The 576,716-nt window shown below is 46.0% G+C and overlaps 6 protein-coding genes across 6 annotated transcripts; 3 read left to right on the forward strand and 3 right to left on the reverse strand.

Moving 5' to 3' along the window:
* Nucleotides 48,369–469,051, reverse strand: SND1 (staphylococcal nuclease and tudor domain containing 1). Its single transcript, XM_005679432.3, has 24 exons — nucleotides 468,586–469,051; nucleotides 436,734–436,883; nucleotides 429,501–429,621; nucleotides 426,057–426,135; nucleotides 423,208–423,368; nucleotides 422,364–422,455; nucleotides 421,584–421,742; nucleotides 419,888–419,994; nucleotides 416,309–416,399; nucleotides 404,363–404,476; nucleotides 316,974–317,063; nucleotides 283,632–283,732; nucleotides 245,840–245,950; nucleotides 228,586–228,658; nucleotides 206,762–206,903; nucleotides 148,429–148,538; nucleotides 62,349–62,537; nucleotides 57,245–57,386; nucleotides 53,819–53,942; nucleotides 52,876–52,945; nucleotides 51,827–51,940; nucleotides 50,901–51,104; nucleotides 49,114–49,158; nucleotides 48,369–49,004 (listed from the first exon to the last, which is right to left on the reverse strand). The coding sequence occupies exons 1-24, from the start codon at nucleotides 468,661–468,663 to the stop codon at nucleotides 48,939–48,941; spliced, it is 2,733 nt and encodes a 910-aa protein (XP_005679489.3). The 5' UTR covers nucleotides 468,664–469,051; the 3' UTR covers nucleotides 48,369–48,938.
* Nucleotides 111,125–115,159, forward strand: LRRC4 (leucine rich repeat containing 4). The gene is made up of 2 exons (XM_005679431.2): nucleotides 111,125–111,244; nucleotides 111,439–115,159. The coding sequence occupies exon 2, from the start codon at nucleotides 111,539–111,541 to the stop codon at nucleotides 113,495–113,497; it is 1,959 nt and encodes a 652-aa protein (XP_005679488.1). The 5' UTR covers nucleotides 111,125–111,244; nucleotides 111,439–111,538; the 3' UTR covers nucleotides 113,498–115,159.
* On the forward strand, nucleotides 503,971–508,024 carry PAX4 (paired box 4). Its single transcript, XM_018047494.1, is given in 11 exon segments — nucleotides 503,971–504,023; nucleotides 504,140–504,323; nucleotides 504,580–504,795; nucleotides 505,117–505,192; nucleotides 505,753–505,878; nucleotides 506,065–506,147; nucleotides 506,503–506,572; nucleotides 507,097–507,152; nucleotides 507,398–507,541; nucleotides 507,874–507,927; nucleotides 507,929–508,024. Coding segments are annotated over 11 exon segments (1,119 nt in total). The 3' UTR covers nucleotides 507,986–508,024.
* Nucleotides 514,163–519,668, reverse strand: FSCN3 (fascin actin-bundling protein 3). Its single transcript, XM_018047516.1, has 6 exons — nucleotides 519,525–519,668; nucleotides 517,729–518,425; nucleotides 517,277–517,395; nucleotides 515,507–515,666; nucleotides 514,694–514,864; nucleotides 514,163–514,368 (listed from the first exon to the last, which is right to left on the reverse strand). Exons 1-6 carry the CDS (start codon nucleotides 519,666–519,668, stop codon nucleotides 514,163–514,165), a joined length of 1,497 nt encoding a protein of 498 aa, XP_017903005.1.
* Nucleotides 521,772–524,766, reverse strand: ARF5 (ADP ribosylation factor 5). Its single transcript, XM_005679429.3, has 6 exons — nucleotides 524,543–524,766; nucleotides 523,931–524,011; nucleotides 523,492–523,601; nucleotides 522,954–523,025; nucleotides 522,361–522,486; nucleotides 521,772–522,257 (listed from the first exon to the last, which is right to left on the reverse strand). Exons 1-6 carry the CDS (start codon nucleotides 524,607–524,609, stop codon nucleotides 522,171–522,173), a joined length of 543 nt encoding a protein of 180 aa, XP_005679486.1. The 5' UTR covers nucleotides 524,610–524,766; the 3' UTR covers nucleotides 521,772–522,170.
* On the forward strand, nucleotides 528,723–539,293 carry GCC1 (GRIP and coiled-coil domain containing 1). Its single transcript, XM_005679428.3, has 3 exons — nucleotides 528,723–530,164; nucleotides 531,237–535,371; nucleotides 537,911–539,293. Exons 1-2 carry the CDS (start codon nucleotides 529,133–529,135, stop codon nucleotides 532,530–532,532), a joined length of 2,328 nt encoding a protein of 775 aa, XP_005679485.2. The 5' UTR covers nucleotides 528,723–529,132; the 3' UTR covers nucleotides 532,533–535,371; nucleotides 537,911–539,293.

The following is a 576,716-nucleotide window of genomic DNA, read 5'->3' on the forward strand; positions in this document are numbered from 1 at the left end:
GTCTATGGACCAAACCAACCAAAGTTATGGTTTTTCCAGTAGTCATGTATGGATGTGAGAGTTGGACTATAAAGAAAGCTGAGTGCTGAAGAACTGATCTTTTTGAACTGTGGTGTTGGAGAAGACTCTTGAGAGTCCCTTGGACTACAAGGAGATCCAACCAGTCCATCCTAAAGGAAATCAGTCCTGAATATTCATTGGAAGGACTGATGCTGAAGCTGAAACTCCAATACTTTGGCCACCTGATTCAAAGAATTGACTCATTGGAAAAGACCCTGATGCTGGGAAAGATTGAAAGGAGGAGGAAAAGGGGACGACATAGGATGAGATGGTTAGATGGCATCACCAACTCGATGAACATGAGTTTGAATAAGCCCAGGAGTTGGTGATGGACAGAGAAGTCTGGTGTGCTGCAGTCTTTGTGTCGCAAAGAGTCAGACACAACTGAGTGGCTGAACTTAACTGAACTGGGACGATTCCACACGCCTCGGGAGAACTGGGTCTTCCTTGGTAGTTCAAATGGTAAAGAATCCACCTGCAATGCAAGAGACCAGGTACAAACCTTGAGTCAGGAAGATCCCTTGAAGAAGGGAATGGCTACCCACTGCAGTGTTTTTCCCTGGAGAATTCCATGAACAAAGGAGCTTGGTGGGCTCTGGTCCATGGGGTCCCAAAGAGTCGAACACAACTGAGCAACTAATACAGGGCAACTAAGCTCCTGTGCCACAACTACTGAGCCTGTGTGCTCCAACTACTGAAGCCTGCATGCCTAGAGCCTGTGCTTCACAGCAAGAGAAGCCACTGCCACGAGAAGTTCGTGCATCACAATAAAGAGTAGTCCACGCTCGCCTCAACTAGAGAAAGGCCAAGCACAGCAACATAGATTCAGTGCAGTCAAAATATAGTTAATTAGTTAATTATTTTAAAAAAAAAAGAGGATTAAGTAACTTGCTCCAAATCACCCAGCTGTGAAGAGGGATTTGAACTTGGGTCTGTAGAACTGCTCATCCCCCACTGTCATCACAGCAGAAGAAGGGCCCTAACCCAGACAGGGTGTCAGGGAGAGCTGGTTAAGGACACCCCTGGAGAAGTGATGCCCAAGTCCCACAGAAGGATAAGCAGGCAGAAAAGGCCCAAGTCTGAGGAAGGGTGTGTGTCCCACAGGGGAAGAGTCCCTGGGAGGGCTTGAAGAACAATGCTCTACCCTAGCATCAGCGTACCTTGCCTCTGGCCCTGGGGTGCTGTCCTTAACCTGAAATACTCCCAGGAAATGGACCAACCAGGGCAAGGAAACTCCCCGGGGTTTGGGTAAAACCTAGCTGACCCTTTGAGCAGAAACAGCTCACACAGGGCAAGTGGACAACTGCTCCCGCTCCCCAGCTCAGCCCAGCCGTCCCATCCCACCTCACCTCTTCAATCATTTCTTCCCTAAATGGACCGCATAAGACTGTCTGGGCTTGCACTGTCCTTTCCCAGCAGGCCTCTTTTAATATGTAAAAAGAATTATCCTCGTCCGGGGATAAAATTAAGTAGGATGGAGCAAGTTAAAGCTAAAAATTCTCGGTGTGATTGGGTTTATAGCTCACTCACTCCATCAACAAGAACTTGTTAAGGACCTGCTGTGTCTCCGAGGTAAAGCCCATCCTCCAGAGGTGCATGGTTTGCAGGGGCCCCACCAGGCGCTGGAACCGGGTCACCTTTGCGGTCCTCCGGTCGCCTCTCAGGCTCACCGCGCCGCAGACACTGAGCTCGCGCGCCCCCTCGTGGAGGCTTGGGGGCACTGCGCGGTGCCTCCCCGGTCCCCTTGACGGGACGAGCGGGGCTCACCCAGGGCAGAAGTGAGACTGCCTCCAAGCCAGGAGAAGGCTGGGGGCAATGGCCTGGCCAAATTCCCTTGGGTCCCCAAAGTTCCTTCCCACGCTCCAAACGCCTCTTTCCCTCAGCCCACCCGGGAAGCAGGTGGCAAACCCCATAGCTGCTGTGAAGGGACCCTTTTCAAATGTAGCCTCCATCTCACCCTCCTGGACTCCAGTTGGTGCAGGCCGGAGGTGGAACCAGGGGGCCTACGGTCCAAGGCCCACACGGAGCCCCCCACCCCCGCTCCCCATTCCAGAGTAAACATCTCAAGTCCACTCTTGACTTGAGGTTCCAGAAGCAGCTTGTGTCAGCTCTGAAGACAGGGTCTTCTAAACACAACCCTAAAATGAGGCTCCTGCTTTTAAGGTTTCATGCCCTCATCGGTATTTGCTCTCATCTGGCCTTTTAAGACTCACTTTAAGAACAATCAAGGATGCTGGTAAAGCTCTAGTTAGTAGGATTATTGTTTACATAGTAAGGTTCCCCAGGGTAGACATTCCCCACCCCATCCCATCCCCAGTATACATTTGAGTTCACATTTACATGAGGGCTGAGGCAGCTTCTAAAGCAAATCAACTTGACCTTGTCTGAGCTGGGGTGCTGGGTGGGACTGAGACACACAGTCACAGTATGTGGGCTTGGCAGAGGGGGCTGCTGGATGAGACCACAGTGTAGGCAGGGACTGCGGGGGGCTTGTACACAGGTCTCTCTAAGGGAGAAGGGAGTTTGGCCCAGCCAGACAGATCAGCCATGAGCATCAGCACCAGGAGGGGCCGTGTGAGTGTGAGTGTGAGTGTGAGTGTGAGTGTGAGTGTGAGTGTGCCCTGGAGAGAATGAGGGCTTTGGGATGAATGGTTTACTGACTTGGATTCCTCAGAACTTAAGCCTAATCCAACATACCCACCAAAGAGCCCTCTCCTCCCACCCAGAGAGCCTCTCGGAGGGTCCCTGGCACCACTTCCTGCAGCTCAGCCCAGGGGCAGCTCTGTCCAGCCCAGATCAGCGACCACAGAACCCTTGCGCCACCCAGAGGGACAGCGGAGACAGGGGCAGTTGTCTGGCTGAGATGGAATTGGCAAAGGCAGCAGCTGGGGAGGACCATGGCAGACTTCAGAGCAAGGACAAGTGATGCCGAAGACTGATTCATAGTCAGGCCAGGATGCTCCTTGGCAAGTCCAGAAATGCCTGGGAAAGGAATCTTTGCAAATAATAAAAATTCCTGTGTGAACAGGTGAAAACATTCAATCTTCTACTGATGCGATTATGAATAAATGATTATGTGCGCACATTTAGACTCACCTTAATGATGTCTGGGTCCTTGCCAGGCCATAGTTTTGAGAAGTAGAACAAAGTTTTCTTTTTTAAGACTCCCTTCCTAGTTAGATCTGATCCAGGATGTCGTGGGGCACTGAAAACCAGCCATCTTCAACAAGATGTTGAGAAAGTCCAATAAACAGCATCTCTCTTCTCTGACTAGGTTCTAGGGAAACTGAAAAGTAAGACAGCAGTGGGGCTTCTTTGGCTGTCCAGTGGTTGAGAACGCACCTTGCAATGCAAGGAACACTGGTTTGATCCCTGGTTTGAGAAGATCCTGCATACTATGGAGCAAGTAAGCCCGTGCGCCACAGCTGCTGAGCCAATGGCCTACAGCCTACCAGCCGCAACTGCAGAGCCCACGTGCTGCAGCTACTGAAGCCCAAGGACCTGGACCCTGTGCTCTGCAGCAAGAGAGGCCACCTTAACGAGAAGCCCGCACAGCAGTGGAGAGTAGCCCCTGCTTGCTGCAACCAGAGAGCCTGAGGACAGCAACAAAAAGCCACCGCAGCCAAAATAATAATAAACAAATAAATCTTTAAAACAAAATAAGACAACAGCAAGGAGGTGGCGAAATAAAATGTCACCTTTCCTGATGATCAAGCCTAAGTTCCTGGACTCGGTTCAGTCTGAGAAGAAAAAGAATCACTCACTGAAACCCAAAGGAAGGCAGACTCGCTTACTCATTCCCGGCTGAGAAGAGCTCATGCTCAGGAGGAAAAGTGAGTAACGGAGTGTTGAAGAGCCACTAGTTACACCAAGGGAGCCTTCCGCACACATCCAGGAATGCAGATGAGCGTTCCTCCTGGTAAAAGGGATTGACTTCCCACTGTTTTATATGTTGGTTGGTCCTTTTTTGGAATGCAGAATGTATTTTCTCCATATGAACTGTTTTACATATGACCTTGAAAAGTCTGTTGAACCTATAAAGGAACAGACTTTTAGTACCAACTTAAGCTCTGGCCCAGGGGGAGAAACACACAGAGGGAAGCGGGAAAGATGGCCATTCCAATGTCCTTATTCACCCCAAATGCCACACCTGGGGACTCTGTTTTCTAACATTTCTCTTCCATTCCATCAATCAGACTCATTCCTCGAGGCAGGAGACTTGGAGATTAAATGGTTTCATGGTAAACTGTAATAACTGACAAACCCTTCCCTCTTTACAGTTAAAAAAAAGTTTTAAGCAGACCAAATCTTATTAACACAAATGAATTTCTAATACAATTGGTAGAATTTCAGAAAAAGTGAAGTGAAAATTCAAGAAGTAAAAAAGCAGAGCTCTTAAACGGCATATGGGAAAGGAAAGCAGATGCCGCTCATAAGACAGAGTGTGAATTGGATGAGAACAGGGAAACCCCAAGATGAATAATTAAAAACATAAATAAATGGAAAGACATCTATATTCATGGGTCAGAAGACTTCATATCGGATATTATTAAGATAACAATACTCCTCAAGTAGTCTTCAGATTTAATAAAATCAATATCAAAATCTCAATGGCCTTTTTTTCCCCCGGGAATGTAAAAACTGATTCTAAAATTCAGTTTGCAAGAGACCCTCAAAGCCAAGACATTTGGGAAAAGAACAAAAAAGTTGGAAGATTCAGAATGCTGGTTTCAAAACTTACAACAAAGCTACAATAATTAAAACAGGTGGCATAAGGATAGACACATAGACCAATGGAATAGAATTAGAGTCTAGAAATAAACCCACACATCTACGGTCAATTGATTTTTAACAAGGGTACTAAGGCCATTCAATAGGGACATCATGCAGGAGACGCAAGAGTCTCGGGTTCAATCCCAGGGCCAGGAAGATAACCTAAAGTAGGAAAAGAAAACCCACTCCAGCTTTTTCGCCTGGAAAATTCCATGGACAGAGGAACCGGGTGGGCTACAAAGAGTCAGACACGACCGAGTGACTAAACACAATACGGTCTTCTCAGCAAATGGTACTGGGAGAACTGAAAATCCACAAGCCAAAAAAAAAAAAAGAGAGAGAAATTTACCCTTACTTCCAACAGTACATAAAAGTTAACTGAAAATGGAGGAAAGAACTAAACGTAAGAGCTAAAGGTGTAAAACTCTTAGAAGAAAACATAAAGGTAAATCTTCATGACTGGATTTAGCAATGATTTCTTAGATATGGCACAAAAAATATAAGCAATTAACAGCAAAGATTAACAAATTGGACTTCACCAAAACTTTTGTGCATCAAAGCACACGCTCAAGAAAGCAAAAAGACACATAGATCTTTAATCTGAACCATCAATCTGAAAAAGATCTTCTATACAAAATATATTAAAAACTCTTACAACTCAAAACAAAAAGACAACTCAGTTTTAAAATGGGCAAAAAGTTGAATAGACATTTCTGAAAAGCAGATCTACAATTGGCCAACAGCATAGAGAAAGAAGTTCAATATCATGAGTCAATGGGGAAATACAGTCAAAACCACAATGAGGTACCAGTTCACATCCACTAAGATGTCTATATATATATAGAAAGAAAGAAAGAAAAAGGAAAATGACAAGTGTCAGTTAGGGTACAGAGAAATCTGGACCTTTATACATTGCTGGTGGGAATGTAAAGTGGTTGCAGCGTGGAAAACAATGTTGTGGTTCCTTAAATAGTGAAGCACAGAATCACTCTATGACTCAGTCATTTTACTCCAGGTATATACTATATCCACACAAAAACTTGTATGTGAATGTCCATAGCAGCACTATTTATAATATTCAAAAGAAGAAACAACCAAAAGGTCCTTCAACTGATGAATGGGCAAACAAAATGTAGTATGTCCATACAATGGAAAGTTCTCATCCATTAACAAGAATGGAGTACTGGAACTTCCCTGGTGGTCCAGAGGTTAAGACTCCGTGCTTGCAGTGCAGATGTTGCAGGTTCGATCCTTGGTCAGAGAACTAAGATCCCACATGCTGCTTGGTGCAGCCAAAAATAATGTAATAATAATTTTTTTTAAAGGAATGAAGTACTGATACCTGCTACAACATGCGTGCATGCATGTGTATATGTCCTGTTGTGTCTGACTCTTTGCAACCCCATGGACTGTAGCCCACAGGGCTCCTCTGTCCACGGGATTTCCCAGGCAAGAATACTGGAGTGGGTTGCCATTTCCTTCTACAAGGGATCTTCCCAACCCAGGGATCGAACCCACATCTCTTGTGTCTCCTGCAATGGCAGATGGATTATTTACCACTGAACCACCTGGGAACGCCTACTATAATATGCATGAGCCATGAAAATATGCTAAAATGAAAGAAGCCAGACACAAAAAGGCCACATATTGTATGATCCACTTGCATGAAATAATTATAAAAGGCAAATCTATAGAGACAGACAGCATATTAGTGACTACCAGGAGCTGAGGGGAAGGGGAAACAGGGAGTGAATGCTTAAACGGTTTGGGGGTTTTCTTTCGGGGTAATAAAAATATCCAGTAACTAGATGGTGGTGATGCTACACAGTATTGTGAATGGCCTACCCCTGAATTGTACACTAGCGTTAGAAAGCTGTAAGGCGAACATGTGGAAAGAAGAGATTACCGCCAAGAATCAGTAAGCAAGAGCAGAGGAGGCAGAACACACTGGAAGGAAGGGGAGTCTCCATAGCAACCCAAACAGCAAAGACTCTGTAGTGAACTGTGAGCAACTCATAACCCAAGGAGCTAGCTCCAGAATATCACCCCAGAATAGAATATAAGAGCACACAGAGAAGTTTCATCGAAAATGAGTGACTCTAGAACAATTCAGTCTGAACCTCTTAGTGAAAGTTGTCCAAACTTCACCAATATTCTAGTAATCAGACTTGAAAATTGATGCCAGGCTTCGAGTTCAAGACATCAGACACACACTTACATCTGCCCCATCTAGGTCCCATTAATATGATGAAATGCTGATAAAAGAAATCAAAGAAGACCTAAATACTTGAGGGGGTGGGGGATACCGTGTTCAAAGATGGGAAGACTCAACATAATGAAGATGTCAATTCTCCCCAAACTGCTCTATAGGTTTAATGCAATTTCTATCATTTGATCAAAATCTCAGTAAGATTTTTGCTTGCAGACATAGACAAGCTTATTCTAAAGTTTATCTGGAAGTACACGAGCCCTAGAATAGCTAACACAATCTTGAAAAAGAATAGTAAATTGGAAGAAATCACCCTACCTGATAGTAAGGTTCTAAATCAATACCATGTGCTGTTGCCAAAGGGATAGACACATAGATTAACGGAACAAAATAGAGAATACAAAAATAGACCCAAGACAAATATACTGGGCTGATTTTTTACAAATATACAAAAGCAATTCAGTGAAGGAAAGGAAATTGTGCCTTTTCAACAATTGGTGCTGGTGCACAGACCAAAAAAATGAGCTTTGAGCTGTCTCACACATCATACAAAAAAAAAAAACAAACCCTGAAAATCAGACTTTCCTGGCGGTACAGAGGATACAAATCTGCCTGCCAATGCAGGGGACCCAGGCTCCATCCCCGGTCCAGGAAGATCCCACGTGCCGCGGAGCAACTAAGCGCATGGAGCACAGCTACTGAACCTGTGAGCTCCAGGGCCCAGGAGCCACAAGTCCTGAGCCCGAGTGTCGGAACTACTGAGACCCATGTGCTGCTTCTGCTGAAGCTGCAGTTACCGAAACCGGGACACCTAGAGCCTGTGCCCCCCGAGAGAATCTCACGCACGACAGTGAAGAGTAGCCCCCACTCACCGCAACTAGAGGAAGCCCGCATGCATCAGTGAAGACCCAGTGCAACCAAAAATATAAATAAAAAAATTTTTTTAATTAACTCAAAACAGATCACAGAATTGCAAAATGTAAAACTAAAAGTTTTAGGGAAAAAGTAGCAGAAAGTCTTCAGGATTTAGGGCTTAGCAAAAATTTCTTATGCTTGACCCTAGGAGGAAACTAAAGGGGCTCCATAACTTAGAACAATTAGCAAACTGGACTTCACTGGAATTAAAAACTGTTGCTGTAAGAAAAACCTTATTAAAAGGATGAACAGACAAGCTATAGATTGGGGGGAAATATTTGCAAATCATATTCCTGACCCACAAAGAGGGGCTCCCTAATCCCTGGCATTGCTTTTCCATTTCCTTGTTCAATTCACTCTCCACTCTCCAGCTAAACAGCTCGTATCTTTGGTCCTCTCCTCAAATTTCCAACTCTTTCTCACTCTTTTTAAAAAAAAAATAATTTCATGATGGCTTTTATTTGTTTTTCTCTTTGAGCTTTTTAAGTTTTATTGAAGTATAGTTGATTTACAATGTTGTGTTAATTTCTGCTATACAGCAAAGTGACTCAGTTATACCTATATACATTCTTTCCATATTCTTTCCTATCTTGGTTTATCACATGATATTGAAAGTAGTTCCCGGGGCTATACAGTAGGACTTTGTTTTTCATCCAGCCTGTGTATAACAGTTTGCATCTGCCAACCCCAGACTCCCCGCCCTTCCCTCCCCCACCCCCTCCCTCTTGGCAGCCGCAAGTCTCGCTCTTAACTGGTGGGCGCCCCTGCTTCTTGTTTCACTGAGGAAGCAGAATCAATTGGAAGAGGATTTCCACATTCCCCAGCAGTGGGCAGGGCCTCTGCTCCTATCAGAATATTCCAACCCCTTTGCCAACTCCCAGACTTTCTTCTGCAATTGTCCCTTCTCTCCTCCATGGGTAAGTCAGATCCTTCCTATTAGCATACAAATATGCCATAATAAAAGAGTCATTTTAGGATAGAGAATTTGTGGTACATATACAGACTACTCAGGCATAAAAAGGAATGCATTTGAGTCAGTTCTAATGAGATGGATGAACCAAGACCCTATTAAACATAGTGAAGAAAATCAAAGAGAAAAACATATATTGTATACTAATGTATATATATGGAATCTAGAAAGATGATACTGAGGAACCTATTTGCAGGGCAGCAGTGGAGACACAGACATAGAGAAGAGTCGGGGAAGGAGGAAAGAAAGAGAAGTTGCTCAGTTGTGTCTGGCTCTTTGCGGACCCCGTGGACTGTAGCCTACCAGGCTCCCCCGGCCATGGGATTTTCCAGGCCAGAGTACTGGAGTGGGTTGCCATTTACTTCTCTGGGGGATCTTCCCAACCCAGGAACTGAACCCTGGTCTCCCGCATTGCGGGTAGACGCTTTACCTTCTGAGCCACCAGGGGGAAGGATAGGGTGGGATGAATAGAGGGAGTAGCATTGAAACATGTACATTACCATGTTTAAAACAGATCCCAGTGGGAATTTGCTGTGTGATGCAGGGAGTTCAAACCTGGTGCTCTGTGACAGCCTAGAGGGGTGGGAGGTGGTCAGGGGGAGGTGGGAGGGAGGTTCAAGAGGGAGGAGACATGTATGCCTAGAGCTGATTCATGTTGATGTATGGCAGAAACCAACACAATATTGTAAAGCAAGTATCCTCCAATTAAACATAAGTAAATTTTTTTAAAAAAAGAATCATTTTAAAAGAAAAAATTACTCCCTTTACCTCATGTTTACCTCCAGACATGATCTCATTTCTCTGATGTCTTCTGCAGCAAAATTCCTCGAAAGATACATCTGTGGGGGCTCTCTTTGCTTACTTTTTCTGCATTTGTTTTTATGATGAAAAACATTTATTATGAAAAATCAAATATTCACCAGAGTGACAGAATGATACAATATACTTCTATCCACCTGTTAGAGACTGAAATTGTATTCCTTCTAAATTCATATGTTGAGGTCCTAAATCTCAGGACATCAGAATGTGACATATTTGGAGCTAGTGGCTTTAAAGAGGTAATTAAATGAAGTCATCGTGGCTCCAGCTCAATATGACTCGTGTCCTTATACAAAGAGGAGATTAGGACACAGACTATACAGACCCAGGGGAGAGCTGTGAGGAGGCAGCCACCTGCAAGCCAAGGAGAATAGCCTCAGAAGAAGTCACATCTGCCAACACCTTGACCTTGGACTTCTAGTCTTTGCAACTGTAAAAAGACAAATTTCTGCTGTTTAACCCTGTGGTATTTTGTTATGGCAGCCTGAGCTATCTAATGCAACATCCACATCCAGATTCAATAATGATCAAAGGTTTTTCTCCTCTTGATTGGTCTACCCCCCTTTTCTGGAGTATTTTAAAGCCAACTCCAGACCTCAAGTTCTTTTATTTCCATGTGTGTCTAGGGGGAAAGGTATATTTTCTTATATAATCACAGTGGCCTTTTCACATTTAGAGTATTAGCAAGAATTACTTGGTAACACCTGACATTCAGTCCTCATTCAGATTTCCCTGATTGTCTTTTGTTTTTTTTTAACTTTTTTTATTTTGGAGTATAGTTGATTAACAGTGTTGGGTTAGTTTCAGGTGTACAGCATCCTCGATTGTCTTTAAAATGTCTTTTCAGATAGAACCAGGATCCAGAGTGGTTTCCTCTGTCTCTTAACTCTCTTTTGTCTAATTATCCCCTCCCTCTGAATTCTGCCATTTTATTTTCCATCTCATTGACTTTGAAAACACCCAGTCAGCTGTCTTATACAATAGCCCGCTTTTTGCATTTGTCTGTTGGCTTTCTCTTCTGCGTATTCCTTTTCGTGTTTTTGCTTGTTGTTCCCTTTCTCTCTCTCTCTCTCTCTTTTCTCAAATATTTCAAACTTAAAGAAAAGGTGCAAGAACAATATAAAAAAACTCTTTTTCCTGAACTGTTTGAATGAAAGTTGCTGGTATCTTGCCCCATCACTCAGGGATCCTTTCCTACAAACAAGGCATTCTCCTACAACACACCAGCAAAATGAGGATGCTATTAATATCATGGATACATCACTGCCACTGAATTTGTAGACGCCAAGCTTCACTGATCCTTTCAATAATGTCTTTTCTATCAGAAGGATTCAATCCAAGATCATGCATTTCACCGAGTTGTCATGTAACCTTCAGTCTACAATAGTTCTCCGGTCTTTTTTTACCTACAGGACCTTGACAGTTTTGAAGATCACAGTCCTATTATTTGGTAGACGTCCTTCCGCTTGGATTTGTCTGATGTTTTCTCATGATTAGATTCAGGTCATGCATCTTTGGCAGAAGTATTAACCGAACTGATGCTACATTCTTCTCACTGAGTCCTGGCAGGTGGTACATGATTTCAATTTGTCTCATTATTGATGATGTTAACCTTGTTAGTTGAGGTAGTGATGGCCAGATTTCTCCACTGAAAGCCACTCTCCCTCTTGGTAATCAACAAGCATTTTGAACTCTGTAATATTGTGTTATTCTTTAAAATTTCACTCATTAGTTTTAGCATCCATTAGTATTTCTTAGTTGAGTTTGCTATTACTATGGAGATTGCCAATTTTCTTGTTCCATTCTTCCTTCTGTATTTATCAGCTGGAATTCTATTCTAAAGAAAAGCTTTGTCATCTCTATTCTTCCCTGCCCCTGCCCTGTCTCTCCACCCCTGTCTGTCTCTCTATCTCTGTGTTTCTCCCTCTCTTTCTATCATCATAAGCTCATGGAGTCTGACTTTATTCACTGAGTAATAATAACAAAAGGTTGTTGTTATTAATATTTAATATTCATAGAGCTCCTGACTTGACCTGTGAGCACTCATTCAGCCTGGCTTATGTGTCCCTTTGTCATATTTTGAGCACATCCTTACCTTCTGGTTCAAGATCTTTCAGGCTCATCTTGTGCTTTTCTTGCCTTAGCCTTGGAATCAGCCACTTCTCCAAGGAACTATGGCTCCTTTTAGGGGACAGTGGTATTTAGAACCCAAGAGCTGGGCCCTCTGTGTGCTCTTTGATTTTGGATTGTGTTATTCCCAGACCCTCTCTGTGGACAGAATTAGAAAATCTCTCTCTCTTTCTATGACATGTCACTATCAATAGGAGGTTGGTTACATATGATAACTAATCACATAAGCAAATATATTGAGAATGATGGAATTCAGTGTTCTCACAGATGGAGAAAAGTTAAACACAAAAATGAAAATTAGAAAGAATCCTGTGATGTTGACTGTACTTAGACACATTGGTATAAATTAATGGCTCCTAACATAGATGTCTGCAGATGGTGATTGCAGCCATGAAATTAAAAGATGTTTACTCCTTGGAAGGAAAGTTATGACCAACCTAGACAGCATATTAAAAAGCAGAGACATTAATTTGTCAACAAAGGTCTGTCTAGTCAAGGCTATGGTTTTTCCAGTAGTCATGTATGGATAAGAGAATTGGACTATAAAGAAAGCTGAGTGCAGAAGATCTGACGCTTTTGAAGTGTGGTGTTGGAGAAGACTCTTGAGAGTCCCTTGGACTGCAAGGAGATCCAACCAGTCCATCCTAAAGGAGATCAGTCCTGAATATTCATTGGAAGGACTGATGTTGAAGCTGAAACTCCAATACTTTGGCCACCTGATGCAAAGAACTGACTCTTTGGGAAAGGCCCTGATGCTGGGAAACATTGAAGGCAGGAGGAGAAGGGGACGACAGAGGATGAGATGGCTGGATGGCATCACCGACTCAATGGACATGAGTTTGGGTAAACTCCAGGAGTTAGTGATGGACAGGGAGGCCCGGGGTGCTGCAGTCCATGGGGTCGCAAAGAGTCAGACATGACTGAGCGACTGAACTGAACTGATGACCAAGTAGGATTGTTCTAGAAGAATTTGCAAGAAAAGAGTTGAATAAAAGAAAGCGATATCATGTTCGTGGTGAGAAGGCTTCCCCTAGGACTTGGATTTTATTAAGTTTATGCTAGATGCTTTAGAGTTCATGTTGCTATTAAGATGCCATCCCAGGGCTTCCCTGGTGGTCCAGTGGTAAAGATCTGCCTGCCAATGCAGGGGACACAGGTTCGATCCCTAGTCTGGGAAGATCCCACGAGCCGCTGAGCAGCTAAGCCCGTATGCCACAACTGCTGAACCCATGTCCTGGGTCCACACTTTGCAGCAAGAGAAGCCACCACAATGAGAAGCCCGCGCCCTGCAGCTAGAGAGCAGCGCCTGTTCCCCACAACTAGAGAAAGCCTGTGCAGCAGGAGACCCAGCGCAGCCAAAACCAAAGAAAGAAATGAAATGTTGTTGTTTAAAGAAGATACCATCCCTGGGAGTACAGCACATCCTGTGTCCAAGAGCATAAAAGCCACACACTAACAAAAGTGGGGAGGGAAAAAGCTCAGTTTCATGCTGACATCATGGGCTCTTTGCACCAGCTCTGATCTGCATTCTTGTGAATTGACTTATCAGGCAAAACTAAAATTTCTATTATATTAAGTGTCCATTGTCTCTGTTACTCAAAGTTGATAGAGATCCCAGTTCAACTTCCAACCAGATTTTTTGTGACACTTGACAAACAAATTCTGAAATTCTACTGAAAGGACAACATACTTGAATTCTGGGCAGCAAAAAAAAAAAAAAAAAAAAGTGAGAAAGAGGAAAGAGCAGTGCCCATAGAGAAAAGCATTTTCCCCAAGTGTCCCCCCAGATTCTGCTTGCTTCTGTGAGAAAAGAGCTGGGTCCCATGGAGGCTCTAATACGCAGAGGAGACAGGGAAATGTAGTTATATGTGGGTACACTGTTGCCATAAAAATATGCTCCAAATGAGTTGAGACCTAAATGCAAAAAGAAAAGTTTTACAATTATCAGAATAAGTTTTAGATCATCTTTTTTACTTTACAGCAGGGAAAGCTTATTTAAAGATGACAAAAAGTCTACACATCAAATCATACAGGAAACTTCTACATAAAGGAAACTTTACAAATAAAATTTAAAATTTGTACAGGATACAAGATACCATAAACACATTTAAAAGTCAATCAACATATTGATGGCAAACATTTTAAATATATAGAAAAGGATTTAAAATCTATCATTTGTAGAATATCTATAAATCAATAGGATAAAAGGGAAAACCACCCAATAGAAAACAAATGAACAATGGATTTAAGTACACAATTCACAGGAGAGAAAATATAAATGCTGATCAACAAATGATGTTCATCCCTGGAGTAATTAAGGAAATGTGAATCAAAACTCCACAGTATTTTCAATCACCAGCTTGGAAAAAAATTTCTTTATAATATCAAGTGCTAGTGAGGGTGTGTGGAAGTGGGCATGCCCATATAACTGCTGGGGGAGGGGTATTGATTGGTACAGCCAATCAACAGAGAAGAGAATACTATTTAGAGGATAATGTGATAGTATCTATTTAAAATGGAAAATGGGGACTTCTCTGGTGGTTTGAAGTGAAGTGAAGTGAAAGTCACTCAGTTGTGTCTGACTCTTTGTGATCCCATGGACTATACAGTCCATAGAATTTCCAGGCCAGAAAGTTGGAGTGGGTAGCCTGTGCCTTATCCAGAGGATCTTCCCAATCCTGGGATCGAACCCAGGTCTCCCAAATCGCAGGTGGATATTCCCAACCCAGGGATTAAACCCAGGTCTCCAGCATTGCAGGTGGATTCTTTACCAACTGAGCTATGTTTAGTGGCTAAGAATCCACGCTCCCAATACAGGGGAGGGATCTGGTCTCCATCCCTGGTCAGAGGACTAGATTCCACATTCCGCAACAAAGATAGACACAACTAAGACCCAGTGCAGCCAAATGAATAAATAAATACAATGGAAAATGTTCATATCCCACAACCAGTGATTTTGCTTCTGTGTCGGCCCTAGAGAGACGGCCACATACGGAAACGCTCCCACATGTGCACGCAAGCATGCGCAGGAATGATCTTTGAGGTAGATTTGAAATATCAAGTTGTATACAGCAATAAAATGTGATATTTTCTTGGGATAGAAGACTACGTTGCAGCCAAAAGGAATGAACTATGTTTAAATGTGAAACTATGTTTAAATATGAAAAATATCACTAAGTGAAAAAGCCAGTTGCAGATGTTAAGGGTTTCAGAATGTCACCCCCCAAATACGCCACTTTGGCATATTGATTGTTTTGAATTAAAGGAACTTGAGAAACAGCTGGTGTAAGAAGGACACTCTGACCCTCCTTTATCTCTCTGGAAAGCAGGAGATAAATCTCCCACGTGAAAGGTACCTTCCCTGTACCAGGAGGGCAGAAGTCACCCTTATCACCAGAGATATGGAATCTAAGGCTGAGAACACTGTAAAAAACAAACCTTGTTACTTCTTCAGCAATTTATGACCCCAAGCCCAAGCTCATTTGTCTTGTTAATTCTTCACAAGTTTATTGTCTCTTTGTCTAAAAGGTATAACAGCTGCCTTCTCTGGTCATTTCTTTGAGTATCATGTCTTTGTGGGGCTCCTCTATGTATATAGTGGCAAAGAACTCACTTGCCAGTGTAGAAGACGCAAGAGACGCAGATTCAATCCCTGGGTGGGGAGGATCCCCCGGAGGAGGGCATGGCAACCCACTTCAGAATTCTTGTTTGGAGAAGCCCGTGGACAGTGGAGCCTGGCAGGCTGCAGTCCACGGGGTTGCCAAGAGTCAGATACGACTGAAGCAACATATGTGTGTGTGTGTGTATACGTATATGTAATTTGTTTTGTTTTTGTTTTTTGGCCATGCTGTGTGGTATGCAGTTCCCCAGTTAAGATTGAATCTGTGCCTCCTGCAGTAGAGGCAGCAAGTCTTAACCACTGGACCAGCAGGAAAGTCCCCCATTTATATATTTTTAAAAACACTCTTCCATATTTTTTTTGGTGGTCTCTTTAATGGAGTGGAAAAAAAAATTCTTCTTAATCTTAAGGACCCACACCCAAATCGTGATAGTGACTCTCTCTGGGCATGGGAAGGAGCAGAAGAGCTAGGTCAGTAGAGACTTTCAATTTATTGTAATAATTTTTAAGGCCACTAGATTCGTGTATTAACTTGTAATTGAAATGAATTCAAATTCTAAATAGTAAAAAATATACATGTTTATCAGAATGGTTTGCATATTGCCCATAGCACTTTGTGAATGATTGTATTCACTCAGTTCAGTTCGGTTGCTCAGTCGTGTCCAACTCTTTGCGACCCCATGGACTGCAGCACACCAGGCCTCCCTGTCCATCACCAACTCTTGGAGTCCACTCAAACTCATGTCCATTGAGTCGGTGATGCCATCCAATCATCTCATCTTCTGTCGTCCCTTTCTCCTCCTGCCCTCAATCTTTCCCAGCATCAGGGTCTTTACAAATGAGTCAACTCTTCACATCAGGGGGCCAAAGTATTGAAGTTTCAGCTTCATCAGTCCTTCCAATGTATATTCAGGACTGATTTCCTTCAGAATGGACTGGTTGGATCTCCTTGCAGTCCAAGGGAATCTCAAGAATCTTCTCCAGCACCACAGTTCAAAAGCATCAATTCTTCTGCACTCACCTTTCTTTATAGTCCAACTCTCACATCCATACATGGCTACTGGAAAAACCATAGCCTTGACTAGATGGACCTTTGTTGGCAAAGTAACGTTCCTGCTTTTTGAGATGCTGTCTAGGTTGGTCATAACTTTCCTTCCAAGGAGTAAGCATCTTTTATTTTCATGGCTGCAGTCACCATATGCAGTGATTTTGGAGCCCCCCCAAAAATAAAGTCTGCCACAGTTTCCCCATCTATTTGTCATGAAGTGATGGGACCAGAGGCCAAGATCTTAGTTTTCTCAATGTTGAGCTTTAAGCCAACTTTTTCACTCTCCTCTTGCACTTTCATCAAGAGGCTCTTTAGTTCTTCTTCACTTTCGGCCATAAGGGTGATGTCCTCTGCATATCTGAGGTGATTGATATTTCTCCTGGCAATCTTGACTCCAGCTTGGGCTTCATCCAGCCCAGCTTTTTGCATGATGTACTCTGCATAGAAGTTAAATAAGCAGGGTGACAACATGCAGCCTTGACGTACTCCTTTTCCTATTTGGAACCAGTCTGTTGTTCCATGTCCAGTTCTAACTGTTGCTTTCTGACCTGCATACAGATTTCTCAAGAAGCAGGTCAGATGATCTGGTATTCCCATGTCTTTAAGAATTTTCCACAGTTTATTGTGATCCACACAGTCAAACCTTTGGCATAGTCAATAAAGCAGTTCAGTTCAGTTCAGTAGCTCAGTCGTGTACCTCTCTTTGCGACCCCATGAACCACAGCATGCCAGGCCTCCCTGTCCATCACTAACTCCCAGAGTTTACCCAAACTCATGTCCATTGAGTCAGTGATGCCATCCAACCATCTCATCCTCTGGTGTCCCCTTCTCCTCCTGCCCTCAATCTTTCCCAGCTAAGCAGAAACAGATGTTTTTCTGGAACTGGAACTCTCTTGCTTTTTCGATGATCCAGTGGATGTTGGCAATTTGATCTCTGGCTCCTCTGCCTTTTCTAAAACCAGCTTGAATACCTGGATTGGAGAATTGTGAGCACTATTTTACTACAGGGTGAGATGAGTGCAATTGTGCCGTAGTTTGAGCATTCTTTGGCATTGCCTTTCTTTGGGAATGATTGTGTTCAGTTGACAGCAAACCCCTATGGGTCTCAGGCCAAATACAAATGGCTCTCAGGCCAGTGGCTTTCAGCGAATCCCTGTGCTGTCTTCACAAAAGGCTCCTCCCAGCTCTCCTCCCCGCAAGGACTGGGCTTATGGGATCCCAGAGTAGACAGAGCTGGGAAACAGGATCCTTGGACATCCTGATATAACAAGGCCTGTTTTAAGAGGCTACATAGCCTCTGGCTGCCCACAGGATCTTATACTTTCCTAAGCTGTCCTGATTTCCACAGCTCACACACCTGGATTCTCTCTGCCAGTGATCTCCAGGGTTACCTGCTGTGTCTGGCAACTGAGACAATGGAGCTCTGATTTTAAGTGTGGGAGCTGGAGGCCCTGCCTGGATGGTTGGATTCATAGCCACTGTGCCCTGGGTTCCCAATTCCCTGGCAGTCTGTTCGGTACCAGACACCCTAAGTCTGTAGCATCTCTTTTCTGCTACTGCTTCCATAGTGGGGGCTCCAGGTTGGGCTTGAGGTGATGGCATCGTCTCTGCCCCATGTGCTGGGCCTGCTTTGCTGCCAGCTTGGAGGGGTCGGGGAAACCTCCTTGTGGGTCTCATGGGCTCCGGCGCTGCCCGGGGGCCCTGGTAGCCCACACAGTGGTTGCAGTGCCTGTTGGCAGGGTCCCCACTCCCTGAGTCTCCATTATCCCCAGAACCTTCACAGCTGTTCATCCCAGCCAGGAGCACAGGCCACCAAGGACCACTGTCCCCTCTGTGAGAAGCGGACCACACTTGGGCCACTCATTTGTCTCCAGCTCCAGGGACAGACCTGATACACCCAAGAGGTATTTGCTGTCTGATGAAATGAGGAAAGGGGGAGTGAGAGGAAGGGGCGCTGCACGCATGGGCACCCCTGGCAGAATGAAAGTCACATGGAGCAAGAGAAGCTCTGTCAGCCATCTCTAGCTCCTAGTTCTCCCCACTGCTCAGCAAGGTAAGCCGAGAGCAGGGGCCTGCCCCAGTGTGGGAGTCAGAGACTGGAGCCGGGGACCCCCTGGCCCCCTGCAATCCCACCCATCCCCTGCATCCTCCCAGGCTCGGTCATGTGACCACGGAGCACAGCAGAGGAGGGTCTTTCACACACCCACCCACCCCCTAAAGTGGGCCCTAGGCCTGAGCCCTGAGGGGAATCAGGATCTGTCCCCCTCCACCCTCAAACCCAGCCCTCACATCCTCCTCCTTCTGAGTCCATCCCTAGCGGGCTTAATTAACTTCAAGAGACACTGATAGCTCTGGGTGATGGGAGCTATAAAATTGCAAAGTCTGATTAAAAATAACAATAAGAAGGCCTATTGCCCATTAGCCTGTGCCTGAGCCCTTAAGGAAGGTTACTTAATTAATCATCTTCCTTACAGCCCAGGGAGGGGGCAAGGGTTATCTGTACCCTTTAAAAGGGGGAAGCAGGCGGGGCTTGGCTTGGCTCACCCAGCATCCTTCTAGCTGCTGGATCTCCAGAAGAGAGCTGGGGCCAACCCTTGGAAATCACCCCTGGGTGGGGGGGTCACTCTTAACTTTGCAGCTTGCAGAGGTGCCTCCCCCTCCCCGGGCCTTAATTTCCTCATCTGTAAAATTCAGAGATTGGAATGCCAGCTTTCCAGGTCTCTTTCCAGCCTCAACTCTGGGGACAACCTAGGCAGCCAGGCTGCCTCTACCACCACCTCCCTGGGGAGCCTGGGGGCCCTGCCCCTAACCCCAGGTGAGACCCTGGTCTGTTACACTTTCTGACCTTTGATGTTTTCATTTTTTGTTTTTTTAAATTGTGGTAAAAAACACACGTAAATGTTAACATCCTAACCATAGGCTTCCCTGGTGGCTCAGTGGTAAAGAATCCACCTGTCAATGCAGGGGACACAGGAGATGTGGGTTCAGTCCCCGCTTTGGGAAGATCCCCTAGAGGAGGAAATGGCAACCTATTCCAGTATTCCTGCCTGGAAAATTCCATGGACAGAGGAGCCTGTTGGGCAACAGTTCATAGGGTCTCAAAGAGTCGAACAGGACTGAATGACCAAACAACACAGTGGTTTTAAGGACATTTACACCATTGTGGTGCCATCCATTTCTAGAACTTCCTTATCTTGCAAATATGAGTCCATGCACTTAGGAAAGAATAATTCCCTATACCCACCTCCAGCTGCCTGGCAACCACTCTCTGTTTCTATAAATTTCACTGGTCTAAGTCTCTCAGGAGTGAAATCATTATTTGTCCTTTTGTGACTGGCTTTCACCTACCATAACCTTCGAGGTTCATCTCTGTTGTAAATACCCTCAATTTTGTTGTTGGGATCTTCCCACCTTCTAGGATTCCAGCCTGGGGGTGCAGAAGGACAGGGAGGCTGGTTCTCACTCAGGCGCTGCCAGGCCTTGTGTCTGGAAGAACCAGGATAAAGGGGCACAGCCTCCGGGCATGTCAGTTTTACTTATTGGTAAACACTGGAAAACGTTACACATTAAAATAAACATGAATTTACCACGAGGCAGAATGCAAAGTGCACATGAATTTTTCACTCGGAACTGAGACTTGAAAGAAACTCTCTGCTTGTGGCAAATTTTCTCCTAACCTTGGACCCTGGGGCGGTAGAATTTGATGGGAAGCTGAAGAACTCAGGCCCATGAGCCCTGGGCCTGGCCTGGACTCTGGTTTGTTTTGGTCTGAAGTGCCCGTGGTGGCTTGGGAGACAAACAACAGCTGAAGGGCCTCTGCCCTGCAGAGTAGCTGGGCTCCATCACATTCCAGGCTAAGTTAGGCCTTAAAAACCCAGGGAGTCAAGCTTAGACCTGGTGTTGTTCTAAGCCCCTCTGCTGCTAATCAGAGATGCACCTCCTCCAGTGAAGGGACCTGGAGCTGGGGATCATTAGTCTTGGATACAAGTCTCAACTTTGTTGTTTAGTCCCTAAGTTTTGGCCAACATTTTTGCGAACCCATGGACTGTAGCCCGCCAGGCTCCTCTGTCTTTGGGATTTCCCAGGCAAGAAGATTGGAGTGGGTTGCCATTTCCTTCTCCAGGGGATCTTCCCAACTCAAGGCTTCAACCCACATCTCCAGCTTGGCAGGTGGATGCTTTACCACTGAGCCACCAGGGAAGCCCAAGTCTCTCCTTAACCTGGTACCTCATGGTGGAAGCAGACAGGATGAAGGAAACAGGGGTGTGGCCAGCCTTGAGCCTCTGACTTCTCAGGCTCCTCCAGCACCTCCCTCAACCAGGAGGGGTCGCCAGAAGCAGCAGCCCCGGCAGGGCAGGTGGGCAGCCAGGGCCACCCGGCTTGGCCACCAGGAAGTGCTAGAATCCACCCCGAGTCCACTTCTGCAGCCTGAGTGCTCCACAATAATTTGGCCTGAGAGATGAGCACCGGAAAGTTGCCTGTTTAATTTAATTTATTTCAATTTAATTTTAATTTAAGCTATTCCGCATTTGCTTCCCCAGCTATCTTTTTTCACTCTCAGGGTTGTTAAATTATTGCAGCTGGTGTAGAAAAGGAAGATGAAAAATAGAGAGCCCAGAGGAGCCCAGTCCCTATCTGAGATTCCCCCTCCCCTTCCTGCACCCCACAAAATGCCCTGTGTGTCCCCTGGGGACCCTCCAGGCCAGACTGAGGTGGGGGTGGCGGACTGGCACCCCTGATGGACCCAGAGCCCCCTTTTCTGCCGCAGAGTGAGAGCTGTAACAATAGTAACAATTTGCTGAGTGTCTGCTATGTGCCACCCATCTTACTTTTCATTTATTCCTCCCCACACCCTGCTGGGAAAAAGCAGCCTTCTCATTCTCAGATGAGCCACCCGAGGCTCAGAGGCCAAGTCGTTCTGGACAAAGAAGCAGCACAGTACAGGGGCTGGCTGTGTGTCCTTGCACGTGCAAATTGCCCTGTCTGAACCTCAGTTCCCAAATGGGAAAATGAAGTGAAGAAGTGAAACGGAGTCGCTCAGTCATTCTGACTCTTTGTGACCCAGTGGCCTGTAGCCTGCCAGGCTCCTCCATCCATAGGATTTTCTAGGCAAGGACACTGGAGTGGGTTGCCATTTTCTTCTCCAGGGGATCTTCGCGACCCAGGGATCAAACCCCGGTCTCCTCCATTGCAGGCAGATTCTTTACCATCTGAGCCATCAGGGAAGACCTGATGGGCCCTGATGGCAAAATGGGGTGCTAATGATCATTCCTAAAAGAGTTTCACGGGTATACTGGCTCCAAAAACTTAAATAAGTGCAAAAAAGTTACAGAAAGACTGGATGTAAAACGTGGAATGTTAGGAAGATTGTTCTTTTAGTATTAAAAGCAATTTCTGCATTGGAGGGTGGACACCTGGCTTTGTCTTTGGAACCAGCTGTCCCTGTGTTCTTCAGTGAGCCCTTGCAGAAGTCCTGTAATCATGTAGGTGGACAAGAGCCTGCTCCCTGTTGGAGGGTCAGGTGGGTGGTGTCTTGATGACCCAAAGACCTAACCCAATGGAAGCTTTGTCTGAGGAAGAGTCCTCCCTCATCTTATCTTTGGAAGAATCTGCTCTTGCAGAGGCAAATAGATTAAAAAAAAAAAATCTATAACCTAGAAGATATCTTCGTTTCTGTCCAAAGTCTCCAGGCCTTTGCACCGGCTCCTCCCTCTGCCCAGAACACCTTTCCCAGCATTCACATGGTAAGCTCTCTCCTGTACTTCAGGATTCTATTTAAATGTCGCCTTCTCAGTGAGACCTCTACTGTCTATCATATTTAAAATGGTAGCCTCACTCCCTTCCTCCACAATCTCCACCTTTACCCTTGGATTAGCGCCCAGCCCGCATCCTTGCCCTGGGCACCTTCTAACACACTGTATTATGTATTGATGCGGCATCTTGTGTGTCCCCTCCACTAGAGTACAAAGGCTGTGAAGGCAGGGATTTTACCTGTTTAGTTTACTGCTGAATCACCAGAGCCTGGAATACTGCCCAGCACTACCTAGTAGATGCCACAATAAGCAACTGAATTAAAGAGAGGCATCTGCTGGACTTCCCTGTAGTCTAGTGGCTAAGAAGCTGCTTCCAGTGCAGAGACGTGGGCTCAGTCCCTGGTCAGGGAACTAAGATCTCACGTGCTGTGGAGCAACTAAGTCCACGTACTGCAACCGCGAGCGGGCAAGCTTCAGCGTCTGTGAGCCACAACTGGAAGATGACTGCTGGCCACAAGAAAGAGCCGGAATGTCTCAAAAAGACCCAGCACAGCCAAAAAAAAAAAAAAAAACCCAAAACAAAAACAGAAGCATTTGCTTATTGGAGATGAGCAGAAACAGGGATGTGATTGGGGGAGGAGGCAGGCATGCCCAACGCTCTCTAGCTCACTTTGAAGGAAAGACCTAGATCAGAGCCAGGATGGGCTTCCCCAGCTCACCTGGGATGGATGTTGGTGACCACATGCAGGAAAGTAACCGCATAGATCAGGCTCTGGAAGGATGTGGCTGGACTGTCGGGACAGTCTGGTTAGGACAAGGCTGACTGCAGCCTTCTCAGGTTGCCTGTGAAAGGTATGGCTGGTCCCACAGGAAACAAGGCAGTTCTGAGAGTGGGGTGGTTTCTGTTGAGTCAACCTCGCTCTGCAGGGCACATTTTTAGGGCGGCAGAGAGCTGGTCTCTGCGATATGGGGCATAGTCAGGGAGTGAGCCCGCCCTGAGCAGGTCAGTGTTGTGGGCACCAAGGAGAGCCACTTTTCATGGCAGTTGGCAAGCCTTTCCAGGTTTCAGAGGAAGAGTCATAGGGGAGAAGAGTGACCCCGTCCTAAGGCTGGGGTGAGGTCCTCAGCCAGAGTCCCCAGTGGGGCTGAGAGACGCAGAAGAGCAGTGACTGGACCGAGAGGCAGCAACGCGTCCGAAGTCATCTGAGAACTGAGCCAAGACACCCAGAGGGGCCTTTTCCAGAATGAATGTGTGTAACGTGTGTTGGCTGGATCTTTTAAGAATATCCAATCCTGATTAAAAAAAAAAATTGACTATCAAAGCAAACAGCTGGTGAAACATTTTAAAGTATACAGAATCTGTGTATGTGAATAGAGAGACAAAGAATGGAACAAACAAGAGTATTACTGATAGATAAAGAAAGATTAAAAAAAAAAACGGTTAGGCATGGATATCCATGATACACTAAATATCTGTGACACTCCCAACATGCTCAATATTCACAAGGTCTTAAACTGGCCACCCACTGGCAACACTCATTCTGGCTCCATGTGTGCCATGCCCAGGAAAATTAGTAAATTCAAATAACCCAGATGCTAACTTCTATTAACTCCCACTGTGGAAAATACCTTTAATAATCTAAATAAGTGCCAAGTGGGCTTGAATCTTCAGGGAAAAAAAAATGAATAGCTTCTCCCCAGGCTAATTGGTACAGGCCCTGCCTCTGCACATCTCTGATAGAGTAAGTGTTGGTGCCAGGCATGGAGCCCCTTGGCTCACCCGACCCATGCTCCCGTCACCATCAGTGACAAGACTGAAGCAGCAGGGGTGAGCAGGACACGTGGGCATGGGCAGTCAGGACTCAGCACTGTGCTTCTTGCACCCGCGGGCGCCCCAGCCTAAGCATGCTGACTTACCCAGCTCTTTGCCCTTGCTTCTCACGGCGCATTTTTAATTGATTTAATAAACCATGTGATTCGACAATCTTCATCCGGTATGTGAGCCTTTCTGTCCTGTGAGCTCTGGGAAGCTAGTCTGGCTGCACGCAGAGGTAATTTCCCGCATGACACTTCGACACAGAGTAATGTTGAGACACTCCCTGATATTCCTGGGGAAGGGAGGGCTTTGGGGAACTCAGGTCACGAAAAGTCTACGAGGGGTGGCTGACTGCCCTTTCTGGGATGGCTGCAAGGCTATCTCCCCTCCCAGATGGGTTGGAGGATCCACGCCCCCTGCCCTTGACCCCCCAGTGCCCATTGTGGCAGGCGAGGCTGCAAGACCGTGTTGGGTGAGGATGGTGGGAGTGACGTTATGTGGCTTCCAGGGCTGGGTCAGAAAGAGCGATGAAGCTTCTGCTTCACTGGCTGAACTGAATTCTCACTCTGGAAGACTTCAGCTGTCACAGGAGCAGCCTGACTGCCCGGAGGCTGCCGTGCTGTGAAAAAAAAGCCCAAACTGACTCACGAGCAGAAAGGCCACGTGTGGGTGTGACCGAGATCCCAGCCTCTGCCAGCATCGAACGCCAGACGTGGGAGCCAGTGAGCCTTGGAGCCCCAGGCCCTGCCATCCATGTCTGAGGAGATCAGGACACACCGGCTGCGTTGTCCCTGGCGCTGCCCTGCGTCCCCCTTCCGGGGTCTCCTCCCTGCCAGCCCGGTACTGACTCTTTGTGACCCCACGGACTACACAGTCCATGGAATTCTCCAGCCCAGAATAGTGGAGTGGGTAGAGTTTCCCTTCTCCAGGGGATCTCTTCTTCCCAACCCAGGGATCGAGCCCAGGTCTCCTGCACTGCAGGCGGATTCTTTACTCACTGATCCACCAGGGAAGCTCCATTCCTGAGTGGTGGCCAATGCTGCTCCTGCAGCCCCTGCCCACCAGCACCCAGAGGCACTCAGGGTACTTACCTGGAGCACCACCTGTTCTGGTCAGAAAGTGGCTCTTTGTGACCCATCTCCGACCCCACGCATTCCCCAGCCTGCCTGTCCCCCTCAAGGTTGGTGGTGCTACAGCTGCTGAAGGGGGCGCCGAGGCCTCTGCAGGGCACTGGGCCCTGCTTGGAGCACACACGCTGTTTCCTATTGATCCGTCTCTCCAGGCCCTTCTCTTTCCTTTTCTTCAGAATAATCTTAAGGAGAGCAGCTTCCAGCCCCATCTCTGGCCTCTCGTTTGCTCTCAGCTCCGCGTGCATCTCTCAGTTTCAGTCCATTTAGTTTACCTCAGGGTGTCTCACTTGTCCCTGTTCCCGGCCCCCGACCCGAACCCCTGCCCCAAGTCACTCGGGGGGATCTACTGAGCACCACACAGAGAAAACTGCTTCATGGCACACCCTGGGGACTCGCCGCATGTCCATCTTCCCAGTTCTGGGCCAAAGAGATTCTCCGAGGCCCTTTGAGAAGCAGAGGCAGCAGAGAGGGGTTGCAAACGTGGCCTTGCCGAAATTCAGCCTTGCAGCTCAGCAGCTGTGTGACCTCGGGCAGCTTGCTCTCTGTGCTTCAGCCTCCTCTTCTGCAAAATGGAGTATAACGGAACCTACATCGTAGGAAAAAGCAGCGAATGCATGTGAAGGACTCGGAACAGGGCTTAGCACATAGTGAATGCTCTGTATTTGCTATTATTGCTATGCTGGTCTCTGGGCAGCTAGTGATGGAGTGCAGATGGGGCTGGAGGTTTCTGCTTCTGTTGGAGGGGTCTACGAGCTTGGAATTCTTTCTAGAAGAGGAGAGAGTTACCCTACCTTCAAATTTACCATAAACAACCCTCCTCCTGTACCTTTACCTCCACCGTGTAAACCATCCCAGCCTTTCTCTTTCATAGCTCTGGTCCTGCTGGGAAAGGAAGATGGTGGTCTCCCCATTGCCAGATGGGGACATGGTGATGCGGTGATGGGCGGTGGCCTGTCCCAGGCCACAGTCGCGTCAGCTCAGGCCTCTGTTCTCTGCTGTCCTGCCCACCATCCTTTCTGCCATCAGCCCATCTCCTGCAGCGGCCACAGTGGGGGTAGGAATCCCGGGAGCTCTGAGTCCTCTGTTCACGCCAGCCCCCGAGCCTGGAGACACCAGATGTCTGCAGGACTTGATTCCTCCCCCGCCCCCTATTTCTGGCTTTGGGGTGTTGGGAGCCCTGGAAAATGGCAGCCCGGGAGGGAGTGTCTCCGTTTGAGGACCATTTCCAGCCGAGCCTGGAAGGAGGCTCTGGTGAGCTCCCTCCCCTCCTGGGATGAGGGAACAGCTGCTGTGGGGGCAATGAGACAGTTGCAGATTCCACACGGCGGGGTGGGAGGGGTGGGGTTTGGAGCAGGGTGCCTGAGATGCCTCCGTCCACCCTAGTCTCCATTTATCTAAGCTCTTGCCATCCTTCTAGCCCCTCTCAGGTATTCCCTGGAAGATTCTGGTGTCCCTTCCTCGTGGGATCTTCTGCTGGGTGGCTTTGGGAGTCCTGTCAGTACCTGATGCACTGACTTGCTTGGCTATTTCCGGTGTCCCTCTGGCTACCCCAACCAGACTGGAAGCTCCCAGAATGCAGGGACTTTGCCAGAGTCCCCTGCTTCCTGGGGATGTGGTGCAATGACTGTCTCCTGGCATGACGAACAAGGAGATGACATGGAGACTTCCGCAACCTTGTGCATCTCGAGAAGCCAGGGGTCCTGGTAGCGGGGTCAACAATGACTCACATGAGCCAGGAAGGTGAAGTCATCACCGCCAGCACCACCTCCACCGCTTGCTTTCATCGGCCTCTGCCTTTCTGAGCTGTGATTTACTCTGTCTCTGCCGTGAGAGGTCCATGACAGGAGCCGGAGACATGCTCAGTTCTTCTGACGGAAGGCAGGGCACAGGCTGCTGCCCGCCGCTCGTAAAACATCAAAGTTCAAGGGGAACCACGGACAATGGCAGAGAAAAGCTGTCTCTCTCCTTCTGTGGAGTCCTCTTGACAGATACAGTGCCTGCTGTGTGGAACCAGGCAGAGGGCCAGCAAGCCAGACCAGCAATGAGGGACAGATGACAATCATTTATGATTAGTCAAATTCGAGTCATCCACCTCGAGTTGTCAAACTCGAGGGGCCGTCGCCACCTGCTATGCACTGAGCTTGGCGTCTACCTACTTGTTCCTCATGACATGAGACAGAGTCTATTGTCATCCCTATTTTATAGATGATGAAAATGAGTCACTTGCCCAGAGACACACACATAGCAGCAAGTGGCACAGCCAGGACTTGAACCTGGGAGGTCTGACTTTGTCACCACATTAACAGTAAATGAAAGTGAAGTCGCTCAGTTGTGTCCAACTCTTTGCAACCCCACAGACTGTAGCCTACCAGGCTCCTCCATCCATGGGATTTTCCAGGCAAGAGTACTGGAGTGGGTTGCTATTTCCTTCTCCAGGGGATCTTCCCAACCCAGGGATCGAACCCGGGGCCTCCTGCATTGTAGGCAGACGCTTTACCATCTGAGCCACCAGGGAACCATAAGCTTAACCTAACAGTAGCATTCCGTCGCTCACCCTGCCTGTGGAATAGCTCTCTGCCAAGGCTACATGTTCAGTCCCATACTGTCCCAGTCTCTCTGGGCCCAATTGTCTCAGTCAGCTCTTGGCATAATGAAGCTGTGTAACAAAGCGCTTTAAAAAAGCTCAGTGGCTTGAAACAAAGGTCATTTATGACCTGGGTCTCTAGGGTACTGACTCCCCAGGTGGCACAGTGGCCAAGAATCCACTTGCCAATGTGGGAGATGGAAAAGGTTCAGGTTCAGTCTCTGGGTTGGGAAGTTCCCCTGGAGTGGGAAATGGCAACCCACTCCATTATCCTTGCCTGGAAAACTCTATGGACAGAGGTGCCTGGCAGGCTGCAGACCATGGGGTCGCAAAGAGGCGGACATAACTGAGCGACTGAGCTCACGTGCATGCTACTGCAGTTTAGCTGCATATATTAGGCGACTATTACGCACCAGGCACGGTTCTTGGTCAGGACCTTAGCATCTAGCCATTTGGCAGGGAAGATACACAAGACAGCCACGGTCATGAGAAACGGAGGTACTGTGATAGAGGCTGTGCAAAGTGACAGAAAGAGAAGAAGTGACCAGTTTTTCTCGGGGATGAATTGAGAGTAAAGGTAACATGTGAGCTGGGCTTTGGAACGCTAGTAGGACTTCAAGACACAGTGAAAGTGGGAAGGAATGCTCTGGAAAGTGGGGACTGCTCTTAGTAGAGGCGCAGGGAGAGGAAGGGACTGAGGTGTTTAGTTTCCTGAGGAGCAAGATGCATGGGTGAAGGATTAGGTCAGCTCCAGACAGAGAAGAATTAGGCCAAGCTGTTCGAGAAGCCCTTGACAATTTTTTAGGCTGTAGAGTGGACTTAGAGAGGACAGGAAGTTAAAGGCAGGGAAGTGCTAGAAGAGTTTGGTAGTTCTCCAGGTAAGACATTTGGGGGAACCCAGGGTCATCTGGAGCAGTGTTGGGCAGGTGGGAGCATGGTCTCCAGGTGGGAGGGGAAAGAGGGGCTCTGTGTAGTGTGTGATGAAAAGGAGACATAAGGAGTATTTCTGTGGGGCTCTCCTTTCCCCTTCATTTCAAAACACACATTATTGAAATGTGTTTCATCAGTGAGTGGCAGCACCGCTGAGATAAATCCAAGTCCCAGCCCCTGGCCCCACGGGGATGGTTTGCAGAACCCTCGTTCACCCAATTCCTCGTTAAAATGTTTATTCTTTGCTTGAAAATAAAACAGCAGCTCATTCTTTAGAGGCACAGGAGTACAGGATCTGGACCCTGCTGGAGGCTCTTAGAAGAGCCTGGTGCCCAGTGCTCACTCAGTGCAGACAGCCTGGCAGCCCGGAGGACTCCTTGGGTGCCCAGCTCTGACATGGGTGCTCAGAAGGTGATGGCTGGAGGCTCAGAGCTGTTGAAGAGGCATCTAGGATTCCCTGGGAGCCCCTGGAGCCCAGAACCTCCCACCTTCCCTTTCTCACCCCTCTGCCTGTTCTCCCCCTCTCAGTCACCGTCCCCATCAGCTGTGTGGGGTGACAGACAGCTGTCTGGAGATTGGAAACCCACCTCCCAGCAGTGGGAAAAGAGGGCGTGGCTGCCGCGGGGAGAGGCTGCTGATTTTCAGCCCATTTACTGGCTGGGGCTCTGTAGCTCCTGCCTCTCGCTGTTCTTTCTCCCCACCACGGCTGGGAACTGGTTGATTTTCCAGGCAGCGACCTCAGCGCTCCCCGCTGCAGTAGGCAGGCCCCGGGCAGACTGCTGTGTGTCTATTATTTTTGATCGTCCGTTTTATGGGGCATGAAATCACCGTGGGGAACGCAAGGTCTGCACTGCCCTCCTCTCCCCTGGCTGAGGCCAAGGAGTGGCAGCAGGGTGGGGCCAGCCGGGGATCCCGGGGCGGGCACCATGCAGCAAGGGCATCAGCTGGGAGGCAGGGTGCTGTGTTGGGCCAGCCCTTCATGGCCAAGGAGGGCTGAGGTGGCTTGGAGCCTCAGTTTCCCATTTCCGCCAAGTCCACAGGGCCTCGTGCTCCCTCTAAGGGAAAGTTTCGGGGGAAAGTCCTAGCCTCTTCTAGCCCCTGGTGGCCGCCAGTGCGCCCGTTTGTGCTGGCACAGCTCCAACCTCTGTTCGCTGAAGGGAAGCCCCAAAATATGCCTGTAGAAGCTCAGGACATGCCACTCTAAACATACCGCTCTGCGGTATTGATTACTTTAAACAGTAGGCAACTGAGAAACAGCAAATGCGGGTAAAGGGTTTCCCTGAACTCCCGTCATCTGCCCAAAGACAGAGCCCCCCAGGGAAGCTCTGCTGTCATCAATCCCCTCCCCAAGGGGTTCATCAACCGAGGGGGACTGCCTCTCATCACAGGAGCAGAAACTAGAAGTGACATGACAGGCAGACAGGGTCACAGACAACCGTGCTCCCGTCTCTTCTTCTGAGGCCCCTTTCACCTTTCCTAAATATCATTTGAGCTCCTTGCTGCCCTCTCCCATTGAATGGCACTTAATCCTGAACTCTAAGGCCGCCTCAGGGGAGTCACTTGTTTCCCCCCGGGTGTCTCCCTGCGTACACGAGGTGGTGTTGTTGCTGTTGTTCCGTCGCTACATCGTGTCTGACTCTTTGCAGCCCCAGGGGCTGCAGCATGCCAGGCTTCCCTGTCCTTCACCATCTCCCGAAGTTTGCTCAGACTCAAGTGCATTGAATCAGCGATGCCGTCCAGCCATCTTGTCCTCTGTCGCCCCCTTCTCCTCCTGCCCCCATGAATATGAGATGTATATCTTCATAAACTTCCGTTTGCTTTTCTCCCGTTAATCTGTCTTTGAAGACTCACAGACTTAGAGAATGAATTTATGGTCGTGGAGCAAGGGGACGAATGGGGGAAGGGATATTTAGGATGGATATATTTAGGGAAAGGATATTTAGGGATGGGATGGACATGTATACACTGCTATACTTAAAATGGACAGCTAACAAGGACCTACTGAATAGCACAGGGGATTCTGCTCAGAGTTAGGTGGCAACCTGCATGGGAGGGGAGTTGGGAGGAGAATGGTCACGCATTTACGTATGACTGAGTCCTTCGATGTTTACCTGAAACTATCACAATATTGTTAATTGGCTATACCCCCATAGCAAATATGGTTTAAACTAAAAAAAAAAACAAACCACGGTAAAATGTTAAAAAATCTGTCTGTGAGTGCAGGGCTCTCAGATAAGAACTCAGAAGGGTGGAGGGAAGATGCTTTTCCCCTCCTACACTGCCTTCTCCCTGTGTCTCTGTCTCACACTTCCCGCTCCTTTCTCCTAGAAGGAGATTTAGGGCCCACCCTGAATCCAGATGATCTCATCCTGGAATCACTCTTTAGCTCAAGTACAAACTTAATGACATCTGCAAGGACTCCTTTCAGATAAGGTCACATTCACAGGTTTGTTGGGGACGGGGTCGGACTTGGACATACCCTCTGGGGGACACCATTCAATCCGCTGCACCCAAGTCCGCGTGGAGATGTGTCTTAGTTCTCTTCCCTGGCTGCCGTGTGACAGGGTCACAGGGCACAAGGCTGCTAGATGAAGCTGTTTGTCCTTTGCTGGGCTGCTCACTTACCTCCTTGTCCTGGCACAAATGAGGAGTCTGGCCAGCACCTGAGCCCCGAGTGCGGAGGAAAAGCTGACAGCAAGCCCTTCTCCTCCCTGCTGGCACGAAAGCCAGAAAAAGTGGAGAGCCAGCAAAAAAGGGGAGTGAATTGAAGAAATCTGAACCTTACAGAGTGTGCAGTCCCATGGAGGAGAAGGGGGGAAGAGAGAAGGGTGGGAAATAGGGACACCTTCAGGCATACGCCCATTGAGATGCTGCTAGCCTGGTCCTGTCCCAACTGGATGAGGCGGAAGTATAAACTGACACCTCGAGTCCCTGGGCAGCTCCTGGCAAAACTCAGGTGCTTGTCTTCACCCCTTCCGCCTCCATCATAGACCCTTAGACTGGGGTGTCTTCCATGGAGAGCCCAGCATCCCCTCCACCCCCCCACCAATCTGGCATCCTCCCCGCTTTGAGTGGTTGCCCTCGGCAATCACACACCCCAGGAGCTCATTCTGCTTTCTCCCATTGGAACACAGCCCGCATATGGCTTGTTCCCTAAGGCCATCTTTTCTCAGCTTTTCAGGTGACAGGGAACTAATTCTATCAACAAATTCAAACCAGCTCAGGAGTTAATGACAGGAACTGTTAATGACTGCTAACAACAAAATGGGGTAGGGGCATATTTTGCATTTTAGTGGAGAAGAGGCGGAGAAAGGAATCAAGGAATCCAAAATGGTGGCTTGTTATCCTGCCATAGGTAGTAAGCCATGTCCTTCTTTGAGAAACTTTGTCAGCGCTCTGGACACTGTCCCCTGTGGCTGACCACACAAGGCTGCTGTGGGGCCACCTCCAAGCAACCAGAGTGGCTCCCCTGCCTGCATATTCTGACCACATTGTGGACACTCCTGCCCAGAACAGGTCTTGTTGGACCAGTAGCTGGTCTCATAAATGCACCTCAGGACCGAGGTATTACCATTTCTTCTGATTTAAAAGATGGAGTGGGAACCTCCCTGGTGGTCCAGTGGCCAAGACTCCACACTCCCAATGCAGGGGACCTGGGTTGGATCCCTGATATATGCATTCTCAGTCATGACCAACTCTGTGCGACCCTATGCACTGTAACCCTATGCCTAATGAGGCTCCTCTGTCCATGGGATTCTCCAGGGAAGAATTACTGGAGTGAGGATTTCGTCCTCCAGGGGATCTTCTTGACCCAGGGATCCAACCCATGTCTCCCACATTGGAGGAGGATTCTTTAGTGCTGAGCCATCAGAGAAACCCCTGTATCCTCGGTTAGGGAACTATTAATAAATCCCACATGCCACAACTGAAGATTTTGCATGTTGCAATTGAAAGATCCTACATGCCAAAATGAAGACCCAGCACTTGCCTGCTAAATAGCTTAAGTCGTGTCCAACTCTTTGTGACCCCGTGGACTGCAGTCCGCCAGGCTCCTCTGTTCATGGGATTCTTCAGGCAAGAATACTGGAATGGGTTGCCATTCCCTTCTCCAGGCCTGACCCAAGGATCAAACCCATGTCTCTGACGTCTTCTGCAATGGCAGACGAATTCTTCACCACTAGTGCTGCCTGGGAAACCCAGACTCAGCACAGCCAAGAAAGAAAAAAGATGAAGCGTCCGAGTAACGTGCCAGGCCACACAACAAAACTGCTTTGCTTCCAGCCCAGGTGTTCTGGCTCCAGAGTCCCTGCTGACTTCTCTGATTTAGGGTGTTGTTTATTTATCCTGTCAATGCCACTCCCTCTCTTTACAAAGTCAACCATTCTAAAATGGAAAAGTGCTTGCAAAATGGCTTTTTTTGGTGTGCATGTATTTTTAATCTTATTTGAGTGCTTCAGAATTATGGATCTCATTCTCTTTCTCGCTTTTTCTACTCAGCACTGCTTTTAAGACACTTACAAGTTTCTTTGAACAGCAATTTTCTTGCTGTTGCAAAGGGCCCAGGGCTTGCTGCCAGTGCATTTTGCCCAAGCAGCCTCCCAGGAATCAGCCCTCTGTCTCTCACCACAAGGAATGCTGCCACGAGCATCCTCACACCTGCTCCCAGGTGAGGATTTCTTGGAGGGGGGGACATTCCAAGAGCAGAAATGCTGGAACCTGGGTTTGCCTGAGGACTTCCACTTCACTTGCCAGAAGAGCCACTTTGGCCTATAGCCCACCTATACTACTGTATGGAATTCCTTTCCACCATAGCATATAGGTTCTCTATGTGGTGTCAGGTCAGAGTGTCGAGGCTGATGCTGAGTGTAGATTCTGGTGAACCAAAAAATGTGAGAAGAGAAAAACTCAAAGATTCTCTGCCTAGAAACAGTAATCTTGGTCATTGATACACTGCTACACTGGAGACCCAGGTTTGATTCCTGGGTTGGGCTGACCCACTGGAGAAGGGATAAGCTACCCACTCCAGTATTCTTGGGCTTCCCTGGTGGCTCAGCTGGTAAAGAATCCACCTGCAATGCGTGAGACCTGGGTTCAATCCCCGGGGTTGGGAAAATCACTTGGAGAAGGGAATGGCTACCTACTCCAGGATTCTGGGCTGAAGAATTCCATGGACTGTATATCATGGAGTTGCAAAGAGTCGGACACGACTCAGCGACTTTCACTTTCACATTTTGGCCAAATTACCAGCCTGTCCAATAATTCCCAGTAGGTGCCAGTGCTGGATGCAAATGAAAGACATCTTCTCTCTGCCCTTCTCCACTGTGCTATCTGCCCTAAGGCTGACCCACATGGGCAGCACCAACAGGCTCCCTTAGTCTCTGGCTGCTGGTTGGGGATGGCCACTGGGAGGCACTGGCCAGAGAGTGGAGGGCGGGAGGAGAGGGAAGTAGGCTCTCTCTCCCATCCAAACCTGTCTGTTCCCTTCAAGCTTCCTGCTATACTCAGCTTTTCAGGTGATAGCGAGTCTGGTCCCCTGTTTGATGGATTATTTTTATCCAGTGATTCTCTCAGGGTTCCATTAACTGCCCCTGCCCCTTGTCCTCCAGGTCGTGGTTAACAACTCCCCTCTCTTGCCAGTGCTGGGGTCCTGCACTATCCATTGTTGATTTCTCTAAACTCTGCCTATACACCTTTGTGTATACACTTTACTGAACAGAATGTGTCACCTGCTTCCTGGCAGGGTCCATAGAATGTTGGGTTAGACTAGATGATACTGAAAGACAGTTTCAGTACCCTGCGCTTGTGGACAGCTACCAGCTTCTCTCGGATGCCTGTCTCAACGCCCCGGATAAAGACATTGCCAGGACTGGGACCTGTCCTCTAGGACACAATTATCTTCATACCTTCAGCTGTCTTACTTGCCCCTCTGTCCAGTGGAAGTCTCTTGTCACTGCAATGCCCCTCCCCACCCCGCCTCTTCCTTTGTTTACCTGCCCTAGCTTTCACCTCCCTGCCTGCATCCTGACTGTCACAAGACTGTGAGCACTCCAAGTCAGGTGCAGGGTCCTAGGCTTTTAGCACAGGGCCATAGCAGACCCTTTATTTTCTTGGACTCCAAAGTCACTGCAGATGGTGACTACAGCCATGAAATTAAAAGACGCTTGCTTCTTGGAAGAAAAGCTGTGACAAACCTGGACAGCATATTAAAAACCAGAGACATTACTTTGCTGACAAAGGTCTGTATAGTCCAGCTATGGTTTCTCCAGTAGTCATGTATGGATGTGAGGGTTGGATCATACAGAAAGCTGAGTGCGGGAGAATGATGCTTTTGAACTGTGGTGTCGGAGAAGACTCTTGAGAGTCCCTTGGACTGCAAGGAGATCAAACCAGTCAATCCTAAAGGAAATCAATCCTGAATATATTCATTGGAAGGGCTGATGCTGAAGCTGAAGCTCTAATATTTTGGCCACGTGATGCAAAGAGTCGACTCATTAGAAAAGACCCTGATGCTGGGAGAGATTGAAGGCAGGAGGAGAAGGGGACGACAGAAGATGAGATGGTTGGATGGCATCACTGACTCAATGGACATGAGTTTGTGCAAGCTCCAGGAGATGGTGGAGGACAGGGAAGCCTGGTGTGCTGCAGTCCATGGCTTCACAGAGTCAGACACGACTGAGGGACTGAACAACAACATCGCAGACCCTTGGTGTCTGTGGAGGGCTTACTGGTCCTGTGGTGTTTTCTCTAAGCACTGGGCTCCTTTCTGGCCCAATGGAGACAGTGATCAGCATCTGTTGGGCCCCTCCACTCCCCTCTCCTGGACCTGTGGCTTGTCCCATCTTTGGGAAGAGTCAATGACAGAAGCTGGAAAATGTTGTTGGGAGATCATGATGGGGGCAAGGAGGTGGAGAGATGACACTTTAATTGCATAACTATTTCCTCGGTACCAATGGTGCTGGGGAAGATGAGGCCTGCTGCCTGCAGGATGGATGATGTGGGGACGGGTGAGTTATATTTTCCCAGATAAAAGCACCAATTGCCTATAAACTCTGATCCTGCCTGATGTAAAAGCCACTTTATTGCACATCCAGAAATTACTACCCGTATAAAAGCACATTATTGTGATGTAAAAATAGATTTTTATATAATTTTTTCATGCCACCACCTTGTAATTCCTCATTTCCGAGCACCCTGAGATTGCACGGAGGTTTATTTTTCTCTTTTAATTGTTTGCCATGGCATGCCAATTTATGATGATATATTCTCCCTGAGATCAAGCAAGGCCTGGGCATAAATAACAGCCATCACTGCATGGAGGCAAGGTTCTGGGCACCCCAAAATGCCATCAAACAACCTCAGGCTCCATGTGATGCCACAATTGGGAGTGTGGCTGGGTGCAGGTTCATACTCATTTGAAGCCCTCCAGGAAGGCAGGAAGTAGGGAGGGGCCGCATCCCTCCCACCCGATCAGAGGGAAGGTGCAGTGTGTCTCCTCCTCTCTGCCCGCTGCCTGTGAAATGTAGCCAAGGGAACTGGTTCTGTCTCAGCCCCACCCACCTGATCCACGTGGCTCATGGGTCTGTCCCCTCACTGTATAGGGAACCTATCTCCCATAAAGCTTCCTCTTGAGAACTTTGATCTTTCCCACATCAAATCCCTTGGCCTGCGTTCCCTCCTCACTGGACAACTCACAGGAGTACTTACTTTGGGTATGCATGACTACCCCAGCTCCCCCTGTAGAAAATCCTGGTTGTCCACCTCCTCTCTGCAAAGAGCAAACCTTGTCTTCCATCATCATCTCCTGCTGGGATCCACCTTTCGGCCAGTTGGTCTATGGCCGGGCCTGAGAGCTGGCATTTTTGACCAGTTCCCAAATGCTGCAGCTGCTGCTGATCCGGGAACCATATTTTCAGAACCCTTCTAATCACTTATGTCCCTGTCACCCTGATGGATGGGAGGGTTACTGAGAGTTGCGAGTGGGGGTTGGGCAGTGACCACTGGTTGCCTGCATCGCCGTTTCTGGGGCAGAGGTGAAGAGTATGGTGAGAGAGGGGAGAGGCAGAACGGTACCAGCAGTGCACAGAGAGCTGGGGTGGGGGCTGCAGGGTCTGGTGGAGGAACCAGGAGATGGTGGGCCTCTCTGGGGCTGGGGTCAAGGGCCAACCCAGGAATACTGGGGCCTGGTGGAGATTGCATTCTGAGAGTGGCCCAGCCTCCCAGAGCACCACGCTGCGGTTGGGTGGGTCGGGCCCCACTGTGCCTGACCAGCATCCTGGGCACACCTGGCTGGACAGATCGAGGCATGGCCCCCACCCCTGTACCTGTTACCCTCCTCTGCTTGACCTAAGTGTGGCCCAAGATGTCTGGAAGGGACATGGTTTCCAGGCGTGCCACTACACCTGTGAGCCCTGGCAGCTCCTCCATAGCTTTGCCTGGCACAGGCGAACACCTGCACACGACCAGCCAAGTGTGCACAGGCCCAGGTGGAGCACTCATCTACAGATGGGGCTGGGGGTGGTCAGGGCACCTGGACCCAGGGTGGAAACGTGGGGAGTGGGAGAGACGGTGGCCGGTGGAGGGGAGGGGGTATGGAGCACATGCCGAATGCCAGACGTCGGGTCCCCCTCTGGCCTTGCAGCTGGCTAGTTCAGCAACCCAGGACAAGTCACTTCCTCTCCCTGGTTCTCAGTTTCTTTCATCTGTGAAATGGGACAGCGACTATCCATCCTGAGGCTCCATGGAATTTTGATGTCGAAGATACAGAGAAGCTTCCACACAAACCAGACCAGTGCCTGCAAGCCAGTAGCTTGAAAGAACTACCACTCACGGCCCCCCTCCTGGCTGCTTCTCACTGACAATAGGCTGTGGACTGCCATCACCCCACTGCATCTGCCTGCCCACCTCCAGGTCCTGCCTCCCACCTGCCTCACCTTGACCCCTAGAGGATGCTGTCTCCCGAGTGTGGGAGAGATCGCCTGGGTTGAGTCTTACCTCGGTCTCTGCCCTTGGACGAGGATACAACCTTGGACCACACACAGCAAGGTGGCCTTGGGATGCAAGCATGTGATATGCTTGGCACAGAGCTGGCACAAGGGAAGAGTTCCATGTATTTTATCATTTGGATAATGGGATCCTGACCAGCCCTAAACTTTGCCTGGTCCTGCCCTGCTCCCTCAGCACGGTGGATCTGGATCCAGCATTTTCCCAAAAGAACTCAGGAATTGTCAACCTGGAGCAATACAGATTTCTCTTTTCTCAACAAGTAAAGGCTGGCCAGGTGGCTCAGTGATAAAGAATCCGCCTGCCAATGTAGGAGATGTGGGTTCAGTCCTTGGGTTGGGAAGATCCCCTGGAGAGGGAAATGGCAACCCACTCCACTATTCTTGCTTGGAGAATCCCATGGACAGAAGAGCCTCATGGGCCACCGTCCATGGGGTTGTGAAGAGTCGAACACGACTTAAGCAACTAAACAACAAAAAGTAAAGGCTGGTCACAGATTCCCAGGCCACCCTGTTCAGAGTGAGTCTTCCCAGGGCCTAGTGAGAAGGTAATGGGGTGGGGGTTGATATGGCGTCCTTGTTTCCCATCTACCTTCTGGATGTGGTTCCATACAGCACCCTCTGCCTGGGCTGAGCTGCACTTTCATCATGCATTCATTAATCATTTATCCAATATCTGCTACTGAGACACTGAGCTGGGCATAGGGAGACACAGATGAATAATGCATGGCCTGTCTTCTAGAGCCTTTGTGACGGAGACCAGAAGTCCTTCCTTCCTAGGATCTCCCCATCAGTGTGTAGCCCAGTGCTGGGCCCAGGGGTGGCTGGCTGTCACTGACATCATGATTGTAGTGGGGCCGGTCAGTCTAGAGGAGCCTGCCAGCACCTTCAGCATTGTCCCTGGCACTCCTAGGGTAGAGTGTTCCCTAGGTCAGGTTGTCCTGCAGAGGCGTGCAGGGGTGTGGCTCCTTCCCTCCGATTTCTGGTTCCAGGTAACATGAATTGTGTTCTCTCCCTGCCCATAATCTCAGGCTTTGGCACCTCATTAGTGCCCTCTGTGGGGACGAGGCAGCTCTGGGTGGGTGGGGAGGGCTCCACCCCAGATCTTACTGCCTCGGCATCTCCTGGGAGCTTTTGAGGAATGCAGACTTTTGACCTTGCCCCAGATCGACTGGATCAGAACCTGCATTTTAATAAGACCCCCAGATGCGTCACAAGCGTGTTCAAGTTTGAGAAGTGCTGCTCTGGGCCGGCTGACCTGAAAGCCCTCCCCCCTCAAGCGGAAAATGGAAGGTTGGTCTGAGGAGAGGCCCACAGCTCGAACCTCCCAGGTATGGGGCCTCACCTCTTCCCACTGCTAAAGAGCTCCCTCCCCAAGAAAACTGGCCTTGCAGTAGTTGTTGTTCAGTCGCTAAGCTGTGTCTGACTCTTTGCGACCCCATGGACTGCAGCATGCCAGGTTTCCCTGTCTTTCATCTCAGTTTGTTCAAACTCATGTCCATGGAGTCAGTGATGCCATCCAACCATCTTGTCCTTGCCCCCTTTTCCTCCTGCCTTCAATCTTTCCCAGCATCAGGGTCTTTTCCAAAGAGTCAGAGTTGACCAGATTCAAGTATCTGCAGATGATACCCACCTGATAAGGCAAGAAGTTTGATGGACTTAGCTGTGGGTCTTTAAGGCTCAGCACAGAGTAGGTGCTTAAATCATGTTTATTAAATTGCAACACATTCTTTGCAATTGGAATGCATCACAGTAAATGGGTAAGAATGGACTAGGTTGGGCACCACTCTGAGAGGGAGTTTCCGGGCTTCTGTTCTAGCATAATCTGATGCCTGCTGTCAAGAATGTTACGGAAGTGTCCCTTGCTTTGATGGGGTCAGAGGATTCCAGAAGCCGCTCCTCATAAAGCACCAAGACAAAGACAGCACAGATATGGGACATGCATGACCACCTTCTCTTCCTACACTCTTGGTAGACATCAATAATTGATTGCAGTTGACTTTCTGGCATGACCTCAGAATCCTTTTCTACATTGCACCCCAGGGAGCCAATATCAATTGATCAGACACGACCCCATTTGAGGTCTTTGCCTCGGGCCGCTCCCTGGGAGCTGCCCTTTACAGATCAGGCCAGATGAGACAAGGAGGCCAGGCTAGTCCCCAGTGATGCCCACTGCTCCCAGCTTCCCACCCAATAAACTGCCCTCGCCAGATGTTCACAGTTGGAGGAGTGAAATCCAGCCCCGGACCCAGTGCTTGCCCACACAACTGCCCTCCCTAGGGAACAAGATCACGTAAGTGGCCACCATGGTGGGCCTCTGTGTGACTTCTGGTGCTCTCACACCCTGTATAACTCTCTGACCCTCGCAGGCTCTGTCACCTGTCAAGTGGGAATGCCCCCACCACCCGTCATGCACTGTGGTATCCCAGAGTGTGCCCCCTGACCTCAGGATTTCAGTGGACCTGAGGGCGAGGGTGGCTGGAGTCTAGGATGCGCCCCCATGTGAGTATTGACATTTCCTGCCTGGCTTGGTGCTCTCAGCTTGAGCCCTGAGAGCTCCCTCCCTCTACAGAGCCCTGCCCTGGCTTTGCTCTCTGGAAGGAGCCTGAGACCCCACCACCCCTCTTCCACAGCCAGCGAGGCTTCTGCCCAGTCCTGGAAGCAGGCCCCACCAGAACAATGGGGAATGGAATTCCCATGGCAGCTCTGACATGGGAGTGTAGCTGTTGCTCCTCCGGCTCAGAGAGCCCCTGTAACCTGGGGCGCTGGGCTCCCTGCTGGCGGCAGGGCAGCACCTCTCCACGCACCCCACCCCACTCACCCACATCAGCGGGGAGCAGTCACTGTCTGCGGCAGGTTATTATGTCTACCAATCATATTGGCTTCCGAGACATCTCCCCACACCGCCACCTTTTCCTTCTGCCTGCTAAGCCCAGGTCTCAGATATGAGGGCAGGTGCTGGAAGTGGCATCCCTTAGGCCCAGCTGAGTATGGGAACAAACCTGCTGAAGTCCATGAGGTCAGGCACTCTGCGCTGTGGGCCGCTGTGTCATCAGTACGTAAGGGTGCAGTACGTAAGTATGCGGGCTGTCTTGACTCGGCTGCAGGCCTAGTCCCCGGGCACCAAATTGTCCCAAGCGTACATGACTCCCACTTTCTGCCACTCTGCAAACTGGAGACAGCCCAGGGACTCAGCCAAGTGATCTCAGCTCCCCGCCCCTCCTCAAACACCTCTGGCTCCTGTCTGGCCTGAACCCTACAATATTTTCATCAGTAGGAGGCCTCCATGTGCCTGGGTTTTGTAGCATCATCATGAAATCCTTTCACCTAAACAGATTCCCGCTTTTGTCAGGCACTGTCTACCCGGGTAATAGAAAGGCTGCTGGTGCTGTGTCTCTGCTACCCAGTGACAATGGCTGTTATTGAACCCTGGGTCAGCTCGGGGCCTGCATTAAAAAAAAAAAAACAAAAAAAAAAAACCTTTCACTGAATTCTGATAGCAACTTCAGATACAGAAACTTTTATGTTTTCATCTTCAGTTGACAGATGAGGAAACAACGTCAGAGAGGTTAATTAGCTTGCTGAGCCTAAGGCTCCACAAGAAATCCTTTGAAACCCAGACTCTGAACCACAGTGGCTGAGGACAGGCTGGACAGAGGGCAGCCTGGGGTGCTGATACAGGCAGGGCGGGCTCCTGCAGCTGATGGAAGGACTGCTGTGCAAACTGCCATATCCTCCGTGAAGCCTCGGAGGCTCAGAGACACACCTGACCAATAGGTGAGCTGGGCCTGTGACTACATCCCAGAGCCTAGCAGCGTACTGCTTACATTCGCCATGACTCAGGCCTCTCCTTCCATGTGGACAACTGAGGACATGGGCTCTGTCCCCAGGCACGCTCACCTGGCCTGGACCAGGCCAGGTGATCCAGAGATGTGGATCCAGAACTGCCTGGGTGTAGAGGGGGAGGTGGCTTCTCAGGCCTGGGCACCCAGATGACTATGCATTGAGGCTGTCTTCTCACTGAACCGCCCCAATGTCACCTGTTCCCAGAGCACAGTGGCTGGGCCCCGGGCCTAGAATAGACTGCGTCAAGCAGGGAGTGCTTGAATCTGTGCTGCCAGGGAGGCAGCAGAGACCTCCCACAGCGGGGGCGGAGACCTCCTGCTGGCCTTGTCCAAGGTCCTGAAGCAGCCGTGGTGGGGCTTGCCTGGTAGCTCAGCTGGTAAAGAACCCGCCTACAATGCAGGAGACTTGGGTTTGATTCCTAGCTCGGGAAGATCCCCTGGAAGAAGGGCATGGCTACCCACTCCAGTATTCTTGCCTGGAGGATCCCCATGGAAAGAGGAGCCTGGTGGGCTACAGTCCATGGGTTGCAAAGTCAGATACTCTGGCAAAAGAGACTATGTACCAAAATATGTCTTTTGGCACCAAGTACAGCCCAAACTGTGGCGACAGAGGTAAAAACCTAGCCAGGGAGGGAGGGAGGGGCGTAGGGAACCTTTGGGTATGCTGACCTTCTGAGTATGGTTTCAGGGATGCATAGACCTGTATTTCAGGGATGTAAATACCCATGAACTGTACACTTACAATGTGTGCACACCTTACTCTAAGTTATATCTCAGCTTGAAGGTACCCAGGGACTGTGAAGTCAGGTGTCTTGTGCAGGCTTTTTCCTGGTGGTGGTGGTGGGAGCCTTAGCTGGTCTTTGGTTTTGTGGCCGTACACAACCCTAGAATCCAGGCAGGCAGCCTTCCCCACTCCATGTGTTGCCTTCAGTGGACCCACTCTCCACCACTTCATCCTTGAAAGCTTCTACAGCTTTCCCTGGCAGAGGGAAGTGCTCCTTTTTGAGGTTTCACCCACCATGACGCCACCTAACTTTCAGGAACAAATTCAGCTTTCTCTCTTTTGAGCTCCCATGCCACCTCATTAATAATGTCTATGAACCTACCTCCCCGACCAAGACCTGGGACATTTCCCAGTAGCTTACATCTCAGACATCCTTCTTCACCCCACCACTGGGGTTCCCTGCCCCCTCTGGAAGTGACCATTATCCAGACTTCTGCTTCTCATCCCTTTGTTTTGGTGTTTTATTAGGTAACAGTGTCAGTGTGTCCCAGACTGCTGCATTTACGCTGGTGGTCCAAATGGAAGAAGTGTCCCTTTATACTCTTAGAAACATCCCATAAATCTTCCGATCATTTAACATACTCACCCATGTAAGCAATGTATTACTTGAGTTTTGAACTTTAGAATAATGGCATCATATGGTAGGAAGTCCCCTGAGAAGTGCTTGCTTTACTGTTTCCAAAGTTTATCCATGGTGTTGTTACCACAATACATTCATTTTCATTGCTGAACACTACTCAGTGGTGCGCATATGCCTTGGCGGTATCTGTTGTGCCCAGCAATTTGAAGTAGGAACAAAACTGCAGTGAGCACTCCTGCACATGACTCCTGGTGGGGATTCTTACTTGTGCAAGCACCCCCTGGCCCCACACCAGGAGGGAACAGCTGGCACACGAGGCGTGCACTCGATCAGCCTGACGAGGGAACACCACAGCACCTGAAGTTAGCCGAGTCTATCACCCAGGACCTACTGTCCTCTAGACTGTAAGCCCCACAAGGCCAGGGCTTAGTACTCTTTTTATCCTAGCCCTTAAAACAGTGTCTGGAACTGGCAGGTGCTCAGTAGATGCTGAAAGCCTAGATGTTCAGGGGGCTCTGGACGGCTTCCCTTCTGAGAAAACGACTCAGACACTGATGCTGGCAGGGCACGTGAACAGGAACTGTGTGCCAGCAGTACGTGTTATGAATGCGCTGCAGTTAGAAGTGCTCTGGGCCCCTGGCCTCCCTCAGCTGAGCTGGGTCCCCAGCTTGCCCGCAGGCCTCTGACAGCCAGGCCCACTGAGATGGGCACCCACCAAGGTGAAAGCCACGATGTAGAGAAAAATCACGGGCCTGGGTCAGGGGACTTGTTTTCTATTTCTGGCCCTGCCATTAATAAACTGGGTGACCTTGGGTGAGTTACTCTGTCTCCTTTCTCATCTTTTGAGTTTGGACAGTGATGATAGCTAATTCTTGAACTTGAGAACTCAGTCACCTAGGAAGCTCCTCAAAAGTGCAGATTCCCAGGCCTTGGCCCACAGGAATTGAGGACTGGAGTGAGAAGTGATACATGTGTATTTACCTGAGAGTGAATTAAAAAAAGAGAGAAATGCTTATTGACGGTGAAAGGATAGCACACACAGATTAATAAGAAGGTATACACCCCACCCCCAGTAATGCTACCTACAGGCAGGTGACCACTTTACATTATCTATTTTAGATCGTGTGTTGGTTACCATCTTATTGTTAAACAATAGGCCGGTTCCTTGTTTTATCAACTTCAAATGTTACAATGTTACTCACTGTCTTCCTGCAATGATAGATGAGGCTTGAGCTCACTCACCCCACCCCCATTCCCAATAGAGTCTTAGCATTATTCTTGGAATCTGCCTTTTTGCAAGCAACCCGGGTGACTCTGAGATTGCTGGTCTGCCAGCCACACTTAAGAGAAGCACTGGCCTGGCGCATGCTTCTCTCAAACCCCTGGTTTTTCTCCTTGGCTTCTAGAATTTGCTAATAGAACCTCTCCCCACCACTGAGGGCTCTGAGAGGCTAGGCATGGGAGCCCCACTGGCAACCACGCTGCTCTGGGTTCACAGTGGGTGGACCGTCCCTGCCCTGCCATCGTGTTCCTCTTTCTCTAACGTGTTGCCTCCCGTTCCCCCAGTTGCATAATGAGGACAAGCAGATTTCCCTTTGGGAACTGGCAGAGCTCTGGCTCTAGCAGATTGCTGAGCATCTGACTCCTTTATAACCACCAAAGAGTGGTATCTTCAGACAACAGAGCGTACAGAAATGAGATGCACACAGCACAGCTATCCGGGATGAACCTCCCGATGAGCTGAGTGAGAAAAGGCAGGTACATGAGGACACATACTGCAGGACTCCACTTACATAAAAAATCAAAACCAGGCAAACCCCAAAAACGAACATGCAACGACTCAGTCAAAACTCACCCACTGGGATGAAACAGAGGGCTGCCTTTGGGGAGATAGTGACTGAAGGGCAAGCTTACGAGGGCTGGTGAGGTTCTAGGTTGTGTGTGCTCATATTGCTGTGTTCATTTCGTGAAAATCTGAGCTCCACAATGATGATCTGTGCACCTTTCTGAAGGTGTATTTCAATAAAGCGAGAAGAAAAACCATGTGGTTCTCCTTCCTCTCCCCTAAACAAGCCCTTCCTTTGGATAGGCCCAAGTAGGCAGTGTGCGTGTTAGTTGCTCAGTCATGTCCGACTCTTACAACCCTATGGACTGCAGCCTTCCAGGTTCCTCTGTCCATGGAATTCTCCAGGCAAGAATATTGGAGTGGGTTGCCATTCCCTTCTCCAGGGGGTCTTCCTGACCCAGGGATTGAACCCAGGTCTCCTGCATTGCAGGCAGATTCTTTACCATCTGAGCCACCAAGGAAGCCAGAGATAGGTCTTGTCTTTGTGGCACAGTGTGAGGTGGGGGAGGGATGTGAATGCTGCTGGTTGTGATGCCTCCCAGACTTCCAGCCTGGCTCCCCGCAGAGTGGGGCGACCTGCTGGGTCAAGGAAGAGGCTGGCGATGAGGCCCAAGCATGTTCCCCGGGAAAGCTGACAAGATCCTAGCCAACCAGGACTCGTGTGCCATCTTCCCCACCTGCTAGCAGCCAAGCTGTCCGGGGGGAGGGTGGCGTATGGGCCCCCAGCCCGCCTCCCCAGGCTGCTGGCCAACCCACTGTAAATATTATTACACTCCTACGCATCTGAAGGACGTTAATTATTAAAACACATGCCACCCAGGGTAGTACACTGTAATTAGGTTCAAATTAAATTAGCATCCTCTTATAATTAGGACATCAATAACCACTCTTGAGGCACCAGTTCTCTAGCCCCTCCCTGTTGCTTCCAAATATGGGATAAAGCAAGAAAAGGGGTCCGTTGCCTCTCTTCCTGGGACGCAGAAATAATCAATAAATAAAGTGGAGGCAGTTGTGTGAACCCTTTCTCCACTGTCTGCCTGCCTGCCCTACTGGTCCTGTCCACTGGCAGGGAGGAGGCGGGTGAGGGTTGCTGGGGAGGGGTCTTGGGCGTCAGAACTTCTTCCTAGTGGCTACCTAAACCCTGGAGTCTGCAGCATCAGTCTTGAGTCTGGGAAACTTCCCAGCCTGCCCGGATTGGCAGTGCCGCTCTCCTGCCATCCATCAGTCTGACTCCGGCCTCCTCCTCCTCTGTGATGCCTCTGTAAACACTAAGCGAGGGCCTCAGCCTTGTCCTGGGGTGAGACCACTGCCGAGGCTGGTCACTGGGGTTTCAGCATCTGCTGCCTCCTGGGCACCTAGACTGCACGCCGAGAACCTGGGGAGGTGGCCTCGGCACTCAGCAGACCCGCAGCTGCGCCAGTGCTGCTGGGTCTTAACCTGTGTTTGGTGGATGGATGGATGGATGAATGACAGGGGCTCAAATAATTCTGTTGCTCAACTAGGAAGGTGGATGGGGAGGCAGAGCTTATGAGCCACCATCAAGGAGCATGTTTTGCAACTCTAGCAGGAGAAGGACCTTGGAGATGGTTTCTTTCTTTTTTGGTGCTATTTGCGCAAGTGCTGATGCTGGCTGGCCTCAATGGGGAATGAAAAGAAAGGACGCCAAGGCACCCGCACACTCTGCGCGCCTCCTTAAATTCTGTACTTTAGGTGCCTGGCTCACTTCACCCTAGCCCCAGCCCTGCCTGGCCAGGACAGACCTCAGGAACTCAACTGACATGGTAAAGAGAACACTGAGCTGGGGCCAAAACCAGTAGCAGCAGGGCCTCCGGCCTGGTGAATACTCTGACCTTTGTCTAAATCAGCCTTGGAGCAAGAAAGTAAGAAGGGGGAAGGCTCAGGCATCACTTCAGCTGGAGAACCATGGAAGGTTTATCCTTGGGCGCAGATGTAACCAAGGAAACTGTTAAGACAGAGACATGATTTCAGACCCTTTCACTAAAGAGTGGGCTGGCATTTTGCCCCTTTGCCAACTATGTTCAAGTGAATACACAGTGACTACCTCTGGGCCCCACCAGAAGGGAGTGAAATGGGTGAGACGGCATTCTCTTCTCTCTGACCAGTCTCCTTGATGGATAAAAGTGAGAGACCACGGTGAGAGTGGGCCTGCCTGCAGGGGTTAGAACAGCTTCTCTAGGAGCAAGGACAGAGGGCAGACTTCATCACCTGCGTTCCTGCAGCCTTCTCGGGCCCCCACTGGGGCTGTCCAGAGCCATGGGAAATGGTTTACTAGACTGTGAAGAGGTTCTGATCTGAGGATCAAAGACACTCCAACCCAGAGAGACAGCAGGCAGAGCCCATAAGTCCTGCAGAGAGGAGGGGGAAGGGGTTCCGGCTGCAGCACAGCACCTGACAGCCCTCCCCAGCCCGCCCTTGGTTCTTCTCTCTCGCCTCTCTCCGTAACTGGAGTCACTCCAAGTAGAGGGAGACGGGAGTCCTGGGCAGAACCCCACATGAGCCCTGGGCCTGAATAAGTCAGTGTGGGGCAGAATTGCCAGGAGCCAGAATTTTCTGGGGACCTGGACCTCATTGAGGGATGAGAGCCGGCCAGCCAGGCCCCACAAAGCATCCCCCCAGAAAGTCACCTCCTCTGACTTTCCCCAAAGATTGACTAAAGAAATGACCAACCTTAATATATGGCAGCTTGAAGCATCACCCCAGATTAGAACATGGGGCAGAAAAGGGGGGCTGCCAAGAAGACAGGCCACCATGTGAGTACATGCCTAGGAAGGTCAGGGCCACAAGGACGGGGCTCTGGAGTTCGGGGAAACAGGCAGGTTCCCTGGACTCCACGGGTGCTAGAGTGATGAGCTCCACAACACGTGCACACCTGCTTTCTCACTCTGAGAAGCACGGGGGCATCTCACCATACACACCGCAGCAGCCACTCTTAGGGTGTCCCCTCGGGGCCTATGAGTAGTCTGGGGTTGCGGGCACCCTGTCAAGTCAAACAGAGCCAGAGCTAACCTGGAGAGACTGGCTCGCCTCAGCCTGGGCCTCGACCCCTCTTGGAGCCCCTCGTTCTCCAGTGGACACTGGAGGGATCCGGGTGGAGACCAGGGGCCTTGACCTCAGTGTACTGCGAGAGTCTGTCTGGGCATTAGGCTTTCCTTTCGCTGCAGCAGGAAGCCAGAACTCACCTCACTTCTCTCAGCGAGACCCTGCTGGTCCCTTGGTGGGTGCTGGTGGGTCCGGCCAAAGGATAGGCCCAGCAACCTCTCACCTGGGTACCGTATGCTGAGCTGCTGAGGTTCTTGAGAGCAGTCATGTGCAGATGAGTCAAAAGAGAAGACCTGCAGGCTTCTGCATGATGGCCATGGTGCCAGGTATGCCCACCAGGTCCCGGGAGTTGCTCTGAAGTTCTGCCCTGATTCCTGTGACTTGCTGTTTTCAGGGAGCGTGGTCAGGCACACTTGGGGGTCATTTGAGTGCCAAGTCGCCTCCTGGCTGGAGTTGTTGAGATTCTGGGCTCTGGGCTCCACCATCACCAATAAGAGCTGCAGACAGCATGTACTATTTTATTGGGCCTCAAAAGCTTTAAATACAGAAATAGGGAGGGCTGGGGCAAAGGGGCAGATGTGGACACGCTGGCATTTGAGAATGGACATATCAGAAAAACCACATAATCAACAGCTGGACAGAGAGCTGGGGAAAAAGACGGTCTGGGGTGGACGTGGGGTGCCAGTTGGCAGCCGGCCTTGGGGCTAGGATTAAGCCCCCGATTAGGACAAAGTCTTTCATGTTTCTTCCTGATTTGAGGACAATCGAAAAAAAAAAAAAAGAACAAAAAGCCCTACAAACCTCCAAATAGAAACAAAATCAGCTGGGAGAGACAGCGGAGGGCAGTGCCTATCCTCTTGGAAGACAATGCCTGCCCCCTGAAAGCTGTGGTGGTGGGGGGCTCTTCCCACCCCCTGCCCAGATGCCACCCTACGAGACATTCCCAGACACTGAAGCAAAGCTGGACCCAATCTACGCCCCGATTTGAGGTCTGGAGCTGAAAACACCCTCCCGGCAGAAGAAGGGGTGCTGGCGTGAGCGGTGCTGGGGGTCAGACCCGGTGCCTCCTTAGCGGCTGTAGCCAAACTCATCTGCGTCGTCAGCTCGGAAGTCTCCGTAGCGCCACAGGTTCAGCTGTGAGAAAACAGCAAATGGCTCGTCAGGGAAGGCAGGAGAGGCTGGAACCCGGATGGCCAAAGCCCCTCTCCCAGCACCCTCTGGGGCTCCTGAGGCAAAAACTCACCCTGGCACTCTTGGCTGACTCCTGGGCGTTCAGGTATTCTGTGATCTGGGAGGGACAAGAAAACAACGGGATGGATGGTCAAGGTGGGGGTACTTGCAGCTGAGCAGCCAGAGGGGCCTTGCAGAGGCCCAGGTCAGGTCACATCACTCCCCTGCTCAAGGAGTTCCCAGCTCCCTCCAAGGAAAATCCAAGTGCAGAGTCGCCGTCTCCTTGCTGTTTCCAGACTCTGCTGGCTGTTCCAATCGCCTGAAACATGCTTCTCTCTCCTTTCCACCTGGCTACCTATCTCGCCTGCTCAAGCCTCTGGTTAAGAGTCACCTTCTTAACGAGACCTCATATGATTCCCTTTTGAAAATTATGACCAATCCCCCACATTCCCGATCCCCGTTACTTCTACTTTCTCTTTTTCCATCGCACTCATCGTCTAACGTCTAATTTTGTTGACTTTTTTATTCTTTGTCTCCTCATGTTTGAATGGAAGTCCCATAGGGCAGGAATGTTGTCTCTTATTCAGAGATGTGCAGATCCTCAAAAACATTTACTGAAAGAATGAGTAAGTGAATGAATAAACACATTAGGTGTTTCTTAACACTGTATTCTTGCCTGGAATATCCCATGAACAGAGGAGCCTGGTGGGCTGCAGTCCATAGAACTGCAGGGTTGGACACGACTGAAGCGACTTAGCACTCACACAGACACCAGAAGCGTTTCGGGTAGTTCCATACAGGGGACACTAAGATCTCCAGGTTTATAGTGAAACTTAAGCTAACTCCTAGGAGTGATCCAAGAAACTGCAGGGAGACTAGGGGTCAGGCCCCTCCTGTCCAGACAAGACACAGGAGTGATCCACAGTGAAGTCTTGTTCCAAATGAATTATCAACCCACATAACTAGAGCTACACACCCACCAACCCCCATTCCGCAAGTGAGGAGAGCGGAAAGGCAAAAAGGGAAGCAAGGCCTAGTGGAGAGAGAAGAATGTTGGTTTCAACCCTGCTGCTTGAGTCCCTCCAGCTCAGGAGGGCGGGGGAGCTGGGTGCTGCAGAAGGGCACAGGGGCTTCCCACCAGCCTGGCCTGTCCCTGGAGGCTGGCCTGTTGTGGGGAGAGGCTGGGGAACTGGGATGGGAACAGTGCTGAGTGGGAGAAGCCTGGCTCTAAAGATCTACCACTGAGCTGTGCAAGGTGGTTCCCCAGCTGGCAGACCCCCATCCTCGTGGTCCACCCTCGGAGCAGTCAGGCTGGTTGCACTCTCCTCACTTCATGAATGGGAGACTCAAGTGTCCAATGGTTGATCCCCAGGGCCAGATGTTTTATGAAGGAGGAAGGTGGGACTCAGGCCCAGCTCCTCACAGGCTGGAGGGGGTTGTGGCAGTCTTCTGGGTAAGTGGCTCAGGCGGCACTGAGTGCTGGGAGCTGCTGATGGGCTCGGAGAGGAGGACACGAGGACAGGAGAGACAGCACGCCGGGCTGTGACCCTCTCTGCACCACCCCTGGCACAGCTTCCTGGCCTGTCACCGAGGGGGATGGGCAAAGGGAAACTTTCTGCTCCAGTTTGCAGCTGCAGTTTTCAGCCAAACCGGCAGCCTATTAATTTAGGAAGTAATTAACTCTTTTAAAAAAACCCCAACAAACCCAAATCCATTATCTTTCCCCTGCAGGAGCAGCAGGATGGTGGGTCCCTGCTCCTTCACTGGCTCCCGGGGGGCACCCACCCTCCCCTGGGACGCCAGGCGTTGCTCCACCCCCGCAGCACGGACCATTTTTGTCCCGCCCCCCACAGCACGTACCACTTTCTGGAACTGCTTCTCCTTGCGCACCTCCACCATGACCAGCCCCTCCTTCACCAAGCCCAGCCCCACGTCCCCCTTGGAGTCAGCGAACTGCAGGGTGACGTGTGGGCAGCCGGCGCTCAGGTGCTCCACGTTGAGCAGGCACTGCGTGTTCTGGATGTCCCGCACCACGCTGTCCACTGCGTCAGTCCGGGCATCCTCCTGCGGCGGGCACAGACCCAGGTCAGCGCGAGAGGCTGGTGCCAGCCAAGAGCTGCGAGGGCCCCAGGTCCCGGACCTCCAGGAAGTCTGCTTAGACGTGCCAGCATCACCTCACTACCCGCTCAGCTCAGACCCCTCCCATCTACGGTACAAAGAATAACCTCCCTGCTAGGGCAGACAAGGGCCTGACTCACCTCCTGCCACTGCCTGCAGCTTGTAAACTAGTCTTCACCCAGTGTGCCCTGTCCCACCAGGATCCCCTTCCCAATCCTGCGCATGGTTCAAGAGCTGACTCAGATGTGCCAAGGCTGCCTTGCCTTGACCCGGACCTCCCTGGCCACGCCCCGCCCCCCCCCCCCCCGCCCCCGGCCGTCATCACTGTCTCCAGCCCCTCCCATCAGCCAGGACGGCCCCAGCGGAGGATTTCTGGCAGAGGTGTGACCCGGTCAAATCTATTTGGGACAGTCACTTCTGGTGGCACCGTCTGAGACTGGAAGGAGTACTGGGAGACAACTGCAGCCCAGAGCCGAGCAGGCTAGAGGCAGAGGCCCCATACGGGGGCCATGGTAGGGGCGCAGCCCCGTGAGAGTGGGCGAGGGGGTGGGGGGTGGGACCCAGGACGGCTGTGCATTTAGTTCCCGTGGGTACGTGCTGGGGCCGCAGCAGTGGTCATGTGTCAGGGGATGGTCCCCTTTGGGAGGAAGAAAGGGATGGAGACTCACATCTTGGGGCACCTGGATGAAGGCAAAGGCATACTCTGTGGCTTGAGCTGGTAGCACGCGGGTGCTGAAGGCAGGTGGCAGGGTGCCCAGGCGGGTGGACGGCAGGATCTCCCTCTGTAGAGGACACACCGGGCCAGCGGCGTCACGCACTGGAAGCCCCCTTGCTCTTGGGGGACGATTCAAGTGGCCAGGCCCCTGAGCACTCTAACTCAGCCCCATCCCTCACCCAGGACTCGTTTCCTTTCCACGTGCACAGGCCTGTGGGGTCAGCAAAGCCGGGGAGGCGGGGCCTGGAGGTGGCACACCTGGGGGCTCCAACTGACACCGCCCACCTGATTACTGGGCTCTCACTGCTGTCTCCACTTTTCCCCATGCCTTCCCACCATGACAGGGGCTCCCTGACCACTTTCCCAAGGCTGGGGCGGGGTTGGGGGGCAGGGGTGCCTGGCTGGGAGAGCACTCTAAGATCAGGGTCCTGGCCCAGGTGTACAGGGCAACCCCAGTTGGCAAGACCCTGTCCTGTGTGTATTCCTGGGTGGTGGGCTAGAAGCATGGCCCCTCTCTGGGTTTTCTATTCACAGGGCCCCCCAACACCAGTCCTCAGGAGCAGCACGGCTCTGAAGGACAGCTCTCTCCTGCTTGCTGCAGGGAATGGTCAACACACTCTCAGGCCCAGTCCAAGGGGCATTTCTCCTGGGGATACCAGTCCCTTCTCAGCAAGCCTGGTTTGGGATGCGCTGGGGATCAGCACCCAGGCACCTTGCGGACCAGGAGACGGGGTGTACAGGGCCAGGACTTCATGGCCCCTCTTTAGAGTTTGGGCAGGAGGGAAACCGGGGCTGTGACTGGGCCTGGACAGGAGACGCTCAGTGCTCACAGGCATCTGAGCAGAGACACTGGTGTTGCCCAGTCCCTCAGGATGAGCAGCAGAGAGGCCCCACAGGGTCCCCATCCGTCAGGGAGGGAGGGGGAGCTCTAAAGCTCAGATGGACTTGACCTAGGGGCCGGCCCCTCCTGTGCTGCTTGCCCACCTCCGACCCTGCACTCACGTTGCCGTAGTCGATGTAGAAGACGTGTACTTTGGCAGGAGACTCGACTTTCTCCACTCGGGCGCGGTACCTGCAATGGCATCACGGGCAGAGCTCAAGGGACAGCCCTGAGGAGACTCCCCAGAGCCTCAGCGACGGCAGGCCAGGGGATGCAGTGTTTCCCTGCCCAGGGCTCAGAATGAACACCCATGGGTGTCACAGGGGGCCAGTTTTCAGACGCCATCGGGACCCCATCTAATGGAATCAGAGCATAGCTGGGAGCAGAGGGAGGGAGAGGGGAGCATGAGGAGCAGATTAATGTGTCCTTGGGGCATAAAGCAACAAGACTAATGACTAGATTGATGTCTGCTGTTTAAACCCAGCACACTAAACAGCAGCTGTAATTAGCCGGCAGATCTGTCTGGGAGGCCGCAGCAGGGAACGCATCCAAGCCACTTCGTCACCCTGGGAAGGCCATGGGCCCTATTCTTGGTAGATCAGACGTAAGTGACCTTCCTGCAGCCTGGAAGTGCTGCTACTCCTGTACCAGACAGCTGGGGTGGAGGGTGGTGGCTGGTTTGGGCTCACAGGAACCAGCGATCCCCTCACCAACCCTGCCCTCTCCTGACATCGTCTCTCCTGTGCGGGGTGATGGGGTGCTGCAGAGATGCAGCCAGCCAGGGCACCCCCAATAGAAGAGCCCAGGAGAGAGGAGGAGGGATACTCCTGTACCTTAGAGGCCGACTGCAGAAAAACTGTGGGTTACACCGCAGGTTGCAAATGAGCAACACAGAGGACCACTCTGGAGAGCTGGCCAAGGTCAAGAGTGACCACTCAGTGGAAAGCAGGCCGATACAGTGAATGCCTCAAGTCTGGCTGGCGTTTCTGCTGGCTGGTGCCCTGGAGACAGACCTCCTCTTGCTCCTGCTTAAGACTCTGCCTTGCTCGGGTCCAGGTGGCTTACCATTCTCCGTCTACGAATTTGGCGATGCAGAACTCGCCCCGGCGGGGGGCGTAGGAGCCCTCGACGGGAGGGTGGCTGGCAATGTCATTGCGCATGTTCTCCATCAGCTTCTCCAGCTGGGTGCCTGTGGGGAGGAAGAGGGAGTGAGACCCGGGTGCCACGTTCCCTGGAGCCTCATCTCTGGATGGGGCTGGGTGGAAGACGAGCCCAGGGAGTGGGCAGGATGTGGACTGTTGCAGGGTGCCCACAGCACTGGCTTGCCCCCATCCTGCAGGGAACGTCTCTTTGGTTCCTGCTCGAGGAGGTTCACGATATTTTGCAGATATTTCAGGCCTAAGAGGTACCCAGCCTTCCAGTCTTGGCTGTCGCTGGGGATGCGCAGGGACTGTTCCTGGGCTTTGGTTTAGGAGATGGAGAAAGTGAGTGGACACCAAGCAAGGCCCAGGCCAACCTGCCTTCTCCACTCCTACCAGGGCTGGCCCTGGCCTGGGCCACAGAAGTGGTGACGGACAGTAGCCACTCTCTGCCTAGTTTCCCAGGGACAAAAGTGGAGCTGAAGGAGGGGGCCCCCGATGACCCTGCACAAGGAAGGGCCTCAAAGTCTGGGCTGTGAAAGATGGGAGCGAATCCGGGAGCGGGGCCCAGTCTCAGTCTGTTCAGACGTGGCCGCTCTGACATGACGCGTCTAGAGACATGTGCGGAACTGAACCTCCAAGCCAACTCACTGCCCTCCTCCACGGGGTTGGGCGGGGCCCCTTCCTTGCCTTTTCTTTCCTAAGCCATTCTCCCTGGGTCATCCACCCGGCGGCTGGTCTGTCTGTCCCTGGGTGTGGCAACCCCAAGGTCTTCTCAGCGGCCCCCTCCTGCCGCATCCCGTCACCACCCTCTTGCTATGCGTCAGTCCCAGTGGCTTCTCCTTTACGTCCCTCTGGGTCTGATTCAAGCTCTACACCTGGCCTTTTTCCGCCCGCTTCGTTTCCAGGGGGAGGGTGCTGGGCTGGGAGGGTGTGTGTGTGGTGGGAGCGAGGGATTCCTCCCCCACCCTCAGGGCCCGGGGCCACCCTGTTACATAGCCTGACACACGTTAGCCATCGCTGCCCCTGTCACGGCGGGCCTTATCCACTCCCTGTCTGGTTTATGCTTCTGCCACTGCACCGTGGGCTCCTTCAGGGCACAGACCATAGCTCACTTGGTTCTGCCACTTCTCTTGAGACCTAGTAAAGCTCCGGCCATGCAGGGTGCTTGGCAACCACACTGTGTTGAAGAGGGGTCTGCAGGTTTGTGCCTGACCACACTTAGGCCCTGCCCTGGCCTTCACAAGATGGTTTCTGGGACATTTTAGAAGCAGCTGCCCTCCCCCTGCCTGGCAGTAAACTCTCTGTTCTCCTGCATCTGCATTTCTTGCCCAGACAGTAAAATTTCAGGGACATAGAAGCCTCCTCTACACAGATGAGATCTTGTAATACTTGCTCTATTATTATTATTATTTTGCTCCAAGGCAACAGCTCTGCGAATAGGCAAAGCCCTCTGGGAGGTCCTTACACAGAGCCTGGTTGGTCACGTAGGGCCAATGGCAATGCATTTGTTACTTCACCAGATCCTTCCCGAAGGCAGGCTTTAATTAAGAGAAGGGAAAAAGGGCCAGAGGATGTCCCTGCCTCCCAGAGGGGCCAAGGGTTTCAGGAGAGGGAGGCTGTGTATGCCCAGGTTCCTGTTCATGGATTTGATGGAGGGCAGGCTTTCTTTGGAGCTCACAGCCATCCAGGTGGCGTGCCACGCAGCACGTCACTTGCTCCTCCAATCTTCCAACAATCCGTGGTTCCCCCCAAGTTCCCTTTTTCTCCTCGTTATCTGCCTTGGCTGCCACTTGGTGCAGTGTCCTGGCTTCCGAGAGCTGTCACCAATGGCCAGGCAGGGTGCGGAACTGACAGAGGAAGCCTCTGAGATGACAGAGACTACGTGGCAAAGGCCTTGAACTCAGCCTCAGGCTCTGCCCCCCGGAGACCCCCGCACCTGTCTGTACTCAGTGATAGTCCTACCTGGCAGGACCCAGAGGCCAGGTGCAGCCTGCCTGGGAGCCGGGGTTCCCTGCACAGGGTCTCCTTTGAGTTCCCTCTCCCCAAGCTCCCAGAGGGCCTTCTTGCCAGCTCCTGGGCTCAGGAGTAGCTCTCATTCCTACCTGGGCCACCTTTCAGACCTGGAGGTCTCCTCCTGGCTCCATTACCCAGGCAGTGGCCAGGCCCCTCTCACCAGGAATGCTGCTGACCACGAGAGATCCTAACCCTGCAGGCTCAGCAGCTCATCTCAGCCCCTCCCTGGCTCTGCTGCCTCCCAAGCCCAGCCAGCCCGAGGCTCAGAATGGTCAGTCTCCCCGGTGAAATGACACTCCTACAAATGCAGCTGCCCAGGCAGTATCGTTAGTGGGGAAGTGGCCGACACGAGGCTGTCGACCATCTGGAGTGGGCCTGGGGTGGCGCCGAGGAGGGCAGGGAGAGCCGCACCCTGGCACCCTGCCACCCACGGGGCTGCCTCCATGTCACTGACGTTTCCCACCCCCTCCGCCTTGCAAAGACCTGGTTTCCTCAACCGAGAAGTAGCTTAAAGAGCTTTCTCCTCTGATCTCAGCTAAAATGTTTCCCTGCACAGGGTGGCAAATGAGAGGCGGGAGGTCAGGATGGATAGAGTAAAGGGAGTGGAGGTGGAAGCTGGGCCAGAGGGGCCCCAGTGCAGTTGCTGTGAGAGCCGGCTCTGCTGCCCTCTCTGCTCAGAAACCTGAGCTCTCTGCCGAGGGCAGGGGGCGGCGGGCACAGGGGATAGGACCCTGGCCTCAGTGCACAGCACTGGAGGGCAGGAGGAAGAGGGAAGACGGAGAAAGAGGGTCCTTCAGAAAGACTTCCTGGAGATGACTTCCCCTAGAGCGCCGCCTGTTTCCATGGCAACTGGTCAGCACTCGGGGCTTACAGGAACCTCTGGAGGAGGAGAAACCCCAGCAGAGACAAGCCCGGGCTCCCCCTACCCTGCCCTCCCTGGGAAGGCTGAGGGGCAGAGGCGCTGAGCAGAGCCGGCGTGCAATTCTCGGCCACATGGAGACCATCTGTCCATTGCTTCCTGACAAGCTCCGAGGGCACGATCCTCCTGCCCAGCCCTGCCAGGGGTGTCTGGGAGGAAAACAATGACCTAAGAGTCTCAGAGTACCACCCAGACAGGACTGGTGACCTCAGCAGTCCTCAGAGGACCGCTCAGCCTCACCGGCCCCGTTGCAACTGAGAATATGACCTTGGGCCCACAGCGCCGCTCAGGGGCCTGGGAGGTGGGCAGCAGCCGCAAGCTGTGCAGGGAGGCCCCTGGAAGCCTGGGGGCCCGGAGGTGGGCCGGCCCTGCGCCAGGAGCCGTGAGGCGGTGGAAACGGGCCGGGTGTGCGCTCACCTGTCTCCACATCCTGCACATAGAAGTGCAGGTCGTCGGTGATCTCCGTCACAAACACCGGCTTGTAGCTGGCCGAGCGCTCCTTCTCCTCCAGCACGGGCATCGACTCCTCCACGGGCTGCTCCTCGTAGTGGGCCCAGACCTGCACGTGTGGCCAGCAGAGGGGAGGTGAGGGGTTCAGGAAGTGGAGTCAGAAAGGGTGCCAGGAAAGGGGCTCTGGGGAAGGGGGCCACTGCCCTGGGGGCGAGTGTGGGGGTGACGTTGCATCATGCTGGTCTGAGCCCCTGGAGGGCAGAGGTGGGGGTGGGGGAACTTCCAGTCCAGTAGCTCCCACACTCTGAGGTGTCTGGAACAACTGGGGATCTCCCTGGGAACGAAGGTGCCAGGGTACCCACCGCCCGCCCATCAGGATGTGCTCTAACGGTCGCAGGGAAAGGGAATCAAAACTCAAGCCTCCCAGCGACTCCCACACATGCCAGGCGTGTGAGACCCTTGGCCCTGTGGTGGCGTCCAGTCGCCATCTCCTTCCCTCACACCCCCTGTGAGGGTCACTGAGCTCCCCAGGCCCTCCCACCGTCACAGGGCCGCAGGCACTCCTGAGGCTCTCCAAGCGATGGTGCTGGGCCATGGAGGGGAGGGCCGCCGCTGTGCGAGGGCGCCCGTCCTCTGCACCGCAAGGAGGCTGCCCTGACCCTGGCTCGGAGCCGGCCGCCGCCCTCCACTTCCCTCCCCCTCCCTCCCCCAGCCCGGCACTGTCAGGGCTGCAGTGCTCAGAAGCGATGCGGGGTGACAGCGCGTCAAGGCCAATCCCGCGGCCAGGAGATTGTCTCAGTAGTGAGGCCTGTCAGAGCAGGGAGGGAGACGGCCTTCCAGCGGCGCAGCGGAAAGGGCTGGGGAGTCTGGGGGACTGGACCACACACTGGGTCCCTCAGACACACACACACAGGACTCGGGCGGGCAGTGACAGAAGTTATTAGCCCAAACCTTATAGGCTCACTAGGGGCCACACCAAACGTTACCCAAGTACTAGGTCATCTAATCCTCACAACAAGCTTTTCAAAAGGGATCAACATTACCCCCGATTTTACAAACGAAGAAACCGAGGCACACAGGCTTGCTAGACGTGGCAGAACCAGGATTTGAACACAGGGGGCTGGGCCCTAGAGCCCTTCAAGGGGAATTTTGGCATCACCTGGGCCCCTGAACACAAAAGGCAGCGATGAGCAGTGGGAAAAGTCATAGGTGGGAGTTGTGGACTCTGGTCCTTTCATTTTCCCCTTTAATTTGCTGTGTGACCTCAGTCAAGTCACATGCCTTCCCTGAGTCTCCTTTTCTTCCCCTGCAAGAGGTGATAGTTGGACCACGTGAGCCTTCTGCTACACACAGACTCCTGGGGCATGGTGGAGCGGTATACCGAGAAACATATGCAAGCTGGAATTACTGAACCACTTTGGGCCACACCTGTGAAACCATGCTCTTGCCTCTAATGTGGCATGAGTGCGTGTCCTTCCACTGGAAGGAGAGGCCTGGGCCCCGGGAACTGGAATGAGCAACAGGGACTTTCTGAGCCTGGTGGGGAGGCTGCCTGGGAGTGGCGGAGACGTCGCCAGAGGCATTCCTGGCCCAGCGGTCTGTGCTGTGTGCCAGCCCCACCAGCACCACTCTCCAGACTGTGCCCCTACCTCTGCAGACCAAGTCAGGGCCTCCCTCCACTTCTGTTCCCTGCCTTTCCCAGGCCCCTGCGCTGGGTCCTGAGCTGGCCCCATCCTAACCCCACCCCACTTGCCTCAGCTGCAGGGGAGGGAGGCTTCTTTGCCTTGTGGACAGAATGGAAACAGACTGACAGGCTGAGAGTAGAAACTCCTCAAGCCAAGGTGCCTCAGGCGACAGTGTCAGGCTTCCTCCTGGAGAGAGACGGTGGGGCATCTTCCCTGGCAGGTTCATGGGCCAGAGGGGTGGAGGTCAGGGATGATGCAGACAGAGCCTCGGGGTGGCCCTCGGGCCCCTTTCCTACCAGGAGGCAGAGACAGGCCAGTCCTATGGGGTCCCACAGCTCACGGGGCAGCGGGAAGGCGGGGAGCAGAGGACACTGGAAGCCTGAGGCTGCCCAAGGCCAGAAGAGGTGGAGCTGCTTGTCAGACGGGGCGCTCCATTTCTGAGAGGGCAGGCTTGGCCCTCAGTCACAGAGCCCTGCAGGGCCCCTGCAGAAGCTGGTCAGTGTGGCCCAGTCAGGTGGCTTTGTGGTGGGAAGGAGTCAGTCAGCTGGAGGGCAGGTCCCCACCCTTAGAACAAGGGCAAGCTGGGCCCACACCGACTGCGGTTGTCCCTCTGCAGAACCTGGGCAGGGAGGGGCTCACATGTCAGCCACATACCCTCTGTGACCCCTCGGTGGCCCTGGCTACAGATCCCGGGGGTCAGTGGGCAGGGAGCCCCCTCCCTCTTCTGCTCCGCACTGCTGGGTCAGCCACTTCCTGTCCTGCTCAGATCCCCTGTACCCCGGGGCCAGCTTAGTGGCAGAGGAGAGGGAGTCTCTTCTGTCCTCACCTGCCCCCCCCCACCGCCTTCCCTGCACTTCCTCCCGGGGGAGTCCAAGGTCCTCCTCCTGGCAGGCTGCGGGCCATGTGGACCGAGGTTCCACTGCATGGAACCTTTCCTTTCTAAATCCTATTTAATACCACTGCTCAGGAGGCTCTGGAGGTGGGGCTGGCGTGCGGCCAGGGTGGTGGAGGCCTGCAAGCCCGCAGTGGGGAAGCTAAGCTCAATAAAAGCCAATCGATGGCCAATCCAGGCCTGTCAAGGGCCCTGCCAAGGTACGAGTGGGGCAGGGGGTATGGGGGACAGACAGCTGCCATCTGAGGCTTCCTCTCTGGCCCTTAGACCTGCCCAGGATCCCGAGAGGAGGGGGGAGGGGGAACCCTGCAACCAGCTTCCTACAGACTGGCCTCTTCACTAAGGAGAGGAAACGGCAAGGCGCAGGGGGGATCAGACCTTGCAGGGAGGCAGCTAAATTCTCAGAGTGGGGAACACAGCATTGTTGGAGCTCCCCATTCAGACCTGCTCACATGCACATAATCACACACACCCAAGACTTCTGTGTGCCCCTGGTCTCATAAAATCTCTCGTTATTAGCTTCCTCAGCCCACAGGGACCATGATGATCTCTTAACCCCAGATGCGCCTGTCTCTCGACAGCTAAGGCAGCTCTCACGGGGTCAGCGGCGAGGCAGGCTGGGGATCCTGGGGACACCTCAGATACCAAGTTTACTGCTCCCCAGCTGACCCCCAGATTCTCCCGTCTGAGTCCAGCTAACTCAGAGGGCTGCTACAAGGCTCTGCCCACACTGTTCGCAGAGAGCAGCCCCGCCAGGAGGAGGGGGGTCAGGCTAGATTTCCCCCAGGCCTCAAGGAGGAGGGGATATGCAGGAGGGCCCCCGGAGGCGGGCGGGCCCTCGCACTGAGAGTGGTGTGCTGCATTTTAATTGGACTGGAATAAAAGCACGCAGCCTGTGTAAGTAATTAATCACTGGTAATTACTCCTCAGCACCATCACGTGGCACCAGAGAAATGATGACTTGGGTTCTTCCAGACAAATCCACTGCGTAGTAAATAGTGATGCCTGGCTCAGCACCTAAGCAAGGGGCTACGCTTTAGCCAGACTCCCTTCTCTGTCCTCTCCTTGGTCCCTCTGGGGTCTCTACTCTCAGACGGCAGAAGACTACTCAGATCTGAAGAGATGGCTTCCAGGCTCAGGTGCTGAACAGCCAGGAAGCAGGGCCAGGGGGCAGAGATACTTTTAGAATCTGGGCCTTAGAGGTGGGCGCTTGCTGAACTGTCCCCCAGCTGTTAACTGGTTCAGCCTTTGCACCACCTCTCCTCTATTCCCTACAGCGAGCAGAGGACACAGTGGGTGTCAGAGAAAGGAAACCCAAGAGGAAGTGCCTCTGCTGTAGGAGCCGAGGCTCCTGCTTCGCCATCACTCTAGGAAGACAGGCTATGATGGGAGCTGTAATGGAACCAGAACTGGGACAGAAGTGGAATCCTCCCCAGAGGCCCCATGGTGGCCTGCTCGCCCTCCAAGACGTGGGTAGTCTCTTCCACCTGTCTTGGCCTTTGGAGCCACCTCTCCCTGGAGTCCTTCCAGCTCTAGTAGGGTCGATCACCTGTCCTAATCTCTAGGGGATGAGACTAAGAGACACAGAGATCCCAGAAGTCCTCCGGCACCTGGCCCCTGGGGGAAGTGTGATGCTCTCTCATGGGAGAGGTGGGAGGAGCCAGAGGCTTCTGGGCCCCGGGGCCCCCCACTCCTTTTGGCAGGTGTCTGGGCCTTGGCTCTGAGAGGCGAGTTGTAAGCCAGATGGCTGCCCCATGGGGAAGGAAACATTTATTCCTGGAACAAATTTATGGCTCAGCACGGCTGTCCCATGAAATCCTCCTCAAGCTCTGAGAAGCCCTGACAAATTGGTGGCCGGCTGATTTATCCCCATTATCAGGGCTGAGCCGTAAGTCAATGGCGACAGGCTGTGGGGGTAGGGGCAAGGGGCTGCCGAGCCCGGCTCCCATCACCAAACCACTGGGTTCCTTAATCGTCCATTTGTTTCCAAAAGCTGCTTTCCGACCCACCCCCCTTGTCTCTTCAATGCAGTGTCTGCACAGACTGATGGGCTGTAAATCTGCTGTCCTAACAGCTTTATGCATCTCCTGGGGCAGCTTCCAAAATGGGCTTCCCTGCAGGGCAATGTGAAGGAAATTCAGACATGGGCTGCAGGCCACCCAGCCCCTCCGGGAGCACTGGAGGGTCAGGGCGGGGGAAGAAGGCCTCTGGTCTCGGGTGACCCTGGGCTCCAAGGTCACTGTCTAGGCAGCTTCTGGTGCCAGGCCCACCAGAGCCGGGGTGATGGACAGGAGTGCTCAGAGAGGGTCTGGGGCCTGCCTCAGCGTGGGGTTGCTGACGTGGGGTCTGACACCAACACCAGCCGGAGTCACTCAGTTGACGGGGGACAGAAGCCTCTGTCTGTAGTATGGAGGCAGTAGTGCTGGTGTGGAGGGAAGGGAGGGCAAGAGATGGCAGCCGCTCTTTCCCCGCCAGGCCCCATTCCACAGCCTACCTTCTCCTTTTTTTGCTTGGCGGCCTCCTCGGCAGACAGCAGGGATTTGTAGTAGGCGCTGCGCTCGGCGGTGAAGTGGACCTTGGAGAGCGCGTGCTCCACCAGCAAGACGGACAGGTTGGCGCCGTCGATGTGCAGCCAGCCGATGAAGTTGCCGGCCTTGTCCATGCTCTCCACCTCCACTTCTACCTAGGGAGCAGAAATAGGGGTGTCAGCTAGCAGCGGGAGCCTGGGGTGGGCAGGGGAGGAGAGAGGCCCCAGGGCCACTGCCGCCACGGTCACTCCACGGGCAGGAACAGCTGGAACGGTGAGTCAGAGCATGAGCTGGTGAGAGCCTCTGAGAACCCTTCACCTCAGTGCTGTGAGCTGGTCTATCTTTTCAGCTTCTTGCACCCCAGAACCACCGTTAAGGGATATGTCACTGACAAAGCAACTTCAGAACTCTCCTCTCCTCAAATCCCCTCCCCTTCCTCTTGAGCTGTGTGCGTGTTTGTGTGTGTACACAGCTAAAGGTCAGGGGTGAGTCAAGCAACACCCACTCCTCTTCAGCACCCACTGAGCCCCAGCTCAGCTAGGAAGACAGGCAAGCCTTGGGTGGAAGTGGAGAGCAAGGCAGTCCCCAAGGAGGGGAGAACCTGTGTTCTTCCTGGAAGAGCTGAATCAAGTCATGCTTAATGAAGGCAATAAAAGCAGTGGGAAGAGAGCCAGGTGAGAAGAGGCGGGAAGGGGACAGGTGGGCACAGTACACTGATGTGCAGGCGCAGTTAGGGGGTGATTCCAGCTGGAGGTTACCCCTTTGTAGGGGTGTGCTCATCGCCATCAGCCCTGACTTCCGGGCCGAGCACACTGGCTGATTCCCAGAGCCAGCAAGATCCCTGCAAAGCCCAGGGGCTCCCGGGCCTCCCCACCTGAGGGATCCCCAAGACCCAGGACCCCTGACCCAGCAAGGATGCCGCTCTACCTCATAAAGGCAATGGCCCAGGAGGAATTCCTTCTCAGCTTCTCTCCCAACCTCTTCCCCTGCTAAAGGGGCCTGTAAAAGCCTTCACTGCCAAACGTAAAAACTTGTATTCATTTAAACGGCTTCAAGCTCGATTAAGCAATAAAATGAGTGTCTAAATACCTGGGAGTTCTCTGAAGCCTGGGCAAGAGCCAGTGGCAGCTGCCGAGGACACGAACAGGAAGGAGCCGGGGTCCCGCCTTCCCAGTCCTGCTCTTTGTCCCTGCTCTGGGAGTTGCGTCCCCAGCATCTCTCCCGGCAGAGTTAGGACTCTGCCAGGTGTTCTTCCTATTTGTGAACACCCTCTTCCTACACGAAGCCCCCCGTGACCCTTTCCGGTGGAATGCAAGTTCAACAATGCCTGAAGTGGGGGTATACTGTAGAAGGGGATACGAAGAGTTTATTAGAGCTACGAAAAGAAGGTATTATACCCATCCAATCCAACTTGATTTTATTAGTGGGGAAACTGAGACACAGGGGCAGTGGGGCCAGAAAGGGGCAGAGCTGAGAGCAGAGGCCAGCCTGCTCTGCTAGCCTTTTCTCCACTGCCTCCTTGGTGCCTCCCCTCCTCTCCCAGCCCTTTCTCAAGAGCATCCTTCCTCCAGTCACACCCCTGACTTCCCCCCCACCCCCCTCCCCACACTGTCCACTGGGTTAAGGCCAGCTCCCCCCACCATTCAGAACCCTGGACCTCGCCCCTCCCTGGTGGAGCCAGGGTGGAAGTGCTGGGCTCTGCTGGGTGGGGTCCACCCCACACGGGCACCAGGCTGCTGATGGCTGGAGGAAGGGAGGACCTGTAACTGTAGATGGCAAAACTGGTCTCCCCTTTCTCTAATCCCAGCAATTAATTCACTGGGAGGACCTGTGTGTGTGGCAGAGAGCAGGTGGGCAAAATGGTACACGAGAGAGCACAAGTGCCTCAAGAGCTCGCCAGCCAGTAAATTCACTGAAGTGAGTGACAAACTGCCCGAAGAGCCCTCTGCCACCTTGCAAGTGCCCTGGGTGCTGGAGCACTGCGCGTCCCGACAGTGGGAGGGCTAACTGTGGAGGAAGAGGCTGCGGGCTTGTGGGACTCAGCCGAGAACAGGGATGGAAGAAGAATGCCCGGGAAGACGGCCTCTTCTTCATTTGCTGCGCTTTACCAAGCATGCTAAGATCAAGCGGCCGCTGAGCCCAGACGACTTCTGGGAGGAGTGGAGGACTGCCTGCCTTGTGTCTGGGGGCTCATGAGACAATGGGTAGATGGGAGTGCCGACACTGGCTCCTACCACCAATCCATGGGACTCCTTTGCATCTGGGGGCTCCCGAGACCCCTCCTCATGCCCAGCTGAAAACAAGTCAAACTGGTACAGTTCCCAGGCCCACGCCAGCGCCTCGTCTTCTTCCACTGTGTTCGTTGCCAGGTGTCCTTTTCCTAAAGCCAGGAAGGCTGCCCTGATCAAGCACGAGCCCTCCCTCCAGCCCCCAGGCTCGTGGTGGGCCGCTGCAGCTGTGACGAGAAGCCCGTGGCTTCCTCTCACACTAGGTTCCTGCGGTGGAGGAAAGAGCCTCCGAGACATGAGCTGCAGGGGCGACCAGACAGGTACAATCCGTCCCTCCTGTCAGGCGCCCAGGCTCAGACCCTGCTCGCCAACCTCTAATTCACACTTCACCCTCTGAGGCCACAAACCAGACGCCGACCTCTCAAGGCTCCTGCGGGGGAGACGCCAGCGAGTGACTAAGCAGCCACACCTGGGGCCAGCACCGCTGGGGAGCAGCCAGGCTCTCTTGGCAGGTGAGCCCTGGCTTCACACGTACCCAGCCTCTCCCTGCCGGCAATCGATACGCTAACTTGGGCTTGACAAGCCACTGGGCCCAGCCGGCCGCAGAGGAAAGAAATCTCTGGCCTTGGGCACTGTGCTGCTGCCCAATCTGTCTTGGGCTGTGGAGGGAGAGATAAAGCTGTCGCCTGTGGGTCCCCGCTTCTCCTTTTATTACAGCTGCTGCCACCACCGTAATTTCTCAGTCAAACAATGGGGCTTTAGGGAAGGTAGGCTGGTCTTAGAGGAGTGTTGGGGCTGGGCCAATGTTCCTGCTGCACCTAGGTCTCTGGGCTTCTGGCCTTGCTTGACATGCCCCAGCCTAGATGGGCAGAGGGTTCAGGGTGAAGTCTTGACTACACAGGGAGCAAACAGAGGGTGCAGTGGGCACTCCCAGGTTGGTCTACATGTTCATCTTTCATCATGTCTCTCTTTCACACTCACTGCTGAGAATTTGTGACTTGACTATAAAACTACATGGGTCCATATCTGTGACAGGCTTCCCTGGTGGCTCAAGCAGTAAAGAATCTGCCTGAAATGCAGGAGACCCAGGTTCAATCCCTGGATCAGGAAGATCCCCTGGAGAAGGAAATGGTGACCCACTCCAGTTTTCTTGCCTGGAAAATTCCATGGACAGAGGGGCCTGGTGGGCTACAGTCCATGGGGTCTCAAAGAGTTGGACAGGACTGAGCAACTAACACTTTCAGCTCTTCATATCTGTAAAAGCTCCATTAAGACTCAATCTTAAGACTCATCAAATTTTTGGTATTTTTCTAATTAAAAAGATATATACATACTCACTCTGTCTGTGATACTTATTGCTATAAAGTTACTGTGAACAAGGAATTAGGGAATCCTGAACCACTGCCTCCCGGGGAAACACAGGGTTGGTTCCTATAAGACTCCAGTTACATTTCTATCAACTTATCAATACACAACCTGCTTCGATGATGGTTTCTGTTTAAAGACACTGTATGTAATACATATTGATGATTCATTAACAATGAACTCACAGCAAGAGCGCTGTCACTCATGCCTGAATAAAGCTTATCTAACACATGGATTTTCTCCTTAAGGCGCATCACAGCCGTCCTGCACTCAGGAACACTAGACAGCACTTTAGCGCTATGCTTAGAGGCCATTTTTAACTGCAACATAAAGTGCAGAAACCCTGAAAACCTCGGTGCTAAGCAGACCTGAGTAGGACATTTGTTTGCAGGATGAGAGCTGAAACAAGAAGGCAGAGCCACTGCGTGTGCAGCCTCAGCTGGGAATGTTCTCCCTGGGAGACTCGCTGCTCTGTGCACATTCACAAATCATCCAAAAAGTTGCAGGGGTACTGACAGAGGTAACAAATTTCAGCAAGTGAGTGAACTCACAAATGTGGGCTCACTTATAATTAGGGTTTACCATATACAGATGTTGTAGCTGTTATAGTCACTAAGTTGTGTCCAACTCTTTGCAACATGCCAGGCTTCCCTGTCCTTCACTATCTCCTGAAGTTTGCTCAAGTTCATGTCCACTGAGTCAGTGATGCCATCCAAGCATCTCATCCTTCTCCTCCTGCCTTCAATCTTTCCCAGCATCAGGGTCTTTTCCAGTGAGTCGGCTCTTCACGTCAGGTTCAGCTTCAGCCCTTCCAATGAATATTCAGGATTGATTTCCTTTAGGATTGACAGGTTTGATCTCCGGTATACAGAGTATGAGCAGAAATTTCTTGCAAGTTGCCTCCAACTGCAGACAGGAATTAGGGGAGGCTCTCTCTTGTCAAGTGCACAGGAAACCTCTTTTGGTCTCTTTCTGGCTACTCCAAGTGTTGGTGAGACATTACTCATGGAGTGCGGTGTAAAGTGAGATGCGCTATATACAACGTGGCTGCCTGTCTCTTCAGCATCTTGGATGAGATGTTTCACGAAGAGACCTGGACTTTCTGTCCAGTGGCTTGGGAGGCTTCCTGCAACGGCACTGGCATCAGGGAGGTAAGGCCTTGGGTGATCACCATGGGCTGCCACAGCACCTCATGTGGGCATCTGGTGTGTACACAGGCGGGCTGATAATAGCCTTGAGGGGCTCACAGGTACATGTGGACACAAGCAATGTCAGCAACAGATGATGGCTTTCCTCACTCCCCATCCTCAACACTCATACTGAAGCCAAATGCTGGGACTTAGGAACACATGGAGCAGGGGGAAGGAGAGGCTCTGAGAAGGGGGTGCCACATGCAGGGGGTGGCTTTGTGATAACTCTGGTTAAGACAGAAGCAAGAGCCTCGATGTCTAAAGGGCAGACCAGACCCTCAGGAGCTGAAGGACACGGAGGTGCTGCCGCACTGGACATCCTGGATGCTCTGCTCACCTGCCAGCATCTCTCGTCCTCTGCTCCTGATGCTGGCAGAGTGGGAAGGGATTTTGTGGTTCTGAACTAGGCCCCGGGAGCTGAGCTCTTCCAGATTCAACACCATCTTCCTGTGACGGCTTCCCTAACCTTGGCCTGCAGTGAATTGAACACCTGGCCCGGATATCTCCCTCTGACACTCAGGGACCAGTGTAGAGCACAGAGGTTAAGACCATGGACTCCGGAGCAGAGACGTTTACTCACCATCTCCTTGACTTTTGGTGAGTCAATTACCTTGGAATTGTGATAGTACCTATCTCAAAAGATGTGTTTTGATGACTAAATGCGCCAACATAAGTATGTTAAACACTTAAAAGGGTGCTTGACACACAAATGCTTCTTCAATTATTTACTTCCTGGGGAGGCAGTTATTTCAAAATGCCCCTATTCGCCAGCTAAAATGGTGCCAGTGGTAAAGAACCTGCCTGCCAATGCTGGAGACATGAGACTTTTGTTTGATCCCTGGGTTGGGAAGAGTCCCTGGAGGAGGGCACGGCAACCCACTCCAGTATTCTTGCCTGGAGAATCAATCCCACAGACAGAGAAGCTATAGTCCATGGGATCGCAAGAAGTTGGACACTGAAGCAACTTAGCACTCACGCAGACTGTCAGCTCCAATGGGAACCAAGCTTGTTCTCCAAATCTGCCCCAGAGCTGGGTGTACTGACTGGGCCACAACACGGTACAAAGAGCATGAATCCTGCAGTCAGACAGACCTGGGCTCAAATCCTACTCTGACCATGAGTTTTTGGTGATGTACAACGGCATCCACTTCCTTCAACTCAGGGCCAGCTGACAGCAGACAGGCTAGTTGCAACCAGCAGCAGCTCTGCTTGGCTGAGCTCAATTCCCTTGGTTCTCACTCAGAGAGGTAGGTGACGGAAGAGGTGGTTAATCAGAGTGGGCAGGGGTGGGGAATCTTTCTCCACCACAGGGCCAATCAGGGGGTGTGGTCCGGCCAGCCACGCCCAGTGGGAAAGCAGCTAGACCCACTGGTCCTGGGCTGTCTGTGGGCCGGGGTAGCCAGAGGGCCCTGCTGCCTCACAGTGGGACATGTCCTCCTGCTCCCGAGCACATTAATGTGCCACTAATGAAATTGTTCTGGCTTATTTACCAAATTAATACAAACGGCACAGGCTGTTAATTTGCACGTCTCCTAATTACTGAGGAAGTGTTCCTGTCCTAGGCAGCACACACACCTCAGTTCCCACCCAGGCGGGCTGTGGTCTCACTCTTCCCGGCTGTGGCTGCGGGGAATGGGGAAGGGGAGAAAGAGAGAGGAGAAAAGAGGAGATGGGGGCAGGCTTCCAACCCAGGGAGGGAAGGCAGCGGTGGTGGCGAGCATGTTTTGTTTCTCATGGCCTTTTCCTAGTGGTTGGATTATCTTGGCCCCCGCCACAAACATATTCTCAATCCCTGCTCCACCACTCCAACTGGTCCCCTTCTTTTCTTGTCTGGATTCCGTCCAGCTTCTTAACACAGGAGCTGCTTCAGTCAAGCGGGCGGAGGGGGCTGAGTCATTCTCCCACTCCAGACAGTTGAGGCACCTTCTGCTCCGGGGAGCCATGTGGGGCCAGCCAGGTGAGGGTGGTGGGTGTGCAGGAGGTGAGAGGAGTGAAAGGCAGGCAGGGCTGATGTTCTTACAGAGAGGACGACTCACGTGCCCAGGCCCTCCCCAGCCGATCAGCCTTCTGAAAGTAACAGGTGTGTCTGGGGAAGAACACGCGAGAGCTCAGCTGGAAGACCAGAGGAAATGCCGGCCGCCTTGGGGCTTCATTTAGCTGCCCGGCCTCTCCTGCTCCAGGAGCCAAGATGGATGTCCAGTGGCTCTGAGTCTGAGGGTGACGCTGGGAACACCAAGGGCCCCTCTTGTAGCCTTCTTCATGGTAGGGCGGGGGCGGAGTGCGCTGGAGGCTGCCTCCATGAAAAGGCTAGCTTCGACAAAGCCTCCAGGGGCACTCAGGGCAAGAGAACTTGATACTGAACCAGGGAGGACGCACAGCTGGGGGTGGCATGCTCTGGCTGGTGACTTAGGGCAGCCCAAGGAGGTACAGCACAGAGGGGATTTCCGGCAAAATGCAGGAGTGGCGAGAGTCTCCCCTCCCATATTATAACCCCTCCTTCCCTTTTTGTGTACTGGGAGAACGAAAGAGAGGTAGTTTCTCCCAAGAGCCTCTCATCCTTTCTCCTGTGCAGTGCCCAAGACAGCAGAGGAAATCACTGAGCCTCAGCCCCAGAGGCTGGGAGGCCAAGGAACTCCTGTAGCACAGCCCAGGGAGGTGGCTGTCTTGGGCAGGACAGGTGATCCCAGGTAGGCAGCAGCTCAGGGCACCCCTGCCCTGAAGCATCTGGGAAGGAAGACTTCCTGCACAAGGGGGGCGAGGGGATGCTGGCTGCATGTTCCCCCCGAAGGCAGAGGAGTGCTCAGCGCTACCTCTGGGGAGGTGACATCAGGGGTCCCAGTGATAGGCAGAAGTCACCATCCTCCCCATACACTGGCTGGTCCCAGCCCTGCTTTCAGTAACCCCAAGGCCATCGGCAACAAGCCTGGAACTGGGAATAAGAGAGGAGTGAGGCTTGGATGGGGAGAAGGCTTAGAGGAACAAAGCAAAATCTTCGGACTAAACAGCCATCCAGGGACCAGCTCTGCCTCTTCTGGGCTGGGCATCCCCCTGCAGTTGCTCCGCGTGTCAGTGAGTGCTCAACCAGGTTTGTAAGGTTTTCTCTGCTCAGAACTTCTTAAGGTATGAGCTGGCATTGGGGGTGGCAGCGCTGACGGTGCACCGGTATGACTGGGAGGTGCTGAGAGAGAGAAGGGCTGGCGGGGAGGCCCTGCAGGAAGCCCAGTAGGAGCCTGTGGAGAGGGGAAGGTGGAGCTCGGGGAGAGAGGAAGAAAGGCACTCCAGCTCTCCCCCACCAACGCATCCCAAACAGAGCTTTCTGCAGGGTAGGCGAGTAGCAATCCAGAGCAATGAGTGCCACCGAGCCTCCTCTCCCGCCTCGCATGGCAGCCACGCTGCCGGCCGGGGTTGCCACCATCCCGCATACATACTGCTGTAATGTGCTCCCGCCGCCGGAGCTGTGAACTTGAAGAGACACCTCACCTTAATATAGTAGCAGCTTAACACAGCCGACTCGTCCCCTCCCCTTGCGGCCACGCGTCCACACCGATGTCTTTCAGAGATGATAAACATTAACACGACGCAATTGATAATGGAATGCTCTGGGAGCCGCAGAGGCAGTGCCTATGAAATGCCCCCTGGGCCTCATTACTGTGGGTGGGTGGCGAGGGGGCAGGCGAGGGTCCATCCCAAACTTCCCTGTGCTCCTGGAGTAGCAGGGCTCCAGCTCCTACCAGTGCATAACTAGCCAACCCCTCAACACATGCAGACCAGATGATGCATTCAAGACCAACCCACAGCGCCAACTGTTCTCTGGAAAACCTCGTTTCTGACATTTGTGCGCTGGTCTAAGCCAAGGCCCTAGGAATGCCTGCAAATCAGGCCTGGGTTGGCACAGTGGCCACGAAGCTCCTAGAAATTGAGGGTTGGCCTGAGCACTGGGTGAGACGGCCTAGCTAGGAGCTCAGGGCTTCCTTCTTTCTCTCCTGGAATACCTCAGGGGTGCAGGGTGGGATGCCAGAGGTGGGGGGCCAGGGGCAATTCCTGGTCACGCCTGAGGCAAAGAGGAGGAGCCAGGGTGATCAGCATCGCTCAGTCTGCTGGGAAATGCAAACCTGCTGACTCCAGGCCTTTGCAAGCAGTAACACAGTTTACAAACTGACGCAATCTGTTCCTTTGGTGCAGACAATAAGGAAAGCAGACTGTTCATCTTCCCAGGAAAACCCGAGGCTGCAGACTGGAGGGCGATTTAACTGTCTCTTCCTTGAGGTTCACACAGGGAGTGTGGCTGAATTGGGGGCCCTACGCCTGTGCAGGGAACCCCACTGGTATCCTTTCCCACAGGCTTCCTGAGCTTGAGGCTGGCTTTGGAAGTCCTTCTGAGAGTGGGGTGCACCTGAACGGTCCAGCTTCTCCTCGTGCTCCCAGTGATGCGGAGAAGAGCGGTCTTACCAGAGAGAGCAGTGAGGACCGCTCCTCATCCAGAGTTTACAGATAGCACCTGGAGACTTGGTCCCTTGGAGACCAGAACCCTCGGTGTGGGCCACATGGGATTCTCCCAAGCCCAGACGGAGTCCCTGAGGCTGTACCTGTGCCTTGCAGGGATTGAACTAGGGGTGAGAAGTCGAAAGCCCTCTTTCCTCAGGAGAAATTAGTGTATGACCTGTGGTGGCTCAGCGGTAAAGAATCTGCCTGTGAAGCAAGAGCTGCAGGCGACACTGGTTTGATCCCTGGGTGGGGAAGATCCCTGGAGGAGAGCATGGCAACCCACTCCAGTATTCTTGCCTGGAGAATCCCATGGACAGAGGAGCCTGGAGGGTTGCAGTCCATGGGGTTGCAAAGAGTTGGACACGACTGAAGCGACTTAGCATGCATGCATATGACTCATGGAGGAACTGTGTGAGGCTGTCAAATCTCTGACACGAAGGTAACCAAACTGGGTCACAGCTGAATGCCAGCTATGCCTCTGTAGGCCCTTACACCTTCCTGATGTCAAGGTCTGTGCGGGGGCAGGTATACTCTGCTTTGTGGATCTAGACTCTCAGGCTTTACCTGAACCACCGTGGATTTCTGTGCGGACCCACACTTCGCCTTTATAAAGCACCCACGGTGGCACTGTTACCCCCCAAAATAAAGTCTTCCACTGTTTTCATTGTTTCCCCATCTATTTGCCATGAAGTGATGGGACCGGATGCCATAATCCTAGTTTTTTAAATGCTAAATTTTAAGCCAGGTTTTTCACTCTCCTCTTTCACTTTCATCAAGAGGCTCTTCAGTTCCTCTTTGCTTTCTGCCATAAGGGTGGTGTCATCTGCGTATCTGAGGTTATTGATATTTCTCCCGGTAATCTTGATCCCAGCTTGTGCTTCATCTAGCCCAGCATTTCACAAGATGTACTCTGCCTATAAGTTAAATGAGCAGGGTGACAATATACAGCCTTGAAGTACTCCTTTCCCTATTTGGAACCAGTCTGTTGTTCCATGTCCAGTTCTAACTGTTGCTTCTTGACCTGCACACAGATTTCTCAGGAGGCAGGTCAGGTGGTCTGGTATTCCCATCTCTTCAAGAATTTTCTACAGTTTGTTGTGATCCACACAGTCAAAGGCTCTGGCATAGTTAATAAAGCAAAAGTAGATGTTTTTCTGGAACTCTTTTGCCTTTTCTATGATCCAGTGGATGTTGGCAATTTGATCTCTGGTTCCTCTGCATTTTCTAAATCCAGCTTGAACATCTGGAAGTTCATGGTTCACATACTGTTGAAGCCTGGCTTGGAGAATTTTGAACATTACATTGTAGTATGTGAGATAAGCGCAATTGTGCGTTAGTTTGAGCATTCTTTGGCATTGCCTTTCTTTGGGACTGGAATGAAAACTGATCTTTTCCATATTTTTGGGCTCCAAATCACTGCAGATGGTGACTGCAGCCATTAAAAGATGCTTGCTCCATGGAAGAAAAGCTATGACCAACCTAGACAGCATATTAAAAACAGACATTACTTTGCCAACAAAGGTCCATCTAGTTATGGCTATGGTTTTTCCAATAGTCATGTATGGATGTGAGAGCTGGACTATAAAGAAAGCTGAGCACTGCAGAATTGATGCTTTTGTACTGGTGGTGTTGGAAAAGACTCTTCAGAGTCCCTTGGACTGTAAGGAGACCCAACCAGTCAATCATAAAGGAAATGAGTCCTGAATATTCATTGGAAGGACTGATGCTGAGGCTGAAACTCCAATACTTTGGCCACCTGAGGTGAAGAACTGACTCATTTGAAAAGACCCTGATGCTGGGAAAGATGGAAGGTGGGAGGAGAAGGGGACGACAGAGGATGAGATGGTTGGATGGTGTCACGACGTGATGGGCATGAGTTTGTGTAGGCTCCAGGAGTTGGTGATGGATAGGGAAGCCTGGCATGCTGCAGTCCGTGGGGTCGCAAAAAGCTCAACACAACTGAGTGACTGAACTGAACTGAACGGTGGCATTAGTGATTAATTCTTTTCCTTCCACCCTGGAGAAAAAGAACCTGGCTCTAGGGAATTCTCTGGTGGTCTGGGGGTTAGGACTCTGCGCCCTCATTGCCAAAGGCTGGGGGGGTCAATCTCTGGTTGGAGAACTAAGATCCTGCAAGCCCTTGGTGTGGCAAAAAAAAAAAAAAAAAAAAAAGGACCTGGCTGTAGATCACACTCTCTTGCTTTCTCGGGCACCTGTCTCTATCAGTCACCTTTTCCTCTAATCACCACCTGACTCCCTTTCTATCAGCATCTACCTCTTTGTCTATAAATCTCACTCATCCTAGAAAACCTAGCTCTGACCTCGCATCCCATCCAGTCAACCTTTCTCTCTTAACCCAGGGACCTCTTTCCCTTCACCTCCATCCACTCCTCCATCTCACACAGCCGATCGACATTCCAACGTGATTATCACTTCAAAGGTCACTCAAGACCTCTTAATCGCCATTTTATTAACTTCTTCTCAGGTATCTGACAAAGCTAAGCCTTCTATTTCGAAGCTCTTTTTTAAGGCCTCTGTGATTCCCAACCTTCTGCATGCTTTCTTAGTTTCAGCTGTGAATTCTCTCCCACCAACACGCCCCCTGAATATGGACATTCCCTGGGGGGCCACCTGAAGCTACGGACAGTCCCTGTATTGCACAGCTCAGTTATGTGACACCATCACTCCTATTTCCAGCCCAGACCGCTCTTCAGGACTTACCTCCATCATATACATTTCAAATTTAACAAGCCCAATCCTGAATCCACTGTCTTCACTATAAAATCTGCACTTCCACCTGTGTTTCTTGTCTCACTCAGAGCGAGCAGCTTAGAAATCATCCTGGACTCCTTTCACATTCACAGTCAACCTCCAGGTCACAGTGGTCCTACTTCATAAACACCTCTTGAATTGTCCCCCTCTTCGTCCATCCTGCCACTCCTTGAGTTCAGGTCCTGGCTTTGGGGGAACACTCCCTGCCCCTAGCCTCACCACTTCCCAATCGCCCCCCTGTGATGCCGCAGGGTGTGGCTTATCATAGGCAGTGCAGCTCTGTGGTTAGCCAGACCATCGGGGTTCACATCCTGCTCTCCTACTTACCAGCTGTGTGGTCTCGAGTGGGTCACTTAACCTCACTGGGTCTAAGTTTTCTCCTATTTGTCAAATGGGCATCATAATGGCACTTACCTCAAAGGGTTTTATTAAAGAATAAACAAACTGACCCAAATCAAACACTTAAGAGATGTTTGGCATATAGGACGTTCTCAGTAGATGTTGTCACTTTTCAAAAAAAAAAAAAACCCCAACAAACAAATCGGATCACCTTTTCCTTTGCCAAAATCCTTTCCTTAATTCTCTGCTGAAGTTCAAATTCCTCAGCACAGCAGAGGATCAATTCCTTATAAAACTGGGTTGTTGCTGGTCTCACCTTCCAACCATTCTGGCCCTCATTATTTTGGAGTCATGCCAAACCAACTCCAGCTTCACACAGGTGCTTCATCCCAGGCCTCTGGGCAGGCCACTCCCCCTGGCTGGAACACTTCTTCCTATTGCTACATCTGTGAGCTCCGACTCAACCTATCCACCAAGCGTCTACACACTCGGACCACACCTTTATACACTTGATGCTTTTCCTCACAGCACCTTTTTCACACCAATATTAACTGTAGCATTCATTGTGGGCATTTATTAACGGCTTGTTGTTGTCCAGTCGCTCAGTCATGTCCGACTCTTTGTGACCCCAGGAACTGTAGCAGGCCAGGCTCCTCTGTCCATGGTGCATAGTAGGCACACAATAGATGTCCTAGCCTCTCCACATCACTGGGACAGAAAAGTTCCCCTGTCTTTGGGCAAGTCCACCGGCACCCGACTGACGGGAAAAGGCCTGTTTCCAGAACCCTTCTAAGGTGACAGGGTGTTCATTCCCACAGTGGGTCTACTCACAGAGGAGCTCAGAGGGGCACAAACCGGCTTCAGCCCATGATGACTCAGAGGCACCTGGACGTCACCTGGAGCAGAAGGGGCTGTTTCGCACCTGCTGTGCCGGCACTGACTACAACCGGAGCGAGGCCGGGTGCCTCTATCTGGGCAGCACAGGCAGCAGCTGTGTGCACCTCCCCAGCCTCTTCCACACCCCCTGCTCCTGGCCACCCTCCCCGAGCCAGGCAGGGACGAGAAGCCGAGCAGATGGAAGACAGCTAGAGGAGGAACTACGAGGACAGGGCGAGGCCCCGGGCCACCCTCAGGGGCTAAATCCTCCAAGCCAGGGGCTGGGTGTGCTGGTTGGGCCGTGGTAGCCTGAGGGAACGTCTGAGCACAGGGCTGAGAAACCCTCAAGGTCTCTGGCCCTTCTAGGAGAGCAGGGACACTTCCGAGAAAAGTCAACAGCAGCTGGAATGGAGGAACCTGGGGTGTGGACAGGAAGCCAATGCCTCATTCAGCCAGGTCAGAGCTATCAGAACTGGGCTGTGGTTGGGGGGGCCCTCCGGGGTTGGACTGGGATAGGAGTGTGTGCGCTGATGGAAGGGACACGGGGCTTCTCCTCTTTCATCATCACCTGGTCTCTAGGCAACAGTGCCACAGACACCAATCCGTCTTGCAAGCCAGAAGAAGGCACCAGAGAGAAGGACCTGAACAGACAGAAATTCCACACTGGCAGCTAAGGACCAGGCAGTTTACTCATTCCATTGCACTCAATACAAGAAACGGCAAACAATCTCACAGAAACACAGAAAGCCCATCTTTCCCGATGAATGTCAGATCCAGCGCATGAAAAGACAGCTGGAGGCACTGTCCCCAGAGGAAGATGCCCTGCCCTGTGCCCCCTTCCTTTCCTCCTCACGTCTCCCTCACCATCCAGCTGGCTCAGAAGGTACCATCTCCTCTGGGCTCCTCTCAAGCAGCCCCCCAATCCTGGAGTCACCAGATCCTTCCTTAAGTCCATCCGGCCTTCACCTGACAATCACGAAGCCTGGCCCTGCTTGCTGAGCCTGCCAGGCAGCGCATCGTGTGTGTGCTGTGTGCCATCACCCACGGGCCAGCAGTCCTGCTGACCTGCACCCCTGGACGGGCCTCAGAGAAAGAGCCCTGTCCTCTCTCCCCACTAAGGAGCTGCTCTCTCAGGCCCAGTAGAGAGGAGATATGGGCATTTTGGGGCACCACGTCTGAGGCACATTCACAAACTCTGTTCAAACCACTTGTAACTTTAAGTTCAGTAAATCTGGCTGTTACCTCTTGTAACACAGTAAGGAAAATAATACCCCATGCAATGCTATAGAGCCCCAGCACCTGCAGTCTTTGGGTCCTGGCAGTGCTGGTTTGAGAGGGCTGTCCTTTTGTGTGCTCACCCTCCTGTCACGTGGGGAAACTGAATTACTGCTCTGTAGGACTGGGAGGCTGGAAGAAGCACAAGCTAGAATTAAGATTGCCGGGAGAAATATCAATAACCTCAGATATGCAGATGACACCACCTGTATGGCAGAAAATGAAGAGGAACTAAAAAGCCTCTTGATGAAAGTGAAAGAGTAAAGTGAAAAAGTTGGCTTAAAGCTCAACATTCAGAAAACGAAGATCATGGCATCTGGTCCCATCACTTCATGGGAAATAGATGGGGAGACAGTGGAAACAGTGTCAGACTTTATTTTTGGGGGCTCCAAAATCACTGCAGATGGTGACTGCAGCCATGAAATTAAAAGACGCTTACTCCTTGGAAGGAAAGTTATGATCAACCTAGATAGCATATTGAAAAGCAGAGACATTACTTTGCCAACAAAGGTCCGTCTAGTCAAGGCTATGGTTTTTGCAGTGGTCATGTATGGATGTGAGAGTTGGACTGTGAAGAAGGCTGAGCACCGAAGAATTGATGCTTTTGAACTGTGTTGTTGGAGAAGACTCTTGAGAGTCCCTTGGACTGCAAGGAGATCCAATCAGTCCATCCTAAAGGAGATCAGCCCTGGGTGTTCACTGGAAGGACTGATGCTAAAGCTGAAACTCCAATACTTTGGCCACCTCATGCGAAGAGTTGACTCATTGGAAAAGACCCTGATGCTGGGAGAGATTGGGGGCAGGAGGAGAAGGGGACGACAGAGGATGAGATGGCTGGATGGCATCACTGACTTGATGGACATGAGTTTGAGTGAACTCCGGGAGTTGGTGATAGACAGGGAGGCCTGGCGTGCTGCAACTCATAGGGTTGCAAAGAGTCGGACATGACTGAGCGACTGAACTGAACTGAACTGAGGACTGGGAGGGCCTGTGATCTCTCTGGCCAGTCAGTAATGCAAAGAAAAGCCCATGAGTAAAAGCCCCCCATTATAAGGTCTGGGTGCATACAGCTGGAGACTGGGATAAATGCAGCCATCCAGAGCCCAGACCCACCCGGTTAATGACCCTGGTCCCTGCCCTCTTCTGTGAGTTGAGGCCGAGCTTCCTCACTGCAAATGATGATTTAAAAATGGCATGGCTTACACCGTCAAAGTGGAGCTTTCATAGGCCCTAAGCCCTCCCAAACTCCCTGGGCAGGGCTGGAGTTGGCACCCAGAGTCTGCTGGGTTTTGGTCTGCAGCCAGGCCCCAGTTGCCTCTGCTCAAAGGCAGGCTGGGAGTGATGGGCACGGGTGGTCTAAGTACTCTGCTCCTCCACATTGGAACCACAGTCCTTCTCCACTGGCACAGCCTCGTGATGCTGTCCTGGGCCTTGTAATCAACTCCGGCAAGTTTCCTAAGCCACAGGAGTAAGATCGGATGCAAGAGAGCATGAAATATGAGCGATAGGAAAGGACAATATGTAGGATGGGTCAGCAGCTTGTTGTTGACATGGCTCTCTGTCCTCTTAATGGGAGCCAGGGTCCCATTAATCACAATTATTTCTCTCTCTCCCATTTCAACCAAACATCCCCAGTGCAATTCAGCTTAACGAGGTCCCAGGAGCTTGCGGGTAGCCTCCCAGAGCTACCATTTGCCCAGGCTGATGGTGCCCTATTCTGGGGCAGGGAGGAGCTGTCCTGTGTCCCCCTCAATGGGGCCACAGCAGCCTCATTCGCCCTGATGCACCTCCCAGCCTGGCCGCACTAAGCAGAATTCCACTGACGACTGCTCTCTGCTCTATGTGGGGAGCGCTCCTCCAAGATAGCTGTGTTCTGAAGTGGAGACAGGATAAGAAAACCTTTACTCTCTCCAGCTAAGATTTCCCAGAAGTCGCAATTAAGGTTTTAAAGAGAATGTCCGACTTGGAGAAGCACAGTGAGCCTGACCTTTGCCTAAGCCTAACTGCCTGCTGAAGGCTGCTCTGATGGAGGTCAGGCTACTGCTGCCAGCGTGCCTTCTCCCACTGTGGACGGACTTTCCGCTGCAGCGCCCTCAGAAAAAAGCTTCACGGCTCCTGCCGTGCCACTCAGTGTAAACACCATTTACGAATTTGATTTCTTTTAAAGCTATTTGGAGGTGCTCTCAATGGCCCACTGCTCCTGAGCTGCCACCTGGAGCCAGTGGGCAGGGAAACGGAGAGGGGGGAGGTCAGGAGCAGCAGAAAGGAAGGGGAAGACCAGCTCCATCCTCTGTCTTAATGTTGCTCTCACAGGGACGACTCAGGGAGGCTGGAGAGAAAAAGGAGGCTAGGAGGAGATTCTGAGCATCTTGTACCTTCTTAGAGAGTATATGAGCCAGAGCTCACACCCCATCTCCCCAACCTCCTGGCCTCTAACTTCCTGCCAAGGACCTGTGATCCTGGCCCAGCTCATCTGCCTGCTGTGTGAGCTGCCTGACCCCACCTGGCCTCCTGTAGCCCTGCCTGTCTCTGAGGCCACGACTCTGCATCACAGCTGTAAAAGCCAGAAAAGCAGCAACCTCTGCGCAGCCAAGGGAGGCGCGGAGTGGCAGAGCCCACTCAGAGAGATGTCAGCTCATTCACCAGGACAGGAATGCTAAGGCAACCTGCTTCGGGAAGTCTCTGCTGACTGTAAAGGGGCGACCTCACACCACTTCTGTGTTCCAGGAAGTCTGCCCTGATTGACTCTTCCTAACAAAGAACTCCGTCTGAGTGCCTTTGGGCTCCCCTCGTGGCTCAGACGGGAGAGAATCCACTTACAATGTAGGAGAACCCGGGTTTGATCCCTGGGTTGGGAAGATCACCTGAAGAAGGGCATGGCTGCCCACTCCAGCATTCCTGCCTGAAGAATCCCATGGACAGAGGAGTCTGGTGGGCTTGAGCTACAGTCCATGGGGTCACAAAGAGTGGGACGTGACTGAGCAACTAACACTTTCAGTTTGGATCTGTCCTGAATCAACTGCTCGACTCATCAACCCATGAGCTTTGGCACTATGGTCTCTGAATGAGGCTGTAGGCCTGTTACCTTTCAACTGACTCTCAGTTCCCACAGCCTGTGCTGAGCAGCAGGATTCCAGGCAGTGCTGGAAGGTGTTTGATGGAGAATCTGTTGTTTCCGGCGGCACCTTCTACATGGCCATATCCTGGCTGCTATGGGAGCTTCCCCCACAGAGACAGCTTCCAGGCCAGGCAGCAGAAAACACAGGTTTAAGCTCTAATGGGGTACAAGGTACCCTGCAAGGGGAGGTCACTGCAGTTTAGCCTTGCATCTCTGGACAGATCCAGTGGGGCTGGAGAAGGATTAGGGCTGCCCAGTTGAGCTGATTAAAGAGATGACAAAGTCCAGAAGTGATCAGGATTCTTCAAAATGGGGAGACAAACAAATGCTAAAGGAACTGAAACGGATAATAAACATTAAGGATGCGTAAAGAGACCTAGGAATTACTGTCATCAATTGATCAAGAAATAGTTACTTGGAATCTACTAAGTAGAAAAGCATTGTATTAGATCCAAAAGCACTGCAGTAGATCCAAATGGAGAGAAAAAATAATAATAATTTCTGTCTTCAAAGAACTTAAGTGGGGAAGACACAGTGAAGCCACATCACAGCAACTCAAGAGAGAATGCCACATGACCATCCAGCAGTAGCACAGACAGCAGGTACTGGAGGGGTTCAGAAAAGCCAACTCTGGAGGGCTGGAGAGTCAGGACACACTCCTCGGAGGGGAGGGGCTGGGCATTAAAGGATGGGCGATGCATCACAGGTGGGGACAGGGCAAATACCTGCTAGTGTGCAGACTGACTTGGGCCACACTTATGAAAACAATGGGTGACTGGTTGTGGAGGAGCTGGAAGGAGGGTAGAATTTCAGGATAGAAAGGGATGCTGAAGTCAGTGGAGGTGCAGCAGATATTAAGAGGGAAGAGAGAGAAGGGATGTTGGAGACAGCAGAGGCCATGAGGAGGTACACGCCGCTTAGGAGAAGACCTCACTAGAGTGACCTGGAGGGACAGGGCAACTCTCCTGACACACAGGTCTAGGACAGCTAAGTCACGGGTGGATGCTATACATTCTCAGGGAGGCAGAAAGGAAAGAAAAGACAGGAACCTAAAGAGGAAGCGCAAAACCCCATCAGAGTCGTGCTGGCTGGGAGGCAAGAAGGAGAAAAATGAGATGGAGCGTCTCTTCATGGACCACAGTGACCAGAATCGGAATCACTGGGGAGACAGGATGCAGAAGGAGGGGACAAAGGCACATGTCCCAGCCCGGACCAGGCTTGGTCCATTAGCCAGAGTGTTCATTCCTTCCCTGCAAGAGAGACAGCAAAACGCTCTGTGCCTAGTCCTAACTTTACCCATCTGCCTGGATCCCAGCATTTTCTCCCGTTATAGGAGACCTCACACACTGGCAGAACTAACCCGCAGTTACGAGTGAAGCTCTGGAGCCCAGTCTACCTGGGTTCAAATTCAGCTTCTGCCCTCTAGTAACCCTGGGTGAGTTATTTTAAGCCTATGCTTCAGTTTCTCCAAACTGTAACCTGGGAGTAACAAAATGGAATAACTCACTCATAAGGAAAACGTGAGGTTTAAATGAAGCAGCGCTCAGAATAACATCTGACACACAGTAAACACTCAATAAATGTTGGCTCTTCCTATTGGGTCAAGAACTTGGAGTGAGAAGACAAATAATTTTTTTTTTCTTCACTGCCCTGGGCGGCTTGTGGGATCTTAGTTCCCCAACCAGGGATCAAACCTGCACCCCTGCAGTGGAAGCACGGAGTCTTAACCACTGGACCGCCCCGGAAGCTCCCAGAAACACATTTTAATTGCATCCAGGTCACAGTGTGACCAAACTCTAGTTCTCTAAGGGAAAAATTAGGGGCCTTTGGCCAATATACAGTCTAGCTTGGGCCAAGCCCTGGCAGGGCTTGTGTGACCTCTAGAGCCACACGGGGGCTTTCCTTTGAGATAGGAGGGGATCTGGACTGCAGGTGCTGAGCTCAGCCTGGTGCCCTGGCAGATGCCCCCTTCAGCTGAACCAGCAAAGCCTTCAGACCTGGTGGAAAATGTGGATTTGCTTTTCTAGGTTCATCTCCTACCACCTCCAATTCCTCTCCTGCTTACTACTTGGACTCCTTGATCCAAGCAGATAATACTATGTGTTCCATAAACAGACATGGCAGTGTTGAAGCTCTGTGCCCAGGCACACGCTGTCTGTGGCACAATTTCCATTTCCTAATTTCTGCTCTTCTTCCTTAATAACAGGCATCCTTTTAGTACAGGCTTACAGATTGTGCCCTCTCTCACTGGTCACACCACTGAGATTCAGCTGAGACTTCTGAGCAGGACTTCTAAGAAAGTAATCTGCTCTTGCTGGGCTTTCTCCCTTTCTCTTGGCATCCTGTCAGGAAGGAAGATATGAATGGTTGGAGCTCCATGGCCACCATGGATCTCGGGAATGGAATCCACGTGTTAAGGAGAGTGGAGCAGGGCGATGAAGGGGCTTGGACCCCTGCTGACGCTGGGAGTTGCTGGACCTGTTCAGGACTGCCTATGTCCAGACTTTTTCTTTTAACAAGAAAGAAGTAAAGTTAGAAGGATAGCAACGATAACCCTGTTTGCGAGACAGCAAAAGAGACACAGATGTATAGAACAGTCTTTTGGACTCTGTGGGAGAGGGCGAGGGTGGGATGATTTGGGAGAATGGCATTGAAACGTGTATTATCGTATGTGAAACAGATCGCCAGTCCAGGTTCAATGCATAAAACAGGGTGCTCAGGGCTGGTGCATTGGGATGAACCAGAGGGATGGGATGGGGAGGGAGGTGGGAGGGGGGTTCAGATGGGAAACACATGTACACCCGTGGTGGATTCATGTCAATGTATAGCAAAACCACTACAATACTGTAAAGTAATTAGCTTCCAATTAAAATAAATAAATTTATATAAAAAAGATGTAAACTTTAAACTTGTTTAAGCAAATGTGGTCTATATTAGCTGCTGCTGCTGCTAAGTCGCTTGAGTCGTGTCCGACTCTGTGCGCTCCTAACTGATACACTGGTCTCTTTCTCCGAAATCCACGTCCTTCTTCTACCCTTGGCGTGGTCGATGCCTACTTATCCTTCAAAAATCAGTGCAAGCGATACTTCCTTCAGGAAGTCTTTTCTGAATCCCCGGCTGTACTCTGAGAGAATCCTGTGAGTTGCAGAGCACGTATCACCCTGTACTCAGTTGTTGAGCCCTTGAGCCTGCCAACTCCTTGATGGCAAAAAACACAGCTTACTTGACTTTGTGGTCCCAATTCCTAGCCCGGCACCTGACACAGTGGAAAGTCAGTAGATGTTTAGTAAATGAATTAAATGAAAAGAAAATCCAGATGCCAATCACTGGCACTCATCTATTGATTTGTCTTGGCTTTTAAGGCTGTTTGATTCAAAGGACATAAGAGGAAGATTATTGAAGAGAAACAAGGCCTTTCTTTCCTTTATTACTGATCCAAACACAGTCCCTGCATATAGTATCTGGGGCAGAGGCTTGCTCTGAGGACCTGCCACATTATGGCTGTACCTTTCTAGCTACTGCCCTGCATATAGGTTCTATCGGACAGTCAGGCTGGGCAGGGCGCAGATCACACATGCCCCAGGCAAGAAGGGACTGCAGTTTCCATTTCTACATCTGAAGGAAAGGCCGACAGTTCCTTATCAGAGGGAAGAAGTGAAGTGAAGTGAAGTGAAGTGAAGTGAAGTCGCTCAGTTGTGTCCAACTCTTTGTGACCCCATGGACTGTAGTCTACCAGGCTCCTCCGTCCCTGGGATTCTCTAGGCAGGAATACTGGAGTGGGTTGCCATTTCCTTCTCCAGGAGATCTTTCCAACCCAGGGATCGAACCTGGGTCTCCCGTATTGCAGGCAGATGCTTTACCATCTGAGCCACCAGGGAAGCAGGAAGGGAATTAATATTTATTGGGCAACTGCCGTGTGCAACACACTGAATTAGGTTCACCGTTGTGCCTGTTGCCTTAGTTAATCCTCACAACCTTTTTATGCAGTGGTTTTTAGTCTCACTTTTCTGATAAGGAAATGAAGGCTCAGAGAGGTTAAAGAAATTATCCAAGGTCATTTGGTAACTACAGAAGCTAGACTTGAATCCCGTCCTGCTTAAATGCAGAGCCCGGCTCTCGTCACTAACCAGTGGGCTGAACAGTCAGTGACCTCCAGGAGAGTGGCACTCCCAGACGTCTAAGAGGTTTCTGGAGCCTTGACCCAGGGAGTGGGAAGCCCGTTAGGGGCTGGGAAGGGGTGAGGAAGGCAGGATGAGAAAGGCCCGAAGTGGACCTGGGAGAGGAGGCACTCATCTTCCTCTGCTCTCGGGCCGAGGGGTGATGAGTCAGTAGAGAGAAAGAAAGCCGTTAAGAAAGCCAAGACTGCCCCCCCCCCCCGCCCCACCCCTGTACAGATCTGCCCAAGCTTGTCTTCCCAGGGATCCCATGCTGAGCATTCCAGTCAGTGGTGTTCTGGGCTCATTACCCTCTGGGGTTCGTTGCATCTCTCCTCTGCTGGCTGCTCAGCATGAGCCCAGCAGTGGGGAACTCATCACCACCTCCCCTATTGACTGGGAGAGCCATGGGCCGTAACCCACTCTCTTGGGCCTGCCTGTGGAGGTGGTCAGGCTAGAGCACCTCCCTGCTGTGTGAGTCCAGTAGGGTGCAGGTGGTGGAGAAGGTAAGATGAAGGATAAGGTTAGCCTGGCACACCTTCCTGCCCGCCTGTCTCCCAAGCCCCCGACTGAATCTGCCTTTTTAGTCCTCTTACTGAAACAAAATCCTTCTGGCTTCCCCAATTGAAAACTAAGTTTATAATTGAAAAGCCCAGAGAATCTACTGCTGTGGAGATGAGGAAATTTAAAACTCATAACCATCCTGCAGGCCAATAGATCAGGCAGATATCCATCCTATTAGAATAACTCTCCACTGTAGATATCCATCTTATTAAAGCAAATGGTTAAGAAAGCCTGTCCCCACATCAGAGACGCTGTGTATGGTTCTCTGCTCACCTTCTGCGTACATTCATCAGCCCATTTTGTCTCCTCGGCTGAAATCGGCCTCAGAATTACAAGCTGCCGAGAGGCAGCAGAAGTTTTAAATTAAGCATTCATGGGCATAGGTGAGCTCGGGAAATGATGGTGGGTCGAGAGGCAGCAGGGAAGATTTAGCGTCTCCTGTGTCGGGGAGAAGCTGAGACTCAGTAACCAGTTGGGATCCAGCCGGGGATGGGGGAGCCTGGGAGAAGGGGGTGAAGACAGAGGGCTAGGAAGGAGGAATTTAAAAGCTCTCTGGTCAAAGGGCCAGACACGCTGCATGACAAAACGAAAATTATTGGAGACTCTGAACCGCTGCTGATGCCAACCTCCGTGCAAGGCATAAATATCTGCTGTGGAGAACAGTGTACGTGCGAGGCGGGGGCCTTGGGGGGATAGCGGGCCAGGTGCTGGGGCCTCCCTCTGCTTCCCCTCAGGCATTTCTGGATACCCCGACTCCACCTCGTGCACCTAGTTCTGGGTTGCTGTGCCTAGGCGCTCTGTCTTGTCTGACTCTTTGTGACCCCCTTGGACTGTAGCTCGCCAGGCTCTTCTGTCCATGGGGATTCTCCAGGCCAGAATACTGGGTTGCCATGCCTTCCTCCAGGGGATCTTCCCAACCCAGGGATTGAACCCAGATCTCCCACATTGCAGGCGGATTCTTTACTGTCTGAGCTACCAGGGAAGCCCAATAACTGGAGTGGGTAGCCTATTCCTTCTCCAGGGGATCTTCCCAACCCAGGAATTAAACCAGGGTCTCCTGTATTGCAGGCGGGTTCTTTACTAGCTGAGCTACCAGGGAAGCTCCAGTTTTGGGTTACCAGGCACTTACACCCCAGATACGGGACAGCAGGGGCTATAATCTCAAGGTTTCTCTTGAGGTCAATTTGTATGTGGAGGTAAAATCGCCCCTCTGCAGCCCCTGCCTTACTGCCCTGGAGTGGTCAACGGAGCCTGAACCAGGATGCACGTGTGTATATGCTGCTGCTTTGCTGCTGCTATGACTGACCACGGCGGAGGTCACTCACTTGGCCCCAGAAAGGAGGCCCAGGGGGACCGCAGATGACTTACTGACAGCAGCCTTAATGGTGCTCAGTGGTGCAAGGAAGACGGGCAGCAGCCGGCCCAGCGCTCTGGGGGCCTGCCCCCTGCACCAGCCATTCCCATTACCTTGGTTTATTTTCTTTTATTGCAGAGCGGCTCCTACGTGTGGGCAATAAAGCTCTGACTGCTGTACTCTCCAGGCCTGGGGTGGGGGAGCGCTTGGCTAGCTGAAGTAGAGCAGCTCCGGGCGAGGAGGCCTGAGCTGGGGCTGATTCCCTTGGGCGCACCCCCAGGAGGGCAATACCTGAGCGGGAAAGGCCCTGGGAGGACCAGCAGCAGAAGGAGCCACTCAAACACTGGCTTCTCCCTAGGCTCCCCTTCATCCAGAGTCCCCATCCTCTGCTGGCGGGCTTTGCAACCCTCCCTGTCCCCAAGCCCCTCATTTTTCTCAGTCACTCTGCTCCATCCTCTTGCTCCTGGGCAAACCTCCTCCACCACCATTCAGACATCCCACTTCTGTCTTCTGAACAACTTCCTGCTCCACAGTCTTCTAGCTACTGAGAAAAAAGATATATATATATATATATATTTCCTTCTAAAGTGACTGACTTTCTGCAACCACTTCCTTTGACACCTGTGAGTCTTTCAGACCCCTGATGGGAGAGCAGGCAAGGGGGAGAGGTGCCCTGGGACCGAGGTGGGGAGCAGGGTAGAGTTCTTCACTTAAGGGCCAGCAGCCCTGGGAAATGGAAGTGCTGGAGTGGCAGGGGCTACAGAGGGTCTTTTTGAAGTTTCAGGCACTGGCTTGTACAGGATAAAAGAGGCTTTAGGGAGGGCAAAGAGAAGCTGCTAGCTGGCTTCCTGCCAAGACACAGGGCGACAGCGCAGCCCCAAGTGGTTTACAAACACAGAACCTTTGCTAAAACTTGTCCTTAACAATTCGAAAGCCTCAAAACCCCATAATTGCCTCTCTAATGAGCGCTTTTAAGGAGACCCTTCCCCACCAATTGTCCACAACTCTGCTCAAAACACATCTGCAAAATTTTAAATCCAATCCATTTGATTTATGCTTTATTTTTATGTCAATTAATTCAAGGTAACTGTGGGTCAGTTCTGTATGCATTAGACCTGCACTGCCCAGACAGCAGCCACCAGCTCTAAACTGGAAGTTCCTAAAGGGTAGAGGCTGAAATTGGTCTCTTCACATCATTTTACTGACTATAAATCTCCAGCCCCAGGGGACCCATCGTAGTAACTCTAAAGTCCCAGGGGAATGGTTTTCAGGGCCCAAAGTGGGGTGGGATATAAGACTGGCATTCCAGGCACAGCCCATCAGGCCAGGCTTTGGACAAGAAGATGGATTTCGTCTGATTTCCCTTGACGGACGAGTGGTGTTCAGCAAACAGCCAGGCGTGCGGCTGTCACTCTGATGCTGAGCTCTGACAGGCATCGATCAGGCTGCAGTGTGAGCATGCAGACACATATACAGACCTCGTCAACATCTTGGCTTGGAAGACAGTTCTGTCTGGAGCCAGGATGGCCACACCCCCCTTGGGGGATGCTGCTGCAGAGCAGACTATACCAATGAGAGAGAGGAGGCAGAATGGAGCCTCCTCAAAATGCCCATTCTTGGGTGGGAAGACAAGCAGAAAGGGGCACTAGGTGAAGGCTGGTATAAATGGCCAAGCAAGGCAAAAGCAGAAGAGGGTAAGCTGACATTTCTAGTCTCCTTCCCTGCTCCCCTGCCCAGCAGCTCCCCTGTATCTAATGGTGCCCTCAGCCCACGGAAATTACAGAACACCCCATCTGAACCAAAGGTCATCTCGATCTCCTCGCCAATCCAGACGTCTTCCTCATGCTCCCAGGAGATGGTCTGCTTCTAGCAAAATATTCCCTAACAAGGAACTCTCTAAAGAGTCCATTCCACTATTTAGAAGTCATCTTTCAAGTTCAACCTGTACTTCCTCTTATTTGTAGTCTGGAGCAATTTGGAACAAGTCTGATCCCTTTTTCTTATTTACCTGTGGGTAGTTTTGGGAAAGCTCCCTGAGCCCAAACACCTCTTGGCTCTGAAGGTTGCTCTGAGAAGTAGGTGAGAAAAGACTCAGGTGTGAGTGACTAGCATGGTGTGTAGCAAGCCCCCCGAAAGTGTCTGCTCCTTGCATGTGACAGCCATTTATATTATTAACGTTTATTCTGTTTCTTCATTTCTATTACTCCCTGCACCTGGATCCCACCCACCCTCTACACCATCTGGTCCCTTCCCAGGAATGCTCAACTTATCAAAAATGCTTTAAAAACTGAACACAGAATCCCAGAAGTTGCTTAAGCACATGCAAATAATCACCTCGTTTGATCTATACTGTTCTCTACTGCAGTCATTTTTATCAATCATTTCACACTGTTGTTAGTACACAGTTTGTAGTAAACAAAATGCCCTGGGGTAATTTTCAAATGAACTGCCATCAAGATAGGTCACCTTCATCTTGTAGTTGTGTAACTGATTTTTTTTCCTTTGAACTTAAAAAAGCACTCTGTATTCGTTACAACTGGTAAATTACATTTCACCTTGTAAGCTGCAGCCCATCTTTCTCCATACTTGTAAGAAATTTTGAACCTTGATGTTCTGTCCTAGCAGAACACAATCTTGTGCATCTCAAATGAGATAAGTCGGCCTGCAGGGCTTTCGCCTAAATCTTAGGAAGGGCAGACAGACCCAGGAGCAGAAACTGAAACTGGCACCGTGGCTCCAAGATGCTCCGTAAGTAAGGATTTGGTGAATACACTTGGGCTTTCCAGGTGGCACAATGGTAAAGAATCTGCCTGCAATGCACGAGGTGTGGTTTCCGTCCCTGGGTCAGGAAGATTCCCTGGAGAAGGAAATGGCAACCCACTCCAGCATTCTTGCCTGGAGAATTCCTGGTGAGCTACAGTCGGCCATGGGGTTGCAAAGAGTCAGATACGACTGAGTGACTAAGCATGCATGCACAAATATGGCTGAGAAGGAGAACCCTATGGTGGGAGCCTGTGGGAAGCCCTGGAGGCAGAGAACACCAGGCAGAACCAGGGAAGGGCCAGGCCTGAATACTATCCTCTGCAAGCTTTCCTATTTTAGCTTTCAGGTGAGTGGAAGCTACTGCCTTTTACATGGACCCAGAGGTGGATCTGGGGTACGAGTCTACATTAAAAATGGAGACGAAGCAGAGAAGAGTTTAGAAACGTCTCAGCAATGCCGCTCTTCCTCAGCTCGGGAGGGCTGACTTGGCTCCGTCTCTTCCCAGGGCCCCTCACACCAGCAGCTCTGCCTGTCTTCTTGGAACACTGGTTCTCTCCGTAATTATTGGAACTCTCCAGGGAGGGCTGGCTGGGTCACAGGTAGATGGCGGTGGGAATGCAGAAAAGGGACTTGGCAGCAGCACAGAAGGTGGATTTGCAGGCAACGTGATGAATGGAAGAGGGACTTGGGCCCAAAGACCAGGGGGAAATGGTGTGAGAGAGGACCAAAAAAAATTGAGCCAGGAACTGGAGGCTGAAATAGATTTTTGTTCAAAATCTGTTCCCATGGCATCTGAGGGGCACATGGGACTCTCCTGGAGTCCAGCTCCCTGGATGTTACATGGCCATAAGGTCCTGTTTCTGGATGGTTTGGTAGCAATGATCTCCTTACTATGATGAAGTAACTGAACCGCTCAAGTCAGTGAATGAGAAACTTGCAGAGGCCTTTTCTCCATGCGAGGGCAGCTTATGGGGGTGTGGGGGAGTGGAAGAAGGTGAGGTGTGGGGAGTCTCATTCTCCTTTTCTCTTCAGGATCTGCTGGATCACTCTGACTCAGGCTGTCTAAACAGGATATAAAAATATCTTTTAAAAGATGGTCAGAACACAGTGGTTTGCAAAAAACCACTGCTTCCTTAGGGGGATTCAAATAGAAGAACCCTCCACATACAGAAAAGAGAAAAGAGAGAAAGTGAAAACTGGATAAACATCTCTTTCTGTTCATGCCTCTCTCACACACGCATGTACACTAGCTCTTGATTCAGCCTTCTCATGGAGATGGGCTGGGACCAACCATGTGGTACCCGAGGCTATCTATCTGGGATTGAGGTGTCCCTAAAGTTAATCCTTCTGGATAATACAGAATGCAGTGCTCGCAGGCAAGCCTTTCCTATGTGTGTGTTTACCGTGGCCTCCCTGGTTTTAGTAAAGCTTTCTTTCAATAACCCTGAGACACCGGCCCAGAATCTCTTTCACCTCCACATCACCTGCAGAGAAGCACTGTTTCCCTGACTATCTCTCCCTCCCTGTGCTCCAGGGCTCTTGGGTGACTTTCCTCTCATAGCTCTGCTTACTAATATCACCCCACTTTTATGGAAGAGGAGACTAAAGGTTGATGAGTTAAGTGCTTCTCTGTAAGGCCATGCAGCCAGTATGTGACAGGGCTGGAATTCAAAAGTGGGCTTCTGATTCTGAAGTCCTCATTGCCAACAATCACACCATCCTGTTGTACTAATATGGTGCCAGACGGGAAGCTCTGGTCTTCTGGTCTTTTCAGTGAGTCAAGAGAAGAGGGTGGTTGGAACCACGGTGGACCCAAGAGGCAATGGAAGGAAGAGGGGAACTGATGGGCCTTGTGTCAGGATGGCAACTGAAGAGAAACCTCTCCTCCTTGGAAGGCCTTGGAGGAACAGGGGAGCTTGGGGAAGTGAGTAGCTGTGAGAGGAAGGGCCAGGGAGGGCGATGGCTGGGAGATGAAAGGCCGGAGCAGCCGGGTCTTGTTTCCTTTATCCAGAGCGGAAAGAGAAAACCTTCTGGGGGACGAGGCACAGAGACAGATCAATCCCTGAGCCCTCCATGGTGCCGGGAAACTCAGAGCTGGAGGGGAAGGTGGAATGAAAAGCTCTGGGGCTTGAAATGATGCTGGATCTGCTGGTGATAGGGGAGCAGAGAAAAAGCGGTAAAGAGAGAAGACTGGGGAGGGCACAGACTCACAAAGAAAGGTGGAAGGACTGTGCAGTGGAAATCCCTGAAGCTGCCTGGAAGCTCTGCTTTGCAGTGTGGTTAACCTTCTCTCCAAGGTCTCTGGTGGACAGAAAGATGGAATATAAGAACCTGCGTGGAGAGCTGGAAGGACTGCAAACCAGAGTGCATCCTATCGGGCCAAGCCAGTCGGCAGAGGGGACACGCGTCAGAGTGACGAATACTGTACATGGAGGATGAAAGATCACTTATAGCAGCAGAGGTGATATATACACACACTGATGTTACTTCCTCAAACAACTTCCTGTTCTTGCCCCCAAAGGGCTTCCCCGGTGGCTCAGTGGTAAAGAATCTGCCTGCCGACGCAGAAGACTTGGGTTCGATTCTTGGGTTGGAAAGATCCCCTGAAGGAGGAAATGGCAATCCACTCCTACCTATATTCTTGCCTGGGAAATCCCAAGGACAGAGGAGCCTGGCACAGCACAGTTCATGGGGTTGCAAAAGAGTCAGACAAGACATATTGACTAAACAACAAAAACAACAACTTGCCCCCTAAACCAAAAATCGGTCCAGGAAGCTCTCTCCTCCAGCCATGTAGAGGAACAGGCCAGCCCCTAGGAGCTGTTTCAGTCGGTGACACCTTCTCTCCTTCCCTCTGTTCCCGAGGCTGTTATCAAACAGCCTGTGTGTTTCCCCAGTTCATCCCACTCTTTCCAATCAGTGCTAATTGAACCACTTAACTCAAAGACAATAACATTTGCCGTTTCAAACCATTAAGAAAAGTGTCTCGGTTGAGACGTTCTGTAGAAGGCCTACTCCAGGGATGTCAGTGCAGGCTCACACACAAACATGCCCACAAGGCACACTCAGCGTGTAAACACGCACACAACTAACAGTTCCAGGAAAAAATGCTGTAAAAGCATGGTTGGCAAGTGTCAGCCTGTCCTTCACCATGGGGTTGCCTGAATTATTAAAAAAAAAAAAAAAAAAAAATCACTGCTGGTTCTAACTCAGGGCCGGGAAACTGCAGCTGTGGCCTCATCCTGGTGCACCCAGAGCTTCTGCTGCCTGTGTTCTCTGAGGTCCAGAGACGAACAGGAAAGAAGAGAAGCGCAGCCCCTAGGTCCCACCACACTTGACAGCTAGAATCTTTTTAGTGGAGGAGATGGAAGGCGGGGGAGGGGTCTCCTCCTCATCTCCTGTCATAAAGATGTCCGCCAGCAACCCCCTCACGTTAAGGATAGGTGAATGGGGGCACAAAGGTTGACATGACATGAAAGAACATCCTCTCTTCCAGCTTCAAGACCAGCCCTGGAAGGCCCCAGGAATGAGAGAGGGCTCGGGAGAAGCAGAGCTGCAGGCAAGGGCGAGGGCCTGGAGACATGCCAGGAAGAGAGAGGACCAGAGCAACAGGGAGAAGGGGTCAAACAAGGCCTGGAGGAAAGAGGAAGGAGAGGGGGAGAGGAGGGTGGAGGAGGGAGGGTGGGAGAGTGACCCCAGACCTGTTTCCACACCATCAGTGGACGGAGGACAGTGTGCTTTTTTAGAGGCTAAAAGACTGAATGAAAATAGGGATTTCCCTGGTGCTCCAGTGGCTAAGACGCCATGCTCCCAAAGCAGGGGGCCCAGGTTCAATCCCTGGTCAGGGAACTAGATCCCACATGCTGCAACCAGAAGTTCGAGTGCTGCAACTAAAGATTCCGCATGCCACAACCAAGACCTGGTGCAGCCAAATAAATAAGTAAATAGTTAAAAAAAAAAAAGTGAAACAGCTCAGGGTAGGGGGTTCTCATTTCATCTCTGCCGCTAGCTGTATGACTTTATGGTAAATTACTTAACTTCACTGGATTTGTGATTTCATCTGGGGGTGGGGGGTGGGATTAGACTTCGGAGTTTCCTTCCAGCTCTCAAACACTCCCATTCCAACTCCTGGCTCTGCACCCCGAAGTTGCACACCCAGTTCAATCCCCTTGGTGTGTTCCTCTCCTGCTGGGACCAGGGCCAAAACTACTCTGGTGCAGGCCCTTGTCTTCTGATTTTAGGGCTCTGCTCCTCTATTCGTCTCTCTCAGAGCTCTGGGGCTCTGCCAAGAGGGGTTGTCTCTTCTGCCGCTAGATTCCAAAACTGATGTCTTCCCTGCTCAAGTCCCACTGAGTAACATCAAGCCTCATCAATTCACTGGTAGTTGATGGGTCCCCAAGAACAGATGAGATGTTGTCAGAAAGGAGACAGGCAAATGCTAGTCTGACCTTTACAAAGGGAAAAAAGCATGGAGCAAAGAAAAGGAAAGATGGTGAAGTCCATGAACCACAGGTAAGAGAGCTTAAAGTCTGTCCTGGACCAAATCCCAGCAGCAGTGGTTGAAATGCAGTTTGTGAGTTCTTAGAAGGAAGTGATTATTAAGAGATGACATGTTCATGAAAGCTAAGTCAGGCTTAACCTCATTCCCTTTGCAGGTAGGGTCACTCAGCTGTAAAATGAAGCGTCTATCATCACCCTGCCTTTTCCAAGGGACTGAATTATTTCAGGCGGGGCAGTGATAGGACACTGAATGACAATTACAAACTGAGTTAAGGAAGAAGTTCTGGTTTACTGCTAATCTGCCTTTAGCATCTCTAACAAAAACAGAGTGGACTTCAGGCTCAGAGCCTCGCAGGCAAAGAGGATTTAGCCAGAGTTCACTAACACTGATCTGCAATCTCGGTATTTATTTGTAAAATTTCCTTTCATTTACGATCAGTGATGTGCTTCCATTTAAAAAAGTCCCTTTTAAAATAGTTTCAGAAAGAACAGGGTGATTTAAGGAAAAATATGAGGAGATAACAGTACAGAGGCTATCTGGACTTGGCAATAGCACATAGATGGTATAATGGACACCTGAAGTTTGGGAGATCTGGCTGTAAATTAAATGCAGCTGGCCAACAGCAGGGCTGGAACCACTTGGTGGTGCTTCGGCTGCCCGAGTCTATAGGCACTGGCTGTGGGAAGGTCTGATGGCTGCCACTCAACAGCCATTTCCCCTTCCCCCTGCTGGCAAGTCTCTGCCCTTTTTCCCTGTGATATCTGCGTGTGACTCAGGAAAACACAAACTGATCTAAGTTATTTTTTGTGCCCTGGGACTTGCTGACAGTTGAGGGAAACCTATGCACTTCTTCATAGAATAGTATTTTTGGATACATTAATTAAAACACATAGGATTACAAAGGAAATGAATTACACCGAAAGTTATTAAAATATTAAAAAAAAAAAAACCCACCCACGTCAGGGTTTAGTCAATATATGTACTTCTTCATTAACACACCAAATAACAAGATTGAGCAATAGTCTGACATCTAAAATCTCAAGGCAGTGATGAGTCAACACCGTGCTGAAATTCCTGCAACTACTGCGACATGATATAAAATTACTTGTGATTTCCATTGGTGATAAAATCATAGGTACACTAGTTTTACTGTGATTTTTGGCTTACATTCACATTCAAAGGACATGTTAACTTTGAGTTAGAGGTTAATAAAAATAAAGGATAATTTTCTCCCGTCCAAATTCATGGAGCCTTTGAGTACCTGGTCTCAGTCCATCACTGGGGCTGGGAAGCAGAGTTCTCTTTCCTGGTCCCACAGTTTAGTACTGTTGTCCAAATCTGGACAGTGAGATAGGAGAGGAAGTCAGGTGAGAGGCATGTGGGGAAGGACTTCTTTGCTTTTAAAAAGAGATGCAGAAGTAAGACACTGCTGCTTCTCCTGACTTTGGAGATTGGTGTGTGGGCATGCCTGGCGCTATGGCAACCATCCTGCAGCCAAGAAAGAACTGTGGTCAAGCTGAGGGAATGGCTCAACAGAGAAGAGGAACAGAGCCAAGGTACCTGAGGTTGACCTGGGGCCACGTCTCAGTTAAACAGCCCATCCTGGAGCCACCCTACTTTGGGGCAGACCTTCTATGTGAGGTCGGTCTCTGCATCAATGGTCTATTACTTGCAGCACGAGACACTTATAGCCTAAAGTGACCTATGTGCCTTCCCCATAGTTAATGCGTCTTCTTTAATCTCCATGATGAAACTAGCATTCCCTTTCATTTCTGAGTCACGGGAGTTGCTCTCTGTCCCAAACCCATCTCTGCCATTTTTCCCCCCAGTCTCTCAGGGTCCTCAATGTACAACTGAAGAGTTGCCATCTAATGAGAACTGACAAGGTGGAGGCCACAGGAAGGGCTGATGCCAGGAGAGCTCTTGGTAAAGGGTGCCACCCAGAGCATCGGCTCAGAGCTCTATTTCGGTGCAACAACTTGGGTGGGGCAGAGGAGGAGTCAGGGTGAGGAAAAGTCAGTCTAAAGAGGAGGGCACAAGTGGGGTAGGAAAGCCAAGATATGAAGAGAACATCTAGGTTTCCAGATTCTGTTCTGTTCAAATATCAGGATTGACACCACACCAATTCTCTACATGAGATCCCTTTTCTTTTTTCCCTTCCCTCCCCATCACATCTCTGCCTCTAGCTTCCAGTCTATCGAGGTACACATTCCTCAACACACAGCCACAAATCTGATAGAAAGCTTGCAGAAGATATCAGACAGACTGTATAATCTCTGCTAATCCTGTAATCAGAAGCTAAACCCAGGACACAAGTGGATTTGCAAAGTAAGGCTTTTAGAAACTCAAATGGCATTAGCAGGCCACAGAGACCAATGTATGCAGTGACTGAGTGAGGCCCATCAACCCAGAAGCAGATTCGTCCCTTCTACTCCATGTGAGCCCTGGGGAAAAAGAAACGACTGAAGGGGAATGGGCTGTTATCCCTGAGGACGACAGCAAGGCCATCCCAAGTCCCTTGTTGCAGGCTCTCTGAAATGGTAAGTCTGGGAGTAGGAGTGAGAGGAAGAATAAAAGGCGGGGGAGGTTAGGAGCAAGGGAAGATCAGCCCATTCCTTATTCTGCTGCCGCCGCTGCTAAGTCGCTTCTGTTGTGTACGACTCTTGTGAGACCCCACAGACGGCAGCCCACCAGGCTCCCCCGTCCCTGCAATTCTCCAGGCAAGAACACTGGAGTGGGGTGCCACTGCCTTCTCCATTCCTTATTCTAAACCCCCTTTTATTATCTTCTTTGGGAGAAAAACAACAGATTCCAGCAAAGCGAGAACAGGGAAGGCGTATAGGAATAAGCACATTGTACATGCACAGGGCCCGTGCAGAATACTCCTTGGTAACCAGCTTTCAAGTCACTGGTTTCAGAGTCTCTGCTCACACCTGACCTGCTCTAGGGGACAAAGGTCTCTGAAACAGTCAGGGCTATATTTGTCCACAAAGCTCGTCTCATCAGGAGCCTGCCTATCCCTTGGTGGATGGGGCCTGAACAAATCTTTCTGTGCTACCCATCAGGGCCACATAGCTCCTTGATGGCGCTGTGTGGAGAAGTGATTAACACACCAACCACAAGTGCCACAGGCCCCAGGGAGGCGGAGGGGCCCTGGAGACAGGAGGTGGCCTGGGAAAAACTTCCCTTCAGCTGAATGGAAATACTTCACTGGTTTTCTTGTCCACGAATCCCCATGTGACAGCACTGAGTCTGTGGGTGGGTCGCTGTGCGGGGCCATGTCCCTCTTCCTTTTGGGGACCAAACGTGCCTCAGGAGAAGCTGAGTTGGGGCCAGTGCAGGAGACCCCATTCTGTTAGCTTTGGTCCCTGACACAGCCCCTCTCAGGCTCACAGCCCTTCCTAGAGGTTTCTGAAAGAAAAAGATTTAAAAAGTTGTCTGGTTACGCTGTCATATTTAATGGGCACCCTTCAGAAGAGCTGCAAAGTTTAGTATAAGTACAATGTTTACAACAAGTATGATTATTTCAGCAGACTAATATGGGGAAACCATGTGTTTTGACATATTTGTCCAGGTGACCATCAGGCCCTTGATCAGTATCTTAAAAACAAGACAAAAGGGTTTCTAACCCTGGCAAAGGTGGAACCGGGATGAGAAACCCAGGGACACTGAAATACAGGGAGATAGGCGCAGCTCTGAGATGGACCGGATGATGGGCCAAAGCTCAGCCATCCTTTCGGCTTCTCTCACAAAGAGAGGACAGAGCAGCCTAACAGAGATATATATATGTCAGACCCCTCCCAAAGACGAGAAACCCCCAACCCTCTGTGTGCCAGGACCACTGTCCTCCAGGCACCCATGTGAGTCTTAAGAAAAATCCCTCAACACCTACTGAAGTCTTCTCCTTCCTAGAAAACAGTATTTAACAAGAATGGTCTTATTGACTGAAGCAAGCGAGTGAAGGTTACGTGTTTAGAAAACTCATTAATAACAAACACCATTCTTAAAGAGACAGACTCAGACAGAGAGAGGAGCTGGCAGGAAGCCCATCCCTTAAGCTGCCCTGAACATGGGGCAAGCTTGCAGATGGTGGTGCTGAAGGCCAGAGGCTGGCTTGGCCTCCAATCAGAGCGGGAGTTCGTCTTCGTCTCAATTTGATGAAGACGTTTACCCAATAGCTCCCAGAGGTACAAGGCAGAGGGTCTCATTTCTGTCCTTTTACAGACAGTGGGAGCAAATGATTGCTTTAATTGGTTAGGAAATCAGAAGGCTCAAGCCAACAGAGGGTTCTACTCTTTGTTGGGCAGGGCCGCACTAGAGTAGAGTGTTGGACACAGGCCCCATCTTCTTGGAGGTTTCCACTAGAGGGGAGAATCCGAATGCCCCCGACTTGTTGGTTGGTTAGTCTTTTCATATTCATCTCTCTCTCCTTCACTTACTGGCTCGTGTGTACACATGGCCTTGAATGGGTCCCCTGGACTGGCACTGGGAGGCAGACTGTCAGATGTCAGGACAGGAAGGATGGAGATGAAGCTGCTCTGTGTGCCTGGGACCCCAAGATGGTCTCCCCTTGGGGAGCGATCCCCAGGGGCTCAGAGCCAGCTCCGCAGCACCACCGAGCCACCAGGCCAGAGAGGCCAGTTTTTGGGGGCGGGGGAAGCAGGGAGAGAGGGTGTCCAGCCCAGAGACCGCTCACTTACACAAAGAATCCTTTCAGAGTTACTGGCTGGCAGGGCTCCTCTCAGACTTTTTTTTTGAAGGGCTTGTGCACTGAATACAGATCAAGCAGCTTCACTGGGCTGTCACACAAACTGGCCCCAGACCCCAAGACAGTGACACAGAATGGGGGCTCCTCTAGCCGAGTGGCCAGCATTCAGGCATCACAGTAGGAGGTGCCCAGATCCCCAGCTGGTGGTCCCACAGAAGCAGGGCCTCAGCACCTCTTATCAGAAGCAGAGCCATTTCAGTCTGGTGTCCTTCAGAAAAATAGTTTCAAGTAGACCAACACGACAGGTTCCCAAGAGCATGCTGCTTAGCATTCCGGGCTGGTAGCAAGGAAAAACTGAAAAGACAGGGATACTCAGCCGAGGGGCGGGGGGGGGGGGGGTGGGTAGCGTTCTGGGGTAAAGGAGAATGAGGTAGTCCTGTTATCCCTGTGTAAAAACAAACAAATCTACCTCTCCGCTGTGGCCAAATTCAGAACTGCGTGTGAGAGGGGCCAGACGTGAAACACACACACAGAGTACGGCTAGGATGGACAGATGAAGCCGCCAACAACCGGGGAATTCTAATTCTTCCTGCTACATCTGCCAGAGGAGCTGAAGGGCCTAGCTTCCCTTACTTCACATTCACTCACCCCTAGTTCCTCTAGACAGAAAGGTGATTTCCACTGGAAGCATGTGCAGACAGAACTGTATCTAAAGCCACAGATTAAGAGCCGGCTGGGGGCTGGGGAGATCTCACTCCCGAACAGGCTCGTGCAATGAGAAAGGAAGGCGGCCTCCAGGAACCTGGGTGTCAGCCAACCCACCCATCGGTCGTTCCATGACTCATGGGGAAGCCAGTGGTGTGGGCTCCAGGCGAGGCTTCTAAGGCTAAGAGCCTGGCCTTTGGCTGAAGGAGGGGGTAGGCTGAGGACGGTCACAACAGCCACTGAGAGACAAAATTCAAGCCCGCATTTTCATTCTCATTCGAGATTCTCCAAGTCTCCCTCAGAAACTCCTTAGATGAGACAAATGAACCCACCTCGCCAGGCCAGTACTGGATGATGAGCCGAGGCCATACCAGGAGCAAGGAAGAGAACCCGAGCTATGGCTGAAGCTGACAGCATAGAACTGGAACAATTAATGAGCTGCGTGAGGCAGCCTGACGGCCAAAGATGCTGATCCACAAAGAAAGTAAACAGCAGATCAAGAAGCCTGGCAGAGAGAAGGCAGTGCCAGCTTGGCACTACTCTGTGAACTGGGGGGATCAGAATGGCTGGGAGGCCACGAAACACCTACACGACACAGTGGAAAAGGATAACAGGTTGCAAGCCAAACTGAACAGATTAAAAACACAGAAAACGTTCCAAATTGAGTGCTTCTTAAATTCGGTCAGAAATGTTCGAGGGTAGGTATAGAAAGTGTGTTCCCATCTCGTTCACTCTCCCTAAACTCTGAGGTACCCTCTGAAGCAGGGAGCTGCTCCACAAAGGGCCCCAGAATATTCCTCAGAGAACAGACCTAAGCGATGTGACTGTTTTCTAAACAAATTCTGTGACACACCCATGGTCAAGGAAAATGGAGTCACAACATGAGGAGAATCATCTTTCCTCAAGGCAAAAGGGACAGAAAGTCAACAGCAAAGCTGGAGAAGGACCCAGGTGGCCAAGCTCCCAGTCAGACTCTCCACACAGCTGTCCGCTCCCCTCTCCACCCTCCCTAGTGTTTTAAATTAAGAGTCTGTGGATGGAATTATTTTTTCTTTAGCCATGCAAAATCCAGGGATGGACAGCTCATAGATATAAGGACCCTGGGCAGAACCTCTGGGCTCCTCTCGTGGCCCAGCCGGGTACCCACCAACTGCACTGTAGCTCGGGCGCTCAGTGGGATATTTATAGCTGCCTTTAAATTTACCCGACTCTCCATAAAGCGAGGTAATGGGGCGCCCTTTACTGCTGCTCGTGGTGATTGTCCTAACATTCTTTAATTAGCAAAAAGCGTTGGCACAGCCACTTCAAAGTATTTGATCTTACGGTCCTGGTGTTTCCTATTTCAGGCTCAACAGCCCTCACTCCCTTTGGAGAAAATGTACTTTAGCAAATTTGAAAATGACAGGCACATGTGTCCATGAGCACAAAGAAGCGTATTTGTGTACCTACACTCACGCTTCTGCTCACGCTTCACAAACCCACAACTGCCAGGAGCCCATGAGCCTCGATGATACTTCCATAAAACTCCTGCTCATCAACCTGTCATCAAGAGAATCTGAATTTTAAAAACTGAGGACTGGTGAAACCTTAAGGTCATCAGGATCTTCCTTAAACTTCTATTAAAAAAAAAAAACTGGTCGTTTCACACCTATCTTTTCAAAGATTTATGGAGTAGGGTTAGGGTTCTTGATACACCATTAGGGAGGCCTGAACTCCTATTCACTTGGGCCAAAAAATAGTACTCTTCCTTCTGAAATAATCAATTCCCCACTACGATCGAGGTGTTGGGCACAAGATGGGGAAGGTCTCTGCTTTTATGGGATGTGCAAGTAAATAAGATAATTTCAGATAATGGTATATCAAATAAGAGAGTAAAATCCAGGGATGTGACTATGATTGGTGGGGCTACTAAAGTAGTCTAAAGACAGGGTAGTCATGGAAAGTCTCAAGAGACCTGCTCAAGAAGAAGCTGACCACCTGAAGATGTGGGGGAACATTCCAGACAGAACAGTTATATTTGTGTATAACTGCAGGCATGGGTTCTTGGTTAAGGATCCAATTTGTGCTGGAGATACTTGAAAAGCCATTTGCTCATAACTCTCACTCCTAAAAGAGAGAACCAGCTCAGAATATTCCAAAACAAAGAAGAGCAGTTCAGCTGAAGGGTAGGGGTCGACCAGAAAGATGATAAAACACGAGAGCACAGGAACAGCCAGGGCACATGGCTGAGGGCCTGCGGTCCACAGGGCACCGTTTGTGCATGTTTGTGTCACAAGTGCGTCTTTTTTTTCTCCTGGCCCACGTGGCATGCAGTTCCCTGACCAGGATTGAGTCCAAGGCCCCTGCATGGGGAGTGAGGAGTCTTCACCACTGGACTGCCAGGGAAGTCCCTTGGTGGTTATTTGAGTTATGAGGGGGAAGAACACTGGAGCATTCCAGGCAAATCAGCAACATAACCTGATACAGCGTCACAAAGATTGTTGAGGTGGCTGCAGAGAACAGACTTCGAGGGAAAGAGGGAAAAATCTATGTCTTGAATACTTTAACTTCTAGTTTTGAGTAAATATTCTGTGATATAAGATGTTAACATAAGAGGAGGCTGGATGAAGACCACAACCTATAATCTGAGTATGTTTAACCTGTCTCTAAGTCTAAAATTATCGCAAAACTAACTGTTAAAAACAGTGAAAAACACCTGATATCTTAAATGAAGAACTGAAAGGCCTAAATTAGGGGTAATATCAAAAGCAGAGAGGAAAAAATGAAAGAAAAAAAAAGGATTCTCTCAGAACTGACTTTGGTTAAAAATATTTCCCTTCTATACTAGTTTCCGTATTTTTAATACTACTGCTACTACTAGTATTACTATTAGCTTAAGACTGATGGATTTTCCTTACTTGCTGCTGGTTAGATAATACCACAAAATAAGCACAGTCGTCAATCCCAATAGACACATGCAGAATCTGAAGAAGTGACTCACATACACAGCATATACAAAGTAGACAAATAGAACCATGATTTGAACCCAGGTTTCTCTTATTCCAGAATACTTTTATAATCTCCACACAATATAATACCCAGTAGTATGTATGCATGCATGAAAGTGAAAGTGAAGTCACTCAGTTGTGTCTGACTCTTTGTGACCCCATGGACTGTAGCCTACCAGGCTTCTCCGTCCATCGGATTTATTCATTCACTCTGTCTCTCTCTCCCTCTTTCATTTAACATATTTTCTAGGACTCAGCTGGGGGAAATGAAGTGTTTGGGCTTTCACCAACCAAAACATGAATAAACTGAATAAATGTATAAAACCACTGTGTATTTGTGTATAACTGCAGGCATGGACTCCTGGTTAAGGATCTAATTTGTGCTGGAGATACTTGAAAAGCCATTTACTCATAACTCTCACTCCCACATCTGCATTTACATCTGCTAGGCTCTGATCTTTAGGCTTTTCTTAAATCTCCAGTGAGTGTGAAACTCAACATTTCTGTGACTTAGCTTTGCCATTTTGTAGCAGCGCCAAGCAGTACTTCTAATACTACTGGTAAATGCTTAGATGTTCTAAGATCTTTGGGATAAAAACCAATAGGCCATATAAAGAGTGAGAAAAGTATCACAAAGAGGAATCGAGGCAGATTTTGTGAGCTTCTCTGGTCTACCTGTCCCCTTCTCTTGGTCCAAGTGATGATTCCTGTTGCACTGACTCAGGGAACCTGCTCACTTTCCAAGGGGAAGACCCAGTGGCCACATCACCCATACTTGGCTGCTCTCCTTTCCCCCTCACAAGCACAAGAACACAGAGGACACATGCTGGTGATTAAGATATACCCTCCCCCTTCTCTTCCTAAGTGGCACACATCACATTATCACAGTGGTTTAAAATTTGAATGCTGAATAGATTTGAGATTGAAACCAGACTCTTGTCACTGCAGTCAGCTGAATGGACCCCTGACAGATAATGCCCATGCCCCAAACCTCAAACCTGTAAATGCTACCCGATATGAAAGAAGGGTCTTTGCAGATGAAATTAAGTGAAGGGTCTTTGCAGATGTGATTAAGTTTGACACCATCCTTGCTTGTCCAGGTGGGCCCTAAATTCAATGGCAAGTGTCCCTATATGTCAGAGGAGGCAGACAGGGGAGGAGAAGTCAACATGACCAAGGGGATGGCGGTGATACAGCCACAAATCAAGGAACAGGACGGTCACTGGGGCTGGAACAGACAAAGTGCCAAGCACAGATTCCCCTCTAGGCCCGTTGGAGGGAGGCTGGCCCTTTCAGATTTTGCACTTTTAGCCTCCAGAACTGTGAGAGAATAAATTTCTGATTTTCTAAACCACCAAATATGTGGTAATCTGTTATGTCAGCTTTAAAGTCACTTACTAGCAATAAAGTTACTTACTAGTTCTGTGATTCTGAGAAAGCTTCCTAAATTCATCTGCAAAATGGGGCATCTAAGGGTACCTCCATTGCAGAGCTGTTGTGATGATCAACATGGAAACCAACCAATGCTCCAGGCAATACTGCCGTCAACATCACTGTTGTCACTGCCACATGAAGGCAATTAAAGGGAAGGATAAACCACAGGGCGCATAACAGGCTAGTGCACCTGAAGAGTACATTTCCAAGGGTTTTGGCTGGTCCTCTCCAGGCTGTCTGGCCACACTGACGATGGCGCTCAGAATGGGCACAAACTGTGTATTCCATAGAGGCAGTCATGAGGGCATTGGGAGGTTTCTCCCTCCCTCAGACCTGGCAGCCCAAAAAGAAACGGGAAGTCCTAGCAAACTAGCCTCAAAGAAGAGGAAGAGGCCTTGCCATGCTCTAGCTCTTTGCCATTCTTATGAAGCATCTTGTCTTCTCTAAGGCTTTCTGCAAATTGCTCTGGATGGGACCTGCCAGAAGAAGCTTTCTTGTCCATTTTCTTCTGACATTCTTCTTTCCAGTTCTTGGCGGAAAGGGACAGTGGATTTTGAGGGCACTGGGAAGAGTGGGTAATACTAAAACAGTTGTGTCACCTTGAAGCATCAGGCTCAAGGAATAAAACCCATTCCATTTTTATGGGTAGTAATGGCATGGCCATGGGCTCACTACAGGGTCACAGGCAAGAAAAACAATCTTGCTTTTTTGTAATGGTGACTTTATCCATTAAACAGAAACTTCATGACCCACTGATTCTTGAGGGATATCTGTGCAGGTGGGTGGAAGTGAGAGAAAGATGCAAACACACACACATACACACGTTTGTTGCCTTAGGTAGAAGGTGACTGTTTCCTTACAGACCATTTCTTACATCTTGTCACTAATTCACCAGTCAACTGGTGTCTTTCCCTTTGTGAAGGTCAACTTCCATATTTTTCTTTCCTCCTGTTTTCCAAATCCCTTTTCCTTCTGTGGGGCTTTTTCTTTTCTTAGTTAAAATGGCAGCATAAAATGTATAAAAATAGACAAGATGCTTGAGTAGGGTTTGGCAGCCCGACAGTATTGCAAACAGGAGCCAGAGTTGCAGGGAGTACACATGTGATCTTCCTGTCACGGATGGACCTACCTTAAGGGGCCCAAACGCCTCCTGGAGGCAAGATAGTACCCTGCTCACTCCTGGCAAGCCCTGCGAGGCATGGACATCTAGTGGCAACCGAGGATAATGCCTCAGGGATGCAGGTCAGGCTGGGGAGTGGTCTACTGTGGGCTTTACAGGAGCTCAATTATCCTGGGGGGCTTCCCAGGGGGCTTAGTGGTGAAGAAGCCCTGGAGAAGCAAATGACAACCCACTCCAGTGTTCTTGCTGGGGAAATTCTATGGACAGAGGAGCCTAGCAGGCTGCAGGCCATGGGGTGGCAGTCAGCCACGCCTGAGCAACTGAGCATGTGTGCAAGTATCCTGGGTCCCCTAAGAGCCAGTCCGCTGGATGACCGTTTCCTTCACTTCTTATTAGGGGTCCAAAGTCACTCAGAATGGCTGTGGAAGACCATGGTTAGCCTCAACCAGCAAAGTATAATGAAGCACCTGCATACAAAAGCACAGAAGACAGACATCTGGAAGTGTCCTCAAGCCCCAGGTTTAAATGCCAATTAGCCACACACTGCCATCTTGGCTGAAGGGCTGAGCTCAGAATTGACACAGACTCTGATATTAATTAGTTGTGTGGCTCTAGCTAAGTCACTATGCCTCTCTGAACTCCATTAATAACATCTGTTAAATGAGAGGTTAAGTCCAGATGATCTCCAAGATCCTTTTTAGCTTTAACACTCAGTGACCTATGAGTCTTTTTAGTAGCTGGGAAAATACAGTCTGCTCTGCTTTGGATCTCTGCTTTGGCACTGTGGATCTCTTAGATTCAACGGAAAGAATCATCTGCTTCTCAACTTCGTGGCGCATATCCAAGACTTGGCTACAATCCCAAAGGATCAACCTTCTTCACAAAGCTTCGTATCTGGGGAAGGCTGGGAATCATGGACTATGAGAGCTGGAAGGAATTTTCTAGTCCATTCCTTTAATTCTAGAAATGAAGAAACTAAGGTTTAGACCTGTGTTAAGATTTGTCACATGTCTAATCAGTGGCAGAAAGGGGGACTAGAACTCAGGTGTCCTGCTCTCCGTGCAGGTTCCCAGCTGCTGACACAGCCTGGCCCGATCACTGACTGGCTTCTCCAGCTCTATCACAGCAGTCTCTCTGTGGGAAACCACCAGTGAAAACACTCTCAGCACAGGAGTTCTTCCTTCTCTCGTCTCCAAGTGTAAGTCTTCCTCTTCTTATTCGCTGATGGCACCGCTCCAAATCAAGAAAGCACTCAGAATCAGGGACTGTGAGGAGCAACAGGCAGATGCTAGATGGTGCTTGAGTGACAGGATCGGAGGTTCCAGTGTCACTTTCTGTTCAAAGGGGCTGTGTGTGCTGCCATGGCCCCACAGCCTCCCTGGTCCAGTGGACAGTTTCCAAGGTGCTCCCTTAGCCTCGCTGGCCTATCTAGAACTCCGTGGGCTGCATGAAGCTTGGGCAGACTCATCAATATCACTCACAAATATTTACCAGGAGACTGCCTCATTACTAAGGATTGGTTTGATCCTACCCTTCCATCCACCTCCACAACATTTGCTGGGTCTGGCGCCGAACACATGGGGCCTGAATTTGCCCAGATTAGCCAGGCAGCCTCTTCTTTCCTCGAGGGGGAGGGGCAGCCGTATTCCAGTGGACCATCCAGACCCAGGGCTAGGGTCTCCTCTGGAACTCTATCAGCTCAGAGCCAGCTGTGGCAAAGAGAGGAACTTCTCAATAGTAGATTTCCGATTCTCCTCCATGGATCCCTCACAGGCGAGATTCACAGCTCTGAGTAAGATGGGAATGCCCGGCTTGAGGGCTTCTCAGGTGGCACTAGGGGTAAAGATCCTGCCACCAACGCAGGAGATGCAGGTTTGCTCTCTGGATCGGGAAGATCCCCTGGAAGAGGGCATGGTAACCGACTCCAGTTTTCTTGCCTGGAGAATCCTATAGACAGAGGAGCCTGGCAGGCTACAGTCCATAGTGTTGCAGAGAGTCAGACACGACTGCAGCGACTTACCATTCACACATGCACGCCCTGCTTGAAGCTGATGATGCGCAAATGGGGCTTAGTTAAGAAAGCAAACAGGGCCACTAACAACCCAGATGGAACTAATCTCCATTTCTTTCTTTGATCATTAGGCTGGTGCAAAAGTAGCTGCGGTTTTGCATTATTGAATTTTGCTGTTATTGGAATATATTCTTAAATAAATGTATGTTATACATCATTTTAATGTGCATTTCTCGCTTTTTCTTTTTTTGCAAGTGACTTACTACTTGCTGTTTATTTTATATTTATTTTAGACTAGGGAAATGATGTTAGACAAAAAGCAAATTCAAGCCATTTTCTTGTTCGAGTTCAAAATGGGTCATAAAGCAGCGGAGACAACTCACAACATCAACAATGCAACTGGCCCAGGAACTGCTAGTGAATGTACAGTGCAGTGGTGGTTCAAGATGTTTTGCAAGGGCAATAAGAGCCTTGAAGATGAGTGCAGTGGCCAGCCATCGGAAAAGGATGACCAACTGAGAGGATCATTGAGGCTGATCCTCTTACAACTACATAAGAAGTTGCCGAAGTACTCAACATTTGACTATTCTATAGTCGGTAGAATACAGAATGGTTCAAATGCATTTGAAGCGAATTGGAAAGATGGAAAAGCTCTGTAAATGGCTGCCTCACCAGCTGACCACAGATCAAAACAATCATGGGTTTGAAGTGGCATCTTCTCTTATTGTATGCAACAACACAAACCATTTCTCAGATTGTGATGTATGACGAAAAGTGGATTTTATGCGACAACTGGTGATGATCAGCTCAGTGGTTGAACTGAGAAGTGCTCCAAAGCACCTCCCAAAGCCAAACTTGCATCAGAGAAAAGTCATGGTTACTGTTTGGTGGTCTGCTGCCAGTCTGATCCACTACAGCTTTCTGAATCCTGGTGAAACCATTGCACATCTGAAAAATATGCTCAGCAAACGGATGAGATGCACCGAAAACTACAATGCCTGCAATGGGTATTGGTCAATAGAAAGGGTTCAGTTCTCCATGACAATACCCAACCTCATATAGCACAACCAACGCTTCAAAAGTTGAATGAACTGGACTATGAAGTTTTGCCTTATCCACCATATTCACCTGACCTCTTGCCAATCAACAACCACTTCTTTAGGCATCCTGACAACTTTTTGCAGGGAAGATGCTTCCATAACCAGCAGGAGGCAGAAAATGCTTTCCAAGAGTTCATCGTATCCCAAATCATGGATTTTTACTCTACAGGTATAAACAAACTTATTTCTTGTTGGCAAAAATGATTGTAATGATTCTGATTTTGATTAATAAGTATGTATTTGAGCCTAGTTGTAATGATGTAAAATTCAAGTCAGAAAGCACAATTATTTTTTCACCAACCTAACAATAATTCTTACGACTGAAACGAGTTAAATAAAGGATCTATTTTATCAGCCCCTCCTCTCTCTCCCTTCCTCCTACACACATCTCATACACCCTTCACTGAAGTTTTGTTTTCCTTTTATCTTCTGGGTGTGCTGCACAGTATATGGGATTAGTTCCCAGGCCAGGGATGGAACCAGGACCCCGTGCACTGGCAGCTTGGAGTCTTAACCACTGGACTGCCAAGGAAGTCCCTCACTGAAGTTTTTCATGCACTGTTCCCCCACCTTGCCTCTACCATGAACTCTACGCAGAGTGAACATACTGAACATTTTTCTAACAGTGATGAAAACACTAAGCTCAGGATCTGAAGACTGGATTGAGATGCTGGCTCTGTTGCTTTCTGAGTGTTTGACCTTGAGTATGTTATTTGCCTGCCTGAGCTCAGTACATCCACCCACAAAATGGAGACAACTATGGTAACTGTGTCACCAGGTAAAGGAAGATTAAACAAGAACAGATCCATCCATCTAGCCAGCAGACAAACATCCCAGTAAATGACTCTTGAAGGAAATGAATGAAACCTGAGTTCTTATTGACTGGGAGAAAACTCTGGAGAATCACTTCTACTACCCAAGTTCTAGACATCTGAGCTCTGCCAGGGTTCAAGGACTGGCTCCCCACTTACCATGTGATTTTAGGTCACATATTAACTATCAACGTCATTATTATTTGACTGCAAATGCATAATAAAATGTTGGTAAACAATGGGGAACCCAACTTGCCAACAATGGAACTGCTTTCACTCCATTCAACGACTTCAAAAATTCCCTGGCATATTTAAGGATGTTTCAGGTTACTGGGCAGCAGAGAATGCTGAGATAAGGGTGTGGCACAACCCAGAGAGCTGAGAGATCCAGGACCTCCTCTTCTTAAGCAATAGCTCACATGGAGGTGGTAGCAAAGCAAGCTTGCTAAGGCAGAGGGGGGCGGGGCACAAGGAAAGGAGCCTAGGGGTAAGCATCACTAAACCAATGCCATATTCTACCAGCTGGCTTTCCAGGGCTGAGCCACAGATGGCCCCACCCCCACTAGGCAGAGAAAGGGCCAGTCGTTTTCTCCAGTGGGAAAAGGCCGACCAAGTTCTGCTCCCTCTCCTACACTGGTCCATCCAATGCCCCGGAGTCTCCTCTCACCAGAAGTAGAGGCAGGTTGCTACGCAGTTCTTCCCAGGCAGTCCAGGCAACAAAGAAGAGCTGGTTAAGCTCCTGGGGCAGAGGGTTTAAGACCCACTCAGTCCAAACTCTGGGCACGGGGAGGGGAAAGGGCGCGGGGCTGCAAAGAGTGAGAAGCCAGGGTTCCGCTGCATGAATGAACAACGGGTTGTGCCGTGGTGGCTGGGAGTTCACCTCGATCCTTCCCGTTGGTGGTTGTGGTGTCCCAGGTTGTCATTCCACTAGCTCCCCGCACTTGGTCTTTCCTTCCACTGTTTGCCTCCCCCGCAACCCTCATTAAGAAAACGATCATTTAAAGCCGCAGTTAAAGCCGAGGTGAGGAAATGTGCGAGGTAGGCGGGGGAGGCGGGGGGAGCGGCCACGGAACAGGACGAATCGGCATCTGTGCAGCAGCGCCCTGGCCGCCCCCGCGTCCCCCCCCTCAACCTCCCCAGTGCAGCTCGGAACTCTGAGCGTGCAGCCCGGGCCGAGCGGCCGGCCGGTCGCCCCGTCAGCAGGCGACGGGGGTGAGGATGACGCGGTCGGGGCAGGAGGCACGCCAACAGCAGTAGCCCCGCCGTGGGCCGCCGCGCCTCCGGCTCCCAGGGCCCTGAGCCCACCGCGCCCAGAGCCCCAGGGTGGGGGCGGGGGCCCCCGCGCGGTCCCTCCGCAGCAGCCCCGCGCCGCTCCAGCCTATCAGAGGCCACCCGGCGGCTCCCTCCGATCGGACCAAAATAGCTGCGAACGCCTGCGACTTGCGCGCGGCCCCTCACTTGACGCTCACTCCGGCTCCCTCGCCCGGCCCGCTCCCCGCGTCTAGAGGGGGCGGGGAGGAAACGCCGGGGCGGGGGGCGGGGGGGCGGTGGGGGAGAAAGGAAGGAAGGAGGAAGGCAGGGAGGGAGGGAGGAAGGGAGGAAGGGAGGAAGGAAGGAAGGAAGGAAGGAAGGAAGGAGGGAGGAAGTCGGACGGAGGCGCGGAGCTCGGGGCTGCGCGGCGCGGGCCGGCGCGGCGCTGGAAGGCGCCGGCGTTAACCCCTCGAGGGCAGGCAGCGGAGGGGGAGCGGTGTTAATACATAAGAGCACTGCATCACGCTAATCTTCTCCCCAGAACAGTATGCGTCAGCAGTACATTCACGTTCTGACTGAAGGACAAAAGGATGAGAGAGCAGTCTGCGTGGCTGCTGCCTGCAACACCGCGAGCCCGGCGCGAGGAGGAGACGGTGGGCGCCGCGCGCAGGGGCCCCGCTGCTGCTGCCGCCGCCGCCGCCGCTAGCGAGCGGGGACCATGTTCCTGGGCTCCGGAGCGTTCCCCGCAGCCGCGACCCCCGCTGCTCACGCCGCCGCCAGCGCCGGGGCCGCTGCAGCAGCAGCAGCAGCAGTCCGCGGGCAGCGCAGCCGCTGAAGGCGCCGGGGGCTGGAGCCCCGAACTCGCTCTCTCCGCACAAAGCCAGAGCCGGCGGTGCGCTGGGGGCCCGGCTGCGGCGGGCGATTCCGCGCCCCCGGACTCCCCGAAAGGGCCTGCGGTTCGGGGCGACCCGGCTGCCGCCGCCGCCGCGCTCCTCCGGCCGGCGGACCAGGTCCCGGCGCTGCCTCTACGCCGCTGCCCCTCGGGGGGCTGGACGGATTACTGCTCTTTGCACCAGCAACCGGCGGACTGGGAAACTCAGCCCAGTTTGGGGCTTTTTAACCCTTAAGAGAAGAAGCGAGGAGAGAAGGGGGTGTGTGTCGAAGAGGGAGGGGGCGAAGGAGCGGCGGACACCTCCTCTTAACTCTCGCAGCACCGCGAGCGAACGACTGCATCAGCTGCCTCGGGCCGGGAGCGGCCGACACCAGGAGAGGGGGCAGCGCGGCGGCGGCTGCGAGCGCGGCCTGGGAGGCTGCGGGGCGCCCCCTCACTCCCCGCCTGGTAGCAACCCCGGAGCGGGCGGGGGGCACCGGAGGCACACTCTGGCGATGAAGCGGCATCCCCCTCGGCTGGTGCGAGCCGGGGCCAGGGTCCAAGGACAAAGCCGGGAAGCGCTGGCGGCGCCCCGCCTCGGGCGGAGGGGGGGGCATGCACCTGCATAGCCCGCCGGGCCTCGGCTCTCCCGGCGCGCCTCAACTCCGCGGCTCCGCTTGCCGGCTCCGGATTTACTAGAAGCCATTTTGTCTCCCCCCACCCCTCCCCTCCCCTCCCCTCCCCTCTGACCTCCCCGCCCCCTCGACTTCCCCCCTTTTGTTAATTAAAACTAAGAAGTGAGAATGGGAACGAGGTGGCCAGCTCCGGCGGAGAACGCTTAAGGACACCACGCCAGTTCTTCCCTTCCTTCCTTCCGAGGTAGGTGACAGCGAATGATGGGGTGGGGATGGTCGCCTCGGGGGGAGAGCAAGTCCCAGCTTTCCGAGGGCTGGCCTGGGGCTGGGGGCGCTGGTAGACGAGGGGCCACTCTTTAGTTTTGGCATGATTTTTTTTTTCTTCCCGGCCGATCTGCTCCGACTCTCTAATCGCCCCCTCCCCACCTCCTTCTCCAGATGGAAAGAGGAGCTCCTAGCTCACTTAAGCCGGGGTAGGGCTGGTTCTCCTTTCCGAGCCAAAATCCCAGGCGATGGTGAATTATGAACGTGCCACACCATGAAGCTCTTGTGGCAGGTAACTGTGCATCACACCTGGAATGCCGTCCTGCTCCCCGTCGTCTACCTCACGGCGCAAGTGTGGATTCTGTGTGCAGCCATCGCTGCTGCTGCCTCCGCCGGGCCCCAGAACTGCCCATCCGTCTGCTCGTGCAGTAATCAGTTCAGCAAGGTGGTGTGCACCCGCCGGGGCCTCTCCGAGGTCCCTCAGGGGATTCCTTCCAACACCCGGTACCTCAACCTCATGGAGAACAATATCCAGATGATTCAGGCCGACACCTTCCGCCACCTCCACCACCTGGAGGTCTTGCAGCTGGGCAGGAACTCCATCCGGCAGATAGAGGTGGGGGCCTTCAATGGCCTGGCCAGCCTCAACACCCTGGAGCTGTTTGACAACTGGCTGACGGTCATCCCCAGCGGGGCCTTCGAATACCTGTCCAAGCTGCGGGAGCTCTGGCTGCGCAACAACCCCATAGAGAGCATCCCCTCTTATGCCTTCAACCGGGTGCCCTCCCTCATGCGCCTGGACCTGGGGGAGCTCAAGAAGCTGGAGTACATCTCTGAGGGGGCCTTTGAGGGACTGTTCAACCTCAAGTACCTGAACTTGGGCATGTGCAACATCAAGGACATGCCCAACCTCACCCCGCTCGTGGGGCTGGAGGAGCTGGAGATGTCGGGGAACCACTTCCCGGAGATCAGGCCTGGCTCCTTCCATGGCCTCGGCTCCCTCAAGAAGCTATGGGTCATGAACTCACAGGTCAGCCTGATTGAGCGCAATGCTTTTGATGGGCTGGCCTCACTGGTGGAACTCAACCTGGCCCATAATAACCTCTCTTCTTTGCCCCATGACCTCTTCACCCCCCTGAGGTATCTGGTGGAGTTGCACCTACACCACAACCCTTGGAACTGTGATTGTGACATTCTCTGGCTAGCCTGGTGGCTTCGGGAGTACATACCCACCAATTCCACCTGCTGCGGCCGCTGCCACGCTCCCTTGCACATGCGAGGCCGCTACCTGGTGGAGGTGGACCAGGCCTCCTTCCAGTGCTCCGCCCCCTTCATCATGGATGCCCCTCGGGACCTCAATATCTCGGAAGGTCGGATGGCGGAACTTAAGTGTCGGACTCCCCCCATGTCCTCTGTGAAGTGGTTGCTGCCCAATGGGACAGTGCTCAGCCACGCCTCCCGCCACCCACGGATCTCCGTCCTCAACGACGGCACCTTGAACTTTTCCCACGTGCTGCTCTCAGACACAGGGGTATACACGTGCATGGTGACCAACGTGGCAGGCAACTCCAATGCCTCGGCCTACCTCAACGTGAGCACGGCCGAGCTCAACACCTCCAACTACAGCTTCTTCACCACGGTCACGGTGGAGACCACGGAGATCTCACCCGAGGACACAACGCGCAAGTACAAGCCTGTTCCTACGACGTCCACTGGTTACCAGCCGGCCTATACCACCTCTACCACGGTGCTCATCCAGACCACCCGTGTGCCCAAGCAGGTGGCAGTGACCGCGACGGACACCAACGACAAGATGCAGACCAGCCTGGATGAAGTCATGAAGACCACCAAGATCATCATCGGCTGCTTTGTGGCAGTGACCCTGCTCGCTGCTGCCATGTTGATTGTCTTCTATAAACTTCGCAAGCGGCACCAGCAGAGGAGTACAGTCACAGCCGCCCGGACAGTTGAGATTATCCAGGTGGACGACGACATCCCAGCGGCGGCACCTGCAGCAGCAACAGCAGCTCCGGCCGGTGTATCAGGTGAGGGGGCAGTCGTGCTGCCCACAATTCATGACCATATTAACTACAACACCTACAAACCAGCACACGGGGCCCACTGGACAGAAAACAGCCTGGGGAACTCTCTCCACCCCGCGGTCACCACTATCTCTGAACCTTATATCATTCAGACCCATACCAAGGACAAGGTACAGGAAACTCAGATATGACTCCCCCCCCCCAAAAAAAACTTATACAAATGCAATAGAATGCACACACACACAAAGACAGCAACTTTTGTACAGAGTGGGGAGAGACTTTTTCTTGTATATGCTTATATATTAAATCTATGGGCTGGTAAAAGAAACAGATTATATTAAAATTTAAAAAAGAAAACTCAAAACAAAACTATTTTCTAACTTGTAAGTTCTATTTAAAGGGGGTAGGGGAGGGTTATCTTGGGAATGTTGTGGGGTAGAAGTCACAAGTCAACTTGCTATGTGGCCAGAAGGGATTTCTGGTATACGGTTAAAACTGCTAAGATAAAACCAACTTAAAACACCAACAAACATCCCTAAAGAGTTAGGGTGCGGGCTGCTGAGGGGTGGGGTGGGGGTAGACGGAATTTGTCATTTTTTTTTTTTAGAAGATGCTTCATAGGACCCAGGACTACCCATTTCTATAGACATCTTTCTTAGGCTGAGAGCTGTCTTTGCAGATTTATCTTATTTAAACAAAAAAAAATTCCAAAAAAAAAAAAAAAAGCACTAGGAATTTGTACTGTGCTTAGAATGTTGAGAGGCAATAAATTTTTCTTCTGAGGCCAAGGGGAAGACAGATCTGTAACACGGTGTTTTAAACAGGAAAATCACTGAAATTCAAATGAAACCCTCAAGGGACTGAGGGTGTGCACCCCTGTGCACAGGTCTTCTTGGTTTGTGCACTGGGACACCGCGTGCCCCGCCTGACGGGAGTGTGGAGGGAAGAAGCAGAGAAGGAAGGGAGCTGGTGTAGCTCGCAGTCAAATGCTTTCACATTGTCAGATTCCTGCAGTTGGGCTTAACCCACTCTGTGCAAGGCATGTGTCTATTCAGGGCTTTCCAGATGAAGGAGGTGGCTCCTGAAGGGGCCTGGGGTCCCAGAGGGGGATGGGAGCAGAGAGCAACAGAGAAAAGGTATTCACGGGAGGCCATACATCAGCATAGTGCCACGTCCACCTGTTGTTCCCAGTATCTGACAAATGATTGTCGACAATGATGGCATTTGATGATTTTCTTTTATAAAGGGTTTGTTTGTTTTAAGGTGGAGAAAGGGAGGAGAGGCCGGGAGTGGGAAGCTTGGGGGAGTGGAAGCTTTTCTCATGCTTGTGATTTGGTGACTATTCTAAATGCTGATTCATTAGGGATTATTACGGCTGATGTCAATGGGTTGTGGTGATGGGTAGGGGGGGAGAAGATGGGGAGGGAAGAAAAGGGGGAGACGGGCCACAGGCTCATTTAAAGTGATGAAGCCTTTCCTCATCAAGGATGCTTCAGGAAAAAAGATCTGAAATCCACAGTTCGAACAAAGTGATGCACATGCACGCACAGTGAGTTGGCCGTGGAGTCCTGTTGAATGTAGCACAGTGGGGCAAAAGGCTTCCCTCTCCCAGGCCTGCCTCAGAAGGAGGGGAAGAGAAAGGGTGGGCACGGGTGGGGAAGGCAGAGATCTCTGTTATGCTGATCCATTTAATGATGTAACTTTACTTATTATTTTAGCTTTAAAAGGAAATAAAGCGTTCAGATTTGAAAGGGGGGTGGGGTGGGGGGTGGGGAAACAACAACAAAAGAACATTGATTGTAATGTGAGAAAAGTGTATTTTTGTATTTTAATAAATATTGTTCAATTTTTAATTCAATGTCCCTAAAGGGTTAAATTGAGTAAGACCCTGAACCTATAGCTTCTTATGAGCATTGACCGAATCATTTCTATTTAAAGGAATAAAGGGGAGGGGAGGACCATGTTCAATTTCTTTATAAGTATGGGAACACATTGACGCTGTCAACCACTTTTCCTTAGCTTAAATAAAAGTACCCCGATTCTAGTGCACCTTTCACAAGCTAAGTGTGTTAGTCCCTGGCTCTGTTGGGGGTAGAGCTGAATTTCCTGTGCCCTGGAAAAGCGGGGGAAATGGGTCAACCTCAGCTCCTGGGACCCGGCCAGGAGTTAAATGCCACCTCAGCAGAAGCTGCTGGTCAGACAGCACCAGCTTTACTGGGGGCCCCTGGGGGACTGGGACTGAAGAGGACTGCAATAATATTGTTGGGATTAAAAGATCCCTCTGGCAGGACTGCTCCCATTCTCTGGATACTAAATAAACAAATGTGTCTCTCGGTGGTGGTGGTGGTGGGTGTCGGTCTCCTGATGCTTAGCTGAGGAGTGTCATTCAGGCAGGCTGCCTGAACTGGGACCCTGCGTCTCTTCAAGCGCCAGTATTTATACTAATGCAGGGAATCGGGACTGAGTGGGTGTGATCTCCCTGGCGCTGAACAGGGAGAGAGGCGGCAGCACTTTGCAGCAGTTGGCTAAGAAAGGGCCAATTCTTAATCCTCCTCTCTGTGTATTTTGCTTATACAAAATTTCTGGGTATCCGTGTTTGTGGCAGCATGTATGCATGGGCTCACACTTTAAGAAACTGCTATTCATGTTTCTAGGCTACAAAGATGCGTTCCCTCCGCCTGTCCTCTGCTACCCTACCCCCAATAAAAGAGAGAAAACTGCAGCAGAAAAAAGGGTGGGACTTGGCGAGGACCAGCTGAAAAATGCAAGAAATCACCCCCTCTCCTAGTGCCATAGCCACAACTCAGGCTGTTTATTAGAACAGCTTCCCGGGTACACATTCAGAGGTGATTGTGAAGGAAGGAGCGGCCTCAGAAGCAGAGGGTGTGGAGCCCATTTCCTCCCACCCCTGCTCTTCCGACAGCTCTCTGGGCAGTCAGGGAACTATGCAGTTGCTGTGAAATGACAAAGGCATGGGGGCTGAACAGACATCTGAGGAGAGAGGTGAAGAAACAGGCCTGAGACATTCCTGGGGAAGAATCCTAAGAACAAATGCACCTGTCCTGGGGGTGGGGCATATTCAGGCTCTGGAATCTAAGGGAGAGGTGTTTTCCCGGAGGAACGTCAGAGGACGTTGTGGAGACAGGATATGGTTCACGGGCTTGAGTGTCCTTAGAGCTGTTAGAGGGGGTTCCTTTGCTCACTGGGCCTGCTCTCTGACCTGGGCACTGGTTCAGCCTCTAGAGCGGCAATGCTCCTTAGCCATGGTGTTGAGTATGCCCTCCTCTGTAGCAGGCACTTGGGTCAACTTTTCAGAGAGGGGTCCCCTGAGCACCGAAAGTACCGCCTTTAATGCTGGGCAGGAGACTCATCCTTGGCCTGGCCAAACTGTAGGGTTTGTTACTTGAGAATGGAACATGGGTTGGCAGCTCACTGGATTGGGGCAGGGCGGTGGGAAGAGTCATAGCAACATGTTAGAGGGAAAAGAGTGCTGCTGATTATATGGAGTTAGGGAGTTTTTGTGACAGAATTTTTTAAAGGCCGTGAAAAATCATGTAGTCTAATCCCTTCACATTTTATAATCAAGGAAACGGAGCCCCAGAGCAACTGAATGATATAGTCCAAGGTCACACTGCTAATTAGGGGAAGAGGTGGGATTGAAAGCCAGGTCTCCTGACTCCCCAAACCAATGTGATTTCTCATTCAGGCTCCCAAGAACATATTTCCCTCCTGGCCAACATGAAAATGGGGCCTTCCCATAGATCCTGCTGTGCTCTTTTCTCCTCCCTCTTGGAGCTGTCCAATCTCCTTTGAACCAGCTCTACTGAGCAGAATTCTGACCACAGGGGCCCCAGAGCTGGCCCAAGGGCCACGTGTGCTCACTAAGGAGTTGGATTCTCAGGACTACACACAATAGCTGCCCGATTCTTAGGTTCAATGGCAGACAGAAACCACAGGAATCCCACAGAGGGCAATGACTGCTAGGTAAAAGGTGACATAGACAAGGCTGGGTGCTCTCCCAACCTTGGCCTGGGAAGCTCTGCAGAGTAAAGGATTGACAGAGGTCTTAAAGCACCTCTCAGAGCAACTTGTGCACAGTGGAGTGCTTTCTGCTTGTCTGGCTGAACAGTGAGACTGTCTGGGGGAGGCGGGGGGCTCCTTAACTCTTCTCCATTGCATCGGCCCTAGCCCCAGCTCTAAAACCATGATCTGATTGCTACTCCCATAATCTGCTCTAGGGCATTTTATGACTCTTTGGTCATAAAGCTGCATCCTATTGGCAGTGAGGGTAGAGGAGACAAACTAGTTTCTAAGGCCTAGGGACATCTGCTTTATCATGGCTGTTAATATGTATCAAAGCTGGTGGGGCGTGGGGGTGGTGGTCGGAGGGAGGGCGGGCAGCATATTAATAGTAGGGTCCCTTCAAGACAATTCCTATTAATGGGGAAGAGGTCCAGAGTCCATGCTATTCACAGTGAAGAGCTCTGGCTCACCTCAGTAGAGCTGAGTAGAGATTAACAGAAGGCTAAGTGGGCTTCACTCAGCCCAGGCTACTACCTCAGGGGCCAGGGCCCACAATTACGGCTCCAACATTTTACCGCAACAAAGCAGGAGGGGCTTAAAATTAGAGAAGAAAAAGAAGAGAAAAAGAGAACATTTATATCCAAACATATGTCTGATTTTATCTCCTCTGCTGGCACTCAGTGCTCCATGCCATCGGCTAATGCAGGCACTGTTCACGCCATTTCGAAATCCTGCCTCAGCTAAACTGCAAGGCACTTTTGGCTCAAAGCACCTCTCTTGGTTTCCATCCATTCAGAAAGCACCCTTTCCCCTGGAGGGGGGAAGAATGGTTTGGGCAGTGGATTAAGGTTGTTTTCATCTTTGCTTTATATTGAGATGAAGTGAATTGCTTCTTGGAGCAGGGATAAAGGCTTCAGGAAGCAGATCAGTGAAATATACATATCTGCAAAGCAATACAGCATAGTGCTTGCAAGTACAGACTCTGGAGCCAGTCTCCCCAGGCTGAATTCCAGCTCTATCACTTACTAGCTGTGTGACTTCAGACAAATACTCATTTTCCTCATCTCTAAAATGGACATAATATTGGTGTCTACTTCAATACTTCATAGGTTGTAGGAATTAAAATTTGATGATATTACATAAGGGGAAGACCAACTGACCAGCCTCCATCACCACCTCTATTATTGAACCTCATCCACATCCAAAGAGAGAACACGCCTACTGAACTAGTCTGGTGAGGGGGGATGGTCACTCAGAAGTCCTGGGGAGCACGACAGCACTGTCTACAAGCCCAAGCACTGTGGAAAAGATGGGTTTCCTTTTCTTCTTTGTGCTCTCTTCTTTAATTGAGCCCTTTAGATGACCCAAGGCGCTGTCTTAGCCCAGGAACAGGTCACCTTTTCTTCTGGCGAGTCAGGAGAGAGGAAAGGTGCCACAGCTGGTGGTGATGGTGCACAGGCTGAGAGCTGGGGTAGGAAATACTACCAGAAACCCTGGGCCTTTGCCAAGAGGGTACTAAGCTGCCTAGTGTCTTCTCAGATCATCTTGTTTATCGGGGTGCTTTACCAAGGGAGGTGGGCCCACGGAGGCACCAGGAAGGAGAAAGGAGCACAGAGAGGGCTGTTGGGGCTTCAGAGCAGTTTTGGGGGGTGCTTGGAGGAAAGAAAAACAAGGCAGGAGAAAAAGCACCATAATCTGAGCAAGTGAGAGTGGAATGGAGCTATGTGGCAGATACAGAGGCTAAGGGGCTGCAATGCAGTTCGGGAGGAAAGCCAGGGAGATTCCTCTGCCCTCACAAACAGGAGGCTGGCTGGACCCTGGATGCGGGGAGGACCGGCAGTGTGAAATTCATGGCACGGAGCAGAGGAGAAGAAAGGCAGGGAGATCAACTTTCCAAGAGAAGCCTAAGAAAGCAAGCATTTGATTTCCTAATGAGAGGCTAGAATTAGATTTTAGCATGATCACAGGTTTCATCCTCTGGAACATGCCAGCTTTGCTGTCAGTACTTGGGCCAAACCACCTACCCACGACAGTCCTGTTCCCGATGCTGGAGGCTGTCCACTGCTGGGCGGGGGGCAGGAGATGCTGGAGGCTGTCCACTGTTGGGAGCAACCCCTCCCTCAGGGCTGTAATCAAATTCTGATCCTGACAGGCTCCCTCCTTTCTAAGAAGGGACAGTCATGGAGAGGAGAAGTGGGGATATAGCAGCTCACTGTTTATCCACAACAAGAGTATTATTTCCATGGTGGTGGTAGGGGTGTTATATAAATCATGTTTCCCCATAAAAATCATGACAACTGCGAGTTCGGTGCTGCACGTGGACCCTGGCAGTGAGTCAGAGAGCTGAGGCCGGGGCCCGTGGGGGATAGCCCTGAGAGAGGAGACTCTCTTGCCCAAGGAAGGTAGCATTTGAAAGCATGGTGCTGCCATTTCTACCTTAGCCCGGTAAAGATTTTTGGACCTGCAGTAGGGAAGCTGTAAGACTGAGAGGCCATGCTAACGCCAGGTGTGGGGATTGGACGGACCAAAGTGGTACTTAGCTTTTCAGGTTCATCCATTCTGTGCGCCGAGAAACAATACCAGAGCCATTACTAAAGTTGAGATTAATTACTAAATACCAAAGGAACAGCCCTTGATCTACTTGTTTATTTAATATCCATTCACCTGCTTCTATCTCCTATTAATAAAAAGCACACCCTCCATTCCTTCTCCTGTCACACTCCCCCCCCCCCCCCGTGTGTGTACAACTGTCTGTCATGACAGGACCAAGGATGCCCCGCAAGATCCTTCCATTCTAGAAGCCCAATGGCTCTTTCTTCCTTTTCACAGTCCTGTTTCCCCTTCCGAGGCAAGTCCTTAATCGGTAGTTTCTTACATTTCACAACCCTGGTTTCCCTGTCTGTGCAGGTGGGGATGTAGTCAGCAGATAAGCCACTCTACCCGTTCCATGAGTCAGCAAGTATGACGGAGATGAGGTTTTGCACACGAATTGTTCCCTGTGCGAAGTTTGGTTTCCTGGCCTCAGGCTACTGTTCCCCAGGCTTCAAGGCCCAACCCACTCACCCAGGTTCATTAAGGACACTCAGACAGGTCCTCCTACTCAGGTTCCACCCTGGAGGTGAACTGAATGAGCTGGAGGCAGTTCCCTGGATAGTGCCATGGTGTCTGCAGGAATGCACAGCACATCCCTTGTGGCAGGCCCATCACAGTGCCAGACATGGAGCCCAGGCCTCAGATACGGCCGGCCTGTTCCCGCAGCCCCCTAGCTGCAGTGGCTACAGTGATAATCCATTACCACTGCAAGAAGACTTAATTTCTGGGCTTAAAGGAAGTCGGATAATACTTTATCCTATTAGCGTCTGCCTGTATCAATTGACAATGGCTTCCTTCTGACATGACAGTGTATTCTTCCCATTCATCTCTAAAGGGGATGAGTTGGGGAAGTCTGGAGTTAAGGTTGGAGGGAGGGCTGAGGAAGAGACTGCTAAAGGAACCAGAGGAAGGGAAGACAATTTTTCAATGGGGAATGGGGAGAGGAGACTTAGAGGGATATGGCAAGCCTGAGACAGCTCAGAGAGCATGCCTGCATTTCATTCGGTTTCCTTTGTGAGGGAAGTAGTGGCAGCTGCTGGGTGTGTTGTACGCACGTGTTCCAGGAAAAAAGGTTCTGAAGTCACAGAGGAGAACAAGCGCAAGAGAGGACCGGACTTGGCCTATTCCGTGTGCCTCTGGTTTCAGCTTGTTGGGCTGCAGAGTAACTTTCCCGTCCTTTAATCCCTCTTCTGCATTCCTGTTATGAGTCCACACCTGCTCTGACCAGTGGGATCAATGTCAGCCGAGGGCCCCTCCACATCACTTGTGCGTTCTCACAGCTGGTCGACCTGGGATGGGCAGCTGAGGACAGACTGACAGTTTCCAGCTTCTGACTTAAGGATGGTGGAGACAGTGAAGGGAGTTTCCAAGTTAAATTCAGAAAATCTCGGTGGACCCTCTTATTTGTGAGGAAAAGGAAGCCCAGGGAGATGTGACTGCCAGTACCCGCGAGCTGGTGGTACTGGGACCAGGTCTCTGGGTTCTCAGCCCAGCACCGGCAGAGCTACTGAGACTTATAATGGCAGGGGGCGCCACGGACAGAGGCTACAAGGTGACCCGTGCCCCCTGGAGTCTGCAAACTGGTGCCATCCCTTACTTTTTGCTTCCAGGCCTTTCACGCCAGTACTTTATCTGGGCTTCATACTCTAAGCCAGATGGTGCCCACACCTGACTTCACTCAAACAACTAGAACCGAGAAATCCAGCAACTTTTCCTTTCTCTTCAACTACAAGTGTTCCAGGGCAGGAGAGTTCTGACGGCTGCCCAGCCAGCAAACAAACTAGAAGGAGCGTTTGTGGCAGAGGCCACCCGACCCATCTCCATAAAAGTGAAGAGCTATAAAGAACAGGCAGAAGGAAGTTCTGCAGAAGCTCAATCATGTCAGAGGTCCGTTCAAGGTCAAGTTGACTACTGGAGAAGCAGAGACGTCTTCCCTGGTACTGTAAGCAAGGAGAGACCCTCACAGGAAAACCTCAGACAGCCTGGGCTGACTCGGGGGCCTGCAGCCAGTGAACGCCCCTTCCCCCATCTCAACAAATCCTCTCTAGGGAAACGACCGAGTGGCCCTGGCTAGAATTCTATCACATACATTTAATTAGAATCTGTCTCCTTCTTGATGGTTTCAAGTGAAGTCCCAACAGAAACATTCTAAAAAACAGCCGCTTGCAGCCAAGGATCTCTTTTAACCAAGTTAATTTAGCAGAAATTTGCCATCTTGGATCGGGTGGAGTTACCTCTCTTCTTAACTTCAAAGCTGGGAAGAGAAGGGAGGTGGGGAATGCAGAGAAATAAAGAGGAGGGCGGGGGCTTTGAGCAAATGAGTTTCCATCTATTAAGGAACGGTAATTTCTGCTAGCACCCCTAGAGACCGGTCCCCTCCAATAATGGCCTGACTCTAATGATTCCCACTCCTAAGCAACAGCCTGTGTTCTGCTGGTGTTGAGCTGAACCGTGCCAGAGAAATTCCCTTTCTCTCGGAGGTGCTGCTATTCTCATTACGCAGGAGAGATTACCAGCCAGGAGGATGTACTCTTGGGAGGGGGGACAGAAAGATCACCAGAGAATGTACCTCTCTGAGGCTTGGTGCTGCTGACCTAGGACAAGAAAGGCTGAGAGACAGGCTAGAGGTTAGTGCTAAGAGGTAAGGGCAGACACTCTGAATAGGAGGGAGAAGCAAAAGCTTAGGCAACTCCTGTCTGACTCTTTGTGACCCCGTGGACTGCAGCCCGCCAGGCTCCTCTGTCCGTGGCATTCTCCAGGCAAGAATACTGGAGTGGGTAGTCATTCCCTTCACCCAGGGGATCTTTCCAACCCAGGGGAAGATCTCCTGCATTGCAGGCAGATTCTTTACTGAGCCACCAGGGAAGCCTGAGGAGTTGATAAACTTAATGCAAGACTGGCTGGGAGGCAGTGGGAGGTCATGCGGGTCTGGGTGTGAATTAAGCTCAGGCATAATGAACAAAAACTGACAGCACCTGAGGAAGGCAGCAGGGTAATATGAAAAAGCTGAATCCATTTCAGGTCCTTAAAAACCGATCACGTTCAGGGCAGAAGACCAGGCACGTGGGCTAACACTGAAACTGGGGTAATGACTGAGGCCACAGTGTCAGTGAGGGTGGGTGGGGTCCTCTTGTCTTGCCCTCTCCCTTCTTATACTCTGAGGCCAGTGGGGAAAGCTAATGCCACCATGGCTCTAGGTGCTGCTGAGGCTGTTGCCAGCAGGTCTTGAGTCGGGGGCGGGGAGTCCCCTTATTTTGCCCCCGGTGGCTTCCCTGTGATGGGAGTCGGACTGCTTCCAGCAGGCAGCCTGGCCAGAGAGCCTGCAGTGCAGACAGATGCCCTGGGCCGTAATCAGGATGGCGAGACCCTTTATGGTGCTGCGGCTCGGCTCTGGGGCAGTGCCAGAGCGGCAGGGTGATGTTCCTCAGCCAGATTCATTTCCCCCCAAACCTTTTCAAATATGTGGGCCATGGAGAGAAGCAAGTTTAATTAAATTACTGTGTTGTGGGCTGCCCTTCCTGGGCAAGGGCTAAAACCGGGCTCCTGCTGACACTCAGACCCATCTGTGTGTACAGAGCACGCATTTCTTTGTGCTTGGCTGTCAGCAGCTGGGTGGGGTTGGCAGTGCCCACCACTCGCCCCGGTGAGCCGGCCCCTTTGCCGCAGCGAGGCAGAGTCAACGCTGATGCGGCCGTGGCCCCGTGCAGCTCCGCTGACCTTTTCCTTTCTACTTAAAAGATGACTGAGCGGCACTCCCCCTGCCTCCATCAGCTCCTTTCTCCTCCAACGCCTCTCTTGCGGACACCCAGGACTTTCCCGGAAGGCGGTGCCCGAGCTGCGCCAGGGAAGGAGGAATGAATCTGCAGGGAGGTGTGATTCAGAACAGGGCAAGGCAGGGTTTGTTTAGCTTGGCAGGAGATGGAGGGGTCTCCCTGGTGGATCCTTCAGAGTGCCACTTCAGCACTTCCCCACTGGCAGCTCCGTGCTGGAGACGGAAACGTGCTCAGGTGCCAGAGCACAGCAGCATAGCTCTCGCCCCACATCGCGTCCCTGCTTGGGCATCACGGTGGATACAGAGCCTGACTGTCACACACATGGGCGAGGGAGCTCAGTAGCAATTCAAACCTTAATATGTGGAAATCAACACCCAAAACAAATGCTGGCTGTGCTGTTACCCATCAGCCCCACAAGGTCATTTCATCTCCCTTCTGGAGGTTCGGGACTTACCACTCCAGCTTACAGAATACCCTGAGGGTAAAGAGTTTCTCCCCAGTAGAGCTGAGGCTGGGAAATGGACTGAGGTGGAATCAGGTGTGCAGAGCTGGGGACACTGAGGGATGGTGGTAGGGGGGCGGCGGGGGGGGGGGGATGCTGCCCGTTCTTTTTCATTTGGAACAGAGACCCAGGAAGACTCAGCTGGGAAATCTCTTCCTTACCTGCCCCCAGAGAAAAGGGCGTCATCTCTCATGCCTACACCTATACTGAATGCCACACGGAGCCTGAGAGCTTGTGCTGGGGCATTAGGAACCATCTAGTGGGCAGCTTGCAGCTGTACTTATGCAGCCCCCATAGGCCCGGGACATCATGACATCAAGCAGACACCTGGATGATGTGGGCTGTGCAGGCAGCCCTCTTGGGCCTGGATTGGCAGATGCCATGGTGAGTTTGGAGGACAGAACCTCCCCCCTCCAACCTCCAGGCCTCTGAACCTGTTACGTGACAAGGGGCTTGGCAGCCAGGGGATGGCAGCACCCACTGGAGCTCTGCTGCCCTCTAGACACTGTGCCCCGTGGCTCCAGGGCTGTTCTCCTGTGTCAGCAGGGCGGTGGGGTGGGGTGGAGGGCAGTGCCTCTGCCGAGGTGTTTGCTGGCTAAGGTTTTTGGCTACAACAAGGTTACTTTAAGGGTTAAGACAAATACTGTCAATTTCAGACCGTAGAGACACTCATCTTAAGAGCCTGGATTGTGCCTGGGGGTCACTTAGACCAGCGGATCTAAATGATGACAATGTGTGGATCAAAAACGAAAGCAGGCAGGTGGATAAAATGTGGCAATACTTGAAGAGAAAGGATCCAAGAGAATAAGTTTCCCGAGGCTAATAGGCCAAGCAGCAATTGTAGCAGGAAGAGAAGGCAACACCCAATGCTAAGACAGAAGCCCTGGAGGACAGGGCCAGTCCTGAAGAATAGGAAATCCAGCAGTTTGGTGATACTTACCCTGTGGCTTTAGAGAAATAAAAGGTTCCCAAATATTGGTAAAAGGTAAAAGATCTTCCTTCCTTCCTTATCAAATTGGATAGAAGAGAACAGACCCCCACTCTTAGGAGTGGAATTGCTATTTAGTTGTCAAATCGTGTCCGACTCTCTGCAACTCCATGAACTGCAGCATGCCAGGCGTCCCTGTCCTTCACTATCGAAGGCCCCTTAATTCCATCCCATCCACTGTATCATGCTTACTAGGGCATGAGCGTGCTCGCCAAATGACTGGCCCTGATGGCGGGGAGAGAAGCAGATACATCTTCAGGCAGCCTCTGCCTCAGTCTCTGTGTTACTGGTCCTTCAGTTCAGTCGCTCAGTTGTGTCCGACTCTTTGTGACCCCATGGACTGCAACATGCCAGGCTTCCCTGTCCATCACCAACTCCCAGAGCTTACTCAAACTCACACCCATCGAGTCGCTGATGCCATCCAACCATCTCATCCTCTGTTGACTCTTCTCCTCCTGCCTTCAATCTTTGCTAACACCAGGGTCTTTTTCAAAGAGTGAGTTCTTTGCATCAGGTGGCCAAAGTACTGGAGTTTCAGCTTCAGCCCTTCCAATGAATATTCAGGACTAATTTCCTTTACTGGTCCTTGGGTGCCAATAAAGATACTGTAGCATTATCAGGGATTAGAAATACCCAGTCCTTACGAAAGTACCCCAAGTTGTAGGGAGAATGGATAATATATATCTCAGTCCTGATATTCCCTCATGAAAGGGCTGGCTTTGGGGGCTGTGTTGAAGCCACTTTCACCTGGGACAGTTTCTCCAATGGAGGAGAATGCTTGGAAATAATGTGAGTGGCAGCTGAGCCTCAGGGTAAATCCTGTGAACACTGGTACTGCTGGAGCAATGGCATTCCAGTAGGTGCTAGTGTCCCTTAGGTTTACAGATGACCCGAATGAGCCAGTGTCTCTGCACTTGGTGCCAAGCCACACGGGTGGGCGAGGAGCCTGTGGCCCCAGCACCCCACCCTGCTGCAGGCTGCTGCCAGAAAGCATGGCTGTGGGTCTCCCCCAGGCCCAGCCTGCTAGATGGAACCCCCATTCCTGCGCCTCGCCTGCAGCTCGGCAGGAGGGCAGAGTGATGCCCAAGCCCTGGTGTGCATGTCTTTCTTATGTCCAAGGTCACCCCCGACTCCGCTCACATTTGTCATCTGCCACTTCATTTCTCTTGGAGAGGGACAAGGAAAAAGGAAATGAACTGATGACAGTGGTATGTTACAGGGCACCACCTTTTGGCACCTGGAGCCCGTCTGAGAAAGCAAGGCGCAGTAGAGAAGTTGCCCAGTCTGCCTTAAAGGGAGAGAAGGGGACGGAAGGAGGGAACGCTGATGTCTGACACCTGCCCTTGTCTCTGATTCTCTCTCAGCTCTCAGTAACAGTTAGCAAGCAGAGTTAGGAAGCTAGAACCAGGGCTATTTGCAAAAACAGATTAGCTCTGCTGCAGGCTAGGAAGTGTTTCCTGCATAATCTGAACTTAGACCTTGACATATCCTTACTGATGTGGTTCAGATTTAAAAAAAAATTTTTTTTTTTTTTTTAGTGTGTTGTCTGGGTTAATATGCCAGGGCATGAACTGAGTGGTCTCCCTGGTAGCCCCAGGTTGACCTGCAGGCCAGGCCTGGCCCAGCCCCTTCATCTCTGGGAAAGCAGGGCACGAGAGGGCTGGGAGTGGCGGGCGTTGCTGGAGAAGGCCGGGCCATCTGCACTACTGTGAATCAAGGTTGGCTCCGACAGAAGGCGCGAGGGAGGAGGTGCAGCTGCTGATGGCTCAGACAGCTTGGACCTGTCCAGGCAAACAAGCCGCTCAAGTGCAAGAACAGCCAGCCAAGTAGGCAGAGCACGAATAAGGACTCAAAGCTTGAAATATCTGACAAGATGTGGAGGGAGGGGAGGAAGCTGTCTGGGATTTTCAACTGGTGTCTGGCCTTGCCTCTTGCGGCTGAGGCAGACTCTCCTGCTACGGCGGGGAGGTGATGCCTGGGAGCTGGTGGGCGGGCGTGACCCAGGTGAGACTCCCTCAAGCTAGAGTTAAAAAAAAGTCTTCATTTGAACAAATTGCAGAGACAGCTCTGGATTGTCCTCTAAAACACAATCGACCTGCCTTCCACAGATACCTATCTGCCCTCCAAGGCTGAGCAGCACCGGGCTCCCCGTGGGGTGGGGGGATGGGGCTGTGGCTTTTCCTGGGACAATAGCAGTATCTCGGAACCCGTTAAGGAAGGCGACAGGGGTGCCCAGAAGAGGCAAACACCCCTTCTGATCTTCACCTTCCTGCGGCGGGGTGGGGGGGTGAGGGGAGGGAGGCCAGCAGTGGATGTTCAAGGGCTGTTACTGCTCCTTCTGGCAAAGACCCTCTGACACAGTGGTAGTCAGTCCCCAATACATGTAACTGCATGGAGAGAGCGGTTAAAAAACATCCAACATTCTGCTTCTAGATCAGATATGGAGGAGACAGGACTCTGATATTTTAAAGATACATCCCGGTGATTCGAGAGCATGCCCGGGCTGACAGCCCTCTATCTTGAGAGCGTGCTTGGACAGGTCAGTCCTGTCACCGACTCCAGAGGGTTCCTCTTGTAGGTGGTTTTGCTTAGGCGAAGCCAGCGGCCCGGAGGTTTCATTCAGGTTAGGAGAGTAACTTCCAAGAACACCAGGCCAGATATCACTCCACCGATGGCCCCCCAAAAAACACAGGGAAACCATCCTACAAACATGTCGCCCTCCTCAGAGGTCCTGGCAAGGGGGGAGAGAGGACAGACTGCTCAGAGGCCCGTGGGTATCAAGTGGGAGAAACCGAGGCACAGAGAGAATATCATTTATTCTGAAGGAAAGTGGGAAGAGAACAGACACCTTCCCTGGACATAGGCTGCTCTACAAACTGACTCAGACACAGTTCCAGGTCAGCACCCAGTTTAGGTTCAGAAGCCTAAACGAGGGAGAAAGTACTGTTTTGAGCGTTAGGTTTCTGACCCTTGGCTGACGGGCGCTGGCTGCTGAAGCCCTTCTGTGGTTCACTTAGAGTCAGTCCAGTGGCTGGCAGTGCGCCAGGTGACAGGGAACAGTGGAGATGAAAGACTTGGGCCGTGCCCTTGAGGAGCTCAGGGCAACGGGGGAGACAATTACGATGGATGGTCTGCAGGTGGAGACCGGGGACCTGTGTGCTAGGGAGCAGCACGGAGTCAGGGAGAGTAGCCACCTTCTCCCACCCAAACAGCGAGCCTGCCGGTCTGGTCCGGATGAGGGAGCTGTCTGCGCTGGAATTTGGGGTGGAGCATGGGCCACCGGCGGGACTAGCACTGACTCAGACCTCAGAGGGAAGACAGATGCTCCAGCCCACCTACAGAGACGAAGGAGGCGACTTCTGCACCTCTCTCAAGCTGGCATTTGCTGAAAGGACTATGCCAAGGCTTCCCCCCGGGAGCACAAAGGAGGGTGCCCAGGCTCTCAGTAAATATGACTGGTAGTTCTGGGCTGTGTGACCTTGGCAGTCTGTAGCCTTCCCTCCACTTCAGCTTCCCTTAGCGGCACACAGACTCGCTGGGCATTTAGGTGTAAATCACAAGGCCCTCAAGTGAAGGAGGGTCGGCAGGTTGCCCCTGAATGAATAGGTGCTAAGCTAGAATCCTAAGCAAGGCTGTGCTGTGTAAATGTCACATGGAAGCTTCTAGTTCGAGCTCTGGAGCTCCATTTAGCTTGGCTGCAGCCAGCTGCTATTCACCCCACCTGCTGAGCAGCCAGCGCGACATTCAGCTTTGGAGTCAGCATAGGCACCGAGGACACAAAAGAGTCATCACAGACTCGCACGCAGAGCTGAGAACACGGGGACTCCTGGGAGCAGGGGGAGGGGCAGCTTTTAGCAAAATCCCACTAGGTTATAGTGCTGAACACCGAGGAGAGCCGGACCCTCCTGGGTGTGTGCCACCACGCAGCTGTCTGCTGTCTCCTGTGTGCGAGTGAGGGCCCCAGGGTGGAGTGTGGGAGCGTGGGCAGGCACGCTACGTGGCACAGCACTGCTCGGGGCTGGGTGACACTGAGGTCCTTCAGTACAAGAGACACAGCAGACCAGCTGTCCACCGTGAACTCTGACTGCAGACCCAGGTCTGGCTTGTCCTTTGTGCCCACCTTGCGCCTCACCCAGTCATAAGTCTGGGGTGCAGACTACTCGTGGGAACTCATCCTGAAAGGTCAGTCTTAGGTTATCCAAAGTCAGAGCTGATCTAGGGTGCAGTGATCCAAATTTAATCACTTAAACCACTGGTTCTCAACCTGAAATGAACATCAGAATCACCTGGAGAGCTTTTTAATTAAACATTTTTTCATTATTAAAAAAACCTTTTGATTTGAAAAATCTGAAACACTGAAAATAGAGAGTTGTCATGAACTTCCATATACTAGCCATCCAGGTTCAACAGTTATCGAACTTGTCATATTCGGTTCAGCTATCCCCTCCTTTTCTCTGCCGAAATAATTTTAAAGCATCTTCGAGACATGATGTCATTTCACCCTTCCATACTTCAGCAGTGCATCTCCCAAAAAAACCATGGCCATTTCTTATATAACCACAGTGCCACTATCACACCTAATACAATTAACAAAATGATTCCATGGTATCACCTAATATACCTGGGAAATTTACCCTTGCCCACCTCCACAGGACCCACCCATGGGGTCTGCTGCAAGCTTCACCAAAGTCCTATAACCCCCATCACATGGTATACAAATAAATAAATAAATAAAGTCAAGGAAAAGGTGACAAGTCACAGACCAGGATGAAGAAGGGAAGGAAAACAAAAGCATTTGGAAGTCAGTCAGCCACAGAGCAGAACTGCTTGGTCAGGGCAAGGCTGCCGTAACCGTGAGGCCCACTCACTCGGTCCCCCAGACCCAGCAAAGGTCTGAGAGGTTTGGAAGGAGAGTTGTTCAGCTGCCTGGGGGCCCTGAGCACCTCACACCAGGCCAGCCTGCGTTTACCTCCTCTATTCTAGCTCTTCTCTCTCTGTGCACTCTGGCTCATTGGCCTGGTATTCAGGGCAAATGCTGAGCCTTAGCACCTGACTGTAGACAGGATTCATGAGGTCTGTGGTGAGGGGTATGTGCCAAAACTTCTTGGGTGTTGGGACTGGGGACTGGGACCACGTGTTCAAATTTACTTATTAAAAAAAATGAAGAAAACCTAAACAAAACATCCTGAAAAAAGATGAGGCTGTATCACTGCAGCTAAAAATACCTCTCCTGAGGGCGTCTGCTCACCAGCTCCTCAATTAGAGACGCTACAGGCCCTTTGGGGGCTGCACAGTGTTGGCAGCTCCACAGGGGCGCTGGGTGGCCAGGGACAATCCCGGGAGCAGTGACTAGTGACTGCTGGGCGGAGGGGGCTGGCGAGCTAGCTAGCCAGGGTGGCTGGCACACATCAGTAACTCCCATAATCCTCTCTTTTTTTGGTGGACCTACTGCCTAAGCCAAGAAACTTCTGCTGCCTTCTGCAGCGGGCTAAAACACCATCTCTGAGGTGGGCCCATAGTCATGGGGACTGCCACTGACGTCCTAAGCTGCACAGGAGTACGATGACAACTGGGGGTGGTGGGTGGGAATGCCACCCAGTCTGGCTCAGGGCGTGTCTGTCCTGCTGGACAACCTCCCAGTGTGAGTCAGTGGTAATCAGACACAGGTAAGGCCTCTCTCGGTGGCCTCAGGAAAAGGGTGTTTTAAATGTAGGCTCGACACCCGGAGGGGTAATGGAGTGGAGGTGAAGGGTCTCATGGCAATGAGGGCTTCTTCTTCTGGGTCCTCGCAGCACCTACAGGTCACTCACTCCAGCAGAGTCTTTTTTACTGGGGAAGATAAAGTCCCAGGGAGGTATAGTGGCTCTTGTCAAGGTCACAGATTTAGTAAATGGAGGAGCCGGGACTTAAACCTGGGATTTTTGATTACAAGTCTAGCACTCTGTTCCACTATACTATCGCAATGATGGGCCTGTTATAAGCATTCAACAAGTGTTGAAAGAGCTATGGGAAATGGTATTTTCACAGTTCAGGTGCCACAGGGACTTCAGGTTGAGTGTTCCCTTGATGACCTGGGGATTCTACAATCCCTGGAGGTTTTGGGAAACTCAAGGGTCAGATTCAGTAACTGCATCAGATGGTCAGTGGGGGATGGTGACAGTGCCGTAGATCTGATCTCCAGCCAGAGATCCAAAGCCACTCCCCTCTTTTCTGCCTCGGACAGTGGGAAACGTCTGGTATTAGTTTGACTCTGGGCTGTCAAGCGGAAAAGGGGGCAAGGCCAAGGCCACGGTGTCTGGTTTGATGCAGGTGATGTTTTCCTGTCACGTTTCTTGGCACTGTCTGTGATTCTTAGGAAAGAATTTGGAAGCTTAAGTCAAAAGCATGAGAGGACTGGGTCAAAAAAAGAAAAATGGAAACAGTGAGAGATGTAGGAGAAGGTTCAAATTGGTCAGGAAGAAGAGTGCAAATCGAACATTTCCGGAGTGTATGAGAGTATGGGCAAAAATGGCCTAAATGCACTGTCCAATATGGGCAGCCTCTAACCACATGTGGCTATTTAAATATCATTAAAGATCCTGTGCCTCAGTTGCAATAACTACATTACAAGTATACAATACCCAGAAATGGCTAGTGGCTATCACACTGGACAGAAAGCACCTGTTGTTCTATACTCGCAGAAAGTTCTACTGGACAGTGCTGGGGACTGCCTGGTTATCTCCACTCATTTCTTACTGGCCACAATGAGGTTCTGACACCTTTTTGGGGAAGAACTGAACTGGGGGAAGCCAGAAGGTACCATTATTCACTCTCCAGCAAACCTACTACACCTGAAAACTCGAAAGCTTAGCGCGACTAGCAGCACGAACCTACCAGTGTATGAGGCTCCCCGGGCCCTAACCCCTTTCTCCCCTCTCTCCCCTGCATGTTTACAGCACTCTGACCTTTGCATATTTTATTCTGATTCTATTTTACACTGTTTTAATTGACGTTTAATATAGCTTAACTCTGTGTGGTGTTCAAAGCCCCTCACCAGGGGGCCGTTCACAGGCAGAAGCGCAATTAATAGCAATCCCCAGAAAATTATGCCCTGTATCGAAGTTGTCATTGCACCATATAAATGCTTATTATTACTATTGAATTCTCCAGCCCTGACACCTCCCTGTGTTTACTAGGTAGCAGATAAACCTCTGAGTTTGTGCCTTCCCTATGCTACCACACCATTAGGACTAAATATAGCCCTTGTGTGTATGTTTAGCTCCATTTAGCTGTCCTTTGGAAGAAGAGGGGGTAAAAAAATCAGAGTTAATTAAATTGCCAGAAAATGTAATTTGTTCCTCCCCTACTTGACAACCCCATGAAAGACAAACAGACATCACTGTTACCAAGATGGGTAACTGGCCTCAGCTATAAAGTGGAGGTGAAGCCCAGACCCTGGTAACAGGACACGGCTTTTGGATTGGCCTCCTGTGAGCATACAGTGAGCAGGTCTAAGACCACAGGATGTTGGGAGAGCAGCTAGGCACTACACTGTGCCCAGGCTGAATGGGACCAGAACACAGAGCTCAAGCTTGAGGGGCAATCCTAGTTCCCCAAGTAGCTTGAGGGCAATCCAGCTAGGAAATCTGACCCCCAACCGTCATCTCTCTTAGTAAACAAACCAATTTTGGGCTCTTCTGAAGCTTAGTTTTTGGCAGGAAAGCAGCTTTTCTATGATTCACATGTCAGGATAAGCAACGGAAAATTCCAGGTGGGTCCGGTACCTGGCCTCCTCCCTTGCTGGCAGGCCTTCCCCTCCTGTGTGCGGCTCTCTGGACACCCTTGTCTAGTGAGAGTTTTCTTTACAGAACACAGAGGGTCTGGAAGACTTCCTCCTGACTTAGCTCCTTGTTCCTTTCTTACTAAAATAATGGAGTGTAGACAACACACCGGCTTGCCTCTTCTGTCTGCCTGTCACATACACCTAACTCCCTTTTATAGGCCACCAATGTCATAGTCTCCAAGGTTACCTGTACTGCAAGGGGATGGACAGGTGGTGTGGCTGTTGTCTGGGAGGCATTGTAGAAGTGCAGGTGAGAGCAATGTGATCAGAGTGTGAAGAATGCAGGTCTATGAATTACTGTGTGAATGTGCCCAAGTGATCACCTTCTTCCAGCCTCAGTTCTCAACTACTGTGAACCCTACGGATTGGACAATATAACATCTAGGCCTCATAGATATAAAATGCTATAGGCGTCATAGCTATAAAATTCAGTATTCTGAAGGCTGTATGCTCAAGTCCTTGGAAGCGGAATGGGTCATGCTTATTTCTATTTATAATCCATTTTTTATTTTTGCACTCAATGCTCTATGGAGAAATGTAGATTTCTATTCTAAATTCTTCCTAACTAACAAAGGAAAAGTTCTATTTTAGGTTGTTTGACAGGGAAATGTTTTTAACTAGATTGAGTTTCCCATATTTTGTTTGCTCTGCCTTCTTCCATCTTTGCCTAAAAAAGAAGTTTCTAAAAAACCAGAAATGCTTTTGGTACTCTGGCAGAGCAGGAATGAGGCTGCCTTGGCTGAAGCGAGAAGATGGTGCCCATCTCGGGCCCCAGTGGAGCAGGACTATTTGCCATCTGCTGCACTCGCTGCCTCGTCTCCAAATTGGGCCTGTTCTGGAGTTTGCTGCAAATATTAGGAGCTGAGCCACTAGCACTTCCCACCCATGGCAAGTCTTGAACCCTCCATACATGGGCTGCCAAGAGCGTCTGAAAGCAGGAGGCCGCTTTCTAGCTTAGGAGAAAAACACGTGCATTAAGTGGAACATCTTTGCCCTTCTTTGCTCCTCCCCAGCCGTTTTGAAAACTTTAGACGGAAAGGGAGGAAAGGAAGACCTGTCTGACCAAACTGAGGAAGGTGATGGAATTGTCTGTGCAGGCCAGGGTGGTTTATTAATGATCCACAGGAAAAGAACAATCGTCCTGCCGCAGTTTTGCCTGTAATTAACCAGCTTCATGGAGAGCTGGCTGCCCTCTCCGGGTCTGGCACTGGCTGACCGCAGAGCTACCTGACACAGCAGCACTGGGTTTCTAGCAAAATCCCCTCCCTGGGAGAGGGGCATCCAAAACAGTGACTTTAACTCACTGGGCAGGCACTCAGGATGTGTGACCGTGGTGGCAATGCTCCTCTGCAGAAGCCTGGCCCTGTGCTCCGGCTGACACGAAAGAGTGTGAGTTGTCTGATGGCAATGCTGGCTTCACACCGCCCACCAAGTGCCCACCCAGGTAAGTGGATCCCTCTGCTGGGTGGTGGAGGTCACAGAGCAGGGGCAGCTCCAGACACCCAGTGGCCCAAACTCCACGGACTGGATGTTCTGGAACTGGCTCGTGCCACAGAGGGGCTGAGAGGGCTTCTTGCCTGTGCAAGGCATGGTGGACAACAGATGCTCCTGTGTGAGGGTATGCGGTGGACAATCAACAAAATTCAAACCACCACACAGAAGGGGAAAAGATGCTGGGTGAGCCAAGCGCTGCCTCTGGAGTCAGGGCCAGCCTCCCTCTTAAAGGATTTAAAGACCCTGCAGCATCCCCCCAGGTGGGTGATGTCGTAAGTATTTGGTGGTTGGGTGGGGTGGTCTCTACACTTTCCCCAAGTGAGAGGTAGGTGTTCCCCCTGAAGGAGAACAGAACACACTAAAACAGCCAGTTGGCAGTTTTTTACTCCATATACTCAGTTTACACGCTGTAGAAAAATGGGCAGTTAAGGCAGGCTGTGCCCTTTGGAAGAACAAGGGGAGGAAACTGCTAGGTGAGGCAGCAACGTCCATCAGCTGTTGCCATGTTGTTCTTGCTGAGAGTATAGCACACGTGGCCAACCCCTCAAAGCCAGAGTCTCTATCCCCACCCAGCTTTGGTTACAGGAGCTGAGCCCAGTGGTTCTCTCATTCCTGTTCCAGCAGTCCAGAAACAAGAGTGGCTCCAGCTGCAGACCAGCAAAGTAACAGGCAGAAGAAGGGGTCACTGGTGGCTTGGTAGGAAAGAGATCGCTCGTGATAAATGAATTGGGACTGCCTACCATTTTTCCTTGCCGCCACCTTAATCAATGAAGGAAAAGATGAATTGCTATTGATCTCTTCAATACTTCTCAACGATACTGTACAAATTACAGAAACACCAGGGGAGGGTGAAGGAGAGAGAGAAGAAGGACAGATGGAAGAAGTCTGGGCAGCGGGAGAAAGCAGGGCCTCCCAGGAGGTGGTCTTCCTGTCAAGGGGCGTAATGGGTGCTCAGGACACATGCAAATGTGTCAACAAGGGCCCTTCCTCACCCCAGCAGCGCTGCCGTGGAGAGTGGCCTTGGGGCTCCCTCTACACCTCACATGCTTCGTAGGCCTCATCAGGGCACAGGAAGCCACACGGCTCCTCCTGACAGGAGGCCTCAAGTCTCTGGGTTGAGAGGTGCTGCGGATCCCAAGGTCTCATGAATTTCTGATGCTGCCATTCTCCAGTGGTGTCTGGCTAGGTTACCTCAGCAGCTGACTACAATTCGGAATGGGGAAGCAAGAATCAATGCTTCGAGAATAAACTCTGGCTTCACTGTACTAACTCCACGTCTGGGTCAACTGGCCAAAAAAACCCAAAAAAACAAAACTAGACAGGCAGCAGATAAAGTTGAAACCAGTCTGCATGTTACATAATGTTACATATGTTATCATACTTGATAATGACAAAAATGATGGCTTCTGGGGTTCAGGCCTGACCTTTGAAACACTCTGGGCTGGAAGATGTGTCAAAAAGATCAGAAGGCAAGAGGCTAAGATCTGGATCCTGGGATTGTGTGCAGACGGGCTTGACGATGTTATTTATATGTGAAAAGTCTTTCCCCGTGAAGCAGAGAACAGGGTACACTGGTATCACAGACAGGGATATCAACCCATAACAGGAAGATACACATGGACTGTCTGAGTCTCAGGACTTGGACCACCCAGCTGGCTTTAAGGAGGACTGAGAACACTTCAGTACTTGGGGACAGCTGCTGTCTAGGAAGCAGTGCTTACTGGAACCAAAGTCATGTCAAGAAAGGGGCAATGTAACAGACAGATGGCATGGCAGAGGGAAAAGGGAAATTCTACCCAAGGTTGGCTCAATGAGGTCAAAGATGGTCAGACCTCAGGGTCAGGAACAACAGTCCTCTTCTTTCATCCACTGGGTCTAACTGTTCAGAGGCAGATGAGGGAAAAAACTGTATGATCAGAGGTCCCTCTCCAGGTCACAGAGTGGCCTCAGCTTGTGGGTGGTTATCTGTCATTGGGGGCCTGGCAATCCTTTTCTACATACATAGGAATAACTGGGGACTCCCCAGGAACCTCACCCCATGCCTTTCAGCATTCTCCAGGTGGAACAAGATTAAGTGCTCCCATTCTGCAGATGGTGAAACCAAGGCTGGCAGGCAGTCACATGGCAAATACAGAGCAGAACCCAACCATAAAAAGCCACGCGTGAAAGCAGCAAGAGCCCTGCCGAGAGCTCTTGGCATGATTCTCCAGGGACAGTGACTCAGGCTGGGATTGTATAATTCCGAAATCAGTGACAACACAGTTCGCCAGTCTCCCCACCTTCCTCCCACAAATACCTGAAGGCCCACAACGTAAAGCAAAATAGAATGCAAGTTACAAAGCTGCTGATGTGTTTAGAGTGGAAGTGCTGAGATTAGGAAGAGGAGGTGGTTAAGTGGACCCTGAGCGTTTACAAACGGCCACATCTGCAGCCCTGTAAGCGGATGAAGGATGAGCCCTGGCCAGCTCTGCCAGGCAGACAAGAGAGACAGCCGGCCCCACCCGCAGGAGTGAGAGCGGGGTTGTAAGGGGGCATGAAGATAAGAAACAACTATTTAGCAAACACCAGTATCCTCCTACAAGGCATCTTCCAACTCCGAAAGTGACCCTATTCTAAAATTACCAAGTGGCAAGTGGCCAGGCCAAAAATCCATATCCAATCAGTGGTAATGGACTATGTGTTGCATCTCCTCATGTAACGTTGCAGCACTGCTATAAAAACCCTGGGTCAGTAGTTTTAGACTGATTTAACTGGAGCAGCAACGGCCACCCAGCGCTGCAAGCACTGGAGAGGTTCTGAAGTGCAGCGGGCTATGGAAGGCTCTGGCAGGGAAGGACGGACCTGCTGGTCTTATTTGCACGATCTTCCACCTCTAGGTATACGTTCAGTGCCAAGATCCTTTTCTGGTAACTGTTACAAGGAAATCCATTGCATCAAGAGAAGGGAGAGGGAGAAGGGGAAGGCATTAGGCTAACCTGGAATGAAAAATGGCACAGTTTCACTGTGCAGCTTCACATTCACTTCTCATTCCTGGTTCAATGGACAGCTTTTGTTCTTGGTGCACTCAATGTCCCAAAGGACTTGTCGTGGGTCCTTTTCTTGTCCCTTTCAATCCTGGATAACGCGTGGATCTTTCTTCACAGCTCCTGCCTGGCATTCCACTCTCTTCTAACCCTCCAACTTTACCTAGATCAAAGATAAACTCACGGCAGTCAGACGACTATGGTCATGGTAAGGTGATATGGAGCCAAAAAACACCACTGCTACATCAGAGCATAAGGAAGCATGGACCAACCAGGCTCAAATAAGTCCTCCTGAAAGCCCTCATTTTCGAGTCCCAGTGACACTGGGAAATGAGTAAGGTCAGAGTCCAGTATAAACAGAGAAAGCATGGCAGATCACTCTCCTAATACCCCATGGCAGTCGGGGTGCATGGCACGGTTCCTCAAGCCACTGCTTCTTAGATGTCCATATGACATATGTGGAGTCCTAGCTTTCCCTGCCAGAGAAGGCAATGACAACCCACTCCAGTACTCTTGCCTGGCAAACCCCATGGACGGAGGAGCCTGGTAGGCTGCAGTCCGTGGGGTCGCTAAGAGTTGGGCACGACTGAGCGACTTTACTTTCATTTTTCACTTTTATGCATTGGAGAAGGAAATGGCAGCCCACTCCAGTGTTCTTGCCTAGAGAATCCCAGGGATGGAGGAGCCTAGTGGGCTGCCGTCTATGGGGTCGCACAGAGTTGGACACGAATGAAGTGACTTAGCAGCAGCAGCAGGTTCCCCTGCTGGTGACAGGTGGCTTATCTCTGGTCCACAGTCAAGTTGAGAAGAGGCTCTGTTTGTAGGTTTAGGACTTCTGAGCATTAGTGTTTCCACTGCACACAATGCTGCCTGGAAGAAGTTGTTTTAATTTGCAGGAGGATGTGGAAGCAGTAGCAAAGAGACCCAGACTTTTCTCTTCTTTATAGAAAAGAGACTGGCTGACCCCTGATTCTACTTAAATGCTCCCAACACACAGGCCTGTGTCCAGTCCATCCTGCCTGCCTTGGCTATGGTGGTTTGTCCTCAGTGAGGTTCCAATCCTAGATTTAGCTCAACTCGGTGAGAATTCTCGTGAACAATATAAAAGATGTCGTGAGCTGTTGCTCACTGAGAAATCTCCTATCTACCAGGGCACCAGTGCTGGGCACACTGCAAATATCCATTATATCCATGGTAACCCTACGGAGAGGTACCCAGAGAGGTAAGGGCTTAGGTTTAGTAGGACGGCTGCACTGCACAACCCCTCAGGCACCATTGGGGTTACTGAATTCTATTGATTACTGATACTGATAATAGAATCTATTACTCGCTGAGACTGCCCAGGTTTTAGAGGCGCTAAGGATCATGTCCAAGGTTGCACAATAAATGGTGAAGCTGGAATGAGCACCCAGGTCTGACTCTGCACGTTACTAGCAGTCTTTGTTAAGTGGCCAGGAAGGGAAAGATGTCCTTCAGTGTTCAGGAGATGGGTCTAAAGAATGAGCTTATCCTTGCTGAATATGTGAGACATGCTGTTCAGACCAGGTTAGGGGATCTCTGCTGTTAATTCTCAAGCTTGCTCATAATCTTATTTTATGCATCACTGCGTTTCATAACAGACCATTGGTCACTTTCATTTTCAAAATCCATTTAAGTTCAGCTGACCAGAAACGGTCACGGGTGGAGTGGCAAGTGGCAAGTTCATCACTAAAGCCAGGTTTGGAACCCGTAGGATCTCGTCCAGTCCTTGGCAATAGACACAGGGAGTGGGCGTGCTAAAGGCAAGAAGAGGGTGGTGTTGAGACTGGCTCATCCACCAGAGCAGTCAGGGCTATGCCCTGGGGGGAGTCGCATGTGAAATGCTAGAACGTTAGTACCGATACTACCTGGAGAGCAAATGCAACCCACAAGCTGCTTCCTCTCTGTGGACAGTCCTGCTATTGTCTATGAGGAGACGGGCTTTAAAATGGCATCAGTTGAATCATATAATTCCAAGGAGAAATGGTGAACATTCAGGCAGTGGGTGTGTCTGGGAATAGTTAGGACCATCAGAACAGGGAGGTGTGAGGCCTGAAGACCCCTGAACATGCCGGCTTGAAGGCTCACACTCAGGTCTACTTGGGCATGGCCCAAGGTGTCAGGGTCTGAGGTGAAGTTCTTCTGGAAACAGACAAGGCAAATCTGCACGAGGCCATCTCTTGTGTGCAAAGTGAACACAACGTGCTGGTCAAGAGATATGAATGAAACAGAACTATTTCCCAAATGAGGCTTCCAGAGAGAAGTGGACAGACTTCATAGATGGGATTTCACCTCAAAAACGCTAATTCCAAGTCCCTTTTCTTTAGCCCTTTGTCATTAAGAATGTTACTCGCCCCCCTACCCCATGCCACCTTTTTTTTTTTTTTAAAGAGAACTGCAACCAAAGCTTAGAAGCAGTGAACCCCCAGGATGATTGAAGAGGTAAGAGAAATCTAAATTAAAATAAATGTCGCTCAGTTCACCAGCACTTTTACCTCTCAGGAGCCCAGCAGTCTCTTACCTCCTGATAGCAACTCTCCATTTGTTCCAGGCCAGAGGCTCTCCATAGCTCTATAGAAGGCAGACCAGGAGGCTGAACGTGCCTGGCAATAGCCGTGTTCCACAGGGATGGCTCATAAAGAACATCATTTTATGTCAGGCAGGCAGATAGTATCAAATACCATAGGTGGCAGGGGTTCTGCTTAGCAAGGCTGTTTGAAGGATTTTCACGACCTTACGTTTGTAGTGATAATCTGTTAGTGAACCAGTAAATGCATTCTCCAGTGGCAATCACTGCCCACTATAACTCACTTCCAAGCCTCAATTTAGATAAGGTTCAAAGTAAGGACTATGGACTGTTGCAGCAGAAAGATGCAAGAGGAAGTCATGTTTGAGCCTTTCACATCTTTACTCTGGGACTGATCTGGGTTCGACTAAAGATGGAAAGGAAAAACCAGTGCCAGGGACTGCCCTAGCATTGCCAAGGCTTCTACTTCTGGAGGAAACAATTTGTTAGGTCTACACCTCTAATTTTCTTGCACTGGAAGGAACAGTAAGAAAAACCCAACTAAAGTGGCAGAAAAAAACAGAGAAGTTTATCAAGGAAGAGTTCACCATAGTAAGGACCCGTTGTTATCCAGGGAAAGGAAGAGTCTCTCTGCTGAAAAGGATTTTCTTCCCTGAGATACAATGGCATCCTTGAGAGCTTCCCACGCACACATATATATATCCCACATAGAGGCTATAAGGAGGCCGCATCTCTTGTGGACCTAACTTTTATTCTGCACCCCACCCCTCCATCCCAACAGCCAGCCTGGGATGCAAACACTAGCCTCTGGAGGTCAGTGAGGCCTACCAAACCTATACCAGTCAGGCCGTATGACATAATTACAGGTAATAGGATCTTGGCCAAGCCAATGAAGAATTAGGCCCAGCAGCTATTTCAGAAGAATGGATGCAATTCTATGCTTGACTAGCTATGAAAGTTTCAGGCAGAAGAACAGGGAAACAGACAACAGCCAGCTGAGCCAGCAGCTTTGCTGAGAGGAATCCCACTGGAGCCAGCACACTGCTGGCTCCCGCCAGTGCACGCTGCCGAGTTTGCTTGGGGAAGGCAACTGGCGACTGGCTCCCAAGGAGTTTAAAAGCCAGTGGGGGGTGGGGGGGCGGGGGTGGAGGGAGAAAAGGGCAATGTGACATTCTTCATTATATTTAGCCTCACCTCTTTTATTTTGATGCCATTTTCATTGAATGGGACTAGAACGGGAATTGAGGGCCCTCCTCCTAGAGCTTTTAGAGATAATTTGGCAAGAGTCAGGAGCCCATAAGTGAAGGGGCTGTAAGTGGGCAGCCTGGTATTCACATGGTGCTAACAGCCTATCCCTGAACAGAAATATGAACTTCAAAATAAACCCTTCACCTCAGTTAGCAGTTAGATCAACAAAAGCAGAGGATGGAAACCACCAGGGAGGGAAAGAGACAAGCAGCATCTCTTAGGAGAGTGAGGAAGGACATAATGCTTTCTATTTGAACACTGGAATTAAAAACAAAACAAACAAAAAAACACTCAAATACCATTATCTCATTACCCTATCTGTCAGACAGGGAGACCAAGGAGGTCAGAGTCCCCTAGAAAGCACACAGTCAGGTCTGAGTAATATACTTTTTCTATGAGAAGATCCTAAATTAGCAGCTGTATGTCCAACCTCAATACGCCAAAGACTTCCTCTCCACTGTACAAATGTTAAGCTTAGAGAGCTTTTCCGAAGAACCAGAAGAGACAAGAACAGGCCTTCTTCCCAGTCTCTAGAATTAGGTCACAGGGAATCAATGAGTTGATTTAATGAACATTTATCAGCTGAAATGCTCTCACACATGAGGCAAGATACAAGAACACAAAGGCAGAAAGCATGATTCTTGTCCTTGTGAAGTGAAGAAGTGAAGTCGCTCAGTTGTATCTGATTCTTTGCGACCTCTTGGACGGTAGACTACCAGGCTCCACCATCCATGGGATTTTCCAGGCAAGAATACTGGAGTGGGCTGCCATTTCCTTCTCCTTCTTGTCCTTGAGGAGCTAACAGTTTGGTGGGGAGACCAACATAGACAGATCACTTCAACATCACTGGCCAGTATATGACAGATGTCTGTATGGACACAGCACTCTGGGGGACTGAACGAAAGCCATCTGCCCAGCCTGAGAGATCCAGGGAGCGCTAAAGAGAAGGGGGTATATCTGGACGGACAGATGGGAATGAGAGAGCAAAAGAAGGGGGTGGTTGATATACTGGGTGGAGAGCTTAAGTTGACCTCACGGATGGGAGATATGGAATGAAATGTTACATATGGGGAATCGTGAATTATAATGTCAGTTATGATGAGGTGCAGACTGAAACAAATAGTGGAGATACCTGAAGTTTAGAGGTTATCAAAGATACATGTAAACTAAGGAGATTAAACTTCATCCCAGAGGCAATGGGGAGTTACATTTTTATAAACGATGCATCTTTTGAGAAAGGTTAAAAATAGAAATATGGACATACATGATCAAACTGATATGAAGCAAGGCAGGTCAGCAAGAAATTATACAAAAATTAAGGCCCACTAAGGCCAAACAAAGGATGAAGCAGGAATCAAGCAGCTAAACGATATAAGAACTATGACAAGAGGAGAGTCAGTAATTCGGGAAGGCATGGCCCCTCTGCAGTTGTGAGCCCCCAGAGTCAGACTCAGAGACTCTGACCACTCAACCAGTGTTGGACCTCCAGGCAGATCCTTTACAAATTTATTAGTTCCAGATATTTGAAGGCTGAGGAATATACAACACAGCTAAAAAGAATAACCACCTTATAATAGCAAAACTGGCAAAATTTGGGGAGAAAAAACACTCATCTGGGAATGCAGACATTTGAATTTTGGTTTTGATATTTGTCTTACAATAAGCTCTGTGAATAGAGGCAGTTCACTCTACATCTTAGTTTCTAGAATTGTAAATCTGGGGATAATATTTTTCTTATAGGTTTGCTGTGACATTAAAACAAAGTATTATATAAGAAAGTGCTTTTACACTAGAAAATGCTATATAAAATTGATCACTATTAAGACAGAAAATCTTTACTTGAGCCCCCATCAAAGAAAATGGCCTTAAATTAATTGAAAAAAAAAAAAAAAAGGAAAGACCCCTGGTGGGTGATGAACTGTCAAGAATGTGTGGGGGAGGTGAGTAAAAACCTCAGCCCTCCAAATAGCCTTTAATGCCTTGGGGGATAACAGAGGTGTTTAGAAAGCTGGACTTTAGAAAGCTCTTTGCTCTTTCCTGGGCAGTGGTAGAGGTAATCTAGAATAGGGTGTCTTTGTATAAGTAAGTGCAACATTGCTGGATGGCTGGCTTGCTTTCCCAGCAGGTTATTCTTTCCAGCTCAGCGAGGGCTACCAAGGGGTAAGGCACTGATAAGAGCTGGAGAGCAGTGGGTATCCTCCACCCTGGTGGACTTCCCGTGGCTTGAACCATCCTCATCGTTTTGATCTAGACAAGTAACGTGGCTACTGTTCCTTCTTACATTTGTCTCCTGGACAGGGAGGGGGCCTGCATGGACAGACGGGAAAAGAAGGGCGAGAGGGTAGGTACCAAGAACTTTGGGGAAAGACAGGGCATGAGGGAAAACACTATTTTGACCAGTGGTGAACTGCTTAGACTGGTTTACCTTTTTCAGACCAGACACAGTACATTTGGTGCTAAAACAAAGGAGAAGGAACCACTTTCCTTTTAATTAAGTATTCTTTCCCAGACAAACCCCTCTGTAAATAAGACACCAATATTCAATGCTGAGCCCACATTTATCTGAAACATAAATACTTGCTCTTCAAACAGCAACAGTTGCTTGCAATGCTTCTGTGTATTTTTCTATTTTTTTTTTTTTTTAAAGCAGGGGTAGTGGGAGGGAGGGAATCCAGGTCTGAGCCCTGGCCACTGCAGCCTGCAGAATGAGCTCCCTATGGGGGACAGCCTCCCTGTGGATGCTGGCAGGAAAAAGGGAAATAGGTCAGGGCAGCAGCCGGAGCTTTCGGCTTACTCTCCAGCATGAGGATGTCATTTTCCAGGCAGCAGCAAAGGGCAATTTCGGAGAGCTCAGGACAAAGGGGTCATTCAGAAAGGCCTTGGAAATGATGCCCCCATCCCCCTGGGAACTGCCTTCCTATAGCCGGGAACTGTGAAGAGGGTTCAATTGTGGTGCTGATCTCTTTTAATAATACCTTCTGGTCCCCTCTCTAACAGTGTAGGTTCTCCTGCTGCAGTGGCAGCAGCGGGTGAGTGAGTGAGAGCTAGCTAGCTGGCCTTCTGACACAAAGGTGTGGAGAGATTCCCCAATGACTGTTTAACTCACAGGAAGGGCCTCAGAAAGAAGAGGATGATCTGGGATTGCTGGATCAATGTTTTAGACAGCAATGCCAAGGCAGGAAAGAATCAAGTACCCAGGACCACAAGATAACTGGAGTGTGAAAACCTTGGAGTTTGCACTTTTAAGCTGGTTGGTTATCTAATGCTCTCTCACACCACTACATCTGGGAAGATGCTAGCAATGGGCACAATTCTCCATCTGGGAAATTACACCGGATCTTCCTGTCCTTGGCAATGTGGCAGGGAATTGCCTGAAAGAGGCAGCTGTATTTGGGGGGTGGGGGGTGCCTGGCAGAGGGGGCGTCACCAAGCACATGTCGTCCAGTGGGACACAATGATCTCATGTTGTGTGACCCAGAAGTGGTCCAGCATCAAAGGCAGGGGACATGAGAACAAATCCATTTTCAGGGCTACACCCAGCCATTTAAACCCAACCCAGCAAAACCTGTGTAGTACAGTCAGCACACATGTTTGATAAAAAGATAGATAGTAAATATTCTAGGCTTTGGGGACCATATATACTGTTGGAACCAGTCAACCTTGCTATTATAACATGCAAGGACCCATAGACAGTATGTAAAAAGGTTAGTGTGGCTGTGTTTCAATAAAGCTTTATTTACAAAACTGGCAGTGGGCAGGGCTTGGCCACCCCTGCGTTACACTAAATGAGTGAGGCTGGGAAGAACAGCTTAAGTCCTTTGAGAGTTCGTGGGCTGCTGTGGCCTTCCAGGTCACAAAGAAAACCAGGTGTAACAACATGGTGTCTAGCCTATAGTTAATGCCCTGAAGCTGGCAGCACCACCAGGACACCCAGACCATTGACCTGAACAGTCCCGCCAGGCTCCCAACTCCGGGAAAGGAACAAATGCCAAGAGGAACCAATGGCTGAGGGGAAGGGCCATGAAGAAAGATGGAAAAAAAGAAGAAAGGCAACGAGAGGTGGCAGGGAGACACTCAGGAGAATGAGCCGCGTGATGGCGAAAAATGCCAGGCACTCTCTCCTGACGAGCGTCATTGTAAAAACACATTTTGTAAAAACCAGGGCGTTCAGGTCTCAAGATAATGGGGGCTGGCTGAAATGAGAGGGGTCTTGTGTGCGACAGTGCAGGCTCCACAAGAGGATATGGGATGCAAAAACTGCAAGTCTGTCTCCACCCCAAACTGGGAAAGAGACAGGCAGCACTTCCTGCCCCATCGACCCAAAGGTAAGACAGTGCATCTCATAAATAAGGAGACAGTTTTCAGGGCAAGGTGCCCCATACCTGAGCTTTCTGTCTGCTCCCTGCTAGGGTGTTTATTACACAGTCTCTCCCCTACTTCACATCCTTCTCAAGGCAGTCTCTGGGTTCCTGAGTCCAGCTCGATGGCCATGCCTCCCTCTGTGGGGTCACACATGAGGCCCAGGAGGTGCTGTGAAATCAACGTAAGACCCAAGTGCTGCTCTTTCTGAGATCAGACTTGTAGTGACTGGGGAAGGTAGGCAGGGGCTGGAGGACTGCTGGCCCAAATTAAGATAACAGAACATATATATATATATATATATATATATATATATAAATAAAGGGGATGTGGCAGGGTCAAGGACAATCGCATCACCACACCTGTTTTACTGAGCTAAACGTGATTACCAAGGGAACAGGCAGGAGGTGAGAGAACCCATTCGCCTGCGGCCATCACAGCAGCAGTCTGGCCCCTGAAGAGTTCCTGGAATGAAGTCTTCAGTGGACACTGCCTTGAAGGTGAGAGTTACGTGCAGTGCACGTCTGTGGTCCCATGCTCAGCCACCCAGGCAACCACATGGCCCTTCTCCTAAGGGTGGGAAGGACCTCTACACTTGAGGACCAATCCGGCGGGCTTTTCTACATTCTTGTGGGGTAGGGGGAAGATGGCAAAGAGAAACTCTCCCCAGGACAACTCCTGAAATAAAAACGAGGATACTATACAGGCAAAAGTTAGTGAACAAACCTATAACAAAACAAAAAACCCCTCTTCATTCCTATACTGTTCAGAAAGGAGTGTTCATATACTATGAAGGAAACTGCCCAGAATAGGCTGTAACTGGTTCCTTTAGTCAGAATCCCAAGTTATCCTCCGTTTAGGCCATACTTGTCTTTCCTCTGCATAAAGACCTTTCAAACCCGTCAGCCCGACGATCATCCAAGCGGCTAAGAAAATGTGGAAAGGCTCTCTGTCAAGAATCCCCAACTTACAGCTATGAAAGACTGGGACACTCCAACTAAGAAAGATCAATATCAACGGCGGATAAGACTGAGGATGCCAGGGGCACCAAAGAGGATGGGGAAAATGCTTTAGCTTTTTCAACAATCAAATATCAGCAAGTACACAGACAAAGCTAAGGTGATAATAACCATGAGACAGCAGAAGAGCTTTGGGCCACTCACTCCTTTCAGTGGTCAGTATTCTCTTTGACCCCCTTGTGCTTTTGGATATCACCAGCGGGCCAGAAACCTGATCAGGAAGAAAAGTGGCTAGGGAAACAAGAGTTGAAAAAGAAAAGGGAAAGCACCTTTAGAAGATGTGAAACAACAGGAAGAGGATACTGGTGAGACATGAACAGAACCATGACTGAGAGAGTAAGTGATGAGGATGTTACCAACAAATGTCTCAGGCAGCCCAGGGAGCGGATTTCCTTCCCCATCTAAAGCATAACCAACCCACCAACCTTTGTTCCTGCTCCCTATGTGAAGTCTTCAAGTCATGACCTTGAGTGGGCTCACCTGCTTATTCCAACAAGAAACAGTGCTGCAGGTCCTTATTCAAAGGGGATATTGCAGGAGGGAAATTCCAAAATATCCACCCCTGTAACTCAATTCCTATAGGGTCAAAAATGTCAATAGCTACTGACAACAGGAGTGTCTGGATTCTGGAAACACTTCTCTGGCATGCGGGGAGTGGGGTATCTTTAATTGATAACAATTCAGCCCGCACTGCGCAGTTGCAAGATAGTAGGGAAAGACACTTTGCATACCAACATAAGGACTGCTTCTTCACGAACAAATGCATCTGACCACACATGAAATAGAGGGCAATGTGATACTGATGAGACAATTAAGGAGGTTAAGCACCCCCCCTTAATATATTCACTGACATTTCAAATCAATATGAGAGCTGTGAAAGCTTATAAACAGGTATTTGTACCACTTAACATCCCAAAGAAGCCTACACTATTGCTCCCAAGAATCTACAAAGATCCATGAGCAAGATAACCTCTAAGATCCCCATAATCTTTTTCACTATGTTATGAAATATGATACTGCATTAAAGCAGGAGGTACCCTGTGGATTTGATTGTTAAAAAAAAAAAAAAAAAAAAAGGAAAAAGGCAGATCTAAAACCCTAAGCCTGTGTCCAGCACACTTCCCACTATCCTTTTCTGTGTCCCGCCTAGAAGAATGAGTGACAGGCATACTCCTGGAAAGAAGATGGATCTGTTGACTATGACTTGATAGAAATTAGCAGGTAGATGGGCACCATGGCAGCTGAGCAGCCTCACTCCTGCCTGCAAGAGCCAGCCCAACAGGCAGAAACAGAAATACAATTAAATTAAGTCAGAAAACCCGCTACAGAAAATGCAATTACTCAAAGATACAAATAAATGTTCAAAGAAAATTGGCCCCTGACAGGGTTAGTCAAGCTTCTAAATCCAGCTGGAGGCAGGCAGCTCTGGGCTGATTCACCAAGGAGGAGACCGCAGAGCAGAAGGCTCACTGCTTCAGCATCCTGGCTGGGCCAGCCGGCGTTCACCCCGCATCCCAGGACACCCAGGGTGAGGAGCAATTGGTGGGTGGCTGGTCAATGAAGCAGGTCGCCAGGAACAGGATGTGGGCAGACATGGAATCGATCATGGATGTGGAAGGCGGAGCGCCAGAGAAAGGGGCAGACGGGTCTCCGACATTGCAGGAAAACACCAGACCGAGTGAGCCCCGCTCCCTCCACCCTCCTCATCCAAGAAGCAACTGGAAGACGTCCTACCTCCCGCTGCAGCACCAGCTCCTTGGTGAAAAGTGTTGCCTCCTCACTGAACGGCTCCCCTTCCTGCACCAAGCCTGGGAGGTTCCGGGCTCCTCTGGGGCATTCGATACCTGTGTCAGGAGAAAGGAGGCATTTGTGATGAAAAGGGGCCCGTGAGATCTGGTGTTTAGCAAGAATGGTCCCCTGACTCTGGGAGCCAGACAGGTGCTAGATGATAATGCAGGACAGGACAGGTAAGTGGTAGGAGGGGAGGTGTTTAGTTCACCTGAGGTGGGGAAACGACCACTATCAGGGCAGCAACAGTGGAGAGGGGGATCTTGGTCACAGAGTCTGGAAATTATTAAGATCGCCAGGGGAGTTCCAAGTAAGATATTCAGGAAACACCCCCTACTCCACCAAGATGTGGGATGAATCCTTGTCTTAGACTCCTCACTCTGTAAGGGCCTATAGTCTCGCTGCTTCAACCATCACTTACACAAATGGCTCTCTCACCTAAATTACACTGATATCCCCAGCCATTCTGCCTCCTGAGAGCCGTTCTGGCTGATGCCTAGACATTTTCTCTTTACTATCTGACTTGCGCGTCCAATTCAAAAGTGTTAACTTGGTGTCATTTTCCTCTTCAAATAAGCCTCCCCCTCTGTCCTCTGGCTATATTTGGGACAACAGCACCATCAGTATTTCATTCAGAATGGGAGACAGAAAAAAAAAAACAGAATCTTGATGAAATATTAGGTGTCTGAAGCCAGACAGACCTGGATTCACATTCTTGCTGTCATTTATTAGATCTGTGATCATGGCCCAGTGACTGAGCCCACTCAAAGCCTCAGTTGTCCTATTTGTAAAACCTACTTCACATGGCTGTTGGTGGAATTAGGGGAGATTATTACGGCAAATATTTAGTAACATGCCTGACACATGGAAAGGTTCAGTACATTTTAGCTCTTATTACTGTATCATTATTATCACTGACACAATTACCCATGCTCAAAATCTCAGTCATCTTTCATTCTACAAAGTAGCTTGCAAGATTCCTGAGAACAGAATCTCACCCTTCACACGCCTGTGTACTCAAGGACAGCACTGTATACAATACGGGTGCTCACTAACCAAAGCAGACTGCGTTTTCTTTCTTTGTTTCAATCATTGATGTTGCAGGTTATCATTGACGGTGCACACCTGTGACAGGCCACAAACTCTGTCACATTCTGATGTCTGAATTAGATTTCCCCCAAATTCAAACCGCAGCTGTAATTATGAAGCCAAAAACGTGACCTAGGTTAGAGACCTAGGAAAGGAAAATAATCAAGATATGGGGGGCAGGATGTACTTAGTGCCCATATCTAAACCACTGTTGGCCTCTCCTGCGCAATAGGCAGTTCTGCTGGGAGGTGTGACCTCTTATTTATAAACAGCCTCAGGGACAGTGACAGCCGATCTGGCTCGGGGAGGTGGCGTAGGGTGGACACCTGCTGGGAGTCTTTGGGAGAACGGGGGCCACCGCTGCTGGGACAGACGGTACACCCCTTACGGATGAAGCCAGGTGGCTGCGCGTGTTTCTGGCCGCAGCACAGATTCAAGGTCAAGGAGCTCAGAGGAAAGGTAATAGTTTATACTCCAGGTTTTCAGAAGCCCAAGAACAGCGCTTTCTCTCCAAGCCTCCAGGCCTCAGCAAAGGAACACATGACGTCAAACAGAACTCTGGACGGGGAGCACAGCACCAGGGGAGGAACCACGGCAGGGGAGCACCTGGAGCTGGCGCCAGGACCATTCCCCCACTCAGGCGGAGACAGGACGGGGAAGGCCTTGCCCGAGTGCCACCTGCGCAGAAGGCCACCAGGGCTGCCTCTCTCCCTTCCCGCACCTTAGTGCCAGGCAGTAAGGACAAATGGAACTGGTTTTTTGAAAAAGACATCAATAAACTCATGGGACCAAAAAGCCTAAGATTCACTTTGAGAGGAGATGAGGGCTCCAGAAAAATGAAAACTAGCCCATCCATGACTTTCACAATGTTATTAGCTAAAAACCCTTTCCATTTTATATGTGTAAACTAAGCAAACGTTGTAATTATCAGAGGAAAATAAACCATTCTATTCTGGCCACATAACCACAGGTAAAACACTGTTGCTCAAACAAGAGTACTGCAAAAACAAGCATTCAGTTTGTTTGTGACTCTTGGATGGGACGTGACTCGGGTGCTGTAGGTGAGGCTGTGGAAGGACATAGAGTCACTCTAGGTGACCTGATGTCCCCACTCTCTTCCTGTCCCTGCCTGGGTATTCTGAAGTCTCAAGGGAGCAACACACCCCGCCAGCCCTCTCTGAATCCTGGGAGATCACCAAGTGACTAACTGGAGAGGCAGGATGGCCCACTGAGCCTGGGGAGGCAAACAAGTCAAGCTGAAATGGATTCAGGTTAGCTTCCTGGCGAGACTCTTGGGACTGTGGTGAGCAAACCTTAGCCATTGCATGTGGACTCACAGGCTAAGGCGGGCCTAAGTCCTGCTGCCCCTCCACCTGCCAGGAGCTGGGTTCCAGCTCTTCAAGGGGAGAAAGCTGAACTAGGCTGCCTCCTTGCCCTTCAAATGGGAAAAGTAAACACATCCCAGCACATCAATTCCCATCAGGCCGACAGGTAAGAGAAAGGAAAGTTGCCTGAGAACAAGAATATCATCGCTGCCTTTATCATTCACTCTCCCCTTTCTCCCGGGCTGACTCATCCCTCTCTCTGACCTGCCTCTTCTGAAGTTAACCCCTTCTGAGGCAAAACCTGTCTCAATGTCGCATCTCAGGTCTGGGTCAGGATGGCTTAGCCGACGCTAATTACTAGGACAGAGAGAGGTTCTATCCAGTGGGAGCAGGTGCCAAACACTGAAAACCAGGTGAACCCAGGTGTAAGTTCTAGGAGAATAAAGGTAGCAGCGGGGGGGGGATGAGCATTTACTGAGCATCCTTGACTATCTATGAACTGACATGTGGCCCCAAGTCACCAAGTAGCCAATCTGAACCCTAGATTGTCAGACGCTAAAGCTACTGAGAAAAAGCCCAGTTTCTGGAGTCAATGACTGCTCTCGCCAGACAGTGTTGGACAAGGGAGGAGTGCAGGACTGGGGGACTCCATTTTGTGTCAGGCAGGTGAGGGCAAGAACAGCTGGAGTTGACATGTGTGGCAGACATGCCCCCGTGGCACTGGGGTCCTCATGAGAGCAGAGGCGGGGGGATCCTTAGATACAATGGGGGCCCCAGGCTGGATCGTAAAACAGGGAGTGGGTGAGTGAGGTGGAATCTATTATCAGACCAGGGCTCACAGCTGGGCCTAGGAAAGCAGGAAGGGCTTTTACATCACTGACTGACTGAGTGTTAGAAACCTGATGAGCCAAGCTACTTCTGTAGACGGACTGAGCAGATGAGTGTTTTTCAAACTTTTATCATGTATTATGATTCCCTCCCCCCACTCACATATGGGGATGTACATATATATAGCAGTTTCTACAAAAGAGTGGTCAGTTGTGACTACACGTGATACTCTGTCTCCCTTCTCTACTTCATTAATGAAAACAGCATATATTTACGACACTGAATTAACTGAAAACCTTGGGGTGAAGGGGAGGAGCTGCAAGGTCTAGGGCTTGGGGAAGACTGAGTTGTGAAGACAAAAGGCTGGGTGGCCTGATGGCTCTCTTTGAGAGGTCAAAGGCCACACCAAGTGCTTACATATCAGCTTTGGGACTTGGCTTTTGTGTCCCAAGGGATCAAGGACAGGACGAGAAATATGCGGCCCACTAACAGAGAGTTAAGTCAAACAAGGTAACGTCATAAGGTAGGAGAGACAAGACGTAGCTGCTGAAGGCAGGGGGAGGACACGTGCAGCCAGCGAGGGGAGTCCCTCCTTCCTGAGAACCTGGCCAGCAGGGAAGCCCGTCTGCACTGTACCTCCGACTCAAATGCCCCTCGGTGCCGGGCTGGCGTGTTGCTTTGTTACTGATGCAACAGACTTAGAGAGGGTTAAAGAAAACACATCACAGGAATGAAGGCCGGGTTCTCTGACAGCGACCCGGAGGCTGCAGTGGCCAAGCTGGGCCAGCCCACATGCCGCAAAGGTGAGCAGCCCAGATGGTGAGAAGGAAGCGTGTGTCATTGGGTTCCGGAAGCCCTCGGTAGGCAGGCCAGGCAGAGCTGCAATTCTGGTTGGGGCTCAATCGCCACTATCTGCTGTCTTTCCCACTAAGGCCCAGGGCCGCCCTGCCTGCTCACGAGGACACAGTTAATTCTGCTGAGCTTCCAATGCCACACGTGCAGGTCAGCCACGAATACTGAGGTGTGAAGACAGTAGGCTGGGTGGCCTGACGGCCCTCTTTGAGAGGTCAAAGGCCACACCAAGTGCTTACATACCAGCTTTGGGACTTGGCTTTTGTGTCCCAAGGGATCAAGGACAGGACGAGAAATATGCGGCCCACTAACAGAGAGTAAGTCAAACAAGGCAACGTCATAAGGTAGGAGAGACAAGACGTAGCTGCTGAAGGCAGCTGACACAGGCAAGCCTCGAATACTGAAAATGCTATTGTTGTCTTTGTAAATCCCAAACATTCTTGAACATTTCCTTCCCTATAATGGGGAGGGCAGAATGTAGAAGAAAGAGACCCCCATGGGGCCCTCGCAGCTGACTTCTGCCAAGGGCAGACACAGGAGAGGCAGGCCAGACACATCTGCTTCTGCTCCAGAGGCTCCCTGACCTCTTTAAAGCCCGACAGACAGACCTGCCTAAGGGAAAAGCCATTATCCCTCACACCTTCTCTACGCTTTCTGGGATAGGAAGGCCGACCAAGATTACTTAAAAACAACCAGAAGAGAATTTGCTTGATCCTGTACAACTGAGAAAGAGAAAATTCATCACCAGGAATCGGCACATCACTTCTGGTTTCTATTCTGCTGCTGACAAAGTATCATACATCTCCAAGCCTCAAGGTCTCTGACTGTCAAATGAAGGAGCTCCAAAATTCTCTCCTGGCCAGGAAACCCTACCATCCGCATTATGCCCTTCTGAGATTTCCCATGTCGGGTTCAACTCTGGGAGTACAGGGTGCCTCCTTTCAATGTCAAATTCTGGAGCTATACACAGCATATTAAAAAGAAATTATACATTTAGAGACATTGACTAACTAGGTCAATTAACACAAACACTTTGGTCAGTCAGCTCTGGAGCAAGAAGTACAAATTGTTGTAAATGATACGATAATGGCTACCTAAGATTCTGCTGATGGCCATATGAGAGAGTCGTGTATTGCTTGAATATTTTACATTATATGTTGAGTTTTATGACAATTAAGCCTCTGGGCTCAAAACGTGGTGCGTTTTTTCTTTATTGAAGTGAGGGAAGTATCACAAATTCGCCTCGGCTAGAAGTGACACCTTCCCAATGGCTCTTAGTCCAGCAAACAAGAGGCCAGGCATTTGCGGCTAGAAACAGAACTCTAGTGGAAATAGTAACCAATTGGAAGGATTAGTTGATGGTGTTTATTACTCATCTACTGTGTGTTTGTTACTGCATTGGACATCACGGAGGGAAGGCTGGAGCCTTGTGCCAACTTTGGATACTTGCTGAGATCCCCTGGCAGACCTCTTCTCCCTCTATTTCACAAATACACATCACTGCCTACTCAGGGTTAGGCACTGGGTTGGGAGATGAAAACTCAATGATGAAAAAGACAGACTTTGTCCTAATGAAGCCTAATTAGCAGCATGATGATATCATCTTTCCCACCACTGTAGGAAGTATGCTGTCGGTGATGGAATTTATCATCAGTCTGTAGGGTGCTGGATGTTATGCAGTAACACGCCATATCTGGATTATGGCGGGCAGGTGCATCCTTGTCTAGGAGCCTGTTGGGAAGATGCACTGGACAAGTCAATCACAAGCTCACCACTGACCCGTCCCTTGCTAAGGAGGCAGCCTCAGGCAGCTGCTTTCCTGCTCATGGCCCTGGCTTCTGTCCTCTCCCTGGTCACAAGTTGGGGATGGATGTCAGAGCAGGAGGTGAGAAATGAGGGAGAGAGGGCAGAGTTGCTCCTGTACCTGATTCAAGGATAGTCAATTTATAGCAGATGGCAGAGGGGAAGCAAGCTCTGTCTAAAGAGAAGTAAAGATAACAGATGAGAAAGATTCTCTCTGGAAACTGGGCAGCGCCCAGAACATGAGGCCATTAGGAAGAGGAAGGAGGGGAGGGCATTGCTTCAACACTGGAGTAGGGAGGTGCGAACCACCTCTGACCAAAGACCGCCCCTCCGGGGTTCCAGAATCCGGAAAGTCTGATCTTAGCTTGGCTCCTGTTTACTAGAGGTTCCCATTAATCTGCTCTCTCCTCTCCCTGCTACCACAAGTAAGCCAGTGTGAGAACCTGGTATTTCCAACCCAAATAAAACTAAGATGAAACTGCTTCTTGGGGTAGGTACTGTGTCTTGTTGTTCAGTTGCTAAGTCATGTCTGACTCTTTTCGACCCCACGAACTGCAGCATGCCAGGCTTCCCTGTCCTTCACCATCTCCCTGAGTTTGCTCAAACCCATGTCCACTGAGTTGGTGATGCCATCCAACCATCTCGTCCTCTGTTGCTCTCCTTCTCTTGCCCTCAGTCTTTCCCAGTACCAGAGTCTTTTCCAGTGAATCAGCTCCTTGCATCAGGTGGCCAAAGTATTGGAGTTTCAGCCTCAGTATCAGTCCTTCCAACGAATATTCAGGACTGATTTCCTATACGTTTGACTGATTTGATCTCCTTGCAGTCCAAGAGACTCTCAAGAGTTTTCTCCAGCACCATAGTTCAAAAGCATCAATTCTTCAGTGTCTAGTTTAAATAAGCAGGGTGACAACATACAGCCTTGATGCACTCTTTCCCAATCTGTAACCAGTCTGTTGTTCCATATCCAGTTCTAACTGTTGCTTCTTGACCCGCATACAAGTTTCTCAGGAGGCAGGTAAGATGGTCTGGTATTCCCATCTCTTTCAGAATTTTCCACAGTTTGATGTGATCCAAACAGCCAAGGCTTTAGCGTAATGAAGCAGAAGATTTTCTGGAATTCCCTTGCTTTTTCTATGATCCAGTGTATGTTGGCAATTTGATCTCTGGTTCCTCTGCCTTTTCTAAATCCAGCGTTTACATCTGGAATTTCTTGGTTCACATACTACTGAACCTTACTGAAAGGATTTTGAGCATTACCTTGCTAGCATGTGAAATGAGTACAACTGTAGGAGTACTTTGAGCATTCTTTGGCATTGCCCTTCTTTGGGACTGGAATGAAAACTGACCTTTTCCAGTCCTGTAGCCACTGCTGAGTTTTTCAAATTTGCTGACATATTGAGTACAGCACTTTCACAGCATCATCTCTTAGGATCTGAAATAGCTCAGCTGGAATTCCATCACTTCCACTAGCTCTGTTCGTAGTAACGCTTCCTAAGGCCCACTTGACTTCACACTCCAGGATGTCTGGCTCTAGGTGACTGAGGATTGTCTTCAGTTCACTTCAGTTCAGTCACTCAGTCGTGTCCGACTCTTTACGACCCCATGAATCGCAGCACGCCAGGCCTCCCTGTCCATCACCAACTCCCGGAGTTCACTCAGACTTGCATCCATTGAGTCAGTGATGCCATCCAGCCACTCATCCTCGGTCGTCCCCTTCTTCTCCTGCCCCCAATCCCTCCCAGCATCAAAATCTTTTCCAATGAGTCAACTCTTCGCATGAGGTGGCCAAAGTACTGGAGTTTCAGCTTTAGCATCATTCCTTCCAAAGATATCCCAGGGCTGATCTCCTTCAGAATGGACTGGTTGGATCTCCTTGCAGTCCAAGGGACTCTGAAGAGTCTTCTACAACACCACAGTTCAAAAGCATCAATTCTTCGGCACTCAGCCTTCTTCACAGTCCAAATCTCACATCCATACATAACCACTGGAAAAACCATAGCCTTGACTAGACGGACCTTAGTCGGCAAAGTAATGTCTCTGCTTTTCAATATACTATCTAGGTTGGTCATAACTTTTCTTCCAAGGAGTAAGCGTCTTTTAATTTCATGGCTGCAGTCACCATCTGCAGTGATTTTGGAGCCCCCAAAAATAAAGTCTGACACTGTTGCCACTGTTTCTCCATCTATTTCCCATGGAGTGATGGGACTGGATGCCATGATCTTCGTTTTCTGAATGTTGAGCTTTAAGCCAACTTTTTCGCTCTCCTTTTTCACTTTCATCAAGAGGCTTTTTAGCTCTTCACTTTCTGCCATAAGGGTGGTGTCATCTGCATATCTGAGGTTATTGATATTTCTCCCGGCAATCTTGATTCCAGCTTGTGTTTCTTCCAGTAGCGTTTCTCATAATGTACTCTGCAGAGAAGTTAAATAAGCAGGGTGACAATATACAGCCTTGACATACTCCTTTTCCTATTTGGAACCAGTCTGTTGTTCCATGTCCAGTTCTAACTGTTGCTTCCTGGCCTGCATACAGATTTCTCAAGAGGCAGGTCAGGTGGTCTGGTATTCCCATCTCTTTCAGAATTTTCCACAGTTGATTGTGATCCACACAGTCAAAGGCTTTGGCATAGTCAATAAAGCAGAAATAGATGTTTTTCTGGAACTCTCTTGCTTTTTCCATGATCCAGCGGTTTTTGGCAATTTGATCTCTGGCTCCTCTGCCTTTTCTAAAACCAGCTTCAACATCAGGGAGTTCATGGTTCACGTATTGCTGAAGCCTGGCTTGGAGAATTTTGAGCGTTACTTTACTAGTGTGTGAGACGAGTGCAATTGTGCGGTAGTTTGAGCATTCTTTGGCATTGCTTTTCTTTGGAATTGGAATGAAAACTGACCTTTTCCAGTCCTGTGGCCACTGCTGAGTTTTCCAAATTTGCTGGCATATTGACTGCAGCACTTTCACAGCATCATCTTTCAGGATTTGAATTAGCTGTATTGGAATTCTTAGTCCAATTTATTTTTTCAAGTATCTGACACACTGCCTAGCACAGAGCGGCACTGTAATTCCTCAAGCAAGACTGCATAAATATTAGTGAAAAATACTTCTGGAAAGAAGTCCATACACAGAGAAGGAAATGGCTCATGAACAGTCAGGGTCACAGACCTCATGCAAATACCAGCAAGGGGCTGACAGGATCCCGAACTACACACATCGCATTTTCCCACAGAGACACTTGAAGGACAAAAAGAAAACATAGCTATACCCATTTGCCCCTCTGGTCTTTGAACTGGCACACTTTGGAAAAGAAATTTAAGTGGACAGGGCACATGGGCAGCACTGACCAGCACTGCTGATGCTGGGAAAGACTGAAGGCAGGAGGAGGAGGAGACAACAGAGGATGAGATGGCTGGATGGCATCACCGACTCGATGGACGTGAGTTTGAGCAACCTCTGCGAGTTGGTGATGGACAGGGAAGCCTGGCATGCTGCAGTCCATGAGGTAGCAAAGAATTGGACACAGCTGAGTGATTGAACTGGACTGACCAGCAATGTCAGTGAGACCTGAGGCTGGAGCATCGCAATCGTGTTTGGCTTCCAATGCAACAGAGGAGGAAAACAATGCCCACCCGTGACCCCCTGTTCGGTTCCAGGCAGTCATGCAGCCAGATGGAAGGGCAGAAAACTGAAGTGCACTTAGAGAGCAGTGGGAGATGACTCAGGGGCGGGGATGCCTGCCTTGAAAGGAAAAGATAAAAGGTGCTAAATCTGTACAGCTCGGCTAAGTGGTGACTAAGAGGGTGACACGACAGCAATCCGCAAATATTTGAAAGGTGTAAACACAAAAAGGAGGGGAAATGCTCAGCCTGAAAACGGGGTGTAATTATTAGGGGAAGGAAAATCTGGATGAAATATCGGAAAAACTTAGTGTGGGGATGACTACAGGGTTATAAATAAGGTTCCTGAAAGGAAAAGGCAATTATTTGATCCTAAAGCTGAAACGTGGCCATGAGGCCTGTCCCTCTGCTTCTGGGAAAGCAGCCTGGACCAGGGGACTTTTATTTTCTACATTTAAGGAGAGACTTCTTCAGTAAATCTAAGTCAAAATACTTCTGCTTTAAGTACTGCTTCCTGAAATTTTAACCAATTTTGTTGGTCAAACCACAGAAGAGACAAAATGACTGTTCTGGTGGGGCTTTCAGAATAAAAACAGGCTTTACCTGCTAGCATGTGACATGTGCCTGACCAGCAGATACAGTGGAGCTAAGCAGAACCGGCCACAGACAGCTGGGTAGAGCGGAGGACTGGATCATCTCACGTCCTGGAGCATCTTCATCCCTACTCTCTAAGTCCCGGGTGAGCACTTGGGGAAGTGCTGCAAGCTTCCCAGAGAGAAGACCACGGATGCTCTCCCTTCTTGCTATATAAATGCAGTCTCCTGAAGTGAATGTCAAGGACAAGGCACAGACAGAAAGCTAAAATAAGCTGCCTGTCACACTGGCTGCACTCGGGTACCTCTGCCTGAGTCCTTGCTGCTGCAGTTGGCCAACTGGTAACTCCTTGCCTCGTGGCAAACAGTAAAGAACCTGCCTGCCAATGCAGGAGACCTGTGCTTGACCCCCTGGGTGGGGAAGATCTCCTGGAGAAGGGGGTGGCTAGCCACTCGAATATTCTGGCCTGGAGAATCCCATGGACAGAGGAGCCTGGTGGGCCACAGTCAGACGTGACTCGCAAAGAGTCAGACGTGATTGAGCGACTATCAATCAATTAGTTCCATTTCTCTGCTCTCCCCTGCCATTCTTACCGCCAAGAACAACAACAAAACCACGTCACCCAGAGAGTGAGACAGTGAACTCCGTATTTAGAGAGTAAGACACAGCAGTCTAAGAAAAGTAACACTTCCTTATTTTTCTACTCTCTCCCTAAGCATCAAAAACAGAATCTAGACCTCTTAAGCTTTCGGCACAAAACACAGAGACAGATAGGCCAGCTGCCTGATGGTAAGGAACGTAGTTATCATCTGAATCCTTATGCCAAGCCAAACCCTTGCACGTGGGTGGATTGCAGAAATGAAAACACGTCTTGGGATTTTCCTGGCGGTCCAGTGGTTAAGACTCTGCCTGCCAAGGCAGGAGGTAATCTGTGGTTGGGGAATTAAGATCCCACAGGCCTCGTGGTGTGGCCAAATAAATAAATAAATAGAACTGTTCAAGAAAAAAGGAGAAGAAGAATCCCATGTACCAAATAGTTTGCTTGCCGTCTTCTCTCATAAGATTTAAAGCAGAAATTGCTTGGAGGCCCCAAGCTGCAAATGTTGTCAGTGAGTCAGTTAACAATTGAGAACAGCAAACTGTCCCACTTAGGACCAGCTGGTCCAATGTTTTCACATTCCCAAAATGGCCCAAGGAGCAAGGCAAACCATAGACCATTGGTTCCTAAGAATTCTAGAGCATATAAGGCCTCAATTTGTACTGAAGGGGTCAGAAACAAATGAGGATTTTGCATTGTCTCAGATTCTTTATTCTCTCTCTTGTTCGCTAAACCGCTATTTTGTTACCTTGGAGGAGGTGGCATCTTCTGGGCCAATTTTGGAACATGTCACTGGTATGGCCCTTTTGGTGATGAGAAGAAAGGGATAAAAGAAGAATGAAGGAATCCTAATTAAAGGGATCACACTCCTCAGGTAATTGAAGTCAGGGGAGTCAGAACTGGGCAAAAGCTGAGACTGAAGCTGTTTTTAGTTCATATTTCCAACTGTTTGAGGGAGACTTTTAGTAGGCTGTTTGATTTGGTCATGTTTGATGCATTCACTGAAAAGACCAGAAAGCGAAGTTAACTGGCAAACAGGAGCAATGAGATCCAGTCTCCACAACGTGATGGGAGCATTGGCTCCCCGTGAAGAAAGGGAGGGGTGGGGAGAGGCCAACCATAGGGAAGAACAAGTTTCTCTGGCACAAGAGTCACACGGTGTGAGCACTAGGAGAGTCTCACCTCCATGGGTTGTCAGCCCATCACTGGTGGATCCCATTATGCAGTTACCTGAGGGAACGGACATGCCACTCCTCTCTGGAGCCCCAGAAAGTAGATACTCAATAACTGTCTGCCAAACAAATACCAGAGGGTAAAAATAGATGCGGCAAGCCTGTAATAACAATGTCTTCTTCCAAGTTCCTGCAAACATACTATACTAGTTAATGCTTGGCGAATTTACCACAAAATCTTGCAACTCTCACTTCTGGGACTTTAAGGAGACAGAGTGTTAGATGCTAAATCACTGGCCGCTGTCTGAGAAGGAGACAAGGAAGGGATGGCTTAGAGGCCTCATGCTGGATGGCTGGCCCAGGCGGGGCGCAGAACTGGCTTCACCAACTTGATTTATCATTGGCTTTAGACACCGAAGAATCATTCCCCAAAGGGAGAGGAGCTTTCTCAGATGGAGCTGGAGTGGCAGATAATAATGGGGCTAGCGTCAGAATAACCTTTTATGATTTGTCCCACCACAGAGCAAGAGATGGAAAACGACGATTTTTTTTTTTTTTAAAGGGAGAAAAAACTCTCACTGACAAACGAGGCTGTTCCCGTCCCATGACATGCCAAGTGCACGGCCGTAAACAAGGCAGCCAGGCTTTCTCTGGGGGTGTGTTTGTGAAGGGGAGGGTGGAGATGGCAGGCTGTCTGCTTCCCGACACACATGTTCATTTGGGGGTTTGCGGCAAGCAGCAGCTGCAATAAGATCACCACCAACCAGGAGCAGAATGAAACCACCATGCCCTCTAAGAATGCTTTCCATTGGGTTTCTCCTAATGATCCCTATCAACACAGCCACCTCACAACATTACACAGAAAACAAAGCATCTGAGGTCAAGAGCTAGGTCCACAACGGTCTTTCCAGAGACCAGAGAGCCGCATGACTCCAGTGCTTACGAAACACTGTGGCACCATGGAGACCAAACCTAACAAGCCCAAACCCGCGTCTGAGTGGTGAGGGGGAGTCGGTTTCTATGAGAACCTTAACGTTAGCTTTTGCTGACTTATTTTAAACATGTAACTTTATCTCTGAATCAAAACTTAGACTTATAAAACATAAATGTCATTTTCGGTACCCCAAAATCCTCGTGTTGGGTCTTTCAAATTCCCTGTTCGTGGATAAAGAGACCAACCTGAATCTCCTGTTCAGGCTGGTAGAGAAGAGCTCCAGGGAAGGGGGAAAACCACGGGAAACAAGCACGTGGATCCTGCAATACCAGCTTCCAGGAGGTATCCTGCCATACACCTGGCAGCCAAATGTAAAAGCTGCTTACTCGCATAAATTTAGAGTGACTTTTTCTAAACCAAGCTGTGTTGTTATTTGAACAAAATGCTTCTGAGATGTGTGGAGTACACTTTCAAACCACTGCCTTTCTTGAGCTTTCCACTCACAGAAAATGTCTCTGAGCTTCTCCTCCTGAGGCAAGTGAAAGCCCAATGTCTAGAGATTAGTATGCTCAGCTAGTGGAACTGGAGAAGAGAAAAACCACTGACTGGCAGGAATACCAAGACCCCTGGAGCAAGGAGAGTGAATAAGACTGTGAGCTGAGACGCTATGAGGAAGAGACCTCCACCTCACCCTCTTTACACTTCAAGGAAGAAATGAAAACAAGCCAAAAAGGAGAGGAATTCTGAGAAACCAAGGTTCTTAAAGAGCACAGGCTGGTTGTGGATGCAGAAATACATCCTATCCTGATAAGTAGCTTGAATTCTGGACTATGGATAAAGACCGGCATTCACCTTTGTTTTGTTTCGGTTTCACAAAAAAGGGGTCAGCAGACAGCTTCCCGAGGACTAAGTCCAACCCACCGCCTGTTTTTGTACAACCCATGAGTTAAGAATGGTGTCTGCATTTCTGAATGGTTGCAAAAGAAATATTCTGTGACATGTGAAACACTGGATGCAATTCAAATTTCAGTGTCTCTTTCCTATCTGGCCCTTCAGAGAAGAGGTGGGTTGACTCTTCCCTGTTGTAAAACTGGGTAAAAAAAAAAAAAAAAAAAAAAATCCAGGCAAGGCAGTGTTTCAATTCTCAGAACCAGCGGATCAGTACAGGCGACAGCATGAGGATATCCTAAACAAAGGCACTAAAAAAAGTCCACGGTCATGTAGCTGAAGAGCTAAGAAGCCAGCACACGTGGATCAAGGGAAGCCGATGCAGCCAACAGCAAGCATGGGCGTGTGCCTGCTCACTGGCTCTCCAGCACTCCGTTCTAGGAACGTCGTCACTCTGGTACCCACCATCTTCCCCTGTATTCCCACTCTACTCCCGCAGACCCTATTCAAATCTGTGAACTTTCTAGGGTTGCCCTTCTCTGTTTACCACAACCGCTTCCTTCTAGTCCAGGACAGCAAACTCTCACTATCACACTTCTCGCTGGTACTCAGACTTCATCTTTCTGCTCTTCTTGGAAAAGTAACTTGATCTATCTCTGCATGCACTCGACACTGTGCCCCAACGCCACAGTGAAGGTCTTTCCCTTTCCTCCCTTCTCCTGGGTCCTCTCTCTGGGCTGCTCGTCTTCTCTCCTGCTGTTGCCCTTAGTTATGTTTTGGGCCCCTTCCTTCCCACTCTCTGCAGCCTCCCTTGGAAAGCCCATCCATTTTCACGTTCTCCATCACTGTGATCACCTGGAACCCACAGGCAGGTAAGCCTGAACTGTCCTCTAAGCTCTCAAGGAGTGTCTGACAATCCTCAAGGATCTGGTCGACACCTCCCCTTGACCATCCTGTCAGTCCCTCAAACTCAACCTCATCTTCCTGCTAACTCTCTTCCACTCCTTCCATTGTGCCCGAGTCCGACTGCGGCACTAGCAATCCGTTAGGTCTAAAATTCTCACCTGTATTTGATTTGTCCCTACTTTATCCACATAACCTACTGATTGCTACATCTTATCGATCCCATTAATTCCACCTCCACAGTTGTTTACGTAAACCATGGGATCTTCTGAACCCTCAACCTGACTCTGCTTGTTCAGGCTCCTGTCACTTCTGGCCAAGTCTTCTGATCTACCTGCCTGCCCTTCATTTCCCCCATCCCGATTCTTCCTTCCTTCCTGATTTTCCTAAAACTCTTCAGTGGCTTCCATATAAAATCAGAAATCCACAACCTGACACTCTAGGCCTTCTAAAATCTGGTCCAATTCCTTGGGACCATATGAAACATCCATTACCCACTTGACAGCCCTTCAAATACAAGAAGACAGTAAAACATTTATTTTCTCTCATCCTCATGTTCTATTTTCTCCAGTCTAAACATCCCCAGGTGTTCACAAGATGTGGGTTTTTGACTTCCTACCATTCTACTGCTTTTATTCCTTGAAAGTAAAAGTGTAGTCACTCAGTTGTGTCCAACTCTTTTCGACCCCATGGGCTGTAGCCCACCAAGCTCCTCTGTCCATGGGATTCTCCAGGCAAGAATACTGGAATGGGTTGCTATTCCTTTCTCCAGAGGATCTTCCCAACCCAGGGATCAAACCCAGGTCTCCTGCATTGCAGGCAGATTCTTTACCATCAGAGCCACTAGGGAACTTACATCTTCCAATAGGAAATACCTTTACGGCTGACTTCACTGAGAGGTCTGATGGGGCAGTGGGGCTCATTCACTGGGAGCAGCCCTTCTTGCATGCTGCAGAGAGGTACCTCTGGAGGTGAACTTGCCAAGTTGGACTGATTGGGGAGGGGTGTGCAGAGACTGGACCAGCACTACTCCCCCACCCATGACCGGGCAGAGGTAAGATGTTTCCTCCAGGCAGGAGGCTGCAGCAAGAGACAGCTCCATCAGTGCAGAAGGAGCCCCTGGGATGTGGGAGCTCTTGAAGGGGGTGTGGGGAGCAGTGGGGCCCATCCTGAGGAAGGCAGCAACCTCTATGGCCTCCATTCCAGCCCGCCTCCATTCTATTTCGCAGCAGTCGCCCCAGGCACCGTGGAGACCCTGGTGGTGTTGTGACAAGCCGTCTATTCATTTCCTCTCTCATTCACGGGGCTCTCGGGGATAAAAAGGAACAGCAAATCCAAACCACTGCCTCGAATCCACTTTGCAGAATTCAGGGAAAGAGAGTTCCATTGAAGTGATTATCTGCTCTGTTTGGGAGGCCGGAGGGAAAGAGAAGGATTTCGGCATCCGGTGCCTGCCATGGATGCATTCCTGCAGAAACGATGACTGCAGCCATCACTGTGGCCAGTGGGACATTGACAGCACGGCCGGCACTTAACTGAGGCTGTTTAGCTCCTGTCACAGTGTGGCAACGGGGCAGCAGGGCACCCGGATCTGAGCTGTGACGCAGGACACAAAGCTTAGTTGAAAAGCAAGGGAGGAGGGAGCACAGGGAGGGAGAGAATCAGGGACCTGACAGACAGGCTGCCTGATTTTTTGCAGCGAGTGGGAGATATAAACCTGTCTCACCAGGCTGGGCCTGTCTTCAAGGCAGAGGAAAGCTGCTCCAGTGGGCTTATTACTCACAGCTGTGGGACAGCTTGTGCCACAAGCCCCGGGATGAGAAGCCTGCTCTGAATTGTGTACATTTCTAACAAGGCTGCGAGTCACTGGCGAGGGAGTGGCAGTGGCGTCTTTACAGTGGGTGGGGACGATCAACTTCTCCAACACAGCTCGCAATCAAGCATGTTGCCCGATGGTGATTCTGGGTGCTGTGACAACCAAGGGGGGTAGTGTGTGTGCACGCGCACGCACACACTTGCATGTGGTCACACATCCAAGGAAAGCGGTGCAAAGAGGGGAGGAAAGGGGTGGGGGGAGGCAGACCGAAGAGTGGAGGAAGGAGGTACTGAGGAGGAGCAGAGGTCGTAATGACCTGGATGAGACACTGCTGTTTGCTGGGAGAGTGACACCAGGGCTGTGTCCACCTACAGACTGGCACAGACACTCGGTGAGAATGACTGAAGGGCAGAGGCCAGAGACAGGAATGGGTGGATTCCTCAGCAGAGCAAAGGCCAGAATCAAGTTTCGTTTCAGGGAGAAAGGAGATGAGCCGCCCTTCTGCTGCCCCTGCCCTGGACACGCTTTCCAAGTCCTAGACTGCCTATAGGGTCCTTCCATCATCCTGAAAACTCACAGTGCTGGCTTGTTTGTGCTGTCTCTGTTCTCAGTTCACGCTTCACCATATCTGAGCCTCACTCCCCGTAAGGCCAGCCTTGTCAGGGATCACAACCAGGAAGAAATGCCATCGGTGGAAGACTTTCAGACCATGGACAGCGGCTCCTCTGGGGTTAGAGGAAGTACCTGCTCACACACACACACACACACACACACACAAGTGTGAGCAGTGTTTCTTCCCTCAAGTGTGCCCCCTTCCATATCTGCCTAGGAGGACCAGTGCTGCGGAATCAGAAGCTTGTTACAAGGCACCTATGTTTACAATAAATGCCAGAGGGCACAATCTGGGGGCTCTGAAATGCTGTATACCATGTGGTTGCCTGTTTTATGTGACTATTTTTCTGTTTCCATAGTTTGTGTCATTAAATAATACTTTGTTCTCTTAAAATATATAACAGGGACTTCTCCGATGGTACAGTGGTTAAGGCCCTGCCTTCCAATGCAGGGGGTGTGGGTTCAATTCCTGGTCAGGGAGCTAAGACCCCACATGCCTCCTGGACTAAAAACCCAAAATATTCAAAAAAAAAAAAAGAAGAAGAAAGAAAAAAACTTTAAAAAAGAAATTAAAAATTGCAACAAAACAAAATGACAGTCTTGGATTGGGTTCTTCCTTTCTGGACCCTTGCTCCATACTCTAGCAAGTCCTCCAGCCCAGATGGACTCCTCGGGATCAGAAGGCAATCAGATGCCCCGGCACAATGAACTCTCCGGCTATACACCTGCACACCCAGGGACAAAAAAGGAGAAAGCCTACTCCATCCTAGAGCAGCCATCGAAGGAGACACTGACTCCTGAATGGCCGAGGACAGCTGTTGGTAAGAGGGTGGGGGCGTGAGGAGGCCAATTTCCTAGCATAACAGCCGAGAGAAAAACAAAAACAAGAGAAGTGTTTCATATGAAGGTTGTCTCCCCTCGTGTCACTAAACTGGAAAATTCTATATTCTGTATTTCACCCACCCTTAGCCAGCTGTTCTTGGCTTGAGTCAGGAGAAAGGAAAATGCTTTGGTTGGGGAACAAGGGATTTCTCCTGGCCAGCCTGGAACCACAAGGAGCTCAATCACTAAATGATGACTCTGGAGACCACAAAAAGGGCGTTCCTTCCTTTATCTATCATAAAGCCAATTGGTATCCTACAGAGTGAATAAGAACATAATCAAACTGCTGCTGTTCAGTGACCCAGGCCTACCCCATAGAAAGAAGCCTGAACGGCCACTTGCAGCCCTTGGGACAGACAGGATCAAAGAATACATATGATGAACGTCTGGAGGCACTGAGTTCAGTCTAAACCACTGAAGTCACCTTGTGTGGACCAGGAGAGCCAGCACTAATAATCTGCTAGGACCCTAAAGGTTCTTATTTCCCTGTTACCCATGTTCTGAGATTCTAATGTATTAATCTTTGTAGATGGGTGATGTGGTTTAAAATACTGTCGGCCTGGGCTGCCATTCCCTCCCGTGGGGTCTCAAAATAACTCTGCACAAATCATTTTTGCTAACCACTCACTTGGGCAGCTCTTCCCTGCCAGAACACACACGTCTTATGTAACGGCAGGAGCTGCCCAGCCTGCTGAGAGGAGGGCGTTCCCAGAGAGCAGCTGCCCGCAGCCCCTCAGGCTCAGCACAGCCTGGGCTTGGAAGCCAGCTCTGTCCCCAGGCCCAGGCTCCCTCAGCAAGAGAAGACCCCCAGGGGATTCAGGGGCTCCTCAGGAAGGTCATCCCATTCCAGCCTGCCTTAGCAATCGTGCAACCGGGACGTTCTGCGAGCACTTCCAGGGCAAAGGTTGACTCTTAGATTTTTGGAAAGTGATGAGTAGGGGAAGGAACCCAGCGCCTCTCCTCTGAGGATTCACACAGTTCAGGGTGGATGATAGAAATAGACAGAACACAAAGCCACAGGAGGAGTGGAAGGGAAGAGGGGCCACAGGATGCCTCATGAAGCCTGCTCCCACACCTCAGGTCTCTGAGACACCTGTGGTCCTGCTCCCACACCTCAGGCCCTGGAGACACCTGTGGTCCTGCTCCCACACCTCAGGCCCCGGAGACACCTGTGGTCCTGCTCCCACACCTCAGGCCCCGGAGACACCTGTGATCCTGCTCCCACACCTCAGGCCTCTGAGACACCTGTGGTCCTGCTCCCACACCTCAGGCCTCGGAGACACCTGTGGTCCTGCTCCCACACCTCAGGCCTCGGAGACACCTGTGGTCCTGCTCCCACACCTCAGGCCTCGGAGACACCTGTGGTCCTGTTCCCACACCTCAGGCCTCGGAGACACCTGTGGTCCTGGCCGGGCTTCCCTGTTAACCTTCCTCTCGGAGCCCCTCTTGTTCCCCTCAAGCTCTGAGGTCAGAACCTCCTCTCTCGACTGCTCTCCTTCAACCTGCTCCTTTGCAGCTGGTTTCTCCTTGAAACCCCAACCCTGGGCAAGCACATTCACGCCCTCTGCTTCAGATTCCATTCTGAGTGGATGCCTCTCAGTTTTCATCTTTACTTCAGACCTTTCTATCGAATTCATCTGGACCTGCAAAAATCCGCAGGCGTCTAACATTCAAGGTTTCAAAGGTGACCTAACAACCTTCTCCTTGCAAACATCCTATTATTGACAAGCCAGAAAAGTGACCATTCTTTCTGTGCCATCCTCTATTATCAAATAACCAGCAAAATTCTACATCAGAACCTTCCTGGCCAGATCTGTTCTTTCCTCTTCATCCCCACCTTGAAGCCTAAGTTCAGGTGTCCCCCAACCACACTTCCTGACTTCAGTGTGGATTCCCCCAATCTAGTCTTTGTACTGTGGTAGAAGTAATCTCTTTTTCAGAGATTATGTGTACACACTTTCGCTATATCTAATAACATGGATGAAACTCAGACAAAACCTGGATAAAATAAAGTTGGGTAAAATAAGACCATAACTCCAAGTACGATGGCCAAGAGAGGCAAGACTCATCTACGGTGACAGAAGTCAAAATACTGGTTATCTCTGAGGGGAAGGCCATTATAGAGCCTGCTGGGATGCGAGAAATATTCTGCATCTGGGGTAGTGGTGACCTGGAGTTATACATGTACTGTTATAACATAAAATTACTAAAGCTGTATACTTAAGATTTGTGTGCTTTATTATGTAGTAATCTTTCCTAGAGCTTAAGAAAAAAAAGATGATGCATTATCCACCATTCATTGCTTCCTTGCTTCCTATTACCTATCTTAGGAATGACTAACCTGGGGAGGATGGGGCTGGGATAGGGTGTGCGTCAAGAATGTGTCTGTGCTCAGCGGTGTCTGACTCTGCAGCCCCATGGACTGTAGCCCACCAGGCTCCTCTGTCGAGGGGATTTCCCAGGCAAGACTACTGGAGTGGGTTGCCATTTCCTCCTCCAGGGGATCTTCCCAACCCAGGGATCAAATCTGCGTCTCTGTCATTTCCTGTGATGGCAGGAGGACTCTTCACCACCTGGGAAGCCCTAAGATAGGCTTGGGCGAGTGTTTGCCAATCCAGTGAAGTTGTATGAAAATCTCTGTGTGGTCATATATTTTCAGAAGACTGGTAGCCTTCTTCAGATTTACCATTCACAGAGAATGTCTGCGGCTTTCCTTTGAGATACAACCTAAGCAGCACAGACACAGGGCGCTTCAAAGACGAGGAGTCTGACTTTCCAAACTCACCTTTTACCACTGTCCCTCCTACAAGAGACATGCTAGCCGTACTAAACTATCTGCATTTTGAGTAACAACGCCTTTTCAAGTTTCCTCTCTTTCCTTGTCTGCTTATACCCCTTTCCTCATCGTCTGTATCTGGCAATTTTTGGAGAGAAGGCCTACAGCTCTCTAAGGTGCACAAAGAGGCTGCTGATTACCCTAAATAGCAAAGAAACTGAACGACAAGGTAGGGTAAACTAAACAACTCAGAGGGGAAACAACTCAGAAGTGAAGTCCAGCGAAATAATCCGGTTTCAAAGGGTGGCCTGAAGCTGGGCAGAAGCGCAGTGAAAACACTGTTGAAGGAATGAATGAATCACAGTGCTTGGATCCAGTGCTTTTGTAGTAAAGAAACTGAAGACCTCTGCTTATTACATATGAGACGAGAGAAGAAAGATTCAGTGAGGGAAGAATCAGGGGTCAAAGTTAACAACATAACATGGGAAGGGATAACACTTAGTGTCTAAACAGAAGATGGGGGGCGAGGGGGGTGTGACAAACACGGTTTAATACAAGTTCATGTATAAAGGATGTAAAAAACATACACTGGCCACAAGTCTATAATACACAAAACCTAATGGAAAACTTGGAGGATGAAAGCTGCTTATCTTTCCTAGGTTTCTAGACTAAACACAAAAGGAAATGCCTGTAAGGACACCTTCATGAATCATCTAAGCATTTACAGAATCACAGCATTTTACAGTTGGGAAGAACCTTAGAAATCATTGAGCTCAAACTATTTTCACATAGGAGGAAACAGGAAATCAGAGAAGTTAAATGACCTACACAAAGTTACATGCCAACTTGGTTATGAGACACAGATTATAAGCCCTATCTTTTGACAGGCAGTTGTTCTTTCCATTGAATCCTATCAGTTCAGGCTGAATGCACTTCATCTTAGGCTGCCCAGTGTCCTGCTTTAGCCTACAGAATTCTGGTTTGGGGGATCTCTTCGTGAGCAGACATATAATATAATCTGACTGGCTATGTTGGCTTTTATAAAACACATTAGGAACTTGTTGCTATTATCATAGCTAGGTTTATGTATCATTGGAAGGCTTTTTTGGGGACATATGTCAGAGAATGTAGACGCATCAGAAAGAAACTAGTTTAACAAGTAATAGCTACTGTAATCTAAATGGTAAATCTGGTTGTGGTTAAGCACCAGATTACAGATGGTAAAGAATCTACCTACAATGTGGGAGACCTGGGTTTAGTCTAGAGAGGGGAATGGCAACCCACTCCTGTGTTCTTGCCTGGAGAATCCCATGGACAGGAGTCTGGCAGGCTACAGTCCATGGTGCCACAAAGGAGTCAGACACAACTGAGTGACTACACTTTTTAAGTGCTTCTTAAAAACGTGCATCACACTATTTAATACTTAGAGCACCCTAATGTACAGATGAGATAACTGAGGAAAAGACAGGTTAAATAATTTGCCCTAGATAACTGAGTTTATAAATGGCAGATCCAGAATTTGAGTCTGTTCCTATGAGTTGGAAATTCATATTTGGAATGAACTCACTATAGTATCTCCATAAAAAAAAGACATCTCACAGAATTCCCAGGGTCGGAGTTGCTATGAGTATAGTCACTCCTGGTTTAAGGCACTCACAGTGACAGACTTGAAAAATGGACATGCTGCGGTGATGCTCTTCCTCAGGATGCGGTGGTTGGGTAGGTTGATCATGCCCACCCACCACACTTTACAGTATTTCTACCATGTCCCAAGTGTCAAAACTCTAGACCGGACTTGCCTGGTGATGCAGTGGAGGGGGGTCCACCTGCCAACGCATGGGAGGCGGGTTCAATCCCTGGGCAGGGAAGACTTCACATGCAGCAGAGCAATTAAGCCAGTGTGCCACAACTACTGTGCTCTAGAGCAGACACGCCACACTACTGAAGCCTGTGCACCCCAACAAGATGAGCCACTGCAACGAGGCGCCTGCATACAGCAACTGCAGAGTAGCTCCCGGCCACAACTAGAGAAAGTCCACACAAAAAAGCAACAAAGATGCAGTGCAGCCAAAATAAATAAAATTTTAAATACTTAAAAAACCCCAAACCAAACCAAACTCCAGACAAAGAAACAGTCACACGGATCATGAAATGACAGAGGCAGCCCACTGAACGCTGAGGAGGCAGGGTTGGAAAGAAATCAAGCCTGACGTTCACTCATTCACTCTTAAAGAGTGAACAACAATTGGCCAGAGGAACACATATCGAGCAAAAGTGTGGGGACCGGTTGCTTACTGATCCTCCCAATACTTGTAACAGCAAGAAGGATGTTACACAAGGCAAGTAGGAGCAGGAGGAGGAGTGAAGTCCTCTCCAGGTGTGCCTGGCAGGACACTGAGTTTCTTCTGAGAACCCCAGCCTGGGTCAGGACATTTCAGAGCTGATGTGTTATCCCTGGAAAGCACAAGGCCTGATCTTCCTACTGCACTCACTTCTAAGGTAGAAAATGAACCAAGGAACCGGCTTATTAAGAACACATAACTGCTTCCTAGGCATTCTTTCTCCCAACAGATTTTGTTATAATTTCACAGACTCTAAAAAGGTAATAATTATTCTAACACTGTATACATATCTACTATCTAAATACAGCTTTTCATGTTATCAGCCAGATTTTTTTCTAATTAAAATTATGATCTATTTGAAAAACATTATCACAGCTTTCTTCTTCCCCCTGTCATCATCTAATCATTAAACCTCTGCAGAGGCATCCAAAGGGGGACTGAAAGTGAAAAGTGGATTCTGAACTCATCAGCAGTTTGCAAAAATCTTTAACTTCCTATTACCATGGACCTGGCTTTCTCCCACATTACATACACACACCAGGCAAAAGGGACTGCAGGTCTGTTCTACTGAGACAACTTTCAAAACCAAAAGTAGAGTGGGTTAAAGGGGGACACAGATACTTGATTGACAGGAGGTCACATTCCACCGGCAGAAGAATAAAGAACTTGTCTCAATGGAAGATCGGAATTGAAAAGCTTAAAATATTCTTTTTAAAAAAGAAACATTGTTCTGACATCCAAAGAGGACAAATCAAATTGGTCTCCTCCCTCAGTCCCTGAAAAGGGGGAGGAGGAAATGGCAGAGGACTAAGTGCCAGTTTCATCCTTTAATTAAGCCACGTGACCTTGGCCAAGTAACAACTTCTCTGAGTTTCAGTGTTTCCACTTGTGAAACAGTGAGAACTATAACCCATCCAGCCCACAGCGTTGTAATAAGCACCCAGCAGGGAAAGCATGTGAAAACACTGAAAAGTATGTGTTACTATATAAACTATCACCCTGAAGTTTTAGTATATTTGATCATGGTCTAAACCAGTGCTTCCTTCATGGGCGATCCAGTGACCACCAGAACACTCTTGGACATTTTGGAAATATTTTTAGGAACTTTAGCTTCCAGGCAAATGCAGAGTTACCGTACTCTTACGTAAAAAGATGCTGCAAGAAAAATACAACACGACGCTAATACTTTTGATTGTAAAGAACATGGTAGGAGTAAGAAGCAGCCAGGAGGGATGGGGTGCTGATTAGGAAGACATGGTCTGCCTCTCCTAGATGCCAGGACTTATTTCTCACTGAGGTTTGTGAAGCCTGAAGAACAGACAACAGCTGGGAATTTAGGAAGGGAGTAAATCAAGCTGCTGGTATTCATGTTCCCAGAAAGAAAAGGCACGGATGGCAACAAGTGATAGTTATAGGAAAGCAGAAATTACATTCCTTGCTGATTTTCCCCATTGTCATTTTAACAGATTTTTCTCCACCACCGCCATCGCTGCCACTAACTTGTGTGCAAGGCATCAGGGTGGCATGGTGTTCTCTCCCTGGAAGCCACTGTTAAATATGATCCTACTGACAAACAGACTGTCGTTGCTTTTTAGTTGCTAAGTCCTGTCCGACTCTTTGAGACTCCATGAACTACAGTCCACCAGGCTCCTCTGTCTATGGGATTATTCCAGCAAGACTACAGGAGTGGGGTGCCATTTCCTCCTCCAGGGGATCTTCTTGACCCAGGGATTGAACCCTCACCTCCTACACTGGCAGGTGATTCTTTACCACTAAGCCACCAGGGCCAAGACTGCCAACTCCTAAAGCAGGAGAACTATTTTTCAATGTTCCTATCTTCCTTTCCCAAGACTGCTATCAACCAATAAATCACTCAGGGGTTGCGCAAACACCACCTGGGAGCATTTAGAAAACTGTGAGAGTTGTCTACTGATGTGCCTAATGTTTCCTCCAGGAGAGGGTGCTAGGGCATTCCAGAGGGGGAGTTAAGATGCTAAATATCCTTCAATTCATGGGAAGTCCAGACAAGGAGGGAAAAGTTCTACCCCAAATGCCACAACTGCCTCCTGCTGGGAAAGATGCAATTTGGCCTCCCCTCCCGCATCAGCTCCGAGAAGGCAATGGTACCCCACTCCAGGACTTTTGCCTGGAAAATCCCATGGATGGAGGAGCCTGGTAGGCCGTAGTCCATGGGGTTGCTAAGAGTTGGACATGACTGAGTGACTTCCCTTTCACTTTTCACTTTCTTGCATTGGAGAAAATGGCAACCCACTCCAGTGTTCTTGCCTGGAGAATCCCAGGGATGGGGAAGCCTGGTGGGCTGCTGTCTCTGGGGTTGCACAGAGTCGGACACGACTGAAGTCACTTAGCAGCAGCAGCAGCAGCCCCCATCAGCTACACTCACCCTAAGCGAGCAACATGCTGCACCCTGTACATGCTTCGCATTTCAGTTTCAAACCTAGCTGCCTCCATCTCCTGGCTCAGGTCAGAACATAATGATTTTGGCCTAAGAGAAAAATAGATCAAATGGAACGCACTCATCAGAATAAGCTAAAAAGTAATTGCAGATGTGACACAGAGGTTCTAAAGAGGAAAATATGCTCCACTCAAAACTTTTCTATAGACTCCAAGAGATCACAGTGTCATTTGAACTGATACTTCAAGAAGCTCTGGTTCTGAGTTGGGAGCAATCTGTTAAAAAAACGGTGATTTTAGTACACGCCACAGGACTGGAAAAGGTCAGTTTTCATTCCAATTCCAAAGAAAGACAATGCCAAAGAATGCTCAAACTACCGCACAATTGCACTCGTCTCACATGCTAGTAAAGTAATGCTCAAAATTCCCCAAGCCAGGCTTCAGCAATACGTAAACAGTGAACTTCCTGATGTTCAAGATGGTTTTAGAAAAGGCAGAGGAACCAGAGATCAAATTACCAACATCCGCTGGATCAGGGAAAAAGCAAGAGAGTTCCAGAAAAACATTTATTTCTGCTTTATTGACTATGCCAAAGCCTTTGACTGTGTGGATCACAATCAACTGTGAAAAATTCTGAAAGAGATGGGAATACCAGACCACCTGACCTGCCTCTTGAGAAATCTGTATGCAGGTCAGGAAGCAGAAATCAGAACTGGACATGGAACAACAGACTGGTTCCAAATAGGAAAAGGAGTACGTCAAGGCTGTATATTGTCACCCTGCTTATTTAACTTCTATGCAGAGTACATCATGAGAAACGCTGGACTGGAAGAAACACAAGCTGGAATCAAGATTGCCGGGAGAAATATCAATAACCTCAGATATGCAGATGACACCACCCTTATGGCAGAAAGTGAAGAGGAACTAAAAAACCTCTTGATGAAAGTGAAAGTGGAGAGTGAAAAAGTTGGCTTAAAGCTCAACATTCAGAAAACAAAGATCATGGCATCTGGTCCCATCACTGCATGGGAAATAGATGGGGAAACAGTGGAAACAGTGTCAGACTTTATTTTTGGGGGCTCCAAAATCACTGCAGATGGTGACTGCAGCCATGAAATTAAAAGACGCTTACTCCTTGGAAGAAAAGTTATGACCAACCTAGATAGTATATTCAAAAGCAGAGACTTTACTTTGCTGACTAAGATCCGTCTAGTCAAGGCTATGGTTTTTCCTGTGGTTATGTATGGATGTGAGATTTGGACTGTGAAGAAGGCTGAGTGCCGAAGGATTGATGCTTTTGAACTGTGGTGTTGGAGAAGACTCTTGAGAGTCCCTTGGACTGCAAGGAGATCCAACCAGTCCATTCTGAAGGAGATCAACCCTGGGATATCTTTGGAAGGACTGATGCTAAAGCTGAAACTGCAGTACTTTGGCCACCTCATGTGAAGAGTTGACTCACTGGAAAAGACTCTGATGCTGGGAGGGCTTGGGGGCAGGAGGAGAAGGGGATGACAGAGGTTGAGATGGCTGGATGGCATCACTGACTCGATGGACATGAGTCTGAGTGAACTCCGGGAGTTGGTGATGGACAGGGAGGCCTGGGGTGCTGCGATTCATGGGGTTGCAAAGAGTCAGACACAACTGAGTGACTGGACTGAACTGAACTGATGCCAAAATGCAAGGCACAGAGATCAAAGTCCATGGAGGGGAAGTCCCTGTCTTACGACTAACAGCTTGTGACTGTGACAAGGCTGCTCCATTTCTTTGGGCCTCTGTTTCCTCGTCTGTAAAATGAGACGTTGGATAGTTTGCAGCATTTGCTCCAGAAAGGCTATTAGAAGCTGCCTGGAGGACAGAACTGAAACGAATGAATACACTGGGCTTGATCGCTGTGACCCACACCATGAGCAGGCCTTCAGGACTGGTATATGCTAGCCAGAACAAAGAAATGAGAACGAGGTATTACAAGACAAACATCGGAAATCTGGGGATCCTTAAGGCTAGAAACCCACCCAGGTCCCACCTACTGTTGGTCAACATTTGATTACGATTATTCTGTGCTGTTTGGTAAAATTTACTCTGCAAGGTTTCTGCTTCATGGATGAATGAAACTTTTCACCAGAGAGATTTGAGGGCACGGAAATGGACACACAACAAGTCTTTGCACATGTCAAGAGAAATATACACATAGGTACAAAGAGGCTGATTTTGTTTGGCCTCAACTGAGATCACGTATTCTTCAGCAAACACTTGTGTTTGATTTCTCGTCAGCTTGCTTACACAGCACTATTTGGGTTTCAAGGCTTAATTTATTTGACTATATTCATTCCCATTCCCTATTTTCCTTCAAGTCCAACAATTCGAAGTAGTAAGAAAATCCATCATGCAAAGTGTACTTCTTTATGCAAAGTGTACTTTGGTTTTACATTAGAACCCTGAAGTTACCTCTTCTTTTTAATAATGATGAGAAAAGGTATAAATTATGTGCACCAATGTGGTTATCCTACTGTGAAACTCTCTTAACAAATTCTAAGAGTTATGCAAGATGATCTTAATACGCTGATAGGATCAAATCTCTGGAACACACAGGTTATGTGCTACGAATGGTCAGGGCAATCAGCTCTCAAAGAATCATCTCTAAGAGAGATGTTCTTTTGACTCTATAAAGGGCAACACAACCGTTGTTAAAGTATGTCCTGCTTGTTGATTTCAGCTAGCTTGATAAGATATACTCCTTTCCTTTTCAGCAGGTCTCAAAGGCCTGGTAAGGAGCGGACACTGGCATTTGTGTTGATTTATTTTGGTGGCGAACGGACATATAGGAAATGGTAGAGAAGCTTGTTCCAACCCAGGCAATCTTACTGCTTTCATAAGCCCATAAAGATACTAAAAATGAAGCATCAGAACAAACAGAAGATGATGATGTCAATAGAGGAAAATGAGGCTGATTAGACAATCTCACATGGCAAAAGTGGTATTTAAATTTTGGTTGTGTTGGTTTTAGGTCTTTCTTTCTTGCAAAGGAGAGTTTTTCGCACGTGTCTGGTACAGTGGCAAACACTCAAAGAATTTAATTTTTATTTGTTTTTGCTATCATTCTAAGGCTTCTTCTAGTTTCATGTTTCAGCTGGCTGTTCAAGTAGCTCAAAATGAAGATGTCTGAATCCAGACCCAACCACCTTGTAGCTTCATTTGTTTAAAAAGAAAGAAAACAAAAAATGTAAGAAAACACCCTTTGAAGACACTGCATGAGAAGAGAAAAAGGACGCTGATTAACTACAGTAAGATTTTAGAAATGTACTTAAGATACTTCAGTGATATGTTAAAACTTCATGCTCTCTTGTTACCCAAGTAGGTGATTTAATTCTGAAAAACAGGTATGCATCAACATTATCCATGAATTCAGTAACTATCTGGATAGAATGCTATGCTGTGGAAAAACCTAGAGGCTCACATGTGAGGGTTTACAAGTTCCAAAGGCTAAGGATGCATTTAATTAATGTCCTCTCTCTTGCCAGGAAGAAGTAAAATTGACTTTTTATGGTCTGAGCCACCTCTGCCTATACCTCCCGAGTCTATCTGGGAAGAAAGGACACATCTGGCTCTAGAAAACTCTTCTGCAGGACCTAACTTCCCTTGAGCTTCCCCTAAGCTCCATCCCAGGATGTTCCTAGGCAGCTGGCAGGCGGGTTTTGAACCTCTCAGAAGTTGAGCTTTCATTCCAATTTCACTGTAGCACTGCAGCACCTGATATAATCCCTTAAAGGCTCTCAGAGTCTGGCCCTAATCTCCCTCCTAAAATATACCTCAGAGAAGATGTGAATATAGATGGCAACACGGTCCATTTTTCTGCACAGATCAACACAGAAGGATCATGGTGAAATCAGACTTAGTGTCTGTTTTCTCGGCAACTGATACCCTTGGGGCTGTAGAACATAGCTAAATGGAATAAGTCATATAACCAGGCTGATTTGCCTTCGTTATTAATTCATCTTTACTTAACCTCAGCTGGGGCCTCACAAAAAGTAAGAAAAAAATAAGCTATGCTACACAGCAAAACTTTTGCACACCCTTCCATTTTCTAGATAACTATAATAAAATGTTTTCTTTCTTCTTCTGTTAGAGATTAGTGGTTTTAATCAGGAGCAGATCAACCCCCAAAGGGAGTGCGACATATGTGAGGAGCACTTCTGCTGTTGCAGTGGCTGGAAGCAGGGACACTGCTGAGGGCATTTAATGATGCTCAACCGGGCAGTCCTATACCATCAACTTACTGGGAATCCATAATGGAGATCCATTCTAGAAAGCGGAAAAAAACAGAGCGTCTGTGCCAATAACTGTGATACTGGTCCAGATCCTGTCATGTAGGGCTGGGAAAGGGGAAAGTGGCAGAAGCAAAGGCCCTGTGGGCCCCTCTCTTCTGACGCTGTTGGCTTCAGAAGACGAACAGGCCGCAGCGAGAAAAGCACACCTATTTCTGCTTTCATCTCCATCTGAGTAGACTGGAGGGGCACAGAAACTTGAGGGAGAACATGAACAAACTCTCCTGTTGGCTGATGTTTGCCAGTACTCAGATAAAATGAAAATCTACTCTCTCAACATGACTGACAACACACGGGTCTAGATTTCTGTATCATGGGAGAATACTGCGGCTATCAGTTGGAATTCAGTCATCAACAAATATTTACCAAGCACCAACTATGTGTCAGGCACCATTGTACATGCTGTAAATGTACATACTGTGGACAGGATGCTTGGAGGCCACACAAAGAACTCCAGTTTTACTTTGAGAGAAATGGGAAGCCCTTGTAAGAATGGCATCCAGGGATGAATAAACATACAGACAGCTACATGTGTAGAAGTGTGTACATAAAAATGATTGCCATGTAGCCTGCTGGGGCAAGATTCCTAAGTGGTGTCCCCATGTACACGAAGCAGAGTCCCAAGGGCCACTGGCAGCTGATGTCTAGGTACTGTTTATCCCATCTTCTCACTGAACAAAGACACAGGGCACATGGCACTGCCTGGGGAAGAAGCCTGGAGGGCGTCACCCCACCTCCTCCTGAGCTCATGGGCTGCCGCTGTTACAATCTCCACCATTCCCGGATGGCGTTAAATCAGCCTATTTAACAATAAGAAGCCCCACACAAATCTAGCTTCCGATAGTATATTCATTTTTATTAACTGGTTAATTTAAAGCTGGCTTAGAACTGCAATACTTTGGCCACCTGATGCAAAGAACTGACTCATCTGAAAAGACCCTGATGCTGGGAAAGATTGAAGGCAGGAAGAGAAGGGGACGACAGAGGATGAGATGCTTGGATGGCATCACCGACTCGATGGACATGAGTTTGAGCAAGCTCTGGGAGTTGGTGATGGACAGGGAGGCCTGGTGTGCTGTAGTCCATGGGTCGCAAAGAGTCAGACATGACTGAGCGGCTGAACTGAATCAGCCAGCTGGCCAGTATGTGGCACTGTCTTCCCTCTCTCTCCATCCCATGCCCTCAACTTGCAACTCTGGTCCTATTTCCTGTGTGTGCAGAGAACCCAGGTGACTGAGAAGTCACTGGTTCTAGTCTGGTACTCATGCCTGATGCCTCTGGGTTGCCTTGCCCACACACACAACACAGGCTGAGGGAAGGCAGGGGAGGCGACTGCTGCTCTTGCTGCAGGGAGCCCCGCGTGCCTCTTTCTTGGTGGAGCAGCCAGAGGGCCAGAGAGCAGGTGCATGCGCTCTGCATATTTAAGAATGGAGGAAAACAAGCAGAATAATCAGTCTAAGACGATGTATTACATGTATCCAGGGGCTTCACAGAGATCTGAATCTCCATGGGGAACCAGAACCCTAGTGTTATAGGACTCTCATTGTCATACCTGTCAGCCCTGACCCTCAAAGCAATAGTAAAGGACTGTAGGGTTAGTCCTGGTTCTGCCTCTCAGGGCTACCAAGCACTGCTATGCCCTATATGCCCTGATTCATTCTGGGGGGCCATCTGCACAGATGGCGTCAGGCCTCAGGTTCTTCCCCGAGAAACAGGGATCACATTTCAAATGCATTACAGGATTGTCACACAAATGTCAGGTAATTCACTATTTAAGAAGCATCTACCAGTATTGGTAAATAATAAGTGTCTACTAAAGTAATTCAGAAGAGTTAACCATTTCAACTTCAACCCTGGGTGGGGCAAGGAACAGCGTGATATGATAGCTTCAACAGGCGACGTGAACCTTCAATCTGGTCTGGCCATGCACTACTAGTCTTCCGGCAGATTTTCCTGGGGTCTATGGGTTCACCAAGTATCCTCACGTCCACTCCCCCTTCGAAAATGAGCTGAAGGTGCAGCTGAACACTTGCTAATCACTACCGAGTTAGCTGCAGCCATTACCCTCATTACACAATTCTGGTCTAAGACTCCTGAGCCACCCTTTTCTGAATGATCCTCTACTATACAGCCAAGACTGATGAGGACAAGCCCACAATCCAGTTGCTGTTTAAAAGGTACACACCAAGTGGAACAGAAATGGTAGCCTTCCACAGAACACGTTGGTCAGAAACAGGAACTTAGGGGGCTGTTTATCTGCAGTCCAGGTTTAGAATCAACAAGATAGCAGCTGTAGCATCAGAGGAACCATATGAGAGAACTAGTTCCAGTTCATCAAAGGCACTGTCACGTGACACAGTCATTGAATCCACTGCCACTTACACAGGACCAGTGCCTCTGAAGGACGGGGCTGGCTTCAGTAGGTTTCCAGCAGGATGTGAGAACTTGAACAGTAGAGCATGCTAGCTAGTGTACTACCACTGGCCCCAAACACCATGCCAGTGTGGTCCTAACAGTCACGTCTCTATTCCACTGGCTCAGAAGTAGCAGGGACAACATGGTAAGGTTGTGTTGTTGAAAAACCACACCTGGACTTACTTCTTTGGAGAGCTGGGGACAGAACTATAGGACCGTGCATTTTCATCATGTATTTCCAGTTCCCCTGGCCACAGACAAAGAAGGACAGAGTGGTAAACGCTCAATTGCTACATGGCCTCTCACACAGGATTTCCTTGTTCTGGGAAATGCTCCCTATTGATTAAAGGCCCACTATAAAGCAGGCAATATTCCAGGTGCCAGGTTTCACTCTACGGTAGCAGATGAAGCAGAGGGAAATCCCTGGTTCCTGAAACTTACACATTAAGTCAAGGGAAAGGATATTAAATGCGTAAATCGCACAGTGTGATGGAAGGTGATGAGTGATATGCGGTAAAAAGTAAGGGAAATCATGCCAGGGAGCGGTCGCCCCTAGTGCACACACACGTGCATACGCATGAACCAAAGTGTGTGCAGTGGAGCAGCCAGGCCTAGGGTGAGGAGATGACTTGTCGAGGTTTGCTCTCGACTTTGAAATCCAGCAGCAAGCCAGTAACAATCACTGCCAGACAGGAAACGGCCCTCAGGACTCAGCTGAAGCTGCAGGCCTTCCTCCGGGCTCCTCCTGATTACTCCTTCTCCCACGAACTTCCACAGATGCTCTACGACCACATCTTCATTCGCTGCCTTCACAATCTGAATCTGGCTTCACAAGCACGCCATTCTCCCCTCGTGCACTTGCCACTCCCATGCCACCTAATGTACCCTCCAGAGTTCTTGTGCACACAGTGGGACAATCAGAGCAAGTGGGGTACCTGGGCTCTGTGTTTCAGGGAGCCTGCATTGTCACGGAGGAAGGAGATGGGAACAGAGACCCAGCAGGTGATGATCGTATGAAAATCTTTGTTCATCGCTTGGTTCGTTTGGCACACAAGGATGGCATGCCAGCTCCACATCAGGCACTGGGCATACAGAGATGGGCAGGGAACATGCAGACATGTACACAGATCATCAGGATGCTAAACCGAGGTTTCCCTGACAGCACATGCCTAGACCTGGACTCCCGGGGGTGATGATGAAAGGAGAACAGGGGCCAGACACTCTCTGCTGAGGGAGCAGAATGTGGTTCTGAACACTTCAAATGCTTCTGCTCAGGAGGAGGGCTTGGTGGGGGTGCAGGGAGGCAAAGCTAAAAAGATGAACAGGGCTCAGACCATGGAGAACCTGAAATGCCTTATTTTGAAGGCAAAAGAACCACTGAGACATTATAAGCAGGGGAATGATGTGAGCAGAGGTACATTTTAGCCAAGTCTCTGTTACAGGGCGGACAGACCAGAAGGGCTACGGGAACACAAGCAGGAAGCTCCATTAGGAGACTGGGATCCTGTCTGGAAGAAAGATTAGAAGAAATCGATTCTAGACACTCTATGGATTCCTGGTGTGATGTCCCAAAAATGGAGTGGATATTGGTCCTAAAAGGCCAGGGCTCAGAAGCTCAAAAAGAGCCTTAAATTTCTGCTCAACCACAAATTTCCAAGGGCCAGCACCAAGGACAATCTAACAACAGAACTCAGCCTGTCTCTTCTCCAGCTCCCTCTCCATTTACTTTTCTATTTTTAATCTCCTTTAAATTTACCAGTCCTGTATTTTAAGGACGGAGAAACAGACAAGTTAATCCAAGTTAGTGAGGGCTCTTGCATAAGACATGGAGATGACACCAGGTCTTTCCTGGCCCTCAGGGCCAGTAGGGGAGAGGTGAAGAAAGCGACAGGAAAGAGGCTGCACACGAATGTCTGGAGATTGTCTGGATGACGGAAGTTATCACTCATCCTAATTTTTCTATTTTCACAAAATTGTCAATAATCATGTTATTTCTTTAAAACAACAACAACCAAACCAAAAAAGGCAACCACTCAACCCTCTCTTTAAAAAACAAATATATACATTAAAAAAAAAAAAGGAAGCTTGTTAAAACATGCATCCCTGAGGAAAGCTATTAGGAACTGCAGTGTCCTCTCTCTGGCTTGAAATCTTTGATGAGGGCTTCCCTAGTGGCTCAGTGGTAAAGAATCTGCCTACCGATGCAGGAGACACGGGTTCCATCTGTGGTCTGCGAAGGTCCCACATTCTGAGGAGCGACTCAGCCCGTGGGCCACAGCTACTGCGCCTGTGCTCCAGGGCCTGAGAGCCACAGCCACCCATGCTCTGCAACAAGAGAAGCCCCCACGAGAAGCCTGAAAACCACACAACTAGAGAGCAGGCCCCACTTGCCAGTTAGAGAAAGTTTGTGCAAAGCAGTGAAGACTTAGTGCAGCCAAAGACAAATAAATCTTAAAAAAAAAAAAAAAATTTCCTTGACGATTTTCCATCCAAGTCTCCCTGGCAGGTGCCACCATGCTCACCTCATCCGCCGCCCCACCCACGTAGGGGGCCAAGTGGCTTCCCCCCTGAGTGTCCACCCGCAGGGAGCATGAGTGATGTGCGTGTACAGGCTGCTCTCTCTCGAGATAAGTAAGGCGCAGCCCTCCACGGGACATGCGGCAGATGTATATCAGTGTCCTAACCAACAGACATAAATGCCATAACTCCAGCCGCTGTCCATAAATACCCAGCGGCAGGAACATCCCTAAACAGCCCACTGAGCCCACGATTTAGGGGGCTTCCTTACGTGATCATGGGCCGAAAAGTGCTTTTAGGGGGGTGTTAAAGAGGCATGTTAGGTAAACTCACAGATCACCCAAATAAATGAGGCATCCTCGCTGTGTGGAGAAGCTGTGTGCCCCTTGCTCGGCAGTGAAGAGCGGGGAGAGGATTACGGAGTCTGGAGGGCAGGGGAGGAGATTCTTCATCCACATGACCCCACTACAGACACAGGGAGGCTCGTTCTGAGCAAGCCTGAGCGGGACAACAGGATACCCGGCCTCATCCTGCTGCATGTCATCTCCTGGAGATTTATGATGTTGCGGGATGCTTTCTCAGGACGACACACTCCATGATTACGTTGGTTATCCTTTAACCACCTCCCATCATCTACTCCTGCCTTTAAGCCCAGGCCATCAATTTGGCTTTTCATACAAAGCTCTGCTCCTAAACCAGTAACTGGCTCATCTCTCCAAATCAGTGAAGCTCTCCAGCTCCCAGGAGAGGGATATATTAAGTATCAATCATGCGTATTATTTTACAATATAATTACTTTGGCAATTAATCCATATGAAGCATTGCTCTCCAGATCCGAACTTCTGCCAACACAAATAACAAAGCTCTTGGAGAGCGGTCACATGGCTGGAGACTGAGATTCCAGGGGAAGAGAGACAAAGGCGGAGGCAGAAGAGACTGCAGGGGGAGAGGAATCTCCCCAGAGTGTGTCTCAAGCCTCACTTCGTGAGACCAGCAGAGCCACTGCTTCATCAAGGACAAGAACAAACCCGGCAGAAGCGAGGGAGGGACGGATATTCCTCCTGAGTAGGTAAAAAAGGCCCAGGCTCTTAAGAGGCTCATGGGCTGCGTTCTGTGGGGAATGAAGATACATATTTTCCAAGCGAGATCTGGAGCATGGCACCTCTTGACAGAAACCCACTGCTGGTCCAGGAGGGTGGGCCACTGTCTTGTTCATTGCTGTGTCCCCAGAACACAGTGTACATCCAATAAATATCTGCTGAAGGGAGGAGGAAGGAAGGCAGGTTGTGCCAGACTCATCGCATCGAAAGGCACTCACCTACCTGCTCTCTGTCCTCTCTATCAATCAGCCAATCGGTCTTCACCCACAGGACCAAGAAGTCTTTGTCAGATAGTGAATTTTTAGAAGTCAATCCAATCTCCCAAATATAACTGCTGTCAGTTTTGGCCTCACAATAATCTAATTAAACAGTAAGTAGCAACATTCACTGTTGAAATTTTCTATCCATTCCCCTCTCCATCCCTCTGGTGCAGAAGGAACAGTAAAAAGGCTAAGGTAAGAGTAGCAGCAGGAGAGAGCGGGGAAGGAAGTGATAATTGCCAAATTGGATAAGCAGTCTCTGAATACATGAAAATTAACAAGACTTGTTTTACAACAGCTTTAGATCTAAGTGAAAAAGAAATCACTGATAGGATAAGGAAAAAATTTCATTTGATTCAAAGCATTTAGACCTTTTCCTTGGTATTTCTCTTCTGTGTTAGTTGCTCAGTTGTGTCTGACTCTTTCTGACCTCCCAGACTGTAGCCCGCCAGGCTTCTCTATCCATAGGATCCTCTAGGCAAGAATACTGGAGTGGACTGCCATTTCCTTTTCCAGAGGATCTTCCCGACCCAGGGATCAAAACCTGGTCTCCTGCATTGCAGGCAGATTCTTTACCATTTGAGCTACGGGAATTTCTTACTATCCCCCAAAGGAACATAATGGTGGTAAATTAAGTAAGGGCAGACAGAGAGTGTGAAGGGAGAGTAAATGAGGAATCCGAGTAAAAGCACTGAGCACAGGCGCTGTTTCTCAGGCCCCACCACAGAAAGCATTCTGCCTGCCCCCCTTGCCTGTTCAGTTCAGTTGCTCAGTCGTGTCCGACTCTTTTCGACCCCATGAATCGCACAGCGCGCCAGGCCTCCCTGTCCATCAGCAACTCCTGGAGTTCACCCAAACTCATGTCCATCAAGTTGGTGATGCCATCCAGCCATCTCATCCTTGGTCGTCCCCTTCTCCTCCTGCCCACAATTCCTCCCAGCATCAGGGTCTTTTCCAATGAGTCAACTCTTTGCATGAGGTGGCCAAAGTACTGGAGTTTCAGCTCTAGCATCAGTCCTTCCAAAGAACACCCAGGACTGATCTCCTTTAGAATGGACTGGTTGGATCTCCTTGCAGTCCAAGGGACGCTCAGGAGTCTTCTCCAACACCACAGTTCAAAAGCATAAATTCTTTAGCGCTCTGTTTTCTTCACAGTCCAACCCTCACATCCATACATGACTACTGGAAAAACCACAGCCTTGACTAGGCAAGAAAAAAATAAAAGTATCTTGGATAAACAAAGAGGAAATGGAATTGAAACTCAGAAGACAGGAAAAGGAATCGTGAATGAGAATGGTGTGTGGGAGGTGAAGCCAGAGGGAGGGAAAGTTCAACGGGAGGGAAGAGAACATTCTAGCACATGGCCCTCTGCTCCCATTAGCAGACCTCAGAGGCTGGGAGGGGTGGGGCGGGGTGCCAGAGTGAGCCAAACATCTCACACAGATGCTTTCTTCTTTCCTAACTACCTGCTTTTCTTACTTGTCTTATCATCACCCACACTAGGGAAAAAAAAAGGTCAAGATATATCGATAAAGATGTTTTACAGGCATCTACATAAATAAAAATGTTCTAGTTAATTACTGACCTCAAAATATTGGGTACCTGACACTTTCAATTTTGATAAGCAACTTCAGAAAAAACCTGGATTGGTGTAGCCTGTCATGTCAAAAATGAGTTACTGGCATGCAAAACTGAAGCAAATAGCCGTAAAAATCTACCAGAGCTGCTCTCCTCAAAGGCTGATGGATCCGCTTGGGAATCTCCAGAGGCCGTTAAGGTCGAGGGTCTGAAAAGATACAGCAAAGCTAAGAGTTCTTAATTTTCAGCCTAAAGCTAATAGTTTCTCAGCAAAGCTGGCTTTCTCCTATTCCCCAAGCAGGTTCCATCTATTTGCATCTTCTGCGAATGCTGCCTGCCCTTTGGAAATCAGTGACGATCTCTATTTATGTGCACTCCTGGTTCCTGGAGGTAGGATATAGTCCCAAGAAAAGCTTACAAATGTGTGGTGGTAGTACAACTACAGAACTGAAGGTTCTTAGAAGTGTGTGTCAAAAGAGACACACATACAAGTTGCTCCTGGATGAACTTGTAAAAACACAAGTGGCCTTCCTGCTCCCTATTTTTGTGTGGCTCCTGAAGGGAAGTGGAACTTCCAGTTCAGTTCAGTCGCTCAGTTGTGTCCAACTCTTTGTGACCCCATGGACCACGGCACGCCAGGCCTCCCTGTCCATCACCAACTCCCGGAGTCTACTCAAACTCATGTCCATTGAGTTAGTGATACCATCCAACCATCTCATCCTCTGTCGTCTCCTTCTTCTCCCGCCTTCAATCTTTCCCAGCATCAGGGTCTTTTCAAATGAGTCAGTTCTTTGCATCAGGTGGCCAAGGTACTAGAGTTTCAGCTTCAGCATCAGTCCTTCCAATGAACACCCAAGACTGATCTCCTTTAGGATAGACTGGTTGGATTTCCTTGCAGTCCAAGGGACCCTCAAGAGGTTTCTCCAACACCAAAGTTCAAAAGCATCAATTCTTCGGCACTCAGTTTTCTTCCAGTTAGTCAACAGTTATTTATGGAGCGTCTACTATGTGCCAGGGACTGTGTTAAGCATGGTGGATACAATAGAGACAAACAAAGACTCTGGGAGTTGTGAGTCAACTGGAGGAGGTCTACATTGGACAGTATTCTAAGCATAAGGCAGGGAACTCTGGGAATGCATTAAAAGGGGGAAGGGCTGACCCTAGTCCAGAAGTCAGTTAAGTTCTCTGGGAAAAGGGCAGAAGCTGAGAAGACATGTGACCAATGTGGATTTTACAACACATGGCCTGAAACAAGGCCAAATAAGAACTAAGGAATCCCATGCAGGAGAAAGCAGCGCTCTTTTTTTTTTTTTTTAAAGTAATAAAAGACAGAAGCTGAGGCATGTGCTGAGGTTCCCACCTGCACTACTAAGGAGGGGACCAGGATTCGGGAAAGGCCCCGTGAACTCCAGCACATTCTTCAACCAAGCCAACCCCATGTTTCCACCTTCCACTTTAAACCATCACATTCTATCCCAAACAATGTAGATTTACCCCCTATAAGGAATTCCTTTTCTTTCTTAAAAAAAAAAAAAATTATACTTGTTTATTTGGCTGTGCTGGGTCTTCAGAGAAGGCAAAGGCACCCCACTCCAGTACTCTTGCCTGGACTATCCCATGGATGGAGAAGCCTGGTGGGCTGCAGTCCATGGGGTCACTAAGAGTTGGATATGACTGAGCGACTTCACTTTCACTTTTATGCATTGGAGAAGGAAATGGGAACCCACTCCAGTGTTCTTGCCTGGAGAATCCCAGGGACGGGGGAGCCTGGTGGGCTGCCGTCTAGGGGGTCGCACAGAGTAGGACACGACTGAAGTGACTTAGCAGCTGGGTCTTAGCTGCAGCATGCAGGATCTTTTATTGCATCATGTGGGATTTAGTTCCTTGACCAGCGATCAAACCCGGTACACCCACATTGGTAGTGCAGAGTCTTAGTCACTGAACCACCAGGGAAGTCCTGGGAATTCCTTTTCAGAGTATTTCTCGACGTTAAGAGACTGTAACTTATACAGCTGAAATTTAATTGGGAACTTCCATTGCTCCTGAACGCACTGCTTGGGGACCTGTCACTAAGAGCTAATTGCCAAACTCCAACAGAGATGATCTAAACACAGGTATCACAGCAGAAAAGATCCGTTCCAGCTCCTCCAGACGTGGCCATGAGGACAGACCAGCTGAGGATCCCCTATACGCCTCAGCAAGCTGGGGCTAATGCCAGCAGAGGAAAGGGAACATCATGTAAGACCATAGTTTAGTCTCGTGGGCAGGGAAGAAGGTGCTGCCTTGACACCTCCAGGTTGAGGTCTCCCCAGATGATGGCATCTACGCGAACAGAATCCAAATCATTCCATTAAGTCTGGGCTCAGAATGGCCACTTCCGGCTTTGCTGGTCACTGGATTAGCTTCACAACACTGAGTTGCTCATCACACAATTGACACCCTTTCAGTCCCACTTTCTTTTTTTTTTTTTTTTAATGGGGAAACTACACATATCTAGCAAGTGGGGGAGGAGCCTGAGTATAGACTAGATGGGGATCAGTTCCCAAAACCTGTTCTCATAGCCACTAAGGCTTTGTGTGTGCAATGGAGACTTCATAATTTCCAAGACTAGGAAGAAGGGAAAAAAGAAAAAAACAAAAGGGAAAGGTGATTTAGATCATTTCCAATCAAGATTGGTCCGTAAATAGGCGGCGTTGACATCACCGACAAACCTGTCAGAAATGCAAGGTCTCTGACCCTCTTCCAGACCTGCTGAGTGTGAGAAGCAGGATGCTAGAACTTATTGGGAGTGGGTTTCAGCACCACGTGGAAGTGCCCAGGAACCCTTCCGTGACTCTAAGGAAATACTACACCTGCAGCAGCAAGTGGGCAGTGCCAGTCAGTTCCCGTCAGGGTCATGGTGATGACAGGCTCTCTAAAGCCTCCGCTCCCAACCGCAAATTCAGAATTTTTTCCTAGTGTGGTGAGAGGAGAGCTGAGAGGAAAGGGGAGGGATCAGCAAGCAGGCCTTCTCTTCTATTCAGCATAAAACCAGGCCCACCAGACAACCAGGGAAAGAAAAACAAAGTGAGAGAGGGACTAAACACAGCTGGCAATTAGCGCTGACAAAGGCTGAGGGAAGCACCTTTTCCTTCCGGAGGGAATCTAACCCCCACTTCACCCCGGGCTGGGGCCAAATCCTGAGAAAGCAGGGCACTCGGGAAGGAGGCAAAGGAGCTTGCTCTGGAATGGGAATTTCTTCCCCAGGTGAAGATCAAAGTAAGTCCAGATGACCTCTGAGTGACTTGAGCAAAGGATTTTTTTTTTTTTTTAATTTAAGCAAGACTGCTGCTGCTGCTGCTAAGTCATTTCAGTCATGTCCGACTCTGTGCCACCCCACAGACAGCAGCCCACCAGGCTCCCCCGTCCCTGGGATTCTCCAGGCAAGAACACTGGAGTGGGTTGCCATTTCCTTCTCCAATGCATGAAAGTGAAAAGTGAAAGTGAAGTCGCTCAGTCGTCTCCGACTCTTCGTGACCCCATGGACTGCAGCCCACCAGGCTCCTCCGTCCATGGGACTTTCCAGGCAAGAGCACTGGAGTGGGCTGCCATTGCCTTCTCCGAATGAGTGCTGAGAACGCACCATTCAAAGGGATTTGAGAGCAGAGCTTCATGTGCTTGCCAGTCCCCCATCCTATCAGCCCTCCCTTTTAGATCTCTGCACATTTGTATTGTTCAGTGTAAAATGAGTCAGGAAGTGCAAAAGTGAGGGTTCTCATAGCAACAGCTAACAATCCCACACTGACGTACTTCAGCAGTATCGGCAGTCACTAATTGGGCTGCTGCTAAAGGTGAACCCTTAATATACCGCATGTGTGAAGTGGGCGAATCAGCATTCCAACACCATTTGAATCTTATGTATTTCTCAGCTTATGTGTTTAAACCTGTAGCTTTAAAAAGTGGGCACGTGAAGAAAAACAAACCCCTTGTGAGCCAATGCTTAGTACAAGCAATCTCAAATCCCACAGACCTAGGAACATAAGACAGTTGGGCCACCGAGGGGCTCAGGTCCTACATGAACACATGGGAGAAATTTGAGCAAAGGGTGTGCCCTTAAGCAGCAGCCTACTCCAAGGAAGTCCAAGGCAGCTTCTCGGCTTCCTTGGAGCCATCCTAGATCCACGTGGTCCTTGTCTCATTAGGGCCCTAATTACTCTTCTAAGATCTAGATCGATTAGCATTAGCCCTTGGCTAGCTTACCTTTAAACACAGGATACTTTAAAACCGGGTCCTGCCATCCAATTAGAGTGTTTATCTGATGAACTGAGGGAAGACACCAGGTGTCTTCTAAGCTGTCACTGCCTCCTCATATAGATCACATTCACATCAGGGGGAAAATCCAATCAACTCAACTTACTGAGAAACGGGGAGAGTTCATAAGGGCATGGCATTTTAGGGCTAGAAAGAACATCGGCTCTCACTGAACATAATCCAAGGCCACGTAAGCCGGGACCATAATCCGGAGTTAACAATCAGGGGGTAGCGCCTGCAAGTCTCCAGGCAAGGGGAGTCACAGAAGTGAGGACTGACACCACCTGTGTGAGCCTGCCAGAGGCCAGAGAGGTGGCACGAGAGAGGCCGCACTGCAGGAGAGACAGGGTCTTCCCAGTCCTTGTCCAGTGGTCTATCATCAACTGTTCTTTAAAATATCTCTAACTCATCTTTCACCCATTTTATGCACCTAGAATTAGGCCTCCAAGTCCAACTTTACTAAACTGAATACTTCATGCTGTACTAAAAGGTAACAGTCTCGGCAAGTCTTCTTCAGGATCACAGAAAGCAATGTGGACCAAGTGCTTCACTAGGTACAGATGCTAATAATGGTAGTAACATTACTGGGACAATTCTTGCTGTTATAAAATCAAGGCCATTCACCAACAGATGAAAATACAGTCTAGTGAAGGGGAAAGAGATAATGAGGGCAAGCACAAATACCAACACGGTGTTATTCATTTTCATGAAAAGTCACAAAGGCATAATAGTGGAAGTGAGTGCAGAAGAGCAAATAGGGTGACAAGAGTGTGCAAAGCTGGAAAAAAAAAAAAGAGTCTCTTTTTGGAAATTCTGTGCTGTGCACCGTGAGACAAGACGTCAGGCCCTTGAACAAGAGTGTCAGGCATTGACAGGGCACAATGGGAAGCCTCTGCCTTGAGTCTTCTTTCCGTTGTGCCCTGCAGCAGGTCAGAATCCAGATGAATGCGGGGTTCCTTGAGAAATCACTGATATTCTCAGAACACCTTTAAGGAAACAGAACCCAAACACTCTTGGATGTGTGTATGAATGAGTCACTTTGCTTTAATCAGATCCATTGTAAACCGAAATCTGAAATGAAGGAAGATTAGAAAGCTCTGATCATTTCCAGGGGCTCAGAGAACAAACACGCTGACCTGCTGGGACAGGCAGCTTCCCAGGGGGATCCAGACTGGGTCAGAGACCACCTCCCCAAACGCTACTTCTGGGATCCCTAATCCCTGGAGAAATCTGAGGCTGGCAGAGCCCCCCAAAGCTATTATAATGATATCTTTTGAACTAAAAAGATGCACCCGCTTGATGCCTGGCCCAGACTTTAAATGGAGCCCTTGAAAGCAGAGGATTCCTGGAAAACCCAGGATGTACTTACAGTTTTGGAGACCACCTTCCAAACTGGGGCAGAATCATAGCTGCTGTCAGGGAATAAGTTCAGTGACCACATTAAGATAAAAAAGTTATTTTATGGTATATCCTGTATGAGATGGAAAAAGTAATTTTATATAGTTTATGGATATGAGGAGCAACGTGGCAAGTTTCCCGATTCTAAGACTACGTTTACAGCAAATGGGGCAATATGTCAACGATTCAACAAAGGAAAAGGAAAAGGAAAAGATCTTTGAAGAACTGGTCACATTTCTGTAAACCTGACATTGTAACAAAATAAAATATTATGAGAATTATTAAAGGAAAATCCAACAACTTCTGATGCTTAAGTGCTAGACGTCCTGGGACATTTAGTCGCCAGAATCAAGACACTCTGTGAGACGGGAATCAGATGCAGCAACACAGGGAGCCCTGGCAGGCACCTCCTCAGAGAAAAGCCCTTTGTCTATCTCCAATATTAGCATTTCAATACCAATTTTATGCATTACCTGTCAAAACTCTGCTACCGGAGGTAGTGAATTTAACTCTTTCATCTCCAAATAAGAAAGGCGGGTTCCTTGGAGGTGGGTAAGTACTGCTGCCCCTCTAACCTGTTCTCTCTGAGCTCTACTTAAGTGTCGCCAGGACCAGGCAAGTTGCTTGGCCTTTTATTAATAAAGCAGCTGAATAATTTATAAGGGTTGCACAGGGCCCATTAGAAGTGCCAGAGCAGTAATAACTGGCTTAGGACTTTGCTTAACTCAGGGCTAAAGTTTAATTTGTCCATAAATGCCCCTGCTCATAAACCCATCCCACAGGTCTGACCTGCTCTCTCATCCCCAATCACATGTCCTAGCCAGGCTCTGGGCTTAGATGTGTTCCTACTGGTGACACCGGTAGGGCCGAGAAACAAACCCAGACTCTATATATCAACCAAGATCTTATACCCATGCTCCTGCATTTACCAAACAGGCTACCACCGTCCCCTTCTTAAGCTCTGCTTTCGGTCATCCTCAAAGAAAGACAGCATCTGGTGGATTCCCAGCCAGCAAGAGAGTGTAGGCAGATGACATGAAAGGATGGAAGACTGGAGAAACACAAGAGCTAAGACCGTCAGCACACTCATTGTCAAGCTGGGTGCTGCCTTCTAACTGACAGTACGCATGATATGGACAAAACATGTGTTCTGCTCTTTATTTACCAAGTTAACATTCCCAGGCTTCATCTATGAAACGGGGGTTGTAATGGTAGCCACCTAATACTGTGGTAAAGTGAATGAGAGTCGCTCAGTCGTGTATGACTCTGTACAGTCCATGGAATTCTCCAAGCCAGAAAACTGGAGTGGGTAGCCTTTCCCTTCTCCAGGGTACCTGCCCAACCCAGGGATCGAATCCAGGTCTCCTGCACTGCAGGTAGATTCTTTACCAGCTGAGCCACAGGGAAGCCCAAAATACTGGAGTGGGTAGCCTTTCCCTTCTCCAGGGTACCTGCCCAACCCAGGGATTGAATCCAGGTCTCCTGTACTGCAGGTAGATTCTTTACCAGCTGAGCCACAAGGAAGCCCAAGAATACTGGAGCGCATAGCCTATCTTCTCTCCGGTGGATCTTCCCGACCTAGGAATCGAACTGGGGTCTCCTGCATTGCAGGTGGATTCCTTACCAACTGAGCTATCAAGGAAGCCCATACTATGGCAAGGATTGAGTTAATTCACAGTGTATAATACTCGTTAAGGGCTTCCCAGGTGGCTCAGTGATAAAGAATTCACCTTCCAGGGCTGGAGATGTGGGTTCGATCCCTCAGTCAGGAAGATCCCCTGGAGAAGGAACTGGCAACCCATTCCAGTATTCCTGCCTGGGAAATCCCATGAACAGAGAAGCCTGGCGGGCTACAGTTCATGGGGTCAGAAAAGAACTGGACGTGACTTAGCGACTAAACAACAAACAATACCCATTAAGCCTATTATTACTAGAGATTCAAATCTCTAATTAACCCTAGAGAAACCTACTCTGATCTCTCTCTTTGAAAAAGTCCAAGGCCCAGAGAGGTTATGTGACTTTGGAGGGCAATTCTAAGCGTTAATTCAGTTCTCTAGACAGGCGCCCAGTTTGGTACTGTTTTTCATTTTGATGCTGCTGTGGCTCCAGCACTCATTCTCCAGGGTAACAGTGTTATTGCTTTATTTTCAGAATTTCCAGATAAACTAAGTGCTAGCCCAGAACCAGTGTGCATTCATTCACCCAAGAACTGTCCAGTGAATGCTGACTTTGAATCACACACTGTCTGGGCTCTACTTACAGAGGTTCTGCAGTCACGAGACAAGGTCCCTGTCCTTCAAACATCTTACACACACACACACACACACACACACACACACACACACACACACACACACACCCCCCAACTAGAAAATTTCAGAGTGGCAAGTAGAGAAAATTAAAAGGTAACATGAGAGAAGCATAGTAGAGCTTAGAATTGGGAGGGTGCAAGTCTCTTAAAAGAGGTCATTCATGCCAGTTTTCTTTGCAGTTTAATCTGTAAGGCGATGGCACTGTAACCCCAGTTGCAGCATATGCATACATGAATATGCATGACTGTGGGATAAGAAGAAGTTATACAAAAGTGGTGCAAATCCCTAAAAATTTCACTTGGGGCAATCATATCAGAAATAAACATGCTACCCATGAACGACTTTATCAAGATAGACCTTTGCTGATCTTTGGTCTTCCCTCTCTGGCCACTCTGGTGCAAATGTGTGGGTTAAGGCCAAAGGACCCCACAGTAATGGAAGTTGGGATCACGTGGCCCTCTTTCGGGTGAAGTTCATTTCTCTGGCCTCTGGAGTTTGGCTTCTTAGCCCCTTGGCATCTGCACTATGTGCCACGACATTCCTGTCCCAAGAAGCAGTTCAGGGGATCAAAGAGCTATTCTTACTGGCTCCGTTCAGGCCAATGGAGGGAGGGGATGGCGGGAGAGGCAGGCCACTCGGCGCTCCATTCAGTGTCCTCCTCCACAACGGGGCCATTGAGCGGGCGCCACAATCAGGGGCTGAGAAGAAAAGGCCGAAGGAAAGCGCACAGAGCCTCTGCGCACAGACACAGTCATTCATCACCGGGCAAGTGCCAGTAACTGTGAACAGCCATCTCAATTTCTGCAAATCCTCCAACCTGCGACAGCTGCTGGTGACTCTGGTGGGCGGCGCTGCTGCTGCTGACGGTGCCAATCCCTAGCCCTGGCCAGGGGCCAAGTCCACCTTACTCAGGTTAGAGATTCGCTGGCGGTGAAGGGTGGCAACAATGGACTTCACAGCTTATAAAGCAGCTTACAAGGACTCCCGTGTATTTCCAAAAGCACTTCAGATAGCTGGTGAGAGAAGCTATCTGCACAAGCGCATTCAAGCAGTTTATTCCTAACCCACTTAACTCAAGGTCTCTGTCCGAACCCAGCAACAGAGTGGAGGGAAGGCAGGGAACCATGAGAGGGCAGGGACGGCTCAGCAGCTGGCGGAGAGCAGGCAGTCAACCCCTCTCCCCTCCTCTGGAGCCGTAGCAGCAGGCAGGCCTTCCCCCGGTAACAGCTGTTACCGTGAGTCTATGGGGCTCCTTGGGTCTTCAGTTGAGCTGTTTGCTCCCACTGTTTCCATCAGCATCCTCACAAAGCATTTACACATGAGATTTCCGAATACTTCAGGTATCATGGAGATGCCTGCCACCATGCAACCCCAAGGAAACTTCACCTGACTCACTGTGTCCCAGCCACTGGATCTCCAGCTCTGCTCACACCCCAAAGCCTCCAGGGGCCTGCCCATGTCCTCCACTTTATCTACACTTGCCTTATCAGACTTAGCTTCTGGAGAACAATATTGCAGGTAACACACACAGCGATCAAAAGAACCTGGAGACTATGGAGGCAGGGGGAAACCACTCAGGCTCAAAGGGCCATGTTTGGAGCCCAGAGCTCAGGGCAGCCACCAAAGGACATTGTAACAGTATGCCAAACAGAACATAAACCATCCTCATGGGGTTAAAGAAATGCAGACGGAGGTAATAGTTCTTCATCAACTCTGTCATGCCCATCGACCTTCCAACCTTTTTAAGCTTCTTTTGAAAGAAGAGTTGATGGGAAAGATAAAATGGCTAAAGAGCCCTTGCCTACCTCTGTATGTATTACCTAGAATGCACACTTAGTATTTCTAGCGCGACTTCCCTGGATTTTTCATGATGCGTTTTAAAAGCAGAACTCACCAACAGGAAGGGTCCCTGTGACAGACCTTCAGAGAGCTGAAACTCGTCATCACAAAGGGGAAGCAGGATGATGTGACTGCATAGCTATCTATCAGTGTTTTGCTTGCTGCTCGCAGTCTGCCGCCAGAAACCAGCCAACGCTTGGCCGGGGCAGAGCTGGGCCTCAGACGCTCCCCTCCCAGGTCCCTGATCCACATCTGGGCACTTCTGACTCAGATCCTGTGATCTAGGTGCTAACATTTCCATCTGCTAAGAGAAACCGTTCCCTGAAGAGAACATAACTCCTGGCGTCTAAGTACATGCTGCTCTGTAGTGCAATATCAATGTTTCTTGGCAAAAAGAAGCTCCTTGAAGGCATGTATTCTCACCCTACTCTTTCTCCTTGCAGTGCCAGGCAGTAACAGGTGTTAAAAAAATAACCTCTGACTAATCAATGATAGGAAAGAGGGGTGTGAGCCTGAATACGAGCGAGAACAAATACCTGTTACCACGTTTCCCCACCCACCCAACCGTGCGGAAGAAACTCCCTCCTCTCCAGTCAAAGCAGACTGCTCTCCAGGACCATCACGTGAGAGGAAAGAGGCCACTCCACAGAGAAGGCCTATTTTGACATGAAGAGTGAGGCTATTATCAGCACATCGTAATCAGCAGCACTCACGAATAAGGCTAAACTCGGAGAAGATCTCAACAATTCGCTATCAAACAATGAGAATCAAGAGTAAAGAAGAGATAGTTTGTTGAAGAAGAGACTAAAATACCTCAGGGCCCCAGAGGAGTTATTTCTGCAGTCTCTGCACATACGACATCATTCATGAAGAAGGCAGAGGTACAAATATAGCATAAATGTCGTCTGCTCTAGCTTGTAATTTAAAATGCAAATGCTAATGAGCGAACTGGTGTATCAGTGGAGTTAATAACTGCATGCCTAGCACAGGGGCCGCATCCAAAACACACACAGAGAAGAGACAGACACCATGTTCCAATTTAAAAATAAAAACACCCAAATTAACCCTAGAAAAATCACTAGCAGATGTACAAGCTCAGGAAAAGGAGGCACACCAGGGCAGCGAAACGGGAACTTCTCTACCCGCCATAGACGAGCCAGTCCATTTAAACATCTTCCTACATACAGTGATACAGTGAAGGTAAGCACGGAGTTACTAGGGTTTATTCAGGACTGCTACTGTAAAGCGTGAGTGTAAGGAAAAACTACAGGGAATCTGAAAAACTTAGAAAGTTTCCACAAAGACCACTTAGAAGCCCAGAAGTCAACTTTGCAGGGAGCTGTAGGTCTAGACACCAAAGGTCACTGAAGACAGATGTATATCTTATGCATTTTTATCACAGGCAAAGGATGGTTTAAAAGAACCTGAAAATTTACCAGGCCTGGACTAAGTGGGCAGTTTAAATATATGGGGAAAAGCGCTAATGATAAAAAACCACAACTGAGAATGCAGCTGAGTCTCAGATGTCTTCTGCATATGAAAGGAACTTCTGTGGATTGTTCTTGCTCCTACAAGGTCTGAGCCTGGCAGCCCTACCCCAGGTTCGGGGACCGACCCCCTGGCACTGAGACCAGGCACAGCTCCCCGGGTTCCTTGCAGCCCCTTACGCTGCGGCCAGTGGTCCTATCGCGTCCCTAAAGTGGAAACCCACAGCACCCCTCCAGGGGCACCAGGAGAGTGCGCATGGGCTGGCTGCCCACACTGGACACCATGCGCTCTAATGCCCCTGTCAGTGCTGTTTACAGAAAGGGCCAGGCAGGGGCTCTGGCGAATCCAGCCCATTAGTGTGGGGAAGCCTCAGGAGAACTTTCCGGAAGGAACCCAAGGTGTGCAGAGACCTGGGGCTTGGGGGCAAAGACACTTTTCCATGATGAAGAACTTTTCTGCTTTTTAAAAATCCAGTCATATCTCCGTTTGAAAGGGGGATGTGAGAGGTGGTTCCCATAGCAACCAAGATTAAGTCTTACAGGCACAGTGAGCACTGTTCACCCCAGGGCTGCCCATTACCAGATTTCTAAGCATTTCCCTTTAATTTCAAATTACCACACCATTTACACTCCCTCTCCTGCATCCAAGGTCCTGCCATTTCCTACTCTTAGGCTGGCCAAATAGAGAACGCTCCCTCTCAGGGCGGGAAGAGTGGGGGACAGCCCAGTCCTGGGCACTGCTGCTGGCCACCATCACTACTATAGGGCTGGTGGAAAATGCCAACAGGCTGGGAAGATGGCCGTGAAATATTCACACTGAGATTTATTTTTCTGGGGACACCACAAGAACGGGATTAGAACGAAGGCATCTGGGCACAACCAGAACAGGAGCTGGTGTTGGACAGACTCCAGCAAAGAACAGCCACCAGAGTTCTGTGAGCTTCCCATTCCCTCCCCCCGTGCCTACCAGGTGGAAGGCAGCCGAAATAAGCTTTAACAGATTCAGAAAGAACCTTCCAGTAGGAGGAAAGGAGAAGGAATGGAAAAGGAATCCTTGGGGGAAAACTCACAGGTCTGACCCTTTTGTTCCACTCTACTGGCTCTCATTAGCTCTGCAGGGATAGCCTGATACCTCTGCAGGACATTCTCATCTTGTTTCATAGACATTGAGACCCCAAGGCAGCAAGAGGAAAAGGTGACATTAAAAGGCAGAATTAAGGGTTACTGAGGAAGTAAGGATTCTTTTCACTTACCTTTGACCTACCCACCCAGAAGCAATCAATGGGCTTATCCAGGATAAACAGATAAAACTCTTGAGAGTCCCTGGGACTGCAAGGAGATCTAACCAGTCCATCCTAAAGGAGATCAGTCCCGGGTGTTCATTAGGAGGACTGATGCTAAAGCTGAAACTCCAATACTTTGGCCATCTCATGCGAAGTGTTGGCTCATTGGAAAAGACCCTGATGCTGGGAGGGATTGGGGGCAGGAGGAGAAGGGGACGACAGAAGATGAGATGGCTGGATGGCATCACCGACTCGATGGACATGAGTTTGAGTGAACTCTGGGAGATGGTGATGGACAGGGAGGCCTGGCGTACTGCCATTCATGGGGTCACAAAGAGTCAGACGCGACTGAGCAACTGAACTGAATCTTTCTGACACGATCACAGAAGAACAATAATCTTACAAAAGGGTAAGGATTGTCCCTCCTATCCTTATACTTCTTACAAATACATTTCTCTTCATGTATGTGCATCTTGTACCTCGGTAGATACAAATACTTTGCTTGAAGGCTGGAACCTTATCTTACACGTTTCAATATTCCCAGCAAAGTGCCCAGTAGACATAAAAAAATTATTAAATAGCCATGTGACTGAATAACCCACAAGCATGAGGAGGCTCATTCTGGGGATGATTCACAATCTAAAGATGGAAGATAATCAGGCAGTAATCGTAGGCTTGCACTTCCATCCACGTGATCATGGGTGATGGTTTGACTGCAGAGATGGGGAGCTGAGGGCAGAGCTCTGAAGGCTCTAAGGCCGAGAAGGAGATTTATACACCCAGACAAAAGCAGAGGGAAAAGTGATGGGTGAATCCATTCGTTTCTTTAGGTGACTCTTCCTGATAACTAATATAGGCAAAGTTGTTTTGCCTACATGCATCGCACACAGATGGCCAAAAAGGTTAAAAAAGGAAAAAAAGTCCCAGATCCTCTTGGACACTCAATTGCCATCTCCCTTGGGAAGTCTTTCCCATTCCTCAATTAATTTTCTTTCCTCTGCACTCTCATGCCACCTGTACTCCTCACAACTCTATTCTGTTTTTCCCTGTTGCAGTTTTTTTTCCCATGGCTGTCTCAACTATTAGACTACAAGGCATTCAAGTAGGCAGAAATTATCTGATTAACTTAAGCATCAGCCACAACCTATCAGAGAATGCCTTTCTTTTAGTGGACTTGTAATAGAAATCTTGGCCTCATTAAGAGAGTCTCCCCAAACCTGTTTATTGTGCTAATTCCTACAAGTGACCCTTGAGGACCTTTGGATACCAACATAATTCATATAATTCACAATATTATCTTTAAAAGTGAAGAACTAGAACAGCCCTAGAAAAGCCTCATGCCCAGCTGCCCATTTCCTGTAATGGGACCCAACTGGAAACAAGTAGGCAGAGGAGACAGAACCAAATGGGCAAGTCCCAAGAGAAAGACTACCCCACTTTACAAATATCCATTAAGTTGCAATTCAATTAAAGTATCTGAAAAGAATTCATAAGTATCAGCAGACCCTGTAATTGCTTAATTAAGGATAGAAGCCTAGCAAACACAAGTACAATAACAGCCTGATTCATTAGCACCTCTGTGATAGCAGAATGGGATTTCTCACTTAAATATACACTGGCGTTAACTGTGTAATTTGGTTAGGAACTGGTAATCAATGGGGATCCACCATTCCTGGGGCCAGGAGATGAGGACGGTATTCCTGTTCACCTTCCTGCTCCTCTCTCATTGAAGTTCTGGCTCTGTTGAAACAGGCAGTTGATATTCCTATTAGGACTGACTGGAGAAGAGATGTTACAGAGAGAAGGAAGTGTGGTGCTCTGTTCAAAGGCATTCAAGGTGGAAGGACACACAGCCGACCCTTTAGCTCATCGGGCACATACATACCATCATTTATCAAACTCCAGACTTCTAGAAGCTCTCCTCCTTGCCTTATGACAAGGGAGGCAGTTTCAAGAGGACATTTGTAATCAAAGAGAAAATAAAAAATTGAAAAATGCCAAAGGGCAGGCAAAGAAAAGTCTCATTTTCTAGTCTTGTTTCATATGACTAGGTAACTGGTTAATTATAAGTCGCCTGCTGTGATCCATGTGGGAACACCCTGCCAGGTGGCTTGCCGCATTCTAGATGGTTTGTACTGTGAGTTCCACACCAGGAGACCGACATCCACTGCCCACCACACAGCCAAACCTGGACATGCTGCTGCCCTACCATTAAGACCTTGGGAATGTAAATGAGATGGGATCAGTGAGCTAAATATAGGGGTCCCCAACCTCCGGGATCTAATGCCTCATGATTGGAGGTGGAGCTGAGGTAGTAATAATAGGAAGAAAATGCACAATAAGTGTAATATGCCTTAATCATGTCAAAACCACCTTCCCTCCCCTCTTTCCATGGAAGAATTGTCTTCCAAAAATCTGGTCCCTGATGTCCAAAAGGCTGGGGACTGCTGAATTACAAGAGTCCAACTGTCTGATGATATTAAGACTTCTTAGAATATTTTGCACTGAAATTTCAAATTATTACTCTCTTCTCATTCAGGCATTTGATTTAATGACACTTTGATACCCGCTATGCTTAGCCAACAGGACAACTTCCTGAATTGTGCCCTCAGCATGACCCAGACAGCCCAGAGCTAAGAAAGTAATGCAAAATAAGGCACCGTCATACAAAGGTCACAGCAATAAGACACTCCAGAGCCCAATGGTGCTCTGAAATAAAAATGTGAATCATGGGCCAAGCAATCTGCCTCAGTGTCCCTTTAGACAGGTACTAAGTAAAGATGACACGCAGGACAAGTGAAAATGAACTAAAAATAGAGACAAGGTAAACTTGTTTCCCTGTGGCTCAGTGGATAAAGAATCTGCCTGCAATGTAGGAGACCTGGGCTCAATCCCTGGGTTGGGAAGATCTGGAGAAGGAAACGGCAACCTGCTCCAGTATTCTTGCCTGGGAAATCCCATGGACAGAGGAGCCTGGTGCGCTACAGTCCATGGGGCTGCAAGAGCTGGACACGACTGAGTGACTAATCCACCACCACTAGACTGCTTTTGTTCTAAAAGAAGATAGTGTATGAAGTGAAGTGAAGTGAAAGTCGCTCAGTCTTGTCTGACTCTTTAAGACTCTATGGACTATACAGTCCATGGAATTCTCCAGGCCAGAATACTGGAGGGGGTAGCTTTTCCCTTCTTCAGGGGATCTGCCCAACCCAGGGATTGAACCCAGGCCTCGTGCATTGCAGGAGGATTCTTTACCAGCTGAACCACAAGGGAAGCCCAAGAATACTGGAGTGGGTAGCCTATCCCTTCTCCAGCGGATCTTCCCCACCCAGGAATCAAACCAGGGTCTCCTGCATTGCAGGCGGATTTTTTACCAACTGAGTTATCAGGGAACCCATAAGATACGGTATGAAAGTGAAGTCACTCAGTCGTGTTCGACTCTTTGCGATCCCATGGACTATAGCCTACCAGGCTCCTCCCTCCATGGGATTCTCCAGGCAAGAGTACTGGAGTGGGTTGCCATTTCCTTCTCCAGGGGATCTTCCCGACCCAGGGATCGAACCCTGGTCTCCTGCATTCCAGGCAGACACTTTAACCTCTGAGCCACGAGGGAAGTCAAATTGGAGCTCACTGAATGCTGACAGATGAGGAGAAAGGATGCTTTTAATGCCCACAGAATGTTGGCCTTGTTAACATAGGACAAGGACTGCCCACGATTGCCTCAAAGACGGAAATAAGTGCTCCTAGGAGGCGGCCTCCGCAGTGGGTGGGGGACTTTGAGCACTCTCAGTTCTGAGGGGGTAAGGTCACCTGCTCTGCAACAAACCTGAGCCAGGTGCTGGGAGGACTAGAGGGTAAATGCTCTCAGGAGGCGCTGACCTGTTAGCTACAGCTGACTCTGCCTAGCCCCACCTGCTCTCCCATCTGACCAGGCAATCATTCCACATACAGGGGTGCAAGAACCGTGACAGAGGCCAGCTGGCTCAGGCCAAATGCCACTCCCTATCAAGCTGCGGGGCCGTCTGCCCAAAAAAGGCCACATGAAAACGGAAAGTGTTCACCCCACCTCAAAGTCCGGAGGGCTCTCCAAGAGGCTGGGAGTGATGAGACCAGCACATATGGGACTGCTGAACAACTCTCTCGACTTTCCCCTTTAGAATCACAACAATAACATCATTTCCATTAGACGCCATTTTTACTGGGTGCAGGGAGCGTTCCACAGAGAGCCACCAAGTTGTGTCACGTGGACCACTGTCCAGGTGAGCAGCTGGAAGGTGTGAGTGTCATGTCTGTTTACGTTCACATTCAGCTTTGGGGCTGGTTTCAGACAACCGAGGAGCCCTTCTCTCTAGGATCTCCAGCCATGTTCTCCATCTCATTCATTCTGTTTACACTGGGTCACTGCCCGATGGATGACTGACTTGCATCCTCTCTGAGTTCCTGCTCCTGAGAATTCAGACCAGAGCTTCTCAAGGTCTTGGTATCCTCTCACTTCATCTTTTTTATGTCCTTGCTAGCCAAGAAGACTTCGTTGAGTTTTACATTCTATAATTGGCACTATGAAGACAATAGGTATACTGAATAGCTTTTCTAAGTATTCATGTCATGTTCTGTTCTGATCCTAACCATTACAGTTTTTATAAAGGTACTCAAGATGCTGACATCCTTAGAATGACCCTTTAGCACTCAATTTTCTGCATTCCTTTTTCCATTCTGTTAGACTGTTATGAAGAGCTGTCTATTTTAAATTCTGTTTCTTCTTACCCACATTTACTCCCCAACTGTCTGTAATCTGCTAGCTGAATCAACCGTGATTAAAAAAAAAACAATCTGTGACTTAGTAATCGATCAGTAGTATAAAATAATTCCAAAGTTTTTACCTACTCGATCTTTTAAGGTAGAACCCAACACTTAGCTTCCAGAAGACTGCTCTCTCAGGATTCTCCATCTAATTCTCTGGACACTGACTATCTGTTCCAAGAACCTATTCTTAGTGTTGTCCGTGCTGGTGGACATCAAACTCTGCCCAATAACTCAAGCCCTGGGCCACTTTACTTTCTCTCCTGTATTCAATGTCACCCCCATCCTTGACCCCAAAACCCAAGTCATTCCCTGAATGAGGAAGTCTTCCATTCCTTCCTTCCATTCCTCAAGAGTTAAAAGCTCTTCTAACCTTTCCTCTCCTCTATCACCAGATTTTGGGCCTCTGTCCCTCTTGCTTCTTAATCACTCTCCCAGCCTCCAGCCTCATGTATTCTAACATATCTACCAAGAAAAACTGTCTTAACACCAAGTGTGAGCATGTCATGCCCCTAATACCTTAAACAGCTCTGAGGGTCCACAGCATGTTCCATGGAAGACTAGCTTCCTTCGGTATTTCCAGCCTCACCCTACTCTTCACTCTACACCCTAACAAAGGATTCGTGGTTCCCTGGACACATCAGAATATACTGTACCTCTACATCTTTGTACCTGCTGGTACCTCTACCTAGAATATTCCTTCTCCTCCCCTCTCATCCTGTCCTTACAACACTGCAAACTCCTATCTCCTTTTGAACACAGCCCAGATACACAATCCCTGACCTCCACCCACCCAACCATTCCCTCCTCTATGCTAGCTACTTCTGTGTCTTATAAATAATTCTATTTTCTTGCCTACCACCAAAAACTACAGTTTGTTCACATGCCTGTCTTTCCTCTAGAGTGTCTCAAGACCTAGGCCTATGTCTTTCCAGGATGCAGATTTCCTTGCTTCAAACTCAAAGAGGAAAGCCAGTAGCTCTTCTGTCAGTGAGCATTCTGCTAAGTCAGGAAGCAGCTGGGGCAGCTCCTTCTCTTGGCTTATTTGAATTAATGCGGTAGTCAGAGTCTCCTAGATACATACAGTGCACAACTGTGTCATTCCACACGGAGTTAAGAAAAGCTCTGGTTATGAATTCACTAAGTCTTTGTGAGGAGGGCAGGAAGGAAACATTTATTGATGATCTACTTTATGGCAGCATGCTCTGAACGTTTACACATCTCATTAAATCCTCGCAAAAATCCTAAAAGGCAAGAAATGCTCTCCAGTTAGCCAATGTGTAAACCAAGGCTTGAAGAGAGTAAGAAAAACAACAACAACAAACTTCGCTGAAGTCCCCTGCTCATACACAGCAGAGCCACCATTCAAACCGAGGCCTCCCTGCCTCCTCTCTCTCGCGACTCTTCAATGTTCTGTATCCCTGCCAGGATTCTAAACAAATCAGAAGATGCATAACACAACTGCATAGAGGATGGCAGGAGAGAAATGCAGAAGCTTATATTTTTATCAGGTATTAGCTTCTGTAATCTATCTTTCACTATGTAAGGTAACTCAAGCAATGCCTTTTGAATTGCTAAGGCTTAGAAGAATGCCAGGTACACAGGAGAACCGACAGACGCCAAGGCAAGTGATCAGGCTGCCTGTGTCTCAGCAAGGTACGACCAGAAGGTTCTGCACGAATACTCCAGCCAAGACAGGTCTAAAGCCCTGGGCTGGCTCCATTCAGGTGGTTTTAGGTTGGGAAGCCAGAACCTCAATGTTTTCTTTCCCCTAGAGATCTGTGGCCAAGTTTCCGGGAAAGAATAATGCTGTTTCTCTTTCACACCTCTGGGATCAAGCTCAACGCTGCCAAAAGGATGCTTTTGTTTTGCAGACAGTGAGCAAAGAATGAGCTGAATATTATACCTCAAACCCTGTAACAACAAGAATTTACTGCTAAGAAACTCCTCCATTACGAGAACCTTAATAGCTGTCCTGCCCCTCCGTTCACTTACAGCACACATGTGCAGACACGAAAGCACAGGCCTCCGGGGAGGTGTGGCTTTGTTGCAGCCTTCCTTTCTAGAGCTGCCCCTGAGCTGTGTATTATACATCCACTGGGCCCTTCAGAAGGCCTGTAGAGCCAGGCGGCAATCAGTAATATTGCAGGAGACTCAAGGAGCCACGAGGGCCAAGCGGGCAGCCGTGTGCTTCATGGCCACGTACTCAGGGAGTCACTGATCACACCTAATGATCCATTTAGCTGGGGTCTGTAGGAGACCCTTACTGGGAAAGACACTATCAGTGCCTTCAATAAAAGGGAGGCTGAGGCAGTGTGGCAGAGAATGGCAAATTCTACTCAGGAATTCGACAGAAGTAGGGCTGAGGCAACAGGACAGCCCTAGAGAAGGCAGCATGCGGCAGGTAAACACAATGGGATATGTCCTTTGAGAATGAGCAAAAGCTTGTGTGCACAGGTGCGGGGTGACCCTCTCCCTCAAAGACCACAGCCTCTGCAAAGTACTGATGGAAATAATTTTCTTGCCTGCCAGCAGGGAAATAATGAAGCCATCTGCTCCTTGAATGCATACATGTAAACTACTCATAGAGCATGGTTCACACATAGACTTGCTGGCTTGTGAAGTATTATTAGAAAAGATAGGGTAAGAAAGATGGACATTTGGTCAGCAAAGAAAAGGAGGAAGGCTTGGGACTTTCCTGACAGTCCAGTGGTTAAGACTGCCTTCCAAAGCAGGGGCTGCAGGTTCGATCCCTGGTCAGAGAGCTAAGATCCCACATCGTGCCTCCTGGCTAAACAAACAAAACAACAAAACGTAAAATGGAACTAATATTGTAACGAATTCAATAAAGACTTTAAAAATGGTTCACAAACACAGCAGGGCGGTCTAGCCCAAATGGCAGACACTAGCCATGAACACTCACTCTGTGGTGAACACTGTCTTAGGCCTGGAATTCCCTTCACTCAGGATGTGAGTACATATGTGTCTCATACACTGTCCTATGTGCCCAAATCCTGCGGCTGGCAGGAATGAGAAGCAGGATGGAACCAGTGCTGGGTCTGCAGTAACAGTAGGATCAAACTAGGAGCTCTGTGTTCATGTCTCCATCAGAGACTGAAGCACCCACATGGGCTCCAAGTCCTGTGGAAAACCCAGTGGGAAGGAGGGCATGTGACCTCCAGGGATGACTTCTGAGTTCCAAGAAGAATTTTCAGAACACCACATAACACAGGAGACTTACCCGCAAGCAAGAAGGTGATAAGGCAAGTTTCCTTTGGCAAATACAGCTTGAGACGAGAACCACTGAACACATACTCCACCACAGCTTCAGAACGACCTGCCCGCTGAAGGAAGGGCAGAAACTGCTTTGCTTTTTGGGTGTCCTGGGGGAGAAAAGAAGAACCATCAGAAAAATAATGGAATCAAGGTAAATGTTTCCTTTCTCTTTGGTCTGGGGCAAAAAGTCTGGCAGACCACAGGACGCTCGGCAAATAACCTTAGAATATCAGACATTTTTGAAACCATGACAAAAACAAGAAACCCATGTGACATTCACAGGAGACACACAGTTAATCGAAAGCTTCTAGAGCATTCTCAATGACTCTCTTCTCTCCTCTGTTCAATTACTAAAGCGTTCACTGGATATAAAAGACTTCCCTAGTGGCTCAGTGGATAAGAATCTGCCTGACAATGCAGGGGACAGGAGTTCCATCCCTGGTTCAGGGAGATTCCACGTGCTGCAGAGTAACTGAGCTCAAGAGCCACAACTATGAGCCTAAGTGCCGCAACCGCTGAAGCCCGTGTGCCTGGGGCCTGTGCTCTGCAGTTAGAGAGGCTAGCACAATGGGGAGCCGGCACCTTGCCACGAGGAGCGGCCCACGCTCGCAGCAGCAAAGACCTGGTGTGGCCACAAATAAACACACAATTTTAAAGAAATTAGGATGGTGGCTTGAAATGAGAATTTCACTCTTCTAGGACAGGAAGAGCTCTTCTTCCTCCTACAGAAAACTAAAGGAAAAGACCAACACCTACCATCTTCAAAGTTTAACCTAACCTTTAATGTTCAATTAAAAAAAAAAAGAAAAATAACATCCAGGTTCCTGACAGAGCCCCTAAATCCGTTTTCTAGGAAACCCAAAACAGCTCATTGTCAGTCTTTAATAGGCTGTGTTTTCCTAACAAGGAGGAGAGCGCAGCCTTTGCGGGGCCAATGGGGAGGACTCAATACTTCAAGCCCTGCTCTCTGTCTTTCCAGGGATGAGGAGGGACCGGGGCATGCAGCTCCTGTTCCCAGCCCAGGAAACCTGCAACAGCAGGATGTGATCCACAGGGACCAGAAAACACCACATCATGTCAGTACCAATAATTACAGAAATGATAAAAGCATGTGAAACTTTATAGGGGTTAAAAAAAAACTTTTCCCATGCATCAACCCAAAGTGTAAGCATCTACCCTCAGGAGTACCAACTCATGGACCTTCTGAACCTCAGAGCTCTCAGCTTCAGAGGAGCTTAGAGCCATCAAATCCTTTCAGTCTCTCCAGCTAATTAAACAGATGACAGAGTAAGCAAGCATCAGGTATCATGCGGCATTGCTGGGGGAATAGTCACTGGATGAATTTCAGAGGTTTGCAGCGTGGCCAGCAGAGCCCCAAGCTCCCTCAGAGGACAGCGAGTTTTGCACACTTGCCCAACTCAGACGACAGAAGCCGTCTGCACTCGCCAAGCTCTTCCTTCCTAACTCTGCTCCTAGCAACAGAGCTATTGTACCTAAATTAATGCACATTAGATAATGAAAATTTAACAAGCCATCAAGTATTTGAGAGTCTTCACAGCAGCCAAAGGGGCTCCTCTCATTCAGAAGCCATGAGGTAGGCTGGGATGAAAGCAATATTTATAGTAATGAGAGTCATCCTTCTCTTTAAACAGATTCTTGGAGAAAAGGAGAGACAGTCATCTATTCTCAGTGTTTTTCTAAGGGCGCACTGGTAAAAAGGTAAGGTAACAATGAGCTTTAGTGGGTTGGGAACTTCCCCAATGAACACTTAAACAACACACACTCTTCTATCTATATACAGTGGGAAGATGCTTTTCTGGCGCTTGGCTGAGGTCCAGAACAGTCAAGCAAGACAAATGCTCCACGAGAAGGAAGGTACCACCTGATTAAAACCCTTATGCATGCTAGTCTAAATCTGCGACGTTACTTCTGGGCTGAGCCAATAAGTCAACAACAATTATCAAATTGATTATCACAAATCATGAGGGAACTTAAGGTCTCTAAAGAGAAGGCCTTTCCCTGGAGACCACAGTAATCTACATTTTTCAAAAACAGACATTTGCTCATCACCATCTCTAAGATGTATTTATCTGAGAAAAAGATGCTTACGGGAATAAAACTGCACACAGACACGTACACCTCTAACGTTAATACTAAAAACGTAAGTGGCAGCAAACTCCTATTTTGCTAACGATTACCTAGTTTATCAAGGGATACTTACTCAGACAGAGAATCAGAGAGAAATGAAGGGGCCCTATTGTTAGCCATGTAAGACAGATACAGACAGATGGACCGATAAAAATAAAACAATGGATGTTCCTCACTCCTCCTAAGTCTCAACCTACAATTTAATCCTATTCCAGAAATACATGGGAAGAGAGCAAAGGGAATGTGGCATGTCATCGATTATGACGATGAGAAGTAAAAGCCAGCTGTGACAACGGAAGCCATGAAAGCAAGTTTTAAAAACCCATGAGAACTGGCCATGTCTCTTCCCAGAGGCAGAACCGTGAGACAGAATGCAGCCCTCCTCATCCTCCTGAGCAGGCAATATGCCCATGGACCATCCATTAAAGGAAAAGATGGAAATCTTGCCCAAGGTGGTAGAGTTTTTGAAATAAAAAATTCTTATAAAGTCAATTAAATTGAATGCAATCACCAGAAGATGTCATCAGTTTTTCGAAACTCACGTCACAGGCAGACAATGGTATCTGTCTTTCCTAGTCATCAAGCTCTTCCTTTGCTTGGCAAGTTTCTTTTCAATACAAAAATTCTCAAAACCTTTAGCATTTGTTTCAGTGGCTCAAATGAAAAGGTTGGAAAGACAGACTGACAAGTTCCCTCAAGTGATATAGTTATAAGTCATTCTCTGCGAATTTAGCTATGAAATTTTCTTTTTAACATTTTAGGATTTTTGCTTATCTTACTAGAAAATGGACTAAATGTTACGACTAAACGATTGCCTTCTTAAGAGCCTATGAAAGTACAGCAATGTGCTAGGCTCCAATACTCATTTCTAAAGGCTTCAGCAATAGGTAAATAAGAGAAAACATGATTAGAGCCCAGTTTAGGCCCTAATGAAGAGCTGAAGATGGCAGGTGGATCTCAAGGGCAGCCAAATGATAAAGTTGAAAGAATGTCATTGACATGACATTTAAAATTCTCTTCCAATAATTCAAAGCAGGACCTTCTAAGACTTGATGAAATGACAGATTTCCTTATAACTCCAAACGTATTTTTTTAAAATAAAGATTAATGACCTCAAATTTAAAGAAATAACATGGAGACTTAAGGCACAGGTTAGACTCTTAAATATCAAATATTTCTGTTTAGGAACACTGTTACAGAGATCCTCATCCTCAAGTTTTCTGTGGAGTAAACCAACCTCAGGCTGGTTTACATGAGGTCTGGGAATATATTTGCTGCAGCTATCACAGTTGAGTTAAATAGTCTCAAGGCTTTGAGAATGCATATGGATATATTAGCTATAGTTTTCTGTACTTATATTCCCTTCCACCAGTGTAAATAATCAAGAAGCAACAGTAGTTCTGACCAGATAAGTCTTCTTTGTTGCAGTGGTAATTTTCACATTACCTGTGCTCCAAAACAAACCAAACATTAAGTATTTTTCTGTCCTCCTAGAAAAGCTAATTTAAGGTTGCATTAGCTACATTTAACCTGCTACTGTGGATGGCATCTCTTTAAGGAATGTTTCTGCTTCCTCAATGCACCTTGAAATTGAGAAAGTAATGATGCAACAAATGTGCCTGGGGTGACTTCATTTCAAAGGATGTTAATATCTATACCTCAAATTTATAGGAGTGAGGTTCTGAAGGACCTGAAGAAAGGCAGGATGATCCTCAGGAGTGGGAAAGGTTATAAACACACCTTAAGCACACACTCCTACTCTGCCCTCACTTCCGATGGTCAGTCTAAACCTCTTGTAAACGTGGGTGCATGCGCCAATGCCTATAAAAGATCCCCTTCATCACTGAGACTGTAACTTACCTCTAACAAAGTACTTTGCTGGGTAAGCAAACACATGTTTGAAATTATTGAGTATAATGAATTACCAAGTTTGGGAGAGTGGGTAAGTTGTGGAGGGGGGTGGGGTGGGGAAGAGAACAAGGAAAGGAGAACCCTTACACAGCAGTCACAGGGCAGAGAGTCACAAGAACACTACTCACATAGGTAGGTCTGCAGTATCCTCAAAGAACAGAACTAAACACAAATCAACCTCTCTAAATTCTGGAACATGGATTTTGGTGGTCAGTTTACACTGGTTGCCAGCAAAGTGAAATCTATGATTTTTCCACTGAAAATAGCCACAGAGTAGGCCTTAACATGGGCCTCCCCGGTGGCTCAGTGGTAAAGAATCCGTCTGCCAATGCAGGAGACACAAGTTTGATACCGAGGGTAGGAAGATCCCCTAGGGAAGGACTCCAGTACTCTTGCCTGGAGGATTCCATGGACAGAGGAGTCTGGTGGGCTACAGTCCATGGGGTCACAAAGCATCGGAAACGACTGAGCGACTGAACAACAAGGCATAACATAGCTGGGACTGGTGAGAGGCAGACAGCACAGCACAGGGAAATGGGAGTGAGCAAACCTATTAGTTAACAATTAACCACTCAGGATTATCATGTGCAAGTCTCAGATGGGAACTGTTAATAATGAAACTCACTAATTAGTTCTCATCATCACAATCACTCTTTGATTAACATCATAGGAAAAAGAACTAAAAACAAATACATGCAGAGCTTATAATAGTACCATGGGGGTATTCAACTCCACAAGCACTTGGGAAACTGAACTCAAACATGATGAAGCCTCTTGCAGGTACAACTGCGTCCTGAACTGCCCACTCCAGCAAACCAGGGGGGTTCCCCCTCCAAAAGAGCTGACAATCCTGTCTCTGCAGGGCTAACCTGAGGCTAAAGGACTCAGGAACACAAAGCTGTTCGGGTCCTTAATATTGAAGCAGCAAAGGATCTGGGTACAAGTGGACAAATACAGAGAGAATAAAAGAGAACATGGAAGTCAGTTCTAAGGTTACTGAAGCAAATATACACCCTCGTTTTAAGCTGTACTGTGCTAACTTCTCATCGTAGGTATCCCTGTGTTCAGGGCACTCCAGCCCAGAAGAATCACCTCTGCAATCACACAGCAGGCAGAGCATAACCACATTCCTGACCAGAAAGGCAAAAAGGAACTCCATCACTCCACACTCCCTCCTTCCCAACGCACAGGCTCCAGGGCCCCATATGATCTTTCAATTCACAGAAGGAATTTATGATTCCCTTCAAGAACCAGCTGTCTAGCGAGACAATCTCCTGACATCAGTGGCACCCTGGGAGGGGACATCTGGGAATGCCCCCAGCTCTAGCGACCACAAAGTTCCCCTTCCCTGGCTGGTCTGCCATGCTTCATGGTGAAGCGGCTGTAAAGGGCGCTGGTGGAAGGTATAAACAGCAGTGAGATGCAAGTTTACCAGGAATGAAGTGAACACAGGAGAGAACTCTAGAAACAAAACCACTCTGACTGGAAAAACAATCTAAGAAACTACGTACACTACCAAAAAAAAAGGTGTTGCAGCTGGGCCATCAATAATCTCTCATTAAGTGTTGTCTGTGGTTTACAGTTTCTCACAGTGTTTAGTTAGCTGGCACAGCGCCTCACTCGGGCCTTCAAAGTGTTGGAACGTAGGATAAACCATGTTTCAGGCTCTGGGCTCCATTCCTGGGAGGAATGAATCAAGAGGACATTTGCAGGAGCACTAAGTTGGACGAAAGCCCTAAACTTGACAGGCTGCATTCTATTGGTAGCACACTCAGAGAACATGACCTTCGGTTTCCTTCCTTGCTTCAACTTCTTCACCAATTAGTAAGAGAGGGCAGCCTAAAAATCAGAGACCAAACAGCAGAAGGAGTCTGTGGGGTACACTTACCCTGCTGGAAGAAGGACACCTCCTTTGTACCCCGCCAAGGTCCTCCGTGGTGGCTCAGACGGTAAAGCGTCTGCCTACGATGTGGGAGACTTGGGTTCCATCCCTGGGTTGGAAATATCCTCTGGAGAAGGAAATGGCAACCCACTCCAGTACTCTTGCCTGGAAAATCCCATGGATGGAGGAGCCTGCTAGGCTACAGTCCATGGGGTTGCAAAGAGTCGGATATGACTGAGTGACTAACCTTTCTTTCTTTTCTTTGTATCCCCAACATGGAGGGGAAATTTTCTCTACCACCAGACATGAAACACTGAGGATATGTCTGCCCTCTACAGCCCTGCAAAAAACAGGAGTCTGGATATTTTTATTGGGTTGGTTTTGCCCACCATCTGTTTCTGTTCCATGAAGTACAACACTGAGAAAAGAAAGCGGGACTTGGCAAATGCTAAGAAGAAAAGACACAATCGTGTTTAGGATGAAAACATGCAAAGTAGCATTACAACAATCATAGCAGCCCAATTAAAAGAAAGTAAAATCCTATTCCAGAAAGAGATTAGAGGACTCATAGAATATGGTCAGAATTTCATTTGTCATCACCCCAAGCCAAAATCTCCAACAGGGGACTGGATAAGCAAATTGTGGTCCACTCACACAATAGAATACTACTCTGCAATAAAAAGAAGGTAACAACATGGATGAATCTCAAACACATGATTCCATTTCTATGACATTCTTGCAAAGGTTAAACTGTAAAGACACATCACAGATCACTGGTGGCCATGGACCAGAGGAAGGACTGGGAACTGACTCCAAAGAGGATGGAAGAATTGTGTGTGGGGGAGGTGGGAAATGATGAAAGCCTCTTATCTTGACCGTGGCGATAGTTACATGTATACATGTTTATCAAAAGTCCATTTACACCTAAATTAAACACACACACACACACACACACACACACACACACACACACACAGAGGGAACTCTACTTAATGTTCTGTGGTGACCTAAATGGGAAGGAAATCTAAGAATGAGGGGACTTATATATACATATAACTGACTCACCTTGCTATATAGCAGAAACTAACACAACATTGTAAAGTTACTGTGCTCAAATAAAAATAAAACACCAACAATGAAAAAAGAAAAAAATGTCTTGGGTAGGTAGACTAAGCAAGATTTTCATTTTTAACTCGAGAAAATTTTCTTAATCAACTAGTTTATATGTATTTCACAGTGAATAACAAGTTCAAAATTCAGTACTCAGTAATTATATTTTAGTGGTAAACCACTTTAGCTAGTCAATGCTTTGAAGTACTTTTAAAAATTTAAACTGAAAATAGTTTGAATGAGAAAGCAAAAGGTTAGACGACCACAGAAAAAAACTTATGTTTCCCAAAAGCACCCTAAGAAGTATCAGTTCTCAGGCAATGGCTAAGAGTAAGCATGATGCCATCCTCAATTGGGTATACAGAGGAAATGTTCTACTCAAGCAATGAAAAGAGTACTACTAAGTGCATACGTCTATTGACATTTCTTTTCTACCTTGAAATAAAATCATTCTGTGATCTGGCTTAACGTGCATAAAATAATACACAATTCCCAATCAAATGAACATTCTATATAGGCTCAGAGGTAATTCTTTTACTGAAATGACTTTCAGTTTCCCAAATTTAACTGGCTGAAATTATGCTGTAAGAACCATTCAATTTAATCTTTAGAAATGAAGTCACAGCCTTTGAGAGGAAAAACCTGCATTTGATCACCAACAGGAAATACAATGCCCTTGGTTATTAAGACCAAAAAAAAAAAAAAATCTGCTTCTAAGTTTAGTGTATAGAAAGTGCAGTTGATGATATCTCTATGCCTCAGACAAAAAGAGTAGAGATAAGTCTACACCTACGTAGGATACGGTATCAACTATAAGCCTGCTCTCTTCCTATTTCAATTCTCTTTCTCTAGCATGGATAACCAAGGCAGTGACAAGCCACATCTCTGCTCCGGTCTGCCAATCCACAACTGTCTCAGAGTTATGGCTCATAATTTGTGGTTTTCCAAATAAACTCCATGTTCTTCCCACCCACTACTTCACCCAAACTACCCCATCCCCATTTCTACAGATTCTAGCTCTCCAACAGATGACTATTACAATCCTTGGTTAAAGAATTCAGTGTTTCTCAAATCATGACTTTTTAAATTCCAGCTCTCCCTGGAGTGATGCCGTCCTCCTACTGACCTCTGCATGAACGGTGGCCCGTGGCGCCTGATACACAGCAGATGTCCTGGGCTGACCTTGGAAATTCCCTTCACATCCTTTCCTAGGCTGTACTGCCTGAATCCATGTCTTCCTCTTTAAAAATCTTCCTCCTGACAACCTTTTCCTTTAAAAAAGAAATCCTATTCTTCTTTTATGGAGCAAATGTTTTATCTTAGGTCAGGTAAGTAAATATAGGATTGCTTTTGTAGATTTTATTTGGGTAAAAGACTATCCATGAGAACTTTGAACAACAGATAAATTCTTTTCATAATCCATGAGCACAGCAATATACTATGTTTCTGACACCACTGAGTGCTTTAGTTATGATACGAAGAAAGTATTTTATTATGAAACAATTATATTTGCTCAAGAATATGGACACCAAAGATAGTGGTCCAAAATTACCAATTTATAACAAAAAAATGTTTAAAGGGGAAAGCATATCTTCCCATTATTTTCAGGCTAATTATTTCTCAAAAAACATGTAATTTAGAAATTGTAGAAAAACAAAATTATAGAAAAACCAATTTATATCAAATAGATGATTACAGTGATAATAGTTTAAAGGTAGTATTCTTATTTTAAATTGTTAAAGATAAACACAAGCAATGGGGATATGAGAAAAGGGCCATTTAGATTTTTAACAATGCTGCTGTTACTTTTCTAAGAAAAAAAGAATTACAAGTTATAGGAATACTACAATAACCATCTTGTACATTTCCAGAAAAAGGACATGAGAATGGTCTAAAAACATAGCTTATACATGGTATGTGACCGTGTGAGTATAGAACAAAGCACATCAACCAGTGTCTGTAACTGAATTATCAATTACGAGGCTATGATTAAAAAGTAACACACAGGTCTGAACACAATTTAAAAGAAAAATGTAGATCAATTTGTATCACTTCTGAAGTCTCTATATGCAAGAGGTGAGAATTTATTACAGAACCACAAAATGGCTTGAGAGATATAATTAAAATAATACGTGCAGAGTAAGGAATTTAAAAGATGGTCTTATGAAGCACAAGTTTTCATTTCATGGGCAAATCAAGAACTCAGAGGCAAGGAAATTGATGCCATGCTAAACTCAGCCTCACCTGAGACAAGAACACAACTTCAGAAAAGGATGGAGGAGGGGAAAGGAAAAAAAAAAAAAAATCAAGCAACCTAGGACATAAAAAATGAAGATAAATGTTAAATAAAGATTAGATGATTAAAATAATCTCAACACCCCCTAAAAGTACAGGGTTGGCCAAAAGTTTCAGGTTTTTCCCCAACAATCTTTTTGGCCAACCCATTACCTGGAACATTCATCTTTGCTTGCAGACGTATCAATTTAGGTTCAACAAATTTAAGTAAAAAGCATTGTGGAGGAGTTAATATTTACATTTTTGAAGCATTAATGAAATTACTATAAAATTTGGAAGGTTAAATTCAAGTTTTTGAAACAGAGAAAAAGGACATACATTATGGTAGAAATTATTAAGACATAAAATGGTCAGTGTATAAGAATGCATTAAACTAAAACTTAATCATTTTACTCAATAAAGACTTATAGGTAAATAATGATACTGCTAAATCACTCATGCTAACCTTTGGTCTAAGTTTCTATTTTGTTTTAAGCAGAACTGCTCTAAGAAAATAACTACAGACTATGATTTAGCTAAAGGAACCAATGACTTTTTTTGCGAAAGGAAAAAATAATCCAAATAAACTAAGTATCCAACAACACATAAGACAATACTAGGTAGATAGTGAAAGTGAGGTAAAAGAGGAATATTCATGTGGAAAATAATTAAGTAGAAAAAGGCATGAAGCACCCATTAGGTGTCACTGTTCCAGGCACTGACTCCACAGTTAAGAAATAAAACAGTGGAAGTCTCAGTTCTGAAAAAACCTTCCATCACTTACAAAAGGGAGGGGGGGACAGGAGAGAAAGTGAAGAAAGAAAACAACCCTGCATTTTGATGAACAGATGTATTCTTACTGAAAATTTTCTGATAGTACCAGTAGAGATTATTTTCTTTCCTTGGCTTATTTATATTCGAGGCGCTTAAAAACAAAAATTTTGACAGAAAACTTGTGTTAAGAAATATAAAAAGTTTTTGTTTTTAAAAGAAGAAAATATATTAACATTCAGGGGCTGATTTGATTTTGCCCAGATAAACTTGCAAATTATTCAGGTCAGATAATTTAAGAGCCAAGAGCCAACATTCTCTTGAGTGAATTAGTTCTTCATAACTGTTCCATATATTTTGAGACAAATAAATATTATGGTCACTGTAATAAAGCCTGGAAACTGATTTGGAAAACATCCCAACCTAAAACTGCGTGAGAAACATGATCCATGTTTCCTTCAAAACCAGCATCTGAAGCACAGAGCTTCATGGCACTGATGGCAGCAAACCAAGGAGCTCTTCTCCTGAGGGATGAGTGCTTAACCTAGACAGCTGTGGTCCAGAGCCAAAAGGAGCGTCGACATTCCATGAAAAATGAAAATCACGTGTTAGCACAATGGGAGGGTAAGAAAATGTGTTCCTAGTAAAGTCAGCAGCATGATGTAAAGAGCATGACTTTGGGCTCAGAGATATTTAACTAAAAGTATTTAGAAGGGTGGTGGTCCAGTGGTTAGGAATCTGCCTGCCAATGCAGGAGACATGGGTTCAAATCTCTGGTCCGGGAAGATTCCACATGCTGAGAGGCAACTAATCCACTGGGCCACGACTACTGAGCTCACACATTCTAGAGCCTATGCTCTGCAGCAAGAGAAGCCACCGCAATGAGAGGCCCGTGCATCGCAACCAGAGAGGCGCCCGTGCTCACTGCAACTAGAGAAAGCCCATGTGCAACCACGAAGACCCAGTGCACCCAAAAATAAATAGAATAAAATTTTTTAAAAAGTACCCAGAATTCCACACATACAAAAACAACGTGTAATCACAGGCTAAACAATAATGAAACTATCCATAAAGAAAAATAACTTTAAAGTTGCTAGACATGTTGTGTCTTGGGGTACACTTGTAATTCTTCCTAAAGAAAAACACAGATTTCATGCCGCCCCCAACCAGTGACTTTACAACTTGGATATGATGTATTTGCATATGGATACTGTATTGAGGTTCTCATTGTGAGATTCCCAGGCTCTAGACTACCAGCAGAAACCATGTACCCCAGAATATGTGAGTGATGGCAGAGAATTCAGACCAAGGGTTTTGGTCAAGATATTTCTTTTGCAGCTAAGGATCTCATATCACTGCCATTTCTGTCTCCAACGGTGCATATGTATTAATAATTATGGTTGTCACTGGTGTCATGAGGCTCTTACTTTTTAGTTTCTACGATTTTTCCCCTCACAGCCTGGGAAATTCCCTTTAAAGACTCTTTAAAATCTGGAGATAAAGGGCTTGACCTAGGGACCCCTCTTCTCCCTTAACTCTCTGGGTAATTTTGTACACTTATCCAACAGGACTAACTCATGCGTGAGGCCCATCCACTTTCCTGGCCTTGGACCATTTGAACTCAATTTTAAAAGATCTAGAATTGCAAACCCTTGTGGGAAAAGCAGCATCAACAGTTATTTGTGCTGGACATTAGGATACACGTGCATGACACCCACCTTTCATCCTCTACCTATGACCTCCGAATCCAGGCAGTGGCCAAATTCTACTAGTTTTTCTATCAAAGTAGATCTCACACTTATCTTTCTTCATTCCCTGCCAAAAACCTAGTTCCAGCCACCATTCAGTACCCCCTCAGTACACTGTGAAGTCCTCCCCTAACCAGGTAAAGATACTAAAGCTACTGTTCATTCCGCAGAGTGGCCAGAATGAAGTGAGAAATGCTGACTTCATTACCACACTTGCGTGCCACTTTCTGCCACAGGACCTTCTGGTACATAATCATATCCTTCAGCCCTGATTAAGACCTCCAACTAATTTCTGTTTTAGCCCTCAACTTAAAATCACTTAAGACATGGTCTCTGACCACATGGAAGAAGGTACAACTGTGATGATACAAGTCTCAAGTTAGGTCAATAACTTCCCAGGTAGCACAGATGGTAAAGAATCTGCCTGCAATGCAGGAGAGATGCAGAGTCAATCCCTGGGTCAGAAAGGTTCTCTGGAGAAGGAAATGGCAACCCACTCCAGTATTTTTGCCTAGAGAATTCCATGGACAGAGGAGTCTGGTAGGCTACAGTCCATGGGGTCACAAAGAGTTGGACACAACTGAGCTAAAACACTTTCATACTTATATTACAGTTCTAATTAGAGACCCAGCTGCATATGACCTAGAAGGACTACACCTGTCCTTTGTAATGTTGCATCCTCAACACCCAGCACTGTGCCTGGAATATAATCAAGTTTAAGTCTCTCAGTTGTGTCTGACTCTTGGGACTCCATGGACTGCAGACCACCAGGCTCCTTGATCCATGGGATTTCCCAGGCAAGAATACTAGAGTGGGTTGTCATCTTCTTCACCAGGGGATCCTCCAGACCTAGGGATTGAACCCCGGGGGTCTCCTGCATTTCAGGAAGATCCTTCACTGTCTGAGCCACAAAGGAAGCCAGGGGCTATAATAAGCTTTCAATACTTATTGTTTAATCATTCATTCATGACTCAACACGTCAAACGCATCTAAAACACAAGCCAGACAGCACAGGTTAAATGCCAAGGGAAGATAAAGAGGCAGTAGAAGAACTCAAGAGAGGAGTATAGTTTGGGACTTGAACTAGATAAAAAGGAAGGAAGGAATACAAATATTACCAACGAGGATGGATGGATCATTTTCAAGGAACTTCCGTATGCTAGGCAGAACGCCCCACCTTTTAATCACCACCACCACCACCACCACATGAACCATTGGTCTCTCTCATTAGGTCAATGGTTCTAAATACTTTGGATATATTAACTCATTGAAGCATACCACAACCTAATGAGGTAATAAGGACCCTTATTACATTCATTTTACAGATGAGAAAACTGAGAGGCACAGAGAGGTTAAATAACTTCAAGGTGACAAAGTAATAAAAACACTGAGCCAAGACCTGAATTTGGTGATCTAATCCTCGGGCTCATGCTGCTAACCAGGTTTTCCATACTGCTGCTGGATTCTAGAAAACAGGCCATCCTCCTGTTGCATCCTTTTACCAGATTCTCACTTCTAGTTACTAACCAGCACAGTTAACCATACATCTAGGATCTAGGGGGTTACATTCGTTCAAACGCAGCTTCATTCTGTTTAGGTCATCCCTTGGTAAATCAAATCTAAATCAGGCCCTGGAAAGAGATATAAAAAAGATAGCATTTTCTCAGGAGTTTAGCAACTACTAAGGAAGATCATTGTACGTACATCAACTAAGATCAGTTACCAATCAATATACTAACGATACAAAATTACGGTAATAAGTGATTGTGTAAATGCTGAAGGAAGGCACCATGAGAAGGCAGTGAAGATCAAAGGGGAAAACTGCCAGGAAGAAGAGAAACAGCCTGAAGAAGGAGGAGGGCATGGCCAGGAGAGAAGAGACAGTTACTCAAAAAGAGCTCATCAATAATGCAGTTGCAGTCAGCGGACTGACAACTTGAAATAATGGAATAGAATGGATATGAAAATATTCTCTATGGTGGTTGAAGTAGCCAGGCATGTTGCCGTAATGTCCTACAAGAGAACACAGGTCTTCCTCCAAATTCAAACACTCCTAAATCTAATCTTATAATACAAATTCTATCATTTATTCCTGAGAATACCCTTTTCACGAGGAATTGAGGCACAAAATTACTAGGTAATTTCAAAGTTGCCCTAAGGTCTGATTCAAGGATATTTATCTGGAAGTCAACACTGCGAGGAGTGTCCAACATTCTGTACAACATTCTGCAGGGAATAAGTTGGAAGCATGCTAAATAAAGCCTTAAAACTCGAGTAAGCAGAATGTCTGGGTTAGTAAAATGACTTACTTTGAGATGTTTATATAAGCGATAGCCACAGGACAAAATGAGTTCAATCTAGGGCTAAGTAGTGTTATGATGGGGAAGTGGAGAGTGAAGCCATGGCTGGGCAGAAACGTTTCAGGTTTTATCACATCACTTGGCAGTCATGGCACAAATTGAACAACCCAATCGCACACCTGAACCTGGGAATCAGAAATTTTATCAACTGCCTCCTGCATACCCGAACATTCGTTTAGCCAGGCCGTACCAGGCTCATTCAGCCAATTTGGACCCACGAAACAGACTCATAGAACAATCTCCCCATACGCCCAGAGCACAGAAAAGAGAACTAAGAGCATGAACCAGTAGAAGCAGAGTCTATACCACAGGCAGCTCTCTGAAAACAGATGACATTTTCTCTTTGGAAGAAATGCTCCAGGACTCCCTCGATTTCCTCTCTCCTTTCTTTGAACAAAGGAAGGAAGACAAAAAAACTGTAGCTCAGGCCACTTAAATGAAAGGGAGGACTCTGCTTCTCAGAGCTCATTTGTATGCATCCCTCTGAGTGAAGTCAGTTAAACAAGAAATCAGAAGGGAACTAGACAAATGTGCGGCAGAAAAACTCCCTGAAAACAGAATTCACTGCAGGAGCACATCAAGTCTACAGATTATTTTGGAAGTAAGACATTTTACTGAAAGAAGCAAGGAAAAAAAAAAAAAAAACCCCTGTCTCTAAAAATGGTCCACCTCTGGGCAAGTCACCTGATCAAACATATCTTCAGAGGTGCTGAATTTAAGAGCTGGAACACATGTCTAGATACAGGGCCCTATCCTCAATGTCCAATCCTTCTATGTCAACTTACTAAGACACCTAAATTTTCCAACACAAAAGCCTGTTGGTGAAGAAAACAGAAGACCAAGAAAGGCAGGGGCATGGAATGGGGCATGTTGCAGATGAAAGAGACATATTCACTTTAGAACTTTATTTCTTAAAAGAACTTAAAAGAATTGCCTTGCAATTGCCTCCCCTCTTAAACGGAACTAGTAAAATTCATGACTTCTATACAAATATAAAATGAAGATGTGTCAAAATTTTATTTATCCACTTATTAATGAAGGAATCAGAAAGATTTTATAAGTGATTCAAAGCAGGGTCTGGAGGAGATATATAGATATATAGATCCTGGAGAAGGAAATGGCAACCCACTCCAGTATTCTTGCCTGGAGAATTTCATGGACAGAGGAGCCTGGTGAGTTACAGTCCATGGGGTCACAAAAGAATTGGACATGACTTAGTGAGTAATGCGTCCACTTTTATCCAAATGCTTCCACATTTATACAAACAGGAATCATTTGCTTCCTTATCAGGTTTTCAGATGAAATTCTCTCTCCATAGGTGCGTGAAACGACCCAGATAAAAGCAAAGGGGCTATAGCATCAGATAACCCCAAAGGGTTTACCAGGTAGCACCCAGCATTCCACTGAAAGGATACCCAATAATCATCTTGCCAGTTTCAAATTCTACTAACAATTTCTCATGATGTTCCCAACAAAATAAAAGAGGTGAGAGAATATGTCCTACATTTAGTGTCTAACAGTGCAAAAAAAAAAAAAAATTGACAATAGAACTCAGTTGAAAACTGGATTAAATTTGTAAAAGGAGGTGCTTAAATACAACCACTAACTGTGATAGAAGCTGAAATACAATCTTTTTAAAATTCAAGCATTTCTTTGCAATTTCATTCAGAAACATGTTCAGTCTAAGAAAGATAAGATGTCTCTTATTCCCATGGAAAGCATAAATGCTTTTGGGTTTCTTTAGAAGGCGAGACGGATACTGCTGCAGTTCTGGGGAGTGTGAATAGGAGAGCTTTACAAAACAAGAACTGGCCACACAGGACTCCAAGGGCTGCAAGAACTATGGACAAAATGCCATAAAGCGATGCCCCTGGCCATTAGGGAGGGTGACCAGCTGAAGCCAACTCTTCTACAACCAAAGTCTGCTTACAAGCTCTCTTGCAGAAGGAGAGGGGGAAGAGAGCTGTGGGGAGAGATGGGAGGATGGGGAGGACAGGAGGGAATGGGAGAGGAGCGGGGGAGGGGATGGAGAAAGGAAAGGCTCAGTAGATGGAGGAAGGAAGAGATTCCCAGTGCGGCGGCCACTCTGCTCTTGCAGTTGCCTGGACCACAGTTGCCCTGCGTTTCTGAGACTGTTGGGAGACTGCTGGTTGATGAGCTGCACCTTGCAGTCCGACTGGAGTGACAAGTTCCAGAACCTTCTGTGGGGGGAGAGGAGGAGTAGAACAAAGAATAGCACCTTCCCCGAAAGTGGCAAAAACCAAATAGCACGTGAGAACCCAGCACTGGCGCTCAACATGCCTTCCTCATGAGGGGCTGTCAACCTCATGGAGCACACGTGGCTTCCAGCAGCAAGGTCAGCAGCCAGGGCGCTGGCTCTTGCAGGACGAGGTTCCTCTGGGATTTCCCCAGGGGAGCAAATACACGGTGTGAAGGGAGCTCAAGGGCTAAGCAACCGAACTCCCAGGCAGGGCCCTCAGCCGTGACCTTGTGCAGTCAGCACAAAAGGGACCTTCGAATGTTAAGGAGGTTATTCAGAGGCTAAGGGAGAGCCAAAGAGGGAAGAGCTAAGAAAACAAGAAAGGAGTGTTGGTACTAGCAAGTCACTGGTGATGAGAAGCTGAGCGGGACCTTAGAGTCAGCAGTCTAAACAAGCCAAGTCGGAATACACACAGGGGAAACTGCAGGTTAACACAGATCTAAGTTATAAAGCTCCCGTGTGACTGTACACCGTCCCCAGACTTGCTGGACAAACCATATTTTAAGTCTCTTAGGCCAAAAATATTTTAAAACTCTTACACTGAGGCCCAACTCCATTGGGAGCTAAAAACAGACAACCTCTATAACAGTTCATAAGCCTCCACCGGAAAGGCTGCTGCCAATACCCTGAGGACAAGACAACAGGGCTACTCAAGTTGAAAAAGGCGCTGCAAAACCAGAACCTGGAGGCAGAGGTCAGGAGGACATGCTTAACATCCTACCCGGTTATTTATTCTAAAGGAATACTTCCATCCTCTGTATTTACATGTGAGACCCTCACTGGCCAACTCTGCAGGCCTTTGCTTCACAATTTAATGGAGAAATGAGACCTGAAAACCTAACACCGCCCCACCCCATCCACTTCCCACCCCCATGGCCAGTCTTTGGATTATTCCAAGCCACGGTTCAGCACATTCGTATTAGTAATAGCATGCATTTCCAACAAAAACCAGTCATGGCTAGAGGAGGTTACTAGGAAGTGACTATGTAATGTGAGCAAAGAAGACAATTTTGAAGTGAGCCCTGTGGGGATACAAGAAAGGACAGAAGAACAGAATAAATAACAGCAAAATTTGCTTCTGAGTTGTCAGGATTCCCTATCACGGAAATGCAGAAGACATTTGGGAGGCGGACTGGCCCATCCTAGTAATCGGACCCGTTCTGGAACTGTTAGAAGTGTGGCTGGAGTGGACAGGATGCTGGACGAGGCTCTAGTCTCTCGTGGTGTCGTCAACAAACACACATAACTCCACATGCACCAGAGAGGAAACGACACAACAGCGAACAGAGGGACAGTCCAGCGGTCACTAGGATGCACCTGGTGCCAGTGAGCGGGGCAGAGGAGAAACCGGTGCACGTGGGCTGCAGCCTGAGGAGCGGGGCGCTCTCTCCTGCCTCAGAACTATAATTGATTTGTCTGATTTACCAGAACAACAGTAAGCCATGCACCAGCCACATCTTATTGCCTGTTTTGCACGTTATATCTGCGGGAGATTGTATTTATTACAGAGTAGGCTACAGCAAAAACAATAATAACCCGGAGATAAGCAACAGCCTTACATTCCACTAACTCGCATTCTGACTTTTTGTGTGTTGGAGAGGTGGGGAGTGGAGACAGGATCGGGGAGAAAGAAAAGGCACAAATAATGAAAACAGGGTTGAATGAACGGAAGCAGTTGCCACAGAACCACTCTACAAATGCAGTCAGATCTAGCACCAAGTCGATCAGATTCTCAGTGGGTTTCATGCTCACAGAACCGTCCTGGCCTGGAGGGGAAGCGGACAAGGGGAACAAGGACTGCGGTGACAGGTGCGTGTCATAGCCTATTTCCTTCACCTTTCAAAAATCAGAAATAAAGGAAACCAGCAACTGTTTCAGGACCCAAACTCCCAGATTTTTTCCCCCCTTAGTGGGTACCCTGAGAAACAGGAGCAGAGATGCGGAAGAGTCAAGTTTATCCTAGCCCCAGTCAAAAGGTAGGTTTGTGCATCTGGCATTACAGATGCCATGAACCTTATGAAAAACACTACATTCCATTGACACTGATGTCAAATATCATCTACTTTAACAAAAATTGAAACCCAACACAACCTAAACACTGGGGAGCCATCGTAACATTCTTGAAAAGTCAAAAAGAAAAAACTGTGATGAGTTCTCATGTAAGAGCTCAACTGGGGACAAGAGAACTCCAAGTTAGAAAGCATGCTTGGTAGCCAACATCTATCAGCCCAGTCCAGCCCAGTCCCAGGGAAAGCTGATGGTTGCACATGAAATGGCCTGCTTGCCTCAGCACTATAGGATGAGGCCAGCATCCCACCTGCCCAAGCAGAGAGTCAGCCACTCACTCCTACACCTGGCCACTTAACTCCCCACAGCAGGGAGTCAGCCAAGCAGGTCTTGTACTTGCTAACTCTCCACGGGAGGCATCTTCGTGCACTCCAACCCTGACCCGTTGAAATCGTTTCTACAAAACAGAAGAGAAGAGATAGGAACAATGGGTAGAAACCCACCTCTAAGAGTGGGAGGCCATTAAGACTAGAGCAAGTTTATGGGTTATCTGTCTCCCAATCATGATATATAACCTCCTCCACAGAGCATATTACTTGAGTGGGTTTAGAAAACAAAATATTAAGAGCACATATGTCTTTTTCTCCCTCAAGGATGTGTCCTGGGGTGGGGTGAGAGGTCCTGCATGAATATCAGTTCACAGTCAACATCGTGGTGGCATACGGCATATACTGTTGGCTCAATGAGCACTGCCATTTACTACAGCCTGCAACTGAGAGGGTGGCCAACGAGGGGAGGGAGGGACACAAAGATTAAAAAAATTTTTTTTACAAACTTTAATGAAACCATTACACATGTTTGTATTAGATGACCTTTATTCCAATGTTTGTTAGTTCACCTGGATGTAAACCATTGGCCTGACTGACCCCACCTGACCACGGGTCCCTCAGTAACATTACCGGAACACTTCAGGAAACTGGAGACCCATACATCATACTTAAATAGTGCAAGAGAATTCAGCACACACATACTGAACATGATACTGTGACAGAAAGAAGAGAAGGTTAGAAAAGGGAGACAAAACTCTTCTGTTAGAGAGGGCACCAAAAAAGCCTTTAATCTAAACTGAATAATGTGTGATGAAGGTGGACAAGGTCATTCTGACATCTATTGAATGGAATAGCTTTTTCACTTTCACTCTCCCACGTGATCCAGCTATCCTCTTTAATTTATGTGGTAAGTGGAGGAGTTTGACTTGCATTTATTTTTGAGTAATGTAAGAACAAGCCAATTCTCCAATATCTAGGCAGCAAAGAGAATAAAAGGATGCATGAGACTGAACTACAGTTTGGGGGGGCGGGGCGGATCATGAAGACAGGTTTCCTAAGATTCATGGCTACCAAAACACAAAACCCACACAAAGGAAACACATCAAGGTAGGAGGCAGTATGAGATTCAAAGATAGCATTGAAGATTACTAGGACACTGTGCTGGGAATGCCAAGAGGACAATCCCAAAACAAGTGTAACTCTGCCTCAAAAAGCCATCAAGGGCCTCACCTCGATCCCAGTGGGCACTCTAAGCATGGACACGAACCCTGCAGGCCAAAACAGAGCACCATCCCAGGGCTCAATTCAGCTTCTGGATGGCCCCAGAGTGTGGGCCAGACAAGAGCTTTGGGGCGGGCACATCTGCTCTCAGTGCAGGAGTCACCACTATGTTTCCCAAAATACAACTTTCTCCCCCCTGCAGTCAAAAAATCAAAACAAAAATTACCCTTTGATTTGACCAAAAGAATGACATTAAAAGAAATATGGCTGAGAAGGCCACAGCAGATACAGAGAGAAATTAATACGCACATGAACAATTCCTCAGCATGGTAAACAAGAGAGGAAACCCGCCTGATACCAGGGAAAATCACCTGTGAAACATAAGCCTCAGTAGACGCAACATAGTCACTTGCAGCTCAAACGCCAGACTTCAGCTACGAGGGATACACAGCAATGTATCTCACTTGATAAACAGTGGCATGATATCTTGACCGAAGAGCAATTAATATAGGCCACACTGTACAACCTGTAGTATGCAGTGACTGCTACAGAGAGGGGAAGTTTAATAGAAGGCCAGTGGTTGAAGCCCACAGGGGAACACCACACTCAGGCAATAGAGAGCTGGCCAGATGGGTTTGGAAGTCATCACAAGGAACTACAGGTAGAGCCCGAGTCAGGCTTGGGAACAAAGATACACTGGAATTCATCACTGCTGTGGGCTCGGCTGAGCTTCTGTTTACAATAGTATTTTCTTCTTGGTACCCAGGGCCAGCTGTCCAAATGTCCAAGCTGAGGCTGACAAGCTCCTCCTCTGTCATGTCCCCTGGGCTATGTGCTCTCTCTACACAGGACCCGGAGCCCCTCCTTACCCAGTAGTGACTATGGGAGCAGAACTGGATGGCGTGTGTCCCAGGAACAGAGGGCGAAACTGACAGCCAACAGGTCTTCCCTGGCCCCCTGATCAAAATCAAACTCAGAACCCTCACTACTGCCTTGGGCTGCTCTATGTCTCTTCCAAGCGGTTGCTCCCTGGCACTACTGTTGTCTCTCTTTAGTGCTTGCATGTAGGGACCTTATCTGTCTTCATCTGTCCTGTTCACTGTTACATCCTCACTGTTGAGAACAGTTCCAGGCACCGTAGGTACTTGCTGAATAAACGAATAAACTGCCTCAATTAACAAAGGTATCTAACTCAGACACAGAAGTTCTTAAATATGCAAGTTAACATCCTAGTCGCAAATAGTCATTTGGACACAGCCTTTAGGCAGCTGAAAAGTATCCACATCACCTCTTCTTTTCTATCATCTAATAGATCTGTTAGCTCAAAGGATGCTCACAACTTTCCAGCCTCATTCATTAGGATTAATTCCTAAACTTGTCTGAAAATCTATATTTGACATTCTTTTTTCACTAAGACTTTGCAGTCATAGAATTAAACAGAAATTTTTTTTTAATTTAAGGTAATTTCATTTTAACACAACTCGAGAGAAATATCTTCTAACTCATGATAGTAAGAAAATGGAAAAGCAACTAAGTAAAAGTTCAGGTGGAGAGCTGGGAGGTTTTATGCCCTGGTTTAAATTCTGTTTTCCCAGAGAATAAAACAGGATCTCTACAGAGGCATTAGCAGAAGCCATGGAAAAACTCACATTCAGTGCCTGAAAACAACGAGCTACAGAAAACACATAAGCGGAGGCCCTTCAGTGAAGCAGCAGCCAAGCTCTTGGCGCCTCAAAGTCACATGGCTCCATTCAACGACACAACTCACCCCAGATATGTCTGCGACCCGGTGGATAGGCACTTCCTTCTTGCTATGCAATCCTTTGCCATTCTTAATAGCTCTGTAAAGAAAGAGAAAGGGGAAAAAAAGCGCTCAATGAAAATACAAACCACAGTGGGAAGGGGCAAGGAGGGTGGGAAAGGGGGCAAGAAGAGAGGTCAGTTCACTGGGCATGTGTGACTACAGAGGGCACACTGCTGAGTAGCTGGTTTTGTTCAGAACATTCCATGGCAGGGAGGGTACACGTCTGCTCTTCCCCTAAGCCCAGTAACCATGGCTTGGCTGCTAGTTAAGGCCAGCTGTTCACCTTGTTATCAGAGAGGGCTCCCTAACTTGTCTCCAAATGAAAGGCATTGTTCCAGGCATAAAAGAAAAATCAGTTGGAAGAGCGCATTCCTGAAAAACAGAAGTAATAATGTTTCTTGAAGTAATAATGTTTCTTTCTGGGTTTAATCACACGAAACATTTTCAATGGAATGTATGTACCTAGCGTTCCAATTCTAATGGAAATAAGTTTCTCCCAGGTAAAAAGATAAATTGCCCTGAATGAAGCAATATTGTACAGAAGTCTTTTTAATATGGGGGAAGAAGGGCGTTTCTTGGTGGTCCAGTGGTTAAGAATGCAGTGCTTTCACTGCCTGACCTGGGATCAATCCCTGGTTGGGTAACTAAGATCATGCAAGCTGTGCAGCATGGCCAATAAATAATAATTAAATCGGGACAAAATTAGCAAAGGTGCATAATTGAGAATAAGCCTCATTTTCGATCCGTCTCAGGTTGTAATGACAATGAGTTTAGCAGGGGATCCTCCAACACACATCTGACCACCTTTTGCATCCTAATTGGATTGGTCCAATCTCCCACCTTTTGCGTCCTAATCCCTTGAGTGGTAGCTTCAGGGACCTGATCACCTGTGTAACAGTGAGGGACCGCAGACTCAAAGGTGATGGTACAGCACTAAGCAATTAGTCAAGACCTTCACGAATACTTAGAGGAGGAAATGGCAATCCTCCACTCCAGGGTTATTGCTGGGAAATACCATGGACAGAGCAGGCTATAGTCCATGGGGTTGCAAAGAGTCAGACACGACTGAGTGATTAACACTTTGTGCATACTGCCATGTAGGGAACACTTGTGTTTAGGGACAGAGAAAGATTCAGGAATGTGTCTGCCTCATGGACTAGACTTTCTAGGGTGTCCATATCCCAGAGAAAGTGTTAGACTGCCCAGACCAGGGTCAAGGTGTCGGACCCTCACGCTATGAACCACTCTGCAGCCCTCCTCATACTCAGGCTCCATGAACGAAGAGAACTAAGGTATTACTCTCAAGTCCTAACTTTCTAAATCCAATTCACAAATCAAACTGGGTGGGAGTTGCTCAGTGCAAAGTGGAACAGTCATTTCTTACATATGTGGCTCTCATCACTTGCCTCCTTTTCCACCCAGGGGACCTATCTCTTAACTCAGCTTATCCGAAACATCCTCTGTTCAGAAACAACAAACAAAACACTTCCCGTTCTACTCAGATTCCATTCCGTGATGAGGGTAAGAAATCAAAATACAGAATTTAAAAAAACTGTAACTCACTCTACTCTGAATTGTTAATGGAAAGAAAACATTCCCAAGTTCCTTGAATGCCACAGTTCCTCCTGAATTTGAATCAAGGCAAGGGCTTTAGACATTGCAAGTGGGTCAAAATTTCTCCATTTAATTTTAGACCAGTGCTTTATCATTCAGGGAATCTGATGATGACCACAGATGGGGGCTGATTCTCAAGGTTTAGCCCCTGGTCTCTTGGGAACTCCACACTAACAGTAGCTCCAACTCTTTGAGCTCCTAAGCCCTGTGTGTATCCAGACTGTGTTCTGTTTCTACAGTCTCCCCTGCCACCAACAAGCTTTCCCCATTTTGCTACCATAAACTTGAAGGAGGAGTCTTGGGAACAAACCTTCTGTGAGGCAGGACAAGCTCACCGTCACCCCAATTGTAAGTTGCTTCCCTTCAGGGCGAGGCATGCTTAGCTTTCTGCAGGTCCTGTGGGGGCACAAACTGCCTACAGCCTTCTCCTGTTCTAACAATCAGGACAACCAAAATAAACGGACCTACCCAGTAAACAGATGGTTCATGTGAGAACATTGCTGAACGCCTGGCCTCTCCTAGGGGCTGGAGAGCACCTCATATACTACAAGGAAAAAAGAACAGGGCCTGGGCAGCAAGTCAGAAAACAGGTTCTTTGTAAAAGCAGAGGGGTGGTAAACTAAAATTCTTTCTCTCTATGATCCCAAAGGAGCTTTATGACATAAGCAGAAATTTAGGACTTAACCAAGGTTAAACATACTACTCCAAGGGGAAAAACCATCATACCTCAAACAGAAAATATGGATAACAGTACGCATATGAGATCTGAAACAAACCAGAATTCTTTAAAATTAAGTCTTAATATTAAAAAGGCAGAGGAACTAGAGATCAAATTGCCACCATCCACTGGATCATAGAAAAAGCAAGAGAATTCCAGAAAAACATCTATTTCTGCTTCCTTGTCTACATTAAAGCCTTTGACTATGTGGATCACAACAAACTGTGGAAAATCCTTCAAGAGATGGGAATACCAGACCACCTGACCTGCCTCCTATGAAACCTATATGCAGGTTAAAAGGCAACAGTTAGAACCTTACATGGAACAATGTACTGGTTCCAAATTGGAAAGGAGCACGTCAAGGCTGTATATTGTCACCCTGCTTATTCAACTTCTATGCAGAGTACATCATGCAAAATGCCAGACTGGCTGAAGCACAAGCTGGAATAAAGACTGCTGGGAGAAATATCAATAACCTCAGATACGCATGACACCACCCTTATGGCAGAAAGCGAAGAGGAGCTAGAGTCTCTTGATAAAAGTAAAAGAGGAGAGTGAAAAAATTGGCTTAAAACTCAACATTTAAAAAACTAAGATCATGGCATCTGGTCCCATCACTTCATGGCAAATTGATGGGGAAACAATGGAAATAGTGACAGACTTTATTTTCTTGGGCTCCAAAATCACTGCAGATGGTGACTGCAGCCATGAAATTAAAAGATGCTTGCTCCTTGGAAGAAAAGCTATGACCAACCTAGACAGCATATTAAAAAGCAGAGACATTACTTTGCCAACAAAGGTCTGTGTAGTCAAGGCTATTGTTTTTCCAGTAGTCCTGCATGGATGTGCGAGTTGGACTGTGAAGAAAGCTGAGCACTGAAGAATCGATGCTTTTGAACTGTGGTGTTGGAGAAGACTCTTGAGAGTCCCTTGGACTGCAAGGAGATCCAACCAGCCCATCCTAAAGGGAATCAGTCCTGGGTGTTCATTGGAAGGACTGATGCTGAAGCTGAAACTCCAATACTTTGGCCACCTGATGCAAAGAACCGACTCACTGGAAAAGACCCTGATGCTGGGAAAGACTGAAGGCGGGAGGAGAAGAGATGACAGAGGATGATATGTTTGGACAGCATCACTGATGTGATGGACATGAGTAGGACCTTGTTTAGGACCTTGTTCCTAAAAAGATTATTAGATACTTGGTTGCATTCAGGCATTAATTTTGGAAAAACCTTCAAAGACTTCATCTTTTCATACTTTAGATACAATTGCTAAATCAGATAAGATTTCAGGCACATTTTGTACATTTCATTTACACTCAGGAGGCAATATCATATTTAAGTACTTCCCAGGTGGCTATCTGAAATGCAGGAGACCCAGGTCCAACTCTCGGGTCAGGAAGATCCTCTGGAGAAGGAAATGGCAACCCATTCCAGTGTTCTTGCCTGGGAAATCCCATGGATAGAGGAGCCTGGCAGACTACAGTCCATGGGGTCGCAAAGAATCGGACACAACTGAGAGACTGAACAACAGCAGATCATACTTGAGCTGAGAAATAGTTGTTGTTAGTTTAACAAAACAGAGACAAAAGTGAAAGTTTTTTTTATTATTATCTGTAGATACTAACTACAAACGCTGCCCCCCACCCCCCATCCAGGACAACCTCTAGAGAGTAAATGGTACACCGGACCCAGGCCGCTCAGCGTGAGGGCTCAGTGACAAAGTTGCTAAACGGTCTCATGCCCGCTCAGGGAGACTCAGGTCTCCTGCTCTGTGCTGCGGTTGCTTTGGTCCTTGTTTGCGCACTGCTGCAGAAAGGGCCCTGGGTGAGCCATCCCCAGAAAACCTCCATCAGTCTGACACAGGGCTTCTAGAGAGAGAGGATCTGTGGGAACAACTCAGTGCAGTAATACCTGCTCTTATCTCAAAGAAGTAAGGATCAAACACCAAGAGCGGCAGGCTCACCACAGTGCTGTTTCTGAAAGGAATATACTATGTACCTTTTTCTTCCAGGATGCAAAGTGCATATATGACATGCTTGTCTACTAACAGCTGTATATACAGAAAATGAAAACGAGACCCTGCTTCTGCTGGCTTGTCATGACTTCTTGGTGGGGCAATCCCTGTATCTTACATAATTCAGCCTCTGTGGCCTAGGTTTGGGGGCACTCTGACTTTTAAGACCTGGGAGGGTATAGAAGGTAGTGGGTTTGCTTTCCACCAATGCCCGCTCCACCGAGCAAATGGCGACTCCTCTCCCCACGCTTCCTGCAGGCTGAAACCACGGCTCAACATCCCTTTTCATTAGGCAAGGAATGAAACTCCTGACTTCTAAACTTCGCCTGCTGTGTCTGCTTAATAGCTGCTTTCTCACAAAGGCAGGCTGGAGCTCAGGCTGGCCGGGAGAAAGGAAGCAGTGGGGCAGAACGCAGCCTGTGCCTGTTGGAGGCTTTCTTCTCCAAGCAGCCACAGCACAAAGATGGCAACGACCAGTGTGTCAATAATGGACAGAAATCATTGCCGGCCGGGAAAAGTGAGTAACGTCTGCACACATACACAGAGGCAACAGTAAAGGAGAGGGATGAAAACTCTGCTTTTTAGGTTGCTTCTAGAAGCTTCTAGAAGCTATAGCGTGGGACAGGAACCCCATTCAGATCAGCAGAAAACTCTTCTTGTCAAGTTTGAAATTCTCCTGTATGAGATGCTACTGCTTTCCCACTAGAAGATAAAACCGTCAACTCTGCAAAGGCAGACATGGGTGTTGTTAAAAGGGAGCTTAGCCTGCTACTTAGCATAAAAGGATTAGAACCTAACACTCTGTACAAAGAAACAGTCTGCTCTTCGGTTCTAGGGCCCTTTGCAGAAAAGCCTCCATCTCCAAGGCACAAGCCTTAGCACCACTGACATCCTGAATCATCAGTTCATCTTGTGGCAAAGAGGCCATGACCTTAAATTCAATACAACAATGGTAGACCGGTATTCTGAATATTTTTGTAAGTTTACAAAAAAAGTTCAAAGAATGTATGGTTAGAGCCAGCCTTAACCCAATCATAAAATAGTTGCCACATGAGGAATTTTTAAAACATAAAATTCAATTATTTATTTGGCTGCATGGGGTCTTAGTTGTGGCATGCTGGATCTAGTTCCCTGCTGAGGGACAGAACCCAAACCCCCTGCACTGGGGGCATGGAGTCTCAGCTACTGGACCATCAGGGAAGTCCCTCTTCTTGGGATTTTTAAAAAAAATTATTTTTATCTTTCGGCCATGCAGTGTGGCATGTGGAATTTTATCAAGTTCCCCGACCAAGTAATGAACCAGAACTCTCTACATTGGAAGCATGGCGTCTTAACCACTGGACCACCTTGGAAGTCCCAGGAATTCTCTACCTGGTGACTTCAGGGAGAATGCTGGGAGTACCTATGAACCAACCTGAAATAGTCAGAGAATTATATATGTGAATTTTTCTGGGGAATGGGAACTCCAACAGTTTCACAGAAAGAACCACTTTTCCATAAAAGGGATCTAAAGGAAGCAAAGTGATGGAAAGCAGACAGCAGAGGCACGGGGAATGACTCGGCAAGACCAGGAGGCCCTGGCTGGCAACTTCCCTTTAACAACACTGTCTTGTTAACCAGGAAACCAAGCTGCCCCCTAACTCTGCTCTGTGTCCTTGCCTACAGCCAAGCCTTTCTTCCTTCCTAATTGTGCTCACTCGGCTCTGCTGTAACCCTCTTGGGCCAGGCCCACATCAATTTATTCCAAGATAACATCAGGACTATTTTAACTAAATCCTTTGAGAGCGCACACCACTGCTCCATGACTTCTTCACAAAATCAGTTCATCACTTTGCTCCCTTGCTTATATCCATAACAGAGACCCCCAGCCTGTGCCATCAAGGGGAAACCTGGCTTTCATGGGCCCATTTGTCTTCTCACGATTTCCACATTACTCCTTCTAATCCAGTGAGTCCATTTTCTCCAGACCCTTACGTGCAAATCATTCATAGATCCACACTAGAGAAAAAAGAGAATTACAGCTTATCTGTAGCCACCACCTCATCCTAATCAATCATAAAACAGCTGTCACATACAAACTGCTAAATCAGGGGTTCTAGGTGGAGGTCCGTTTGAATACTGGAAGTATCTACAAACTACTCTGAAGCGGTAGAATTATACATGTGAATGGGTACACGTCTGTGCATCACTCAGTGGAGCAGCCAGTCACAAACTGCAATGCAGCATTTCTGAACTGCATCATGCATTCACTTTATTTCTATAGCTAGACTACGGGCCCTTTGAGGGCTTGAATTCTAGCCTTAATATTTGCTACAGTATTTAATACAGAGCTATATTCACATAGTCTTAAACTCAGGGTCATCTAGTTCACTTATTGCGCACCTGGTAAAGCTAAACAAATGTCCACTGACTAACACAGAGTGTGAAGATATTTCAGACTGGAGACTGGATAATGCCAAAGTGAGCATAGAGCACAGAAGAGTGAGCTTGTTGGCTTTCCTGGAGGTGCAGATTTGTGGTAAGATATATGCTCCAGGTTGCAGGCATCTTGGTTTCACTACTTGGAATGGGGCAAGACAGAAGAGTTGAAAGCCTGTCCTCTGAGCAGAAGCACAAGGGCATCAAGATCAGAAGCCTCACGTTCCCCTCCTTAGGTCCCCGAGAGCTAGAGGAGGCAGTTGGCCATCTGAAAGGCAGTGATGGGAGCAAAGCCCCAGCTATCATGATCAATAAAACAGGACCAAGTGGCAGGACCATCAGAAGCACCTACTGGGTAGTCCAGAGTAAGTAACTATGGAGAGAGGGAAAGAATTCAAACAGAAAAGGAGGAAAAACAGAACAAAGAGCCAGTTAACTTGCTAAACTTCTAAAGAATCTTGCAAGGTATTTTTAGCTCACATTGATGAATACAGAGTTTCAACTGAAACAAACACAGCAGTGAAACACAGCAGCAAGCGACACTTTCTTCAGCTTTTTATACTGGTTTCTTGGCACCTGGAGGAGGCAACCAGGTCCTGACACTCAGAAAGTAAGATGCGGAGCACGCACAGGTGCACAATGGTGGGGCGGGTGTGCTAAGATGATGCCACTGTGTTGTCAATGGAATCAGAATCACTGATAAGACAGAAAAGATGGAGTGTACATAGTTCGGAAAGGAGGAAATTGAGTCCTACGGTCAAGGGGAGGCGGGAGGACTTATGAGGCAGCAGAGCAAATAACAAGGAACTCTGGGCAACCTCATCTAAAACTAATGTAAAAAGAAATGAAGATGTATTTCTGTTGTGCCGGGTGTGACAAGCGATCTGCTGCGCTCAGGTTAAGAGGGGAAAACTGAGCTCTGTGGAAGAGAACCACCAGGCAGCGCAATATTAGATTCATGAAAACATGAGCAGACGATGCTGTCCCAGGTTAGGGCCACAGGACTAGCAGTGCCCAGTAGAAATGGTCCGTGTCAGTCTCAAGTCTTCTTGAGGGGACAAGGCTGCAGAAAGGGAAGATTAGAGGCAATGACAATGGAAAACTGTCTCAATGACACTGGTTTTTATAATTTTTTCATGTCTTTATCACAGAGGCAATACAGGGCCAGAAAAAGTACAAGAAAGAACAATTCATAATTCAATTTCAAGATAAAAGCACCATTAACATAATTTTTTAAGTGTTGATACACATACAAGTATGTGTGTGCGCTGTTGCTCAGTTGTGTCCGACTCTTTGTGACTCCACGGACTGAAGGCCACCAGGCTCCCCTGTCCATGTAATTTTCCAGCAAGAATACTGGAGTGGGCTGCCATTCTCTTCCCCGGGGATCTTCCCCACCCAGGGATCAGACCTGCTTCTCCTGTGTCTCCTGTACTGGGAGGCAGATTCTTTACCACACCTGCACACTTTAAGAAAATTGTGGGCAAAGTTTAGCAATTGTTCTTTTCCCCCTCAGAAACAGTAACTAAATGAACACTTCCTTGTGTTGTTAGTTTTATTACATCATTTTCTAATCACTGCACATAAACCTGTAACATGGATGCACATCCAATAATTTAACAACTGTCTACTGCTGGGCATCTCTGTGACTGTAGTATTCCAGTGTAATACTTCCAGCCCTATAAATAATGCCAAAGGAATAACTCTTAAACTGTCAGGCATCTTACTAATTATTTCTTAGAATAAATTCATACAACCGGGACGGCTGTGTCATGGGTCAGTGAAGCACCATTCCTGTTTTGCACCTCCTTTCCCCAGGCAACCCGGACAGAGCATGCCTTGGCTTGTGGACTCTGTGGATAAACCCTTCGATTTAGGTGCTCGTTCCCATGCATCCTATACGCCCACTGGGATCTTCATGCTTATCACGATGTTCACAATTGTTTACTCGCTCATCCACATCCCCACCAGACCATGTGTTTTTGTTTTCTCCTCCAATGCACCTGCTATTTGTTACTGTAAAAACAACACATCAGAGAAAAATGTAATGCCTTTTACTCAGTCAAAAGACGCAATAGACTTACTGCTGAGAAAATGGTTTTTCCAATGTGAGTACATTTACAGGGACCTGCTGGAAAAGATTCGCTGCCATCCACTAGAGATCTGGCTCTCTGAACTTGACCCAGAAGCAAGAGGCATAGGAAGTAAGCCTACTCAACTTCTGGGCCCAGAGCTAGGGGAGAGGAGCTGGGCGGCAGCGTAGAAGATCACATTCACATGAGGGAATTTACAGGGAAACTTAGATGCAAAGAGATCTACAAAAGAAAGAAAGCTCTGAAGGAAATTTCTCTCTCACAAGCTGCTATAAAATTCTGGGCATTGATGTATCAGTGATTAATTATTTGAACTCCAGTCCTCTGGAGAGATGCGTCTGTAATACAGACTCAGCTCCCCAGCCACTCTGCCCCCTGATACCACGGATCACGTGAGAACAGCAGCTCTCAAGATGACCTCACATTAAATTAGCCGAGAGCTGGAAGAGGCTACTCAGAAGGAATCTGGTTAGAGAGTCACAAATGCAGAGCACGAGGAGGGGGAAAGAGGAGTCAAAGGGAATACAGAGCTAGTCAAGGGCTTGCTGAGAAACAAGTGTGGCTGCCGGGGAAGCACCACTAGGGCAGGCGTGCAGAGAGATCCAAAGCTGATCCCGTCCCCGGCTCAGTCTCTATCACCTTTGCTTAATGGTGACAATTCCAACTACTAAATTATTAATGTGCTGCAAAAAGGACACAATTTTGATTTTTTTCATAAAAAAAAAAAATAGGAGTTAAGAATTGTTTAGGACAGTGGTTCTCAAATTTTAGTGTGTGTTAGAATTACCTGAAGGACATGTGAAAAGAGATGGCTGGGGCTGAATTCCAGTTTCTGTTTCCATAGGTTTAGGGTGGGAAGATGTCGGCAAGACCTGAGAATTCACATTTCTAACAAGCTCCCAGGTGAAAATGATGTTGCTGGTCTGAGGACCAGACTGTGAGAACCAGTGGCTTAGGGAGTCAAGTTAGGAGACATTCAAAAATGGCAAGGATCAAATGTTACCGCTTTATTGCTACAACTTATTTATTTGGGATTAAAATTATACTCACAGTATGATAATCTTCAAATGTATTTTGAAATATGTTGGAACTATTTTGAAACCTCAGATACTTAGGGGCTATCTGAGAGGAGCAAGAGCCTTTTAGCCAAAAGAACAATGAAATGGTGGAGAACAGATGAGGTGCTGTGGGCAGATAAATGGTCACAGCTGGGTGGGAAGGGGCAGTGAACACCCAATTAATTAAAGATGTTAGTCAAGAACAACTTCCTCTGCAAGAATATAACCAGTGCACATTAACAATTACAGAAAAGACTGGGCAACGAGGACTTCTTCCTATGAGTTCATGACTTGACTGCCCATACCTTGTGTACACACAGGAGCTAAAGCTTGTGGGTTCTGACTTTACCCCAAACCCCTCACACTAATCTTTGAGATGAATGTCACAGCTTGAGTCGTATAGGTTGGAACTGGGAGTAGGGAGGCGAGATAGGATGAAGAGTGAACAGATCCTCTTAATATCCTGAAAGAGAAAATTATTTGGAAATGGAGATATTATACAGCTCTCCAGAAGTGGCCATTTGTGCTGCCTTAAATGCAGATTGATTACTGCTATTTGGATGTTGAGTGCATCATCTCTTCTGAAGAAAGGGAAAAGCTAAATTTCCCCACATTCAGCTGTATCGTCAAATCACTTCCCCACACCCGCTCTTGTAATGCATTTTCCTGTTACCACATCCACTTGCAGGAGCTGATGTGCCCTGCTCCCCCACAGTGAAACCCCCCAACACTGACGCGTGCTGAATCTCATTAGCAACCTCTGGCTGTGCCACCTACAGGCAAGCCCCAAATCTGGTGGGGTGTGCACGTTTGGGGTTACGGGAGAAAAAGAAGCAGTTACTTAAGAGAAAGACCAATCTCCTTCTCGAGCTGGCGTCCAATCTGTACCAGCATCCTGTAACACAGCCAGGTGAAGAGGGCAGCAGACAATTTACCCAACTCCAGCTTTTTACGACTCTGGGCTACAAAAACCCATCTGCACTCTGGTGCTACAGGAAAGGAAGAGAAAAACTTCAAATCAAAGCTCTGGTTTTCAGCAGTATTTGGTAGGATCTAGTTTTATCCAAAGAGAATGTTCACTTGGTTAGGTCATTAGATTGAAAGTGTGAAATCTTGGTTTATTTAAAGCTGTACCATTAAACGACTGAGCAGAACAGAGGTTGGATGGAAGAGATGAGTTTCAGGAAGGTGTCCTCATGGGAAATTTTAATAGAAATGAGAAAAGGAATAAAAAAGATGGAAGGAGGGCAGTGTTAATGATGCAAGGGAAAAAAGAGGAGGGGCTAAGAAAACAGGTAGGAAAATGAGAATAGGAAAAACAGCAACACCCAGAGGTCCTATTCAATTATTCAACGCATGTCCCTCCGAGACTACACGCTTTGTAAAGCTTCAGTCTGGTATCTTTTTTCTTCACCACCATTATCCCCTGTGCCTAGGACCCAGGATACACTCACGAAAATGGCCAAGAAAGGGAATGAATGCAAACCCGTCATGTGCGAGAGAAAACCAGCCTGAACAACTGCACCCACTAGAGGAATAATTTATTTTGTTTGGAGAACTGGTTAACTCATGCAGTCTATACACTGGGATAGGATACATTAGTTTCAAATTTTCAAAAAACAGATTCAACCTCAACACCAGTTTTCTCACTGGATTGGTAGGAAGATGAAATCTGCTTCATACCAAGGCATTTCACAAGTCAAAACTGTGTCAAGCCAGCAATGCTGACCTCTTCCAATTAAAGCAATAGAAAGCAAAAAAGTGCTGGTGAGTAATTCTTCACATTTCATTCATAACCAGCATTGAAAATGCCAGTTAAATTGAAGGCACAGATAGGAAATACCTTATCGAAACATTTTGTGTTTGTCTAAGCACAAGGCATTTTTTTCCTCCACCTATTAAAATTTTGTGGGAAAATACCTCTATAAATCAAGGGGGAAAAAGTGGAGCTGCTCTGGCTGAATCAGGAGCGGGAGCTCAAGCACATTTCTCTCCCAGTGGTATTGGAAGTACTTCAACAGAAATGCAAAATACATTTACAATTCACTGTCCCAAGAGCACTGCTACCCGGAAGTCAGTAAGCCCACTGCAGACTCAGTAACTGTATCACCAAGAGAGATCTTTAATTCAAACAGATTCTCTCTTAATAATGACTACAGGTGTTTGCCTAGGAAAGAGTTAAGTTTATAGCCTTCTAATCAAAGTCTGTGATGGAAATGCCAACACAGATTTCCTGGAGGTTCAAGCTGGGAGAACTCCACAATAAGGAGGGTGCTGTCAACCACGCTGGGTAAAAGCGAGAGAGAGTTGATAGGATTTTAATGGTGTTACTGTCCAGTCGCTAAGATGTGTCTGACTCTTTGCGACCCCATGGACTGCAGCCCACCAGGCTTCCATGTCCTTCACTATCTCTCGGAATTTGCTCAAACTGATGGCCACTGAATCGGTGATGCCATCCAACCATCTCATCCTCTGTCCTTCCCTGACTGGTATTTATAGGGCTGAGAGACTAGAGATGCCAAAGTTGGCAAGGCAGGAACACTAGTTGTTTTTGTTTTTAAAGAAAAGCAAAGTTGCAATCAGAAACAGGACTCCCTGCAGGGCTGGGGAGGACAAGGAGTCCACACAGCGCTGAGACAGGGCAGGCTCATGCTTGCTTCACCAAGAGGGAGGACAGGCCCCAGTTTCCTTAATCTGCAGTGTGCTGGCAAGGAAGAGAATAGGAAAAGATAAGAGCCTGCCCTCTTCTCTTCTCCCGAGATAACCCTAACCTCATTATGTATGTCCAGAATGAATCTAAATTCATTTAAATCTGCTCAGACACTAGGTTGTTCAACACAATTGCTTTCCCACTGTCAAGTTGGGGCATCAATTTCTTTTCTGAATCTATACAGCCTATCTTGAAATCATAAAATCTTAGAATTAAAAGGTGCCTTAAAGGAATAAAGCCCCAACTTCTGAACCAACTTCTGTGTTGTCCTGCAATGAACCACAGAGTAAGTTTCCAGGAAACCTTCAAATATTACATTTTAATATAAAGTAGCTTTAGGAGAATGCAGACAGATGATATCCTACAGGTTGGGATGTCCAAGGAAAACAGGGCACACAGCCAGGCTTTGACTCCACACGTTACCAGCTTATCTTTAGTGTCCATAATGAGTTTGACAAAAGTCCACCAGGAAGGCCTGTAGAACGCTAGGGGAACTCACATTCTGTACTGTTTAAAATCAAACAACACGTATTATATCAAACACACAGAATTTGAGAGACTGTGTAATACCTTATAAATACGAAGGGTCCCTATAATGAATGACCCAGTATCTTGGAAATACCTAGGAAGGATATGTGACTCCCAACAGGAGTCAGAGCCCTGCCTTCAGCTTAGAATACTTTGTCAAGACAGACAAAGCAGCCAGCCCACTGGCCAAGAAATACTGAAGTCAGACAAGAATGAGACGCGTTGGGAAGTCAGTATGGGAGTGGAAAATTAGAATGATGCAGAAAGGAACGGCACAGTTGCCAAGGAGACCATGTGATGTCCCTGACAGAGGGCACCAAGTTCAGGAGAGTCATCAGCGTGCGGGTCAGCTGTACCCAAGTTCTTTTTACTAAAAATGTTGAGGACACACACTGCAGCTCTCAAGGCTGGGACACAACCAGGGGCTTTTCAGTGGAGCCCACGAGAGAAGCAAGGCCCCAAAATACACAGAAAAGTGCCAAACCCTTATCTTGCCGGGACACAAGGTAAGGAGGGAAGAGGCAGCCAATGATAGACAAGTGAACTAGAAAGGAAGGCCGCCTGCCGGGAACGAGGGGTTCATTTGTCCTTTAAACAAAAAAAAAATGTGGCTTTCTCAAGATGCGTCCTGTGTTTGAGGCGTGTTGAGGGTTTCCCAAAAGCAAAGCGCCATTTGAATGAAGGCACGGCAAAGGGTCAGGCGCACACAGAACAGAGCTGTGGAGGGTACGGTGAGCTCGTTTCTGGCAGGCAGGTGGATATGCTTGAAAGCATAGGGAGCTGCAAATTGGCATTCTTCTTCCTCTTCTGTCTCACCCGCTCTCCCGACGTGCGCCTGATGAGTCATTCCCTGAGCTCCCATCAGAGGATCTGAGAAAGGTCGGCAGATCATAGCCCCTCACAGAAGAAGCAGGGGCGGCAGGGCTCATCAGTTCCTATGCAGGCAGCTGTGCTGACCCAAAGAGTTAACAGCCAAGTTAACAGGCTGCCCTTTCCCCAAAGCTTACAATGTTTCTCTAAAAGGATTAATGGCTGAGAAGCGCTCCGGGAAGCTAAGAGAGCATTGGGCACCATGGCCAAGACCACTAGTGACAATGAGAGAAGAAAATGGGGATCTGGGGCTCAGGGACAGAGAAGTCTCTTGGAATCACCATCCTTGGGTGACTCAAGATGACTGCTGGCCTTGCCATGTTACCTTCACCCACTTATTACTCATTCAAAGAGTTCCAAGATGAGTGACTTGCCCTGAACACAGCAGATGTTATTCATTCACCCTTCGCTAAAGCATTAGATACAGTACCTCCAGAAATTTAACTTGGGAAATTAATTCAAATTGGTGTGGTTCAGTACACAATCACTGAAGATTAAAAAGGGACTGCAGGATGATAAACAAAAGACAGTTAAGTGACAGTCCAGGCAGTGAAAGACTGGGAGTCCACAGCAAAGCCATTCTTGTTTAGGGGTTCTACTCAGGGCCAAGGAACGGAGCAAACAACTTACTAATGAAATCTGCAGAGGACACTCAGCTGGGAGGTGGAGGAACCACATGGACAGGGACATAAAATTACCAGGCCAAAAACTGTAGGGGGAAAAAAAAATACAGCTTATCTATCCAGGGGAATTAGATAGATAGGTGAACTCAGAATGTGAACTCAGATCACATTCATGAGAAGGGCAGGGTAAGGGGCAGAGGCAGCAAGCACAAAGCACTCTGACATGTCAACATGACATGAACACGGAAGTGCTGAGGTGACAGAGGGAATGTCTCCTAGGGGCTGGAGTGCGGATGAGGGCAACTTAAGATAAAGCAGCGTTCAGGAAAGAGGCGCCACCATTCCTATCTGGCAGGCGTTCCTGTCTTTCTCTAGGGGGCTGGCATCTAGAAGATGGTGTGGGGCCACCTTCCTGGGGCTCGTGGACAGCACTGCTCCCGAGGAGGGCTCACTTGCAGGTCACACGGGCCACTTCTAGCGCGTCGTGAGGTATGTACTGCCTCATGGTGGTGCCTCACCGGCCAGGGGTATCACTTGATAGCTCTCTGTTTAGTCAACCTGCCACAGGGCCGTGGCCCCAAAGCCAGTTTTTCCACCATCAGTCTGAAATCGGTGGCTCAACACAATCATCTCTAGGCAGCTCATTGCTTTAACAGGCAAGCATCTTGTTACATTCCATCAGCTCAAAATGAGAACCGGACTGTTTTCTTCTTAAAACCTAAAAGATTTCACCAACTCTGCATACTCATTAAACATTAGAGCACAACACAGCTACTTCCGACAGCATAATAAGAGCTTGCTGTGGCCTCACTTTCCGGAGCAGCTAGGCAAATTATTTTCATGCTCACCTGCCTGTCAGAGTTAAACATTCACTAGTGGCGGAGAGAAGGCAGAGCGGAAAATGGGACTCAAGATCCCATGGAATGGCTAAGGGCTCCCGCTAAGCTGGCAAGGCAAGACTGCTTCTTCGGATACCGTCAGACCAACTGAGCGTGCCCAGCAAGAACCCACCCCCGAGTCCCACATAAAGAACAGTCTAATCATTGCCCATTTCCTAGAATAGCGAGATCATCAAAAGTACTTGAAGTGTGGAGCTGCTTTTCCCGCTATGGGTCCTTTCAACCCATCGGCTTAATGATAGTACAGGCAGGGAGAGAAGCCTAAGATGTGAGGGAAGATTAAAGAGAAACATCAGTTATGGGCTACACATTGTATTATTATGTTTTAATATTTTAATGCGTTTATTTGGTTGCGCTGGGTCTTAGTTATAGCATGTGGGATCTAGTTCCCCTGACCAGGGATTGAACGTGGGGCCCCCTGCACTGGAGCAGAGTCACAGCTACTGGACCACCAGGGAAATCCATGTGGGATTATTTTACACTAGACATTCAACAACCAAAGACACCAAACTTTGTGCTTAAGAATGAAGTCTTAGGCAGGTCCTCCAGGGAAAATCCCACAAGAAAAGAATCCAAAAAGCCATAGCAATGCGACAGGCTGTTCTCCTGGCTGACGTCGTGTGACATCCTACAGATGCCCTATCCATCAGGATGTGACATGGTGTTGAGAGGTAACTGTCTCCTATCAGGTCAATGTTCTGGGCCAAAGAGCAAGAGAAGTGATGTCAGGGACGAAATCTGAGTCACAGATAACACGGGCTCAAACTCATTCCTCCGTGAACCGTGGAGCACAGGCTGGCAACTAACAAACTTCTGGACAAACTCCTAGGTCACAGGGAAGTGTCTGCATGAGACAAGTATCTGAAGCCGCTCTGAAACAATGGGTATATCTTGGTAGAGTGCAGCAGTCTGCTGAGCTCTGGATCCGAGCAGGGATCCAGCAATGGTCACTGAGCTGTTGCTGTTTCCAGGGAAGGCTAGAGGAATTATTCTGCTCCCAGTCCCGTCTGGTGACGGAAGGCCCCACGAGAAAGAGCCCCGAGAAAGGTCCCTGCTAAGAAATACTGCTGAGCAGCATGCGTGTCCTTGGGGCAATCAGCCACAGGGATGGAGGACAAAAGGAAAATGTCACGGGGCTTCTCACAAACGCTCTCCTGCCAGCTGTCAGAAGTGTGACACCCAAACTCATTCCCTAATAAATGTTTTCATTTCCTTTGTACATGATGAAAGGTCTAGAGGTGGCAAGTGGGAGGGGCTGGGGAGCAGAGGCCCCTGGAGGGATGAACCCGAGGCAAACGTCCTGCACAGTAAGCAGGGCTCCACGGTTTGTTCCTGGGAAGGAAAGGATGGTGGAGATAAAAATATTCCACATAGTATTTACACATCTGTTCATTTTACAACATCTTCTGGGAAGATTATGTCTCATATATGCCTTAATTTTGCAAATTTTAAAAAACAGAGGCCCCAGCGTGCTTAACCTGGGTTAGATTGCAAGTATGAAGTGAGGCCCCTTTTATCTTGAAGAGGAAAAGCTACAATCATAAAAGAATATGGGCTTTCTCAGAACGTTGCTTTCCATCACATTCTGCTCAGGGGCAGGCAGGGGAGTGGGAAAGAATAAAGTGAAGCTGCGGGACCCAAGGCATTCACTTTAATAATTAGGCATCTCACCTGGCCTCGGCAGCGAGCAGTTCATCATAGTGAGAGGACCGCTGATCGTCATCCTGCCGGTATCTGATCACCGTGGCTAGACCTTTGCTGACAAGGGCCTCGGCAATGTTTCTGAAACAGAAAAGACAGGTCAGTGAGCACTCAAGGTGCATATGGGGCTCAGTCAACAGCAATAACAACAGTTAGCACCTGGAGGTCTTAAGGCATCCCGGCAGAGGGAGGGAGTTCAAGACCACTGAGTTGCTAAGCTGGAAATCCAAACAAAAAGGGGGACTAACCAAGTCCCCTGGCTCAGCATTTTTTTTCTGGTTAGTACAGTCAGATGCTGTATCAATCCGTACATAAAACCTGGCAGAAAATATCTGTAAAAAGCCCACATTAGGCAGGGCTATTTACAGAATGGTATAAACAAGTCACTACCCTCAAGAAAAGTCTGCTCTAAAATACCAGGCACACAGATAAAAAACAAAGCACATAAAAGCATGACCTAAATTTCCCCAAATCTCTTTTCTAGCCTATACTGGAACTAGAAAATACTGTGCTCCAGTTTGGCAAACTTAGCAACGCTGGTTTCATGGAACACTCAAGAGTGTGTCTTTTCTCATTAGAACCCTGGACACTGACTCTCCGCTGACTCCAAGCAGGCCTGGGTGAGGTGAGGTTAAGAGAATTGTGGGGTGGCAGAGGGGTGGTGCTGGGGTAGGATGAAACATCTTCATTAAAAATGGCATGAGCGAGGGAACAAAGTAAAAAAGTAGAAAATCTCAGATGACCAGTTTTGAAGCAATACTCCCTACAGTCCTTTTAGGACCACAGAATATTCAGATTAGAACCCTGCTTTTAAAAAAAAAAAAAAAACTTCAACGTGCTGCACAGTCTCTTCACTAGAATAAGATAGCGGGGCCACTGTAAGCGACTTTCATCTACTCAGAAGAGTACACTGGAAATGATGCTCGGACAGCTAATGAAGCGTTTTCGCCTAGTTCCTCCTCAACCGGAAAAGGGAACTTCGATGGGCAAAAGTGAAACTGCAGAAACAGATTTTCAAAAGTTAACCTGTAGCAAGTAACTGCAAGACAAGAGGCACGGTATCACTGGGGGAGAGCGGCAGTTACGTCTTTCTTTGTGTCTGTCATAAGTACACCAAAGGACCCACTCAGACCATCTGGTGAGCTGCCCTTTAGGGAGGAGGGATGGTAAGGAATAGGCTACTGTACCATATGCTATGATTTAGTGTTGCTGGGGAAGGCAGTTAACTCTCAGCACTCTGGTGCTCTCAGACTCCCAGCCTATGGGGATGCCGTGAGCTGGGCTAAACCAGTCTATGGGCATGCTCAAGCCACTTAAGGGTTCTCTTCATCGAGGCCCAGGGATTTACTTTAAAAGAAAAAAAGAAAAAAGAAAAAAAGAGGGGGGAATATGTGCAGGGAGATAAAGAAGGAAAAGATGCTGTGGCTGATTCTCTTCTCATTATGTGCCCCTCTGCTGCCTGTTTATCTACTGCCAGCACGATATTAATATCTCCAAACTGCCACGGAATTAGCACTTCTCAAAATCCACTCCCACAAAGAGGCTGCTTTGCTGGCCACCCTGTCTCCTGAGTCACCACATAAGCGTGCTGGCAAACGCTGTCATCACTGAGCTAGGTTTGGCAGGGTGGAGAATGCCAGCAGCCCCAAGTTAGCAGCTGTAGATGGGGAGAATTTAACTAAGGGTCTCACCCAAGACCCAAGAGGGCAGGAAAGAGGCTCTGCCCACCAAGAGGCCAGAGGGACGGCTGGGACACGCCCACCTGCAACAGGTTGTGAGGGCTTAGTGATTGGAAATGCCAGAACAACAAAGACATGTTTGGTACTGCGTTTGGAATAACAAAGCATTGACATTTTACAGTCGATATGTGGGGTCTGGAACAGAAAGCTGGAATGACAGAGCAGACGAGGGAAAAATCCACACAAATAAGCTTCTATATGAAAAGCTGGAGAATACAAAGCAAAACAGTGCAAATGTTTAATGATCCATCCTGGCTAATGCTGCTCCAATCAATTCACAGTATTGAACTGAGTTCCTGCGTGTCCAGCAGAACCAAGGACACAACCCTTTCCTCTCCTGCGGGCTTCTCACCCTCTAGATCCTGCCAGCAAATATCTGCAAACCAGTTAGGGCCTCAGATTCTAAAGTCCATGACCTGCCCATCACCTCCAGTCCCTTCTCTCCAAAGCTTCAGTGCAATCCATGTTTTCTTAGCTTCTTTTCCCTAAACACAGACTTTTCCTGGAGAACGGCTGCAATGTTAGTGCTCAGAGGCACGGAAGGTAAAAACACAGGAAACAATGACAGATATGACTACAGGGCCCCGCCCATGAGCCAGGTGTGTGAGAATCACACCGCGTGCATTTTCATCTTGGTATGTGTTCCCCTGTGAAATCACGCCATATTACAATTAATTCATCACCCATCTTCCAACTCAAACTGATAAGGTCGAAGAGGGCAAGGGCTATGTCTTTCTTGCTCTGTAGCCAAGTATGAGAAATACATTGCTGGAACATTCTTATCCTAAGCGTTTATTAGCTAAGCTTGCCCAGCATAGAATTAAGAACAAAAGCTTTCAACATGCCTTCCCAGCTTTTGTCATTCTCCTCCCCATTATCTAAGACTTGTATTTAAAGAGAATGAAAGGGAGACAAATAAAATGGAATTAGCCGAGATCCGTGTACTTGACTCTCATTCATTTCTTTGGGCCACTAATGAAAGGTCAGGAGATTTCCCTCTGGCCAAAGATGCCTCAGAACTCGACACTGGTGTACTGATTAGTTGCCCAGTAAGGAAAGAGAACATTAAATTATGTGCCATGACATTATGCTGCTTTAGACAAATTTATAAATTCTGCTTTCTTGCGTGTATCAGTAATTCTACTCCAATTACACATGTCTGGCTCGAATGGGTAATTCACAATCAGCATACAAAAAGGGACCTAACAGTCTTGAAAGTCTAACAGGAAATCATCTCTCTCTGTATCAGCTGGAAACAGAAAGAGAGTAAGTGCTGGACTTGAAATGCTTCTCCAAGCTCAAGGAGAATTTTAGGTTATATGGGAGGTGAACTGTTTCCACCATGCAGGATCAGATGTTCCTGAGAAAAGCAGAAGCAACATGGGTCACTTGAGCTTTCTCAAAAGATCTCCATGTACCTACATCCTCCCTGCCCACTCGTTTCCACAGCAAGCAGGTTGTAAAAAGCATCTACTTTCTCATTATAAGATACTTTTGAAACCATGGGGTACTGTATTCTGCCAATCTGGAAAAGGTATGCTGTGCCCATATATGAGCATAGGATTTTTGAAATGTAGATTTCACTCACAATAATTACTTGATCACACTTTTGCCTGCCTTCCCCAATCCCTACACCCCAAACCTAAGATTAGAAGCAATAATATATACAGAGAAGGTCAGATAACTGACTAAAATTAACTAGATTACTTAAAAGGAGGGGAAGGAGGGGATAATTTTAAAACAATCTTACAGAAAAACTGTACATACAATAACAAAGAACACGCCAATCTCTCATTCATTTGAGAGCAAATGACCTGTTTACACCATCATCCCCCAAACCGTTAATGTATATTTCTGACAAATCAGGATATTTTTCGACATAGTCAGTAAATAATGACTTGAACCAAGATATCGATGTGGACACATTATTGCCATCTAACATACAACCCTACTCAAATTTTGTCAACTGTTCCAATAGAGAACTTAGGGGAAAGCGGATCTAGAGCAGAATCAGGTTTTGCATTTTGTTATCCTGTGTCCTCAGTCTGGAGAAGTTCAATCTTTCTTAGTCTACCACAGTCCAGAAACTTCTCACAAGCACAGGCCAGTAATTTTGGACTGTCTGATGTCTCTGTGATCAGCGGCAAGTTATGAATCTTTGGCAGGAATGTCACAGAAGTGATGCCATGTTGTTCCCGTGGCCTCCTTTGAAATGACGTGTAATTTACTGATAATGTTAATTTTGATCACTTGATTCAGGCAGTGTCTACCAGGCTTCTCCACTATGAAGTTACTCTCTTCCTCTTTATAACAGGTATTGAAAAACTATGTAGCTTTTAAACTCCCAAGTTATTCATTTATTGATTTGTAGAGGTTTATGGTCACAAAATATTTTATCTAAAGAGCCATATAATCCATTACAATTGTTATTTTTTCTGATGCTGAAATTATTCCCAATTTGGCCAGTGGGAGCCGGGTCAAGCTGGCTCCTGTGTCTTGTCATTCTTTGAGCACTTCCTTGCTTTCAGGCCACAGTGTGTTCCAGGCTCATCTTCCACTGTTTTCTGCAGCTCTGAAATCAGCCATTTATCCAAATAGTCCACATTTACATTTTTATCTCCATACACTTATTTCTGTATCTATAACCATTGAAAACCATGTGTGGCAGTCATGAAAACGTGCCTCTCGGATCTCTGACTGCAGGAAGCATAACTGACTGACAGCCCCAGCTGCTGTGCTCTGAAACCCATCGCTATTTCCGCCAAAGCTACGCTTCCTCCCAGCTGCTTCCAGCCAATGAGTGAGTGCAGTGGAGACACTACAACCGGCCTGCTGCTCAGAGACCTGGCCGTGCTCTGAAAGGGAGCTGCAGCTTTGAGCACGCCCGCTTCACCTTCGCTGGAACTCCCAGGACTGCCCAGCCCGATTAGATGTTTCCAGTTCAACTTTCTAGCCTTCCCTTTTCCACAGAGGCTAAGCATTCACAGCCTCTGCCAGCTCCTTTCCCATTTTCTCTGTTTCCCCCAATTAACCTCTTGTCTATTTCATCCTGTCTTGGCATCACCTTTTTAGCACACCATGAGTTCACAAAGGTACTACAACCCCATCCAACGCTTCAGGGAGCATGCAGTTAGTTCTCTTCCTTTCCTTATCTGTACATCCCTTCTGACTGTGAGAAGCCTGCCTTCCACTATCCTTAATACTTTTCCTTACGTGAATAATCTTCTCTGCATACACATACAGCGTCTCACTTACACCTTCTTTGACTTCCACTATTTGGTCCTAGTTGCCATGGACAGAGGAGCCTGGTGGGCTACAGTCCATGGGGTTGCAAAGAGTCAGACATGACTAAACGACTAAGCACAGCACATGGTACAGCTAATTTAAAGGGTATATGCTACTTGTCAAAAGAGAAGCTAGGGTAAACGGATAAGTAAATTTCAAGAGTGCACATAAGGCATAATACCATTACACACACACATACAAACACACTTCATTCTCCATCTGAGTAAGGATAACAGATAATTCTCAATGGCTCTGGCTCATAGATCTCTATCTAGCTATTTGAGCTTAACATTTTCCACTTAAAAACCATCAACATTTTATCAGCCACTGAGGTGTCCATGGAGATTAAAAAGCAGAATATTTCCTTGAGGCAAATGAACACGTGGACACATATTCAGAATAAAGTAAGCCCATAAAGAAATGCTTTCACTCTATTATGGAGTCAAGGCTAAAGGAAACGGTTGAAAGACCACAGCTCAATTCATGTATAACAGTCACATCACCTCTAGGAGAGGCACCGTCTCACGTGTGCGCTTCCACCCACACACATGCATGCACTCCCCATATGATTTTTCTACAATAACTTCAAGGTCCCATGGGTCGAATTTCATAAACTGAGCGTACAATGTACCCCATGGCTATATATTGTGAGAATATGATCCAACAAGGCATGAGGCATATAGACAGGGCCTTTGTCACCCGCGACCCATAAAGGCTCCAGTATCTTAAGCTGGGAAACTGACTCCATTTCCTTCCACACTGGCTGGAGCTTCACCACAAGGATGCGCTCCCTCACAAGTTCTGAGATGAAGCGTCCTGGCTGACAGGGCTCCCCAGTTTATTTCTAATATATCAGATGGCTCATCTCACACCTCAGCGCTGTGGGGCTGAACCACAGGGAACCTACGGAGTGCAAGGGGCAGCTGATGTCTTTCCTTGCAAATAGGTTAGAGACCAGGAAGGAGGGAGAGATCACCCTAAGACTGGGTAATGAGGCAGGAAGCAAGCACTGGACAGAGTGCTTTTCTTCAGAGTATGAGGGCCACCTTGGCTCATATACACAGAAAACATGGGCTTTTCAGTCTAAAAGGGTGAAGAAGGTGGGGGTGGGGGGATGATTAATGGCCAACAGGCCCCAAGGTCAGGCTCCCCTCCAACCTTTTCCAAGAGTTCATACTCAGACCTCTAATATGCACACCAGAACTTCAGGCTTGAGACAGACTTGACTTTTATAGACTCGCAAAATAAGACTGTAAAGGTTGAGAGTGGAATTCTGGGTGAGAGGGATCTACAGACAATGGACCATGAATAAGGATCTTTACTGACTGCGGTTTCTCCCCCAGGCCTCAAACTAGGAAAAAGCCCAACAGAGCAACAAGGAGCTGCCGTAAGCCAGTATAGCACTGTCTACAAGGGGGAGGCCAGTACAACACTGTCTACAAGGGGCTGTGCTATGCCTGTCCCATCTAGCGTCTAAACTGTCTTTTATCCTCTGATTTCAGATTGAGTTCCTAAGAATCTGAGACAATGACACTCCAATTTTTTTTTCCCTTAAAATATATCCAGGAGGCACTTCCCGCATGACCAAGCAGCGCATGTAGACAGGAGACTCTGTTTTAGAAGCATCGGTAATTAGAAACATCTGAGGTGGCACACCTCCTTTGTATGTGCCCCAAATCTCTCCCCCACTGTCTTCCCTATTTTTTCACTCAACCCTTGAACTAATGCAATTCTAAAAATAACTAAAATAGATTTTTTGGATCTTTTTACTCTTAATGGTTCCCTTTTCTGTTTAACAAGTCCTGTCACCGGGATAGTCACCAGAGGGTCTGAACGATGGCTAGGGACTTTCCCAGAACTCGTAACATAGATCAAAACAAAAAGGAAGCAGCTTTAGAAACTACAGTGAAATGAAGGAGGAAAAAGTTATTATCAAGCATGGCATTAGGTATCGAGTGTCTCAGGGCAGGATGTATTCACTCCAGACACAGAGCCAAAGGTGACTGCTTTTGTCAGCCCACCAGCCCAGCTGTGGTTATGAACATGAAACATGGCATGATCCACAAAGCAGCAGGACCTCAGGAAGCTGGACTCAAGGGCAGGGAGGTACAGAATGGACTGATCTGAGTAGCTTCAGAAGCTAATCAAACAAAAAAAGGATGGGGAAAAGGGGGAGTTAGGAGTTTGGGATTCACATGTCCACACTGCTATACTTAAAATGGATAACCAACAAGGACCTGCGATACAGCACAGGGAACTCTGCTCAATGCAGCCTGGATGGGAGGAGAGCTGGGGGGAAATGGATACATGCATTATCTGTACATGTAACATATGTATGCCTGAGCCCCTTTGCTCTCCACCTGAAGCTATGACAACATTATTGGCTATGGCTGTTTAGTCACTAAGTCATGTCTGACTTTTTGTCACTAAGTCGTGTCTGACTCTTTGTGCCTCAGGGACTGTAGCCTGCCAGGCTCCTCTGTCCATGGGATTTCCCAAGCAAGAATACTGGAGTCAGTTGCCATTTCCTTCTCCAATTATTGGCGATACACTAATATAAAAAAGGACCCTTTCAAACAAAACACCCTCAATAAGTAGTTCGTATTTAACGAGAATTAATTCCGAATATATACAGGTTCTAAACAGAACTGTTCTACCAATGAGAGCATTTTCTAGAGATTGGACTGGAGATACAAAAATCAAGACTTCTTAGGATCAAGGACTCTATTTTTGTACTTTCATAAATCCTAATCATTCTTCCTTTGTAGGGAAGGTGATGTGGAAAGAAAACAATGAAGACTGATACGGATTTAGTCCAGCTGGAAGAATCCAGAAGGATGCATGATTAAAATGAAATCCAAGGAGATCTACAAACAAGATTTGCAGAAACAAAGAAATGAAAGGAAGAAGGGAGGGAAGAGTGGAGATGAAAGAGAAAGGGGAAAGGGAATCATTCCATGAAAAAACGACTGCTTCACAATAAATAAAGACAATATTCAAGACAAATAAATCCTTGAATCCTCAACACAGACATCCATCCAACCCTCAGCGTCAATAGTAGGCTTACCCCTGGACACGGGCAAAAGCCTAAGCAGCATCAGGGGCCACGACTCACTGCACACCAAGAGCGCTCTTCAGTTTGGGAAGAAAAGCAAAGATATCTAGGGACCAGGGCATAAAAATGTGGGTGATGAAGATGTGACTTCTCATTCAGCCTTCCAAGAACAGCCATTTTTCTTCTCCACTACGTGCCTGAGCCCTAACGTCCTCATTACCTTATTCCCACTCGAGCCCTGCATGAGGGCTCAGCTAACCTCATCTCCTGAAACACCAATGGATAGGAAAGAAGACAGAACCCTACTTGGAAGCAGGAGAATTAAACACCTAATTCACTTCTTAACTCTGGCTAGGGGAGAGAACAGTGCTGGAAATATGGGTCAAAACAATTTTAAAAAGGAAAGGGAAAAGGCATAACACCCAATGGTTATGCTTACTAAATAGACAATTTTATTCTGCCCCCAGGATTTCTGCAGTACTGTAATCTTATTGCCACCTCTTATATGATAGCTCCATTTATTCAGCAATATCCTGGTTATGGCTTTATAAGACAAGAAAAACTGTGGTATTATACTCTATTATGCCAGCTCTTCTCTGAGTACTGCTGTACTTTCAAGTCAGCAAAATATCAGAGGAGGTTATTAGTCCAGTGATGAACCTTGGTTGAGGTACGAGAGGCATATTAAGTCTAAGGAGCAATGAAATAATGCCACCTTCAAATATTACCCCAGTCTCCACCTCTCATAATAATAATGTCTGTTTCATAGAAGCTTCATGGATTAAGCTGAATCTCCCTTCTCCTGCAGGACAGAACATGGGGTACATACCCAAAGTGACACTTCCTCTACTGGACAACCACGTTTCCTTCCCAGGAGACAATTAGATCCCACAAAGACAACTAAGATAATCAATTAAATCAAGGATCTAGCTTGAAATAAGCAAGCTGTCTAACAAATATGCATTTCATATCCAAACTGGTCCACTCATTGCTAAATATGCCATACATTTACATTTCAAACTATTTGCAGGACATGTGAATTTGCATGACTCATCACCATGTAAAACTCAGCATTTCAAAAATAAAACTCACTTCCCAGATTAAGCTTTTCTCAAATCTACCAAATCAGCTCATTTCCCTAACATCTCTAATTGTGGGACCATTAGATTCCCAGTCACCTAAAGCTGACATCTGTATTCATTCCCAGATAAAATTAGTTGTCCAAACTTTGAACTCAAGTCTCCAGTGTTTCTCCCATGACTGTTTTCTATCCTGCTCTTTCTAACTTACCTGTCCATGTCCACCTCCCTCACCCACTCCCAAATCTGGTCTCCTTGCAAAGTTTTCCAATTCTGATCACTTTCAATTGAATCCTCTTAATCTTCATGCTCCAATCTACCACAGCCACAAAAAACTTGTTTGAACTTTTCCAAGAATGATTTCAGATTTAATGACCATCTACTGGGTATCTGCTACAGACCACGCTTTTAAACACACATTAATCCCGAATTAAGCCCTAATCGTATGGGCTTCCCAGGTGGCTCAGTGGTAAAGTATTGGCCTGCCAATGCTGGAGACATGGGTCAGAAGACCTCCCCGGAGGAGGAAACAGCAACCCACTCCAGTATTCTTGCCTGAAGAATCCCATGGACGGAGAAGCCTGGAGGGCTGAAGTCCATAGATTTGTGAAGAGTTAGACATAATTGAGTGACTTGGCACACAACCTAATCTTTCTATAGCAACAGAAAGGTGGTAAGTATGTATTTCTTAAAAAAAAAAAAAAAAGTAATCAGTTTCAGGCTTGCTACAGGTAATCCTGTTAGTATATTAGTAAGTGGCAACCAAAACTAGAAGCTAGATTTTTAAAAATTTTAAATCCAGTTCTCTTTTTGACTATATTGCTACAAACTGCAGCTAAAGAAGCATTCTACAACAAAGCTCGCATATACCTCTCTAACCTTATTCTATAAAGTCTTTCAATCTTCTGCTTTAATCCAAGCAGTCAAGCGCTGCAGTCCCTCATCTCAATTCCTTTGGCTGGGCCATTCATTTGGCACTTATCTTTTACTGCTGCAGATTATTATCTTGCTTTGTGTTCACATCTTGTCTTCCCAACCAGATCATATTCCCTATTGGTCCAAAAAGAGAGCCAAACACTTAGTAGGCACTCAATAAATATTTATTGGCTAGCTGACTGATTGCGTTCTGTGTTCCCAGGGGTCCTGTGGGCGGTTGGATGAAAACAAAAGTAATAACTGACTGAGTCATAGAATTTGAGCAAAAAGAGTCCATAGAGATAAACTAATCTGCAAACCTCCATATATAGATGAAGACAGACCCAGAGAGAAACCCTGAAAACTGTGAAATGAGATGTCTAAAGAAACAGAGTGACACCATCTCAGTGGGCATCTGAGAGCCTTCCGATTCTCAGCCTACATCCCTTTACTATGCTGCTGTCCTTTTACAGTTCTATAAAATAGGAGTAAATATACTATGCACATGAATTATCCAAGACATGCATTAAAAAGTTATCAGCACGTTAAAAATAATCCATCCACATCATATTATAAATTTGACCACTCTAATATTAATAATCCTAGCTAAAATATACATTAAACATTTCATTATAATAATTTGCTTGCCTTTTGGGGATTCAGAGGACTTTTTTCTTTCTCTATGTTCCAACACACAATGTATAAACGCTGGCTGTAGGCATAAGCATGTTTTCTTCATCCCTTTTCTTTGCTCCTCTCTCCTTTGAGAAATTAACATTGTACAAATGAGTGGTGTGAGGTGAAAACCTCCCAAGCCTTCTCTCCCTCAGTGATGGTGGAGAAATGACCCTTTCCACTACCATCGTCCTGACTCCTGAATCAACTCATTGATCTAGGAGAGCTCCTGCTACACAAGCTGACTGGAGTCATCCCACACCGCACTGCAAAATACAGTCTTTACGTATTTGAGAGCCGTTAAAAAGTAGATGTTAAGAGGCAATTACATCCCCCCCTTCCAAGTGAAGAATAAAAACCAGTTTAGGAATATCTGTGAATTAAAGTGCAAAATATATGAAAGGTAAATTTCTAAAAGTTAACAAAATATGTATCTATGTTTTTACAAAGACACTACTATAATTCAGATACATGGATTAGAGGTGATGGTAAGAATGAACGAACAACGTAAATCTGAAATGGGCCTATCATTAGTAAATCTTCTACTTTTAAGTTCCTAAACAAAAATGAAATAATTCATTTTTGTAACGGAAAAAACAGACCAGAGAGGCACTAAACTGCTTAGCAGTTAGAAGAATTTCATATCATTAGGTACCGAAACATGTTTGATCTTAGCGTATTGTTTGCACTCCAAAATTGACAAAGAGGAAACCAACTTTCTAAAAGAGACACTCAGTGGGGCACAGTTAATTTTAAAAAGGAGTATCTAATTATCACATCTCACATCAACACTTTAATAAGGAAAAAAAAATCCTCATCTAAGTTATGAAAAAGTGAGTGAAGAGACTGAATAACACAGGAAAAGATGAATATCGTAAAACAAAAATGTTAAGAATGAATGTTTATCCAATTCTCCCTCATCAACAAAGAGACATTACACACAGCATTTATATTTATTTTCAATAGTGAAAGCCACTTAATGTTTCCCACTTCCTCCCTCCAAAGAGAGCAATTATGAGCTCGTTTCATAAAGAACCCATGGCACAGAGCTGTGATTCAAGCCAGAGGACCTGGGTTCCTACCCAGCTCTCTGGCCATTTAAACTCTTGTAGAGGAGCTAAGCCTGTACCAGTTTTCATATCTATAAAATGAGAATGTAGATCTAAATGCTGTATGAAATATGCTTCAGCTCAGAGACATTCTAATGTCATTTTTAAAGGGAGCTAGGTTTTACTTATCAATAGTCATACATATCTTTATACAGCAATAACTGATAATATTCAAGGCCAACTAGATTATGTATCATTTCAGTAAGTATTAAACAGAACCTGCCTGCCAACACAGGAGACATAAGAGATTAGGGTTTGATTCCTAGGTTGGGAAGATCCCCTGGAGGAAGAAAATGGCAACCCACTTCAGTATTCTTGCCTGCAGAACCCCATGGACAGAGGATCCTGGTGGGCCATAGTCCATAGGGTCGCAGAGTTGGACACAACTGAAGTGACTTAGCACATGGCACATATAGGGTTTAAACACAGTTCTGGTTGTGTTTGTGGCACAGGCACAATTTCTGGTTGTGGCCATAGGCACAGTGTGATCAGGCACTGTGGCAACAAGCAAGCACAATTTTTCCCAATCCCTGCCCTAAGGACTGTAAGTACCCTACACTCTCTGTGCACACATAGGGGCAAATGGTTTGTCTAGGCTGCTGGGCAAACTTAAGAGGATTCTTCAAGGCTGATCACCTCTTTAAGATACAATGTATTACCTAAATGTTCTAGAGTATAAAAAAGAGTAGGGAGTGACGAGCAAATATGAAATATGTAGTTTATTTTCTACCAGCAAAACTAAAGTTCAGCAGATTCTGTACTGTCTAGGACCTTCTGCTTTGGCTAAGAAATTTTATCAACAGCAAGAAACCGACCAACTTCATTAGTAGAAATGTGTTCAAAGAAGTGATTCAAGAGTAGACTTGACATTTAGTGGCAATTTATTACATTTCTTGTATCTCTGAGGTTCACAAGATTAGAGAGAGCTAGAAGTTTACTTCTGTGTCTTATTACAAAAAATAAGCGAAAAAAATCAAAGAATCTTCATATTTACATGGTTTGCCAAGTATTACTACTACTTTGGTGTATCAAGTTAATACTTGAAAAATATAAGTAGTAGCAATATGTCAGTAAAACAACTATGAGATATTTGAATAGTCCTTCTGTGCTTAACACTATACAAAAGAATATAGATTATGGCACAGTAAGTATTAACAAGGAAAATGGACCTCATTATGACAGGGGAGAAAAAAAATCACAAAGACATCATTTGTTATAATCACAGAGCTTAGAGCTGAAAAGTCCAATTTCCTCATCTTATAGGTGGGAACTCTGAGAACTAAGACATTAAATACCACTTAGTGACTGAACTTCACTAGAGCTCAGGTCTCAAGTCCTTCCATCTAGTCAGCCTGCCTCCAGTTTCCATATATAGAGACTAGAAAAGCTACGGATACATGGAACAACTCAGAGGGACCTCAAGATGATAGAGATGGAGAAAGATGAGTGGTTGTCACAGATGATGGGAGGGGAAAGGCCTAGGAGGAGTAGCACAAAGGAGATCTTTGTGATGACTGAAGAGCTGTCAGTCTAGACTATGGAGGCGGTTACATGAATCCACACCCATGAGAAGAGAGACCTACATACATGCTGTCCCAGGGCCAAACTTCCTGTCTGTGCTATTGTTTGGTAATTGTGTAAGACATAACCACTGTGGGGAACTGGATAAAGGGTACCTGGGACGGACCCATGTTTAAATCTATAATTACTTCAAAATCAAGTTTTAAAAAAGGGGGCTTCCCTGGTGATCCAGTGGCTATGAGTCCACACTCCCAATGCAGGGGGCCTGGATTTGGCAACTAGATCCCACATGCTGCAACTGAAGATTCTGCATTCCGCAACTAAGACCCGGCACAGCCAAATAAAAATAAATAAATGTTTTAAAAGAGAGAAATCTCACAATCTTTTTTTTTTCTTTTAAAGTTAAAAAGTTTTCAGATACGCCCAGCACTCCTCTGTTCAAAACTCCAAGTACTTTCAATGGTCCATGAAAACCTACATGGTCTCCTGCCATGTCCCCCTCCCACCTTCCTGTATTATGTACCAGGAATTAAGGTCCAAATTATCTGTGACTTAGTATTCTAAATGCTGTGAACCTTGTAATTAAGCAAGCATAGTGTCCTGAGGAAGGACATACACAGGTGCTCAACTGGGGTCTTGGTCTGCCTGATTCGCAAAGGTAAAGTTTCAGTAAGAAGTCAATACCTAAAGGGCGAGTGGGAGCTGGTGAGGGGAAATTATGTTCCCAGTACACACAGCAAACTAACTTCAAGAATGATGTGTTTTGGGACTTCCCTGGTGGTGCAATGGTTAAGAATCTGTCTGCCATATGTATACCTATGACTGATTCATGTTGATGCTTGGCAGAAATCAACAAAATTCTGTAAAGCAATTAGCCTTCAATTAAAAAATAAATAAAAAGAAAGAATCTGTCTGCCAATGCAGGGCACGTGGGTTTGATCCCTGCTCAGGGAGGACTGCGTGAGCCTAGGGGCATCTAAGACTGGGAGCCTACAGCCTGTGTCCCAGAACAAGAGAAGCTACCACAATGAGAAGCCTGCGTGCTACAACTAGAGAGTATTCCCTCTCACAGCAACGAAGACGCAGCTCAGCCAAAAATAATAAAATGTAGGAATGGCATCACCGACTCAATGGACATGAATTTGTGCAAACTCTGGGAGACAGTGACAGACAGACAGGGAAGTCTGGTGTGCTGCAGTCCAGGGGTTGCAAAGGATCAGACATGACTAGACGACTGAACAGCAACAACAGCAAAAAAGAATAGTGTTCTGCTCTTATTTATTATTATTTTTACAGAAATAGATGAGAGCCAGGGCATATTAAATATAAACATGGAGAGGTAGGCTAGGGTCAGTTCATGGGTTTCTATTAATCCAAAAGGCTGTGGGATGATTAATGAAGACTTTAAGCAGGAGATAAGATTTGTTTCAGAAAGCAAACTACAACAGCTGTGTGCAAAATGGATCAGAAGGGATTCAGACTAGAAACAGGAAAGCCGGGAGGAAGACTGACAGCATCAACCAGGCAGTGAGGAGAGAAAGGCTGAAATGAACCTGAGATATACCTGTAGGCAATCAGGTATGGAGACAGGTGATAAAGATGACATTTTGATTTGTGGCATAAAAGGCTAAGTAAAAGGTGGCACCATCAATCAAGATGTGATCATTTGAGTAAGAAACAGCTTTTCAAGGGGAGATCATGAGCTCCATTTCAGTCATAGTGAACTTCAGTAAAAGGCAATGCCCATCCAGTCAAAAGCTGGATATACTGGCGGAGAGCCTGGTAGGAAGAACTGGGCTAGAGACACAGATTTCAGGTAAATTAGCAACATCTACCTGCAAACTGAAGCCAGGGGATGAATGAGACAATCCAGGAGACTGAGCAGAGGTAGGAAGAGGGTCAAGGGCAGAGGCTTAAGAAACACAAATATTTAAGTAGCTCTAAAGCAGACGGAGAACACGTAATCAGAATCGTAGAAAGAAATTCAGTCAAGTCTGGTGTACTGAAAAGGAGGGGGGGAAAGTCCGAACAAGATTGTGATGTTTTAAATACTACAGAGAGAGCACACAAAAGATCGAGAAGTGTCTTTGAGGGAAGCACTGGTGTTCTAGGTAGGTTCAGTTTCAACAAGGTGGAGTAGCCAAAGCCAGATGGTAAAGAATGCATAGCAAATGGACACAGAGTTAAAACTGCTTTTAACCCAAATAATTTGGCTACGAAGACAAGGGAAGAATAAGAAAAGCAGACTGTAGTAAGAGAAGACTAAAGAGAAATTTTTAAGAATTGCTTTTAAAAGGGAGGTGGGGGGTACTGAATGGCACAAAATCCTTAGACCAAAAGAAAGAATTCAGGGCACATGGGTAGAAAAATGGTTTGGAAAGAAAGAGGGTGAAATCTTGCGGAATGGGAAAGGGGAAGATAAGAAAGCAAGCAGGAAGAAGACAAGTTTGGGGTTCAGAGACTAAGGAATTAAAGGCACTTTGCTGATAAGCCGGTATCTTCTCCAGAAAATAGATGAGTTTGTATGCTGAAAGTGAGAGAGAATGAGGTAGGGGGCATGACTGAAGACGTTTGTTAAAATCTAAAATGGCTGTTTGTAGCGAATTAACAGCATAAAGACAGCATTTATGGAAAATTAATCCAGCTATATTATGCAGGAAGAAATGGGAGAGCAGAAACTCTGCTGTTAGAAAAGGCGCCTCTAGAAGGCTATTGTTGTTTATATAGATCCAAGTTGTTGATTGCACGGAGCAGAGCAACAGCAAGAGAAATAGGAAAGAACTGATAAGGGAATTTTACTAAATCATTACCTAATCACTAAACTGCTTTCTCCTAAAACTCCACGGGTCACCAAGGCAGGATCAAACACTGTTAATTTCAGCTCTTGGTGGGAACTAAACCTATGGATGGCTGGTCCCTGACTTTAAGGCTTCCCAGTCCAGGACGGCTGTACCACTTCTTAAAAAAAAAACTCAGTGACCCACTGAATCTGAATGACCTTGCCAATTTAAAGCACATCTGTTACCAACTACATCCTGTATGAGTGGTGATCACCTCTGATTAATAAGCTATACAGGTGACTCTGGGATACAGATGAGTATGAAAGCGAGTTTTAAAATCAGCATTAGTGTTAAACATGTTGGTGTTGAAATGAGACTAGGACATAACAAATGGAAACGAGAAGCAGGTACGTGGTTAAGTTGGTGGTAGGAACAAGCAATGAGAAATAAAAAGTGGATAACCATTAGCACAGAGAGGATAGATGAAGCTATGAATTAACAAAACACCCAAGAGAAATCATTTACAGACAGAAAATAGCAGGATCAAGGCAACTCTTGGACAAGATGAAGCCAGAGGGCTTAATTAAAGCTTGTTTGTTTTCAGTGTTATATCAAGGCAAGATGGGGCATTTACAGTACTTGGGATATCATCTCTGAAGTTCAATTATGAAGACTGATGATCAGTAATGTTTTTGATAATCTGTATGGCATCTTTTCTCTCAAGAAATATGATATAGTAATGCTTTGAGAAACATTTACTTAACCTACTTCCAATATTGATCTTCCCAAATTAACTGCATGGAAAGAAATCATTTCAAGTTCTTTACATTATAGAAAGGAGCAAAGAGGTCTGGCGAAGAATATGTAAACTAGAGAAAAATACAAGAACCAAGCACATGTGCAGAGGGACACACCAATGCAATCACCAGTAGCGTTTCTCTCTCAATGGAATTCCTGCCTGTCTGCTGATCTGGGTGCAAGCTAATTTCCCCCACGGTGAAAACTGCTGTGGAGAGGCAGAACTCTCCACCATCTGTTACTGAGAATTAGCATAATGATGGATTATTTAATCCCTTACATTTAACAGATACAAGTGGTGCTCTTACAACGCCAGTTTCGTTCACATCCTCATTCATGTGGCCTATCCCCACCCCTTATATAAAAATTGATCCTCCCACCCTGCTGGTGATGAAGCTGGTCCGGATTTTACCCCCAATCTTGCCTAAGAGTCCAGGTGCTTTGCCATGAGAAGCTGTGCTAACCCATTTTATTCAGGAGTGAGAATGCAGCTGTTATTCCAGATGCAGCTAAAAAAGAAAGAAAAACTGTCACTAGGAGACCAGCAAAACGACTCATGCGGGCAGTGCCTTCCTTCATAAATGAGACCCGGTTGAGAACTTCAACCAAGACAAAGCCAAGGTTAGGTCAGCGCTGATCTGGTGAGAGTGACACATGCAAGAAAAAGAAACCAAGAAATTAAGTGGGCAGCACAGTAAAAGACGGCTCTTCTCCAGGTTCAGGTGCGCCAAATAGCAAGACTTAGGAAGCATTAAAGAATGAGAATCGGACTTCCAGAAAAAAACAAGGACATGCTTATAGGATCAAATACCTCGGAGAGAACATTCAGCGAGGAGTGGATGGACGGCTGCCCGGGGCACCCAAGGCAGGGAGAGAACTGTACTGTCATGGTGACCAGCAAAGACAGAAGTGAAATTTAAGAGACTGTACAGAAAACAATTTTCACATACAGCCACTTCCGCATAATCTGAGTCTTGGTAAAAGGCAAGAGAAAACATTTCAAGGAAACATACTTGCACTTAACGTGATACCAGGGCTGCTTTTGATGGGGAACGGGGGTGGGGGGGCGGGTGGGGGATTGTGCGTCTTCATCAAGTTTCTGGATATGACTGAAATTGTTTATCTATAATTTATTAAATCTAGAAGTATTGTTTTGGTTAAAACCCTACTTTTTACCCCCTCAATACTCTGCACAAAGGTATTTAATATTACAACATACACTATCATTACAGACAATTCTGAGCTAGTTCTCTCTCATTGTACCCATCTCCCTTTTTCAACATGCTCTATGCCTTCAGAAATTCTTCCCGCATTTTCATAATATTCAGATGTCTGGGTTTACTAGTTGTTCTAGAAGTATCTGTTCATATCTCCATAGCATAGGGGATGCAAACTCAAGGTCTGTCTGTATGATTAAAGTTGCACTGGGACACAGCCACGCCCGGTTGTCTGCATATTGTCTGGCTGCCTTAGGATTACCAAGGCAGGGTTGAATAGTTTCCATGCGGTGCACATAGCTATCAAAGCTGAAATATTAGTATCTAGTCCTTTACAGGAAAAAAAAAATCTGTCTCTCGCGCCTCATAGCACTGCTTTTAAAGTGACCTTTAAGAGGGTAATTCCTGTGACACTCAGCTCTCACAGTTAGGGGGTCATATTCACTGTAATAATTGCTTCATTCATGTTAAAAAAAATTACTGGTTCCTTTTTAATAATGCTGCCATGTGACCTTCATGCCGTTGTAGCTGGCTAACTAATGTGCTGCAAATAAACTGAGGGAGCAGTGTGTAATAATACAAGAGCCTCTGTGAAGACTCCAAGTATAAGGTAACATCCTCTCTCCTGAGCAGCAATTTGTGGGGAGAAGAAAAGAACCTGGCATCTACTCTTGGTATTCAGCCTGCCCACAAGATTCTACCATAAATAAACTAGCCCGTCTCTTCGTCTCTTCGAAAGAGCATTCCCGACACTTCCATCAAGAGTGAGGAGAGCCACCACCAGGGGCACCTGTACTTTCAACAGCAGCAGGAGGTGGGGAGAGGCGCCGTGGAGACCTGGGCTTGCTCTGCAAGGTCACTTTACGAAGCTTTTGTGAGGAGTAAGTAAATGACAACACTGAGGCTCTGCCTGCACACGGCGAGCTCCGCACCTGCTGGGGATCACTCTGGTTGCTGTTACCTTCAACAGTGGCCTGGTTCTGCCACTCCTCCTGAACTCAGACATCTTGCTTATAAAACGAGGGAGGTGCACTAGATAGCCTTTTGTGTTTTTCTGGGCTGCGGCATATGGGATCCTAGTTCCCTGACCAGGGATCGCACCTGTGACTCCTGCAGTGGAAGCACAGTCTTAACTACTGGACCATCAGGGAATTTCTGTACTAGACAGTCTTGAACTGAAAAATTCTGGGGCTTTACTAGAAGAAAAAAAAAGGAAAAAAAAAAAAAGGGGGGGACCAATGTTAAGGTTACATGTACCTTATCATGTTAAGGTACATGATGCTTTCCTTAAAGAAATCCTGAAAAGGTGAGCCTTACTTCTCAAATCCAGAGGCCTGTCTGGTGGATGAAGCCACCAGTACAGGCTCCTGCTCCAAACCCGGCTGTCCTGAAAGGAGGTCACCCTGGGCTGATAGAGATGTTGCGCTCACCTCGTGGGCAGCGGCGCGTGGCCTGGGAGTGCGCCCACCCAGCTGCAGCCTCTCCATCACACGCATCCGCTGCAGTGGCAAGATTCATGGCTCCCGCAACGGGCTAGTGTTATCCAATATGCATGAAATCTAAGTTTTCATCATTTCCACTGGTCAAAGGCCAGCGGGTGTTAAATCCCAGAATACCAGGATTAATGAAGGAGTCATTAAAAACTCAGCATTAAATCACTTCTGTAGCCAATGCCGAGAGTGATGTCTGTAATACATTACAAGGCTGATTAGAAAGAAACAAGTTCCAATTTAGAAATGAATTATCAGATTTTTTAAAAAAACTGGTTGGAGAGCTATCCCAGCAATTTTGTTATTACAGGGGAGACAGAGGGGGTGACATATAAGTTATGTCATGAATGGGAAATCATCATCTCCTGAAATCACATGGAACAAAAATCAGGAGTGAATAAAATCCTCAAGACTTAAACAAGAGGGAGAAGAGATTCCAGATACCCTGGGCAGATTTCACCTCTTTAATTGTGTTAGTTTTTCTTGGGAGGCTGTGGGCTGCGATGCTGCTATTGCTTTGTGCCCTGGAAACAAGTTTACTCTAGAGAAGTTTTAGGAAAATCCCAGTCTGCTGAGGGCTTCCCAGGTGGCTTAGTGGTAAAGAATCCACCTGCCAATACAGGAGACTTAGGTCCAATCCCGGGGTCAGGAAGATCCCTGGAGGAGGAAATGGCGACCTGTATTCTTGCCTGGAAAATCCTGTGGACAGAGGAGTTCGGTGGGCTGCAATCCATGGGGCTGCAAAGAGTCACACAGGACTGAAGCGGCTTAGTACACATGATTTCATTTTCCACACTGCTTTCAGTCCCACCGACCGGACTCTAGGCAAAGTGAACCCATTCTTCAGCTCCTGCTTTTTGAAGCTGCCATAAAAAAGTATACTTTCCAGAAAAAGATTACTCAGCTATGAAAATGGAAGGTAAACTGTGCAGAGGGCTGGCTAGGGAGAGGAAGGGAGATGAGCGCTGACCTTAATGAATGCTCTAATCCACAATGAACACTGTCTTACTGCTGAACATTACCAACGTCAAAAAGGAAGCCCTCAACTACTGCTGTAAGGGTCTAAAGAGGAAAAACAGAATGTGCACAGTACAAACTACATACCCCAATTTTCCTGAGTTTCTGATGGGAAACACAGCCTCCAGGGACTTCTATTTACTTTTTATGGATACTGGGACACTGCGTTTATAAGAAAAACACACACCACCCAAGTTCTACTCAAGCTCAGGCTGAGATTCTCAGCCACACCCTCTCAAACACAATGCAGAACAAGGCATGGAAAACAGTGCCAATTCAAACTACCCAACCCCTCACAAACAAAGACATTGACTCTTTCCTCTCTGCCAACCAAACCAAATTTGGAAAACAAGTCTTCCAAGGTTAAGAACAGACTCAAACGTTTGTGTGTTATAAGCAGGGGGCAATATTCAAAATATTTAACATTACAGTACAGGCTAGTTTGTTATACAACTGAATACTAGCTGAGTACAAGCCCTGTTTATAAATAGTAAGGCGTGAAGGAAAACAGTCAGGGTCATAAGTGGGGTTACATCTAGAAGGGCAACAACAGAAACAGCAAATCACTTGAGGATATTAGTTTGGATTAAACGCAGCCAAATAATTATGCCTCAGTCATCTAAATACACATTATTAATTTCAGATATGTCAGTCTACAGATCAAAATAGAACACAGTCAACTCTACTTTCTTTTGTTCCCCAAAGTATTTAAAAGACACAGTTTTGGTTAGGTATCAACAATATCACCACCAACAAAAGACACTAACACCTTTTACTGCTTAAGAATTCCTGTTAAGGAGAAAATTTTAAAACAATACAACAGCCACCAAGCAGACAAAAATCTCTAAATTGGATAATTAGAGAAAGATGTAAAAGGAGTATTAGAAGTCTCATCACCTCACAATATTGTATATTGTTCCCACGGTAAATAATTTAAGGTCATGTCAGCTGCGGTCAAGAATCTGCCTGCAATGCAGAAGCCATAGGAGACCCAGGTTTGATCCCTGGGTAGGGAAGATTCCCTGGAGGAGCAAACAGCAACTCACTCTAGTATTCTTGCCTGGAAAATTCCAAGGGCAGAGGAGCCTGGCGGGCTACAGTCCATAGGGTCACGTAAGAGACAAACACAACTGAGCGACGAACCACCACAGCAGCCAGTAGCAATGAAAGCACTCAGTCAGTCAGTAGTAATCACTAGGAGTTAGCTGTCTGAGTTCGCAAATCCACAGACTTCCAAGTAAACCCAGCGTTTATGATCCAGAAGCTGAGCAAGGAGGGCTACACAAGAAGACAAATTCACACCAAGACTTAAAGCCAAGACTTTAACACTGCCTGTTAAACTTCTGTTAGGAACCCGAGGACAAGTTTAAAGGAATTATGCATTACTAAGAAGAGGTAAATGAAGGAGGCATAATATTTGCAATACTGCTTATGCCACTTTCTCCTTCAGAAAAGTCAAGATTAGGGCCTTAGGAAAAGAGAGTCAATGACTTGTCAAGGTCACTCAATAAGCTGGAGGCAGAGCTAGAAATAACCATCATCCCCTTCGACCCAGCGTTACTCTGCCATTCTGCACTTTTTTGAAGCAGAGCTGGTAAAAGAGAAATTAATGGAGGGAAAAGGCTGAGCTTAGGGAGTGAAAGTGAACTGAGAAAACACACACTTGTGAAGTCATTTTTATTCTTCCTATTACTTGTATCTACAACTTAGCTGAGAGTAGAGGAGAATGCTGGTTTTGGAAACTTCTATTTCCCCTGGTCTTCCTTTCCTAGAGCTTATTAACACTGGTGGCACATTTGAATCACCATTCAGGATGCCCATTCCAGGCCAAGAAAACCAGCATCTCTAGAGGTAAAAATCAGTATTTTTAAGACAATAAATATCAGGACCTGGTTTTTAAAATATAGGATACCATTATTTTTTAAGAGTCCCAAGTGATTCAATAATGCAGTTGTGTGAAAAAACAGCCCAGACAACTAATAGAGTCTTCTTTTCAAGAATTGAAGACGCCAAGGATGATGGAATTCAGCTTAAGGCCCCCAGATTCATAAAGCGTCATGTGTCAAAGGTCCTGGCATTTCGCAAAGATACAGAATCTAAGAACTGTAGACAGAGAGCAGACCAAACTCTGGAACTGGTTCAGGAACGGCAAAGCCATTCCTGTTGGCTCTATTTAGGTCGCAGGAAGACAAGGAATGGGCTGTGGGAGCGCCCCGGGAGAAGATTCCTCGCGCCTGTCCCTCTAGGGCAGAGCTGCCAGTCGCTGCGCTGCATTTCCTAGGCAGCCGTGATGACAAGGGCCCCCCCTCCAACATGTAGGCACCACTTGAGGAGGGGGAGTTCTCTGCTTCTCAGGGGAATAAGGGACAAATAAGCAAACGCGCGGCCATTATGACAAAACCAGGCCTACGTATCCAGTTTATTATTAGCCTGACATTAAACACCACTTAAAAACAAAACAAAACCACCCGCCCACACAAACATGCACCCAAGACAGGAAATTACATAATGGCACGGAAGGATCAGCTCGACAGCGCGAGGAGAACCAGCCAAATCGCAAGGTCCGGTAGAGGCCAACATGGCAATGGGGAAAGCCTTTTTCAAACCCTCGGTAGTTTTTGCCTTTTTTTTTTTTTTGCATTTGCTGATACATATTGAAAATGCTTTGTTTAGAGGAAGGTGTTCAAAATAATAACCTAGATTCTGGAGGGCTGTCGGTCTGCTACAAGAAAAACCTAGCCACTGGTAACTAGAAGAATAACTATCTTCTTCTAGATAATTTAGAAGAAAAACTGTTCTGGCACAGGTGGCTTCTCACAGTGGAGGCTCAAGGGAAGTTCTTTCATATGGGTCAGGAAGGAAAAATGGGCCGAGTAAGAATTCTACTAACGGCTCCGTTATGGTTTATGGCCCATAACCCAGCCAGCTGGCACCACACGAACAGGCAAGTCCTGTTTTGTTCCCCGGAATCCATTAGCAACTGGACCAAGCCCAGCGTCAGTGTAGACAAGGTCTAGAATGTGGGAGCAACTTTCGACTTTCACTGCAAAAACAAAGTTTACAATTGCAGTGGGTAACGGATCTAGAAATGAGTTTCTATCTCTGCAACCAAGTCTAAACAAAAATGTTTTCAGGTGGTCAATGTTTTCCTAAGGATTAGCAGACAAACTGTTTTTTAACTTAAGGATTCTTCATTTTAATAGAAGCAACAAATGAACCCAGCAACACAATCGGGGTTTCAAGGTTTCCTTTTCTTCACTCCCCTTTGGGGGGAACATGGGATTATTTTGGTGCCCAACTTTGAAATACAGTAAACCACTCCGGAGCCCCTGTGATCAAGCCTCACTTAAATGGTCTGATTGCTCTGCAGCCAAAGGCCATGCTGAGTGACACACAATAGAACACAGTTTCAAAGACAGGTTTCCGAGAAAGTGGTGACAAACATTTGAGTGATTTCCATAGGTGCTTCCTACTTTAAAGAAAAAGAAAGGCGATTTTGTAGTCAGTGTCAAGGTGGTTTTGTTTTGGGAGGAGGCGAGATGGGCTAAAAACAATAATATAATTAATTCCCCTTGTTAATGACCTGATACATGATGGTTTATAAATCACAATTTTAACACAATGGAAGCTCACATTAAGGCAATAGTTAGCTGAATCACAGCTGTTATGTAAATAGATATATCAGAAAGCCAAAAGCCTCGATGGAAAACCGAGGAAACTTGATGAAAGGCGTCTCAAATTTCCTTTGGCCCTTATGAAGCTCATGCCGTTAAATGTCTCCAAATTCTACCATGCGTGCTGACCTCCAAGGTCCAGGTATTTGTTAAATCCCTCCATGTTCGACTTGTTGTGAACACAATGATGGCACAAAACTTACAAAAGGCATCACAGCAGAGATGTGGATCCCTGAAAGATCTTCAAAGGGAACTTCCCTGGAGATCCAGAGGTTAGGACTCCCCACGTTCTCTGCTCAGGGCCCAGGTTCAATCCCTGGTAGGGAACTAAGATTCTGCAGCTCTCCCCCAACCCCGCTGCAATACACAGAATCTTACTTTCAGGACGATTTTCACTGTAGGGATACAGAATAGCAGGATCTCCTAAAACACTTAGTCAATAGCCCTCTGCCTTTAAAACAACTCATATAGACAGATAGGAAGTAAATAGGTAACTAAATAAGTATATGAAGCAACTAAACCCAGGGAGTCGGCTTATTAGCAACACCTCTTGGTTTGAAAGATTATTCAATAAATTGCTTTTACTAAGGAATATATATTGTTCTTACTCAATGGTAAGTGCATATTAAACTCCCTGAAGCATTAAAAATTACTCATGAATATATTCTACTTTTACAGTAGTGCTTAGGTGAACACATATTTACATTCACTGCTTAGAGGAAAAATGATATGATTTAGTGGCAATTGAAAAAATGAAAAAAAGAGAAGTCTAAAACCAAAGCATCTGCCACGGAACAATGAAAACAAACTAGTACAGGGGACATCCCTGGTGGTTCAGTGGTTAAGACTCCTCACTCTCAGTGCAGGGGGGCAAGGGTTCAATCCCTGGTCGGGGAGCTAGGGTCCTGCGTGCAGAGCAGCACAGCCAAAACAACAGACAGACTAGGATAACAGCATCTAATCATAATCCCATGGGTAATTTGTTGTTAAGCCTCTGAGCATGCAGCACATACTAGGCATTCTCTCGATCTTATTCAAGTCCATCTGTGAGGTAGCAACATTATCAAGTGGGTGGGCTTGGCCAGGGGCAGGAGGGGGAACTGTGAAGAGGATGGAACATAAAAGCAGTCAATGAAAATCCTTTAGGAAAGGAAAAAGTTGAGTCAAACAGATGGCCAGAGACGTAGGAGAGGTGACAGGGGACGAAAGAGACCACTAGGTCTGAAATTAGGCCAATGACCAGTTTGGAGTCCAGACTTAGGACCCATGGACATATTCGATTGTTCTGGCTTAGTCACTGTGCTAAACGTATTAAATGCATTGATACATTTAATGTCACAACAGCCCTAGGAGTGTAGTATTATTGTATAGAACTCACACAGGAAAAAACTATGGCCCAAGACTGCACAGCTATCGAGGCATAGAGCTGAGTTTTTTTTTTAATTAATTAATTTATTTTAATTGGAGGCTAATTACTTTACAATACTGTAGTGGGTTCTGCCATACACTGACGTGAATCAGCCATGCATAGAGTTTAAATCTCAATTGTGTTTACCTCCAAAGCCCACTTTAAAAAAATAGCTACAGAATCTTCAGATCCAGCAACAACTAGCCTTCATCCAACAAAATGCCAAATGGTCAAAGTTTTCCTGTTTGAAATTATTACATCCTTAAAAAATAACCTGCACTCAAAAGGCACACCCTTCAAACAAGGCTTATGTTAGCACGATTACATAATGAGTGATTCTTTCATATGTTTTAAACTTTTGAAAATGCTACTACAATTTTTATTACTTTAAAAAAGGCATTCAGTATGAACTGAAGCAAATCCCTGTTAAGCGGCATCACCAAGGAAGATAAAAATCCATTGCTACTTCGTTACCACTGTGTACTGTGCTGGCCACAGAACTGTATACAGAAAGGGGCTGAGAAATGGCATTAAAAGACACAATTTGTACTTATTGGTAACCATGTCGAATGTCCCTTCTCCTCATCACATCAATTTCATTCTCCAAAGGAAGAGAGAAAGAATGCTTGAGGGGGGTTGAGAATGGCAGACTGAGAACTTAAGTCCACATGACATTCTTTACAAGGTCCTGCTGAAATGGCGCAAAAGACATATGCACAAGAATAAAGCCCTAATGGTGACGGAGAATGAGAACGCAAGTTAGCAGCACGTCAGAAAGTTTGCACAAACCCTGAAAGACAGAAAACAGATAGGGTCAGATGGGTGACAAACTAGGGAAGCCTCAAGGGCTTCCCTGGTGGCTCAGATGATAAAGAATCTGCCTGCAATGTGTGGGAGACCTGGGTTAGTCCCTGGGCTGGGAAGATCCCCTGGAGGTGAGGCAACCCACTCCAGGGTTCTTGCCTGGAGAAGCCCCGTGGACAGAGGAGCCTGGTGGACTACAGTTCACGGGTCTCAGAGTTGCACGCGACTGAGTAATTGAGCATAGCATATCAAGGGCTTTTACTGACAGATACGAAGTACACAGTGAGTAGGTTCTGGGCACATCATCCGAGATGGATCAAGAACAGCGTTCCGGAGAGCAGGGCCGGCCAGGCCGCCTCTTCCCCACCCATCTCTACGATGCCCATGGAGGTGCTAGGACGAAGACCCGTCTAGTCAAGGCTATGGTTTTTCCAGTGGTCATGTACGGATGTGAGAGTTAGACTGTGAAGAAGGCTGAGCGCCGAAGAATTGATGCTTTTGAACTGTGGTGTTGGAGAAGACTCTTGAGAATCCCTTGGACTGCAAGGAGATCCAACCAGTCCATTCTAAAGGAGATCAGTCCTGGGTGTTCTTTGGAAGGAATGAAGCTAAAGCTGAAACTCCAGGACTTTGGCCACCTCATGTGAAGAGTTGACTCATTGGAAAAGAGTCTGATGCTGGGAGGGCTTGGAGGCAGGAGGAGAAGGGAACGACCGAGGATGAGATGGCTGGATGGCATCACTGACTCGATGGACGTGAGTCTGAGTGAACTCCGGGAGCTGGTGATGGACAGGGAGGCCTGGCGTGCTGTGATTCATGGAGTCGCAGAGTCAGACACGACTGAGCGACTGAACTAACTAACTAAAAGAGAAATACCCTAACCAGCAAGCACTTGGCATTTTTTCCAGTATCTACTTGTTTGTGTGATCCTGATCAATTCATATACCACAAAAGCACCAAAACTCCTAAACCAACAGGGTTATAGGTGGTCCCCTTAAACGCTATGGAACTTTACAGCCTAAGCACCAGCAAAAAAAAAAAAAAACCCTAAAAAAAAGGGCACACAATGGAAATCTCTACAGGCTGAGTAGTCTTGAACTCTGGGACTCTGACACTACCTCTAGAGGAGGGACTATCGGGCTTTGTTTTCAACAGAGACCATTTTAAAAGTATAGTTGGTTTACAATGTTGTGCCATCAATAGAGACCACTTTATTCAAAACAAAGTCTGAGGCAGAGTGTAGCCTTCCTCAGTGTGCTTGTGCTTAGTCCTGTCTGACTCTTTGCAACTGCGGACTGGAGTCTGCCAGGCTCCTCTATTCATGAGGTTTCCTAGGCAAGAATATGGGGATGGGTTGCCACTTCCTCCCCCAGGGGATCTTCCTGACCTAGGGATCGAACCCATGTCTCCTGCATTGGCAGGTGTATTCTCAAGCACTGAGCCACCTGGGAAGCCCAGTTTTCTTCATTAATCCACTGTTTGAATACTGGCAAAAGTGTCTTCACAGCTTTTCCGACCTCACTGACAGGGTGCTACTGAGCTAAACAGTGAACAGAATAAAGGTTCTTGAAGCCACTAAAGCACTCATGACTTAAATTAAAGGAAGTTCCTACTGTAAACGTCTCAACTTCACACTGAGATTTTTCTCAAGTCTTTATACCTTCTGAAGCTCTCCCTTTACATGTAAGAGTTTATCCCTTACCCTTTCAATATTTCAATGTATTTGGGAATGTCACTTACAAACCAACATGACTTCTGCTTTATATCCAATGTTTCCCCAAATTGTCAATGTCATACAAGATAATTCACTTCAAAGAAACACGTGTTCTAGTAGAACAGAGGGCAGGTGATTTAGACGGATTGTGTGGCCTGAAAGTAAAGCCGAGGCACAATATTTAGAGAGAGGTGGCTGAACACAGCATAGGCCTACCCTATCCCTGCTCCCCACCCCTCAACCTTATAGGCCCGGAAAATACACTAAGGCTCCCTAACAGCTGACGAAAGCCCCCAAGCTCTGACAGTTTCGGTGGGGTCTGCAATCTGCCTGCTCCCTCTGTGTTCCAGCTCCTCTTTCAGGCACCATATAGGGAAGGCTCCCTTTGGCCCTTTCTCCTCTCCTATGACTTCTTTATGACAGAGATGTCTGCGAGACACACTACTGCAGAGCAACAGCTGGGCCAACTCCAACTGGGTCCTTCGTAAATATAGGTCAAGGTTCATACAATGCTGGAGGACTTACGAAAGAAAAAGGACAAAGCAAAGAACATTTAGTCATGGGGGAAAGCTGGAAGAGGTGTTTAATTTTTAAATAAGATTCTCAGAGATAGAGAAAACATTATATTCATAGACTAAGAAGTGAAGTCGCTCAGTCGTTTCTGACTCTTTGTGACCCTGAGGACTGTAGCCCGCCAGGCTCCTCTGTCCATGGGATTCTCCAGGCAAGAATACTGGAGTGGATTGCCATTTCCTTCTCCAGGGGATCTTCCCCCACCCAGGGATAGCATTGCAGGCAAATGCTTTATCCTCTGAGCCACCAGGAAGGATGCTATTAAAATAGAATACTTAAAGAACAGAAAATTTAAATGTGAGTGCTGCAATTAAAAAGTAAAATGGGTGTGATTAAGAGACTAGTATGTAAATTTCATGGCATACAAATCATTTCCATTTTAGAACAATGATATATTCCAGGTACTTGGTACACACCAGGCACTCTCGAAATACTGAGTCTATGAACTAACAAGTATATGAATGAGTGAGATGAATGAACAAGAGATGGTTACGAATGTAAAATCAATCAATATACATGGCTGGCTGACTAAGCAAGAGGCAAAAATGAAGACATCTTGAATATAGAACAAAAATGCAAAGGAGGTTTTAAACATTTGGAAGAAAAGTTAGATATATGAAGCATAAGATACAATGTAGCAAAAGAGAGAAAGAAAATAATTCAAGAAGTAACAACAACAACAAAAATTGTTTTGGTGTTCAGAGTGGAAAAGACAATCGAGTTCGAAGCAAAAAAAGACAGACATAGAAATATGTTGATAAAATTTCAGAAAACCAATTAATGGGAAACGGTAATAACAATTCCAAAGCCAGGGGAAAAGAAGTTACATTTAAAGAAAGAGAAATTGGATTTCTCAAAAACACTGTTGAAGCAACAGAGCACGATGCCTTCAAAGTTTTTAGGAAAACAATTTTCAAGCTACAATTTGATAATAATACTAACAAATATGAATGTATGCAAAAATATTTAGACATTTCATTCAGAAATTTGACCACCCAACACATGAGAAAAATCAAGTTTCTTCAACAAATGAAAGGAAAGAAACACAGAAAGAATGACTTGAGATACAGTGGCAACTGCATATAAAGAAATGTATATGAAGAAGGAAATACAGACACAGAATTAATGTATTGGGTGACAGTGTTACTGAGCAGATCTTTAACTAATTCAGCATTTCTCTTTGCATTTAAAGGCTGAGTTCCTTTTCTACAGGACTAATCACTCTGTGTCTTTTGTTCCAACAGTAACACTTATACAATTCTAACAGCTATGGAGATGGGAGACAGGTTTTAAATATTTATGATCAACTTACAAGCAAAGGTTAGAAGACAATTACGCTGAAAGAGGAGAGACTGGATACGTGCTATACTCTGTGCTTTGCTGCTCAGTCACGTCCGCCTCTTTGTGACCCTTTGTACTGTAGCCCACCAGGCCCCTCTGTCCATGGGACTTTTCAGGCAAGAATACTGGAGCAGGTTGCCCTTTCCTCCTCCAGGAGACCTCCCAGCCCAGGGGTTAAACCCGTGTCTCCTGTATCTCCTGCACTGCGTGTGGATTTTTTATCCACTGAGCCATCGGGGAAGCCCATCTTAATAAAACCTAAAAATCAAACCTCTTTAAAGAAGTGTAACCATTATAACTTCCTAACCTTTCAGAGTGAGCAGTACAGAGATACTATGTAAAGTTACTCAGAAACAGCAACTGAACGTTATAAAGTTTACCACTGGTGAAACCCAGGTGGCGCAGTGTTAAAGAATCTGCCTGCCAATGCAGGAGATGCAAGAGATGTGTTTTCGATTCCTAGCGAAGATCCCCTGGAGTAGGAAATGGCACCCTGCTCCAGTGCTCCTGCCTGGGGAACCCCATGGACAGAGGAGTCTGGCAGGCCACGGTCCACAGGGTTGCAAAGAGACACACACGGCTAAGCACACCCACACAAAACAAATATAAGACAACTAGGGGTTAAAGGGTAGAAATTACAGTGCAAATACTAAACCAAAGTAAGAATAGCTTAAAACTGAAAATTTTAAAATCTAGTAGTGTTAATTTATAGACGTATAAGGATTTATAGGTTTTAAGGATAACCATCCACAAAAGTGAGAAGCAGACTCTGTTAGGAAGTTAGCATTGGGCCCTTCCTCTGCCAGGTGAGGCAGGAATAAGACAAGCAGGTCTTCAGGAGCATGGAGAGAGAGGGGAGTCATAACCAACTGCCAGACTCGCAGAGGCCCATCGGCGCCGAATGAGTCAGGAACGGTGATGTGACGGGAAAAAGGGCAAAGCGCCTCCAACGGGGAGTTGCTTGAGCATTTCATTTTGTCTACTGACAGGTTCAGTTATGGGCTGAACTAAAAATAAAGATATAAGAGGGATTATCTTTCATTTTAACCTGTTTCTGAGTGGTAAATTCGCTAAAAGTCCCAGGCAAGACCTGAATAGAGAAGAGCCCTTTCAGGTATTGTTTATATAAAGTCACTTGTGTTTCTTAAAGTCAAAATCCAGCCAAGCAAGATTCTAGGGGGCAGCAAAGTCAGTGAATATCCTTAAGGACTCTTGTTGTCTCACCCACCAGAGGCAAGAAGATTCCCAAGAATGAAGCATAGCCAGGAAGACTTAGCAGAGGGAAACACTCACGGCTATATTCCCAGGGCCTGACACACAGTAGGTGCTCAGCAAATATTTGATGAATAACTGATAAATTTACTGTTCACAGCAGACAGGAGCAGAAACTCCTCTCTTGCCTGGGACCAGATCCTCGCTGAACTATTTTTAGGGCCCACAGAAATGGACAGCATTCCTCCTTTTTCCAAACAGGGCCTTTAACTCATGATTTTGACACCTTTATCCATCTCTCTAAGCACTCCAGAATGTTCCTCCCTGAGGATAAGCTCCTCTTATTTGCAGAAAAGCCTCATTTTCTCCCATGGTATACTTTGGAAACTCCATGGTATACTTTGTGAAACCAATGAGGGAGTTTCCTAAAGATCTGCTCAGGAAATACTGTCACCCAGTACTTGATATTCTACAACTGATGTTGAGGGGGGAAAAGAGTGAAAGAACACACATTGCTCAGCAAAGGATTTGGCTGATTTATAAGAGCCAAGTGCTCCATTATGTAAAGCTTAATTGAACTTCCTTATAGTGATGAGGGTAATACAATAATCTGAAAGCATCAGGGCTTTAAAGCAAAAAAGAAAAAAGAAAGAAAAAAAGGCTCAGCAGCATGATAGTCCCACATATAGATGGCTACAAAATGTAAGATCCAACTAAAATTGCAGTGTTCTCCTGACTCTCACCTGAACCCTTTGCAAAAACCAAGTTCCTTCTTATGGTGCTTTATGGGGCCGTTCTCTTAAACTGATGCAGGAGACACATGAAATTATTTAACTATTCTTCCCAAAGTATTCTAAGCCAAATGACACAGATGCTTCCAGTGTCTTAAGGATGGTGAACAGGCGTAATCCCACTACTTCACATGGCAGAAGTAGCACAGTTATATAAATCAAGCAGCCTGTGAGGTTGAGAAAACAATCTAAGGTGCTCTTTTGAGAAGTGAAGGTTGGTTAAGTGTTTATGATTTAGGTGTTAGGGGGTTCAAGGGGTGGAGAAGAGGAATGTTTCTTCTGATGTCTTCTTTCTCCTTCAAAGCAGGAAAAGATTGGAGTAGGGGAATCCACTAAAGTAGATGAACTGTAAGCAATAAATCTGTGCAGAGAAGAGGTGGCTACAACCCAGATCCTATCTCCTGGCTGAGACACTGACTTTACCACTATGTCGGTTATTGAAAGAATACCTCTTCAGGATGCTGTGGGCCACCTGGTGAGGAAGAACACTAGGACAGAAATTGATTTCAGCTATGTTTAGCTAAGAAAACATTAGTATGTTTTAAGACACACCAATATATTAAACTAGCTCAGACATTAGTATGTTTTAAGATTTGACTAGACAGCGAAAGCCTTACAGCTACAGAACTCAAGCCCGAAAAACTAAGGGTGGTATGACACTGCTTCCTACTATGGCCGAGAAAAACTGAACTAAGATTAGAAAAGAACTATTCTAGAAGGAGAAGATCTTAACCTCATGCTCAGTGACTAACAGAACAGCTGAGGAAGTATGCCTGCAAGCTGGAACCAAAATGGAAAAAAGCAAAAGAAGTTGGATTCCTTGTAAGTAATGGTCTGATTTAAATAAACATAATAAAGGCAAACTATCTATGAAGAAGTCAAAGAGCCACAAAGGAAGTTCATAAAGATGGCTTCACATCTGCTAGATGACAGTCATTACAAAAGAGGTAACTAAGATGTCCCACAGCATCTCTGGTAGTAAGGACTCCATACGGTATTAAGCTGGACAGTAGTGCCTTTGCAGGGAGCAAAGCTCTGCAGTCAGGAGCAGAGGTTACAACAATGTTTTAAAAATCACTGTTATAAAACTCAAATCACCTCTCTAGAAACTGACTTTGTGCAGAAAATAGGCATTTTCCAACTGCTTTTATTCCACACTTCTATCTCTGCCACCTTTCACTTCTCCAAAATGGAAAAATGTTTACTGTCTATTATTGTGAAATATTTTAACATAATGAGAAGCAATGGGGCAATACCTCAGTGACACTGTACCTACTGGATACATGACAATTTTCCATGGATGGTGGATGGGGTGGTGGTAGTAATTATGAGTGTATAGGTGTGAAGGTAGTAATTATGAGTGTGTAGGTGTGAAGCTGGATCCCAAGTTAGTTTTTTAGGTGCCCCTTTATAAATGTGAACAAAAATTTTTTTACTTTTTTTTTTTTTTGAAAACGTGATGTGTGAGAAGACATGGTCAATCAGCTAATAGATACTATGAATCTGCCAAATTGGAGCTCAAAGTAATTGTGAAGTCCAGCACAAGTAAAGGTCACCCCACAAAACTTGCTCTTCATGAAGGCTCTGGCAATAACGGAAGAATGAGATTTTAATCACTGAAGCTAATTACATAGAAGACTAAATCACAAGAAGAGTTATTTAAGTGTCTTAAATACAATAAAAAGTAATTAACAGGAAGCACCATCTTGACAGCTTCCTGTCACAGTCTAGGCCTAAAAGGATCAGCTAATTCCCAACGTGGGAGCCAGAGAATGAGAAACAACTCAAAGTTTGATCTTTTAATTTTTTATTTAAACTGCTCTGATTAAAAGGTAACAACTCTCACCAACTTGAGTGAAGTTAATCAAGAAAAAAAAAGTAATCTATTAGAGGAACGATGAACCTCATTTTCATTCGTTCCCTAGACGGCAAGAGAGAGGGCGTTGAAGACTGTTTCACGAGAGGGGCCTCCCAAAGGCCATGCAACTCGACGCTGACCCACACAGCAAAAGAAAGCATGGGAGGACTGACAGAACCCTACTGAGGACAGGGCCAGCTCACACACTTGGGCATGTGAAATCCACTGAAAAATATCTCCTTTGAAATAACCCTCAAAGAGGCCATCTCATCTGCCTCTTCTTTCTCCTTCCCTGGAATGAGCAGTTTGAGAAAAGCTCCTGGAGAATCAGAGATTCACAGCTGATCCCGTGACTAAAGGGAAAGCCTCTAGACACTACAAAGGCCAATATGAAGGGGTATGAGCCTACAGGTAATGACAGACATAGAGCTGATCTTTTCTTAATTCTACCGCATCTCTAAACGTTGAACAAAGTCTAAAGCCTGTCACAAGAGACGTGGTACATTCCTAGACAAGCTCTCCCAGCAACCTTTGCTTAACTGACCCGCACATTCTACAACCTCCTCAAAACCCACAGGCTGACACCAGTTAGTAACTGAGGACTGCTTGAACACACCTGTGCACTTCTGTCCCTGGATTTATACTGGTCATTTTTATTATGTATTTCACTGAATACTGAAATATGAGTACAAAAAGAACAAGCCTTTATAAAAACAAGCCGTTGCAAAAGGGTTAGTAAGAGGCATGGCTTTTAAATGGCCACAAAATGTGCAAAGATTAGAGCAAGAAAAGCATAACAGAAGAGGGAGATGTGAATCACAAGGATCTAGGGCTCCGGCTCCGTAAGGAGTATTGTAAAGTCAACATTCCATAGAAGATGTTATTTAATCCACCAGGATATCGTACATCAAAGATCTGGAGATGTAAGTACATTTTTATGTTAAAAATGGAATTAAAACATTTGGGATAAAAAGAATAAATCCTCTGCTCTAGACAATGTTTTCAAATAACTATTAAAATCAAGAAGCATTTGATATAATTCTGAATCTAAGCTGAGTATTTGGATATTGGTATCATTCATATCTCAACTTTCCTACAGTAGTATTGGAATGATTTAAGCAGAGAAAGTTGAGGGAAAAATGAAAACAAAAGGCCACAGGAAAATAAAGAAAAGCCTTGAGGAAGACCCAAACATCAGAAGCATGCTATCAGAAACATTTTCTAGAGGCACCCTATCTTTGGCATGGGCTTCCCTGGTAGCTCAGATGGTAATGAATCTGCCTGCAATGTGGGAGACCTGGGTTCGATTCCTGGGTTGGGCAGATCCCCTGGAGGAGCGCATGGCAACCCACTCCGGTATTCTTGCCTGGAAAATCCCCATGGACAGAAGAGCCTGGTGGGCTACAGTCCACGGGTTTGCAAGAGTCGGAAACGACTGAGCGACTAAGCACAGCACATTTTTGGCACAGACTTTCCAATAACCAAACAAACAGGGAAAACTACTGGATTGGATACAAGTTTTTTAATGTATATATTTAGCAGATTAAAGCCAACTTGTAGCTCAGAAGAAACAGCTGTCCCAGGTTATGAGACATCTAAACACTCCCTATTTTATTTCATAAAGGACACTGCAATATAGTAAACAAATAACTCACAAATTTATTGAACTCCTATGAACTGCTGAACACTGAGACTACAGCAGGGAATAAAACAGACGATAATCTCTATCTTCAGGGAGCTCACTATCTAGTGAAGTTAGGTCTTAATGGTATTAGGCTATCCTCACATTTCTCCCAATTACTGCCCAGGAATTTACTCAAGACAGTCTAGTTTAGTAGAAACAAATCCATGAGCAAACTCAGTATATTTAACTCATTATGTTAAAAATGGAATTGAAACATTTGGGATAAAAACATAAATCCTCTGTTCTAGCCAATGTTATCCAAAAAAACTATTAAAATCAGGAAACTTCCAATATAATTTTAAAATCTAAGTTGAGTATTTGGATATTGGTATTATTCATACCTCAACTTTCCTACAGTAGTATTTGGAATGCCCTGGATAGCAGGGCACCCCAGGTACCCTGCCAGGCTGGTCTAATTCGAGGTAAGGACTCTGGTAAATCAAATACCATCTTACAACAACAGGGAGAGAGAAAGGCCAAGGTTAACTCCCTACGAGAACACTTTCAGAATATCTAATTTTAAGCAGCATAAATTTTGAAAATATACCTCAGTGGTAACCAAAAAAAAAATCCCTCCACTCTAATGGGCCATTAGATAAGCATGAATAGAAACCATCTGCCAAAAAGATGTGCATTTTGACAGCAGTGATGTTGTCTTTACCAGAGGTAGACAGAAGGAGCAATTACTGGAGAGGACTCCTTGTCTGTGGCAGCAAAAACCTTAAATTTGTCTAGGGGAACACACACTTTCCGGCTCTCCACAGGAGGAAAGCATGTACTGAGCTCCTAAGAACTGGTGACAAATTGGTAATAATCATTACTGCAAATTAGACAGATAGAAGAATGAGCAAAATGTTTCCCAGTTTTCCCCATTCTGAAAACATTATCTAATTTCTCAAGAACCTGCTTCTAAAAATAACCCAACGCCTGTGAAGGTGTTAAGATAATGACATCAAAATCCTATATTCAGTTCCTCTTGGCAAAAGTGAAGCCCCTGATTGCTGTGTGAACATCAACAACATTGACAGGTATAGGAGCGGCAACAGCACCTAAAAATACTTATTTCTAAAAGCGACAACAGGAAGCGGGGGGCAGGGCGGGGGGAGAGAGGCAGGCCGGCAGTGTGGTGTTTGGAAGGAGCACAGGAGAAGCTCCTGTGTGGTAGGAGACCTTCTGGAAAGCACATTAGCTACCATATCCTTCCTGTCAGAGACAGGCTATAGCTTAGAGAAAGGTGTTTCTCCCAATGGGCTCCATTGTACTCGCAATAAGACAATCCCTGTTTTAATGAGAAACCTATTCTTTTCTTCCCTTCCACAATGCCCCTTTTTAAAACAAAAGCAAAATACCAGTTTGGTAACAAACACCATTTAAGACTGTTAAATAGAGAAGGAGACAATTAGCATGTGGGTATATTTTACGCAGAGTAAGAATTGCTACTGGGGACTGACTGATTGTTTTAATATTTACTGTGGAAGCATGGCCCAGCGGGCTTCCTCCTGCCCCCATCAGATACCTCCTTGGAAGGCTGCTCGTCAACCAAGCTCCCAGGAGACTCTGGAACGTAACCAGGGTACAGCCGGTGGAACACAAGATGAAGACCCTGTCATCTACTGATTACATACGTCTATTCAAAGAAAATGTCCAATTAACCTCTCTTCTTTTTCTGGACTACAATTAAACTTCCTAAACTAATACACAGAGAATCTTTCTAATTTTGCATAGTACCTAAGGGCCTGATTGGCACTCAATAAATGGCATTATTAATAGTAATAATGAATGCTACATAGTGCCAAGGACACAGAGCCCAATAAATCTTAAATAATGACAATAATGAAAATATATGATTAACTAATGAGCAATTGTGAAGTATGCTGCAAACAAAGTGCTACACAGGCATATAACAACCACAAGCCACTGTGTTAAGAGTGACACGAAGCAAATCGGGGTGAAAGGGAGGAGAGACGTGAATGAGAAGAGAGCTCCCAGCCGTGGCCAAGTTGCTACCAGCCAGAACACTCACATTCCTCCAATGGTGACGGTGGCACAGGTACGCTCTGAAAAGGCGGGCACCGTATCTGTGGCTGGGCTGGCTGGTCTAATGTAGTCCACAGTCACATTGACCTGAAAATAAGAAATCAAGGTAATTAAGGTTAAGGATTTGCAACACAGCTCACTAGCAGCCCCGTGTGCACAGCTCACTCATGGTATGACTTTGTGGGTCTAAGATTTTTAAAAAACAACTGCAAGCTGAACCACATACTGGGAGAAAACACCTCCAAAAGCCATCTTGGATAAAGGACTATAGCATCCAAAATATAGGAAGAACTCTTAAACCTCCACGGTAAGAAAGTCAAAATCCCAATGTTGTAATGGGTAAAAGACTTGGATATCTTATCAAAGAAGACATACAGATGATAAGCATATGAAAATATGCCCCACATGTGTAACTGGGGAAATGCAAACTAAGACAACTATTAACACGTCGATTAGAATAGCCAAAATTCAAAACACTGACAACAAATGGAGGTGAGGGTATGGAACAAATGGAATTCTCATTCACCATTACTGGGAATACAAAACAGTGCAGCCACTCTGAGCAATGGTTTTGTACAGAACAAACTTTTACCATATGTTCTACCAGTTAAAAACTTAGGTCCACACAAAAACTTGCACTTGGATGTTTCTGGCAGCTTTAAACATAAATGCCCAAACTTGAAAGCAACCAATATGTTCTTCAGTAAGTGAGTAAAGAAACTGTGGTTCATGAACACAACTGAATACTATTCAGCACTTAAAAAGAATGAGCTGTCAAGCCATGAAGAGACATGGAGCAATCTGAAATACACACTGCTAAGAGAAAAATGCCCATCGAACAGCTATCTATTGTATGATTCCAACTGTGACGTTCTGGAAAATGCAAAAATGTGGGAGACAGTAAAAAGATCAGTGATTGCCAGGGGTTAGGATGAGACAGGATGAACAGATGAGGGGGCAGGATTTTGACAGCAGTGAAGCTATTCTGGATCATACTGTAATGATGGATACATGTCATTACACATTTGTCAAAATCTGTACAATGCAGAACACCAAGAGTGAACCCGAGTAAATGATGGACTATGGATGATGGTGAGTTCAGGCAGGCTCACCAGTTATAACCAATATACCACTCTGGAGGGGGACTACTGATAACATAGGAGGAAGTACATGGCCGGGGCCAGTGGGGGTGGGTGGGGGTGGGTGGGCGCATGGAAATTCTCTTTATTTCTGCTCAACTCTACTTTGAGTCTAAAAGATGCTATAGAACCTAAAAGAGGACTGATGTCAAGAGAGAAGGACAAATGGCTGAACCTTTAAGGTGCTACATAAACTTCAGTTGACAGAGGAGAAATCTGCAATATTCTTGGAGGATTCCTAGACATTTTGGTAAAGTAGCTCTCTAACCTTTCCAGACTGCTTTGTAAATCCGTTTAAAAATACGAAATGCCTCAACAGAATAGCTACATGTAGTTTCAGTCTGCCATAGTTCTCAAGGCCCAAGTTAAGAACTATCAAGAAGAATCCAAACAACACAGCTGGCTACACTGAATACCAATAGGGGTGGACTTGGGAAATTTGGGAGGTGAGGCGGGAGGAGGATGGACTGGAGCAGAAGAACCTTTAATACTGGGCTAATCCTAGTATATACAAAACATAGGGACACAAACACGTCGAGCAGTGCTTTTTCTTTATGAAACCTTTCAAGATGACCATGTTTGTGTGTCAAAACAAAGTGGAGTGCTGTGTCCATCAGGAAACATACAGAGCCTGCATTACAGCCTTAAGGCATATACTTGACTTTGGTCATGGCCAAGCTTATATACCTGTACTGAGAAGTCAAGCACCCTGAGGCCATCCTCACAGTCTGAAAGTCCAGAATCACCTTTTCTAAAAACCACTTTGGTTCTCACTGAGCTACTTGAAGACAGTGCGATGTATGAGCATCAACCACACTGCTGGTGAGCACCACCAAAATCCCTTCAAACTGCCTTCTCCTCAAAAATCCATTTTAAAAATGAATATGGAAATTTTCAGAAGAACAGCTGCCTCCAAATTCTGACTGTCAGATCACTCACTCTACCTAATCACGTTTTAAAAGCAACAAGAAGCCCTATCAGTGAGAAAGCCAATTAAGGGCTGAAGGCAAGGCAAATCTTTCTCATGAGAAGTACTGTCATAATACAATAACTCAGAAGAAATCATAAAGAGGACTCCTTAGGTCAGATGTCCACACTAACATTACTGCTCAGCCTTATCACTTTGTCCAAGCTAAGGAGATGGATAAATGTGAGGAATGTGAACAGACAGGGAGTCGGGGTGGGGGCAAGGCTGAAAAACTACCATCGCCAACAAAGAGGTTTTCGGAGTTGCTCCACATGCAGCTGATCAGAGTTGTTAGAGTCCAGAGGGCAAGGAATGGGCGGTCTACACACACAGAAGCACAGCTGACTCCAATCTCTGGGAGGGAGAGAGTCCTCTGCATGCTATTTATTCTGACCAACCCCTCTGGCAACTCTCCTCTGGCAAGGGCAGATAATTAACCTCTGGGAGAAGGAAAAGGCTGGGATACCTGTTGAAGTTATGGCAAAAATCACACAGGAAATAAGCACTGAACAGGAGCTAAACCTCAAGAGCACCCACTCAGGAGTACATGAAATAACTCAGGGCCCAGTAGGGCACCAACAGTGGGTATGGTCCAATTTGGGGCATTCAGGGGGCAAGTCAAAAAGTATGTAGAGATGTTCACCTATTTTTGTGTTTTCACCCAATCCATCTAGTAACAAGCTCAAGTCCTCAGTTTCACTACCGGGGGAAAAAATAATTCATCCTGCTTAAAAATAAACTCAGTGAATCTCAAGGTTACCTTGCATCTGCCAATGACAGGCCTCCTCCTCAGGAGATGGCAGTGGGCAGCGGCTCATCAGCGCAAGCACATGGCACACAGTAACATCAGCTCTCTCCCAGAAATCATGCTAATTCACCAGGAAGGCTACGTGAGTAGCGGTGGTGATGGCTGTGGTGAGGGGTGTATTGGCAGTGAACAGCTCCACATCTCATCTTCCAGGCCAAAGGCATGCTATCCCCAAACTGTCTTCAAAGGAAATCAATGGAAAGACCCCACTCTCCCAAATCTTTCATCTTCAATCACCAAAAGAACTAGTAACTACATTCTACATTCACTTGCCAATTAATTTTTTCTTCTATCTAGAGAAAGAACTGAAAGGCAGAGATTAAAGAGCTCATTGGGGGAGGTAACATTATTAAAGAAAATCTCAAATACAAATGAGGCCCTGAGAATAGCCCACAGCCAAGACGCACACCTGCAGACAGCTATGACAAACCAAGAATTAAAGTCAACGTGTAATTAGCATTTATGTCCCTCTCCTGGGGAGTCTGAGCTCTGCTCTCCTGCCTTGGAGTTTCTCATCTCCAGATACTCATCCCTGACTTGTCAATCACTTGATAAAGAGCAGCTTCAATTAAACAATGGCAGATCTTAGCAAAGTCTTCATCTGAATAATAACAACCTGAATTTTGTGCTTGGGATGCACATGGGATGGCATGAGTTGAAAAGAAGTATTGGGTTAATGCAAACATTTCCCTCATTTTTCCAGCAAAGATGCTCCTGGAACGTTGGGTATATGCAAGGATTTACATGTACGGACACAAGGGGAGGGCCTGGCCCTCTATACAGCAAGGACCACAAGGAGTCCACAGCTCCCCGCTGATGCCACCTGTCATTCTCTTATGAATGAGTCATACATCACCTCTCCGGGCCTCACTTTTCTCAGGCAATTCACTTGGTAAATGAGAGCACTAGACGAGAACTTTAGAATCCTAGAAGACAATTCAGCCATCACTGTGTGCTATATAGCATCACAGGGTTTATATAGTAGGAGTATATATAGTGAATAATTTTTTGATGAATCGATACATGTAATCAGGAACCCTTCCAGACATAAAATTCTGAAGGACACTAAATGAGACGGTTCGGACCACATGGTCAAGCTGTTGACCATTCTGTTCTATATACTAAAGCATGAAGGAGGGAAGAAATATTTTGAAATTGAGATAAAGCTTTAAATTAAGAAAAGTGTAAGAAAATTAAATTAAGAAAAGAAGCTCTCAGAGAAAAAGAAAGGGTAGCAGGCAATCTGATTCCTCCATGGTCCATTGTGGAATTCTCCTTGAAAACAATTTCAAAGACCCTTCAGAGAACTAAGATAAGAACTTAAAACCAAATTTGTATCCCAATCTCACATAAAGTCTGGAAACAGCTTAGTATTAACAGAAGACACTCAGGTCACACCTAAGGAATTCAATCTATGGATACTCTTCATGAAACTAATCATTCACTAGATGATGAGCAGGTATCTTCATACTTCAATACTGTCAAACCACCAAAGAACTCCGCAGACTTTATGATGCTGATGATAATCGAAGATCTGTGCATAAGAGATACCTAACATTTCCAGGCCAAAGCCTGAATCTGGGCTGTTACATGAGGCTATTACTATATAATCCCATCCACTATTCCACATGGCCAATCATAAACCCACAAAGAGATGTTAAAAAAAAAAATACCCTGCCTCACGAAAAAGGCTCTCATGGGACCTGTCATCCTCATGATGGAAACAGAAAACACATCATCTGGGCAAGTCTGGTTAAGGCAACAGGCAGACAAAAGTAAGTAGAATAAAATATTTCAACAGCTTGGTAAGAGTACAGGCTCTGGGAGCCACTTGGCTGCAGGTTTGAAAGTGAAAGTCCTTCAGTCATGTCTGACTCTTTGGGACGGTCCATGGAATTCTCCAGGCCAAAATACTGGAGTGGCTAGCCCTTCCCTTCTCCAGGGGATCTTCCCAACCCAGGGATTGAACCCAGGTTTCCCTCATTGCAGGCGGATTTTTTACCAGCTAAGCCACAAGGGATGACTAAGAATACTGGAGTGGGTAGTCTAGAACCTTCTCTAGGGGTTCTTCCCAACCCAGGAATTGAACTGGGGTCTCCTGTATTGCAGGCAGATTCTTTACCAACTGAGCTATCAGGAGGGTTCCAGGTTTGGTTCCCAGCAATTCTACCTCTGAACTCTGTGAACTTGGAGAAGTAACCTCACTTCTGGCTTCAGTTGAACATGGATAACCCTACCTATCTCACCATTATAAGAGAAATGCATTAATATACATGAAACATTTAGAGCAGGGCCTGACTCATAATAAGCTCTATGTGTCAGTTATTTTTAGACAAACATACTGATTTTCTTGGAGGAGAGCCTGGTACAGGGTAGGTGATAAGTGTCTGTGAGATAAATACATAAATACATGCACACATACATATATGCATAAATAAGGCACATGTTGACTTTAAGTCATTAGGCAGAAACACTCAATTAAATACACTTTTCTCCTTAAGGAGCCACAGCAAACAAGAGTATGTACCTCATCCATATTCATCCCAACTTACAGATAAATAGGACTTATTTTAAAGAATGATACACTATTTAGTACTTATTTAGACCCTCTCCAGGTTAATCAGCAGGTACTAGTTGTGGAGATTATATTTACCAAAGATAACTGAAGCAGAGTGTGGGGAATCAACTCAACTAATAGGCTAACTAGAGGTGTTTGGGGAGGATGCTCCTTGCCTTACAAAATCAGGAAGATAACAGAGAGCAACCAAGTTGGCATCTGCTCTGGGCATAACAGGACATTAATTTAGGCATTCTTGATCTTTTCTCCCTGCTAACAAGCAGCGTACATAATTATTTTAAAAGTATCAGAGATTATCTTCTTAAAATCTGAAATACATTTTAGTCACTCATTCATCTAGATATAGGATGAGCATCTAACAAAACTGTCAAGGGTCTCTTGGTTCTGCCTCTGGGCATGTTGATTCCCAGCTCAGCTATCTACTAGGACACAAGCTAAACTCTCATAAGGAGATGTCAAATGTATCCTTGTTGTTCAGGAGGCAACAACAACAAGAGTCACAGATGAGAGCAACGTGTGTATACTGACACCTTCTGTGTTGTGCTTAGTCAATCAGTCGTCTTCGACTCTTTGCAACCCTGTGGACTATAGACCGACAGGCTCGTCTGTCCATGGGGATTCTCCAGGATAGAATATTGGAGTGGGTTTCCATACCCTCCTCCAGGGCGTCTTCCCAACCTGGGGATCAGACCCAGGTCTCCCACATTGCAGGCAGATTCTTTACCATCTGAGCCACCAGGGAAGCCCAAGAATACTGGACTGGGTAGTCTATCCCTTCCCTAGAGGATCTTCCTGACCCAGGAATCAAACTAGGGTCTCCTGCATTGCAAGTGAATTCTTTACCAGCTGAGCTACCAGTGACATTAAAGAAACAGAAAGTTAGTTTTTAAAAGTATTTCTGATCTAACTCAAAACACCCAAAACATTATCATATCAACATATAACCAGTATTTAAGGTATTAGGTTTCTTTTCTTTCACTGACAAAGACTTCGAAATCCAGTGTGTGTTGTGCAAGAAAAACACATCTCAGTCTGGACCAGCAATACTTCAAGTGTGCAGCCACTTACAGCTGCAGTCGCAATACTGGACTGTACATGCCCAGAATGTTCATTATGGGACCAGAGTCTTAGCCTCAGTCCTCTATACATGATCCTACCTTTCGTGGTTCTATCCTTCTCTAGTTTCTCCCAGGAACTTTTGTTATTTTATATTTATGAATCCTTGTAAATACTCAAACCAAATATGAAAAAACATGGTATAAAAAATAAAATGTTTATCATTCATTTTTCTGACTAAAAAAAAATCTATTATTTAATTAGACTAGAAAGACAAGGTATTTACATAATTTTCGGTTCTAAAAAACATTTCAGGGGTGAGAATAAATGTGTACGCAAAGGAGGAAAATTTCTCCGATTTATAACTGTCATCGTGGAATATAGTCTGTTCAATGTTTGAGGAAGATACTTTTGAGTGACTTCTCTACCAAATCAGTGGCTGAACTTTATCCTTCATTTGCTGATCCAAGTCTAGAATTCTTCACCTTGATGTTTCCAATGTATTCTAATGGATGGTAACTAGAAACTCACGGTAAAGAAACACCTGCTTTTGTAGTTATGACTAATGCCTTTGTTGAGTATGGTGTTATTAGAAAGTGAGCAACTGGTAGATGTGAACCATTTATGTTTATAAGCACAGACAAAAGCGGAAATCTCTATGTCCCATTAGGCCATCATTTAGCTCTGGCATGTCTTAAATTCAAAGAAGTTTCACAGATACACTGACAAAAAAGTACACATTTATGCTGCAAAGAAAAGGAGACATAAGCAATGATCCTCTCCCACCTCTCCAACCAGCCTAGACGTATTTGGTAACACCCCCTTCAAAATCATTGTAATTAGGTGCTGAGGCTGGCTGTTTATTCACATGTATTTATGTTGCTTTCTCCGATCTACAATCACCCTTCCCAACTCCCCCACAGAGTCAGAACTATTTCGAGCACATTTCATTTTCATCAATGGAACATGAACCTCCATGCTTCCCAACCTCTATGATGAGCACAGAGTCAAGGAGCTCTCTTATTTGATGTTTCTGACAAAACGAAACCACTGCTTCCCACCCTCTTGTCAGATGCATTCATCTGTTTTGAGAGGAGAGGTAGAACCCAGCTTCCGATGGGGCCTGTGGAGATGCTAAGAGTCTCTACCTGATATTAGGCATTCATTTAAGCGGACATCACTATTTCCCAATGAACACTCAGTTTGGTAACTATTTAATTAGAAGCATACCCAGGCATGAGATTCACAAGTAAATGTGAAAATGTTTTATGTAAGAGGTCATCAGAGCAATGGGCAATGATTTCTAGAAATAGTGATGACACCCTGACAAAAACAGAACATTAACATGGTCAGAAATGAGGCACTGTTTATGTATAAGGTAGGCAACAAGCACATATGAAATCATCAAGGGGATGAAGTTCTGACTGTTGAAAATATTCCAAGTAACTCTGAGGAGGATCAGAGACGAACAGAAACCCCTCTTTGCAAGTAATCTCACAGTTACAAGTATTTTCATCAATGCTCTTGATTCCCAAGTCCTCATAAACCAACAAACGCATCTGAAAAGCACAACCTGTGTTTGCGTCAGTGTTCTAACCATTATCTTACGCATCATGGTTGAACTCATCCCGATACCTAATTGTCATACCTCACTATCCACACCCAAGAAGGCCAGCGGCCCCCAAAACACTACTGGAAACGTCACACGGGTCTCCTTCCTGTCTCTTCTTTCTTCTCCTCAGAGCCACCATCTCCACTGCCTTCCTCTGGAGGATGAAGGGTGAGTGTGGGTCTTTTTTCTCCTCTATACAAGTGTCAGTCACAGTCATCTGTGTCCAAAATTTCCAAGGTCAGCAGCAGTCAGGGGAAATTAAATCACTCCGTCCAGAACTCTCCCTGGAGGAGTTCCAGCCACACAAGCAGCACAAATATACAGAGATACTCATGCCTTTGTGTAGAATACACACAATGTCACCCAGTTGTGAAAACAACAGCTAAAATGAAACTAAGATGAGAAGCACAGGGATATGAAGAAAGGGTATTTGCTTAATGGCATCTCAGTCATAGGACTGGAAGAAAAGAAGAATGCTTTTAAGACAGGGATAAAAACGAAAAGGTTAAATTACATTTTCTCCACAAATCTGTGCCAGTCTACAAAGGAAAAGGCCACTCACCAAAAAGCCAAACTGAGAAACTGAAGCAATCAAAGTGGGAGCTCAAGTATGCCCAAGAGGTCTGATCAATTCCTAATGCTTTGGGGGCTGGATATTGCGAAATCAGTACAGAAAAGCCACCCTGTGTCCACCACAGTTCAGGGCATACCTATTTCTCCAGCATGCCCAAAGGGTGGCATTTAGAAGTCATTCAGACCAAGGAAACAAATATGTACTCAGGTAAGTTAATGGAAGGTGAAAAAACGGTAACTTGGACAAAGAGAAATGTATGGTGACCTCAGAGGAGAAATATAAAGAAAAAATATAATTCTTAAGGAATACCTGCCAATGGCACAAAGAAAAACAGCCCAAAGATACAGCTCTTCTGTTACATAAATTATTCTCGGTTGTGTTGCTAAGAAAAGATTCCAAGATAGTCAGGTGTTACCATCATAAGCCTTTCTTCCTTTAGACTGCCTTCCTCTTCCAGCGCTGCACACAGAAGATAGAGGCCTACTAAATGAAACGAAGTTCCCCGATCAAAGGCACAGCATGCATAGAGCAGCAACACCTGAGGTCGGTGTCTGAAACTACACACAGACACTGAGCGAAGACCATCCTGATTGCATCTGTGTTCTCCTTCAAATCCAGGTCCTTTAAAAAAAACCACCACCCAGTATTCGTATATTCACACAGCCAAGTCTCCAGCCCACAAATATATGTTAGGAAATTAGGTGATTAGCACTGGATTTTAAACCTAGGTCAAAGGGACCAATTACAGCCTAGATTCCTGAAGTAAGCTACCTCTCAGCAGCTGCACAAAGAAGCCCTCTCCCAGACTCACAATCCTTCAATTTCCATTACTCATATAGAGACACAAAGCAAAGATATTTCTCGAGTTCTCAAAAAAAAAAAAAAAATTAAAAATAGAATTACCATAAGATCTAGCAATTCTGGGTATATTCAATCCAAGGTCTCAGAAATGTTTGTAGCCTATATTCAAAGCAGCACTACTCACAATAATCAAAAGGCAGAAGCAATCCAAATATCCACAGATGAAGAAACAAAATGTGGTCAATGGAATATTTTTCAGCCTTAAAAAGGAAGGAAATTCTAACATATGCTACGATTTGAATGAGTCTTGAGAATGTCATGCTAAATTATATAATCCAGTCACACACACAAAAAAAGAAATAATGCATGATTCCACTTAAATAAGGTACTTAAGAGTAGTCAGACTTCAAGAAAAAAGTACATCATGGTTCCTGGGGCTGGGGGCAGGCGGGAACAGGGAGTCATTGTTTAATGGGTATAGTTTCAGTTTTGCAAGATGGAGACTGATTGCAGGAGAAAGAGAATATCCTAACACTACTGAATTATATACTTTAAAAAGGTTAAATGATAAATTTGATGTAATGTGCATCTAACAATTAAATATGTGTGTGTGTGTGTGTGTATTTTTAAACTTGGGGTATTCTACCCACATAAGCCAGACAGAGCCCAGCTACTCCAGAATCTCTAAGAATTCAAGAGCATACTTCTATCACTTTCCCAGGAAAATAGATGGTTACCCACAGGCAGCAGTCATTAGAAGTCATGTTTCCAAACCCATTAACAACAGAGTAGAAGCCTTGGTCATGGAGGACAAATCATTCCATCTTTGCAGGATATGAAATAGCTATTTTTCTGCCTCCTAAAGACAGCCAACTGAAGCCGCATGCCTAGGTACCACAAGTCTAACTAGATGGACCTGTGTCACCAGTTCTCAGAGGCAGCTACAGAATGGGATGGACTAGTAGTCTATAGCTCACTCTCTTCCTACAAAACTGTCACACATCTATGGAGGTCCGTGTACACTTCTGGGAAACTTCTGTGTTCCACCATAATCCCCCAGCTCTACCTAGTTCTCCAGTTGAATTTAATCCCTGTTGTCCATGCTCTTATCTAATCAACATTCAGTTTTCATATGCTTCTCTAAGTGGCAATTTTACTGTTGGCAGAAACCTAAATGGGCACATCTTCTGAGGTCAAACTGGCAATTGTACTAATATTTAATATGCAGTGTCTTTTGACGTGGCAATTTCACTTCAAGGAATATAGTTCTATAGAAACAAAGATGTATGTATAAGCATTCTGTCCTTTGGATTCATGGTGGTTTAACACAAATGCATAATTACAAGTTGTGATTGAACTCTCACACTAGCCCAAGTTCCAAGTTGGCAGTAAGCATGGCCATTTTTTGCCTATTACAAGCATGTCTTGATAAATATGCTGTAGCTGTTGACAACAAGGGAAATCTGTATCTTCTGCTATGGCAACGTTTTCAAATTTTAAAAAGCAAAGACACAATGGTAGCTATAATCTCATTTGGGGGAATTCAGGGACATACTTAGAAACAATCTGGGGGAACTTACATAGCACTGTTAGAAGGGCTTACCTTCAAAGGTATTATGTTCAACTTTCCACATCATAGATTTCTAAGATTTTAAATTACATTTGAAGGAGAAAAAGGTAAGTTAAAAATATAAACCAGTGGTAGATGGAATAAAATAGACAACAGAAACATGTACTTTAATTAAAAAAAAAACAACTGGCCTCCTCTAACCAGATTTCAGTGTTGACCATTTATTTCCGACTAATTCCCAGGATGATTCCAGGGTCACCATGCAGGCCAACCAATAAGGCTGGTGCAGGACCGCAGAACACTGCTAGAAGGACACTTCCGGGTGCCCAGGGGTGCGCTGTTTCCATGGCAGGTGGGCATCACTATCTGCAAATGAACTGCCAATCTCACTGTGTGCTGATAATGATGCTGCCGCCGCCACCTGCCTGCCATATGTTCCCTACTTGTCACGTAACAAGGAACTGCATTTTGGCACGCTGATCACTGACAAGACTGATACTGCTGTCCCATGTTTGTTATAACTATCTGCAGCACTTCCTATAGCTGAGGTAGCTACACGATGCTTCATAGGATGCAGGACGTAAAATGCCACTTTGCCAACTGACCACTAACTAGGCACCAACATTTTACAGCAGCCTTCCCCTGCTGCACTTCCTCTACTCCTCCGTCCAAGGGCTCCTCATTGAAGGGCTGTGTTACATCCTCATTTCATGTCCTGCAACCCTATTTCCCATTAGTAGAGAAGACAGACAGACTTCCTACTCTGAAAAACCAAATTCATTCTCTCTCCCTTCATCATCATGGTACAGTCAATAAAGGCTGATGATAACCCAGGGGCTTTCCATTTTTAGCTCTAACATAATGTATGTGTGCATGGTCACTCACTTCAGTCATGTCGAACCCTTTACTACCCAATGGACTAAAGCCCGCCAGGCTCCTCTGTCCACAGGGCTCTCCAGACAAGAATACTGGAGTGGGTTGCTGTGCCCTCCTGCAGGGGATCTGCCCAACTGAGAGGCCAAACCCACGTCTCCTGCACGCAGGTGGGTTCTTTACTGCTGAGCCATCAGGGAAGCCCCTAACAGAACACATAGATCAGCAAAGGGTTTAACAACTAGTGGTGACGAAACACTGTCTCACAGCAGCAGATAATCTGAAGGTGATGAAGTATGACAGAACATGTTGGGTGCACCACTAAACTGCCTCCACAGTCACCGCTCCTATTAGAACCTCGGTCTGTATGAACCAGCAAATATCAGTTTAAGGCCTGTTACCACATCTAGTCAACAAATTGGGAACTAGTTTCCAAAAGAGAAGGAAAGTAAAATTTCAAAATCTGATATTATCTTGAGCAAAAGACAGAGAACATACAAATGTGAAATCAATCAAGCATGTGAACCAAATGTCCTGCTTTCCCATTAATAATGAGAACATAAAGGTAATTATCTGAGGCAATTCTATGAATTAGCAAATCCCTAGACAAGTAGATGCTTCTCTTAATGAGGGGACTCTTCACACATTTCAGCAGCCACCCCCATCCCTACTCTCACCCACCACTTAACTCACTGGATAAAACGCCAACCAGCAATAACATCAAGAAGGAAACACCAACTACTCCTTGTCCTTCATTCAGCAGCCATTCCGCCAACAGTCAACAGTATACCAATTTAATAAATTTCATTATATCCACAATGCTGTGCAACTGCCACCATTATAATTCCAGAACACTTTCATCATCCCGAAGAAAAACCCTTTACTCACTGAGCACTCACTCCCCAACCCCTGGCAACCACCCATCTACTTACTGCCTCTTCCCATTTGCTTGTTTTGAGCATGTCCCTTAAATGGAAACATACGATAAGTGGTCTTTCATGTCTCACATCTTTCACATGGTATTATGCTTTCAGGTTCACCCAGGTTGCTCCATATGTCAGTACTTTATTTCCTTCTATGGCAGAATGTATATAGTGTGTTCATATACCATATTGTGTTTATCCATAAAAATATACTTTTGAGACTGCAGCCATAACAGCAAGTGCACTGAGAACCACTTTAATAAAATCTCATTATAATGATCAAAATAATCTTATTTTTTATAAGCAGAAAATATAACTGAGAATCAGCTGAGAGAAGAAAGGCTCTATCTGATGCCATATGCAGAAAAGCTACTATCATTAACACAAATAACTAAACCATTGGAGTCAAATCACATAAAGGAAATATTTGAATTTCCCAACCTGTCCGGTTCAGAGAACTTCAACCAAATCCATTAAAAAAAAAAAAAAGCACCCCTCTCTCATTAAGAGGAAAAAGAAATCTTTCAGGGCCTAAGTCTTGGGGAGACAGTCCAAACAAACAACCAGCCAGCCATTTCCGAGGAAAGGAATCTTCTTCCCAACAGATCATGTGCTCAGGACAAACAGCACAGGCACTCAGGCACTGTTTAAAATGGCAAAAATGATACAGATACAATCTATGGAAATATTCTTTCAAGGTATGAAATCCCTGTAAAGCTTTAAGCCTCCCACTGGCTGCATTTGCTTTCCAGTTTCCTTGCACACACTCACTCACAATGAACCAGACTGTAACACGGTTTCAAGGATCCTCATATCTTCATGACTTAGCCTGTTTGAATACATCCTTGATTTTCACAGCAATGTATCACTCTCTGACGGGTCACGTGAGCTCGTTTCTATGTGATGGTCTACATACCAGCTGACCCAATTCCTCTCCAGCCTGCACCAATTTCACAGTGGAAAATGAACGACGAATTATTCTACAGCACAGAAGGACAGGAATAAACAGAAAGCCCCAATGATCCCTCCTCCATAACTTAGCATAGAAAGATTTTTTTATTCTTCTGCTACTAAAGAAAAGTACCCATGTCTTTTAGCACATAAGATAAACTCAAAATAAGAAAACTGGTTTAGTCATTACATAACTGTCTGAGCTATAAATTTACTAATCCGATCATCAAAAGCCCAGCCTAAGAATATAGTGAAGATATTTAACAATATTCTGCCCCTGTAGCATCACCACAGAAGTTCAGACAAGCCTGTGGGAAAGAATTTTAAGCTAAAACTTCTAGCAGGTCTAGAGGGTAACAGGAAAATGCCCGGTGAGCATATGCAGAATCCTGAGAAGCACTTGGATCACACAACAGTACCGACCTTCAAACACTAGAAAATCAGCAACTGAGGAATCCATCTATAGCCGAGAGTTTATTGCAGTCAGTAGCCAAGATCTTTAAGCAAACTACCCCAAAAAGAGACTTCTTGAACAATCTCAAAAGAATGGTCTGAAGCCCAATCATTTCATTTCATTCAAAACATTTCAGAACATCTAGTAGGTGTAAGAAATACAAATCAAACTTATTGCATTACAAAAAGGGCAGACAAAACTGTAATATATACATGATAAATTTCATATATATATATGTATATGAATGAAATCAAACAGAATAGTAATGCATATATTTTAAAAATTTCAGATTCCTTACGTGAAAAAGAAAGGATGGACCAATAATATAATGAATATATTGTCTATTTTCTCTGTAAAAGATATACCAAGATGCATAGGCATGTTTAAATCAAATGAAGTGACCCACTTATACATAGATCCTGTGTAACAAATGGTTGTAATGGACACAAGGCTATAAACTGAAACATTTAATAAAATGAGCATTCTATTAGTGACATCTGATAAAAATTCTTTTGAGTAACTATCACAATAAGCATAATATAGTAATCAATAAAATATCCAATGGTATGAGGCTCAAAAGTCTAGGGAAAAAATCCCATAGTTAATAGGAAATGACAGGCACGTTAGAGATACTCTAATCTGGAGCAAATGGGGGGAAAGAGAAGAATTATTGGGTTGGCCAGTAAATTCACTTGGATTTTTCCATAAACTGTAACAAAAAAACCCAAACTTTTTGGGCAACCCAATAACTGGCATTGATCTAATAAGCAACACCCAAGCCTAAAAAAAGAATGAATATAACCAATTTTTAATAATTCTAGAATATATCAGTAATCTATCTGTGAGAGGTTTTTTTTAAAATACACATTCTCGGTTCTCTTGAACACTGTGAGACTGTATTTTAACTGCTTAGAGGTGGCTGGGCTGTGGAACAGGGCGAGTCACATTAATAACATTTACAACATGACAGTTATTCAGGAAGATTATATAATCTGTCCAAAAATTATGCAAGAGGGGTCTCTTCTGCAATACAAAACAGCTAACTCATACAATGTGGAACAGGCTAGCTTATTATAAAGACTGAAAATGGAAGATATATCTCAGTAGTAAGTTACTTTTAATGATTAGGTTAAAATTTTTATTCCATTGAGATTATTTTTTTTATTCCAACTCTTAGTTAGCTGAGCTTTTAAGGCATAAAGTAAAATGAGTGACTTTATTTTAAATCAAATGAAAGTAATCACAGTTATTACCTAGGGCAAGCATACATCACTATGTAAGAAAAAGCAGATTCAGAGGAGTTATATGAATTATCCAAACTTAAACAGCAACTCAATAGAAGTTATAACCACTAAATCCTACAAATAAAAGTTGAAATTACAAGACTAGTAATCCACAATAAAAAGTCATTTCAGTAAATTAGGTCTGTTATATGCCTGGAGAGATTTACAGTCTAAGAGCTCAAAGTCTTGCAAGTGTGAGAAGCTACCCTTAAATACATGATACAGTGCAGGTGGCTGAAGGAGTAATCCATGAGAAGGCTGAGAAAGACTTCCAACTTTGTTTACTGTTTCTGGTTTTCTCCAAAACTATCCAGCTTACTGCTACATATTCTACTGATTTATAAGCAAGAATATAAAAAACAAAATTAAAAAAAAAACCTATTCTACTGCTTAGTTGCTCTAAAATATGGGAATAATAGAAGGTTAAAATTAAGCATTAAGAACTAGACTAAATGAAATAAAGTTTGGAGAAAAAATAAACGTTCAAATTCAATAATTAAAATCTCAAAAAACAGATGTCTGACTTTAAATGAGAAAAATCTAAGGGACTTAAAAGGGGGAAGCTGTTATACTTCTTAAATGGCCAAATCCTATGTAAATAAAGCACTCAACATCAATGAATAGACTTATTATATACAAATTATAATTATATATAAATAGAAGCTTTTTTGCCCTTAACTTTAGATCCACCCTCCCTGGAGAAGGAAATGGCAACCCACTCCAGTACTCTTGCCTGGAGAATCCCATGGAGGGAGAAGCCTGGTAAGCTACACTCCATGGGGTTACAAAGAGTCGGACACGGAGTGACTTCACATTCACATTAGAACCACCCACATGGAGAAGCCTGATTTTGTATGCTAGTGAATCTAGCTGATTATACAGTATGGCACGTTTATCAAAACATAAAATAAAGCCACAGCACCATAGTTCAAAAAAGTTACAATGAACACAAATTGGTGAATTATCACACAATCATGAAATAAGATTACACAACCACTGCAATTATCACTTCAAGAAATTTCATTTAAGTTTGTGAGGAAATGTTCAGGTTATGCTGTCAATTGACATACATATTTATTTATGTCTGTGTACGTATGAATCAAAGAAAATCTCAAAACGCTAACAGTGCTTTGAATTACTTTTAATTTTCTTTTATACTTTCCAAACTTAATATAACAAACATACATTGTTTTTCTAATCAAACAAAAATCACAGAAGGAAAACAAAAGATCATCTTAGTTACGGTGTGGTCTAAAGTGACAACAGTCACGCTCACCAAAAGCATAACCTGTGTGTTACTGATAATAGGAGAGACTTGACTTCCCAGGTCCAGTTCTCCAGAAGGCTTCGAATCAAGTGACAAAATTTTATTCAGTGCTTGCATGTTCCTACTTCCCTATTTTCAAAAATAACTTACAAGTCTACAGTAATTGTGTACAACCTTACAAAAACCAGAGAAAATATTTGGTAAATACTTAACCTGTGAAGAAAGTTAATGGGGTCCCTCTCAAAGAAGAAGGGTCAAGGATGAGATCTGAAAAGCTTTGCCAAGTGAAGAACTAAAGAAATAAGATGAACAGTAGCAAGATGAGCAGAATTACTAGAAACGAAGACACTCCACTGCTCTAAAAGGTAAAATACCAATGGGAATGCAGATGGAGGTTTGTATCTGTGGGAACTGCACACGAATCCAACCTTTTCCTAGCTGTGGGAATGCTACTACGTGACGACGAGACTAGCACAAATAAAATGAATATAGAACAGAATTTACATTCTACGCTATATAGCCAATGTAAATCCTATCCCTGAATTGGTTAGTCCTTAGAAGAACTGGCCTGTTTGGGGGCGGGGGACAAAAGACCGACAAATGACAATACTGCTGAGGATGTACCTGGCCTAATTCATTTTGATCAATTTTGGTTAATATACACTTTATTGTAAAAAGGACATCATTTAGAATCCGTGGAAACCTTAAGGGTAACATTACGGAGAAATAACAATATGACACGAACTCATAACCAGTTTACTTACAGCTTTTAATAAAGCCAAATTTTTACCTCATTTTGTTCTATTTAGTACTAGGATAACTTATTAATTGCTCTGAGAAACGAAGAATCATTCTATAATACAAAGAATAACAAATCACCTGAAGAATCAGTGAAGTTGAACTGGGACTTTGGCCACCTCATGAGAAGAGTTGACTCATTAGAAAAGACTCTGATGCTGGGAGGGATTGGGGGCAGGAGGAGAAGGGGACGACAGAGGATGAGATGGCTGGATGGCACCATGGACTCGATGGACGTGAGTCTGAGTGAACTCTGAGAGATGGTGATGGACAGGGAGGCCTGGCGTGCTGCGATTCATGGGGTCGCAAAGAGTCGGACACGACTGAGCAACTGAACTGAACTGAACCTATGGGGTTAGGAACGAACCTATTTCATAGTATTATCGCAAATGTAATCCATCTCCGAATTCAACCTTTTAAAAGTAAATCACAGTGGCAATAATAGTTTGAAATGTTAGATTAACTGAGCATTCATTTGGGAGTTGAAAAGCAGGACATCAAACATTTATTTCTAACTGATGATAGGTAAGTTCAGGAGACAGAGAGTTCAAGTTTGAGACTCTCAGAGAGACTGGGGGCTTAAAAAAATGCTGGCTGGGGCATACTTTGTCCTTTATTTAGCTTACTTTGGGTCATAGAAAATTAAGTTCTCATCAGATCTCCTGCCAGTTCCCATGGAAACTCTATCAAGCTATAAAAAATATACAAGGAATCTCAGAAAAGAAGAAAACTGGATGTTAAGAGTTCTCTCCAGGCCCTTCCCTCCCCAGGCCCACTCCCACTTCCTCTCTGAGTCAGGCAGATACAAGTCAGGGCCGCTGAGCACTTGGGGATCAAAAAGGTTTTCTTAAAAAGAAGGGCAAGCAATTGAGCGTCATCTTCTTAAGATTGGTTTTCAAGCCAACAGAGGCTGAAGAAAATAAAATGAATGGCCATCTTCCTTTTCTCTCATTCAACCTTATCAGGACACAGAATAGAACAAGTTCACATTTTATTTGTCATATTATATACTGCTCCCTGTTCTTCATTTTCCCAAGCCCTGACTCAGTAGTTTGCTGTTATCGATTGAGCTCTTACAGTGTGCCGAGCACTGCAGTAAGTACTTTCCATCTATTACCTCATTTAATGCTCATGACAGGCCTGGATTAGGTAATGCTACCCCAGAGATTCAAACCCACGTCTTTTTGCTTCCAAAAGTCCATATGCTAAACCACGACAAATAGCCAAAAATAGGATATTGACTAAAATACTCAATTGCCGTTAAATAATAAAAGTACCTCATGTAAGAGTCTATTTAAATGATACAGAGAAACCATCATATTGAAGGTTACAAAACACTAAGTACCATATAAGTATTAGCTAAGCTGAAAATTATGCAAATACCCAAATGCATAAAAAGAAGATTGGAATAATACATACTTAAGTATTAACAGATGCTACCCTGGGTGGTAGTTTCTTTTTGCTTTAACTTTTCTTTCAGAAATATTTTTTTTAGAGTGAATAAGTGTTGCTTTTGTCACTGATATAACACGCAGTATGTGTTATTTATAGCAAAACAGCAAAAACAAAATACACTGTCATACAGAATGGACATTCTCCCCAATATTAGCTGAATTCATACTTACACTTTCAAGCAGAAAAATTATGGTCATAGAGAAAACTAGGCTGAATAACAACAAAAACTCTTTAGTACTTTTAAGTACATAAAAATGAAATACAAATGCAAAGATGTCATTTTGGGCAATATATATGAAATTTTAACTATTTATGATACTAGTATTTGAAGAATATATACCCATAAACACATCTGTCTATATTGGCCAAAAATATCTCTGGAAAAGATTTACAAGGAAATGATAATACTAGTTATTTCTGAGGAGGTAAACTGAATTGCTGAAGGACCAGGGTAGAAGGGAGCTCTTTGATTAACACACCGTTTGTCAGCATTTTGAGTTTTAAATGTATTACCTACTCAATTAACACAAAAAGTAAGACTAGCGTACCCCCCCCACACACACACAAGAAAAACTTAAAACAATGTTATTGACTTTCCAACAAATGCCTAACAGATATGTTAACTAATTTAAGGGTCTGCCTATTTTATACAATAATTTGTCAAAAATATCCTGTGTTTCCATATTGGCTTTCCTGCTAAATGACTTCAAAATATCTGTTTCAGCAAATGAAACAACAAAGAGGATTTAGTTTCTTGATTTGACTTTGAAAATCTTCAGGAGAAAATAAAAAAAGATGCATGGCTTTATCCATATACGTCCTTTCTAAAAATGAAACCTCCATCTATTTTTTAAAAAAAGTAAAGAACATGTTATATAAAACAACCAAAAAACGTTTCAAATTATGGCTTCCTGGCTGTTTAAAAATTAAATTTAAAAAGTATCTTTGCCTTGCCATAGATACATATCAATGCAAAGAGGAATCTCTGCAAGAAAAGGAAGAAAGAAGAACCCCAAAATCAACCTGGACACACAGGGTGGAGGACAGGGACAATGGCTTGGAGTCAGGGGAAAAACAAACGCAATTATCAATTGCAGGAAGGAGGACCATGCAAAGAAGACACATGTTCCCAGATTTGGAAGCAGGTCCCAGTGTCAACCAAATAGTTTCTCTTTTCTTAATGAATACAACCCCCAAGCACCTACAAGATCTTGCGCTCGGGGCAGTATTGAGCTGACCTATCACCGGAGCACCTAGCAAGCACACATATACCCTGGCCCAATCCTGGCTAGAAGGGGTGATCAACAGTTTCTTCCTCATGCATGCTTTCCCTTTTCCAAAAACAGAGCAAGTGATGGTTCAAGCAGGCAATTTAAAATGTACACAGCATCGCCTAGCCTTTCAAATTCTATGCTCATCCGAGACAGCCCAAGCCCAAGGAGAAGCTGGACCTGCCAAGCAAACCGAGTGGACCTGTTCAGACAGAAGCTGATGCGTTGTCAGCTTTGGTCATGGACCAAGTTCCATGCTGCTGGGAGGAAGAACAGAAACAAGAAAAGATGACATTTAGCAAATCACTTTTCCCCTCTTAAGGCCAGAAAGGTCCCAGGGATCCAGTGCAATGGCCAGGTCAGACAGCTTGGCAGATGGGCGTGTGAACTGGAACGGGAGAGCTACCACAAGCTTGGAATTCTGAAGCTGTTCGGGTTGTGGGTCTGAGCACCTCTGAGGAGGGGGATGGAAAATGGAAGGCAGAAGAGTTGGGAAGAAGAAGGAAACCACCAGAAGGTTAGAGACAGAAGGAAAGGAAGAGGGAGTAGGTGTGTGAAAAGGAGAAAATATGAGAGGCTATCAATATCACATTCACTCTCAGAACGGCAAGAGAGACACAACAAATCTATCCAGACTTAGTGATCATAGGACCATTTTCCCTTCAGAAACTCGGATTAGCGACCACCGAACCAGCAGCACTGAGGAACAGCAGCACGACTTGTCCTGTCTTTCCTCTTCCAAGACCCTCCCCTGCTGCGGAGTTCAAACCATACACAGTTCTTCTTCCCCATGGCTGGCAACGCCACTGGCAATGGAAGAAACTAGTAGAAAATGTAAAAAAGGCTCTGGGCCGCCTCAAGGCGTCGGTCATTCTGACACCTTTGGTTTCCAAAGCCATGTTGGCCAAATGTAGCAAGCTGACAAATGCTAGAGGAAAACAATCAGCTGAAGACACAGGCTCCAGAAAAGGAGCAAAAAGGCGCTTTCCCCAGTGGGAAAACTGTGACCCCAACCATAGCAGTGTAAACTTTAAATTTCAGATGAAAAGACAGAAAAAGCACTCTGACCGTAACAGTAATGTGAGTATAGCGGGAAAAGAATGAATTCAATCTCCGAGCTTTCTATTACGGAAGCAGGAGTCTGGTAGGTTAAGGATAATTAAAGTCACGCCACAGAGAGGTGTAGAGATTTATCTTCACACATTTAAACGCACCTCTCAAATCTTGTGTTTTGGCTACTGCAGGTATTCACATTATATTGTTATTTGAAGTAAAATATGTCTTTGGTGTCAAAAAATTAAACTCTAAGGACTATAAAAAGATCAACTAGATCAATCAATTCAGCAAAAACAGGGCAAAAAAAATGTTCATTCCCCTTTTGCTGACAAGGAAATTAAGGAAATAAAAGGAACCATAATCCAAGGTCATGGGGTTAAGTGAACAAGGATTAGGTGTACTTCATGTCCCTGGGCACCAGGCAATGGTGTTCCCCCACCTCTGGCCCAGGCAAGGGAAATTAGCCTGCCCTTTCCCCTACCGGGAAAACTACACAGTGATCAGTATTTGAGTTGGCTGTATTTACAGGAAAACCCAAATGAACTTTTTGGCCAACCCAGGAGATGCCCATTACGTCAGAGAGTCTCATCAGAGATACCAGGATGACCAATGACCCTTTCTGGGTTCTTAAATAAGATCTTACAAAGGCAGATTCCTTTGTATTTTTCAGATCAAGAAAACAAGGCAGACTGAAAGAAAGAAATTCACCAAGTATAAGAATTTGAACACACACAATCTTCAGCTGTGTATCTTTCGGCCTCTGAGGTCACAAAAATACCCCGCCTGTTCATTATGATGTAGGCTGATAATTGTGGATGCAGCCGCAGGGCTGCACTTGAGGTGCTAGTTTCTAGTTCCATCCCGAGGAGCTTACTAGGGTCCACCCTTTGTGCCCTACCCCAAAAGTTACTCCTAAGGCAGCAGGCTGCTTCCATCGCTTCCCTATACCTGTACACCGGAGGAGTCACAGCTGTTCAAACAACCATGCCCATTTTACAAACGGAGAAACAGAGGCGGTGAGAATGCGCAGACCATATGGTTGGTTAGGGATGCATCTCTCAGCTCTTAAGACTCACTAGGCGAGTAAAGAAGCTTCTGCTGCTGTCTAGCTGCACGTGGCAAGATTTCACGGCAACGTTCAACCAATTCCTAATCAGGGCCCAGGTCCCTCCACTATTTACTTCCCTCCTTTCCCTCGAGGTCTATATTAGAATGAGGTTAAGGGGTGTCAGAGGTTTACAGGCCCCCTATTGGGGGCCTCCAGCAGGAAAACCCCACGCTCAACTGGCCTCTCCTACCCAACAGTCCTCTCCGCCTCCTCCCCACATCCAAGTCTAGCCTGACAGGCTCTGAGGAGCCAGGCTCAGCAGCAACCTGCCAGGCTATAAAGCAAGCCATACGTCGCAGAAATGGCCAAGCGGAGCCAGTCAGGGACTTATTTATTTCCAATTCATCTGGACTATTGTTGGGGAAGATGGACATTATGGAGCCCACGTCCCTGGGAATGAGCACGGCAGGCAACAGTCAGGGGCCATCAAGCATCTGTCATTTAGAGGTTTAAAATCATAATGAAGGATTCAAGTGAAAAATATTCACTTACTGCCTACTAGTTGAGTAAGCCCCTCTGTCAAAAATCATTTTTTAAAGAGAACAAATTAGAAATGCTGCACAGGTTTCAAAAGGACGCAGGAATGGCCCCAAAGTAGACCTCCCGAACCAAGGAGCGGCTGCTCCAGCTGCCTCAGGAACAGCCCCCGGGCACACTGCCAGTCAGGGGGAGTCATCAGTTCATAACCACAACTCATATCCAGAAAAACACACGAGAAACATCCTGATTCTACCTATTTGTAAGGCCATGGTTTTTATCTGTCAGAGCTACACCTAAAGTCTCTTTGGAGTGGGGCTCGAGGTCTATATTAGAATGAGGAAATTGAAGACGACAGGTGACAGGAAAACCATCTGCCTGGCTCAGAGCTATGTGATGAGCTTTCTACATCCCTTCTCTATATCCAAAGACTTCCGATTTTTAAGAACTGCCAGGTGGAGGACAAATTCCACTGCTTCTGTAGAGACTTATTACTGGGGGATCCTAATGTGATTCCTGACATCAGGAGCTGAGAGCTGAAGAAAAAGGTCAGATAGGCTCTTTGCCTGATACGGGTGAGGGAGGGAGGTCAGACCTGGGAACGGATACTCCAGAAATCAGCAAAGGGGAATGAGAGGATGAAGGGGCCCCAACATTACATGGGGAGCCAGGAATAGAGGACCGTGCTAAGATCCTTACAGAAAAAGAAGTGTGAAGGCAGGAAGCTGTGAAAGGGCTCGGCACGTCGATGCAAGGGTGAGAAGTTCTTTGTGATGTATCATATGGAGGGTAGAGTAGGAAGTGAGACTGGAAATGGAAACATCCCTAAATGACATTATGATATTTTATACACAACCAGCTTTCTTTTCTCTTCACTTAAGGAGGCAGGAGCTCTCCTGCAGGCATCTGGGTACACGAGAGTCTGTGAGGTGACCACGACTGTGAACACAGAAAGCAGTTCTGACAGCACCATGAAAGATGGCAGAGACTAGAAGGAGCAGATCCACTTAAGACGCAGCTGCAATAATTGAGAGATAAGGAGCATACAGACTCATAGCCATGGGTAACACTGGGTAAAGGAAGATTTGGAAGCGGTAACTATGGCAGAATGAGGTGAACTTGGGATGGAGAGATTGCCGATACTAAAGTTTGAGATGATGACTGGGTGGTGACAATATTTAAGACCACCAAAAGGTACCAAGACGGTTTGTGGGCAGAGAAGAAAACCACATGGAGGCCAAAAACTACATTTTAGACCTAATAGCTGACACCTCTCTCCTGGCATCTCTATCTGGGGATTCCAGCAGTTGGAAGTACATCTGAAGGCAGAGACAGAAGCAAGGGATGGAAATATTCATATGTAAGAGGCCGCTGAAGCCACTGAGTGCATGAGGTCACACAGCAGGTGGAACCTCTCCTATCTCTGAAAGACAACTATGATCTGTACAATTCACATTAATATTAATCCAATCCTGCCAAGAGACATGTTTCTTATCTCACCAGATATTCAAATCTGTTCTTATTCAACTTTGCACATTTTGATGTAATCTTATCGCAGTTAGACTGTAGGCAGCTTGTGACAAGAGATGATACTTTATTCACATTTTACCTCCCAAAAGGTACCCAACCATCATGTGGCTTTTCTGGATTATTAGTTCCATGAGCACAGATGTTTTTAAGGTTCCAACCCCAATGTCTTGAACAAGGTGTGGTATGGAGTAGTTGCTCAAGAACTATTTGCTGAATAATAAAAATGAGTTGATTTCACCAGGCTTCCTCTTCTGGCTTTCTTATACTATCAAGTGATGAGGCATGATCAAAGCTTTAGGGGCTCAGTCCTCAAAGAGAATAAGCCTATTCAACCTTTGTCTTCCGAAAAGGGCCACCTGCTCATTAGCCCAGCCCAGTCCAATCACTTTTTACAGCCAGAAGAGGAGGGAAGGCAAAGCCACAGAAAAATTATCCAGTCCAAAAAGACTAGATTGGAGACAAAAACGGAGATTCCTATAGTAACAGGAGAAACTCAGGCACAGCTCCCCGTGGCACACACCTACGCAAGTGACCTGTTTCACGTGGCACTGCAGACCAGGCCTCTGCTAATTATCCCTAATGTCCTATTCATCAGCCTTAAATGGGATGAGCATAGTTCATCAAAAGCTCCTGCCAGAATGATTTCTCCCAGGGCGTGCCATATTTCAAAATGCTAATGATCAAAGTCGAAATGATGGAAGCCCTGTGACTACAGCAGCCTTCTTAAGCAGACATCAGCACTGATTCATCAAGGAAGGGAAACAAGGCAGAGGTCTTTGGATGAGCCTGCCAGCAACACTAGAAATGTGCGCAAGTAATGGCTGTCCTAGTCATCTTTCAGTCGCTAAGCTGTATCTGACTTTTGCAACCTCAGGGATGGTAGCCCACCAGGTTCCTCTGTCCATTGGGTTCTCCAGGCAAGAATACTGGGTGGGTTGCAACTTCCTTCTCCAGGGATCTTCCCCGATCAGGGATCAGACCCACATCTCCTGCACTGGCAGATGGATTCTTTACCACTGAGCCACCAGGGAACCCCAAGTATTGGTTATTCTGTATCAACTGTCAACTGGTCTGGAGATCACACGCATTAAAGCCTGGGAGAAGAAAGGAGGGGAAGAAAAAAAATGCAAGACAGACAAGACAGGCAGGGTGTCAGAGGTGAAAGAACATCAACATAAAACCCCAACTGATGGATTACTTTTCAAAGGAGCTTATCACTAAAGTACAAAACTTAAGAATGAGAACTCCAGTCAGGAGTCAACTGGCCAGACAGACGAAGATGCATCATTTGCATTTCCATCTCCATTGTCCTATGCCCTTCCGTCTGTGTCTTACCCTCTTCTGATGAGAGCATGGGTCTTTGGGTTTTGACCCTACCCTAAACCAGTAGGATCTCATTGTAACCCATCACATCCTTAAAGACTATTTCCCCCTTATAAAGTCACATTCTGAGGTTCCAAAATGACATGAATTCTAAGGGAACACTACTCAGCCCACTACACCTATCATCATGAAACCACCAGGAAAGACTGTCCAAGCCAGCAGTCCTTATAGGGTAGAACTGCAACTCTTAGCCGCATGCCAATGCAGCAGACCCAAGAGACGTAGGTTTGATCCCTGGACCAGGAAGATCCCTGGAGGAGGGCATGGCCACCCACTCCAGTATTCTTGCCTGGAGAATCCGATGGACAGAGAAGCCGGGCGAGCTACAGTCCATGGGGTCTCAGAGCTGGACACAACTGAGCGCGCACACAGGCGTATCTGAAAGCTTGCCAGAGGAAAGATAACTAGTCAGTGGAAGCAAGAAGGCAGTTCTAGGTATCAACAAAAGACCTTGATTCGGTAAGAATAAAACCTTTGCTCAGATTTTAAGTGTATTAAAACAAGGAGCACATGGCCTTTGAGCTCACAACCGCATGACCTCAATTATGAAGCCCTAAGACACCACTTGAGTCACCCAACTGTAACAAATTGGAGGAATTTCCACCTTGCTGCCAAGTCATGTCAGTCATGCCTGACTCTGTGCAACCCCATAGATGGCAGCCCACCAGGCTCCGCTGTCCCTGGGATTCTCCAGGCAAGAACACTGGAGTAGGTTGCCATTTCCTTCTCCAATGTGTGAAAGTGAAAAGTGAAAGTGAAGTCGCTCAGTCGTGTCTGACTCTTAGTGACCCCATGGACTGCAGTCTACCAGGCTCCTCCATCCATGGGATTTTCCAGGCAAGAGTACTGGAGTGGGGTGCCATTGCCTTCTCCAGAATTTCCACCTTAGAACCAGACAACTGTGCATACTACCCTCTTGTACACCCACAAGTTGTTCACGTCCTTAGGAAAGATAAGCAATTGGAAATATTAGCCTAACTTTCTGGACACATCAAAAACAGAGGCCACAGAAAGAAATCTTAAGAGTCTATGTCTAAAATTTGGACTCACTACTTTGGAATGATGTCTGATTTTGCAAATATAACAGAACCTTTCTTCCTAGAAAATTCATAGGTACTATCCCTATACAAACCCTTAGAAGATGAAACTACTACGGAAAAAATATTGTGAGAAAAGATAACAAGAGTTGGGTTTGCTTCCCAACAGAGCATGTCTGGGTAGTCTCACTTTACTCTCTTCCACACACTGTGAGATATTCTGTACATGATCACTGAGCCCAAGCTCAAAAGAATCTATTTGCTGTAAACCAAGAGGTATAGGAAGTTGGAAGATTTGCAATTCAGCACATTTTATAGGGTTTTTTGGCACATAAGGGTTATTTTTAAAGTAGGGAAAAAAGCCTGTCCTCTCCCTACCCCCAAACACAGCTGAGCTGATTCAGCACAAATCTCCCCCTAAAATAAAAGCCCAGTTTGCAGAGAACAGGCATGGAAAGTTCCAGCCCTAAGGATGATATTTCAGAATCTTGGGTGAAAAGATCAGGAGTGGGTGGCTTAAGACAAGACAACTGACGATCAGTTATAAATCTAAGGACTCTCACCAGAACCTACGAGCAACTTGGGAGTCCAGGGAAGAAGGTCTTTAAACCAAGTAAGGTCTAACAGTACCCAGAGATAGCAGATCTTGAGGATCCTGGTATCTAACAAACCATTTCCCACAGGTAAGCCTACAGAAGAAATTTTCAGAAATACAGTTTCAATTTCTGGTTTCTTTATTTATATAAGATGTCCTTTCTGAAGAAGGCATAAGAATATACTTCATACAAATACCATACTTCACCAAAGAGCTACATGCTCAGCTCAACACCCTGATGGTCTCTAAAGCACAGAGGTACTCTGCCCCACCTACAGATAAAACCAAGAGCTCATCGGAAGAACTCTCAAGTGGCAGCCAGGAGAATGCTACCTTGCTGGGAACAACTGAGTTTCCAGAAACTCTACAGTCATTTCTGTTAATTACCTGCACCAGACAAGAGAGCTGATGAGTCCAGCCAAGAGGTCAATGGCATTTCCAATGACCCCTGGTCTCCTGTGGTGCACGGACACGTTCTCATCCAGTCCAAGTGGGAGAAGTCTTACTCGGAAAAGGTATGGTCAGAAAATACGAGCCAATTCAAAACATCTCGATTTGGTGAATATCTTCAGCCATTTATTCAAAAAATTTACAGCCACACTGATGGTAACAGCTGGCACTGAGAAGGCAAGGACAAGCAACCTCGCATAAACCTGTCAATTTAAATCACAATGCATTCACAACCCTAGGGCCTGTTTTGATCATTAATGTAGAGGACTTTTCCATGGCGTGAGTGAATCACATTAATATGAAGTGAAAAATGTGGAGATGACAAAGGAAATGTTTATAAAAACCAAACTAAACTGCATCAGGGGTAATTAAGAACAAGAATCCCCAGACTGCCAGCTTTGTACTTAACACAGAGGATTAAGTTAACACACAGCAAAAGTATTTTTGCGACGCAGCCTGTGAGAAGAGTAAATGAATTCTCCAGGAAGCCCCACACCCTTGAAGAGCACCCACCGGCTGAGCTGAGTGCCGCGTCGGCTAAGGAAGGCTACACGGGGTCTCCTCAGGGTCTCGTGCTCACACAGGCACTGGAGCACTGAGTGTGCTCCTCAACCTGCGGGGGGCCCTGCCGAAGATTAAGAAAGAAAAAAGTAACCTGCCCTTTCCCTTCTCCCAGAAGCCTCACCTCTGCCAGAAGATGGAAGAGAAAGTAAAATCGAGCTCCACCCTGGCTTAACACTGTTTGCTATGACCTCACATCATCTGTGGAACTGAAGAAGATCATGTAATCTGACACGGGCTTCTCGGAGGAGCAATCTGAGGAAACATCATTTCACAGGGACATCTCAAAGACTCATGAGATAATGTCTAGAGGGCTGAAGGCATTCAGAGAGTTGATCCCTGGTGCTCTGACCACCTGCGGCTATCTGTGCACAAGGATGCTGTGGCGGCAGAGAAGCAACTTCTCACAGCAGGTAGGGTGTCATACCCAAGAATGGTCATACCCCCAAAGTCCCCTGACCCTGGCCATCTACACACCAGTCAGCACACACAACAGGAAAGCAGGCCTTTCCGGACACCCTTTAGTATTAGAAGCATCATTAAAAGCATGGACATCTGGGGTAAGTTTCGGTTTCTATGTCTATAAAATAGGAATGATACATATATCTTTCAGGGCAGAGGTGAAGATTTTACAAAGTGAAAACAAAATTCAGTGTGTACCAGGAACAACCAACTCAATAAATGACAGCTCTAACTTTTTAAGCTAAAATGAGCACTATATGAAGTGCTGTAAAAAAGCAAGTCTTTAGTTCATGCTACATACATATTGGAATGGCATGAAAATCACGCACAGGTAGCCACCGAAGAACAAATGAGCCGTATCTTCTATAGTCGACCTAGACTTTCAGAGTATTTTATCCCAGAGAAGCAAGGCTATTAACAGTGGTTGGGTTGCCAGCTTGGCTCATAAAAGCACATTAACTCAGAATAGAGATAATATCGTTTACATACTATACCAACCATTCTGAAAAGTGAGAACAGATTTTTCATGAGGTTTGGTCTTGAACCTGCTGGAATTGTTAAATCTGGCACACAGAGAAATCATTCCCACCTACCACCCAAAAGCTCCACACCCCCAAAACCATGACCCTCAAGTAAAATAGGCTTCCAAAAAGAGAACAATCTAAAGCAGTAATTCCCTAATTTATAGCCCAATAACTTTTCAAATGTCTGCATTTATCAAGAAAATTACCTAATTTTGAGTGCCTAAAAAGAGTCTGCATAGTTTACAGAACAAATTTTAATGACATAAAAAGCACACAAAGTCAGCTACTGGTTTACAAATGAGCCTCATTCCCCAGTTTACTTATTCAACGAAAACAGTGGTAAAATCTTTAGGGAATAGATGAACTGCTGCAGGGTGGGGGTTGGGGATAGAACTTCTAGAGGCAGGATAGCCTGGATTGAGCATCTTTCTACTCCCAGCGCTGAATCTTCATTGGAATTTCATTTCATCCACCATTTCTGACCCTTCAATGGTCCAAACAGGTTACAGCTTTGAACACAATGGTCCCCTTGGTGACAAAAATCCCACAATCAAGGGATAGAAGTTACAGTGATTCACATGTCGTTTGTAAATGCTGTATTAAACAGATTAAAAAATATTTAGAGATTCTATGAAATAGCTGTGGAAAATTCCCAATGAAGATTCCCAGCTACCATCACCTTATTCCACTGAGAGCAAAATGACTTAGACATACAAACTCTTGCTTTCCTAGGGCTGACAATCTCTAAATATTAAGCAAAAAAAAAATACACAGAGAAAGAAACTGTTCTTGCGATCAGAATAGGACTGTAGCTCTGGTTCTCTTACAAGTGCATCACATCTCATCATCTTACACAAACTAAGGATGCCATTTTGGAAAACTACAGGACACGCTGAAGTTACCAAGGATCCCAAGTGTCCACTACACTGGGACCATGAAGAACCCCAGAAGAAAGTAGTCAGGCAGTTCTCTCCTCCATGCATATTCCCTGAGTCAAATCTGAGTGAAGGCACAGATGGCAGATGGCAAACAGGGGGATGGGGAGGGCATTCGACCAAGCAGTGTGGCAATTCAGACAGCTTCTGAAACTCTTCCAGGATATACACATCTTCTACCTCTTCCTCAAACCACACAAAATACAAACACACACAAATGTATACTCAAACACAAGCGCATACTCATTCTGTGGAAGTGGGTATCAGGTAACACCCAAATCTGGGCAAGAGCAAATTAGTTGCCCATGGATTACATCTCTTGACCTCACCTGAAAAAGTCAGGCTATGCTAGATTCTACATGAAGGCAGTATCATTAAACAAAACAAAATCTTAATAGGCATCTGGAAAAACATGACTGACTAGTTTTATGGCAGATTCTCATCCAAGAGAGAGGAAAGGCAAATAATATTCCCAGCTCCGAAATGATAAAACCAAGACTCAGAGAGGTGCCTGGTTACTTTAATTAAGGCATTTAGCCAGAATTAAATCTGGCGAGTGAACCAAAGTGCATTTCCATAACTGAAATGGAGGCCACTGAATCTAACAAAGCACCGCACCACTTTACCTTCAATCTTATTTCTCTACATTCTAGAAATCCCTGCAAACTGTCTTATTATAGACTCTCCGGGATGGTCAAATAATAGTCTGGGCAGAGAAGATGATTTTTACCTCCATTATCTTGCTTAAGCTGTGACAGGCAGCCCTAATCAGCTTCCGTGCACACGGGCACACACAGGCCCGCATGCACCCTCTCGGTGCCTCTTAATCACTACATGCTGCTCTCAACAGCTGCAGAGGTCTGAAGGGAATTGGCAGAAATGTATGATGATGTGCGGGCCACCGCCCTGAGGCAGCCACTGCCCTGTCTGCTCCCAGACTCCAGAGCACATGGGTGTTTGCTGTTGCAACTGATGGGCCCAGAAGACAGGCAAGTGGTTTCAGGTGGTGAGTCAGGAAAAGCAGTTTGCATCAGGAATGTTCTAGCCCAGCAGAGCTGAGCTGCATCCTTCTCCCTACGTGGGGATACAGTATTCATCATTTATACAGTGTCACCATGGGGGACAAAACTTGGGCTCAGCACAAACAGAATCCAATCAACTCTGATGCAGAGGCACCAGTAAATGAGGTTTCTCCCACCAAGAAGGAGACTAATTGCTTAAGAATTGCCACCAAATCTGACACTGGAGGTTAGTCCTTTTATCCTGAGACGGAGGACTTTACAAAGGCCCAGCAGGCACACGGTGTTTGAGAGCAGGGCCCTGGACTAACCTAAAACCATTTAGCAGCTGCTACCCTGAGCTGTGATCTATGCTCCCAGAGATGAAGCAGAATCCGGGAGGGCAATATTCAAACCAAGCAGGTGGAGGCCATAACACAGGCCACACAACTGGCTGCCCATGAAGTGAATATGCACTGCTACCCCTTTCAATGTGATTCTTGGATGGATTTCAATAGATATGCATGCATACGTATGGAGGCTGGCGGGGTGGGGAATGGGATTCCTTGCTTGTCTCTATGCCATTGTTTATGAGCCAGTAAATGAGTGATATGGTATCAACTTTGTGAAATAGAGATGTTAGACATTCGATCAGATAACAGGAGATCTAGAAATTGAAAGAGGCTTAAAGCCATCATTCGCACTACACTTCATGAATGAATACAACATTCTGTCAAGTTTTATACAATGACAAATGAGCCTATTTTCCGAAGGAACCTGAGGAGATTTAATACTCATGTTAGGGAATCCAGTTTGGTGTCTCTACCTCAAAATTAGCAATTTCATCTTATGCCCAGCTTCAAAATCTCTTGCTATAATTTATCATTCTAGTGACTATGGTATATAATAAAATGGCTTATATTTATATTTATTTTTACACTACTTTGACAAACCTCTCACAACTCCCATCATTTAAAAACCTTCATGGAGGTAAAGAATGCTAATATGGCTTCAACATGCTGAGGCCAGACTTAGAACCATGGCCTTTCTGAACCCACAACAAAAGTTGGCCAAAAACATAACATTTCCTGGAAGAATTCCCACCAAAACAAAGTAAGGAGAAGACAAATCACAGTCCTTCTCCACAAATTTCTCTCAATTACCAAAGGAAATACTCCAACTCATTCCCTCTCTTTACCCAGGACACAAAGAAATGCTCGGCAAAGGCAGGGTGGGGAGGTCAAGGAAAGTCAGGGGAAGATCAGAGGTTAATGATCCGCTTGACAGAACGGCAAGTTCTGCAGCTCCTAGAACATTCTGCTCTGACAACCCAAGGAAATGCCCTCTGAGGGCCTCCAGGCTCCACCAGAAAGTCTCCCCAAGAACCACCAGGAAACTATGCTCTCTTCCCCACCAAGGCAGGCTCCCTCTTCTCCACAGAAATAGGGAAAGCAGTAAAGAGCAGCCACCTTCTTTCCCTAGCAAATCCCACAGCCCCAACTTTTAATGGAGGTGGCTGGAGAGAAGCGGAGAGCCAAGTGAATGGAGCTCAGGGCAATATGCAATTACTGAAACTGGAATTGAGCCTGGACCCTGGAAAGAACTCGCCGTGAGCGCCTTGGCAATCACACCGTGGTCAGGGCCCCAATTTTAGACTTCTCCCGAGGGATGTCACTTCCTGAGACAGAGGCACACCTCTCTTTGTATCAAAGTAAAATCACTTGACTTGGGGAAGGCAAGTCATCTATCTGCCGGTCTTTGGGATTCCGTCAGAAGGGCTGAGCTTAAAACAACACACAACTATTTGTAAATAGGTTTCTGTCATCGCTTACCTTCTTCCCAATGAGCTTCTTCCGCAGAAATTCCCGGGCTTCAAACATGTAGGGAATGTCATAGAGGGGACGGAGTTTCTTGTTCTTATCCTTAAAGCAAAATAAAATATCACATCAGGAATGGGAAATCAAAGCAAAAACTGAGACAGGAACACAGCCAAGAGCACAAGATACAGACAGTGCACCTGAAGGAGGCTCTGTCTTCTAGCATCACAAATATTGAATAACTGCTGGATACATAGTGAGTGATTAAGTATTTGGTTGCTTTACAGGGAACAAAATTATCTTTTACAAATGACAGGCTCAAAAATAAGCAATGAATTGTTTACGCAACAGGAATCAACCTGAATGTTCCTCAACAGGGAAACAGCTATCTAAACTGCAACATAAAAGCAGCTCACTGAGTTATCAGGGCCCTTCTAATATTTACAGATATACTATAAATCTCATTCTATTACTCTATAAGCCTTTATTAAGCATGTACCAACTATTAGCCCCAGACAAAGCACTATGTAAAGGTATGTTATAATCCTGGACGTAAAATCCTTGTAACCTAACAATAATAATAGCAGAAATCCTGTAACTATGAAGTAACACGAAGCAGTTGTGAATAAGCACTGAATTATGTGATACAGATGAGGGAATAAGTGCTATTAGAATTCAGGGAAGTGGAAAGAAAGAAGTAATCGGGAGATGTTTCATTGACAAGGTGGGACTTAACATGAGTTTGCAGGATAGAAATGAACTAGGAAGAAAACTAGAGATGGGGAAAAAAGCAAAAGGAGAGAGGCAGGAACAAACAGTGTTTCAATAGACAAATAATGCAATCAATCCCTTCGTTATTTCTTGGAGCTCAGACTGCCCCCAAAAGAGGTGTTTTGAGCAAAACAACTGAGATGAAGAGAGAGGGTCCAGATAAAGGCGATAGAACTGGGGACTGACAGGACCTTGAGAGACGTGAGAACTCGTTTAAGAAATGAATCAACAGCAACTGACAGGGGAATGGACAGTGCGGATAAAGGAGAAGGAACCTGAGGAGTTTGGGGGTGGGGTAGGACAGGGTATGCAGGACCAGAGCATGTGAATAAGAAACTGGGGGATGCTGGCTCGATTGGTTGGCATGGTCAGTGCTTCCCCCGCTGGCCCGAGTTCCATGGACGCTGGCTCAACTGGTTGGCATGGTCAATGCTTCCCCCGCTGGCCCCTTGAGCTCCATGGACGCTAGCTCGACTGGTTGGCATGGTCAATGCTTCCCCCGCTGGCCCCCTGAGTTCCATGGACGCTAGCTCGACTGGTTGGCATGGTCAATGCTTCCCCCGCTGGCCCCTTGAGTTCCACGGACGCTGGCTCGACTGGTTGGCATGGTCAATGCTTCCCCCGCTGGCCCCTGAGTTCCATGGGAACAGAGATCACGTCCCTTTCTGTTGTCCTCTGTGACCCCAGACCCCAGTATGCAGTGCCTCCCTTATAGTATGTATTCAGAAGCACTACCAAAAGAAAGATGCAGAATCATACATGAGAACAAGCATGGCATCTGCATGAACACATATTTGGAGAAGAAAAAAATCAGAGAGAAAAAGAGAAAATTAAGCAATAACCTCCAACCCAGATGCATGTCACTGCTTCCCATTCTGTATGATTAGTCCACCTGGGCTCAAGTTTGTTTTGCCATCTCTTATATACCTGACACAACAAGATCTCTATGTAATTCAGTCTGTACTTAAAGTATTCAAATTACAGTCTCTTAAGCATCCAACTACACTCCAATTAAGAACACTTATCATTTTCATCCTAATGACAATTCTGAGGTCAAAGGCATCAAAATAGAGGTTTTCCCTTAGACCCAAAGCAAGACTTGGCCTCCAGAACACATCACTTAAACATTTCAGTTCACTGATATCACCGAGAATATGCACAATTCTTTGAGTTCAAGCTTCATATATACCAACTGCCTTCTCATTTCTCTGGGTTAAAAAATAAATAAAGGCAGCAGGATCACTGCAGTGCTCCTCAAAGAAGTGAAGACACTTTCAGAATTGAAGGTGAGTCTTTTTTCCTTTTGCGAGTTGAGGTGTGAGAATCTACACACTCTGAACAGGAACAACTGGGATTTCTAAACTCTGATCAAGTCATATGGTGGCATGACTGCTGCCTAATAAGTATAGCCCTAAACATGAACTTCTTTTAAAGAAATAACCCACCACTGAGATTTCCTTATAGTGGGTCACTATTGAGAAGCCCTGAAGTAGAGTTTATGACAGCACTATTCATAGCGTAAGAAAGATTGCTAGACAGAAGATACTAGGCGTCAGTAATGAACAGAATTTTAAATAAAGATTTTTAAATCAATGATTTTAAATCAATGATTATCAGAATCAGCCATCAGGAGCAAAACAGTCCCAATGTATTCATATTATTCCTCTAGCAATACAGGGCAATCTATTCAGAGAGGAGGTATGTGATTACTAAGTGAACATTTGCTTTTTTTTAATGACTTAAACAAAATAACTAAAATTTCCCTTCCACAGCCTTAGGATATGCCATAGAACCTGATATTAGAAGCTTACCCTGCTTATTCTGAAACACCACCGAGGTAAAGGCAAGGCCACTTGACTGGAACTCCAAAACCAGGAAAGGTAAGAAACAGTTTCAGGAAGCTTTTCAAATAAGGGCCATGGGATGAGACACACCTCAATGTGCGAACATGGCAGCCTGGACAAGAAAGGCGCTTGACTGGACTGGGCTGAGCCAAGACACTCTCAAAAGAAGAAAACAATACATCAAAAATCCCAGCAAAAACCAGGGTGACCTGAGCCTGACTGTATGTCTCTCATGAACCTAGGAAAGAACTAATAGCACAGGCAGAAAACAAGATATCACAAGTGAAAACAGAATGATCTTGTTCCTCTAACCCTTCAGATCTAGTAGCTATTGACATCTGTAAACATCTTACAAGAGAGATATTAGAAGTCCCTAAGAAACTACAAAATAAAAGCAATTCCTCCAAATTACCAGGTACATAAAAGCCTTTGAAATCTCTAAGAGGCAATTGAGGTATGGAATGTATTCTGAGAAAACAAGACTTTAGCTGAATCTTGCCTGCTAAAATGGACTGTCTAGTTTAGATTCTAATCTACATGGAAATGCTTTTTCTAAAAAATAAATAAATACAGAAAAGAATGCTTGATTTTTCTGGTGGGTGGATAATACACAAACCAGTATGTGCTGTAATCACTGTTCATCCTGAGAAGTGACTCTGTATGTAGGCCTGGCAAGGACTCGCATTATAGGTAACTTCAATCATTTTACTTCTTGGCTGGGGAAGGAAGCCCAGTACCAGCATCTCAGCATCCAAAGACATGCCTGGCATCCTCCCCCACCCTCAGGATCTTACCTCCTAAAACGAGGTCTCTGGTTAACACTCATCTGGAGGGAACAGAAGGGATCCCTAACACGACTAAGTGACTAACACACACTACTAATCAAGGTCTTTATTCTCAACCCCATCTCAGGCCTACATTTTATCCAGCCCATCTTGTAGCCAAAAAGCTGTAGCCAAAAATTTTACTGGACCCAAGGATCCTGGAGGAGTTCTTAAAACAAGGCTCAATAAACACAAACCATGAAAAGATTGATAAACGTGACTCCAGTAAAATTTTAGAGTTCTTTACTAACCCATGAACAAACCGATAGGCCAAAGCACAGACTCAGTAGCTGATAAGTGAAACGGATAAAGAAAAAGGCAGAACCAGGTGAGAGAGAACTGGAATACTGAGCCACAGGCATTGACTTCCCAGTGAGGCTTACCCTCATCACATTACATTTTAACAGACTCAAAAGAGGTATGGGATGCAGTCATCTGGAGAAAGGCAGAGAGGACAGCCAGTGCAAAGGCCTCGAGTTAGGAGATGTCTGGTGGGTGGAAGGAACAGCAGAGGCATCACTGTGGCCACAGCACAGAGCAAGAGGGAAGAACAACAGACAAAGACACATCTGACTTAACATCTAAAGGATGTTTGGCTACTGTGCTCAGAACAGGCACTAAAGCAAAGAAAGGAGAAAACAATGGAAGACTGATGAGGAGATTATGGGATTAATCTCAGTGGGAAATGATGGTAGATTACATCAAGAAGGAGCAGTGAGAGAGTAAGAAGTGGTTAGAATCTGGGAATATTCTGAAAGTGGGTAGATGGAATGTGAGAAGAGAAAAAAGGGAGAAGTCAAGCATGAAGGTAAAGGAGTAACTGGTGGGGTGGGGGGTTATCACATAAGATGAGGAAGACCACAGGTAGAGGGAGGGGGGTAAGAACAGGAGTTCGATTACCGGCACGCTAAACTCTCAAGTTGAGGTGTTGCGTAGGCAGTGTGGGTTTGGAGAAAAGCTCTGAGCTGGTAATTTACATTTGGGAGTGGTTAGCATATAGGTGGGCTGCCGTCTATGGGGTCACACAGAGTCGGACACGATTGAAGTGACTTAGCAGCAGCAGCAGCAGCATATAGGTCGGAGAAGACAATGGCAACCCACTCCAGTCCTCTTGCCTGGAGGGTCCCATGGACGGAGGAGCCTGGTGGGCTGCAGCCCATGGGGTCGCTAAGAGTCGGGCATGACTGAGCGACGTCACTTTCACTTTTCACTTTCATGCACTGGAGAAGGAAATGGCAACCCATGTCAGTTTTCTTGCCTGGAGAATCCCAGGGACGGGGGAGCCTAGTGGGCTGCCGTCTATGGGGTCGCACAGAGTCGGACACGACTGAAGCGTATCAGCAGCAGCAGCAGCAGCATATAGGTGGTATTTAAAGCAAAGAGACTGAGAAGCACAGAGGACTAGGGCATTTTAACATTAAAAGGTGAGGAGTAAGTGAAGGAATGAAAAACAGGAGACTGAGAAGGAGCAATCAGTGATCTCAGCAGGAAAAAGGACGAATGTTTCATCCAAGTCAAGGAAAAAAAGTGAACTGAGGAGGGAAAGACCGGCTGTGTCAACGCACAAGGCAAGTGACTAAGATCCACGGGATTAAGCTAAGTGTGGGTCATCCGTAACCTGGCAAGATTAATTATGGTGAAGCAGTAGGAAAGCCTGACGGGGAATGGGAAGAGAAAAAGCGGACAAAGTGAGTACATGTGATACTTCAGAAAGTTCTGCTACAAAACATAAAGACATTATGTGGTAGCTGGCAGAGGAAACAGGGTGAAGAGAAGGGGTTTTGGTTTCCGGTTTTAGAGGGAAGAAATCATAGGCACAGTTCCCGTGGAAAGCCAGTAAGTGATAATGCAGAAGGAAGAGGAGAGAACTGTTAATACAATGTCTTTACATAGGGAAGGAGGGGGTGGCTTTTCACAGGAGCTCCAATAATTCACCCTAAAGTGTGTGGATGCAGATACTGTTAGGTGGGTACATGTGGTAGTGAGAGTTATTGGAATCATCAAGAGAAACAACCCAACAGAAAAACTGGCCAAAAGGTATGAACAGGCATTTCAGGAAAGAACGGCAGCGAGGCATTCAGCATAGAAAGAAAGGTATCACTTCATTAATAACCAGGGCATTGTAAGTTGAGATACTGTAGGACATTTGACTATACTGTCAAACTCTAAAAATGAGGATGTAGGGGTACGGGTATGCTGTAACCACCGATGGGAATATAATATGGTTTGGCCACTATGGCACGTTCATCTGGTGCTACTCCATGTACACACTCTTATGAGGTTGAAGTTAGAGATATACATCCCTAATACTTAGGAAATTCTCCTTGCCGTGCTTACTTGCTCAGTCGTGTCCGACTCTTTGCAACCCCATGGACTGTAGCCCACCAGGCTCCTCTATCCATGGGAATTCTCCACACAAGGATACTGGAGTGGGTTGCCATGCCCTCCTCTAGGGGAGCTTCCCAACCCAGGTCTCAAACTCAGGTCTGCATTGCAGGCAGATTCTTTGCTGTCTGAGCCACCAGGAAAGCCCAAAAATACTGGAGTAGGTAGCCTATCCCTCTTCCAAGGGATCTTCCTGACCCAGGAATTGAACCGGGGTCTCCTGCATTGCAGGCGGGGTTGTTTCCCAGCTGAGATACCAAAGAAGCCCAAGGAAATTCTTCTTACAGGTAGGTATATACCAAAGAGAAGCCTGGCTCGTGCAGGACAAGGAAGGCAGTGCTCATGTTTATGGTACAATCACAGAGCAGAACACAGAGCAGTTAGTCTAAATGAGAGCAACACACTAAAACAAGTCTGGAAAACACCATTGAGCAGCAAAGTGAGCTGCAGAATGATAGTGGTTTAAATACAGACTAAAAAACAACATTATTCCTAGAGCTATGTAAACAGCCAAAATACAAAAATACCTTGAAATGAAGGTCAATGGTTGGTTACTGATGCGGGATAGGCAAAGGAAGGAACAGAAGAGGAAAGAGACAGGGTCGAGGATGAGCGCCCAAGCACTTTATCTGCAAGGCTGTGTCTTTAAAGAGAGGAGGATCTGAGCAACATGGTACAACATCAAGGCAGAAGAAGGAAAGTTTGCTGTATTCTTCTATAATGTCAGGGCCTTTTTAAACTAAAAAATGATTAGGGATAGGAAAACTCCACACCTGGTTTGGTCAGCTTTTCCCTTGGCTCACAATGTCTCCTACTTTTATTTCTCTCAGAGGTAGAATAATTGGCCATTCTTTTCCTCATAAGAAATGCATTAAATTCCTTTTTCCCCCCTTCTCTCAAAATAATATTCTTTCACAGATGCATCTTTCCAAGAGGCAGAAGGGAATAATTTAACTACCAACGGGCTCTCAAATAACCAGGGTCAAAAACAAGTTTGTTTGTTTGTTTTAAAAAGGAGACTTGAAATACACTACAAATAGCCAAGCAGAATTATACTCTATGAAGATCTTAAAACAGACTGTTGAATTAAAATAAGAACAGACATGATTCGATTTAAATGGATAAAATTTCGAAAGGTAAATGGACCAGTCCCAACTGCCCTGCCACACAAGCTCTGTTAATAAACAAAAGGCTGTGATTTCCATTTGAATTATAGACTTAAAATAGGAACATTACCACATGCCCTGGGCATATTTACAATCAAGGACCTTTCAATTCCCTTGGCAGCCAGGATACAGAATCCACAGGGATATCCACTATTTATTATCCTTAACACATACAATAGCACATTTTTATAAAAGACAGATCTAACTAGATGGAAATCTACAGCCAGCAGCTGTAGGGAAAGGGTCAAAATCATAACCACCTTGACCAAACAGAAGATAATCTTACACTATCAACAGGAGCACACACAGAAGATTCATGTACCCAATACTCCCCAGGAGTCACTTCAAAGAAAAAGATGCTTTCTTTCTCAATTGACTCTATTTCTTCCTCCTAAAAAATCCCTCTTAAAGGTAAATGTGTGCTGCGTGCTAAGTTGCTTCAGTTATGTCCAACTCTTTGCAACCCCATGGACTGTAGCCCTCCAGGCTCCTCTGTCCATGTAATTCTCCAGGCAAGAAAACTGGAGTGGGTTGCCATTTTCTCCTCTAGGGGATCTTCCCAAACCAGGGATTGAACCCAGGTCTCTCTTGTCTGCTGTGTTGGCAGGAGGGTTCTTTACCACTAGCACCACCTGTGCTGTGCTTAGCTGTGTCTGACTCTGTGTGACCCCAGGGACTGTAGCCCGCCAGGCACCTTCGTCCATGGGGATTCTCCAGCCAAGAATACTGGATTGGGTTGCCATGCCCTCCTCCTAGGGATCTTCCCAATCCAGGGACTGAATGCAGGTCTTCTGCACTGCAGGCAGGATTTTTACTGTCTGAGCCACCAGGGAAGCCCCTAAACATAAACAGGGTCTATTAAAAAGATGAGGTCTGGGTAAGTCCTGAGTTCGCAACAATGCAATACATTTCAGACATATCTCCAAGGAGGCAAAGAAGAATGTTAAATAAAAACTGAAAAAAAAAAAAAACAAAAAAAAAACAAAACAAAACAAAAAAAAACCCTGAGATGTGATTATAAAAGTTTACAGGTGGGAGAATGGAAGAAGGCTGGACTCTGAACCATGAGATTATGTAAGGCACTGGGCCCCTGAAGCATCCTGTTGCTTTTATAGAACCCTTAGTTGACTACACTTCTCTCATACTCTTCGACTCACCGTTTCTATACAGCTGCCGACACTTCATCAGACCTAGGACAGAAAACACTGGATCTACTTCTCAGTCTTCAATTCGTTATGAAATGATTATGAACTTAAATTACAGCAAGGAAAGTGAGGCTTAAGGTTAAGTAACATTCCTCAAGTCATGTTAACAAGCAGAGCTAGGATTCTGACCCCGGCTATCCCAGCAGCTGTAGCTGGACAGCCAGACACTACTCTCTCTTGGCTTCTTACCATCAAAGGACAACCGATCAACACCTGTCAGTGACCGTCAGGTTTAGTGTGGAAGTTTGGGAACATGCAGGCTGCCAGGCCCACATCAGATACTCTGATTCTGCAGGTCTGGGCTCCTGGCCCCGACTCTGTGTTTATGGTAAACAGTGAGAAGGACCATGGGGCACTTTTTGAGAAATGCTGCCAAGCGCCATTTGACCACTTTGTCCCAACTTAAACCAATGGGAACAGAAGCAAAGGGAATCCAAAGGTTTAGACAGTCACACAGCAACACTGAGGAGCTTGTTTAAAGTCCAGATGGCTAAGTAAGTAGGGAAATTAGTAAATAACTGGGGAACTCACGTTTCTTCCTCCACATGTAGCAGAAGATAATCTGAAATGCTCCTTACATTTCTTTGCAGACAAGACAGTTGGCAACGTTGTCTAGTTGCCAGTCTACTGACGGCAGGAAAACAAGTTCACTAAGAATTCCTCAACCTGCCCATGGCGGGGAACAGCAGGGCGGGCACCCCTCTCCCTGCCCCCATACGGACAGCCAGCGGTCTACACCTACACTAGCCACAGTGACAGCAGAGCCAAGTGGCAAGTCTGAGGAACAGCTCCAGTTATCAAGGTCTCTGGGCAACACCCAAAGAAGGAAAGAAGCAAAGCAGGTTTCGGCAGGCTTACGTTCCAGGAAGGGACTCGCCGATCATCTATAGTGCACAGTGTGGCATTATGTCCCATTTAAGGTGCTCTTCCCCAAATCAAAGTCCCTTTGCAAGACCATTATGCAAAGAGCAAAACATCTGTCTCTGGAGATGGCTCTCCTACACAATTACATCACTGATTAAGAACATTTTCAGAAGTTCTTGCTATTTATTGGGTGGATGCAGTAAGCATAGGGGAAGGAGGTAGGAGAGAAGAGGCCAAACATCAGGTTTTTTTTCACTATCAAGACCCTGTCAATAAACGCTTACTCCTTGGAAGAAAAGGACCAACCTAGATAGCATATTGAAAAGCAAGACATTACTTTGCCAACAAAGGTCCGTCTAGTCAAGGCAATGGTTTTTCTAGTGGTCATGTATGGATGCGAGAGTTGGACTGTGAAGAAAGCTGAGTGCCGAAGAATTGATGCTTTTGAACTGTGGTGTTGGAGAAGACTCTTGAGAGTCCCTTGGACTGCAAGGAGATCCAACCAGTCCATTCTGAAGGAGATCAGGCCTGGGTGTTCTTTGAAAGGAATGATGCTAAAGCTGAAACTCCAGTACTTTGGCCACTTCATGTGAAGACTTGACTCATTGGAAAAGACTCTGATGCTGGGAGGGATTGGGGGCAGGAGGAAAAGGGGACAACAGAGGATGAGATGGCTGAATGGCATCACCGACTCAATGGACGTGAGTTTGAGTGAACTCCAGGAGTTGGTGATAGACAGGGAGGCCTGGTGTGCTGCGATTCATGGGGTCGCAAAGAGTCGGACACGACTGAGCAACTGAACTGAACTGAAGGCTGTAAGGGCTAATTATCCAAGGAGCAAACCATATGGGGTGCCTTCACTCAGCTACTGGTGGCTCCAACGGTAAAGAATCTCTCTGGAATGTGGGAGTTTCAAGTTTAATCCCTGGGTTAGGAAGATCCCCTGGATGAGGGCAGGGCAACCCACTCTAGTATTCTTGCCTGGAGAATCCCATGGAACAGAGGAGCTTGGTGGGCTACAGTCCATGGCATCTCAAAGAGTAGGACATGACTGAGCAACTGACATTTTCACTCCTACAAATTCTGCTGGCCAGGAGGAAAAGAGAAAAGAACAACACTGCCCCACACAGACCTCAAGGCCCAAAGGAGGCAAAGGCTCCCAAGTAGGAAGCTATGCAACCACCTGCAAGGAGGCTCCAGACCCAGGAAGGAAAAAAGAGGTGAGAAAGCCCCACCCATCTTCCTTTCCCAGCACAGGGGACAAAAACTTCCCCCACCCAGGCAGCACTCTGAAAATAAAGATCTGCTCCAAGGGCGAGTTGGAGGAATGGTGAGGATGCAGCCACTAAGACTGGGATAATGAGACAGAAAGGGCATCAGATCCTTGAAGAGAACAAAGCTCAAGTTCAGCACTCCTGAAGTCAGACAGAAAGCGCTGTCCTGGACTTGAAATCAAACATTCCTCCAGCATCTGATGGCAACAAATGATCAAGAGTTAAGTGGGCAGCTCGCTGTCACCCAGAGAATGAATAGAAGCCCAGGCTCTCAACAATGAGTCTGCACCAGCAGCTCCTGGCTTGCCTCAGTTTCCTCCCAAGAGTCAGCCAGTTAAGAATAACCTGGCGTCACACAGGACACATAAAACCCAGGGGAAAATGACTTCAAAGTCCAGTCAGAATCAGGAAGGCACTAAACCTATGTACTAATACAACATCAGGCAACTCTTAAACTCACATTCAAGGACTATTTCAGGTAATAAGAACCCTGAGTGAAAAAAACAGATCAACACGGGTAACTAAGAAGCTACTTAGCTAAAGTTTTACAACATCTGACATGGATGTTAACGACTGCTAAAATATCAAGCAACAGAAGAGATAAGCAGAAGTTATAGCACTAATCACTTTGCTCCTTGTATTGCTGTAATTTAATTAATTCCTATAGGCCTTATCTTCCCTACCAGACCACAGGAAGATTTATGTGAGAGGAGAACTGATCTTAATAATACCTACAAAGTGCCTAGTATAGTGCTATTTTCCTAGAACACGCCAACACAGAGAGAGAATAAGATGGGGGATGCAAAAAGGCCTTGCTAAAATATTTATTTTTAAAAAAACTCAAACTGCACTTCTGATTAGGGGAATACGAAGTGGTCAGCACATAAGGAGAACTTAAAAAAAAAAAAGAGGCAGTATCACTGTGGATTCATTACTGTTAGTAATGAATGTCTCTCATATAGCACCAGTTGAATGTGAACTATTTCTAATGTCTCTCCCTTCCAGCAACTATTACCAGAAACGATTCAGCATTACATAAAGATAAGCATATTCCTGAATAATGATTAAAAAGACTCTACACTAGATATCTCACTGTATAGCCGTAAAACTAGGCTCGCTGCGAGCAGTGATGCAAAAGCAGTACTCCTGAGAGTTTCTAAGTGTTATGATGCGGGGGCGGGGCGGGGCGGAAGCAATTTTACAAAATCTGAATACTTAGTGTTTTCTTTTTACCTGGCTAAGACTTCAAGGCAATCCTCTGCTCTCTACAAATCTGACATGATGAATTCAATTCCTTGTGATCTGCGAAATAACACACTTGCAAAACTACCACTAGCTAATGGCTTTCCTTACAGAACATATATAATTCAAGTAAAGCTGAACTGATACTATAGACACAAAACCAAAAAGACCGTGAGAGTTCAACATGACATATAGTGACAGTAAGCTACAGTATGAAAAAAGTGAAAGTGTTAGTCACTCAGTTGTGTTTAGCTCTTTGCAACCCCACGGAATGTAGCCCGCCAAGTTCCTCTGCCCATGGAATTCTCCAAGCAAGAATACTGGAGTGTGCTGTCATGCCCTCCTCCAGGGGATCTCTCCAACCCAGGGATTGAACCCAGGTCTTCCACACTGCAGGCAGATTCTCTTACCGCCAGAGCCACCAGGGAAGCCCTCATATAAAAACGGATAATTCCCTTAATGTGGGCTCAAAAGTACCAGCAGCCTACCTTCCTAACTAATTCACGAATCTGAGTTTATACCAAGTCTAAATTGCCTGGGTAGTATTTTTTGTGGTTGAGATGGAAGAAAAAGAAAAGGATAAAGATTGTAGAGTTGTTCCTTTGTCCTCAAAAGGCTAGTCTCTGACAACACTGAGGTGTGAGGCTCTGCTGAATGATGCACTCTTTGCGTGCTGCTCAAATGAGCAAAGGAAGCCGAGAATAAAAATAATTAGTGTCTCTCTAGTAAGGCCCTCTTTCTACAGAGCTAATAGTTCTGAAGATGGATTGCAAACATAAATCAACGTTAACATAGGAAAAGACACACACACAAGTCTACAAATAAGAAACCAGAGTTTAAAAGCAGAAGGGAAAATGGGGGTCTTCAAAGACCAGAGCAGGTCTGGGGTCTAAGAGACCTTGGAAAGTCACGAGAACCAACATATCTCAACTTGCTCAGCCCCTCTGGAACATCTTTCCTTTTCACTGGAAGCTCATAATTAACCAGTTGGCCCCGAATCTTGTTTTCTAGTAATGGAGGACAAGTCTCCCTATTTCTCATCCTTCATCCCCAGGCTAAAAATGGAGAGCCCGTGCCCTCCGAAGAGACAACCCCGTTACTTAAAGTATAGGCTGCAGGCCAGATGAAACCCATCCAGCAAGCGGCGATGAGCCATCGGCCCTCCCACCATTCTAGAAGAGGGGGAAGGTCCCGCAGGAAAAGAAAATAAATCTCTTGCAATAGGAAGGCAATCTTCTCTGCAACAGACAGCAGGCTCGGGTGAGCCCATTCAGAAAGAACACTGTTTTGTCAGAGAAATGTTTCTTGGTGAATGCCTTCCCTTCTCCACCATGTTAAAAAATAATAATAATGATTAAAGTTTCTTCCTGTAAGAACACAGGAGGAGACAATGATGCTGGGTATGACACCATTATTTAGCTGGTGCCAGTGGATCCTCTAGTTGAGCCAGATTTCCAGTCAAATTTGTGCAATACATTGTAATGCAGTTCAAAAAAACGGGACTGAATTATGTAAGCGCGTGGCTTAAGGCCTCCCTTTAGACACAGGGCTCCCACCTTGCCTGTTGCATCACTCCCAGATCTGAATCAGGCTGCAGGTCCAGTGCCACACATTTTATCTACAAAGCCAAAGTACTCTCAGCCTGTGTTTAAATACTCAGCCTGTGGTTTTTGTTTTTTTTGACAGGTATCATTCTAACCCTACAAAGATGACTCTCTTGTACTGTGTAGCTTGTCATCAATAAGAAAAATATAACATCTGTCACCTACTACCACCATGAAGAAATATGGGCAAAGGAAGTTACCAGAATTGTGAACAGCACAGACACTCAGGTGCAGCAAGGTGCAAAGGCAACTTCCTCATGTACACATGCCGTGGCTTTGCCAGCTGGGTGGTTCCCTGTTAGGCTCTGCAATAGGGGATGTCAAAGGGACAATGGACAGGAGGAAGAAGGGACAACTCTTTCCTATTTCAGTCAGCTTCTCCAGAGCAGTTCTTCTCTGCAATGGTAGCTTGTTCCAGCAGCACCAACTGACTCCAGCTCGCAGTTTTCCTGACACTCCCAGAAACATCCTCAACACACCCTCTCAGAGTCACCAGAACAATCAACTGGCAGCCCCTCCTGGAAGGCTTGGGTCCCAGGTCCACAGAGTTCCCCTTCCACCCTTCATCGGCTCAACAGAGATCTCAGTCCCGCTTCCAATGGGTCCATCCTCCAAATGCCTGAGTTCTCACGTTTCGATCTCACACTTGTGTCCAGAGGTTCTATGTGTGGTGTGGTTAAAACCTCCATGTAACCCTTATGGTTCTTTTTGCCTTTTTAGTATTCTCATTCCTAGTCAATAACTCTTTATGTTAAGCTGTTTGTTAAAATAACTGCTGTGGTCTCTTTACTACCATAGTGGCCAAAAGCACCCTCTCTGTATAACTAAACAAAAATTGTAACCAGAGTGGATCAGTCCAACTCTTGATAATCAACTCTCTCTTGAGAGAATTATGCCTCTTACCTGTTCCAGATACTTCTACTCGGCCAATCCCCACAGAGCAGGACCATCTACAACGTAAAACGTGCACACACACCAACCCACAAGAAAGATGGTGGGAGTGCACACAAAGAGCTCCCACAGCTAAAATGGCTGATGAAGAGAAATGCTTCGGCTTAACAGCTGGCAGCACAAGCATCACATTAGCATAAAGGGAAGAATTCCAAACCAGTAGGTGTCAAATCCATGGAGTCTACCAAACAGAGAATTTAAGCAGTCAGAGAACAATGTACCCCCCCCTTTTTTTTTCCCCAACAGTTTGCTGGACCCTCATGAAGAGTGAATCATTTTATGATTTTAAAGACCAACCATGACGAGTACATATCTGGAAAAGATTGAAAAGTAAAAACTTTCACTGTGTCAGAGAGGCTACCATATTGCATGAAGAAACACATATACACAATGTGAGGGTTAGTGAGGGTGGCCAAATTCACAGAACACCCACAAAAGGTCCTCTTTCCACTACAGCCAGACGGAAAAGAGAAATAAATAGCACCAGCCTTGCTGTCATGTGACTCATCATGCAGTGTTATAGGGGAATTCCAGAAACTTCTTTTAAAGTCAACTGTCAAAAAAAGCAGAGTTATAATGGTTGCCAGGGACTGAGGGGAAGGGGAAAGGAACTGATTAACGGGTACAAGGGCTTCAGCGCTGCAAGATGAGGTTTCAGAGAGTTGTCTCATAACAGCGTGAATATCCTAAACACTTCTCAGCTGTACACTTAAACGGTTGAGAATGTAAATTTTATGCTATTTAACCTTAAGGAAAAGAAAAGTGGAATTCAATCAAGGTAATATTCTGATTTAAGTGGCAAGAAGCCATAGCACATTAAAAATTCAAAACCCAAGTAAACACGAGACTTTTCAGATATGAATTCTGATCTTACTTAGCTAGAAGAAGGTATTAATTATGGATAGATTCATACATGCTAGCCCACTTCTGATCCCAACAACTGTATTCCAAATTGTTTCCTTCCTGAACAAGCCCATGACTGAATCTTCTACTCCCCTTTTTATGTTATTTCCAGTGCCTGGATGTGACTGCTATCTCAGTGCTAAAGACTTTGCTTACTAAAATGCCAAACACTTTGTAAGGCCATCCTCAAATGCCACCCACCATCCCCAGGAAACCGTCTGAGCTTTCTCAAATATCCTGTTTTCTCTCATGGTTCATCTGGCCCAAGTCAGTATCTACGCTTCTTATAGCTCATAGGTGATTAGAAACTTAGCTTAAAAACAGCATCTGACTCATCTTTTTAACTCCACTGTACTCATTTAATCCTCAGTAGAATCCAACAGTCAGCAAATACAATTTTTTTTTAACAGATGAAGGAAAAGAGGCTCAGGTAATTTAGACCAAAGCTTGCAACAGGAGAAAATGGGTGGAGCAAAAAATCGGAACTCTAATTTGTTGTTGTTCAGTTGCTAAGACGTGTCCGACTCTGCAACCACATGGACTGCAGCAGGCCAGGCTCCGCTGGTTTAAGTGACTCTTAACTGACTCCAAAAATCCATGGCTGCTGAATTCTATTACAAGGCATCTAAGGACTCTAGGATGCCTCTCCAGCTTAGAGCAAAAGAAAAGTCTTCTTCTAAGCAATAAGCTCTTGGCTACAGGCTTAGAGTTCACATGCAAAAAGAACAGAGAAACCAGTCGGCCTGAGCACGCCCTACTGGGAGCCCTCCCCACAGTGGAGACGTGCGCAAGGTGACCTCCTCACCCAGCACCCAGTCCTGCCTCATTGCGAGGTGACAGGGCTGCTGGGTGGCTTCAACAAATGCTGCTGAATGTGAGAAAACTACCCAGGGTCACTGCTAATGAGAAGCCAGAACATCTTGCCACTTAGCTACAGAATGTTCACCTAATAAATCTTACAGATTTGAACGCCACCCAAGACCAAGAGGTTACTGGAAAAGACACACACACACAAAATTTGGAACCAGCAGCTTAAAAAAATGTACATCCCTATTGGCATACTTTCACAAAATAAGGTATAATGCATATGGTTGGTTATCAGTACAAATCAGAACCAAAAGGCTATAAGTAAAAACGAAACCAAAAAGCCACCTGGTATTTCCTTCTGAACAGTTTAATGGTAATATATCGTCACTTACTGTACTGAGGATATTCTTCTTTTTCCCTTGATTTAGCTTTATTGATCTAATTTTAATCAAGGACAAGTGTACAGCCAAGGATAAAAGGTCAGCAACCCAAATGAAATGGGGAAGCGAGAAAAACATTCTATCTCAGCAAATGGATCATTTTATTAAGAGGTCTAAAAGTCTTATCATGGTCATGTGACACAGAATTAGGCACTGGGGAAAACCAATCTGTATGTTCTTGCTTAATTGAGATACACAGGGTGCTGCTCAGCACACCAGAGTCATAAATGTTTAGGTTATAATAAAATGTGGAAACAACGCATTATATGCAAGAAAATCACTACTGTGTTGAGAACCCCTTATTTTACCTGTAAAAAATTTGTTAGTTGACTCACACTAGTTATGAACTAAGATTTAATCAGAGTTAGGCTCAAGTTAATGCATGTATAATTTATGAATTTTTAAAAAAGATTTGCCAATCGATCTGAGTATAACTAAGGGTTATGTTTTAGCATCTTAAGTGAATTAATACACTGACAATTGATAGCACTATAAATCTACCATTAATAGCAGGTCACCACAGGCTGTTTCTTGGCAGCGAAGTACTGGCGTAGCACAAAGACCCCAGTAGAGCGCTGGGAAAACAGAGGGATGGACTGCTGTGGGCTGAGCTACAGAAGTCATTCTGTACTAAAGTATATTTTAAAAGCAGCATCAAGTGCCAGTTGTAGGAAAAACTGCCCCTGTTCTCCATCAAGACAAATAAAAATCTCAAAAGGAGAAGGTTGATTTACAAACCACAAAATCACAGGATTCATAAAGAAATACAAGGTGCAAAAAGAAGAGCCAAGAAATGGAAAGGGCTCAGTTCTTCAAAAGGTTAGCAGCATTTCCCGAGGAGATGCGATCTGAGCCGAGTCTGAAGGATGACCAGCTGCTAGAGAGATGTGGAAAAGTGTGGCCCATTCCGGGAATTAAGAAATGGCAGTGGCAACACAAAGGGAAAATGAAAAAGGAAGAGAGGCAGGAGAATTGGGGCACCAAGGAACCAAGGGAGAATGGAGTTGAAGAGGAGGAGACAGAGACAACACACTCAGAACAGTCACAGTCAGGACTGAAATGTGGCCGCTCAGGGCGCCACTAAAACTTCAGCAGGAGTCGGTTTCAGCCAGCTTTTGCAGGCTGATAAAATGGAGACGGCTATGTCCACTAACCTTACAAGAAAGAGTGGAAGACAAAAGAAGCGAAGAAGCCCAGGGAAAACCCCAGATTTAGCCCCATAAAATAAGTAAATAAGTGCAAATCATCTTTACTGGATGACTTAATAAATTAAAGGTAAGGGGAAGCACAGAGAGTTGACAATTATCATATAAAGATCTGACTAGGAATGATTCATACATATTCTACTTCCTATCCTTCTAATTACAAACTGAATGATCTGAGAACTATGTATTTATTTCCAACAGGGACTTAAACTTATTCATCTCTGTCACCCCTAGCTTCTAGGATTGGGTCTGACATATGGAACACATTCAATTAATGTTTGTTGAATAAAATTACCTAATCTCTCTGGGTTTCAATTTCCTCTTGTTAGAAGAGGGGGGAAAAAAGTGGCCGGGTCTAAATGATGTTCCTTCTATCTCTAAATGCCCATCAGCCTGTAAATGTTACATAAAATAGATCAATTCCCTATGATTTCTCGAAAATTTGCCATATTTTAACATTCACATTCAAGTGAGGGCATGATAACATCAAAGCTGCATCCATTCACCTAAAAATGAGAATATATGGTATTCTTAAGATCCTCCTTTGAGGTGGAAATATCTTCATCAAATCAGGTCACAGAAAGGAAATAGAAGATTGATCTCTTCAGAGAATGTTCTGAGGAGTTTCTTTTGCCCTCCCCTCCCCCAGGATGACTGTCAGTCTCCTCAGACATGGACAGTACTTGGAAACCTTAAAAAGATAAAAGAACCCTTTTAAAGTTCAGTTTTAAAAATTCAAAAGTAATAAATCTCCAATTGTGTAAATGTCTTATTTCTTCGAGGCCTAAGCTGTTTAAGTTTTAATCCAAATTGGGAGCTACGGAAGCAGGAAAGAACAGAAAGAAGGAAAATAAATGAAGCCCCAACTTTCAGAGTAGAGACGCCCCCGGTATCAGCAGACAGATAACAGAAATACTTGTGAGACATTAAAACATCAACACTGATCAACAGCACTCAAATGAATATCCATCTTCCATTATCGAGAAAGCCACACATCCTTAAAAATCAGAAGGCAATTATGTCTGCTATTGCTCTAAAATGCCAGATAGAACCAGACTCTGGGGAGAAGAGGACTCACACCTGTGCCCTACCCTTTTACCTGCCACCAAATATGTGTGGGGGGCTGTGGCTAACACAGCCACAGACAATGGCAGTTGTTTTAAGACAAATGCACTGACTTGCCATCACCACACCCTACAACCCCAATAACGCCACTGGCCCCTCCAATCTCTCCTGTCTTTTCTAGAACTTCATTCAACCTGCAAAATCAGAATGTAACTACAAAATAATTGGACCTCATTCCACATGAATTTTGAACAGATGGGACAAATAACAATTTAATCTAGCCTAATCCACAGGAAATATTTAGATTACAGGTTTTAGCAATAAAGCTATGACGTGAAACAATTTTCAAAGAATAGAGAATTAATTACCAAGTGGCAATGTGTTCACACTTGGTAAATTAACACTTTGTCCTATCTGCAAATATTTAGCTGACTATATTGTGGCTTAGCTGGTAAAGAATCTGCCTGCAATGCAGGAGACCTGGGTTCGATCCCTGGGTTGGGAAGATCCCTGGAGAAGGGAAAGGGTACCCACTACAGTATTCTGGCCTGGAGAATTCCACGACTGAATAGTCCAAAGGGTTACAAAGAGTCAGACATGACTGAGTGACTTTCACTTTCACTTTTCTGTTGATCGATCCAAACTGAAATCAAGTAGTATGGCTTAAAATTTACGGCAGGAAAACAAAAGTCCCAACATAACAGAATATTAGTGATTGTTTGTGATTTAAAAAGACTCCTCTATATTATAACTTTAAAAATCATTTACAGTTTTTTCCCCAGTGCTTCTATAACAAATTGGTTTACCAACAGTCAATTTTATTTGCTGAATTCTAGAAAAGTTACAAAGAGCTATACCTTTTCCCTTTGTGTTTCCAGTGCCTTTAAACTATGTCCTTGTAAAGTTAACAGATTATCATTATTTAATTTAGCATCAGCAGGGCTAAACTGTTCATAAAAAGAATATAGGGATGCAGAAAACATTGAAGGATTTGATTTTTTATACCATTTTTCCAAGAGGTTTATACAGTATCGAATGGTAACAGATAGTACCCCCTTGCCGTTTTGTACCAAGACTGTAACCTAAAATCTGAGTGGTGGGACAGAGGACTAAGTAGAAAGGGTTCCAGCGAGCAGATGGACGCACGACAAGGATGGGAAGCTTACTGTATGTCCCAGAGGCACCCTCGCAAAGATATGGTGGGGAAACTATGAGCAAAAATGCAAATTTTGGCCTATTATTAAGGGGAATCTTATTCAGACAACCCATATGGGTTATGTATATGATATCATATCCATTTAATCATTCCAAAATTCCTTGTAGTTTAATGCATATGCTCATACTTTTCTAAGAAAAGATAAACAAGCAGTTAAGAAACCTACCGCAAAGGATGAAAGTAAAATCAAAAATAAATCAGAGAAAAAGCAGAAAGGAAAGCGACCTATCCACAGTCCTTGACTTGACGGTGGGGACCGTTACCCCAAACCCAGATCTCCGGGGTTCATTTTAACTCTCGCGCAAGTCCCAGTACTACAGAACCAGCAGGATACATGGTTAACAAAGGGTGGACCGAGAAATTGTTCCAAATGAGATTTTAAGTGAGTCATGCTTGGTAACCCAGATGATTTCATTTACTTCTCTAACTGAACAATGTATTTTATCCAAGAAGCTATTAAGAAAACATTGCATATGCCTAAAATACAGTGATCAATTTAAATGAAATTCAAGACAAAATGATATGGGTATGAAACAGAACATCCTTTATAGCTGTAGCTTGCCCAAATTTAGCCTAAAAATTTTAAACTAAAGTGTGGTGAAAACCTTGGATCTGGAGGTATAATCAAAGAAGGCAAACAGTAGAGAAGGAGGGGAAGAAATGACTGATGTCAACAAATCACAAAAAACCGGCGTGCCCTAGGCTTCAAGAAGCGTCCTGAAAATGTCCCTACCATTTTTTAAAAGACATCTTTCTTAATACAAGTAGATGTGAAAACAGGAACCAAAATTGTTTTATTTTCTTCTGTACATGCTTGGAAAGCAGAAGACACAGGAAGGTCCTGAGACTAAATAAACATGCTGCACAGCTTGGGTTATTAAGGCAGCCAGATCTTCTGCAATCTCAGTACAACTTAAATGCAATGATCTGTGCCAAGAGTCAGATAATAGAAAAATTTAAGTATCCAATACATATTGTCCTTAAACACTATCCTGCCAGCCACCATTAAATACCATTTTGCTAGCCTGTACAATTGATATTTCATATCTGGGGAGTGTACAATGGATAACCCTGGGAAAGCACTCAAGACTTTGGACATACATTTACGGTTTTGCAAATAAACATTAAAAATCAATTCAACAGCAAGAATGCTAACTAAATTTCATGCCTATCGAACGTCTAGCAATTACAGTCATCCAGAAAGACAGTGACTTGTTAAATTACTTTTAGGCCAAAAGGCTTAGATAGCTCAAGTTCCCCAGTGACCACCATGGGTGATATTTCTTAAAGAATGTCATCTCACCACTAATAAACTTGAATAGAGAATGGTCTTCCCTTCCTCTTTGAAGAGCACACATCAGAATACCCAAGATGAATCAATATCATTTCTATCTCTGTATAATCAGAAACCAGCTCACAAAATTCAAGTAGACATTAGACAATCTTGGGGAGGGCTTCATGTCTCAGTTTTTCTCACTGCTGTTCATTCTCCAGTTAGTTTCCCTTTTAACTCTTTCTTCCCTTCCACTAGGTCAATTACAATGCCCTCCTTCAAGTTACTTAAATGCCCCTTTGCATGATTAGCAGGTTTCTCCACTTCTTTCCACTCACACTGCTCTTCCAATATTTTATATTTCAGCAAACAGAACCTTTGAAAATGTTTCCTGCTTCATTCCCATTCTCACTGTTTCCAGCCTTTCTGTCAATTTCACCTCATACACAAGAGACTCAAAAACACAAGTCTGAGAAACTAGGGCTTGGGGGTGAACTTTACCCCAGTTTAAAAAAAAAAAAAAGACAAAAATATGTCAAGTCTGAATTTGACCAAATTTAATGTCAACTATGGTGTTGGAGAAGACTCTTGAGAGTCCCTTGGACTGCAAGGAGATCCAACCAGTCCCTTCTAAAGGAAATCAGTCCTGGGTATTCACTGGAAGGACTGATGCTAAAGCTGAAACTCCAATACTTTGGCCACCTCGTGTGAAGAGCTGACTCATTGGAAAAGACTCTGATGCTGGGAGGGATTGGGGGCAGGAGGAGAAGGGGACGACAGAGGCTGAGATGGCCGGATGGCATCACTGACTCGACGCACATGAATTTGAGTGAACTCCAGGAGATGGTGATGGACAGGGAGGCCTGGCGTGCTGTGATTCATGGGGTCGCAGAGTCGGACATGGCTGAGTGACTGAACTGAACTGAATGTCAACTATTCCAGACTGGAGGACTGATTATGATTATTAAAAAATATGTGTTACACACAAACAAATATACTGAACTTTGGGAATTAGTTGTTCACTCTTTTTACGAAATAACGTCAGAAGAGGTGAGGCACTTTCTCAAGTTTTGAAACTGGAAGGATGAGTTAGTTTTCCAGAGGGAGAGACACAAGAAAAGCAGTAGGAAAGAATGGAAAGTTCAAACAGGAGGTAAACAGTGGATAGGGAGCCAGGGGAAAGCTCAGCCAGGGCCTGGTGCTGTTTGTCAGGCAGAGATGTTAACCTCTGGAACAGAGAAATGAAGGCGAGAGACTGGAATATTACCATTTCACAAAATGAAGAACATGATTGGAATTTTACAAAGACCAACTGAGCAGCAGTGTGGACAGACAGACGGAAGAGCATGTTATTTGAAGCTGGGGCCCCAAAGCTTGGCAACAGATGATAATACAATGGATAAAACAGAAAATGAAAACTTCAACAGCAAAGGTTAGAGGAAACCCGAGGCAGTATTCTGAAGCTTAAATCAGTTACTGTGTATAAAGTGCCTGGCTGACTACAATATGACCCACACAGAGAAACTCAAAAGCCAGTATCTTTCTGTTCGCTTTATACCTAGAATGCTATCTAGATATGGTTTCATTAGCCATAAAGTAAGAAGGTAAGCCATTAGGTAAGAACCCAAAGGCTTCGATTTAACGTGTTTCCTCTCCATACACACAAAAAGCAAAATAATTGGTGTATGCATACACCTTCATGAACACTAATTATCCAAACCACAGCATGTTATATATAATCAGGGAAAATTTAAGAAGTCTTCAAAGCAGAGCATAAAAGGATCTGGGCACAATAGGTGCTCAATAAATACTTTATAACTGACGATAAATGACTCTCACAAAATCTCACATGAAGCAAAAAACAGCAAAGAAAGGCTCAGGTGACGTCCAAGTTCGGTTACTATAAGAGTCCCCAGAAACACACAAGTATGCTTGGCCTACCATCACCACTCTTCAGAGTCGATAACCTTGATTATCAACATGTTAAGTTTAGTCTCTCTAAACAACGGTGCTTATAGCTGGTGTTTCTCTGTGAACACAAATATTCATCAGGGGAAAGGAGAAACCCAACCGTCTGCTAATCCCTGTCTGATGACCAGTGTTTCATCAGTGAAAGGGGAGAAGAAGCCAGTTCCTCTTGGCAAAAACTGTTCATATCTAATAAGGCTTCAAAAATCTAAAAAGGTTGAAGTAGATGGAATAATGATCTTGAAGAGGTTAGGCAGCAGCTGTCAGACTTCACTTCTGCAACAGCAAGCACATCTGGTTCAAGGTCTGCTGGGAACTCTACGCATCCACTGGAAAGTGCTTCATGCAGCCTCAGAAGGTGAGGGGTAACTGCCCTTTAGAAGAATCAGAGCCAGGAGCTCCCTGGCGGTCCAGTAGTTAGGACTCCATGCTCCCGCTGCAGAGGTTGAGGGTTCGATCCCTGGTGGGGGAAACTAAGACTCCACATGCTGTGTGGTGTGGCCAAAAATTTTTATAAATAAAATTTTCAGAAAATAAAAAATAAAGGAAACAGAGCCAGGATTGATATCCCTCCTCAGTTTTCTATGAGCAGGAGCTTATCATAAGAACTCATACCTCTGCAATATCTGTTGAATTATATGTGAGAAAAATCACTGACCATGTACATTACTATATTGTCCCAATGGGTCTCTTTCCTATTTAGCAAAAGAGGAAACCCTAAAGTCCAAATCGGGACGACAACTCCTCATCTGTGGGACAGTTCAAGTCCTCCACATTTCCACAGCAAGTACAGACAGCAGTTGAAAAACTCGGTGGCCACGTTTGCGGGCACTCCTCAGAGGTGGGGCAGACACTGCTTCTCCAGCTACACAAATGGCAGAAGCTCTACTGTGCACAACCCACAATCACACAGACAGGTCTATATACTTGGTTTGCACGGGAGCAGAGTTCCAGGTGGGATTTTCGTTATGTTTTCTCACTTCCATACAATCTTAAGGACCCCATAGGTTGATTGAATTACGACTCTTTCCAAATTAAAAATCAGTACTTTGTACAGTAGCCAATTAAGTTCTATTTTCAGCAAACGAACAACCTGTATCTGCCCCCAAAGGACTGTAACCTATGACAGAATGAGGTTTAAATAGAAAAAGAAGCCATCTTTCAACAGCTCAGAGTGCTTAACCTCAAAGGAACTGCACATCTCCTCTGAAGACCTGTATCTTATCAGAATCACAGGCACAAGATTGCAGGCCCATGGCAGGATGCAGGCCCCCAGTACTGGTTTTTAAACTCATACACGTGTATCACTGAAACTACTACTCTGATGAAGATCTTTTAAAATGAACTTCCCTTCACCCCCCCCACCCCTTCCCCCCCTCCCTCCCCCCCCCCCCAAAACAATCAGACCACAACAGTAATCATCCTCCACAACCATAAAGGAAGTCAGTGTGTTTAAACTAATCTCCCTGGCCTGGGAGAGGCGATCAAGAAACAGGAAATCAGACAGGAAAATAAGGTATTGACTGTTGCTTAGGATCCTGCCAGGCAGGGCATGGAACTATTCTCTGCCTCCTTTATAAAAGCTGCACAGTCTTAAGCAGCATCACAGACATTGCCAGTTAATCACAAAAATACCTGAAAGGAATTGTTGAGAGTTTTGTGGGAACTTGCCTTAAGTGGACATGGGGATGTGGACTTGGTTCTGCAAATAATTCTCTAATTTCAGTATCTTGGGCTTCCTCTCTGTGAAATGGTTCTTGTGAATAAACCAGGTAGTTATCACGTATTTTGTGAGATTACAAATGGAAACATACTTCAAATATTTTCATTATTATTGGAATGATGCTTCATTTTGATTGCTTTTAATTATTAGGAAGAGAAAAGAAAGCTCTATTAAATATAAGCACATGGCTAATTTGCTCTAGGGCTAGCCAAAAGTCATTCCTGGGATAAAAAGTAGAATTTATAAGTCAAATCATGAAATAAGGTTCTGACCCTGATTTCTATTCCAAATGAAAACTTCCAAAGAAAAGGTTTCCTGCTTTTCTTAATTCCTAAAGAACCACAAATGCTGCTATCCCTTCCACCCCAGCAACTTGGTATAACTGGAATGAGTTACAACTAAAAAGAGAACTAAATATCACAGGCAGCAAACCAGTTTCCATTTTTCTTAATGTATCTGCTCAATTATATTAACTAGCATAATTAAGGAAAAAGAAAAGGCAGGATCATTGCCACATGGTATAAGCAAGCTTCATCAAGAACCACCTACTGCACTTGTGACGGACATATATAGATATAAGGACAGGTGCATTGTTTCTATGGGGACTTAATCAGGCTTATTTTCATGAATTATAAGCCACACAATCACAGGGCCTGCGGGATGGATGGGAACTTAAAAAGTGTACATGTAGCCTTCTATGCAGTCAAATCCCTTCCATAACGTTCCTACCGTCTGGTTATTCAGGTCATGTGTCAAGGCATTTGATGAAAAGAAACTATAACTTCGTGGGACAGCCCACTCCTACTGAACATCTCTCTTAGAAAGCTTTTTTTCTGTATTAAACTTAAGGATGTTTCCCTATAACTGGTCCTAGTTTTACTCCTTGATGTCCAACAGAATGAACCTAGTAAGCTTTCTCACCAACTAGTCAGTATTATAGTTTCTTTGCAGTGCAGCCTAACAAAGAGGTCATAAAACTTCATAAAACGAAATGCTGCCAGAAGAATAGAGAACTAAGTTTTCAGCCACAGGGCAGCTTAGGATACTAAATCCCCCTGTACTGTGAAACTCATTCTTCATGAACTACACCACATGCCGCTCTGGTCTTCTAAATGACCAAACTAGATAAACATGGATCTAAAATTAAGAATTCCTTCTTTGCACTGTCTAATCTGCCAGTGAAGGCACTGAAAAGGATTCTGGCCAGAGATGGGACTAATGGTGTCATTATGATCAGTGAGTTAAACCCTAAACAGAGAACACAAGGACAAGCTTTCATTAAGTCAAGAAGAAAAATAACCAAAGGAAGCCATCTTTGAAGAGGCAGGTAATTCTAAATACAAATTAGAGGTGTCAAAAACTAACAAAATAAATACAACAGTGCTGAGATGATTTCCACAGGGATTCAGACTCTTACCTCAGACAAGTCAGGCTCAGTAAGTTACAAATAATAATTTTAACATCAGGAGATTGGACCCAAGACTGACAATTTTAATACTCCAATACTATAACTGGTAAAAGGAATTCTGACTCCGCCACACATCCTACTGCTTCCTGCAAAGAATAAGATACTACTCATCATAAGATCAAACAATCCTCTGTTTCACATGTTGGCTGGAATCCATAAGTAGAAGCTATCCCATTTTAATTTATTAAAAACGTTTATTTTCCTTTCTAATTTTTGATCATGCCACGATGCAGCATCTGAGATCTTAGTTCCCCAACCAGGGATCAAGCCCGCGCCCCCTGCATTGGAAGTGTGGAGTAGAAGCCACTGGATTGCCAGTGAAGTCTTGAAGCAACCACATTTTAATCAGCGTGATCAGGAGAATTATTACAAAACATGAGAAACTACAACTCCCTCACCCCCTTTTACTGAAGATTTTCAAGTAATAAGCAGCAATTGCTGAACTTGTCACTGCTTTCAAACAGGAATAAACTTCATCCACTAAATAAAACAAGCGTTCATGCCCTGCAAGGAACCCTTCTGCATATACTAGGGACACAAACATGAAATCTACCCTCAAAGGAGCTAGAATTCTAGTTAGAGACAAGGGATGTGCCTACAGCACAAAACAGAAAAAGGCACCATAAAATAAGTCATGGGTTAAGTGCTGTGGCAGCTGAGCAGAAGTTACTTCTGACACAATGGATCTGAGTTTTTCAAAAGTCCTGCTGTCTGCTCAATGGATGTTCCACTGTTGTTCTAGCCAAATTTTCCACTGGTAGGACTATCCCATCTAGCTCTTTAAGCCCCCGAGCCAGTAAAAACATCCCCCAGTGATGTGCACCCAATGTCTGTACACATTTCCAACTTCCCACTGTTAATACCCACTCTAAAAGCAAGTGTTATATAAAGAAAGTTTGGAAATGTAGGCCACATCATGAGATTTCAGAAGTTCAGCCATTTTCTCCAGGAAATGGGAAGCTTTTTAAAAAGTTGAGGATAAAGAGAGTGACAGAATGAGAAGTATGTTTCCAGAAGATTAACACAGCAGCCATATATAGAGTGGGATTAGACGGGGGACAACTGGAGATAAGGAGGCCAGTGAAGAGGCTATTAGACCGGTAGAGGAAAGATGTAATTAAGACCAGAACTATTCACAAGGTGTTCGGTTCAACAGCACACTGTTCAAACCCATTTTAAATGATTCCCATCACCATGGACCTCAGGCTTTCATGACATACTCTAGTGTAACATGTCACCACCATTCAAGTCAGAGAACAGACTTCTTCATGGGCTGCCACAATCTCCCCCATGGTGTGAAGCTGAGCCAAGGGTATTTTGCACAGAATATTTTGCATGCAAGTATGCAGGCAGGTACCTGGCCTTATTACATGTGGGCTAATTAGGAAACACATTATATGTTAAAGCATTAGCATAACAAATCAACTTAAAATGACACCTGAGACTAGGCCATTCAAAGTGAAAGCCAAGATTATAAGTCTGAGTCTTTCACTAGGAAAAAAAAAAAAAAAAAAAAAAAACACCTGATCTAAGGAAAGTGGTCAGCAGCTCTCAGTGAGATGGATGTACAAAATGAAATGCCAGAGGCACCTTCTTATTTAGGAATCCAAAGTGAGCCAGAGGTACTACGTAAGCTTGACAAGAACAATTAATAACTACATAATATTTGAATATGCAATACATAAGGCACCATGTGAGTCCCGTTTAATTTTCACAAAGACCAAAATTTCAACAACATCATCATTTTAAAGGTGCTGAATACCTCACCTGAGGTTAGTCATTACCAAGTCACAGACTTGAAACCCAGATCATTCTGACTGCAAACTGTCCTCTTTCTAGACATTCATTTCAGAAATTACTATAACAATATAACAAGGACAAAGCAAGTGATTTGAAGACACACATAAAAGGGATTGGCAAGGGGGTGGATGGGGCCTTCCTTGGAAGCTCAGTCAGTAAAGAATCTGCTTGCAGTGCAAGAGACCCGGGTTTGATCTCTGGGTAGGGAAGATCCCCCGGAGAAGAAAACGGCAAACCACTCCAGTATTCTTGCCTGGAAAATCCCACGGACAGAGGAGCCTGGCAGGCTGCAGCACATGGAGTCGCAGGGAGTCAGGCACGACCAAGGGACTAACACACACAACACACACTAACACACACACTAACACACACAACCCCTACGTGGAGGGTAAGGGACAGACTGGAACGTCAAGGGCAAACTTCGGAGAAAAGCCAACAGAGCCACGAGGCAGCAAGAATGGCTGCGAGCAAAGGAAGGTACCTTTTATCAGCAAGGTCTTTGGGGAACAGAGAGTGGACAACAAAAACAGTGCCTTTCTCCTCCCACAAAATGTTGGAAGACTCATTATGTTCTGCAATAGTCAAAACTGTCTTTGGTATAGTATGTGCACACAGTCAGCCAGTCATGTCGGACTCTTTGGGACCCCATGGACTCTTGCCCGTCAGGCTCCTCTGACCGTGGAATTCTCCAGGCAAGAATACTGGAGTGGGTTGACATTTCCTTCTCCAGTGGATCTTCCCGACCCAGCGACTGAACCCACATCTCTTGCATCTCCTGCACTGGCAGGCGGATTCTTTCATCACTGAACCACTTGGGAAGCCCCGACCTGAGGGGTAGTGTAGACTTAAGCTGGATTTGGTCCTGCGATCTGGGCAGGGAGAAGGGTAGACAGTGCCTCCAGCTCTTGAGGAGTTTCAGATTTGGCTAGGATGTTAGCAGTAAGTGTCACAGGAATCCTTGACCCCTCTGTCTTTCTGGACTCATCCTGTGGGCTGCCCCTCCCCCATTCTTCTTTGCCCTCTGCTCCCTGCTGGGGAGGAAGGTGAGTCTGGGACCCCCACCAGGGAGCCAGGGGTCTTCCCTTTCCAGAGATTGAATCCACATATGTGTCTCCTGCATTGCAGGTGGATTCTTTACTACTGAGCCGTTGGAGGAGGGCGGGGGAGTTGGGGGCGGAGGGAGAAGGGGACGGGTATCAAAAGTCAACCAATTTTCTTCTGTAAGCCGACAAACACTGGGCTTTTCCCTTTCAACTCCCTGAAATACACTCTGCTCTGGAGTAATCTGTGGTTATGTGTTTTTGAAATCAAGAATGCCCCAATATCATCCAGTATAGTAGCTATGCTTTACTTACTGCCCATTCCTGTCACTGTCCCCAAGTATGGACACCTGAATTTGCTCTTACAAGTATCCTAGTCAACAGGTAAAATGCAGACACCCAAGTCTGTGCTACAGGCTAAATGATACCGATCCAAAAGTGGCTTCCTTTACTAAATCCTCACTCATGTCAAACAACTTTATCAACTCTTCTTTGGAGTTTTTCAGCATTTATTTTTGCTAAACCCATGATGGTATTTTGAATATAATGCTAAGATATCAGTCTAACAACAATAAAGTTCAACCCCATTTCTGCCATACAAAGGCCTCACTTCCTCTTTATAGGGGAATGTAAGCACTTGTTATAAGCAGGTGTTAAGAGGTGAGGAAGTGCAGTGAGGGTCTTGATTTTACAACAAAGCTGAAAGGACTGTGACGTCCCTCTCAACAAGCTGGGTCGCTGGAGATAACATCGTAACAGTTACAAAATCCACAATTTGTGAACAAGGATAAAAAGGGCCTAAAGGCTAAAAATCAGGAGGGGACCGTTCAATAGAGTAAGAATGTGCTTTCCCCGAACCCACAGATCCCAAAGGATAAAAGGCCAACACTTGCTAAAAATTAATCTGTCCTTGAGCAGAAATTTCTATTCTGAGCTGGATTTAAATGGAGCCATCTTTGAATAAGCGCTAGTCTGGAAAGCGACTGCCACCCCCAACATCCTCCTCCCTGCCTGGACATAAATGCCTTGAACTCTAATTTATTTAATTATTGGCTGTGCTGGGTCTTTATTGCCTCAAGAGGGCTTTCTCTAGTTGAGGAGAAGGTGCTACCCTCCAGTTATGGTGCATGGGCTTCTCACTGTGGTTGCTTCTCTTGTGAAACACAAGGCTCTAGGGAGGTTGAGCTTCTGTAGTTGCCGCGCATGGACTCAACGGTCGCCGCTCTTGGGCGCTGGAGCATGGGCTCAGTAGTTGCGGTGCAAGGGTGTAGCTGCCTCAAGGCATGTGGGATCTTCCCAGTCCTGGGATTGAACCTGTGTCCCCTGCATTGGCCAGGCAGGTTCTTAATCACAGGACCACAAGGGAAGCCCTAGAACTCTTGATTTTAAGGAATACCACTGTTCTAGCACAACACTTTAAATCAACTATACCCCAATACAAATTTTAAATAAATTATAGAAGAAAAACCTCAGATATGCAGATGATACCACTCTAATGGCAGAAAGTGAAGAGGAACTAAAGAGCCTCTTGATGAGCGTGAAAGAGGAGAGTGAAAAAGTTGGCTTAAAGCGCAACATCCAAAAAACTAAGACCATGGCATCCGGTCCCATCACGTCATGGCAAATAGATAGGGAAAAAGTGGAAACAGTGGCAGATTTAATTTTCTTGGGCTCCAATATCACTGCAGATGATGACTGCAGCCGTGAAATTAAAAGACACTTGCTCCTTGGAAAAAAGCTATGGCAAACCTAGACAGCATATTAAAGAGAGACATCACTCTGCCAACAAAGGCCCGTACAGGCAAAGCTATGGTTTTCCAGTAGTCATGTATGGTTTTAAGAGTTGGACCATAAAGAAGGCGGAGCACTGAAGAACTGATGTTTTCAAATTGTGGTGCTGGACAAGACACTTGAGGTCCCTTGGATTGCAAAGAGATCAAACCAGTCAATCCTAAAGGAAATCAACCCTGAATATTCATTGGAAGGACTGATGCTGAAGCTCCAATACTTTGACCACCTTTTGTGAAGAGCCTACTCACTGGAAAAGACCGAAGGCAGGAGAAGGACACAACAGAGGATGAGACGGCACCACCGACTCAAAGGACATAAGCTTGAGCAAACTTCGGGAGATAGTGAAGGACAGAGAAGCCTGGCGTGCTGCAGTCTATGGGGTCTCAGAGTCAGACATGACTTAGCAACTCAACACTGAGAAGAAAAGACAAAGAGGTAGAGTCCGAAAACAAAACAGAAACACCTACTGTTTCAGACCATCCACTGTACCCACATGTCTAAACCAAACAAAACAGTGTTTTGTCATTAAGAAGCTCTTGAAGGTTGGTAGGTTTCCAGAATATCTGTATAACTGTCTCAGTGCAGTAGATTGTGAAAAGCCAAGGTTTCAAGGGGTTGAAAAATATAGTTTGAGCTGGGCTAGAATGAGTGAGTGGGACACCAATCACTCCTCTACCCAAAGAGTTGATTTCTAAAAACCACTTTGGTTATTTCACCAAGGTATTACAATAAATGTCCCATTGTATCTCATAATTAAGCATTAAACAAATAAACATCACATAGCACGGAGAAAGATTTATGATTTAAGCCCACTTGAGGAAAGACATAATATGATCCAGAATTAAACAGTATTTTTACAAAATAAAATGTACTAAAAAGTATCTAAATATAGAAAAATAATAAAACCCATCTGAAAGCCATGTAAGAAGATACAGACATATAACCAACAAAATAATTCTACGTTGAAAGTAATTAAAGGAGATTCACCTTTCTGTATAGCAGAAACTAACGCCACAATGTAAAGCAACGACACTCCAACAAAATAACTTTTTTAAATAAAAGTAGTTCAAAAAAAAGTAATCAAGGAGATGAATGATTTACATGAAGGGGAATCAAATGTAGATTATATGAAAACACACATTCTTACTAATAATCTTATATGCAGATGAAAACAATTTAAAAATTGTTTATCTAAGCCAAAAAGAACAGACTAAACAAAAACTGGGTTATATGTAGGAAAGTTTAAATGTTTATGAGGTACATTCTGAAAATTAGCTTATATACCCTTTAACCTACCATCACCATAATGACCCAACCATTATACTCCAGGGTATTTATCCAGGAGACAAGGAAATGTATGTCCATACAAAGACTCATACACAAATGTCCATCGTAGCTTCACACGTAAATCGCCCAAAACTGGAAGCTACTAGAAACAGCCCTAATGACCACCACAGGTAAATGGATGCGAAACCATGGTATATCCACACAGTGGAACACTGTTCAGCAACAGAAAGGATGAACTATTGACACAAACTACAATATAGATGAATCTCTAGATAATTTAACTGAGTGAAGGGGCCAAATTAAAGAGTGTATACTATATGATTCCATTTATATAAGCTCTAGAAAATGAAAGTATTCTATAATGAGAGAAAGTAGATCAAAGGCTTGCGGGGTACATAGGAAGGGATAGGAGGGGCACAAGGAAACTTAGGGGGTTGGGGGCAGGTAATGAGTATGTTCACAATCTTGCCTGCAGTGATGGCTCCATGGGTATATATGCATTCCTCAAAGTTTTTCAAATTTCATACTTTTCCTCCATATCCATTATGTCCCAATAAAGCAGTTTGTAAAAACAGAAGGAAAAGAGCTGTTTCATGAACAGTTATGAATATCAAAATACAAACTAACATGTTTACATTGGCCACAACTACAAATTTAGATCTATAGAGATAAAGTTTGTATAGAGGTTTTAGTTACATTTGTAAAAAATTTACACCCACTGAGTTTATCTAAAGAGTGATTCTTATTTTCCAGAAACAAAAGCTGGGAGATCTGCCCGTGATCATATGAAAAGGTCATACAAAAGACACAGACCACATAACTCTGTTCTACATTACATGTTACACACTTAGAACCCCAAGATGCTTGGGAAAGAGAAAGCTGCTTCAGAAGTGCCGTAAACAGGGAAAGCAGAGCAACTGCAGCAGGGCAACCACCGTGCTCCCAGGGAGGCATGAAGGGAACCCCTGTACACAGGACGGGTGACAATGTCTGGAAATTCGCCCAGTCTCACAATTCAAAGCAACCTTTCAAAAATCCAGGTTAACATGCCTTGACATACATGATGTTCCCTTAAAAGCCAAGTGTGTAGTTTTTGTTCCAAAAGGAAAAGGGAAAGTCATTCTTCATCACAAGACATAAAATGTCTAAAGAAAGAGTAGGGAGACACAGGTATGCATTTTCTAGGGCTAACATAAAAATTACCCGACACTGATGGCGTCAACCAACACGAACTTTTGGTCTCCTGGTTCAGAGCCCAAAGTTCAAAGCTCAGAGTGTTGGCAGGGCCATGCTCCCTCTAAAGGCTCCAGGGCAGCCTCTTTCCGTGCCTCTTCCCAGCCTCTGGTGGCAGCCAGCAGTCCCTGGCAATGCTCAGCGGGCAGCTGCATCACCCTCTGCTCTGTCATAGGGCTTTCTGGCATCTGTGTGCGTCTGACCCTCTCATGGATCTAGGGCCCAACCTCACCAGGTATGACCTCATCCTAACGGATCATCTGAAAGTCAGGTCTTCACAGATCCAATGTCACAGTCGCTGGTTCTTAGTGTGCCAGCTTCAACATATCTTTTGCGGGAGGGTCACAACTTAACCCACAATAGGGAGGCAAATATCTAACATAGCAAAATTCTCTTCAAGTAGACAATAATGAAGGAGTGAGATTTCAGTTAATGTAGCATGTAATATTTTCACTTCTATATACATATCTGTGGCCATTTCACACTGAATCAAAGCACCTCAAAGTGGCTAACAAAATATTTATATTGATAATTTTTGAATTGATTTCATTTTTTTCAGTGGGAAATATTTGCAACAAACATCCCTGATTCATAACTCCCTCTTATTAGTAACAATGTTCAGCAAATATACTGCTTGAATTTGGGGGGGGGGGGCGCCACCGCTGAGACTATTTTTATAACTGGAAATGAAATAAATGAAACCTTTATTTTTCTTCTTTGTAAAGTCAGACATCAATTTGCTTCTAAAGGGGTCTTGTCCTTTCAAGCCATCATCATCATAAAGGCGTTTTATGATCTTTAATACAACGTGCGTTGGTACACTTAATTCACACTTAGGCATAACACTATTGTTACAGTGTACACTTATACTCTAATAGAGCTAAGAGTAAAGGATTTTACTGCAGTTCAAACATTTTTTTCTGCTCGGTGTCTAATGTGTACAAATCAAATAAGCTTAGCATAATTCAGAACATAATAAAAATTTGATTCCTATCCTTTAGATTTACAAATGAAAACCATTTCATTGCTAAACAGTAAAATATATGCACTAACTGAAACTAATTAAACTAATCATAACACTAAGGAAGATAGTGAAGATTAAGCTATAAGTTGTCTGATATTCAAATGACCTCTCGGATGGATGACCGAGGGTTCATTCTGATTTCAGAAGCATATGCCTCTGGTTCATGTGATTTGCTTGCCAGACAGTGCCTGGAGACGTCTGTTTAGTATATTACTTCGTAATTAAAAAAAGGAAAACTACATGTTTCATAATTTGCTTATTTTTAGGCAGCATGTAAACAGTATCAAAACAGCCTCTTTTACATACCCTTTTAACATGGATCAGCATTGCGGCAACACAGAAACGGGTAATGTTTGTGATGACCTCTAATGTTAAGCAAAATACAGGGAATGTTTAAGGAATGGATCTAGATCTGGTATAAGCAGGCACTAGATCTAATACAGTCCATTTCTTCCTATCCTAAAAATCACCATCAATAATGGAAAATACCTAAAAACATAATATCATGTTTTAAAGACACACATATAATAATAATAATAATAATAAAAGCCTCTCTAGAACTGAATTCAAAGGCCACTGTCTACTATAAAGATTTTGAAAGCACAGAAAAGTAGTCTTACAGAATGGGTGATGAAATACCAAACCTCTGTACACATGGAAAAGGACCATGTGCCTGAGCTACTCAAATCTAATTCTGATGAGTGAGAAAAGTCCCCTCAAGGTCTAAGTCTCTAAGATTCAAGGACACAGCTACTGTTCTTCCTTTCTCTTGGTGAAAGTAAACAGCATTAAATCTAAATGAGTTTTCACTGAAATATATGCTCCACTCCCCTCCTCTAATGTCCCTTTGCATTGACTATATTTGTGAAGACTATGTTTCTGGTGCATTTAAATTACACACCATCTTTTCCATCACCTACAAGCCTCAAATACCACATGAATTCTGAAGTGCTACATGTATTATCCAATGGGTAGGAAAGCACCAATGATGAACAATGAATAACACATATTTTTAAGCAAATGGCCAGGCCAGACAGAACTAGAACTCGGGGGTTCTAAACAAACTAAGCAATTTACCAAGTCAACAGAAATAGGAAGGATGGTGGGGGTTAGAACCAAATAATGGTACACAGTAGAACTACCATGTTTAATCCAATCTCAGAACCTGCTTATTTTAAGACACATTATTTCATACACCATTAAAGACAAAGCTGTCAGTTATAACTAGAAGTTTCGTCCTGAAACCAGATGTTAAAATTTGGGAATGGGGAGAGAGATACTTTTAAGAATTCAGGAAATGCAGTGTGTTTTCAATAAGGTCAAGTATTGGCAAACACTAGTTCATAGTTATTCCTACCCTGAACATTCATTATATATCCTTCATATCCATTATAATCACTCAAACAGCAAATAGGCCTTTAAGACGATATTGTGGCAACCATATAGAAAAGAACGTAGGAGGCACTTGACTAGTTTATCTGAACACCACCCATCCAGATCACTTACACCCATTTAGGGAAAATAAACTTATATTTGGCCCCTTGGGAAACCAAGAGCATGTGTATGCCAAGTATTATTCGGTGGCCCCCGAGCTGATCATTTCCTTTGCATTAACTTGGGGTGAATGATGATGGAAAAGCAATTGGCAGAAACACACAGCCCCCAGCTCTGTTTGATGCATGATCTGTGACAACACGATTAGCAAGAACCATTTCTCTTACACCAAAATACTGAGTCCAGATGTCAACCTGGTGCCTGGAAAAGACGCTGCACAGTGACAGCTGTTTGATGCTTCCACACTGAAGAGCTGCATTCTGACCAGACACATGCTTTGACCAGGAGACATCAGGGCATTCACAAAGACAACATTACCAAAAAGAACTCTGACTACCAAAATTAAATTAGCACACACTTTTTTAAATCTGCCTAAGTCATAACAAATAAGGGCAGTTTTGCAGAAAGATGATAAAAGGACTACTACATTTTATGTAATTAAGCAATAAGCATATAGAAGCAATTAAGTGTATAGCATGAAATAGCAATAAGCATTCAGCGCAACACAAATTACTCAACACATTCATTTCACCACATTTTTTTTTAAATGGAAAGAACTGGTGACCTAGATAAAGTACTGAATTGAAACATCAAAAAAAAAAAAAAAAATTAAACAGCAAGATGTAGTGGTTAACGTACAGCCCTTGAGCCAGGCCTGGAATCTATACCCAAGGGTTCCACTTACCAGGTATTTGACTTTGCACAAGCAAGGTGACTTTTCTTACCAAGCTCAGTTTCCTCATATGCAAAATAAAGAAAATAAAATCTTCACCTCATAGGACTTTAGTTTGTGTGGTATGAATTACTACAGGAAAACTCTTACCTACTGCCTGCCACTGGGGAAAAGATACAAAACGGTATGTGCTCTTTATCATCAATACCAGTTATAACATTGTCAGGCGCCTAGTTCTCAAACATCTTTCTTGCTCTGAATTTCATTAGTTCTTTGCTTTTGTGCCTTTCCTGTTACATTTTTATTCTACCTGGCATTGTCTTTATTTCTATTTTATCTTGACTCAACCCATCCCACCTACTTTCAAAAACATCTCTGAACATCCCTCCCGCTCAGTAACTAATATGATAGTAAAAAATATTTAAGTTCTATAGCAATGCTAGAGAAATACCTGGGCAATGAGTGAATGAAGCATAAGTGAACATAATAATTCTGTGGACTTGAGACCTAGTATCCACTGCCTGGAACCCTTCGTGCTGATGAAGGTGAGTGACACAAAGCTGGGACATAAGTAGGGCCGGGGCAGCAAGAGGTCCCACAGAATTGCCATTTCCTTCCATACAGAAGGGCACCCCTACATAAATGCTTCCACTCAAAGGAGACACTAATGCGCTTCTGTGGAACTCTGCCAGTCTGACCCATAAATATCCTTATCAGGAAGAGTCAAAAACGATTTCATTCATTAGAGGCTGCGAGTTTAAAAAAGCAGGAGAGCAATGCACACTCCAATAGTGGGCTACAGAAGGGCACTGTTCCAGTTAATACAGCTGCCTCTGCAATGGAAGAAGAATAGAGAAGATACAAGATGAATGCATATGGAATCCCATATTAAAATACATATATACAAAGAAAGTTGTTTTTTTTTTTTAAGAGTCTGCCAACATTATGTAAGCATAAACGGAGAGACATTTCAAAGGATCCTCTCGGTAACAAGATGCATGAAGTGAACAGACCTGGCCAAGAAATATAAACTGGCTGGAATATACCTGGCAAAACAAACACCAGGGAGGGTGATGGTGGTGATGCAGTCATTAAGTCGTGTCTGACTCTTGTGACCACATGGCCAACCAGGCTCTGCTGTCCATGGAATTTTCCAGGCAAGGATACTGGAGTGGGTTCCCATTTCCTTCTCCAGGCTGTCTTCCCAACCCAGGGATCGAACCCACATCTCCTGAACTGCAGGTGAATTCTTTACCAAGGAGCCACCAGGGAAGCATAACTGGGGAGGGACTGCCCCCCAAAATAAGTAACCAGAATCAACTGGGTATGTTGCTAGAGAAGAACTAAGACAGCCTTCAGAAGTCAGCAATCAGTAGTCCTGGGTAGAAAGTCACCCTGTAACGGCACAGAACATCCAACAGAGCTGACAAGCATGTTTACAGCCTGCCTTGGGCATACAAGCAGACTCGCCTGGCCTGTACCGACAGCCTACCACCCTGAAAAAGCAGAGTTCAGCACTGCCACTTTTTCAAAACACTCTACTCGATGTTTCTGGGCCTCGGAAAACCAACCCAAGCGCCCCTCTTGACCACTGTTAGCTGTGGGCCTAGTGCTGACACACTGTCACCAGCAGGGCACTAAGACTTTGTCTATCCCCACTTCAGTCTCCTCATGGAATCTTCTGGGATTTTCTTCTCCTGGGGCAGGTCCTTATGAACTCGAGGTACAATGAAGACAAAGAGTTTGTCTCTAAAACATATTTAACTTACCAGAATATAACTGGTATACTCTCAGAGAGAAAGACAGGGGTTGGGTGGGTGGGAGTGGGGTAGCTATAACTTTAAACATTACTGTCTATCCCTGTTCCCTCCTAATTCCACTCAGCAAAGACAGATTTTAAACTGGTCCTGACCACTCTGAAAGCACTGCTTTGTTTGCACAAGATGACAATGAGGAAGAGATTTTTAAGGGTCATTTTCACTATACACTATTTTATCTCATACTATGACCTTAGACTTACAGTCCCCAGTAAGAGACAACAATTTGTCTCTTAACAAATTGAAAAAAAAAAAAAATTCCTATTTTCCTGGCTGCAGAGAATATGAATACCATCTCTACAAGTTTTAAACAAGACTATTTTTTCTTACATAAAGACTTATCACCTGCAAAGCTTTAAGTTAGTTTTATCCTTTCATTTAAAAATTGTTCCTCAAAATCAAAGACATAAAAAACCTCTTTGTTCATGCCACTCAGAGGGCCACTAACAAAGCACCATATAAAATGAGATTATGGATTATAGATCAAGATGCTCCCCCAGCTGAATTCTTGGTGCCTCCTCACTAAACAACAACAAAAAACAAAGCAAATGGGGAAGCATCCTGAGTCACTGAACATGCCCAGGACGGCTATTTGCCCCTCGAATGCCTTTTAATCCTCTTGTACTAGAGAGGTTATGCTCTGCCTCAAGTTTCTTAGGAGGGAAAACTGATATAAAGCAAACAGGCTCTCAGAGAATGAGCAATGAAAGGAAAGGGTAGAAAAGCAGAGAGTGAAAGGACAGACTTATGAAAATCACAGAGAACCCAAACACTGACCCTGTTAAGGAAAGATGAAGGGTGTCAGGCTGTTGATGAGGTGCTGAGAGAGAAACAAGGCAGCCATCTTGGATAGCTATGCTGGCTCAATCCATGCCCTAGTAAATCAACTATACCTCAAAAAATAAAACACATGTCTCAGACTGCACTACAGCATATCCATTTATTCCATCCAGCTTTACCAGAAAGCCCTCTTCCATGTCGTTGCTTGAGGCTACACACGCAAGACCGGGTCTAAAGAGACTGCATGCTCTGGAAGGGGGTCTTCAGATGAAGCTCAGTCTATGATCAGTTGTGGTTGTGTTTGCCGTCCTTTCCCTTCTCCCATCAAAACCAACACCTGCAGGCCTATAAATTTCAAGGTTTGAAGGCAATTCCAAACACTGAAAAACCCTAAACTCCCAGTCACTCCTTAGACTGAGGGAGAAGAGGAGATGGTTGGAATGAAAACTCTGTATGATGCCACCATCATCTGGATTTTACATCTTCTTGGTCCAGTGTCATTCACTGAAGATAGTGAATAGATTTGTTAGAAGCATTATTAGAACCTAAGAGTTATTAGAACCTCATTAGCAGAGTCCAATTACAGAGAGAAATCCATGCTCTTTTAGCTGAATATTCATACCAATGGAAAAAATAGAACCTTCTTAATCACTTTCATTATCAAAACAGACTCCCTGCTGGAGCCTTTTAATTGGAAGTCTACCATTTTAAAGACATTTGCATTTTATCAAACTATATTGACAGGGCTAATAGAAATAGCCTTTTAGCTTCACATCTCCCAAATATGTGATGACATCTGCAGTGATCCACTGAACAATAAAACAGAAAGACCAGGATAGGAAGCTAAGCCCCTAGCACACAAGCATCTGGTTAGAAATCTCACCGAGCTGGCAAACAGCCTTTCTCTCATCCTTGTAATGTTAAAAGAGGGAAAGGATAAAAAGACAGAGAGGAAGGGACCCACATCACACCTAGTTTCACCATCAAATGTCCAAAAGATAAAGGGATGTCATTTACTAATAAATGAACAAAAATCAGAAGCAGTACGGATGTGTATGAGATGAATAGGTTTGCATGCCAGACATTTTCTACTCAAGATAAATGTGTCTCTCTGTCCCTTTCTTTCTCACACACACTCTCTAAACGTGTAGGGTGCCACAGTGTTATTGCCATGAGCTATATTCTGTTATTTATAGAGGCTATAAAAGTACACAGCACTTTACAAACCGCAGATACAGGCACTAGAGCCTGGAGGAACTCAGCCTGAATCAGACGTGGACAGAGTGGTGAGGAAAACAGGAAAATATTTACTTGCACCAAAATCTTGGCAAGAATAATTCTGGGAGGCACTAAAACAGGGACTATTAAGCAATGATCTGTAGAAGGGGAGTTCACACAAACTAGAATCAACTCATCAGTAATCCAAAGCCTTAACTCTTGAAGGCCAAGAGTTGATACCATTCCAGCAATTCTGTGGCCATTTCCACCTTTGGCATTAAACATGAATTTTAGTTGTATAATATATGATGCCAAATTCATCCAAGTGATATTAAAATAGGAACATTGACTAAACATCCACATACTTAGGTAAGAAAAGAAAAACAAGTCAAAAAATGATCTTATGGTCTTGGTAAGCAGCAAACCTAAATTACATTAAGTTCAGCCTTTACGAGCGACAATTACAGAATTTTCATCAACTGAGGAAGGCATCAAGTCCTTAATCCCCCTAGAAAGATACAAGATCTGGGCTTCTAAAATGTCTATGAACTATTTTCCAAGAAACGAAGAACTAAAACGTAAGAAATTCTCTGCACAGACAACACACAAGAAGTCGCGTTCCCAGACATTCACAATGTACCCTCCCATCAACTGAATGAACCATAGCCCAGGAACGCCTTGGCCTCTCAATGCTTAAGGATTTAAGGCCAGACCTTAATTTAGTGTTTCTCTGCACTTACCGGGGATTCAGCAAAATGGACAGTTTATAGCACCGAGTTTTATTACAAAGACTTGATAGCATCGCACAATTGTGTGATGTATTATTATTCCCATTTTGCAGGGAACTTGAAGGACTGTCTCAAATACACAGTAGGTGTGTGGGAAAGACATGAGCCAGACCCTCAGAATACCAATCACAAATACTTTCTTGATAACCTCAATCCTCAAGTAACACCATAACCAGTCAAAACCAGCCAGGTTCATTTTCCTAAAGGCAAATCACAAGTGCTCAGTAGTTGACCATCACGTACAAACTAGCAACAACCTAAGGACTCCCTCCACCTCTCAGGTCACTGAGGGCATACACAAGTTTCTGGGTGGTACCTTTCTATTAAGTAACAGAGAGTCCAATATGTTCATGGTGTGTTCTAACATTTGTAGCCAATATTGAGAAGAATCACCTAACTGATTCTGATGGTCTTTTCATAAATTTCTCTGTCACCTCCCAAGGAACAGGTTATCGATTCATTGCAAAAAAAAAAAAAAAATCAGGCTTTAATCTCCTCTCATTCATCAATAGTGACACCAGCCCCCTTCGCTATTCAAGGGGGAAACCATCTGCAATAGTTCTGCCCGATTTCCCCTGGAATTTTAGCTTCGACTGCCTGGTTTCTGAACCCTCAGCAATGGGAGCAATTTACCTCGATCGACTTCACCAGTCACTGCTGCAATTTAGCTAAGACATTTCCCAGGGGCCCATTAGAAAAGGTTCCAATTTGAAAAACTCACATCTGATCCTACAAACCAGTCCTGGGAACATCATCTGGTGCCAACAAATTATTGTTTTCTCATCCCAAATTCTTTGCTTGCATACAGAAATGCAACAAGGAAATAAGAGCAAAATTTCTGAAAAATATCTCAAATATACAAACATTAAAAGACATTCTGATAAAACCGCAGCCTGCTCCATGCATGTCAAGGTTCTGCTTTGGTCTGGTTTTGTTATTTGACTCTCCACCAAGCAAACTGAAGATGGTAGCCCAGAGCAGAGGAAACCCTTGGCAGCATCTGCAATGGAGCAATATCGGAAACCCAATGAGGATATGAAGTTGCATCCAGAGAAAAGGGCCATGAAAAGCCAAATCGTCCTACTAAAGGACTTCACACATGCGCACACACATTGTACTGACTCATAGAGCTAATAACCAAAAGCAAAGTGAAAGCACGTATTATGTGGAAATGGGCAAAAGGGTGGGAGAGAGCTCCTCTAGCAAGAGAAATGAAACACTTTATCTCAGTAGGTAAAAAGGTAGCTGCTACCTTTATTACTGTTGCAAAAGCCACAGTATTCAGATTGGGATTAAGTCTTATCCCATAAGTAATTTTATCATTATTTGAAATTGACTTAAGAGGCCTTGACACTGTATTTTAATAAGTCTCAATCTGCTTTTCTAGGATATGGATGCTTCTCAAACAATGTAGAAAAAGGGTCATCACCACTGAAAATAACATTACCAAAAATTAAGTTAGTAACTGTAATAGTCTCAGTTTGAGATTTCTGTCCATACATTTTTCTTTGATAAGAAGAGCATCTACTATCAAACGTCAAACATCAATAAATCAATGAACCAACATTAACACTGCTGTTAATTACTATCAACAGAATGAATACTTCGGTGCACACATATGCTTGATTTTATATAACTTATGTATAATGTGTTCTCTACCTGGAGAATTATCCTGAATCAAAAGGAGAATATTAAACTTTCCTATGTACCATGAGTTCTAGGAGACTTGCCACCTAAACATGTTTGAGAGCCAGTGATATATTTATAAAACTTAACAGTGGCAGAGTCTTAAATGTTTAGTAAAAAAGCTCCCACTAGATATTAAACAAGGAACAAGACACATGACTTTAGATTCAGTATTCTGTTCTCTGACAACAGAGGTAAGCTACAAATTCCAGGGATTTCTTATCTTCCCCAAGTATAATTAGAGAAGGTGTTTGCTTTTTAGGGCTATTATTTTCATCCAAGTTTTCATGGTAAGCAAACAAAATAAGTGGACTGTCAGAGACACAGACTTCCAGATGATACTTTTACTTTATTGAATGTACCTCACAAAATTTGTAGTCACACACACTTCAAGCTAGAAGATTTTCTCAAGGCTCAGGTAGTACATTCAACAGGATTTACAATGCTACTTTGGAAATACTGTTGTTTTAGAGCAGCGGTTCTCAAAAACGTAAACCAGAGACTCCTGGCTCCTCTTTTTTCTTCCTTTTCCCACTGTTTGTGCATGAGGCTAGAATTTCTTCAAAAACTTCAACCAAAACAACATATCAAAACAAGAAAATACAGCAGCTGATAGGATTCGAGCTGTCTTCTATTAAGTCACACAGTAAACAGATTTGCATAAAACAGTAATGTGTCTCTCCTCATTTTTTAGAGAACAGTTATTTCTCATAAAAATTTATGTTAACATGTAAGAGAATTTTTAATGACTTAAATGTTTTTAAATGTCTCCATATTCACTGCTAATGTGTATTTAATGCATCAATAGATACAGTACATAAACAATAGTTTTGGGGGCCCTCAGAAAGTTTTATTAATATACAGGAGTCTTTAAACCAAAAAGATTGAGAACCACTTTTTTAGAGGGACTTGAAAGATTAAACCAGTTGCTGATGCCATAAAAAAGGCCCAATACAGGAGAGCCACAATGTGAAACTGCCTTATCAAAACTCCTTTAAACAGGAGTGTCATCTGCATAGACAAATCTAGTAAAAAGAAATCCTTACAGAAAATCAAAATGAAAACATCCACTTTCCTTTTTCCCCAAATGATTGTTTAACCCTGCTCTAAAAACAGTTCCCTTTCAGTCCCATCCTAAGTCTACATTTTTGTACAATTATAATAGTACAAACAGAATGATCTATGCCTTTTTGATCAACTTAACATTGTATCCTAATCTTCCCAGCAGAAATATATTCTTTATAATTTTTGGTAGATACAGAATTAGAATGCATAATTATATACAAATGTAAAAATTCAAACTGAACACGTATGACTTTACTGAAATAATAATTCAATTAAAAATCTTAATACACCATTAATAGAAGGCAATGGCACCCCACTCCAGTACTCTTGCCTGGAAAATCCCATGGATGGAGGAGTCTGCTGGGCTGCAGTCCATGGGGCGGCTAAGAGTCGGACATGACTGAGCAACTTCACTTTCACTTTTCACTTTTATGCATTGGAGAAGGAAATGCCAACCCTCTCCAGTGTTCTTGCCTGGAGAATCCCAGGGACAGGGGAGCCTGGCGGGCTGCCGTCTATGGGGTCGCACAGAGTTGGACATGACTGAAGTGACTTAGCAGCAGCAACTTGGCAGCAGTAGCAGCAGCATCTACTTCTGGATAGACGATTTCTGCCTTTTCTGAGAGACTGTCCAACAGCGAACATCTTCAGATACAAAGCTTGGCTCTTCAAGTCCTTTCCTTAAATAGAGCTTTAAGAGGGTGACAACTCTGATACAGATTATGCACATTTTATTAAGCCACCTACATCTTTAGCCAGTCTGACTGCTCGGTCCCAACAGCAAAGGATATTATGCCATTGCATATCCAATTTCTTTCACAATTATTCCTTGAAAATACAGAGGATTTTACAAACAGGAAACCACCAGGAGTTCAATTTAGAAGTTGCTTAAGAGGGTTGAGCTTTCTGCAGATGAGAGTCAGCATCATGTGTTAGCCTAATGCGGAGCTCCATCTGAGCGGGAGACAAGGTCTAAGGCAAAATCTCCGCCAGACTAAGCTGCCTGATACACTGACATGACTGTTAAGAGTTAAGATCTCTCCCCTGCAAACTCACATGTTGAACCTCAGGATGTGACTATATTTGGAGTCTGTTAGGCGAGAGTACCTAGCGAGGGCACTCACCTGATCTGACTGGTGGCAGCGTTAAGAGGTGAGAAGGACAGACACCCACCAGGGTTGCACACATACAGAGGTATGACCATATGAAGAGGATTCAGGAGGGCAGCCACTTGCAAGCCAGGGAGCCAGGCCTAAAAGAAACCACCCCAGTGCCACCTTTGATTTGGAACTTCCAGCCTTCAGAATGGTGAGACAATAAATGTATTATTTAAGCCATCCAGTGTGTGGTACGTTATGGAAGCCTTAGCAAACTAGTAGTTACCAACCTGTCCTTAAGGACATTGCCCTACTCTTCCTGATCTACTCCAAACCCTTCCACTGTCAGATAATGGAATCAAGCTCCATGAGGTTGGGTTTCACCTGCAACCACAAAGCAAGTGGAAGATCATGAGAATCTAGATTTCTTCTCACACCAAAGCGCTTTCCACCATTCTACAAGAACAATTAAGAGACTCCAACATATTTCTGAGCATCAAAGATCTGCAATTGAATCTTCAATTTCTGGAACATGAGTCTGGAGGGCACTCAAAACATTCAATAGATTTGACCAACAACATATCTAGGTACAAGCATTTGCAGTATCCTATACCAACCATACCTGCTCCACAAGATCTGTGCCTTCAAAGAAAAACTGAAATAGGGTAATTTTTTTAAAAGTCACACAAAGACTTTGAACAAGTAAAAGGAAGACTTGCTTCTGGCAGGGAGCTGAAGCTAATTTTAACAGCTTTCAGGGGAAAAGGGATGTTGAATAAGTTCAAACAGCTACTAAGACCAGAGAGACGCTAGTTTTGAACCCTGTGCGGTGCTCAGTGGTGCCTGACTCTTTATGACCCTTTGGACTGTGGCCCGCCAGGCTCCTCTGTCCATGGGATTCTCCAGGCAAGAACACTGCAGTGGGCTGCCACCTCCCACGCTCCAGGGCATCTTCCTAACCTAGGGACTGAACCCACACCTCCTGCACTGGCAGGCAGCACCTTTACCATTAGCACCACCAGGGAGACCCCCAGATAAAGAAACGCAATCAAAACTGGAACTTAAAGTCTGCAGCTTTGAGCACCTAATAGAACAGAAGAGACTCCTGAGTGTAACAAGAACAGTTTAAACATGACTACATATTTCAGATGTCTATGTCTCTGTACAGCATCTATCCTTAGCACGTTATTTGTTTAGCTTTCCTCCCTTAGTTGACGCTTTCTCAGCTAAATGAAGAAGCAAATGGCCACAGATGAGCTGATGGCCAAAGCTTTCCCACCTTGAAATTCACCAAAAATAATCCACAAAACTACAGTTGGCCAAATGACAGATAAGCATGGACAACATTAATTATTAACCCCTTAAGTCGAGGAATTTGCTTGATAAAGGAACTTACATACAAATGTTAAAAAGCACTTTTCTCCTCCAAATTTTTCATCCCTCACATAGAGAAACTGTTTGGGTTTGGAGATGATTAACTTAAAGTAAGGGACAGTGAGCTGTAATTAGAGGCAGGCAAAATATTCAGGTTCTTCACCATGCTAATCTTATACATGATGACCAAAATGGTAGTAGACCAAAATGGCAATGGTAGGTGGCCTAGAAAACCATATGGAGATAAGATGAAAACAGTGATTTCCAGAAGCCCTCGTTAAGGTATACATGGAGAGCAATCACATGAAATCTAACTTTGAAATCATTATGTACTTTTAAAATGTGCTCTAAAAATTATATTGTGCTATAAAAACATTGTGATGACATACAAATTTGTTCAGAAGAGTTTATGATTACAATGCAGTTTGTAGTTCATCAAGTCCATATTATTACAAAATCAGCTATTAGTACATGTCTGGACACCAAGTCTCAATGTTTGAAGGTAGGAAGAAATAACCAAAAGAGGAAAATGTTAGACAAAAAGGTAAAAGTGTTAGTTGCTCAGTCGTGTCCCACTCCTGGTGGCTCTGACAATAAAGAATCTGCCTGCAATGTGGGAGACCCGGGTTTGATCCCTGGGTGGAAAAGATCCCCCAGAGAAGGCAATGGCAACCCACTCCAGTACTCTTGCCTGGAGAATCCCATGGACCCAGGAGCCTGGTGGACTACAGTCCATGGGGTCGCAAAGAGTTGGACACGACTGAGCTACTAACACTTTCACTTTAGACATAAAGTGGGATCTTCCCGACCCAGGGATCAAACCCGGGTCTCCCACATTGCAGGCAGATTCTTTACCCTCTGAGACACCATGGAAGCCCTTTAGACATAAAGCTAGAACTTAAAAGAATTACTGAATAGATAATTAGGTTAAAATTTTAGAGGCTTGTCCCTTAATAGCAAAAAGGTGGGATGACAAAACATGGCAAAGGTGCCTTTTGAGATTTCTTACATACGTTATACGTTAACCTCTTTACTATTTCTTACTGTCACGTTTGCACAGAGATGATTATCCAAGACAAAGCTAGGAAAGTTCAAAATTAACAGTGCTAAAGTCAAACAAATATTTTCCTCTTCATTAGAGCTATGAGCAGGCAATCAGATTTCTCTACAAAGTTAAAAAAAAAAAAGGCAGGGGGGAAATGTGTGTTAAATAAATATCCCCTATGCATTATCTTGGAGAAGGCAATGGCACCCCACCCCAGCGCTCTTGCTTGGAAAATCCCATGGATGGAGAAGCCTGGTGGGCTGCAGTCCATGGGGTCGCTGAGAGTCGGACACGACTGAGCGACTTCACTTTCACTTTTCACTTTCATGCATTGGAGAGGAAAATGTCAACCCACACCAGTGTTCTTGCCTGGAGAATCCCAGGGACGGGGAAGCCCGGTGGGCTGCTGCCTATGGGGTCGCACAGAGTCGGACACGACTGAAGCAACTTAGCAGCAGCAGCAGCATGCATTATCTCTGAATCAATGAATTTGAGCCAACCATGGGAGATAGTGAAGGACAGGGAAGCCTGGAGTGGTGCAGTCCATGGGGTGGCAAACAGCCAGACATGACTAAGTGACTGAACGATGCATTATCTTTCCTCATTTTCTACACAGTAACTAGACATTGTAACACCCATATCACAGATTCAGAAACAGATTTAAAGTTAGTTATCCTCTTAATGTCTCAGAACTAGTGGTGAGCTGGTTTCAGACACCAGCCTAATTCAACTAGCCTAATCCTTTCAAGTCCATTCCTCTTCCCTTCAGTATCAAATCTTTCAAGGAATAAATAAGCAGGGAAGGTTAATGAAGCTATAAAGTAAAACAAACAAACAAACAAACAAAAAACTCAGTTTCATCCACATTCATCCCTGTGATCAAACAAAAGCATTACTAGGTACACAGGAAAAACAGATGTGTATGTCCAGAGGCATATATAATAATGTTCATCAGCATTTTACCATAATAGATCCAAGCTGGAAATAATCTAACTGTCCAATAATGGAACTGAAAAACAAACTATAGCTAATTTATATGACGGAGTATTAAACACATAAATCTCACAGGCAGAATGTTGCATAAAATAAGCCAAACTCAAAAGAGTACTTAATGCATGATTCCACTGAGTGACGTTCAAGAACAGATAGGCACAACTAATCAGTGCTGATAGGAACAGTGGTTTGTTGTTGTTGTTTAGTCACTCAGTCGTGTTCGACCCTTTTGTGACCCCATGGAGCCCGCCAGGTTCCTCTGTCCATGGGATTTCTCACGCGAGAATACTGGGGTGGGTAGCCAATTCTCCAGGGGATCTTCCCCATCCAGGGATCAAAAGCTGTTGTGTCCTGCACTGGCAGGCAGATTCTTCACCACTGAAATATCTGGGAAGCCCTTAAGAACAGCAGTTACCTAACACCGAGCACATGGTCTGGGGCTAGGCACCTTCTGGGATGCTAAAGTACTGTGTTGGCCTGGGTAGTAGACACATGGGTGTACACATGCCTAACAATTCATCAAGCTGTACACTTATGACACCTTATCCACATGACTGAGTGTTTAACCTCAAAAAGGTTTCTTTTCAGAACATGGCTTTCAGAAAATGGCAAAGATAGGCAAAGTAATACCATTTACAATTTAATGAAGAAAAGCATGTTAGTACTATGAATGTAATAGGGAAGAACCTTTGTATCCTACTACAAGTTAATCACTCACTCATGGGATGCTGCCTATTCTTAAATTATATGTAGGGCCATCTCTGGGAATCCTGCCTCCTAGGTAATGAGTGTTAAGCTAACTTGCCTCTGTTTAGTTCACCAGAAACATCCTGACCATGCCTACCTATGAATAACGGCTCCAAGAAGAAAGAAATGCACACATTCCCTCCAGAGTCTGGCCGGAACCAGGACTTTCTCCTCTCCCTTTTTAGTATAAAAGAAGTCTGAATTCTAGTTCTTTGGGACACTAATCCACCCACCTTCTAAGTCTCCTGGCTTTCCAGAGTCATTGTTTCTTGCCACAACAACTCACCTCTTGGTTTATTGACCTATCCTATGACGAGCAGCACGAGTTTGGACTTGGTAACAGGAGCAGAATCCAAAAGCTACTTAGTATTTGTGCCATTATGCAAATATTGTTATTTCTGGTAGCAGCTGGCAATTCTACCTCTTAGAGAATGAAGCTGTGTATCTAATTTGTTTGGGGGCAAGTACACAAGGTAGAGGAGCCCCGATTTTATGTTGCCTCTGTACCTGAGAGGCGGTAAGTCTTGCAGGGGAAGAATCTCGAGAGGAATGGCTAAAGCAGAGAGTGGTGGTAAGAAAAACTGAAGCATGCAGGTCTAAGATACAAAGGGACAGGGGAAGGACACTGAAAGAACCAGAGCCTCGACACTCTAGGTACACAGCCTCTGCTTCAGAAGAATAAAGACAAAACGGGAAATATCGACTAGGATTCTCTAGTTTGTTCCCTTAAAAAAAAAAATTATATAAAATGCACTTACAGAACTTGCCTGCTATCACCCCCTGCCCTGTGGCAATCTGCTTTAAGACAATACTCAGGTCTGAAGTACAGAAGCTGTTCGGAAAGCGGATGTGAGGGAGGTACCAGGGAGAGAGGCAAGGAGGACGAACAGGCAGCAACACCACAACTGCTGGGGTGCAAACACCGGATAATCCCCAAACAGAATGATACACAAAGTTGACACAATTAGGGCAGAAAGCCTCAATCACTCGCTGCTTTAGACTTACTATGATTTTTAAAAAAAAAATTTTTTTTTTTTTTTAAATACCAGTGTCCTAAATTCTTGACTGCCTGCCGCATTAACTTGGCACGGTTTATAGCCTGTGCTCTTAACGTCTGGATGTTGGGAGACTGACAGGAACCTGCTCTGTTGCTACATTCCTTACCCAGGGCCCTGAAAGGAAAGGCCCCTGTTTATTGTCTCTGAAATAGAAGGATGCTTGCTGAAATTATCCCCACATCCATGTACTCTGGCGGAGTCTGAAACTCCCTGGTTCGTAGGCCAGATCATTTTCCATACTGGGAACACATCTCTCAGAAGCCAAAAATCAGATTACACAGAGTTCATAGGAAACCTCTTTTCTTATCTGCCTGAACTAACCCTCTCTCTCGGATGATGCATTCCTTTCATAAACATGGTTAATCAATTCTAGCCAACAACCCAAGGTTCAATGGCCTCAAATTATCAAGTTTATATATAAGAATATGAGAATTTGAAATGAAAATGCTGCAGATCAGAGGCTGTAGAAGTCTAGCCTGTCTCCTCATAGGCTCCAGCACTCTCCCAGCTGAAGACCAAAACTCCAGACAGATTTACGACAAAAGCTCCTCTACTTGTAATTGGTTTGTAAAAACCAGAAGTTTATCTACTGCCCACCGGCATCTATTAGCTCTCGTACTTCAAAGGCTGATACAACGGCTCATTTGAGCCGTTGATTTGAGCTCTATAAATCCCTGAACATCCCTAAGTATTTCACCATTCAAATGAATAGTGTTTTATTAAGGACAAATGGAAATACCAAACTTTATTTTTCAATGAGTAGACTCTGCCCATTACCAAACGCAGAGTACGGCTGTTTGTGGGGCTGGATACTCGTGTATGTGTGTCTAATACTCCTACATTCATATAGTGCTGCAATCCCATTAGCAGCAGGCTTAAATTAATAAAATTGTTTGTCTTGTCAGCTTGTGTTACACGTTGTACAAACTTGTTAGATAATCAGCAGAGGCATGACAATTCATTATCCTACAGGTAGCCGGTCTGAAAACCAGCAGCTTCCGCTCGCAGACAGAGCCACCGCATCAAACGAGAGAGCGGTGTCTGCAGCCGGCTGCTGCACACTCTGAAGGGCACAGGCACAGAAACTCTGCACGCAGCCGACTGTGCACCAGCCGCCAAAGAGGTTTTATACTTCACTCCCCGAGCCAGAGCCCCTACAGCTGCCAGGCATCGGAAGGACTGCTTGGGATTTCTCAAAAGACAAGACAGACTTGACTGTTTCTGATCTTCAGACTGTCTGGCAAGGGTAAAAGCTATGGTCAGATTTTACATGAGGTTTTAAAATGCTTGGCTCATATGAAATCACCAAATGTTATTCTTTTACAGCAAAGATTGTGGGGCAGAGCACGCGTAACCCCACCTGAAGAGCAGAAGGTCTTTCTGCTTTCGCTTCGGTCACATACCTCCATAGGGCAACGCATACAGGTAGGCATCTAGCTGTCACTCCATCGGGCTCCGTGCTACCCAAGGTAGGTGATGCTGCACTGAATAAAGTCAGCAGGAGCCTACTCGGGTGTTTCTGGTGAAAGGAGGGAGATATCAGGTGCAGAGTATACCTCTTGGCATCACTTACCCAAAACACAAATTGGTGGCAGATGGAAGACCATATTCCAATTGTTTTTTTGTAGGTTACAGAGATCATAGCTACAACTTGGCCCCAGAGCTAAGGACAGCTATGCAAATCAGAACAAGTCGGTGGACCCCGAGGGATTTATCCAGGTCTAAAAGAAATAAAGCTTTCTGGAAAGTGAAAGGGCTAATAAAAATAAGACCCACAACTTGAATACTACCTTTTAATGCTTATCATTTACTGACCCATCAGACCAGTAAAAGTTTTGCAGGCCAAAAATGTTCCCCAGGGACTTCCCTGGTCCAGTTGTTAAGACTATGTGCTACACCAGTGCAGGGGGCTCAGGTCTGATCCCTGGTTGGGGAACTAAGATCCCACATGCTGCATGGAGTGGCCAAAATAATAAAATCTTAAAAAAAAAATAAATACTGCCCTCCTCCAAAAAAGGACTCGGGGTTCAGCACTGGGGCTGGAGAAATCTGGTCATCCATCAAGTCTGTGGTACTGTTTTGAAATAGTAACTTTTTCTCTCTGGGAGAAGAAAATCATCTCCCATCTCACCGTCAGACTTGGCCATGTGGCTTAGAGGGCCCTTGCCCAAGGAGGGCTTATACATGGCTGTTTTGCTCAATGTGGAGGGGGCCACTTCAATTGCCATGAAGTCCGTGCTTGACTGCCATTTCCTCTTTTCGCTCCACTATGATACTGGTGAAATCCCAGATGATGAATGATCTGGTTCACAGCTACAGCCTACCTAGGATGGACGTATGAAGGAGAAATAAACCTCTATTATTGAAAGCTACTGAGCTTTTGTTACTGAAACGGAACTTAGCTTAAGTGGACCAAATAAAAGCTATAGGAAATCTGGTCCCCATCAGGATACTGACGCTACAGTGAAAAGCAACAAAACATCCAGAGAGGCAGAAAAACATCTTCCACAGAATGACGGCTCATTTTAGGAAGGCAACATTCTTTTACTCCATCTGACCTCCTCAACTGGAGCCCCATTTGTACTCAAGAAGATAATCTATACAATTTCAATCGTGAAATCATTTTCTATCCTCAAAACAGAAAATAGTGTGGCACAAAATGACACATCGTATTCAGAGTGTCTAATGTCTGTTTCATCTTTCTCTGCTTCCTATCTTGCTGTAAGGCTGTTAGATCCAATTCACTGCTAATTGATAATCTTCTTTGGGCTAAGTGTGAATAAAACATAAACAAATAGGCTCCGAGTTGTCAAGGGGGCTCTAATGAAAGCTAATTTTTATGAAGATAACTGTTCCGGCTCTTCAGCAGTCAAAATTTTCCTTTCTCACTGTCATCTGGATAGGTAAGGTATGACAACAGGTAACCATTTTAGCAGGATTCGGTTGGCACAAAATTACATTAGCTGTGCCGAGTTCAAGAAAAAATAAGAGTTGAAGTGCATTTCAATGTCAAAAACATTTTTCAGAGTCCTCAGAAGGCGAGATACAACAAACGGTATCTTAACAAACATAACAATGCAGGATAATCCTTAACGAACTTAACATTGAGGGAAGAAAATGCACAGGCCAGACTGGTCCACTCTACTTTGCTTGTAAACTTTGGGTTTCCTGCCAAAGAATCAGAAGGCTTATCAGAAACAGGATGCTCTCTATGTCTAGGCACCCCTACAAGCCTCTGCTGTCCTGCCCTCATCCCAGTCCTGTTCTTCCACCAATAATCAGAATAAGCAGAATTTGGTTGGAGGTAGAGGGTTGGGAGTTGGGGGCGGGGGAGGGGGGCTTCAATTTAAAACAAGAAAATGCCATCTCAATTTTCATGCCTAGTGCACCTACACACAACATTTGGCTCCTAGCATCCAAGGCTCCAATGGGCCTACTGTACACGACCTCTGCTCTTCGAGAGATTCAAGAATACTGTTTTCTATTATTAGGATGACTGTTAGTAAAAGTCTCCCTTTTGATTACCCTCCCGAAAGTGCAAAGTACTCCTGCAAGAATTTAAAACACATTGCTCTGAACCCAGTCTCTTCCACACGAAGCTCTGAGCTGAGACACGTGACAGGAATTCGTGATCCAGGAGGAGGGGCTGAACCTCTGGCCCTCTGCAGCCCTGAAGAGGGACGCAACCTGTCCCTCAAAGCTGAGAGTGAGTTAAGACTACTGGGTCAATACCAAGTGTCTCCAAGCAGCCAAACCACATAAACAAGCGTTAAGGTGGGGGGAGGGAAAAAAAGCACCTGATCAGTGCTAAGCCAGCTGTCTTGAAGGGCAGCTCTCAAGACAGCAGCGGAAGCAGAAGAGGCCAAGCTAGAGGCCAAAGCCCAGCACTTTACCAGGGGCAGGTGGACAAGCTTCCACCCACCGGCCACACTGCTTCGCTGTTCGCTGCTCATCTGTTTTTGTGTGGCTGGTAGGCTAAAAATGGTTTTTACATTCGTCAGGGAAAAGTCCAAGAGGAGTATCTGGAGACAAGTGAAAATTATACAAAATTCGGATTTCAGTGTTCATAAGCAAAGTTCTGTTGGAACTTAGCCGTGGCCACCATTTAGGTGGCGTCTCTGGCTGGTTTCAGCGACAACAGTAGAGCTGAATAGTTGTGACAGAAACTGAATGGCCTGCAAAGCGTAATATTTACTAAAAATATTTACTATTTAGCCCCTTTACAGGGGAAAAAAAAATGTGCCAACCCCTTCCTTATGCTCTCTCAATTCCCCTTCTGCTTCCCCCAAGGAAACAGTGAGCAGAAGCCCAGAGCTCACCACTGGAACCACCAGGAACACGCAGAGCAGTCTGCTGGCAGTCAGGGGCTGGCTGGGGCGCCTGAGGGAAGCGGGCTGGCGCAGCTTCACATTTCCCACGCCTGGCACGCGACAGGTATTTAATAAATGACGTCTCTGAATGGCTCGTGAGCCTAAACATGATGACGTTTCTACAGCTCACTCACCACACAGGGTTTACCCTCCAAATTTCTACACGCTCATCTTTAGAAACCACAAGACACTAAGAGAACTGAAGGGAAACCCACTCTCGATTTACATGGAGACCAGCACGCTCCGTCCACCATCCCTGCTGGAATCAACGCTCTGCTTCTGTTAGGGACACAGTCTCCGAGGATGCCGACAGAGAGGAGGAGATGAGAAGGGGCGAGGCTGAAGGCTACGGCCCACAACATGCCTGGCCGAGCTGGATCCCTGCCAGCGCGTGGCCCCATCGATCAGACAGTCACAGAGAAGCGAGCAGAAAGGACGGCGAGCAGGGCTGGCGTCGGTCGCACACTCGGCTGCTACTTGAGACGCAGGCGACAGCTGCACGCCGGGTAACGCTCCCGTGGGCAGTCGGCTGGGGAAGCACCGGGCCTCAGCCTTGCTAAGAGCTCCGGCTGCAAACCTGTGCACGCTGTTTGGACAGCCAATTGCCTGTGACCAGGCCAGCTTCCAGACGGTGCTGAGGAACCAGGAATGCGAAAGGGTCATTTGTTCGTGACAATCCTGGAAAACTGCAAGGACATTCCAGATTTTCCCAAGCCTGTCCTCACCAAGGATTTGCCAGAGCGGAAATACTGCTACGAGTCCCACAGAACCTCAACAGCATTATCTTCCAAGCAAATGAGGACACTGAGGCCTGTCTCTCTACAAACAGCATCCCTAGATCAGAGGAGGCTATAACCCAAGGTTCCTTCCACCAAGTTTTGTATTTTTTAAAATCAATAAATTTGTCTGCCTTTGAAAACCTTCCCCATTCTAACTCATCCCTCATGACATATATATAAGACCAAGGAAAACAACAGGGGTTGGAACACAGGCAAAAAGGCAAGCTTCCACTCCTTATCTAATCTTCTCAACAATGCAGATCTCTGCACTGTCCAAGGGGTTTCGCTGGTGGCGCCGTGGTAAAGAACCTGTCAGCCAATGTGGGAGACTCAGGTTCAATCCCTCGGTCGGGAAGATTCCCTGGAAAAGGAAATGGCAACCTACTCCAGTATTCCTGCCTGGGAAATCCCACAGAGAGGGGCCTGGCAGGCCACAGTCCATGAGCCTGCAAGAGTCAGACATGACATAACAACTAAACAACAAGACTGTCCTAGCCCCAGGGCTACTATACCAAATATCTTACGTGTTCACAGCCAAGCCAGGATCCAGGAAAGTCCCTACAGGAGCTAAAAATGCTTGTGAAAATGCTTCCTGACTGGAAGTCGAGGGAAAACTACAGAGGAGAGGTTGAACAAGCTTTGACAGAACGTGCTGCCAAAAAACAACACTGCAGCCTCTGAAGATGGATGTTTGTTTATACTGTTGATAATTCTTCAGATTGGCCTCCATAACATCAATAAAGCACCTAGAGTGGTCTCCCTCATCCAAGTCACTGGTAAACCAAAAGACTCCCACCCCTCACATAACTACCTACTACCATTATACACACCCCGGAAGGATGACTAATTTGAGGGAAGCCCAGCGTGGTATCCAAAGATACCAATACAAATTCATCTCTTAAAGGTTATTTCTGACCTTGTACTTTTGACTTTCTGCCTGTTTCTGCAGGCGGGGGGCGGGGGGGGGGTGCAGTGCGGTAAGAAGGTAGATGGTGCTGGTGCCATCCTTTCCTTGTCAGAATTCTCTAACACAGTAAACCGCAAACAACAGGTCTAAAACCCCTTGTTAACTACTGTGAACTCCAAGAGGCTCTGAAAGCCCAAATTTGCATTTTATAACATATTTGATAGTAAATCTTCCTACCTGAACTTACATGCTGCAAAACCTCACCTGAACAGATGTGAGGTTACTTGAAAGTCTTTTATCCTATTTAGTGTGAACACACAAGTTTCACTGCAGATACTAATCTGTTTAATTATGGGACTGCTATCCACCACCCCACTGAGGGTGGTATGGAATTAATACTATTTGGACCATATAACCTTTGCTCCCGAATTCAAATACACATGACCCTAATGATTTTTAAAGAAAGGATTGCAGGCCCATGTTTCCTCATATCTTCCTCATCACTCCCCCCAGCTCTCCATCCTTCTATTCCTGGGAACCAGCACATGAGTGGCTCTGAAGTGAAGTGAAAGTCGCTCATTCACATCCGACTCTTTGCGACCCCATGGACTACATACAGTTCATGGAATTCTCCAGGCCAGAATACTGGAGTGGATAGCCTTTCCCTTCTCCAGGGGATCTTCCCAACCCAGGGATAGAACCCAGGACTCCTGTACTGCAGGCGGATTCTTTACCAGCTGAGCTACAAGGGAAGGCCCATGAGTGCCTCTAAATCCTCTCCAAACCAACCTTCAATCCTTACTAGGATTTATTCCTTGATCCATCTGCAGTATGTGTAGCCTTTTACTGGATTAACCAATCTGTACGCAGGGGAGTCAGACATTTTTGTCATCACATGTTTTGTTGAGTTATACCTCACTTATTTCCAAGCCCCTTTGTGAACATTCCCACTTGTGGTGTGCCAACTTACCTGAAGCAGAACTTCTTGGGGTTACCCAGTCTCCCAAACCAGCTCCACATCTACTAATCCACCTAATTTCATTAATGAACCCTTGTAACCCCAGAGCAAAATCAGAAGTCTCTATTGACAAATTCACATCCACTGACCTACAACTTAACTACCCTTTCCCCAGGTTTAATCAAACAACTGAACTCTGCTGACTCTTCCTGGCATGAACATTCTGGCCTCCTTTCCTGTGTCTGCCACCTAATTCAGAGTCTCCATACCTCACTGTTCATACCACCAAAGCCACCTCACTGGCCCTCGACTGTAGTGTTTCCTCCTTCCATCTGAAGGGCTGAGGGACTTCCCTGGGGCTCCAGGGGTTAAGACTCTGTATGTCCACTGCAGGGGGCATAGGTTCCATTTCCAGTCAGAACGCTAGGATCCCACATGCTGTGTAGCGTAGCCAATAAAATTTAAAAAGTTAAAAAAATAAAGGTACTCTGGATATGCCCATCCTTCTCTCTTATCACAACACCTGCTCAAAAACCTTCAAAGGCTTCTCAACCTACAGAGTGAAGCCCAAACTACCCTTACTGTAGCTATCAAGGGCTTTCAATTCTGGTTTTAAGCAACATTGTGCAGACTTATCTTCTTAAAGCTACACAGACATCTGAATTAACAGGGAAGATGCCTAGGTATCTATTACACCCATGTCTATATATCCTCCTGCCCTCCTCAGATATTGGTAGTTAGTTAGGATGGGTGCTGGGCTTCCCCAGTGGCTCAGGTGGTAAAGACTCCACTTGCAAAGGCAGAAGACACAAGAGACACAGGTTCAGTCCCTGGGTCGAGAAGATCTCCTGGAGGCGGGCATGGCAACCCACTCCAGTATTCCTTCCTGCCTGGGAAATCCCATGGACAGAGGAGCCTGGTGGGCTACAGGCCATAGGGTCCCAAAGGCAGTCAGACACAACTGAGCAACTAAACAGGAGGGATGCTGTATCACACTCTTTTTGTCATTGCAGCTTTGTTCCTTATTTTTTAAAGCCCCTCCATGATTCCCAGGTGCATTCATGATTTATATGCCATTTCCATAGAAAAACTTTAGCCCCAGCACCCGCTTATGCTTTGCACCTTTCACTTACCTTCCCTCTCATTTCTTCTAAGCCCACCTCTTTTCGACACATCTTGAAACACTTTCTCTTGCCTCTTAACAACTACAGCCATCTCTAAATAACTAATTCATGAAGGTACGTGATATTATATTCTACTGAAGTGGGAATGTTTTATAAGACACTTGTTTTTAAAACTGTGTTTAAGCTTGCTGGTCAACTATTAATAGATTACAATTTAGAGGAAGACTTCTAAACCCTTTTCTAGTTTCACAAGGTATGTTGAGCTTAATTCTCACACATGTAATTATGGTATCTTTTGAAAACCTGTAAACTGACTTTAAAATTACTTCTGCCATATATTAGAGGAGTAATAGACTTCATGGTTATCAAATCAGACAGTAACTGCCAGGCAAGATACACACACCTGGCTGGGAGGTTATGGTCCAGTACCTAAAGAGGGAAAGTGGTGTTCTGAAAGCGTACTGCCATGCACACCAGCTTCACACCTCAGGCACATCAAAGAAAGGTGCAAAGACCAAGTGTGAGCAATCATATTACTAGGTATTATGGTTTGTCTGCATGGAGTCAGAAGGCAGGAGACAAGAGGTCACAAAATGAACATTACCAGGCTAGGAGAGCAGAAGGATCACAGGCAGAGTCAGCCAAGATGGAATGGCTCTTCCGAGTGCCCAAACCTCGCTTTGATGTCCTGTTTTCACACAAGCTTGAATTTCCACTGAGCCAGAAACAAGGTGAAAGGAATAGGCTACCTAGATAACTAACAAGGACCTACTGTTCCACACAGGGCACTCTACTCAATACTCTGTAATGACCATGTGGAAAAGAACCTTAAGAGTGGATATATGTATAATTGAATCACTTTGCCATTCACCTGAAATACACATTGTAAATCAACTATACTCCAATAAAATTTGCTTTAATTTATAAAAAACAGGTTAACACACACTGACTTGGGCAACTGATACCTAGGCACTTAAGAAACATCAAAAGATCAAGATGTTTTCTAATCCAAAGCAACAAAACACACACATAAAGGAGCGAGAAATAGGGGACAATAACGACATTTGGGTCATCATACAAAAATATATTACTTCTACCATCATCAAGATACACTGTTCTCCCCTATTGTTAACCAAGAGCTTCTTCATTAGTCAAAAGGCAAACAAACAGGAGGAAGACCAAGTGACAATACAAGGCAGTGACATTGATGATGGAAAGGCATGAGCTGCTTTCAGCTAAAGCACTGCTAAAAATCGTGTCAGTGGCATGTCCTGAAAAATTAGTCCATGTAAGAAAGCAGCCTGCGGTGGGCCTACACAATCAAGAGTCATTTCCTCAAACCACGATGTTCAGTATTTTCCAATGTGTCAGCCAGGCTCTGATAGCTGCTGTCAGTAGGCGGCGGGGGGGTGGGGGGGAGCCTGTTCTAAAGGATTTTCCAGGCCAAGCATCAAGTTTCTGGATTATCTGACTCTAATTTCCCTCTAGACTGCAGCTGCTGCTGCTAAACTGCTGCTAAGTCACTTCAGTCGTGTCCGACTCTGTACGACCCCAGAGATGGCAGCCCATCAGGCTTCCCCGACCCTGGGACTTTCCAGGCAAGAACACTGGAGTGGGGTGCCATTTCCTTCTCCAATGCATGAGAGTGAAGTCGCTCAGTCGTGTCCGTATTCAAATGTATTTAAAGATAATAGTTGACTAATTTGTAATACTGAATTCCAGGCTCAACTGACAGCACGTAGAGTATATAGACTGTAGCTAGAGCAAGTCATATCCAGAATACACAAGACCACAGACCGTCCCTCAATTCCCAACACCAATTCCCTGGAACACCGTGCATGTCTAGAACAAGGTATTATGCTAACTGGCCTGTGAGTACGAGTGTTGTGATCTGATGGAGTGAGAAACAGAAGCAAAAATGATTTCCTGTCCATGATTCCAGAGACAGGGCTGGAATTGCACGGGCAGTGTCACACGGTAAGAGTCCTTTGTACAGCATGTGTGCGCTCCTATCCAAAGCAAGGACACACGGACCCTGGCCATTGAATCAGAGGGCGCTCCAATGTCTCTACAAATTGCAAAGGAACAGAGATGTTTGTCACTTTTAAGAACTTGGCCAACCTGGAAAAGAGCTCCGGTAATCACATTTCCCCTCCATTTCTATATGAACTCTGCCACCCAAGACACACAAAAGACACTTTATCTGTACTGAATGCAAAGGTAAAAAGTGTTTATTATTCTGACATTTATAAGAGAGTTATTTTTTAAGACCAGAGAAAATACAGAACAAAATGTACTAGTAAAGAAGACAGCACACCTTGCCTCTTAAGTCATATTGATTACCTAGAGTTACATGTCACAGGCACAGGCTGAGATTCTGAGGTGGGACATTAGCAGCCTGTTAGCCGTTTCTGCAACTCACTGATCACAGGCTCAAAGTGGCCAGTCACTGCTGGGGGCTGAGACGAAGAGGGACTGGACATCAACAAAGCCACAGAAGCCAGGGCATCAGGAGGTATTTTTGTACTACCACAAGCCAGCCATCAGCTGTCTAGCCTAAAGCGCCAGCACACTCACAGCAACTGTGTTCAGAGGATGCAAGGAAAAGAAAAGGGCAGCTCACAGGGCAGTCAGAAGCACCTCCCAATGAAATAAGGCTCAGAAAATCAGGAAGGAAGGAGACCACTCCACCAGCAGGATGTCTGCTTCCATTCTTCCTTTCCATCTCTCATGCCCTCCTCTGATGAACGTGTGACATTACAAACCGATTTCTCATTTAAGCCTTCACTGGTTCCTGCTATTTCCCTCCCATCTCAAATCGCAATCCCTACAGCTGGAAGGACAACAACCGGTTGTTATGGAAATGGATGTAAGACCACGCGGTCTCCAAAGCCAGGTTAGCTGGCAAGAAAGAGCTGAATGGAATGTGTAAGAAAACGAAGACCTCTGCCAGATTCTCTAAGACAGTGCTATGACCAATACTAGACAGTTTTTTAATTATATCTAAAATTGCAAGGCACTGCAATGGCAGGCAGAGACTGTGCTCTGAAACAAAAAGGGATTTCTTAAAAAAAAAAAAAGTGTAATTCTCTATCATGACCATTTCTTGCAGGTACTTTACTATTTGCTTCTAGGGTATGAGAAAAAAACAACATCAACAGTCAGGTGCACAATCACAGCTTCTTTGGCAGTGATGGTGGAGAATACCCTCTGAGCACCTGCTGGGAGGCCAGACACACAGGAGCTAAGGTGGGGGATGCGGGGGCCTCTGCTGCTGGCCCCTAGGCCTGATGCCACCCTCATTCTTCACACCCTTAGTGGCTCAGGCCACCAAGGACTACTACTGATCAGACTCTGTGAGGTTTCAGGACTTGGAAGGGTTAACACAGATCTAACTATGTCTATGATGGAGCTACTCACTCCAGACAGAAGATAAAAATCACTTTTAGGTAAATCTGTAGCAGGCACTGGAAAGAGAACAGAAAGTGCAGTCATAACCTCACCGATAAAAGAAATGGAATCCAAACCGACCAACCCTTGTGCTAAGAAAATATGTCTCTGCAACATTACAAATCACTGATGGCATGCTACAAGAGGCATATGACACAGAAGATTCTGGTAACCAAAGCAGTTAAATTCTGAAAATAAGACACAGCAACATCCAAGGAAACAAGGGGGAAAAAAGCCTGAATCTACAGGACAAATCAAGTCCCTTGTCTTTATCCTTTTCCCTAATCTTCACACAGTGGAGTGACTGCGTCTTCCCATGAGTATCTTTCTACTTATCGAGTGTGTTTAAAGGATTAACAGTACTATTTTTCTATAGTTCAAGGTTCTTGGAATTAATCTCCCTAAATATCAGTTTATGAATGTAACCAAAGTTTAAAATAGGAAAGCCTGCTCAGGGACTACATAATTTGTAAGATACGGAGACAAGGCTTAGAGAAAAAAGTTGCACTTGTGGTCATCTTTGAATTTACTTGAAGGAGCCATCTTTATCACTCAGAGGGAGGCTTTTTGTTTTAAATAAGCAAGAGTTCTATTTATTCTCTCTCCAAACTCTTGTCTTTCCACTATCCATTTGGCACTCCACAGAAATCATTTCTCTTTCTCCCCCTATACATCTGGATTTATCAGAAGGGGACCAAGATTTAAAGTCATAACCTAACCAAGGACTTTATCAAGTATATTATTTTTCTGATCACACACAGGTGATTCTTTCGAGAGAAAAGAAAGGCCAACTAAGGGGGAACGAGCACATCCCTTACAGATTCACGTGAGAACCGAGTTCAAAGTGTTTCTTGTGCAGGACAGGCCAAGAGGCAGACAAAAGTGTCTTCTCAGGCAATAACATTTACTTCATGTTCACCGTCTGTGCAACACCTCTACCTTGGTCAGGCAGGGATGGTCAAGGGTAAAAACTGACTTACTCAGCAAATGAACATTTCACCATAAAGTACACTGATTTTTTTTAAAACATGTCACTGACTGGAGATGTATCAATATGTTTTTAGAGAGTGATACAATTAACATAACTGTGCAAAGTTGTTAGAGCTTAAAAGTGATCAAGGGTTCATGATACAACTTCTGATCGTCATTATCATTCCGTTTGCTCCATTAGGTTTTTGTTCCAACTCTGCTGAAAAACATTAAATTTTCAAAAATGATGCATTGCCAAAGTTTGAGTGAAGAATTCAGAATTTTATACAGATACTTTCTTATTGTCCAAACGACACTTATACTAGTGTCTCAGAAGATGATAGTTCTTCAGAATATAGTTCTGATTCAGACGATGTGAATACCGGACCAACAAAAAGCCAAAAAACCCTCAGTGACTGATTCTGATAGGAAAGTGAAAATGAAACTCACGGTGCTGGAGAACACGCCTTTGCTTCTACAGAAGAGTGAATTGAGGACAACATTTCATGAAAATTTGAAGACTTTACAGGTGCGTCAGGTATAACCTCTGAATCTAATAGGCTGCAAAGTGTTAGTGAAATAACAATGAATTTTGGCTGGCCAAAAGAAGAATCACCAGCCACCGATGGTCAATAATGAGTTAATATTATACCTTCAATACACAAAGGGAAGCAAACGAACAGGTAAGGTTACAGAAAAGAACAAAATGAATTAAAAGAACATGGAGGAACTAGGAAAGAGGAGCCTAAGTATATTTAGTACACCTCCAATATCTATTAATTATAAATATAGATCTTCCCTAAATCAGCATAATTGCAAAGGGAATATTCATGATCACTTTGGCAAATAAACAGATGTTTGACTGAACTTATAACTTAATCACCACCATGAAAGATTATAATCTACTATCATTAAAAAACACCACATACAAACGTAATTTTAAAGGGTTTTTAGGGCAACTCCGAGTTCTTCATTAAAACCAGCATCATTACCCATTTGAAAAATATTTGTATCTATGTGCAATTTACATATCTGTTGATAAAAGACAGGTGCAGAGCCTGCGAAATGAAAAGGAACCTCAACAGCAGGTGAGACTTCTCCCACTCAAACCACCATGATTATCTTGGCCAGTTTCAATAAGCAAACCACTCAAAATTACAGTATTCTCAAGCTGTAAAATAGTCCAGGAATGACTGGCATACATGGTTAAAGTGAGCAAAAAAGAAAAAAAACACCACACCAAAAGTCAATACGTTCTTCCAAAAGCCAGAAACCATAAATAACCAACTTCTTCCTGAGGACCAAGGTGACCATCTCAACACAACCACCTTCAGACTTACTGAACACATTCTCTGTAAAATATGGCTCCAGTGCTTTTCACAAAAACAGCTTCCAGAGGGACAAGTTATAAAGATGACAGTGAGGACAGAGGAGACAAGAGGAGGAGAGAGAGGGTGCTGACCTTTCAGTGTAGAGCTACCAAAAGGCCGGGGGCTATTCCGCTAGAAAGTAAAAACATCACCTTCCTCCCCAGCATCTGAGTAGTGACAGTAGATGCTTGCTGACATTCAGCAGAACGACAAGGGCTGCCTAAGGAATGGCCTTCACAAAATGTCCAGGTAAAAAGCAGAGTTTCATGGGAAAACGCTTTACAGACTAAGGTTCCTGGACACTGCAAAGCACCTCTTCAAATGGAAGATACCCAACAAATGACCAACACCTTATGAGTCTGCGGCTTCTGACCAGCATGTAATTTAGCCCCAATCCTAGCAGTAAGTTCTGCACCAATCTTTCCTGTCCATCATCTTTCTTTTCCCCCAGAAGGAAGTTAAATAGTTGCTTGGATGAGAGGTTGGGTCCTACAACACTGGATTTGACTGAAAGGTTTAAACAGAAACCCCTGAAGTAAAAATAAAATAGAGTGGAGCTGGGTGACATGTGTTAGCACCATATCCCTGTCAGAGATAGGCCTCTGTTTGGGTTTCCATCTCATGAGAGGCACCAGCAGGACCATCCTCAAAACCCAAGTGGAAAGAACAGATCAAACCTTATTTCTCTCCCCTTTGAGTCTCCTTTGCATCCCTTCCGGCAGGGAGTATATGCTGCCTTGCTTAACCTGTGCTGGAGTTCTTGCCACTACCCAACTGGGAATTTCTGACCGTGGAGGCTCCCTCTTATACCTTTGTAGCCCTCCCTCATCCCCAACACAATACATTGTCCACAGTAAGGACTAAGTATCCACCGGAAGAACTATACTGCTAGAAAATGACTGATCACTGCAAACACCCCTAAGATGCATGCTTTGCAGAGCACTTTCATACACACAGCAAGACATGGTGCTTGCCACACTCCTCCAACCCCATCCCCGCCAAACTGCTCTTACAGGGTTTAAAAAAAAAAGAAAAAGAAAAAAAAAATACTGCAGCACAGATGAGTAGGTTCAGTGGACCTGGAATGTTAAGTCTCCTAAGTCCTCCAGAGAAGCTTCTTGCCTCTTCAGAATGTGAAATGCCGAGTTACTACCCCTAGTGACCCTCAGGGAGAGTGACAGTTCCAGAAGCTCAAAGCTGCTGAAAATGACACTAATTCCGCCCTTTGGTGACATGACAGTGGAAAATGAGAAATACCCTTTAATTTGAAGCAATTTAAACATCAGCCAAAGACACATCTCGGAGGCACAGGGCGTCCTCTGGTATCAGTGGATCTGGCTGGGCTCAGTCCCGCTTTCATGCCCACTTTCACACACTGACCCTAACATTACATCTTCGCCTAAGGCTGCCACACCAGCCACCAAATGCCTATCAAATAGACCTCTTCACCTAAAATTAGAAAGAATATCTTTCTGAAGTCCCTGTAGGACTTATCTTCCAGCTAAAGAAAAACTAGGTGGTGAGTCTTTCTGCTCAGATTACCAGAAAGACAATCTGGGAAACTGTCCAACCCCACAGGGGTAGCATTCAAGTTGAGAACAATGGAGAACAAGACAGCAGAGCCCAGCAATTTCAGGGTATTAGTTTTAACAATAAGGAATCCCTTACCTGACTCAAGGGAAACACTGTGGGAATTAATTGTGCGGCCTTTAAACATATCCAAGTTCTCCCCACAAAAGAATCATAAATAATACAGTGTTATCATTTATTAGGAACAAAGTTCAAAAGTGGAAATATCTACTGAGTTCCATTTTAACAAAATGGTCTTTTAAAGTCACCTGCAGAAGAGAAAAGAAAAATATGGTCTCTCATAAGGGCCATAACAGACACACAGCTTTAGGCAACGTTAAAAAGCGAAGGCAAGGGAGGTAAGTGCTGGCTAAGAAGCACAACAACAAACTCAAGTATCTACAATCTGTTTGAGAAGAGTCACCTGTGGTACAACAAAGCCTGCGCTGCGTTCCCGGAGAGGGATGGTTCTGGTTCACTCCTGGGCCTTTTTTGTCGTTAAATCCCATACATAATTTTAAGGCAGGGCTCTGTTAAAAAGAGCAGAGAATTCCCTGACTGCCCCGGGGTTAAAAAGGCACTTTCACCTGGCTGAAGAAAGTAAAGGTGAAAGTGCTCAGTCACTCAGTCGTGTATACTGTCCATGAGATTCTCCAGGCAAGAATGCTGGAGTGGGTCACCGTTTCCTACTCCAGGGGATCTTCCTGACCCAGGGGTCGAACCCGGGTTTCCCACATTGCAGGCAGATTCTTTACCACCAAAGCCACTTGGGAAGCCCTGGTCTGGGAATGAAGATCCCACCTGCTGTACAGTGCAGCCAAAAAGTAAAAAAAGAAAAATAGTGAATAAACAGAGGACAAAATCAAAGGGGCATTTCAAGAAGCTACTTTGTAGAAGTAACCAAAAAAGAAGAAAAAAAAATTGAGCAACCTCTACCTGAGTGCTTGCAGGTGGACAAACGGCTTCTGAACAATAGAATACAAAGAAACTCTAACAGACTAAAAGTAACTTCATGTATGAACTGTCTGCAGCTGGGGCAAATTGCGAACAAGATACAAAGAGGCCACAAACTTACCACCACTGGAGGTGTAAAACACACAGCACAAGGGGGTGGACAAACAGACCACCCAAGGCAAGCCACTAATCCTTCCCTATCCTCTCCCTAGTTAAGGAACCAGCCCACCCTCAACCCACCTCAAGAAACAAGCAACCCACCCACCTGCCCCAGGAAGCAAGCAAGCATACCTGTTTCTCACTCTCACTCGCCCCCTGCTGCAGCAAGAACCCCTAAATGTGTCTGGCCTCTTAACCTTCTCTTGATGAAACAGTTCAAGGAGCCAGGTTGGTAACAAAATCACATTCAATATTTAAAAGAGTCATCTTAATTTCCTGAGAAAGCTATACATAGGATAAGCCAATTCTGGGGTGAAACACGTAAGTATCTGAAAAGTTACAGGCATTCCTGACAGAAAATTAAAGTTTCCCACATAATTGTGAACAAATCAGGATGCATTATTGCTTTTAAGGCAACCACTGGCCCAAATCACAAGACAAAAAAAAAAAAAAAAAAGCCAGACATTACTGCTATTGACAATTACCACTCTCATAGGGAGGGGTGGGGTGGAAGTGGAGGAGTCCCTGTGGAACCAAGCAATGTTCTGGCACCAGCTGAGTGTCCTACAATCTAACACGACTCTGGTACTACCTGCAGGTAGGTTAAGGGGAAGTCCTGCGAGATTTCGTCCCCACCCCCACCCTTCAGATGCCAATCACAAGCCCAGGTGGCTACCTGTATTCCTTGCCAAATGGCTACAAACTACAGGTTCCAACATCTTTCTTAGATTTGATTAATTTTCTGGAGCAGTCCAGAGAACCTAGAAATACTTTACTTACTAGATTACCAGTTTAACATGGTAAAACTCAAGAATAGCCAGATGGAAGAGATGCACAGGACGAGATACGGGGAAAGGGCACAGAGCCTCCAGGCTCTCGCCAAGCCCTCACCATCCTCTACTCTCCAGTGTGTGATCACCCGGAAGCTCTCCAAACCCAATCCTTTAAGTTTTTATGGAGGCCTCCTTAAACAGGCATGAATGATTAAATCACTGGACACTAGCGATTAGTCCAACCTCCACCACATCCCTCCCCCTGAGGTCGGGCGGGGGGTGGGACTGAAAGGGCCAATCTTCCGTTCACAAGGTTGGCTTTCCTAGCAACCAGCCCCCCTCTATCCTCAGGTGAAGCCTTATTAACATAACAAAAGGCAGCTTTAGAGCCAAACAGGGACACAGACTAAAAGATATGTGCATTATAAATCACAATAATATCACAACTATAATGATTTTCCTCTCCCTATCCCCAGAGGAGACAGAATATGCAATAATGTTTTATAGGGAAAGAGCTTTCCAGAAGGGAAGTATTCAAGAAATGAGTGGCTACAACATCTTTATTATGAAATAACTGAAAATTCCCCAAACTGTTAAAAGACTGACTGTTTCAAGCAATTCCTAAGGCAGACTTAACAAAATTTATAGCTACAAGATTTTATTTAGGTTAGATGCCACTGCTTTTAACCATAAGACCCCCACTCAGAATCCATCTCACCAGATTCCCACATCTACGACAGCCACCCAGAAAACCCTCACACAAAAAAGGTGGCACTCAACCCGAGTGGCACATCAGAAGCATCTGAAGAGCTCTAAGGAAGGGGGCGGGAGGAGAGAGAAGCTCCCATTCTTGGAAGCGGGATCCATTCTTGGAAATTCTGACTCAGTAGACCTGGGCACATAAGGTTTTTTAGAGATCCCTAGATGATCTGATGTGCAGTCAAGGGCTGAAAATCTCTGCATTAAAAGCATCGACACTTAACATTTCCACTCTGCATTACTCTACTGATTGAGCCGTGCTGCTACAGAGTCAGACCATAATCGGTTCTGTTCCATGACACACAGATGAGTTACTGTGCTTCTTTGGGGCTGTAATTTAGTGGAGTTGCGACACTTGATGAGTTCATGGCTTTGTTTCTCATTAATCTTTTACTGTATTCCAAGCTGTGTTTGCTTTTCTTTCCATGATTCCAAATCAACATGTTAAAAAAAAAAAAAAATCTGTGTTTAAAAAATACCCAAGCTGCGGTCTTCTTTTTGGTTAGCCTTTTGCCTTCAAAAGATGCTTGATGAATAAAAGATCCCAGCCATTTCCAGCCCAACCCTCCCCCCGACCCCAACACAGAGGCATCGCCAAGCATGTGTCCATTACAAACAAATACAGCCAGTTATCCTTAAAGCAGGAGAGATTGCAGAAACCTGTTTTACCCTGAGTCTGAACACCTAAGATCTGTGCTTGCAGGCAACAAAAGGAATTTAATTATGGAGAGCAACCTGAACACTGGCTCAACAAAGAGGGATCTGCCAAAAGCTGCTGATGTGCTATCGACTAGCAAATACTGGGGGTTGTGGGTAGGGGTAGGAGGGAGGGTGTACGTGTACATGGGAAGGGTATCTCCCCACCCAAAGGCTCTCTCCTCACCAATCTTTTCACCACGGTGCTTTCAGGACTTGGAACCAAGATCTGTCATCTTCCAGGGCAGCATCTCAGAGACCATGATTATCGGCAATTACCCAGGCAGAGGCAGGTGCTGAGGAATTTCCAGAACACCTTGGCCAGGAAATTAATCATAACAGAAACTCTCACACCTCAGACAAGAAAAGCCCCCAGAGCAAGAGGTCTGGGTCCAATTTGCTACATGGCATTTTCATTTCTACATCTCTTCCATGGTCCTTCTGGGATTGGGGGTTGGGGGATGGGGTCAGGATGCTAAGTCTTATCCACTGATCAGCTATATACACTCAATGAGTTACTGGCCTTTGGAGGGGGCATTTTGGGAGGATTTATTACCACCTACCCAGGGGGAGGGACAGCTAGAGGCTTCATTAAATCGGAAGAGCTCAAAGCTGTCCCTTGACGGTGCAGGCAGGAAGCCGGCAGATGATTATTACCAAAGAAATCATGGCGGTTGTCTGGCCCTCAGAAAGCACCCAGCACTGAGGAGAAGCACGTTATTAAAAAAGACAATAAAATAAATAAATCAGCCTTCTGGGTTCACATAAATATTTTGCTAATCAGTTAAAGGACAGTAAAGGGAATATAGAAACAGTGCCTAACATTTAATGGGATTTGGGAAAAATATTACACTTTCCAGAAGTTACTCAAGTGAGACAAGGAGTCTATGAGCTAAAATTACTTTTTCAAACGGCCAGTATACTCATTTTTTCTTCAGGACCGCAGGGAGGAACCCACACACATGACACCGTATCACAAATGATCACCAGCCTGGCCTGTTCTTTCCCTTCAGAAAGAAACTGCAGCCTCATTTCACCACAAACCCACCGCTCTCAGGTTCATCAGCATCAAACCAGGGGGAGCCAATGTCACTCCAAGCGACACACCTGTGCACAAATTAAAATCTCTCCACTCACACTTCTTGCGCACAGACACAACTAAGCCTGGAAGTGTCCTTCCAAAGCCCTCTACCAGTTCTTATGGCAGCCCTCCAGAGCTCGAGGGGAGCAGGGAGAAAGTTTATCAAGTGGAGGAAGGAAGAGGGAGGAGCATGTGTCATACAGGATACCTCCGACAGACTGGCAACTCAGCTCTCATCCCTCCATCCTCCCCTGGTCTCCTCTGTTCCCTGGACCAGGATTGATCATCTCGAAAGGATGGAGAGATATGAAGAAAAAATAAATAAACAGCAAATAGTAAATAGATGCAACTTTAATTTGGGGTCCTCTGACCTCTCCTGATGGTCAGACAAGTAACTGATCCTGAAAGAAACAGCTCTATGTGATCACAACTGTTCTGTCCCTGGCCGAGAGGACCCCCTGGGAGTAACCAGTCTTGGGGCAGGGATTTGAGGGTGGGGGAGAAACCTGCCCATAGCAAGTACTGATCCTCAGAGAAACACACACACAAAAAATAGGCAATAAAAGTGCATTTGAACAATTGAGAGGAACTGTCTTCTGATTATACGATGTTAACCATGTGAAGTAACTTCTGGGTCACTGCATTATACACTTGATGCACCCAAGGCACCAAATCAGAGTTTCTGACCAGGTAAAGAATGCAACTTCCCTGGTGGCTCAGACGGTAAAGCGTCTGCCTACAACGCTGGAGATGCAGGTTCAATTCCTGGGTCGGGAAGATCTCCTGGAGAAGGAAATGGTAATCCACTCCAGTATGCCTGCCTGGAAAATCCCACGGACCAAGAAGCCTGGCAGGCTACAGGCCATAGGGTAGCAAAGAGTTGGACACGACTGAGCGACTTCACTTTCACTTTCAAAGAAGGCAACAGCTCAGCTGCTGAGGGCCAGGACATGGAGAGCACCCAGCACACCTGGGCCTGGGTGACAACGGCTACCTTTTGCCTGAGAGTGTATTTGAGATGCTGGCTGTAGCCCATTACCTCAGCGATTTGAGCCTGACCTCTCTGCAAACACACCACTTCTTGAGATCAGACAAGACTCTGTAGCCAGTGCTGAGGTTTCACACAGAGACAGCGGAACAGCGGAGAAGGTTCCGCTGGAACCTTGAAGGAGCAGCACCCTCCTCAGGGTGGCGGCGTTGCTGCCTGTGTGGTAAGTCACTTCAATCGTGTCCAGCTCTTTGTGACCCCATGGGCTCTCACCCACCAGGCTCCTCTGTCCGTGGGATTCTCCAGGCAAGAATACTAGAGTGGGTTGCCATGCCCTCCTCCAGGGGATCTCCCCAACCCAGGGATCGAACCCACGTCTCCTGCATTGGTAGGCAGTTTCTTTACAACTAGCGCCACCTGAGAAGCCCGGCAGCGTTGGCAATACTGCTCTAAATTAGCAATAGTATAATACCCACTGGTCAGCAATGCTGCTGTAGCTTAGTTATATAACTGCTACCTATACACTTAGCTGGGGATAATCGTTTTCATCACAATAGGCTGCAGTGTAATAACCCACAATGTAATTGTGCAAATGTGCGCCAGGGCATGCACGGTGGAAGGAAGTCACTGACAGCAGCACATGGGACGAGACAAATAAACACTGCCGGCCGCGCTCACAAAGCTGCCACGGGAGCCTTTGTGTCCCAGCCAGGGCAACAGAAAAGAGCGGTGGTCCCCGGGAGAAGATTTACCATCTATTCCACGCTTTATTTCAGAAGCAGCAAGTTCAGTTGCTGGTGGGGTGGGGAGGGAACCATTCTGGCAACAAGACACAAAGGGCCTGGACCACAGCCTGCTTCTAAATAACACAAGCAGTTAAGGAATTAGGTGATTAGAGAGCCTCCTGCCAACGGGGTGAAATATTAGCCCCTCTGGGAGCTCATCTGCAGTGGGAATCTCCTACACTGTGTTACAGCAAAACCCGCCCAAGAGCAGCCTCAGCTCTGAATGGACCTTTTCCTGCTTTCTACTCCAGGCAAACCTTCTCTTTTATGAATAAGAATAACTGTAAAGATCAGAAACAACTTATCCACACAAAATTGGTGGAAAATGGTAAATTACGGTAGATCCGCATTCTTTAAAACAGCACAGCCACTAAAAATCATGTTTTAGAAAATTATCTAAAGGCCAGGGGAAGTGCTCCACTACAAAACATGAACACAGAAGCAGCTAAGAAGGTTCTGAGATATTAACACTGGTGATGTTGCCTCTTGATGGTGAGATATAATTTATATTTTCTTCTCTCAAAATTGTCCAAAATTTATAGAGTATGTTTCATTTATAACAAGGGAAAAAAATGTCTATGGTAGGGAATGTATGTAAAAATGAAATCAGAAACTTAAGCCATCCAATGGGGTTATGGTGTGAAAATAATCAAGTATCCAGTTGCTGGGGGGTGTGTGGCGGGGGGGAGAGAGTGGCTTCCCAGGCGGCGCAGGGGTAAATAATCTGGCTGCCAATGCAAGAGACGCAACAGACACAAGTTCAATTCTTGGGTGGGGATGATACCCTAATGGCAACCAACTCGAGCATTCTTGCCTGCAAAATTCCATGGACAAAGGAGCCTGGCGGGCTACAGTCTATGGCGGGTTGCAAAGTTGGACATGACTGAGCACATACAATGCAAAATCCAGAAGCAGAGGCTCAAAGGGCTCAGAAACCTATACAAAGCTGACAAGTACTGATATCCTTTATTAAAAAGGGAGAATCCAATCTCTTCATGGAGTTGGCCTGACTCTTCTCAAATAGTGGAATTACTGCCACGAAAACTCCATATAGAAGACCAAAACATTAAGGGGACACGGTTCAACCACTTTTCTGATGTTAAACACTCAGCAGAAATGTAAATTCAAATCTCTCTTGATATCCATTACAGTACTTCCAAAACAGTTGCAGGAAAACACTTTCATTGGTAAAAATAAGTTGAAATAAGAAAACTTGCGTTGCAAAGACAACCAGTTTCAGCTTCTGGTAGCTGGCAGAAATTCTGAAAAAAAAAACTAGAGTTTGGAGGGAAGTTCACCCAACTTAAGGGAGAGGGCCACCAACCTGTCCGGCCAATATGAAAGTCCAAGAGGTACACGTGAAGACAAGTAAAACAGATCTCAGTTGGGATTCTGGTTCCTCCGCTTACTGGAGAAGTTACCTTGAACCAGTTCTCAAATCTTCCCAAGCTTCTGTCTCCTTGTCTCTCTCACAGGGGTGGGGTGGAGCTGGCACAGGCCCTGTGCCCCACACTCTGCCTGGGCCATGCGGGCACCCAGGGCACCCGAGCCTTCCTCAGGATTCTCAGTGCAGCAAACCCCTGCACTTCCAATTCTGTGGACAATAAACAGACTTCCATACGAGAGAGAAAAGACCTGGGCTCATAAGAACCTTCCAGTCTTCTTGGCAGTTGGACTTTGTATCATGAAAGAATATATCCACAAAGTGACTTTCAGACCACATCTCTGAGTTCTTTTAGTGTGAATCAATTAACCTGTCTAACAGATAGCACTTGTCAATGTGAAAAACTCAGAGCAGAGCCCTAAACAGAAGCTGAGCTGAGCAGACGACCTTCCCTAAGACCTTAAAACAGGAATGAGCTTGCCTCCTCCTCAGCCTTAACACAGAGTTGTCATAACCCTACACTGAACGTGCGCCTGTCTCTATCCAGAAGGCTCTTCAGGATCTTGTGATGGCTGCGTCCTGAACAGAGAGCAAGCTCCTGACTCTGCTGTATGCGCCAGGAAACACCTGGATCCTCTCCCACTCGTTTGCGTGCTGCTTGCACGTGTTGAAGGCAAGCACACTCTTTATCCGGCACCCTTTCCTCCACCTTACATAAGGTGCGAATCCAGCTGTAACAGGGCACCACTTCATAAACCTCTTTGCTTTTTACCATGAAGGTCACCCAGAAATCATCAACAGGGCCCCCTGCAACTAAACATCAGCTCAAAGGGTACATCATAGACCCTAAGAGACTCCCTGTTCCCCAGGGAGCTCCATCCTCTGAGGCAGACAAATTTTGTCAGGCGGAACTCTCGTATCTCCTTTCACTGAAATCCTCAGGAGATGTTCTAAGCTAAGAAGGGATACATCTGGTTCACAGCTGGCTCTGAGACCTGGGGGGAGAAAAGCTCACCCGGAAAACAGCAGAGATATTACAAACTAAGTCTGGCTCTGGGAAGAAAAATGGTACTGTCAGAGACCAAAATCCTGGAAAAGTAAACCCCCACTTTGTCCCTGCTAGGAGCAACAATCTAGAACACCAGTGTCAAACTAAAATACAACAGGAACACCTGGCAATTGCGCAAAATGAACATTCCAGGCTCCAACCACAGAGATTTGAACACAGGTAGCTTATAAACTACACTGTAGAGAAAACTGATCTAGCCTTGACTCTGGGGTTAAAGCCTGAATTTCATGTGAGAACCAGCAGGGTACATGCCTCTGCCTCTGAGCCAGGCCTTGGAGGGAGAGGGAAGGAAGGGAAACCAGAAAGAGAAGGGCTGTGGCAAACCCCTATTCACACTGCAAGTCGGCTGTTCAATTAAAAGATACAGCATTAACAGACAGCCACTTAATCTTTGTCCTCAGAGCAGTCCTGTGCAAACCCAGAAGGCCAGAGCTCATCTGTAGCAAATGTGGCAATAACATTGGCAGCCATATTTGCAGTGAATTTAACAGTTAACAGCCAAATGATTTGCCCTTGTAGAACTTCCTATCAGGGGATACCTTTGAACCACACATATGAACATCATTCTCCTAGCAGGGAAGGGGGCAGAGGTGGAAGAAGCAGACCAAGGTTAAACAGAAGCTAGAAATAGCAATGAGTCCCTCCTCCTCGACTTCTGAACTCCAACTCACTTAAACATCACCATAACACTTAAAGGTATACAAGCATGAGGGTGGGCGAGTCAAAAGCTGCTTCCTCAGATTTTACACCCTCAAGTCGCCTGCTGCACTGAGCTCAGTTACCTCTACTACCATGAGGGGCTCTACATCCCCGAATTAGCCATGGCAAGAGGTTGTAACTGAGCAGGTTGTAACTTCAGTGTGGACTGAAAATGAAAGGAGAAAAGGGGAAACTCCTTTCTTAGGTCCTGGCTTCCTCTTATGGTCCTGACCACCACCAAAGACAAAGACAACCGAAGTAACAACGAGGACCAAGCTGGAAAGAGGGCAAGGTCAAGACAACAGCGGAAGAGGGAATGAGAAAGCTGCTGGGAAAAGTCTCTTGAAGCTCCATTGTCTGAGGCCTGCTTCCTCCCACAGGCACCCCAGAAGTGAACCACAGCCTCTAAAGGGGTTTCGAAACCTTCTTTTAAGGCTGAAACCTGACATCACAAATGCCATCCTCTCCTTGACCAAACATTACTCAGGTTCCTCTGAGCTCTCTTCTCAACTGGACCCTGCCTTCTGGCACTGTGTTCACCCCTGTATTGTCCTATTTTAACAACAATCCAACTTTAGCCAGATTTCCCCACCTTTGAGATCTGATCACCCTGGAGATCTGATTGGGTTTCTCACCCTCCACCATCCCCCAGCCCCACTCTTGATTATAAACGTCCGCCCTTCTTGTGGCATTCAGGGCCCAATCTCACTCTTCCACTGCAAAACCCCGCTGGAGTGGTCCCTATACCTATCACAGTTGTGCTGAATAGAGGGTGCCTTACTGTTCTTTAACAAGTATCATGAATAACTTTTTAATACAAGGAAGTCAGAAGGATGTTTTCTTGCCCTGCTGCAGGCACCCCGCACAGCCTCAAGCACTCATTTAAAAGCAGACTCGACTGTGCCTACTTCCTATCAGTACCTACCATCTATCTATTTAGAGAACTGACCAACAAAGATATAAATTATGAAAATTCTGGGAGCAGAGGGATATTGGCCTGCTTTCAATTGTATCAATGAAGTTTTCTAGAACCTAAAATTACAGTGAATAAGCAGCTTAAATGTGGTTATCCGAGAAAAGCAGGGCAAGCCAGTCTGGTTGTTCACATTTTAAGTCGTGAATTCAGGTGAAAGATGCCGCTCCTTCCGGCTGAACCCAAAGCAAGGCAGCCAAAGGGTGACAGTGAACTTCAACTCCATACAGCGTAAATGAGGATGCCCTGCCAGTTCACACAGCATCTGAAACCCCGCCCGCAGGATTTCAGAGCAACATTCAGGGCGAGGGCGATACAAGGGACAACCAGGAGCTCCTTAGAAGGCGTGAGTAACGGTAAGAGAATGACCAAGATGCCTGTGCCTGGAGTGACTTCATCATGCAAATCAAAGCCTATTTCCCTGGTGGTCCAGTGGTTAAGGATCTGCCTTGCAGAGCAGGGATGCGGGTTCAGCGCCTGGTCAGGGAGGAACTAAGATCCCATACACTGCACAGCAAGTAAGGCCACACACCACAGCTGGTGAGCCCACATGCCCGGGAGTGCCACAACTAGAGTCCAAGCACCACAATCAGGACTTGGCACAGTCAAATATATCTTTTAAAAAAAGTTTACAAACTCCCTCTCTGAGCTCCAGGGGTGGTAGGGGAAATGACAGAAATCCAAAGGAAAACTAGACTAGCAGGAGCACAAATCTATACTCTCACCATTTAGATACCTGCAGAAATACTTCCAAGTCAAAACACAAAAGCAAACAAAAGAAAGGGCACCAGCTTGCATTAAAACTTTTGAGGACCCTGTTGTGAGGGAGAGAGGGAGATAGTGTATTGGGGAAGGGGCGGGGGGTTGGGGAGGGAAGTAGAGGGGGAGAGACACAGAAAAACAGGCCACCAGTCTCCAGAGTGGCCACAGGAGCAAGGAGAGAGCGTGTTCCCACTTGTGCACATTCAATTATAGTCCAAGACAGAGATATTCAACACTATCAGCTGCTGCCCTGGGAATTCATTTCTCCCTGGGCGATGAGGGTGAGAGATGAAAGGCTGTAGGATTTGATTGCACTGAATTTTCAGTTTGTCAAGTCCCATTTACTACCTCAGGTACCCTAGGTACCCTGGGACTCTATCTTTTAGGATGGAGACATTTCTCTCAAATAGAGTCCCAATGACCATTCTCCCCCTGTGGGATTTTATGAATACCTAATAATAACCAGGGGCCCAGAGAGAAGCTACCTTATGGCTTCTCAACTGAGAAGCTTACATTTTCCGGAACGCTGATACTATAGAGTCCAAGCACCTCCGGAGTAACCGTTAACTCGGTTTGCAAACAGGAGCATCTAGACTGAAAGAAGCATTCACTCCTCCACGAGAAGAGGCTTGGAAGCGGGTGAGGGAAGAAGAGGTGAAGCCAAAAGGCTTAAGAGCAAAGAGGCAGGCATGGCAGAGGATCTTGGGAACTGAGGCAGAGCTTGATCAAGGCCAGGGAGGAACCCAGATGTTTTCTGGAAGAAAACGCTGAGCTGTTAGTTTACTAGCAAAGGGCTGAGATGACTTCTTTGTGCTTTATAAGAAATAAGAAATAAATAAGCTGCTTTGAGTGAATGTCAAGTCTCCCTCCTCTTCAAGTACAAAGTGTTAAGAACAGAATGAAAGTGTTAGTCACTCAGTCGTGTCTGACTCTTTGTGACCCCACGGACTGTAGCCCGGCAGGCTCTCCTATGCAGAGAATTCTCCAGGCAAGAATACCGGAGTGGGCTGCCATTCCTTTCTCTAGGGGATCTTCCTGACCCAGGGATGGAACCTGGGTCTCCTGCATCGCAGGTGCATTCTTCACAGTCTGAGCCACCAGGGTACAAGCTGTCCTAACAGTCCTGGCTGTCCCAATGGCCAAACAAGCCAGGGGAGCTGGCTGCCACCCATCCCATGCAGAACACAGCACGCTCCTTCAGAGGCCCGCACTAAGAGGGAGAGGGGGGCCAACAAGTCTAGGGTGGGTGGTACATCCGCACCCCCACCCATAGGTTCCCACTCCAGCCAGAGCCTGAGGGAGCCAGCCTGGGCCCGTGGCACACCAGCAGCCCCTCTGCAGATATCCACCGACAGCTTCTGCAGGGCAGGCTTTCTAAAACAAGCACCTCCAGCTGCATACACAGACGCTGAAGGCAGTTCTGTATGAAAGGATGTGGCTTTCTCCTGTTTCCAGACCATCTCACAGAATACGACAGCACATTTTAAAAAAAAAGGAAAGCAAAGCCTTCCTATCAGCCCCCCTAGTAATGAAGGGGAAGACATCTTAGTGTGTAGAGCGGGCAACTCAGAAAGGCCAGTATCGGTATATTCTGCCCCAATTATGAACCATGAGGAGCCAGTGAGAATGAAATGAGACATTACACAAACATGTGAGTATCAAAAACTATGGGCCAGGGAGTGAGCTGGCAACTACTGCTATTTTCGCTTGTGTGCTCAGGCATCCCTTCAGTGGGTTAGCCAGAACCAGCAGGACAGCAAAAGGAACCAAATTCTTGGACTGACATCTGAACACGGAGACTCAGCAGACGCCCCAGAAAGGGGATGTTTCTGTTTAGCCTCACGAAGGGCCCGATACAATGAGATGAGGATAAAAGAGATGACATCCACTGGCTTCTAGCAGAGAAGTGAAAAAGTAAGAAGCACAAAGTCTCTGTGATGTCTTCACAGCTAATCCGAATGGAGCTCCTCCTGGTGAAGCAGCACTGTGCCAAGGCTGCTACCAACATGCAGTCAAAAACAGGCTTGGCTCACAAGAGGTAGTGAGATGAAGGCCTATAAAATGTGAACAACCCATAAACTGGCTGTGCATTTCAAGGGAGGACTGAAATGAAAAGTGACATTAAAAATATGCCTAAGCAATAGACCTGTCATTTGCAGGGGGTGGAAAGCAAGCATCTGTGTCCTTCAGCTTCCCCTTCTCATCTCGGTTCTGAAAAGCCTTTTCCCCAGCAGTGACGTGACCTGATGCTGCTTCATCCACAAGCCACCATCCATCTAAAGTCCACCTTGTGACCACACCAGGCATATGCTGGTCAGGATCTGAGATTCAGCTTCTACGATTACAAACATCGTACTAATCAAAATAATTTCCCAGGTCCACAGTGCCTATAATACATGAGGAAGTGGAACGTTTGGGGTTTTTGAACTGAACACAATTTTCCCAGTACAAAGCTAATTAGTCCACCAAGGAATGAAACCTCCAGCCTTGGCCTGCAGAAGTGCAAGGTACTGGATGGCTGCACTAAACTCGCCTTGAATATAAATGTTATGAAAAAAAAAAAGTAATTTATCTAAACACAGTGTAGGTAGCTCCGCAATCAGTATCTCATAAATAAAGAGAGAAAGATGAAGGGAAAGCTTCTCTAATTGATTTTAAAATTAGTTCCATGCAAAGAAATAATCTGACAACCAACAAGGTCGACAACAGGAAAAAGACGGCCCTCAGGAGGAAGCGCACGCCAAAACTCCAATGATCGAGACCTCTGAACTGCTATGAAAGAGGGATTATTTGGGAAAGCCTGAGTAAGAGAAGACGTGTTAAAAGAAAGTCAGTTGGGGACCAATCTGCAAAACACTTAAAATCCTGAAATTAACCCCTCTGGTGGCCTGAACCCAATCTGCCCCACACTAATGAAATAGCATTATGAGGAAAACCACTGCTCAGAGAGAGGCAGGGCTCGTCACCCCAATGGCGGCAACTAGATTGAAACCAGGAGTGGGGAAGAGGAAGTGCCTGCAGAAAACCAAGCCACGTGTGACGTGACCATCAAAACAAGCAATCCAATTAGGAAGGAGGAAAAAACCGACTGCAAAAACTCTCTCCGGGGGCCTTTCGACACCAATACACTGGTCCAAGTTGCCATGGCTAGCAGAAGCAGTCGAGGAGATTAGCGATGGTTTTGGGAGTGCTAAAAATGATGCCACTCAAAACTAATGTATAGATTAGGTCTTCAGCCTCAGCAGACACGTCGATTTAAACATCTGTTAAAAGCCTCCAGTAGCCACAGCACTCTGCAAGCTTTGGAAATAGAGGGGAGAGGAAGCCAAGGAAACCATACCATTACTGCCGACAGTGGAGTTTAGGCATCACAGCAGGAAGTGGGCTGGGACAGAAACCATCAGAAGAGGAGGATACAGAGAAAGGGAAGGACTGTGTATGGAAATATCTGGCCTAAAGAGGATTTCAAGAACCAGGGCAAGAACGAGGTTTACCTCAGCACAGCAGCTGTTTTCAATGGTCACAGGACAGTAAACACGATGGGGCTGTCAACTCTGGAAACAAGCGAAGATTACCGCAGCTCACAGGACTGAAGAGAGGCAATAAATATGAACAAAGCAGTGCTGGGACGACTTAGATAAACTGAAAATACGGAAGTGTGTAATAGTGATGATTAAATGAAGGGAGAAGAGAGAGAGAGAGAGATGGATGGAAAGACATCAATGCACATGGCTTGGGGAAGGATTAACCAGCAAGATCCACTAGGAGACTGTTAAACTCCCCCAAAAATTATTTGCAGGGTAGAGGCACGATCATGGGAAAGAGGATGAGTTAACTACAAGGAACAAAAGAAAATATAATTTGTAATAGAGAGAAAAAAACTAAATCAAAGGCAAATAGGCATTTGTTGTCTTCTCCAGGATATAATTCACTTATACAGACCAGTGGAACGTACATTTTAGGAAACTCTGGATATAGCTCTATCTAAATACAAATTTGAGTAAACTCCAGGAGTTGGTGATGGACAGGGAAGCCTGGCATGCTGCAGTCCGTTGGGTCACAAAGAGTCGGACACGACTGAGCAACTGAACTGAACTGAAATACATATATGGGGCTTCCCTGGTGGCTCAGTGGGTAAAGAATCTGAATGTGATGCAGGAGACACAGGAGACGTGGGTTCAGTCCCTGGGTCAGAAAGATCCCCTGAAGTAGGAAATGGCAACCCACTCCAGTATTCTTGCTGAAAAATCCCCTGGACAGAGAAGCCTGGTGGGCTACAGTCCAAAGAGTCATAAAAAGTCGGACACGACTGAGTGACTAAGCATGCAAATATATATATATAATATATATAAATAAATAGTATATCTATATATCTCCACTCAAATATGAAATGTCTTGACCCCAGTGACCACTCCAGCCAAGCAATAGGTATTGATCTTTAAAAAACAACAGCATACATCCATCCTGGAATCTTAAACAGATGAGCTAAGACCAAGCCATCGTCTCCTAATAGTAATTTTTTTTTTTTTTTGAGTCCTCTAACAAAGAAGTTTCAAGCGTTCTTCTCAAAAACACTCAGATCAAACGAATCTGAAACGGGTACAGAATGCCTCTGCCGGTGCTCTGACACATTCTGTGTCTTTTGATCACTTTGCTGCAGTCCCCAAATCTCTCCATTAGAAACCGATGAGATGCTAGATCCATTTCAAAGAGCTTCTGCTTTTCTCCAAGGTGCTCAATGCCAGGCTGGCCCTCCCCAACCTGCTGTTTGCCTTATGCTCCCAGTCACACACTGAGATCCCAGTTTACTGGTTTGTCCCTGCTCCATGCAGGGACTGTAGTCCCACAGCTTCCTGCTGGTATGCATCTCAGAGGCAGCATCATCTGTTTTAGGGTCCCAGGAAAAGCTTGAGCCTTCAGAAATCTAAACTAAAGGGAATAGGTTGAGAAACCACTTTTAATCGTGTTTAAATAACAAAGCACCCTAGGTTTCTGCAAAAGGGAATATTACCACCCAACCAACCTGCCTCTGAGGAAATGCCCTTAAAGCATCGCAGGGCATCACGAGTAATGTGCCTGCCTGCAGCCCTGGTCTCCCGTCACCTGCCTTCAGGGCAGACCCAGTGAGGTCAGGCCTGGGAGACAAAACCCCCAACAGGCAGCAGTGACTCTGGGAGACTAGGCAGACTGCAGCTTTAACAAAACTCATCCTACAGTGCCCAGGTCTGAATATTTAGAGGCCCTGCTGTGAAAGAACACTTCCGCGGTAAGTTAGTTCAAGGGAAGAGGCTGAAAGACAGGGTGATGGAAACCAATACAAGTTGAAAGCATGAAACCACACATGAGATGGGGGGAAGGGTTTCCCCACTTCCCAGAGTGAGTGTGTGAGAGTGTGTGTGTGTGTGTGTGTGTATGTATGTGTCTTGTTGCCCACTACAATAGCACTGCATGACTGGACTCCATGGGGAAACAAGTCGGCCCCTTCATCGGATGCCCAGGGGCTATATTTCCTTTGTCATTAACACTCCAAGTATAACACAAAGCGCACAGCAGCCCTGGGCAATAGAGCACTAGGTTTTCCAGCTTTAGTTCAAAGCCAAAAGCTCTCTAGGAAGTCCTGAGATCGCACAATGTGTTATCTCCTTTAAGCAGTAGCTCGGAAAACCCACAGCCTTTCTCCAAGATTAAGCACTTGTATCTCTGTGGCAAACAACTGGATAACACAGACTACACCTTTAGCGAGGGCTTCCCAGGTGGCGCAGTGGCAAAGAACCCATCTGCCGACGCAGGAGATGCAAGAGACGGGACCTTGATCCTAGGGTTGGGAAGATCCCCTGGAGGAGGAAATGGCAACCCACTCCAGTATTCTTGCCTAGAGAATTCCATGGACAGAGGAGCCTGGCAGGCTAAAATCCATAGTCACAAAGAGCCGGACAAAACTGAGTGACTTAGCGCACACACCCCTCACCTTTAGAGAAATCCTGATACATATCCAGGTCCACAGAAATACCACAAACTGATGTCCAAACAGGATCTTAGCCGAAGGAGCTACATCTCCAAAGAGCTAACACTGGATCTTCCCTAAATAACCCAATACTTTGGTGTCACAGAAATAGAATCCACAGCATCTGACACTGTACTCCTTCTCAGGGAGACACTACACTCTCTAGCTTCTAACTCTGTCACATGTTCTAGCAACAAATCAAGCTCTAACCACAATCTGGGAGCCATGGCTACTCCTGAATTCCCTGTACTACTAGAAAGGAGCTGCAGAGAATGAAAGCAGTTCCTTTGATCATGCAGTTCTGTCCAGAGCCCTTCCTCTGGCTGCAATTAGAAAGTAACCAAAAGGGGGGAGTGGAAGTACAGCTAGCCTTGGGCAAAACTTCCTTGCCTTCATGTATAATGTAACAGAAATGAATTTGTCTCTGTGTGTAAAGAAAGGAAAATCCAACTTGCACTACTGTCTTCACAATAGAGATGTCTCAGAAGGTCTGTGTGAGCTGATGCCACGTGAGTTTTCAGGGTATGGAGAAGATCAACATTAGAAGCATCTCCCCATCGTCACCTGAAGGACAAGCCCCCTTGGGTCGTCACCTGGGCGCCTGGAGGAGGCTGCGCATAGCAGGAGTCGCTGCATGCCACCCGCCTGCCCGTGAGGAAGCTCCAGCTTGCAGAGACTTGCCCCTACCTCTCCTCTTCCCACTCCCTCATCTGCACCTTCTCCACTCTGCTCTTTTGTTTAGAACGAGCTCCAATACCATAAGCTGCCAAGTTACTTTTTCTCCATTTCAAAGCCACTGACACCCTCTCCCAAAAGTGTCGCAGACTTCAAGAGAAGGCAATCTCCTAAGGGTTTCATTCAATGCCCGCCATGGTCCATCTGTCATCTCCAAACAATGGCCACACAACCTTCGTTTCTGTAACTACGAGACCACCCTCCCGTTCCCAAAATACACCCTTGACGTTTTCTTCGGAGAGTCCATCAGGGCTGTTCTAACTAGGACAGCCACATCATCTTGTACACACTGTGCCGTGAATGAGGGCACCTGGCCAGGGGCACAGAGGGAAAATGGGAGCTGAAATCCAGCCTCCACTCTATTTGCCAAGCCGTGTGCCCTGACCTGAGGCTGCCCAAAGCAAGGGACGGTCTTCTCGAACTTGCATAAGGGTACGATATGGCCTCACAGATGTCCAGACATCTACACCTTCAGCACCTGATTGCACTGCCCTTGTAGTGAAGAAACTATACAGTAAAGTACAGTAAGGAACACTAGGGAATCCAAGGACTCCAAAGGGACTCCTGCTTGCCTAGTCATTGCACACACATAGCTAGAGCCTGGCCGGGATCCCTGGGTGACGCCTATTCCTACACCTATACTGTGAATCTAACACAAGCATTAGTTAGGTCTTCCACTCACTGTGAGAGTTCCAGGGGAAGTAGAAAGGCAAGAACTTGACTCCTCTAGTGTAGAGGCTGCTAGAGCCACACCCACAACCCTGCATTTCCTGCTCCCTTCGCCTCCAGGCGAGCTTTACCAAAAACAAAACCAGAACCCCTTGCTACAGATCAGTTTTCATCTAGCATGATTTTCCTTTATAGATGCAAAGTTACTTTCATGTTTTATAAATGCAAGCCACCAACACAAGCACACTCAAATCTGAAAGGTGTCATCCCTTAAAATTCTTCAAGGCAAAAGAAATCTAAAAACCATGGCATAGATGTTTTCAAACTGTGGCCCATGCCTAACTCCCAAACCCATTTCTTACTCCCCCACTTCCCCCACCCCCACCCCGGCATTAAGCATCCTCTATTCCAATCATACAAAACTGCCGGCAGTTAACCACATGGCCCGCAGTCTCTTTTCATGACTATGTGTGACCTGCCCTGCCTGTACTGTGCACCACAGAGCATCACACCACACGTGCATCATCCAGAGTGGCCACCCATTCCCTAGGACCAAACTCATCCGATTCTTGTCATTGCTGCTGTCTTGGTCAGAAAATTGTCTTCTCTCCATTTTTCACCTAGCTAGCTCCTAGTCAGCCTTCAGGCCTTAAGAAGCCTTCCCAGATTATGCATTCCTATAAATGCTAACCTTTTCTTCCACAGCACGTAACATAAACGCACTTACGTGCGTATGTCCCCTACTAGACTGTAAAGTTCCATGAGAGTAGTTTTAGGAGGGTTTATTCCCATGGCATCCCCAGCACAACACCTGGTACAAAGTGGGAAAGAACTGATCAAAGACAATGAACCTGTTCATCAGAATCCCTCAACCTGTGCTGTCCAATACAATAGTCACTACACACCTGTGGCTCCTGAACCCTAGAAATATGCTAGGATGAACTGAGATCCAAGTATAAAATATACACCAGATTTCTAAGACACAGTAAAGATAAAAGTTAAATATCTCATGAATTTTTTATATTCATTAAATGTTGAAATGACACTGTTTTGGATATAGTAGGTCAAATAAGCTGCATTAAAATTAATGTTCTTTAAAACAGAGCTACTAGACAATTTTAAATAACACACAGAGCTCACATTTGTGGCTTGCATTATGCATCTATTAGACAGTGCTGGTCTAGGAGGCCCTTTCTCCCACCTGCTTACTTCTCATCCATGAGCGCTCAAGAGGCTAGTAAGCTGTTCCCCAGAAGACTTCCCCAGCACCCACCACAACAGGGCTCCGCACAGCACCTCCATCACTGTACTCAAAGGGGGTTATATTCATCTCTTATGTGACCCTCACTAAGATCTTCCAAAGGAATTTAATGAACCAGTAAGGGAACTCATTCCTCAATTCACTCAAAAGCCATATGTTGACTCTTAAGCTGAGCCTCACTTAAAGCTTTCTTAAAATGGAGGAAGATCTCAGGAATGAAGAGGAGTTTGAAATAAGCAATAACCTACCTTGGTAAAGAACAAGAAATTTTACAAACAGGACCCTGCCTAAACTAGCAAATATATTCCAACAATTTTCCGTTGTCCACTCGCTAAGGGAAATCCACCCATTACCCCCTGAGAAGTTACAAAGGATTCTACAAAAAACATAAACTTCTCACCGGTAGTTTATCACCATCAACCTGCTGCAACACCCCCACAACCCTAAAAACTGCTTAAAATTCAGCTCCTGAATCTACTTTAACATAATGCTTTGGCTGATGATGCAGGCACAAAAATTAACGTTCAAGAATTCCAAAGTTGTGGTTGCTGTGGGAACCTTAATTCCAACTGCATGGCACAGATGCAGAAGTGTGGACTACTCCCAACACTGATAAAATTGGAGATGTATATTTACTCTGTGCAATGAGGCAGAGCTACAGTTACTGAGAGAACCTTATTTTGGCATTTCTAAGCTTTCGTGCATTTAAATTCTCAAGCTTACCACAATACTGTTTGCTGCATTAAAATGCCTCCTCTATGGGGGAAAAAAGGCTGGGAGGATGGGGGTGGGTGGAGATGAACTGATTGGCCAGACATTCAAAGAATCCATCCTGTATGGATTTCTTATGCATGATTTGATTCAAAAGACAATCACAATATTTTTATTTTACTCTTATGGGCTGCCTATAAACTCTCATACAAATGAAAACAGGGCCTGAATTTCATCTCGCGAATGCACCGAGACACTGGTACATGCAAAACATCAGAAAAGCAAATCTCACGTCTCTAAAACTACAAAACGATACATTAAAAAACCACATGGCACTAAGTTCAACCACACTGTTTAATCTGCCTGTGGCACTGGCTCTCACTGAGGACCCAGTTCTACAACCGATCCACACAGTTACACACTTTAGCTATCAGGAGGCAAAAGCAGGGGCTGGAAAAGATGTCTACAAAACTAAGACAGCCTAACAAACAAAAAAACTCAACCACAATCCCTTTCCCCAATCTCTTATAAGTCGTAACAACAGAAAGAAAGTGACCACAAAATTTAAAACAAAACTGCCTACAGTTGTCATCCTAAGCATAATTTCTCAAATTGACATACAAAAATCGTACACATCAGCTAGTCAAGCACCCCTGCTGCCCGAAGACCCAGCAAACAGCACAAAACAATGCAACTAACAATTCTAGTCGCTACTTGGAAAAGATGAGTAAGTGACCCCAGACTATATATATATATATATACACCAAGATTTATTTCTTCCTAGAACAAAAACACAGTGCAAATCAAAATGATCAGCAGAACAGGCCTTGCTATCATGCACGTGAGACATGACCCTTCCTCTCCTTATCTCCAGAGAATAAGATCTCGTTAACAAGACTTATTCACCACCTAACATACACCAACCCTAAGTCCTCTCAAGCCCCTTAGCAAGGAATGCCAGTGGGGTCCATCAAAAACGAAGGAGAGCAGTGAGTGTGGTTCAAGAGAAAACAGACTTGTCCAGTGGCAGCTAGGCTGCAAATACTAGGAAATAATACTTCGGTGATTTACACTATTGGTTTGTTCGTGTTCGTCTACACACGAAACACATCTAACTGATCATCCAGCTCCTCCCTCTTGGTTTCGGAAAAGAGGAGCTGCTGCTTCTCTCGTCTCACCTGTGTATTCTCCCCCTCCAGTCTCGGTGGTCTGATGCTGGACAGGTGGATGGTCTTGTAGTCCCCAGAGTTCAGCTTCACGACAATGGCGTCAGCATTGAGCACCTGCATCACCTGTGGGCAGCAAGAAGGCGAAAATGCTGAAATGTGCCTCAACAGCCCAAATCCCACAGCACGTGTGCTAAGGAGCAAGGCACACCGATCACAGGAAGAAGGCTGAGACCAACAGCCACTGGGATAGATCCAACATCATGCTTTACGGTACAACAACGTTGAAGGAAACTATCCTATTATTAGCAGACCTGAGAGATACGATGATTTCTCAGCAAGGCAGGATCTGTATCACTCAGAAAGATGGCCAAGCTGTTTTATCTTTTGCCCCGACCAAGATTTGTGGGGAATTACAAAGCTTAAGAACTGGAAATCTAGTCTCTACGTGCTACTGAAGATTTTCCTTGAAACAGGTTCTAAGTTAAAATGAAAATGCCTATCACAACATGATTCTAGGAAAAGAGGCAAGGGCTGGATTAGGAGGTACCAGCACTAGATGAGAAAAAACCAAAATAGGACACCCCAACACAGAGCAGAAAAATCAAAGGCAGTGAAGGGCAAAAAGTATTGTCATCTCAGCATGTGAAAGGAGATGCTCCGTTGTTGATCTCACCGGCAGAAACGTTAGATTGCTAAGATATGACTTCAACTACTCTGGAGGCCACCTTTTCAGAGCACTACTATGGGGCATCTCTATTTTGGACCCCAAAAACAGCAACACTGGACCCCACTCTCAGCTAGTAACTAACTCCCAAGCTTTCGAGGATATTTATTCAACAGCAAAAGCACAAATATTCCTCTGTGGAGGTTATCAGAACACTCCACCAATGTGCACAGAATAAAATTTCCTCAAAACCACACTCAGACTACATCAGGGTTATAACCAGACCTCATAATTCAGCCAGCAGTCTACAATTCACCCAATTATATTCAGAACTTTTTGTTACAAGGCCATTTGGGGTTTTTTGTAAGTAACACTTCACTACAAGGAAGCTACTGACTACAAAACACAGTCACCATGCACTTCATCTGATGAATCAAAACCCACTCTCCCCACCTTCAATCAGACCCCATCAGGAGCAAACAGGCAGCTCAACAAACTACAGGGTCAGCTGCCACCGTGAGGGAAGACTTGCAAAAGTCCCCTCGTCTTTTATATGAAACAAAAGGAGCTAGAGTCTCCTTCGCTGTGGTGGGTGTCACGCTGCTAAATCCTAAAATAGTAAAAGAGCCTTCACTAACTATTCCCTGAGAGGCTCACAACCTTTTACAACAGAATATACCCATTTATTTGCAGATTTCTGCAAAATGGCTAGCCTCTACCTTTTCCTGAGAATCAGACAATCACACAGAAAAAAAAAAAAAAAAGAGTGACTTAAGGGACAATCTGAAGAAGGAGCAAAAAAGCAAACACCAAGTGAGAAATTATACATGACAGGAAATAGCAGGAGGAAAGCACCATCAAACAGAATGAATGAAAAAAGAAAGATGACAGTTGGAATCAAGCTGTACATCCATGGAGGGCTGACTACTGCTGGTGGATGGGAAGATAACCTGGGGTTTTCACATCATTAGTAATGGAAGCAGTATAGAGAAAAACAGGCTAGGGACCACAAGGATAGTAAAGGGTCTGAGAAAGAGCTCTATAGATTAGGAGAGGGGCAATTATTTTCAAGTTTTAGCTAGGTGTAAGACTAACTTGCAAAACTTGAATGGAGCAATAACCAGGCTCAGATAACTAGCCATTCTGCTATAACCTTTTCTTAGAGCTGAGAATCACACAAAGGCTGCTGCTGCTGCTGCTGCTAAGTCGCTTCAGTCATGTCCAACTCTGTGCGACCCCAGAGACGGCAGCCCACCAGGCTCCCCCATCCCTGGGATTCTCCAGGCAAGGACACTGGAGTGGGTTGCCATTTCCTTCTCCAATGCATCAAAGTGAAAAGTGAAAGTGAAGTCGCTCAGTCGTGTCCGACTCATAGTGACCCCATGGACTGCAGCTTACCAGGCTCCTCCACCCATGGGATATTCCAGGCAAGAGTACTGGAGTGGATTACCATTGCCTTCTCCGCACAGAAAGGCTAACTAACACTAAAGCCCAGAGAGCCAAAGCCTCAAAACTCACCTGGCCAGAAAACCTCAGTGAAGCCCAAGGGTAATCAAAAGCATGATATGTGGCTACATGAGGACCAAGCCAAGGTCAGGAATGATTACGTAGTAGGGGTGGTCTTGGAACCCTCCAAAACAAAGACCCCCTTACACCAGCCCAGTCATTTTAAGTGCAGAACTAAAAACAACCAAGAAGATATAACCAAGAATATGGATTCAGTAACTGAAACAAAAAGAGTATATCTGCTACCATTACCATCTAGACACATTAATGCCAAAGTAAAAATGCCCGCCATAATGGAATCTCCCTCACTCCCTAAAGACAGCAGCAGGGGCTTGGTCAACTGACCACAAGAGAAAGACCTCAGCTAATGATTTCCCTATTCTTCGAAATCCCACATGTGTATGAAATGGATTAAAGCAGAGGTCCCCAACTTTTTCAGTGCCAAAGCTCAGTCTCATGGAAAACAATTTTTCCACAGACCAAGAGTGGGGGTATGGTTTCAGAATGATTCAAGCACATTACATTTATTGCACACTTTATTTCCATTATAATGTCTGCTCATCCAACAGGAGGTACTGATCCATGGCACAGAGCTCAGGGACCCCTAGATTAAAAGCACAGGGAGGTGGGGGAGGGGACCACAAGGTATCCATAGCTATACTGCTATCCCACCTTCAAACCAAAAGTTCCATAAAGCCATACCAAGCACAATAGCTAGTACAACGAATCAATACTGCTCCTCCCTCCAGAGGACGTACAGAACCACTGCCCAACAGACTCGGTAACTGTCAGGCATCTGAACTGCATACACATCGCGGGATTTCCAAAATCTCAATGATGGATCAAGCTGCACCTTCCTCTCCCCGCAAAACCAACTCCTATTAAAGTGTCCACTGCTGGAAACATAGGGAAGCTTCGTATGATTAAGACATGAGAAATATCTAGACATTCTCTACACCCTAGTCATGCTCATAGAGAAATAAAACCAGGGAAAGTATCATAGCGCTCACACCTTCACCCTCTGGTTACAGAATGTGAGGCTTGAAGCATACCCCGGTGACAAGTTACTGGTATTCGTCACCCCTTATAACATGTTAGCAGCCGCAGCAGCAGCGAGCGGCTTCTCTGAGCTGTAAATTTCAGGCCTCAGCAGCAGACTCTCTCTGCTCGGCATCTCCCTGATTAGCAACCTCCTCTTCAGGAACTGTGTGCTCTGACGCTGCCAGCTAAACGAGGCCTGCCTTCCTGGAAAAGCGGGGTGAGGGTGCCTGTCTGTGCGTGTGTGCGTGGAAGTGGGGTTTATGGGGTGAATTATGCCATTACTGTACTGTCCGGAGAACAAGCAGCTCCTGGGCAGAGACATGGAAGAAGCAATCAAACAGTAGTTACAGTCACAGAGTACAATAAGTAAAATGCAGAGTGGATTACCATCCAAAGCCTGCTTGTCAGCACCGTCACAGACCACGTTATAATGGCGATGTTTCTGATGGTGCTTTCCACCAGGGCAATTTGAAGTATGCCCACATCATCGTTCACCTCCTCATACTACTGACCTCGAGTCAACACTCACACACCCCTACTGACCACATGCTCCAAGAGCAGAATCTACACAGAATAAAAGGTCACTAGCTGGACTCGAGATGCAAGCCCTCAACCCAATCCCCTGCATTTCTTACAGTCCAACTATAAAAGGAAAAATGAGAGGCTTAATGATGACGCAGCACAGGCTAAGGTCTGCTACAGGTCAGGAGAATGGCAGAGCACTGTCAGAGGCAGGGGACATCCGTCCGTCACCCTGGCCTCCTGCCACATTCCCCCCATCTGCAGCGCCCATCTAAAGAGCTGTGTGCTGAATGCATAGGGCTGTTGCTGCTCAGCTTCTCAAAACACTGCAGCATCTATGGAACATATAGAAAGACCCTCAGAACAGTCCCAGACACAAACACCAGTCCTCCCAAAGCTGCCAAAATTATCAGTACCAGACAGAAAGAAAAGCAACAGCAGCTTAAACAGGGCTCCTACAGGCACCACCTGTGAGTGCCCTTGATGGGGCCGTTGGAAAGGGGACACCAAACACCCTTCTTACTCTCTTAACTCTGGACATCGGCTGCTTCTCCTGCTTCCCCAGCTTTCATCTGCCAGGTCTGTTCTCCCCAAGATAAACCTGGAAGCATTAGTGAAGCCACACTGCAGTGGGGGACATCAGGAGCACCCCACCCCATCTCAGCGATGACCATGGCTCACCGCACAGCCCCCAGAAAACCCCAGCTACCACCCTGCATCCTCACATGATACGAAGCACAACCTGCTGAGGCCAATACCCTTAGGCACCTAAGCGCCAGCCAACAAACTGGAAGCCCTAATAGGTACTTAAAAGGAAGCCAGGCATCAGACAAATTCCCATAGAGGAGCAGCCTACAAAATACCCGACCTGCACTCCTCGTAACTGTCAAGGTCATCAAAAGCAAAGAAAATCTGAGAAACCACCAAATCCAAGAGGAGCCTAACAAGATCTGACAACTAAATTTAGCGTGCTATTGAGGATGAGATTCTGGAACAGAAAACAGACATCAGAGGAAAGCTAAGAAAATCTGACTAAAGTATAGACTTCAGTTGATAATATATCAATACTGGTAACTACTTAGAATCAATGTGCCATAATCTTGTCAGATAATAATAAGGGAAACTGGGGGCGGGGTGGGGGGGCACTAATCTAGGAACTCAGTCAGTCAGTCAGTTCAGTTGTTCAGTCGTGTCCAACTCTTTGCGACCCCATGAATCACAGCACGCCAGGCCTCTCTGTAGTATCTGCCAATTTTTCTGTAAATCTAAAACTGTTCTAAAAAAGCCTTAATCTTAAACGTAGGTAAATGTTTATAAATCTTTTCTAAATTAGCCATTTTCTTATCAGCAAGTTAGTTTGCTAATTTAAGCCACAAACCAAGTCTTGACCCCTTTTTGGTTTAAGAGGGGCCACCTTCCTAACCAGAAAGAACATCCCCAGAACTTCTTTTTCATCTGAAAGCCATGTAACCAAAGATCAAGGAAGTAGCTAGTCATTTTTGTTCTCTCCATATTACCAAACAAGAATACAAAAGTCTACACAAAAACACTAAGTATCCTTGCCTAAAAACCATCTTCCTGCTTGTGCTCAGTTGCTCAGTCGTGTCTGACTCCTTACAACCCCATGGACCGTAGCCCGCCAGGCTGCTCTGTCCATGGGATTCTCCAGGCAAGAATACTGGAGTGGGTTGCCATTTCCTCCTCCAGGGGATCTTCCCAACCCAGGGATCAAACCCACGTCTCCTGCATCTCCTGCTTTAATAGGCAGATTCTTTACCACTGAACCACCGTCTGTGAAGACATGATAATGAACTCCATACAAAGCCATGACATTTTTGCACAGCAAAAAATCAGCAGGGCCAAACCAATAGGTACCAGTGCCCCATCCATGGACAGCGTATAACCTGACCTCCAAAACTGGACACGGTCAACAGTATCACACAGCTAACTAAGGGTTCTCCCAGACGAAGCCCCAGAGAGTAAGCTCCCTGAGACAGAAACCACTTCTCATTCTTTTGCATCTTCTCAAAGCACCTAGCTCAGGGCTCTGCTGGCTAAGCAATCAGCTGGTATAGAGAACCAAGCTGGCCGCCTCTATCTAACCAGGCTGAGCAGGGAGAAGACTTAGCCCCTTCGCCCCACCCCCAAGTGTTATTCAGGTCTGTGAAATGTGCAAGGCCCAAGCATCCAGCAGCAGGGACAGGGAAGCCAAGCCACGTGCTCAAGGGACCATATGGCTACAAACAGCACAGATCAGCTAAAACGCCACAGGGAAGGCAAGCAGGAAACTGGCAAGCCACGACAGGCACAAAAGTCTCAAGCAAGCTCAGCTAATCGCTGTGAAGTGAACACATCTCTCTGCTAACCTGGAGAGACAAGGAGAACGTTCCCTAGCACTGCCTTCCTTAAGGGGAGGAGAACGGAAGCCAGTCTTGCAGTTCCCCATGTATCCAGAGAACACCTGGCTGAGTTTCAAGTTTCTCAGGAGTGGGACTCTTGGCCCACACTCCCATCTCCAGCTTTACATCAGTTCCAGAAGTCACCTAGAGGGTCCCAGGGCACAAAGTTAGAGTTCATAGGTCACCTTTAGCAGGCTTTTTTAGCTATTTAGCTGTTCTCTGTAAAATTACGAACCCAGGTCTCCTGCATTGTAGGCAGATTCTGTACCATCTGAGCCACCAGAGAAGCCCAAGAATACTGGAGTGGGTAGCCTGTCCCTTCTCCAGGGGATCTTCTTGAACCAGGAATCTAACAAGGGTCACCTGCATTACAGGTGGATTCTACCAGCTGAGCTACCAGGAAATAAATTAATACCTAGGAGACAGTGGTCCTCTCTTCAGCAGGCACTCTATTTGTTCAGGCCTTATGGTCACAGCAGCCTCAGAGCAGAATCCTTCAGCAAAAATTTGCAGGACTGCCAGACTATATTCAGGAAAGCCCAAGGCACCTTAGGACCTTTTTAGGTTTCCTTGCAAGAGTAGTTTTGTCATTAACAAATATTTTAAATTAGGCAAAATGACTACAAAACTGCCGCTGGGTTCTAGCTTGGGAAAAGAAATCATCTTCCCTTTTACATTTTATGCTGACATCTTGTGTTCTACAATAGGGTTTGGCAAACGATGGCCAAGGGCCCATCACTTACTCTTATAAATAAAGCTTTATTGGAACACAGCCACGCCAATTCATTATGCATTACCAATAGCTGTGGCAAATTGTAGAGTTGCAAAGAGACTATATGGCCCAGAAAGACTAAAATATTTACTATTATGGTCAAGTTCTGCTCTAACAACATGTTTGAAACTGAACACACAAGGGATATACACTAGTTACCAATGCCTGGGGAGCTATTTGGCAAATATACTCCAAAATACACCTCAAGGAAATAACTGCGACTTAGGTAGAGATTTATTCCATTTTCTAAATAATGGAAAAGTGATAAATGACATGAATAATGACCTACTGGGGACTAGTTAAATAAATTATGATGCAGCCTTACAATGGAACACAAGGAACAATAAAGAAAGTTCATATATTTACTTTGTTACCCTCCCTAAATACTTCTACACAAAAATAAAGGGTTTGGGGGGCTGTTTTTTTGTTTTGTCTTGTTGTTTGCCAAAGCCCGAAAGGACAAAGATAATGAGAGAGAAGAATATAGCAACAAAACTTGGAAGCTGGAAAGCAGAGGAGCGAGTGGTAACTGGCTCTACAGACTCACGAAAGCTAAATCCTGAGCTAGCAGCGAGAAAAGAAAGTAGTCTTTCTGATTTACAATGCAGACTTCCCCTACTTACCAAGAGTGAGAAAGTATCAAACCAGGGATCTCAACAGGGAATGAAAATAAGGTCCAAAACTAGGATTGGTTTAAACCCTATGTAAGAAGCACCTGGATTTCAAGATGGATACCCTAAATCCCATCCTGCTCCTAAACCAGTGTTGAATACCTCGTTCTTTGAGAAACCACTAAAGGTTACCAGATATCGAAAGTAAGTCTCTAATATGGAAAATAAGAGATCAAAATAACCAAAGAGAACTAAAAACAACTTAAGAGAACACAGAACATACAGGGAGAGAAAAATCTTTAACAAATTATTGTTAATTCCTTAAATCCTAACAGATGATATTCCTCTCTGAAATAAGTATTACATGTTATTTTTTAATAGCAATAAGAGAAACATTCAAAGAACAAAGGAAGCTTTTAGAAATTAAAATACAGCATGATAAAATATCTAATAGAAGAGATGAGAGATGAACATGAAGATATCTAGAAGGAAAAGACCAAAAAAAAGGAAAATAGTAAGAAAAAATTAGGACTAGTCCATGAAGTTAAACATCCAAACAGAAATTCTAGAAAAATAGCAGAGAAACTAGATGGAAACCAACAACAAGAGTTAAAATTTAATTTTTAATATGGTAAATTTTTAAACCACAACATGATCACACATGGATAAGCAAGGCACATCATTGTGAAATTTCAGAATAAAGAAGAATTTGCTAAGAGCTTACAAAAATAAAAAACATAGCACTGGGATGGGAGATCAGAATGGTTTCAGGCCACCAAAGAGATAAAGAAAGAAAGAAAACAAACAAACAAGAATTCCTAACAAATAAAAGTAGAGCAATGTTTTCATAATTCTAAAAGAAAATGGCTTCTAACAAAATTCTATACCCATCTAAACTATCAAACGTAATAACAGAGTAAACATGAACAGTTTCAAAAAATCTACCTCCTAAGCACTCTTTTCCCAAGAAGCTAATAGAATGTGTGTCACCAAAATAAAGTGGTAAATCATAGTGAAGCTGCAAGATTCAGCAACCATAGCACCAATCCAGGAGTGAGGCACAGGAAAACTCAAGATAATGGTAGAGAAATCCAAAGAAGACACCTTATAAAAGGAAAAAAGAACTAAACTAAACTAGCCTGTTATAGGTCACAAGGCTCCTGGAAATTACTATTGAAAAAGATAAAAATAATGACCTGAATCATGTCTTGAGAAAAGATTTAAACAGATGACAGAATGTGGGGGGTGAATTAGTAAGTATATAAAAGATATATACATAAAAATTAAAAATTAACTCCAGGAAAAACAAAAAATCATGCAGGAAATGAAAAGCAGTCATAACATGCTACATATCTCAGAAGTGATTAGCATTTACAAAGTAAACACTGAATGTTAACTGAGCCAGAATTATGACGTAGTTTTATTAGAAGGCATGGAGAAAAGTACATGCACACCCACATGTGGAAACACTAAATCCTCTTCTTCCACGGTGTGAAGGAAAAGGGGTTACGCCTGAAAAATTAACAGCAAGCAACTGAATGTTTTATTCGAAGACGTGAATTAGCCAGGAGTTGAAAATGGTTGCCTCAAGCGAGAGGGAAACAAAGGAGTACACTTCTCTTTAGAAGCCCACAGAGTTCTTTAAAAATGTCTACACAAAAAATTTACAGTTAAAATTTGTCAAATCCTTCACTAATCTAACCTGCTATGGTTGGGATTAGATATATTCCTATAACAAAGTGTGCCTGTAACACTGTACGTAGCCTGTTAAATTAGTCAATGTCTCATTTTGTCGACAGTTAAGGAAATTTAGGTGTAATAAAGTCACTGACATCAGAACTCCAAAAATAAATAAATAAAATTAAAAAAAATAATAAATATGTCTACATGTTAAAAATAAAAACTTACCAACTTAAAAATTATATACAAAAGAATACAAGTCAGTACTACTCAAAAGTGACTGCCAGTCTGCAATGAGATAAGGCGCTTGTACCAGAACATAAATCAACTACATCACTGAGAACATTGCTGACATTTTTTCCATAGCAAGATCTTCTTGATGAAAGCAGCAAGGCCTTGATTTACATTCTGGCTCGAGCTCCTTATACCATATCAAACCATTCTGAGGAGGACTGGTATAGGTCAAAGGTCAGCAGACTTTTTCTGTAAAGGGCCAGATAACAAATATTTTACGCTTTGCAGGCCACATGGTCTCTGTTACAACTTCTCACCTCTGCCACCATACCACAGAAACAGCTCCAGACAATATGTAAACGAAGAGACGTAGCTATGTTCCAATTTACTCACGACACTGAAATCTGAATTTCGTATCATTCCAACATGCCACAAACCCTTCTTTCTACGTAAAATCCACTCTTAGCTCACAGACCACATAAAAACAATGGTGGGCCAGTTTGCCAACACCCACAACTGACAGTATGATCACTTTTTCTTTCATAGTAATTTCATCTAGTATGTGTGTTTTTACTTCTTTTTATGCTTTTTCCTGTTTTAAAAACAAAAATAATCCTGAAGGAGTTAAAAAATTCACTGAAAACCTTTTTCTCTCTACTCTCTGAATAGGTCTATATCTGAATGACCCAAATTTATGTTTAGGATACTACAGGATCCTTAATCAGATAGCTTTTATAGAGATAATCTCTAATCTGGCATTATAAAAAATAAAACTTCACTGTAATTTTAAAAAAGGGGGCTTACTTTGTTTTAAAATAAAAAAGACAAAAATAGATTCTAAGATCCTGGATTTTTTTCAAAACGGAAGGAATGTTCTATATGTCCTAAAGCTCTCCTTTTTCAAGTTACCAATAAAATCATACTCAGGATAAATGTAAAGCTGCTGGCTCAATCATCTAATCCTTTAGATGAAGAATTTTTCTTCAGCAATGCCTTAGTTTCCCAAGTAGCCAAGGCCCAAAACCCTTCCAAATCTTCTAGGTTTCTCTACCAATTCAGTTTCAATTGAGGAGGGGCTGGTAGGGACAGTACAGTGTAACGAGACTCTCCCAAGGGTCATCTATATCACTAGAATTGTGATGATGGTGAAAAATGGAAGGCCTGCCTCCTTGGTAAGTGAATGGTCATGCTTTCCTTGTGTAGCTATGTCCTTCTATAGTCTTAGGACAGATTATAGGAAAACATAAACACAAGTTCCAACTGGTAGAGCAGCTATGTCCAAGTTCCCCAGCTGGTGTGGTCCTCACACAAAGAAGCAGCAGTCCATTCTGATCTGCATCAAGATGTGAAAGCCACATATGGAGAATCCAACCAGGAGCTCCTTCAACTAACTTCCACTGAAAGGCACAATTACAGTTAACCTGACAGCTGGTGTAGAGACAGACCATCTACTAGGAGAGGAAAGGGGCCGCCTGAGCGCTCAGTGACCTACTGCTTTGGGCATCATAAAAAAGAAAGCGAAGAATTCAGTCAATTCCTTGGAGACTTGTTAAAATTTTTACCATTCTAAGAGAAAGCATTCCAAAATTTTTCAGGCTGACAGTGCCACCTAGTGGCTCTCCACCTTAAACTCACTGTTGGACATTTAGGACAGTCACTGGATAGTTAAATATCCAAGGATATTTTAAGTCCATTATGACAAAGCTTCCAGCGTGTCTTGCCAAAAGTAAAAATAAGTTAAAAACATTAGCAATTTTGGGAAACCAAGGTCTACTATAGGTTCTACCACTCAAGGTACCAAACCCCGCAATGAAGTTTTTTTTAAAAAACCACTTTTACAGCACTGCTGCTGGATCCAAACAATCTATTCGGTAGTTCAGCTGCCTTCAGAGAAATCCATCCCAGGAAAGCGGAGCACCCTCAGAAAAACATTTCACAACAGAGAAAATTCAAAACCACAAAAACATCCCACATTAGAAAAAAATCAAAAACCACAAGAGTCTCAAAACAGAAAGAAGAGAAATTTGAGGTCTTATACCCTTGGGCATAAGAAATCTAAGAGAGGGAGTTCCCTGGCGACCCAGTCGTTAGGACTCAGTGCTTTCACTGCCATGGCCGGGGTTCAAGCCCTGGCGAGAACTAAGATCCTGCAAGCTATGCAGCACAGACCAAAAAAAAGAAAAAAGGCAAGCGAGAAAGAAAGTAAGCAATCTGAGAGAATGTCATTCGCTAAGCAGACAGACAGAATCTCTAGCATATGAGAGATTTCAAAGGGTCAAGATGCACAATTTTAACCCATGAATTTCTAATGAAGTTATGCAAATCTACAGCAGAAATTTACGTTCTTATAGTTTCCAAGTTCCTCACAACAAACACACCCGTGCAGGCAATCACACACACACACACGTGTCACTGCTTTGCCTTGCAAGAGAAACGCTTCAGCCCTTGACTGATTATTCAGATCTCTGTATTATCACTAGCCTGACAGCGTGCACAGTGCAGCGCCAGATGCTCAGAATGACTCACCTTGGCAACAAACTGTTTGTCCTTTTGGTCCAAATTAGCAGTGGGAGCCACGTAGTCTCTCCATATTCTCAGCCTGCGCTCCTTGGCAAACCTGGCAACAAAGCAAGGATTCACATCACTCAGAGGGACTAAGGCAGCGATGGAATCCAGCATCCACCAGGAGCAAACAGCACAAAACCCTACCCTATCTCAGACACAAGGCACCCAGGAGAAAAGGCTAATCAGACCAGCACAAAGTGTGACCGCCCCAAGGAAAACTATACAGCACCTGAAACAATCCCACATGCATATACGCTATAAACCCATGGCTGACAGGCTGGGGTCTGGGCACACCCTTTTTCAAGCCTGGAAAGTACAAGTCCACCTTGCTAATTAATTAGCTCTTTGGCGTATCAAGTACCTCTTTTTTAACAAAATATAAACTTAGTTACTTTAATTGGAGGCTAATTACTTTACAATATTGTATTGGTTTTGCCATACATCAACATGAATCTGCCACGGGTGTACATGTGTTGCCCATCCTGAACCCCCCTCCTACCTCCCTCCCCATACCATCCCTCTGGGTCACCCCAGTGCACCAGCCCCGAGCATCCTGTATCATGCATCGAACGTGGACTGGCAATTCGTTTCACATATGATACTATACATGTTTCAATGCCATTCTCCCAAATCATCCCACCCTCGCCCTCTCCCACAGAGTCCAAAAGACTGTTCTATACATCTGTGTCTCTTTTGCTGTCTCGCATACAGGGTCATTGTTACCATCTTTCTAAATTCCATATAATGCATTAGTATACTGTACTGGTGTTTTTCTGACTTACTTCACTCTGTATAATAGGCTCCAGTTTTATCTACCTCATTAGAACTGATTCAAATGCATTATTCTAAATAGCTGAGTAATACTCCACTGTGTATATGTACCACAGCTTTCTTATCCATTCATCTGCTGATGGACATCTAGGTTGCTTCCATGTCCTGGCTATTGTAAACAGTGCTGCGATGAACACTGGGGTACACATGTCTCTTTCAATTCTGGTTTTCTCAGTGTGTATGCCCAGCAGTGGGATTGCTGGGTCATAAGGCAGTTCTGTTCCCAGTTTTTTAAGGAATCTCCACACTGTTCTCCATAGTGGCTGTACTAGTTTGCATCCCACCAGCAGTGTAAAAGGGTTCCATTTTCTCCACAGCCTCTCCAGCATTTATTGCTAGTAGACTTTTGGATAGCAGACATTCTTACTGGTGTGAAATGGTACCTCTTGAGTGATTCCTAAATGCCAGGCGCTGGGATGACAGACAGACAGACTGCTCTCTTAAGTGGGAGGGGAGACCGCACACGTCTAACAAAAGTATTTTTAAGAAGCATAAGCCTGCTCATTTCTATTTGTATTATAAAAAGGTCATTGTTCACTCAGTCGAGTCTGACTCTTTGCAACCCCGTGGCCTGCAGCATACCAGGCTTCCCTGTCTTTCAGTATCTCCCAGAGTTTGCTCAACCTCATATCCACTGAGTCAGTGATGCTACAAAGATTGAGTAGGACATAGTCATTGTTGTCTGAGTTCACTGCTTAATTATGAAAGACAAACATACTTCAAAAATAAAAGAGCACTGTGATGCCGCCCCCTCCCAGTGGTCCAGTGGTTAAGACTCCATGCTGCCAGTGCAGGGGGCGTGGGTTCAATTCCTAGTCAGGGAACTAAGATCCCATATGCCACACAGAGTGGCCAAAAGATAAAAAAAAGTAAAATAAAATGAATGCATAAGGAAATATTTAAATATATATAAAGATTATTATCTACCCAAATCCCACATGGAAAACACGAACAAAATGGTCACTATAGTGCATCTAATGAGGAATAAAAATGGACAATAACCCAACAGAATTTAAACAAAAGTTAGAAAATCATGTTGGTAAACATTTGTTTTAGATTACAAAGCCCAGAAAAGATTTTTTGAGTCAGAGTAAGAGAGGGACAGGGAATATGTGCAAAGATTTACATATATACACACACACACACATATTTTATATCAGTGAAAAACTGTCAAAGTATTTATTTAGAAATAAAAGGATGTAGGGCAAAGGAACTATTAAACTGTTATTTCTGAAAATGGTATTGCAGCTTTTCAAAGCAGTGCTAAAATGAGAAAAGACAAAAGCAGCATGTCGTAGTTGTAAAAACACGTGAAATACCTCAACAGAGATTTACTGACAATGCAAGCAAGTTCTAACACAGTATGCGAAACAGTAGGCAAGTAATCATATCATTGAAATATGAGCTGCATTCCTGGGTCTAAATCTGTTTTTTAATGATGAGCCATCTTAAAAATCTCCTGTAGATGTTATAAAACATGTAGAAACTACTGTCACTGTAACTCACTTTCTTCAAAGAGAGGAAGGAACTTAAAGAATGCAGAAAGAATCATCAACCAAAATAATAATTTAGAAAAGTAGACCTACGGGATATTCTGAACAACGGCAACAAAAAAAAAAATTGAGCATCACAAAATAGTCAGATATTTGGAAAGCTGTGCTCGATACACGCATTGTGTTTTGAATTTAATTGTAGAACATAAAAAGACTACAATGTATACAATCACTGTGTTTTTTCCAAGCATCTACCTTTGTCAGGTATGCCATATTAAATGGCCCAGATTAAAATCTACTTTTATAAAAAGTTCTAAGTATTTCTGCTTACAAGTAGAGAAGGCTGTAAGAGACCTAAGAAAGGGGAAATTCAATTCATGTTCTTGCACACCTCTTTGTTGTGTACCTCAAAGGCAAAAAACTGTAAACTGTATGACTCTGAAATAAACCACACAGGCTTGAGTGGAATGTCACCAGTGGTCCTGGCCTTCTACCTAAACATATCCTGGGAGGCAGTGGGTGAACATCATCTCTTTATGAACATCATCTCTACTCATCTATCTGCTTGATTTTTTTCCACCTGGAGACTCAAGTTCACCTATACCTGGAAACACCTGAAATGGCCACTGATCTTTGGCATATCCATTATCATTTTTCTAGAAGTCAGTTATTGCTCCATCTGCTTTAACTATGGGGCACCTAGCCAAAAACACGACACCTTACAGTTGTATTAGCATTTATAACTACAGCATACAGTTCGATAAATTAGGGCATCAGGCTTTGCAGCATCGTTGGATAGTCTTATTTAGAGACCCACCGGCTGTCTTTCCATCATACACTTGGCTCCAGCCTGCATGTCAGGAAGGAGCCGATAAGTTATTTCATTGTCCTCAAATGAGCCTCAAGTTTATTTCATTTCAAATGCCTAAAACCTGAAATCTAAGTGAGAGGCTTGGGAAAAAAAGTGAACTGAAAACATTAATAGAGCAAATCAGGTGACCAATAATGTTTGAGTGAAAAATCAGGAGACAGCGCTGAATTAGACTGAACCCGGAGACTGTAAGCCAGTCACTCCTCTATGAAATCCCAGCTTCTTCTGGAATTTCCCCAATCCTTTCCACTGACGTGGCTGGGTGAGAGAAGATCCCGAGGTTCCTTCCCCTGGAGTCCCCTACACCCAGATCCTTGGCTAGAAGGCATCCCCAACAGGCCTTACCTTTCAGCTGCCCTCAGCTTTTCTGCGCCCCGTGTGTAGACTGCAATCGACCAATCCACACAGCGGGCAAAACCTTCCTTCAGGAGGAGCTCTGTGATGTTGCCGTTCTGAAAAATAAGGCAGGCACAGATTAGATTCTGTTGCAAGGGAATCCGTTTCTCTTGACTTCTGACCTGATTAACATAGCCACAATCTATTTTGTAGTTAAAAAAAAAAAAAATGAAGTAGTCATTTGTCTCATGAAGAAACCAGCCCTATGAGAAGACGCTGTTCTGTGACTCCCTTCAACAGCCCTGGCTTCATATCCCCACAGCACCCAGCACAGTAACTTGCACTTAACAGGGGTAGGATAAATGTTAGTGGCATTGAATGGAATCGGCATTTCAATAGCTCTTCTTGTGGACAGAGGATGTTAATCTTCAGCAGAGATTATACCTTATTATTTCCTTTCCTGAGATCAGCATTTACTCCCTTTTCATAAGGGGAGAGCCAAAGAACAGGCTGAGTAAGGGAATAACTACAGTTACATTTTGCCCGGTAAATTACAATTCACATTCTACAGTGACACAGAGCCATCTGGCAGGGCTCTGGCAGACAGCGAGCACTTCAGAAGAAATAGACATGACCTTGGCACATTCCGAACCAAGCCTCCCAGCCTTCCACAACTGCCATCATGGAAGAATTCTCTAGCCAAAGAACAGTAGTTTCTTCTGGTACCGGATACGGGTTACAATAATGACAATTTATTTAAACTGGGGTGTTAAAAAGCAATTTCCCATCCAAGAATATCCCACCTACCAAAGTATACACTAGGGTAAAACTCCCAGTCGTCAGAACTACAAGATCTTAAACTACTTCCTACTCAAAAGCAGCATTAGGCAGCGACTGAATAAGGCTTGGGACACAGATTTTCCAAAGGAGGGTTTCCTCATGACAGTTCTACCCATACAGTAAGTCCCCTACATGTAAACCTTCAAGCTTCAAACTTTCAATGATGTGAACGTGTGTTTGCATGTCCAGCCATGAAAGTTAGTTCATGGGTTTGGCGTACACTGTCACATGCGTGCATCCTCCACAAGGGGTTGTGCTTTTGTGTCCTTGATTGTACAGTACTGTACAGAGTACAGGAATACAGTATCTTCATTTCAAGCCCAGGATATCTGGAAAGAGGCGTTAAACCTAGCAGCATATAGACAATTGTGTTACTTGGGTACCAAGGCTAACTTTGTTGTACTTACAAACAAATTAGACTTAACAAATACTCTCTCAGAACTGAACTCTTTCCTCTGTAGGGGACCTGCTGTACTCCAAACAGCTAACCTACTTGCAAACCTCACCAATCCCATTCTACAAGTTCCACTGCCACTTCTTAACTGATGCGGCAGCCTCCCACCTTTCTTACTGGCCATCTTTAGGACTAGCATCTGGGAAAATAAGTGCAAGCATCCTTCCTCCCCTTATAAACCCAAGCACAACTGAGATTAGTTTTCTAAAAGTACAAAGTTGAAAATCTGTCCAATTCTATCAGAGAACGGATAACTCCCTAAAAAAAGGTCTCAAAGTCAGCAGATGATAACCCTACCAAGATACTTCAATGGCTCCTAAACACAGAGAGGAAGAACAGAAGCCAAATGCAGCTCTTCAAATCCCAAGTGGATCCCCGACCCGCATGGGCCAGTCTGCCAGGCTCACTCACCGGGTGCAGAATTGTACCCAGAATGTTCTGGTTGTGGCAGCTCTCCAGGATGATCTGGACATCTCTCTGAAGCAGCCGAGACTCAGTAAAAAATTTGGCTTCTGCGGCAAAAGGCTCTGGTGTTTCACTCCCATCCGCTTCCCGTCGGAAAGTTGGGCACTAAAGCACAAGGCAGGCAGGCGCATGGGTGCTGGGCATGCTCAGCCCACAGCGAACAATCCAAACAGCACAAACCCCACAAAGCTGGGCTGGGAAAGGTGTCCAATGAGGTCTTCCAACCCTTCTAAAAACATACTGATAAAAAGCAACTGGAAATATCATCCTCTTAGCCTTCTTGGTAAAGCAAAATAAAACCCATGACAACATGAGGAAAATCATTAATTACACTTGAAAATGACCCCTTGCCAAGAAGAGATTCACCAGTGCCTCACTTTAAATCCCTGATTTTTTCTTTAATCAACATGGCTATTTTACATTAAGAGAACACACTCGGCAAACTTTGCGTGTGCGTGCTCAGTTGTGTCCAACTCTTTGCGATCCCATGGACTGGCTTCCCTTCCCCTCTTCTTTAGGTTTCAACCATCTCTAAACAGCCCACTCCAAACCGACTCTGAGTACTTAAAAAAGTCTTATTTGATCTAATTAGAACTGCACTGCTGCCAAGCTTAAAGTACTCCAGTCAATGTTAACAGCCCATACTAGAAAGAAACGGTATGGACGAAGTTCCCCCATCACTGAACACTTCCATGAACCACCCCGTGGCCCAGCATATGAGCTGACCTTGATCCCTGACAGCATGACCGTGACCAGGTAGTAATCTGGCAGGAGCAGGGCCCTGACCACACTGCCGTCTCGCACGTGCTCGATGATAGCTGCAGGACAGAACAAACGGCTTGAGTGACACAGGTCGTGCCAAGGAGAAACAACGCCCCATCAAACTGCCTGGAGCACGGTTCCTCTTCCCAAATCTGGAGAAAGCCCCGCTCTGGGAGGTGACGGTGCACGGGCAGATCACGAGTGTTCACACAGACTTCTGCCCAAACTACTCCAGGAGGGTTTGGTTCAAACCAACTGCTACATCTTTTGAACCTTCTGGGACCTCTTGGCTCATACCTAAGCTCTGTTATCTGTAAGCCAGGTTGCTCACCTGTATACTTAGTGCCTGGCAAAAACTAACAATAATTCAGGATTGGTAATCATTTTATTTTACTGAGTCTGCAAGTTAATAAGGTCTCAAAGTAGAACTGAGAACTATATCGTGTGTGTGGGCGTGTGCGCATTCATAAATGTTTAGATCTATAAAGAATACATATTTCTACTTTGAAGTTTTAGAGGTGGTATTTAGAGATAGCCATTTTTTAGAGAAAATAGGAAGATCCCCCATGTACAAAATTACCAGCAATTTACTACTCTGTAGCAGCAAAGGACTAATCTCTGCAAAATACATTTGATGCATATATGAACTGGATGGAAAGCTCCCTTCCAAAATACCATGGTGTTGTTTTACCCTTAACAATTCTCCATGGGTACTAAAGTAGAATCAGTTTTATGAACCTCAAGGAGCTCGACAGCAAATAGAGAGAAACCACCCTGAGTCATATCTGTCTTTCCCCGACAGCCTCACCATTGACAGGCTTCTGGTGGTGGGAGTCCACAAAGTGCCTTGGGTTCTCAATGGTATACTTGAGGTCCCGGATAGTATGTGAACCGTTCCCCTCACTCCACATCCCTTTCTTAGCTGCTTTCGCTTGCTCCTCACATTCCGCAAGCCGGTTCTGCTCAGGACTGGGACGTGAAAGAGAAAAAACAAGTGCGGTTAATGAGTTCACGAGAGAAATATCAGGGTCATCTTTGATTCTGGGTTTCTACAGCATCTTCTCTGCTTGGAAAAAAAACAAAGCAATTGTTTCAGACCCAGGCCTGTAACCAGGAACCTACCAGGAATATAACTTCCAGATTCCAGATTTATTCCCTCCAACAAGACTCAATTGTAACAGCATTTAATGAGACTATCTGAAGACCACCCTTCTCAGTACTGCCACCATGAGTGATTACAAGAGAACAAGCTGGTGGCTTACAAGGGAGCCGCTCCAGGTGGGAGAGTTTCATTTAACCACCCCAGATTCAGGAACTAGAATCCAGGCAGACCTCAGCTGAACACAGTGCAGCGGAAGTGACTAAGAACCACCCTCACTCCCTGTCATCTGCAGAACAGGACTGGGGAATACAGAACGATTGTCACTTTCACAGACAGTGTCACCCCAGCACTACTTACACATGCCATAAGGCCAGCTAAGCAAAAGCAGTTTGAAGATGAAGACTCTTTCATCAGACAAGAAGCCAAAGTGTGCACAAGAGCAGAAACCCAGTAGATAGACCACTCCCCCCTCCCTCTCCCCCTCCAGAAAAAAAGCCATCAAAAACAACCAAACCCAGAAACGGCTCTACTCTTCACTCTCTCATCTGCATTTGGGCTAAAGTGAACACTGGAATGCCTTTCCAAAATGTTAACACCTGGTTCCATCAAGAGGCATCTAGAGAAACTGACCCTCCCACCTTGATCAGTAGGGATTTTCAACAGGGAGCATGACCTACAATTTCTCAAACCAGAAGTCTTCAGTACGGCTCTTTTCCTCCTCCCCATTAAAAAAAGAAGGAAAAAAAAAAAAAAGGGACAATTATCATCTTCAGAGATCCAAATTTTCTGTCAGAATTTGACGGGGGTGGCGGCGGGGTAGGGGGGAATGTAGCTTGAGATAGAAACAAAAACACTCAAACTGAGAAAAGAAGTCAGGACAACTCTGGAGTAAAAACAGACTGAGACTCCTGGAGGGATTTCTTTGTTGAGGTGGTACAATACTGCAGTAGGCTTTTTTATAATTCTTCATTCTGGCTGCAAACTGGATTCCAAAAAACACTGCAACAGTAAAAATGCCAGCAACTGTCCTTAAAATACAGCTTCAGCGTGCTTCCATACACAGCACCTAAGACAAGTGTCAGAATCCAACAAATTCCCACATGCTCACTCACACTCCCATCGTAAGCTCTAGCCAACGACTCTTCTGAGTTGGAAAGAATCAGAGAACTCTAGGATGAATGACTTGATCACAAAGAAGGATGCAAATTGTACATTTTGGCCTTTGCTCATCCCTATCATTGGCATAGTTCATGCAAATATTTATCTAAAGCTTCTTCTACAGTTACAGTCATAATACAACACGGACTTAATGATTTAAATAGCAGGAATTCCCTGACCTTCCAGTGGTTAGGACTCGGCACTTTCACTACTGTGGCCCAAGTTCAATCCTTGGTCAGGGAACTAAGATCCCATAAGCCATTTGGCCAAAAAAATAATAGCCAAACAGCATCTACAGCATCCAAATCACTGATGCAGCTTATCACTTTTCAGAGACTAATGTGCTAGTTAAAGCCAGCTGCAACCCCCATCCTTCTGAGGTGCCAACACTGATGAACTTGAACCTGATATATGAACTATAAACCTGATGTTATTTAGTCACTCAGACACGAGTCTGTTGTTATTTAGTCACTCGTGTTTGACTCTTTGTGACCCCACAAACTGTAGCCCACCAGGCTCCTCTGTCCATGGAATTTCCCAGGCAAGAATACCGGAGTGGACTGCCATCTCCTTCTCCAGAGGATCTTTCCAATGCAAGGATCTAACTAGGGTCTTCTGCATTGCAGGCAGATTCTTTACCATCTGAGTCACCTGGAAGCCCATTAACCTAATACTCATTTCTAACGAATTCACACTGCTATTAACAACAAATACATTCACCTTATTACTAAAGTATATACAGATCCATAAGCCAAAACAGATAAAAAAGGCTTTGGAGAGACAGAAATTTTCCCTGAAATCAGAACCACTCAGCCCCTGTCAGTTTTCCTATATTTCAAGCATCAGGTGTTGTTTCGAATTTTATTTATTCACTCTGCTTTATTCTGCATTTACTTATTGCTTGTATACCTGGTATAATATTGTACATCTATTTGTTGATTGGTTTGTTGTTTGTCTCCCGGTTAAATTGTTAGCAGAGGCTAAGTGTCTTTGTTCACTGCTATATTCACAGTGCCTAGAACACAGCCTGGCATACATGCTCAATAAATACTGGGGAATGGATAGATAAATACTCTGGAACCGAGTATCAGTGGTATAAGAAACAAGCCTACTGACTCTTATGATATGAAGCATAGCACTTCTTCGTCTCCACAAGTTTTTGATTACACATACCAAATGCCATTCACAAATGCAGAAAAACCTCCTCACTCAGAACAATACAGACCTACACCTGGGCAGGGATGTTCTTTTAGAAGCCAGGAGAACACCAGATATTACCCATTTTATGTCAGGCGGCAGGAATGAAAATGCATCAAAGCGAGTGCGGAGTCCACTCCCCCAGCTCTCACGGAGGAGAGGGAGGAAGTCTGAGGGTCAGAAGAGCAGCGGAGACTTACTTGTTCGCTCTCATGCCTTCTCTCCGGGTGGCCAAGCCCTCTGCAACCAGTGACTCTGCAATGTTTTCCCCATTGGTATCTGACAAGGAAAAAAAAGAAACATGAATCTTGCGTCTAAATCCATCTCCAACAGCAAAAGGGCTCTACTGGGACCACTTTCACCCTGACCTCTTCAGGGAATAATGTTACCCACTAACTGGACAAGGCAGCAGGCTGGGGTTGGGTTCTTCAGAAAACCTCTTCTCCCTCAAAATGTCTCATCTCTAGGACCTAGAGATACATCTTCTCTGGGCTTATTTTTTCGTGTATCTCCCAAGCCAAAGGCAATCTCAGGAACTCTAGGAGACTGACGGGAAAGCAAGGCACAAGTAGCAGCCAGGGAGAGGATAAATAACACTGACCTAAGGAGGAGAGGCTGGTGCCCAACACAAACGCTGCCACTTCACAGCGCTCTCAGCACCTCAGGACACATACTCACCTATAAAATGGGAAGAGTGCCTGTCTAGATGGGTTCTTATGGGAACTCAATGTGTGTAAATCGCCAAGCGCAGTGCCAAGCACACAGCGGGAATTAGAACAACAGGATCCAACGGCAGCCCCCACACCTGGACAATCAGACAGCAGAGGCACTTAGGGTGGCCCATTTATGTTTTAAACCAGAGTCCAGTCCCTCTCAGGATGTCCTATTCTCTGCTCCAGGAGGCCACCAAGACAAGCTACATCATTTGATGAACACACTCTCGTGTTCTTAAGAGATGCAAGGGAGAGAGTCCAGACTTCCAATCTCACACAGCAGCCTTCAGAGCAGGCAAGAAAAATGAAGTGAAACAAAAAACACAACCCGATTAGGTTCCACCCGGGCACCAGGACCATTAATTGCATTTCCATGCTACCGAAAAAGCTTTTAGGCTCGGTGAATTCTCTTAAATCTCTGCTTGACAGCCAAAACGATAAAAGAAGACATCTATGAGGGAATCACCACATAAAAATTTTTAATATAGCAGAGAACAAGCTCCTCGATAAACTGAAACACAGCAGTCTAGCTGATAGGTAACATCAGCATAGAATAAAATTCTGTGAGATTTATATTCAGTACGCCATGCATTCATTGAATTCTGCAAGCAACAAGAAGTCTACATACTAGGCCCAAACCCAACCTAAATGCCCTGCCATTAGCCCTGTCCAAATTTCTGAGGCAAATCATAAGCCCCCTTTTCTACCACACACACAAAAGGTTGAGATGAATGCTGTTCATACAAAGCAAGTTCAGGTTCTGAAGCTGAATGTGAATCTCAAGAACCTTTGCACTGGAGTTACTGCTGAGGCCAGACATAGATGCACACAGCTATCTGCCATCAATAAATATTACACTGATTCTTTCAGAGCAATAGGAATAATCCCACAGAGTGGGAAGTCAAAAGGAAGAACTCCACAATTATGGGAACAGTTGAGCAGTAAGATATTAACAGGTCAGTGCTTAGAAAGAACGAAGGCAAGGTACAAAGAAGGTGAACGGCCATAAAACCAGCCAGTCAACAGCAACCCCAACAGCTCTCAGACAGCTCCTTGGCACAGAGCACTCTGAGAGGCTGTTGGCTGGCTCATTTCTAAATGAGCTGATTGCTCCTTCAAAAGGGAGAAAAACACAATTCTCTGGGCCAAACTCCCAAAGAAAGCAAGAAAATGTGATGGAGAGAGTACTGAAAACAGGGAATCTGTAGGAAAAAGATACACTACTCACTTATTACTGATCAAAGTACAAATCTGATCAAGCCACAATTGGGGCTGGTATTCGGAATAGGTGGGTGACTCTATTTCCCCCACAATTTGAAGATTAATCATCTTTGCCTTAAAAAAAAAAGTTCTAGGTTAACCACAAATTCTCATATTCTATTATTCTCCTCCATCATAAAAAGAGTATTCACAGGAGAATTCCCTGGAGGTCCAGTAGTTAGGTCCCCATACTCTCACAGCCAGGGTCCCAAGTCAATCTCTGGTTAGAGAACTAAGATCCCACAAGCTGCACAGCACAGCCAAAAACAAACAAAAAAAGCCTAGTAGCCACGTAAACAAGAATTTACTGTACAACATATGGAATTATATTCAATATCCTGTCATAATCTATAGTGGCAAAGAATCAGAAGCTACATACCTGAAGCATAATACTCTAAGTCAACTACAGTTAAATGAATATTTCAATCCATCTACATATAGCAAAAAAAAAAAAAAGAGTAGCCACAAAATAGGATAAATGTATGAACACTAATTAATTAGCTAAAGCACTGTTTCATCGCAGTTGGCACTGAGAGTTAGTTAAAATAGCTGAGTGAAAATATTAAACTTTAAGCCATTAAGCCACTGAAACTGAAAGATGCAGATAATTTCAAAATCACTCTTAGTAAATACTGATCAGTCATCTCCTACGTGCCAGGTTTTATCAAAAAAACAGTACATTATGAACATGCTAAATTATATCCACGCTGTCATGTGGGTCAGTTTAAAAAGCAAATTTCTAAATACAACTTTAAATTTTAAATGGCAGTGCCCCTTAGCAATCAAGCCCAGGTGCCGCAACTACTGAGCTCTCACTCTAGAGCCTGCGCACCACAGCAAAAGCTACCTCAATGAGGAGTTTGTGTACCGCCACGAAGAGTAGACCCTGCTCGTCACAACCAGAGAAAGCCCACGCAACAACAAAGACCCTGCACATCCGAAAATATTAAATAAATAAATTAAACTGAATTTCAAATGCAGCTACAGTTAAACAGCTAAACCACAGGCGTATGTGCATGCACGCACAAACATATTTACTGAGTGCATACTCTGTCACAGCAACCCACTCCAGTATTCCTGCCTGGAGAGTCCCATGGACAGAGGACCCTGGTGGGCTAGAGTCCATGGCATCACAAACAGTCAGACACGACCTGGAGACTAAAAACAACAAGTAAGAGTACACAATGGAAGCGCCAGGAGCCACATCATACCACTCTGAAGCCTGTGTACTTTCCACTCCATTATAAATCATGTGGCCTGCAGAGAACCACAAGCCTAAACAAATCATGCTTTCTTAAAGAGAAAAGAAAGGAGAAGAGCCACAGGACAGATAAAGGAAATAGAAGATGCAATAGGAAATCTATAGGAATTCAATTAGCACCCTGACCTAGAAGCACAGAGCCAATGAGTTCAACGGGCTGATGGCCTGCATATGGAGAAAACGAATACTACATTGTCCACACACATCTAAACCAAGGCAGGAAAGAGGCACAGGGTGAACAAGGAGCAGGCATATGAGGGGCATTCCTCTGCACCTACATACCCCGAGTTCTGCACCCTCCCAGTGAGACCCACAGCCGCCGTCCAGAACCAACTCCACCAGGTGAAAACTGATCTTTGGAGGAATTTTAGACTAGGAGAAAAACGAGCCCTTTGGCCCTTGCTACTCACCTTTTCCAAGGTAGATCATGCCATACTCTCGCCCCTGTGGAGTCTTGTTTTCTATCGTGAAGCATACTTCTTTCCCAATCAGCTTCTTCCGAAGGAACTCTCGAGCAGGAAATGCCCAGGGCTGAAAGACAGAACCACCACGTTCAGGAACCAGGCCGGTTTCACACTGCACAATCAACACCCAAGCAACTTCACTCCTTCAACCACCCAGCAAACACACTAGGCCCTGCTGCTGCTGTTGCTAAGTCGCTTCAGTCGTGTCCGACTCTGTGCGACCCCATAGACGGCAGCCCACCAGGCTCCCCCATCTGTGGGATTCTCCAGGCAAGAACACTGGAGTGGGTTGCCATTTCCTTCTCCAATGCATGAAAGTGAAACGTGAAAGTCAAGCTGCTCAGTCGTGTCTGACTCTTAGCGACCCCATGGACTGCAGCCTACCAGGCTCCTCCATCCATGGGATTTTCCAGGCAAGAGTACTGGAGTGGGGTGCCATTGCCTTATCCCACTAGGCCCTGAGGGGAAGGTAAACATGAAACACACACAGCCCAGCTCACACACTTGCTGCTGCTGCTAAGTCGCTTCAGTCGTGTCCGACTCTGTGCGACCCCATAGATGGCCTCCCACCAGGCTCCCCCGTCCCTGGGATTCTCCAGGCAAGAACACCGGAGTGGGTCCCCATTTCCTTCCCCAATGCGTGAAAGTGAAAAGGGAAAGTCAAGCTGCTCAGTCGTGTCTGACTCTTAGCGACCCCATGGACTGCAGCCTACCAGGCTCCTCTGCCCATGGGATTTTCCAGGCAAGAGTACTGGAGTGGGGGCTCACACATTTAGGGGACTCCTAAAAAATGAAGGTCAAACTGTTGGTGTAACTTGCACCCGCCCAAAAAACAGGCACCATGGTTTCCCAGGCACCAGCACTAGGACTTTCTGCACCTCCAACACTGTCTTATTCAGAACTACAGTTTACTTCTTACTTAGTAACAGGCCCTGGTAAGGGATCAGCTTGACAACGGTGATTCTTTCCTCTCACTCATTAAAGACCCTGACACAGGGCTGAGCCACACATCCACAGTGGGTACAAATAGAGCCCCCATGTGATTTGAAGATGCTCTGCAAAAGGATGGTTTTGCCTCATTACTTTGGGGATGGTATAGACAAAGGGAGATGTCTCTTCCTTCAGAAGCCCTGTTGCAGTCAGGGATCACTAGCACTTGAATTTACAGTCTGGACCTAGCTCGGTACCCTAAGTTCCCTCAGAACAGAAATGAGGAAGGAGAGGGTAAGAGCTCAAGGAGGACAGGATCTGCATAAGTTCACAGGCAGAAACAATTAACACAGAGAAGGGCAGGGTGGTATACAATATGCACGCGCTACTACCTCCTGGAGCCCCAAAACCTGGGCTCTGCATAGTGAAGGCTAAACAGTCCATCACTGACCAGAAAAGGAAGCATCTACCTACCTTTTCAGTCCATGAAGATTATTCCACGGGGTGAGCCAAGAAGCTTTTCTAGAAGAAAAACATCCATGACTTCCCAGAAACCAGAAGCCAATTTAAAGGTGGCAGTCCACCAACCTGCTGGGTCCATGTTCACAAAACCAGTACTGTCAGCCAGCAACAACTGTGGACAGTTCTGGGAAGAACTAATCCTGAGTAAGTGCTCTTAAAGACACAAAACCAAGCCTGCTCACTTATTTAATGCACTCTTCTCAGTGCACCAATAAGCAAAAGAGCCAACCACTCAAAGGCAATACGGAGCTCACCGTATTTTTATCTCCTGTTTCCACCCTTTGTCCCACACCATAATAATGGAAGCAGATACCCGTAACCAAAGAGAGTCTCATGACTGATAATGAGCCCAAATACCAGCCACATCACAGACACAAATACTAAACCAATTAACAGAGCCTTGTACATTTTTATCACCTTAGTGATTCACTTACTCTAAAAACATCCTCGGCCATAGATCAAATGTCTAGGCTTCAGTTTTGTGGGGTTTTTTTAGGTTTCAGTTTTGAGTATTACACTAATACCCAAAGTTCAGTAATATACTGCTTCCCCAAATGAAAAGCTCTGACAAAACAAAGTGCCCCTAAAGGAAGCCAAGACTTCGGTAAAAACTCATTTATCAAGGGTCAGTTCACAAAGAAATAGCTAACCCCTATGGAGGAACCTCCAATTTCTACCAACTAGGCAGAATTACTAAAAGCTTTTAAGGCTTGCAGAAGAAGCACCCTTCTCTCAGGGCTTGTTTTACAGCTGGTCAGTCACTGGGCAGTAAGAGAAAGCCACACCAGAGGTCCTGAGAAGGACATACAACTTATCCTGGAAGGAAAATGATCTAGCTTCTTTAATATTCCAGCCTTTGCAAGTTGTATTCCATCCAGGGTTGGGCGAATTCAATAACTGGACAAGGTACCGGCCAGGCAGAGAGGCGACTGGGATATTCAGGGAAGCAACTGACCACATCACTGCTCCCAATGCAACAGGGCACTCCAGAAGACAGTCCTGTCCACACAGAGGACAGTCAGCAGAAGGCTACCCCATGGAGAAGGCGATCGCAACAGTGCCTCCCAGAGCCACCCTACGTACAGGGAAGCTGACTCGGAGCATTCGTCCACCAGTTCCCAGGTGGCTCAGTGGTAAAGAATCCGCCTGCCAGCGCAGGAGACGCAGGTTTGATCCCTGACTCAGGAAGATTCCCCTGGAGTAGGAAACAGCAACCCACTCCAGTACTCCTGCCTGGAGAATCCCATGGACAGAAGAGCCTGGCGGGCTTCAGTCCATGGGGTCGCAAAGAGCTGGACAGTACTGAGCATGCACACATTCATCCACACGGTCCACAATGGCCCATAAGGAGAGCCACTGTAATCTAGCTGAGGGATGTCCCAGAGCTCCTTCTACAAAGCAATGGCTGCTAAGTGGCTGATTCTCAAAACTGCCTTTCCCTTCAGAATGCCCAATAGCAGGTGGTCTAGCAGTTTGCTCTCCCAGACCCACACAAAGTTCTGGTGTCTACCGTGACGAATGGAATTTTAATTCCCATTTTTTCTTTGCACCAGGTAGACTCCTAAACTACTGAAACAACATTAAATCCCACAACAACCTAAGACCTCAAAACTAGCTAGTCCATCATCCCACTATACCACCTGTGTATGTAATTAATCCCTCTCTGGCCCAGCCACCTCACCGTCCCACCTTTCAAAGGCTTGACTGAACGCACAATGACTGTGACATTCATTTCTGTATTTCACATGAAACCAATGTACAGCTTCACACATAATGAGAGTGCAATAAACCTGTGGGAAATAAATATATAATTCCCACAGTGGCTGTAAATGCAATGTCCAGGCTGCCAGGAGTAGCCAGGCAACGCCAGGGATTAGCCTGGAGCTGGCAGTGATGGCTGGGGACACATAGCAGGCTGCTTTTATTGCCACCACACTCAGGAGAGAGCTAAGTTTCTTTGAAGCAGACGTGAAGGAAGGCAGAGAATAATCAAGTGTACGATATTTGGGACAGTGACACAAAGGGGAGCAAAGGGGCAAAACGTTCTTGACTCTTGTCTGAATGTGAAAAAGAACTAGACCTGCTCCAAAACAATGGAAAGCCCAAGAGAAAGCCTGCCATACTCCACCATCTGCTGATCCTCAAAAGGAGATGCTTGGGTTCTTCCTCCTTGTTATCCACTGAAATTCACTGGATACCTGAAATTCACTGGATACCCAGAATTCACTGGATACCTGGATACCTAAAATTCACTGTTCCTCACTGGATACCTGCTTCATGCCAAGCACTGACTAGGCAGAAAAACACTGATATCAGAGAAGGTCCCTCCCCTCGAGGAGCTGACAATCTAGTGAAGAGACACAGATGCACTGAGCAGGACGACAGCACCAGGAGGGGACAATGAAAGGAGATGTCAGGAGGGACTTCTCAGGGAGCTGGACCCTAACAGATGATAGGTGAGCACCAGGGCACAAGACAGAGAAAGAGCTCCCGATGCAGGGGGTAGCCTGGGCCACGCCAGGAGCCGGTAGGACTTGGGGGGCCTCTTAGGAGACCTGAATACTTTCTTGGGGCTGGGACTCCACATCCCAGAGGGGGTTCAGTGAGAGAAGACTAGAAGCCAAATTACAGAAGAGATTGTATCCCAGGCTGAGGCATTTACGTCTGTCCAAGCAGGGATGTGGAATCGCTGCGATCCCTGGGAGTAACACTGAGTTCCAGAAAAACATCTACTTCTGCTTTATTGACTATGCCAAAGCCTTTGACTGTGTGGATCACAATCAACTGTGGAAAATTCTGAAAGAGATGGGAATAGCAGACCCCCTGACCTGCCTCTTGAGAAATCTGTATGCAGGTCAGGAAGCAACAGTTAGAACTGGACTTGGAACAACAGACTGGTTCCAAATAGGAAAAGGAGTACATCAAGGCTGTATATTGTGACCCTGCTTATTTAACTTATATGCAGAGTACACCATGAGAAACGCTGGACTGGAAGAAGCACAAGCTGGAATCAAGATTGCCGGGAGAAATATCAGTAACCTCAGGTATGCAGATGACACCGTTATGGCAGAAAGTGAAGAGGAACGAAAAAGCCTCTTGATGAAAGTGAAAGAAGAGAGTGAAAAAGTTGGCTTAAAGCTCAACATTCAGAAAACGAAGATCATGGCATCTGGTCCCATCACTTCATGGGAAATAAATGGGGAAACAGTGGAAACAGTGTCAGACTTTATTTTCTGGGGCTCCAAAATCACTGCAGATGGTGACTGCAGCCATGAAATTAAAAGATGCTTACTCCTTGGAAGAAAAATTATGACCAACCTAGACAGAATATTGAAAAGCAGAGACATTACTTTGCCAACTGAGGTCCATCTAGTCAAGGCTATGGTTTTTCCAGTGGTCATGTACGGATGTGAGAGTTGGACTGTGAAGAAAGCTGAGTACCGAAGAATTGATGCTTTTGAACTGTGGTGTTGGAGAAGACCCTTGAGAGTCTCTTGGACTGCAAGGAGATCCAACCAGTCCATTCTGAAGGAGATCAGCCCTGGGATTTCTTTGGAGGGAATGATGGTGAAGCTGAAACTCCAGTACTTTGGCCACCTCATGTGAAGAGTTGACTCATTGGAAAAGACTTTGATGCTGGGAGGGCTTGGGGGCAGGAGGAGAAAGGGACGACAGAGGATGAGATGGCTGGATGGCATCACTGACTTGATGGACATGAGTCTGAGCGAACTCCGGGAGTTGGTGATGGACAGGGAGGCCTGGCATGCTGCGATTCACGGGGTGGCAAATAGTCAGACACGACTGAGCGACTGACCTGAACACTGAATCAGGGAAAAAATGAAATTATGTTTCAAAAAGATCTGAGAGTATCAGTGGAATGATTAGAGGCCAGGAAAATGAAGGCAGACAGACTGTTCTCTCAATATTCCAAGTACATGTTCAGAGTTGAACAAAGAACAATGACGATGAAGCTTCAAGAATGGAGAAGAGAAATTTTTAAGGAGGCAGAATAAAACCCTCGATAAAAGCTGGGGGTGTTTTTAGAACTGGGTTACTAGTTGGCATCACTCCTTACTTGAGCCAGAGAAACTTCAAGGGCATGGTAGGGGGAAACCACATCACAGCAAGGCAGGGAGACACCAGACTATTAGAGAAATAGCAGCTGTGGCTGACAAAGGGTGAACTTTGCAGGTTCCTAACACTTCATGTCACAGGGACCTCTGAAGAGTTGCTGGGAGAAACTGAGCTGCTCTGGAAGAGACAAAAACCCACTAACTCGGCTATAGAAGTATGAGAAACTAATGAGAGTGGGGGTCAGATGACATGGTGTTCTTTCAGCTGGTATAGTTCCGGTAAGATTTTATTGTACCGTTGCACAGACTACAGCTAAGACATTTTAGAATCAGCTCCAACTGGCCTCAATCCTCGCCCGCGCAAGAGGAAATGAAAACCCAATCCTTCTTTCCTAGAGGCGACCCTGCTTCTTCCTTCTGGGAAAATAAGCTTGATTGGCTTTAGCCAAAAAGGCTCAACATGCTTCTGTGCAAAGCAGACAAGCTGTTACACAACACAAAACTGAAAGGAAAGAACTATTCAAAACATTGGTCAAGAAAAGCACTTAGCAGCCAAAATGTGAAAAGTGCTGAGAGAGATTTACTCTTCAGTACCTGGGCTAACCGTACGAGAAGTGTTTGTAGTTGCAGAAGTTAAACAGCACCAGTGATGACCACATACCTCCCCAGTGGCTCAGCTGTAAAGAATCTGCCTGCAATGCAGGAGGCCCAGGTTCGATCCCTGGATCAAGAGGATCCCTTGGAGGAGGAAATGGCAACTCCCTCCAGTATTATTGTCTAGGAGATCCCATGGACAAAGGAGCCTGGTGGGATACGGTCCACAGGATCGCAGAGTCAGACACGACTGAGTGGCTGAGCACACACAGATGACCACAGCTAACATGTGCTGAGTAGCTGACAGGCCTGTGCGAAGCATTCCTCACCATCTTGTTTAATCCTTACTGATCAACTGAGGTTTACAGTACGGTTATTCCCAATACTTGTGCTTATTGAGAAAAGACCAATGGAAAATAACTGATCTTTGTCTATTAAAAATCTAACTGCTGATGACAGAATTGGGGATGATTTTTCTCTATTTCCTGAATACTGTTTCACCATCTTCTTAAGTCCAACAAAATGCTTTTTATTATAGATGAAAAAACTACATGTTTTTTGTTAAATGTCTGCTTATATGGATGATAAATGTCTCTGGAGACTCAAGACTATAGTAACACCTGTAGTGTCCAAGGAGATGAACTAGATTTTTTGCTGTGCATCCCTCTGAATTTTGAAGGTGAAGGATTTAAACATAAATGAAGGGGCTCGGCCATAACCAATACCAACCTCAAACAGCTGAGACTGTCTAGGAAATATTCTAACCTGTTCAAAGAGAAAGAGGGTAAACCTGAAAAGGCTAATAAACCTGGAAAGGCTCTAAACTTACAGGAAAGTATACGAGGGAAAGAGAAAGGAGTTACTGGGATTAAAGGCAGTGAATGCATAAACTGAGGCATGCCACTGTGGGTCTATCACTAGTCCTGTGACATAAAAATACTCAAAATATACATAAAAGAAAGTACACCAAATGTGCAGTCAAGGAGGAGACTATCCTTGATAATCCAGGAGACCCTGAACTATCACCACGGTCCACAGGCTCACAAGGAAAAGCACCTACCTCATCCGGGGTGTCTTTTGCATCGGGTTGTGTGGCAGCTGCCCTGCGGGCAAGGTTTCCAGCGCGAATGTTGCTCAGGTTGATCTGCCTCTCAGGAGGAGGCCCCCCACGAGGCTGCCCGCGGACAATGATGGCGCACCCTGAGAGCACCTAGGTCGGGGAAGAAACAAAAATTTAGCCATTGAAAGGGAACGTTGCCATAACAGAGATGGTCCACTACCATATCCCCAACATCTAAAACAGTACACGGCACACAAACATTTATTGAACGACTGAATGAACAAGATTACTTTCAATTTTTTAAGAGAAATACCTACATAAAACCTTGGGCTCGATTCTAAAGGGGCTGACCCAGAAATAAAAATGAGAATTAAACAAGATGATAGAAAAGTCAGAAAAGACTGGAGAGTGAAGAGGCATGTGAGTCATGGAGAGAGCCTTTGTAATTTCATCCCGGCAAGCTGACCACCACCTGTGTTCTTTTCAATTATTAAGAAGCTAATGTCTCCATCCACACAAGCTGTTCTACGATGGCAAAAGCAAACAACAAAAGAAAGCCAGAGAAAAGTGGATGTTGAAGGAAGAAGCCTTGACACGCCACCCACACCAGCCAGAAGGACCCGAGGGTGCCCAGGGCTAATGTGCAAGTAATGTGGCCGGAGTCCAGGACTCAATACTTCCTCTGCAGACAGTGCTCAGAGTCGAGGCTAAAAGAAAAACACAGTGCTTCAGAGTCTAGGCTAAAACAGTCTAGGCTAAAGGAGAGCCTCTACAAAACTCATGACCTCCGTGATGAAAACAGGGCAACCGAAGACGGACCTTCGGGCTCCCAAGCCCAATAGTTCCTTCCCTCTCTCTGAAGAAGGATGTCTAGCATACCACCCACTTGCAACTATGGGAAGAGCTCTAAAGCTCACTTCAAATATTTGCAGGGAGGAGGGAGAAAGGGTTTCACGCGGCAGAAAAGAAGAAAAGGCACACAGCAAAAATGACAAACATTGCCCAAGCTATTCAAATTCTTTACACAATTTCATCACCATGGAGGCTTGAGTAGCACCTTCGCTTGAGCTGAAAGGCTTAATCCCATGTTTCAAAACAAATAGCTGCTGAACAAATAGTTAGAAGGTTGGAGAGCCCTGCCAGTGTAGAACTTCACGGCAGACTAGACCATGGAGTTTTCTGTAAAGGAAAAAGTCCTTGGAAAAGAAGCTGACTCAGAGGAAAAAAAGAATAGGAAGGGAAGCCACTTCAATAGTCATTTGCTTAGCTGACTTGTCTCCCTCGCCTCTCCACCTTAACTCATGCTCTAAATTGTGGGCAAGTAATACAAATAAAGAACTGCATTAAACATATATGCATTCAGTTGGCCAAAAATTTCCTTTGAGTTTTTCCATAAGGTTTTATGGAAATACCTGAACGACCATTTTGGCCAACCCATTATATCTTAAAGAATAAGAAACAACAGCTAAGTAACCATCACCCAAGTTAAGAACTAGAACACTGAGGACTCCCTGGCGGTCCAGTGGTGAAGAATCCACCCTCCAATGCAGGGAACGTGGGTTTGATCTCTGACTTAAGATCCCACATGCTGTGGGGCAGCTAAGCTCAAGTGCCATAACTAGTGAAGACCCCCTGGCTGCAAGGGGGACCCAGTGCAGCTAAATTTATAACAGAAGAACCAGAACACTGGCAGGACCCTGGATGCCATGTCCCTCCTAACTCGCAGCCCCTTTTGCTGACCACCACCTCTTTTCAAACCACCGTGATAACCTCTCCCTTGCTTTTCTATAGCGTTACCCTTTGTGTATATGTTTCCATGCAATATGGTGCTTCCTCATCTCCTATCTCTAATCTCTATATACACTGAGTCGACAGCATGTATACCCATCACTGACTTGCTTCTTTTGCCCTTTTTTGGTAAAACCCATTCATGCCAAAACACTATTCACTTTTGTGGCTGTACAGTATTCCACTGTATGAATCTATCCTACTCTCCTACAGAAACTCTGTCGGAAAAATACACACATTCTAATAAAAAAAAAAAATAGTAACATCTCATTACTCCTGGTAACTTAAGCGCACAGACCTTGGTCTAACGATAGTCTACACCTCCCTGGCTACACCATCAAACACATAATAAAAGACTGCCTTCCTTATCTAGTTATAAGTCATTTTTTCATTTTATCCTCTGTGATCGAGTGTTACCAGCAATCAAAACCTTACAGCCTCCAACCAAACAGCCTTTCTTGAGAACCCATGCCCTGGGCATCATCCCAGGGATCTGACACTTTAAAAAGACAAGCCCTCAAAAAAGTAAAGCCAAAGAACAGATATACTACAGCACAGGATGGCTGATGTTCCTAAACTGAGAAGGGCAAAGAAAGAAAAGAACTTGGAAGTGACTCATTTATAGTCAATTCTTCACCAAGTGGCAGATGAATAGCAAGCACACTGTTGAATACCTGCCTTGAAATCATCCACGTACAGTCTCCAACAGGACTGAGGCTCACACAGCATACAGAGCAGAGTTCCTGTCTCAAAGGCCTATTCCTCGACTCTTGTCAAGCTCTCACGAAAACTCATAAAGCTCTCCCAGAAGACCTAGTACATCTTGGAAAGCCCAGCTAGATGCTTGCCATGGCTGAGCAATGAACACTGACCCCAGCTAAGAAACAATCTTTATTTCTCAAGCCTGACAAAGCCTGCTGAAAAGCTCAAGAACACAACGGCTGATAGGTACCATCTTATTCCTCTTAAATACCAACAAGGTGTTGCCTCTAATGCCCTCAATCTAGTAAACGAGACCCTTGAGGGACAATGGGTCTATAACTATTATCCCAGCCCCATAAAAGCTTTAGTAAATAATTTATATGAAGGAATTTTGAAAAATCTTTGTACACTCCCTCCTTTCACCTTGAAAGCTATTCTGAAGACTGCTGCCAGAGCCTCCTTGCTTTTTTTGCACCAAATAGGCCATTCAGGCAACAGTCCACATTTGAATTAATCTTAGAGAGAGATGACTTTATAGGCTGCGCAACACCTAATGGGTTGGCCCAAAAGTTCGTCAGATTTTTCCATAAGCTCTTATCGGAAAATCCAAATGAACTTTCTGGCCAACCCAATACTACTAAAGGTACAAATGTAAGCGACAACCACCAAGTCAACCCTCCAAGGACAGATATTCACTGTGGCAGGCACCGCTGTTCCTGTTCCCCCAGGAGGAGAGGACTAACATGCCTACATCCTTCCTCTGAAACTCTCTCCCTGTCATTCATTTGGCCACGCCAAATGATGAGATTGGAAAAGACTGTCTACAGACCATCATGGAAGGAAGACCATCTGCATGGAAAGAATTCGTTTCCTTCCTATTATTTGTGCAAACTGAAATAGGTCAAAACACATTTCATCTCCGTTTTTTTTTTTTGCTCTCTCCATTTCATCATCTTACAAGTACTCTTCAATTCCCTCCACCTGTCTCACTTGCCAAAGTCTTCATTCAAGTTCTTCCTCAATAAAAATATTTAATGGTCTTCTCTTGCCTAAGTTTCCCAAATGAACAAAGCCAAGGGAAAGGTCTTCTGGGGATAAAATATTTTAAATGTTTTTAAGTGAAATATGAAAAAGACCAATGGTCTATATATCAAACTTAACATGAATCTCATATGGCATGAAAATAAGTCATTTTTCTTCTATAAGTCACTAGATCTGACATCTAAGTTGATTACTTACAATTTTATCCACTGATTAATCCATTTATTTGTTCAACACAAATTTATTGAGTACCTTCTATAAGGCAGGCATTGTTCCAGGCCAGTAACATGCCTCGAGTGAACCAAAACAGACAAAAATGTCTGCTCCTGGAGAGAAGACATTCTATTGCGGGGAGTCAGATAAACAAACAAGTAAAATACTGTCTGTTATTCAGAATTTTAATTTCAGAAGAATAATGTTAAGATTGAGAGGAAACTGTCAGGGGTAATTGTTCTGCCAAAGCTGTACTGATTCATGTTGCAAACTTTCATGGATGTGGTAATTATCCTTAATTGCTAATTTATAGGGCATAAAAAGCAATTCATATGGTAACTGCTTTATCCAATTATATTAATAAAATGACATATTCTAGAGAAACGATCTGATCTTAGCCCTACCTGATACACCAGGAGGTTTGTGAAAACAGCTGTCACAACGAGTCAGTTTGATTGAGGTCATGAATTAGGACAGTTCTCAGCTCTGCCAATAAAGGTTACAGGGAAACGTGGTGTGATTCAGAGGACCTGGCTTCAGGGCACCAGTCCGAGGCTGACAAAGACTGAAACAAGACAGCTGAGAAGGAAAACGGGGACTCAAACTGATCAAACCCACTAAGAGTTTACTAGGAGAGTTACCTAACAGTGACATACTTTATAGGCCGCAACTGAAGTACTGCTCAGCAACAGCAACCCCACCTTAAATCATCACTAGATACTGACAAATGACTTGGTTTAACACTTAAACTCCCAGACCACAAACACCAGAAGACAGAAAATCTCTAATGCAAACACCTAGCCACACTACACTTAGGGCAAAAAAAGTGATGGTACAGAAAACCACACGATGTTCTTAGCTGCTCAGGAATGTCCAACTCTTTGCGACCCCATGGACGCACTCTCCACGGGGCTTCTCCAGGCAAGAATTCTGGAGTGGGTTGCCATGCCCTCTTTCAGGGGATATGCCCAACCCAGGGATCGAACCCAGGTCTCCTGCACTGCAAGCAGATTCTTTACCAGCTGAGCTACCAGGGAAGCCCCATAGAAAACCATAAATACATCAATAAAACCAGAATTTTTTTTTCACAGCACCAAGAGCAAAAATCTTCCCTTAAAAATCACATCTTACTAGGTGAGAGTATCTTGTTAGCTCTACAAGGAGGACTAGCTTAACACGTTTATCTGCCTGTTTAGATATAACACGAGTATCTTAGTCATATCTGCCAATATGAAGATCCAGTATAAATAAGGATAGGACTTCCCTGGTGGTCCAGCGGTTAAGAATCCACCTTGCAATGCAGGGGACACGGGTTTAATACCCTGGTCCAGGAAGATTCCCACACATTATGGAGTAACTAAGCATCACCACTACTGAGCCCACGTGCGCTAGAGCCTGTGAACCGCAACGAGAAAAGCCTCCTCAATGAGAAGCCCCCCTCCGCAACTAGAGAAAGCCTATACGCAGGCACAAGGACCCAGCACAGCAAAAAATAAATAAATAAATCTAAAAACAAAAAAAGGCGGGGGGCGGGGGGGGGGGTCGGTAGGGACAGTCACCTCAGTCACCTGATGAATACCCAAATGTTACAAAAAGGAAGCCCCAAATAAACTCAAAAATGTATGGTCAACTGATTTTCAAAAAGGGTGCGCAGATAACTGGGAAAGAACCTTTCAACAAAAGTTGTACCAGTAAAATTGGACTGCTGTTGTTTAGTCCAACTCTCTTGTGACTCCAAGGGCTATAGCCCACTAAGCTCCTCTGTCCATGGGATTTCCCAGGCAAGAATACTAGAGTGGGCTGCCATGCCCTCCTCCAGGGGGTCTTCCCGACCAAGGGGTAGAACCCGAGTCTCCTGCATTGCAGGTGGATTTTTTACCACTGAGCCAACAAAGAAGCCCTGGGAAAACTGGATATCCAAATGCAAAAGAATGAAGCTGGATTTCCACTTCACACCATATACAAAAGTTAACTCAAAGGATCAAAGACCTGAATATAACGAGAAGCTCTTAGAAGAAAACATCGTAATGGTGGATAATGCAATGGATTAGGCAATGACACCATCTTAGAAAGCACAACCAACCAAAAACATTATGCTTCACTGGATACTACCAAGAAAGTGAAAAGACAATATTCACAAAACATATCTGATAAGGGTCTAGTATCTGGAATGAGGAAATACTGTAATTCAACAATTGAAAATGGGCAAGAATTTGAACGGATATCTATCCAAAGAAGATACACAAATGGCCAGTAAGCATATGAAAAGATACTCAACATTATTAGTCGTAAGGGAAATGTAAATTAAAACCACAATGACGTATCATCACTTCACAGTCACTAGGGTGGCGATAATCAATAAGACAGACAAAAGCAAGTGGTGACAAGAATGTGGAAAATTAGAACCCTGACACACTGCTGGTGATGCAGTCACTTTGGAAAACACTCTGGCAGTCCCTCAAAAGTCAAACAAAGAATTATCCTATGACCCAGCAATTCCACTGCTAGGTACATGCCCAAGAAAAATAAAACATACATCCACACAATATCTTGGACACAACGGTTCGTGGCAACATTATTCATAAGAGCCAAAAGGAGCAAAAACAATCCAAATGTCCATCAAGTGAAGAATGAATAAGCAAAATGTGGTATATCCGTGAAATGGATATTATTCAGAAATAAAAAAGAAATAAGGTACTGATTGATGCTACAGCATGGATAAATTTTGAAAACACGCTAAGTGAAAGAAGTCAAGACAAAAAAGCCACATATTGAATAATTCTATTCATATGAAATGTCCAGAATAGGCAAATCCATAGAGATGGAAGAGGATGAATGGTTCTCAAGGGCTGGAGGAAGAGAAAGGGAGTGACTGCTAGTGAGTCCAGGGTTTCTTTTCCTTCTGAGTACCAATGAAAAATGTTCTAGAATTAGACAGTTGTAACAGTCTTGTGAATAATTTTACAGTACGTACATTTATTTGGGTTTCCCTGGTAGCTCAGCTGGTAAAGAATCCTCCTGCAATGTAGGAGACCCCTGTTCAATTCCTGGGTCGGGAAGATCCCCTGGAGAAGGGATAGGCTGCCCACTCCAATATTCTTGGGCTTCCCTGTGGCTCAGCTAGTAAAGAATCCACCTGCAATGTGGGAGCCCTGGGTTCGATCCCTGGGTTGGGAAGATTCCCTGGAGAACGGAACGTTTACCCACTCCAGTGTTCTGGCCTGGAGAATTCCATGGACTGTATAGTCCACGGGGTCACAAAGAGTCAGAGACAACTAGAGTGACTTTCACTTTCATATTTATTTCAATTAAAATAACTGCTAAGGTCCAATATGGATGTGCGTTACTATGACATAAAATGTCTATTTCACCAAAGGGGTATTTCCATATCTTGCAGGAAGATTAGACCCTTAGCTGAACACCACCAACAGGCAGCTGACTCAGACCGAGAAGTCAGGCGTGGTGACTCACAACAGAATGAAGGGCTACTGTAAACTTTCAAATCCTCGAGAAATAACAAGGTAGAAGTCACAGGAAAGAAGCCAAACTTCAGTGAAATCTACAAAACCCAAAAAAGGAGAAAGATGACCAAAAACAAGCCAAGTTTTTTCTTTTGAGACAAGTAGAATGAACTCCTTCCCTCTGTGGCACAGAAAGAAGAACCAAGAAGGTCACTGAACTAAACAGTCCATAGTGCCACCTGGAAGCTTGCCAAGTCCACCACCCAGAGGCTGCTCAGAGGACAAGGAGCAGGCCAGTGACTCTTCTCCAGACAAGGCGCCCTCTCCACCTACAAACGCCTTCAGGGCACGGGGAAGGATTGTGGCGTATGTTAATGAAGCAAAAAACATCTAAAGAAATGGAATTAAGGCAAGTGTAGAACTTAAAAAAAAAAAAAAAACTAACTTAGAGAAAAATCTCAGAAAGTGTATCAGGAAAAAGCTTCCTGGCAACCAGAGCTACTGCCTCTCTTTCTTGAAAATTAAAAAGTCATTTGGACAAGGAGCAAGCAATCCCAGAAGACTGTAAGCCCTGTGACCTGGGAGGTCTTTCCCAGCATACATGCCAACATGGCCAGCTTCTTTCTTTTTTCTGGCAAGAGTCAGAGGCAAATCTAAATGAGAGGGGCCCGGCACAATGACCTGGAAACCCATGGCCTTGTGGCAGCGCATTTCACTTGCGCTGGGTGCACTAACTCATTCAGGAGAGATGATCATAAACGGCTGCTCCAGGCCCAGTTATACCAAGAACTGGACCTCAGTTTGGAAAGAAACGAGTTCAAATCTCAAAGGGGACTATAACAAGAGAGCAGCTAAGCAAGAGCATCTCAACAAGGCCCTTTTATTGTACAGACGAAAAATCTGCATGTGAAACAGGTAAAGGTGACTTTTGCTTAAAATGAAATGAATGGCAGGGCAAGGACTAGACCTGAAGTGTCCGATTCTGATGTTCCACTATGTACATGTAGAAACAAGCATCTGAGGAGCTGCTATCTGTTAAAACGGTAGGTGAGATGACCTACTGATTAGATCTTTTCCTCAGTTAAAAATCTCCATTTCTGTGTGCCAGCCGAGCAGGTGTCAGAAACTGTCCCTAAGCCAGCAAAGCTTCCATGAGCTGGCTGCCCCAAACCAAACCAACACTTATTAAACATTGCCATATGCAGGGAAAGCAGGCTTACAGTCCCAATTTTACAAAATACCCAAAAAGAGACACAAAGGAAGCAAACTTCAGAATGAGAAAAAGCAGGCTCGGCAAACTACAGCCCACTGGCCAATTCCGCCCTACCACCTGTTCCTGTACAACCCACGAGCTAAAAATGGTTTTTACATTTTTAAGTGACTTGAAAAAAAAAAAAGAATCAAAAAGATATTATGTAACACATGAAAAGAGTATGAAATTCAAATTTCAGCATCCATAAATAAAGTTTTATTGGAACATGGCCACGTTCATTCATTTATGTAATTGTCTATCTGCTTGCTTTCACACTGAAACGCCAAAGCTGAGTAGTTGCTACAGAGTCCGTATGGCCTGCAAAGGCTAAAGTATTTACTACCTGGCCCTTCACAGAGTCAGCCTGCCAGCCTCTGATATAAAACATTATGACAGGGAGTGAGATGAAAACTAGTTTTATGGTAGTCTAAACGGTATGTGCTCAGCAAAAATAAATTCTGGACGACCACTTCAAGTTACACAGACTGCTCATCCTTATAATCAGAGAAGGGGCAGTGGTAAGCAGCAAAAGAATTCAGTTTCAGTATCAAATCCATGTCAGTGATGATTTTTGAAAGTTCACTGGCTCTATTAGCCTCAATTTCCTCATTGATAAGTATATCAGAACATCCATGAGCGGTGTCAAGAAACTTAAGGGAATAAAGCCCTTGGCACAGAGGTTGGCCAAAAGACCCAATAAATAAGTCAATATTATTGTGATAAGAAATGGTTCAGGAGTTTCCTGGTGATCTCATGGTTAGAACTCAGTAGTTTCACTGAGGCGGCTCAGGTTCAATTCCTGAGGGGGAACTGAGATCCTGCAAGCTGCCTGGCATGGACAGAATTTTTTAAAAAAAGAAAGAAATGAAATGGCTCAAAGTGTGGTCTGAAGTAAAGATTGGAAAAGAAAAAAAAAAAAAAAAAACATAGAAAAAGAACCATTTCCTCCTGGGATTTAAAAGTAAACACCAAATTCATGGAAATTCTCCCACCACTGAATTCATCCAGAAGGAATTAGAGAAATGACCCATGATCTCACTCCCCTCCTTTATCACCTAAGATTCCCACTCTCTAGGAAAGTGATTTCTGAACCTCTGTCCTCAGATTATCATAAATAAATATCATATCTTAAGTCTATTACTGTTGTTTAGTTACTAAGTCATGTCCGACTCTCAGACCCCATGGACCGTAGTCTGCCAGGCTCCTCTGTCCATGGGATTTCCCAGGCAAGGATACTGCAGTGGGCTGCCATTTCCTTCTCCCAGGGGATCTTCTTGACCCAGGGATCAAATGTGTGTCTCCTGTATTGGCAGATGGGTTTTTTTTGTTTGTTTGTTTGTTTTTTTACCACTGATCCACCAGTGAGCTTCAAACATGACAAAGCTGTCTTGACAATCACAGCCTCAGATGACCATGACTGTGAAACCAGACAGTCTTAAGTAAAACATTGTGATATCCCCTCATCTGTATGTGAGGACAATGCCACCACCTTCTCTGCAGGTTGTGGTTATTGAGATGCCTCACAGTAGCTGACACCTAGCAGATACTCAAGAAATAAGGGCACAGTGGTCTCTTTCCCCTTCCCTCTCTGCTGTCCACCCCTCTACACCTTTACAATGCTCTGCATGACAGGCACTCATTTTACAGATGAAAAAACTGTGGTACATCAGGACTAGAACACAACTTTTCCCAGTGTACTTTCTAATAAACCACAAATACTAAACATTTGCTATGAGAATTATGCATCAAAAAAGTGGTGATATATGCAAAACACCATGCCTGTAACTTGCACAAAGAAAGCCTCACCAGGAAGGAACTGGCTCAGGTTCCTAGAAGCCAGAAACCCCACAATGATCCTCTACAGAGCCAAGTCCTCACCACCCACGCTGAGCTCCACTGTGCTCGAGGAACCAGTCACTCAGAAATCAGAACTCAGCAGGAACTATGTGGCAGGCAGAGGCAAAGTGTCATGCCCAAAAAATCCATTCCAGCTGTCAAGTTTTTCAGAGTAACCATCATGTGTGAAAATAAGCAAAGGAAGAACCAAAAATTAACTGACTCCAAGCTCCAGTACTCTGGCCACCTGATGCAAAGAACAGATTCATTGGAAAAGACCTTCATGCTGGGAAAGATTGAGGCCAGGAGAAGGGAGCAACAGAGGATGAGGTGGTTAGATGACATCATGGACTCAATGGAATGAGTTTGAGAAAATTCGGAGATGGTGAGCTCCTTGGTGGCTCAGACAGCGAAGAATCCACCTGCAATGTGGGAGACCTGGGTTTGATTCCTGGATTGGGAAGATCCCCTGGAGGAGGGCATGGCAACCCGCTCCGGTATTCTTGCCTGGAGTATCCCCATGGACAGAGGAGCTTTGCGGGATCCAGTCCATGGGGTCGCAAAGAGTCAGACACGACCAAGCAACTAAGCCCTAAGCCCAGGAGATGGTGAAGGACAGGGAAGCCTGGTGTGCTGCAGTCCATGGGGTCACAAAGAGTCGGACACAACTGAGGGACTGGACAAGAAGAAGAAAATAGCGATCATCTGAGCATCACAGGTCTTTGACCCCTCAACCAAATGTTTAGGGTCAAGTCCTCAGACTGTTAAAGCCAAAGAAAAATTACTGCAGTCATCAGGGCTTTTGTGTGGTGATCTTGCTGTTTACAATGGCTCACAGGCATCACAGTCCTGAGGTTTCTCTAGACACAAAGAAAGCCATTGTGATGTGCCTTACAGAGAAAATATGAGACAATTTTCGTTCAGGTACAAGTCACAGTGCTGTTGTTCATATATTCAGTGTTAATGAATCAACACTATGTATTAAGTAAGAGGACTTTAAACAGAAGCATACAATACAAGTGAAAGTGAAAGTCGCTCAGTTGTGTCCAACTCTTTGCAACCCCATGGGCTATACAGTCCATGGAATTCTCCAGGCTGGAATCCTGGAGTGGGTAGCCTTTCCCTTCTCCAGGGGATCTTCCTAATCCAGGGATCGAACCCAGGTCTCCCTTACTGCAGGCAGATTCTTTACCAGCTGAGCCACAAGGGAAGCCCAAGAATACTGGAGTGGATAGCTTATCCCTTCTCCAGGGGATCTTCCCGATCCAGGAATCAAACCAGGGTCTCTTCCACTGCAGGCGGATTCTTTACCAACTGAGCTATCAGGGAAGACACAAGATCATGTATCTATCATTTGATGAAAATGTAGTGACCAGAGGCTCATAGGAAATAACTCAGTATTTCTCACAGAAGCAATGGTTCGAAATTCACTAATTTAGTGCTTGTGACTTGATGGAACATGCACGTGTGCATTCTCCAGGCAAGAATACTGGAGTGGGTTGTTGTGCCCTCCTCCAGAGGATCTTCCTGACCCAGGGGTTGAACCCTCTCCTGAGGATCCTGCATTGCAGGTGGATTCTATACCACTCAGCCATTGCGGAAATCCCTGATAGAACCTAACTACCATGAATGATGACTGTATGTTATAAATACAAAGAAGAGGATATGGCAACCAGGGTGAAAGGGTCACAAGAGTCACTTGCACTATTCTTACAACTTTTTTGAGATTATGTTAAATTAAAACTGCAACACCTTTTTCATAAGTGGAAAACATACTACTGGCCACTTTAGAGTCTCAATGACAAAACAAATCCCAAGAACTAGATCTCCTTGGTGGTTCTGAAAATCTCTCTTGCTCCCCTTCCTCTGCACACACAACTTAGAGAGTGAAAGTCAAACTGAAACCGAGCAGGACTCTGTACGGCCTTCACAAAAGCAGTCTCCTAGACCTTGCAGAGTTCCAAACGGCAGGCACCAGCAGTTACTCATTAGGGAAGTGAGGGGGTGCAGAAACGAAAAAAAGTGTTAAGTAGGAAAAGTAATGGCAAGAGTTCAGTGATAAAACAGAGTTCTAGTTCCTCCACGAGGGATAATATATACAACCATGAGCTGTGTCTCTGAAAGACAGGGAAGCCTGGTGTGCTGCAGTTCAGACTCACAAAGTCAGACAGGACTGAGCGACTGAACAAGAAGAAGGACATAAAAGTGATCATCTGAACATAAACGTGATACGCCCAACACTTACCTTTGAGTAGTTCTGCAGAAGCTAAGACCCTTACTCGGGTTAAGTATGGTGACTACAGGCTGTAGACTGTCACCAGAGGGTCAATGGTTAAGACTCACATCACCCTGTTACCTCACCACCAATCAATCAGAAGAAAGTCATACGCCATGAAGCCCTCACCCCAAATGAGGGAGGGATTGGGGCTGACAGATACCTGCTGCTGCTGCTAAGTCGCTTCAGTCGTGTCCGACTCTGTGCGACCCCACAGACGGCAGCCCACCAGGCTCCCCCATCCCTGGGATTCTCCAGGCAAGAACACTGGAGTGGGTTCAGATAAACACTACTATACATAAAACAGATAACTATAAAGGACCTACTGTATAATAACAGGGAACTTTATTCAATACTCTGTAATAGCCTATATGGGAAAAGAATCTAGAGAGTGGATACATGTGTATCCATCAATGTACCTGATTCACTTCACTCTACACCTGAAACCAATACAATGTTGTAAACCAACTACCCTCCAATTAAAAAAAATTCATTTCCTGGCAGCCATCAAAGAATTCAGGTGTTTTGAGCACAAGCAATCTTGTTTGGCACCCAACAAATAAACACTGTACTTCACCACAACCCACTCCACTACTCTTGCCTGGAAAATCCCATGGATGGAGGAGCCCGGTAGGCTGCAGTCCACGGGGTCGCTATGAGTTGGACACGACTGAGCGACTTCACTTTCACTTTTCACTTTCATGCATTGGAGAAGGAAATGGGAACCCACTCCAGTGTTCTCGCCTGGAGAATCCCAGGGACAGAGGAGCCTGGTGGGCTGCTGTCTATGGGGTCGCACAGAGTCGGACACGACTGAAGCGACTCAGCAGCAGCAGCAGCAGCAGTGTCAGTAAACCGGCTTTGCGGTGCAGTAAAGCGGACCCAAGTTCAGTTCAGTGACAAAACTATTATTGTGTTGCAAGGACCATATCGTCCCATGATCCATTCATTATCGCTTCATGTTTCTCTCCCAAATGAAATAAAATGCTAGACATGTTCCAATCACAGAATTCCAACCTCTGAGCACACAGTTCAGAAAGGCTATGGCCTCCAAAAAGGATCTTGAATTTTAGGGAGACGCCCTTTTCCTTCCAGCGCAAGTTTATCCAGTGGGGATTTGAAAAACCTGCATGTGTGATCTAATTAGGTTTTACATTCAGAAAAGCTGAAAACCCCTCAACGTCTCACAAGTTTTGAGATACAATGTGTGAACATTCAGAGTTAGAGGAACTATGAACATTCTCTCAGAGGCAAGAGCACCATACATATTTTTGCTTTGTTGTTCAGTCGCTAAGTGATGTCATCCAACCATCTCACCCTCTGTCGCCCCCTTCTCCTCCTGCCTTCAATCTTTCCCAGTGTCGGGGTCTTTTCCAATGAGCTGGCTATTCGCATCAGGTGGCCAAAGTATTTTTGGTTTAAAATCTTGTGATCTTGATGGTAATCCCTTTCCCCAGGGAGTTGGCCTTCTTTATTATCAAAAAAGAATCTGTCAAAACGATGCCTGGGTCCCTCTCTCTAGCCTAGAAACACAGGGAAAGACGTTTTGAGAAATACCAAGAGAAATATGTTAATTTGCAAAACACCAGATCCTGAGTTTAGATTTTATTTTCTCTTGTCCTTACCAAATCCTAACTTCCTCCTCCTGCCCGCCACACCTCTGGCCTTCTCCACAATGCAGGCTTGTCAGGATCGAGATGCCAGGGGAGTAGAGGAGTATTTTCAGCCAGCACAGGGATAGGGCAGGAACAGTAAGTCTCTACAGCTAATCAACTATGCTTTGAGTACACTGGAAAGTTCCATCAGTGCAGCCAACATGTACAGATCGGGTGGAGTGGGGGGCTTGGGGAGGGGAGGATGCTGACCCAGCTGAATCCCATCATCTTTCAACTGTAACAATGAAGGGGGAGAAGGAAGATGCACAGAAAGCTCCTGAAGGTACTCACAGGCCAGCATCACCTGAGAGCTTGTTGATACCACAGGCTCAGACCCTACCTGAACCTCCTGATTCAGAATCTATTTTAACAAGATCCTTGGGTGATGGGTTTGCACAAGGTTAATCCACCACCACCACCCCTTTATTCTCCACTCTGCCCGGAGGAATCTGCCTGGCTCAGGTCCTTCAGTAAATTTGGCTTAAACTTTTTATTCAGAGAGGCCTTCCCCAGACTATGTCAGCTAGATGCTTGTATATGCTCTGAGCCTCTGTATTTCTCTCCCATAGAACTCACCACCACATTAAACAGCATAATGAATTGTTCAGAAGCAGTTTTCCACTCCTCCGTGCAAGCTCTCTCCGGGCAAGGACTCCATCATTCTTGCTCACCATGGTAGCCCCGGAGCCCAGAACAAGACCAGAGACAAAGTAAGCATTCAGTAAGTGTTTTTTCCTGAATAAATGAATGGTCCCAGTATGTATCAAGCACAAGTATCAAGTGCTAGGCTTTGGAAAGAAGGGGCAGAAACAATTAAAACACAGTCCTTGTCCTTAAGCAGCTCATAGCTTAGTGGATTTCTGCTGAAGCTAATGAGAGCCACGCTCTTGAAAGCATGCACCGCACTCAAGAGTGTTTTTCCTGTTTCTCTGCCAAATGACAACAGGTAGACCAGAAGTCCTCTAAGGCCTTCCAGGGACCCACCCCCACTCCATGCCCTGGAAGACCTACAGGCAAGCATGTCTTCACCTAATCCGCCGTTCAAAGGTTCTCCCCTCCCAGCGTTCAATACTTTGTCCGCCCTTCTCTCTGCCCTCTCTCAGGCAACTCCAGCCGTCTTCAGCACTATTTCATTCTCCCCTAAGAAATTCGTGTTTCCTCTGGGATAATTTTCTTCAATCCGCTTGCTTCATCAGCCCTCTTATTATGAGATGTCAAATTTCCCTTGTTATTACCACCTTTCAGAAGGTTTTACCTAACTCATTTCCAACCACTCGATTATTTCCTGTGAGCGATCAGCTCTATGGTCAACACAAACCACTCAAATCTGTATCCCAGACCACACTGAGAAATCTCCCAATTAACTATTCAACAGTCAGTTGTCCTCCCACTTTCTTCAGTCTTTTCCTACCTGTTGCAAAGAGAGACTACGAACCAATGCTGTCATCTCTTCTAGGGTTATCTTCTCAATGGTTCTTTTATTTATTCTTGTTTAACAGACAAAGATCTCTTGATAGACTTACATCCCAAAGCCAATATCCAAATACCAGGGTAACAAAAACGTATCTAAGTGCCTAAACTCATGGCAGTGAGAGTAACGTGTTTTGACTTCATCTCCAGAGAAGCAGCTCAGAGAAATATTAGTAGAGGCAAACAACACACTGACAGGGTAGCAAGTGCTCAGTGACGGAGACAAAAACCATCAAGGCAGCTCCCGGGCTCTCCAAGGGGCTCAGAATCCACTCCACCTCCCCAGGCAGACCCGCCGGTAGAACACGATGCAGCCGCTGGAAACAGCAAATTCCAGATTCTATGACTTTGATGTAAAGATCTGTTCTAAGCACTGTTTGTGCAACAAGTATTAGAGATATTCATGTGCCTGTCATGAATGGGGCTAAAAATTCCAAGGGTACGTCTTCTGAATATTTTCCACGTCGCAGTCTGTAACACCGTTTACCAAACAACAACAGACTGGAACCCTAGTCCAAAGATTTGGTTTGTGACTATGAGAAATTTTAAAGCACTTTGAAAAGTCACCAATTGCTTTCTTAAATGCTTCATTACACACTTCTAGGGTAACTGGCCTTAGCCTACTCATGGGTTTCAAATCACCAATGCCTTTTTTGGTTCAGATACACTTTGCATACCTGCCCACTCTGCATTTCAGAACTGCTATGAAAACGTAAGAGGAAACTTGAAGGTCTTATTTCTTTTGAATCGATGTGCTGACACTGCTGGTATGGGAGGCAACTCCCCAAGACAAGTCTTCTGTGAAGGAAGCTCAAGAAAAAGTGTTCTGATGACAAAGACCTTTCCTCCCACCCACAGAGATGAACAGAGGTGAAACTCAGGTTGTTAGGTGACAGGGTGCATTCCAGGCACTACTCAGTTAACGGGCTCTGTGCATCCAGCCCTCCCCACCCTTTTGCTCTCTTTGCTTCTCCTCAATTCCAGTGCTCAGAAGAAGGAGAGAAGTGTAGCCACGATTCCTGATTCAGAAAGGAGGAGAGGGGCTTCCTTGGAAGTCCAGAGGCAAAGACTCTGAACTCCCAGTGCAGGGGGGCACAGGTTCAATCCCTGGCCGGGGAACTAGATCCCACATACCACAACAAGAAGATTCCACATGCCGCAACAAAGATTGAAGACCCCAAGGGCAGCAACTAAGACCTGGCACAGCCAGATGAATGAACGAATGAAGAAATAAACGGGAGAGGGGACAGCTACTGCTTTCCCAGCCTCATGGCCACAGCTGATGTCATCTCTTCTTCCTCCTCCTCACAGCACTGCCATCACTGAGCAGTAAACACAGTATACAAACTAGCAAACCACAATCCCACGATTAAAAAGGAGGCAGGAGACCTGCGCCAGACACAGCTAAGTGAGTGAACATCAGAGTTCTTGCAACATCCTAGAAAAATAAAGGTTACTGCCTTTACTGCTCCTTGGGTTTTACTTCCATAAAGCCATGTGCATTTTCTTCTTACAACTAACTAACTGACAGCACCAGGGATGCTAGGTTATCAAGCATAATACCCAATACTGTTCAGAATGAACTGTTTCGTAAGAATAGCTAATACATTTATTTTGGCTTATGTGCAGGGCTGGCTGTAGAACTTGGGGAAGTCAGGTAACTTCTATGCTACCCACGAAAGGTGTTAATTTTCCCATTTTATTGTCCAAACTTCTCTGGAAACTTTTCCTATTTGAAATGTTGATAGTCAATTTGAGATGTCAAAATAAAGAAGTGGATGTCACAAATCTACCATAAATTGTTGAGTCCTTTATTGCTAAATTAATGTTCCATCCTAGAATTCTCCTTACTATTAAAATCCTTCTGAGTGTGTGATGAAGTCCCTTATCACCTAACACAGCTGGAGATTACAAGACAAGGGGTCCTTCCTTCCCCACTATATGCTGGGGCCCCAGCCCACCCCATCCTCCACCATAATGCACAGATTTGCACACCTCTTCAAGAAGTGAAACAGAAGGCCATTTGGCCACGACCTGGAATTTGCTTACAATTACTGCCCAGGAGAGACTGTCTCTCCATTTTCATTGAAAATACCAATAATAGAGACGTCCCTGGCCATCCAGTGGTTAAGATCCTGTGCTTCCAATGCAGGGAGCATGAGTTTAATCCCTGGCCAGCGAACTAAGATGCCTCATGCTACACAGCAAGGCCAAAAAAAAGAATGCAGTAATATTCTACTTACCCTATACTGTCACTAAAGCCCAACTCTATGATTCCTTTCACCCTTTTATTTTTTTTTTGGGGGGGGGGTGGGTGGTGCACACTCTTTCCAATGTATTACCAAATAAGCGAAAGTCTTTCACACATAAAGCACAGAAATTTCACGAGCAAGTTGATGGACAGCTCAGACTCCTGGGGCATCTTTACTATGTTTAGCCCTGTGCTATCAATTCCTTTCAAAAACCCAATTTTCCCTGTTACTCAGATAATCTGAGTCGCAAGTTTACTGTTCCCTCTACATTGGTTTTCCGCTTCTCCTGTTGATAATCAAAGAAGCACATTTTCTTACAACATTATAGTAAGGGAGGTACGCTCATTAGGAGCACCAATCTGGAGATGACAAAGAATTCAATGGAAGCCAGAATTCAATGGAAGCCGAGCAGCCAGCCAGCAGCCCTGCACCGCCTGGCTGTGTGACTTGTTGGCAGGGAGATGACTAACACGTGGGCAGGAGGGCTGAACCGGGAGCCAGGCCTGGACCCCACGGAGAGCCTGCAGGAGGTCTCGGGAGAGTCTAAAGCTCTCATAAGAGAGGAGTTTAATAAGATAACTCGGCTTTTAAGTAACAGAGGCAGCCTCCTGGCTTCTGGGCTTCGAAAGGGCTCACCCGCCAGGAGTAATAACACAAGCAATTACTGCACCTAGAATAATAGAGCTCAGCGGGATCCGAGGACCCAGGTCTCCCCTCTCATTCACCTACTCACAGGGGAAAGGAATGCAAGGAAGAAATGCCCCACTTTCCATGAAGACCTGGGACAGTCCTATTAGGTAAGCAGATAAATTACATTTGGCAAAGTAAGTCACTGTTTTGGGTGGTTGCCAAAAATAAAAATGCCCCCGGTATTAAAGGCTGTATATTAAGCAACGCCCTCACCTAGGACAGAATTCCTAGTTTAAAAGTTTGTAGCATTGCATTCTAGAGACTGGAAACAGACTTAAACGTCTCGCTTCTCATTCCTTTCTCTACCACAAACTTCCAACAGGCCTTTAGGCACGTTGCCTTCAACTGGTACCTTGACTGCAGGTTGCTTGCAGCTGCCTTCAGGAACATCTGAGTATACCCACCTGGACCTACTCACTTCAGCTGTCTTTTATCTCCCCCGTTTTATTTCTCTGCCTCTGTCAAGACTTGTCACTTTCACCATTTCCCCAGAAAAGAGGTTTAAAGCAAAGAAACTGACCTGAAATATGACATGATTTTTCCAACCCATCCATTCTCCAAGAAAAGCTTCAGTGTTTCACTTCATGAGTTCCCCCTTCCACCATAAAACATGGTAACCTGCCTCTATTAAACAGCATTTCAATGAGACAGACCCCTAATATCTCAACAGCCTAAAAAGCTTTACTCAGAATCAGGTGCAAAGCCTGGTCTCAAACCGACGCTGCCTGTGCTTCATAGAAGCCAGGAGACACCCCACACCTTAGGCCATCCTCCCAGCGACTTATGGAATCATCTACCCTGAGTTTATTTTGTCCTCTCTGAACTATGCCAATCCAGTATTTCCCCCAGACCTGACCTTTCTTAACCAAATCCACTAAACATACGTTTTATCACTCAAATTGCGACACTTTGAGAGTGAAAATAGGGTGTTACTGACAGTCATGCCAAGACAACAGCCTTGAGCAAACTGGGATGTAAGTTGCCCTGTCCTTACAAAGGAGAGAGGCCAGGTAAGGCGCTATTCCCTACCAGTTTATGCTGATCCTACATACACGGTTCCTCTCTCCCAGTCTCCAAAAGAGGACCAGAAAATGCTTAGACAAATCTGGATTACCTAGTCCATGTTGGAGCAAAGAAGATGGAATGTTTTATATTATAGTGGCAAATTTTTTCTAAATATATCGTTTTGATCATTTAGAAGGGAGGGTGGGGTGGAGATGGAATGCAGCCCAGTTCTGAAGTACCAGAAGCTGAGGGGTCGCAGGGAGGAGAGGGCAGGAGCCAAAGGAGTTAAAAATTTTGCCAGATGCATTTCTGCCTGACTACCCTCACCTGTGCCACTGAACTCCACCTAGTATTCACACACACAACTGCACTTTTCCATGCACTACCTAAATCTGTTTAAGCTTTCCTAACAGTTAAATGAACAATGCCTCCAAAGCTCAGAAGGTTAGACATTTACCAGTGCACACCTTTCTGCTAAGCCAAAATTAGGGACTGATATGTTATCCATTTCTTATTTGTGCCAAGGACATGAAAGAAAGCAAATGCCATCATATTGTTTATAAAATAAAGGATATTTTAGTCAAAAAATAACAATAATAGAAAAAATATGATCTTAAAATTAAAGCCAGTCTTTCAAACTGGGGGTGGCTGAAGATGAGATGATTAGATAGCATTACCAACTCAATGGACATGAATTTGAGCAACACCAGGAGACAGTGAAGGACAGAGGAGCCTGGTGTGCTGCAGTCCTTGGGGTCACAGAGTGAACACGACTTAGCAACTACATAACAACATTACAAATCTTGCCCTCATGTTGCCTCAGTTGGTTCCATTCCCACTCCCGTCTGAGCTGGGAACAACTCCAGCCAATGGTCTGAATACTGCCTTCTTTTATCTTATCAGCAAGAATCCCAGGAGGCGAGCCACTGCTCATTTACAGGCAAAGCTGGAAGGTAAAGGGTCAGTGACTTGCCCAAGGTATTGTGGCCAGTAGTCCATGACACTAAATACGTGAGCGCAGCCACCCCAGAAAATCAGTTCAGTTCTGTCTCCTGAGACAATTTATGTGTCCGTTTTCCAAAGTGTGGGCTTGTTTAAAAACAAAACAAGAAAATCTGGTTTCTGTAGTATATGATCCCTGTGTGTACCAGCATTTAACATTCATATGTAAATAAGAGCTGTCTCTTGTCTTCTTTTCAATTCTCTTTCAATCCCTCCCATTAAATGCAGTTTCAGTTTAGAGGCAAGAAGCCTTCAGCACATCTCTACCACCTGTTACACATTTCCTTCAAAGTCTTCTGCAAAATGCTGTACCTAGTTAGAATTTAATAACACTCGCTATTTTGTTTTCATTGTGGGCTTTTTCTGAAGGTGCTTTCTAGTAAGCAGTAACTAGCAAGTTATACTGGTTTCCCACTTTCATTGGTGAAATCATCTCCTTTTAAAATAATATGACGATTTTTAAAGACAGCTGATTATCCCAAAGATTTTCAAACTAAAAAAAAATAGAGGCAGTGTTCAGATATGCTAAAAACACGAGGGGCAATGCACACCTGAAACCCAGGGAACTGGAGGTAAACGCTTTCCGGGGTTGAAATCAGCTGACCCCGGTTCAGCCTTGAACAACTCTAAAAAATGGCCGGGTTTCTCAGAGCAGGATGTGGTCAGATTCACCACCGCTATCACCCCCACCGTCTAATCCAAGTAGAAAAAAAGAAAGAAGAGGAAGAGCTGTGCATTAATACCAGTCTGCAGGGGGAAAAAAGTCAGGCCTCTCACAGGACCTTGCCTCTGACCTCCTAGCTAGGCGGGAGCTTTCTAGAACCCAGAGAGAGTAGACAAGGCTAGAGCCCTCAGAGCTGACTCTCCAGTAAGTTCAAGACCTTAAAACCCCTGGAGGGCCTTGAAGCAATTAAACAATGGTGATTTAATGATCCCCAGGAGCTGAACCCTGCCCTCCACTGGGGAAGACAGCGGTTTTCAAGAGTACTGACTAGGGAAGTAGACTACCAATTGTGAAACGATTAATTAGTGTAAGGAGATTGTTGGGCTTCCCTGGTGGCTCAGATGGTAAAGAATCTGCCGGCAACGCAGGAGACCTGGGTGAGATTCCTGGGAAGATCTCCTGGAGAAGGGAATGGCTACCCATTCCAGTATTCTTGCATTCTGCCCTCAATCAAATCTAAGATGATCCCTGTAGGATATAAAAAGGTAAAGTCTAAATAAAGACCCCCTGCAGCCACCAAAAACATGAAGTGTACTTCAGGGAATCTGTCTTAGGGAAATGCTAACACAAGAACACAAAGACGTATCAAAGAATGCTGACATATCAACAGAAAAAAATGGGTAAGCAGATACACCCAAACTACGGAACACTCCTCAAACGCTGAAGAATGAGACAGACGTATAATCATGACACTGAAAAGTAGTTTTGACAATTAATTTTAAAAAGGAAGTTACAGAACTCATTATAACCTCATTTCTGTTTCTTTAAAAAAAGAAATGGGGGGGTGTATAAATCTGCGTGAAAAAAACTGGGAAGTACATTTACTTACAGGGATGAGAATGAATGGCAGAAAATTCATAAGGAGAGTAGAGGGAGGAAGAATTTTGCATTTGACTTTACATAGTTCTGTACTGTGTGAAGTCTTAAGAGCAAGCATTAAGCCCAAATTTTAAACATCGACAACTGTGAAATGACTAACACTGGATGGCACTCACCTGAGCATTTGGAAGGATTTCTGGATGAACTAGAAAAGCTGGTCAAGAGAAGGAAAGGCCACCAAGGGACTGCATACGTGACCCTTCATCCTCAGGCCTTCAAAGGCTTGAGAAAGATAGGAAAATTCTATCTCCATATTTGGCAAGCTAGTGGAATAAAAACTAAAGACCAAGACCACCAAAGAGGTCATTTGGGGTTTTACTGGTGCTGTTCTTGTTAAGAACGGGGCTTATAAACAAGAAACAGGATGGATATAAATAGACACATCAGAAAGCCCACGTATGTGGTTCTGTAGGATTTAAAGGGCAGAAAGTGAGGAACAGAGAATCTTCATGCTTATGGATGACACAAAAGACTTCCACAGTAATAACGTGCCAAGGTATTGGTGCCAAATTATAGGACGATCTGGGGAATCTATGCAAATAGAAGGAAAAGTGGCAGATGAATGTTAAAATGAGCATATGGCCTAAATCAGGCACATAAAACAACTTCTCAGCTGTCAGTTCTGACCTAGGAATACGCTCTCAGAGTCACTGTAAATGGACTCCTGGGGACATCAGCCCAATATTGAGCTACAGATTAAAAGCAATGCAAAGTGTTCTGGGAGCCATCAAAATAAGTGCTAAAAAGAAAAAAAGAAGCTACTATCTCCCCTCATATACAATTCCGGTGCACTGGCCCCAAAAGCAAACATTCCTTTTACATTTATGTCCTGACCCTTCAACTACATATAGCACAGGAATTAAATAAGATCAATGGGTCTCAAATGCCAGCCCCTGGATCAATCCCAAAGGGTCCCTCTTCAGGAGAGAAAGCCACCTAGGAGTGGCTTTTTAAAAACATGGATCTTCAGGCCACATGTGCAGATTCTAATTCAGTGCCTCAGAATGACCTTCCAGGTGGTCCTGAGGCAAGGATGTGTTTAGAGAATCACTGGGCTCTTAGGAACTCACTCTCTCTCTCAAAATCTCCTCCTCCCAGAAAAGAATCTAAGAAAGCTTACAGTAAAAAATAAACTCAAAAGAAAAGAAACCCTGTGAGGAACTACCAAGAATAGATTTAGATGATTCCTATACTTGCATATTAAACAGAAGTTGGAAAGATCTGCAGGACAAGGAAGAGGCTTTGGCCTCAGAGCGTGAAAGCCAGAGCTCAGAACCCGACCAAGCCCCAAGCTCCTGCCAGACTCACTCAAAGGGCCAGGATAAACTCTCCCCGTGAGCTACACGCTCCCAGAGTGCCTTCACCATCCCCACCTTTCTCAGGTCTAGACCTGCTGCCCCAGGAGAATGGCAGGGTGTTCAGAAGCAGAGGTGAGACTGCGTAAATAAAACCCACTGGAACCATGTTCCTCTGGGTCCCAAGCAACCACTCCCACTAGTCTATCCTGACACCACTGCTGAAGCCAGGAACCTCCCTGGTCCAATTCTACCCACCCTCCAGCCACTCCAGTAACTGGTCATTTAGTCTAATTCAAATTCTAACTCTGGTCTTCCACACTAGAAAATCATATTTCGACTAAACTACCTTCTCAAAAAATAAAAATAAAACAAGCAATGGGAACAGAAAATGTCTCCTGCAAGGTAAGCATCAATTCAAAGTGAAGACTAGCAGAAGGTATGAGATTCCTCAGCTTTGATTCATGCCTAAACGACATGTAATATAGGGTTTCTGATACACCTGCAGCCTTTGGGGACTGCAAGGAGCTTCAGAGTCCAACCACTTCATTTAAGAGAAAAAGAAAGAGCCTGAAAGGTGTACTACCTTACCCCACAGTGCCCAGAGAAGACCAGCAGTAGCTGGCCTAGAACTGTGTCCCGAGTCCCAGGGTGATGACCTTTCTTCTCCACCAGGCTACTTACCAGGGACAATGTGAATACTGAGTTGGCCAAAAAATTTGTTCATGTTTTTCCATAAGATGCCATGGGAAACCCAAACGAACTTTTTGGCCAATCCAATATATGGGCTTTATTATCTTGAACCACAGATACCCAATCTCCTCAATTCCCCTTATTACGTATGAGGTTGGTGCTAAAAGACCATAGCAGAAAGTTCTCTTTCCCACAGAAAGAGAACTTGAAGCACCTCATAAAGAGGGGAAAGAGAGCCTTAAAGTCACCATAAGCACATAAATGGAGAACACTTGTGCCAGCCCAGTTTACATCAGAGACTGAACGTCTCAAAAACAACATCTGAAAAATGTCATCTAAATTGCCATTAGGTTATTTTTCCTGTAAGTCGCTTAACTTCCTAATTTTTAAAAAATGCCAACTGAAACCACTGTTCTTTTTATTCCCCTAAATATTAGAGCTAAGTGAGAAAAACATAACATTAATTTATCATATTGAGTCTCACTGAAAGTAAGTGAAACCCCACAACACTCCATCTGCATCAAATGTGCACAACCTGTGATTTCTGTATCAATTTCTGCCATAAGAACAAAGCATATGTCGGTCTCCCAGGAGAGAAACAGTAACAGAAACTGGGTGGGGAAAAAAACAAAAACGAAAAAACTAGGTGTTGGGACTTCCCTTGTGGTTCAGTAGCTAAGACTCCATGCTCCCAATGCAGGGGGCCAGGGGTTCCATCCTTGCTCGGGGAACTAGATCTCACATGCTGCAATTAAAGATTTCCCATGCTGCAACTAAGGGCTTCCCTGGTGGCTCAGAAGGTAAAGAATCTGCATGCAAAGCAGGAGGCCTGGGTTCAATCCCTGGGTTGGGAAGATCTCCCGGAGAAGGAATTCCAGTATTCTTGTCTGGAGAATTCCATGGACAGAGGAGGCTGGTGGGCTACAGTCCATGGGGTGGAAAAGAGTCAGACACGACTGAGCGACTAACACATGCTGCAATTAAAGATCCTGTGTGTGACTGTCCCTGATAGCTCAGTGGTAAAGAATCCACCTGCCAACGCAGAAGACACAGGTTCGATCCCTGCTCTGGGAAGATTCCACATGCCGAGGAGCAACTAAGCTTGTGCACCACAACTGTGCCTGTGCTCCAAAGCCTGGAAGCCACACTGCTGAGCCCACGTGCTGCAGGTACTGAAGCCCACACGCCCTAGAGCCAGTGTTCCGTAACAAGAGAAGCCACCGAAATCAGAAGCCTGCGCACCACAACTAGAGAGTAACCCCTACTCGCCACAACTAGAGAAAAGCCTGCGCAGCAACAAAGACCCAGCACCACCATAAACAAGTAAAAGTATTAAAAAAAAAAAAATCCTGTGTGTATGACTAAAACCTGGCACAGCCAAAAAGAAAACCACACAAACCTGGGTGGGTATCTATCTCCAAAGAAACAGGAGCAAAAGCTACATAAGCCCAGTAAGAGCTGAATCCCTTTACTTCATTCCTTGCCCCTGATAAGGCAAAGAATTTCCTAAAATCTTCAGCTATTCTTTTCCTTGAAGAAATGAAACAAAATCTAAACATCAGGTTCCAAAGGATATCTACTGCTGTAACCACTGCTAGAATCATACCTGTCAGCTGGCTTGACAGCCCATGCTGATAAGTGAGTTTCACAACAGGCCTTAGTTCCTCCTCAAATGCGTGCATGCTAAGTCACTTCAGTCATGTCTGACTCTGTGCGACCCTACGGACTGTAGCCCCCCAGGCTCCTCTGTCCATGGGATTCTCTAGACAAGAATACTGGAGTGGGTTGCCTTGCCCTCCCCCAGGGGATGTTCCTGACCCAGGGATCAAACCCGAGTCTCCTACATCTCCTGCACTGGCAGCCAGGTTCTTTACCACGAGTGCCACCTGGGAAGCCCAGAGACTCCTTAACTGCATTCAAAAACCTGGCAATTTTCTCTTTTAAACTTAACAAATGAAAACTAAAATATTCACGTATTTCCCCAATTTCATTCTCCAAGTAAACTGGGCATAGATGCACGAAATCATTTGCCTCCTTATTACTAGCACTGAGAACAATCCAGCCTCAGGAGTCCCCAACCCTGCATGAACCCTTCCTTCCTGACCATTACTTTGAGCTCTGAAGCATGCTACTCTGCTTTTCAACATCGCTATTACCTAAAGCTTGCTAGGTTAAAAGTGTTGCCAGAGGCCAGAGCTACTACATTCCAAGTAGTAATAAAATGATGTCAGAAGCTTACACTTCATCAGGTTCTAGATGCTATGCAACTCTTGTTGAGCCTGTTCTTAGCATTTATCTTCTCATCTAGGTCCTATCCACTGAAAGGTGGTGACCTCAGGAATACACATGATTGGCTGGTAGGAAGTCAAAGAACCCTGGTCTTGGCCCTGTAAGAGACATAACCAAGAGCAAGCATTTTGCTTTAAATCAGTCTCCTATTGATTATATTTATCCTGTAGACTTAATGTCTGCTACTGATCTGACCAGGGCTTCCCTGGCAGGCTACAGTCCATGTGGTCACAAGAGTCAGACACGACTGAGTGATGAAACAACTTATCCCACCAGGAGACCAGAACCACCACCACCTCTGCTGCCTTTCTGCCTTTTCTTACCCTAAAACACGTACATTAACAGCTCAGGTTAAACCCATACCATGTATGTGGAATACTGAACTTCAAGAAATTGAAAAGCTACTGTAAATATTCGGAAGATGATCACCAATGGATACATACGATCTTTGCACATGCTATTCCCTCTGCCGGGAACTCTTCCTCTGTGTCTGGTTCTTTCATGTTCATCAGACCTCAGCTGAAGGAAGCCTTCCAATCTAAACAAGCCACCCCTCCCCTTACTCCTGACTACTCAGTCCCATTCCCCTACTGGAAATTGCTCTCATATGCTTATTTCTTATGTACTTGTCTGTCTCCTCCATAAACTGGAAGGGCAGGGATATGATTTACTTTTTCACCACTGTTTCTCCAATACACAGGCAGCGCTTGACACAGACGATCAATAAAACTCGTTGGAGAAAGGAAATATGATTGCTCATCATCTCTATCATTAGTTAGTACATGGCAGTGGCCACTGTTAGCATGACTAGAGCCAAATGTATGCTTCTTTTTCAAACTGGAAAAATGACAGGAAGTCTTTAAGGCAGAACAAAAACTTAGTGCTCCATTACTTACTTACAATTTTGATTGAAAGCTACCATGCTAACCTGCAGGCTTCCCTTGTGGCTCAGCTGGTAAAGAATCTACCTGCAATGCGGCAGACCTGGGTTGGATCCTTGGGTTGGGAAGATCCCCTGGAGAAGGGAAAGGCTACCCACTCCAGTATTCTGGCCTGGAGAATTCCAAGGACTGTACAGTCCATGGTGTCGCAAAGAGTCAGACACGATTGAGCAACTTTCACTCACTCACTCATGCTCACCTGCCGGGAAGAAACACTTTTAAGACTAGAGGGAAAGTCTTCCGTCCTATTCCACCTACTGCTTTGCAAATGCATGCTTAGTCACTAAGTTGTGTCCAACTCTTTGTGATACCACAGACTGTAGCTCACCAGGCTCCTCTGTCCATGGGATTTCCCAGGCAAGAATACTGGAGTGGGTGGCCATTTCCTTCTCCAGGGGATCGTCCCCACCCAGCAATCAAACCTGTGTCTCCTGCATTGGCAGGCGGATTCTTTACCACTAAGCCACCTGGGAATCTTTGCTAATGGCCCTAGTAAAATACTGTTACTCACCTACCTTGTCCCTTTGAGTGGTAGAATAAGGGTATTTTAAGTAGCTTAGGAAAGGTGTTTTTCTTTCACAGTCTGCATGAGCTAAGTGCACATAGGAAGGAACAGATCAGCAGACTAATACTCTGTCCTCACTACGCTCTGAAGATACATATGTCTTGGCTCAGAAATCTAGAAACACTTAGCTGTAATGATCTAAATTACAGCGAGCAATTCCTACAAGCTGTACACTGGATATATTCCCACTAACCTCCTCACGAGAAAGCCTACAGCCCGCTTCCCAACAGCCTGGCAGCACAATTCCGTCAGGGGAGGAAGTTACGGCCATCTCCTTCTTTAGGTACTGCAGGACTTAAGTCATCTAGTGAAGATCATGGTTCTAACCATAAAGCCAAAGATTAGCAGAGGGATTCCTTCCCCTTTCAAATGGGATGGGGTGAAACGGGAATTGGGATTTGGCCTTCCACACCATAAGGAGGATGAGACAGGCTGCTGCCATGGCTGCTTCTGATGAGCACCGAAGATTCAAGAACTGCAGCAGATTCACTCTGCTGTGTGCTCCTTCTTGAAAAGACATGCAGACATAAGATAGGAGTGTTAAAGACTTCAAAAAGGGCTCTGTCCCCCAAGACAGAAATAAATGGGGTCAGCAAAACCAGAGAAAATTGCCATCTCTAAGTAGCTGCTAAGTGGGGTGACTGAATTTCACATTCACTACCCCAGAGACTTCTCCCAACCTCTATTTAACATGGGCTGACAATATTCTGAGACAGCTAAAGAAAGTCTAGCAAATTACCCAAGAAACCCAGGGATAGAATCCTCCAGGGTTTCGAGAAAAGATCTCATGTGACACAGACATTTACTTTCCCAGGTTCTATTTCACCTGCCCACACACTTGCCAGTCTTATCCCAATTCAAAAAATATATAAATCCACCTTCAGCTTTTCCATCATCCTCACTGCCTTCTCAGTAACAGAAGAGCCCCACAATGATTGTGTCAACTCACTGCCCACTTCCTCCTTCAACATATTCCAGAACCAACTCTGACCCTTGGCTCCTATTGTGAACAGCAGACACAGCCCCTACCATCATTTTAAAAAACTGGTCAAATGCAAACATGAGTCCCAAGTTCTTTCTGCTTCAACCTTAGAAAAAGGAACATAGGACTTACTAAGATGGCAAGGCAGAGGTCAGAAGAAACACGCACGTTCCATCGCCTTATAACCCATTCTTTACCCAGAAGAGGAATAATGAGTATTCCTCTTCGTTGCAGCAAACTTCAACCCAAGACTGCTTTGGACCTTCAGCTTGGCCTGAGTCCAGACAAAACCCAGAGGGCCAAGCCTGAAAGGCCCAAGTCTGGTTGGTCAGTTTCTGCCCCTCAACCCAAAGGCAGAAAAGCAGTCACTGATAATTACTCTTTTCCTATTCATCAAACTATTTCCTCCTCACCTCCCTCTGTCATAGAGCTCCATCTTCCCTCACAGAGTTCTTACGAAGCAGTTCCTGGTACCACTGGAAAGAATTACTCTCCAGGAAAATACAACTTTGCTAAGCAGAAGAGCTTCACACACAGCAATTTGCCAGGGGTCAATTTTTCATTCCAGGCAGGCTTCGAAGCCTGGCACAAATCTGCCAGTGGCTCCGCAGTTTACCCGGCTTCCCTCCCCTAATCTCTGCCTGGAACTCACCCACCCACCCCTTTGCAGCTTGAAAACAGAAAAACAGCAGTACAGGCAACTCTTAACACCTTCTTCAAAGCCTGCTCCCTGCCTAATGTGTCTTCCACACCACATTCCTTTGCTTATGGTAAGGACCATAAGCACCAAATAAAGTCACTTACTGCAGCAGCAGCTTCCGGACAAGACAGGAGTAACATTTAATCTCTCCAAGGCTCAATTACAGTCAGCTTCACTTTCCTGCAATTTTGTGGCCATGCATCACTGGCCCTGCCCTCTGTTAAAATCATTGCCTGGAGTCAGAGTCATCAAACCACGAATGTTTTGAAAAGCCTGTGCTTTGGCCAGTAAGGTCTGGGTTCAAGTCCCAGCTCTGCCTCTCATTACCAATTAAAAAGTACCTGTCCTGGGGTAAACTATTCTTTCAAAACTTCAGATTACATATCTGTAAAAATGTAGCCAATGATCCTATCCACTTGTTCAGTACTATAAACGAGATAACACAAACAGAAAACTCAGCACAAGACATGAGCCTTAATAAACAAGTTACTGTTGATATTCAGTATCCATGGGGGTAATCTGTGGACAGGTATGGTCACCCCATTAGAATCCAGATGCCCCGGAAACCTCCAGCATCTGTAGAAGTAAAAATACAGTCAGCCCATTTCCACTCCCACTCTACAAGTAAGAGGGACCTTTAAGAAAAATTCAAGCCTCAGCAAAGGAAAAAAACTCAGACAAGATTCACTCGGTGCTGGCAATCCCACTACCAGACCACCGAGCACTGCTCTGTCCCTACGGTGAAGGGAAAGCTAAGGGCCAACGAGAAAGCTAATTTAAGAGAAGACACTTCAAGATAACCCTTTCATAGGTCAGGTCAATATTTCAGAGAGGTGAAACTATGTGGACCATGGAAATTCCCTCCTCACTCAGTTTCTGATAAATTCTGACTCTCCCTTTATGTATAAATAAGTGGGAAACGCACTACTGAAAAGCCTAAGAATCTCAATCGGAGGCAGAATACTGCCTAAGAAGTGACTATGTGAATATCCGGGAAAAAAAAAATCTTGAAATCTAATTCATACATAAGCTGAGAAACATTATAATCCTGTGAAAGACAATGAGCCAAGAAAACAGAATGTTTTTCAAACTTTCTACATCTATAAAAGGCTGCAGAGCTTTGGGACAAAGTGTCATAAGGAATATTACCAGATGGAAAAGTCAGAATTGCGGCCTGAAATGAAAGCCTGTGGCCATCACAACCAGAAATTCTGGTAACAATGAAGAAATGTCAATTTCCAATCCTACGGAATGTTGAGGGGAGGCCAACAGAGGGGACAATTGATAAAGAGAATTTATATTACAAAATTATGACGGGGTTAATTTTTAATGAAACTTGCAAGGTTTTAAATGCACCACTCAAGGATGTAGAGAGTGAGGGGATATATAATCAGGCAGAATTTACAGTAACAGCAGGGGGCTGGGAATCAGAACATTTAGGCTCCGGTCCTGGCTCCAACCCAAACCACCATGTGACCTTAGGCAAGTCACTTGTCCTCTTCAAAGTTGTCTCATCCGTAGTGAGGGAACAACAAGGATCGCTAAGATTCCTACCGGCCTAAGGCTCTGAGAGCCAAAGAGATGGGGAGCACAGATATGAAGAGCTCTCAGGACTACTGACTTGACGCAAGAGGTGGAGGGAAAAATACGGGAAATGAGGGCCAGGGAGCGAGAAAACTTGGCGTAACTGAGCGTCGGTGGAAACATAATAGCTTCAAGAAGGCCAAGCACTCCAAGAGTTCCACGGAAGAGCGGACGTTAGGATCTATGAAAAACTGCAAACTACTCAGCATATGCCAAAATGGACAGAAGGACGGTGAATCGGAGGACTGATACCAACACATCCCCGTTAACTAATCAGTAATCGATCTGTCCCGGTAAAAAGCCAGGAGACTTGAGTCCCACCATCACGGAAATCACTGTGACCCCCTAATGCCAGGGTGTCCCGGAGGCAAAGTACCGAAGGGGAGTCCGTGTCGACTTGCGTCTAGGGAGGGGATTCCGAGATCGGGTCAAAGTGAGGAAGGGGCAGAGGAAAGAGGATCTGGGAGACACTGCAAGCTGGCGGTAGGGGAAGGAGCCAGCGCCAGACTCCCGCACGGTGGCGGCCAGTGAGATCGGTGTCCCGGGCCCCGCTCTCACCATCTTGACGATGCCCCGTTGCACGGTGGGGACCGCGGGTCCCCCGGAGGAGCCGCCGCTCTGCGCGGAGGAGGCCATGTGTAGCGATGGAAAACCAGCGATTAAGGCGGTGGCCCGCTAGGACGTGTCAATGTGGGTGTCGGTGTTGGTGAGAGGCCGCCTCGGAGAGGAGCGGGCGGGCGACCAGCTGTGGGCGATGGACGGGACGGACGCGCTGGGCGCTCGCTCACTGGAGCAGCAGCAGGACTGGGAGCGAAAGAGACGCGATCTCCACCACCGCCACACGTTCTACTCCCCGCGCAAGCGTGCCAGAGCGCCACCGCCCTCCGGCCAATTAGAGCCCAGAGCCCGCCGGACCCCAAGCCAATAGGCACTCTGCTTGCGGAGCCCCGCCCCTTAGTCTCAAAACCGGTCAGGCGCTTCAGGAAGCGCTGAAAAAGCTGATTTGCAGTGATGGGCTAAGTATGAGGCGGGACTTCCGGGGCAGTGGTAGTAGGTAGTGTCGGGAGGTGTAGTGGAAAGGAAAGGACACGTCAGCATCTGGCCGCGGGGCGCAGTGGGCCCTGGGAGCCCCAGGGGCGGGGTCAGCTTCGCCCTCCGGCCTGGCCCCGCCCATTACGCCCCGCCCTGCGGGCGGCTGGGGAGCCCACGTGGACGTTAGCTTTTCCGGAGGGCGCACCCAGGGTCGCTAGCGCGAGCTGGGAACGCCAGACAGCAAGGCCGAATTCTGGAGGGATCTCAGTTCTGGTGCACAGCGACTTCCGACATTTTACCTCAGCTAAAAGTGTGGGGAGAACTTGGAAAAGTCTAAACGGTGTACCTACCTGTGTTGGCGTTGACACCGAGTGTGACCGAACGCCCTTCCGGTAGTCGGAAATATATCTTTCTCGTGTTTGTGTCGCCGGTGTCCCACACATGTTAGGCGCTCGATTAATGTTATGTGGTGAAAGGAATAAATCTTCTTTGTGCGCCAGTGAAGTTACGGAAAACCTTGCTAACACGCTCTCAGTTGACCGAGTGAAGGAGGAGCCACGCTGCCTCCAACCACCGGAACCCACCCCTTTACCTAGACCTAATCTTTTGCAGAGAGGTTGGGGAGAGGAAGGTGCAGAGCAAAGGCATATAAATGTTTACCTGAATGTTGAGAGACGGCTAATATTCGTCGAGTGCCAACTATGAGGGGACAAGAACCTTACTTTCAAGCCAGTTAATCTTGAAACTTGTTCCTACATTGAGGACAGTTCTCCCCTATACTCTTGAGAAGAGGTGATTCTCCCACACTTCACTTATCCCAGAGTCCAGTTTTGGGGTCAGCATCTTCCTAGATCCCTAGTGCTCCTTCCATGCCGTTAATTTGCCATCGTCTTCAAAAAAAAAAAAAAAAACTCTGGCAGCTCATTCCACCTAATTATAGTACTCTCCATCTCACTAGGCTTCCTGTCCTCTTTGCCCCAGTGTCGCCTTGTCATTCATTGAAACTGACACCTGGTGCACGCTCTTCTCTGCCCAATGATCCTGAATGACTTCCACATTTATGCATCTGATTTATCCAGTACCCTGGCCTCGAAACTCCTTGACCTTATCTTCACTGAGTTGGATCTCTGCATCTATTTAGCTACATAGCTGAAACTGTAACCTCAAACACTCCCATCTCTGATGGTAATTGCTGTCCTTTTTCCCTTCTCACTCAGTTACTTCTTATACTCTGTATTAATTTTATCTCCTAGCTCTTGTCAGGAATCTCAGCAGGGTTTAGCTGGGTGCCTTTGCCACAAGTTCCCTCAAGGGACTGCAATCATGGTGTCAACACAAGCTGTGGTCTTATCTGAAGGTCCCTTGTCTGACTAAGGGAGGATCTGACTTTAAGATCACTAAGACAGTTGTTGGCAGGATTCACGCCCTCATTTCCTTGCTATGTGGGTCTCTGCATAGGGCACAGACCATGGTAACTGGTTTGCATCAGAGCCAATGAGTGAGACAGCATAGAGGACAGGAAGAGTCTTTTTGAAACTAATCTCAGAAGTAACATCCCATCACCTTCTTCTGTTTGTTAGATGAGTCACTAGGTCCAGCTCACTCTCAAAAGGAGAAGACTGCTCCAGGCCATAAATACCATGAGGTAGGATCACTGGGGTTCATCTTAGAGGCTACCTATCACACACTTCTTTAAGGAGAATTCAAAGACCGTAAATGTCTCTTTTTTTTTTACCTCACCTCACAGCTTGTGGGGTCTTAGTTCCCCAGGCTCTGGCAGTGAAAGCACAGAGTCCTAACCACTAGACTGCCAAGGAATTCCCCTCTGTCCTCCTATATCAGCTCTTTTCTGCTCTCTTCTGGTCCCTTGGGTGGTCTCCATTGTTTTCGCCCCTCTCCTACCAGTATCCTCATCTCTAATCCCCATTGTCTTCTATTGTACTCAGCTATCAAAACTCCAATTCCAGATCTCTCTGTCTTCTCCAAACCTACCACTTAACTAGAACAAACATGCAGGTTATTACCATAGTGAATTCATAGGTCCTCGTGCATTGCTGGGAGTTTTTTCTGTTTCCTCAGTCATGTTGATCTCCACCTCCATGAGGCTGATTTGTTGTGGTTGCTGTTGAATTAAGACTTAATTTTTTAGAGGACTTTTATGTTCACAGCACTATTGAGAGGAAAGTACAGAGATTTGTCATGTATCCCCTGCCCCCTACATGTGCTCCCAGTACATTTGTTACAGTTGATGAACCTCCACTGACACATCATAATCACTCCAAGTCGATAGTTTACATTATTAGGGTTCACTCTTGATATTGTACATTCTGTGAGTTTGGACAGATGTATAATGGACATCCATCCATCCCTCCATTGGTATAGTATCATACACAGTATTTTCCATGCCCTAAAAATCCCTGGGTCTGTTTTAAACCTTCTCTGTTTTCCTCTTAACTTCGACTCCACTGTCTCCCACACTCTGTAACAGTGATAAGGCCTCCTACTTCGAAGAGATAATAAAAACCATCAAGAACTCCCTCTGTTTCCCACCACAAACTCTAATTTTGCTTCTCATTCTTCTCTGTATCTCTCTTGTTACAAAGAAAAAAACTTTCTACTGCTTAGGCTAAACTCTCCATCTATGTCCTGCATCCACCCCCTCCACTTTCTCAAGGGTTCTCAGATAATTCCCTTTGTGATTTCACAGCCTCTCAGGTTCTCCTGGATTCTTCTCATTAATATTTAAATATTCTCAAATGTCTAGCCTAATAAAAATTAATTTTTTTCCTTTAAGCCTTCTCCCTTTCCAGATAGCTCTCTTCCCTTCATAGGCAAATCTTCTTGGTGAAATTCTACCCCCTCCTTTTTTTGACCATGATATTCAGCATGTGGGATCTCAGTTCCAATGCCCCCTGCGATGAAAACAGAGAGTCTTAACACTGAGCCACCAGGGAAGTCCCTGAAATTCTTCGTGTTTGTGGCCTCCACCCTGCATTCGCTCCTCCGGCGCCTGCACTCTGACTACTGTTCTTATCAGTTTACCGAAACTGTTCTCTCCAAGGTCATTACCGAATTCCTTGTGACTGTATTCAATGGACACTTTTCACATTTGGCGGTCACTTTGCTGAGCTCTCCATACCATTTGACACTGTACTGCTCAAAATGTCTCTCTCCTTCCCATGTTCCCTATATTCCTCCCATCTCTTTACTGTTTATCCTAATTGCCATTATAAGTGACTCTCCGTTTACCTGCTCATTAATACTGGTGTTCCTCTGCTTTTTTCTCAAAATATCTTCTTTTCTAGTTCAAAACATTCTTCCTAAGACATCTAATCCATTCCCATGGTTGCATGCTAATGAGTCCCAAATACATAACTCCTGTTCAGATAACTGCCTTGAGACTCCCTCGTGGTCCAGTGGTAAACACGCCAAGTTTCCAACATAGCAGGTGCATGTTCTATTCCTAGTTGGGGAATTAAGATCCCACATGCAACACTGTGCAACCAGAAAATAAAAAATTTAGTAATAATAACTCTCAAGGAAAGTTATTACCAACATAGACAGCATATTAAAAAGCAGAGACATTACTTTGCCAACAAAGGTCCACTAGTCAAGGCTATGATTTTTCCAGTGGTCAAGTATGGACTATAAAGAAAGCTGAGCGCCAAAGAATTGATGCTTTTGAACTGTGGTGTTGGAGAAGACTCTTGAGAGGCCCTTGGACTGAAAAGAGATCCAACCAGTCCATCCTAAAGGAGATCAGTCCTGGATGTTCATTGGAAGGACAGATGATGAAGCTGAAACTCCAATACTTTGGCCACCTGATGCGAAGAGTTGACTCATTTGAAAAGACCCTGATGCTGGGAAAGATTGAGGGCAGGAGGAGAAGGGGATGACAGAGAATGAGATGGTTGGATGGCACCACTGACTCGATGGACATGGGTTTGGATGGACTCCAGGAGTTGGTGATGGACAGAGAGGCCTGGCATGCTGCGGTTCATGGGGTCGCAAAGAGTCGGACACAACCGAGCGACTGAACTGAAATGAGCTTCAGGCACATGTGTACAATGATACTCTGAATATCTGCCCATGGCTGTTATGTTAGGAATTCAAATTCAACCTGTCTCACTAGCAACTCATTATCTTTTCTCCCAAGTCTGATCTTCCCTAGTATATGTTTCAGCCCAAACAATGACTCAAAAAGCTACCTAGTCACAAGCCAGGAATCTGGAGATCTCTGTGACTCCTCCCTCTACCTCATTCCTTAATTCGTAGTCAATCTCAGAAATCTATTAGGTCTTCAGCAGCACAGTATAGCACATAAGAAGCCCTGCCTAGAGCAAGACTGCCCAGGTTCAATCCCAACACTGTATCACCTTGAGAGACTATTCCATGGATTCCTCCTCTATAAAATAAAGATGTTAATAGGAGTGGCCTCTTAGGTTTATTCTGGTTTTGAGGATTGTATGTGTTAGTGTATGCTGGATGCATAGAGCACTTCCTGGATATATGTATTAAATTTGCTATGATTATTATTATGTATCTCCTATTGCTTCAGCCTGGCACATTTTCACCTGGATCACCACACTAGGCTTTTACTAGAGCTCTCTGTCACCATCCTGCCTTTACTTACAGCCCACCCATTCTTTCTGCTACAGTTGGAGCCATACTTCTAAAATGCAGGTCTGATCATGTCTTTCTACTCCCTAAGCCCCTCCCACAATTTCTCTACAGCTCTTCTCTCAGCTCTACCCTTCCACAGTTTCTGCCCAGGACAGGTGAACCTGGTTTTGACTTTTCAAGATGGCACTCCTTGGCTCCAGGCCTTTGTGCCTACTTTTATGTCTGCCTGGAGCACTTTTCCCACCCCTGTTTGCTCCTTCCCAGCCCTACTTGCTTCACCTAGTTGTCATTTCCCCATCCTTCAACTCCCCACTTAAAAACCAGAATGCAACCGTTGGAAGGCATTGACAGGAATGCTGTTCCTCTGGGCAGTATTAGTTTTGTCTTTTCTCCTGCATTTGACCTGTTAGAGCACTTATAAGATTGTAGTATAACTGTCTCTTTCCCCTCAAAAATATCATAGGACTGTGTCTAATATACTTACAGTGGAATTCCCAGCCCAATGCCTGGTGCTGTTCAATTCAGTTCAGTTCAGTTCAGTCACTCAGTCGTGTCCGACTCTTTGCGACCCCATGGACTGCAGCACGCCAGGCCTCCCTGTCCATCACCAACTCCTGGAGCTTGCTCAAACTCATGTCCATCAAGTCGGTGATGCCATCCACCATATTATCCTCCGTCGTCCCCTTCTCCTGCCTTCAATCTTTCCCAGCATCAGGGTCTTTTCCAATGAGTCAGTTCTTCACGTCAGGTGGCCAAAGTATTGGACTTTCAGCTTCAGCATCAGCCCTTCCAATGAGTATTCAGGACTGATCTCCTTTAGAATTGACAGGTTTGATCTCCTTGCAGCCTCTCAAGAGTCTTCTCCAACACCACAGTTCAAAAGTATCAATTCTTCAGCACTCAGCTTTCTTCATAATCCAGCTCTACAGTAAATATAAGTAAATATCTGTGGATAAATGAATGACTAAAAAGTATTATCATATGCATTTCACTGATAAGGAACTGAAAGAAAGAAAGTGAAGTCGCTCAGTTATGTCTGACTCTTTGTGACCCCGTGGACTGTAGCCTACCAGGCTCCTCCATCTGTGGAATTTTCCAGGCAAGAGTACTGGAGTGGGTGGCCATTTCCTTCTCCAGGGAATCTTCCCAACCCTGGGATCAAACCCATGTCTCCCACATTACAGGCAGATGCTTTACCATCTGAACCACCAGGGAAGCTCCAAGACTCAAGTAAGATGTCTCGTGCAGGTCACGGGGCTAGAGAAGTGGTAGACAAGGGATTTTTTTTTTTTTTTAACTCTCCTGGATCTTGGTTGCACCATGCAGGATCGTCAGTCTTTAGTTGTGGCATAAGAACTCTTAGCTGCAGCATGTGGGATCTAGATTCCAGATCTAGACTAGGGGTTGAACCTGGGCCCCTTGCATTGGAATTACTGAGTCTTAGCCACTGGACCACCAGGGAAGGGATTTGACACTAGTTCTTGTGACTCTGAAGCTCATGTTCACTCTACCGATACAGGATGGTGGTTCCAAAAGTCTTAAAGGTGACTTCTGTGTGGTGGAGAACACATCCACACATAGACTCACACACAAAGAGAATCTTAAGATAGACAAGATTCATTTAACAAACAAAAACCCTATTTCCTGTATTCCTTTGAGAGTAAATTTAGGAAATATATCCCTGGTAGTCATAATAGCCAAAATATATTGAGCACTAAACACTATAACAGGCTGTATGTTAAATGTTTTTCCCTACATTGCATAATTTAATTCTTAGAACAATGCTATGAAATAGTGTAATCAATCCCCTTTAACAAAGGAGGACATTAATGTTCAGAGAAGCTGAGCAAACCAACTCTAAGTCAATAGGTAATAAAGGATGGAGTTAAGATTGAACCCCGAAATTTATGACCCTCGTCTGCTCTGTTTGTCTAGCCTGCTTCTGGGGGGGGGTGTCAAACCTGCCCCCTAATCCTGGATCTGCACCTGTAAGGTCCAGAGGTTTCAAAGAAAACATTTTCAACTCTCCAGTAAGCTTCCTTTGGGTAAACAGGAGAAAACTCAACCCTGGAGTATCTTCCTGCCTCCGTTCTTCCAAGCCCGCCTCAGACTTCAACCCACCCTCCATACTGTTAACTGGCTGTTCTTTCTGAAATGAACATTTCAATCACACAGACTACCTCCTTAACTTTGCAGAGTTTCCCCTTCTGCTTCAGACAGACTTTCAACTCCTTAGCATAGCAATGAGGCCCTCACCATCTGGCCCTGACCTACTTTTCCTTCCCCTCTCTCCTCCTCTCTTCCCTTCTTCCTTCTCCTTCTTTTCAAAGTTTGTTACAGATAAACTTGTGTTTCTCCCAGATTCGTATGTTGAAGCCCAAATCCCCTTACTGTATTTGGCGATAGGGCCTTTATGGAGATAATTCAAGTTAAATGAGATCAGAAGAGTTTCCCTCGTCCAATAGAATGGTGTCCTTATAAGAACAGGAAGGGAAATCTCTCTCTCTCTCTCCCCCTGTAGGTAGGTGCACAGGAGAAAGGCCACGTGAAGACAGAGCAAGAAGCTGGCTATTTGCAAGCCAGAAAGAGAAATCTCACCGGAATCCAACCCTGGCTCCTTAATCTTGGACTTCCAGCCTCTGGAACGTTGAGAAAATGAATTTCTGTTTCTCTAGTCACCAGTCTGTGGTATCTTATTATGACAGCCTGAGCTGATACAATGATTTACTATGTGTGTGTGCTCACTCATGTCCAACTCTTTGTGACCCTATGGACTGTAGCCGGCCAGGCTTTGTCCATGGGATTTTCCAGGCAAGAATACTGGAGTGGGTTGCCATTTTCTTCTGCAGGGGATCTTCTGGACCAATGATCAAACCCACGTCTCCTGCATTGGCAGGTGGATTCTTTACCACTGAGCCACCCTCGAGGCCACAGTGTTTTACTATATGTTTATCTAAAAGAAAACTTCACAGACCCAAGTTGTCTGGGTCAGCCAAGGCCAAAAGAAATTTTTACAGTGATGGACACTCTATATATGACCTGTCCCACACAGTAGCCATCAACCACATGAGGTCAGTGAGCACTTGAAATGTGGCCACTGCAACTGAGAAACTGGATTTTTAATGTTATTTAATTCTAATTAATTTAAATTAAGTTTAAATAGCCACCCAAGGCTAGTGATGAATATATTGCACAGCACTAGTCTAGGCGATTAAACTTGACTCCTGCTGTCATATCCGATATCCAAATCTTCTATGTAGGTTTTTAAGTTATTTCTCTATGCCTCATGTAAACCAAACTTGATTAAAATGTATGACAGCATAAAGCATTTTTTTTAATCTTAAGAAACAACGAAAAGTTTATAACATTAGAAGTAGAACTCAAATTCTATTTTAAAAAGAAAGAAAAGGGAAAGAATGTATCCAGTGCTTGGACTTAGATATTTCTCAGATCTCACAGAGCAGAACAAAATTCATATCAATCCAAGAAAGATAATGGGCTCTTTCCAATTTTCCCTATCTATAGAGTAAGTCAATTTATAATAAAGGATTTGTAAAGGTGTAATAAGCATGTATACAACCATGTGATTTGGGCAATCGTTATAAACTTTTGGTTAATGGATCAACTTTGCAACCTCTCTTATTGTCATTTAATAGTGTGACCTACCTTCATCTCATTCTCCCCAAAGCTATTAACCAATGTCTCCGAATTCTCAGTAGCCTCAGATGATAGAGTATTGATTTACTCCTGCTATAGCCATTGGCCTTAACCAGGGTCCAGTTGTGTCCCCTTGGACCCTACCTGCCACCTTCAATCTCTAAGAAAAAAGGCATAAAGAAAGCGCCAGCCAGTGGTACCACCTACCTACCACAAGGTAGCATATCTTCAGAAGACAGAATCGGTCTCTACAGAAACCGTGACCCCAGGACTTAAGGTGTGGCCCTTCCCAGGGAGGGCAGTGGCCTGGAATAGCCAGAAACTGATCCGAACTAAGTAAGGCTGGGTCTCTGGAGTGGGTTTGCATGGCCCCACTAGGATAGCCAGTGTCAGCTGTCAAAGCTGAGGGGTCAGAGCAACAAAGAAGAAGCAGAGCAAGAGGTCAGGATCTGGATGAGCGGTGATGGTGGGGAATGCCGGGGCAAGGTGAGGAGTGGGAAACGGATAGAGGGTCGCTGGAATGCATGGGGGTGGGGCGTCCAGCGTTCAGTGAGCAGAGCCCAGGTCGACAGGTCATCTGCTGATCGTGAAAGGATAGGGGTGAAGCTAAGGCAAGACACCAGAGTTCAACTGACACCTTAAAAGGGCACCTCATGTACTAAAAGGGGGACTTCAAGATGGTCCAGGCATTTTTCTCAGGCACCCTTTTCTGGACCTCCTCCAGCTTAATTCACCCAAGGGACTACTGTTTCAGGTGAAATAGCACCCTATTTCAGCCACATTTCACACAAAACCACAGAGACATCAAAACCCAGAAAATCTCTTTTTCTTCTTCATCCCAAGTCTTTGTTTTATGTATTCGTGAATGATGTAAATACAAATGAGAAACGATTTTATGAGAAGGCAAGATAATTCTAACTTTATTTTATATCCTGTGGTTCGGTGGAAAGCAGTTTGCTTTTTTTAAGAGCACTTCAGAGGATAGGATGTTACTTTATACTGCAATGGAAATGGGCTAAACAGCCACAGAGTTGTGTGATGTTTCAAAAAGTCTCTTTCCCAATATAAAGCATTTGAGCTGTTTCCCTCTGCCTGCCCCTTCAACAGGAACAAAACAGACAAAATCTCTGCCTCTTGGAAGCTTACATTTTATTTTTTTAATTGATTTATTGCTTTATTTTGAGGGCAACCTTACATTTTAATATCGGAAACTCAGAATGGGATCATTAAGATGGCTGAACATTTGGATTAGAGATACTTACAACCAAGGCAGAAATAAAAAAAGATACATTAGGCTGTATAATTTTCACTGTCTGATCAAGGAAATATATGATTTTATGGGAAGAGACAAACTTTTCCTTTGACATTGAGTTCTAGAAAATTGTCATTACATGACTATGAAAAGAACAATGAGTAATATAATGGGCAGTATTTGCAGTAGAATTTTATAAGAGATGCAGAAACATGACTTTTTCTTATTAAAAGGTCACATCAAACCTAAAGGACTACTGCTGCTGCTGCTGCTGCTAAGTCACTTCAGTCGTGTCTGACTCTGTGTGACCCCATAGATGGCAGCCCACTAGGCTCCTCTATCCCTGGGATTCTCCAGGCAAGAACACTGGAGTGGGTTGCCATTTCCTTCTCCAATGCATGAAAGTGAAAAGTGAAAGTGAAGCTGCTCAGTCGTGTCTGACTCTTAGGGACCCCATGGACTTCAGCCTACCAGGCTCCTCCATCCATGGGATTCTCCAGGCAAGAGTACTGGAGTGGGGTGCCATATTGGATGGTAATTCAGTGAAAGTTTCTGTGGTAGAAAACAGTCATCATGATAAAGAAAAAAATCTGCTTAAAAAAAGAGGGATCAAAGTACCTAATTCTCAGGAATTCCGTGGTGGTCCAGCAGTTAGAACTTGGTGCTCTCTCTGCTGAGGTCCCAGGTTCAATCCCTGGTTGGGGAACTATGTTCTGCAAGCTGTGCAGTACAGCGAGAAAAAAAAAACCCACTAAGGGAAAATACTTCATTATTTCCTCCAAAGTACTGATAGTCAACCAAAACAGTTAAGAAAAGGGAAAGGATCTTCTAAAATATTCTAAATAGGTTAAGTGTAAGAATAATATTTAGGTATTCCCTAGCCTACACCATTTTGGTGAGGAAAGTCCTACAGAGAGGCTCTAAAATTGGAATCAAGGAATCAATAAACTTGACATGATCCTGACCGTTTACTGAACCCTCCTAATAGCAGTGTACTTTGGTTCAGGGTGTATGGAGAACCATCTGGAGTATAGAGAACAGTCTGGAACACTCTAAAATTGCTCACAACTTTTGAACTGGCAATTCCACTTTGGGAAATCCTAAGGAAAAAAATGGTGAATGATGGGAGATGGTGAAGGACAGGAAAACCTGGTGTGCTGCAGTCCATGGGGTCGCAAAGAGTCGGACACAACTGAGCGCCTGAACAACAAGGAAAAAAATGTCCTGGGGCCGGGTGGGAGGAGTCCACAGCAAGTATTGTGTCAAAAGGTCGAGAGGAAGTGCTCTGGAATGTGTTTGCCAAGGTATGAATTGTTGTGGAAGCTGCACTTTGTGAAACTTACAAGTTTACTTAACATAAGTCTCAGTTTTATCATCTGTAAAAATGGGAATAAAAGTCATGCCTGTCTCATTAATCATTAGGTTGATGTGAGAAGATGAATGAAAAGATCTATTTACAAGGTCTAGGATCTAGGGAGTTCGTAGATTTTTTTTTTTTTTTTTTTGGGTCACCTCATGTGGCATGCAGGATCTTCTCCAACCAGAGATAAAACCCAGGCCCCTGCATTGGGAACACAATCTTAACCACCCATGCGGCATGAGAGATCTTCCCCAACCAGGGATAAAACCTAGGCCCCTGCATTGGGAGCACAGTCTTAACCACTCTACCACCAGGGAATTATTAATAAGGTTAGTGATAACAATGATGATCTAGAGAATTTGAAGCCAGACATAGTCTGAACAATATGAAAACAGCTAAAAAACCTTGTGATTTGTAAACAATGAAATACCATGTAGCTTTAAAAAATGACATGTATGTAAACTACCTTGATAGCACAGTAAAAACCAGGACACAAAATAGTTTTGCATGTTGATTATAACAAAGTAGGAAGACATGTGTACATTAAAAAGGAACTAATGGAGATGGAGACAGATGTTCTGTTGGCTGGCTAGGTATCGTTTCTAAAGTTCAGAGTGAATTCTTTTCACATAAACTTAGTTTTCGGTGCCAGAAGATCACAATTTCTTACCCTTTTTCTTGTGAAATGTAAGACACAAGAAAGTGCCCCAAACAAAAATGTACAGCTTTATGATTTATCACGAAGTGCTTCGTGATATAATTATCAGCCAAGTCAGGATGAATGGCCAGCATTCTCAGAAACTGTTTTAATTGCTGCTCTTCCTAAGTCTGTATCTCAAAACAGACTTATAGCTCTGCTTGTGTTTTTAAAAGTTTATAACTAGAATTAAGCTATGTATGTCTTCATGTGGCTTCTTTAGCTCAACATTATGTTGGTGAGATCCAGCCACACTATCTCATATGGCTGTTGTTTGCCATCTTCTTCACTGTATAGTATTCCTTCATAATGACCATACCATCCTTAATTTGTCCATTCTCCTGCTGATGGATAGTTGGCTTGTGGCAGATAGCATTTTCCAAAGAAAGCCACAGAGATATCTCTCAACACACATGTCGTTTTTATAAAGTGGTCTCAACATTCCTCCCATTAAAAGGTGGAATCTGGGACTTCCCTGGTGATCCAATGGTGAAGACTCTACTTTCTAATTCAAGGGGCATGGGTTCAACCTCTGGTTGGGGAACTAAGATGTGGCCAAAATTTTTTTAAAAATAAAGGGTGGAATTTATGTCTCCTCCCCCTGAAGGCCTTTGCTCTCTCTTAACCAATTAAGTGCAGCAAGAGTGACTTTTTAAGTCACTTCGTAAAAAATGTCTTGCACTTCCACCTTGTTCTTTGGGGATGTTTGCACTTGTTGCCAAACTGGGTGAAAGTCCAAACTACACCCTGGAGAGGCTGTGTTCAGGTGTGTTAGTTAACAGCCCCAGCTGAGATCCTGACTACGAGCTAGCTGTAGGAGGGGAGTTCCCTGATGGCTGAGTGGTTAGGATTCTCGGCTTTCACTGCAATAACCCAGGTTCATTCCCTGGTCGGGGAACTGAGATCCCACCAGCCGTGCATCATGGTCCCCCCCGCCCACCCACCAAATAGAAAATCAAGAAGCATGCATATATGTGTGTCTTCCATGCCATTTGGGGCATTCCCTGGCAGTCTAGTTGTATTCGGAAAAGGCCTTTAGGTGATTCCAGCCCCCTCACCACTGGTCACAGCCTTTGTCTCTCTCTGCAGAAGCCACAGACTTGGCGAACCTGAGATAAGCAATCCTCTCTAGGCTCTTTCTGAACTCTTGACCCACAGAATCCACAACCATCATAAAACAGTGATGGATTTATGCACTAGGTGTGAAATGGTTTAATACACAGCAGTTGTGTCAAAAACAGGACTGTATCCAGTTGTTAGCTATTATAAATAAGCATTCATGAACATGTGTTTCTTTGGGGAATCTGTAGGAGTCAAAGGTTATGAATACCTTAACTTTGGCAGATGGCTTTTTCCCCAAAGTGGATGGGCCAATTCAGACTGCCTCCAGCAGTACATGAGAGTCCTAATTATTCCATATTTTCACCAGCATTTGAATTCCCATCCATTCCTATTCTCTAATATAAAATAAAAAGTTTAAATAAATAAATAAAATTCCAGCCATTTTGGTGGATATGCAGCAGTATCTCCCATGGTCTTAATTTGCATCTGCCGGCTTTCTACTTTTTAAAATTTTTTATTTGTTTAGTTTTGGCTGTGCTGGGTCTGTCTTCTCTGCTGCGTGTGGGTGTTCTCTAGTTGTGGTGAGCAGGGGTTGCTCTTTAGTTGTGGTGCATGAACTTCTCATTGCAGCGACTTCTCTTCCTGCAGAGTGCAGGCTCTAGGGTGTGTGGGCTTTAGTAGTTGCAGCTCTCAGGCTCCAGAACATAGGCTCACTAGTTGCGGTGCCCTGGCTTAGTGGTAGCTCAGGGCATATGGGATCTTCCTGGACCAGGGATTGAATCAGTGTCCCCTGCATTGCAAGATGGATTCTTAACCACTGGGCCATGAGGGGAAACCTGCAGCTAAGCATTTTTAGTGGAGGTGATGGAATTCCAGTTGAGCTCTTTCAAATCCTGAAAGATAATGCTGTGAAAGGGCTGCACTCAATATGCCAGAAAATTTGGAAAACTCAGCAGTGGCCACAGGACTGGAAAAGGGCAGTTTTCATTCCAATCCCAAAGAAAGGCAATGCCAAAGAATGCTCAAAGTACCGCACAACTGCACTCATCTCACATGCTAGTAAAGTAATGCTCAAAATTCTCCAAGTCAGGCTTCAGCAATACGTGAACCATGAACTCCTTGAGGTTCAAGCTGGTTTTAGAAAAGGCAGAGGAACCAGAGATTAAATTGCCAACATCCGCTGGATCATGGAAAAAGCAAGAGAGTTCCAGAAAAACATCTATTTCTGCTTTATTGACTATGCCAAAGCCTTTGACTGTGTGGATCACTCAACTGTGGAAAATTCTGAAAGAGATGGGAATACCAGACCACCTAACCTGCCTCTTGAGAAATCTGTATGCAGGTCAGGAAGCAACAGTTAGAACTGGACACGGAACAACAGACTGGTTCCAAATAGGAAAAGGAGTACGTCAAGGCTGTATATTGTCACCCTGCTTATTTAACTTCTATGCAGAGTACATCAAGAGAAACGCTGGGCTGGAAGAAGCACAAGCTGGAATCCAGATTGCCGGGAGAAATATCAAGAACCTCAGATATGCAGATGACACCACCCTTATGGCCGAAAGTGAAGAGGAGCTAAAAAGCCTCTTGATGAAAGTGAAAGAGGAGAGCGAAAAAGTTGGCTTAAAGCTCAACATTCAGAAAACGAAGATCATGGCATCCGGTCCCATCACTTCATGGGAAATAGATGGGGAAACAGTGGAAACAGTGTCAGACTTTATTTTGGGGGGGCTCCAAAATTACTGCAGATGGTGATTGCAGCCATGAAATTAAAAGACGCTTACTCCTTGGAAGAAAAGTTATGACCAACCTAGATATCATATTCAAAAGCAGAGACATTACTTTGCTGACTAAGGTCCGTCTAGTCAAGGCAATGGTTTTTCCTGTGGTCATGTATGGATGTGAGAGTTGGACTGTGAAGAAGGCTGAGCACCGAAGAATTGATGCTTTTGAACTGTGGTGTTGGACAAGATTCTTGAGAGGCCCTTGGACTGCAAGGAGATCCAACCAGTCCATTCTGAAGGAGATCAACCCTGGGATTTCTTTGGAAGGAATGATGCTAAAGCTGAAACTCCAGTACTTTGGCCACCTCATGCAAAAGTTGACTCATTGGAAAAGACTCTGGTGCTGGGAGGGATTGGGGGCAGGAGGAGAAGGGGACGACAGAGGATGAGATGGCTGGATGGCATCACTGACTCGATGGACGTGAGTCTGAGTGAACTCCGGGGGTTCGTGATGGACAGGGAGGCCTGGCGTGCTGCAATTCATGGGGTCGCAAAGAGTCGGACACAACTGAGCGACTGAACTGAACTGAACTGAAGCATTTTTAAATATATGTAACTGGTATTTGATTATAAAGGCATTCTCCTGTATTATCTTTTGGAAGCTTTATTATTTTGCCTTCCACATTAAGAGCAACAATTCCAGGAGGTGCTGTGAGATCCTTCTGTTTGTCTGCCCTCAAGCCATCATCTTTTGGGATTGTAGCCATTTCAATACTCTCCTAATCCAAAATGAGAGAAGCGCACCTTGAAATATTCTGCTGTTCCCAGAGTTTAGAAATTCTTCATTGTAAGTGAAAGTTGCTCAGTCATGTCTGACTCTTTGAGACCCCATGGACTATACAGTCCGTGGAATTCTCCAGGCCAGAATACTGGAGTGGGTAGCCAATCCTTTCTCCAAGGGATCTCCCCAACCCAGGAATTGAACCCAGGTCTCCTGCATTGCAGGCAGATTCTTTACCAGCTGAGCCACAAGGGAAGCCCTCTTTATTGTACCAAATGATAAAATTAAAATCCTAATACCCCATGAGAGTAGAACTCTTTATTCTTCAAGCAGCCTAATTCTACTGACTCGTTTGAGACAGAACCTCTGCAGAAGAGCTCCCCACTCACTCTTTTCTCCCCATCTCACGCCTTTGACCAAAATCAAAACTTGGTTTTGGCCTCCAAACCAAGTTCAGTTTCAAGCCATTCTTCCTCCTTGTTCTCACTGTGCTCCCAAGCAAGCATAAACATCCCCACTCCCATCCAGCTCCTGTCACCAGGACAAGGGGATTAAGAGGAATGTCTCTCCTGAACTCTGGATTCCCAGATTTAAGGGCAAACAACAGGATGTCAGTGCATTTAAACTGTAACTTTAGACCTTTCTAGCTGTTGTTTGAGTTTCCCTGGAAGGATTAGGATAGTTTCTCTTGCTGGGAGTTACTACCCTTAGAATTCCAAGGCAGTTAGATTTCCAGCCTGTTCTTTTGTAAGATGTGAGACCAAATTCTTCATAGCCATTACAGACAAATGGAAAGGTCTGTGCAGTTACCCTAATGTCTACAGCTAAACAGATTCCCCTAGGCATTCCCTTCCCTTCTCCTTCTTTCTTTTTCCTCCCATTTATCTTCCTTTTTACTTATAACTCCCCCATATTCCTAAGTGGATTTGTGTCTTCCCCCAAACTAAAAATAAACCTTTTTATAATTAAGCACTCTTGGCCTAGCCAAGAGGGCCTGAACCAATCAAGGTGAGAGATAAAGCACAGAATCATTGGGGGTCGCAGGTCCATGGACAGAGGATGCTGGAGTTCAGTTAAGTTCCTATTCATTCCCCTGAAATTGCTTCTCTCTCATGGGGGCAAATGAAAATAAGAGATTCTACTAAAATCTACAAAGGCTCCAAAGTGTGGCTGGGGGAAGTTGGTCCTTAGGTTGGAGAGAGACAGAAACCAAGTATTCTCCTGGTGTGCAGCCCACAAATGAGGAAGTTGTGGAGACAGGAGTGCAGACCCTTGTGATTGATTGAGGAATACGTGACGTGAGGACTTGAAGGTACTCCATCAACTGTAGAGACAACTCGGGAGACAAGGCACTGATGTGCAGGCCCTCCAGACAGAATAGGCAGTGAAGCAGGATAACGCCTTGGTTACCCAAGGTGCCAGAGATCTTCCATTCCACCTGCTGAAGGACCCTTAAGAGAATAAATTAGGAGCTCCCTGGTGGTCCAATGGTTAGGACTTGGCACTTTTCACTGTAATAAACTAGATTCGATCCCTGATTGGGGAACTAAGATCCCACAAGCCCTGCAGCACAGCCCCCCCCCCCAAAAAAAGAAAGAAAATAAAACCTTAAACAATGATTAAAAAAAAACCCACCCCATCCTTAATACAAAAATTCCACCCTATGCATTGTTTTCCTTAAGACTTTCAACCTCCATCTCCTATCAGTATAAAAACTTTCCTGGGGGTCCAGTGGCTGGGACTCCTCGCTCCTAATGCAGAGGACATGGGTTCCATCCCTGATCAGGGAACTAGATCCCACATGCTGCAGCTGAAGATCCTGCATGCCACAACTAGGACCCGGCACAGCCAAATATATGTACATGTATATAAATGCATATATGTTTAAGAAGAACCTTTTTAGGGCCAGGAAATGCAAAAGAAAGAAAAGGAGTCAGAACATGGCATTGGAGCATAATTAATGCTTACAAAAGACTGTAACTGGTTAGGAGATAAGTGGTACTCATGAACTGTTCCCAAGAAGGCAGCCTTACAGAGGCCATCCCACCCCCAGCCTCATTCACAGGTGGGTTGGGGGGCACCTTTCTAAGGGTCCATACCACATAGCTGGTGCTGGTTGCAGAATACTATGGAAGATTGCCCAGAAGTGCAGCTGTGATCACTTATTCAGGTAATAGTGATGTAGCTGCTCTGCAGGACTTGGTCCCACAGGCCCTGTCTACTGGCCAACACACCCAAAGTGTACCCTGGAAAGACAGCGTATTGCTTCTCTTGGGCAACAGCATGATTGACAATTATGTCTTTCTAGCCTCCAGGCCAGAATTCATCTGGGTGAGAAAGAATAAATAGGAGAGAGTTCTGTGTGATCATAAACTAACAGCCCAGAAAAACAGCAAAAGATTCTTTGCTATTTGAGCTTTTGCTCAGGCCTGGTTTTATTGCACATCACTTCAGAACGCCTGCATAGCCGCATGCTCATCATTTTTTGTAACTAAGTAGCCCCATTTTCCCTTCTGTTGGTGCTTAAGTAAATTATAAACACTACTTTTTATTCAGTCTTTAAGATGGTATGGCATAGTACTAGATATTTTTATATACTATCATATTACCACATGAAATTGCCCTAATAATCTCCCATGGGGGAAATGTTTCCCCTGTGAAAGCAATAAAACTGAAGCTCAGAGGGTATGATTCCAACCTAGGTCTTTTTTTTTTCTGTCGGGGCAGGGGCGGGGCATGTGTCCTGTGAGATCTTAGTTCCAAGACCACACCCTCTGCATTGGCATCACGGCTTCCCAGGTGGCTGAGTGGGTAAAGAACCTGCCTGCCAGTGCAGGAGCTATAAGAGGTGCAGGTTGGATCCCTGGGCTGGGAAGATCCCCTGGAGGAGGGCATGGCAACCCACTCCGGTATTCTTGCCTGGAGAACCCCCATGGATAGAGGAGCCTGGTGGGTTACAGTCCATGGGGTCACAAAGAATCAGACACAACTGAGCCACTGACACACAGGAAAGTCCCAACCCAGGTCTGCTGCTGCTGCTGCTGCTGCTGCTGCTGCTGCTGCCAAGTCGCTTCAGTCGTGTCCAACTCTGTGCGACCCCATAGACGGCAGCCCACCTGGCTCCACCGTCCCTGGGATTCTCCAGGCAAGAACACTGGAGTGGGTTGCCATTTCCTTCTCCGAAGCGTGAAAGTGAAAAGCGAAAGTGAAGTCACTGAGTCGTGTCCAACTCTCAGCGACCCCATGGACTGCAGCCTACCAGGCTCCTCCGTCCATGGGATTTTCCAGGCAAGAGTACTGGAGTGGGGTGCCACTGCCTTCTCACCCAGGTCGACTGAGTCCTAAATTCAAGAACTCAGTCCTTCTGTCAACCTATTCATGAAGCATGCTTTAGGAAGCCTCTTAAAGTCCATCCCACCTCACAAAAAGGCTAAGGTCATTGTCAAAGACATCCTTTTAGTAACATTTACTAACATTCACCTTATCACCCTTTCTTTCTTACTTTACAAGGTCTTTTGCTCACTCAGCTTTTATTTTCTCCATCAAAGAATCCTTGTTTTTTTCAGTCCTAGAAACAAAATCCTGGGCTAGATGAGTCACTGTTTCAAGCCACTGTAACAATTTTCTGTGTTTCTCCTGCAGAAACTGTTATCTAGCACCTTGGGCAATTTTTTTTCTCTTTATCCAACTTGATTGTCCTTTCTCTCCCAAGAAAATTTCTGTTCCTAGAAAGTAGTGATTAGAGGGAGTCTCCTTTAAGCTCCTGGGGTTAAGACAGAGCTGAATATATCTGAGAGGTTTAGGAGTCCGGGAAGTGGTTTTTAAAAACTTATTATTATTTTTTATTTTGGCTGTACTGGGTCTTCATTGCACCACTCAGGCTTTCTCTAGTTGTGGCATGCAGGTTCCCTAGTGGTGGCGTGTGTATTCTAGGGCCTGGGAGTGATTTGCTTTTAATATTGCCTGCTGGTGCCAGCTTCAGCCCCATTTTCTGAGCCTTTGCCCCATATTAGGGATGCTTCCCTATCAGGTACTAGGTAGCCAAACACTGCCCTCTGGCTGCCCAGTTGAGGCCTTGTTGGTAGGCTATTCCTAGGACCTGGCCCACAGCCTCTTTCTGTACCCAGCTCACATATCAGGATACCATACAATGGTCAAGTTGTTTGTAGAAAGAATTCAGTTAACTTGGGGATTCGTTTACCTATGGGTTCTGCCTAGCGCCTGATCTTCTCTTTACCTTGGGGAGAATGAACCTCAAAAGAGATCTAAACACTTGGATGAGAATGACAGTCAGCACAAAGTGCTGGCCCCATGAAGTGGGCCATAGGAAGAACTTGCAGGGAGAGCATAAGGAGAAATGGCACCTGGTGAGAGCCAGGAGGGTTACTGCCTGGCTGGGCATTTGCTCTGGAGTGCCCACCAAGGGTACTGCCTCCTTCTACTTCAAGCTTTCCCCTTTCATCTCCTCCTCCATTAGTTGTTGAAAGATGAGAGTGGGTTAGGAGAGCAAGAATGTAGAAACTAGAAGGCAGGACTCACTTGGGCATCATAATTTTGCTATTTTGACCCTATCTACTTTCCAAGCAGACTGGAGTTCAGAGGATTCAGTAGCTCAGCTGGTAAAGAATCTGCCTGCAATGCGGAAGACCTGGGTTGGATCCCTGGGTTGGGAAGATCCCCTGGAGAAGGGAAAGGTTACCCACACCAGTATTCTGGCCTGCAGGATTCCGTGGACTGTTTAGTCCATGGGGTTCCAAAGAGTGTACACAACTGAGTGACTTGCACTTTCACCCTCCAGACCAGAGAAAGCCCAGCATTTGGAGGAGAGAGACAAGCTGTTGTTTTCCTGTTTTTTTTTTTTTTTAAATCAGCTTGTTGTTGTTGTTCCTGTTTTCTGTTTTTGTGGCCACAGCTGGGAGCATGTGGGATCTTAGTGTCCTGACCAAGGATCAAACTTGTGCCCCCTGCGTCGGAAGCACTAAGTCTTAACCTCTGGACCACCAGGTATGTCCCTGTTATTTTCCTATTTGAATTGCGTGGTACCTCTGTGGGCTGGCTGATGACATTATCTTGCCTTGTTTTCTCTCTCATCTGGAGCTCTCCCAGTACTCAAGACATGTGAACTTGAAACTCTCAGGGAATCTACTGTTACAGACTTCCGTTGCTTCAACACTTCATCCTCACAGGCAGATGGACTGACATCTCCATTATTGCCCAGGACTCCACCTCTGTTCTTACCCAGGGCTCCACCAATAGCTCCAAAAGTAGCTTTAATTTTTTTGAGACAGGATAATAAACAGAAGGGAAGCATGCCTAAGAACTTGCTTTTCAAAGACACCATGCCAAGTGAGATAAGTCGTACGCAAAAGAACGAATATTACATGATCCCACTCACACATGGTACCTAGAATAGAGAAATCAATAGAAACAGAAAGTAACATTAAGGTCCAAGTTTAGAGGGGTTGAGGAAAGGAGAGTTGTTGTTTAATGGGTACAGAATTCGGGATGATGAAAAATTCTGGAAACGAATAGTGATGATGGCTATACCACACTGTGAATGTACTTGAAGCCATGGAACTGTGCACTTAAACATGGTTAAGTGGTGCATATTTTCTCACAATGTAAAAAGAAAAGAAAATACGAGAGGTCAAATCAGCATTCTTTATTACCGATCCAGCAGACTTATTTTTTCTGAGTTACTAAGATTAGTACATTTGGGCAATTATGTTAGTTTGACTGATAGTTTTACCTGTTGGTTTAAAATAAATTCCTTGTTCTCTCCTGAGAAAAGAGGAGAATTCTCTCTTCAAACCCAGCTTTTTTAACAGTGACAATAACCCCCAAAGGATTTTACCCTGTTGAGTTCCTGAGCCTGTCTTTTCAATTCCATCTCTGGAGAAAGTCAGACTCATGGTGTGGGGAGCGGATATTGCAGGGTACGGGTTTAGAAGGGGAACTGGTGCCTCAGGGCACTGGCAGCTGCCAAATATTTCCTAAGTCTGCATCTCCTTTGCCTCTTCTGACTTGATGCTGACTCGCCTGCCAATCACACGGCTCCGACTCTCAGAGGGGAAGTGATGAAGGAAGACTGGGTTACCAACAATTACCGTTAGGCTGTGTCCCTACCAAACGCAGAGCCCTGGGCATCCTGCAGGGGGAGCCCATGTGCAGACCCTGAGGGGCACCTGCGCGTCTCAGGCAGGCTCCAGAGGGGCTGATCCCTGGTGACTGAGGTCCAGCAGCTCAAGCCAGCGTTTTCTCCAGACACTGTTTGATGGAGATGATTATTATTATATATGATTATATTATATATGATTATTATTATATATTGTACTATGAGATATAGAAAGAACAAAGTACCAGGAGAAAGAGAAACCGGCATAGTGGGTGGAGAAAGTGAGGGGTTTGGTGAACAGCCTAAGGGTTGAACAGTGAGAGGAGAGAGAAGCAGAGAGGAAATAGGAGTTTCCATGAAACTTCACTGTTGCACTTCCTTCCACAAAAAGAAAGAGAGAGATGACTGTGGAGCAGTCCAGGGAAGGCTAGAACAATTGATTTCAGGTGGTTGAGATCAGGTGGCTCTGTCGGTAAAGAATTCATCTGCAGTGCAGGAGACCTTCCCTGGGTCAGGAATGTCCTCTGGAGAAGGGAATGCATTCTTGCCTGGAGAATCCCATGGACAGAGGAGCCTGGTGGGTACCGTTCGTGGGGTCACACAGAGTCAGACATGACTCAAAAGTACAGAACTTTGGATATTTCGGAGGCAGCAGAAAGATAGCCATCCAACTATCTCCAGATAAGGAAACTCTAGATCAGAGAAAGAATGTCATATAATAGGCTCAGTGAGCCTAAAGAGCACGAGGGGCAGCTGAAGAAGCAGAGACAGAAATGATAGGAGTGGAGACTTAAGGCAGCAAGGGCGGGGCCAGGAATGTCCTAGACTGGAACTGAACTCAGTCAATAGAGAACAGCATTACCTGCTGGCACATAATAGTAGTAGCAACAGTAGTAACAACAATTATAATATAATGGAATATATGGAGTATTCTTTATATACATTCACTTATATAAGACATCAGTCTTATGAGGTAGGTGCTATTATGTGTGCGTGCTTACTCGCCCAGCCGTTTCTGAGTCTTTGTGACCCTTTGGACTGTGGTCTTCCAGGCTCCTCTGTCCATGGGATTTTTCAGGAAAGAGTACTGGAGTAGGTTTCCAGTTCCTCCTCTAGGGGATTTTCCCAACCCAGGGATCAAACCCACACCTCCTATGTGTCCTGCATTGCAAGCGGATTCTTTACCTCCTGAGCCACTGAGGAAGCCCAGGTACTATTAAAGTCACATGTTATAGATGTGGAAAACTGAAGCACAGAAAGTTTAAAAATATAAGCCTAACAAAAAAAAAAGGCTCCAAGGGCACTGGGATTTGTCTTTTTTATCCACTGCTGTTATCCCCGTGCCTGGCACATAATAGGTATTCAATTATTATTTGTTAAATTAACAGTTAATTGGCCCAGGATCATGCAGATGGTGTGGGAGGGCTGGGACAGGAACTGAGATTTGTTGGTTCTAAAGATCCCATTGTTAATTACTGAGATATACTGTCCTGGATGTCAGACAGGAGATGCGCTTTGCATGTCTCTCAGCCTGAGTTACAGGTGCTCAGTAAACCCTGTCCTCACTCTCAAAGCTGGCTCTCTGATGGAACACTTCCTAACTCATTTTATGAGACCAATATTAATTACCCTGACATGCTCACTCGTGTTCAACTCTTTGCGACCCCATGGACTGTAGCCCACCAGCTTCCTCTATCCATGGAATTCCCCAGGCAAGAATACTGGAGTGGGTAGCCATTCCCTTCTCCAGGGCATCTTCCTGACCTGGAGATGGAACCTGGGTCTCTTACACTGCAAGCAGATTCTTTACAATCTGAGCCACCAGGGAAGCCCCCAGTGCAGTTAAAGACATCATAAGAAATGAAAACTGAACACCAGTATTTTCATGAGCATAGGTGAAAAAAAATCAGTAAAATATTAGTAAGTTGTATCCAATAATGTATAAAAAGAATCATATGCCATGACCAAGTGAGTTTATTCCAGGTGTGGAAAGCTGGCTCAATATTTAAAAATCAATGAATATAATCCTTCACATTAGCAGGATAAAGAAGAAAAATGATTATATCAATTGATGTAGAAAAGGCATTTAATATAATCCAATACCCACTCATGATAAAAGCTCTCAGCATATGGGGAATAGAAGAGGACACCCTCAGCTTGATCAAAAACATCTATAAAATTTATAGCTTAGGTTCATTAACTGTAACAAACTGGAGATTTTGACTGTAACAAACTGGAGATTTTGAAAATGGAGGAGGCTATGCCTCGGTGGGGGCAAGAGGTATATGGGATTTCTCTGTACTTTCTTCTCAATTTTGCTGTGAATCTAAAGCAGCTCTAAAAATTATAGTTAATGGGCTTGAAGATGCCTTTCTAAATAAAACACCGAAGACATGGTCCATGATAAAAATAATCGATAAGCTGAACTTCAGTATGATTACAAACTCTGCTCTTGGAAAGACAAGGGCAACAATATTACAGGAGAAGTTGAACTGGGAGGAAATATTTGCAAAACACTTTTCTGAGAAAGGAATGTTATCCAAAATATGCAAAGAACTCTTCAAGCTTAACAATGAGAAAACAAACACCTGATTAACAAATGAATCAAAGACCTTAATAGATACCTCTCCAAAAAAGATAAACAGATGGCAAAGGAGCATATGACAAGATTATCCACATCCTATCCTTTAAGGAGAAGCAAGTTAAATGACAATGATATACTACTAGACACCTTTCAGATCAGTTCAGTTGAGTCGCTGTGATACAGGCCTCCCTGTCCTTCACCAACTCCAGGAGTTTACCCAAACTCATGTCCATTGAGTTGGTGATGCCATCCAGGCATCTCATCCTCTGTCGTCCCCTTCTCCTCCTGCCTACAATCCCTCTCAGCATCAGAGTCTTTTCCAATGAGTCAACTCTTCACATGAGTTGGCCAAAGTACTGGAGTTTCACCTTTAGCATCAGTCCTTCCACTGAACACCCAGGACTGATCTCCTTTAGAATGGACTGGTTGGATCTCCTTGCAGTCCAAGGGCCTCTCAAGAATCTTGTCCAACACCACAGTTCAAAAGCATCAATTCTTCGGCGCTCAGCTTTCTTCACAGTCCAACTCTCACATTCATACATGACCACTGGAAAAACCATTGCCTTGACTAGACGGACCTTTGTTGGCAAAGTAATGTCTCTGCTTTTGAATATGCTCTCTAGGTTGGTCATAACTTTCCTTCCAAGGAGTAAGCATCTTTTAATTTCATGGCTGCAGTCACCATCTGCAGTGATTTTGGAGCCCCAGAAAATAAAGTCTGACACTGTTTCCACTGTTTCCCCATCTATTTCCCATGAAGTGATGGGACCGGATGCCATGATCTTCGTTTTCTGAATGTTGAGCTTTAAGCCAACTTTTTCGCTCTCCTCTTTCACTTTCATCAAGAGGCTTTTTAGCTCCTCTTCACTTTCGGCCATAAGGGTGGTGTCATCTGCATTTCTGACATTATTGATATTTCTCCTGGCAATCTTGATTCCAGCTTGTGCTTCTTCCAGCCCAGCATTTCTCTTGATGTACTCTGCATAGAAGTTAAATAAGCAGGGTGACAATATACAGCCTTGACGTACTCCTTTTTCTGTTTAGAACCAGTCTGTTGTTCCAAGTCCAGTTCTAACTGTTGCTTCCTGACCTGCATATAGGTTTCTCAAGAGGCAGGTCGGGGGTCTGGTATTCCCAGCTCTTTCAGAATTTTCCACAGTTGAGTGATCCACACAGTCAAAGGCTTTGGCATAGTCAATAAAGCAGAAATAGATGTTTTTCTGGAACTCTCTTGCTTTTTCCTTGATCCAGTGGTTGTTGGCAATTTGATCTCTGGTTCCTCTGCCTTTTCTAAGACCAGCTTGAACATCTGAAAGTTCACTACAAGATCTTTTAGAACTAACACCCAAAAGAGATGTCCTTTTCATTATAGGGGATTGGAATGCAAAAGTAGGAAGTCAAGAAACACCTGGAGTAACAGGCAAGTTTGGCCTTGGAGTACGAAATGAAGCAGGGCAAAGGCTAATAGAGTTTTGCCAAGAAAATGCACTGGTCATAGCAAACACCCTCTTCCAACAACACAAGAGAAGACTCTACACATGGACATCACCAGATGGTCAACACCGAAATCAGATTGATTATATTCTTTGCAGCCAAAGATGGATAAGCTCTATACAGTCAAAAAAAACAAGACAGGGAGCTGACTGTGGCTCAGATCATGAACTCCTTATTGCCAAATTCAGACTTAAATTGAAGAAAGTAGGGAAAACCACTAGACCATTCAGGTATGACCTAAATCAAATCCCTTATGATTATCCAGTGGAAGTGAGAAATAGATTTAAGGGACTAGATCTGATAGACCAAGGGCCTGATGAACTCTGGACAGAAGTTCATGACATTGTACAGGAGACAGGGATCAAGACGATCCCCATGGAAAAGAAATGTAAAAAAGCAAAATGGCTGTCTGAGGAGGCCTTACAAACAGCTGTGAAAAGAAGAGAAGCTAAAAGCAAAGGAGAAAAGGAAAGATATAAGCATCTGAATGCAGAGTTCCAAAGAATAGCAAGAAGAGATAAGAAAGCCTTCTTCAGCAATCAATGCAAAGAAATAGAGGAAAACAACAGAATGGGAAAGACTAGAGATCTCTTCTGGAGAAAGCAATGGCACCCCACTCCAGTACTCTTGCCTGGAAAATCCCATGGATGGAGGAGCCTGGTGGGCTGCAGTCCATGGGGTCGCGAAGAGTTGGACAGGACTGAGTGACTTCACTTTCACTTTTCACTCTCAGGCATTGGAGAAGGAAATGGCAACCCACTCCAGTGTTCTTGCCTGGAGAATCCCAGGGACAGGGGAGCCTGGTGGACTGCCGTCTGTGGCATCGCACAGAGTCAGACTGGAGCGACTTAGCAGCAGCAGCAGCAGAGATCTCTTCAAGAAAATTAGAGATACCAAGGGAACATTTCATGCAAAGATGGGCTTGATAAAGGACAGAAATGGTATGGACCTAAGAGAAGCAGAAGATATTAAGAAGAGGTGGCAAGAATACACAGAAGAACTGTACAAAAAAGTTATTCACGACCAAGATAATCACGATGGTGTGATCACTCACCTGGAGTCAGACATCCTGGAATGTGAAATCAAGTGGGCCTTAGAAAGCATCACTACGAACAAAGCTAGTGGAGGTGATGGAATTCCAGTTGGGCTCTTTCAAATCCTGAAAGATGATGCTGTGAAAATGCTGCACTCAATATGCCAGCAAATTTGGAAAACTCAGCAGTGGCCACAGGACTGGAAAAGGTCAGTTTTCATTCCAATCCCAAAGAAAGGCAATGCCAAAGAATGCTCAAACTACGACACAATTGCATTCATCTCACACGCTAGTAAAGTAATGCTCAGAATTCTCCAAGCCAGACACCTATCAGAATGGCCAAAATCCAAAATCCTGATAACACAAAATGCTAATGGGGATGTGAAGCAATAGGAACTCTCGTTCACTGCTGGAGGGCATGCAAAATGGTATAGCCACATTGGGAGACAGTTTGGTGGTTTTTCACAAAAGTGAACATACTCATACCATGTGCTTCAGCAGTTGTTACTGCTTGTTATTTACCTGAAAGAGTTGAAAACTTTTGTCTAGAGTAGGTGAATAGATACATAAACTGCGGTTCATCCATGCAATGGACTACTATTCAGTCCTAAAAAGAAATCAGCTATCAGAAAAGACATGCAGGAATCTTTAGTGCATATTACTAAGCGAAAGAAGCCAGTCTGAAAAGGCAGCACACTTTATGGTTTCATTATGACATTCCAGAAATGGCAAAATGATGGTATTTATACAAAAGATCAGTGGTTGCTGATGGCTTGTGGGGAGGGAGGCGAGTTGAATAGGTGAAATGCTACAAATTTCTTAGGGTGGGGGAAACTATTCTGTACAGTTTCTATACAGAATAGTAAATGAATACACAGATTTAGCATTTATCAAAACCTTTAGAACTTTACAGCACAAAGAGTGAATCTTAATGTATACAGATTTCAAAAGTTATTTAGAGGTCAGGGAATCCTAAAGTGAAATGCAGAATATGACTAAATAATCCAACTGTACTACAGTTAGATTATGAAGGGAAGGGGGTGGGGAAAGGGGCGCCTATTTAAGTAACTTTGGAAATGAGTGGAATCTGTAAAACTAAAGGTAAAATAAATTGTACATAAGTATTATATAGACTTTACAGAAAAGCAAGGGAGGAAACTAGAATGATCTGTGTAATAATGGATTGGAGTTGGAGACATGAGTATTAACTCATGTTTGGTTTATACAGATGGAAATGGTTACATATGGAATTCTTTACCAATGTTAATATGTCTACATACACAGATTAGTGCACACTAACGTTTCTTTCTTTCCTCTCTCAGCTGAGAGAATGCAGAAACACTGATATCCCAGTAGCAGCCAGAAAACCTAGTGCCCAGATCTTTGCTTTTTCATACCACTCTCCAACCAAGGGAACCAGAGCTCCATGGAGAAGTGACTAATTCTAGGCTTGGGGCCAGTGATGTATAAGATAAATAAGAAGATACTCACACACACGCACACACACACACACAGAGTAAAAACTGAACCCCATGAAAATGAGGATATGCCAAAGGGATAGAGGAGCCAATTGAAAGAGTGCCCAATGGCCGAAGCTAGAACAATTTGAGCAACAACAAGTAGTATATTGGATCATGATCCAAAGAATAACATTAGTATCCATAGTCCATATTGATAGACATAAATTAGTGAACAAACAAGTGATTGTGTGTGCCATGTGTTCAGTCACTCAGTCGTGTCCGACTCTGCGATCCCAGGGCCTGCAGCCCACCAGTCTCTGTCCATGGGATTTCCCAGAGAAGAATACTGGAGTGGGTTGCCATTTCCCACTCCAGGAGATCTTCCCAACCCAGGGACTGAAACTTCATCTCCTGTATTGACAGACAGGTTCTTTAACACCATGTCACCTGGCGTGCTGCAGTTCATGGGGTCACAGAGAGTCTGACATGACTAGGCCTTGGTGACTGAACAACAATGAACCTGGGAAGCCCCAGATAAATGGGAGAGAAGTAAAAAAATCTCTGGGGCATAAGAAATCCAAAATCGATGTAATCACCCTCAAGCAGGTGAAATATAACTTCTCACTCTTAAGGGTGCCTTGTACACAGGACTTCCTGCAGAAAAGTGCCATATAGAAAGGAGGGGAAAAGAGTAATTTCAGTGGGGAAACCTAATATACACTACCTCAGCAACATGATCAAGGTCAACATCAACAGAGGTGAGTCATTTTGACTTGTGCTGTGATGGGATGTGATGAGAATGGCACTTCACCTTTTTGGATCTTCTTCCTCAAAACCTGTGTGTGTGTGTGTGTGTGTGTGTGTGCGCGCGCGCGCGCGCGTGCGTGCGTGTGCTAGTCACTCAGATATGTCCGACTTTTTGCACCCCCATGGACTGTAGCCCGCCAGGCTCTTCTGTCCATGGGGATTCTCCAGGCAAGAATACTGGGGTGGATTGCCATTCTCTTCTCCAGGGAATTTTCCTGACCCAGGGATCAAACCCAAGTCTCCTGCATTGCAGGCAGATTCTTTACTGTTTGAACTACAAAACCCATAAGCCCAGTCTAATCATGAAGAAAACATCAGACGAATCACAGCTGAGAAATGTTCTGTAAAACACCTGACTCCTCAAAATTTCCAAAGTTATCAAAAACAAGGAAATCTAAGAAATTGTTATAGCCAAGAAGAGCCTCAGAATACCTGGTAACTAAATGTAGTGTCCAGGATGGCGTCCTGAAACCAAAAAGAGGATGTTAGGGGAAAGACTGAGGAACTCTAAAATGAAGCATGGATTTTAATTATCAATGAGTGTTAGTTGCTCAGTCGTGTCTTACTCTTTGGACACCATGGACCGTAGCCCACCAGGCTCCTCTGTCCATGGGGATTCTCCAGGCAAGAATACTGGAAGGGGTAGCCATTCCCTTCTCCAGCAGATCTTCACTGACTCAGGGATGAAACCTGGGTCTCCCACATTGCAGGGGGATTCTTTACCTTCTGAGCCACCAGGGAAGCCCTTTCCACATTGGTTCACTAATTATAACAAATACTGATGTAATATCATATTTGATCTTACATAACATAACAGGGGAAACAGTGGGTGGAGTATATGAAAACTCTCTTTGGAATTTCTCTATAAACCTAAGACTGTCCTAAAAAATAAAGCTTATTAAAATAAAATGCATTTTAAAAAAATGGACCACTATCTGCTTCCCCAGATTCTTCCCTGGAGTGGGGAAGCTTTGTGGAGCTCAGAGCTGGCCATCCTAGAGAAACAGATGAAACTTTGGGTCAGCAGGCAGGTCTGAAAGCTCCAGTCAAGACACTGCCCCTTCCCCTCGGGCAGGGCTAGCGTGCCTGCAGACCCAGAGACGTATTCCCCACAGGTGACTTGGCATCTGTGGTCTCAGGTGCATGGGGCCGGACCTGACAGCTTTGGGCTGGGCTCTTCCTTGCTGCCCTCTTCCCCAACACCGCGAGTTTCCTTGCCTGGCCTCCTGGAGTCTTTGGTTCTAACTCCCCCAGCTCTGCTAAGGGTTGTCTAGGAAAGTGCAGGCTCCCCACCCTGCCCGGCAAAGCTTAGTCCTGAGAGAAACGTGGGGAGGGCCGAGTGCAGAGGTTAGGCACTCCTGGTGAAAAAAGAAGGAAAAAGGGGTGTTTTCTGTATCCCCAGTTGAGAGGAAGTGCTCTTCACTCTCCCTGGCACATTCAGAGGGAGGGAGCTGAGTAGCCAGAGTTTCAGACACCCGCCAGAAAAGTGCTGGGATTTGCAGAAAAGCAGGGTCTCCCAGGCCTGGTCTGGGGGAGCAGGGCTGGCAGTGGCGGGAGTTTCAGCTTCAGGACTAAGCTTAGGAATATCCAAGGAAATTGAAGATTCCCCACATTTTTGTGGCCAGGAAACTACGTTGAATTTCAGTTCGGAGGCGTGTGCTGCCAGAGAGCGGTTTTGGCGAGGTGGCCAGTGCGCTCTGGAAAGCTGAGGACTGGCAGGAAATGGGGCTCTCTGGAGAGAGGAAAGTTAGGAGCCAGAACCCTACAGCTCACTAGGAGGGGCCACAGGGAGGGATAGCAATAGCCTGGAACTGGCGTCGCCACCTCCACTGAGTGCCCAAAGCCCAGGGTGAGGAGTCAGGGCAAAGCCTCCGGTTTCAGCTCCGGCTGCGCCCTGTCCTCTCCAGCTTTACGCATGGGCTTGTCTCGTCTGCTGGCCCCATGAGGAGGGCAGGGGAACTCCAGCCGCTTCACCTGAGGACTGGTCTTTTCCCACAGCTTCAGGGCTTTATACCAGGGGCCCCCGAGGGCAGTAGAAGCCAGTGGTTTGGGCTCTATAACAGGGCGAGGGACAATCAGGAATGGCCACGGCTGGCCTGGAGAGGGGCGCACAGTCGGGCTGGCGGGTGGCAAGACCTCTGAGTTAATGTATAATTGTGAGCAGATGGCGGGGGCTGGCAGCAGCCTGGGGCTTGGGCCCAGCTAATGAGGGACAATTAGCCCCAAGCCCGGTGGGGGCAGCTGAGAGAGTCAGACAGTGAAGGCAGATATTTGCTCCTCAAACAGTCTGGCGCTTTGGGCAGAGGGCTGAGTGGCTGAGCCTTTGGGCTGGCTAGGCTCCCCTTCCTCTCTTTTCCCTCCCACCATCACCTCTGGGTCGAAAACCTCTGTTTGTTCAGACCCAAGAGTGTGTTGTAAAGGCGGGGGTAGAGGGTAGTTTATGGGGGAAATCACTGCCTCCACCATCTGCCAGGTCTTGTCCCTGCTCCCCCTGACACCCCTATCTCCACCCTCACACAGCTGTCCATGGGAATAGTGGGTCCGGACATGGAGCCTTTGGTCCCCAGATGCAGGGGCAAATAAAGAGGAAGGGAGAAGGCAGGAAAAGAGGACTAAGATCAGGGGTACCACATGCCTTCCTCCTCTCACCCAGGCATGGCTGAGTATTGGGACCAACAGTCCCAGCTGCCCTGGGAGTGAACTGGCTCTATAGCCATGAGGGCACCTGCTGTCCTGCCCCTGGTGCTGAAACTACCTGCTGCAGTCTGCCCAGAGCTCTGGACTAGCCTGAGGAGGCTGGAAAAGGAGGGGAGTAAGTATCAGGGTAAGGGAGAAAACCCACTTCTGTGATACATTTGGCTCTGTCTTGAGAATGAGTTCCCAACCCTAGGACCAACCATGACATCCATGCCCCTGTCCCCCCAAAACCAAAGCATTTACCAGTGAAACCTGGTCTTAGATCTCCACACCCTGCTTACTTTCAGCCTGACTTCTGAGAGGGTCTCTCAGAATCCAAAGTATGGGATGGACCCGAAGAGCTTTCCATGCTGCCTCCTTCACAAGAGATCTGCCCATGCGGGAGGTGGCAGCAGAGCTTCCATGCGCTGGGGGCTTTGTCTCCTTTCCAGCTGCTGGGCCTTCCACCCCAACAATGATCCGGGCACCCTGTGGTGTCCACGGTGGGAACAGGAGTGTCATTCATAATTTAGAGTCTAAAACCACCATATCCTTAGTGGAATGGAGCCTGATAAGTCTAGAAATGGATAGATACCCCACCTGCAACCTAACTCCCCTCAGAGGCTTATTCCCACCATCAACCCTGTTGACAGTGTTTTGAATCCCAGGGTCCCCCAATTTCTAAGCAAGACTCATCCTGGGCATCACCTCAGTCAAGGAGCCAACTGGAAGTTTGGTTAGGACACTCAGGAAGAACTGGTGCCATGTGACACTCTTTTCTACACATACCTCATTCTCTGAGAGATTCATGGGCCAACTTGGCCAGTATTTAGGTGTTGGTCTATGTACCCATTTATCTTTTCAACCAACACAGGGCTCAGGAGTTGACTCAGAACCCAAAAGTGCATTCTGGGTGGGAGGCTGTGCCTGTGGTTCTGGAAGTCACGTTTGGGCTTCTGAGCATCTGAAGACTTGGAGACACAGTCTGAAATTCCCCCATCTTCCTTATTCCTCATTCACTTCAGGAGTGCTGGCCCCTGAGTGGGTGTGCTCAGGGGCTGGGCGCCCTGGGTGAGACTGGCTCTGGCCCTGCTTCAGGCTGGCAGGTGGGGGCAACATGGGCTCCTAGGACTCCCAGTGAAAGGACACAGTGGGGCATTGGCTGTGGTTTGCCCTGACTCAGGGCCGGCGTCAGTCAGCCCATGCATACTTCCCTCCTCCTCTCTCCTCTGCTCATGGCCTGTGACATCACTGGCTGCTCCCAGAAGGCTGCCCTCTGCTCCCGATCACCGGGCTCTCTGTAGCTCTGGACCCCCTGGCAGGACTGAAGCAGAAACAGAGAGGAGGCTGTTACCAGGACCAGACCAGCACCCTCCCTGGAGACTGCAGGAGTCTCAGGAGCCCAGATCCGGAGCCTGAGACTCCTGAAGCGTCGAAGCTCTCACCTCAGTGCCTCCACACAGGTAGCTCGCCTCCGGCTCATTGTCTGCTCTGCCTCCCAGGCTGGCTCCATGTCTTTGTGCGGCCAAGCCAACCTCTCCCCTCCTTTGTCTCTGCAGCCACCTCCTTCCTGCCCCTTCAGCCCCCTCTCCTGCTCTCCCATCTTGTGAGGACTGGTTCTCTCCTCAGACAAGTCAATATGAATTTTGGAAATGTGTGGTGCAGTGACTGGGAATGGGTTACTATTTTGAGTTGGGGGGATTTTAGGTTTGGATATCGAACCTGAGCCCCCACAGCTCCTCTTGAGCTCTAGTCACTGAGGAGGGGGACAGAGTCCTTTCAAGGATTCAGGGCTTGGCCGATTTTCTGAGCTTTTGACACAGCCCTTTAAGTCCCCAGACTGACTTTCTTTTCTCCATTGCTTTCGTGGTGGCAGGGGTGGAGGCAGAGAAAGAGAGCCTCAGGATTAGAAGCTGGAAATGTCAGCTTCTGAGGAGGGACTGGCTTCTAAACTTCCCCTGAACTTTACTCTCTGGGTAGCCTCTTATTTGCGAGCACCCCAATTTGTCCCTCGGTCTTCTGTCTGGAGAAACCTCTGCCTGCCTTCCTGACTCTTGGAGAGATGAGAGCTTGTAGGGGAACGTGTCTCTCTCTGTCTAGAGAGGAGTGAGTGAAAGCTGTCTCCGTCCCTGAGTTCCTCAGGTCCCTCCTGAGCTCATTGTCTTCTCCCCAGCACCAGTCTCCTCTTCCTGGCTGCTCTGTGATCTCTTGGAGAGCAAAATCCTTGTCCTTTTCCATTTTACCCCCTTCATCCTGAACAGCCAGCTGTGTACTCATGATTAATACCATGTTCAGTAAATACTTGCAGATTAGTTAACTAAGTCAAGATGGTGTGGTTATTACAGGAAAGATCCAAGCATAAGCTATTCTCTGGGGTGACCCCCAGACCTGCCAGGGGTCCAGGCATGAAAGCAGGTGGCTTCAACTGCCATGTCTAGCTGTTAAAAGCAAGACAGACATGGTGGCTCATGACCTTTGTCCCTAGCTGCCCAGAGACTCTCTCATGCTCATCTTGGCATCTGTGCAGCTCAGAGACAGCCCTCTCCTGCTTCTCCCTCCCTCCCTTCGATATCCCTTCAGTAAATGGTAATTGAAGGGATGAGTGGCCCTGGAGAGCTGACCTCTGAGAGTATGAGATCTAGAACTCTCCAGAGTTAACAGGAAACGACAACCCCAGTGGGTTAGGTGTCAAGAGAGGTGTCTTCTGGGAGACTTCAGGCTTGCTCATCTCTGCTTCCAGTGGGTGGGGCCTGAGCTTCAATGCCTGGGGGTAGAGCCGAGCCCTGGTGTCTCCCCAGACCTTCCTGGGGAGCATAAAACACAGAGCAAGACCCTCCCATGAGGTGCTCTGAAGGAAGCTTTCTGGCTGGTGGTTTGGAGAACATAACCTGCATAAGACTGCAGGCAGAACCTTGAATGCAGTTCCCAGCCCTGGACCAGGGTGATGGGGATCTGTGGTCCCTGGTGCTCTCCCTGGCTGGGCAGACCCTCCTGAGCTTAGGAGGTGGGACCCTTGCCCCAAGTGTATCACCTCCTGGGGGCTGATAAGGCTTTTGAGGGATCTTAGCTCCTCGACCAGGGATCCAACCTGCACACTGGAAGTGCTGAGTCTTAACCACTGGACCGCAAGGGAAGTCCCCTAGCTCTGTGATGTTTTAATTCAAAGGTTTAGTAAAATGAATTTGAATCTTTGTAACCAATCCACCGGCAAATTTTAGAAACCTTATCCTCTATCACAAAACCCTATCCCAAGATCATTCCAAGCAAGAGATTCCACCCAAAGACCCCTGGATTATTGTAGGCTCAGCCCCAAGAACAAAGAAGGACCTCCCAGGAGAAACTCCCCTCCCCACTCTTCCCAGTGCCTGTCCTTTGAGAGGAAGCTCAGCCTGGAGCATGCCGCAGGATGGTAAGACACCTGAGAGAAGCTGGAAGGACAGGGTAGCAAAAGGAGGGCAGAAATGGCTCAAGGTTCTGCTTCCATCCACGTGGTTTCATGTGCCCTTGGCCAGCGTTCTAAGGGTGCTCAGTCCAGACAGTCTCTCTGTTCCACCCTGTGTCCGTAAGCTCAGGAGGGCCAGTGCCTATGGCCAAGGAGCAAAGATTCACCCATGAGCCAGCTCCCAGAGAAAGTGGCATGTTTGGGGGACCCTGTGAGCAGAAGAGGGGCCATCCCTTGGGGAGAGGATTTTCTGTGTGGTGGGAAGGCAGGCTGGAGGGGTAACCCTCTCCCAGGAGGGTCATCCTGGCCACAGGTGGACTGGAGAGAGGGGAGCTGCTGGGTTGGATGCCTCTTTCTCCCTCCCAGGGATCAGTAGTGTGAACCAGCTAGGGGGGCTCTTTGTGAATGGTCGGCCCCTGCCCCTGGATACCCGGCAACAGATTGTGCGGCTAGCTGTCAGCGGGATGCGGCCCTGTGACATCTCCCGGAGCCTCAAGGTAGGATGCTGGGCTCTTCACCCACTGGTGGGGACAAGAAGCGGGGAGAGGAGGCCCTTTAAGGCAAGTCCGGAGCTGGTGCAGACTGGGAGGGCCTTTGGGCTTGGGCTGCTCCCCTGAGGGCTGGGATAGGGAGCTTCAGATTTCTGAATGTGGGGCTGGACTCCACTCTGTGGCTTTGTAGCTTCCTCTGTCCCAGAGACACTCCTCCTCTGGCCATTAGGCCTTACCTGTCTCTGCCTCTCACCTGATGCAGGTATCTAATGGCTGTGTGAGCAAGATCCTAGGCCGCTACTACCGCACAGGTGTCTTGGAGCCCAAGGGGATTGGGGGAAGCAAGCCACGCTTGGCCACGCCGCCAGTGGTGGCGCGAATCGCCCAGCTCAAGGGGGAGTGCCCGGCCCTCTTCGCCTGGGAGATCCAACGCCAGCTCTGTGCAGAGGGGCTTTGCACCCAGGACAAGACTCCCAGTGTAAGTGCCCTCCCCGCCCCAGAATCAGAACTGGAGCCGCAGACAGGCTGTCTGGGGAGGCAGAAGTAGATTCCTTCTTACTTGGCAGTGGGGCCTCCCAGGCTGGGGGCAGGGCTCCTGGGCTCTCTTCTGACCCAGAAGTTTCTCTTCTGAAAAGTGGTGAGACAGGTGAGATGAAGAAAGTATGGGGAGTGAGAGGAGGCTGCCATTGGAAGTAAGGTGTTGGCTGGGACAGAGAGAGGGAGGATGTTGGGGAAACATCTTTAGGTAGCACCCCCGGCTCTGTGCACCGTCTTCCTACTCAAGACCCCACATCTTCAGGTCTCCTCCATCAACCGAGTCCTGCGGGCATTGCAGGAGGACCGGAGACCGCCCTGGATACATCTCAGGTTGCCAGGTGGGTCTTGGAGCTGCCTCCGGGGATGATCAGAGCTACACATAAGCATCTTACAGTTCTCACATTCCTTTCTTGTATCACCCTCACCGTAAGACAACCGAGAGGGCCTGGCAGGGGGTCTTATTCTCTCCTGGCAGGAGAGGATGGAGGCTCAGAGGAAGGGAAGTGACTTACCCAAGGTAACTGGCTAGGTGTTGGCAGGTCGTGGAACAGAGACCAGCTCCTAGGCCCCTAGGTTCATAGGATCTGTTGAGGAGGAGGCAGGACTGGGGCTTCCACATCTTCTCCCTGCCTTGATCACAGCCTCTCAGACCACTTTTGATATGCGGCGGTGGTCACACAAGCCTGGACCAAACCTTGCAGCTGTCTCCCTCAAAATACTAAGCATGCGCCCACAACGGTATGGAGTGTGCATCTCACCCAGTGCCCCTGCAGCAACCCCCGAGTACTGGTGGATGTCCCAGCAGCGCGGTTCCTCTCTTTAGCCACACTGCTCTGGACCCACAGCCCCGGAGGAATCGCTGTTGCAAACCCGCTCCCGCTCCTGTCTCCCTTTGCAGCCGGTTTGGGTCCAATTCCTCGAACTCCGCCTAGTGACTCTGAGGCTCCCCGGGGTCCCCACCCAGGACCTGGCCACCGGAATCGGACGATCTTTTCCCCAGGCCAAGCTGAGGCGCTGGAGAAAGGTGCCGGGGCTGGGTGGATGTGGGCCATGGCTGAGCGCTGGAGGCTGCAGGTGGCCCTGCCTCCAGGAGGAGGGCAGTTCAGGGTTGTGCCAGGCGGGGTAGGAGCTGGGAGGAGGTGTTGCTGAGGGGGAGCCAGGCCTTGTCCCGCTCCCTGTGTCCTTGCTGTGTGAGCCTCCATCTCCGCAGAATTCCAGCGTGGGCAGTACCCTGATTCAGTGGCCCGCGGGAAACTGGCTGCAGCCACCTGTCTGCCCGAGGACACGGTGAGGGTGAGTGAGCCCTGCTGCACAGCGTGCACAGGCCCCAGCGGCAGAGTCTGGGCCAGGCAGGCTTTGGGCTGCGGTGCGGTAGAGAAGGGGGTGGGAAGGTGGAGACCGGCTTGTTTGGAGCAGAGATGAGACAAGCCCCTCCATGTTCCCCTGCTGCTGATTGCTCTCCCCTCCTCCCTCTCCACGCCTTGGTGCTGAGGAAGGGGTCAGAGAGCAAAGGCCAGAGCAGGAAGCGGGGAGGTCGAGTCTGGGGAAGGGTCTGCTCTCTGAGTCCAGGTCAGGAACACATGGGTGAGAATGGTAGGTGCTGGGCCCTGGAGCGCACAGTCAGCTGCATGGTTCTGCCCTCCCTCAGATCTGGTTTTCCAACCGAAGGGCCAAATGGCGCCGACAAGAGAAGCTCAAGTGGGAGATGCAGTTTCCAGGTGACTTCTCAGCCCATGCAGCCACTCATCCATCCACTCACCTTTCTCTTCCTTCTTTCTTCCCTTTCCTTCCTTCTATCCATTCACATTTCCCTTCCTTCCTTCCCTTCCATTCGTCCATCTATCCATCCATCCACTCACCTTTCCCTTCCTTCCCTCCATCCATTCACCCACCCATCTTTCCATCCATCCATCCACCTATCTTTCCTTCCATCTCTCCAGCCACCGAACATTTACTTGGCACATCCCACACATCAGACCTTGTATTGGATGCTGGACACACATAATCCTTGCTCTTCAGGGCTGCACAGCCCCTGATTTATCATCCCTGGAAATTAATCCTTCTTCCCCAGTCTTTTAAGACCCCGCTTTGGGGAGGAGGCAGTTTAGGGCTGTAGCATCCACCCCTCCCACCCCTGCCAGAAGTCACTGCCTTTCCTCAAACTTCCCCAGCCTCTCACCACCACCCCCTGCTCCGCAGACCCTTGTTCCTCCTGCTGAGTGGATTCTCCCTTACCTTGTAGGTGGTTCCCAGGGTCTGACTGTACCACGTGCCTCCCCAGGAATCTTCTCTGCACAGGTATCCAGGAGGAGGGGGAGTTTGTGAACCGGGAAGGCTCTTCCCATTCGCAGTGGAAGCCTGAGCTAGAATTCCTGGTGCCCCTGGCCCCCACAGTGCATGCTTCCAGGAAGCGCCATCCTCTTAGTGTACTGTGTGAATGGCTCCCCCTGAAGTTGTTCAAGATACAGCCTGGGGGCAGGGGTCCTGGTCGTGCAAAACAGGAGGTGTCGCTGGCAGCTGAGGGCTTCCTCTTGCTTTCCAAGCAGTCCACGGCAGTCCTACCTACCCTGGAATCCACGGGTCCCTCCAGCTATCCACTGTGCTGGGGGACATCATCTGAGGGGTGTCTGAGTGACACCCCACCACAAGCCTGTCTCCAGTCCTGCTGGGGTAAGAATCCGTGCCAGGCCGCACTCCTGCAGGGTGTAGGGAGGGCAAACCAACTCCTTGACCCACCAGAAGGCCCGATCTCCAGTCGGGGTTATCAGTGGAACCTCAATACAGCTTTCCTCATTCCTTGCATGTCCCACAGAGTTGGGGAGACTAGCACCCCTGAGTGTATACTACCATTGACGGCTATAGCAGGAAGACGGGGCGGGATTGGGATCTGAGTGTATATATCCAGGGTAAAGAGCCAACATCTGCTTCTCTCCCCATCAGTAATTTGGAGGGCTGGGGTGCCAACAACAAGCCCAATCTCAACCTCCCTTCATCCCTGCAGGCTACCTGCCCCCTACAGCTGAGCTCCCTGGACTCCGCCCTGCTTTGCCATCCTTGCCCTTCCTTCCTCTGCCCCCATCGCCAGTCTTGGTGCCCATCAGGCCTTGCACTGGCCTGGCTCCCCACTGTGAGGTCTGGGATGAGGAAGCAGGCTCAGTGTGGAAAGGAGATGTGGTGGGGAGGATATGACCCCACCTGTCCAAGCGGAGCTCTGCCCCTCCTCCTTCCTGTGTCTCCTCCTTGTGTGTGGAACTTGCCCCTCTGTGTGTCACCTGAGTGGAGAGGCTGTGCCCACCCACATGTCTTATTGGCCTTACGAGGCTTCCAGTTGGCAGTAATAAAAACATTTTTTAAATTGGCAGTAGTTCTGTTGTCCTTCGTGTTTTTAAAGTGAGTACTCATAATCCCATCCCTATATTTAACAATTATAAACAGTTTGCCCTCTGTCTATCTAAATATCTATCTATGAAAATGTGTCTCTAGCTAGCTATCATCTATTTCTGTGTTTATAATCTATGAATCTAGCTACTGTCTATCCATCCAATCTATCGAATCTCTGTATGTATGTATGTATGTACATATCTGCACATGTATGTATAGGTATCTGCCTTGGTGTTTTGGTGCTCATATACCCACACGTATGCACACGTGCAGATACTGACAGCACCTCATGGCCTGGGATGGCCATGAGTCACCCCTGAGTCCTCCAGCATGCATCTCCAAAAAATAAGGGAAGTTTTCTTATATAACCACACCATGACCACATCTAAGAAAATGTCTAATAATTCCTTAATCTAAGAGACATATGAACTCCTTAATTGCATATGTATTTTCTGCACAGCTGCAAACAGAGCGGAAATGCCCCTTTTTATATTCTGCTCCCCCCTTTATATGTGCTCCTGGAGCATGTTTACCTGCTTCTTCTTTTCTGTAAGTTCCAAATCGTCTCAATTTTGTCTCCCTAGAGAGAAATCTCCAGGCTCCTCCTGAGAAACCTAGGGATGTAAGAAAAGAGAGGGACACGGAGGAAAGTGATGGAGGGGATATTTGGAGTGAGGGGTGGGCTCATCTCTCCAAATTCTTTCCATTTTGAAGAGATGGGGATGGAATGATGATGGTGCAAAGTGAGGGTCAGGACAGAGTTTATTTACTTCCATCTGCGACGGGTACTGGTCCTGAAGTTATCCTCCAATAAGTCTCTTTATCATCAAATACTCTAGAGCTGTGCTGCCAGTAAAAGTAGCCACCAACCACATGTGGCTACTAAAGTGATTAAAATGAAACAAAATGAAGAATTCAGCTCCTTACTCACGCTGTGTGTGCGCTCAGTCACTTCCAGGAAGTGCCATCCTCTTGGTGTACTGTGTGAATGGCTCCCCCTGAAGTTGTTCAAGATACAGCCTGGGGGCAGGGGTCCTGGTCGTGCAAAACAGGAGGTGTCGCTGGCAGCTGAGGGCTTCCTTGGGCCATGCAAGGAATGAGGAAAGCTGTATTGAGGTTCCACTGATAACCCTGACTGCTGTATCCGACTCTTTGTGACCCTATGGACTGTAGCCCACCAGGCTCCTCTGTCCATGGGATTCTCCAGGCAAGAGCACTGGAGCGGGTTGCCATGCCCTCCTCCAGGGGATCTTCTGGACCCAGGGACTGAACCTGAGTCTTCTGCATCTCCTGCATTAGCAGGCGGATTCTTTACCCACTAAATCACCTGGGAAGTAGTCACGTGCGCCTGTGGCTACTGTGTTGGACAATAAACGTTATAGAACATTTCCATCAGCACAGAGAGCTCCCTGTGCCAGCACAGTTCTACCATGAAATTCCAAGGATAACAGAGCATGACCTGCCTCTGCTCTGCTTCTCTCCTCTCAAGCTGGGGCCCCACTGGACAGATGGCCCAGGGAGATGGGCAAGGTTTTGTGAAGTGACTGAGATTGTGCCATTCACTTCAGTGACCAAACTGACCTCAGCAACGGAAGCAGCTGGCAGCTGAAGCCCCATGGCTGAACACATTCAAGCTGAGGATGGCCAGTTGTGGGGAGCATAAAAGCGTGCATGCACATCTGTGTGTGTGTGTGTGTGTGTGTGTGTGCATGTTTGCATGTGCGTGCATGTGCCCCTGGGCACATACATCCCTGTGTGTCTGACTACATGTATTAGGGAAGGCTGAAGAAGAGATTCTGTGTTAAATGACTCCCAAGGGCTTGTCTCTGAAGACTGTATTCCACACCGCATCTCTGGCTTATTCTTAACATTTTCTAGGAAAGGAGATGCCCTGGTCCTTAGTGTTTGCAACCTTCTCTTATTGCATTAAAATGTTTACAAAATTCTTTCACATTTCTTGAGGAAAAACATACTTACAGAAACTTGACATCACTTTCCTCTACCCAAGCAGAAACTCGCTCAGATTCTGGTTTCAGCTTCTCTTCTCAATAAACTTAAAAGCCAGGCCCTCGTTGTGGGATGATGCAGTAGGGCTCAGGCTTTGAGAGTGTTTGAGAAGCTGTCTGGATGCTGTTTTATATAATATTGAGTTAGCAATGAGCACAGATTATTCCCTTTTCCACTCCCTTTCAATTCTGATTGCATCAAAGAGACAATTTTCATTTTGGTTCTGCTCTGTAGCCCCTCTGTAACACTTGTTAATCTATTTTTTTTTTTTAACAGAGGGACAGGGAGCTTCAGGCTCTGAACCTTGGTCAAGGAGGGGAAATCTGACTAAAATTTATGGCATTACTTTGGTTTCATTGTATTCTTTTTTTTTTTTTTTGTCTTCAGTATATTCATTTTTATGGTCACTTTCTACTCATGGCTTCCCTGATGGCTCAGTTGGTAAAGAATCCGCCTGCAATGCAGGAGACCCCAGTTCGATTCCTGGGTTGGGAAGATCTGCTGGAGAAGGGATAGGCTACCCACTCCAGTATTCTTGGGCTTCCCTTGTGGCTCAGCTGGTAAAGAATCCGCCTGCAATGCAGGAGACCTGGGTTCAATCCCTGGGTTGGGAACTTCCCCTGGAGAAGGGAAAGGCTACCCACTCCAGTATTCTGGCCTGGAGAATTCCATGGACTGTAAGGTCATGGGGTCGCAAAGAGTTGGACACAACTGAGCAACTTTCACTTCACTTCTGCTCATGGCAAGTGATTCTGGCCTTCCATTTTATGATAGTGATTAAAATATCCCTTTCTAAATTAATGTACTTAAGAGCCTGTGTCTAGAAAGGCATTAATGGGGCAGATGATATACCACTAAGGGCCAAGGTTACAAAGACAGTGCAAGAAAGACACCCACTTTGGAAGCTCTGTTTTGATGGAAAGACTCATGGGCATCAGGGTCTACTCTAATTGAAGAATTGCATCAGAGGTCCCAGTCATGGGCAAATCACTTCAGCTCCCTGTAAACGGTGGGCAGCGATGGAGAAAATACCTTTTGCATCCTACTGACTGGATCAAAAGGAAATGATAAGGTGGGACGGTTGGCCAGCTGTGGAGGGAGAGTGGGCTATGTACGCATAAGCTGTCATTATGGCTACCTTGTGCCTATAGGATTAATAATCCTTCCTTTGTCCTAAACCAGAAGGACATCTAGTCATATCTTGGCTGTGACTCCTTATTCCTCATGGGATCTCTGGGGAATGTCTAGTGCTTCTGGAGGGGACGGGGAGAATCGGCGGAAGAATAGGGTACCATCTGGTCTCCCCTCTTCTGGACACCACTTGGAGTGGCCTGGAGCCTCAGTTGCCACCCTCATCCACACCTCTGCCCTCAAGCCAGATGCACACCAGGGTCTTGGGGGTGGCCGTTTGCGATGTATTTTTGCTCGAAACAGGTGTTTTGCTAAACTGGGTAGGAAAAGTTGTGTTACAGATATTCTTCTCATGGATCTTGACTCTGGGGCTCCTGTTTGGTTTAGTGTAGTAGTTTCTCCTGGAAGATTTGGATTTCGGTAGGTGGCATCCTGTTGACCTGGGGAGCAAAGAGGAAACAGAAACCTTCCGTTGGTCATTTGCTGATTTCTACCATTTAGGAAAAAACCTGGTGAGACCCAGTGGGAAGAGAGAAGATAAAGTCATTTGTCCCTTTGTTGAGGAAGGGCCACAGGGACAGAGGAGAGGTTAGTTTATAGGGAAGAGCAGAAGTGATTTTGAAAAATCCAATGAATGGTGCAAAATACCACCAGAATTCACAGGGAGAGTAGAACCAACAGGTTAGACTTCCTAAGAATTCAGACTGACTTGAGGAAGACATCTGATGGCGTGAGGGTGTGCAAGGCGCCAAGCTGTTTACTCAGCATTTCACTGTCATCAGCTCATGTAACATAATAATCCCACGAGCGTCACACTATATTCCCATTTTACCTCAAGAAACAGACTTTGAGAAGTTCATTGGCCCAAGGTCAAACAACCAGTTTTCTAATAAGCATCAAATTAGAACCCAGCTCTGAGTCCAGAAATGAACTCTTAACCACTTTGATGGAATGTCTACTAGAATGCCAGGCCTGGAAACAGAAATCTAGTGCAATCCAAATCCTTCATGGAACAGATAAGGAAACGACTCAGTGGGATTTCCTTTTGTTTTCCAGTTTGCCACAATTAAAGGGTTTATGCAGAAAATCAATAAAAGATGAAGGAAAAGAGTGAAAGAATATGGGATCTCTATCTAGAGGCATACAGTCACTGACCCCTCAGACCACCCTATGAAGCAGACATTATCCCCATTTTACAGATAAGGAAACCAAGGCTTAGAAATGTTAGAGCAATTTCCCTGGGGTTACAAAGCTAGTAAGGACCAAGCCTTGCTAGTTTTAGTTCCAGGTCTATATAATATTAAAACTGAATCTCTTTCTACAACATCCTCCTGACTTCCCAAGCCAGGAAAGAGAGGATGATTGTGAAGGGACAGGGCTAAGAGGAGTGAGGTATCCTGAAGAGTTAGGAGCAGGGAAAGCTGGAATGGAGGCAGCAGCTTAGAAAAGTGGACTTATGGTGGAGAAGAGATCAGGTAGGGATGGGCCTGGTGGCTGGGGAGCCCTTTGCACTGCAGGCTCTTGGTGGAAAGCCTGCCACACAATTGTGCCAGTAATTATGGTAATTACTAAGGAGCAAGCTAGGACCAATCTAGACAGCATATTAAAAAGCAGAGACATCACTTTGCCAACAAAGGTCCATCTAGTCCAGGCTATGGTTTTTCCAGTAGTCATGTATGGATGTGAGAGTTGGACTATAAAGAAAGCTGAGCACTGAAGAATTAATGCTTTTGAACTATGGTGTTGGAGAAGACTCTTGAGAGGCCCTTGGACTGCAAGGAGATGCAACCAGTCCATCCTAAAGGAGATGAGTCCTGAGTGCTCATTGGAAGGACGATGTTGAAGCTGAAACTCCAATACTTTGACCACCTGATGCAAAGAGCTGACTCGTTTGAAAAGACCCTGATGCTGGGAAAGATTGAATGCAGGAGGAGAAGGGGACGACAGAAGATGAGATGGTTGGATGGTATCACTGACTCAATGGACATGAGTTTGGGTGGACTCTGGGAGTTGGTGATGGACAGGGAGGCCTGGCATGCTTGTGGTCCATGGCATTGCAAAGAGTTGGACACAACTGAGTGACTGAACTGAAGCACTCAAGAGGCTCTGCCAATGAAATACTGGAATTTTCAGGGTTTGGTGAAGGGAACACAAGGGAGGAAGCAGAGATGGCGCTGGGTCTTGAGCCTGAGCGTTTGAGAGGATGGTGGTCCCCTCCATGGCCATGGGGAGGGCAGGAAGGATCACCTTTGAAGGGGAGGGTGAGGAGGATCATTTGGAGGAGATGGCAGGATGAAGTCAAGTCAGCTGTCAATCCGAAAGTTGGAAAGAGATGAGATTAGACTTCAGGAGAAGGATCAGGCTGCAGATAAATCTGGGTGCCATTAATACCCAAGGATCTGAGGTATAGGGGTAGAAAGTACCTAGGATGGAAAGGATACCCCTCAAAGTTACCAGTCTTCCCTACAAAGGGGGAAAAACTCTGCCTCTTAATGAAGAGAGACAGATACACAAGTGCCCCCTCATCTTGTCCCCTGCAGTCTGACTTGCAAGCACAAGAATCAGCGTGACATAATAGTGAGAAACCTAGATCTGACTCCTCCTCTATCCAGCAAGTCTAGGTCTAGAAGCCCCATGAGAATTTGGAATAAAGGTCTGGAGTGGATCCAGCCATGGGACAGATGCCAGCCTCGGGTGCATATTGGTTTTGCTCTCACATGCCTCCGCACCCTCTTCCCTTCTTCTGCTGCTCCTCATCAGCTTCTGCTCCCAGACCCCTGGGTCCTTACCTAAAATTCCCAAATACACTCTTTGGTAATGTCTTCGCTGTCTGCCAACAGGGTACCACTTCGGTCGGATCGCATGTAGAAGCCATTGGGTGCCAGCACTGTGAGCAAGTTGCTGCCCTGAAGCTCGATACAGAAGTTGAGGGCGAACTTTCCCCAGGGCCGAAAGGTGCCGAAGGATGTTATTGACCAGAAGGATCCACCCTGTGCTGGGGATGGAAGAGCTCAGGTTGGTGGGCCATTCTGGAGTTGGGCGGTCTCTCTCAATACAGCCTCTGAGGGGGCTCCCAGGAGGCCCACCACCCCTCCTGGACTGCCTTACCCTGCCTGTCCTGGCAGGTCCCTCTCTGGGAACATAGGAGGGCAGGTTTCTGTTCTGCCCACCCACTCCAGGAGCCTTGAAGTGTAAGAGCAAACAGAAACTGTTTTTCCTCCTATGAAAAGTGGGCCCTGAGTAGCAGTCCCTGAAGTCTTAGTTGAGGCTAAGGCTAGGCTAGATCATGAAGCCAGGGGTGAGGAAGTGGAGCTACTCACCTTGGAAGTGGTAGATGCCCTGGCGGCAGGGCAGCAGGTGAATGCAGTCTGGTTGATCCATATTGCACTGCAGGAGGTCGTGTTCTGACGAGGTACCCACATACCCATACCGACCCCGCAAGGCAAGGAAGGGGCGGTTGGCTAATCGAATCCCAAATTCCTCATTTGGACCTGAAATAAACATGAAGAAGTTATTGGGATGGGCTGTCTCTAGATGTTTTTCCAGATGGAAGCAGGGAGATGGGCCTTGATGGCAAAATGGTATCATAAATATCCTAATATTTAGCGAACAGTTATCATGTGCCAGGGCTCATGCTAGGTGCTGGTGAAATGTTTATGAAAGCACTCATTACAGCATGGAGGCCAAGACATTTTAATATTCTTCCTTCCTTTGAGATGAGTGAATATATTTAATCTTCATGATAAACCTCTGAGGCAGACAGATTGGCTATCACCTCCACTCATGATAGAGACAATGAAACTGAACCTCAGATAAGGGGGTTACCCAAGTGATGATGAAAAGTCAGTGACTCAGCAGGTTGTTGTTGTTGTTCAGTTGCTAAGTCGTATGTGACTCTGCGACCCCATGGACTGCAGCACGCCGGGTTCCCCTGTCCTTCACTATCTCCCAGAGTTTGCTCAAATTCATGTCCATTGAGCTGGTAATGCAGCAGGTGATACAGACCCGAATCTTCTTCCCCCAGCCGTGGTGGCCTTTCTACCATAACCGCAACTTTCTACCATAGCTTCTACCAAGCTCCCTCTGAAAGCGACTCTGACTTGGAATACCCTGGCAAAGGCTACTTCGCCTACCTGGAATGGTGGCACTGCCCATCAACAGGCCATTGGCTGCGATGCCCAGGAAGCGTCCATTGGGAGACTGCAGGAGGATCCTGCCACAGTTCCAGTGCATACGAAAGAAGGTTTCACACTCCATTGGGTGCCCATCAGCCATCACTGCCCTGTGGCGCCTCTGAGAATATTGGGAACAGAGGAGGGAAGCAAGGACTCAGACTCTCAGCTTTTTTCTTGTTATTTTTATTCTTAGACTCTCCTTCCCATATTCCACCCTCTAGCTCTTTTTTTTTTTTTTTAAATTCTCTCAGGGTATGCTTATGCCTGCAGATGGCTTTTTGGAAAACATGTTGTGAGCTCAGCTCTCCCACTTCTCCAGTCTGTGCTGTGTCCCATAGGAAGAGAAATGAACTTTGGCCTAGACTCCAAAATCATAAGCGGATCATAGACAAAAAAGTGAAAGTCAACCTATAAAACATCTAGAAGAAAACAGGAGAAATTCTTGGCAACTTTGAGTCAGGCAATGATTTCCTGGGGCCAAAAAAAAAAAAAAAGCGCAGCCACTTATAAAATGGAGAAATTGGACTTCATCAAAATTAAAAACTTGGTGCTCAAAACTAAAAACTTGGTGCTTGAAACACACTATTAATCAAATAAAAAGGTCAGTCATAGACTGTGAGAAAATGTTTACAGTGCATAAATCTGACAAAGGACTTTCTTTTAGAACACACCAAAACTCTGACAACTCAATAAAAAGACAAGCAGCACAATAACAAACAGGCAAAAGAGTTGATCAGACACCCCACAGAGAAGATCTACAAAGGACCAATAGGCACATGAAAAGATGCTCAAATTTATTGATTATAAGGGAAATCCAAATTAAAGCCACAATAAAATAGGCATTACACATTTACTTTTAGAGTGGCTGAAGTTAAAAAGACAGATAAGACCTGGTGTTGGTGAGATGGAGCAATTAGAACTCTTCTACATTACTGGTGAGAACGTACAGCAGTACTTTAGAAGACTGCTTGAAATTTTCTTAAGAAGTTAAATACACATTTATCATATGACCCAATAATTCCACTCCTACCTATTTGCCCAAGATAACTGAAAGCATGGGCCCACAAAAAGGCTTGTGCATGAATGTCCGTAGTAACTTTGCTTACAATGGCCCAAACTGGAAACAACTCAAGTATTCATCAATAAGTGAGGGTATAAGCAAATTATGTTTGTGTTTGTGAGTAGCGTTATGGAATACAATCCATCAATATAAAGGAACAAACTACTGATACATGTGATATCATGGACAAATTTCAAAAACATTATCCTGAGTGAAAGAAGCATATATACTGTAATACTGTATGATTCCATTATATGAAATTCAAGAGCAAGCGAATTGAATCTATAGTGATGGAATGCATATTGGTGGTAGTGGGGAGGGCCAGAGGGGAATTTCTGTGATGACAGAAATATTTTCTAACTTGGTTAGAAACAAGCATGCATGGTTGCAGCATGCTTGTATATATTTGTCAAAACTTATTGAATCGTACCCTTAAAACATGAGCATTTTATTTTGTGTAATTCATGCCTCAATAAAGTGTTTTTAAATCTTCTTTTTTTAAAAGAGGCCTGATTGGATGAAAGTGTGCCCACTGGATGAAAATAAGAGTTTATTGACAAGGGCCTCCATACTTCATCTCATTATCAGATCATCTGCCCTGAAGAAGGAAAAAGCGAGGGAGATTCTAGGGCTCAAGGGTTCTCTTGTCCAGAAAGTCAAGGTCTCACCTGGGCTAGGTAGCAGCCATTGGCTGAACGAAGCTGCAAGGTGGGGGTCTCGTTGTCACATTCAAACTGGAACAATGACATTGGGCTTATGTGCTCAGAGGCAGCACACACCTCCACATCTACAGAGGAAGAAGATGTCAGAAGAAGCCTGAGTCTGGCCCCAGTCTCAGTCTCAGCCTCTCCTCCACACTGGATGACTGGCATTCCCTCTGCTTTCCCTCCTCAGCCTTTTTCATCTTGGCCCATAGTAGCCTGGAGAAGACCCAGGCCACTTTTCTTGCAAGTCTGTGACCCTACTTTAAAGCCCATCTCCATGGCATCAGAGATCCTCTGGGGACCTCAGGATCTTCCTTAATCACCAGGTTCAAAAATCCTCTCTGATCCCAAACAAATTTTCCTGTTTTAAGCAACCAGCCCTCCCTCCCCCTGTGGCTGTTAGACCCAGCACTTGCCATAGACGACGGAGAGGAACTTCCGAGCCTTGGACGTGAGGCTAACCCATGTTGGGCAGCGCTGCAGGATGAACCACTCCTCGCCTCCATGGGGACTGGAGCCCAGGCTCAGGAGTAGGCGTGTGCCCTGTGGATACAGTATGCCTCCCTCCCCATCGCTCAGCGCCACAAGCCCTCCAGGACGCACTTGCATGTGAAAAGCTGTCTGCGTTGAGGGTTGGGAGACCAGCCGGTCTAAGTGGGACACGAAGGTGTGTGCAGAGGTCTCCAGGTGGTAGCATCCATCTTGGAAGTGCAACAGGAAGCCGCATTCCTCCAGACATGGAATTGGTGCATCTACCCAGACTCGGCCCATGGTAGGGTCAGCCCGGGCATAGCAGTGGTTGAGGGGGCTGAAGAGGATCACGTGGACGTGCAGGGCTGGCCGAGGGGTCCACATGTGGTAAGCTGAGAGGACCCGGGAGGTACAGAAAACATCCTCGCCATCAGATTCCAGGTAGCGCCCACTGATGATGCACTGGAGGGTCCATTGGCCATTGCGGTGGAAACGGATGAGGAAGCACCCGTGATGGCTTGTCCTTGGCCGCCCGTAGCACAGAGAACCGTCTGCCTCGCACAGAAGGTAGAGACCCTGCAAGCTTCTTAGTCGTACCACAGCCTGTGTGTCATGCTCATTGCTCACTAGGATCTCCCAGGTCTGGAGGCATCGGGAGGGAGAAGAGGGATATTAGTCCTGCAAAGAGGCTAGACCGAGGAGCCCTCTAACCATCACCCCTGGCATCACTCCAGGACATTCACTGAGATCAACCACCTTCCTTCCACATAGGCCTCCTAACTGTCCTCTCTTCTAGCCCCTCGTCCAGCAGTAATAAGATCATCTCAGGGCACTTCCACCACTGGAGCCAAAGGACTTCTCAAGATCCCAAGAGACACTGTAGGTAACCACCTCCTCCAGGTAATGGAAGGTAAAACCCCCTCTCTCTTCCTTGATCACTTCCTTAAATACCTAATTTTCCAATAAAAGCTTTGGGTTAAGTCTTTCTTCTCTCTTTTCTCACTATTTCCCCTGGACAGCACAATCAGCCAACACATCCACCCACCAGAACCACTTTTCCAACATGGCAAGAAAAGAGCAAGACCTCTGACAGGCAGGCCACGGGTTCCAGGGATGAGGATGGGAGCACAGACAGTCGAGATGCAATTGTCTGTTTCAGCTGTGACCAGCTTTGTTACAAGCAAGAGGAGCTTGTTACTGTCTCTCTCTCTAGCACCATCCCAGAAGTGCCTACAGCACTCTGTAAAATGAGGACCAGCTCTCCAGTGGCTTCTAGAGGAGCCCATTCTCAAATTACAACCAAGATGTAGAACTTGCAGTAACTCCACTGGCCCAACCTCCCCAGACGCCTGCAATCCTGCCTTCTAGCTTGGGCTCTCCTCCTCTCCTTTTGGTGATAACGCAACCCTTCTGTGTTGGGATAGAGGATGGGGAGCAGCCAGAGCAAGACAAGGTAGCAAAGCCAGGGCTGAGGCTTCACCATGTGGGCCAGGTTTAGAGAGAGGGAAATGGCACAATGGAGGCCTGTGAGCAAAAGCCTGGCTTGCCCTCTCAATGGCAGAGGCTAGAAAACTGATTAGGTTGAAAATATATCCACGCGTGCACACACACACACACACACACACACACAGACACAGACACAGAGACACAGACACAGACACAGACACACACACACACACACACACACTCATACAGCTTGGCTACCAGGAAAAAGGGTTCCAGCGCAGGTTTGCTCTGTTACCTGTCTCCGGCCCAAGCCCTTTGCCGTAGCTGTGACCGTATTCTTATATGGTTGATAACTGAGGTAGGATCCTGCCCAGCTGATGAGCCCAACCCTTAGGTCCTCAGCCCTGGGTTGTCTTGGCGTCCACTCTACCTCCTCCATGGGGCCAGCCCCACAGGTGATGACTCAGTCCGGCCCAGCCTTCCCCCCAGTGGTGAGGTTCCACAGGCCATAGGGCCTGGAATCAGGCTCTTAGTACCCACCGGAAGATGTTCCCAGAGTAAACTTTCAAGGCAGAGGCTGGCCCAGGGCCCAGTGCCTCTGTGACCCGGGAGCATTGTGACTGTGGGGGCTGCGCCTTGTCCCACCAGAGGGGAAAGGGCACTGCCCAGCAGCATCAATCCAGAGGAAGTGGGTCCAGAGCCTCTGGCACTCGCCTCCCTGCATCCCTCCAGGCATCAGGTAGCTCAGTCTGGGAATCAGAACTCAGCGTGGGCCAGCGACCACGTGTGATTTCAGGCAAGTCTCTCCCCTCTTCACTTGTGTGCCTTATTTTAATCACAGGGTAGAAATCAACCTCTTTCCTTTCTAGGAAGTGGATTCTTCCTGGCTCCCTTGGGGCTCAAGTGTTTTTAGAATTCAAGATATCCAAGAAAAATCTATTAACTTTTACGGCTCTTGGGTGGATGAGGCCAAATGGTCTCAGGAGATACTTTTCAGCGAGTGTAAGGAAACCCTAGATACTCATCAATGGTCAGATTACTCATGCTTATCAGAAATGGCTGGCTTGTGGGCAGGGTAAGAATGGCCCAGGTTGGGATGGGCACAGGGCACCCTCCTCAGTCCCCAAGGGTGCTGCTGCTGGCAGCCAGCCAGGTTGCCCTTAAAGATACCAGCCCCTCCCTCACCAGTCTCCACTGGCCGAGAGCCTCCAGAACCCACTGCCTCCAAAGCTCATGGAGAAAACCGGCACCTGGAGAAACCGGCAACGTGAAATAAGAAGGGAGAAAGGTCAAAAGAAACAGAAGTGGTGATGGTGGGTTTGTTGAGCTTTGCTGGAATGCAAAGGGAAAAAGGCGGAGTGAACCACACTTGGAGAATACTCTACACACTTGATCCTGTACATGTATCTTCCTGTTCCCTGTAGATGGAGTCTCCCCAGGTAGAAAGAGCTGCAGTGGTGCACAGTAAGGGACTATAATCCCCATGCACTGTGTGCATGCTCAGTCACTTAGTCCTGACTATAGCCCTGACTACGGACTATAGCCCACCGGGCTCCTCTGTCCATGGGGATTCTGCAGGCAGGAATACTAGAGTGGGTTGCTAAGCCCTCCTCGAGGGGATCTTCCCGACCCAAGGATGGAATCCATGTCTCTTACATCTCCTGCACTGGTGGGTGTGTTCTTTACCACTAGCGCCACCTGGGAAGCTCTCCCCAGACCCTGCCTGCACTTAAGTCACTAGATCCTGACCCAGGGATCGAACCCATGCCTCCCGCACTGCAGGTGGATTCTTTACCATCTGAGCCACCAGGGAAGCCCTACCAAGGTTTTATAAAATAAGGCCAATAGACGCTGAGCGACAGAATCACCTGGTTAATTTTAGAGATGCAGATTCTTGGGTCTCAGACCAGTCCTGAAGAATCACTTTCAGAAGTGTGATTATTCTTAATATCCCCCCTGCCTCGTTTCAATGTGCATAGTCATCATTAAGAACCACTGCTCTAAGCAGCTGGGAGGTGGATGGGAAATGGGAGTCAGGTGGTTTACGAACCCATGAAGGTAGAGCCTGTTACCCGCAGCAAAGGCCCCTTGGAATTGGGGAAGGAATGGAATTTCCTCCATTGGAGGCCCTAAATACTTCTAGTCTTGAGTAAGGAGGGAGAAGCTGAGCTAGATGAGGGTAAGGTTGTGTGTGCGCTTGGGGTAAGGGGTTGGCTTGGCAGGCTTAGCTGCTTTGCTATCGTTGTCGTTTAGTCTCAGTCGTGTCCGACTCTCGAGACCCCATGGCCTGCAGCCTGCCAGACTCCTCTGTCCATGGATTTCACAGGCAAGAAAACTGGAGTGGGTTGCCATGTCCTTCCTCCAGGGGATCTTCCCATCCCAGGGATTGAACCTGTGTCTCCTGGCAGGTGGATTCTTTACCGCTGAGCCACCAGGGAAGCCCTAGCAACTTTGAGCCCTGGCCCCGCCATGACCATATTATCTTTGCAGCCAGTAACCCAGCCCCCCAGCCCCCCACTTGTAGGCTACACACAACACGGAGTACAAACCACAGCAAATTTATTACTCAATATCCAGTGCCACATCATAGCACCACCCGGAGCCCTCACCTCCCCTTCCCACCTGGCCCAAAGGGTACACCCGAAACGGAAGAAAAAAAACTCAACCCGGATCCCTGCTCCTCTTCTGGAAGAAGGGGCCTTGGCCCTGGAAACCCCTTTCCACAGGTCCCAGTGGACAGGAGATCAGATCCCTCCGTGCCCAGAGAGTGGGGCTCCAGGCTCCCAAAAGAGAGAGAGCATGCAGGCAGGAGCAGTGGCCTGTGTCTGCGGGGGAGGAGGAGCTGGGAGGGAAGGGCACTGCCTGAGGAGTCCGGGAGTCTGGTCCTCCCAGGATGATGCACGCGGGAGCTTCTGGGCAGCAGGGGCCGGCCCCTGGTTGGCTAGCGCTTTGACAGCTCGTGCGACAGCCAGTCCAGCCCGTCGTACAAGCCTGTGCCCTGGGTGGCACAGGTGGCCTGGACGTACCACTGTGGGGAGGGGGAAAGAAAGAGGTCAGCGGCAGGGACAAAAAAGGAGATGCCTTTGTTTCCTGCCAGGCCTGGGGCTTCCTGGGGCCAGGCGGGCCCTCACCGTGCGGCTTCGCAAGTGCTGTAGCCCCAGCTTGTCGGTCAGCTCGCTCACGGGCATGGCGTTGGGCATGTCCTGCTTGTTGGCAAACACCAGCAGCACTGCATCCCGCAGTTCGTCCTCCTGCAGCTGGGGGAGGTGAAGGGGGTGGGTGGAACGCAGCTGTGCATGGGAGCCCCCCCGCCCTTCTACCTTTTAGCATATTTGTGGGAAGAACAGAATACTGTGTCATCTACTGAACACGAGACAGACAGTTACCAACTGCTTAAGTCCAGCAAGGGTCTTTTTCTAATTAGACTACTTGCCCTAGTCAAGATGACATTTCCAAATGGCAAAACAAGAATGTAAGAGGATGTTTCCTTCCACCTGGTATAACTCTCCCCTCCCCATAATCTCAGGCTCAGCTGTGAAGACAGGAGAGAAAATTCAAAGGAAAAGTCAGTCTAATACTTTCTACCTGACCCCGATTCAAAACAGGGTGAGTTACTTCTAGTGACTGTGCCCACAAAGAGAAAGGTACGTTCGCGGCCCGTGAGGCACTTTCTGACTCTCACACCCGCACGAGACTTCTCTTCCCCGGGGCTCTGGGTGCTCACCATCTTCTGGAGTTCGTCAGCAGATTCTTGGACCCGCTCTCGATCATTACTGTCCACCACAAAGATGAGGCCCTGGGTGCAAAGGAAGACAGGAAGGAGGAGCTATCTCCCGAGTCTGGGACACACACATCCTCCTCTGGACCCTTTGCTTTTCTGCCCGTCTTTAATTGTGTTGAAAGCTTGCTCATCTAGTAAGCCTGCTCATTCCATAACGATCTGCAGTTATCCTAGCACAAACTGGAGACATCCTGCAACGGATGCAGCCTCTGCCCTCAGGCAAGCGGTCTAGCAAAAAGATGTGCAAGGCAACAGTGAAAGACATGTGATGAGCCCTAAATCAGGCAGCTTGGATTCAGAACTCTGCTTCTAAGGAGAAGCAGAAGGTGGCTGGCTAAGTCTCAAAAGGATAAGGGCAATCTGAAGAGGCTCGCCTACAAATGAGGGTGAGAGGCTGTAAGGGTTTTTTCCTGGCTCGGGGCCAACACCTCAGCCTTCCTAACCCTAACATCTCTTCCCCTGGGGGTGGGGTAGCCCCAACCTGAGTGTTCTGGAAGTAGTGCCGCCACAGAGGCCGAATCTTGTCCTGGCCTCCCACGTCCCAGACTGTGAAACAGATGTTCTTGTATTCCACTGTTTCCACATTGAAGCCTGCAGATAATTGTAGAACATATGAGGCAAAAGTCCTGAAAGGAAGGAACTCATTAACACTAAGTGGATTCAGGAGGGACACAAAACCAGAAGGCAACGATCGAGGCCCCAGGAAAAAGAACCCCAAGAGGCCCGACAGTCCACAGGCCGGGCGGCGCTAGGTCACATCCATCCCGAACATAGAGATACCCTGACCCACTTCTCAGGTAGCAGGATTCGATTTCAGGGTCAGTTCCCGGCAGATAAAGGCCTGGGGCAGAATACGGAGCAGATCGTCGGAAGGGACCCCGCCGCGCTCCCTCTCCTCCCGGCCTCGCCTCCGAACTCACCTATGGTGGGAATGGTGGTGACAATCTCCCCCAACTTCAGTTTGTACAGGATTGTGGTTTTTCCAGCCGCATCCAAGCCAACTGCAACGGAGAGGGGCACAGGGATGGAGATGAGAGCCAGGGAGCCCTCTAGAGCCCAGGGAAGGGGAGAGGCCAAGACAACCGATGCTGACGGGGGCGGAGAGCCCGGGCGCCTCCAGGTGCGCGCTGCTATCTACCTTCCGGGCCTTGAGGGCTGTCGGGGTGGGGAGCGCCAACTCCTGCCCCCAGAGCGGGCAAGGGACGGCGGAGGACTGAGGGGAAAGAGGCGCAAGAGAAAGGCCGAGCGCTCCTTTTAAAAGTCGTCTCCAAGGGCGGGGAATCCTCCCTTCTTACCAGCCGGGCTGGGGCGCAGGGAGCTTCACCCCACCCAGGCCCGCAGCTCCGGGTGTCAGGCCCCGGAGGCGGTGCTGCAGACCGCGATCCACCCGAGAGTAGTGCCCCCCGGGGGGTAAGGACGTGGGTGACTCGGGGTCGAAGACACGAGTGAGCAGGGGCTGGAGGGACGCGGGGGCAGCAGGGCTGCGCAGGGGCCGGAGCTCGCGTCCGGGCCGCGAGCTTGGTCTGCCTCACCCATGAGGATCCGCATCTGCTTCTTCCCGAAGATCCGCGAAAAGAGCGCGGACACGGTGAGGCCCATGGCGGGGCCGGGGGAGGGGGCGCGGGCACCGACGCGAGGTGCGGGCTGGAACCGGCCGGCCGCTGGGGGATGGGGCGCAGCAGCAGCAGCAGCAGCAGCAGGAGGAGGTACCGCCGCCGCCTCCGCGCGTCTCGGCCCGCCCTACGTCACCTCGGGCCGGCCCCCGCTCTGGCCCCGCCCCAGCCCTCAGCCCCGCCCCTCCGCCCCGCCTCCACCCCGCCTCCAGGCCCTGGCTCCGGAAGACTGAAGCTGAGCGAGTCTTCACCGCGTCTACGGTTAGGGCGCCAGTTTCGAAGATGGGAAGGCCCTGGGTCTCCCCAGGCTTCTAGCTCGCCAGTCAGGTCCTTGGAGCTGAACCAGCAACCCGAGCGAAGCCGAGAAAATCCTACGACGCTCCGTAACGGCCCTCTACCCCCATCTTCAGTAGCCAGTCGCCGGGCTTTGGTTTGTTGCGTCCAACACACACTGGGCTCCGGTTTAGCTCTTGGTAACCAGCAGCCTTGACTGTGTGCATCACCCCCCCAACCCGGGGGAGGGGGACGGAAATACCGTGCAAATGTCTTCCTTTTTCCTTTTGTCCTCTCAGCTCCCAGCGAGGGACTTGGAACGTAGTAAGTGGTTCAGTGACCATAGACTCTCGAGGAGTACGCCGCAGGTGGAGGAAGATGTGCTTCATGGTTCCTTAATACTCTAGTTTCAGAGATCCGCGGAGAAGGCAATGGCACCCCACTCCAGTACTCCTGCCTGGAAAATCCCATGGAGGAGGAGCCTGGTAGGCTGCAGTCCATGGGGTCGCCAAGAGTCGGATACGACTGAGCGACTTCACTTTCACTTTTCACTTTCATGCATTGGAGAAGGAAATGGCAACCCACTCCAGTGTTCTTGCTTGGAGAATGCCAGAGACGGGGGAGCCTGGTGGGCTGCCATCTATGGGGTCGCACAGTCGGACACGACTGAAGCGACTTAGCAGCAGCAGCAGCAGACCCTACTCCTGTATACTGCAGGACTCCGCTTTCTCCTAGAAGGCCCTGGCAATAACGCCTTTCAGGTCGCACCGGGCAGCCTTTCTGAAGCTCCTTCCTCACTCTGCCACAGACCCGGGGACCAGGATTTTTGATGCACAGCTATCCTGTGAGGAAGCCCTCGCCAAAGAGCTTCACCAGTTATTTCCCCACTAATCTTAGCATCAAAGGGGGGAAATTGCAAGATAGGAATTAATTTAAATTTCTCTTATGACAGAGACTGGGTCGATGCCACACCCAATACTTATAAAACAAATGCTGTCTTGGTTGAATGGACTAACTGGTTGCTCAGTGGAGCAAAGACAGACGTTTTGCTTATTCTGGATTCTCAGCGGGCTTCTAGGATCAATTGCTGGTACAGTGGACACGGTGAGGTGAGCTGGGATCAGAGAACGTTTGTTCCTTCGTTCCTTCCTTTCCTCATTAAATAAATATCTATTGAGTACCCATTAGGTGCCATTGTTCCAGGCCTCATTTCAAATACCAGTTCTACCCCCCATCCCCCACTTTTTAGGGCTTGATTTCAACAGTACAACCTATCATTTTCTCATCTACAAAAGGAGACTGATATCCATCCTAATTGCCTCATGAGGTTATGGTGAAGATTAAAATGATATTAAAATGATAATGTATCTGAATGTTTTCTATGATGCAGCTGGATGTTTTCTGGGCTACCAAGAAACTGGGTTTCAAAAGACTTCTAGTGTCTGACCATCACTCTAAAGAGAACAGATTTTGGGTGTCAAGTATGAGTGAATACAAGACTCCTATTCCTCAGAGGCTTACATTCCTAAGAAAGCTTTTACAAGATTGAAGAGCACACTTAAAAGAGTTCTAATATAATAACACAACTAGTGGTGATCTTTAGCTCTTTCAATTAGCCTTGTTTCTCTCTGTCCTAACATCTTTATATTTTGAACTTTTAATTTTGTGTTGGGGTATAGCCATTTAACAGTATTGTGGTAGTTTCAGGTGAACAGTGAAGGGACTCAGCCATACATATACATGGAACCATCCTCCCCGTAACCCCCCTCCCATACAGGCTGCCACATAATGTTGAACAGAGTTCCATGTGCTATACAGTAGGTCCTTGTTGGTTATCCATTTTAAATACAGGGACTTCCCAGGTGGCTTACTAGTAAAGAATGCCTGCCAAGCAGGAGACTGGAGTTCGACCCCTGGGTCAGGAAGATTCTCTAGAGAAGGAAATAGTAACCCACTCCAGTATTCTTGTCTGGGAAATCCCTTGGACAGAGGAAGCTGATGGGCTACAGTCCATCAGGTTGCAAAGAGTCAGTCATAACTCAGTGACTAAACAGCAACAGCAGCCGTGTGTACGTGGCCATTCCAAACTCCCTAACTATCCCGTCCCCTCTAGGCAACTATAAGTTCCTTCTCTAAGTCTGTGAGTCATTTTCCATTTTGTAAGGAAGTTCATTTGTATCATTTCTTTTTAGATTCCACATATAAGGGATGCCATACGATATTTCTCCTTCTCTTCACTCAGTATGACACTCTCTGGGTCCATCCATGTTGCTGCAAATGGCATTATTTCATCCTTTTTAATTAGCCTCTTTACATCCCTGTTATCATTGCTCTATTTCACTATCATTTGATCCCCATGACTGAAAATGGTCTTCTGCACTTTGGTATCTCCACCTTGTCATACAAGACTTGATGCCACTCTTGTGATGGAAATCCTTTAGTGTCTTATAACCAAAGGTAAAATCCAAATACCTTAATTTGGGTGCTCATCTATTATGTCAGCAGTATCTGTTGCCAGCTTCTTTGCATACCCTAAGCTACTGCCTTGAAATGATTCTCAATGCTTCCCAGGTGAGACAAACTCTCTGATGCTCCAGAGTCCTTGCAAGTTTTCCCTCTGCCTAGAATGTTGTTTTGGAGAAGGCAATGGCACACCACTCGGTACTTTTGCCTGGAAAATCCCATGGACGGAGGAGCCTGGTGGGCTGCAGTCCATGGGGTCGCCAAGAGTCAGACACAACTGAACGACTTCATTTTCATTTTCACTTTCATGCATTGGAGAAGGAGATGGCAACCCACTCCAGTGTTCTTGCCTGGAGAATCCCAGAGACGGGGGAGCCTGGTGGGCTGCCGTCTATGGGGTCGCACAGAGTCGGACACGACTGAAGTGACTTAGCAGCAGTTAGGAGAATGTTGTTTCCCTCATTTCTAGTTAGATGGACAATCAGTACTTACTCTTCAAATTCCAACTCATTTCCCCTGAAAGCCTGCCCTGTCTCCCTTAGACAGGGCTCCCTCCTCTTAACTTCAGTATCACTTTGAATATACTTGTGTTTGCATGGCTGCTGCTTCTCTAGATGTGGGCTCCTTGAGGGTAGGAACTTGTCCCTTCCTGGTGATCACCTGGCATAGCACTTGGTATGTTGAGAATCAGACTGATCTACATGGGATTCTAAACCCAAGGCTATGTGACCTTGGTGTATTACTTAACTTCTCTGTGCCTCACGTTGCACTATCTGTAAAATAGTGCTAATGATACTCAGCAGATTAATCATAAAGACTAAATAGCAAAACTCTTGTGAAGCTTCTGAAATATAGGTGGCACTTAGAATGGACATGATGCCTATATATATTTATTTTTATATATTTGTTAAATGAACCCAGCAGAACTCAGGAAAGGTGTAATAATAATTATACACCGTCTAGGTGTCAATTACTGTCCTAGAAAGGGTTGTCATCTTTGTGGTCTATATGGTAGTCTTAACTGTTGCTCTTTAAGGACAACGGTACTGAGCACCCAAACAGTGGGGCCTGTCATTTACCCGAGTCTTTGGTAAGGACTCTGCAAAGTCGCCCCCGTCCCTCGCTGATCTTAGCGCTAGAGCAAGATCAGGCGCTTTCATCAAACCAACATGACTCCGGTGTACTCGACTCTGCTTGCTTTGCTGTGGTGGAGAGGAACCAGCACTCGGCCGGAGAGTGACCAGTTCTCAGCCCTGCTGGGTTCTCTTCCCACCGGCCGGCTGAGGTAGCCCCGCCCACCTCGCGCCCACTGGGGGCGGGGCCCAATACGTCGCGCTCTCGTCACTTCCAGCAGACCCGGAAGCGCCGTTGTCCAGCCGCTAGAGTTAGGAAGTCGGGATGGAGCTACGCTCATCTTAAACCTTTGGCCTGTAGTGCGCCGGGGCCCGGCCGGTGCTGCTGTGGCTGGGTGAGCGGGGAGCGCGGAGCGGCTTCTGGGGCAGTGCGGGCGAGCCCTAGCAGTGTGCTCCTCTTGTGCCAGCGTCGCCCCGCCTCTAGGATAGGACCCGCCCCCGCCCTCCTGTCTGGGACCTGGCAAGCGTTTCTGCCCGGCTGCCCCGCCGCCCTGCATCCGGTCTCAAACAGCTGCTTGGAGCGGATGTGCGGCAGAGGGGGACAGCTATCTCCCCGTCGCATACAACCCCTGCTAGCATCTTCGTGACGCTCTCCCAGCCTGTCCAAACCCTGGCCTGGAGCAACCCGTCCTGAACCCTCATGGAGAAGTTTGGAATGAATTTCGGGGGCGGCCCAAGCAAGAAGGACCTGCTGGAGACCATTGAGACTCAGAAGAAGCAGCTCCTCCAGTACCAAACACGTCTCAAGGATGTAGTCCTTGCCTATAAAAGTCTGCTGAAGGAGAAAGAGGCGCTGGAGGCCAGCATTAAGGTACTGTCTGTATCCCACGAGGCGGATGTGGGCCTCGCAGGTGTGCAGCCTCAAGGCCTCACCTTTCCTGACTCTGTGGATGACCGATGTTCCACTCACAGCGAGGATAGCACAGGGACCGCCGCCAGCCTGGATACTGCGGCCAGTCTCACCAGCACCAAGGGTGAGTTTGGGGTAGAAGATGACAGACTGGCCCGTGGTCCACCACCTCCAAAGTTGGAAGAGGCCAGCGGGTCAGAGAGTGGCGTTAGCAGTAGTAGTGGGGACGGACCATCTGGGGGTGGGGAGGTGGACAAACGACTGCACCAGCTGAAGACTCAGTTGGCTACTTTGACCAGCTCTTTGGCTACAGTCACCCAGGAGAAGTCCCGCATGGAAGCTTCTTACCTGGCGGACAAAAAGAAGATGAAGCAGGACTTAGAGGATGCCAGTAAGAAAGCAGAGGAGGAGAGGGGCCGGCTGGAGGGAGAACTGAAGGGGCTGCAGGAACAGATAGCAGAAACCAAAGCCCGGCTCATCACGCAGCAACACGATCGGGCCCAAGAGCAGAGTGACCATGCCTTGATGCTGCGTGAGCTCCAGAAACTGCTGCAGGAGGAGAGGGCCCAGCGCCAGGACTTGGAGCTTCGGTTGGAAGAGACTCGGGAAGCTCTGGCCGGGCGGGCCTATGCAGCCGGTCAGATGGAAGGGTTTGAGCTGCAGACCAAGCAACTGACCCGTGAGGTGGAAGAGCTGAAAGGTGAGCTTCAGGCTCTTCGAGATGAGAAGAATCAGCCTGACCCCCGGCTGAAGGAGCTTCAAGAAGAGGCTGCCTGCCTTAAGAGCCATTTCCAGGCTCAGTTGCAGCAGGAAATGAGAAAGGTAATTATCTTCATCTCTTTCAAACATGAGTCATTTAACTTAAAGTGGCTTCTCAGGTGGCTCAGTGGTAAAGAATCCATCTGCCAATGGAAGAGATTCTGGAGATATGGGTTTGATCCCTGGGTCAGGAAGATCCCCTGGAGTAGGAAGTTGCAACCCACTCCAGTATTCTTGCCTGGAAAACCACATAGACAGAGGAGCCTGGTAGGCTACAGTCCATAAGGAAGTAAAGAGTCAGACACGAGTCAGCACACACTTGTGACACATGGGGAAATATTAGTGTTTTTTTTTTCTCCTTTGACAGAACTAAGTGCCTGCACTGTTGGTTTTTTATGCGCTTCGAAAAGTTTCACTTGTGGGTCCTGAGAAATCCTTTCCTGTGTGGTGTTGACAGTATCCACAGAGTGCTTCCAACAGGATGTGGAGTTTCTGAGTGTAGTCTGAAGTTGGAGCCAGACAGATCTGAGTGTCAGGGCATGGCATCTTCCCAGCTGTGCTCTGTGAAGCAGTGTAGCAGCGGCTGTGCAGTGGAAGGTGGAGTGGATGCTTATGGCAGTATGCCTATCTATGGGTAGCAGTGGATGCCTGTAGGTAGCGTGGCTGGAGGGGACAAAGGGGATTTTCACAGAAGAAATAACCTCTTCTATTGCTTGCAGTCAATATTTGCCATGTCTGGAAAGATAGGCTATTTTCCAGTGCCTCCTTTCAGCATGGGGAGAGATCCAAGTCAACTCTGAACTTCCAGGAATGTTGGAAGAGGAAAAGAACGTAATATGGTGAAGAGCACACTTACACGTGAGCTTGGTGTATGGGTGGAGAGAGTAGAAACACTAAAGCAGAACAGTAGCAGATCTCCAAAGACTCTTAATATCATTGGGTATAATGTGTCTGAGAGCAAGTTACAGGAGCTTGGGTTAGCTCCCAAACTCAGAAAGCTTCCCAGTTCCCATTTTTTGCCAGGCCACCTGCATCCCATAACCTTTTTGTCCCCCCTCTCTTGCTTTCTTAAAGTTGACCCTCCGACCCTGTGGCTTTTCTGGATGCATCTCTACCTGTTCCCTTGTTTTTTCAGACAGCCCTCGCTGAGGATCAGCTGCGCCAGCAGTCGCAGTTGGAAGAGCAGAGGGTGGCGGCCCTGGAGAATCAAATATCCCAGGTGTCGGAATTGCTGGGCACCTATGAGAAAGCCAAGCAGAAGGACCAGCTGGCCATCCAGAAGCTGAAGGAGCGCATTCTGCAGCTGGACCTGGAGAACAAAACCCTGGCTCTAGCGGCCTCCAGCCGGTCCCCTCTGGACAGCCATGGAGAGGAGTCTAGTCTGGATGTCAACGTCCTGAAGGACAAGATGGAGAAGCTGAAGAGGCTGCTGCAGGTGGCGGCCAGGAAGAGCCAGGTGACCTTGGATGTGGAGAAGCTCTGCGACCTGGAGATAATGCCCAGCTCCGAGGCTGCTGATGGGGAGAAGGCCACAGCGCTATACTACCAGCAGGAGCTGAAACAGCTGAAGGAGGAATTTGAGAGGTACAAGATGCGGGCCCAGGTGGTCCTCAAGAGCAAGAATGTCAAAGACGGGAACCTCGGCAAGGAGCTGGAGGAAGCCCGGGAGCAGCTGGCCGAGCTGAAGGAGAAGTACATCTCGCTGCGGCTGTCCTGCGAGGAGCTGGAGCGCCAGCACCAGCAGGAGGCCGAGGGCTGGAAGCAGGAGCTAGCCCGGCTGCAGCACGGCCACCGGCAGGAGCTGGAGCGCAGCCAGCTGGACTTCCGGGACCGCACACTGAAGCTGGAGGAGGAACTGCACAAGCAGCGGGACCGGGCGCTGGCTGTGCTGGCTGAGAAGGACCTGGAGCTGGAGCAGCTGCGGTCCATGGCCTTGTCCTCCGGGCTGCCGGGGCGCAGAAGCCCCGTGGGTGGCGCAGGCCCCAGGGACCAGGCAGATACCTCCACCCCGGACAGCTTGACCCAAGCCCTGCAGCTTGCTGCGGCCAGCGAGCCCACTTTCTTCCTGTATGCCGAGCAGCTGGCCCGCAAGGAGGTGGAGATCGCGTCGCTGAGGAAACAGAAGCACCGGCTGGAGGTGGAAGTCCATCAGCTGCAGGACCGCTTGCTGGAGGAGGGGGAGCGGCATCGGGAGGAGGTGGGAGCCCTGCAGAGCCACATCGCGAAGCACAGCAGGGACCAGAGTCGGGAGGGGGCCAACCTGGAGTACCTCAAGAACATCATCTATCGCTTCCTGACCTTGCCAGATGCCCTGGGCCGCCAGCAGACGCTCACTGCCATCCTGACCATCTTGCACTTCAGTCCAGAGGAGAAGCAAGCGATCATGCGGCTCCCAGCTGGTGGTGGTTGGTGGCCCTCTGGCAAGAGATGATGCCATTTTCACTCCTCCGATTTCTGTGCCTTGTCTGTGAGAAGGGACAGGCTCTGGTTTCTCCCACCCCTTCTCTTATGTCTCTGTCTCGTTTCTTCACTGTGTTGACCTGGGAGGAATCCTCAGTGTGGGATGGGATCTTCTGTCAAATGCCATTAATACCATTTTATCCTTGGGCCCCAGAGATACTGAAAGTGTTGGGACAGCATCTTCTGATGGCCTGTGCATGAAGGGAGGAGTGGGGAGAGGTTAGGATTGAGAGGTGCCAAAGTTGGGGTAGTGAATGTCTTTTAAAATAAGGTGGGTTTTCTTTTTTTTTTTTGGTTTTAATATCCTGCTCCTAGTGCAGAACTAGGAGTACGTATGACTCCAAAGGAAGTTCAGTTTATTTCTAAACACACACAAGGACCCACTATTTACTCCATTTCATCACAGTCTTGAGTCTGGCCCACTGCTGCCGCAATTCTCTGGGGACATAGATGCAGGCTGGAGAGGGACCAGGAAGTTTGAAATAGTGACAGATTGTCCCCTAGTCCAAAGGGCCCAGGGATAGTGAACTTGGGGAGTTCATCGTGGAACTGGGAAACTTGAAATACTTAGGGCAGGGCATGACCTAATCCCTGTGGTTTGTCTGGACAAACCACGCCACTTGTGACCATCCTGGAGAAAGCCCTGCACACCAGTTGGTTCTTAGGGATTTCTTGAGTGACATGCTTTTGGCCTGGATAGGCTTCTAGACCTCTCACACTTGTCCCTCCCTGCCATAACCTGCTGTACAGTGTTGGCTTGAGACTGTGAGTGAGTGACTTTGCTGTCTATCCCTCAATGTTGAACTCCCATTAAGAAAAAAAATCTACCTTCTTAAAGAGAGGTGTCTGATCAGGAAGCTCTGATCCTGCCTGGATACAAAGAATTAGCCCTGAGATTTACACCACCCACCCCCAACTAGTTGTGCTTCAGAGGATTCCAGAGAGATGCTGTGACCCTCACGAGAAAGTGGTAGAAATTCAGTCGAATAGGGCTGGGGTACTTGCTACGCTATGGATAACCTTCTGGCTAAACCTCCATGTCCCTGTAGCCAAAATGTTCGTGCATTCCTGTCACCAGGGTCCTTTGCCCTCGCTTAGGGAGGTCACAGTGTTTCAGTCCATAAAACTCATCTTCCTCACCTGTGTTATTACTAATGGAGGGACTCAGAAAAGTTGGATTCAAACACTATCATTTCCTTATTCTTTGCTTTCCCCCATCTGCTCTTGTTGGTTGTAGAGATCTTTGGACCCTAAAGATGAGTGCTCTGCCACAGACTAATATGTATCTTTCTGTTCTTCATCATAGTGATCTGTGTTGTGAGGGTTTGGGGCTGATTAAATAAAATGATTGGGAGGCTAGGTGATCCGGGCTATCTGGAGTGAGCAGACTTAATGGAACAGAAGTGATGCGTTCAAGTGATAATGACAATAACCACAGAATCATTAAACTTGATCAATTTGACCTGTTTGCTTCCCTAATGGTATGTATATACATGCATGTATATGTCTGGACACAGAGTGTGAATGTAAGTGGTAAACGAAAAGGAGGTAAGAAATACTTCATATATTAATTGACAAGCTTAAATCTAGGGAGGGATACCTTAGTACTTTAACTGCCTCAGTTACAAACCAAATATTTTAGCCTGGAATTGTGTATAGGTGTTTGTGTGTAGGCTGTTATACTGGAAAAAACCTTCTCATGGGTGGGCTCTAAACTTCCATAATTTCTGCTTTAAACTTTGAAAGTAATGTGCTTCTGAATGCTTTATTATATTTCCAAGTCAGTATTCATGATATCCTGGAAAAGTTTCTCAGGATATATCCTAAGTTCCTTGTAGGATATGATGTTATTTCCAGGTGGTTTGAATGGAATAGAAAGATCCATAGTCACAGTTGCTTTCCTAGAACTAATGATTCTGTGCTTTTGAATTCAGAGGAGATACTAAACAAGCGAAGAGGCAAGTCAGTGTCTGATTAATAATTGTAAGCATTGGTATATGTAAGGCTGCAAATGCTCCCAAATGAAAGGAAGAAGACTTGGTCCCTCCCTACCCTTAAGAGGATAAATTCCTTGTCTTCCCTCCCCTTTCTCTAAAATAAGTTTTCCAGTTATTTGACTAGCTTTCTCTGTGCTAGATACTCTAAGGAAAGAGAGAGAGAGAATTTAGATCAAACAACAGAGAGAAATAAATTTTCCTTGGGCCCTGGTCCTAAAATTTCAAGTAGTGCATGGGGTATGTTGATAAGGTAATGAGACTGAGCCATATTTATTACCTTGCAAATCAGGAAGATTGCTGCGAAGAAGAGGAGATGGAGAAAAGGATAAGGCAGGTTGGTGACTGTGAGCTTTCTGCATTCCTTCCCACAGGCCACCCTATTGAGCATCTCCGATCTGAGGCATAAACATCTGTATAATTGTGTCCTAGATGTTGGAATTTCCCATCTGTTACCCAGAGCTCTGAGGCGCGCAGCTTGTCTTGTGAAGCTGCTACTACAGGGTTCTTTCTGGCACTCTCAAGAGTGCAAGCACCATGTTGGGCCACTTACATCCATCATGTCCTCATAGATGTTATCATTCCCTATTTCACAGATGAGGAAACAAAGGCCAAGAGGTTAAATTTGCCCCGGATCATGTAACTAGTTGATGTGTGAACCAGGTCTGATAAACCCCAAAGCCTGCTTAACTTGGGTATGCCTGTCTTCTTAGGACTTAGGAGGGTCAAGGCCTGTCTCCGTGGTTGATAACTAGTGATGGAGAGACTGATCTCTTGGCTGAACTGTGCTAGTTCGAATGGAGAGAGTCTCCAGCTGTAAGTTGCAGCCCAAGTTTCTACACTAATAATGCTAAACAGGCAACGGTGGTTCTTCATAAGAACCTTAAAAGTGTTCTGTCCCCTTGCTTCTAGATGACTGCTAACTTTAGAACTGGGATCTTTTTTTTTTAATTGAAGTATAGTACAACGTTGTATTAGTGTCTGATGTACAGCAAAGTGATTCATATATATACATACGTATATTCTTTTATTATATAATATAAGTGAAAGTCACTTAGTTGTGTCTGACTCTTTGCGACCCCATGGACTATTCAGTCCATGGAATTCTCCAGGCCAGAATACTGGAGTGGGTAGCCGTTCCCTTCTCCAGGGAATCTTCCCAACCCAGGGATTGAACCCAGGTCTCGAGCATTGTGGGTGGATTCTTTACCAGCTGAGCCAGAAGAGAAGCCCAAAAATATGGAAGTGGGTAGCCTATCCCTTCTCCAGCAGATCTTCCTGACCCAGGAATTGAACCAAGGTCTCCTGCATTACAGGCAGATTCTTTACCAACTGAGCTATCAGGGAATCTCCTATATAATATATAATAAAATTATTATATATATTTATTATATATATTCTTCAGAATATTTTCCATATAGTTTACTCTAAGATTCTGAATCTCTTGAATATAGTTCCCTGTGATATATAGTAGGACTTTGTTGTTTGTTTGATATATAGCAGTTTGTATCTGTTAATCCCAAACTGCTAATTTATACCGCTCCCTCCTTTCCCCTCTGGTAGTCAAGTTTGTTTTCTATGTCTGTGAATCTGTGTCTGTTTTGTAAATATGTTTATTTGTATCATTTTTAGATTTTGCATACAAGTGATGATATATTTGTTTTTTTCTGTCTGACTTAGTTCACTTAATGTAATTTTTAGGTCCATCCATGTTGCTACAAATGGCATTATTTCATTCTCTTTTACTGACGATTGCCTGGTGGCTCAGACAGGAAAGAATCTGTCCACAGTGTAGGAGACCTGGGTTTGATCCCTGGGCCAGGATGATCCTCTGGAGAAGGGAATGACTACTCATGCCAATGTTCTTGCCTGGATAATTCCTTGGACATAGGAGCCTGACTGGCTACAGTTCATGGGGTCACAAAGAGTCAGACATGATGCAGTGACTAACACATTCACTTTAAGTATTTCATTGTATGTATATGTATGTATGTACATCATGTCTGTATCCATTCATCTGTCAGTGGACATGGAAGTTGTTTCCATGGCTTGGCTATTGTAGATATTGCTGTAATGACGATTGGGATGCACATATCATTTGAAATTACAGGCTTCTCTAGCCATATGCCCAGGAGTGGGATTGCTGAATTGCATGGTAACTCTGTTTTTGGTTTTTTGAGGAACCTCCATACTTTTCTTCATAGCGGCTACACCAGTTAACATTCACACCAACAGTATGAAGGTTCCCTTTTCTCCACAACTTCTCCAACCTTTATTATTTGTAGACTTTTTGGTGATGGCCATTCTGACCAGTGTGAGGTGATACCTCATTGTTTTAATTTGCATTTCTCTAATAATTAGCAATATTGAGTATTTTTTCATGTGCCTATTGGCTATTTGTATGTCTTCTTTGGAGAAATGTCTATTCTTCTGATCATTTTTTGATTGGGTTTTCATCAATGATTCTGACAAACCCACAGGGCAGGGAGCCCAGAAGAGCGAAAGCCACCTGAAGTCCAATGACCCTCATGGTAAACCCTGTCCTTTGCCTTTAGCAAGGATACCATATCTGGTTCAGTGTAAATTTGTCCATCCTTGGCTGCGGCTGCGGGACCAAACCCCCTCATATCTGAGAGAATGAATTTGAAGACTGCTACCACTTTACATGAGTATGAATATTTAAATGCAGATTACATGCAATTTTTTTTTATTAACTGAGGCTGTGCTGTCCATATAGCCAACAGTTGTTGAGTTATATGAGCTGTTGTGTATATTTTGGAAATTAAGCCCTTGGTTGCATCATTTGCAAATATTTTCCCCCAGTCCATAGGTTGTCTTTTCATTTTGTTTGTGGTTTCCTTTTGCTGTGAAAAAGCTTACAAGCTTGATTAGGATCCATTTGTTTATTTTTTTTTATTTCTATTGCCTTGGGAGCCTAAGAAAATGTTGCTAAAGTTTATGCCCCCAAATGCTTTGCCTGTGTTCTCTTTTAGAAGTTTTGTAGTGTCCTGTCTTGTCTTTAATAAATTACTTAATTTCTCTGAACTTAACTTTCTTATAATGGGAATCAATAATACCTTTATTTCAGGGTTACATTCTCAGGTTATAAAGAAAGTAAATACAGTTTCTGAAACAAAGTAGGTGCTGAAACACATTAGGTTCCCCCCTAAAATTGGCAGAATTGGGAGTTAAGACTGATCTCTTCTTGATTTCTTAGCCACAAACGTTGCTGTAAACAAAAGGAAAAATGACGGTCTTATATTAAGTGCTTGTGCTAAAGTTAACTGCTAGCATTTCCCCTACGTTATTTTACTTAATCTTTGCAACAGTCTTGTAAAGCATATCTATTTTGCAGATGAGGAAATGGAAGCTTGGCAGGATGAATTGCCCAAGGTCCAGAGCCAGGGATGGCAGAACCTGGATTGAAACCTGTTTATCTGAACCAAGCAGCCCAGCTCTTTCTGCCTCTCTGCTGCCTCCCAGCAAAGAGCAATGTGGAATCCTCGATCGTGGTGCCTGCCGAGGAGTTCAGGGGACTGTGTGTCTGGCCTGGGCTGGGAAGGAAGGGTCCTTGTCCAGGTGGTCCTTTCTTCACTGGCAACCAGCTGCCTCATAATTTCAACGGAGCCTCAGTTTTTTCCTAACTGCAGAGCTCTTTCACACCGAAAGTTGTGAAATAGACTCTGTTACCACACAGTTTTATGTGAGTTTCAGCAGTGACAGCTGTTTCTCCTGGGACCCAGATCTCCTAAATCACCTAAATAACAATAATTCTGACAGACCCACAAGACAGGGAGCCCAGAAGAGCAAAGGCCACCTGTAAGCCAATGACCCTCATGGGTAACCCTGTCCCTTGACTTCAGCAGGAAGACCATCTCTGGTTCAGTGTAAATTTGTCCATCCCTATGGACTTAGCAGCAGCAGCAGCATGGGCTGCTACTGAGGGATGAAACCCTCTCATATCTGAGAGTGAATTTGAAGACTGATACCAGCTTACATGAATATAAGGTTTTAAATGCAAATTACATGCAAAATTTTTTATTAGCTGAAGCTGTGCTGTCTGTACAAAGTATTTTGAGGGTTAGTATTTAGAGTCAGGTCCATTATCTTACCTTTATTTCAACACCTGTGGACTATACAGGTGGCCAGGGCAAGGACACTCATCCAAAGGGGTGTGAAATTCCCCAGTCTGAGGCTTCATTTTAAAAACTGGTTTAAATAAAGGTAAGAAATTGTCCCCTGGGATATCTGCCCACTTTGGAGACTTAGCCAGCAAGAGGGGATTTGAAGGAGTCTGGAGACCAAACTTGTTTGTGTTGGTTTTAACCACCTACAGTATCACCTACTGGGTTTACATTTCCCAAACCTAGGATCCTTAGACACAGTTTCCTCCACCTTCAAAGCCCCTCCCGGTGCCCCATTCCAGCCCTCTGCAGTATGGTCCTGTCCTTTCAGACTCAGCTAAAGCATCACTCTCTCCATGCTGATTTTTTCCATACCAAGGGATGCCCAGGCACTTCCCTGAGGTCCTTCAGTACTTTGTTCATACGGCCTTGAGCACAGTCATTTCTTGTACTTTCATTTTAAATTGACTTCTCTGTCTCCCCAGCTACTCTATAGACCCCCTCACTGTCATGTCCAGGTCCTCTTCATCTTCACACTCTCAGGATTTTTCATAACTTGGCACATATTAAATGCTCAATAAACAGCAGAATGAATAAAAGCAAGACTGAAAATACCAGCCTCATCCATTCAGAGTAAGAGGTTTAACTTGTGCTAGTATTGCATTCTTCCACTGGGCTACTTTACTGCTAGTTTTCTCTTCAGCTATTTTAGTGGATGTGCCGTTTCTCTAGGTCTCTGGGAATGTAACTAGAATTGACTTTAGGTACGTTAGCTTCCTTTGGTTGTTAGAGGATTTGGGGGTGTTCATTCTGGTCCCATCAGGGAGGAAGATAGCTGAGAAAAGGAGGCTATAGGATGAGGCAAGTGCCCTAAGGCTCAGATGCTGAGCCCAACTTTGGGTCTGAGGTCTTACTCCTGATGAGGACCCCAGCAGGAAGCTTCTGGCAGTGTGTCCCTGAATTTAAGGAATCCCTGTACTTGAGGGGTGTGTAGAACAGGCACCTCCACTACCTTATCTCAAGGGGATTAGGGACCTTCCTTTCTTCCACCTGCACAGCCTTTTATGGTTGTGGCAAAGCTCTTGGCAAGTGAAACTTTAGTTCTTTCTCTGCTTCCCAGATTTAGTCATTAAAAAGTTGATTTCTTTCCTGGGAATTGACACTTGGTCCTTCAGATCAGCACCCAACTTCTGGAGAGGGACTAACCATATACACTTCTCTAGCAGGAGGTAAGAGTGGAGAGGGGCGCTGTCTCTCTTAAAGTCTTCCCAGGGAGCTTTCCAGGAGCCTCTCCAGCACCTTGGTCAGCACTTGTGTGTGACTGGTGGTCAGTGAGTCCCATAGGTATGGAAGGAAACAGAATTTTCAACAATTGTTTGCCTTACTTTGTGAGGCACCTGGGGCCAGAAGCTTCCTGCTGGGATCCTCATTTTAGCAATCCCTGGTCATTGAGCCGTTACATGATACAGGCCATACCTAGATACTGTACAAACCACAAAGATGACTGTTGAGATCTTTCCCAAGTTTCAATGCAGACTTGGCCGAGGGAATCAGGCTGATCAGGCAACTAGTATGAGTTCACTAACCATCTCTGTCTTCTCTCTCCATTTCAGCCCTCTTGCTTTTCCAAACAAAAAAAAAGACCCTGCCTTGAAGTTGCTTGCAGTCTGTTGGGGTTCACACAGCATGTTTATCCAAACTGTGATACCAGGAGGTTGCTGGACACCAACGGGTGTGGGTTGGTCAATGGATGATGATGGTGAAGAGTCAGGGAGTGATCCAGAGTGATGAAGGAGGGCTTCAGAATACAAGCCTGGGCTTGAGTGATCTGCCTCTCACTAGTGGCTTAGATGGGGAAATGCATCCCAAATGGGTGGGTACATGGGCCACAGACCTGCATTGTGCAAGCCCATCAGGGCATTTATGGAATCCCAGAAAGTCCTACCTGAAAGGGATATTGGAGCTTGCCTGGTAGGCTACTCCCTTCATAGAAGAGCAAACCAAGACCCACACAGGACAAATTGATCTTATCATGGGTGGTGGCTTAATAATGAAATAGAAGCTTTTGTCCCCAGTAGTGACTAATAAGTGATGGCTGGATGGCAGGCAGTGCATCGAGTGCACAGTGGGTTCATGCACTCTGGGTCTGTTGATACCCGAGCCTTCCTTCTTCTTTCATGCTGCTGCTCCTGGGCCTCTTGAAGGGAAAAGGGAGAGATCCAGGAGGATGGTGCTATTGATTCAGCTGACTAAGGATAACTTACCCAGTAACTCCCATCCATGGATGCTACTGTCCATGTACCTAAATTTTAAACCACTTGTAGGTGAAGCCTGGAACATGGAGGATATATCACTATTTATTCATCAGTTCAGTAAACATGGAGTGAACTTTCACTTTATCCTAGGCACTGTGCTGGGCACTCAGAATATACTCTATCAGTGTTTAGCACAGGATACAGGTTCAAAGGTGAATGATTATAATTCAGTGTGGCAAGTGGTGTAATGGAGGATTAGAAGGGAAAGAAAAGACATTGAACTTGGTCTTCAAGGAATCAGGAAACTAAAGTGCAGGTGACCCTTCAGTTGAGCTTCAAAAGATAAGCACCAACTGGTGTTAGCTACCTGGACAGGCGGTGGTGCTGAGAGTGGGGATGAGGGTCTGTAGCAAATATAGTAGCTTAACTCATTCAGTGTTTCTTCTAATCTGCTTTTGATTCAGCCTTCCTGAACTGCAGAGATGAAACAGCTAGAAACAATGTTTGTCAGATTTTTTGGTATTTCTGGCCTGGATCTAACAGAAATGTGGCTCCAGAGCTGGCAGCTGCTTTGTGCTCCCCGCCCCCCCTCCAAGATTTAAGTGCTGTGACTCCCAAGTTCCAACCTGAGCAGCTGGGAGGGGCATGGTGCCCAGCTCAGAGAAGAAAGATGATGACTCCAAGGAGAGGGATGTTAAGTTCAGGGCACATTTGGGTGAGGTCTAGAAGTTTGGGAATGCAAACTTTTTACACTTCATCTTAGCTTAAAAGCTGAGAAGTGATCAACATTAAAAAAAAATTATTTATTTGGTGAATTTACACGTGCGGTCATTTACAAAGACAAGATGCAGACACATGCAGTTCTCAGAACAGGCAATAATATTTGAGGATTTGCATGATAGTATTGAACGGCAAGGGCTTCCCAGGTGGCACTAGTGTTAAAGAACTTGCCTGCTGATGCAAGAGACGTGGGTTCTCTCCCTTGGTCGGGAAGATCCCCTGGAGGAGGGCATGGCAACCCACTCCAGTATTCTTTCCTGGAGAATCCCATGGACAGAGGAGCCTGGCAGGCTATAGTCCATAGGGTCATAAAGAGTTGGACACAACTGAGTGACTTAGCATGTGTGCGTGCACACACACACATGCACGCACACATATTGAATGACAATGCTTTGGTTTCTTTACTGGATTTTTATACCCAATATCAATGTTATGTAAATATAGCCATGTCTGTATGTACGGGTTATCATATATGGTGCATAGTTATGAGCTGTATAATGCAGAGCTCTCAACTGTTCCATTAACCAAGTCATCTTAAATTATGTTAACTGCCCCCATGAGTAAATTAGAGGCCCCTCAACTGTCATAGAGTTTGGGAACTCGAGAGCACAGCATGGAGTAGAGATGAAGATTTAGGAGTCTGGGGTGTGAGGCAGGCACTGGTGTACATGTGAGGACACAGAGGATGTGTGAGACTTTGCAGAGAAGTCAGCCAGGAGTGGCACCCATCCCCTTTGAGAAGATGTTTTTGGAAGTAATCTCATTCACTGAAAAATTTCCAGAATAGTACAAGAACAATCATGTACCCTTTACCCAGACTCATCTGTTGTTCATATTGTGTTCCACTAATTTTATCCTTTGCGATCTCTCTCTTTATGCATGCATACATATTTTTTTTCTGGACCATTTGAGAGTAAATTGCATACATCATGGCCCTTTACCTTTTACCAGTGATTTTTTCCTAAGAGCAAGGATATTCTCTTAAATGCCTACAATATAGTTAAAATCTTCAGTAAATTTAACATCTGTACAATTCTGTAATCTATCATCTGCATTCCAACTTGTCAAGTAGCCCAGTCATTTTCTTTATAGTATTTCCCATGCCCCACCCCCCTGCTGCCCCCCACCATTATAGGATTCTGTCTAGGATCACATATTGTGTTTAGTTATCCTGTCTCTTTAATCTCCTTTAATTTGGAATAGTTCCTCACCTTTTCATTGTCTTTTATGACAGTAACATTTTAAGAGAATACAGCCCTCCCTACTTTTTAAAATAGAAGAGTCTTCATTTTGAGTTTGACGTTTCTTCATGATTAGATTAAGCCTGTGAATTCCCTGCCAAAATATTGTATCAGTGATGTGATTGTCAACTGAAAGAAAAATGTACAACGTAAGGGCTATGAGTTTAAATTTTATTCAGGGTTTTACTGAGGCCCATAGTCTGGGAGATAGCCTCTCAGTAGCTCTGAGGTGATTTCATTAGAGGGATAGGGGAGAAGTCAGTATGTTTTTGATTTTTGGCTAGAGAGTATGTGCAAAAAAGCATATGACTTGGAAAAAGGTTATTGCTAGTCGCAAGGCAAAGCTATCAGTTAATGATTTTAGTGCTTTACCATGTATGGGAAGATTCAAGAATCCGGGTTCATGAAGATTCTTCCTGAGATAAACATCTAACTATCTGAAGCGCAGAGCACCCCATCCTGAATTCCTCCCGGGGTGCGTTGTTGGTCAGCGACTGCAGTGGCTGATGACTTAATCATTGCATACCTGGATGGTAAGCCACATTCTTCGTTTTATATGCTCTTCTCAGGGTATCACTCCCAGAGGCAAATTACCAACTTCTGCGTCTCATTGGTGATGTTAATTGTGATACTTAGAGAAGGTATCTGATTTCTTCACTGTACAAAAAGTATTTTTGCTTTAGTGCTAATAATCTGAGGAGACACTTTAAATCCATGCAGATATCCTGCTTTTATCAAGATTTCCCCCCTAAATTTAACTGATGCTAACCCAGTCTTTGCTTTGATGATTGAAAATCAATGAATTTTCAACTCTAGCACTATCACCATGCTTATCTTTTGGTCCTTGGCATTTTCTCAGTGAGAGCCCTGCCTTCTCCATCACTTATTTCACATTTATTTATCTATTTGTTACTAGACTGATGGATTCCTGTTTCTCATTGGTTTATAATTTGCTATTTTACTTAATTTTTGGCTCAAATTTCCCCAGATTGGTAAGAATCCCTTCAGACTCCCATGTTCTTGTGACACAGTGCCATCGTTTTTGGATTGCTTCCTTCCTTTCTGTCTTGAAAATATGTTTTTGGCTCATCTTACAGTTTCTGTGCCCCAGTCTTGGAATCAACTTTTCTGGTGATCCCTGGTTCTTTTTTGTGGAAACTGGTATTAGAAACCAATATCTGGGAGCTATGTGAGCTCATTGCTACCTTGAAGCAAAGGCTTCTAGGTCCTTACAGCAGACAGACTTTGAAAATATAAATTATATACACATATATACATGCATGTGTAGCTATACGCACATACACAGTTTAAACATTGCAAGTTCGCACCAATATCTCCGATTCCAATCCATTTCTACTCAGTTTTTTCTTACCATCCGCTAAAGTGTGTTTCTTCTACAGCAAGAACCCTAGGATGGAACCCTTTAGTATTTTATTAGTGATGTTATTAACACTACATTATGTAACACTATGTAAGTGTAATATAGGTGTAACAATATGCAACACTACATATTCACATTAACACCTAAAAAGTAGGCGGAGCAGAAGAGCACACAGACAGATGAGGGACAACAGAAAAGCAGGGGAGACCCGGCAGAGGATATCAAAGACTTCAAGGGAGAGGTGAGCTTTGTCACAGAGACAGTATTCAGCCCCATCAAGTTTAAATCACTTTACACGATTTTTAAAAGCTTTCAAAGGCTTTTCATGCATATCCTGGCTATGTAAAGCACCAGCTGTTTTCATTTTGATGCTCCCTTCCAATATCTGTCCAGGAATACTTTCCTTTATGCTGTTGCGGTTGTAAGATTGCAGCATAATTTGGTGTTTTGCTTTTTGCTTGAGATAGTCTTGTAGCACCTGCTCATTTCCCATGTGTCCTCCCACCCTTCATTCTGACCTGTTTTAATGGCTGTGCTGATTAAAGAGGGAAGAGGCCACCTTTCTTCTAGCTTCTGTGGCTTCCAAAGCCACTCACATCCTTGCCCTTTCATCTGCTCACTCTCCCACTGCTCTGTAAAAAGATGGTGACGACACTTACATAACTTTTGCCAAGATTAAAACATATGGAGTTGCTGATATTCAGTCTATGACGATGGCTGTTTCATATGATCTTAGCCTAGTATATACCAAGCTGAGATAAATATATATATATTTAATATATACTATATAAAATACAGTATATTTATAATGCACTGCTATTAATTTATCAGCATTAATCATACCTTAGGAAGCATTATTATCATCATCCTTGTTACATCTGAGGAAACTGAGGCAAAGAAAGGTCAAATAACTTGCCCATAGCTAGCAAGAGCAGGTGCAGTGTTTGGGCCTAGGAAGTCTGGCTTTGGAGCCCCCCAGGTTCTTAATCATTGCACTATGATACCCCTTGAGCGTGGTATCACCAAGCTGAAAATAACCAATTCCAAGCTTATTAAGGGAGCTGGAGCCAGTCTGCTTGCTAACTGAGTGTGGATGCCCCATGTTTCCCCCTTTTCAGAACTTGTTATTTAAAGTATGTGTGCATTTCCCTGTAGGTGTCAGGGTCCGACACTAGAGAGTGGGCTTGCTCTTCACTGCCTTATGCCAAGTGTCTTGTGCGTATGCAGAAGAGATGTGCCCTCAATATTTATTGAAGGAAAAGAAGGTAGGAAGGGAGGGAGGGAGGAAGGTGGAAGCTGGGTCATCAATTGGAGAGTGGGAATGTAGGTGACATGAATTGTAGGATGTGTCTGTCTGACTTGTATAGAGAGTTGGGCTTCGAGTGGCCACAAACAGGGTAGACTTTTCTACTTCTGGCATCCAGAGTAAGACAGGCCAGAGGGATAAGTTCAAACCAGAGATTCAGTGTCAGACAGTGGCGAACCCCTGGCCAACAAGGCTACTGACAAAGTTCAGAGGAGGGTGGAGGCTGGGTAGGAGGGACAGTCAGTGAGGAGAGGTCTCTGCGAACTATAAATCATATTAACATAATATGAAGTCTGGAATAGCTAGACCTGCCTGCCTACCAGACTTCAGGTCATTGTAAGCCCAAGGTAGAAGCTTTCAATTAACTTAATGTCTTTGAACTCTCACCCTAAGTGCTAGGTATGGTAGCAGAATGCCTGCAGATATACAGATGTCCTTAGGAAAGTGGGCTTTTGGTTTCTGGTATCCTGGACCCAAGTTCTTTGAAAGAGTGGGATATTAAAGGCTGAGAACCACCCCTGGAAGAGATGAAAGCAAAATGCTCATTTTGTCATTACCTGTCTCTGGGATTTCTTTGTGACTCATTGTTTTTAATCTGTCAAAAAGGGAAGCAGTGAATTTGCAGAGCTTCTCAAAGTTATTGTGATGATTTTTGTTTGTTCGTTGATCAAACAATACATTAAAGTTCTTAGAAAAGTATAAAGTACTATAAAATGTAATTATTTTTAATGTCTGACATCACATGTACTAGATAACAGAATACAATGATAAATTAACTGTATGTTGGTAAACTGTTACCTAACTCTACTTCGGCTCCCCTATCCCACTGTCTTCCTAACAAGGAGATTCATACTTTTAAAAGGATGAGGTGGGAAAGGTTAAAGCGTCTGCCTGGAATGCAGGAGACCCGGGTTCGATCCCTGGGTCAGGAAGATACCCTGGAGAAGGAAATGCCAACCCACTCCAGTACTCTTGCCTGGAGAACCCATGGAGGGAGGAGCCTGGTAGGCTACAGTCCATGGGATTGCAAAGAGTTGGACACGACTGAGCAACTTCACTTTCACTTTCTCTCTCTCTCAATATATATATATATAGACTACTATAAGTATACACTGCTGCTGTATATATATATATATATATATATATATATATATAGACTACTATATATATATATACTACTGCTGCTGTAACAAATTACCTCAAACTTGATGACTTTGAAACAACACAAAATAGTGACCTGACAGCTTTGGCGGTCAGGATCTCACTGGGCTAAAACCAAGGGGTCAGCAGGGCTGTGCTCCATTCTGGAGGCTCGATGGGACAATGTGTTTCCTTGGTTTTTCCAGTTTCTAGAGACTATGTCCCTTTTTTCATGGTCCCCTTCCTCTATCTGCAAAGCCAGCGATGTCAGATCTGAGCCTTTTCTCCATAGTCACATCGTCCTTTCTCTTCCATTCTAAGGGACCCTTGTGATTACATCCCAGATAATCCAGGATAATCTCCCTATTTCAAGGTCAGTTGATTAGCAACTTTAATTCCTCTTTGTCATGTAATGTGTTCTGGAGATTAAAACATGAATATCTGGGTGTGGGGGGATATTCTTCCTAACACATTATATATTTTGTAAATATTTTATCTGGAAAGAATTTTGGCAAAAACTAAAAATGAAAAATCAGAGTTCTTCCTAACTTGTTGGTAATAAGTGCTTCCAATATTACTGTATAATTCCTAGCGACATTCTTTTTCATGGGAAACCAGCAGCACCTAGTGTCTCTCCAAATACATTTCAACAGAAAATATTGTGTCCTGTAATTAAAAAGGTACAGCTCAGACTAATGGTAGAAGAAGGAAATTCTCAGTACTCATAGAAGTAGAAGGCTGATTCTGACTTCTGTGTGTTCTTTAGACTGAGCCCCTACACCCATGCTTCCAGAAGTATTTAAATTAATTCTGTGGGGCCTGGCACCATGCTGGATTCTGTGACAGATGAGGAAAGATAAGATCCTCATCCCCAAATTGCACCCAGTCTTATTGGGCAGATAACACACCTTGTCAGTTAAAATGTATGTACCCATTTACAAAACACTGGAGACTTGATGGCCAAGTATACTGTTAATAACTAGGCCCAGTTGTATACACATTAAAACCCCAAAGAACACTGGCTTAAATAACAGGTTTATTTCTTGCTGTTGTGAAAGGATTGGTACAGCCATGGTTTGGCAGTTCATCAAAAAGTTAAACATAGAGTTACTATATGACCCAGTGGATTCTACTCCTAGATATATATCCAAGAGAAGGAAAAACATATTTTTGTAGAAAAAATTGTACACTAATGTTCATAATAGCATTATTCATAATAGCCAGAAAGTGGAAACAACCCAAATGTCCAGCAACTAATAAATGGATAAAAAAATGTGGTGTATCCATACAAGGACATATTTCTTAACCACGAAAGGGAATGAAGTACTGATAACATGCTACAATATGGTAGAAACTGAAAAACAGTATGTTAAGAAGTCAGATACAAAAGGCCACATATGATTCTATTTATATGAAACGTCCAGAACAGGCAAATCCATAGAGACAGAAAGCAGATTTGTGGTTGCCAGGGTCTGGGGAGTAGGGAGGGAAGGATAGGGGGGTGACTGCTAATGGGTACCGGGTTATTTGGGGGGTGATAAAAAATGTCCTGAAACTAGTGGTGATAGTTGAATAGCTTTGTGAATATATTAAAACCCTAAAAACCTTTGAATTGTACACTTTAAATGGATGAATTGTTTTGTATGTGAATTATATCTCTAAAAGTTACTAAAAAAAAAATAGTAGGTGGGTCAAGGAGGCAAAATGGGTAATGGCTCATTAGAGACCATGAAGAAGAGATGGGTGAAGAACTTTCTATTTGCTTTTTGCCCCCTTCCCCCAGTTCCTTCACCGGGGCTCAGAGTGGCTTCCCCTTTCTTTCGCATATACTAAGTCTCCTTCCCCACCAGCTCACTGCATTCAGCAGGATGTTCACCTCATGAGGCTGACCTGGCACCAGAGGAGGAGAGAGATGGCCGTTCTATTCCCTGTAGAGATAAAATGGAGAATGAGCTGATGGAAGCAGAGAACAGAATAGAATTCATGCCCCCTGCCTGCTGAGGGTGTCTCCACGTGATGGGCATCCCTGGTTCTGGGGAACAGATATCCTTTGGGGGGGGGTCCCTGGTCCTCATGTCACAAGGGAGGGGTTCTGTGAGTCTGATACATCCCTGTGGCCCATCACACAGTTTACCCATTTGATTAGAGAATGAAGACTCGTGGAGTGGAACACTGGAAGCTGCCCGTTTCCCTGCTCCCCACCGGACGTGTGGACTAGCAGCGTCTATCTCTGCCCCCTGGTGGCCTTGCTCTGGGTTCTCAGGCTACTCACCCTCCCTCCTGTCCCACTGATAGAGCAGCTCCTCCTAACATGTGTTCAGATGTTTCCTGCACAGCCATGTGAGGGCTTTATTCTTGATCCATTTCCTATTCCTCCTCTTGTGCCGTATACTGTTTCTTACAGGACAAGATACGCCCCGCCTTGCACACACACCATAGTAAGAGTTATTTTGTTTTGTAGGTAGGCATTTATAAACAGTGCAGTTTGGGTCAGGCTACGTGCATTACTCTGAGTGATCCACGTCTGCCCCATGAACTTCTAGTGCTCATGGGTTCTGGGGTCTAGGTGGTGGGCTATGGATGGATATTGAGTTTGGGACAGCAGAGCTGTTGTAGAAGATAGCACCCCAACTCTTACAGCCAGGAGAATTAATCAGGAGAAGTGGGAGGAGACATGATGACTAAATGTAATAACATATTCAGGATGGGATCCTGGGACAGAAAAAGGACATTAATTAAAAATTAAGGGGAAAAAAATGGGGAATTCCCTGGTGGTCCAGTGGTTAGGACTCCGTGCTCTCAAGGCCAAGGGCCTGGGTTTGACCCTTGGACAGGAAACTGAGATCCTGCAAGCTGAGAGCTATGGCCTAAATAAGCAAAATTAAAGAATAAAATGTGGACCTTAGTTAATAATAAATCAATATTGGTTCATTAATTGTGACAGATGTGCCATGCCAATGTAAGATTTTTCCTCATTAGAGAGAACACTAGGTTTAGAGTATATATACTATATATATATATACACACACATACAATATATATACAATGTATTGTATACTATATACATATATTGTATACTATGTATACAGTATATATAGTATACTATATATATAGTACAGAGTATATAGACACTCTACATTGTCTTTGAAATTTTTCTGTAAATATAAAATGATTCTGAAGTTAAAGCTTTATTAAATCCTCCAAAAACATACTGTTCCCACCCCCATGGAAGCACTCAGCTCTGACTTGGTCGGACCATTTTAAAAGAAGAATGTCATCCAATATGCCCTTTTTGAAGAGTGGTTATCGGATAGCTCCTGTATCGTCAGTGCAGCCTGGAAGAGTTCCACTTACCTGTGTATAAGGGATAGAGTTTGAAAGTCCTGGCAGAATGGATAGGAAGATGAGAGCATTCTGGTCTTAGGCTGAGTGAGGCCTTCCAGGACAATGAATGACAAGGAGTGAGCCTGTGGTAGCCCTGGGCCAGGTCCCTGTGGTAGCCCTGGGCCAGGTCCCAGTGGCCGTTAGGGAAGGACCAACCCAAGAAGTCATTATCTCAGGGAGTTGAGGAAAGTTCTGCATCCAGGGCAGAGCTGAAGGTCAGGAGCCGAAAGTGTGGCCAGCCTTTGTGTCTGAGAATGAGCAGGGGCTGAGAGTAGACCAGTCATGCAACAGGGTCAATCGGGAGTGAATTCAGGAGTCCTGGGTCCCTGGGTCTCTGCTCTCATGCACAACAGGCCAACACACTTCTCATGACAGTTAAGGTAGACAGTCTGGCCAGACAAGAAGCCTCTGGAACAACTCTGCCCCACCACGGGGCACTGCTGAGGAAAAAGGAGGATCGAAGAGGTGGAGGGAGGGGAGAAAAATGACCCGGCAGTCTATCATGCTCTTCAAGCTGGGACAAGTTTCCCTAGGGAGGTGCTCACATGTTCAGTGTAATGGACTGAATAGTGTCCTTCAAGTTCAGGTCTGCCTGGACCCTCAGAATGTGACCTTGTTTGGAAATAGTGTCTCTGCCGTTGCACTTGGTTAGGAGGAGGTTCTCCTGGATTCGAGTGGGCCTTAACCCAGTGACTGTTGTCCTGGTGTGGAGAGGAGAGGGCACACAGATAAAGACAGGGAAGAGGCCAGGTGAAGTTGGAGGCAGAGGTTGGAATGGTGTGGCCACAACCCAGCATACACTGGGGGTTGCCGAGAGCCACCAGAAGGTGGAGGAGGCAAGGAAGGATAGTGCCCTACAGCTCTCAGAGGGACCATGACCCTGCCGATGCCTTGACTTTGGACCTGTAGCCTCCAGAGCTAAGGAAGAATACATTTCTGTTGTTTTAAACCTCCTGGATTATACTTTGTGATGGCAGCTTGGGGGAAATGAATGCATTTGGTGAGGACAGGCAGGCGGGTATATAGTACTGGGCTGGTGTACAGTCCCCAGCTGCACATGTGCTTCAGAAGGGCTGTGCTATGGGATCCCCTGTCCCTGGGAGACCCAGAGCTGGAGTTTCCCATTTGTGAGTCTTGCGTGGTCCAAAAATTAATTACAATTAGCATAGGTGATAAAAGTTTCTCCCATGCCTTCTGTTCTTACAGCGAAGGCTCCCCCCAGGTGTGATTTCTTTGTGAAATCCTTGTCCCGTGATTTGAAGGAAACAAATGTGTAGAATCCTCCTCTAAAGTTGACCTTGTGGTTCCTTGAAACGTGTCCCCCTTCTTTTCTCTGAGTGTTTCCTTGCCTGAGCCTCCAAGTAGAAGAGCCTCTTTGTTTCAGACTCATGATCTGCTCGATCATTATGGCCTCTGACGCCATAAGCTGTCCCTTGCTGAAACTTCTCTCCTTGGGGCCAACACCTCTTTCTTCTGTGACTTTCTCTCGTCTGACCTCTGTGACTCGTCTCTTCTTCCACCACCCATTACAAAATGTTGCTGTGCATCTGGATATTTGATCTTCTCTTATCACTCTAAAATTCTTTTGGGTATTTATCCAGTTTCCTTACTGTAATTGCCACCGCGCGTGACTCCCAAATCTGTGTTCTTGTTGGAAATGTTTCCTTGAGCTCCAACTGCATGTGGTCCATATAGGGTTTCCATCAGAGGTGCAGTCACCTGAGCTCGGGGTGTTCTAAGCCCTGTACCAATTTACCTCTTCTCTCAGCTAGAATCACAAACCCTCCACTTTAGAAATGAAGGATTCATGTAGAAGTTTTATTTATTTATTATCGTGGTTTTTGGCCATGCTGCAAGGCTTGTGAGACCTTAGTTTTGTGACCAGGGATGGAATTCAGGGCCCAGCAGTGAGAGCACTGAGTTCTAACCACTGGATGGCCAGGGAATTCCCACATACAGAGTTTTAAATTAAGATTAAAAAAAGATAGATATTGAGCAGTTTGGGAGAAAGTAAAACACACACACACACACACACACAGAATTATGGTTAGTGGCGGTGTAGTAATTACCCAATCAATAGACTATCAAAGCTTGTCTATGCAAACTTTCATATAATACCAGGGAATTTTAGGACATGAAATTTTTATTGAAGAAAGTTACAGGTTAAAGTATCATGCATTTTACAGCTCCTTCCAGTTCCTTTAGCCTCTCTCCTTTCTGGTTCTCAGCCCTCAACTTAGGTGCCATTCTTCTTTGTCTTCAGACCAGGCTGAGTTCTTCGAAGTCTCCTAAGTGGATGGAAAAGTAGTCAATTCCTGTCTCCATCCTCCTGGTGCAGCTAGGTTCCACCCTTCCTCTCTGCGATGACACCCTCCTGCCCTTGCTCTTCATCTGCTGCAGTGGACCGATGGGCCTACAACCTCCTGTGTTCCAGAGTCATGTGCCTGGAGGCCCTGACACTTCTCCTTCTACCCTCCGCTTGCATGAACTGCCTTGAATCAGAGTCCAGGCTAGCAAACACTTCCACAAATTTTTTTTTAATTAAAAAATTTGGGGGGTGGATTCCCCAGTGGTTCAGTGGTAAAGAATCTGCCTGCCACTGCAGGAAACACAGGTTTGATCCCTGATCCAGGAAGATCCCACATGCTGTGGAACAACTCCATGTGCCACAGCTATTGAGCCTGTGCCCCAGAGCCTGTGCTCCACGACAAGAGCAGCCTCCACAATGGGAAGCCCATGCACGGCAACTAGAGAGTAGCCCTCACTCATCACAACTGGAGAAAAGCCTGAGCAGCAACGAAGACCCAGCACACTCAAAAACTAAATAAAAATTTAAAAATTAAAAAACTGTTTTTGGTATGCTGCACAACATGAGGGATCTTAGTGTGCTTGTGTGTGTGTGGGTTTGTGTGTGTGTGTGTATGTGCACTTAGTCACTCAGCTGTGTCTGACCATTTGCAACCCCATGGACTGTAGCCCACCAGGTTCCTCTGTCCATGGGGATTCTCCAGGGAAGAATCCTGGTGTAGGTTGCCATGCCCTCCTCCAGACCAGGGATCAAACCTGTGTCCCGTGCAATGGAAGCACACTCTTAACCACTGGACAGCTGGAGAATTCCCTCAAAATCATAAGAATTCACTCCAAGAGTCCACAGTGGTCCAAGGGCCATTTCTTTTCAAAGCCTAAAATCTTTATGGATCCAGAATGAGGAGTAGAGAGGTGGAATGAGAACCTACCTAATAAGGTTTTTGTCCAAAGTGGTATCAAATTATCTAATTTCAGCACTCCATGGCTTTCAGTGTTAAAGTACTGACACCAGAGACTCAGGGGAAGGTACTGATGAAGACACTTGGATGGATAATCCTGGCTATTTCCCCTGGTACATGAATGCGCATTTGGTTTCTGAGATGTCCGGTAATGATGAGAAGTGTGCCCCTAAGCAGCTCTGGGCTCAGCTCTGGCACTCATGTCTTAATTAGGTGGGTTTTGACTCATCATTATTTAGTAACCCACTTTTCCTTAACACAGTGCTTTAGTTGTTTTATGCAATTAGAAGGAGGAAGCTCCCCAAAGTCATCACATTAGAGAAGAGAGGTGACAGAAGGGATCATTAACTCTATCTTACTGTTCAAATCCCAGCAGTAATTAGGGACTTACGTAAATAGCACAGCTTAAATTGTTTAGCTGACAATCCCTAATAACAACACCAGCACTTGATTCTTCAGAAAAGTGAAAGTGATTAGTCTGCTGTGTAACCTCATCATCAGAAAAATGTATTTCCCTTTTGTAACACTTGTTATGACGTCCTTGTAAAAGGGCAGATTAAAGACAAGAGTTTTGACACGTCAAATTGTACTGCAGCCTGAAAGTCAAAGTAAGTGTTTCCTCCATCAGAAGGCTGGCATCCATGCTGCACTGGGGAATTTTTTTCTCTCGGGTGGCAGGCAATGTGGATGAAGTTGAGTGGAACCTAATTTTCAGCAAGTTCTTATCTTTTTCACCATCTATTCTAGGAATGATGCTGCAGAAGTTAATTCTTTCAGGAAGAGTGGTTCTAGAAAGATGATTGAGGTTCACGTGGGAGATTAAGGGGGGATTTTAAAACTTTCCTTTGGCAAACTAACATTTATCAGTCTTCTTGGGTATGTGAGGATGTGGGCCAGGTGCTAGATACAAAGGTGGTGAGGCAGTGCTCCTGGCTTCTACAAGCTTCTTTCTAACCCTGAACCATCAGCCAACGATGTTTCCAGTTCTCAGCACTCGGTCACCTGCTAGAAGGTAGGTGTGGTCAGGTCCCCTTCTTTGATCTATAGGAACTCTTGCGTGATTCCTTCACTTCCCTATCCCCCTCCCAACAAGTAAGCAGGAGTTTTCTCTTTAACTACATCAAATCCAGCCCACCTTGACCATTATAGAAAGCTAGACTTCCTACCATGCCTGGTAGTGGATAGTCAATGAGATGCAGATGCCAAGGCACTGTGTCTTTCTTCCCCCCATTCTCTTTAAAAATCTCATGAAAAAGATGTGAATTCTTATTTCTTCAAGGAAAGCTGCCTGGATTCATGTTCATTTTTATGACAGCAATGTCTAGAAGTGTTTACACAAGAGATATCTTCATTTGGGGGTTTGGTAGTGGCAGGTATAATTTTGCAGTTATGATGTGTGATAGAATTGGCTAATTGTCTCTCAATATTTATTATCCTTGTCTCCCTTAGTAATGTCTGAGTGGGCAAGTTGTGCATCAAGTTAAAAGACATTCGCCAGCTCCCTTTGCAATTTGCAGCTCCCTTTCAATTTGCAGCTATTGAAAACCATGTAACTACTGGACAATGAGATGTTAAAAGGAAGTGTTGCAAACAGTGAGAGTTTTACTTCTTCTTTTCCAATTTGGATTCCTTTTATTTCTTTTTCTGCTCTAATTGCTGTGGCCAAAACTTCCAGAACTATGTTGAATAGTAGCGGTGAAAGTGGACACCCTTGTCTTGTTCCTGACTTTAGCGGAAATGCTTTCAATTTTTCACCATTGAGGATAATGTTTGCTGTGGGTTTGTCATAGATAGCTTTTATTATGTTGAGGTATGTTCCTTCTATTCCTGCTTTCTGGAGAGTTTTTATCATAAATGGATGTTGAATTTTGTCAAAGGCCTTCTCTGCATCTATTGAGATAATCATATGGTTTTTATTTTTCAGTTTGTTAATGTGGTGAATTACATTGATTGATTTGCGGATATTGAAGAATCCTTGCATCCCTGGGATAAAGCCCACTTGGTCATGGTGTATGATCTTTTTAATGTGTTGTTGGATTCTGATTGCTAGAATTTTGTTGAGGATTTTTGCATCTATGTTCATCAGTGATATTGGCCTGTAGTTTTCCTTTTTTGTGACATCTTTGTCAGGTTTTGGTATTAGGGTGATGGTGGCCTCATAGAATGAGTTTGGAAGTTTACCTTCCTCTGCAATTTTCTGGAAGAGTTTGAGGAGGATAGGTGTTAGCTCCTCTCGAAATTTTTGGTAGAATTCAGCTGTGAAGCCGTCTGGACCTGGGCTTTTGTTTGCTGGAAGATTTCTGATTACAGTTTCAATTTCCGTGCTTGTGATGGGTCTGTTAAGATTTTCTATTTCTTCCTGGTTCAGTTTTGGAAAATTGTACTTTTCTAAGAATTTGTCCATTTCTTCCACGTTGTCCATTTTATTGGCATACAATTGCTGATAGTAGTCTCTTATGATCCTTTGTATTTCTGTGTTGTCTGTTGTGATCTCTCCATTTTCATTTCTAATTTTATTGATTTGATTTTTCTCTCTTTGCTTCTTGATGAGTCTGGCTAATGGTTTGTCAATTTTATTTATCCTTTCAAAGAACCAGCTTTTGGCTTTGTTGATTTTCGCTATGGTCTCTTTTGTTTCTTTTGCATTTATTTCTGCCCTAATTTTTAAGATTTCTTTCCTTCTACTAACTCTGGGGTTCTCCAACTCTTCCTTTTCTAGTTGCTTTAGTTGTAGAGTTAGGTTATTTATTTGACTTTTTTCTTGTTTCTTGAGGTATGCCTGTATTGCTATGAACTTTCCTCTTAGCACTGCTTTTATAGTGTCCCACAGGTTTTGGGTTGTTGTGTTTTCATTTTCATTAGTTTCTATGCATATTTTGATTTCTTTTTTGATTTCTTCTGCATATAGATCAATGGAACAAAATAGAAAGCCCAGAGATAAATCCACACACATATGGACACCTTATCTTTGACAAAGGAGGCAAGAATATACAATGGAGTAAAGACAATCTCTTTAACAAGTGGTGCTGGGAAAACTGGTCAACCACTTGTAAAAGAATGAAACTAGATCACTTTCTAACACCCCACACAAAAATAAACTCAAAATGGATTAAAGATCTAAATGTAAGACCAGAAACTATAAAACTCCTAGAGGAGAACGTAGGCAAAACACCCTCAGACATAAATCACAGCAGGATCCTCTATGATCCACCTCCCAGAATTCTGGAAATAAAAGCAAAAATAAACAAATGGGATCTAATTAAAATTAAAAGCTTCTGCACAACAAAGGAAAATATAAGCAAGGTGAAAAGACAGCCTTCTGAATGGGAGAAAATAATAGCAAATGAAGCAACTGACAAACAACTAATCTCAAAAATATACAAGCAACTTATGCAGCTCAATTCCAGAAAAATAAACGACCCAATCCAAAAATGGGCCAAAGAACTAAATAGACATTTCTCCAAAGAAGACATACGGATGGCTAACAAACACATGAAAAGATGCTCAACATCACTTATTATTAGAGAAATCAAAACCACAATGAGGTACCACTTCACACCAGTCAGAATGGCTGCGATCCAAAAATCTGCAAGCAATAAATGCTGGAGAGGGTGTGGAGAAAAGGGAACCCTCTTACACTGTTGGTGGGAATGCAAACTAGTACAGCCACTATGGAGAACAGTGTGGAGATTCCTTAAAAAATTGCAAATAGAACTACCTTATGACCCAGCAATCCCACTTCTGGGCATACACACCTAGGAAACCAGAATTGAAAGAGACACATGTACCCCAATGTTCATCGCAGCACTGTTTATAATAGCTAGGACATGGAAACAACCTAGATGTCCATCAGCAGATGAATGGATAAGAAAGCTGTGGTACATATACACAATGGAGTATTACTCAGCCATTAAAAAGAATTCATTTGAATCAGTTCTGATGAGATGGATGAAACTGGAGCCGATTATACAGAGTGAAGTAAGCCAGAAAGAAAAACACCAATACAGTATACTAACACATATATATGGAATTTAGGAAGATGGCAATGACGACCCTGTATGCAAGACAGGGAAAGAGACACAGATGTGTATAATGGACTTTTGGACTCAGAGGGAGAGGGAGAGGGTGGGATGATTTGGGAGAATGACATTCTAACATGTATACTATCATGTAAGAATTGAATCGCCAGTCTATGTCTGATGCAGGATACAGCATGCTTGGAGCTGGTGCATGGGGATGACCCAGAGAGATGTTATGGGGAGGGAGGTGGGAGGGGGGTTCATGTTTGGGAATGCCTGTAAGACTTAAAGATTTTAACATTAAAAAAAAAAATGTTTAAAAAAAAAAAAAAAAAGGAAGTGTTGTGTGGGATTTCTATGAAGGCTCCTTTTAATGGAGGGATTGCCCTGTCATTTCCTTTGTTCCACGCTGTTGCCTGGGATGTAGATGCAGTGGCTGAAGTTCTAGCAGCCCTCTTGTCCCAGGAGGGCAAGCGTCCCACACTAAGGGGACAGTGGAAAGTGAGGCAGAAGGCGCTTGAGTCTTTGGTCACTTAAGGGAGTGCCATACAGGTCATGAGCTATTTCTGGGTTCTTTTAGATGAAAGAAAAATAAATTTCTAATGTGCTCAAGCTACTGCTGCTTTTCTTTTCTTTTTTTTTTTTTTAAAGGAAAATCCTTTTACAATGTTTATGTATTTATTTATTTGATTTTTGGTTGTGCTGGGGCTCCACTGCTGCATGTGAGCTTCGCTGTGGTGAGTGGGGGCTGCTCTTCATTGTGGTGCAGGGGCTTCTTGTTGTGGCGGCTTCTCTTGCTGTGGAGCATAGGCTCTTGGCGCCTGGGTTTCAGTAACTGCAGCACCTGGGCTCAGTAGTTGTGGCGGGTGGGTTTAGTTGCCTCCAGGTACGTGGCATCTTCCAGACCAGGGATCAGACCTATGTCTCCTGCCTCAGCAGGCAGATTATTATCCATTGCACCAGGAGGGAAGTCCAGGCCACTGCTTTTCAAATTTGAATTTGATTTATTTTTAATTCTGGTAAAAAATAATACAAACTTTATCATCTTAACCATCTTTAAGTGTATAGTTCTGTGAAAGTGAAGTTGCTCAGTCGTGTCCGACTCTTTGCAACCCCATGGACTGTAGCCTACCAGGCTCCTCCGTCCATGGGATTTTCCAAAAATTTGGCAAAAATACTGGAGTGGGTGGCCATTTCCTTCTCCAGGAGATCTTCCCGACCCAGGGATTAAACCCGGGTCTCCCGCGTTGTAGGCAGACATTTTACCATCTGAGCCACCAGGGAAGTACAGTTCTGTAGCACTAATTATATTTACATGAACTATCGTTTTACATTCTTTGTTTAGACAAAGTCAAGCCTAATCCTAACAAAGCACAATAGAAACTCTTTTAACTGACCTCCAATGGACTAACTTGTTAAATTAAGGATACTCTCTACTTAGTGAAGTGTACTAGTTGTTGCCCATCACACAATGCTCTCGGTTACTAAATAGTTCTCTAGAACAGTGTTTCTCACACTTGCGTATGACTTGCATTTCTGGATTCTGGTTCTGTTAGGTCTGGAGGTGGTCTGAGAATTTTGCCTTTATAACCATTTCCCAGGGGATGCTGCTGCTGCTGGTCTGGGGACACTTTGAGAATCACTGATACAAGGACACCGCAGTCTTCTGTCCCCGTCAGTGGAGCTGAATGTTACCAGGAATCAATTGTGTTTGCCATCAAACCTGTTTATTGTACTTGCAGTTGTCTTTAGAATTGTAATGATGTAAATCTGTTTATAGGTAATATACTTGTGACTGTAATTTGAATAAATGTCATATAAACTTATGAAAACATTGTCAGAAAAATAACTCTTATTATGAAACTAAACTGAGTACTTTGGAATTACTTGATACACATACCACTAAGAGTGCTGCCAAGTCAGGCTTGGTGGGGCAACTCTTAAAGAAAGACAAGAATCTATAAAAATTGAGAAATGGTGCGTTCCAATGGCTTTAAAAGTGTCTTTAAATTATTGTTTTACTTTAAATAAATCAAGCCTACAAATTGTAAATGTTGCCTTATGGCTACGGTATATCAAAAAAGATAAAGTAGGACTTCAACCAGTGAACCCCATTTTTTTCAATTAATTAATTAATTTTGATTGGAGGATAATTACTTTACAATATTGTGATTTTTTTTTTTTTTTGCCATACATGAATTGGCCACAAGTATACATGTATATGCCACATCCTGAACCCCCCTCCCACCTTCCTCCCTATCCTATCCCTCTGGGTTGTCCCAGAGTGAACTGAATCTTAAACAAACTAACTAAAAAACCTTTGGAACATTGGCAAACAAATGCATGCTTAAATGTTTTAAATTAAATGGCATTCTAAACTAAAATAAACCATTTAAGTGAAAACAAGCTATTTAAAGTATGTTCCCTGTTGCCTTGCTTTTTCAGTTGACTGATGGTCTTAGCCTGGGTCACCCAAAATTAGAGCCTGTGGAAATGGCTTAAGTACTATTACTTTAACTGGAATGCAGCCTAAGCAAGACGGAAAAAAGGAAAGTGAGTCCAGGAAGGAGATACTCATGTGAAAATGCCCAGCAGAGCCAGCCTGCACTTGGAATCCAGTGGGACTGATTTCTTATGGGTTAATTTTCTGAGAAACTGCTCTTCAGGACGGTATATCTGGATTAAGGAGGGAGAATTGACTTGTCGCCCGTCTCCCATTGGTTAACGGTTTGCTGGGAGGGGTGTTAATTCCCTTACACTCCTGTCTGGGCTTGAGTAGGCACCAGGGCAGGCTTCCTGGGCACGTGACCAATGAAGTCATAGCTGATCTCAGACTAGGGCCCACTCTTGGGGTTTGATGCCTTGCAGGCACTGCCTGGAAAGTCTTACTAATTTCATTTCTGAACTTGTGTTTTATGGGTGAAGTGTGCGGGACAACACAGCCTGCACTGAGGGGCTTGGTGCCTCTGCTCACAGTGGTCTCTTCTTTTCCCTGCCTCCCTGAGATGGGTTCTCAGCGCCCGACTTTGTGCGGCTTGGTCTTAGGTGGTGCCTTGGATGCTAGGAAGGGTTCACACTCATCTGGTGAGCATCTCTCTGCTCGAGGGAGTGCCCCATGAAATAGCAGGTAAAATATACCATGACAGGTCAAGAGAGAGACTTTGGAAGGAAGAAAAAACCTTCTTTTATGCCTTTTGAATGAGTGACTTCACATTTTCAGTTTGTACTGCAAATTCTAGCGGGTCCTGCGGGCACTGCGTGGGTCTGTATGTACTGTGCCTTGGTGTTGGTAAGGATGCTCCAGGGCAAGGATGGGAGTGTGCAGCTTGGTGTGGCGTACCAGCTCTTGTGCGCCTCAGTGGGTCGGAGGCCGCACAGAGGAGGTCATGCCACTGCAGCTGTATCTGGAACAACTGGCCAAAGGGCCTGTGGGTGGGTGAGACCAAGAAGGTCTGGACGGTGTGCGAGAAGTGCTGAGACAGCTTGCCTCCTCTGTCTCTCAGATCAGTTCTCCCCTCCCCCTGTATCTGGCTCTCGTACTATGATATGTGGGCTTCATTTTTGTGATGTGATGTTTTTATGTCTTCCCGGAGAAAGGAGATACGCATTCACGAGATGATGGCCTGCCATAAGTTCTGCAAAGATTTAGGTAAAAGATTTAGCAAAATGGCTGCAGTCCGGATGCTGCAGCCTGCAACCTGTCGCATACGTGTAGTAGATCTCCGTCATCAACTTCTCCCTCCGCCACCCCTTCTAGATCCCTCTCTTCCTTGTCCAACACTCCGCTGGTCTGAGTTCCTTTGCTGGTAGACTGACCTAGACCTTCATCTTTGAGGGATAGGAGTCCTTAGTTGCCTTAGTTTGATCAGTCACTGGTAACTCAACTATCCATCCATTGTTATCACTGGGCAAGGAGGCACCAAGAGCTATTCCAGTAAGTCCCTTGCCTTGGGTTTTAGACATACTCTGGCCTGTTCCATTGTGTAGTATCTATCCTCGCTTCTCATGGTGATTAGAAACAAACTCATGTATTTGCTTGTTGGTCTACTGGATTGAGGAGATGAAAGTGACCAAGTGGGAGTCAAGACTTCAAGGTTAGTAGGAGTCTTACTGTGTTTCTAGCAGAAGTATCCTCACCCAGGATAGGGAGTCCTAACACAGCAGAGCCTAAGGCTAAAGGAACGGGAAGCACGAATTCTGAGCAATAATGCTGTGTCAGTAGCTCAGTGACAGTCTCTGCTGTTGGCAGTTTGGGCCTTCAGCAGTGGTAGCAGCTACATGAGTCTTAGCAGTAATTCATGCTATTTAGCCCATCCATAGCAGAGAGCATGTATGGAAGTTGGTGGGTATAGCATGGGTCTACAATCCACGGGGTCGCAAAGAGTCGGACATGACTGAGCAACTTCACTTTCACTTTACTTTCACTGCACAAGCACAGTGGTGGCCAAGAGAGAAAGGCTGACTCATGTCCATAAGACAAGTCATCCTGTCCATCTGCTTGGTGAGAGCCTTAGCTGGAAGGAACACACCTGAGGGTGTTAGCATGAGTCTCAGAGACCTAAACACTTAGTGTATTCTTCTATAGATCCATCCACATACCCCTTCCCCAGGCCACTTTCTTTCTTACTGGGGTATCACCAATTTACAATGTTGTGTTAGTTTCTGGTGTACAGCAAAGTGATTCATATATATATATATATATATCCAGATTCTTTTTCATTACAGGTTATTATAAGACATTGAATATAGTTCCCTGTGCTATAAGGATCTCGTTGTTTATCCAGACATCCTTTCTGATTTTCCAATCTTATTCCTTTCAGGGCTTGACCATTAAGCCATTTTTGGCCACTGTATATGGATTTATGTTTATCTGTATTTCAGGCCCCTCCATACGGAGTGGATGACCAGGTAGACTGCTCAGAGCTCTGCTGACAGGGAGAATTTGCCTTCATCCCAGCCCTTTAGACCCACTCCTGAGTAATGCAGCTGTAGCATCTGTTTTTATGTCAATATACTGTTATCGGCCCATCTATGGACCACACTTGCGTCCTTTCCTCTTGTGTTAATTGGTATCAAGGAATCCTCTACGAGGCTGTGAGTCAAGGAAGAGGCGTTAATGCACTAGATGGGGGAGCAGGGGAACCTGGACTGCCTATTTAGGTAGTTTGCTTATACCTTCTGGACTTGCTTGGGCCCAAAACTAAATCCACATTTTCCATCATACAGTGGATTGCTGCATTTCTCTGACCTCATGATTCTGATCTAATGCCATCCAGCTTAGTGGGCAGTTCTCATAGTCACTTGTATAGTCAGTTGATGGCCCAAGATCAGTCAAGTTCTACGAGGTCGCAGTGGTACCAGGAGCTGTTTTTCAAATGGAGACTAGTCCTTGGCCACAGAAGATCTGGCCTTGCTTCACAACCCTCGCGTTTTGTGCTAGCTCTCCCCCAAGGCTTTCCAGAGACTCTGCACGGTGTTCTCAGCCACTGCACATACTTCTAGCACTGCCTGCAGGGGCTGCTGGGCAGTAAGGTGGCAGAGCAGATGCGCCTCTGCTTGGATCGTGCTTTCAGAACCCAGTCCCAGGTAGAAGGGTGAGGGCAGAGGGTAAGGCAGGAGAGGAGAGAGTGTGAGTGTGCAGCAGTCAACAGGCCACCACTTGGGTTTGAAAATGACTGATTTCTCACAAGGAAAATGTTGTTTTCTATTTCTTTAATTTGTTGTTACATCTATATGAGATGATGGATTATTCACTACACCTACTGTGATAATCCTTTCATGATGTATAAAAGTCAAACCATTATGCTGTACTCCTTAAACTTACACTGTGCTGTTATGTCAATGACATCTCGATGAGACTGGAAAGGGGAGAAAAAAAGGATGATTGAATTCTCAATCTTGTGAGATTATTTTCTGGCCGGCTTTGATTTTGTTTTATTTTTTTTCAGAGCAGTCCATAAGGAGATGAAAGGGAGAAGAATTTATCTGTCAGCTGCTCTCTTGCCTTAGTCAAAGATTCACCCCATGGGGCGTTATCTGCCTCACATATGTGGGAGCTGAGGAGGTCTGCCTCAAAAGATGGGTCCTCAGGAAAAACCTGGGGGTTGGACGTGTGAGACGGGGTGTGGACACAAAAGAAGATGCTCTTGGACTGTTGCAGCTGGGTTACTTCCTTGCATAAAACTCCCTGATATGCTCTGTCCTCAGTCGTGTCCAGCTCTTTATGACCCCATGGACTGTAGCACGCCGGGCCTCCTTGTCCATCACCAACTCCCGGAGTTTTCTCAAACTCACGTCCATTGAGTTGGTGATGCCATCCAACCATCTCATCCTCTGTCGTCCCCTTCTCCTCCCACTTTCAGTCTTTCCCAGCATCAGGGTCTTCTCCAGGGAGTCAGTTCTTCACATCAGGTGGCCAAAATATTGGAGCTTCAGCTTCAGCATCAATCCTTCCAATGAGTATTCAGGACTGATTTCCTTTAGGATGGACTGGTTGGATCTCCTTGCAGTCCAAGGGAGTCTCAAGAGTCCTCCCCAACACCACAGTTCAAAAGCACCAATTCTTCGGTGCTCAACTATCTTTATGGTCCAACTCTCACATCCATATTCAGGCATGACTACTGGAAAAAACACAGCTTTGACTAGATGGACCTTTGTCGGCAAAGTAATGTCTCTGCTTTTTAATATGCTGTCTTTGAAGCTTTTCTTCAAAGAAGCAAGCATCTTTTAATTTCATGGCTTCAGTCACCATTTGCAGTGATTTTGGAGCCCCCCAAAATAAAGTCTTTCACTGTTTCCATTGTTTCCCCATCTATTTGCCATGAAGTGATGGGACCAGATGCCATAATCTTCGTTTTTTGAATGTTGAGTTTTAAGCCAGCTTTTTCACTCTCCTCTTTCACTTTCATCAAGAGGCTCTTAGTTCCTTTTCACTTCCTGCTCTAAGTATGGTGTCATCTGCATAGCTGAGGTTAATGATATTTTTCCCAGCAATCTTGATTCCAACTTGTGCTTCTTCTAGCCCAGCATTTAGCATGATATTTTCTGTATAGAAGTTAAATAAGCAAGGTGACAATATATAGCCCTGATGTACTCCTTTCCCAATTTGGAACCAGTCCATTGTTCCATGTCTGATTCTAACTGTTGCTTCTTGACTTGCATACAGATTTCTCAGGAGGCAGGTCAGGTGGTCTGGTATTTTTATCTCTTTAAGAATTTTCCACAGTTTGTGGTGATCCACACAGTCAAAGGCTTCGGCATAGTCAATGAAGCAGAAGTAGATGTTTTTCTGGAACTCTCGTTTTTTCGATGATCCAATGGATGTTGACAATTTGATCTCTGGTTCCTCTGCCTTTTCTAAAACCAGCTTTTACATCTGGAAGTTCACGGTTCACGTACTGTCGAAGCCTAGCTTGGAGAATTTTGGGCATTACTTTGCTAGCATGTGAGATGAGTGCAATAGTTCGGTAGTTTGAGCATTCTTTGGCATTGCCTTTCTTTGGGATTGGAATGAAAACTGACTTTTTCCAGTCCTGTGGCCATTACTGACTTCTACAAATTTGCTTGCATATTGAGTGCAGCACTTTCACAGCATCATCTTTCAGGATTTGAAATAGCTCAGCTGGAATTCCATCATCTCCATTAGCTTTGTTTGTAGTGTTGCTTCCTAAGGCCCACTTGACTTCACATTCCAGGATGTCTGACTCTAGGTGTGTGATCACACCATCATGGTTATCTGGGTCGTGAAGATCCTTTTTGTACAGTTCTGTGTATTTTTGCCACCTCTTCTTAATATCTTCTGCTTCTGTTAGGTCCATACAATTTCTGTCCTTTATTGTGCCCATCTTTGCATGAAATATTCCCTTGGTATCTCTAATTTTCTTGAAGAGATCTCTAGTCTTTCCCATTCTGTTGTTTTCCTCTATTTATTTGCATTGATCACTGAGGAAAGCTTTCTCATCTCTCCTTGCTATTCTTTGGAACTCTGCATTCAGATGGGTATATATCTTTCCTTTTCCCCTTTGCCTTTAGCTTCTCTTCTTTTCTCAGCTATTTGTAAGGCCTCCTCAGACAACCATTTTGCCTTTTTGCATTTCTTTTTCTTGGGGATGGTCTTGATCACTGCCTCTTGTACAGTGTCACAAACCTCAGTCCATAGTTCATCAGGCACTCTGTCTATCAGATCTAATCCCTTGACTCTGTCATTTCCACTGTATAATCATAAGGGATTTGGTTTAGGTCATACCTGAATGGTCTAGTAGGTTTTCCTACTTTCTTCAATTAAAGTCTGAATTTTGCAATAAGGAGTTCATGATTTGAGCCACAGTCAGCTCCCCGTCTTGTTTTTGTTGACTCTATAGAGCTTCTCCATCTTCGGCTGCAAAGAATATAATCAAAATTGATTTATTTCAGATTGATTATATTCTTTGCAGCTCTCTCCAATAATTAGCATCAAATCTAGTGATGTACCTGGTCTGGTTCCTGCTCACTTCTTTGATTTTATCTTACTTGACTCACTTCCTCCACCAGTTGATTTCTTTCTGTCCCAAGTTTTGATGATTTTTCCCTTGCTGTTCTCTCTGTCTGGGGCATTCTTCTCCCTGATGTGTGCCGGGTAGTTCTTCTAAAGAGCTCATTCCACCCAGTGTAGCCCACCCCTTTCTATCCCACCACTCCACTTCTAGTTCTTTTTTGTTGCTGCCTGTGTTTTGTCTCTCATTGGTCACCATTAGAGTTTGACTTCCTGAGAGCAGAGAACTTATCCTTCTTTTTCCCTCTTGTATTTGCTGCACCTGGACTAGGGTTTAGTGCAAAGTAGGCACTCAATGGAGAAGGCAATGGCACCCCACTCCAGGACTCTTGCCTGGAAAACCCCATGGATGGAGGAGCCTGGTGGGCTGCAGTCCATGGGGTCGCTAAGAGTCAGACATGACTGAGCGACTTCACTTTCACTTTTCACTTTCAGGCATTGGAGAAGGAAGTGGCAACCCACTCCAGTGTTCTTGCCTGGAGAATCCCAGAGACGGGGGAGCCTGGTGGGCTGCTGTCTATGGGGTCGCACAGAGTCAGACACGACTGAAGCGACTTAGCAGCAGCAACAGCAGCAGCAGCAGCAGCAGCAGCAGCAGCAGCAGCAGCAGCAGCAGCAGCAGGCATTCAGTACATATTTCTTAAATGAGTGTTTGAATAGTGATACTTGTAATGGAAGTATTTACAACTGAACCAAGACTTCCTCTTTATAAACACAGCATGCTTAAAAGATATTATTTGTCAGATACCTTTTAAAAACAGCATCCTGTTTCCCCCTTTGACTGAAGAAAAAACACAGAGGACTAACAGTTGGGTCTCAGTGGTCAGGTAGGTAAAGTAGGATTTCCTAAGGAGGATTCAGATTTGGGTTCCATTTGTGCAGCTAACTGCCAGAAACTTCATAGCTAATTTCCTATGGACCACACTGAAGTTTACACATATGTGTATCATAGAGATGACCAGGGCCTCTATTAGGCCAAAAAACCAAACCAAGTCAACCCTCCCCCCCAAACCTTTCCAAGCTCCTTTTTGTGCCAGTGGAGCTATTCTGTTATGTAGAAAGCACATGAGACTTATTTTAGAACCATGGTACTACTATTGTCTAAATCCTCTTGATGAATGTGAAAGAAGAGAGTGAAAAAGTTGGCTTAAAACTCAACATTCAGAAAACTAAGATCATGGCATCTGGTCCCATCACTTCATGGCAAATAGATGGGAAAACAGTGGAAACAGTTGAGAGGCTCTTTTTCTGAGCTCCAAAATTATTGCAGATAGTGACCATAGCCATGAAATTAAAAGATGCTTGCTCCTTGAAAGAAAAACTATGACCAACCTAGACAGCATATTAAAAAGCAGAGACATTACTTTGCCAACATAGGTCCATCTAGTCAAAGCTATGGTTTTACCAGTAGTTGTGTATGGATGTGAGAGTTGGACTATAAAGAAAGCTGAGCACCAAAGAACCGATGCTTTTGAATTTGGTGTTGGAGAAGACTCTTGAGAGTCACTTGAATCAAGGAGGTCCAACCAGTCCATTCTGAAGGAGATCAGTCCTGAATAATAGTAAACTGGAAGGACTGATGCTGAAGCTGAAACTCCAATCCTTTGGCCACCTATGTGAAGAACTGACTCATTTGAAAAGACCCTGATGCTGGGAAAGATTGAAGGCAGGAGGAGAAGGGGATGACTGATGATGAGATGGTTGGATAGCATCACCAACTTGATGGACATGAGTTTGAGTAAGCTCCAGGAGTTGGTGATGGACAAGGAAGCCTGGTGTGCCTCAATTCATGGGGTTGCAAAAAGTCGGAAATGACTGAGCGACTGAACTGAACTGATTTACAATTGTCTGCAGTTTCCAGAGAAATCTTCACATCATTCTTTGGTATTACTTCTGGGATGGTCCTTGGAAATCATCTATTTAGCCTTCTCATTTTACAGATGAGAAAAGTAAGGTCCAGAGTGGGAAAGCAACTAGTGCAAGGTCATTCTGTTAGAGGAAGGGCCAGGACCAGAATTCAGATCTCCTGACAAAAAGTTGAGACTTTTACAATATACCATGACAACTTTCCTTTATTCCCTTGCTCCCTTAGGGGAAAAAAAAAAACAACCCCTCAAAAATTCTCTTAAACCGTATCCTGTTTAGAAAGGGCATGCTGACCAATAGGCTTAACCATAAATCACTGATTCTGAACTTCTCGGGAACATTCTCACTACAAAGGATGAAATGGTTGGATGGCATCACCGACTCAATGGACATAAATTTGAATAAACTCTGGGAGTTGGTGATGAACAGGGAGGCCTGGCATGAGGCAGTCCATGGGGTCACCAAGAGTCAGACACAAATGAGCGACTGAACTGAACTGAACTGAAACAGTGTCCTTGTGAGTCCTGATGGGATCACCACAGATCTCTGGATCCTGGCAATGATGGTAATGAGAAGTGCTGAGCTTCCTTTCTTGTCTTGCTTGGAATATTTTTTGAATTCTCATCAGACAAACATTACCCATTTAAGGGAAGCAACTGCGAGGGTCTTCAGTGAGACCTACATAAAAAGTCACAGGAAACATTTCTGCTCCAACTAAGTAATGGTCTATTGGAATTCACTAGAAATAAATTACTGTGGATGTCTTCTCCCAGTGACACTGTTTTCTCATAAGACGTCAGTAGACATGCCTGTCTTTCCCTTTCCTTTACAGGTGTAGGTTTGCAGAGTTTCAGAAAGTTTATCCAGGCCTCAAAAAACCTGAACCATTTTTCTTTGTACCATGCTATAGTTAAAATTTAGAACCATCAGGAAAAGACTCTAACTAATTTGGAAGATTTGGGGGAAAGCTGATTGTTTACCTCCACTGAAAGCAATTTGAGTCTGTAATCTCTTTCCTGTAAAACTTCTTTCCTTGTCTTCCTGCCTTCAGAGGTGGGAGGTGGGTAACGTTTCTACTTTGCAGAGCTTTCTATCCATATTTGTTCTCTTGAGATCATTCTCAGGATGATGATGAAGATTTAGTTGTGGGTGGTGCACACCTGTGCGCAATTTGAAGGAACAGTCCTGTGCATTTCTAGCTGAGAATGTGACCAAGTTCAGGATCAGTGCTTTATGGCTGGAGCCCGTTGGTCAGCGTGCCCTTTCTAAACATTACATGGGGTGTGACTAGAGCAGCATGATGCTCTTTTGTTTCCATGGAGGGTTTGGGAAACAGTAGGACTTTGAGTTCACCCCTCCCAGAGCAGAAGACTGAACTGAAACTCCGGGCTGGAATCGCCCTGGTTCCTCCCTCAAGCAAATCACTTTCACATTTGTTGCAGCTGGCTCTGCTCGGTCCCTGAAGAGGCAATTGCACCACTTGCTGGACACGTCCTGTAGCCCTACCTTTGTGCTTCGATCCCTCTTCAGTAAAATGTTCTCAGCGCACAAAAGCAGTGGCTGAAGCTTCAGGCAGAGAGGGAGGAGGGAGCCAGCAGGCTGCAGCGCAGCTGCAACATCTCCAGTGGATACGGACGCTGCTAACTCTGCCTAGGAAACTAATGGAGCATCCCTAAGAAACCCCAACTCCAGCTTGGCTCACCCCAGCTTTCTCCCCCACCTCCAGACCCCCAGGTGAGACTAAATCCAACCAACCCACCCCGCGGCCAGCAGTCCAGTCAGCCTGCCCGTAGAAGGCATGCTTCTCACCCCCGGAATTCCACCTGAATCTTAGCATGTTTTGTTTTGTGAAAAGATAAGGCTGTTACCCCAATTTTCCTTTGTTTTCCAGAAATTTCTTGTCTGTGGTAACTGAAAACATTTCCTTTGGGGATGGGGTGAAAAAAATAAAGGGGTATAAATGTTTGCAATGCAAAGTTGTTTGGCTTATGTAGGGAGACTTTAGAGACTCCTGCTAACTAACCGGGTTACCCACACGAGGCTTCCAACTACCTCCTGGGAACAGCTACTGAAAGACAAGGGTATGGATGTGATGCTGCTATTTGTGGGCATCCGTGTCAGTGTTTATATTTAAATACATTTCCCTCTAAGAATTTTTAATTGGAGATTTTGCCTTGAGGATCTCCAGTAAATCAGAGAAGGAGCCAAACGGAGTTATTTCGCTTCTAACCAAACTTTAATTTGGGGCTTTCTTTCCCCTGCGGTTCTTGCCCAGAAGCGATCTGTAAAGCGAGCCCACTCTGATACAGTTTGAAAAGTGCATTTTGTACTTGGCTCTTTCTTTGATCGAATTAATCTGGGCTTTTTTGTAGTTCTAAATGAGGCCTAGGGGCTGACAATGTAGCGGTTTAAAGGGGATTTTAGGGGATAATAGTCAATGCAAATAGTGCCATGAGAATGGCAACTTGCTTTTGCACTTTCAATCACATAATACCTGCAAAGAAAGCTTTTAAAATGAATTGAAATTTTGTGGCATGCCATCTGGGATTATTTGGGGAAACAGTTCTGAATACTGCAGTTGGGTGAAAGAATGGTGGTACGTCTGCTCTTGAGCTGACAAGTCTCACATGGCAACCTTATGTTAACTGGTGCGAAGTTGGCTAGCATTTTTTTTTTCTAAATTTTATTATTTTCTTTCTCTCGGATTATCTACAAAAATTCTCTTTGATTGCTGGTATTTGGGTCTGAAAAACTTTTCCATTGTTGAGGAGTTCAATTCAACCCCTTGCAGCTGCTGATCCCCTCATTGTTCCCCTCGTTATGTGTACGCGTCTCAGATGAATGTAGCCAAGCCTTTTAGTGCCTTAATAGGTGTCTACATAAAGGTCATTTATTCTGCCGTACTTGTTTTAACAAAAGTTTATACACAAACAACAACCACAGCTAAAACATTCACATTAATCAATTTCCTCCTGATTGCAGAATGCAAAAACTGCTGCAGGCCAGAGCCCGGGGCATGAAAAATGTTTTCCGTGTGTGGTGTTGTAAAACAGAAAATAGTTTAAGCAATTTCATCAAGGGCAAAAGCAGGGCGAGGCATCGTTGTGGCAGCACAGTTTCTAATTGACATTTCCCATCCTGGTGTTTCTGTATCTATGCGGTTGTGTCAGACCTCTTTGAGAGCAGAGACACTCTTAGGAATGGAGGGAGTGGAGGTTTTAACTCTGCCCCTTATATTCAGCCTGGCTTGGGAGCTGCTCTAGGTGAACTTCTGGTGGATGTCAGCTACAGCCTCAGTAGGAAAGGCTGCATAGGTGATAATCAGAATTTGGAGAAAACGGCATAAAGGTATCTGCAATTTGCAAAAAAAAGAATCATTTCCTTGCTAATATATGACCCCCCTTTTATACAAAAGAAAAGACAACCACCACCAGTCCTTTCTAACTGCAAACTCCACAGAAGGCTGCTTTTAGGATGAAGTTATGATTAAAATAGTTGCTGCCAGTCGTAAATGCTGATAAGTAGGCTGACATGCTAACTAAACTGCTACACATGCAGACAGACAAGCAAGGGTTTCTGAGGCATGTTGGTGCTGTTCTTCGGTGCTGTGAGGGAATCGCCCAGCCCAGTGGACGTCATGTGGGAATTAGAAAACTCTGGCCACGTGGGAGAGGGAACAAGGAGTCCCACCCACCCTGCCTCCCTGAGCAAACCCCAAAGACTGCCTCAGCTGCTGCCGTAATTCAGAGACATAAGCACATCTCCACCCCTCTCAGGATGACACTGAGACCTGTCATGGCTCTCTTCACTAGATCCTTCAGGAAGTAAAATCAAACACACTACGTGGTGTTCAAAGCTTATTCTCCTTTGCTGTATCCGCTTACAAGTGTATCGATCCTTTTAGCTTAAGCCTGACACCACTAGAGAAGTTAAGGACTCAAGCCCTTAGATACTTCGGAGGTTTTGTGAAGATAAAAAAACTCTGTGACTTTGTCTTCGTGTGTCTCCACCACTTCCCCCATCCTCATTGGAGAATCTGTTCCCTTCCCTGTGTATATCTCCGCGGCTGAGGACATTCCTAGTGGACCCAATGGGTTCTCTCGGCCATTTGGCTTAGAGAGATGCTTCCCAAACTCTAAAGAGCGTGTGAATGACCTGGGATGTTGTTAAAACACACATTTTCTTTAAACAAAGTTGTTTATTTTCAGCTGTGCTGGGTCTTCATTCCTGCACGCAGGCTTTCACCAGTCCTGGTGTGTGGGGTTCTCACTGCGCTGGCTTCTCTTGTTATATGGGTTCTAGACATGGGCTTGGTCATTGCGGCTCATGGCTTAGTTGCTCTGTGGCATGCGGGATCTTCCCTGACCGGGGATTGAACCCGTATCCCCTGCATTGGCAGGCAGATTCTTTACCATTGAGCCACCAGGGAAGCCCCAAAACCTGCATTTCTAACAAGTGCCCTGGTGATGCTGATGCCGCCGGGGGCTTGAGATTCTAACTTACCTGGAGATGCGATGTAGTTCTCACTGTCGCAAAGGGTTGAGCTAGATGAGATAGTACTGTATGTCTATCAAAATAGCTACAGTGAAAAATAATAACAGTACCAAATGCTGGTGAGGATGCAGATAAAGTGGATCACCCTTATATTGCCAATGGGAATGTAAAATGGCCCAGCCATCCTGTAAGACAGTTTGGCAGTTTCTTATAAAACTAAATACATAACTGCCTAACAGTTGTACAGCACCCAAGCAGTTGTACTCTTGGATACTGATCCCAGAGAAATGAAACTTTCTCATCACAAAAAACCTGAACGTGACTATTTATAGCAGCTTTATTTGCAATAGCTAAAAATTGGAAGCAACCTAGATATCTTTCCACAAGTAAATGGCTAAGCAGTGATTGTATTTCAACAGATACAATCTTTTAAGACATCGTTTGTGATGTCTTAGGAGGATCTTAGAGGTGAAAATGTTAGGAACTTCTTTGTCAGTGCTTACTAAGTCTGATGTAATTGGTCTAGGTGGTGTGACGGGGAGCTGGGTAAGCAATACATTCTCACAGAAAAAGAGGAAATGATAAAGTGCTCATTGCCCAGAGTCCAAGCAACTGGAAAATAAAAAAAGTAGAAAGTAGTGAATAAGCATACTTATATCAAGGGTATTTAGTAAAAAAAAAAAAAAAAAAAAAGAGCTGCTTCTAAGATATAGCTGATGCAAATTCATCTTTGTTATTCTTCTCTGACTGCCCCACTATAGTATAGTATTAATAATAACTGATATTACTAATAATGATTCTGAAATATTATTGGGTTTTGAAGTGCTTTCTGTGTTACTGAATTGCTTAATAAATGTTATTGCAGGTAGACACTACAATATCACAGTTTTCTGCAAATTGGTAATACACGGATGGTCTCCTTATGGCATCTCTTAGCTAATGTTTGCTGATCCAGAACCTACCCGTCCCCATCCCTTAGAGATGTTCAGGGGTTGAAGGTACCTGGACAAAAGAGAGCTCATATACTCCTCCTTAAATTGCTAATAAAGTGGCTTATCTATTGGTCTAGATCATCAGTCAGAGTGGGTTTTAGGGTCCAAGCATCTAGACGTGCCAAGCCAAGGGGCTCATTTTGTGTTGGTCGTGCCAAAATGGCAGTCTACTGGTGCCCCCACCTCTGGTCCTAGAGAAGCAATGGCAGCTGACTCCTATATAATACTTTCTGTGTACCACACACTATTCTAAGTATTTTACACAGGTTAACTTATTTAATTCTCCTTACAACCTTGCAAGATTGCTGCTGTTCCCATTCCAACTTACTGATGAGAAAGCTGAGGCACGGAGAAGTTGAATCGCCCAAGGTCAGACAGCTTAGCAGAACCAAAGTTCAAAGCCAGCTCATCTGGCTCTGGAGTTCATTGCCTATGCACGCGCATAGGTGTTATAATTCTATTTCAAGACCAGATATTTTTATTTTAATATGTCCCAAATTGTCTAGAATTTGTTTTGGTGTCCTTTTCTGAATGAATTTACCCATTAAGTGTCTATATCACAAAGCCTGTGGATCGCCATGCAGTGATGAGTTTGATGAAATGGTGAGTCATAGTGGTAGGATACATTAATTGCGGAGCCTCACAGATGGCAAAAGAAGATCAAGATGGAGAGATGTTATTCTCAATGTCATTGTGCATGTCAGCTCTTTTGAGGAGGTCTGCATAATTTACCAGTTTCTAGTACTGTGAAATAATTTGTGGAATGGTATTTTCATTTGCTTAATATTATGATTCAATGTAGTGTGTCATTTGGTTGTGTTCATGGGTTGTTATTTCCCTGCGGGCACCTTTGAAGATGAAGGACAAGCTTCCTTTAGAAACCATAATAAGTTTAAAGGGATTATCTGAAGTATATATCGATGGACATGGACATGAGTTTGGGTAAACTCTGGGAGTTGGTGATGAACAGAGAGGCCTGGCGTGCTGTGGTCCATGGGGTTGCAAAGAGCTGGACACAACTGAGTGACTGAACTGAACTGAACTGAAGTATATATATCTGTTCTCTCCCTCCTCCAGGTTGTCAGATATACTACAGATGGGCGACCTATGAACATCAGAATGGTTTTTATTTTATGGCATGTTCACAGGCTTGGGGAGATTTGAATGGCTCTAGATTCAGTCACCAGAGAAGGCAATGGCACCCTACTCCAGTACTCTTGCCTGGATGGAGGAGCCTGGTAGGCTGCAGTCCATGGGGTTGCTGAGTAGGACACGACTGAGTGACTTCACTTTCACTTTTCACTTTCATGCATTGGAGAAGGAAATGGCAACCCACTCCAGTGTTCTTGCCTGGAGAATCCCAGGGACGGGGGAGCCTGGTGAGCTGCCATCTCACGGGTCGCACAGAGTCGGACACGACTAAAGCGACTTAGCAGCAGCAGCAGCAGCAGCAGCAGCAGCAGCAGCAGCAGCAGCAGCAGCAGATTCAGTCACAGGCTGCTGTTCCTCAGGAGAGCCTGTATTCATTTAAAAATGAAATGAACCTCATTATCTTACAACTCAATCTAAAGGATTTTGTTTGCAGAAATTTGTTGTTGTTATTGTTTGCAGTCATTCTTCTTAGTAGTAGTATTGCCAAGACTCTTTTTCAAATATTGTTTCTGCCTCTCCTTTTTTAAGAAAAATCAGTGACTGTGCTTAGGGTAAGTTATATGATTTCCCCCTTTTCTTCAGTCGGAGCTTAGACTGCTAGACTAGCTCAGTGGGGGATATAATGGCTGGTAATTATCTCAGATAAATTACTGCTTGAAGAAAAGGGAAAACACCTTGAGAGCTAGAAGTCAGTCTATTGAATAGTCGGTGGAAATGTCCCTGTGTAATTTTGTCATTTTGAAATGATGTCAATAATGTTTGCTTGGCAATCAAAGAAATAGCTTCTCAAAGCTTGTGGGCATCAAAATTAGTAGGAAAAACATCCCTGAGCCATTATTAAAGTGTCTTCTTGCTCACTCAGAAAGAAGGGACAGCATGTCTGTCCCTGTGGCTTACCATACACTTACCTCGTACACTCATAAATTATGTGACCCACCAGAGCAATCTCAGGCTTCCCGGGGGGCTCAGTGGTAATGAATCTGCCTACCAGTGCAGGAGACTCAGGAGACAAGGGTTCAGTCCCTGGGTTGGTAAGATCCCCTGAAGGAGTGCATGGCAACCCACTTCAGTAATTGCCTGGAAACTTCCATGAATGGAGGAGCCTGGTGGGCTACAATCCATGGGGTTGCAAAGAGTCAGACACAACTGAGCATGCACGAATGGAACAATCTTAAATATGATAAGAAAGTCATGGCCCAGAGTCTAGCCACATTACAGAAGGAAAATGTGTATTCAGGGATAACAGAACTATCACTGGGTATTCCATTTGATCCAAGAAATCAGGAAACTGATAGAAAATGGAAAAAGCATTTAGGAACACATTGTTGTGATGGAAGTGTTTGTACAAAATGACATGAGGACTTCAACTTTTTTTTTATAATTTATTTATTTTTGGTCTCCATTGCTGTGCACAGGCTTTGTTCTATTGCATTGAGCCTCTTGATGAAAGTGAAAGAGGAGAGTGAAAAAGCTGGCTTAAAGCCCAACATTCAGAAAACTAAGATCATGGCATCCGGCCCCATCACTTCGAGGCAAATAGATGGGGAAACAGGGGAAACAGTGTCAGTCTTTATTTTTGGGGGCTCCAAAATCACTGCATTTGGTGATTGCAGCCATGAAATTAAAAGACGCTTACTCCTTGGAAGGAAAGTTATGACCAACCTAGCTAGACAGCATATTAAAAAGCAGAGACATTACTTTGTTCAACAAAGGTCTGTCTAGTCAAGGGTATGGTTTTTCCAGTGGTCATGTTCAGATGTGAGAGTTGGACTATAAAGAGAGCTGAGCACCAAAGGATTGATGCTTTTGAATTGTGGTGTTGGAGAAGACTCTTGAGAGTCCCTTGCACTGTGAGGAGATCCAACCAGTCCATCCTAAAGGAGATCAGTCCTGAATGTTCATTGGAAGGACCGATGTTGAAGCTGAAACTCCAATACTTTGGCCACCTGGTGCAAAGAGCTGACTCATTTGAAAAGACCCTCATGCTGGGAAAGATTGAGGGCAGGAGAAGGGGACGACAGAGGATGAGATGGTTGGATGGTATCACAGACTCAATAGACATGGGTTTGGGTAGACTCCAGCAGTTGGTGATGGACAGGGAGGCCTGGCGTGCTGCACTTCGTGGGGTTGCAAAGAGTCGGACATGACTGAGCGACTGAACTGAACTGAGCTCTCTGTTGTGGTGCACGGGCTTCTCCTTGTGGTGGCTTCTCTTGCTGCAGAGCATGGGC

The sequence above is a fragment of the Capra hircus genome, chromosome 4, assembly GCF_001704415.2.
Source record: "Capra hircus breed San Clemente chromosome 4, ASM170441v1, whole genome shotgun sequence".
NCBI classification, from domain to species: domain Eukaryota; kingdom Metazoa; phylum Chordata; class Mammalia; order Artiodactyla; family Bovidae; genus Capra; species Capra hircus.

Excerpts from the sequence above, each read along its gene's own strand:
- LRRC4 (XM_005679431.2), top strand. The coding sequence starts at position 111,539 with ATGAAGCTCTTGTGGCAGGTAACTGTGCATCACACCTGGAATGCCGTC.
- SND1 (XM_005679432.3), bottom strand. The coding sequence starts at position 468,663 with ATGGCCTCCTCCGCGCAGAGCGGCGGCTCCTCCGGGGGACCCGCGGTC. Across the intron at positions 51,105-51,826 it reads TCATCCAGGTGCCCCAAGAT|GAGGATGCCCGGACTGACGC; the intron begins GTGAGTCTCCAT and ends TGCCCGCCGCAG. Across the intron at positions 49,159-50,900 it reads AGAAGCAGTTCCAGAAAGTG|ATCACAGAATACCTGAACGC; the intron begins GTACGTGCTGTG and ends TGTCCCTCCCAG.
- FSCN3 (XM_018047516.1), bottom strand. The coding sequence starts at position 519,668 with ATGGAGGAGGTAGAGTGGACGCCAAGACAACCCAGGGCTGAGGACCTA. Across the intron at positions 515,667-517,276 it reads ATGGCTGCTACCTAGCCCAG|AGGCGCCACAGGGCAGTGAT; the intron begins GTGAGACCTTGA and ends CAATATTCTCAG. Across the intron at positions 514,865-515,506 it reads GGGCAGTGCCACCATTCCAG|GTCCAAATGAGGAATTTGGG; the intron begins GTAGGCGAAGTA and ends TGTTTATTTCAG.
- ARF5 (XM_005679429.3), bottom strand. The coding sequence starts at position 524,609 with ATGGGCCTCACCGTGTCCGCGCTCTTTTCGCGGATCTTCGGGAAGAAG. Across the intron at positions 524,012-524,542 it reads GCAGATGCGGATCCTCATGG|TTGGCTTGGATGCGGCTGGA; the intron begins GTGAGGCAGACC and ends TCTCCGTTGCAG. Across the intron at positions 522,258-522,360 it reads AGCACTTGCGAAGCCGCACG|TGGTACGTCCAGGCCACCTG; the intron begins GTGAGGGCCCGC and ends CCCTCCCCACAG.
- GCC1 (XM_005679428.3), top strand. The coding sequence starts at position 529,133 with ATGGAGAAGTTTGGAATGAATTTCGGGGGCGGCCCAAGCAAGAAGGAC. Across the intron at positions 530,165-531,236 it reads TGCAGCAGGAAATGAGAAAG|ACAGCCCTCGCTGAGGATCA; the intron begins GTAATTATCTTC and ends TTGTTTTTTCAG.